At 53.6% G+C, this 545,128-nt stretch overlaps 12 protein-coding genes, 7 long non-coding RNA genes and 2 other non-coding genes across 49 annotated transcripts in view; 15 read left to right on the plus strand and 6 right to left on the minus strand.

The window, feature by feature from the left end:
- Positions 1–16,465: 16,465 nt before the first annotated feature.
- Positions 16,466–116,363, plus strand: TRAPPC10 (trafficking protein particle complex 10). 13 transcript variants are annotated; one of them, XM_033227410.1, is made up of 23 exons: positions 16,566–16,721; positions 35,775–35,856; positions 42,805–42,940; positions 58,496–58,692; positions 63,066–63,261; positions 66,469–66,580; positions 70,284–70,531; positions 82,338–82,484; positions 83,068–83,182; positions 84,509–84,585; positions 85,963–86,054; positions 87,812–87,952; positions 88,267–88,379; positions 93,604–94,118; positions 95,567–95,708; positions 98,252–98,410; positions 99,141–99,370; positions 100,924–101,024; positions 103,030–103,156; positions 105,178–105,348; positions 109,466–109,643; positions 114,113–114,307; positions 114,626–116,363. In XM_033227410.1, exons 1-23 carry the CDS (start codon positions 16,655–16,657, stop codon positions 114,862–114,864), a joined length of 3,780 nt encoding a protein of 1,259 aa, XP_033083301.1. In that variant the 5' UTR covers positions 16,566–16,654; the 3' UTR covers positions 114,865–116,363. The 13 variants fall into 13 exon arrangements, with proteins under 13 accessions (XP_033083568.1, XP_033083833.1, XP_033083301.1 ...); XM_033227589.1 differs by lacking the exon at positions 16,566–16,721 and adding an exon at positions 16,998–17,016 and having other exon boundaries at positions 114,626–114,864; XM_033227677.1 differs by lacking the exon at positions 82,338–82,484 and having other exon boundaries at positions 16,466–16,721; positions 114,626–114,864.
- LOC117093385 lies at positions 110,519–111,401 on the plus strand. Its single transcript, XR_004441128.1, has 2 exons — positions 110,519–110,971; positions 111,011–111,401. It is a non-coding gene; the product is annotated as an uncharacterized LOC117093385 (long non-coding RNA).
- A 2,489-nt stretch (positions 116,364–118,852) lies between the features above and the next one.
- Positions 118,853–143,116, plus strand: PWP2 (PWP2 small subunit processome component). Its single transcript, XM_033228673.1, has 21 exons — positions 118,853–119,054; positions 120,605–120,717; positions 125,566–125,660; positions 125,987–126,086; positions 126,438–126,581; positions 127,036–127,171; positions 127,463–127,689; positions 129,555–129,698; positions 130,519–130,589; positions 131,083–131,219; positions 132,023–132,171; positions 132,305–132,452; positions 132,626–132,776; positions 133,843–134,023; positions 136,530–136,677; positions 137,922–138,030; positions 138,773–138,838; positions 139,763–139,981; positions 140,079–140,229; positions 140,389–140,463; positions 142,538–143,116. The coding sequence occupies exons 1-21, from the start codon at positions 119,037–119,039 to the stop codon at positions 142,710–142,712; spliced, it is 2,757 nt and encodes a 918-aa protein (XP_033084564.1). The 5' UTR covers positions 118,853–119,036; the 3' UTR covers positions 142,713–143,116.
- A 2,320-nt stretch (positions 143,117–145,436) lies between these two features.
- GATD3A (glutamine amidotransferase like class 1 domain containing 3A) lies at positions 145,437–158,318 on the plus strand. The gene is made up of 7 exons (XM_033228804.1): positions 145,437–145,672; positions 145,936–145,988; positions 147,867–147,980; positions 148,972–149,091; positions 152,396–152,488; positions 155,810–155,966; positions 157,428–158,318. The coding sequence occupies exons 1-7, from the start codon at positions 145,532–145,534 to the stop codon at positions 157,554–157,556; spliced, it is 807 nt and encodes a 268-aa protein (XP_033084695.1). The 5' UTR covers positions 145,437–145,531; the 3' UTR covers positions 157,557–158,318.
- Positions 158,319–231,041: 72,723 nt separating this feature from the next.
- Positions 231,042–252,801, minus strand: ICOSLG (inducible T cell costimulator ligand). 5 transcript variants are annotated; one of them, XM_033228956.1, is made up of 8 exons: positions 252,621–252,801; positions 250,840–250,880; positions 249,249–249,599; positions 247,293–247,583; positions 243,188–243,352; positions 242,266–242,301; positions 239,295–239,408; positions 231,042–231,621 (listed from the first exon to the last, which is right to left on the minus strand). In XM_033228956.1, the coding sequence occupies exons 1-7, from the start codon at positions 252,632–252,634 to the stop codon at positions 239,338–239,340; spliced, it is 969 nt and encodes a 322-aa protein (XP_033084847.1). In that variant the 5' UTR covers positions 252,635–252,801; the 3' UTR covers positions 231,042–231,621; positions 239,295–239,337. The 5 variants fall into 5 exon arrangements, with proteins under 5 accessions (XP_033084847.1, XP_033085016.1, XP_033085106.1 ...); XM_033229125.1 differs by lacking the exon at positions 231,042–231,621 and having other exon boundaries at positions 239,079–241,279; XM_033229215.1 differs by lacking the exon at positions 231,042–231,621 and having other exon boundaries at positions 239,079–241,361.
- Positions 233,582–235,380, plus strand: LOC117093948. Its single transcript, XR_004441325.1, has 3 exons — positions 233,582–233,902; positions 234,255–234,353; positions 234,896–235,380. It is a non-coding gene; the product is annotated as an uncharacterized LOC117093948 (long non-coding RNA).
- A 138-nt stretch (positions 252,802–252,939) lies between the features above and the next one.
- LOC117093876 lies at positions 252,940–264,172 on the plus strand. The gene is made up of 9 exons (XR_004441295.1): positions 252,940–254,399; positions 257,820–258,520; positions 258,561–259,242; positions 259,349–259,407; positions 259,638–259,851; positions 260,859–261,941; positions 262,408–262,497; positions 262,748–262,856; positions 263,256–264,172. It is a non-coding gene; the product is annotated as an uncharacterized LOC117093876 (long non-coding RNA).
- DNMT3L (DNA methyltransferase 3 like) lies at positions 258,027–271,905 on the minus strand. The gene is made up of 11 exons (XM_033229292.1): positions 271,674–271,905; positions 271,315–271,359; positions 270,030–270,109; positions 269,835–269,947; positions 268,919–269,090; positions 266,357–266,444; positions 264,851–264,939; positions 263,174–263,249; positions 262,366–262,505; positions 260,625–260,710; positions 258,027–258,255 (listed from the first exon to the last, which is right to left on the minus strand). Exons 1-11 carry the CDS (start codon positions 271,777–271,779, stop codon positions 258,087–258,089), a joined length of 1,164 nt encoding a protein of 387 aa, XP_033085183.1. The 5' UTR covers positions 271,780–271,905; the 3' UTR covers positions 258,027–258,086.
- Positions 271,906–282,845: 10,940 nt separating this feature from the next.
- Positions 282,846–307,000, plus strand: AIRE (autoimmune regulator). The gene is made up of 15 exons (XM_033229388.1): positions 282,846–283,020; positions 291,645–294,864; positions 295,295–295,469; positions 295,716–295,871; positions 296,236–296,310; positions 297,070–297,183; positions 298,428–298,573; positions 298,758–298,838; positions 299,860–299,975; positions 301,070–301,169; positions 301,690–301,872; positions 302,470–302,591; positions 303,418–303,520; positions 305,510–305,572; positions 306,720–307,000. Exons 2-15 carry the CDS (start codon positions 294,733–294,735, stop codon positions 306,798–306,800), a joined length of 1,647 nt encoding a protein of 548 aa, XP_033085279.1. The 5' UTR covers positions 282,846–283,020; positions 291,645–294,732; the 3' UTR covers positions 306,801–307,000.
- A 10,544-nt stretch (positions 307,001–317,544) lies between these two features.
- Positions 317,545–345,521, plus strand: PFKL (phosphofructokinase, liver type). Its single transcript, XM_033229412.1, has 22 exons — positions 317,545–317,708; positions 324,544–324,617; positions 328,812–328,889; positions 329,925–330,114; positions 330,799–330,964; positions 331,461–331,505; positions 331,736–331,844; positions 334,053–334,148; positions 334,246–334,338; positions 336,389–336,514; positions 337,386–337,450; positions 338,119–338,182; positions 339,976–340,122; positions 340,380–340,450; positions 341,206–341,293; positions 341,958–342,110; positions 342,673–342,837; positions 343,032–343,093; positions 343,307–343,418; positions 344,100–344,199; positions 344,298–344,403; positions 344,868–345,521. The coding sequence occupies exons 1-22, from the start codon at positions 317,624–317,626 to the stop codon at positions 345,013–345,015; spliced, it is 2,343 nt and encodes a 780-aa protein (XP_033085303.1). The 5' UTR covers positions 317,545–317,623; the 3' UTR covers positions 345,016–345,521.
- LOC117094471 lies at positions 325,042–328,516 on the minus strand. The gene is made up of 3 exons (XR_004441564.1): positions 328,444–328,516; positions 326,173–326,174; positions 325,042–325,162 (listed from the first exon to the last, which is right to left on the minus strand). It is a non-coding gene; the product is annotated as an uncharacterized LOC117094471 (long non-coding RNA).
- Positions 345,522–346,005: 484 nt separating the features above from the next.
- On the minus strand, positions 346,006–356,871 carry CFAP410 (cilia and flagella associated protein 410). 5 transcript variants are annotated; one of them, XM_033229792.1, is made up of 7 exons: positions 356,599–356,871; positions 355,396–355,414; positions 353,695–353,741; positions 351,053–351,282; positions 349,907–350,078; positions 348,920–349,013; positions 348,018–348,454 (listed from the first exon to the last, which is right to left on the minus strand). In XM_033229792.1, exons 1-7 carry the CDS (start codon positions 356,673–356,675, stop codon positions 348,326–348,328), a joined length of 768 nt encoding a protein of 255 aa, XP_033085683.1. In that variant the 5' UTR covers positions 356,676–356,871; the 3' UTR covers positions 348,018–348,325. The 5 variants fall into 5 exon arrangements, 4 of the variants coding, with proteins under 4 accessions (XP_033085586.1, XP_033085508.1, XP_033085409.1 ...); XM_033229695.1 differs by lacking the exons at positions 348,018–348,454; positions 353,695–353,741; positions 355,396–355,414; positions 356,599–356,871 and adding exons at positions 346,006–346,693; positions 351,710–352,109; XM_033229617.1 differs by lacking the exons at positions 353,695–353,741; positions 355,396–355,414; positions 356,599–356,871 and adding an exon at positions 351,710–352,104 and having other exon boundaries at positions 347,084–348,454; positions 348,920–349,010.
- On the plus strand, positions 352,106–355,485 carry LOC117094432. The gene is made up of 2 exons (XR_004441550.1): positions 352,106–352,434; positions 355,144–355,485. It is a non-coding gene; the product is annotated as an uncharacterized LOC117094432 (long non-coding RNA).
- Positions 356,872–356,891: 20 nt separating the features above from the next.
- Positions 356,892–358,936, plus strand: LOC117094405. The gene is made up of 2 exons (XR_004441541.1): positions 356,892–357,277; positions 358,594–358,936. It is a non-coding gene; the product is annotated as an uncharacterized LOC117094405 (long non-coding RNA).
- A 6,768-nt stretch (positions 358,937–365,704) lies between these two features.
- On the plus strand, positions 365,705–453,723 carry TRPM2 (transient receptor potential cation channel subfamily M member 2). Of its 8 annotated transcripts, XM_033230797.1 has the most exons (34): positions 365,710–365,835; positions 369,040–369,302; positions 370,088–370,176; positions 380,249–380,417; positions 382,573–382,753; positions 385,818–385,984; positions 390,846–391,026; positions 392,509–392,570; positions 393,755–393,955; positions 398,349–398,451; positions 404,210–404,331; positions 404,580–404,933; positions 408,321–408,458; positions 409,350–409,479; positions 410,848–410,993; positions 411,797–411,909; positions 413,223–413,439; positions 416,728–416,846; positions 417,504–417,636; positions 418,128–418,299; positions 423,845–424,028; positions 426,948–427,129; positions 427,428–427,560; positions 434,818–434,967; positions 435,756–435,843; positions 436,930–437,017; positions 437,752–437,909; positions 438,814–438,890; positions 439,162–439,263; positions 447,267–447,353; positions 448,471–448,576; positions 450,365–450,466; positions 452,024–452,140; positions 452,756–453,723. In XM_033230797.1, the coding sequence occupies exons 2-34, from the start codon at positions 369,141–369,143 to the stop codon at positions 452,879–452,881; spliced, it is 4,659 nt and encodes a 1,552-aa protein (XP_033086688.1). In that variant the 5' UTR covers positions 365,710–365,835; positions 369,040–369,140; the 3' UTR covers positions 452,882–453,723. The 8 variants fall into 8 exon arrangements, 7 of the variants coding, with proteins under 7 accessions (XP_033086388.1, XP_033086688.1, XP_033086110.1 ...); XR_004441613.1 differs by lacking the exon at positions 434,818–434,967 and having other exon boundaries at positions 365,705–365,835; positions 416,725–416,846; XM_033230219.1 differs by lacking the exon at positions 434,818–434,967 and having other exon boundaries at positions 365,711–365,835.
- On the plus strand, positions 448,530–448,590 carry LOC117097777. Its single transcript, XR_004443065.1, has one exon. It is a non-coding gene; the product is annotated as a Z6 small nucleolar RNA (small nucleolar RNA).
- On the plus strand, positions 450,340–450,408 carry LOC117097817. The gene has a single exon (XR_004443076.1). It is a non-coding gene; the product is annotated as a Z6 small nucleolar RNA (small nucleolar RNA).
- A 5,966-nt stretch (positions 453,724–459,689) lies between the features above and the next one.
- LRRC3 (leucine rich repeat containing 3) lies at positions 459,690–462,612 on the plus strand. Of its 2 annotated transcripts, XM_033231003.1 has the most exons (3): positions 459,690–459,853; positions 460,692–461,588; positions 461,695–462,612. In XM_033231003.1, the coding sequence occupies exons 2-3, from the start codon at positions 460,839–460,841 to the stop codon at positions 461,716–461,718; spliced, it is 774 nt and encodes a 257-aa protein (XP_033086894.1). In that variant the 5' UTR covers positions 459,690–459,853; positions 460,692–460,838; the 3' UTR covers positions 461,719–462,612. The 2 variants fall into 2 exon arrangements, with proteins under 2 accessions (XP_033086894.1, XP_033086817.1); XM_033230926.1 differs by having other exon boundaries at positions 460,692–462,612.
- A 43,774-nt stretch (positions 462,613–506,386) lies between these two features.
- TSPEAR (thrombospondin type laminin G domain and EAR repeats) overlaps positions 506,387–545,128 on the minus strand; it is an 82,640-nt gene continuing 43,898 nt past the window's right edge. Inside the window, exons 2-11 of the mRNA XM_033231119.1 lie at positions 540,821–541,059; positions 538,301–538,391; positions 537,083–537,239; positions 535,739–535,870; positions 534,553–534,779; positions 532,919–533,105; positions 529,234–529,463; positions 516,157–516,344; positions 511,873–511,974; positions 506,387–508,758 (exon numbers count right to left, since the gene is read on the minus strand). Coding sequence (XP_033087010.1) covers positions 508,605–508,758; positions 511,873–511,974; positions 516,157–516,344; positions 529,234–529,463; positions 532,919–533,105; positions 534,553–534,779; positions 535,739–535,870; positions 537,083–537,239; positions 538,301–538,391; positions 540,821–541,059 — 1,707 coding nt within the window. The 3' untranslated portion in view covers positions 506,387–508,604. The remainder of the gene's footprint in view (positions 508,759–511,872; positions 511,975–516,156; positions 516,345–529,233; positions 529,464–532,918; positions 533,106–534,552; positions 534,780–535,738; positions 535,871–537,082; positions 537,240–538,300; positions 538,392–540,820; positions 541,060–545,128) is intronic.
- LOC117095979 overlaps positions 537,723–545,128 on the plus strand; it is a 13,535-nt gene continuing 6,129 nt past the window's right edge. The window contains exons 1-2 of the long non-coding RNA XR_004442296.1: positions 537,723–540,411; positions 540,542–541,047. This is a non-coding gene — a long non-coding RNA (uncharacterized LOC117095979). The remainder of the gene's footprint in view (positions 540,412–540,541; positions 541,048–545,128) is intronic.
- Positions 544,779–545,128, minus strand: part of LOC117095032 (keratin-associated protein 10-4-like) — a 1,121-nt gene continuing 771 nt past the window's right edge. The window contains exon 1 of the mRNA XM_033231622.1: positions 544,779–545,128. This exon is cut by the window's right edge and continues 771 nt beyond it. Within this exon, the coding sequence (XP_033087513.1) occupies positions 544,817–545,128 (312 nt within the window). The 3' untranslated portion in view covers positions 544,779–544,816.

Consider the following 545,128-nt stretch of genomic DNA (forward strand, 5'->3'; position numbering starts at 1 on the left):
TGTGGGACTGTTACTCTGGCTGGCAGCCTGTGCACACAGTTGCTCAGCTGGCCTGGGGGCATGCCTGCCAGCAGCGGTTGGTGGGGCTGTTTCCCAGGCCCAGGACTCAGGCACACAGCTGTCTGGCCAACCTGGGGCAGGGGGTGCATTTGCCAGAGGGGAACCATGGGGCTGGTTCTTAGGTCCAGGATGTGGTTACACAGCTTCTCAGTGGCCTGGCCTAGGTGTGTGTCTTCTGGGGGCTACTCACAGGGTTGTTTCTCAGGCCTAGGATGTCACTGCAGAGTTTCTTGGCTGGTACTAGTGTGTTTTTTCTGGGGGTGGTCCACGTGGCTGCTTCTCAGGCCTGGGATGAGAGGGCAACGCTATTTGGCGGGTCTAGGGACCTGTCTGCTGGGGGCAGCCTGTGGGGCTGTTTCTTGGCCCGGGACATGGGTGTGCAGCTCCTCAGTCAGCCTGGGGATATGTCTGCCAGGGGTGGCCCTCAGCTGTTTCTCAGGCCCTTGTTGTGGGCACAGAGCTGTTGGGCAGGCCAGGGGCTTATCTGTAGGGGCTCGGGCACCCAGGACTTGGGCCAGGGCACATAGCCTCTCCACTGGCCCAGGAGTGTGTCAGGCTGCTCAGAAGCTCAGGGGCCTCTCCTGCTTGAGGGAGGGCATGCAGCAGTCTGGCTGGCCTGAGGGTGGGTTCGTCCTGGGTGCATTTGCCAGATTGTTCCTCCAGGTGGAAGAGAGAGCGACGGGAGCTGGTTTCTCTTCTGTGTAGGAGCAGAGTCACCGCCGAGACTTGGCCCAGGCTCCACAGAGCTGGGGTTGTGACATTCAGCCCCTGGTGCAGGCGTGGTGGAATGGAGATGGAGCCCCAGGGCTGGAGAGGGGCAGTGGCTTCTGGCACACAGAGCAGGTGTACTGCAGAGGCGGCTCCGGTCTCAAATGGCTCTGAGCTGTAGCCGTTTAGCTCACGGTGTGTGTGTAGGGGAGGTGGGAAGTGGGAAGTGTGCACCTTGTGTTCCTAGACCAGGGCAGTGCTGCTGTGCGACTTCTCGGCAGCTCTCCACGCTGAGCTCAGGGGCTTGCAAGGACCGTGGGATGCTCCTGTTGTAAGGACAGTAGGTGTTGGTGGTGGCAATGGGGGCTGATGAGGATCTTCTGCTTAACTTTGCCCCACAAGGGGGTGCCCTCCGGACTTCCAGCAGATTCAGTCCAGGTGGAGGAGATGGGGCTGCAGGGCCAGGGGCCTCGACACTGCCCTTCAATTTGATGGGCTTCCAATCACCAGAGGTGTGTCTCTTCTCCCTGCTGCACTACAGCACTCTCCCTCTGACACTCCCGTCAAATCTCAGCTCTTTATTTGTTGTCTTGGTCCTTTCTTGTGGAGGACAAGTGCCAGGGGTCTCTAGTCAGCCACCTTGATGACATTATGCTCTGTGGTTTTAATTTGAATTTTCCTGCAATGCAAATAATTAGTGATGCTTAGTGTTGAGTGTTTTTTTTATATACCTGTTGGTCATCTGCATGTCTTCTTTTGAGAAATGGCTATTCCTTTTGCCCATTTTTAAGACTGGGTTGTTTTCTTGCTGTTGAGTTCTTTTTTTTGTTTTTTTTTTTGAGATGGACTCTCACTCTGTCGCCCAGGCTGCAGTGCAGCAGCACAATCTCGGCTTACCACAAGCTCTGCCTAATGGGTTCATGTCATTCTCCTGCCTCAGCCTCCTGAGTAGCTGGGACTACAGGTGCCTGCCACCATGCCCAGCTAATTCTTTTAGTAGAGCTGGGGTTTCACCGTGTTAGCCAGGATGGTCTCGATCTCCTGACCTTGTGATCTGCCTGCCTCGGCCTCCCAAAGTGCTGGGATTACAGGTGTGAGCCACCGTGCCTGGCTCCTTGCTGTTGAGTTCTTTCAGTTCCATATAAATAAATAAATATATGTATATATTTATACCTATATACATATATTATAATATATATAAATATATATTATAAATAAAAAATATATATTTTTTGAGACAGAGCCTCACTCTGTCACCCAGGCTGGAGGGCAGCAACACCATCTCGGCTCACTACAACCTCCGCCTCCCGGGTTCAAGCGATTCTCCTGCCTTAGCCTCCCAAGTAGCTGGGACTACAGGCGCCTGCCACGATGCCAGGCTAATTTTTTTGTATTTTTGGTAGAGACAGGGTTTCACTATGTTGGCCAGCCTGGTCTCGAACTCCTGACCTCAGGTGATCCACCTGCCTTGGCCTCCCAAAGTGCTGGGACTATAGGCGTGAGCCACTGTACCTGGCCTCTTCTGTATTTTGGATATTAACTCCTTATTGGATGCATGGTTTGCAAGTATTTGCTCCTATTTTGCAGGTTTTCTCTTCACTCTGTCGATTGTCTCCTTTGCTGTGCAGAAGCCTTTTAGTTGGATGTAATCCCATTTGTCTATTTTTGCTTTTGTTTCCTATGCTTTTGGGTCATATCCAAAAATAAATCATTGCTCAGAACACTGTCATGGAGTCTTTCCCTGTGTTTTCTTCTAGTGGTTTCACATGTTCGGGTCTTGTGTTGAGGCTTTAATCCATTTTGAGTTGAATTTTGTATATGGTATGAGATAAGGGTCCAATTTCATTCTGCATGTGGATATCCAGGTTCCCTGGCACTAATTGTTAGAGATACTGTTCTTTTTCTGAGTAGTGAACACACTCCCATCATTCAGACATTGTAGCCATCCAGTCCAGTGCACAAGGAGAGGCCTCAGTCTCCCCCAACCCTGTCTGCCTGTGTCCTCCACCCACTCCTCCTTGTAGCTTGGCTGGTGCAGTGCCCATGATACCTACTCTGAGTGGCAGGCGGTCTGTCTCAGCTGGTCAATCGCTGTGCTATACTGGCCAGCAAGTATTGTAAGTCTTACCCCTGCTTGTAGATAAATATTTGTATTGGTGTATGTTTCCAGTAATTTTTTTTTTTCTGAGAAAGGGTCTTACTCTGTTGCCCAGGCTGAAGTGCAGTGGTCAACCTTTGCTCACTGCAGCCTCAACTTGTTGGGCTTAAGCAGTCCTCCCATCTCAGCCTCCCCAGTGACTGGGATCACAGATGCGTGCCACCACACTGGCTAACTTATTTTTTGGTAGACATGGGGTCTCTCTATGTTGTCCAGGCTGGTCTCAAACTCCTGGCCTCAAATGATCCTCCTGCCTTGGCCTCCTAAAGTGCTGAGACTACAGGTATGAGCCACTGCACCTGGCCTTATTCTTTCTTTTAAAAAACTGGACATGCTTGGCTGGGTGGCTCTCTGGAAGCTTCCTTGGCATCTTAGTGTATGTCAGTGTTTAGAAATGTTCCACTGCCATGTGGCGCTGCACCCCCATTGCTGGGTCAGGAGTGCGTCCTTCATCCACCTTATTGCTGATGCTGTTGGCGTCTTGAAGGGTTTATTTTTTCTGCTCATGCTGGGTCGGACTAAGAGAGGGAAAAACCTCCTATTACTAGCAGGTGTTGGCCTCTCCCTCTCCTGACATGAGAATGCATCTGAAATAAAGACCTACCTCTTTCTCCCATGCCTGAAAAGGGCCTAAACGCTCCGGCTGAAGTTACCAGGAGGTCAGCACCTCTTCCTTTCCCCTGCATTCTGCAGATTGCCCCTCCCCACTGCCTCTGGTTGAATGTGTCTGTGCAAACCTCTGTAGTGATCTCTGCAAAGGGAGGAGGGGAGGGAGGCCGGGACTGAGCCCAGGGCAGAGGTGGGAGCTGGGCCTTGGGGAGCCTCCCTTGGGGCCAGGCAGTGGCAAGAGCCATGTGGAAAAAAGCAAGTCCCTTTACTCAGAAAACCCACTGTTGCCTCTCCACCAGCCTGGGTCAGGACAGAACAGATGGGCCTTGGCAAGCCTCCCACGGACACCATGCCAGCCTCACCCAACAGCAGTCAGCCATATTAGTTCTGCAGCTCACAGCCCATCCTGCCAGGGACACTTGGAAGACCGCCTGGAGGGAGGCCTTTGGTTCCCAAAAAAGCTGGGCTGAGGCCACGGGACCCCCTGCAGACCCTTCGTCCTCAGACTTGTTTCCACATTTATTTAAAGGATGCAGGGAGGAGCTGGTTTTCTATTAATAACAATTAAGTACTCTTCATGTTCAAAACAGAACACTTATTACTTGCAATTTTCTGAGCCAGCTAAGTTTCCAGCCAGTGTATTAAACATGTAACCTTTAGGTAATGAGATATGAACTCTTGATTTCAGTACCAGGCCGTTGGTGCATCTCTCCTAGATTTCCAGCAGCCGTCGGGACCCCTGTAAGGGCTGGGGGCTGGACGACAGAGGTGCAGGAGAGACGCGTCCATCACAGAGCAGTCTGCCTTCGAGGCAGAGAGTGTGCATGGACTGGGGTGCAGGTGGTTTATTTGGGCCTAGAGAGAGGGGGAAGGGAGTGGGGATGGTGGGGTGGAGAGGAGAGGACAGGGGGTGAGACAGGGACTGTCACTGAACTGGTTCCTGCCATGGGTTTGACCTGGCTAGGGCTGTGAACAAAGCACCTCTGAGCAGAGGGAGGTTTGCATGACCACCCGCCTACCCCAGGGTGGCCATCGTGGAGAGAGGGCCTGCTGGTGTCCATTTTCCAACACTTCCTGGCTGAGCCTGTTTCTGAGCCCACGGAGAAGGTTCTAGGCCTGGGGCAGAAAAGTAGGGCCCCCAACTAGTCTCGGAGGAGGGACCCTAACAGTGTCTGGTGCCACCCAGCTGCAGCTGAAATCAGAGTGAGCTGAAGGCATGTGGCCTGGGGCACCCGATGCATCTGTTAGGGTCTGAGTGCACCAGGGAGGGCAGTTCTCTTGTCACCACTCAGGCCACTGTGGTTGGACAATTTCCCATTGTACCAGTTATGTAGGAAGAGATGTAGACATTGGGTTAGCTGACACCACCTTCCAGGTTATTCGAGTGATGTTTTGGAGGTTGGCTTACTGGCAGCTCAGCTCTCAACCAGCTCTTGCCACCTTCTTCTGTGCATGTTACTCGATGTTAGGTGTGCCAGGGGTTGGCATGAGAGGCATTGGCTTCTGCCACCTGGGCAGAGGGCGGCTCCCTGATCCCTGAGAACATCAAGGGAAAGGTGGGGTACAGATGAGGGCCTCCAGCGGAGTGGCTGCTCCTACCCCAGTCCCAAACCCCACCGTCTAGGGACACAATTGGGGGACATGAGGCCAAGGCACACACAGGCCTCTTGGGGAGTGACCTCTGCTTGGAGAGGGAGCATGAGAATCCAGGCTGTCAGGAAGCCAAGAAAGATGCAACTGAGTTAAAAACAGGAGCACGAGCCGGCAGAGTGTTTGGAGCAGCCGTCCACAGCGCCAGGCTTGATTCCATCAGCGCTACTTATTTACATCACACTATGCAGCCTCAAACCTGGGAAGGGCGTATTGTTTCTGCACAAGCTCACGTGGGAGCAGGTTCTTTCTGAAGACACCACACAGTGACGGCAGCAGTTGACAGTGTGCCACGCACAAGACTGAGACTCAGCAAGAGGAGAGGGGCCAGGCTGAAGGCCGGGCATGCCCTCACCATGCCGGGAACCTGCCATTTCCTCTTGTATAAAATGGCTTGATAGCTGCAGTCCTGGCAACCGTGTTCCGGGCGTCGCCAAGCCCCAGTGGGCCTGATCCCTAAACAGCTATGGGGCAAGCCCTGGGCCTCTGTCTCTCCTCTCATCTGTGACATGGAGCTAGGATACCTCCTCCCAGGCTTTTTGTAGGCACTAAAATAATCCAAGGCTGGGTGACAGTGGCTCACGCCTGTAATCCCAGCATTTTGGGAGGCCGAGGCGGGAGGATCACTTGAGATCAGGAGTTCGAGACCAGCCTGGCCAACATGGTGAAACCCCATCTCTACTAAGAATACAAAAATTAGCCAGCCGTGATGGGGGCGCCTGTAATCCCAGCTACTCGGGAGGCTGAGGCAGGGGAATTGCTTGAACCTGGGAGGCAGAGGTTGCAGTGAGCTGAGATTGCACCATTGCACTCCAGCCTGGGCGACAGAGCCAGACTCTGTCTCAAAAAAAAATAAATACATAACATAAAAAGAAAAATAAATCCAGGTGTGTTGATTGCATAGAATACATGTTTTAAAGGGGGGAAATTCTATCATAATCCCTGCTTTCAGATGAGATAACAGACGCAGGAGACATGAAGAGTAATTGAGAATCCATGTGGCCCTGTGCCAGAATCTGCTGCCTAACCACAGTGCGGCCCCACTTTTTGCAAACAGGTGAGCTCCTTATGGACCGAGTGGGCTGGGTGTGGTGGCATGAGCCTGTTATCCCAGCACTGTGGGAGGCCAAGGCGGGAGGATCACTTGAGCCACAGGAGATGGAGGCTGCAGCGAGCTATGAATGTACCACTGCACTCCAGAGTCGGTGACAGAGCAACTCTGTCTCAAAAACAGAACAAAACAAAACAAAACAAAAACAAAACAAAACAAAACAAAAAACAGTGGAAAATGCAGATGTGTAGTAAAACGGGGAAGAAGCTGCTGAGTCTGTGACCCAGACACTGCCACTAACACTGTTTTGATGAATTTCCTTCCAGTCTCTTTTGTAATGATACTGGGGTGGAGATTTTTGCTTTTATGTAGCTGTTATTATATCACATCACCTTTTTTTTTTTTTTTTTTTTTTGACAGGGTCTTGCTCTGTTGCCCAAGATGGAGTTCAGTGGTACAATCTAGGCTCACTGCAGCCTCTACCTTCCAGGCTCAGGATCCTCCCACCTCAGCCTCCCGAGTAGCTGGGACCACAGCTGTAGCCACCACACCCAGCTAATTTTTGTATTTTTTGTAGAGACAGGGTCTTGCTCTGTGGCCCAGGCTGGTCTCAAACTCCTGGGCTCAAGTGATCCTCCCACCTTGGCCTCCCAAAGTGCTGGGATTACAGGTGTGAGCTACCAGGCCTGGCCTTCACTTTCAAGATTTTTATCAATTGACGTTTTAAGTATTTCCCAGATTATCGTAAGCCCCTTTAAAAAGTGTTTATAGATGGAGAGGGTCCAAGTGCAGTTCTGTTACGTGGATATACTGTGTAGTGCTGAGGTCTGGGCTTCTAGTGCACCTGTCACCCACGTAGCGAACATAGTGCTCAACAAGCAATTCTAAAAACATTCAGAAGCCCTTTCTAAACACCGTGTTGACAGTGACACGACAGCTCATCAAATGGACGAAGCCTGGTTTATGTGACACAGACCGCGCCTGTGGTCCCAGCTAATAGCTGTCGACATGCAGGTTGTGTCCAGTTATTGCAATGCTGCAACGTGTGTTTTTATTCATAAAGGTTTGGGAGAGATTCTGCTTCCTCAAAGAGCTCTAGAAGTAGAATTGCTGGTTCAAAGGATGAAAGGTTGGAACTGCTTTTTAAAAAACCGACACCTAGGCCGGGCGCGGTGGCTCAAGCCTGTAATCCCAGCACTTTGGGAGGCCGAGACGGGTGGATCATGAGGTCAGGAGATCGAGACCATCCTGGCTAACACAGTGAAACCCCGTCTCTACTAGAAAAATACAAAAAACTAGCCGGGCGTGGTGGTGGGCGCCTGTAGTCCCAGCTACTCGGGAGGCTGAGGCAGGAGAATGGCGGGAACCTGGGAGGCGGAGCTTGCAGTGAGCTGAGATCTGGCCACTGCACTCCAGCCTGGGCGACAGAGCGAGACTCCGTCTCAAAAAAAAAAAAAAAAAACCGACACCTAGGCCGGGCGCAGTGGCTCACGCCTGTAATCCCAGCACTCTGAAAGGCCGAGGCAGGCAGATCACTTCAGACCAGGAGTTCGAGACCAGCCTGGCCGACATGGGGAATCCCTGGCTACTGAAAATACAAAAATTAGCCAGGTGTGGTGGTGCATGCCTGTAATCCCAGCTACTTGGGAGGCTGAGGCAGGAGAATCGCTTCAACCCGGGAGGCGGAGGGTGCAGTGAGCAGAGATCATGCCTCTGCAGTCCAGCCTGGAGACAGAGGGAGACTCCGTGTCAAAAACCAACCAACAAACAAAGGTGGCATCTTAGAGAATCTCCCACCAAGCCCCGGAGGCAGTATTTTCCCTTTGTTGGACTATTTGCTCACCTGGGATATTTATGGAGAGATTGGTTAAATGGACGGATGAAAATGCACATAAAAAAATATCCGCACCAAGGTGTTGGGCTCACACCTGTCATCCCAGCACTTTGGGCTGAGGTGCGAGGACTGCTTGAGCTCAGGAGTTCAAGACCAGCCTGGGCAACATGGTGAGACCCCATCTCTACAAAAAAATACAAAAATTAACTGAGTGTGGTTGTTGTGCCTGTAATCCCAGCTACTGAGGAAGATGAGGTAGGAGAATCTCTTGAATCCAGGAAGTGGAGGTTGTAGTGAGCTGAGATCACACTACTGCAGTTCAGCCTGGACAACAGTGAGACCCTGTCTCAAAAAAAACCCCACAAAAACCAAAAACTGTACCAGGTTCAGGCCTGGCTCTCCCTGCACCTGGAGCGGCTTCTAGAATACGTGGTGAGTGCAAGAGGAGGAAGTGCTTGGTGAAACACTGAAAGCCACACACAGTGTGAAAACTCACATGTGATTACTTTGAAGTCACTTGGCTTTCTATGAAAAATGTGAGGCTGGGCGCAGTGGCTCACGCCTGTAATCTCTGCACTTTGGGAGGCTGAGGCGGGCAGATCACCTGAGGTCAGGAGTTCAAGACTAGCCTGGCCAACATGGTGAAACCCCATCTCTACTAAAAATACAAAAAATTATCTGGGCGTGGTGGCAGGCGCCTGTAATCCCAGCTACTCAGGAGGGTGAGGCAGGAGAATTGCTTGAACCCAGGAGACGGAGGTTGCAGTGAGCCGAGATCATGCCACTGCACTCCAGCCTGGGCGGCAGGGTGAGGGACTGTGTCTCAAAAAAGAAAAATTTTGAGATGATAATGGATTGACATGCAGTGTAAGAAATAATCCAGGAGGTCCTGGGCACCTTTACTGAGTTTCCCTGGTGGTGATGTTTCGTGACACTGGATCACAGTGTCACAGCCAGGTATTGACATGGACACAGTCCAGATCCAGAACATTCTGTTTACACAGGAGCTGCTCTGTTGTCCTTTTTTTTTTTTTTTTCTGAGATGGAGTCTCGCTCTGTCACCCAGGCTGGAGTGCAGTGGCCGGATCTCGGCTCACCGCAAGCTCCGCCTCCCGAGTTCACACCATTCTCCTGCCTCAGCCTCCCGAGTAGCTGGGACTACAGGTGCCCGCCATCTTGCCCAGCTAATTTTTTGTATTTTTTAGTAGAGACGGGGTTTCACCATGTTAGCCAGGATGGTCTCGATCTCCTGATCTCGTGATCCGCCCGCCTCCACCTCCCAAAATGCTGGGATTACAGGCGGGAGCCACCGCGCCCGGCCTGTTGCTCTTTTCTAGCCGCACCCTCCTCCCTCCTTACCCCACGCCCCGGTGTCCCCTGCCAAACACTTGTCTGTTCTCCATTTCTATAATTTTGTTATTTCAAGAATGTTGTATAGATGCAACTGCACGGCGTGTAACCTTTTGGTATTGAAGAGGCTTTTCTTTTGTTTTTGAGACAAGGTCTCTCTATTGCCCAGGCTGGAGTGCAGTGGCCCAATCACAGCTCACTGCAACCTCAGCCGACCTGGCTCAAACAATCCTCCCACCTCAGCCTCCCAAGTAGTTGGGACTACAGGCACATGCCACCAGGCCCAGCTAGTTTTCGTATTTTTTGTAGAGACCAGGATCTCCCTATGTTGCTCAGGCTGTTCTTGAACTCCGGGTTCAAGCGATCCTCCTGCCTCAGCCTCCCACAGTGCTGGGATTCCAAGCATGAGCCCCCGCGCCTAGCCTGGAAGGTTTTCACTCAGCACCTTTCTCTGGAGGTTCCTCCAGACCTTTGTGGGGATCATTTGTTCCTTTCCGCTGCTGAGTAGTATTCTGGGTGTGGATGGACCACACTGTTTGACGATTCAGCGGCTGAAGGACGTCTGGATTGTGTCCGGGACTGGGCAGCTTGCTGTGAACATTCACTCACTGGCCCTTCCTTTTGCCTTCTGTGCAGAGGGCCCGAGTAGTCCCTCTGGTTAGATAAGGCAGACACAATGTCCCAATACATAATTTAACAGGCTCTTTGCAGCCTGGAGACGATGTAATGGGTTATCAGGAAAAACCATTTGAGTTCAAGTTCCAGCAACTTTTCAAAAATAACGAAACAAAACAATAAAACACCCCAAATGCTGTCTCATGAAAAAGGGTACTAAAAAAAAAGAATGAACATCGATTCACAGGAATAGCATCATTTCACCATGATTCATTAAAAGAAAGCGCCAAACCAGTGTTTGTGCTGAATTCAAGCATTTTCTAAATTCCCAAGTGGAAAAAAAAAAAATCTCTTATAGGTCTGCTCAGAGGAAAAATAGCCTAGCAGTCCACTTACTGCCCACGCACCAAGGGCTGCCTGGACCAGAGCCGGTGGGGTTGGAGGCGGGGACTCTGCCTTTGCCTCCCTCCCTCCAGAAGGAACACTCCCTGATGTGGGAGCCCGTCCAGCCGCACAACACTGTGTCCACGTCTTCGGGAAGGGGAAGGGCTAGTGTCTGTCTTCTCAGAGCAGCTGGACCCAGTTCTCTGTGAGAACAGAACAAAGACATAGGTATTCCTTGGCTTGGAGTCTACACTTGGTACTGTCCGGGTTTTTATTTTTTTATTTTTTGAGACAGAGTCTCGCTCTGTTCCCCAGGCTGGAGTGCAGTGGGGCAATCTCGGTTCACTGCAACCTCTGCCTTCTGGGTTAAAGCGATTCTCCTCCTTCAGCCTCCCGAGTAGCTGGGATTACAGGTGCATGCCACCACGCCTGGCTAATTTTTTGTGTTTTTAGTAGAGACGGGGTTTTACCATGTTGGCCAGGCTGGTCTCGAACTCCTGACCTTGTGCTCTGCCCACCTTGGCCTCCCAAAGCGCTGGGATTACAGGTATGGCCACTGCGCCCGGCCTCATCAGGGTTTTTAATTATAAACTTCAATTTTACCAATTTGAGTACATGTGAAGTGGCATCTCATTTTCATTTTAACTTGCATTTCCCTGATGTCTAATGAGCGCTGAGCGTCTTTTCCTGACATAACTGGTCCTTTCTTTGATTCTTCTGTTGTTCTTTCCCTGCCTTCTTTTGGATTAGTCAGATATTTTCTATTATTTCATTCTCTTTTCTTTGTTGGCTTCTTAGCCAAACCTCTTTTGTTCATTTTTCCCCTAGTGCTTTTTCTCTAGGGCATTGACTATGTATGCCTCACACACCAAATTTAATGTAGGGTCAGTATTGTATCACTTCAGTCTTCCATCTTCATACGTAACCCTTCGCATCTTGCACCTCACACCTGCAGTTCCACACTTCGCCAGTGTGCAGAGCTTATCAGTGGATGGCCTCTCTCTACCCATCCTTCACGCTGTCCTCACCTTTCACTTCTACACACACTGTAGAACTATCACAAACTATTGTTTGTTTTAAACAGTTAGTGGTTTCTTAAATAAATTACGAGAAGGGCCAGGTGCAGTGGCTCATGCCTGTAATCCCAGCACTTTGGGAGGCTGAGGTGGGTAGATCACCTAAGGTCAGGAGTTCAAGATCAGCCTGGGCAATATAGTGAGACCCCCACCCCCGACACCATCTCTACAAAAAATAAAAAAATTAGCTGGTGTGGTGGTACGTGCCTGTGGCCCCAGCTACTTGGGAGGCTATAGTGGGAGGACGGCTTGAAGCCAGAACACTGAGGCTACAGTGAGCCGTGACTGTGCCACTGCATGCCAGCCTGGGCGACAGAGCAAGACCCCCAAATTTTTTTTCTCTACCTGTTTCACCAGTTTGAGTATGAGATGCCTGCATGCAATTTTCTTTGTATGGGTTCTCTTCAGGTTTTGCTGAATTTCTTGATCTGTAAATCAGTATTTTTCACGTGTTTGGATTTAGAGTCATTATTTTGCAAAAATGTTTCCTTCCTAGACTCACACTCTCCCTCTGGAGCTCCTATCACACATGCTTTTGGTCATTTCATACTGTCCCATAGGTCTCTGAGGTTCTCTCCACTTTTCTTCAACTTTTTTCTCTTCTTCAGATTAAATAATTTCTATTCATCTGTCTTCAAGATCCCCAATTCCTGTTTTCTCCAATCTGTTAATCCAATTCAGTGAAATTTTCATTTGTTATTGTACTTTTCAATTCTAGACTTTTCTTTTGATTCTTTTAGATACTTTGTTATTCTGCTGTGAATTTCTGATTCTTTACTCATTAAGACAATATTTTCATTTAATCCTTTGGACATATTATTTTTATTTATTTTGAGGTGGAGTCTTGCTCTGTCACCCAGGCTGGAGTGCAGTGGCACCATCTTGGCTCACCACAACCTCCACCTCCTGGAAAGTGATTCTCCTGCTTCAGCCTCCTGAGTAGCTGGGGCTACAGGTGTGTGCCACCACACCTGGCTAATTTTTGTGTTTTTAGCAGACATGGGGTTTCACCATGTTGGCCAGGCTGATCTCAAACTCCTGGGCCCAAGTGATCCGCCCACCCCGGCCTCCCAAAGTTCTGGGATTATAGGTGTCAGCCACCATACCCAGCCTCCTTTGGACATATTTATAGCTGCTTTAGAGTCTTTGTAAATACACAATCAGGTTCATTGTAGGGGGATTGGTTTCTGCTAACTGCTTTTTTTTTTCTTTTTTCTTTTTTTGTTGAGATGGAGTCTCGCTCTGTCACCCAGGCTGGAGTGCAGTGGCCCGATCTCAGCTCACTGCAAGCTCCGCCTCCCGGGTTTACGCCATTCTCCTGCCTCACTCAGCCTCCCGAGTAGCTGGGACTACAGGCGCCCGCCACCTCGCCTGGCTAGTTTTTTGTTTTTTTTTTTTTTTTAGTAGAGACGGGGTTTCACCGTGTTAGCCAGGATGGTCTCGATCTCCTGACCTCGTGATCCGCCCGTCTCGGCCTCCCAAAGTGCTGGGATTACAGGGTTGAGCCACCGCGCCCGGCCTCACTTTTTTTTTTCTTAACTATGGTTTACATTTTCCTCTTTCTTTGCATGTTTAGTGATTGTTTTTTTAGTATATATTCGACACTGATAAATAACAAATGATACAGACTCTGGATGATCTTCCACTGAGAAATCCTGACTTTTGTTCTAATTTGTAGTTCCATTACTTGACTTACCACATTGGGCTATGCAGGCTTAGCTGTAGGCTCTGTTTACTGAGGAATGTCCCAGGTGTTTCCCAGGCGCCTCTTACTTGGCAGGACTTAACCTCCAAACTCTGTCTCTCTTGTGGATCGGGTCAGGGCTTTGCTTTAGACGTTGTGACGGCAGGCCTGGAGTAGTCCTTATTCTAGGGGAGGGATTGGCAACCTCTGGCTCACAAGCCACATCTGTTGATGGCCTGCTTTTGTATAGCACTTAAAGCTGAGAATGGTTTTTATATTTTTAAAGAGTTGTTAAAAAAAAACTAAAAACAAGTGGCTGGGCATGGTGGCTCATGCCTCTAATCCCAGCACTCTGGGAGGCCGAGACGGGTGGATCACAAGGTCAGGAGATCGAGAGCATCCTGGCTAACACGGTGAAACCTCATCTCTACTAAAAAATACAAAAAACTAGCTGGGCGAGGTGGCGGGCGCCTGTAGTCCCAGCTACTCGGGAGGCTGAGGCAGGAGAATGGCGTGAACCCGGGAGGCGGAGCTTGCAGTGAGCCGAGATCGCGCCACTGCACTTCAGTCTGGTTGACAGAGCGAGACTCCGTCTCAAAAAAAAAAAAAAGTAAAAATATGAAACAAAAACTGCATGTGGCCCACACAACCTAAAATACTTATCTGGGCCCTTTATAGGTCATGTGCTGACCCCCAGGGATGATGCTCAATCTACTGTCTCAGCTGAACATCCTCAGTGTTAATGGCATTAAAAAGGTCTTGACTGGGCACAGTGGCTCATACTTGTCATCCCAGCACTTTGGGAGGCTTAGGCAGGAGAATGGCTTGAGGCCAGGAGTTCAAGACCAGCAGCAGAGTGGGTCCCTCTCTCTACAAAAAAAGGAAAAATAAGCCGGGCGTGGTGGCACTCACCTGTGGTCCCAACTGCTTGGGAGGCTGAGGTGGGAGGATCACTTGAGCCCAGGAATTCTAGGCTGCACTGAGATATGATCAAACCACTGCACCCCAGCCTGGGTGACAGAGCAAGACTATCTAAAAATAAAACAAAACAGAAAGGCCTTTCCTGCAGCACTGCTGGACTTTCAGTCTTTGTGCCATCCTCAACTCTGTAACAGCTGCTTCCTGGTAAACCCCATGGAGTCGTCCCACACGTGTAGTCCAGCCTAGGCCAAGGACTTTCGGGGAACCCTACACTGACTTCTGGCTCCCCACTTCTGCTACGTTTCTTCCCCTCCAGTGCCCTGCTTTGCTGGCCTGTCACTTTAGCTGCCCGGAAGTCTGGTCTCTTGCCTCTCACATCATTACAGCGCACCGCACTACACTATGTTCACGCATTTAGCAGCTGTGTTCACACTCAAACTATCTCATGTATATATTTTGTTAAAAAAAAACTTCAGGACTCTCTAAACTTAGGATGCCAAGGGTGAAGTTAAGCCCTGGAGACTGAGTCAGTAGCAAGTTTGCAATTCTGCTTCTTCGATTACAGTTTCATGCTCTTCCTCCTTGTTCTTGAGCAGAATTGTCTTCCTCATTGTTCTTGTTCTGTAAATTAGGGTTCCCCAACCCCCCAGGGCCACAGACAGCTACTAGTCAGGCCACACAAGCAGGAGGTGAGCCTCGGGTCAGTGAGCAAAGCTTCATCTGTATTTACAGCCGCTCCCCATCGCTGGCATTACCGCCTGAGCTCTGCCTCCTGTCAGGTCAGCAGCAGCACTGGATTCTCCTAGGAGGGTGAGTCCTATGGTGAACCGCGCATTGGAGGAACTAGGTTGCCCGCTCCTTATGAGAATCTAATGCCTGATGATGTGGCCCTGGCTTCCATCATCCCCAGATGTGACCATCTAGTTGCAGGAAAACAAGCTCAGGGCTTCCACTGATTCCACACTATGGGAAGTTGTATTTTATTATATATTACAACATAAAAATAACAAAGTGCACAATAAATGAGATGTGTTTGAATCATCCTGAAACCACCCCAACTATGTCTGCAAAAACTGTCTTCTATGAAACAGGTCCCTGGTGCCAAAAAGGTTGGGGACTGCTGCTGTAAACGAGTAAGAGAGACCAGGTCTCCCCCTTTCCATTTGCTGATTTTTGTTACAGACTAGCTATCTGCTTCATTTCCTGTACCCAACTCAGACCTGACAGTAAAAAGACCCCATGACTGTTTCATCTTCAGTAGACCCCAAAAGAAAAAGACCACCTCGACTAATCAGACCGTTGTAACTATGCATTAGGCCTTATACAGAAAGATGTTGAAATTGTTAGGCTTCCCGAAACGTTGGCTATAGAAACGACCCCAAATTTCTACGTTTGAGAACAATGACTTCCATTCTTTTTAATGTTTCCCGAGCGGCACATCAAGCTGCGCATTTGACCAAACTCTAGATTCTGACACTTTTGATTATTTTTGGTTGACAATTTTTGTCATTTTATTCGTACATGTTACCTCAAACCCAGTTTATGGCTGGGCATGATGGCTCACGCCTGTAATCTCAACACTTTGGGAGTTTGAGATCAGCCTGGGAAACATAGTGAGACCCCGACAAAAGAAAAAAAAAAAAATTAGCTGGGCGTGGTAGCTGGCTGCCCCCGTGGTCCCAGTTACCGGGGGGCGGGGGGAGGATCGCTTGAGCCTGGAAGGTCGAGGCTGCAGTGAGCCGTGATCCCACCATCGCACTCCAGCCTGAGCACCTGAGCGAGACCCTGCTCCAAAGAAAAAGAAACACCCGCCCCCGCCATTTACGTGCACAAGAAGTCCATATGCAGTTAAGTGTAAGGTTTATTTTGTGGTATTCCGAAAGCTGCCCCGCCGCCTGCCCGTGCAAGCACGGCCGGGGGCCAGGTCCCCACAAAAACCTGCGCGGAGTGAGGGAGACAGGAAGAGCCCAGAGGAAGGCACGCGCCGGGGACACTCAGCGGCGAGGGCCTGCGGGAGCCTCCAGCGCGAGAAGGGGCCCGGTCGCAGGGCAGCGACCGCGCCGCGGGACGCCCGAGCTACCCGGAGAGCGAGGGCAGCGAGACCCGCATCTCCAGTCCGGGAGCATCTAGGATCGCTCACCGTGCGCGAGGCCCGCCTGCCGAGTCCTGGGCGCAGCTCTGGCGTAGGGCCCCGCGGGGCGCCCACTGCAGAGGGAGGAGGAAGGACGCGTCCCGGGAGCCCCGCCCCGCCTCCCACTTCCCGCCTCCCGGTCCCCGCGCGGCCTGCTCGGGCGCCCTTCCGTCGAAGGCCAGGCGCCGCGAAGGCCCGCCCCGTGAAGCCTCGCGCGCCCCGGAAGTGGTCATGCCGCGGCGCCGAAGCCGGAAGTGGCTGCGGCCGGCAGCAGCGGGCGGCAGAGGAGGTGCGACCGGCTCTGGAGCTGCCTAGCGCGGCCGGGCGGGCGGCGCCGCTCAGGCTCGGGCTCGGGCTGGGCCCGGCGCGGCCTCGGGGCTGCCCATGGGGCGCGGGGGGCCGGGCCGGTGACGCCGGACGCCCATGGACGCCTCTGAGGAGCCGCTGCCGCCGGTGATCTACACCATGGAGAACAAGCCCATCGTCACCTGTGAGTGTCCGGAGGCGGGGAGGGCGCGGCGGTCGTTGGGCGGGCACGGGCCCCGGCCGTCATGCACCCGGCGCCCCCAGACCTTCAGTCCCCGGCGCGCTCCGGGCTGGGCCGCTTCCTGGAGGTGTGACCGGGGCTGCGGCTGAGGCGGGGCCCTCCGACTTTTCGGTGACGCCCTCTGACCCTCCTGCCGGGCGACCTCTGACCCCTGGGGGCGCCCTGCGAGCCGGCTGCAGTTGGAGCCAGTGGAACCCGGCGGACTCTGCCTGGGACTGGGCGCGCTCCGGCGTCGAGGGTGAGGAGAGGGGGCTGCTGCCGCTCCGTCCCGCCCCCGTTGAGCCGCGCACCCAGGACCTGGGGGCCCCGGGCTTTTCCGCCGGGCGGTTTTCCTTGCGGGCCCCCTTTCCCCGATTCTAGGGAAGTCCTTCGGGGCTCGCAGAGTTGCAAGCGTTGGTGAAGCAGGAACAGTTTGTTGCGGGGTGAAGCGTCAGGCAGAGCCGCCAGGACTGCTTTGCCTCTTTGACGCTTCCCTGCCGCGCACTCAAACCATTTTACGGATGAGAAAGCCGAGGCTCGGGCGCTTATGCAAGCAGCTCCCCATGAACGGCCTCCCGCTCGAGTCTACACTAGGGACACCCGGTGCCTCTTGGGTGTCCTGTCCTCCCCCCACCCCTCCTTTAATGCATACACAAAGAAACTATTTTTCTGTTAGGGGAAAAATATTCCCTAAATTTTACAAGTGTGACTCCAGAGTTAAATACGGTTAAGAACAGTGAGCCTATGAAATGTTGGCTGGCTTTTTGGTGACTTGCAGAGAGCTGTTTCAAACTATTACGATTTTTGACCTTTGACAGTATTCTGTATTTTCATGCATGTGTGCAGTTAGTTTTTTTTCTAATTGCCTTTCATGCTTTGAAAGGAAGCACTCCTTATTGCAAAATCTGGGTGCCAAGACCACAGTAGACTGTATGTCGTGAGAACTCCTGTTTCCTTCTCGCTCTGTAAGTGGGGCTGCACCTGCTATGTTCCTTCCTGTTAGATCCCTGAGAAACTGTATATTTAAGGTTGAATTTTGTTGCTTCAGCTTTAGATGATAGACTTCTTTCTTTCCTTCCTTTTGCTTTATTTTTTTCTCTTCCCCCTCCCTCTTTTTTTTCTACAGAGACCTAGACGAGATAATAGACTTTTCTTAGGGAAGTGGACTGTGTCTCATTTAAAATTGGAGACTTGCATAGTTCAGCAGTAGCTGTCTTTTTTCCTTCCCAGAGTATTTGTGAACTGGAGGTCTTTCATACTAAGTTTCACTGTCTTCCAAATGTTGAACGTTTTTCTCCTGAAGTGCTGTGCACATTGTGAGTGCTGGATACTTATTAATTGCCTGTATGGACATCCACGCATCTAATTATATCTTCTACATCCCAGCTTGCTTACATTTCAATAGCAATATGTATTTATAGGCATTATGTAAATACATTTCTGAGGAGAAAGTTCCTAAGTTCTATTAGATTCAACCTTAACTAAAGGGGTAAAATTTGTTATCTCGATAGTCAGTGTTGGAGATATTTAATGTTTAGTTTTGTACATGCGTGCATCAGGGACAGCTAAAGGATGCAGTTTTCTTTCTTACAGATTTATTGGATTGTCATCTTGGTGGAGGTTTTTTCCCTGTGTTTTGAGCAGCAGAGTGAATGGTTTTTTGTGTTTTTTTCCTTCTTCTTTGAGTTGGAGTCTTGCTCTGTCACCCAGGCTGGAGTGCAGTGGCGTGATCTTGGCTCACTGCAACCTCTGCCTCCTGGGTTCAAGCGATTCTCCTGCCTCAGCCTCCCGAGTAGGTGGGATTACAGGCGCACGCGACCACGCCCAACTGAGTTTTTTTTTTTTTTCCCCCAGTAGAGACAGAGTTTCACCATGTTGGTCAGGCGGGTCTCGAACTCCTGGCCTTGGGTTATCCACCTGCTCAGCCTCCCAAAGTGCTGGGATTACAGGTGTGAGCCACCACCCTCGGCCTCCAGCAGCATAGTGAGTGTTAATCTCTGCGCGGATACTACACTGTCTTAGAAGGTGCAAACTGTCATTCATTGGAGTCTCAGAAGAGAAAGGGGCTTCGGTAGACTTTCAAAGTTAACTTGAAAAATGATCACTTTAAAAGTGAAGTTTTTTTGAAAAAGCTGACTTCATATTTCACACTTGAAATTATGTTGTGGTATATCTGGGACTGAAGCTTTAGGAAGCACTTGGCCTGGTTTCACTTCATACCTTCATCTTGCTCCCGTCTTTCAGCTATACATGTTTTGAAAGAAGGTAGTATAAACAGTTGCTTTCAAGAAATCCACCCAGAGGCTAATTAACTCTTAACTTTTTACTATTATATACATAGTTCTCTCAGCAACATTTTTGTTTTCAAAACATTTTTTTTTTTTTTTGTTTTTTTTTCTTTTTTTATTTTTTATTATACTTTAAGTTCTAGGGTACATGTGCATAACGTTTATATCATGTATAACTCCCCAATGCAATCCCTCCCTCCTCCCCCCTCCCATGATAGGCCCCAGTGTGTGATGTTCCCCTTCCCGAGTCCAAGTGATCTCATTGTTCAGTTCCCACCTATGAGTGAGAACATGCGGTGTTTGGTTTTCTCTTCTTGTGATAGTTTGCTAAGATGATGGTTTCCAGCTGCATCCATGTCCCTACAAAGGACGCAAACTCATCCTTTTTGATGGCTGCATAGTATTCCATGGTGTATATGTGCCACATTTTCTTAATCCAGTCTGTCACAGATGGACATTGGGTTGATTCCAAGTCTTTGCTATTGTGAATAGTGCCGCAATAAACATACGTGTGCATGTGTCTTTGTAGTAGAGTAATTTATAATCCTTTGGGTGTATACCCAGTAGTGGGATGGCTGGGTCATATGGTACATCTAGTTCTAGATCCTTGAGGAATCGCCATACTGTTTTCCATAATGGTTGAACTAGTTTACAATCCCACCAACAGTGTAAACGCTTGTAATCCCAGCACTTTGGGAGTCTGAGGCGGGTGGATCACATGAGGTGAGGAGTTTGAGACCAGCCTGGCCAACATGGCGGAACCTCGTCTCTACCAAAAATTCAAAAACATTTTTAATGTTTTTTTTTTTTTTTGAGACGAAGTCTCCTTGCCGAGGCTGGAGTGCAGTGATGTGATCTCGGTTCACTGCAAGCTCCGCCTCCCGGGTTCACGCCTTTCTCCTGCGTCAGCCTCCCAAGTAGCCGGAACTACGAGCCCCCGCCACCACGCCCGGCTACTTTTTTGTATTTTTAGTAGAGACGGGGTTTCACCGTGTTAGCCAGGATGCTCTTGATCTGCTGACCTCGTGATCCGCCCGCCTCGGCCTCCCAAAGTGCTGGGATTACAGGCGTGAGCCACTGCGCCTGGCCAAAAATCTTTTTAATTCTCACTTGAAATGTTACTACCTCAGATCTGTTCATTTTAAAATGAAAGTAGAGTTTATGCATATTGTTGAATTTTTTTTTTTTTTATAGAATGTCTAATGTTTTACTTCAGTGAAAATGCATTCTGCTTAGACCTTTCTGGGAAGAATATAGAATGTAACTGGTTCAGGTGAATTTGAAAACTGTTTATAGGTAGGGATAGAAGAATGAAAAGTTCCCAAAGATTAAGGGTAACTAGATTAGATTATTACTTTAAAACCTAGCTGATTATTTTGCTTCATTTTATTATTATTGTTTTTAGAGATGGGGTCTCGCTCTTTCACCTAGGCTGGAATGCAGTGGCATGGTCATAACCAACTGCAGCCTTGCTGGGCTCAAGTGGTCCCCTCCCTTAGCCTGCCAGTAGGCAGCACTACAGGTAGGACCCACCTCACCGGCCTCAATTATTTTAATAACATTTTGAAGCTCTCCAAATGGCTTTTTTTTTCCTTCCTGGGACAGAGTCTTGTTCTGTTGCCCAGACTGGAGAGCAGTGGTGTGATATTGGCTCACTGCAGCCTCTTCCTCCCAGGTTCAGTCGATTCTCCTGCCTTGGCCTCCTAAGGAGCTGGGACTACAGGGGCACACCACCAAGTCCAGCTAATTTTCGTATTTTAATAGAGATACGGTTTCACCATGTTGGCCAGGCAGGTCTTGAACTCCTGACCTCCTGTGATCTGCCCGCCTTGTCCTCCCAAAGTGCTGGGATTACAGGCATGCGCCACTGCATCTGGCCTTAAATATTTTAGTAGACTTTAGCCGTGACTAAACCTCCTGCTCCTCCTGTGAAGAGGGACTACCTCAGCAGAGGCCTTCTTAAACTCAGAACTAGTTAAAGCTTGTAAATACGGAAGCGTGTATGTGAAATGTGCGGGGAAGGGAGCTGAACAGTTAGTGGAATGAATGCTTTGACTGAATCATAGCAGTGGGAAAACCTGTAGTATAATTTATTAATCATGAAAAATGCCTGGCGAAACTGAAACAAATCCAACAGATCCATTTGGTCTAAATTTAAATTTTAGCGTAGATTTTTTTTCAGCCACAGGGTCAGTTTTCTGTTTTGAAATAAGGACTTGGGTTTCTGGCCCAAGGGTGTATTAGGAAAGACATGTTCCTTTTCCAGCTATCTCATTCAGTTAGTGACAAAGTTAATGTAATTCCAGTGATTTGTGGCTTTGCTTTGTTGACTGTCATCATATCTACAATAGCACATACCTGTTATTACCTTGGAATTGAATAGTATCTGAAAAATAATAGTGCCCTCTCTCTAGATAATCTGTTTTCACTAGTCACATCTATTGCCTGTTTCTTTTTTCTGACTCTCTGTGTTTGGGGTTCCAGGTCCGATATTAGAAACTTTTAAAGGGGAAAACAGGCAACAGAGATGAGCAGATTTGTAGAGCTTCGTATCTGGTTGGACTTTGGGATTTTCCCCTGTAGGTTAAAGTTTTTAAATTTGCACATTGAAATTTTCTACTAAACCTGAAAGTGTGGTGCTTGTGATTTAACCACCACCAGTTTTACTACCAGAAAAGTCACTTGAAATGTCTGTTTAAATGGGTAAACATATTATAAATGCAGATCTTGTTCCATGTTGAATTCTCAAGGCAATGTTGAACCAAAGCTTGAAAAGTAGGAGGAACATTCTCCTTAGAAAACCTCAGTTGTCACATAGAGTATATATTTGGAGGCAGGGACTAAAGGCACTAACAAATGTGCTTACTATGTCATTTCTACCCGAGCATGGTTAAAAACCATTCCATCTTGTATGCATGACCTCGGTTCTTGCATACTTTCACAGACCCTCAGCTGTGAAACGGGTAGAGTACCAACCTCATCGGGTTGAGAAGGGTTGTGTAAAGCACTCAGGAGAGTGTCAGGATTATATCAGTGTGCAAAAAAAGTTACTAAGGAGAGATTCCTCAATTTTCTCTGTTCGCAATGCTTTTAGTGTCTCAGTAATTTTTTTCATGGCACCTCTAGACTAAAAGGAATACTTAAAAATTCCATTTATTAAGTAGTTAGGTTCCAGTAATTTATTAAATATTATGTACTCACAGGGGCTGTTTGAAAAAAAAATAATGCATTAGTTGGAAGAAAAAAATATTTTCATCATTCTTCCTAACCACAGCAGTGTGCTACGGGAGGGCAGGCCCGGCAGCAGCTCTGTGGCGCCTCTCACTTGGGGGTCGGATTGGATGCTGCTGCTCCCTTAGATTTTTTTTTTTTTTTTTGTCCTTTTTGGTGGTACTTGCTTTTCATCAGAGCAGCCACCCTGTTTTGCGATGATAATGATGTCATTGAAAGAAGTGGAGCTCTGATCTGATGTTGACTCTGTGAATTCCTTATGTGGGGTTCCTATACCACAAACATTGCTGTTTCCTCATGAATTTGAAATATCTCTTGGTGCCCCTCTGACTGCGTCGTGTGTGGGAAGTCTAGCTACACGGTTAGGGAACCCGTGCTGTTAGTGTTATTAGCCCAACTCCAGGGTGGATTTGAACTGATACTTTAGAAGTGAAAAGCTTCCTTTCTTTTCAGCTCACGTGCCTAGTTTTCTACAAGATGTGTTTCTGAAGAGTTTATAGTAAGTTCTGGCTTATGCAAATGAAATGGAAAGGTCTGATTTTTTTTTTCTTTTTTTTTTTTGAGACGGAGTCTGGCTCTGTTGCCCGGGCTGGAGTGCAGTGGCCGGATCTCAGCTCACTGCAAGCTCCGCCTCCCAGGTTCCCGCCATTCTCCTGCCTCAGCCTCCCGAGTAGCTGGGACTACAGGTGCCCGCCACCTCGCCCGGCTAGTTTTTTGTATTTTTTAGTAGAGACAGGGTTTCACCGTGTTAGCCAGGATGGTCTCAATCTCCTGACCTTGTGATCCGCCCGTCTTGGCCTCCCAAAGTGCTGGGATTACAGGCTTGAGCCACCGCGCCCGGCCTGATTTTTTTTTTTTCTTAAGTGCTGATGAATCTCTGAAATAATCAAGTATGATGCAGCTTAGGCGACATAGGGAATTCCTGTGTCTACAAAAATAAAAATAAAAAAGTTAACCAGGTATGGTGGTGTGCGCCTGTACTTCCAGCTACTTGGGAGGCTGAAGTGGGAGGATCGCTTGGACCTGGGAGGTCGAGGCTACAGTGATCTGTGATTGTACCTCACACTGCAACCTGGGTGACAGAGCAAGATCTGGTCTCAAAAAAAAAAAAAGGCTGGGTGCAGTGACTCACGCCCGTAATCCCAGCACTTTGGGAGGCCAAGGTGGGCGGATTGCGTTGCAAGGTCAAGAGATTGAGATCATCCTGGCCAACATGGTGAAACCCCATCTATACTAAAAATACAAACATTAGCTGGGCGTGGTGGCGGGCGCCTATAGTCCCAGCTACTTGGGAGGCTGAGGCAGGAGAATCGCTTGAACCTGGGAAGTGGAGGTTGCAGTGAGCCGAGATCATGCCTCCAGCCTGGCGACGGAATGAGACTCCATCTCAAAAAAAAAAAAAAAAAAAAAGGATGACGGGCATAACACGTGAGCCAGTCTTTCCTTAGAGAGTTTTTACTGTGCTTCCACCAGAGGCCTGCCAGCTGACAGTGTGATTGTGTGGCTCACCCTGGCTGAAAGCTGGTTATACCTTTTAGTGGAAATACAAGTAACTGACTTGAGGATTTTTTGTCTTAGAAAAGTGTGTTGCCAGTTGAGAGAGTGTCTTCACTGGAGTCGCATGCTTTAGTGTGTAAGTGTGTGGTCTCAGAAGGTCGCACACTGATCTCCAAGCACTGAACCTCCCACCCCCGTGCTCCACCTCTGGATCCGGTGGCTTTAGATCTAGAGTTACAGACCAGCAATGGCAGAAGACTGCAGGGTCTTTTTTTTTTTTTTAAGACGTGGTCTCACTCTGTCACCCAGGCTGTAGTGCAGTGGCATGATCTTGGCTCACTATGGCCTTGGCTTCCTGGGGTGAGGTGATTCTCCCGCCTCAACCTCCTGAGTAGCTGCTTGTGCGCCACCATGCCCAGTTAATTGTTTGTATTTTTAGTAGAGATGGGGTTTCACCATGTTGCCCAGGCAGGTCTTGAACTCCTGGACTCAAGTGATCCGCCCTCCTTGGCCTCCCAAAGTGCTGGGATTAGAGGCATAAGCCACTGCGCCCAGACAGCTGCAGGGTCTTAAAACAGTCAAAACATTCCCGCCTCAGTGCCTGCCTCTGTGGTTGAGTTTGCCTCAGAGCCCCCTTTGGCTTCCTCTCCTGTGTCTCACCTTCTGTCTTTCTTCCTCGAATCTTTCCTCTATCTGCTCTTAACATCAATTTCAAATATAGTCACAGTATTTTGGCCTTAGAGAATATTTGTTTTTAAATTAAAAGTCGATAACCTTGGAGTCATTTGTGACTCCTTTTTTCTCTCACAACTGACATTATCTTTGAAATATATCTAGAATCCAGCTATATATAGGGCCTGCCTGGATAATCTGGGATAATCACATCTTGAGCTCCTGAACTTAATGAAGTCTACAAAGACCCCTTTCCCGAATAAGATGACATTCACAGGTTTTGAGGGTCAGGACGTCGTGGGGCGCCATGCCACCTGCCGCACCAGTCTGTGTTAGCTACCAAGCGCGCAGTGGCCGGCATCCACCAAGCGTCTGTGGTTTTAGATAGCCGCGTCTGTCTGTGGAGGTTTGTCCTTCCTGTACTCCTGACCAAGGGAATGTTATCTTGACATTTGGGCTTTGGAGTTCTAGATGTGGATACAAGGTGGGGTGACCCCTGAGAAAAAGTCCAGCCTCTTCTGTGCTCTCTCTCTTATGTGGCTTTTTGGACATTTTTACCTGGTGTTTCATTTCTGAATGTTATTTTAGGCCTGTGTTTGCAAATTTTTTTTTTTTTTTTTAAACAGTGGCCAGGGACCATTGTATTGACATTTTTCTTATTTTTAACTGAGATCTGTTAGCAGTTTGAAGCCATTGTATACATTTCAGAGTTAGCTGGGCGCGGCAGTGCATACCTCTAGTCCTAGCTGCTTGGGAGACAGGCCAGAGGATCGCTGGAGCCCAGGAATTTGAGGGTGTGGTGAGCAATGTTTGTGCCACTTCACTCCAGTCTGGGCAACAGAGTGAGACCCTGTCTCAAAAAAAAAAACAACAAAAAAAAACAATTTCAGGGTTGAAATTTGTCAGTGGGTTGAAATGACAGTGACATTTGTCGGCACTGTCAGTCACCTAGACCAGTCAGCAAGCTCTAAACATCCAGGTTGATGAGAAGGGCTGACAGAAGTCGTTTTGAAGTTGAGGAGCTGAGGGCTGGTGTTGCTGTGACTGGCCATGATCTGTGTAACTGTTTAGTAGCACAGCTTGGACCAGTATTAGCATGTCTGATGACTCCTGCTTTACCGAGGACTCAGGGAGGCAGACACCATCTGTTCACATGGAAGCAGGGAGGTTTGTCCCTAAAATTATGCCTCTGAGAAAGCCTTTGCCATATAATTAAATAAAAATGTCACTTTAGCATTCTAAGAATTGAGTAAGTCAACTATACACTAGAAATTTTTAGCATAGTCTTACTCATTCCAAAATTAAATTCCTATTCTGAGAACTTGATACCCAGCAGTGTCTTTGCTTCTCCTGTAGTCTGTTGTGTCCTTTGGGGATCCTGGGTGGTCTAGCGTGGAGTATGGAGGAGTTGGGCTGTTTTCGTCGGTGAGCAGACATTACAGAGCACGTGTTACATGCCTGTTACTGCTGAAGGTGATTGGGTTATGTCAGGGAGCAAAGATCCCAACCCTTTGAGAGTTTACGTTCTAGCAAGAAGAGATGGACAATAGACAAACTATGTTAGGTGACAAGTGCTGTGGAAAAAAGAAAAGGATAAGGGAAACGGAAGAACTGTAACATTTCACATATTTTATTAGAAAAGTTTGCAATATGTATAAAAGTAGACAGAATATTATGAACAGATCCTACAAACCTTTCACCCAACTTGAACAGTTAGGTGAATTGCCCAGTCTTGCTTCTCTATACCCCTCATTCTCTGCAGTTTTATATTATTTTGAAGCAAATCTCAGACATGTCATTTATCCACAAATGGATGTTATGGACTGAACATTTGTGTCCCTTCCTACACACCGAAGCCCTGAGTCCCGGTGTGCTAAGAATAGGAGTTGGGCCTTTGAGAAGTACCAGGGTTAGATGAGGTTCAGGAGGGTGGGCCCTTTATTATGGGATTAGATGAGGAAGAGTGAGAGGACACCTCCCCCTCGAAACAGGGAAAGGCCGCCTGAGGATAACAGCAAGGAAGTGGCTGGCTGCAGTCTGTGACACGGGCCTCGCCAGAAACTCAATCTACTGACATCCTGATCTCGGGCTTCTTGGCCTACAGAGCTATGAGAAAATACATTGCAATTTAGTTTTTTCTTTCATAGGGTCTTTCAGAGAAAAACAAATCTGTTTTCTAAGCCACCCAGTCTATGGCATTTTTTTTGTTTTTTAAAATTTTTCTATTTCTTTTTTTTTTTCTCTTTCATGTTATTTTTAAATTACACCTAAAACATTTCTTTCTTTCTTTTTTTTGTTTTTGTTTTTGAGATGGAGTTTTGCTCTTGTTGCCCAGGCTGAAGTGCAGTGGCACAATTTTGGCTGGCTGCAACCTCCGCCTCTTGGGTTCAAGCAACTCTCCTGCCTCAGCTTCCTAAGTGGCTGGGATTACAGGCACACGCCACCACGCCTGGCTAATTTTTTTTTTTTTTTAGATGGAGTTTCACTTTTGTTGCCCAGGCTGGAGTGCAGTGGCGCAATCTCGGCTCACCGCAGCATCCGCCTCCCAGGTTCGAGCAGTTCTCCTGCCTCAGCCTCCCGAATAGCTGGGATTACAGGCACGTGCCACCACGCCCAGCTAATTTTTATCTTTTTACAAAGATGGGGTTTGTTAGTAGAGATGGGGTTTCTCTATGTTGGTCAGGCTGGTCTCGAACCAGGTGATCCACCTTTGCCTCCCATAGTGCTGGGATTACAGGTGTGAGCCACCATGCCCAGCCCTAAAATGTTTCTTTTTTTTTTTTTTTTTTTTGAGACGGAGTCTTGCTCTGTCACCCAAGCTGGAGTGCACTGGCCAGATCTCAGCTCACTGCAAGCTCCGCCTCCCGGGTTCATGCCATTCTCCTGCCTCAGCCTCCCGAGTAGCTGGGACTACAGGCGCCCGCCACCTCGCCTGGCTAGTTTTTTGTATTTTTTAGTAGAGACGGGGTTTCACCGTGTTAGCCAGGATGGTCTCGATCTCCTGACCTTGTGATCCGCCCGCCTCGGCCTCCCAAAGTGCTGGGATTACAGGCTTGAGCCACCACGCCCGGCCAAAATGTTTCTTAATACCAAATCTTCAGTGTTTAAGTTTCCAGTGCGTCTTAAATGCCTATTTTTAAAACTGTTTGAATTAGTATCCAAATGCGGTTTTTAGATAAATCCTTTACGTCTCCTAAAATCTCCGTGTTCCCTCTGTCTCTTGTTTTTTCTTTATAACTTGGTGAACCTGGCTCGTTCGTCCTGAAGAGGACCCACTGCCTAGACTTTGGTAGTTGGAGCTGGAGGCTGGGTCAGCTTCAGGCTGGATTTTTTGTTTAGACAGGTCTGTTTCACGAGTGGTGGTGGTCTTCCAGCAGGTACGTGATGTCTGATTGCCTCTCCTTTTGGAAATTGGCAACCATTTATTTTCACATCACTAATTCCCTAAAGTTTGCAAAATGGTGATATTCTCATTTCCCTGTTTCTTTTTCACTTATTAGCTGAACTATTTCTGTGAAAAATGTGTGTGTGTACACATATGTGCACACATGTACATGCATACATTTACAGTCATTGGTTACCCAGTGGTACAGTGAGGCATTATATACTCGATTCTTTCCCTTTATGTAACCATTTTCAAAGTGAGGTGGTTCACTGGCATCCTTCAGAGGTGATCAGTTGGCATGTTTTTGTTGTTCGTTTATTGTGGCTGTGAACTTAATCATTACTAACATACTTGGTGTGTTTCAGTCCATTGCATTGTTGCCTCATTGGCGAGCAGGTTGTTCTCCCTTTGGCCAGGGAGAGTCTCATTTCATGTTGGGGTCTAAGATGGAGGCGTCTTTGTCAGATTCTTTCCTATCTAGCATGACAAGATGTTCTGGGCTCGTTTTGTACATTTAATGCCCTGATCTGCGCTTAGCAATCGTCAAGGAGCCCTGATTCCTTTTAGTGAAAAATAGTGTTTCAAAACGGTAGTCTGCAAGCTTAGCCTCCTAGTTGCTGTGAGGCCTTTTCAATGGACAGAGCTAGGAATAGCTGTAGGAATTTTTGTTTGTTTTTTGTTTTTGTTTTGAGACAGGCTCTTACTCTGTTGCCCATGCTGTAGTGCAATGGCACGTTCTCGGCTCACTTCAACCTCTGCCTCCTGGATTCAAGAGATTCTTGTGCCTCAACTTCCCGAGTAGTGAGTAGCTGGGATTACAGATGCATGCCACCATATCTGGCTAATTTTTATATTTTTAGTAGAGACAGGGTCTCACCGTGTTGGCCAAGCTGGTCTCAAATTCCCGACCTCAGGTGATCCACCCACCTTGGCCTCCCAAAGCATTGGGATTACAGGTGTGAGCCACACTGCACTGGCCTAGGAATTGTTCTTTGTTTGTTTTTTGTATTTTTAAGATAAAATACATCGTAAGTTCACTCTTTTTGATGAAAACTCAGAGCTGCGGGGTTTTAATTAACAGCTCCGTCCTCTGTGTTTTCTGTTTTCCATACTGAAAATCCTAATTCTTATGGGTACTTGAGGAGGCTAGAGTTAGAGGTTCCCTAGCTCATGCTGTTTCAGTCACCTGGAGGGCTTGTGGACCCACAGATGGCCGGGTCCATTCCCCATTTCTGAATGAACAGGTCTGGGTGGGGCCTGAGAATGAGCATGTCTAACAAATGCCCGGGTGGGACCTGAGAATGAGCATTTCTAACAAATGCCTGGGTGGTGCTGATGCTGCAGGGCCAGGGGCCCCTGAATAGAGCGTCACGCGGTTGCTCAGTTGCCTTCAGTTGCTTTTATCCCTCACTACACAGTCTCTGAGTAACACTGTTAACTCCACCATCAACAACAGGACTAGTGATGGACTAGGGCTAGAAGCGTTTTTGACCGTTCTTGTTGGCATCTGGATGTATCCCACAAGGAATGAACTGTCAAATTACTGTAGTTATAAAGTTACTTGTCATAGCTCCTCTCTGAGATTATACCACTAAATGTATACATATACATTTAAGTTCACTTGTTTTATTTTTCCTGATTATTTTGAGGGAAAACTTTTAAAAAATCTAATTGCTTTATAATTATATAAAATATTTACTTCCAAAATTAAATCTACAAAATGAGGTCTGTTTAAAGAAGTCTTGTGTACGTTCTGTCCTCTCCATGCTAACTCCTCCGTTCCTAAGTACTCCATCACAGTTTTCATGGTTTTCCTTCCACATGAAAAACATTTGTATTTCCCTTTCTTAGCTTAGACATTGACAGCTGCGCACACTGTCCCACGTTACTTTCCCCCGGACTCCACTCCACGCTAGGAGTATGTTGAGATTGTTCTCATTCCTTCTGGCCGTGTAGAGTCCGTGATGTAGATGTTGTGTGGTTTACTCTTCCAGTCCCCTCTTGGTGGAATTTGAGTTCTTTTGTCTTTTACTGTTTCCAGTCGTTGTGCACAGGTAGCCTGTCTGTGGCCTTTCCGATGGGCCTGCTGGGACGGAGCCCTGCAGGGCGGGTTGCTGGGCTGAGGTCGATGGTTATGTCACTGTGCTGATGCTGCCTCAGTTCCCTCCTGAACGCTTGCACCGTTGGGAAGCTGCCTGTAGCCTCACAGAGAAGCCAGCCCTTGAACAAAGGCTGTGGGGAAGGGGAAGTCTGGGGGAAGACCAGTTTGGGAGCCCTTCTGTCTAAGGCCTTAAGGCGTTAGGGTGCCAGGAACAGAAGTGTCTCTTTCTGACTTGTAAATACAGTACTGTGGTTCAAACTGGGTAACGCTGTGTTTCTTTCAGAAAAGTACACACTGTTAAAGGCTGATTCCTTAGTATTCTTATATTCAGATGCATTTATCCAGTCTTTTTGTTTTTAAACTCTTGAATTTTAAGTTTGCTGTCCGAGGGCCAGAGAAAGCAGCTTGTTTCCTTGGTTAGAAGAGTTCATTCAACTTCTTAACATGCTTGGCCTGTGTGTTCTTGTCTTTTAAGTTAAAAAGACTTTGGGATTTTCTGTCTTTTGACTAGTCTTTATGTGTAGTAGTTCCTTTTCTGCAAATTTCCATAGTAGCAAACTTGATGAACACTAATGTATGGGTTTTCCTTTGATCCCACCTACAGTGGGTAGTATTTTCATATGACTGGGTGCTGGGAGAGAGCAGCAGAGGGCAGGGGTGTGTGTGTGTGTGTGTGTGTGTGTGTGTGTGTGTGTCAGAGGGAAGGTAGAGACCACAGGAAGGACCCGGAGGAGAGCCAGGCCAAATGGGTGTAACGTTAAGCCAGTGATGAAATGACGGGGTGTACCGACTACTTCTTTAAACTTGGCCTTTAAACTTGGAGGTGCAGAATTGTGGGAGGGTTCATTTGCTCTACTTCTCAAATATGTGTCTTCTAATGAAGGGAGGACCGTGTCTATGCTAGAAATCTGGAGTCAGTTGCGAGTCCTCTTAGGGGATGACTCAACCTTGCTTTCTACCTAGAGAATCTGGATAACATCTGGATCCTTTTTTCTGCTTTCTCGTTGACCTTCACTCCCTGCCCCCACCCCGGACTGCAAAGGCCTTTCACAGACAGATACTTTGGGAAGAGCACTGGGGAGGCTTCCATACCCATGATTATGAATTTGATGTTAGTTTTCGCCATGAAAGAGCTCCCAATCTGAAGCATTAATTTTCATTACTGCCTCGACATTATACACGAATTACAGCAAATCTACTTTATGCATTATTGAACAGGCTGAGATGACTTCCCAGTTTGTAACCTTGGATATTTTTATCATCCATTTGAAAGCCCGTTTTACCGAAAGCCATTGAGGAGAAATTAATGTATGGTCTATGGGCAAGCACATGCATTCTTAGGCTTGAAGACAGTGCCCTCTCTGATCCGTTGTTTTCAAACATGAACTGCATAATAGTGGATTGCAGCTTTCCTTTGTTAATAGGCTTAAAGAATCATCATTTCTGCAAAATTTTCTATAAAGCAAATCTTAGATAAATTATACATTTCCTTTGACTTTTTAATTCAAAAATAGAAATGTAGAAACTTGCTTGGAGAGGCCTTAAAATGAGTTCATCTCTTGTCCTAGTCCAGCCACTCCACTGCTTTTAGTCGCAACTGGGAGATGACCCAGCCCCTGGTTGAGGCCCCTAGCTGTGGGACACTTTCTGTCATTCGTCACCTACCTCCACCCTCAGGTTCTTCTCTCTTAGGCCATAGCGCTTCTTGGGTTGAGTTAAATCCATTTCTCTGTCTTTCCCACCCGTTAGTGCTCTGAGACCTACGAAGCCCTACAGAATAAAGCCGGCCTTTTAAAATAAGACAGCTCCTTAGATGGCTGAGGACAGTGTCTTGTTAACAGGTTGAAACACTCTAAATGTCTCCAACAATTTAAGATAAAGTGAGATGTATTTTATTAGAAAACCTACTGTTCCTTTTACCAAGATTATACTAAAGAATTTGAAGAAAAATTGTCCTGTATCAGAGTATCAACAAATATTCAGACTTTCTATGTCAAGTTTTTTTTTTCCAACATAAATCTCCAAATAAAAGTATTAGCCTTGAAAATGTATCCTGTCAGGTATTTAGGAAAGCCACAAACTGATTGAACGTTGTTTTTCTTTGCCACTCTCTCATGGTTGTAACTTCGGGATCCTTTTATACTTTCGTATGGGTAAGACCATCACGGCTTTGCACGTTCAAGAATTGGTTCAGTAAAAAACAGATAACAGAAATGTTCACCCTGTCTGCAGAAGGCCTTTTGGAACCCGTATTTTCAGCCAACCATTGTTAAAACAACTGCTGCAGAATAAGTAGTAAACTGGTTAGAATTAAGAAGTTGGGAAGGAGCACAGGGCAGTATGGAGTCCCAAGCTAAGCTCCCTGGGTTCGAATCCCAGCCTTGGCGCTTATTTGCTTGATGTTGGGCCAGTTAGGGCAGTTCTTGATGCCTTGGTTTCCACATGAAGGTTCAGAGAGTGAGTATGCGTGAGGTGGCTGGGGCATACCATGCCCACCGTGCTGTCTAGAGGAACAGTGAACAGGTGGCCCTTCTCTTGACTGTTACCTGGCAGCTTTTCTGGGACCCTAATGTGATGGTATTAGGAGGTGGGGCCTTTGGGAGGTGGTTAGGTCATGTGAGTGGAGTCCCCACAAAAGGGATTAGTGCCCTTGTGAATAAAAGGGCCCCAGAGATCCTCCACGTGAAGGCACAGCAAGGTACTCAATGTGCTGAAGCCTTGAGCTCAGACTTACAGCCTCCAGAAATGATGAATAAATTTCTGCTGTTTATAAGCCATCCTAGTTTATTGTATGTTGTTATGGCAGCCTGAACAGACTAAGACATTGAATTTATTGAAACGCTACCTGTTACACTAAATCACTGAAGTCGTCTTTTTTTTTTTTTTTTGAGACAAAGTCTCGTTCTGTTGCCCAGGCTGGAGTGCAGTGGTGCGATCTCGGCTCACTGCAAGCTCCGCCTCCTGGGTTCATGCCGTTTTCCTGCCTCAGCCTCCTGAGCAGATGGGACCACAGGCGCCTGCCACCACGCCAGGCTGATTTTTTTGTACTTTTAGTAGAGACGGGGTTTCACCGTGTTAGCCAGGATGGTCTTGGTCTCCTGATCCGCCCTCATTGGTCTTGTGATCTGTCCTCATTGGCCTCCCAAAGTGCTGGGATTACAGGTGTGAGCCACCGCGCCTGGCCTGAAGTCATGTTTTTGAATTCTTTCCCCCACTGTGTTTAATTCTTATTTGCTTTGAACATAAAAGGTTTTTTTTTTTTTTTTTTTTTTTTGAGACGGAGTCTCGCTCTGTCGCGCAGGCTGGAGTGCAGTGGCCGGATCTCAGCTCACTGCAAGCTCCACCTCCTGGGTTCACGCCAGTCTCCTGCCTCAGCCTCCCGAGTAGCTGGGACTACAGGCGTCCGCCACCTCGCCCGGCTAGTTTTTTGTATTTTTTAGTAGAGACGGGGTTTCACCGGGTTAGCCAGGATGGTCTCGATCTCCTGACCTCGTGATCCGCCCGTCTCGGCCTCCCAAAGTGCTGGGATTACAGGCTTGAGCCACCACGCCCAGCCCTGAAGACCTCATTTTAACTGAACTTCCTTAGCAACTTTGAAGACTTTATCCTCACATGGTTATATTCTAAGGTACTGGATTTTAGGGCTTCAACAGGTAGATTTTTGTGGGACACAGTTCAGCCCATAACAGGTACTGAGGTCAGATGGTCACAGATCAGATCCCTACTTACGTCAGGTGACACTTTTGCCACTGTTGGATGTGCTGATTGACCGGTCATCTTCCAGGTGAACACAGGTTAGAGAGTTAGTCCGTGATGGAATGCGAGAGACATTGCTACTTGGTAGTCTCCATTTAGACGAGTCTTACTGTACAGCAAGGTTCCCCAGGAGAAGAGCTTGGAGCAGGTGTTGGAGGCAGTTCCTCTTTTACTCTGTACGGATGTTATTTGTATAATTATGTGAAGTTACTGTATTGCAAGGACAGAGTGAGAGAGAGAGAGAGAGTGATTGTGTGTGTGTGTGTGTGTATGTGTGTGTAGTTTTATATAGAAAACCAAGTGGAAGAGAAGAAAGCTTCCATTTAGCTGGCTTACTTTCCACTTAGCAAAGATTAATGATTTTTATATATTAATCTTGGAACTGTTTAACAAGACAACAGAAATTGGCAAAGTTAAGAAACCAGAGGCTAAAGATTTTCTTCTTTTATTGGTTTCTTTTATTTATATATTTATTTTTGAGATGGAGTTTTGCTCTTGCTGCCCAGGCTGGAGTGCAATGGCGCAGTCTTGGCTCACCTCAACCTCCGCCTCCTGGTTCAAGCGATTCTCCTGCCTCAGCCTCCCAAGTAGCTGGGAGTACAGGGATGCGCCACCACGCCTGGCTAATTTTGTATTTTTTTAGTAGAGACAAGGTTTCTCCATGTTGGTCACGCTGGTCTCAAACTCCCCACCTCAGGTGATCCGCCTGCCTCAGCCTCCCAAAATGCTGGGATTACAGGTGTGAGCCATCACGCCCGACCTCTTTGATTGATTTCCGAGATGACTACCAAATAAATGAACAAGATGAAAAGTAATAACTTCAAACAAACATTGTTTTTGTGTTATCAAAATGTAGTAATAGTCCCTTTGTAACCACTGTGTGCCGTGCCGTGTTTGAGGTGACTGACGCGTGGTCTCATGTAATCCTCAGCAGAGCTCCTCTGGCCGAGCTCTTCCCATTTTCCCATTGCCCATGTCCACGTGCCACAGGAAGGTTAAATCGTCTCCCCAGGTGTAGTCAGCTGGTCAGTGATGAAACTGAGATGGGGACCGGGCAGTGAGGTTCCCAGCACCCTGCCCACTCACCGTGCCATCTGCTCAGAAATGTCATTACCCTTCCTCAGTGACTTGACATTATTATATGAGTTTCAGGAGGTTTTTTATTTTTAGGCTTTTGATAGCAAAATAAGCAGATGTGTTAATGGCACACATCAATTCCCAATGATTTCTTAAAGATCAATATAAAAGCAATTTGGAAAATGGTTTGCTGAAGTAAAAAGGATCCTCTGAGTATAAGAATTTTAGTCATCTATATTAAAAGGTTCTTTTTTCGCTTAAGTGTAATTCAGTTATCTCATCATTTTATGAGAACAAAATGGATTTTTCATTTACATTAAAGCAAAGATAAAAGAGCTGAATTAACACTGAGCGTGCAGTGTAAAGTCAGCCACAGCCAGATTCCTGACTCGCGTCTGCCACTGTCAGCTCTGTGCGCTGAACACGTTGACCCTCAAAGCTGACTTTCCTCGTCCATGAATGTGGGTCATGTTTGTGCCTTTCCTCCCAGGAGTTATGGGGAGGACAGAATGAGAGGGTGCCTGGCAGGTGCCTTGTGTAATACTCGCACATGGGGAGCCACCTATAAATTTTAGCTTCTCCTGGCATTTGGTTGAACAGTGAGTTGATTTTGGTGAAGTTTTGGTTTCTTTTTCTCCATGAATTTTGGCTGTCTGGGAGAAAGTGGGGGCTATAGAACACAGCAAAACTGGGTGAGGTGGAGCCGGCTCCCTCTCTCTTTAGCTTTGTGTCCTTGGGGCAAGTTTGTCACCTTCTCTGACCCCATTTTCCTCGTGGGGAAAATCACACCCACTCCATGGAGGTGTCATGAGGGTTCAGCTTCATCACATCTGTCTGTGCTGGGTTTTCCTGAGGCTCGTTCTGTAGAGGCACAGGTACAGAAGAGTCTTGGGATATTGTTTTATTAAACATAAAATTACCTAAAAACACCAATTTATTAAGCTCTAGAGCCCATTTTGCATGTATTCACCTAAAAATATGGTAACTGAATTTCTTTTTTCCCTTCATAGGTGCTGGAGATCAGAATTTATTTACCTCTGTTTATCCAACGCTCTCTCAGCAGCTTCCAAGAGAACCGATGGAATGGAGAAGGTATGTTGTGTATTTTTTGACTGTATCCCTCTCTTCATTTTTTAAAATGAAGTACATGTTTTTAAATAAGTGTATGTTGTTTAAACATTTATGTGAACAAGTGAAGTAGCACAAGTTAAAAGCCTCAGTTCTAAAGAAACAGTGACCTCATATAATCTATGGGTCTTATTCTTTATGGAATACGATGGTTTTCTTTTTTCTTTCTTTCTTTCTTTCTTTTTTTTTTTTTTTTTTTGAGACAGAGTCTTGTTCTGTTGCCCAGGCTGGAGTGCAGTAGCACGATCTTGGCTCACTGCAACCTCCGCCTCCCGGGTTCAAGCAATTCTCCTGCCTCAGCCTCCCGAGTAGCTGGGATTACAGGTGTGCGCTACCATACCTGGCTAATTTTTGTATTTTTAGTAGAGACAGGTTTTGCCATGTTGGCTGGACTGGTGTCGAACTCCGGACCTCAACTGACCCGCCCTCCTCAGCCTCCCAAGGTGCTGGGATTATAGGCATGAGCCACCGTGCCCAGACTACAATGGTTTTCTTAACGAGACATTGGAAAGTAGAAACAAGACAATTTTTTTGAGTTAAAGACTCACTTTTATAGGAATGATGTGCGATTCTTCATGGTTAACCAGAACGTCTTAAAGGCACAGGCATTTTGCAAAGGCGACATGTCCTCACTTAGACTCTACTTTAAAGCAGAAGAGGCTGGGCGCGGTGGCTCATGCCTGTAGTGCCAGCACTTTGGGAGGCCGAGGTGGGCGGATCACGAGGTCAGGAGATCGAGACCATCCTGGCTAACACGGTAAAACCCCGTCTCTACTAAAAATACAAAAAATTAGCCGGGCGTTGTGGTGGGCACCTGTAGTCCCAGCTACTCGGGAGGCTGAGGCAGGAGAATGGTGTGAACCCAGGAGGCGGGGCTTGCAGTGAGCTGAGATTGTGCTACTGCACTCCAGCCTGGGCAACAGAGCGAAACTCCGTCTCAAAAAAAAAAAAAAAAGAAGAAGAAGAACTGGGCTGTATCAGCTGTCCTACAAGACCCTCCCTCTACCCTGGCACGCCTGTGCGTTTTCCTTAAGGACAAGAAGGTAAACAGAAAGATGGTGTTTAAAACTTAGGAACGAGGTTAGATCAGCCATCACAGGCTCTGTCGCATGTTTATAGTTAGTCATCTGGTGACATACTCATAGGAAATCACTGGCTGGGAATCCTCTTTTTGGAAAACTTATTTCTGGTAAGACCAGATGTTATTTGTAAAAAATGTTTGGATTTTATCTTGTAACATAGGTAATCTAATTTTAACCAGGGTATATAGAATTTCCTGTTATTTGTGTTTATGTAATTCTGATTCTCACAGCATTATTCCTTTCTGACCACCAGTTTGTGCCTTAGTAACATGAGGGATTAAGGTGGCTTTCTGGAGATGACTTACCAGGTGAATACAGTCTAATTTCTGTGCTGATTGTAGTGTCTCACAAGATATGCATTTAGTTGCTAATATTTAATAGAAAGAGTGTACCGAGTGCAAGAGAAAAACTGCTTAACATGTGAGGAGGCCCAGTGCTGTGAAAGAGAGAAAATAGTTTAGCAAATGGAGTAATCTGTAAGGGCATTCTGATAGATAAAGGGAAAAAAAAGTGTGTCCATGAAACAAGATAATTTTGAGAGAAAAATTAAATAGAGAAATTATATAGGCCCGGTGGTGGCCCATGCCTGTCATCCAAACGCTTTAGGAGGATCGAGTGGGAGGATCGCTTGAGCCCAGGAGTTCAAGACCAGCCTGAGCAACATAGTGAAACCCTGTCTCTGTAAAGAAGAAACAATAAGATTAGCTGGACATGGTGGTGCACACCTGTAGTCCTAGCCACTTGGGAGGCTGAGGTGAGAGGATCACTTGAGCCCAGGAGCTGGAGGCTACAGAGAGCTAAGATTGCACCACTGCCCTCCAGCCTGGGTGACAGAGCAAGACTCTGGCTCAAAAATAAACAAATAAAAAGAAACTGCGTAGATTTAATATTTGTATTCATCGCTTCCCCTTTCTGAAGCTCCACTAAATGGACTACATAAATACTAAACAAATAAATGGACTAAAAAAAAAATTGACCAAACAAATGCTAAACAAATAACCCTACATAAAGAACTCAAAAGGCGGACGTGCATAAAGACAGAGAAAGGAGGAGGCAGCGGAGGCAGGGGGATATGGCTATGTTTTTGGGAGAAAGAGCAACAGGTGGAGGAATTGGGAGAGAAAGCTGAGGAAGTTTGTGTCTTGTGGCTCCTTGAGAGGGGGGGAATTTCTGACAAGGGACAAAGTGCCAGATCTTGGAAGGCCTGGGCGAAAGCAGGGCTGGGGTTGGGAGTTGGCAGAGGTGTGGACAGGGACACTTAGACTCAGGGTCCCCACTCCTGTTTGTAGTGAAGTGATTGCTGTCATTACCCACCCCTCCACCCCTCAGGAACCTGGAAAGCCTTTCTGTGAACAGAAGAGCTCCAGACCGTTGGATCTGAGGCACTGCAGAAGGCAAGGGAGAAGGGCCGTTGTAAAACCAGCTGGCCTAGGTTCTGAACAGGGCACAGTTCTGCTCTGGGAACCCTGCAGCCGGATCCATGCTTCCTGAGCAAGAGAATAAAGAACTTATCTCAGGAAAATTATATGGCCCAGGGAAAAGACTACATTTTTCAGAAACGACCTTGAAATTTAGGAAAGAATGTGTTACCTTAGGGAAGATACGTCCACCTGAAACCTCAGGATGTGTCTTTATTGGAATAAGGGTCTTCGCAGATATAGTTAAGATAAGGACTTCAATGTGAGATCATTTTCAATTAGGGTAGACCCTAAATCCAATGACAAGTGTCCTTATAAGAGGCAGAAAAGAAGACACAGGGGGAGAAGACCTTGTGAAGATGGAGGTAGAGATTAGAGTGATGCGGCCATGAGCCAAAGAATGCTGAGGATGCCAGCAGCCACCAGAAGCTGGGAGAGAGGCAAGCAACCTCCCGCTGCAGCCAGAGGGAACCAAGCCCACCCACACCTTGATTTCAACTTTTGGGCCTCATGAAATATGCAAGAGTAAGCTAAGCCTCCAGGTTTGTGGTAGTTTGTGACAACAGCCTTCCTCATGCAGGAAGGCAGGTTGAGAAGGATGGGGTAGGTACTTGCTGTAGTTTGAATGTCTCCCCCAAAGATTCTTGCCGTAGAAACTTAATTTCTGCCCTCGTGAGTGGATTAATGTTGCTGTCACGGGAGTGGGCTCCTTATCATCTGGGTGGCTTTGTTATCAAAATGAGCTCTCTTTGGCTCTCTGGCTCTTGCCCTGTCACCATGTGATGCCCTCTGCCATGTTTTGACATAGCAAGAAGGCCCTCACCAGATGTTGGCACCTTGATCTTGGACTTCGCAGCCTCCAGAACTGTGAGCGCAATAACCTTCTGTTGCTTGTAATTTACCCAACCTGTGATATTCTGTTACAGCAGCGGGAAATAAACCAAGACATGGATGTGTGTGTATTGGTGGGCGGTGAAGGGGAAGAGAGGGAGAGAGAGAAAAGCTTTTCAGTACTCTTTGTATTGAAGTATTTATCTCAGCCCAGCACAGTGGCTCATACCTATAATCCCAGCACTTTGGGAGGCCAAGGTGGGTAGATCACCTGAGGTTAGGCGTTTAAGACTAGCCTGGCCGGCCGGGCGCGGTGGCTCAAGCCTGTAATCCCAGCACTTTGGGAGGCCGAGACGGGCGGATCACGAGGTCAGGAGATCGAGACCATCCTGGCTAACACGGTGAAACCCCGTCTCTACTAAAAATATGAAAAACTAGCCGGGCGAGGTGGCGGGCGCCTGTGGTCCCAGCTACTCGGGAGGCTGAGGCAGGAGAATGGCGTACACCCGGGAGGCGGAGCTTGCAGTGAGCTGAGATCCGGCCACTGCACTCCAGACCGGGCGACAGAGCAAGACTCCGTCTCAAAAAAAAAAAAAAAAATAGGACTAGCCTGGCCAACATAGTGAAACCCTGTCTCTTCTAAAAATACAAAGTTAGCCAGGCATGGTGGCACACGTCTGTAATCCCAACTACCCGGAGGCTGAGGCAGGAGAATTGCTTGATCGTGGGATGAGGAGATTGCAGTGAGCTGAGATCACGCCATTGCACTCCAGCCTGGGTGACAAGAGCGAAACTCTGGCTCAAAAAATAAAATAAAAGAAAATAAAATAATTACTTTGATAAAAAGTAGAAATGTGAAATTAATTGATTGGATCTAGGAAATGAAAACAATTGAAGTAGAGTTTCCCAGATGCACTGAACAGCTGTGTAGCTGAAAATCAAATCAGTGTGCTGGAAGAACTGAGCTTAGAGACTCCGGATACCATTGCGAAAAGCAGGAGCAGGAGAGCATGGAGAAAAAGCTGGCTCCAGAGGATAAATCCAGGAGCTCCAGGATCCACCTGAGGGGCTTTTCAGAAGGAAAGTGGAAGGAACAGAGGACAGGTAACATTTGAAGAATGGCTGTCAAGATTCTCCCAGAAGGGAGTCGGGATACTGCAGGAGCCTAGTGAATGTCAAGCAGAATGAAGAAAACAAAGCAAACAGAAAATCATGCCAGGGCATCAGAGAGAAATGGAAGAAGAACCAAGTATGCACTTACAACGCAACATAAAATACGTTTACGACAACGGGCGCCTGTAGTCCCAGCTACTTGGGAGGCTGAGACAGGAGGATGGCATGAACCCGGGAGGTGGAGCTTGCAGTGAGCCAAGATCGCATCACTGCACTCCAGCCTGGGCGACTGAGCGAGACTCCGTTTCAAAAAAAAAAACAAAAAAAAAAACAACAAAAAACAAAAAACATTTACGAGCAGCCTCCCCACAGTCCTGAGGGAAAGTACCCCAGACCCTAGAATTCTTTATCATTCACAGTGTTGTCAAGAGGGAAGACTGTGTCACAGCTTTCCACCTTGAGGGCCTTGCGTGAGCCACAGGTGCTGAGAGGTTTTTCCTCTAGGCCTCCAGGTGGCCGTGTGGGGCCCAGGATGGCCAGGAGTTCCGCTCCATCACTTCTGTGTGCAGAAAACCATTCGTGTCTACCCCAGAGTCCCATTCAGATAACATGTTTATTGCTTGTCATGCTATGGAGATAGGTGCACTGAAGTGAATAAAAATATTTTCAGGGCCGGGCGCGGTGGCTCAAGCCTGTAATCCCAGCACTTTGGGAGGCCAAGACGGGTGGATCACGAGGTCAGGAGATCGAAACCATCCTGGCTAACACGGTGAAACCCCGTCTCTACTAAAAAATATGAAAAACTAGCCGGGCGAGGTGGCGGGCGCCTGTAGTCCCAGCTACTGGGGAGGCTGAGGCAGAAGAATGGCGTAAACCCAGGAGGCGGAGCTTGCAGTGAGCTGAGATCCGGCCACTGCACTCCAGCCTGGGCGACAGAGCGAGACTCTGTCTCAAAAAAAAAATATATATATATATTTTTTCAGACATCTATAAGATCAGAAGCCTTGCCACCCTCTGAATAATTAAAGGATGCATCCCAATATGAAGGCAAATGAACCCAGGGATCCAGGGTGATAGCAGCGTCTGCCAGCAACATGACGTGTTTTGCTGAAGTTAAGGTGTCACTTTTTAAAACAATTAAAAATCTAAAATTTCAGATACGTGTTAAGGAGAGTAGAGAGAAGGGGGGTAGACTTTAACTTTACTCTTTGTAGTGAAACCTTTAGTTACATACTAAGAATTAAAATGTAACCAACGGTAAAATAGAAATAGATGATAAGACTTTCAAACCAGCAGAGAGAAAAGATGGAAAAAGAAAACTTGATTAATCTCCCAAAGGACAAGGAAAAATAGAGCCGGCAAATAGAAAATGCACATACTTGAGCATCAGCATAGTCATGTTAATGATGGTTGGTTTTAAGTTATGAAACACAGAATCCTTAGATTGGATGAGAAACAAAATTCAGCTGTAACATTCAGAAGAGATGCAGCTGCTAGAAGCGAGAAGTACAGGCACGGCACAGAGATCCATGCAGTGTGGTTCACTGTTAGAAGCATTGTTGGGCCGTCACCGAGAGCCTTGGATGAGATGCAGGGGGCGTGTGGAATTTTTTTTTTTTTTTTGAGACGGAGTCTCGCTCTGTTGTCCAGGCTGGAGTGCAGTGGCCGGATCTCAGCTCACTGCAAGCTCCGCCTCCCGAGTTTATGCCATTCTCCTGCCTCAGCCTTCCGAGGAGCTGGGACTACAGGCGCCTGCCACCTCGCCCAGCTAGTTTTTTGTATTTTTTAGTAGAGACGGGGTTTCACCGTGTTAGCCAGGAGGGTCTCGATCTCCTGACCTCGTGATCCACCCGTCTCGGCCTCCCAAAGTGCTGGGATTACAGGCTTGAGCCACCGCGCCTGGCCCTATGTGTGGGATTTCTTGATGGGTTCCTTCTTCTTGGGTTGAGACTAAAATAGAGATTTGTACTGCTATTTTATTTGTGCTCTGCAAACAAGAATCTCTTATCTTTTTACCAAATAACTTTGTTTCTTGGATAAAATACAAGTTGTTCCAAAAATACGAATGCAACCCTAAAACTTTCATAAGTTAAAACTGCACTTTGGACATTTGGGACACACTTTTCTTCTTTCATGGTGATGTAATGATAGATTCCGTTAGGCTGAAGCCCGCTGTTGAATCTGTAGCGGCCCTGGTTAAATGCAGCGCGAGGAAGAATGTACCACTGTGCCTGTATCCTTGAGGAAAATGAAAGATTTTGTGGGAATGGAGCTTTGACCTGTACATGTGAACTGTGTTTAAAATAATTCATAGAATGTGTTTGAGCAGAATAGTACAGTTATGATTTGGGGTTAATATATGTGGTCTGAACTCGTGGCTATGATTACATTGTTTGTTGTTCTATTTCCCCTCTTCTGATGAATGTTGTTGAGTTGTTTTCTCAGTGACTTCAAACAATTGTTTACAGGTCCTATGGCCGGGCTCCGAAGATGATTCACCTAGAGTCTAACTTTGTTCAATTCAAAGAGGAGCTGCTGCCCAAAGAAGGAAACAAAGCTCTGCTCACGTTTCCCTTCCTCCATATTTACTGGACAGAGTGCTGTGTGAGTACCAGTGAGGGAGGAGGGCGCGCGGTGGGATAGGGTTGAAATGTATGAGTCTAGGCTTTGTTGAGGCAGCTGTCATTTTTCAAATTCACCTTTTAACATGCTCTGTTGCCCCTTCATTCCTTGGCCAAGTGTGGGGCTTGCTGTTGCGTGTTTGCGCCCTCATCTGCCGTGCTGTGCTCACCGTGGCCCCAAGCGCGGTTGTGTGCCCTTGTCTCCAGTCTTGTGAGCTGTCTCACTGTGCCCCATGGCTGCCAGCCTTAGTCTGAGCTGTGTTTGATCATGACTTTCAGCTTTGTTTTCATGACCCCCGTATTCCCATCATGGCTCCGTTGTCCTTGGTCATCTGTTGTTTCTTCTGCTTGTTTGTGACCCCACTGAGGCCAGGACCGTGCCCTTCCTCCCTGTGGCCGTGCCTGGGCAGGAGGCGCCCTGTGACTCTCCGTGGAATGAGTGGGCCTCAGCCCTGTGGCCGCCACAGCTTTCACTTGTGTTGTCTAGTTGTGTATTCATGAATCCAGAAAGAACCTTCTCATTCTTGACACACTTCTGTTGTGAACTAACAGAAAATTCTGTGAGGCATTTCTTCCTGTGTATTGTGACTCGAGTAAAGCAAGATTTAGCAGCATAGAAAGTACATAGATGATTACACACTGTGACATCGTAGCCTAAACCTGAGGCACAGTGGTAGTTGTTAATGAGACAGAAACTGTAAGTCTGCACCTGGTTTCCTCAGACTTCACCTCATACACCCTTTCTCTGCTGACTTTGCTCTGCCTCCTTTCCCAGGGGCTCCACATGGACGGGGCTTGGTTCCCCAGCAGTGAGTGAGGACACACGTGAGGTGTTTTCCACCGGGGAAGCCTGCCCAAGACTCTGTGCCCAGGGTTTTCACCGGGCTGCTCCATAGGCCGCCTCTGCCTGGCGTGCCCGAGAAGGACGCTGTCCCTGGCCTGCTGTGCCAGCTCTTCTCTCCATAGCCCCTGGTTGTAATGTTGGATTTGATCACTCCTTCCAGGAGTTGTCCGGTGTCTCCCTGGTGTGATCTATCTCTGGGGAGCTGCTGTGAGACCACCTGAGTGTCCCGCCCCTCACCCAGTGGCAGTTCTTTCCTGAGCCAGTCTTGACTAAGGGTGCTGACCTTTCTACCCACCTCTGTCAGCCCATATCCCCTAGGCTGGGGAGCGTCTGCAGGGCCTTCTGTTCAGGCAGTGGTTAAGAGTCAAGTCACCTTTACTGATGCTCAGGTTGTCCCAGATTTAGCCATCAAGAGTCACTTCAGACTGGCACCTGTGTTCTTTTGAGCACTTTCTAATCATTTGTGGCATGCCAAGATGTTTTAGGTTCTGGGAGCTCATTGCCCTTGTGCTGGAATCAGCCGCGTCTCCACAGAGCCCTGGTTCCTCTGGCAGCAGGTGTGCTTGCTGCTGTGGGGGCGTTGCTGCTACTCCACCCTTTTAGCAGACAGAGCTGATAGGGATGTGCCTTAGAAATCATGAACTGGGCCGGGTGCGGTGGCTCACGCTTGTAATCCCCGCACTTTGGGAGGCTAGGGCGGGTGGATCACAAGGTCAGCAGTTTGAGACCAGCCTTGCCAAGATGGTGAAACCCCATCTCTACTAAAAATACAAAAATTAGCCGGGCGTGGTGGCACGTGCCTGTAGTCCCAGCTACTCAGGAGGCTGAAGCAGGAGAATTGCTTGAACCCGGGAGGTAGAGGTTGCAGTGAGCCGAGATCGCGCCACTTCACTCCAGCCTGGGAGAGTAAGACTCTGTCTCAAAAGAAAAAAAATGAAATCATGAACGGATACTGATGCGTCCAATTTTATAACCTGGAGGGCTCTTTCTTGCCTCTCATTTATTTCTGCTCTCACCAACATCAACACATTTCTGTATTTGCTCAGTGCTACAACGTGCATAAGATAGTTTCAGAATTGCTACACCCACGCCACAACTAGGAACAAACCTACTGAGAACAGCTCCAAATTTGCTTGCAACTAAACTGTTCCTTTTGGACAGTATGTATCATAGTGTTTATGAACGTCTCCCTCAGCTTCATCCTTTTCAGGGTTTTCATAGTTACTCTTGCATGTTTAATTTAGGTATTTTTGTTGTGATCAAAATAAGTTTATAGATTCCCATGTGCAGAACTAACATCTTGATCATGTTGAGACATACTCAAGAGCAAGGGCTGCCTTTCCGTTTGTGCAAGTCTACTTCTGTGTTATACACTTTATTAGCGATTTTAAAAAATTCTCTCTCTTCTTTTAAGACAGGGCCTTGTTCTGTCACTCAGGTCACTGCAGCCTCAACCTCCTGGGCTCAAGTGATTCTCCTACTTCAGCCTCTTGAGTAGTTGAGACTACAGGCGTGTGCCACCATGCCCAGCTAGTTTTTTTGTATTTTTTGTAGAGAGAGGGTTTTGCCATGTTGGACAGGCTGGTCTTGAATTCCTGGGTTCAAGGGATCCACCTGCCTCCACCTCCCAAAGCTCTGGGATTGCAGATGTGAGCCATGGTGCCTTAGAGGGTCTTGCTCTGTCACCCAGGCTGGAGTGCAGTGGTGTGATCTTGGTTCACTGCAGCCTCCGCCCCTCTAGGCTGACGCCATCCTCCCACCTCAGCCTCCCAAGTAGCTGGGACCACGCCTGGCTTTTAAAATTTTTTTTGGTATTTTTAGTAGAGGCGAGATCTTACCATGTTGCCCAGGCTGATCTCAAACTCCTGGCCCCAAGTGATCCTCCAGCCTCAGTCCCCTGAAGTGATGGGACTACAGATGTGAGGCACTGCGCCCAGCCACTGTAGTTCAATACTGAACTATATTTGCATTCCTGGTATAAATCCCACTTAGTCATAGTATTATTTTCTTAATGTGGTATTGGAGTCTATTGCTTCAATTTTATTTAGGAGTCTTTGCATCTATAATTCACAAGTGGTTGATCGATAACTTTTGTTTTATGCTCTTTTTATGAGGTTTAGGTATTGATGTTCTACGTAATTCATTAAAAGAATTTGGAAGTTTTTACTTTCTGTTTCTGAAGTAATTTATGTAGCACTGGAGCTGCTTGGTCTGTAAGGTTTGATGGAATTTTGGGAAACTAGCTGGGCCAGATACTTTTTTGTATCTCTTTGATGAAAATTGGTCTGTTTCAGCCATTTGCTAATTTTGATAAACTATATTTTCTTGGAAATTACATATTTCAGTTAGGTTGTAAAATTTATTTTCATTGAGGTATATGAAGTGGTCTTCCTTTACTTTTTTTTTTTTTCCTGAGATGGAATTTTGCTCTGCTTGCCCAGGCTGGAGTGCAGTGGTGTGATCCCGGCTCACGGCAACCTCCGCCCCTTGGGTTCAAGCGGTTCTGCTGCCTCCGCCTCCCGAGTAGCTGGGACTACAGGCGCGCCACTGTGCCCCGCTAATTTTGTAGTTTAGAGACGGGGCTTCTCCATGTTGGTCAGGCTGGTCTCAAACTCCTGACCTCAGGTGATCTGCCTGCCTCAGCCTCTCAAAGTTCTGGGATTATAGGTGTGAGCCATCATGCCCAGCTTTTTAGACTTTAAAAACGTGCTGTCAGTAGTTATTTTCCCATCATTATTTATTATTATTTTTATGAGATGGACTCTCGCTCTGTCACCCAGGCTGGAGTGCAGTGGCGTCTGCTTGACTCACTGCAACTTCTGCCTCCCAGGTCCAAGTGATTCTTTTACCTCAGCCTCCCAGTAGCTGAGGTTACAGGTGCCCGCCACCACGCCCGGCTCATTTTTGTATTTTTAGTAGGGATGTGGTTTCAGCATGTTGACCAGGCTGGTCTCAAACTCCTGACGTCAGGTGATCTCCCAAAGTGCTGGAATTACAGGCATGAACCACGGCACCTGGCCCCCATCATTATTTCTTATTTTGTATGTTTGTGCTTTCTCTCTTTCTTCCTTGATTAAATTAGCTAGTTTGATTTTTTTTTTTTTTTTTTGAGACAGAGTCTCGCTCTGTCGCCCAGGCTGGAGTGCAGTGGCCGGAACTCAGCTCACTGCAAGCTCCACCTCCCGGGTTCACGCCATTCTCCTGCCTCAGCCTCCCGAGTAGCTGGGACTACAGGCGCCTGCCACCTCGCCCAGCTAGTTTTTTCTTTTTTTTTTTTTTTTTAGTAGAGACGGGGTTTCACCGTATTAGCCAGGATGGTCTCGATCTCCTGACCTCATGATCCACCTGTCTCGGCCTCCCAAAGTGCTGGGAGTACAGGCTTGAGCCACCGCGCCCGGCCGCTAGTTTGATTTTTTTTTCCCCTCCAGAGAACTAGGATTTTAATGTATTCATCTGATTTACCGTTAGTCTGTTTTCTATTCAGTTTCTACTTTCATTTTTATTATTTCCTTCTTTTTGTTTTCTCATGGTTTACATTGTTCATTTTCTAGTTTCTGGGAGTTTGAAATGCATTTATTTTCATTCTTAAATTTTTATTGATATATGTCTTTAAAGTTAGGAATTTTTCTCTGGTTACTACTTTAAATATATCCCATTGTTTTATCATTATTTTTCAGAAATTCTCTATTTTTGACTTGAATTTCCCCTTTCATTAAATCGTTGTTTAACAGAAAGCTTTTTAGTTTACAGAAAAAAAAGAGATAAACAATTTTTTGTTTAGAAATTTCTAGCTTTATTGCATTGTCAAAAAGTGTTTATATTTTTGCTTTACAAAACTTATTTTTAAAATTTTATGAATTTGACTATTGTGTGACCTAATAAATGATCAGGTTTTTTGGACATTTCATGTGTGTTTGAGAATGTATTTTCTGTTTCCAGATTATAATGTTTTTTTTTTTTTTTTTTTGAGATGGAGTCTCACTCTGTCGCCCAGGCTGGAGTGCAGTGGCCGGATCTCAGCTCACTGCAAGCTCCGCCTCCTGGGTTTACGCCATTCTCTCGCCTCAGCCTCCCGAGTAGCTAGGACTTCAGGCGCCGCCATCTCGCCCGGCTAATTTTTGTATTTTTTTAGTAGAGACGGGGTTTCACCGTGTTAGCCAGGATGGTCTCGATCTCCTGACCTCGTGATCCGCCCGTCTCGGCCTCCCAAAGTGCTGGGATTACATGCTTGAGCCACCGCGCCCGGCCCCAGATTGTAATGTTAAATGTCCGTAAGACCTGTCTTACTGCTTGTGTTGTTTAGGTCATTTATATTTTAAATTTATATTGTCCATTTGACCTATCTTTAACTGACAGTGGTTTGGTAAAGTCTTCTGTTAGTCTTAAATTTTGTCCATTTGACCTATCTTTAACTGACAGTGGTATTGTAAAGTCTTCTGTTAGTGGTGTGTTTCTGTTTCTCTTGCATCTCCTGTAGTTTCTGTTTTGTGTAGATGGTTGATGTATTATTTGGTGCTTAGGTGTTTAAAACTTACAATTTTTATGGAGTGACATATGTCATTTACAGAATGGCTTCTGGGTAGTGTATCTTGCTTAGGGAGGCCTTGTGTGTCTGAAGGGAGCTAATTTTCTGTATTTTCTTTTAATACTTTTGTAATTTATGTCTTATATTGGGACCTGTATAACTTCAAATTATTTATATATAATTAGGAGCTGTGGGGGTTGAAGGTCTAGTTTTACTGTCTGAATGCATAGCAAATTGGCCTAACACCGTTTCATAATAGTGTGTCTTTTCTCCGCTTACTGGGAATGTCACCTTTATTTTACACCAACATCCTGTATGCACAATATTCTGGACACTTCGGTTCTATTGATCATTGTCTATCCTGTGCTAGAATCAGACTTTTATTTTTTTTTATTTTTTTATTTTTTTTGAGACGGGGTCTTGCTCTGTCACCCGGGCTGAAGTGCAGTGGCCAGATCTCAGCTCACTGCAAGCTCCGCCTCCCGGGTTTACGCCATTCTCCTGCCTCAGCCTCCGGAGTAGCTGGGACTACAGGCGCCCGCCACCTCGCCCGGCTAGTTTTTTGTATTTTTAGTAGAGACGGGGTTTCACCGTGTTAGCCAGGATGGTCTCGATCTCCTGACCTCGTGATCCGCCCGTCTCAGCCTCCCAAAGTGCTGGGATTACAGGCTTGAGCCACCGCGCCTGGCTCAGACTTTTAATTATTATGCTTTTTTTTTTTTTTTTTTTTTTTTGAGATGGAGTCTTGCCCTTTTCCCAGGCTGGAGTACAGTGGCTCGATCTTGGCTCACTGCAGCCTTTACCTCTGGGGGTCAAGCGATTCTTCTGTCCCAGTCTCCCGAGTAGCTGTGACTACAGGCGCCCGCCACCACCCCCAGCTAATTTTTATATTATTAGTGGAGACGGCGTTTCACCATATTGGCCAGGCTGGTCTCAAACTCCTGACCTCGTGATCCACCCGCCTCAGCATCCCGAAGTGCTGGGATTGCAGGCCCAAGCCACCACTCTCGGCCTATTATACTTTTATAATATGTATCAATAGCTTTCTTTTTTGTTGTTTTTTTTTTTTTTGAGACGGAGTCTCGCTCTATCGCCCAGGCTGGAGTGCAGTGACCAGATCTCAGCTCACTGCAAGCTCCGCCTCCCAGATTTACGCCATTCTCCTGCCTCAGCCTCCCGAGTAGCTGGGACTACAGGCGCCCGCCACCTCGCCCGGCTAGTTTTCTGTATTTTTTAGTAGAGACGGGGTTTCACCCTGTTAGCCAGGATGGTCTCGATCTCCTGACCTCGTGATCCGCCCGTCTCGGCCTCCCAAGTGCTGGGATTACAGGCTTGAGCCACCGCGCCCGGCCAGCTTTCTTTTAAAATAAACCTGCGGCTGTCTACATTTTCCCTTCCACATGTTGAGTGTCCACATTTATTTTCTGAAGATGGCTGTAGCAGTATACCCATCCCACATGCTCCTCTCTATGTGACAGTGACTTTCCTCTGTTGAAAGGCTGGGCCTGTGTTTCCTCCAGTTGAATCTGGGTGGGCCTCACCCAGACTCACAGTGTGGCAGAAGCAACACTGTGATACTTGAGAGAAAGTCGCAAAAGAGAACGTGCCTTCTGCTGGATTCTCTCGGGATGCTTATTCTTAGATCCCAGCCGCCATGCTGTGATGAAACCAAGCAGCCCTATGGGAAGGCCACTCGTAAGTGTTCAGCCTGCCCCAGGTGTTCAGCCTGCCCCAGCTGAGTCCCGCTGTGTGTTTTAGCTCCAGCCTCAACATGCCGCCGACACCAGGTGGAGCAGAGACCTTGGTCCCCAGCAAATCCTCTCGAGGTTGTGTATCCATGAGCAAAAGAAAGCTTCACACCACTACAGCTTAGAATGGCCTGTTACTTAGCAGTAGATAACTGGAATATCAGTTGAAAAAGAGAAGGGTGGTGGCATTTTGATTGGGATTGCCTTGAATAAGTTACGCATTTGAGAATAATTTTAATCATGAGTCTTCTTGAATCAGGGAATGTGCTATGTATGTTTTTCCATTATTTATGACTTTTTTCTGCCCTTATTTTTCATAAAAGTTTTACATTTTTATTGTTAGCTTTAGCTTTTGTGGCCATTTTGAATGAGACTTTTTTTTCCTAAAAATCACATTCTAATAGAGAGCCTTTTTTCTAAATCATGATTATCATCTATTTAAAAAAAGGAGTAAGTTGATAGTAGTTAGGATTTTAGATTTAAAAGTAAAACTCTTTGTTATGTTGAGTAGGTGCTTTAGGATTTATAGAGTACATCTGTAACTTACCATAATTCTTCCTTCAGGTAATATTAATTATATTACTTAATGCATGATAGAAGAGCTTTGTATCATTGACTTCTGTTTTCTCCCTCCCAGCCTTTGTTATTGTCATCATACATTTTCTATATGTGTTAAAACCCCGTAGTACATTGTTACTGTTTTTGTCTTAAGCAGTCGGTTATGCGTTGCAGAGATTAAAATAGAAAAATGTCTTTTTTTTTTTTTTTTTTTTGAGACGGAGTTTCGCTTGTTGCCCAGGCTGGAGTGCAGTGGTGCCATCTCAGCTCACTGCAACCTCCGCCTCTTGGGTTCAATTGATTCTCCTGCCTCAGCCTCCCAAGTGGCTGGGATTACAGGCATCCGCCACCGTGCCTGTCTAACTTTTTGTATTTTTAATAGAGATGGGGTTTCTGCCACGTTGGCCAGGACATTCTCGAACTCCTGACCGCAGGTGAGCCGCCTGCCTGGGACTCCCTAAAGTGCTGGGATTACAGGTGTGAGCCACTGTGCATATTTACCCACCCAGTTTCCATTTCCATCGCTGTCTCTTCCTTTTCTTTAAAATCTTTTTTTTTTTTTTTTTTTTTTGAGACTGAATCTTATTCTCTTGCCCAGGCTGGAGTGCAGTGGCGCGATCTCGGCTCACTGCAAGCTCTGCCTCCTGGGTTCAAGCGATTCTTCTGCCTCAGCCTCCTGAGTAGCTGGGATTATAGGTGCCCACCACCATGCCCAGCTAATGTTTTTTTGTATTTTTAGTAGAGATAGGGTTTAACTGTGTTGGCCAGGCTGGTCTCAAACTCCTGACCTCGTGATTCACCCACCTTGGCCTCCCAGAGTGCTGAGATTACAGGCATGAGCCACCATGCCTGGCCAAGATTTTTTTCTTTATAGTGGTTTTTAACAGTTTGATTACGGTATGCTTTGGTGTAGCTTTCTTCATACTCCTTGTGCTTGGGGTTTGAGGGTTTATTTATTTATTTTTTCTTTTTTGTGCGGGTGGATATGACCTTTATCGAGCTTATCTGCCAGAGTGGAAATAATGTCTGTATAAAACCAGATGTTTGTTACTGTAACTTCTGCATCACAATTAAAATCTGAGCAGTTTTTTAAAAACAGTCAACTCAGTCAAAACCCACTGCTTCAGAATCAATAGCTTGTTTGAAGCCACAGTAACACTTAAATATGGTTAAGACTTGAATGCAGAAATTTGGTTAGTTGGAAAGCTAATTAAACTTCTAACTTGCTCAGATAGAATTGCAGAAAGGTAAAATTGTGTTTTTCACGGAGATACAGTCCACTGGAATCACCAACACTGGGCAGCTGGTAGAGTATTTAGAGTCCTGACAAACAAGGAATCCAGGCATCCTTTAGACAGTCTGCTGTTGTCCTTTCTTCCCAGTCAGAGATTTGTGGGGTGTGAGTGACCACCACCAGCAATTGTAACCTTGGCAAGAGAATGCAATTCCTCATCTCCATGAATAGCAACTTGCAAGCGACGAGGGGTAATACACTTTACCTTTAAGTCTGTTATTTTTTTGAGATTGAGTTTCCCTCTTGTTGCCTAGGCTGTAGTACAATGGTACGATCTCTGCTCACTGCAACCTCCGCCTCCCAGGTTCAAGTGATTCTCCTTCTTCAACCTCCCGAGTAGCTGGGATTATAGGCATGTGCTACTACATCCGGTTAACTTTGTATTTTTAGTAGACACAGGGTTTCTCCATATTGGTCAGGCTGGTCTTGAACTCCCAACCTCGGGTGATCCTCCCACCTTAGCCTCCCAAAGTGCTGGGATTACAGGCGTGAGCCACCGCGCCCAGCCACCTTTAAGTCTTTTGATGCATTTCCTGCCAGTTCAAGCCCCTCTGCGGTGAGGTACTCCAGCATGACTGCGTTGTATACAGCGTCAGTCGTGCCCACACGTCCATGACTGGCCATCCTAGATTTCAGGTGTCGATGAATACGGCCCACTGGGAACTGCAAGACGGCTCTGCGAGCAGGAAACCGCCTTTGTCTTGGCCTTTCCAGAGTCCTTCCCCGCCTTACTGCCAGCCAATTTGAATTCTGCTGAAGCTCAAGCAAGCAAGGCAGAGAAAGGACTGATCAGACCCACGGCAAGATCCCACCACCTACTCCTTTGTTGCACCGTGACTCAAACTGCCTGGGGTTTATAGTTTTGATCTAATTTAGAACGTTTTTATTTATTTATTTTTTTTGAGACAGGGTGTTACTCTGTCACCCAGGCTGGAGTGCAGTGACTCCATCTTGTCTCACCACAACCTCTGCCTCCTGGGTTCAAGCGATTCTTGTGCCTCATCCTCCCATGTAGCTCAAAGTATAGGTGTGAGCCACCATCCCTGGCTAATTTTTGTATTTTTAGTAAAAATAGGGTTTTGCTGTGTTGGCCAGGCTAGTCTCGAATTCCTGGCCTTAAGTGATCCCAAAGTGCTGGGATTACAGGCATGAGCCACCGCACGTGGCCTGGTGTAGAACATTTTTCGTCATTGTTTCCTCAGATTGTTTTTCTGTTGCTCCCTCTTCTGGGGATTCTGTGTATGTGTGTATGTATGTGTGTATATATATGTGTATAAATGCTACATACCTACATAAATGTGTGTATGTATGTATGTATGTGTGTATATATATGTGTATAAATGCTACCTGAAGTTCCATAACTCACTGATAATCCGTTGATACTTTTTGTAGCCCTTTTTCTTGGCGTTTCATTTGGGTAATTGCTACTGCTCTGTCTTCATGTTAACCTTTTCTTCTGCAGTGTCTAATTGGCTCTCGTTCCGCTTAGTATATTTTTCATTTTAGATGTTGAGGTTTTCGGCCGGGCGCGGTGGCTCAAGCCTGTAATCCCAGCACTTTGGGAGGCCGAGACGGGCGGATCACGAGGTCAGGAGATCGAGACCATCCTGGCTAATACGCTGAAACCCCGTCTCTACTAAAAATACAAAAAAAAAAAAAAAACTAGCCGGGCGAGGTGGCGGGCGCCTGTAGTCCCAGCTACTCGGGAGGCTGAGGCAGGAGAATGGCGTAAACCCGGGAGGCGGAGCTTGCAGTGAGCTGAGATCTGGCCACTGCACTCCAGTCCGGGCGACAGAGCGAGACTCTGCCTCAAAAAAAAAAAAAAAAAAAAGATGTTGAGGTTTTCATCTCTAAAAGTTCCATATGGGTCTTTTTCTTTTTTTTTTTTTTTTTTTTTTTTTTTTGAGACGGAGTCTCGCTCTGTCACCCAAGCTGGAGTGCAGTGGCCCGATCTCGGCTCACTGCAAGCTCTGCCTCCCGGGTTCACACCATTCTCTTGCCTCAGCCTCCCAAGTAGCTGGGACTACAGGCACCCGCCACCTCGCCCGGCTAGTTTTTTGTATTTTTTTAGTAGAGACGGGGTTTCACCGGGTTAGCCAGGATGGTCTCGATCTCCTGACCTCGTTATCTGCCCGTCTCGGCCTCCCAAAGTGCTGGGATTACAGGCTTGAGCCACCGCGCCCGGCCGAGTCTTTTTCTTAATTAAGTATCTTCCATGTGTCTGCTTCACTTCAGTCCACTACCTTCTTCAACATATGAAGTAACTAAATGACAGTAGTTACTGTGACTCTTTTCATTGCTTTCTGTGTCATTACTGGGGCTATTTCTATTGATTGATTTTTTTCTTTTGAGTATAGCTTTATGATTTGATAGGTCTGGAGCAGTGATCAGTCCAAGACAAATTACTCCTCACAGCCGAGGCAAGACGGTCTTGAGTTCCTCTGGTTTTCCAGACTGGCCTGTGGGGACAGCCCTGTTCCCTGCCCTGTGTGACTCCAAGCATGGGTGCCTCTGATCTTGTCTGCGGGTTCTGTTCCGGCGATGGGTGGTTCCCGCACGCACTTACTCGTCAGTTCCCTGTGGAATACTCGAGGGCCCTGTGCCGGTCTGCAGGACTCGTTGTGTCCCTCTCCTCTCCCAGCACAGCCCTAGGAAGTCTAGCTGTCTCGATCTCTCTGGCCTTGGCTCTGTGTCCTCAGCTCAGGGAGTCTGCCGGCTTCCCCTCTGTAACCCCTGCCCTCCCCACCCTCTGGTCGGCACCCTGGGGGCTTGCTGGGCTTGTTTCCCATCTCTAAGGGTTGAGGGGAGAAATCATTGTCCTTTGTTCCTTGGGGTCCATGGTCTTGAAAACCATTGATTCATGTTTCTTGGTTTTTGGTGGGTTTTGTTTGTTTGTTTGTTTTTTTGTTTTTTGAAACAGAGTCTTGCTCTGTCACCCAGGCTGGAGTGCAGTAGTGAGATCTCAGCTCACTGCAGCCTCCACCTCCTGGGTTCAAGCAATTCTCTTGCCTCAGCCTCCCAAGTAGCTGGGATTACAGGTGCACACTACCACGCCCAGCTAATTTTTGCATTTTTAGTAGAGACGGGGTTTCACCATGTTGGCCAAGCTGTTCTCGAACTCCTGACCTCAAGTGATCTGCCTGCCTCAGCCTCCCAAAGTGCTGGGATTACAGGTGTGAGCCACCGCGCCCGGCCTGTTTTTTCTTTGATTGGTTCAGGCGGTGGTGTAAATCCAGTCCCTGTCACTTCATCTTGGCTAGAAGCAGTTCACTCATTGATTTCTAGTTTTTGAGGGAGTGTAGTCTGTTGCTATCATAGTATTAATAATTAATATCATTGATGTGCAGATTGTTCTGAATTTGGCTTCTGTACTGATGTACTGAGGATGTACTGATTCTTTGAGTACTCTCTGGGCTCATCTCCTCCTTTTGCTTCATCTCAGGGCTCAGCCCTGGCTCCTTCCAGTGGGAAATTGCATTTAGAAGTCAGGACCTGGAGCTAGGGGAGAGCTTTGCCGGTGAGCTCTCGGCATGGCTAGAGAACACACGTGTGTACACCCACACGTGTACGCGCACACGTTTACATTTGTATTTCGTGGGTAGCTGCTTGTGTATGTACATACATACATGTACACTTGTGAGCCCATTCGAGTCTAGCACTGCAAGGGTGATCCTGGTTTCCTCCCATCAGTGTTTGTAACTCCGTTTTTCACATGGAGGAGCTGGGTGCTGGTTCTCCTCTGTGTTTCTGTTGGGAGTAATCCCTCTGTGAATGACCATCCTTCTGTCACTGCTGCTCCGCTCCCAGGAGGTGGATGGCCGTTCCCGCACTTGCCTGGCACTGTGCCTGGCACAGACTTCCTCCTCACCTCACTTGATCTGCAATACCCTTGTGAGGGCATCCCTGTCTGGGGGATGCCCTTTGTGCCCTGCTTGGCCCCTGTACCCTTATACCCTTATTCCACTGTGCCAGTCCCAGAATCCTTCATCATCTCACTTGGGGCTCACATCTTGTTCTGTACTTCCCTCTTCTGCCACCTGGACACCCTCCTCACTGCTGAGCTCTGGTACCTGGGGCGGCCTGCTGTGCTTGCCCCCTGTGGCCCTGATGCCCTGCCCCTGGCTGCTGCCTCTGTCGTGGAGCTGGAGCCTTCCCCTCTGGCTTGGCTCTTGGGTCCTGCGTGTGTCCCCCCCACTGCTCATGGGTTTTCCTGTAGTGACTTTGTTTTCTTTCTTTTTTTTTTTTTTTTTTGAGATAGAGTCTTGCCCTGTTGCCCAGGCTGGAGTGCAGTGGCATGATCTGGGCTCACTGTAACCTCCACCTCCCAGTTTCAAACAGTTCTCTGGCCTCAGCCTCCCGGGTAGCTGGGACTATAGGTGCCTGCCACCACGCATGGCTGTTTTTGTATTTTTAGTAGAGACGGGGTTTCACTGTTTGGCCATACTTGGACTTAGTTTTCTTTGAAGCCCCTTAGCTTCACTGGCTCCACTGGTGCTCTTCAGAGTCACAGCGTTGTTTTTATCACATCGTTGTATTTGCTCGCTGGGGTGAGTGATAGGCTGGATCCTGCCAACCCGTTTGCCCCAGAGTTACGTGGAACTTCTCTGTACTCCCTCTCTCCTGCCTCATGCTCTGTGAGCTTTCTTCTGGAGAGTTCCTGCAAATTGACCGAGCACATCTGCTCTAGTGTCCCCTCGGGATGTGGCAGCCCCTGCCCGGTGTGGACAACCTGGAGCCAGGACTCCTTCTGGGGTGGGGGTGGGGAGGAGTCCAGGTAAAGGGCTCCTGGTGGCCTTGTAAGGGGCAGAGAGTGGATGGCTCACCTGTGATGTGCGGATGGGGGCAGCCGGGTGCTGTGTGTCTCTTCTTGGCGGTCACAGGCTCTGGTCCCTCCTAGCCTTTGGTTTTGCTCCAGGCATGGCGCTTTGGGGCTTCCAGCAGAGCGGTTCACCAGTGCTGTAAAATCTGTGCTCCAAGTCCCAGGAGCTGCTGTGCTGTGTAAAATGTGCACTAGATAATTAAGTTACTGTCGGATATTTATTTGCAGAAAATTGAGTTTACCAGATGGTTTTAACCTCAGTTTTCAAAGTAAAAGATCTTTTCAGATTGTACAATATTTGTAATTTAAATCAGGATGTAGCAGGTTTTAAAATCAGGATACAAATGAGAAGTACTGCCTTTTGGAACTATCTATTTAGTTAATTAAACCAAAAGAGAGGCTGATTACAAAATTTAGGATTTAAGATTTTTTTTGGAGATGGAGTCTCGCTCTGTCGCCCAGGCTGCAGTGCATTGGTGCAATCTCAGCTCACTACAACCTCTGCCTCCGCCTCCTGAGTAGCTGGGACTACAGGTGCACACTGCCACGCCCTGCTAATCTTTCCATCTTTAGTAGAGACGGGGTTTCACCATGTTGCCCAGGCTGGTCTTGAACTCCTGAGCTCAGGCAGTCTGCCCACCTTGGCCTCCCAAAGTGCTAGGATTACAGGTGTGAGCCACCGTGCCCAGCCAGAATTTAAGATTTAACTCACTTGTGGATACTCTGATTGGCTTCTCTCTGCGTGTTATTCAAGAGTGACTTGAAAGTCCAGAGGAATTAGGGCAGGACAGTGAGGAACTAGCAAAAGAGGAGGAAGTAGCGATTTAGATGGTAGCTGTGAATTACTGTTTGCAGATATTTTCAGTGCCTAACTTGGAAATGAATTAAGTATCTTGGTTTTAGATTTTCTAAATCTAAATGGAGTTGGACTCTTCTGAGAAGATTTATGGAATGGAAGGGCAAGGATAAGTGACACCAGGCAAAGTGTTTTCCTGGTTCTTTATGGAAGAGAACCAAGCTGAAGGCCTTGGCATGTATGTGGGAAGGACCCTTTCTCTGGCAGGCTCATGCTTAGGCGTCTGCTTGAGAAGCAGGATTGATTTCTGGGGTGGCGCGGCTCCCTGCTGCCTGTTGGGGAGTAGAGCAACATTGCGGAAGCTGCGGGTCGCCTTCTGTCTGGGACCTCACAGCTGTAGCTGCTTGCCTCTGACATGGCCTTCGCAGACTTCCAGTTGGGGTGGTTCCCGGGGTACAGAGCTCAGAGGCTGAGTTAGAAGCTGGCGGGAGGCTGGCCTGGGGTTCCCGTGGGCAGTCTGGGCTGTGCCATGACTCTTGCCAGGAGACCAAGGCGCGGCCCACAGCAGGATGGCGGTCATGTAGTGCATGGGTCCAGAGCCGGTGGCCACAGTGGACCTGAGTTTTAAAGCCCTAACTTGCCTAACAGACAGTATTGCTGTGGGCAGCTCACTCACCCTCTGACTCTCAGTCTCTTCATCTGGATCACTGGGACACTCACATCCCTTGGGGTTGTGAGAAGTGGGGATCGTACATGGCCGTGTGTGACACTGAGTCTGACAGAGCACGCCTGCAGGCTTGCTGGGCCACTGGGCTTTTTATTCCATTTAAGTCCCGAGCCTGTCCCGACGCTTCAAAACATTGCGGCCATTGCAGGCTGTTATGAGGCATATTTTGCTGTATAAACTAAAGGGCGTTAGTTAACCTGCTTTCACAGTGACTTGTTTGTTTTTAGGATACTGAAGTGTATAAAGCTACAGTGAAAGATGACCTCACCAAGTGGCAGAATGTTCTGAAGGCTCATAGCTCTGTGGACTGGTTAATAGTGATAGTTGAAAATGATGCCAAGAAAAAAAATAAAACCAACATCCTTCCCCGAACCTCTATTGTGGACAAAATAAGAAATGATTTTTGTAATAAACAGAGTGACAGGTAAGTGTATCTTTAATTTTACCTCATTTGGTTAATACTTGACGTGATATGGATTGCTGGCTTCCTGGGTAGTAACAACTATTTACTCAGCAATCTCGACTGAGCGTCCATGGGGTGCTGTCAAGGAGACCTGGTGCCTGTCCTTGTGGAGTTCCTGTTCAGGCAGGCAAAGAACTGTAAGCAGCCATCTCCCAAGTGTGCTGCCTGGGAGAGCAGGTCTTGGACCCATGGTCCTGGGAGGCCTCTTGGTGGGTCCTTTCTGAAGAGTGACAGCAGCAGCTCTTGCAGTTCTTCTCTAGAACAAGGGTCCTTAAAGGTTTTTTTTTTTTTTTGAAATGATGGCACTTGTGTTTTTTTCTTTACCTTAACACCTACTGAGAAGTTCCTAAGAGTGCAAGTTGTAAAATGCTGACCTAACCCCTTCAGAAACTGTGAAAGGGAATCCTGAAACTTTGGCGGTTAATAGATTTTATGGGCTTTCTCCGCCTTGCCCTGCTCTCTCTCCTGGGGTAGGTCGCTCCCTTTCTCTTCAGTGATGCCGTTGCCAGCTGAGCCAGCCAGCATGTTAACTCCTCGGTAGCTTTATCTCGTAGTTTAGCGCTGGAACTCACCAGGGCCTGGGGATTCAGCGGCGAACCTGGACCCTGCCCTGGTCCAGCAGGTCGTTATAGCCATGGTCACCATGCTTATGGTGGCGAGGGTTCAGATGAAGGACTCCAGAGTACTGTGAGAGCCTATAGCTGGGCACCTGGCCTTCTCTGGGGCCAACGGAGGCTCACTGAGAAAGCAGAGATGGGCTGAGAAATAAAGGATGCGCGGTGGGGGGGATAAGGGAGGAGGAGCAGGGGCAGGTGGTGCGAGTGCAGCCTGTAGCCCCAAACAGACGGGGCCCCGCACTGTTCTGTCATGTGACTCTCCATGCCTCAGTGGTAGTTCTTCGGCGGGAGGAGCTATGGGTGGGTGCCTTTTTCATGTTACACACAGTACTGGATACATAGTAATGTTCAAATAATGGTTTGAATTAAATAATTAGGTAGTTGAGCTTATGGTTTATCTTAGAGAAGTTTCATTCAATTTGGACTTACGGAAACTTCTTTGTAAGGTGTGTTACTTATAAATTAGTTAACCAAAAGGAATCAGCGTAGCATTTAAGAAGATGCTACATGATTGAATATCCGTGCCCTCTATGTGGTTCAAGTACTGACATTTTTTGTTCTGAAAAAGAGAGTAGACAGCCATGAAGCCTGGCAGGAGGAGCAGTGTGTTCTGTAGCCCAATGGGAGTGTGGGCCGGCGCTGACGGGGAGACCACTGAGGCAGGGCGAGGAATCAAAACCAAGTGGCCTTGGAGGTTTTTCTTAGTATCACAAAAGAAATCATATTTATTTGGGATTATATTAAGTAAACACATTGGTGTTAATGAGGTCTGTTAGTCTTAACTTGTGAAATGTTCAAATTGTGTAATTTTCTCAAAGTACCTACTGATTACTTTTAAGTCTGTGTTTATAATCTTTATCTAATTTCCAATAATAAGTTTTTACTGAGCCTATTTAAAACTAACTTGCTTTTTAATGACTGTTTTTTATACATGAAATGTAATTTACTAAAATTTTCAACATTTCGTCTTCAGTAGGTTTAAATATACTTTCTACCGTTTGGTTTTTATTAATTTGCAAAGCCACTTCTTAACAAATCTGTTTTTTTAAATGTAGAGAGTTTGGTGAGATTTTCAGAAATTTGAATTTAATAGAGTCTGTATTGACAATTGTTTTGTTTTTTTACTTTTTTTTTTTGACAATTGTTTTATTATGCAGTATAATTTCTGGCCTTTGAAAATATTGTAACACTTGACCCTTAAGTGGCTTACTGTTTTTTTAACATTAGACTGGTGTTTAATTTTGATTATGCACACTACATGCTCATTGTAGAATTATTAGAAAAAGGTAATGAGCAAAAAGAAAATGCATATTAACTCTTAGCATTTTGGTATGTATCTTCTCAGACTTTTTTTCTTTATGCATGCATAATACGTGTGTGTATTTTAAGTTAATATAATGTTGTGTGTTGTTTATACTTGCTTTTTTCACTCAATATATGGTAAAGATTTTCCACAAACAATAAATGTATTTCCAGACTCTCGGTGTTAGTGAGTGGATAATATTCTGTAGTATTAATGTGCCATAAGTTATTTATACATTCTGCTGCTGGGCTTAGGTTATTGCTTGCTTATTGTTACAAACAGCAATATTGTGAACACTTTTCTAGCTCAAATGTTGTGAACATCCTTAATTATTTCAGGATACCTTCCCTAAAGGAAAATTGCTTGGTAACAGATTTTGCGCATTTTTCGGGCTTTTGCTAAGAACGATGCTGGTAGAGACAACGGTTGACTTGTGATGGTGACTTGCTGAGGCTGCAGCTGGGAGCCCCTTGTTCCACATGTGCCTCCAGCCCCTGCAGTCTGTGTGCCTGGTGGGATCGCGCCACTCTCCAACTTGGCCCCACCATCCCTGACTTCATTCGTTTGTTTTGGGCTCTCCTTTTCTGAGTTAACGACTTAGGCTTGATGTGAACTTCTGAAGCATAGTTCTTTTTTACTTAAAAAAAATGCGTGGTGATGTAGAACAGGATCTACTAGAGACAGGACATATCATGACTGTGTATCTGATTGATCTCTGGAAACAGTTACTGTTTTGGTGGTTGGCACTTGTTTAGTTTCTGTTTCCATTCACCCCTGTAGGTGCACAGGAGAATTCGCATCAGGTCAGGAATAAATGTGGGTAATTATAATCCTTGAGAATGCCTGAAGGATAAACTACCAAGCTCATAGGTTCCAGCAAGCTCCTACTGTGGATAAATACACGTTAGTCCTCTGGGGGACCTTTGGAGTGAGCGGCTCTGGCCCCGTTGTCTTTGAGGGAGGAAAGTGTGCAGGGGGGTGGGTTGAATGGATTTGTAGCCAGCCACCAAGTTTTAAGTTTTCTTCTTGGTTGTGGTTGTTCACATGGTGGAACATGTAGAGTGTATGCTGCTTCACTGATGTATAATTCCATGAATTTAGCCATGCCTCCAAAGGATCTGCTGGGGCACGGAGAAAAGGAACTTAGAGTCAGTTCATTTTGCTACTTTTTGGTAATTCAAGTAAAAGATTTACTAAGGAGAACGGGTGAAGCTCATAGAATCAATGTGTTAAAATTATTTCTGAGTTCAGATTTATGCATTATCTTCCTAGGTTAATTACTATTACCAAGGCTAAAGAAATTTACCATTTCCAGCCTATCAAATACATTGCCTTGTCCAAATCTGTTGGGAACTTTGTGTAATTTTGTGTGTTTGACCTTTTTACATCATGGGTTCAGCCTCTTTGTAATTAAACTCTTCTGGCCTATATGTTAAGCCGTGTTCTAAGCCTTTATTTGTTAAATTGTTTATTAACCCTCCCCTTCAAGAGCTCACAGGCTAGTGGGAGGGATGGAGGTACAGAGAAGGGGAGTGTTTTCCTGTGAGGCCCGCAGCTTAGCAGCCGTGTGGGCAGAGCAGTTGGGATGGTGGTGGGGGGAGGTTTGTGAAGATGCCATGCCTGGGTGGAAGGAATGTGCTCATGAAGAGAGTAGAGCGGGAGAAGGTCAGCAGACTTGAGCTGGGAAGCAGAGGAATAAAGTGAGACATCATGGTGTTCGTGTGCCGTGCTGAGAAACCTAAATTTATCCTGTCGGTCCCAAGGAACCAAAATGGATTTTGAAGGAGGCAGGGAACTGAGTGAGGTGTGATCACATTATTTTACAGAGAACTCAGAGCTGGGTCTTTGGCTCAGGGCTCATGTAAATCCCTTTCCCCCTTTCCAGTTGATTCTGTGGCACACTCTTCTTTGAATTTCTGTAGAACTTACCGCTCATGTTCATGACCAGTTTATGATGAAGCCTTTTCCTAACCTGGTTTCTTACCACCTGCCTCATGTTTTTGACTGTTTAAAGAAGGAAGAAGCCAGATGCGGTGGCTCATGCCTATAATCCCAGCACTTTGAGAGGCGGAGGCAGGAGGATTGTTTAAGCCCAGGAGTTCAAGACCAACCTGGGCAACGTAGCAAGACCTCATCTTCACAAAAAAATACAAAAATTAGCCAGGCATGGTAGTGTGTGCCTGTGATCCCAGCTACTGGGGAGGATCACTGGAGTCCGGGAGGTGGACGTTGCAGTGAGCCAAGATTGTGCCACTGTACTCCAGCCTGGGCCACAGAGCAAAACTCTGTCTCAAAAAAAAAAAAAAAGAGGGAGGAGGACGGAACGAAAGTGCCGCTCAGGACAATGGCAGCTGCTGAGCCGTGGCGCTGTGCGTGGAGGGCCTTTCCCAGAGAGTCTGTTCATGTCTTTGCAGGTGTGTTGTGCTCTCCGACCCCTTGAAGGACTCTTCTCGAACTCAGGAATCCTGGAATGCCTTCCTGACCAAACTCAGGACATTGCTTCTTATGTCTTTTACCAAAAACCTAGGCAAGTTTGAGGATGACATGAGAACCTTGAGGGAGAAGAGGACTGAGCCAGGCTGGAGCTTTTGTGAATATTTCATGGTTCAGGTACTTGACTCATTACAGAACTAGACAGTTCCCTTCTCTCCCTCCCTCCCTTGTGTCCTCCCTCTTTCCTCCTTTCTTTCTAAGTAAGGCACCTCTCGTGGTAATCTCATTGGCAGAGTTTTTAAAAACAAAAAACCTGGAATATCTTTAGGAGTAGAAAGTCAGGAAGTGCGTGGAAGCAGATGGGGCATGAATAGGACACGCACTGCCCCGTGGAGCATCCAGGGGTCAAAGCTGGAAGAGTTTCAGCAACAGAATAAATAAGGATAGAGTCAGGGTTTAACCCATGGAATAAAATTAATATCCTTGAGTCTGTATCGATAGAAAGAAATCATCGGTTAAATAAATAAATGGAGGAGAAGGGTCAACTCTACCATACAGAAGAATTCCGCTTAAACGCAGAAGGAAAGAAAAACAGAAAATCACTTTTAGGCCAATGTCCCAGCAAGAACTGTTGGAGGCAGGATTACTGAGGGATGTCCAGGGTGGTGGGCAAAGGCCTGAGAAGAGGTGGGCTGGCACAGTGTCACGGTGGCCCCCCAAGATGTCTGTCAGCTACCGAGGGAGCAGTAGCCACTCCACAGTGGGGAAACCAGGTACATGCCGCCTGAAGGAAATGATAAGGCTGCTTCCGCCTGTGAGAAGTTGTGTCCATCTCATGAAATCCTTGATAAGATGTGCTGAGGAATACTTAGCATCTTTTCTCTGTAAAAAATGATCATCTCACGGCAGTCATGGAACATATCAAATGAACCCAAGTAGAGGGACATTAGACAACGTAGCACTCTTCAAGGGTGCCACGGCAGTGAAAGACAGACGGAGAAACTGACAGACTGCAGGAGCTGAAGGAAGCAGCAACTCCGGCCTAGTTGGGGGTCAAGGGTGGGGTCTTGGAGCAGAAACAACTACCTCAGTGGAAAAACCACTGAAATTCCAATGAGGGCTATTTAGTTAATAGTATTATACTTAGGTTAATTTTCTGGTTGTGACAGTTGTACCACGGTCACGTTAAGACGGCAGTGTTCAGGAAGCTGAGTGAGGGCTATATGGAAACTAGATCCTTTTTTTTTCCTCAATATTTCTGTAAGTCTAAGTTCAGAATTTAAAATGAGTAAGGAAGGAAGTTCTGACACACACTGCAACATGGATGGAGCTAGAGGACCTTATGCTGAGTGAAATAAGGCACAAAGACACATAGGGACAGACTGTGTCTCCTTCTGTGAGGTCCTCGAGTGCTCAGGTTCAGAGACAAGGTGGAATGGGGGGTGCCAGGGGCTGGCGGAGGGAGAATGGGAGTGAGTGTTTAATAGGACAGAGGTTCCATTTGGGAAGATGAGAAAGTTTGGGATATTGGTTGCACAACAGTGTGAGTGCATTTAACACTACTGAGCTGTACTCTTCTCTCTCTCTCTCTCTCTCTTTTTTTTTTATGACGGAGTCTTGCTCTGTCACCAAGGGCTGGCGTGTAGTAGCGCGATCTCGGCTCACTGCAACCTCCACCTCCCAGGTTTAAGCGATTCTCCTGCCTCAGACTCCTGAGTAGCTGGGATTCCAGGTCCGCGCCACCATGTCCAGCAAATTTTTGTATTTTTAGTAGAGATGGGGTTTTGCCTTATTGCCCAGGCTGATCTCAAACTCCTGGCCTCAAGTGATCCGCCCGCCTCGGCCTCCCAAACTGCTGGAATTACAAGCGTGAGCCACTGCGCCTGGCCTGAGCTGTACTCTTAAAATTGGTTAAGATGGTCAATTTTATATTACATACATTTTAATCACAATTTAAAAGAAAAACATTAGAGTGCTCAGTCTTGAAAATACTTCACAAAGAAAATGAAGTTCAATGTAACTTCGCAGTTTCTCTTGCAAAACACAGCCCGCCACTGTTTTCAGGGGAAACAGGATACAAAGGAGCGCTCTCAGTTCTCACCTAGTGAGTGGGACCTGGGTGGGCCCTTTGGGGTCTGGGAATAATGTCCACAAATACATGGGGTGGAACTGGATTCCAAAGACCTGACCATGTCGGGAGGTTTATGTGCGTGCACATCCTTCTGGTCTTTACTTTTTAATGTGCAGTAATGGAGATCGGAAAGCAATCAACTTGTTGCCGTCTCTTTTCATTTTCTCATTCGATAAAGGTTACTGAGCACGAACAGGGCCAGGCCCTCCTTGATGCTGGGACGCCGTCACTATACGGTTCTTGTGAGCTTGTGTGACAGTGGAGGAGACACAGGAAAGGAAGTGATGCAGATGCTAGGGCGAGAGAGAGACACGAGGCAGAGATGGTGTGGGGCACTGCGCAGGGGCAGGAGGAGGAAAGGCCTCACTGGGCTGGGGACTTAGCCAGAGCTAAAGGAGGTTGGACAGCAAGCCATGTGGATGTGTAGAGGAAGAGGAAGTGTTCCAGGCCACGGAGCGGGGCAGTGCACAGGCCCCGAGGCAGCTCCCTGCCGTGCCCACGTGAGCAGCAGTGAGGAGGCCTTGGTGGTGGAGCTGAGTGAGGCCAGAGGGGTGGTGCTGGGGGACATAGATTTTGCAGGGCCTGGGGATGCCTTGGAAGGACTTAGGAGTCTCTTGAATGTGATGAGCAGTCGCTGACTGAAATGGGGAAGACGGCAGGTGGAGCACTTTGTGGGAAAGGTTTGGGGTTCAGGTTTCCGTGTGTAAGCCTGAGCTGTCTGTCAGGTGTCCACGCAAGCGTGCTGTGCTTACCACTGGAGCCAGAGTCGGGTCTGAGCTGGAGTCCTAAATGTGTGTGGTTTTGCTGTGTAGATAGGCTCAATCTCGGAGAGGGAATAGTGAGTGTAGACAGGGAAATCCAAGGGCTGAGCCCTGGGGCCTCCAGCAGAGATCCTGGGGGAACAAGAGGAACCAGCCGTCTGACCAGAGGGAGCCAGAGTGAGGGGTGAGGGGAGCAGGTGGCTGGGTCCTGGACAGCAGGAAACATGCCAAGGACAAGGGCTGGCCGGTTATATCCGGTGCTGCCAGTAGGTCAGGGGGGTTCAGGAGTGACCTTGGCCTTTTCTAGCTTCTTGTGCGTGCGTGAGTGTTGACATGTGTGGTCCTCACACTGATTTTTACTCAGTGGAGTGTAGGCGTTATTCATAGTGCTGCATGCCTTTCTCTGTTGTAGTTTTTAATGGCTACATACTGTTTTTTCAATATGTTGATTTATGTTTTTGTTTTTTTTTAAAACGTATCTTGGGCGAATAGGAGGAGCTTGCCTTTGTTTTCGAGATGCTGCAGCAGTTCGAGGACGCCCTGGTGCAGTATGACGAGCTGGACGCCCTCTTCTCTCAGTATGTGGTCAACTTCGGGGCCGGCGGTGAGTAGTGGCACTTCAGGAACGCATGCTTTTCTTAGTGCAGCTTTCTCCACTTGCAGATAGTCTTGAAGCAGCCATTTACTTACCTCATGAGTACACATGTTTTGCTGTTGTCTTTATACACATTGTATCAGATATATTCTCATGATTCCTAGAGGAAATGAAATGAGAATTAAGAATTAGTCATTTTCACTTTTAGAAGAATCTTAAGTAACAAAAGTAATAAAAACAAACAAACAGTTTTCCAAGTATACAGTGTCCTTTCCACAGCTCAGTGGCCTGGTGGTGATGCTTCGAGTCTGTCCCTCTTCAGTCAGAGTGCACGCCCCTTTCCCTTCCATCCAGGGCTTGTCTTTGGAATGCGCCAGTGCTCTTGGCTGTGAGCTTATGTAACACCCTTGGGTGTTCATCGTTCTTTTGCACTTTTAAACAATATCTTAAGCTCTTTTACAATTAAAGAATTAGCACAGAGAAACCATACACAAAGAGAAACATTGGTTACTGTCCTCAGTGTTTTTCGCTGATGCTTATTTTGATGAAAGTGATATCATGTTACGTAGCTGTTTCTCTGTTGCTCCTTTTTCTTACTCACAGCCCGTCGTGGGCGTCTCTCCAGGTTAACAGGTGGGGTTTGGAGCTGTTTTTCTTAGAGTTGGTGTATTCCTGGCTCGATTCTACTCCCTGGTGTTGGACATTGGGTTCTTTTCTGCTTCTTGCCACCGCAAGCAGTGCTGTAGTGGGCATCTTTGCCAGGTTCCTTTTTGAGAACCCTTGTCACCATGTGTGAAGGAAGGAGTAATTTCAAGGAGCCCCGGTGTCAGCTGGAGAACCTGGAGGGAGGTGAAGTGTGGGGATGGTCAGCTCTAGCTGTGGGCACTGTCCTCACTCTGGAAATCATCAGTGGCGCCAATGGCTACTGGCTCATAGTGAAGATCGAGTCTGATCTCGGTCTCCTGAGATGCCAGTATAGACATAGAACCAAAGCAAAGTGTTTACTCAGTAAAAAAAAAAGAGGAGGTAAAACTCTATTTCTTATATTTTATGCAGGTGTGAGCCACCATGCCCGGTCTTAGGTGCCCATATTATACATATATATCTATTATTTATTTTTGAGACAGTGTCTCACTCTGTCCCCCAGGCTGGAGGGCAGTGGTGCAATCTTGGCCCACTGCAACCTCTGCCTCCCGGGTTCAAGCGATTTTCGTGCCTCAGCCTCCTGAGTAGCTGGGATTACAGGCACACGCCACCATGCCTGGTTAATTTTTATATTTTTAGTAGAAACGGGGTTTCACCGTGTTGGCCAGGCTAGTCTCTAACTCCTGGCCTCAAATGATCCTCTTGCCTCGGCCTCCCAAAGTGCTGGGATTACAGTTGTGAGCCACCATGTCCAGTCTATACGTACGTACATAAATACATACACACACACACGCACACACACACACAATTATTGTTATTATTTTTTTTTAGATGGAGTCTCACTTTGTTGCCAGGCTGGAGTGCAGTGGTGTGATCTCGGCTCACTGCAACGTCCTCCTCCTGGGTTCAAGCGATTCTCTTGCCTCAGACTCCCGAGTAGCTGGGACTACAGGCACACACTACCACGCCTAGCTAATTTTTTTATTTTTAGTAGAGACAGGGTTTCACCATGTTGGCCAGGATGGTCTCGATCTCCTTATCTCATGATTTGCCCACCTCGGCCTCCCGAAGTGCTGGGATTACAGGTGTGAACCACCGCACCCGGCCTATATTTTTAAAATATCTCACATGTTTTTTTTTTTAAATAGATTTATTTAGCAAAAAATGTTTGAATTTAATAAAGAAATGGCAATAACTGGTACGTCCATTAGTTGAAAAAATTAAAATATTTTCACTGAACACCAGATAGTTCTCGGTCTTTTCGTGGAGAACTCCTTTGAAAGAATGCCTAGAACTTAATCTGTTTATTTAGGTTTTTAATCAAGAAATCTAAAACTGCCGATCACAGTTTCAAGTTACCATGAGATGACCATGTTAACAACCTTGAGGTCATATCATATGAGCTTGTAAAAGCTGTGTTTAAGCTATACATTCTAACTGAGGGCATTTGTTAGCCTCAGGCAGGCTGGTAATCACAGGTCCATGTGCCTGTGATGCTATATCCACAACATTGAGTAATAAGTGTCATTTATAAGATAAAGACCATATGGTCCCTGGCAGCAGAATAGGTGCTGGGCAGCTTCAGGGACCAGGCATCTGAATGGATGTCAGTGCCTGTGGGAAGGGAGGGGCCTTCAAGGCTGAAATATCTGACATACTTCTTATATTTCACCTAATTTATTTGTTTTTTCTCTCAGTTTTAAAATTTGGGGCAATTTAAAATCCAAAAGTAAGCCTGGACGAAGTTTTGTTGCTGAATAAGATGGTTCGTTTTTGTTCTTTCATTCAACAAATACTTACTGAGGGACCACCGTGTGCCAGGCACTGTTCTAAATACAGGGAGAAATAAAACAAAATCCCTTTTTTTATGGTGGTTACATGAAGGGGAAACAGGCGCAGAAAAGTAAATCTGTCACTTGCCATCGTAGTAGTAAGTTTTGGTTGTAGAAAGGGGCTCTGGTGAGGGATGGGGCAGTATGTGCCGTTGGAGCTTAGATAGGGCACTGGAGTGGCCTCTCTGAGGGGGGTGGCACTGGCACCAGAGGCCTGACTGAAATGTGGGAGTGCCCCATGAGAATCCTGGTGGGAGGGGAGCCTAACCAAGGGAACTGCTGGTGCAGGGCTGGGCTGGCAGGTCCGCACCACACTGCCGTGTGCTCCAATAGCCCTGAGGATGCTGGTGCAGGGGCTGGGGTGGGCCAGCACCACACTGCCGTGTGCTCCAGCAGCTCTGAGGATGCTGGTTCGGGGTCTGGGCTGGCAGGTCCGCACCACACTGGTGTGTGCTCCCCGGCTCTGAGAAGCTCCCGTCAGTGAAGGGAGCGTTTAACCATGTCACGATGCCACGTAGGAATGAACTGGTTATGACACCTCTCTGTTGGAGTGAGAAAAATAGATTCAAAGGTTTTTTCAATAATGATTGATAGACTTGTTATTATACGTTGTTATGCTTATTTTAAGATCATATTTGAGTCTTAGGGGTATAAGTAAACCTCTGGGAGCCTTGGTGAAATTTGTAACAAGCAGTCATTCTTTTTTCTTCTGTGCGCTACCAAGTCCTCCCTGTCCCTTCCTCTAGGAGCTTGACTCAGGGAGGTGACGTGGTTGAGTTAGGGAAATAAGGAAGGAATATGTAGTCTAAGGAAGACCAAAAGCACCAGGATGGTCAGAGCAGTCAGCACTCCAGCCCGCAGGTAAAGATAAGGAAGCCCAGCCCCGCTGCAGCCCAAGACTAGAGCCCTCCCTTGGTCTGAGACAGAGCCTGAGCTCCCCTAACCATGTAGCCTGTTGGCCTCTGGGCGGCTTCCTGCCCTGTTCAGCTCCCGCCCATGACTTTCTGGGCATGGTAGGGTGGCGTGCCTTGTTGCCTGGGTCACGATACCCTCATCTCGGCTGTCAGTGCTAGGAGCCGAATGGGTGCGCATCACTAGACCACAGGGGGTGGGCAGTGTTCTTAGAACAGCTGGTTCTGAAGCTGCCTGTTTGCTCACCATCCTCAGCCTGAGCAGGAAGCTCAGGAAGCTGAAGTACCTGCAATCAGCACCTTTCATGATGTGTGTTTGTTTAGATGGTGCCAACTGGCTGACTTTTTTCTGCCAGCCAGTGAAGAGCTGGAACGGATTGATCCTCCGAAAGCCCATAGATATGGAGAAGCGGGAATCGATCCAGAGGCGAGAAGCCACGCTGTTAGATCTGCGCAGTTACCTGTTCTCTCGCCAGTGCACCTTGCTGCTCTTCCTGCAGAGGCCGTGGGAGGTGGCCCAGCGCGCCCTAGAGCTGCTGCACAACTGTGTGCAGGAACTGAAGCTCCTAGAAGTGAGTTGGCTCTTTTCCCAGTTTACCCATTTATTGATTGTTCCAGGAGAAATCTCTGAACCTTGAGGTTCCAGGCATTGAGCTGTTGGCACTTATGAAAGAGTTTTCTTTTCTGAATGTCTTTTATTTTCAGTATATTATTTGCTTAGTTACTTTTTACATTGATTAATTGCTCAAAAGTAGAACTCTGTTCTCAACATGGTGAGGTTTGTGCCGGTCCAGAGCAAGCCTCTTAGATGAGCTTCTCAGTGGAGCTCACTGGCTGACTGCGGCCTGCGCTACTGCGTGAGCCGTCTCCACGGGGAAGCGTCACTCACCTGAGGGACCCGCAGGTACACATTTATTTTATTTCAGACATTTATTTCATGTAGACATTTATGTTATTTTTCTTTTCAGATAAATAGTTTTGCACATGGCCACGCAGATAGCAATGTGAGTGACACACAGTAGGCTGTGCCCCATTGATTAGTAGTATGAAGCTTCATGAAAGATATGTCGTGTGTGTGTGTGCGTGCACTTATTGGGTGTGTGAATGTAGTTAGTAAAACATTTGCCTTTAGAGATGAATTCACCCAAGCACTAAACTCTTACTGTCCGTAGAACCATGGACATTCTAGTGAGGTGGAAGGACTGTAGAGACTGTATCTAGTCTGGTGATTCTTGTTTCAGGGTCCTCTTTATCCAGAATAATTCACACACACAAACGAAATGATACTTACGACTTGAGGATTCGTGTACACCCCTGCCACCCATCCCCTGGTTAAGATCTCCTGAGTGAGTGGTCTGATGCTGTTTTGTAAACAAGAAAACAGAGTCTGGAAGTGATTAGGTCTGAAGAGTATAAGCCATTGATGGGGATGGTGTTTCATGATATAGAAACTTATTTTTATGTGCTTGGTTTGAAATAATTTTAAGATATTTAAATTTAATTAATGAAGATAAATATATTTTAGTTAATTTCAAAAGGAGAAGTTCTTATTTCAGAGCTCAGCTCATTAGCACCTAGCCCAAGTCACAAACTCAGAAACTTAGGAATTTTTATCAAATGATTTTTCTTCGCCTAATGAAGCACATGAGGAAAGGCAGCATTTTCCACCTCGAAATGACACTCTGGGCTGCCTGTAATTCCCTGGATCGAGAGAGTCTGCTTGGGCTGCTCAGCCCTAACTGCAGGCTGGGGACGGGGCTGTGGGGGACCATGCACTCCTGGAACCGCGCGCTCTGTTCACGTGTGCCTCGGGCTTTCACCTGATGTTGAGATTTTTGTCTTACTAGCCGATTGGGGAAAAAATTGAAGTGTTCAAGTCCAAATGATTCAGACATGACGTCTTCTGAGTGAGACGACCCCAGGAGGGCTGATTGGAAAGAGCTGTTGCCCATTTTGGGACAGGCGTAGGAAACCTCGGAGGATGGCACAGACCCAGTCCCTTTATTGCTGGTCTCCGCCAATTCATGAACACCAGGATTTAAGAATCTCAAGTTGTTTTTCCAGCTTCAGAAGGTTGCCTGGGAATAGCATGACTACCAGCCTGTAGAGGGAGGAGAAAAATCCCCACAGCCAGGCGGGGCCAGTGCAGAGTAGGCTGACCTGCGGTGGGGTGGGGGAGACTGTGCCCTGCAACTGAGGAGGCCACTGCCCCAAGGCAGCTCCACCAGGAGGGAAGCAGGCACCTCCACCCCCCACCCTTCCCTGTGAACTCCTCCAGGCACTCTGGAAGCTAGAGGCCAGGGAGCCCACTGGTGTGTTACATACAGCTCCCCCAGCAGAGAACAGGGCGGCAGGGTGTGGAAAGCGAATCTGAGAGGCCAAGCAGAGAGGTCCAGTACTGCGTGGAGATGGCAATCCCTTTTCCTCTTCTGGCGCTGCTCACTAGTGTGCTTGCCGCACCATGGCTGCCCTCCTGTGGGGCATACGCAGGTGCCATGGAGGCCTGGAGGAGCAGCGGCATAGTGCGTAGCGCTGCACTCACTCCCCGCAGAGCTGCATGCTCACCTCTTCCCGTGGGCTGTCCTCCTGTGGAGCAGGTTCTTAGGGACTTCCTAGCGGTTCTCTTGAGTTCTGGAATGCCTATGGCCCTTGTGGAAGGAGGTTGAAGTAGGTCTGTTATTACCTTGTGGTTGGAAGGAGAAATGTGTAAGTAATAGAGGGTGTGGGTTCTGGAGTTCCTTGGAGCGTCGGGGTTCACAGGAGCCACACGGGGTCTGTTGGCTCCTCTAGGTGCTCGTCTGCAGGGCCAGGAAGTCACTGAGGTATTTTCAAGGCTTTGTATTGTGTGAGGAGCCTCTTATCTGTGTATTTTCTGAGCCCTTTGCTTTACTGAATGAAGTTGTTGTCTCCTTGGCCTTTCCTTGAGTGGAAGCTACCCCCATTGCTTTTAGTCACAGCTATTGCACTTCTTTGTGCTGTTGAGTTCTGCGTCTCCAGTGAGAGGAGGTGGCCAAAGCTGAATGCTGGATTTGAGGCAAGGACATGCCACCCACTGATGACTTTCTCACAGTCTCTCAGTCTCTTTCCTTCTAAGAACCCACTTCCTGTTTCCTCACCTCCTTCTGATGCACACAGCTGGCTGTGCCTCCTTACATGCGCTGTGCCTGTCAGATTCCCAGGCCAGAGAGGACAGCCTCCCTTGTCGCTTGTGTTGAAGCACACACAGTCCTTTTTGCACACTTTGCTCCCAAGTTTGATCAACACTGAGATTCACACTGTTTACTTTGAGGGCTTCACCAGTAACTTCACGTCAGAAGTGTTTCTCTTCCTCTCCCTTTTTCTTTTCTTTTTTTTCTTTCTTTTTTTTTTTTTGAGATGGAGTCTCACTCTATTGCCCGGGCTGGAGTGCGGTGGCGCAATCTCAGCTCACTGCAGACTCCGCGTCCCAGGTTCACGCTCTTCTCCTGCCTCAGCCTCCTAAGTAACTGGGAATACAGGTGCCCACCACTGCGCCTGGCTAATTTTTTGTATTTTTTTTTTTTTTTTTAGTAGAGATGGGGTTTCACCGTGTTAGCCAGGATGGTCTCCATCTCTTGACCTCGTGATCCGCCTGCCTCGGCCTCCCAGAGTGCTGGGATTACGGGCATGAGCCACCGCGCCCGGCCTTCTCTCCCTTTTTCTAAATTTTTAAATTTTTCGGTAGAGATGAGTCTGACTGTGTTGCCTAGGCTGGTCTGGAACTCCTGGGCTCAAGTGATCCTCCCTGCTCACCTCCCAAAGTGCTGGGATTACAGGTCTGAACCGCCCCTGGCTGTGGTTTTCTCTCTCGTGCAGTAGTTTTTATTCCAGTCTAGTTGTTAGGATTTTTTGGTGAGAGTTGGGTTTTAGGGCCACAGTTGAGCAGAGGCCGGGGAAGGGGGTAGGTGCACCACGATCAGCTGCAGATCCCACGTCCCAGTTTTGAGTGGGTGGCTTATAAAACATGTTCTGCTAACATCCTGCTTGCTTGATCAGTTGATTGGAAGTACCTCATTTGTTTAAAGAGAACGGGGGCAACGAAGTGGCCAGCTGTGATAGAAACTGGCACTGCCTCTGTAGTAGGGCTTGATCCACACTCCAGGGGCGACGGGGGCTGAGAAAGAGAGCAAGATGGCCGGATAGAGGCCTCTACCCTATGGGTGCCGCTTACTAGCCTTGGCCCACTCCCGTTATGGAAAATGTGTTAAGAATGGAGACTGTGCCTACCTGCTGGGGTGAGCGGTAACACCCGTGAAGTGAGGCCGGTTGCGCATGAGTTCAGGATCCTCCTCCACAGGATATTTCCTCTTTTTTTCTGTAACAATTTCTAATTTTCTCTCCATTTACAAAAGTTGAATGTTTTCTCTATGTAAATTTGGAAAATACAGACAGATACACAGAAGAAAATGTTGTTGCTTTTGCTGGCGGGAAGAGGTTCCCCTTTTTATTTTGTCCATGGCCGCCTTATGTATAGATGAACTGCGATGATTTCCTTGCTCCTATTTGGACATTTGAATTCTTCAAAATTCTTTGCAATTGCAGTAGTTTGTATCCTTATACATACATCTTTGTGTGTAAATTCATACAAGTAGAATTGGAAGGTCGAAGATAGACACGTGTTTAAAGCTGTTAATATGTGTTGTCAATTCGTCCACCAGAAAGGTCTTCCCATTTTCAGTCATGCTAGTGATGGCTGTTTTCCTGCACCTTTGGTAAAAAAAAGTATGATACGTATACATTTTGTTGCCAAATTAGAAGAATGAGGAAGATACTTTCTGGAAGGCCGTAATGTGTTTGTTACACTGATTGCCCAAGTGATTTTTTAGGGGGTTTGACCTGTTATCAGCATAGATTCTGGTTAGGTAACGGTGTGGGCCTAGCAGGGTCAGGACTCCTCACCCCAGGAAAGTCACCCAGCCTAGCCTGTGGCGTGGAGGAACCGCGCATGGGACACCATCAGAGTTAGCTGGCCGGTTTGTGAACAGAGGCTGTGTGTGGCCAACCTGCAGGTGGAACCAGAGGAAGAAGGTTTATAGTCAAAGCTAGCCGGTTGGGATTGGTATTCTGAGGTGCAGGCCTGGCAGAGGACAAAGGCAGAGATGTAGTGGAGGGATGTAGGTTGTGTTTACTGAGGGCTTACAGTGTACCTGACACCCTGCTGGGTGGGCGCTTTCACGGGGAGGTGGAAGATCTCGTGTGCCCCTGAGCCGTGAGGACCTGAGCTGGAGGAGGAGGGGTGGTTGTGAGAGCTGTTGCTGAAGAACTGATGGCTCCCTGGACAAAGGGAAAGAGAGGATTGTCAAGAATCATGCAAGACACATCTCCTTGCCTGCCAGGCACTGTGGGAGACAGGGATAGATAGGGGGTGCATATAGATGAAGAGGAAAGGGCCTCACCTACCGGCATGAGGCTGCCACGGGTCATCAGCACAGTGTCCAAGTAGTGACGAAATGTTGTCTGTGCACAGGGGACCGGAAGGGAGGGAAAGGCAGCTTTGGCGGGTGCCTCAGGTCAGCTTGGTAAACATTTGTGGGTGCCCGATAGGTGCTAGGGAAGCTTTCTAGAGGAGGCCCTATGTGAACTCTGTTAAAAAGATTCATTCAGGCTGGGCGCAGTAGCTCACGCCTGTAATCCCAGCACTTTGAGAGGCTGAGGTGGGCAGATCACGAGGTCAGGAGTTCAAGACCAGCCTGGCCAGTATGGTGAAACCCGTCTCTACTAAAAATACAAAAATTAGCTGGGCATGATGGCAGGCGCCTGTAATCCCAGCTACTTGGGAGGCTGAGGCAGGAGAATTGCTTGAGCCCGGGAGGCAGAGCTTGCAGTGAGCCGAGATCACGCCACTGCACTCCAGCCTGGGTGAAAGAGCGAGACTCCGTCTCAAAAGAAAAAAAAAAGGATTCATTCACTCAGCATATCTTCACTGAGCATCTGTTTTGTGCCAACCATTGTGGTAGGCACTGTCTTTTCAGCAGAGAGTGAAGTAGAATTCCTGGCTTTACAAAGCTTACATGCTAGGGAGTGAGTAGGGGGAGTAAGAATTCACCATGTAGATGTGACTGCTGGTGGCACGGGAGGGTGCGTTTCAGGCAGAGAACGTGGTGGTACCGAAGGTGCTCTGAAGGAGTTTGGTCTCGCTGGAACTTCAGGGGCGAGGCAGGCTTTGGTGACAATGAAGGGAGATTCTGAAGTTCTTTGTGTGTCACCTTGAAGGTTGCCCTTTGTCCTGTAGCCAGTAGGGAGCCATGAAAGGTTAGGACCTAGTGAGGAGGCAGAGGACAGAGAGAGGTGAAGAATTTGGAAACTTCTGCCATAGTCCGAGGGAGAAGATGGAGTTCCAAAAGGCAGTTGAGGTAGATTTTGTTGTTTATTATTGTTATTATTGGAGGCACTCTGTCGCCCAGGCTGGAGTGCAGTGCTGTGATCTCGGCTCACGATAGCCTCTGCCTCCAGGGTTCAAGCAATTCTCCTGCCTCAGCTACTAGAGTAGCCGGGATTACAGGCACGCACCACCATGCCCAGCTAATTTTTGTATTTTTTGGTAGAGATGGGGTTTCACTATGTTGCCCAGGCTGGTCTTGAACTCCTGAGCTCAAACGATCTGCCCTCCTCAGCCTCCCAAAGGGCTAGGATTACAGGCATGAGCCATAGCACCCAGCCGGTAGATTTTAAATAAATGGGTTCAAGAAAAATTTAGTGAATTGGTGGTTTTGGGTCCACTGGATATCCATATATAAAAACAAATCTTGGTCTCACCCCATAAACAAGATTAATTCCAGGTGTAGTTTTGGTCTAAACATGAAAAATAAAATAAGAAAATTCTAGAAGATAACATGGGGAAATATCTTGGGGACCTTAAGGTTGGCAAGTATTTCTTCAATAGAACATGAAACCCTTATGGTTAGGTACCAGCCGTGAGGGAAGCTGGCCCTGCATCAGACCACATAAACAGCAGCGCTTCTCTTCCCCGATAGGTGCTCTGACGGGAGCAAAAAGGCCTTCGCAGCTTGGAAGTACGAACAGTATATGCAGACAAGAAAGGGCCCTTATCCAGCGTGTACTGTGAAGAACTCACATACATCAATGCAGAAAGACTGACCAACCGATAGAAAAACAGGCAGGAGAGGAAATCCACATGGCCAATAAACATATGAAAAGGGGCTCAGTCTCATGAATCGTAGCGAAATGCAAACTGAAACCATTGTCAATGAAGTACCAGCACACACCAGCAGAATGGCCAGGATGGAAAGGCTTTCCTCGGGTGTTGGTGGGAGGGTGGAGACACTGGCGCTCGTTCACTGATGATGGTGTGCACCATTGGAAGCGCTTTGGAAGGCTGTTTGCGGTGTCTAGCGGGTGTCGCCATCACAACATATGCCCCATGACCCAGCAGATCAGCCCTGGTATGTGCAGACACATGCACACACATGCATCAAAAGACAAGTACAGAGATATTTGTGGCACCGTGAGTCATCAGAGCTAGAAACGGGGAAGAACCCAAATACTCATCTTGTCCAAGGGATGACGCCTCGGCACTGTGGCCCTGCAGTGCGCTAGGGTACAGTGGTGAACGTGACTGGGTCATAGTGCATGACTCTAACCAACCTCAAGTTGAGCTAAAGAAGTTGGACACAAGAGAGGGCATACCTTTTTTTTTTTTCCTAGATGGAGTCTTGCTCTGTCGCCCAGGCTGGAGTGCAGTGGCGTGATCTTGGCTCACTGCAACCTCCACCTCCCGGATTCAAGCGATATGAGAAGGCATACTTTTTGATTCCTTGTATCTAAAGTTTACAGTGAAGCTACACCAGTCTGCTGTGAGCTCTCTGGCAGGTGGAGGGGCTGGTGACTGGCAGGGAGTTCCTGCAGGAGCTACTGCTCTGATTCTGCTTTCATGGGAGGCATATCAGGCTCGTGTACCTTCCAGTGTGTGGGTTGCATCCAAATGGTAGGGTATCAAAAGCAAGAACAAGAATGCCTTTACTATACTTGGAAGTGGCAAAATGGCACTTGCCATTGCTAATACAGCGATCTGGAGAGGAGGAGGGGCTTTAAGGAAAATTAATACAAATTAAGAATTAGTTTAAAAAGTCTGTTATTCACAAAAGATGATATCCAAATGGCCAAGACATGTCTGACGGCCCAATAGGGAAATGTGAGTTTTCTGGAGACGCTGAAGCCACCACCTGGTTCCAGAGTGAGGTGTCCAAGCTGCATGCTCTGCCATTCAGTCTCAGGCTCTCAGGGCAGAGCGGAGGCTTGGTCTTTGTTGTGTTGGGTGCTGTGGCATGCTGGGTGGCAGATGTCACCATAGAGGCATGGCTTTCGTAATGTTGGCTGAAGTGCCCGTTTTCTGTGTCGGCCACTGTTTAGGAGCAAGGGGCTGACACTTGTTTGGACGACTCAAAGCCATGAAGACATGGCTGCAGAACAATCAGTCTTTTCCAGAGTTTGTGAGACTTTTGTTTTTTATTCTCAAGCTGCACTATAATGGGTAAAATGAGCCTGGATGGCTCTGGCACTCTCTCTTCCCTTCCCCCGCGCTCTTGTGTCTCTGCTGCGGGGATGCTGGTGGGAGAAGAGTGCTGGCGCTGTTTGTGTTCTGCTGTGAGTAGCCCGGCGTACTCGGGGCTGGGGGCGTCTTCGGAGTCTGAGAAGGCGTCCCTCAGTTGAGGCAGGGGTAACATTGCAAATAGTTTTACCCATAGTAGCCAAACACTGGAAACAACCCAGACACTTAAAAGGAGTGGATAAATAAACTGTGGCCAACTTGTAGAAAGGCTTAATAAGCAGCAGTGAAAAAGAACAGGCCGACAGACTCCGCAAGGTTGAATCTTAAAGATGTGTTGAATTAAAGAAGCCCCATGTACAAAAGAGGACGTGCGTGATTTCATTATGTGAAGTTCACAAATCAGCCAGAAGGAATTGATGGTGGCCGAAGTCAGGATAGGGGGTGCCTCTTTGGGGTGGGTCTTGACTAGGAAAAGGGACTTGAGAGAACCTTCTAGGATAATGTTGTTGCTTGATTAGGTGGTGGTTACATTTGTAAAAATCATGGACCTCTAAATTTAGGGTTTGTGCCCCTCACATACCTTGTTGTATGTATTGTGCCACTTGTTTTTTCAAAGCAATGAAAAAGTATCACTGCAATGAAGTTGTAAATAGACTGTTTCGTTAACATGTCTGGAAGTCTTCCATGTCCCACTGTGGAAGGTCTCGCTGCTGCAGAGCCCACCTCTGTCAGGCCCTGGAAAGTATAGAGAAGAAGCAGAGTGCCCGGCCCCCTCTGGGGTGTTACTGGGGTTTGGGTGGGAGCTAAGAGACACACACAATAAGTAGTAACATACGAGGCAGGCGGCTCCTCAAGGCAGCACTACAGAAAGGCTTGTGTATGCCACATCACATGCCCAATTCATATGCCTGTCTTTCTTTTCCATAAAAACTGAAGTTTTAAAATGATGTGTGATAGGAAATGTAGGGAGCTGCGATTCTCCTGGGCAACAGAGACTCTTAGAGCACGGAGCCAGGGAGGACTCGCAGCCAAGACCAGAGCAGGCCCCGGGGAGGCTTCGCACTGTGGGAGGTGTGAGTTCCAGAGGGAGGGGTGGCCGAGCTCACCTTCAGGTTTCTGTTATTCAGTGACAGCCTGCCCTGTACCTTGGCGTGGGTGTGTGCGGGACCTGCCTGCTCTCTCCCACCTCTTCCAGGATGGAAGTTGAAGGTGAAGTCTCAGTGGCCAATGACTGCCACTGGATTTTGTTGTTTTTAGCCCAGAAAAGCTACTGCTACCTGATGCTGCTACTTTTTAATACTGTCGTTCAAGCTTACCAAAGCAGGACTTGCTCTTTGCAGGAAAAAAATATACCAAGAACTGTTCTATAATCATGCCACGCAGTAATTAATGCCACCGTTGGCATTTTGGTGGTATCATTTGGGAGCCTTTCTGAGGTGCACCTGTGCTGTCAGGCGGCTCCTCCGCTCTCGGCTGCTGCTGTTCCCTGCTGACTCAGTCAGTGCCTGGTGCCTCGGCTGCTCTTGCTTCTGCATCCAGCGCCCTCTGCCGCGGCTCCCCTGCTGTGGCTCTTGGTCTTTATCTCCCTTCTCTGTGGATGCATCTTTTTTTGTTTGTTTGTTTGTTTGTTTGAGACGGAGTCTCGCTCTGTCGCCCCGGGCTGGAGTGCAGTGGCCAGATCTCAGCTCACTGCAAGCTCCGCCTCCCGGGTTCCCGCCATTCTCCTGCCTCAGCCTCTCGAGTAGCTGGGACTACAGGCACCCGCCACCTCGCCCGGCTAGTTTTTTTGTATTTTTTAGTAGAGACGGGGTTTCACCATGTTAGCCAGGATAGTCTCGATCTCCTGACCTCGTGATCCGCCCGTCTCGGCCTCCCAAAGTGCTGGGATTACAGGCTTGAGCCACCGCGCCCGGCCTGTGGATGCATCTTGACCGCAAGCACTGTGCGTCTTCCTGCTTTGTAGGAGTCTCTTGTGGTCTCCTAGGAGGTTTTTGTTTTGTTTTGTTTTGTTTTGTTTTTGAGACGGAGTTTCGCTATTGTTGCTCAGACTGGAGTGCAGTGGCATGATCTTGGCTCACAGCAACCTCCGCCTCTCGGATTCAAATGATTCTCTTGTCTCAGCCTCTCGAGTAGCTGGGATTACAGGCACATGCCACCACACCCTGCTAATTTTTGTATTTTTAGTAGAGACGGGGTTTCATCACACTGGTCAGGCTGGTCTCAAACTCCTGACCTCAGGTGATCCACCCACCTTGGCCTCCCAAAGTGCTGGGATTACAGGCGTGAGCCACTGCACCTGGCCTCTCCTAGGAGGTCTTTCTGTCACCAGTGTGTGCCCAGGGGAGGCACATGTTTACAGAAGCTTTTGCATAGTGGGTACTGGTGGTGGTGTCATCTTGGGAGATGAAAAGTATCCCAGATCTCCTGGCACCTGGGAACCAGGCGGGCCTGCGAGGTGCAGTCAGCCTGCTCCAGGTCTGCTGTGGTCTGACTGATGAGGACGCTTCTCAGTCAGAGGGACACACTCTGTCCAGGATCTCAGAGCTGCGTCCGGCTGCCCCGCTTTTCTGCGCCTTCCCTCAGTGGGGTGTGTTTGGGTGAGAGAGTTGTGCAGCTTTCTGAAAGTGGCTTCCGATTACGCAGTTTTTGTTCTATGCTGATTTTTTCCCCCAAAAGATTTAAGTAGCTTATCTTATTTTTCAAAAATTGGGCATTTTAGCTTTGATGGGAACATTTGATGGCACTCTGGTTCTTCCTTGTTGGTTCCAGGTCCTTTATTTGTGCTCAGGGCGCCTTGCAAGTGTTCTTATGGGAGTCAGTTTCCCTGGCAGTGGCAGCTCATCACCTGTTGACTGGTGATTTGAAGAGCACTGGTGAACACATTTCACCAAAACTAAGACACGTCATGAAGTTAGTGCCACCAGAGAAAAAGCCAGCATTGCCACTGAAGAGTGTGAGGTGCCACTTGATTGAGAGAAACGTTGCTATTTCAGAGGTGCTAGAATGTGGGGGACGCTGCATCTTACAGAGCAGGCACTTTTGCTTTTCCAATGGTGTTTCCTTTTTGTTTTTAAGTGGAAAGGCTCAAGGAAATACAGAAGCAGAGAGGATAGCGTAGTGCGTGCGTGGGACCCAGGAGCAGTCAGAGTAGGCGCGGTGCCTGGCCAGCTCTGCTTCGTCTGCGTCCTTGTTCACTTGCCCTGGGATGTTTTTCAAATACAGACATTGGGTTTCTCCTGTAAATACTGCAGTGTATCGGGAGCAGTAGGGAGCTCTTCTTCCCAGACATAATTGTACTGTCTTTATCACGCCTGAAGAGTGAACTGTAAGTCCTCCTGTGATATTTCTACTCAGCATTCAGTTTCTGCTGTTGAACGTGATCTTTCTTAACTGTGACCAAACAGTCATCTGAAGTCTTAATTTTCCCTCCCCACGTGACGCTGATGTTTGGCCAGTCCTCACTCTTAAAGTAAATGATCCTATTTGGTCTTTTTCTAGGCTTTTCCTTTTTTTAAAAAAAATATTTTTCTGTATATATTTTTCAGATCTAGACCTGCAGAGGCTTTTTCTTAATAAGGTTTTCAAAAATACAGTAATTGAAAGTTATACCTAAAACCTGATAACACATTTGAATATAGGTCACACAGCTTTTCTCTTCACATGTGAGTGTAGGTGATTAGTGTCCTCGGCCCCTTTCTCTCTCCTGTAGCTCTGCAGATCACAGCACTGTTAGATCAGGTGGCTGCCTGAGGGAGGGAGGGTTTCGCACATTCAAGCTAGAGCACGTGGGTTTGTTCAAGCTACAGCTCTCCCGGAGCTCCCCTCACATGTTCGCACTTGCACCCCCACAGGTCTCCGTCCCGCCTGGTGCTCTGGACTGCTGGGTGTTTCTGAGCTGTCTGGAGGTGTTGCAGAGGATAGAAGGCTGCTGTGACCGGGCGCAGATCGACTCAAACATTGCCCACACTGTGGGGCTGTGGAGCTATGCCACAGAAAAGGTGCCTACCTGCCCAAGTGTGGAACGCTCGTGTTGTCTCTGCAGCCATGCCTGGGTGGCAGAAGAAGTCTGCTGTTTGGAGCTGCTTTCCTCCTGCTTATTTAGATCATTGATGCATCCACTTTAGTGGCCGTAGGAAGTGTCTGGGTGCAGCCAAAGAAGTCATAGTTCTCTACCACATGTCGATGTAGTCAGCAGACAGCAAGCACTCGCTGTGCTCCCATGAAGGTGACTCTGTACCCTGAGTCGGGGGACACAGAGGGTGGTGCTGAAATGTCACCTCAGCAGGCAGAGCTGTGCTGGTGTGTGCAGCAGGTAGGCTGCCAGGGCGTGGCTTCTGCAGGTGCAGGCGGAGTCTGGGGAACTCAGGGAGCTGAAGGGCAGAAGCAGAGGATTCCCGCCCTCCAAGTTTTACTGGGAGCTGTTGTGTAGGATGTATTTTTGTATCCAGATTTGAGTCATTTGGGTAGGAAAGCTAAATTTCTTCTAGAATTTAGCTGGATTTGAATTTTTATATTTAAATTCTTGAATTCCCTGCTGACTCTTATGGCAAATTAATTGAAATTGTGAATTTATCTTAACAGTTAAAGTCCTTGGGCTATCTATGTGGACTTGTGTCAGAGAAAGGACCTAACTCAGAGGATCTCAACAGGACAGTTGACCTTTTGGCAGGTTTGGGAGCTGAGCGACCAGAAACAGGTACTTTTTTGTACGTACCTATGTTAGTGGTGAGGTGGACAATAATGAAAATGTCCTTTGCAAGTTGGCACATTTAACCCAGGTTCTAATAGTAATCATATTACTCACCATTTGGAAAATTATACCCATTATTAGCTGACTGGATTAAAGCACCTGATATTTTACCTTTTAACAGCATAATGCAATATTAGAAATAGTTGAAGGAATTGGAAGGAGTTTGAGAAATGTAGCTGAGTTTCTCCTGGGCTTAAGGGACTTTATTGCTCATGTTCAAATGCACCACTCTCTCCGAATTACAGATGATCTGTTTTTCTAACAATACAACCTGACGATTTTTTTTTTTTTTTTTTTTAAAGAGACAGGGTCTCACTCTCTTGTCCAGACTGGAGTGCAGTGGCACAATCTTGGCTCATTGCAGCTTTGGCCTCCTGGGCTAAAGGGATCCTCTTGCCTCAACCTGCCAAGTAGCTGGGACTACAAGTGTGTGCTACCACACTTGGCTAATTTTTTTTATTTTTTGTAGAGATGGAGTATTGCTGTATTGCCCAGGCTGGTCTCAAACTCCCGGCCTCAAGTGATCCTCCTGCCCTGGCCTCCCAGCAAACTTTTTAAAATAAATTAGCCGGGCACAGTGGCTCACGCCTGTAATCCCAGCACTTTGGGAGGCCGAGGTGGGCAGATCACCTGAGGTTGGGAATTCGAGACCAGCCTGACCAACATGGAGAAACCCCGTCTCTACTAAAAATGCAAAATTAGCCGGGTGTGGTGGCGCATGCCCGTAATCCCAACTACTCCGGAGGCTGAGGCAGGAGAATTGCTTGAACCTCGGAGGTGAAGGTTGCAGTGAGCCAAGATTGCTCCATTGCACTCCAGCCTGGGCAACAAGAGTGAAACTCCATTCAAAAATGGAAGAAAAGAAAAAATTATCCTGATTAATAAGGCTCTTTAAAAGGAGCATTACTCATTGTTTTAAGTGTTTAAGGGAAAAAATACTTAGTGTGTATATTTCACTGTTTCAACTTGAGACCATTTCAGATCATTTCAAAAGTAATTTAATTCATTGGAGTATTTGTAAAATTTATTTCTAAAAAGTCTAGTTCTAAAGATCAGAGAAAAACATGACACAAAAGTGTTTTGACTATTTTATGAATATGTGAATTGAAAGAGAATATACATAATCATGTAGTTTCAGTTGGCATTGGCCATGTTTATAATTTCACAAGAGTCAGGTGGGGTCATCCACCTGCAGTATGTGAAGGTGAATGTAAAGTCATGTGACTGGACATGATGAAGATGAAGAAGGACTCTCATTTCTTTCTGTTTAAGCCAACACAGCTCAGAGTCCTTATAAGAAACTGAAAGAAGCATTATCATCAGTGGAAGCTTTTGAAAAACACTACTTAGTAAGTATTAACAAGTGTTTAATGTCTGTTCCATGAATACCTGTCTCTAGAAGGCCTGTTGAGTTGGAAAGGAGCTGGTATTGGGGGCCCCTTCTTGTTGGTTTTTTTAGTTTCTTTGGTACCTGGGGAGTTGTGGACAAAACATGGAATAGTTGTTCATCAAGTGCGTATTAGTACCCGTGGTACCATATTTGGGCATGGAATCATCTTTAAATATTTACAGTTTTGTTCAAATTGGGTTTTCTTTTTTTTTTTTTTTTTTTTTTTTTGAGACGGAGTCTTGCTTTGTCGCCCCGGGCTGGAGTGCGGTGGCCGGATCGCAGCTCACTGCAAGCTCCGCCTCCCGGGTTTACGCCATTCTCCTGCCTCAGCCTCCCGAGTAGCTGGGACTACAGGCTCCAGCCACCTCGCCCGGCTAGTTTTTTGTATTTTTAGTAGAGACGGGGTTTCACCATGTTAGCCAGGATGGTCTCGAACTCCTGATCTCGTGATCCGCCCGTCTCGGCCTCCCAAAGTGCTGGGATTACAGGCTTGAGCCACTGCGCCCGGCCTCAAATTGGGTTTTCTTACACAGAAATTATAACAGAGGATAATGAATACTTTTCTTTGTAAAAAGGAGTAATTTGGACTTGGGCAGAGCTATTGTATTTGATTTTGAAAGATTTAAATTAGCGAAACTTTAAAAAACGGTGTAGGTAGAAGTGTGGTGGGTCAACATCATCCCCGGGGTCATGGGCAACTCGAGCATTTGGACTGTCTGTAATGGCTGTACCTCTTAGACACACACGTATGAAAAATATCCAGCACATCACCCACATGCAGAAAGTCCTTGGAAAAGTTAGATGTTTTGGATGAGTTTGTGGGTTTCTTTTATTATTATGCTTCATAATTTTTACACAGGTTACCAATTTTGATTGTAACAGAAAAGCTCAACACAAAAATAGATGCAAAGGAAATAATAATGTTATATTAATAACAATGTCTTCTGCAGGCTGGGCCTGGTGGCTCATGCTTGTAATTCAGCACTGTGGGAGGCTGAGGCGGGTGGATCACTTGAGGTCAGGAGTTTGAGACCAGCCTAGCCAACATGGCGAAACCCCGTCTCTGCTAAAAATACAAAAAGGTAGCCAGGCGTGGTGGCACCTGTAGTCCCAGCTGCTTGGGAGGCTGAGGCACAAGAATCCCTTAAACCTGTGAGGCGGAGGTTGCAGTGAGCGGAGATCTCGCCGCTGTGCTCCAGCCTGAGTGACGGAGCAAGACTCTGTCACAAAACAAAAAACCCAACGATGTCTTTTGCGTCAGCTTTAGGCAAATAAATGTAGTATTTGTCTGTCATGAAAAGTTCAAGTCCGTAATTGTTTTTTTACTTCCCCACAGGATTTGTCCCATGCTACCATTGAAATGTATACGAGCATTGGGAGGATTCGATCTGCCAAGTTTGTTGGAAAAGATCTGGCAGAGTTTTACATGTAATTGATTTTGTACTTTTTCTTTGAATTCGAAACACACACGTGAGAAGATTTGCTATAGACGGAGTTAATGTAAAGTGTGCATTAATGTGTAGACTGGAAAGTGTAGGTTCTCTTACCCAGTCCTCATAATCTTGTTTTTTAGTTTTTTCTGAAAACCAGATGGAGAGCTTTTCTGCTTGTTACTCTTAAAAACTGTTATTGGTCTTGGAGATTATTTTATTTAATTAAATATATAAATGTTTGTAACTAAGTTTAATTAAATAATTGTAAGAAAGCATAATGGTGAGTAAATTGGCATATAGATCTTACATATTTTGTTATATAGCATTTTATCAAGTATTAAGAGGACTGAAAAACCTCAAGGCCATTGATATAAAGCTGCTGCATGTGTCAGGTTCATGAAAGCGGGATGATCTCGGGATAACTGGAAGAAGGTGTGTACAGATACTGTAGGATTTCCATTCCAGCTTCAGTTTTGAAGTTTGATTCCAGAAAAACTCAAAATTTAGCATATTTCTAGTGTGTTTCATAAAATCAGACAGTCAAAGAGAAGAAACCCCAGTGGGTCGTGTGGTTACTATTTCAAAGTACTGAAAGGAGATACAAGTTTAAGGAAAACGATGCTTGTTTTCATTTTCTTAAAAAAAAAAGTGTGATTTAAATGAGATCTTGAAATCTGTACGCAAGTAATTTAATAGGTGAAGCAAAAAATGAGAATTGATTTCAACTGATGTGAATTGGCTGGAAAGGGATTCTTAGATCAGCGAAGTGAACTTTCTAGTTTTCCAGATGTGATTGGAGCAGCTTAGCCAATTACCCACTAATTAACGGCAGAGTTACAGCTAGAATATAGTTCTCTTGAATTTCCATGTAGTGTGTCTAAAGAGGAAGGTGCTCCTAAATGAAGCAAAGAGGCTTCTTCAGGAAGGGGAGGGGATCCTTGTTACTCCTGAGGGTTTGACAAGCCCTGATTAATTTGCATTTTAAAGGCAGGCAAGGCCACACACACCAATAGTCCCAGCTACTGTGGAGGAGGCTGAGGCGGGAGGATCACTTGAGCTGAGGAGTTTGGGCTGCAGTGAGCTATGATCACGCCACTGTATCCCAGCCTGAGTGACAGAGCAAGACCCAATCTCTTACAAAACAGCTGTGCTTTAAACTTCACTTTGTGGGGGCCAACTATTGCTATTTTAATTCTCTGGTGTTCTGTGGAAGCCGGAGCCTGTGGAGTGCTCTTTGCCTGAGTTTCCAAGTGACTCTGTGCTCCCTTCCACTTGCGCCCTGTAGACTGCTTCTGTGTTTCTGTGCCTTTAGTAGGTAGTGTAGACCCATACCTGGACTTCCTGGCTTCACTGCTGACTAGCACTGTACATGTGGACAAGCCCTTCCTTCACCTTCTCTTAACCGTGACTCTCTTGCCTGTCAGCTCGAGATCATTAATGATACACTCACTTTCTTATCCTGAGATTCAGCTATGGAAATTCCTCGACGTGTGTATAAAGCCAAACCAACAATGTGTTGTGCTTTTATCACCACACGCTCATTTCTCAGATCTTTGCCTGGGAGTCTAATTATTCGTCCTCAGTAGGTGCTCTTTCTCACGGAGTGGGGTGGGTGGAAAAGGGCTATCTGAAGATGCTGAGTCTGCCCTGGCATGGAGTCTGGAGGATGAAGGCCAAGGCGGGAGAGGTGGGGTCTCAGTGTGTTGATTATCCCTAGCTGTAATGAAAGCTACTATTTGTTGATTTTGCAAGGAGGAAAAAGGCTCCACAAAAGGCAGAAGTCTATCTTCAAGGAGCATTGAAAAATTACCTGGCTGAGGGCTGGGCACTCCCCATCACACACACAAGGAAACAGCTGGCTGAATGTCAAAAGCACCTTGGACAAATTGAGAAGTATCCTTTAATGTTTCCATGAAGCAGGAAAATTATTTTCTATTTATACAGCAACATTGCCCATAATCAAATGTTTCGTTCTCATCTATTATTAAGGAGAGAAAAGTCCTACCTTATACATATGTATTGTATAGAGAATTAATGAAATATCTAGTCAATTTCTTATAATCTAATTTTGAGTCCTAGTAACTTAAAAAAAAAAAAAAGCCCTTTGGCTTTTGAAGCCTCTGTGAAGGCTGTAGGAGGCTTTGCATCCACTTTGCCCCACACTCCTCAGTATGAGCCTCTCCACGCTCCTTACCTCTCCACTCCAGCTACCTGCAGACCAGCAGCCTTTTAGCCAGTGACCACCACCTCACTGAAGAGGAGCGCAAGCACTTCTGCCAGGAGATACTTGACTTTGCCAGCCAGCCGTCGGACAACCCAGGTAAGACCAGTTCCTAGGAGATACTTGACTTTGCCAGCCAGCCATCAGACAGCCCAGGTAAGACCAGTTCCTAGGAGATACTTGACTTTGCCAGTCAGCCGTCATACAGCCCAGGTAAGACCAGTTCTTAAAACTTTACTAGGAATATTTTCTTTTTTTTTTTTTTTTTTTTTTTTTTTTTTTTTTTTTTTTTGAGACGGAGTCTTGCTCTCTCGCCCAGGCTGGAGTGCAGTGGCCGGATCTCAGCTCACTGCAACCTCTGCCTCCCAGGTTCATGCCATTCTCCTGCCTCAGCCTCTCGAGTAGCTGGGACCACAGGTGCCCGCCACCTCGCCCGGCTAATTTTTTTTTTGTATTTTTAGTAGAGACGGGTTTCACCGTGTTAGCCAGGATGGTCTTGATCTCCTGACCTCGTGATCCGCCCGTCTCGGCCTCCCAAAGTGCTGGGATTACAGGCTTGAGCCACCGCGCCCGGCCTACTAGGAATATTTTCAAACATTACGAAGTAAAAAGAATATTAGATATACCAGCCACTTAAGAGTAAACAATTGCTAACATTTTGCTGTGTAGCTAACATGTATCTGTGTCTTTTACTTGACTTTTTTTCTTTTTGCTTAAAGCCAAACTCTAGACCACATTGGATCTTCTAAATATAAGGACAGTCTCTTAACCACACCCAAAGAATTAATAAGGTTCTGATATCTACTAAGTAGGTCATATTCACATTTCCCTAATTGTCTTAAAATATTTTTATAAATCATTTTTAATAGAGTCCAACAGGATATCACATATTACATGTGGTTGTTAGATCTCAGTTCTCTTTTAATTTAAAAAAAAAGTTCTGCCTGTAATCCCAGCACTTTGGGAGGTCGAGGTGGGCGGATCACAAGGTCAGGAGATCGTAGCCATCCTGGCTAACACGGTGAAACCCCATCTCTACTAAAAATACAAAAAGAAATTAGCTGGGCATTGTGGTGGGCGCCTGTAGTCCCAGCTACTTGGGAGGCTGAGGCAGGAGAATAGTGTGAACCCGGGAGGCGGAGCTTACAGTGAATCGAGGTCATGCCACTGCACTCCAGCCTGGGCAACAGAGTGAGACTCCATCTCAAAAAAAAAATTTCTTCCCATCTCTTTTTCTTCTTCTTCTTCTTTTTTTTTTTTTTTAAGACAGAGTCTCGCTCTGTTGTCCAAGCTGGAGTGCAATTGTGTGATCTTGGCTCACCTCAACCATCGTCTTCCGGGTTCAAGCAATTCTCCTGCCTCAGCCTCCTGAGTAGTTGGGATTATGGGCACCTGCCACCATCCCTGCTAATTTTTTGTATTTTTAGTAGAGACAGTGTTTCGCTCTGTTGGCCAGGCTGGTCTCAAACTTCTGATCTCAGGTGATCCATCCACCTCAACCTCCCAAAGGGCTGGGATTACAGGTGTGAGCCACCACACCTGAACTTTTTCTTCATTTTTTAAGACAGAGCTTTTTTTTTTTTTTTAATAGCATTATTGTGATATTCACAAACTATGTAATTCACACATTTGAAGTTTATAATTCAATGGCTTTTAGTCTGTTTCAGAAATGTGTGCGACCGTTGCCACAGTCAGTATTGTGTTGTTTTTTTCTTTTTGACAATCCTTTGTTGTCTGGGCTGGAGTGCAGTGGTGCGATCCCAGCTCACTGTAGCCTCAACCTCGCAGAGTCGAGGGATCCTCTTACTTTGGCTTCCCAAGTGGCAGGGACCACAGGTGTGGTAACCACACCCAGCTATTTTTTGTCTTCTCTGTCACCCAGAGAATCATGCAGTGGCATGGTAGCCCACTGCAGCCTCTGCTTTTTGGGCTCAGTTGCTCCTCCCGCTTCCACCTCCCGTTGCTCCTCCCGCTTCCACCTCCCATGTAGCTTGGACTACAGGAGTACACCACCATGCCTGGCTAATTTTTGTATTTTTAGTAGAGACAGGGTTTTGCCATATCGCCCAGGCTGGTCTTTAACTCCTGAGCTCAAGGAATCTGTACACCTGGGTCTCCTAAAGTGCTGGAATTGCAAGTGTGAGCCACTGTGCCTGGCCACCACAGTCAGTTTTGAAACATATTTATCACTCTAAAAAGAAACGCCATACTTAACCCCGCCACCCCCTTCCTACAGCCACGAATCTGCTCTCTGTCTCTCGAGATTCCTATTCTGGATGTTTTATACAAATATAGGTGGAGTGTCCCTAATCTGGAAATCTGCAGTGTTTTAAAATGCAAGACTTTTTGAGGGCCAGCATGACTCTCAGAGGAAATGCTTATTGGAACATTTTGGAGTTTTAGATGAGGCTGCTCAACAGCATGTCGTGCAAACATTCCCAAATCCACAACCGTCAGAAATGTCGAACGCTTCAGGTCCCAGTCGTTTTGGATAAGGGATACTCACCCTGTAGAATCTGTCAACCTAAATAGCACACATAGGGAGTCTCTCTACAAAAGGGCGTTTATTTGGAAATAGGGCATTGCAATGCGATATACGGGCCATAGTAAACTGTGTGCATATTCAGGAAGGGGCTTTAAAGGGAAAACGAGGATGATATCACTGGTGTGGGGTGGTGGTTCTCGGCTACAAGGATCAGTGGGGTGATGCCGGTCAGGGTTGGACAGCAGTTGCTGAGCAGATGTCTTGGTGGAAGAGTGTTTCGTATAAGGTTGCAGTGGCCATTCTGCAAGGCTGTGGTGTTTGCAGACTCTCTGTGACATTTTTTGTTACCAGGCATTCATGCATGAGAGTCCTCCCTTCATGGCCTTCTCTGGCTCTATTAGTCAAGGTTTTGTTGTTGTTGTTGTTTTTTAGCACAAGTGACTCCCTTTTGATTCTGACAACTCTCACACGTGGTCCAGTGTGTGGTGGTTTGTGGCTGAGTTCTTGACTGACCGTCATGTTTTCGAGGCTCCTCTGTGTTGCGGCCTGTGTCAGTGCTTCCTGTCCTTTCATTGCTGAACCCTCCAAGCCAGTTGTCCTACAGGCTGGCCTGCCTTCTGGAATTTGTCTCAGTGTTTCCTCATAGGAGCATCTAAATGGAAGTTAGAGTCACGTTCATTGTTTTGGAAAATATACTTGTAGATCATGCTGTATGGTAAGATTAAATTTATTGCGAAGCTGAGCTCCTCACCTTAGTTTTGAAGTGTGCTTATTTAAGGTGGTTACTGTGTTACTCTACTCGGACTAACATAAACAAGAGGCGTTTACTTTCTCACAGTTCTGGAGGCTGCAAGTCTGCTATCAGGGTGCCACAGGGTCGGTTTCTGGTGAGGGCTCCCTTCCCTGCTTGGAGACAGCTGCCTTCTCGCTTTGTCCTCACATGGTGGGAAAGAAGAGAGAGCGAGCTGTCTGATGACTCTTCTTAAAGGACAGTAATCTCATCATGCGTGCCCTACCCTCACAATCTCATCTAACCTCAGGCACCTCGCAGAGCCGGATTCCAAATACCATCACACAGTCTCATCTAACCCCAGGCACCTCGCAGAGCCTGGTTCGAAATACCATCACACAGTCTCATCTAACCCCAGGCACCTTGCGGAGGTGCCTGGGATTAGATACCAGATACCATCACGTTGGGGGTTAGCGCTTCAGCACGTGCAAGTTGGGGAACACAGTAGTTCAGTCATAGCCATGACTAACTGCTTGAAAACCAGTTTTCCTAGAAGTTTCAGGGTCAGGTTGATGTGGTTATTGACTGCTGGCATGTATTCATGTATCGGCATCTGCGGCCTGGTGTGGTGGCTCACACCTGTAATCCCAGCACTTCGGGAGGCCGGGGCAGGCAGATCACTTGAGGTCAGGAGTTTGAGACCAGCCTGGGCAACATGGCGAAACCCTGTCTCTACAAAAAGTTAGCCAGGTGTGGTGGCGGGCACCTGTAGTCCCAGCTACCCAGGAGGCTGAGGTGGGAGGATCACTTGAGCCCAGGAAGACTGGGCTGTAGTGAGCCAGGATGGTGCTACTGTACTGTTGCCTGGGCGACAGAGCGAGACCCTGTCTCAAAGAAAGGGGGAAACGAGATCCATCTGGTTGGGTTTCTCAGAAGCATCATGACATTAATTTGGCTTTGTAGAGTCTTTAACATGCCCAAACTGATTGTTGGTAGAGCCATGACCACATCTGCTGCTTTGTATTTGAGACTATTTGAGTTGTGATTTTCCTGCCAACGTTCCTTGGTATCCCTATATGAATAAAATATTCCACAATTGTTTACTGTTTCTCATGATCTGTGGCATCAGTCGTGGCAAGTCCTTTAGTTCATGAATATTTAATAAATACTTAACTGGTCAGTTCTGCAGCCTTGTGGATTTTCTAGACAAAACTAGGGTACTGGCCGGGCGCAGTGGCTCAAGCCTGTAACCCCAGCACTTTGGGAGGCCGAGACGGGCGGATCACAAGGTCAGGAGATCGAGACCATCCTGGCTAATACGGTGAAACCCCGTCTCTACTAAAGAATACAAAAAACTAGCCGGGCGACGAGGCGGGCGCCTGTACCCCCAGCTACTTGGGAGGCGGAGGCAGGAGAATGGCGTGAACCTGGGAGGCGGAGCTTGCAGTGAGCTGAGATCCGGCCACCGCACTCCAGCCTGGGCGACAGAGCCAGACTCCATCTCAAAAAAAAAAAAAAAAAAAACTAGGGTACTTACAGTTTGGTCAGAGTGAGAAGGGCCCAGAGAGAGCATTAGGCTCTCACTTCAGCAGCGACTGACCTGGCTGGTAGCTACCGTCCTGAGCCTGGGGCACAAAGGGGTCCTTGTTTAATCAGCTGACTTCGTAGACTGGCAAACGCCTGGGGTTTATTTCCACATTACAGCAGGGCACTTGGACGTCTTCACTGAGCATGTTTTTAAGTAGGTGAGAAAATATTGGAATCTCTTGAAAATAGCTCTAGAAATTAGACTATTTACAAATTTTAGTTTGGAATTGAGAGGTAGTTTACCTGTATTTCCTTAGGTTTGTCAAAGCAGACTTGAGAAGGTTAACTTCTGTACATTTTATGATTTCTAGGCATTACGTAGGTATTTGTTAATATTTTGCTTTTGACACAATAACTTTTGGGGGGTGTGAAGATGGCAAGAGGCTGGGCTTGGCTATTCTGCACATCACTGCTGCTTGCTCCAGTACGCTCTCAGTAATCTTACTGTGTCCACGGCCTGCTGCTGCTTACTGCTAGGAAGTGTGACTTGGGGAATAAGTTATGATAATGTCTGTTTACAGGTCATAAGATAGTGCTACCCATGCAGTCCTTTGCACAACTGCGAGATCTCCATTTTGATCCTTCCAATGCCGTGGTCCATGTGGGCGGTGTTCTGTGCATTGAGATAACCATGTACAGCCAGATGCCTGTGCCCGTTCATGTGGAGCAGATTGTGGTCAATGTCCACTTCAGCATTGAGAAAAACAGCTACCGGAAGACTGCAGAGTGGCTTACCAAGCACAAGACGTCCAACGGGATCATTAACTTTCCACCCGAGACCGCACCTTTCCCTGTATCCCAAAACAGTTTGCCCGCCCTGGAGCTGTATGAGATGTCTGAGAGAAGCCCATCTGATAACTCCTTGAACACGACCGGGATTATCTGCAGAAACGTCCACATGCTCCTGAGAAGGCAGGAGAGCAGCTCCTCTCTAGAGATGCCCTCGGGGGTGGCTCTGGAGGAGGGGGCCCACGTGCTGAGGTGCAGCCATGTGACCCTGGAACCAGGGGCCAACCAGATAACCTTCAGGACTCAGGTATGCGTTCAGGGTGGGAACTTAACTTTCAAGTTTGTAAAGAAGGGCCATGGAGCTTGCAAGAACTGTCTGGAGTGTGGTGAGAACTGAGTAGAGTCCTTCGTTCTCCTAACCCTGTTTTTGTCTCTATCCTTATACAAAAACACACTGATGTTTTCTTTCGTATCTATACAATTTTCTGACAGTCGATACATTTTGAGTGAAGTTCTTAACATAGATATTTGTTCTTAGATTAAGTTAGCTTTTTAACTCATTGGATTATTGCATTCAGTTGGCTTTTCCCCCTGCGTATGAAAATATACACCCTCATTTGTTAAAATGAGGTTTCTGCCGGGCGCGGTGGCTCAAGCCTGTAATCCCAGCACTCTGGGAGGCCGAGACGGGCGGATCACGAGGTCAGGAGATCGAGACCATCCTGGCTAACCCGGTGAAACCCCGTCTCTACTAAAAAATACAAAAAAAACGAGCCAGGCGAGGTGGCGGGCGCCTGTGGTCCCAGCTACTCCGGAGGCTGAGGCAGGAGAATGGCGTAAACCCGGGGGGCGGAGCTTGCAGTGAGCTGAGATCCGGCCACTGCACTCCAGCCCGGGCGACAGAGCGAGACTCCGTCTCAAAAAAAAAAAAAAAAATGAGGTTTCAAGAAGGTGGTACACTTTCCCGCTCAACCTTATTTTCCCTTTGTGGCTGGCTGGGTGTCAAAACTGGTGTTTCTCACCCACTCTAACATGAAGTTTTCTCTGACACAGTATGTCTTGTAAGTTGCACTAACCTAACAGGATTTGGCCTGTGGAAAGTACAGCTGTTTGTCACGCTTTTAGTCTAGAGCAGGGCTTAAATCTCGTGCTGAATGTCTAGTAAATACACCCCTCAAAGAAAATGCCACAGGCCGGGCGCAGTGGCTCACACCTGTAATCCCAGCACTTTGGGAGGCCGAGGTGGGCGGATCACGAGGTCAGGAGATGGAGACCATCCTGGCTAACGCGGTGAAACCCCGTCTCTGTTAAAAATACAAAAAATTAGGTGGGCGTGGGGGCGGGCGCCTGTAGTCCCAGCTACTCGGGAGGCTGAGGCAGGAGAAGGGCGTGAACCCGGGAGGCGGAGCTTGCAGTGAGCCGAGATGGCGCCACCGCACTCCAGCCTGGGCAACAGAGCGAGACTCTGTCTCACAAAAAAAAAGAATGCCACAAATACAGTTTATAAAGTTGAAAATACCTTATTAAAGTTAAATTTAAGCATCAGTTACTCAGAAAATCATGAATTGGGAGATTCTGAGGGCCTTCTGAAGAGTCCCTCAGAGGTTTGGCCACAAGAGCAGGGGGTACAAGAGGGAAGGAAGTACAGGCCTTTCTGTAGCTGAGAGAGAGCACTGCACACAGCACTACCGCAGGGAGCTCCTAACTACAAAACTGGGTTGACCTGGTTTCAGATGCCTGATTTTTTGACTCTAGGCCAAGGAACCTGGAACATATACACTCAGGCAGCTGTGCGCCTCAGTGGGCTCCGTGTGGTTCGTCCTCCCTCACATCTACCCCATTGTGCAGTACGACGTGTACTCGCAGGAGCCCCAGCTGCACGTGGAGCCGCTGGCTGGTGAGTGGGGTCCCCAGCCCTTCGGGAGGTGCGCTGCAGGGGCGATTCTGAGGAGACCTGCTGAGATGCCGGGCTTCTCGTAGTGTTTAGCTGTGTCTGCCTTTAAGAGGTATTTCGGGTAACATAATGGGAAATTTGCCTGGGAACTAGCTGACTGCCTCTTTTGTTTATCTGAGTATTTGCTTTCCTATAATTGCTTTTTCATATTTAATAAACATGGTGTATCTGAAAATAAGAAACATAGAAGAATTAGCTCTGAGAGTGGAAAAAAGAAACTCAAAGTATTTTTTCTATTGGCTCCCTCAACCTAATAATCAGTGCAGCGGACTTCTGGACCTAAATGTGCAGGGATTTCCCCCTGCCAGCAAGCAAGCAGTCAGCCCTGCAGCGGGGTCCTGCAATTCTGTTCTGACCCTGTCTACTGGAGCTGGCGTCAGACATCACAGGGTGAGGGCTCAGTCCCCAAGACAGTCCCCCCCTTCCCGTGCCAGCCGCCAGCCCAGGGTTCTTTTACTTGTGCTTCTGACCGACTAGCTAGAAATCAGGGCTCCCACAACCCCCGTTCAGGGTTTGAAGAATTTGTTAGAACAGCTCACAGAACTCAGGGAAACACGTTGACTGGATTATGAGAAAGGATGTAGATGAAGAAGCGCGGAGGGTGAGGTATGGGGAAAGCGGTGCAGAGCTTCCACGCCCTCCCTGGGTGCCACCCTCCAGGAATCTCCATGTGTTCAGCTGCCCGAAAGCTCTCCAGAGCCTGTCCTTTGGCTTTTATGGAAGCGACATGACACAGGCACGATCGATTACACCACTAGCCACTGACGAGCAAGTTGACCTGCAGCCCCTCTTTCCTCCCTGGAGGTTGGGCGGCGCTGCTGTAAGGCCCAACCCTCTAATCCTGCCCTGGTCACTCTGGTGGCCAGTCCCCATCTTGAAGCTACCTTGGAGCTGCCAGCCTCCAGGCATCTCATTCGCCTACAAAAAGACATGACTTCGGAGATGGTGAGGAATTTGGGAGCTGGTGCGCCTGGAAATGGGTGGAAGACCACACGTGTGTTTCACAGGCCACGTTAGCCAAGGAGCAGCTCGTGTCCACCATGGTGTCATCAACGTGTGTATACTTTCCTGCTGAGAAGGACGTCTCAAATGCTAGACACTAGATTTACTTGTGATCTATACTCAGATCCCAGCACTTTGGGAGGCCAAGACTTTGAGACCAGCATGGGCAAGCCAGTCGGGGCAGGATGACAAAACCCCATCTCTACGAAGTTAGAAAATGAAGTCAATTAGCCGGGTGGAGTGATGCGCTGTGGCCTCTAGTCCCAGCTGCAGGCTGGAGCCTCAGCTTCCTGACCCAGGAGTTTAAGGCTGCAGGGAGCTCTGATTGCGCCACTGCTCTCCAGCCTGGGTAACAGAACAAAACTCCATCTCTTAAAAAAAAAAAAAAGTTTTCTTTGAAAGGGATGATTAAACTTGTCCATCTGGTATGGCATTTGAGAAATTCAAAGCTATTGTCCTTTCTGATAAGTTCTAAAATTGGAAGGAGTTGCTGTAAACAAATGATTGCAGAACATGTGGCAACTGAACAAGAGTGAGTGAATGTCTCCTTTGTTCAGGCTAGGAACAGTTTATTTATTTGCCTGTTTCTTCTGTTTGGAAGAAAAAATCACAAAGAGCATTTTTCTGTTATTCCCCCATTCTCCCTATTTTTCCGCATTTGTGCCTCTTGCGTGGCCACCAGCAAAGGCTGTCAGATGTGGGACACAGCAGTCGGTCTCTCCAGTGATTCTTCCATCGGAACATTGTGTAGAGAAGCTGAACTTGATTCCTGCAGGGGAGCTGAAGCACCAGCCAGCAGGCCCTGCCCTCCCCATGGCCCAGCGTCTGCAGTGCCAGGCTCATGGCCTGGCTCCTGCTTCCCGCCTAGTGTCCGCTGTCTCTGTCCACTCTCCCCCCAGTCCTGGTATCTTGCCTGCCTTCTGCCTTCCCTGCGACAGGATTCTCAGAGGCCTCAGCTCACTCCTGCCCCTCACTGCTGTCTGGGAGTGAGGAGGGGCCACCTGACTGCTGACTGCTCTTAAGCCAAAAGCCTGTGGCCTGAAGCTGAAAAAGCCAGAGAATGTCTTGAATATTTGAACAGCACCAACACAGTCAAGTTTTGTTTATAGTCTTTTCTTAAGCTTCATTATCTGATTCTCTCCTACTACTTATTGGCAGGCAAATTTTGTGACCCTCGGAGACATAGTCATAATCATAATCCCTGACTTGCTAAACCAAGATGGGGATAAGACTCCTTGACTCACAGAATTCTTTTTTCCCCAGCAAGGTTCTCCTTCAGCCCTCCTTCTGCCCTCACTTTTCATCATTGAGATGAAAAGTGAGGGCAGAAGGGAATGGAAATAGAGGGAATTCATGGAGATCTCAAAGGAGCAAATCTTTCATAGTAAATAAAAGAAACAGAGCCCCTTTTCACCCCATTGTAGGCCCTGAGTTGCTGTCTTCTGGTTGGCAGTGGTGCTGAGCTGTGATCTCTTTTCCTTTAGATAGCCTTCTGGCAGGCATTCCTCAGAAAGTCAAGTTCACTGTCACTACTGGCCATTATACGATAAAGAATGGAGACAGCCTGCAGCTCAGCAATGCAGAAGCCATGCTTATTCTTTGCCAGGCGGAGAGCAGGGCCATGGTCTACTCCAACACGAGAGGTGAGGTGCCGTCCACCCAGGCCCGAGGAGGACACCCACCTTGCCCTGCGCTGTGTGGGTGTGAGGGTGAGCCTGGCCTTGCTGCCGTCCTGCTGAGTGCCCCTCAACAGTGTCTGAAATCAGTGTTCCATAGGAGCACTGCGGCCTTGCGCCCGTGCTGGGGTCCCATTTGAGGTGGTGAACCGGCAGCGGCCCACACGCTGAATGGCCGAGCACTGCTTGCCTGATGAGGATAGGAGCTGTGGCGCCACGTTGCACAGCGATGCCTGCCAGACCCTGTCCACCCCGGGCTGGCCCTGCTCCCGAGAAGCAAAGCAGAGCTGCCCTCGTGGGTGCTGCTGAGAGCCCTGAGCACTCCATCCTCCCAGCCCCAGCCATGAAGAAGGGGAAGGGGAGGACCCTGCTCCCCTGGGGGTGGGGGTGGATCTGCAGATGAGCCGGAACAGGAGAAGGTCATGCAGGGACATGCGTAGGGCTTGGGTGGTCCCCGTGGGAAATGTCCTTTTCCCGTCTTCAGCTTGTGAGCAATGATGGGTCTGGGCTCCTGCCTGCCGGCTTTCACACTGGGCCGCTCTCTCCTAGGGGCTTGGTTCTTGGGTTTGCCTGCCAGGTGCTCAGGAGCGGGAGAGGTTGAGCAGTGGCCTCACTGCTGGGCCATCACCTGCTGTAAGGAAAAGGACAAGTGAAACCGAGAGAACAGCTTTGAAGTGACTTTTTCTGTCTTTCGCAGAACAGTCTTCTGATGCCGCGCTCCGGATTCAGTCCTCTGACAAGGTCACGAGCATCAGTCTGCCTGTTGCGCCTGCGTACCATGTGATCGAATTTGAACTGGAAGTTCTCTCTTTACCTTCAGCCCCAGCACTCGGAGGGGAGAGTGACATGCTGGGGATGGCAGAGCCCCACAGGAAGCATAAGGACAAACAGAAAACTGGCCACTGCATGGTTACCACAGACCACAAAGTGAGTCGGGGCAGTGGAGGAGCTTACTTAGCTTGTGGGGCCTGCCCACCTGCTGGGAAAGGCGATGTAGCGATGCCTGCTGGTAGCCTGGCTCCTTCCGATTCCTGACGCCCTGGCCGTGTGGTTAGCAGTTCTGTGAATCACCCTTTCTTAGATAAGGGGTGCATTTTTTGCAAGGACAGAAGCAAGCCAGTTCTACCTTTCCCTCTCAGTTCCAGGGGCCAGGGAGTTTCCTGTAAGAGGTTAGGGCAGGCCTAGGCATGAGGGGCATCAGACTTGGGTCATGTCTCTTTGACCAGTGACGAGGCCAGAGGAGGACTGTGTCATGTGTGCCTCGGTGTCTGTCCACTGAAACATCATCAGCTCAGCCAGGGAGGAGCGGTCTCGTTTTAGGCTTTGGTACTGGTACTCGTTGACAGTTACTTGAGAAAGATGTGATTTCGGTCCCAGATCCACAGGAAATCAGCTCATGGAATGTGTCACTACATCATATGACTCAGGGTGTGCCCAAGTCTTGTAGCCCAGAAATGAGTCCTGAGGGCTCTGAAACAGCCCGAGGGTCGCAGTAGATGCCCAAGAGCAGTGGGAAAGGGCAAGGAGTGCCATCTTTCCGAAGCACGAAGTTACCAGACAAGTCCACACCTGAAGAAGAATGTTGTAGTGTTCAGTTTTTGAAGATGCCTGAGGAAGTGTCTTTCCCTGAACTCACACAGACGTTCACCATTCGCGAAGGTGGCGCTCAGCTCAGCAGGAACGTGCAGCGCTGGTGGTACCTGTGCTGTGTGCCCGAGTATCCCGCTGTTCCCTGGCACTGGCGGCACCTGTACTGGGTGCCCGAGTATCCCGCTGTTCCCTGGCGCTGGCGGCACCTGTGCCGTGTGCCCGAGTATCCCGCTCTTCCCTGGCACTGGTGGCATCGGTGCTGTGTGCCGTGTTATCCTGCTTTTCCCTGGCACTGGTGGCACGCACACTGCGTGCTGGGGTATTCACCTCTTCCCTGTGGGGAATAAGGCTTGAGACTTGCCTCATTTCTGCCCTTAAGGGATGTAATATCTTTGTCCTCCCTGTGCCCCTAAACTGATTTGGTTTTCAGTTACATATTCAGCCTCACATGGATTAAATGCTTAGATAACTCATTAAATATGGAGTACTCATTGACTAATGTCATCTGGAAATATATGACTGAAAGCACTGTGTCAAAACCCTGTGCACATTGAAACATGGCTCTGTGGTCCTGCGTTTATGGGAGCAGCAGGTGGGTCTGCTGCTTAGGGGACGGCTGTGCTCTTCTGCCATTGAGATGATTCTGGTGACGGGTGCACGTCTTGCCAGTTCTGTGTTCGCTTCTCTTGTCTGTAGACATAGTGTCCTATTTCTTGTTGGTTTGTGTATGTGTTAGGTAAGGCTTTGCTTCCTGGAGAACGAGTGGTTGAAGCCATAATAAAATGACTAGGGTGTGGGCAGGCACTGCAGGTGTCTCTGGGCAGCAGTGGTGGTGGCTGTGCTGTCTGTCGGGCGAGTGGTCAGAGAGTGTCTTTATGCTTCCTCCTCAGGTGTCGATTGACTGCCCGTGGTCCATCTACTCCACGGTCATCGCACTGACCTTCAGTGTGCCCTTCAGGACCACGCACGCCCTGCTGTCCTCAGGAACACGGTAACAGAGGCGTGGTGTGCAGGCCCTGGCTGGTTTCCCAGGACTCTTCTAAGTGGAGGTTCCTAATGTTCAAAGCTGGCCTTCGTGATGACAAAGGATGTCTTCTAATGTGACCACAAGGCCATTGTTTGTCTCTTAAAATTCACAATTCCCTGGTATCCTGTGACACCCAGTTCATATTCACATTTTCCCAACTATCTGAAAATGACCTTTTATGGTTGCTTTGTGTGACTTGGGATCCAAAATCTCCATCAGACCACTAGACCTCTGCTCATCCTTTCTTCCCTGTTTTCAAGCCATCAGCTTGTTCACACGCAGGCCAGGTTTCCTCTGGAGGCCCACCTTTCTGGATCTGGTTGGATTTGTTTAACTAATTCTCGTGTCCCTGTATCTCTTGTCAATTGCCTACAACCTCTAGAACAGGAACTTTTAAGCTCAGCATGAGTGACATTTTGGGCCAGATAACTCTGTTGTAGGGGCTGTCCTGTGTGCTGTAGGGTGTTGAGCAGCACCCCAGGCTCTCCCATGGGATGCCAGTAGCACTTCCCACCCCCAGGTGTGGCAGCCAACGATGTCTGTAGACACTGCCCAGTGTCCTCTGGATGCGGCGGACTTGCCTCGGTGGAAAACAGCCGCTCTAAAGGCTTGAGTAGACTCCGATTCTGCTTTGAGGCAGGCGGGGCTGTGTGCTTCCTATTGACTGCACTGGGGGGGCCCACGGTGTCCAGGTGCCCCACCTTAGTGATGGTGCTAGCGTTGATCATTGGACTCGGGATGCTGGCCTGGCCTCTCACCGCAACTTTTTATCCATTGATGATGATTGGATAATTTGGAAACAAAAATGTCAGAACCATGTTTAGAATGGAACATTATACTAGCAGCTTTTCTTCCCTTTCAAATCACAGCAAAGGGAGCTGTAGATATTAATGGTTAAAAACATCAATAATCTCTAAAAGAACCTTATTAAAAAATTATTTTTCATCTGGGCACGGTGGCTCACGCCTGTAATCCCAGTACTTTGGGAGGCCGAGGCAGGCGGATCCCGAGGTCAGGAGTTCAATACCAGCCTGACCAACATAGGAAAACCCCATCTCTACTAAAAATACAAAAATGAGCTGGGCATGGTGGTACGCACCTGTAATCCCACCTACTCCAGAGACTGAGGCAGGAGAATTGCTTGAACCCGAGAGGTGGAGGTTGCATTGAGCCAAGATCGTGCCATTGCACTCCAGCCTGGGTGACAAGAGCAATACTCTGTCTCAAAAAATAATAACTATTATTATTATTTTTCAAAGCTTTGCATGTAATGGAAATGGAGATAAGCCCCGCCTTTCATCTCTCAATGGAGAGTCTTCACCTCTAATGAGGAGGGCCGCTGCTCTCTCCCTGTGGCTCCCCACAGGCCAGTGAGGGTGACCAGCCATGATCACTTTATAATAAGGCTGGTCAGAAACTATATTCTTTCTTCCATTTCCTCACAGAAATCGCCTCTTTAAAAATGTTTATTTATTTTTATTTGTTATTTTTTTGAGACGGAGTCTCGCCCTGTCACCAGACTGGAGTACAGTGGCACGATCTCAGCTCACTGCAACCTCTGCCTCCTGGGTTCAGGCGATTCTCATACCTCAGCCTCCTCAGTAGCTGGGATTACAGAATTACAGACAGATGCCACCATGTCTGGCTAATTTTTGTATTTTTAATAGAGATGGGGTTTCACCATGTTGGCCAGGATGGTCTCGATCTCCTGACCTCATAATCTGCCCACCTTGGCCTCCCAAAGTGCTGGGATTACAGGCGTGGGCCACCGTGCCCAGCCAAAAAGGTTTATTTTTTTCTGACACTTTTCGGTGTGAAATCTGAAGGAGAAACATATGCAACAACGTAGCTTACTTTGCTTTGCTGCTTTTTTGATTCCCCAGACAGAGAGGGTCTCCTTAACAAAGCTAAGATATATTTAATAAAGTTCTTACATATCAAAATAATACTTCTTGTTTTTCCGCTTTAGGAAATATGTTCAAGTTTGTGTCCAGAATTTGTCAGAACTTGACTTTCAGCTGTCAGATAGTTATCTTGTAGATACCAGTGATAGTACCGACCTGCAACTAGTACCACTGAACACGCAGTCCCAGCAGGTAAACATTGTGTAGACCTGAGCATAACTTCTCAACAGAGAACCAGAGTGTACGGAAATGACGTAGTATGTGTTGCGATCGAGCCTTTAGATAGAACAGCTGCACTGCTGATGAGTAAAGGCTCCTGTGCAGCTCCTCCGGCTGCCCTGAGGCTGGATCGGGGCTTGCTGCTGAGTAAGTGGGTGGCTGGATGGATGAATTCTTCTTTTTAGAAGAATTAAATCTGAAACTGGTCCCACTCTATGCATAGATGTGTGCAGGTACAAGCTTCTGTTTGAACGCACTGTTGATTGCATGGGCACTGCTCTACTCTGCCCGGAGCGTGATGCCTGCCAGTGCCAGAGCGATGGTGCCCGACACGTTGGTGCCTTTGTGAAAGAGCCATGCTCGTGCCTGCATCTGGACCTTGCTTTTTCTGTTTATGCCTCGCTGCCTGGCTGAATCTTGACCTTGCTTTTTCTGTTGATTTTTCACATATGTTTTTAGGCACTAAATGCTGAGTGTTTAGAGCTCGAAGGCTTTCTTAATGGATGTCTGAATCTTCAGCATTTTCAAAGGATTCTCCCCCACTAATCCTTCAGCTCTTTCAGATAGTCCTGGAGCTTGTCACTGTGCTTTTAGGTGTGGACTCTACATGTAATAGCGGTGTTCAACCCATACATCAGGTTGTGCTGGTTCCTAAAATAATTTAAATATAAAATAATTGGCTGGATATAAAGACTTACTTTTTATTTTATTTTTTAAATTTTTATTTATCTTTTTTTGAGATGGAGTTTTGCTCTTGTCACCCAGGCTGGAATGCAATCGCGTGACCTTGCCTCACTGCAACCTCTGCCTCCTGGGTTCTAGCAATTCTCCTGTCTCAGCCTCCCGAGTAGCTGGGATTACAGGCGCCCGCCAACACACCCAGCTAATTTTTGTATTTTTAATAGAGACGTGGTTTCACCATGTTGGTCAGGCTGGTCTTGAACTGCTGACCTCAGGTGAACCACCCACCTTGGCCTCCTAAAGTGTTGGGATTACAGCCGTGAGCCACCACCTCTAGCCAAGATGTACTTTTTAATTAATTGATGATCTATTCCCCTGTTTTGGTGCTGCATGGGATATACTATATATTAATTAATATCCATTAATATCCTTTGGGCATGGTGGCTCACACCTGTGATTCCAACACTTTGGAAGGCCCAGGTGGGTGGATCACTTGAGCTCAGGAGTTTGAGATCAGGCTGAGCAACATAGCAAACCCCATCTCTACAAATACAAAAATTAGTCAGGCATAGTGGCACACACCTGTATTCCCACCTACCCAGGAAGCTGAGATGAGAAGATCTCTTGAACCTGGGAGGTTGGGCTGCAGTGAGCTGTGATCGTGCCATGACACTCCAGCCTGGGTGATAGAGTGAGACTCTGTCTCTAAAAGGGAAAAAAAATTGATGGGGCGCGGTGGCTCACACCTGTAATCCAAGCACTTTGGGAGGCCGAGGCAGGTGGATTGCCTGAGCTCAGGAATTCAAGACCCTCTTGGGCAACACGGGGAAACCCCGTCTCTACTAAAATAGAAAGTTAGCTGGGCATGGTGGCATGCGTCTGTAATCCCAGCTACTTGGGAGGCCGACACAGGAGAATCACTTGAACCCAGGAGGCAGAGGTCGCAGTGAGCCGAGATCATGTCACTGCACTCCAGCCTGGGCAACAGAGGGAGACTCCGTTTCAAAAAGAAAAAAAAAAAATGAAGCTACTTTTTAATGATCTCATATGATACAAAACTTATGGAATCATAAAAAATTAAAGATTTACCAATTTTGTACAATCTTCTGCTGGGACAAGGCCAGGCAAAGGGAGTCAGGGCAGGGACAGGTGCTGTGGGGCCTAGAGCAGCGTGCAGAGGCGTGCTGTGAGGCAGAGGCCTGCCCATGGTGTCTGCTCCGCACCCTTCGCATGGCGTGTGTTTCTCTGCAGTGTCTGTGTTGTCTTTGCGGTTATGGTGCTGTGTGAACAGTGACCCCCGACTCTCTTTCCAGCCCATCTACAGCAAGCAGTCGGTGTTCTTCGTCTGGGAACTCAAGTGGACAGAAGAGCCTCCCCCTTCTCTGCATTGCCGGTTCTCTGTTGGATTTTCCCCAGTTTCTGAGGAACAGCTGTCTATCTCCTTAAAGCCGTATATTTATGAATTTAAAGTGGAAAATTTTTTTGTAAGTGATGTATTGTTTTGGGAGGGTGGGGTGGAAAGATGAAAGATGGCATTATGTTCTTTATCATCTGAAGAACTGAATAGACAGCTTCTGCCAACATAATGAAGGAGCAGCTGGAGAAAAACAGGTGCTGGGGTAGTTGAATCATCGACTCTCTTTATTTTAGAACCCCAGGTCCTTCTCAAGTGACACATGTGAGATGCCCACACTCCTGGGGGCATCTCTAAGAGGAGTGTTTGTCATTTGGAAGCCCCAAGACTCCATTTTTCTTCTTTTTCCCTTTCTCATGTTGACTTAGTAACTCCCTGGAAATATTTCTTGGAGTCATTTCATCTTCAGGGGCATTGCTTTCTAAGGCATATCTCTAGTTTTTCAAAGAAAAGCTGAAAACTTGCTAGCTGAATATTGTGAAGATTTTCTTAGAACTTGTGCATCATGTTTTAGAAGCCAATTTGAGTGTGGAATGAAGAGTAGCCTTGAGCTAGGTGAGTAGATAGAGGTGTGTGCTGTGTTCCTTTAGGGAGATTATTCGACTTAATGTTTTGCAATTTTGTGATACTTCCTTTTCTTCTCTTTACTGTTTGAAATTGTCAAACCATGTTGATTTGAAGTGTTTGTCTTTATAGTTTTGATATTAGCAGTTTTTTTCTATCTTCTTCCAAACAAGACAAATTGTTTTGACCTTCATGTTTTATATAATGCCTTATTTAATACGTTTAAATGAATAAATAAAATCACAAATTATTAAATAAATAATAGTATATATTATAATAATAATTTATATATAAATAATTTATTTATTTATGAGACAGGGTCTCACTCTGTCGCCCAGGCTGCAGTGCAGTGGCACAATCATAGCTCACTGCAGCCTGGACCTTCTGGGCTCATGATCTTCCCACCTCAGCCTGCCGAGCAGCTGGGACCACAGGCATATGTCACCACACCTGGCTCATGATTTTTATTTTTATTTATTTATTTTTTTGAGACAGAGTTTTGCTCTTGTTGCCCAGGCTGGAGTGCAATGGCACGATCTCAGCTCACCGTACCCTCCGCCTCCCAGGTGCAAGCAATTCTCCTGCCTCAGCCTCCCGAGTAGCTGGATTACAGGCATGCACCACCACACCCAGCTAATGTTTTGCACTTTTAGTAGAGACGGGCTTTCTCCATGTTGGTCAGGCTGGTCTCAAACTCCCAACCTCAGGTGATCCACCTGCCTTGGCCTCCCAAAGTGCTGGGATTACAGATGTGAGCCACTGTGCCCGGCCAAAGTACAGGTTTTTTTTGTGTGTGTGTATGTGTGGTTTTTTTTATTTATTTTATTTATTTTATTAATTTTTTTTTTTTTTTTTTGAGACAGAGTCTTGCTCTGTCTCCCAGGCTGGAGTGCAGTGGCGCAATCGTGGCTCACTGCACCCTCCACGCCTCTAGGTTTAAGCAGTTCTCTGCCTCAGCCTCCGGAGTAGCTGGGATTACAGGCGCGTACCACCAGGCCTGGCTAATTTTTTGTATTTTTAGTAGAGACAAGGTTTCACCATCTTGGCCAGGCTGGTCTTGAACTCCTGACCTCGTGATCCACCCACCTTGGCCTCCCAAAGTGCTGGGATTACAGGCGTGAGCCACCGCGCCCGGCCCAAAGTACGGGTTTTATGTGACCGTATCTATTCGATTCTCCTGGTAAAGACCTGAGTGGAATTTCTGGGTCATATGGGTAACTCTATGGTTAGCTTTTTGAGCAACTGCCAAACTTTTTCCAGAGGGCTCTACATTCCCACTAGCAACATAGTGGATTCCAGCTGGGACCCAGAGAGTCCCAGCTTCTGTGTGTCCTGCCAGCACTTGTCTCACTGTGTTTTGGGTTGTGGCCGTTCCAGTTGGCGGGCGTTTTCCCAGTGGCTAGTGATGTTGTGCTGCTTCTCGTGGGCATGTGGCCCATTTTTCTGCCTTCTTTGGAAGGATGTCTGTTCGACTCCTTTCCCCGTGTTTAAATGGGGTTATTTGTTTTTTATTATTGAATTGTAAGTTCTTTATATATCCTAGGTACCAGGTCCTCATGCATGATTTGCAAATATTTTCTTCCATTTGTTGTCCTTTGAAGCACAAAAGTTTTAAATTTTGATGAAATCTAATTCAACTCTCTCTTTTATTGCTTGAAGTTTTTGCTTTGGACCTAGAAAATCATTGCCTTTGGTCAAAAAGATTTTCTCCTGCATTTTCTTCCAAGATGTTCGTAATTTCAGCACTTATATTTAGGTCTGTGATCTACTTTGACTTAATTTTTGTGTATAGTAAGAGGTGGGGTCCAAATTTGTTCTTTTCAAGTGACCCATCAGGTGTCCCTATCCCATCTGTCATAACGATGCTTTCCTCCCTGTGGGGTGACCCTGGCCTCGCTGTCAGAGACCAGCTGGCTGTAAGCGCTCGCATGTCTCTCTGAAGAGGCTCCGCGGTTCTGGTCACTGTGCCTGAGCTCCAGGTGCTGCCAGGTGAGGCCCCTGCTGCTCACCCTGAACTGTGCTTTCTCCCAGCCACTCTCCTTCCAGATGCAGCCGAGAGCAGTGTTCAGGCACACGCAGGTCTCAGCACACCCCACTTTGTCCTACTGCAACTCTGGGTGTGCTTGAAGCCCTTAGGCCAATCTGCATTCTTTGCTGGATTCAGAAACATTCACACGGTGCTCCAGCCAGAAGCTTCTCAGAAGGAGGAGGTGTTTCAGGGGGCCTCTAGCACAGCATTCCACTGCTTCCGTTCCCAGGACCTACGGGTATCCGGGCCCACGGCAGGCATTTTGGCATCTGTGTATTTGGGATCCTTTCTGCCCTGTGGCTCGAGAACATCAGGAAGTCCCAGCATGACCCCTCTTGAGACTGGTGGGAGTTTGTCCCATGTCTGAACAGAGGTGATTGGGGATTTGGTAGGAGATCACCTAGAAAGGCCGCTCTCGGGACTGCTGTTTAGGCTGTGAACTCCCAGCAGACGACTTCATCTTGGCCTCAGACTCCAGACAGACACCTCTTAATATATTGAAATATCTTCTTTGAACGTTTTACAATGCCAGTAGAACACTTTTAAGTCAAGTTGTACTGTATTACACACATGCGCGCGCACACACCCGCTTCCCTTCAGAAGTGGAGCTGCGCGAGCCCCTTTTCATCTTTGCGGTGGCGGATGAGTTGTGATTGTTTGCCATGGGTGGTGGTAGAATGTTAAGCGTGTTTGAATAACCACTGAGAATAGGTTGATTATGGAAGGAAAACATGGACAAAGTAGATTATGGACTGAATTGGGTTATACCAAGGAATTCCTGTTGCTTTTGCTAGTTGTAATAATAGCTTTGTGTTTTGGTAAGAAAAAGGCCTTAGTGTTTAGTAATGCATACTGAAGTAGATGGGGCAAAATAATAGGTTATCTGAAATTTGCTTTATTTTTTTATCTTATTTATTTATTTATTTTTTTGAGACAGTCTTGCTCTGTCACCCAGGTTGCAGTGCAGCAGCGTGATCTCAGCTCACTGCAACCTTTACCTCCTGGGTTCAAGGGAGTCTCCTGCTAAGTAATCCAAGTAGCTGGGATTACAGGCACCTACCACTGTACCCGGCTAATTTTTGTATTTTTAGTAGAGATGGGATTTCACCACGTTGGTCAGGCTGGTCTCAAACCCCTGGCCTCAAATAATCTGCCCACCTCGGCCTCCCAAAGTGCTGGTATTACAGGCGTGAGCCACCATGCCTGGCCTGAAATTCGCTTTAAAGTACCTCAGGCAAATACAGAAATGTACACGGCTCGATTGGTGATGCTGAGGCATCAACATGCTGAGATCTCGGGATCCGGGTGATAGGCGGCTGGAGGGTCGCTGTGCTATCCTTTCTTCCTGCAGTTGGAAATGTTCATAATTTGAAGAAGGATGTTAAGGTTGGGGGTGTAGGACTTCCGAAAACATTACATCTCCCATGGGAATTGTTGAGAGTGAGTGGCCACAGTTGCTCTAAGGCCAGCCGAGCAGATAAGTGTCTCTCCTCAGCTCTCCAGGGTCTGCGGGCAGCTCTTCTTTTGCCTCTAGTTGCATTTCTTGAGAACAGTTAGGTACATTTCCTTTCTTTTCTCTCCCTTTCCTGCCCAGACATTATACAACGTGAAGGCTGAGATCTTTCCCCCTTCGGGAATGGAGTACTGCAGAACAGGCTCCCTCTGCTCCCTGGAGGTGTCGATCACGAGGCTCTCAGACCTCTTGGAGGTGGATAAGGATGAAGCACTGACCGAATCTGATGAGCATTTTTCGACAAAGCTTATGTATGAAGGTAGGTGGTCTCGAACCCATGGGCTGAAGCGGTCCTCCCGCCTTGGCCTCCCAGAGTATTGGGATTACAGGTGTGAGGCGCTGCACCTGGCCCATCTTGCATGTTGAGTGGCTCTTTTACCCAGGCATCATAGCATGACACCCTGTGCCGTTAGTCACATGAGAAGCATGGCTTCCTGAGTTGTGCAGATCTTCCAAATGGGGGCACCTCTTGTTTGACAATATTTTTTTTAAATCTGCATTTGTGATCTCTCAGGGAGAGCTTGGAGCCTCAGGACTCTTTTAAGCTCACAGTGGCAAGTGTAAGTTTTCCAAAATTCTGATTTTTGCTCAAAGTCTCAGATGGCATCATTGGCAGCAAATACTCATGTTGTTTTCTTTGAAGTGACAGGCTTACATCATTCATTTTTAATCGAACGTCTGCCAAATACCCAACACTGAATAACTAGCTTCCCCAGCACTCTTGCAAGTGGAAAGGGTGTTCTGTGAAAACAGCGGCTATTTCGGCTCACAGCACCGAGCGCTCCCCACGTGCTTTCCCTGAGCCAGCTGTCATTCTGCAGCAGAGACCCCGAGAATGTCAAGAACACAAGCACTCAAGAGTGGAGGGAGGCCGAGACGGGCGGATCACGAGGTCAGGAGATCGAGACCATCCTGGCGAACACTGTGAAACCCCGTCTCTACTAAAAAATACAAAAAACTAGCCGGGCGAGGTGGTGGGCGTCTGTAGTCCCAGCTACTTGGGAGGCTGAGGCAGGAGAATGGCGTGAACCCGGGAGGCGGAGCTTGCAGTGAGCTGAGATCCGGCCACTGCACTCCAGCCCCGGCGACAGAGCAAGACTCCGTCTCAAAAAAAAAAAAAAAAAAAAAAAGAGTGGAAATAACTCAAATGTCCTTCAGCTTGAGAGCGGTTAAACAAACTGGCACATCTGATTCCTCCTCAGCAATGAAACAGAAGGGACTGTTGACACACGCAGTGCTGTGGTTGGATCTCAAGGGCATTGTACTAAGAAGAAGCCAGTCCTATAAGGAGGTGTACTGTGTGATTCCGTTTCTAAATGACACCCTCAAAATGCCAGCCGCAGAAGGAGGGCGGGGCAGTGTTGCACAGAGCAGCAGGAGGCCGTCCTCTGTGGTAATGGAGAGTTCTGGGCCAGGGCCGCTGTGGCGGTTACAAGAATCTACACATGTGACAAATGCCATAGAATTAGACCCAAAGAATGCCTGCAAAAGGTGCTGAAATCCAGTGGGGTTTGCAGCCTGATTCATTCTGTAGTGAAATCTAGTGAGGTCTACGTTCTGCTTCACTCCATATTGAAATCCAGTGGGGTCTGCAGCCTGGTTCACTCTGTAGCGAAATCCAGTGAGGTCTGCAGCCTGATTCACTCTAGTGAAATCCAGTGAGGTCTGCAGCCTGGTTCACTCTAGTGAAATCCAGTGAGGTCTGCAGCCTGGTTCACTTGGTAGTGAAATCCAGTGAGGTCTGCAGCCTGGTTCACTCGGTAGTGAAATCCGGTGAGGTCTGCAGCCTGGTTCATTCTGTAGTGAAATCCAGTGGGGTCTACAGCCTGGTTCACTGTATGTTACCAATGTCAGCTTCCTGTGTTACATGAGATGGCACAGTTGGGTGAAGCTGGTGATGAAGGTTTGTGACCCCTCTACTATTTTTACAACTTCTTGTGAGTCTATAAACATTTCACAATTAAAAAACAAAAAAAGTGTACTCAGGAGCTGAATTTAATAAAATGAACACTTTTGACTACTTTGTGAAGTGTGGCATTTTGTTTTGGTTTTTTGCTGTGAGTTCATGGCAGTGATCTGGCTCCTGAGTCATGCCATTGTGGTTGCCCCAGCAGCACCGAGGTTAGCAGCGTGGAAAGGCAGGAGTGTGAAAGCTATGAGCTTGCGGGTGCCCTGAGAGCCACACTCTGAGAACCGTCACTCCGTTGCCTTCCTCCGGACACTCCTAGGGCCTCTGTGTGTCCTGTAGTAGCCCCTGTCCTCAAAGGTCTGCCATTCCTACCTACCGGATGTCCATCTCCCTGAGCCCTTCTCTGCTGCTCATGGCCTTCTGGTCACTCACTCCCCCTGGGCGATTGCTCGGTGTCCTCATGATGGGAAGCTGTGACCTCTTTGCCAGGCCAACTACTACTGGATGGCAAGGATCCTGTCTTGCTTACTGGATGGCAAGGATCCTGTCTTGCTTACTTTCATTTCATATCTCCAGGGCTGGTCCCAGTGAATGATCACTTAGGTGTTTGAATTGCATTGAATTACATGAGGGTTGTTTTAATAATCAGTGTTAATAATAACACCTGCCATATATTAAGACACTACCATGTCCCAGGAGTGGGACTAAATGCTTTACATACAAGGGTTCTTCAAACAAATCACGGAAGATACATTATGAAAAAACTATGCATGGATTTCAATACTTTTTGCACCAAAATAAGCTCCTCCTCACTGAGCAGGATCGAGTTTGAGGCACTAAGAAGGAGAAGACGTCAGTTTAAAAGCGCCCCTCTCAGAGCAACGTGAATTCTGGTAAAATTAAATCAGGAGCCAACACTGGCCGGGCGCGGTGGCTCACGCCTGTAATCCCAGCACTTTGGGCAGCCAAGGCAGGCGGATCACCTGAGGTCAGGAGTTCGAGACCAGCCTGGCCAATATGGTGAAACTCCATCTCTACTAAAAATACAAAAAATTAGCTGGGTGTGGTGGCGTGCACCTGTAATCCCAGCTACTTGGGAGGCTGAGGCAGGAGAATCGCCTGAACCCAGGAGCTGGAGGTTGCAGTCAACCGAGATTGCGCCATTGCACTCCAGCCTGGACAACGAGAGAGAAACTCCGCCTCAAAAAAAAAAAAAAACCATCAAATTTATGGTGAAGCTTGGGTGGAAGAATGGTGAAATCATTGATGCTTTATGAAAAGTTTATGAAATTCTTTGGACAGTGCCCCAAAGAGTTAAGTAGTTTGCAAATGGATACCTTGTTTTAAGAAGGGACGAGATGATGCTGAAGATTAAGGCCACAGCAAGCAGACCATCCACATCCATTGTCAAGGAAAAAATTCACCTTTTTCATGCTCTAATTGGAGAGAACTGACAATTAACAGCAGAAATGAGAGCCAACACCGCAGACATCTCAACTGGTTCAGCTTATGCAATTAGGACAGAAAGGTGAGCAAACGTTCCACTCAGTGGGTGCCAAAACCCTAACACCCAGGTCCACGGCCAACCAGAGCAGAGCTTCCCATGGAAACTTCAAACACATGGGATCAAGATCCTGAAGCATTTACTCAAAGAACCTTAACAGGAGATGCAGTGTGGCCTTCCCAGTACCATTCTGAAGACAAAGCAGACACGGCAATGGCTACCAAGAGGTGGGGTGGCCCAGCCAGAGCAGAAGCAGACCAATCAAGAGCAGAGGCCACAGCAATAGGTTTTTGGGATACTCAAGGCATTTTGCTTATTGACTTTCTGGAGAGTCGAAGGACAACATCATCTGTGTATTATGAGAGTGTTTTGAGGAAGATAGCAAGAGCTTTGGTAGAAAAACCCCTGGGGAAGCTTCACCAAAGAGTCCTCCTCCACCACAACAATGCTCCTGCTCATTCCTCAAACGAGCCCAACTTTGCGAGGGTTTCTGTTGGAAATCATGAGGCATCCACCTTATGGACCTGATTTGGCTCCTTCTGACTTATTTTTGTTTCCTGATCTTAAAAAGTTTTTAAAAGGCACCCATTTTTATTCGGCTAATAATGTAGAAAAAGACTGCCTTGACATGGCTAAATTCTCAGGCCTCCCAGTTCTTCAGGGATGGACTAAATGGCATTGTAAGCAATGGCATCCATTGCTTACAAACATGTCTTGACTTTAGTGGGGCTTATGTTGAGAAATAAAGCTTATATTTTCTGTTTGCATCTTTGGATTCCATTTTTGCGTGAACTTTTTGTAGTTCCCTCATACATATCTCTTTCCATCCTTAAAAAGCAGCTCTGTGAGGCTGGTGGTGTTCTCACCACTATACAGAGGTCATCGAGCCTAGAGGCCTTGGGATGCTCTTCTGAGTGGCAGAGTTGGCTTCAGACCCAGTGGTCTTGGAGACTGTCACTTACCAGACAGAACTCATTTAACTGCCAAAGTAACCATACTTTGGAAGATGACACAAAAATTTGAAATCAAAATTAATTCATTTATTAACCTCACAGGAAAAATGCCGTTTTCTGTACACGTCCAGCATAATTCATTCTAATCCAGAACGAATTGAAGTTGGACTCAGTGAAATAGGTGTTGTCACCGTGAAAGTGCATGGCTATATCTTCAGGTGCAGCTACAAGGCACTGGGCTCTGTGTCCGCGGTGTTTTGTCAGACACCGTTGGGTAAGAAGATTAGGTAACGATGGCTGTGACTCTCGCCCGAGTACTTGAAGGCCCGTCCTGGGTGACACAGCGCTTCCTCTCGTTTCAGTTGTCGACAACAGTAGCAATTGGGCAGTGTGTGGGAAAAGCTGCGGTGTCATCTCCATGCCAGTGGCTGCTCGGGCCACTCACAGGGTCCACATGGAAGTGATGCCGCTCTTCGCGGGGTATCTCCCTCTGCCCGACGTCAGGCTGTTCAAGTACCTCCCCCATCATTCTGCGCACTCCTCCCAACTGGACGCTGGTAAGGACTTTTTAAGAAAAAGTTTACCTTCAGTATTCAAGCAGGTGATGACTTTGTGCGAGAGCTGATACGCTTGTGAGTGAGCAGGTGTGAGAACTGGCGGCATGTTTTCAGTGCCAGGAGAAACTGGTACCAGAAGCCTCGTCTGCTGTTAGAATCTCAGGCACTGCTCTGAAACCAAGCCTCTGTGCGCAGAGTGCTCTGTAAAGGGGCAGCGTCGGGTGGCATTCTGCACATTCAGCCTGGTTCCATGTGGCTTTGCCAGTCCCCAGGTGAGTGTGGGCACAGCTTGGGTCTAACTTCCTGTGTGTTTTGCAGACAGCTGGATAGAAAATGACAGCCTGTCAGTAGACAAGCACGGGGACGACCAGCCAGACAGCAGCAGCCTTAAGAGCAGGGGCAGCGTGCACTCGGCCTGCAGCAGTGAGCACAAAGGCCTGCCCATGCCCCGGCTGCAGGCACTGCCGGCCGGCCAGGTCTTCAACTCCAGCTCAGGCACGCAAGTCCTGGTCATCCCCAGCCAAGATGACCACGTCCTGGAAGTCAGTGTAACATGACAGCGCTGGGGTGAACACATGCCATGGCCCAGCTAGGAGTGCACTTTATGGGACTGTGACTGGACTCTTCTCCGTTCTGGCTCCAGCCAGACCTTCAGTGGTCCTGCCTGGCTGTGGGGACGTCAGAGAGCATCATCATGCAGCTGGCCAGCGAGTTCTGTTGTTGTTTTCATGCCGCCTGTGATCTCAGATTCCTGCTTTTCTCACCCCGTCCCCATGCTGGCGTCCCACGCCACTTACTCAGAGCTCCAGCCTCCCTCCCCCTACCTCACACGCTGCTCATGAAAGTTGCCACCCATGCTGTCTCCACGAAGCAGCCTCTGTCTGCTGGCTCTTTGTGGAAGGCCATTTGTCTTTCAGGTAGACACTCAGCAGGCCTTGCATTCTTAGTGACATGTGTGTGCCTTTCTGGTCACACAGCTGTCCAGGTTCCTGATCGGGGTTTGTGTCCCCTAAGGGGTAAAACAGCCGTTTACCGCAGATCCTCTCGTGCTTTTCTAGAGTAACACCCTTCTAGGGGAGGTGGGTGGGGGGAGGGAGGGATCATAACCCCTTCTGTGCCTTGGGATGCCAGAGCTGGGGGACCTGGAGGCCCATCAGCCGGAGCCACGTGAAAGGTACTGAAGAAAGCTGAGACCCGGCTGTGAGGAACTCCTCGGCGGTGAGGTGGTTTAGGGAGAAATGTCCCCTATAATGTTGATAGAATATCATATGCACTGGGAGTTAAATATGTATTTAATTTAATGATCATTATATATGTGGGGGTTAATACGTTTTTCTGTCCCTTTAAAGTCTTTACATGTCATTGTAGCTGTATAATCATTATTTTTCTTTTGCACCTTAAGTCTTAGAAATTAAGATGTTCCATCGTGAGGATGAGAGAGGTCCTCAGTGGGTTTTCAGTCTGGTTGTAGGGAAGGACTCAAGTCCTGGAATGTCCTCCGCTGGTCTACTGAGTTGCAGTCACACTGTTCCAATGGATTATTTGCTTTCGGTTGTAAATTTAATTGTACATATGGTTGATTTATTATTTTTAAAAATACAGACTAACTGATGTAATGTTTATGTGTAAGTTGCACCAAAAATCAAGGACAAAAATAAGTGTGTTTGTTTTTACAGGTGTGAAAGTCACAGCTTGTAAATAAGTGTTGTACGTATTAAACCTTTTCCAGCTCTCCAAAGTGATGTATTTTTGTACATATGAAATAGAGTACTCTTAATTTCCTGGGCAAGCGTGCTTGGAATTGAACTTGACAAGATTAGCGCGAGCAGATAGAATCGGGTCCAGCAGCGAGTGGCCCTCGTGTGAATCCCCGTGGATGTGCAAGTCGTGGAGAGAAGGAGCACCGGGTTCCCGCCCAGCACGGTGCTTGTGGGAGGCAGTGGGGCGTGGGAGGAAGGAGGCACAGACTGGGGAAACGTGACAGCTGTCATTTCCAGTATTCTCTGTGTTGTCTTTTAGCTCATTCAATAAATAAAGGTGATGTGATTTTTTTTTCCTTCTACGTCTTTTTCATTTGTAGAAACTGGAGACATGTAAAGAAGATAAATAATTGTGTATTTAAACTTCCCAGAAATTTATCTTCCTCGTGTGCAGTTTAAAACTAACAAACTTGGTCAAACTAGTTAGCAGATTAGAACTTCAGAATCTAATGATAGTTTAGGGTTTCTAAAATAAGGTTTTTTTATCGTAAAAATTGACGATTGCCCTGCATTTCTACCAAGTCCTGTGAATAAAGAGATGGGAGATTTGATTCTGTCAGAAGAGCCTGTAATCCGTGTTGTCAGCCTGGGAGGCTTCCCCAGTCCATAATGTAGCTTTCCCTCTTACCCTTTCTCTCTTACCTTCTGGAAGAGGGAATGTGATTAAATGTTTTATTTATTACTCTCTGATATTCTTGTATCTAGTTCTACTCCCAGGATGAAATTATCCAACTTCATATATATTTAGAGGAAGAAAGTGAAGGAGAAATTTAAAATGTTTACAGTGCTTTCTTACTGCCTGAAAATGGAATGAAATCAAATTTATCAGTTTTTTCCCCCAATTACCCAAAAGATCTTTTGCAAATTATGTTACATGAATGCTTCTGCCTCTTTAAGACAAAGAAGGGGCCGGGCGCGGTGGCTCAAGCCTGTAATCCCAGCACTTTGGGAGGCCGAGACGGGCGGATCACGAGGTCAGGAGATCGAGACCATCCTGGCTAACACGGTGAAACCCTGTCTCTACTAAAAATACAAAAAATTAGCCGGGTGAGGTGGCGGGCGCCTGTAGTCCCAGCTACTCGGGAGGCTGAGGCAGGAGAATGGCGTAAACCCGGGAGGCAGAGCTTGCAGTGAGCTGAGATCCGGCCACAGCACTCCAGCCTGGGCGACAGAGCGAGACTCCGTCTCAAAAAAAAAAAAAAAAAAAAAAAAAAAAAGACAAAGAAGGTTACCCAAAATTGTCATTTTTTTCTTAATGTTTGTCATAAAAGTCCTAAAAGAGTAACTGTAATTGGATTTTTATTGTTTTATGTAAAGTAAGGTCTATGTGTTTGAGACAAGCTGGTTTTGTTGATAAAGATGTAAGAGATGTTAAATAATTGTGAAGCCAGATATACAATGTGTATCTAAAAAGCAAGGAATTTGCAGCCGTTTTACAAATACCTGTGGAACATGTAAATACTGTGAAATGGAAAATAAAATAAGTTATAATTTTTGTGAATTTCATGGGATGTCCTATGATTGGAAAAATTATAACTTCTGATTCTAATGTGGAAATTGTTGTATTTAATCAGAAAATGATTTTACCTACAACAGTTCCATTGTCAGCACAGCCCAGGAGGGTCAGATTCCTGTATTAATTACTCTTAGTAGAGAAGTTAGATATCCTATACAGAATTAGCAGAAAAAATACAGGCTTCTATTCAAATTATCTTTAGTGCTTAAAATTAAGTTTTAAAATGAAATCAGACACTCCAGGTTTGTATATAAAATGAAAAGCTATACTACTTTTTATAAAAGGGCAAACTGGGCTGATCTAAATGTTTTACTCTCAACTGTGTTCTTTAAATCCTACCTGGTTTTTAAATTTTATTTTTCATGAAAATGCTCCTTTCTCTACATTTATTCATCCTTTATACATCAGGCTGTAAGACTCCCAAAAATGAATACAATGTGTTGGGACTTTGTGACTGGAAAAGGTGACAAGTTGGTGACTTTGACACTGCAGGTATTCCATTTTCATGGTTTACTATGAAAAGTCATTTTTCATATTATGTAATATATTGTTAGATTAAAACCATTGTATTAAGACTGTTTAAAATGTAAGCATTGTAATTCTGAAAATACACATTTTAAGAAGAAACTGCTGTTTTGCACTGGATCTTTTGCTGTGACATGGTGTGACAACAGTAGGTAATGTGAAGATTTTCTTGTTTTACCTCCCTAGTCCTTGTTCCTGACTCTTGGCATAGATTATTTGCTTTTCGGGAAGCATTCGGATTTTTTTTTTTTTTTTTTCTGAGACAGTCTTGCTGTGTTGCCCAGGCTGAAGTGCGATGGCGCGATCTCTGCTCACTGCAAACTCCGCCTCCCAGGTTCAAGCCATTCACCTGCCTCAGCCTCCTGAGTAGCTGGGACTACAGGCATGCGCCTCAGTTTTGTACTTCAGTAGAGACGGTGTTTCACCATGTTGGCCAGGCTAGTCTCGAACTGCCGACCTCAGGTCATCCACCCTCCTCAGTCTCTCAGGCGTGAGCCACCGCACCGGCCAGCATTCGGGACTTGATTCATAATTCCTTACCCAGTAGCTCACAAGAACGAAGACATTTGGGTGTGCAGGGCTCTCGGATGTTGTGGACGCTGCTGTGCCAGGCTGGGCCTCCGTGCGGAGAGCGCCCTGCAGCGTGGCTCCGGGGTGTGGGCGGGGCCCGGAGAAGGCCCCGCCTCGGGAGGGGTTGGGCCGCTTGCGTTCAAACTCCGCCTCGGAGCCGGGCGAGAGCGAGGCGGCTCCTCCGGCCTCCTGGGGCGCTGCGGACTGTGGTGCGCGGCCCCGCCCCGGAAGCGCGCGCTGTGGGCGGTGCGCGCCGTCTCTTCCCGGAAGTGCGTGCTGTGGATGGTGCCGCGCGGACCCCGGGAAGGGCCTCTGGGCGGCAGTCGGCTTGAGCTGCGGTGCACGTGCGGTGGCAGTGATGAAGTTCGCCTACCGGGTGAGCGCGGGCGGCGGGCGGTCTGTTCGATCGGCGCGGCTGTTCCGGTGGACGGCACCTGAGCTGGCGCCGGGCGGGCTGGGGCGCGTGGTCTGCTTTCGCGGCGTCTGGCCGCGTGGGGGTCGCCGGCGGTCTGCGCGCCCATGGCCTCGGGGATGCCGGGCTGTGGTGGGGCTCCTGGGAGAGCTGGGACGGAGGCGCCGACGGCTCCTCGGAGGGAACAGGGACATTTGTCGGGGTCCCGGGGTATTTTTAATCTTAGTATGGCCCCTCCCAAAGGCTGGAGTTGGTGGCGTCGGGGAGGGCAGAGCACCCTCGGGAGGGTTGAGGAGGTGGGACGGGGCGGGGGCGCGAGCAGGAGGGGTGAGAACAGGAGGGACCCCGGGCCCGGGGCTGCTCCCTAACGAGCGAGCGTCCAGGTGAGCAGAAGAGCAGGGAACCCAGGTGTGAGCCCTGTTTCCCGAGGCCGGAGAATTCCTGAGGAGTTCCTGAGGCGGACACCCTCAGTCTTGAGAGCCAGGGAAGACTTGTCCCAGATGTGAAGTGCAGGAGGCGGGTGGAACAGGTAATAAGAGGGGGCCGTGGAGCCAGCCAGGGGGTCTCTGAGGCGTTTGCTACAGCTGGCTGGTTATGGGGACGCCCGTGTTTCCCACAGTAGCCCTGACTGTTGGGCCTCCAGGGTTGCACGGGCTTCTGCTGCTGAGCCCACCGTGTACTACACTTGCCCTGTCCGAAACTGAGCATGGTACTGGCCCCTCAGAGTGCTGCTCCTGTGTCCCCTGTGGTGGCGGAGGCACCGCTGTGTGCCCAGCACCACACCAGAAGCCGTATCCACGTCCTCACAGGCCAGGACTTCTTCCGCTCCATATTCTTATATGGCAAAAAGTGTCCCTTGAAGCCTGCCTGGCCGCTTGAAGTCATTCTGCTGACCAGGCTCCTCCCTGAGGTCCTGAGGGCGCTGCCCACCCACGGCTTCGGAGCCTGACTGGTGCCTTCCCATTTAGATTCCAGTTCAGGTGACGCTTCCAGGTGGCTCTCCGTGACCACCCTCTAAAGTAGCCCTTCCTCCCACGCTTCTCATCCCCCTCCTGCTAGAGTATGAGTATGCGTGTCTGTGCACATGGCAGTCTCCAGTGAACGCTCGTTCTCGTGAGTTAGTAAATTAGTGAATGGTGTGCTGGCTTGCAACACTTCTGGATGCCCTGAGCTCTAAGCACTTTCGGGGTGCTGTTCCATTGTTGCAGCTTTTTTCTTGGTGAAATGAGGGCTCCATGCCTCTCTTCACCTGGCAGGCGCCTCCTGTCTTGGGAGGCTTCCTCAGTGCTCCCGGGGGCATCTTACTCATCTCTGCGGGAGTTTGCCCCCCCCCCTCCCGGGCTCCTCTGGTCTCCTGAGGACCAGGCTCCCTTCTTCCTCTCTTACCCAGGAAATGTGAATGGGCCCCCAAGGTGAGGTTCTCTATGCCATCTCTCTGCCCAGATTCCTCACTTAGTACTTTTCTGGGAGTCGACTGTTTTCTTTGTGTTAAGACAATTTTGGTTTCTTTTCAGTTTTCAAATTTGCTGGGTACGGTGTACCGGCGTGGGAACCTAAATTTTACCTGCGATGGAAATGCAGTTATCAGTCCCGTGGGCAATAGACTCACTGTATTTGACCTTAAAAAGTAAGTATGTGAAGGTGCTCTTCATAATGGTGATACTGATTACTATTATCAGTATTTTTAAAGTAGCAGATGAAAGCTGACAGTATCTTCTGTGCCTTCTTTTTAATGGCACACCCGTTAATTAAGGGAGCCCAGGACAGGACTACAGGACAGGTTAGGGTCAGCAGATCAGTTGTGGAAATTGGCAGCCAGACCCAGTTCTTGGTTCTAGTGCCTTAGCCAGGCCCCGTAAAATGGTGTGTCGCTTGGCTCTGTTACCTGGGAAGGGACCCTGTCTGTGCGCTGTAAAGGGTGGGTGGGGAAAAGGTGTAGCTCAGGGTTAGCCCTTCCCCCATAAGGGACGGCCCCTCAGGGCCGAGAGGCCAGGGCTGCTGGGGGAGTTGAAGGTGCCTTGGACTCCTGCTGGGGAGCCCTGCCGCCACTGGGCCTCACCAGTTCGACGGGCAGGCCCAAAGCTTCCAGCTCTGCAGCCGGAGATCGGTTCCTGTGTGCTGTTGCACTTTGCTTCATGGCTCTGTGTGAATGCTGTTTTACCACAAAGTGAAGGTGTGTCGCAACGCTGCTTGGAGCAAGTTGGTCGGTGCCGTTTTTCCAGCAGCGGGGGCTCACTTCATGTCTCTGTGTCACATTTTGGTAATTTTTGCAATATTTCAAAGTTTATTATACCTGTGAGGGTGTTCAGTGATCATCTTTGCTATTACACTCGTAATTGTTCTGGGGTGCTGTGATCCGTGCCTATGTAAGACGGCGAGCTTAATCCGGAAGCACTGTGTGTGCTGTGACTGCTCCACCGACCGGCTGTTCCCACCCCCCCGTTTCTCTTCCTCTACTTGGGTCTCCCTATTCCCTGACACAAGCGATATTGAAATTAGGCCAGTTGATAATGGCTTACAGTGGCCACTGCGTGTTCATGTGAACGGAAGAGTCACACAACTCACATGAAATCAGAAGTTAGAAGTGACTCAGCTTAGTGAGGAAGGCATGTGTGTCAAAAGCTGAAATAGGCCGAAAGCCGGGTCTCTGCCACCAAACAGGCAAGTTGTGAATGCAAGGAAAAAGCTTTTGAAAGAAATTAAAAGTGCTGCTCCAGTGAACATATGAGTTACAAGAAAGCAAAACAGCCTTATTTCAGATATGGATGAAAGTTTGAGTGATCCACATAGAAGATCAAACCAGCCACAATATTCCCCTTAAGCAAGTCAAAGCCTGATGCACAGCAAGGCCCTACCTCTCCTCTGTTCCGTGAGGGCTGAGGTGAGGAAGCTGCAGGAAAAAAGTTGGAAGCTAGCAGAGGTTGGTTCATGAAGTTTAAGGAAAGAAGTGCTTTCACAACACAGAAGTGCAAAGTGAAGCAGCAAGTGCTGATGGAGAAGCTGCAGCACGTTATCCAGAAGATCCAGCTGAGATCATTGATGAAGCTGACTACACTAAACTACAAAGTTTCAGTGGAGACAAAACAGCCTTCTATTGGAAAAAGATGGCCAGGCGCAGTGGCCCATGCCTGTAATCCCAACACTTTGGGAAGCTGAGATAGGCAGATCACTTGAGGCCAGGAGCTTGAGACCAGCCTGGCCAATATGGTGAAACCTCATCTCTACTAAAAGTACAAAAATAAGCCAGGCATGGTGGCATAGTCCTGTAAATCCCAGCTACTCCGGAGGCTGAAGTTCAAGAATTGCTGGAACCCGGGAAGCAGAGCTGAGATGGTGCCAGTCCACTCCAGCCTGGGCAACGGAGCAAGACTCTATCAAAAAATAAATACATTTTAAAAAAAGAGAACGATGACATCGAGGACTTAACATAGCTATAGAGGAGAAGTCAATGTCTGGCTTCAAGCAACAGGCTGACTCTCTTATGAGGGGCTAATGCAGCTGGGGCCATTAAGTTGAAGCCAGTGCTGATTCACTGTTCAGAAAATCCTAATGTGCTTCACAGTGATGCTCAAGCTACTCTGCCTGTGCTTTATAAGTGGAACAGCAAAGCCTGGATGACAGCACATCTGTTTACAGCATGGTTTACTGAATCTTTCCAGCCCATTGTTGAACCCACTAAGGTTCCTTTCAAAATATTCCTGCTGATGAACAACGTACCTGGTCACCCCTGAGCTCCAATGGAGACGCATAAGGAGATGCTGTCTTCATGCCTGCTACCACCACATCTCTTCTTCAGCCTACAGGAGTGACTTTAACTTTCAAGTCTTACCATTTAAGAAATATATTTTAGGCCGGGCGCGGTGGCTCAAGCCTGTAATCCCAGCACTTTGGGAGGCCGAGACGGGCGGATCACAAGGTCAGGAGATCGAGACCATCCTGGCTAACACGGTGAAACCCTGTCTCTACTAAAAATACAAAAAACTAGCCGGGCGAGGTGGCGGGCGCCTGTAGTCCCAGCTACTCGGGAGCTGAGGCAGGAGAATGGCGTAAAACCCGGAGGCGGAGCTTGCAGTGAGCTGAGATCCGGCCACTGCACTCCAGCCCGGGCGAAAGAGCAAGACTCCGTCTCAAAAAAAAAAGAAATATATTTTGTAAGGCAGTAGCTGCTATAGATAGTGATTCCTATAATGGATGTGGGAAAAGCCCATAAAAAGCCTTCTGGAAAGGAGTCGCCATTCTAGATGTCATTCAATGAGGGTGAAGTGTCAACATTAACAGGCATTTGAAAGAAGTTGAAAGTCCAAGCCTCATGGATGACTGAGGGGTTCGAGACTGGTGGAAGAAGTTACTGCAGATGCGGTAAAAATAGCAAGAAGATCAGAAATGGAAGCAGAGCCTGAAGATGGGACTGAATTGCCACAATGTCACAATAGATATTGAATGGATGAGGAGCTGCTGCTTATGGATGAGCAAAGCAAGTGGTTTGAGGCAAAGTCTCACTCTTGTCCCCTAGGCTGGAGTGCGATGGCGCGACCTCGGCTCACTGCAACCTCCACCTCCCAGGTTCAAGCGATTCTCCTGCCTCGGGCTTCCCCTCACCGAAGTAGCTGGGATTACAGGCGCTTGCCACCGTGCCCAGCCAATTTTTGTATTTTTAGTAGAGACGGGGTTTCACCATTGTTGGCCAGGCTGGTCTAGAACTCCTGACCTCAGGCGGTCCACCCTCCTTGGCCTCCCAAAGTGCCGGGATTACAGCCGTGAGCCACCACACCCGGCCAGCAAGTGGTTTCTTGAGATGGAATCTACTCCCGGTGAGGATACTGTAAAGACTGTTGAAATGACAACAAAGGATTTAGAATATGACATCAATTTAGTTGATAAAATGCTGGGAGCATTTGTGAGGATTGACTCCAGTTTTGAAAGAAGGTCTATTGTGGGTAAAATGCTATCAAACAGCATCATGTGCTACAGAGACATCTTGTGAAAGGAAGAGTCCATCGATACAGCACACTTCGTTGTTGTCTTGTTTTAGGAATTGGCAGTGGCCACCCCATTTTCAGCAACCACCACCGTGCCTGGTCAGCAGCCATCCACATCGAGGCCAGCTGTCTACCAGCAAAAAGATGAAGACTCACTGAAGGCTCAGATGATCATTAGCATTTTTTAGCAGTAAAGTGTTTTTAAATTAAGGGATGCATGTTGTTGCTTTAGACAGAATGCTAATACTGATAGATTATAGACAGAATGCTAATACTGATAGATTATAGCACACATGAGTAGACTGCAGCGCACACCAATAGACTAAAGTACACACTTAGACGACAGTACACACGAACAGACTGCAATGCACACGAATAGAGCACAGCACACACTTACAGACTACAGCACACACTAGTAGACTGTGCCATACTGTTTACGGTATGGTGTAAACACAGCTCGGCTATGGGGAAGCCAGAACCTGTGTGCCTCGCTCGATTGCAGTATAAGCGTTATCTGCAGCATCTCCGAGGAGTTCCTGTACCCACTTATTTTCCATTTTTCTAGCAACAGTGTTAATGGGTGCGCTGTCATGGCAGTTAATTCCTGTTGGGCATTTAGCTTGCTTCTGGTATTCTAATGTCACACTGAGGCGGAATAATCCTCTCATCGTACCATCCTGGAAGCAGAATTGATGTATCCAATTTCTTTTTCTTTTTTTTTTTTTTGAGACAGAGTCTTGCTCTGTCGCCTAGGCTGGATTGCAGTGGTGCAGTCCCGGCTAACTGCAACCTCTGCCTCCCAGGTTCAAGCGATTCTCCTGCCTCAGCCCCCTGAGTAGCTGGTATTACAGGCACCTGCCACCACGCCCAGCTAATTTTTGGGTTTTTTTTTTTTTTTTTTCTGAGACGGAATCTCCCTCTGTCGCCCAGGCTGGAGTGCAGTGGCGTAACCTCGGCTCACTGCAAGCTCTGCCTCCCGGATTTACGCCATTCTCCTGCCTCAGCCTCCCGAATAGCTGGGACTCCAGGTGCCCGCCACCACGCCCGGCTAATTTTTTGTATTTTTAGTAGAGATGGGGTTTCACTGTGTTGGCCAGGATGATCTTGATCTCCTGACCTCATGATCTGCCCGCCTCAGCCTCCCAAAGTGCTGGGATTACAGGCATGAGCCACCACGCCCGGCCGATTTTTGTTTTTTTAGTAGAGACGGTTTCACCATGTTGGCCATGCTGGTCTCAAGCTCCTGACCTTGTGATATGCCCGCCTCGGCATCCCAAAGCACTGGGATTCTAGGCGTGAGCCAATGCGCTCGGCCAACAGTGTCGTTTCTTTTTCAGGAGTGGGGGGTATCCACAGATGAGCTCTGGCACGCAGGGTGCAGTGAGATTGGAGGCGCTGCTTGGGGAGAGTGGGCCGCTGGCCCTGGGCCAGGCTTGGCCTGTCTCCCTCGTGTGACTTGAGGACCAATAGCACACTGTGGTTTTTGTCTTTATCAGCAACAAATCTGACACGCTGCCCCTGGCCACTCGGTACAACGTCAAGTGCGTGGGGCTGTCCCCGGATGGCCGCTTGGCTATCATCGTCGATGAAGGTATTCGCCCTTGATGTGGGCGGGCACTGAAGGGACCAGTGAGGAGGACTCAGGGCTGTGCGGGTCTGAAATGATCCAGTCCCCAGTGGCATCCATGTCAGGGCGCTGGTGGGGGTTGGGGATGAGGGTGTCATGAGTGAGGCTGCGTCCCTGCCGCAGGCTGTGTCTGTGGCATCACCTGTGGCAGTGCAGGGCCTCGTGGCCTTGGGCATTCTCAGTCCTGATGCCTCATGGTGGACATGAGAAAGACCTTTCGGTTTTTCCTATGCTGTGTATCTGGGTGGCCCTGGGGTAGCTGCGCGGTGGTCACCTCTGGCGTCCTGCAGGGGGCGATGCGCTGCTGGTCAGCCTGGTCTGCAGGTCTGTGCTGCACCACTTCCACTTCAAGGGCTCTGTGCACAGCGTGTCCTTCTCCCCCAGTGGCAGGTAAGGGGGGCGGCTGGGGGCAGGAGGGGGTAGGAGAGGGTCAGCCGTGTGTGCCAATGGTGAGGCCCACTGCCCAGCTCTTTTCCCTGGGCCCCGGGTTGTGATGTTGGGCACATGGCCCAATCTCTGGCATCAGTGACCCCCTTTTCTGGAGCAGAAGACTTGGTGCAGCCAGGCTGCCCTCCCTCCAGGGCTATTTCTTCCCTGAATTCCACTTGCTCTGCTCCTGGGCCTCCATCCTGCAGGAGGCGGGACTCTGGAAGGCACAGGTGGGCACAGACTGAGACTCCACAGGGGCCTTAGGGCCGTTGCTGGTCTTGAATATCAACTGTGTCCGCATTCCTTCCATAGGAAGTTTGTTGTCACGAAGGGTAACATTGCCCAGATGTATCATGCGCCTGGGAAGAAGCGGGAGTTCAACGCCTTCGTTCTGGACAAAACCTATTTTGGGCCCTACGATGAGACCACCTGCATCGACTGGACGGATGACTCCAGGTGCAGCCTCGGAGGCGTTGGGGGAGCGAAGCCTGAGGGAGGCCCTTTGGATGGGTCCCCCTGCTTGAGCCCTGCAGCTTCATTCTGCAATGGCATCTTGGCCTCCTTTGGGGCTGGGCGCTGCCTGCACCATCGGGACTGGCTGGGTGACTGGTCGAGTCTTCGTGGCTCTGGAGCACGTGCTGTGGCTGAGCCTCCTGCCCCTGCAGCGCCCTTTCACCTGTTGGTCCCGGAAAGAGGGAATGCTGTGGTTGGCTCGGGCAGTGTCTGGGAGGCGTGAGGAAGGCAGACAGGGCAGGGGCTGGGCCAGGGTGTCTTCCTGTGCCTGGAGGCTTCACGGCTCACTCTGAGACCACGTGGGGCTGGAGCGGTCTCCGTGAGGCCCTCTGGAGCGTGCACCTGGCTGCTTTGTGGTGGCCACGCCCTGAGGAGGTGCCATCTCCCTCTTTTCCAGGTGCTTTGTGGTGGGGAGCAAAGACATGTCCACCTGGGTGTTCGGAGCTGAGCGCTGGGACAACCTCATCTACTATGCACTGGGGGGACATAAGGATGCCATCGTGGCCTGCTTCTTTGAATCCAACAGCCTGGACGTACGTCCCTTTGCCAAGTTCCCTAGCCTGACGGTGGTCAAAAGCGGCTAGTTCAGGGAGACCCCAGGCTGCAGGTGGCCTCTTCCTTCGGTTTCTCCAGGCTGTTCCCATGTGGCCTGGGGGCATCTAGGGACCAACAACAGCTGTTGCAGCCCATTGAAAATTGTTCTCAGAGTTCAGAGGAGCCTTCGGTGCCGCTGATCCCTGGATCTGAGCTGGAGAGAGGTGTCAGGTTGTGGCAGCTGGGTCAGTGTGGCTGGGGCTGGGGTGACCCTGCGTTTTCCCTTGCAGCTGTACTCACTGAGCCAGGACGGAGTGCTGTGCGTGTGGCAGTGTGACACGCCCCCCGAGGGCCTGCGGCTGAAGCCCCCTGCTGGCTGGAAAGCAGACCTGTTGCAGCGGGAGGAGGAAGAGGAGGAGGAAGAACAGGAGGGGGACAGAGAGACCACCATCCGGGGAAAAGCCACTCCGGCCGAGGAGGAGAAGACAGGAAAAGTGAAGTACTCACGGCTGGCCAAGTAGGTCTCCGAGGGTGCGGTGGGCTGCAGTGGGCTGCGGTGGGCTGCGGTGGGGCACTCCTATGGGAATCTCTTGCCCTCAGAGGGATCTGGATGTGGGGTCCTCAGAGCTGAGGAGTGGGAGGTACAGAGAGCAGGCCCACGTCTCAGGGCCCTGGTTTGAGCACCCTTGAGTGCTTGGGTGTTGACCCTGCCCCTTAATCAGGGTCCCTGCTTCAGCTGTCTGAGCTGCCTGTGTGCCCAGGGCAGGGCAGAGGGCAGTGGGTGGGGTACATGGGGGCAGGGAGGTGTGTGGTTACTCTGTGATGGGAATACAGCACCTTGGGCCCTAAGGGGGTTGGGAGTTGTCTGTGGCCCCACTAGCTCCTGTGGAGTTTGGTGTGGGCGATGGTCCCTTGGCCTCTTGCAGGGAGACGCTGGGAGAGCATTTGGCAAGGCTGGAGGGAGAGGCCGGGCTGTGAGGGGGTGCAGCGGGTGGTCTGAGTCCTGCTTCGGGGCACGCTGGTGGGTGGTGCTTGGTGCTTTTTCGGGCACTGAGCTGGGCTGTGCAGCCCCATGTCTGAACTCAGTGCCCCAGACGAGAGGAGACCGAGCCCAGCCCCGCAGCCTGCCCGTGGGACGGCCTTAGCTGTGCCCGGAGCCCTGGCAGAGATGCGGCCCTGATTCGAGGTGTCCTGCATCTGGGCTGTGGGGGAGGCTGGTTGGGATCCCATGAAGGCAGAATTACCCACAGCGGTGGTGTCTCCGTCACCCGGGTATCCCAGCCTGGGCCCCTCCTTGCTGCAGTTACTTAACACCTACTGTGTGCAGGGCTCTGAACTTGGCACTGAGACACACTGCCTGCCCTTGTGAAGCCTCCTCTCTGCTGGGGAGGAGAGATGCAGTGATGAGGTGGCTGCGTGCAGAGGTGGGTGGCAGTTGGGGTCCCTGGGCGGGGAAGGCTTCCACATGAGGCCCTGCCTGTGGAGGGAGCCAGGGAGCCAGAGCAGGCTGCGTTTGGAGTGTGTTGGGGTCCGACGGGTAGGTGGGAGTTGTGGCCATGAGAGTCCTGGGTCTGAGGAGCGGGGAGGGCCGGCTGGACTCCAGTGGGAGGAGGGTGCTTTGCCAAGGGCAGCGGAGTTGGAGGGCGGCCAGAACAGGTCCAAGTGGGTCAGTGTCTGCGGGTGGGTCAGTGCCTGCGAGGACTTGGGGTTGTTGTGCTGGAGTCAAGACTTGAGCGGGGACTGGAGGAAGAGGAAGGGACGATGGGCCCCCCAACCCCGCCCTGAGGAAGAGAGGTTCCAGGCAGATCCAGGAAGACAGTGTGCGTGCTGGGCAGGGACTGCGGGCTGTCAGCGCAAAGGATGAGAAGGCAGGGCCTCTTGCATTGGCAGCCAGTGGTCCCTGTCACTTGTTCAGGAGGGACGGGAGCCAGAAAGAAGAGGGAAGGACCAGGGCTGAGTTACACGGTGACTCGGGGAGGTTTTGAGGGCGGAGGCACCATCAGGGTCACCTTCGTCTGTTGATGGGGACTGAGGGTTCCTTAGAGGAGTAAGCAGCAGGGGGTGATGGGATTCGGGTGTGCCCAGCGGCCATGCCGCGCCTCCTGCACCTCCTCTGCCTCCTGTGGGCACTGCTGCCTCTGGATGCACCACCAGCTCTGCTGTGGGGCCAGCTGGCGACAGTGGAGACACTGTGTGAGGTTCCCTCGGGGTCCCGAGCTTGGGATGGAGGCGGGCAGCTTCAGGGCCTGGGATGGAGAGGGCGAGGGCAGGTCTGGGACCTCCTGCCTGGATCTGTGTCCTGTGTCCTGGAGCCCAGAGCGAGCTGGGGTGGCAGCCTGGCTCTGCGCTCCTCCTCACAACTCTTCTGTCTTGTCAATTTAGGTACTTCTTCAATAAAGAAGGAGATTTTAACAATCTAACAGCTGCAGCATTTCACAAGAAGTCTCACCTCTTGGTCACTGGCTTTGCTTCTGGAATCTTCCATCTTCATGAGCTGCCAGAATTTAACCTCATCCACTCCCTGAGGTAAGCCTTTGCTCACGGTGGGGTGTGGTTTTCATGCACTCACTGGCCCTGAATCTGTGGGCCCAGCCGAGCCTGCCCTTAGAGGTGGGGGCTGCAGAGCCACTTGGAGTGTCAGCTCAGGCCACAGGATGCCAGCCCGAAACCTGTGCGGCTGCTGGTGCTGGTCGGTGCGACTGTGTTGCCACCGCACCCCGGCAGTCAGCAGCACTGGTCTCAGGTCAGTCACGGCCTTTCGAGTTTTTGCCTCTGCTTTTCTTCATCTGTGAGACACAGAAAACAAAAATACTATGCTCATAAAATTGTGAAGTTTTATGAAAATTGTGAAGTTGCAAGTTTTTGAACCCTGGCCACCTCTCTGGACCTTTTCTGATTCTTTTCTTTGAGACAGTCTTGCTCTGTCGCCCAGGCTGGAGTGCAGTGGCGCGAACTTGGTTCACTGCAACTTCCGCCTCCCGGGTTCAAATGATCCTCCCACTGCAGCCTCCTGAGGAGGTGGGACCGCAGGTGTGCGCCACCACTCCCGGTTAGTTTTTAAATTTTTTGTAGAGATGGGGTCTTGCTGGGTTTTCCCAGGCTGGTCTTGAACTCGTGGGTTCAAGCAGTTCTTGCCTCTGCCTCCCGACGTGCTGGAATGACAGGCATGAGCCTCTGCACCCAGCCCTCTGATACTTGAACTGAAGTGAATTGTTGGAGTCTGGCGAGTGGGTGGGGTAAACTCGACACACAGGGATAGAGTCTGGCGTGTGGGGCTGCCCTGAGTGGGCACTGGGGTTTCAGCCCAGGCAGGCTGGCCTCCCACTTACAAGCCCATTCTCTGCAGCATCTTAGATCAGAGCATCGCCTCAGTGGCCATCAATAGCTCGGGGGACTGGATTGCTTTTGGCTGTTCAGGTTTGTCCCCAGCCCGGGTGGTAGAGATGGACTCCCCATTAGGGACTGCTGCTGCCCAGCTACAGGCCTGCTCGACAGCCGCCCACTGGGGGTGCCCTGCCCTCCCCCAGCCGCCTTTCCGAAGGGGCCCTTCCCTCCCCCAGCTGCCTTTCAGGGGTTGCCCTCTTCTCCTCCAGCTGCCTCCCGGGGGTGCCCTCCCTGCCTTGGTCCTCCTCAAACATCTCTCTGTCTTAAGCCCTCTTGCTCAAGGGTGTGGGGGTCATAGCCCTGTCTCAGTTGTGACCTGCAGCCACTGGGTTGCACAGGTGGGGCCCATCACTGGCTGGTAGAGCTGCAGCATCGGGCAGTGGTCCCTGTCTGTTCTTGGGGGTCTGTGCGTTTCGCCCTCTGCCTGGCAGCTTTCTCAGTCCTGTGCCAAGTGGGAAGGTGGGCCGAGCCAGTCTGACCTGGGATGGGCCTGAGCCGGGTACCCCAGCTTCCCCCATGTGCACAGGCCTGGGCCAGCTGCTGGTGTGGGAGTGGCAGAGTGAGTCCTACGTGCTCAAGCAGCAGGGCCACTTTAACAGCATGGTGACCCTGGCCTACTCGCCCGACGGACAGTACATTGTGACTGGCGGGGATGACGGCAAGGTAGGCTTCTGTCCCCGTCCTGTTGGCCTCTGTGCCTGGGGGTTCTGAGGATGCGGTGGTCTGTGGGGCTGTGCCCCTGTGGCTGGGCCCTGACAGTCGGGTTGGAGTTCACAGGTTCACCCAGGCTCATGAGCTCACTAGGTGTTTAAAAACATACAAAAATGTGAATGGAGAGGGTTGGGTGTCCTCCTCTCCCCTTTCTGACTTGGTCTCCTGCACGGTGGTAGCTGCGTGGCCAAGAGTGGGTCTGTGGTGCCAGCAGCTGGCATCCAGCCAGCATCCAAGGGTCTCCAGTACGTGGACGAGGGGGGGTCCATGGTACCGGCAGCTGGCATCTGGTCAGCATCCACAGGGTTCTGGTGTGTGCAGTGCCACCGCGGGCCATCTGGGCCTTAAATGGGCTCCTCCTGGAGGTGACAAGAAGAGACTGTGGTAGATGGCCCACTCACCACCCACTCAGCACAGCCTTGGGCCTGTGGGAGGGGCTGGGTGAGCCAGGGCAGCTGTGGGCACAGGGGCAAGGCTCTCAGGATACGGCGTCACATGTGGGGGTCTCAGGGATGGGGTATGAGTCGCAGGCAGGGGTCTCAGGGATGGGGTATCAGTCGTGTGGGGGTCTCAGGAATGGGGTGTCAGTCACAGCTGGGGATCTCAGGGATGGGGTATTACTCACGGGTAGGGTCTCAGGGATGGGGCAGTACAGGGGCAAGCATCTTAGATGGGGCGGCATGGGGACAGGGATCCTGGCCGAAGCTGTGGCACACAGGGTTGTGGTCTGCCCCACCCCTCCTGTCCTGCCGCAGGTCAAGGTGTGGAACACCCTCAGCGGCTTCTGCTTCGTCACTTTCACGGAGCACTCTAGTGGGGTGACCGGTGTGACCTTTACTGCCACTGGCTACGTTGTGGTGACCTCATCCATGGACGGGACTGTGCGAGCCTTTGACCTTCACAGGTGATGTCTTTGCTCTGGGTTGGCTCGGGGCAGGCTTCCCCACGCAGAGGTGAATGTGGAAGGTGAGGCTGCAGCGCAGCTGCTGGGGCAGGGGACCCTGGCATGTGACGCTGACCTTGCCTCTTCTCTGCAGGTACCGAAACTTCCGCGTCTTCACCTCTCCACGCCCCACCCAGTTCTCCTGCGTGGCGGTGGATGTGAGCGGCGAGATCGTCTCTGCAGGGGCGCAGGACTCATTTGAGATTTTTGTGTGGTCCATGCAGACAGGCAGGCTCCTTGACGTAAGCACCCTGAGGGGCTGGGCTGGGGCTCGGGAGGGGCCCTCCTGTCTCCTGGGAGAGGAGCTCAGGGAGCTGAGGTTACCCTCCGAGGGCCCATGCCCCTGGCCTAGACCTGCCCAGAGAGTCGCCTCAGCCCCCAGCTCCACTTTTCCCACCTCCTTGGTCTACGGTAGGTTTTGTCCGGACATGAAGGGCCCATCAGTGGTCTGTGTTTTAACCCAATGAAGTCCATCCTGGCCAGTGCCTCCTGGGACAAGACGGTGCGCCTGTGGGACATGTTTGACAGCTGGAGGACCAAGGAGACGCTCGCCCTGACCTCTGATGGTGAGCACGAGGCAGCAAGCAGGAGCAGTGGCCTGGGGACCAGCGACATGCTCTCATATACCTGCTGCCTTGTTCCTGGTTGTGGGTTTGGTGTGAACCTTCTGGTGGGAAGCGGGGGGTCGTTCTTAACCCAGACCTGCTGGTGTGGCAGCCCTGGAGGTCGGCAGTACCTAGGAGACAGCAGATTGGCAGGTAGGGCCAGCGTGGCTTCCACGAGTCCTCGTGCTCCCGCTCGCTGGGTGCCAGGCAGGAGAGAACAGCTCCCCGAGTGTGACAGGCTGCTGCCGCAGCTGCTTCCTGATTTTCTGAGTTGCTTTGGATCTCTGCCAGGGTTGTGTCACTGCGAGAAGGACACAGGGACCATGGGGGGTCCCAGACGCTGGATGGGGCCCGTGCTGGGATCTGCAGACTGGGAGGAGAATGAGGGGCCGTAGTGGGACCAGACACCAGGTGTGACTGCCCAGGGATCTGCATACTGGCCTCAGGCCACTGCCTGTCTTTCTGACGAGGGTGTACTAGAGGCGTCCATGGCCTCCTGTGTTCATATTCTGTGTTTGTCAATGCCTCAGCGGCGGCGTTGAAAGACCACGTGGCTCACAAAGACCCAGCCCATCCATGTTCGGGTGTGGACAGAGTCTGCCATCCCAGGAGCCTGGCTCTCCCTGCTTCCCGCTGCCTCACCCCACCCCCCGGCCTGGCATTGGCCAGGGTTTTTGTGTCACGTGTGGCTTCTTTTCAGAGGCTCTGTATTCTAGTCTGTCCAGCCGCCCTCAGTAACCACCATTACTCACCTGTCAGCCTCGCCTCCGCAGCGACCCCTCCATCAGCCTTCGTGGGTCCTGCAGCCCCAGCTGGACCGCCTGGTGCTCTTCACTGGTGCTGAGCTGTTCCCTCACCCACCTGGGTTGGAGCTTCTCCTGGGAGGAGATTCTTGTGTACCAGACCCAACAGGCGCTGGTCTCCTAGGGGTGCCAGGGAATGGCCTGGTCTCCAGCCGAGGGTGGTGGATGGCCTGCCTGCGGGAGACGGGGGTCTTCGTTGGGCCTCACTTTGCATCTCTCTTTAGCTCTGGCTGTGACTTTTCGCCCTGATGGTGCGGAGCTGGCTGTGGCTACGCTGAACTCACAGATCACCTTCTGGGACCCCGAGAACGCGGTGCAGACAGGCTCCATTGAGGGCAGGCATGACCTCAAGACCGGCAGGAAGGAGCTGGACAAGATTACAGCCAAGCATGCGGCCAAGGGGAAGTGAGTGTCGGCATCAGGCCTCCTGATTTGAGACCCCAGCCAGCCACCAGGCTCCTGCAGCTTCTCCATTTTTGGCCTTGTCCTTCGTTCCTGAGACGGCTGAGTCCCTGTGGATGGAGGCAGGTGGTCCTGAGCCCTCTGGGGAGAGGCCATGTCCTCCTTAACTTCTGGGCTCGCTCAGCCTCCAGCACAGGAGGACGTCTGGATTTGCTGAACATAAACTTGTTCAGCTGAGAGCCTACATCCACTTCCAAACCCTGATCCTGAATTACAACATCATCCTGGGGATGCAGAGGGGAGAGTAGCTGGGTGCCTGAGCTCAGGCCGGAGACCCAGCACTTGGGGAGACTGAGGCAGGTGGATTGCTTGAGCCCAGGAGTTTGAGACCAGCCTGGGCTACATGGCAGAACGCCATCTCTACAAAAAATACAAAAATTAGCCAGGTGTGGTGGCACATGTCTGTGGTCCTAGCTAGTCAGGAAGCTGAGGCAGGAGGATTGCTTGAACCCGGGAGGTCAAGGCTGTAGTGAGGATGGTGTCATGCCATTGCACTGCAGCCTGGGTGCTAGAGCAAGACCCTGTCTCAAAAACAAAACAAACAAAAGCACCCCGCTGAGAGTGAAAATGCAGGTCCTCAGTCACCTCACCTGGCTGGAGAGTGCTACATGGATGGTGAAGACGTGGTGTCCCCTTGTCTCAAGGAGTCAGGCCAGCACAGCACTGACCGAATTGCCTGCTTGCGGTCCTGGCTGGGCTGTGAGGCTCACGTGGATGGTGGTCAGGCTTAGGAGAAGGGGGAGGATCTGTGGAGTGCACCCGGGGTGGTGTAGCTTTGGGGCCTGGACCTGTGTCCCAGGAGCTGGGAAGCCTGTTCAGCAGAGGGTCTTCCTCCAGCAAGAAGTAGCAAGCCTGTCTCGGAAGTGGTACGAACGCCTGTGTGCAGTCCTCGTGGGTGCGCCCTGAGTGTGGAACTGCTGGGTGCTGGTGGTGGTGGTTCCGGCTTGGAGGAGCTGCACGGTTGCCATTCTCATGAGGACGCTGTTGGCTTCTGGCTTCTCCGCCTCCTCGCCAGCACTTGTTGCTTTATTTTTTTTTTTTTAATGAGCGCTGTTCTGGTGGATGTGAATTCGTATCTCATCGCAGTTCTGGTTGTAGTTTCTCTAATGACATTCAGCATTTTTCACCTGCGGCTTGGCCATTTGTAAGTCTTGTTTGGAGAAATGTCTGTTCAGGTCTCTTGCCTGCTTTTGAATTGGGTTGTTTGGTTTTTTGTTTGTTGATTTTAGGGGTTTCTGTGATGCCCGATGTACAGATACTTGTTCCGCTTTGGGAACTGTCTCTTCTACCGTTTTGGTGGCACTCTTAGTTCTGATGATGCGCAGTTCACTCATTTTTTTCTGTTGTTCTTTGTTCTCTGCTGTCATAGCTAAGGGACCTTGCCCACCTCTAGGCGCCTGTTGAGCGAGGCGGTAAGGACTGGTTTCTGGTTTCTGCAGGACTGAGCAGACGTGATTGAGAGTAGGCTGCCTAGGGCGGAGGCCAACTGGCCGCTGTTGTGTGCTGACCTCAGCAGGGAACACCGTTCCTTGAGCCTCTTGTTCCTTTTGTGAAAAAGACATTGACTCTCGGGAAACCGAAGCATTTAAGGGTGGTGCTGGCTCAGAGTGGAACCAGGTGACAGTGCTATTGGACATTGTGGGTTTTAAAAGTCTCACGTGAGTTGAGGCAGCGAGCCTTGGCAAAAGTTGCTGAGGCTGTTTGCTTCCTGAAGAGCTGGTGCAGGATCTCCTCTATTTCCTAAGGTTGGTTTTTTTTAATTTATTTTGATTTTTGATTTTTGAGACAGGGTCTTGCTCTGTCACCCAGGCTAGAGTACAGGAGTGTGATCATGGCTCACTGCAGCCTCTAACTCCTGGGCTCAAGTGATCCTCCCACATCAGCCTCCTGAGTAGCTGGGACTATAGGCATGTGCCGCTAATTTTATTTTTTGTAGAAACAGGATCTCGCTATATTGCCCAGGCTTGTCTTGAACTCCTGGACTCAAGCAGTCTTCCCAACTCAGCCTCTCAAAGTACTGAGGTGTAGGCCGGGCGCGGTGGCTCAAGCCTGTAATCCCAGCACTTTGGGAGGCCGAGATGGGCGGATCATGAGGTCAGGAGATCGAGACCATCCTGGCTAACATGGTGAAACCCTGTCTCTACTAAAAATACAAAAAACTAGCCGGGCGACGTGGCGGGCGCCTGTAGTCCCAGCTACTCGGGAGGCTGAGGCAGGAGAATGGCGTGAACCCGGAGGCGGAGCTTGCAGTGAGCTGAGATCCGGCCACTGCACTCCAGCCTGGGTGACAGAGCGAAACTCAGTCTCAAAAAAAAAAAAAAAAAAAAAAAACAAAGTACTGAGGTGTAACAGGCAGGAGCCACCATGCCAGCCTAAAGTTGCTTTTTAGAAGCCATATGCTGAGGTTTCTGCAGTGGCCACCCTAAGTCCGTGTCTCCTCTCCACCCAGGGCCTTCACCACCCTGTGCTACTCTGCAGACGGCCAGAGCATCCTGGCGGGAGGCATGTCCAAGTTCGTGTGCATCTACCACGTCCGCGAGCAGATTCTCATGAAGAGGTTCGAGATCTCTTGCAACCTGTCTCTGGACGCCATGGAGGTGAGCTGGCAGCACAGGGCTGGATGGATGTTGCTTCCAATACAGTTGGAATGCGTCGGGCTCCTGCCTTCTGCACTCCTGGCTCCTCGGGGCCTTGGGCACAGTCGTGACACTTGTCCTATATCTATGCACGGGCCCCTCACCTGCCCCAGCAGAGCCCTGCCGTGGAGCTCTGTGCCTCCCTCAGCTGTGTGTGGAGCCATGGTCCCCAACCCTTTTGGCATTTGGGAGCAGTTTCGTGGAAGGCAGTTTTTCCACAGACAGGGTTGGGTGGATTGGTTTTGGGATGAAACTTTCACCTCAGATCAAGATCACCAGGCATTAGATCTCAGAAGGAGGGCACAACCTAGATCCCTCACATGCGTGGTTCACAGTAGGGTTTGCGCTCCAGTGAGAATCTGATGCTGCCACTGATCTGTCAGAGGCGGAGCTCGGGTGGTAATGTGAGCAATGGGGAACAGCTGTAACTTCAGATGAAGCTTCGCCCACCTGCCAACCACTCACCTGCTGCTGTGCAGCCCTTTCCTAACAGGCCATGGGCCGGAACCAGGGCTTGGGGACCCCTGTTGTGGATGACCCTGCCGGGGCCGGTTGCTGTGAGGCTGGGGCTGCGGGGGGCAGTGGCCAGCACAGGCTGGCTCGGGCAACACGGACACCTGTCAGGGAAGGAGTGAATGAAGAGGGTGCTGGCAGGCCCTGCCCGCTGGCTTCCTGCCTGGGATCCCGAGTAGAGGGCTCTGCCCTCACTGTCCCCGCTGGTGCCTGCCCTCCCCCCTCAGCACAGCCCTCGGCCCAGGTCCCATTCACATGCTGGCTCCCGCAGGACCTCAGGATGTGAGGGAGCCCTGGAAGCCTCTAAGCAGGGGTGTGGCTGCTGGGTTCACCTGCCCACTGCCCCCCCAAGTGTTTCTGGGGGAAAGTGTCCTTGGCATTTTCATGAGGGAGCAGACGGCCATCCTCGCTGTGAGCCCCAGCCCTTGTGGTGGCAGGAATGTTGGCATGTAGACCTCAGTCCATCCCCCTCCACAGCCTCCACACCTGCCCCCCTGCACAGCCTCCACGCCCACCCTGTCTGCAGCTAGCTCTGCAGGAAGGTCCCTGGGATGCTGCAGGGCTCTCTCCCCGTCCTCCTGCTAGACGGGGCTGAGGCCGGTCTGGTGTTGGGGTCAAAGAGCAAGGGTGGGAGAGGAGGGCCAGGCGGCCGGGCTGTCAGAAGCAAGGCGCCCACTGCTTTTCTGTTCTAGGAATTTTTGAACCGAAGAAAAATGACAGAGTTTGGCAACCTGGCACTAATTGATCAGGACGCTGGGCAGGAGGATGGAGTCGCGATACCACTGCCAGGCGTCAGGAAAGGTGAGCAGAGGTTCCTCCCGCATCTGCCTGCCACACGTGCCTGGGTGACTGCGCACTTGTGCAGTCACTGGTGGCGTTTGCTGGACGCTGAGGGTGTCGAAGGCCCAATGGGTTGGTGTTGGTGCCGTCAGCCCCTGTGGCAGGAGAAGCTGCCCACGTGTTGCTGCACGTGGCCTCCCTGCCCTGGCGGGACCCATGCATTTGCTCTTGGGACTGGGTGCCCCGTCTGCTGCACAGCACACGGACCATTCTGGTGTGAGGCCGTGTGTGCCACACAGAGAGCCAGGTGCTCTAGAAGACCTGGGACTGCCTGAGTCCCAGGTAGACCATCCTGATGGGACACTCGCCAGCCAAAAACCCTGAGTGCTTCCATATGCAGGCCCAGGGTACCATGTTGAGCGCAGCAGACCCACTCCTGGGCTGGGCCGGGGCTCTTTTCTGGGTGGGACACGCGGTCTGCTGGCTGGGCCAGCTTTTCTGGGAGCAGGGGCTGGGCCATCTGTTTGGCAGCTCACCTGGAACAGCCTCTGCGGCCCCAGCACAGGCCCACCTGCCACAGCTGCAGCGAGGGAAGGGCTGCTTATGCCTCCGCTTTGTGCAGGGCCCAATGAGCAGAGGCTGCTGCTCTTGATGGGGTTCCCAGGGCACCCCCAGCCAGCCGGGGGCCGCAGGATGACCTGTGTCATGGGGAGAGCAACCTGGATGTGCTGCTCAGTGACCCCTTTCGGTTCTTTTTCCCCAGGTGACATGAGTTCTCGGCACTTCAAACCTGAGATCAGGGTGACCTCACTCCGCTTCGCTCCCACTGGTGAGCACCGAGCCATGGGCTGTGGGTGCTGGTGGGCACTGGGGCACCTGTGCCGGGACGAGGCTGGCCACCATGGTGCTGCCTGCAGGCTCTGGTCTGTGTCCTATGCCCCTGGGTAAGAACATGGCCCTGCAAACCCTGCAGGCCACAAGATGGCTGTTGTCCCTGAAGATAGCTGTGATGGCTCCAACCTCAGATGCCCTGACCTTTGAAACATGGCAGGCCTGGCATGTCCTTGCCCTAGCAGCTCCCCGAGTGCCCTGGACATGCTGCCTGGCTGGGGTGGCTCTGCCCCCATCCTCTCACGGTGGGGAGGAGGGTCTGTGCCACAGGCCTGTGGAGCCTGGCGGTACACACGGTCTCCACACAGAGGAGCCAGGAGCAAGGTTATTGGCAAGCGCGCTCCAGCCTAGACTGAGTGTCAGAGCCAGGGGTAGAGAGGCCCACGTGAGCCAGGGGTCTGTGCCCTGGGGCCCAAGGGCCAAATCTGGCTGGCCACCAGCTTTGGTCATTGACGTTTTACTTGGACATTTTACTGGGCGTTGTCTTCGTTGGCGGATCCTGTCTGGCTGTCTCTAGTGCACCATGCAGCACTGAGTAGGTGCAGCAGAGACCACAGGGCCTGCGGAGCGCAAGACGCCTGAGCTTGACAGAAGACTTAGCTGGCTCCCGGTGTCGGGAGAGGAGGGCGCGTGCGTGTACATATTTGTTATATGTGCATCAAGTCCCTGGGAGAGTAACTTCTGGGATGATCCATTTAGTCCTTCCCAGGGGAGTTGGGGGGTGGGGGCTAAAGGCAGATGTCCCGGTTCCTGTTGACTTTTGCACTTTGTCCCAGGAGAATGTACTTAATAATGTTTCTTTAAAAAAAAAGTTGGGAGGAATGAACTTAAATTTTTAAGAAAGCACTGTGTAATTGCCCAGGGCGCTGCTGGGCAGCCACTACCACGGAGGGACTCCTCATCTACTCCCTGGACACCCATGTGCTTTTTGACCCATTTGAGCTGGACACCAGCGTCACCCCTGGGAGGGTGCGCGAGGCACTGCGCCAGCAGGACTACACCAGGGCCATCCTCATGGCCCTCCGGCTCAACGAGAGCAAACTGGTGCAGGAGGCTCTGGAGGCGGTGCCCAGGGGCGAGAGTGAGTCGGGGCTTTGGTGTCGGGCGCCAGGGGTCGTACTCTTTTGCCCTGGTTTGAGTTGTTGGCAGAATAAGCATGTTTTTTTCTCCTTTTGCAGTTGAAGTGGTCACCTCCTCCCTTCCTGAACTGTATGTGGAGAAAGTGCTGGAGTTTTTAGCTTCCTCCTTTGAAGTGTCTCGCCACCTGGAATTCTACCTCCTCTGGACTCACAAACTGCTCATGTTGCATGGACAGAAGCTGAAGTCCAGGTAGAGGGTCTCCCCCGCAGTTCCTCTGTGGCTCAGGTCACTGGACCAGCTTGTCCTGCTGGATGAAAGGGAACGTTGACATGCAAATGCAGCATGAAGTGAGCCCACTGTACCCACAGCATGGGTGAGCTGCGCACGCTTAGGGAGTCTCCCTTTCAGAGCCGGGACGCTGCTGCCTGTCATTCAGTTCCTCCAGAAGAGCATCCAGCGGCACCTGGACGACCTGTCGAAACTGTACGTGCGAGTGCAGGGCCTGGGGGTGGGCAGGGGTGCATGGTCCCCTGCAGGTCCACGCTGCTCCTTATGTCATCTGATTTGAGGACAAAAGGAACCAGTGCTGGAGGCTTGTCTTCTCACCGGCGGGTGAACTGCACCTGCCCGGCCACCCTGCTTGAGACATGGTCTGGCACTGAATGGAAAGCAGCGAGCACTGTGGCAGGCAGACAGGATGCTGGTGGCACGCTCCAGGTGCAGCCGCAATCCTCCAGGCTCTTGGAGGGATTGCCACATTCGTAGGACCGGGCAGCCTTTCCTGGATTTGCAGGTCACCTGCACAAGCAGCGGGGGTGGTCACAGGACTTTGAGGCTGGGCGGCCTGGAGTCCTGGAGGTGTGGCTGCCCTGAGCCATGGCTCCCCTGGAAAAGGGTGCTGCTGCTGCGAGGATTCATCCACAGGCCTAGGACAGGGCCTGGCCCTCCGCAGTGCTTACTCTGCAGGGGTGCCTGCCTCTTCTCCTGTCATTTCTTTGTGGTTTGTGCCTTTTTTGTCCCTAGCAATTCACCCTTCCTAAAGGTCCAGCAGAGCCTGAACTAGGCAGGCCGCAGAGTAGCCATGTGAGGGATAGCTCCCTCTGTTGCCAGTTAGTTGCCAGGTTTCCCAGCTGCGTTTCTGAAAGGTCTGTTCTCTGCCGTGTCTGCAAGTTGCTGTGTCCAGGGTTCAGGGGCTGAGGCCTGAGTGTGGGCCTTGTGGGTTCATGTGGCCCTCCCATCTGTGCTTGAAGTGTCTCAGTCTTTGGAACGCATCCCAGAGTCTAGGTCGAGCCTTTCCTCCCCTCTTGTTCTGGGTTCCCTACAGAAGGCTGGGATGCGCCCCGATCCATGATTTTGGTGCCAGGCCTTCCCTTGGCTGAGATGTCCTGGACTTTGCACAGAGCTCTCGAGGAGGAGGAGGAGGGCTGTCTAGCTCCTTTATTTCTTTTTAAAATTCATTCTTTTTTTTTTTTTTTTTGAGACAAAGTCTCTCTCCGTTGCCCAGGCTGGAGTGCAGTAGCATGATCTCGGCATATTGCAACCTCCACCTCCCAGGTTCAAGCAATTCTGCCTCAGCCTCCCAAGTAGCTGGGATTACAGGTGCACGCCACCACGCCCAGCTAATTTTTGTATTTTTAGTAGAGACGGGGTTTCACCATGTTGACCAGGCTGGTCTTAAACTCCTGACCTCAGGTGATTTGCCTGCCTCTGCCTCTCAAACAAAGTGCTGGGATTATAGGTGTGAGCCACCACACCCGGCCAAGCTCCTTTAGATTTATTCCCTCTTATGGGATGTTTTTAGAGTTCATGTAAGCACATTGTTCCTTGGACGTCCTGTCTAGGCCTTCACTGCCATTGGCTGTCGGCAAGAGTCCTGCATAGGGGATCCTGTGACCTGCAGATGCGGCGGGGCGCTGCCTTCCTTCCTTTCTCATCCATTTACCTTTCAGTTCTCCTTTACAAGGTGCTTTTCTATGTAGAGTGATGGTGGCGTCACTTTTCTCCTTTATTCTGTTAACTCAGGAAATTAACTGATTGAGAGTGTGCCTTCCTCCCCTCTCGCTCCAGAACACGCATAGCTCTGCAGCAGTCTCTTCCTAAGTGTTTGGTGGAACTTGCTGGTGAAGCTGTCTAGATTGGGCCCAGTGGAAGGGCTGAGCTGCCAGGATGGGCCCAAAGGGATGGGATGTTACAGTTGGGTCCTTGGGTCCTTGAAGGCCTTTGCTGCCCCAGGGCTGGATGGGGCAGAACCAGATTGTTGGGGCAGGGAAAGGAGGAAACAAAACAGCTGCTGGGGTGGAGGGACTGGCATGTCCAGCCCCTGCTGCTGTTCTCAGGGGTCGCAGAGGAGGTGGTTGGGTGCAGGCCAGGCCAGGGTCCGGGTGTTGCTGGCACTGACCCCTCCCTGTGTGTGATTGACAGCTGCAGCTGACCCCGCCCTGTGTGTGATTGACAGCTGCAGCTGACCCGTCCCTCTGTGTGATTGACAGCTGCGGCTGACCCCGCCCTCTGTGTGATTGACAGCTGCAGCTGACCCCTGCCTCTGTGTGATTGACAGCTGCAGCTGGAACCGCTATAACATGCAGTACGCACTAGCAGTTTCCAAGCAGCGGGGCACGAAACGCTCCCTAGAGCCTCTGGGAAGTGAGGAGGAGGAAGAAGCATCTGAGGACGACAGCCTGCACCTGCTCGGTGGAGGAGGCAGAGACTCAGAAGAAGGGATGCTGGCCTAGAGCCAGCCAGTTGCAGCACTGAATTGTGCTGGCTAAGACCTGCCAGGGAGATGGGACCCTTGTGCCACCTGGGCCAGCAAAGAGGAGGATCCAGAGAGCAGCTGAAATACTGTCGCGGGTGGTAGTGACTTGCTTTTCCTGTGCAAGCGTGTAGCCCATCGGGACAGCGAGCCGACGGGTCATGCCAGGAGCTGGCACACACTGGTACCTGGCACCAGGAGCGGGGCCATGTGAACAGCGATGAACATTGAAAATGCCAGTCAGAGAGGGATTCACATGAACTTTGTGTGAGATTTATTTATATCTTTAATATAAAGGTTTGATAAACAACTTAGGGATAAAAGAGGGGGTTTTCTAACGTGAGGATGAAGTCTGTGCTTCAGGTTAAAAAGGGTTGTGTTGTATCCTGGTGTCTTGTGGGGGCTCAAGACCTGCCTGCCTGCCCACCAGGGCTTCTGTCCTGGGGAAACAGGCTGGCAGAGCAGGGTGGCCCTGCTGTCCAGCGAGGGCCCTGCCCTGTGACCTGTCCCCCTGGGGTCGGGCATAGAGCCTCTCCCTGACCTCTCGGGGACGCTTTGGAGTCTGGGGCTGGGATTGGCCTGTCTTGGTGAACTCGCTCAGACCTGCACCAGCTCTGCGTGAGCCACACGGAGGAGGGGACAGCTCCTCCCCTCTGCCGTGCCCTTGGGAATGGTCATCATGAGAGTGGCTTGGGCCTCCATCATGGCAGGGCATCGTGGTCCCCACAGCTCAGTAACAGCAGCCTCCAGGGTCAGGACCTGAGGCCGACCCAGTGTGGGGCGCGCTTCACCGACTGCCAGTGCTGTCTGCCAGGCCCAGCCCGTCCCTCACCAGAGGTGTGGCCCACAAGACCGTGGGTGGTACCTGGCTCCTTTGCTTATCTGGGAAGTGGAGCTGGTATCTGCCTGCCGGCCTTCCAGGGGTGGTATGAGGCCACGTGCTAGAGAGTGGAGATGACTATGACAGGCGGTGCCTTGTGGCCCACAGTGCTGTGCTCGGAGGCCTGCAGACCAGAGATCTTTGTAGAAGGGAGGAGCTCAGGGCCTGGTGCCACTGGGTGTTCTGTGGCTGCACAATCTATATGTGTGACCTGGACTGGAGAGAATCCTTAGCTATCACCTGCCCAAAGCACAATTTCCAGCTTTCCCCCTCCTCACCTCACCCTTTTCTGTATCACATGTGCATGGTAATGGACACCTGAGTAGTCACCCTGGGACAACTGGAGCTGTGGCTCTGCAGTGGGGTCCATGAGCTCCAGGCCAGGGGCAGCTCCTGCGCACTTGGTAGAGGGTCCTGGCTGCCGCACCGACTGAGTGAGAGTCTGCATTCGGCATTTCCTTTCTGGGTGGCCCTTGGAGTTTTTTTGCGCCATCCCACAACCCCATCACTCCCACCAGCTGCTGCTCCCTGGCTGGCCGTGTCCCCAGGAGCTGGGAAGCCTGAAGAGGGCCAGGCACAGAGGAGCAGGAACGAGGACAGTCAAATGTGCCAAGCTCATCTTTGGTTGTAACTGGTAACGTCCCATGTCTGTTGCTCTAGTTCCCCGCTATCTTTCAGGGATTGGCAGTAAAGTCCTAGTGATGGACGATGTGACAGTGGGGAAAGTGACAGCTGTGGGCTGGATCATCAGATGTGTCTGCAGAATCCAGCGTGTCCCTGTGAACATCCTCCAGCAGTGACCACATTATTTCAAAACCTGCATTATTGGGGTGAAAATGGGTAAATTGGGGGAGAAAAAGCCAGCACTTACCCAGCCATTCCTTTGTGAACCAACCCATGCATAACAAATAGATTTTTTTAATGGAAGAATTCCAGCTAAGATCTGAACAGCTGGGATCTTCACGCTGACCATCCATGCTGTGAACAGAAACAAAAACAGTGCCCGATAGTGGTGGCTCACGCCTGTAATCCCAGCACTTGGGGAGGCCAAAGCGGGCAAATCACCCTAGGTCGGGAGTTCAAGACCAGCCTGACCAACTTGGAGAAACTCCGTCTCTACTAAAAATACAAAATGAACCTGGCGTGGTGGCGCATGCCTGTAATCTCAGCTACTGGGGAGGCTGAGGCAGGAGAATCGCTTGAATCTGGGAGGCGGAGGTTGCGTTGAGCCGAGATCCAGCCTGGGCAACAAGAGGGAAACTCTGCCTCAAAAAAAAAAAAAAATCAGCGGCCACCTGCCCCCAGACTAACCCAGATCAAGACCCTGGGTGGAACGGCAGTTTCCAGGGTACAACATCCCGGGGTCAGTAAAACCCGAAAGGGTCGCTCCGCGGGAGCGGGAGCCGCGAGGAGACAGTCATTGAAGCGGAGGGGTGGTCCCGACCCCGCGTGGGTCCTGACGCCGAGATTAAAATGAGGGGCCATTTAGGAGGATGTGGACCCTGGGTGCTCGTGCTGGTGAGTTAAGGATGAGACTGAGGTAAGGTAAGAAGCGCCGGGCTGAGCCGCCCCGAGGCAAGGCTGCTCCGCAGATGACGGGAAGGGCGTGCCGCTTGTGGAGGCGTCCGATGGGGGCGGCGCTGGAGACCCCGGGAGTCACCAGCATCCCTCAGCCTGGAGCCCGAGCCCTCAGCCACCACCGGAAGGAGGACTGGGTTCCCGGAACTCTACCCGGAGGTTCTGCGCAGGCGCGGCCCCGCCCACCGGCCCACTCTCGGGATTGGGCTGAGATGGGGGCGGGTCTTGTCTCCGCCCCGAAGGCTGCGCAGGCGCGGTCCCCACAAGCAACGCGTTTGTAGGCAGTTAGGTGCGCAAGCTCTGTCGCAGCGTGACCTTCCGACCCCGCTGTCCTCACCGCAATGGCGGCTGTGAGGGCCGTGGTGGGCTCGAGGCTCGCTGCGGCGTCTGCGTTCGCGTCTCTGTCGCCCGGCGGTCGGACGCCTTCCCAGCGCGCAGCCATTCACCTCTCCGCGCCGCACCCCGCGGCCAAGGTCGCGCTGGTGAGTGGACGGAGTGGGTGAGGTCAGCTCCCGCCTCCAGAGATCAGCCTTCGCTGTTCCCCGCCCAAGGTCGGCCCCTCTTCCTAGGTCTGCTCCCGCCGCCCCAGGTCGGCTCCTTCACCCGGAGTCAACTCCTGCGGCCCAAGTCGGCCCCTTTTTCCCGGGTCAGCTCCTGCCGCCCAGGTCGGCCCCTTTCCCCCGAATCAGCTCCCGCCCCTCAGGTCGGCCCCTTTCCCCCGGGTCAGCTCCCGCTCCTCTCGCAGGTGCTGTCTGGATGCGGAGTCTACGATGGGACCGAGATCCACGAGGCCTCGGCGTAAGTCCTCAGGGGCAGCTGGGCCTCCACCCCGGGGTCCTCGAGAAGGCTTGTCTACCAGTGCAACTTACTCTTTTTTGAACAGTTTAGAGAAAGCATGTATCTTATTTTATTTTTGTTTTTTATCTTTTGAAACAGCGCCCAGTCTGGAGTGCAGTGGCGCGATCTTGGCTCACTGCAGCCTCCGCCTCCTGGGTTCAAGCGATTCTCCTGCCTCAGCCTTCCGAGTAGCTGGGACTACAAGCGTGCACCACCACACCCCACTAATTTGTGTATTTTTGGTAGATATGGAGTTTCACCATGTTGGTCAGGCTGGTCTCAAACTCCTGACCTCGAGTGATCCTCCCACTTCAGCTTCCCAAAGTGCTGAGATTACAGGCATGAGCCACCGCACCCGGCCTAGAGAGCTTGTATTTTAAATACCCTACTCTTGGCTAAAAAAAAGCAAACACAACTTGCAAAACCCAGGGAGACACTAAGGAAGCACAGTTTTTAAGTGTCATTTATACTGTCATCTAGAGGTGATCACTCAGCTTTTCACTTGCATGTTTTCAGGACACACATTTTGAAAACACTGAGATCATGCTCACCCGTGTTTTGCAAATGTTTCTGACGCATGGGAACTAATTCCCATTCATCCAGTTCTCAGCGTCATTTTAACAGTTGCTTGGTGTTTCTGGGTCTTAGACAGGTTACTGTTTATGTAACTGGTCAGCTGTTGCTGAGTGGTTGGTGGTCTGATTGCCTATGCTACTGGAAATGACTGCAGGCCGAACTGGTAGGGCAGGAGGCCTCCGCGAGCGCCAGGTGCCTGCAGTTCCCATGTGGTTCAGGGTGAACTGGAGAGGGCAGAGCTGGGTGGTGGCGAAGGGGTGTCAGGCCATGAAGAAGGGCCTGAGGCTGGTGGCTTTGTAGGAGGCCGACCCGGCTGGTTGGAGTTGGCACGAGGCAGAGTGAGCTGGGGGAAAGGCCAGGGTGTGTTTCATTTTGGCCTTGGTGGGATAGCAGATAGCCTTAGAACAGCTTGAGCCCTCCCAGGCAGAATGGCAGGGTCTTGTGTCTGGGGTGTCTGGGTGGATTTCTTATGGGTAGCGGAACCCAAGGGCCAGGGCCAGATCCTGACCTCTCCCTCTGGCAAGTCACTGATACGGTTTCCTCCTCCACATAAGGGGCGGTGAGGACTTTGTGGGTGGGCTCAGTGAGCTATCTCCTGTTGGCACCGGGAATTGCGGATGCCAGCGTGAGCCCACACAGTGTCGGCTGTTGTCTCCAGGAGGAGCTCCTGTTGCCCTTGCCCTCGGGGAGATGGCGCTGCCTGACCTGTAGTGTTGTCCTGGGGTCTCTGTGTCTCTCCCACCATCTGTGATGGGAAAGTTGAGGGAGACTAGAAGTTGAACTAAGTAGTGACTGCAAGCGCCCTCATACCCTCTGTGCATGTGGCCCTCTGAGCACACTGCTGCTTCTCACTCTTGGTGCTCGCAGCAGTCAGCTGGAGGAGGGCAGCCAGGCCCTGGTGTTGGCAGAGCACTCAGCAGCCGGGGACCCGCATGCCTCCAGGCTGTGCCCTCAGTGGGGTCACCCGGTCCCCATACCCCAGCTTGCAAAGGGAGCTGTCGGGACCAGCTAATCTCCATAGCCTACTTTGGAGGGTCTGTCGTAGTCGTAACCCACCAACTGACAGTGAATTGGAATGGGGGTGTGAGGGACATTTGGCTTGGTATGGAACCAACCGTAACTTTTTGCAGAGCAAGTAAGATATTCATGTACATTAGGAATTTACTCCTGGCACTTAGCTAAAATCCTGTTTTTAAAACTGTGTTAACACAAATCTGGATGGAACAGATTTTGAAGGCTTGTCTCTGGTTTTCCCCTGTGCAGGATCCTGGTGCACCTGAGCCGTGGAGGGGCCGAAGTCCAGATCTTTGCTCCTGACATCCCTCAGATGCACGTGATTGACCACACCAAGGGGCAGCCTTCCGAAAGCGAGAGCAGGTGGGGGTGGGATTGGAACTTGGTTCTTGTCCACCTCCCACGGTGCAGCTTTTTTTGCTGGCTTAGCTTAAACCAAGTCGTGTGTGCAAGTGAATGTCCTTCTAAGCAGTTGTGCTCAGGCTCTTCTGGAAGTAATGCTGCCCGGGCTCGGTAGTGCCTTCCTTCCAGTACTCACAGGAGTGAAAATATCGACCATATCGCTTCCCACTGAGGAAAGGTGCTCACACCTTTGTCTTGAGCAAAGGTGGTGCTTCTCAGTTTCGTTGCCCACCTTCTTCCCCTGCCTGGGCTCCAGATCTGTGTTGCTGGTTTCCAGCAACATGTCTGTTACTGCGGTGTGTGTGGTTCTGGCCTGTGTGGCCCGAGATCCGCTTCCCTTGCCCGTCCTGCCCGACAGCCCTGTGCAGGCCATTCCCAGGTGCCTTCCAGCTGGCTTCGCACCGTGAGAGGTCGGGGCTGGAGACTGGAGGAGGAAGCCACCGCTGCCTCCTGGGGCTGTGCTTCTCACCAGTGGGGGGTTTCTTTTCCTGCCTTGGACCCTGGCTTCTGCACCTGGACTTGCACCTTCGGCCGCCACACCTGGAGGCTGGCAGCTCCCTGTGGTGGCGGGCCTTCGTGTTGCTTAACTGGTCCTGAGTCCTGGCTTCTTACCGTCCCCCCACGTCCCACCGTCCTGATGAGTGCACAGAATTCTGTCTGCTTTAGACACTCTGAGAGACTTCATTTCCCGTGGGCCTTGACGGACGGTGCAGGAGATTCAGAGTGATTTGGTGCAGGTTCGGAGGTGCTGATCTGAAGAGCCCAACATAGATGTAGCGTTGCTAGAACCATGTTGCCTTTCCAGGTAGTGACCAAACGTGCTGACCTGGAAGTAAGTCCCTGTGTGTCTGAGAGCCGTGTGTGGAGCGTGTCGCCTGTGGGCTGTGCCCCTGCCCCGCTCCACAGCCCTCCACCAGCATGCTGAGGCTTTTTGCCCTGTGCTCTTTCCCAGGAATGTTTTGACCGAGTCTGCAAGGATCGCCCGTGGCAAGATCACAGACCTGGCCAAGCTCAGTGCAGCCAACCATGATGCCGCCATCTTTCCAGGAGGCTTTGGAGCCGCTAAAAACCTGTGCGTATTTGAGCTTTGAGGTCTTCCACTTTCCATGTGGAGATGGGAAGGGGGTGCTCCTGCCTGCTGTCCGATGTGGGCAATGGAGCGGTGATGGGAGGGGTGGTGATAGGAGCAGCCTCTGGGTTTAGGGTCTGGGCAGGGCATGTGACTGCTCTCTGATTTGGGAGCCGTTCTTAGGGTTGGGTCTTAGGTAGGATTTTAGCAAGACGTGCTTTTTTTCCTGCTTCTCTGCTGTCTTGTCTCTGAGCATTCCTGGGACCCAGCAGCGGTCAGAGTGGGTTTGGGGCTCCCTCTTATCTAGCCATTGTGCTGGTAGGTCTCGTCACATTGAAATTAGTCTCTGGGTATTTACTCGTTGGAGATACCACGTTTTCCTCCTTTTATTTCTTTTTTCTTTTTTTTTTTTTTTTTTTTTTTTTTTGTTGAGACGGAGTCTCGCTCTGTCGCCCAGGCTGGAGTGCAGTGGCCGGATCTCAGCTCACTGCAAGCTCCGCCTCCCGGGTTTACGCCATTCTCCTGCCTCAGCCTCCCGAGTAGCTGGAACTACAGGCGCCCGCCACCTCGCTCGGCTAGTTTTTTGTATTTTTAGTAGAGACGGGGTTTCACCGTGTTAGCCAGGATGGTCTCGATCTCCTGACCTCGTGATCCGCCCGTCTCGGCCTCCCAAAGTGCTGGGATTACAGGCTTGAGCCACCGCGCCCAGCCTATTTCTTTTTTCTTTTTTTTTCTCTTTGTCTGTAGAGATGAGCTCTTGGTCTGTTGCCCAGGCAAGGATGTAGTGGTATGATCGTAGCTCACTATAGCCATGATCTGGGCTCAAGCCATCCTCCAGCCTCATCCTCCTGAATAGCTGGGACTATAGGTGCATGCCACCATGCCCATGTGTCTTGTTTTTGTGTTTGTTTTTTGTAGCATTACATGTAGCCCAAATTGGTCTGGAACTTCTGGGCTCAAGTGGCCCTCCCGCCTCGGCCTCCCAAAGTGCTGGGATTCCAGGCCTGAGCCACTGTGCCCGGCCCCGGTTCTCTTATGGAACCTTGCAGCATCAGGGATTGGTTTCCTTCGTGGTAGTTTCGGTGGAGGTCCTGACCGGGAAGAAGGCGGCCGCCTTGGCGTGGCTGCTTGGGTTGGTTCCGTGGTAGCTGGACCGTGAGCTGTGGAGGCCTGGCCGGCTCCCACATGGTGGCGTCCTTGAGTTCCAGATCCTCTTTCCATTCTCTGTGTCTCCTCTCTCCCTTCTCACATTCATGGAGATTCTCTTGGCACCACCCCCATGGCCCTGCCTGTGAGGTGGAGCTGTCCTCCAGGGACAGCTCTGTCACCTGCAGGAGCACTGGCCACAGTGCATCTGAGCGTGCAGGTGGCTTCTGTGCCACGGTGTGGGTGGCAGCCCCAGCAGGGCCGGCCCTGGTCAGCAGCTCCTGTTTTGAGGGCAGGCTGGAGCCTGGCTGGCCGCTCGCCCCGCCCTGGGCAGCCTGCACCCAGAGTCGAAGGGCAGACAGTCTCCATCCGAAGAATGCGCCCTTCCTATCCGAAAACCTCGGAGGTCTCCTTCCTCAGATGCCAGCCGTTTTCTCTGCGCCCTTGGCCGTGCCCTCACCCCCTCCCACCGGAAGCGCCACCCCAGCCTGTCTTCCCCCTTCTCTTCAAAGCCAGCAAGCCTCGTTGGTGCTGCCTCACGCAGTCCCACGTCAGGCTCCATGTTTTGTCCAGTTGTCCCCGCGTTGCTGCCATCTCCATGAGGCTCTGACTGCTGACACCATGTGTGGCGGGGCCCGGGGGCAGCTGGAGGGTGTGCTGGGGGCTGTGTGCCCTGGCATGGCTCCTCCATGTTTTCCCAACCCGGAGGCACAGGCGTGAGGTGTGTAGAGGTTCTCGGGGTCAGTGGGTCTTGCCTTTGGCTTTCAAGGTGTTGATGGGCCCTGGGACCAATGTGCCCGTGGATCTGAGCCCACGTCTCCTGGGCGAAGCTCCCATTTTCACTGACCTGTCCAGAGCATTCTGGGTGAGCCTGTCCTGCGTGTTCACAGTGTGGTGCTCTCTGATGAGCTGCAGCTGTGGCCGCTGTGCACCCCCTGAGACAGTCACCCGTGGGGACGGTGAACACCACTGCCTCCAGAAGATTCCCAGTACTCTGCCAGCAAAGCCGTGTGGAAAATGCTGGGGCGGAGGACTGGGGTGCGTGAGCGGTGGCGTAGAGCCCGGGGGGGGTGTTCGTGGGAAGGTGTGTTCACTTGTAGATTTGGTGGCATTGCCAAACACACGCCCCATGGGCAGTATGGAGAGACCTTCCCCGCCCCGCATGGCCTCCACAGCTCCTGCTCCTCGGCCTGAGGTGTGGATGCTGGTGTGTTGGGTAAACTGGTGTTTCTTTCACGGTCCCTGGAGCAAGAGTGCTTGTTACGCCGGGAGGCCGATTGCGTTGCCTGTTACGCCCGGAGGCCGATTGTGTTTCTTGTTACACCTGGAGGCCGATTGCGTTTCTTGTTTTGGAAGCTCTGGAGTTTCTTGCTGCCGCTTTGTTTTAAGGAAAAACTCACACACTGTGTTTCTCCTTCTCCCACCACAACAGTCGTCCACACAGAAGGCTCCTGTGAGCGGGTTTGAAGGGTCTTCCCCACGCACCACGCAGGGGTCGCTGCTGCCTTCTCATTCAGTTCCGACAGTGTGGACCCGGGGCAGCGTCCGACCCCACGGGTTGAGGGCTCCGTCCCCAAGACTGCCCCCCGACACACACCAGTGACCAGCCTGAGCCTCTGGAACTGACCGATTCACTTCACTGAAGTTGGGGTTCCCACAACCCCGTTTGCTGGAGTGGCTTACGGTGCTCAGGGAAATATGACGTCAGCATTCTCCCCCAGGGAGTGGGGGACCCTCTCAGGAGAAAGGCGGGGAACATTACAGTCCTGCTTTGGGGCAGGTGAAAGGCGGGCAGGAGGTCAGAGGCTGCCCGAGGCCCAACACAGCCAGCATCATAACAGAAAGCTAACGAGCACCATGGGAGTCAGGAGCCGGAAACCGGTGTCTGAGTCTCAGCACCGCAGCCCGGGTTCCGCCAGCTGCTCCAGAAGGTTCCAGGGCGTGAGCCCTCTCGGCCTGGTGGCCTCCTGTTCCACCCTTCCTGATCCTCCTGCTTTCTGTTTAAAAAACAGGAAAAGATGTTCACATCAAACGCGTATGTGTAGCCATGCCCATGTCTCTTGCCACAGCTGACTGAGGGTCTGGAGCTGTGCCTAGGAAGTCCCCCAGGAGTAGGCCCTGGTTGTGAGGCTGTCTGAGGAGGCCTTTTCTCTCCCGGTAGGAGCACCTTTGCCGTGGACGGGAAAGATTGCAAAGTTAATAAAGAAGTGGAGCGTGTCCTGAAGGAGTTCCACCAGGCCGGGAAGCCCATCGGGTATGTACCGCCGCTCAGGCCTCGGGCAGTGAGGGAGGAGGGTGCATGGGCCTGCGGCCTCCATACTCAGCCAGGAGCTGCCACTGATCCTGAAAACTCACAGCTGGTTTTCTTGTTTGAGCTGAGGGGATTTCACGCGATGTCACTGGTGACTGAACAGGAAGGAAAGGGCACACTCCCTTCCCTAACGGACGCCTGTGATTCTCTTGGCCCCAGAGGCATCCATAGGCAGTCCCTCAGGATCCCAGCCTCTACTAGACTCTTCTCCCGGGCAAGCTCCTTAGCCACAGTATCCCCAACCCCGCTGACTTCCGGCCAGTCACTACAGCATGTGCACCGTCCCTGACGCCGTCCACTCCCAGCAGCTTCCCTCCTGGGGAACCACAGCCAACCATGCCCCTTTGCCCCTGCTCAGACAAAGCCTGGGTCCTGAGGCTGGCAGCACGAGTCGGGTGCCCACTCCATCATCAGCACCTTGGCTTCCGTGGCGGGTCACAGCCCTGCAGGGAGTGTGTGCTCTTCACCGTGTGCAGCCGGGAAGTCACCCTCAGATGAGTGATGGTGACCCAGCAAGTCCGGGTTCCGCCTCGGCAGGTGTGATGCTTCCACGAGCCTCCCCGCACCTGCTCCTTGGTGGTCCTGGAACCCGGTGCTGCGCTGTCCGGGTCTCAGCTGCGTCTGGTGCTGGCATCTGTCCCAGGTTGAAGAAATCCCTGGAGCAGGGCGAGAGCCGCACTTGCGTTGATGAACATCAGTGAGGCACGTGCAATGGCCGCTCACTACCGGGTTCTGTCAACCAAACAAGGATAAGGCTCTACCAGAATCCTCTGTCTGAGCGGGGCTGGAAAAACAAAACCCTCCCCACCCACAGTCACTCACTTAAGGACCTGCCTGGGCACCGTCCAGGGTGACATGGCGGAGCCACAGGAAGAGGTGCAGGCTCAGAGCTCCTGAAAGAGGCCCCTGCTACAGGCACATCACAGCCCAGGTGAAGATGCCGCCCACGGTCCCCACCTTGGGATCCTGTCCTTGTCAGAGAAAACGTTCCTGGGATGAGCGCCCAGAGGGAGGAGCCCAGAGCCCTTTTGTGACTGGTTCAAAATCTCGGTGAAACAAGACCGCCCCCGGCAGGTGAACAGGCCTCCCCGACAACAGTGTGGGGCGCAAGCCCGTCTCCTCCCCGCTCCAGCCACGGGGCTCCCCTGAAAACAGTGTGGGGCGCAAGCCCGTCTCCTCCCCGCTCCAGCCACGGGCCTCCCCTGAAAACAGTGTGGGGCGCAAGCCCGTCTCCTCCCCGGTCCAGCCACGGGGCTCCCCTGACAACAGTGTGGGGCGCAAGCCCGTCTCCTCCCCGGTCCAGCCACAGGGCTCCCCTGAAAACTATGGGGCGCAAGCCCGTCTCCTCCCCGGTCCAGCCACGGGGCTCCCCTGACAACAGTGTGGGGCACAAGCCTGTCTCCTCCCCGGTCCAGCCACAGGGCTCCCCTGAAAACAGCACAGGGCACAAGCATGTCTGCTCCCCGGTCCAGCCACAGGGCTCCCCTGAAAACAGCACAGGGCACAAGCATGTCTGCTCCCTGGTCCAGCCATGGGGCTCCCGTGCACGGTGACCCACAGGCTCTTTTTCTCTTTCCTGAGGAAACCTAAATCCTTTCTCGCTGCAGCTTTCCCTTCCTAAGAGGAGAAGGGGCATGGCAGTGGTTCTGTGGCTGGGCACACAGTTTCCATGTCAGTCTGCCTTGAGGTCCCTCCTGCAGCCGGCCCCACCCATCCCTCAGCCTGGTGCCAGAGGCCGGCGTGGCCAGCCAGGGGCTGTTAGGTGGCCCGACTGCTTAGTGCTGGGACCCCTTCCTTGAATGCAGTAGTCGAGGTGGGTGCTGGGCTGTGCCAGGAGCCGCTGTGGTATCTGTAGCTGGCACTTGATGGCCAGGTGGCTGCACACAGCATCAGGAGCTCCTGAGACCCTGCTTCCCGGACTTCCTGCCTGCTCGGAGGGCGGCAGGGGCCTTCGTCTCATAGGCAGCCAGAAGTTGCTGCAGCTTTAGGACATGCAGTTCTGGGGGGTGGGTTTGTTCTAAGAGAGAGTCTGTCTCTGTTGCCCAGGCTGGAGTGATCTCAGCTCACTGCAGCCCCCGCCTCCCAGGGTCAAGCCGTTCTCCTGCCTCAGCCTCCCAAGTAGCTGGGATTGCAGGCGCCTGCCCCCAGGCCTAATTTTTGTAATTTTAATAGAGATGAGTTTTTGCCATGTTAGGCTGGTCTCAAACTCCCAACCTCAGGTGATCTGCCTGCCTCAGCTGCCCAAAGTGCTGGGATTCCAGGCGTGAGCCACTGTGCCTGGCTGTGACATGTGTTGTTAACAGTGTTTTGTTACAGCCCATGGTAGCAGTTTCCACCTGGGCCTGTTGGAAGTGGGTAGGACTGTAGATGGCGGGAAGAGGGATGAAGGAAGACAGGTCAAGGTGTGGGGTGTTGGGGGCAGGATGGGACCTGACAGCTGTGGGCCACACCACAGGTTGCCAGGGGATGGGGCTGCTGTTTGATGAGGCCATGCCCTTTCCATTGTCGCCCCTGGGTGGCCATGAGGTACTGGACAACACAGGTCACTGAAGGTGCTGCTGTGAGCACAGTGGCTGGCACACAGAGGGCCCTCTGTTGACTGGGCAGGAAGGGGTTCCTGGTGAAGCAGAAGCAGGATCCAGGGGTGGGCATGGTGGGACCCTCAGCTTCAGGGCCCGGGTGGAGCTGTTGTGGCCTGCGTGTCAGGGTCGGGCGTGTGCCACCAGCCTGCACTTGCTGAGACCTGCGCTGCAGGTCGGAGGCTGGTGAGGCTGCTCCTGGCCCGCTGTGCCTCCGCTGTGAAGGGGGTCTGGTGTGGCTGGTCAGTGAAGCTGTGATCCCTGTTCCTGGGTCACAGAGCATCCCACAACTCGGGGCTGGGGCAGCCGCACGCCTTTACCCCTCTGTGAGTGGACTTCAGCAGCCCGGGACTCCCGCCAGTCTGGGGTGTCCTGGGGCTTGGGGCTCATCCGTGACTGTTGGGGGCTCCCCTCGGGGTTCCGTGGCCTGGTGCCTGAGTGCCTGCAGGGAGTGCTGGGTGGGGAGTGGGGCTGAGGACACCTCACTCAGCCTTGAGTCACCTGGTGCCACCTCCACCACATCCCATGGGCCACAGCCTCCGGGCAGCCCAGGCTCACAGCGGGCAGGGACAGCAGGGTCCCCGTGGCAGGCAGCCTGGGGTCATGGCGATGGTCATTTCTGTTCTGCAGGCCGTGCAGCCTGGGGTCCCGCACCCGCCTGACCCGTGTTCTTCTTGCCTTTCAGCTTGTGCTGCATCGCACCTGTCCTCGCAGCCAAGGTGCTCAGAGGAGTCGAGGTCACCGTGGGCCATGAGCAGGAGGAAGGTGGCAAGTGGCCTTACGCTGGGACCGCGGAAGCCATCAAGGCCCTGGGTGCCAAGCACTTCGTGAAGGAAGTGGCCATATCCTTCCTGGTAGCCAGGCCCCGGCCCGCAGTTGCGCTTGTCCCTGAGACGTATACAGGGACGCCCCGCCTCTGGGCGGCCTCTTCACCGGGAGCTGCACCTGCTGCTCTCCCTGTGGGGCCTCCCCTGGTGGGCACCATGACCATGCGTCTGAGGGTGTAAAGCAGATGGCTGTGACGGCCCAGCTGGTGCGTGGTTGGCAGGTGGTCCAGGTCCCTAGCCTGACTGTTGAGTCTGCTCAGCAACCCCCAGACAGCCACACTCGGGGCCTGCATGGGGGGAGGGGGCAGCACCCTGCAGGGGAAGCTGTGGGACCTCAGGATGCTCCAGCCCAGGGGAGGGGGAGGAAAGAGTGTGTGCGAAGTGTGGAGGGAGAGCGGCTGGGCGTGCAGGAGGGAGGGGCTGCCTGAGATGTGGAGGGAGAGCGGCTGGGCATGCAGGAGGGAGGGGCTGCCTGGCTTTATTTGGGTGGAAGTTCTCAGGCCAGTGTGAATAGCCAGGTGATTCTAGCCAGCCTCACAGCCCCTGGCCCCTCCTCTTGAGGTGTGTCCCCTGGATTCTGAGACGATGAACCGAGAGCACCAGTGGGGCTGTTCGCAGAGAGATTTGGAGGGAGGCTCCTGGGAGGCACTGCCTGGATCTGGAAGAATGTCCATGTGGGCCCAGTTGAGAGAACAGTCCGGGGTGCCGGGAGGTGCTAGAATGAGTACGGCATGGACCCGGTCCCCTGCAGCTGTGGTTCTGGAGGGTGCAGTTCCTCTCAGTGGGGCAGCGTTTTACTCACAGGCAGCTTCTGACGTCAGGCCCATCTCCCCCTGCGGCTTTCCTGCCGGGCAGGAGTGCGGGGCAAGGCTGGCCCCAGGCCGCTGACTGCTTGCAGGAAGGTGGGGACACGTGTGTTGGTTGGTGTGGAGGCCTGGCTGCTGGTTGCGTGCGTGGCGTTGGGGAGGCTCAAGTCTGGCTGGCCGGCCCCGGTTGTGCGCCTGCTGCCCTGTTGCCTGTTTCCCCGCACGCAGCGTGAGGACCGGCTCCCTCACAGCCAGTTCTTCCTCTGAAAAGTGGAGGCGCTGCCACCGCCTCCCGTGGTGGTTGTGAGGACCCAGGCATGTGTGCGCCCCCGTGGCAGGGCAGCTCGTGGCCATGTGTGGGTGTTGGGCGTATGTGATGCTGGCATGAAAGGTGTCCTGAGGGCATTGCCCCGTTCCCTGGAATTTCCCGCTGCTTCCTTCCTCTAGAATGCATGTCAGTTGGGAACAGGTACATTCCTATGTTGTTCAGCAGCATCAGTTATACAGAAAGCGGGGTCCTGCCAGCACAGACTGCACCAGGAGCGAGTTCTCCTGTTCCAAGTTACCTGAGAACAAAGTTAGGACGTGCGGTGAGGGTGGGGCAGGGCGGGGGCTCCACACCTGAGTCCCTCAAGTCCCTGCGGGGTGGCTTTTCCGTAACTCTGCACACGAAGCTCATGTGGACCAGAAAAACAAGGTGGTCACGACCCCAGCCTTCATGTGCGAGGCGGCACTCCACCACATCCACGACGGGATCGGGGCCATGGTGCGGAAGGTGCTGGAACTCACTGGAAAGTGACACACACGGACGGGGTCCCAGCTTGGTGCCAGGACTTGGCCTTACCCTCTGGCTGAGGAGCTGTCAGCTGCTTTCCATCCAGCTGGGAGTCTGGCAGGCCCTTTTTTTTTTTTTGCTGAAACCTGCAGGCGTTCTCTCTGTAAGGAGGGTGGGCTGCAATGCCTGGGGGGGCGTTTCTTCCTGGGCTTGGCTGGGCTGCTCTCACATACAGAGGCCGAGGGGCCAATTCATTCTCTGCTACAGGGACTTGCCTCACTGTGTCCCAAAAACAAATCGCAGCCAGCTTTTCCAGAAACAGAAAATTCTGCCGTCCGAGGTTTTATACTTCAGGTTAGTTTTTAGAAGGAAGAACATATTTAGGTTTGCAAGTCTCCTGATGAGGAAACCAGAAATACCACATTTATGGGCCATGAAAGGTTGGTTCTCTACTCTGAAGGGACTTTTGAGTTAATCGGCGTTAGGGGGTTTCTAAAGCAGGCAATCCCTGTAGCCGCAGAGAATAAATGCCTTCCCAAAGTGGCAACTTCCCACAGCCACGTTTCAGGCCAGCTGAGACTGCTGAGTGAGGAATGGCAGTGAGGTTTCTTCAATTAGTCTCAGTTCTCTTAATTTTCAGGAAGAAAGGGAAATTGCAGCACCTCAGCCCCCGAGATTGACCTCTGGGGAGTGATGGTAGCATTGGTGCCAGGCTGTGGGTTCAGGTGTGGCAGAAGCTTGCAGACGCGTCCGAAGGGAAATAAAGTGTGTTGGCGTTCGACTTTGTACTGCGTTCATCTGTGTATGCAGGATTGTTTTGGGGAGAAAGCACTTGGGATGGGAGTCAGGTGTCTGCACGCTTCACTCAGTGTCATATATCTGTTGCCTTTTGGGTCTATCTCTGCCTGAGCAGCCAGGGCCAGGCCAGCCTGAGAGGCCCCACGCTGCGTGGGTGGCAGGAACTGCCCATTGTTGGGTTGGGGGTGTGGGAAATGCCCGCTCTGGCTGCTGGCACAGCTGTTCCCTGTGGTCTGGTTTGCATCTCCCTGTGTGTCGGGTGCTGGGCCTGGAACGGGGCCCCTGGTCCTGCAAGACTCGAACCCTCAGTTGCACTGTACCCACCACACCCCCTTGGCCCTCCCCACCCACCACGTGGAATCAGCAGATTCATTCCATCACCTTGAGAGGTCACGGGGGACCCATGGGTAAGGCAGGAAGGCCCCGGTGCACCCCACATCGAGTCTTGGCCTGATGCTTCTGGTTCTTCCTCCGTGGGAGCTGGGTTCTCCAGTGGCCTTCCTCCCACCGAGGCCAGGCCTCAGGAAGGCCTCACAGGTGTCCACGCCCACTGCACACGCCCACAGCACTTGCCTTGGGGCCAGGATTACCCTGGCCCGGGCAGCAGAGGAGCCTCCCACGCCCGGGGTAAGGTGAGGCTCCTCCCCTTTCTCATAGGCTGGTGTGGACACATTTTGCATGGTGGGGGGCTACCCATATACCACACATGTATATTCACGTGTGCGTAAGTGCATGAAAAGTGCACAATCACAAGCATTCACTTTGGGGTTTCCACCAAGAAAACATGCAAAACCATCCCTTGGGCTTGGAATGGCGGCACTGTCCCCAGAACCTCTCAGCCTCGTGCAGGCCCCAGCTGCACGCTTGTTTGCTCACCTTCGCGCACGCGTGCTCTCTCTCTCTCTCTCTCTTTGTCTCTGAGGTGATCCAGTGTGGCACCCCACACTCAGGTGCTTTTGCTGGGCCAGGCCTGTCCTCACCTGTGTCTGCCCTTAGCCCCAGGCGGCCCTGGGAATGCTCAGTGTCCCCACTTGCAGATGAGGCTTTGCTCTGCCCAGGGCCCTGCAGCTTGTAGGGCTTGACTGGAACTCAGCTCCAAGCAGCGTAGCACCAGAACCTGAGCCCTAGAAATAGATCTTGGTACATTGGGAAGCCCAGAGAGGGGCCATGGCAGAACCGGAGAGCTTGGTCCCGGGTTCACTGGAGGAGAGCTCGGTCCTGGGTTCACTGGACAGTGGCTCCGTGGCTGCTGCGTGCCAGGCACCTTCAGGTACCAAGGGCATTGTCATGAGCATGCCCTCGTCCTGGAGCTCAGGTGGGGTGGAGGCAGCCAGTACGTGGCCCGGTGAGCCGTGGAGTCCCCCCAGCAGTGGTGGGGGTGTGGACATGCTGGGAAGGAGGATGGCAGTGCCAAGCATGCATAAAGTGATCAAGGAAGGGGACAAGAGGCCCAGCGGGAACAGGAACTAACCAGGGGTTCAAGGTCAGGGCGTGGGGAGGGAGGGACGCTGGTGACATGTATGGTTCCGGGGACCAGGCCCTCCTGCCGTCCCAGAGGCCTCTGCATCCCATGGCCTGTGCGCCCTGGAACATGGTTGTGGCTTCAGACGCTGCCACCAGGGGGCATGGCAGAACTGTCTTTGGGGCTGACCCTGGGCAGGCGGTCCCCCCCCAAGCTGCTTCCTGTTGGCGCCATCAGAGTCTGGGCTATCTTCTGAAGCCCTCCCTGGTCTCCACACGCCCCACCCCTTTGCTCTGTCCCTCGTTTCTTTCCAGGGTACCTCCTTACCTCCTGTCCAGGTTCACCAGAGCTCAAGCTCTGGACATGCCCCATTCCCCAATAATCTTTTCTTCATTCTGTTTCTCCACCACTCCCAGCTCCCCCACCACTCCCAGCTGCTCCACACTCAGCCCCCAGCTCCCCCACCACTCCCAGCTCCTCCACACTCAGCCCCCAGCTCCCCCACCACTCTCAGCTGCTCCACACTCAGCCCCCAGCTCCCCCACCACTCTCAGCTGTTCCACACTCAGCCCCCAGCTCCCCCACCACTCCCAGCTGCTCCACACTCAGCCCCCAGCTCCCCCACCACTCTCAGCTGCTCCACACTCAGCCCCCAGCTCCCCCACTACTCCCAGCTCCTCCACACTCAGTCCCCAGCTCCCCCACAACTCCCAGCTGCTCCACACTCAGTCCCCAGCTCCCCCACCACTCTCAGCTGCTCCACACTCAGTCCCCACCTCCCCCACCACTCTCAGCTGCTCCACACTCAGTCCCCAGCTCCCCCACCACTCCCAGCTGCTTCTCCATTCCCACCTGTTCTTCCTTCCTGGTCTTCTCCCCAGACCTGGTCTGACTGTCCCTCCCAGTCCCTCATCTACCTGGGGATGGTTGTCTTCCACCCTGACCTCCAGGCTCTCTTGGATGCTGCTCCTTCCCTTTCCTCCCCCCGAGCTCCTCGCTGGCCCAGACCCCTGCCCAAGGAGGCCTCTAACTCTGTGCATTACACTTGGAGTGGAGCACCGCCCACTCAGCATGTCCAGACCAGGCCCCCCACACACGCTTCTTCCTGTCTCTGTCTTGGGGGCCATTGTGTGCCCAGCTCCCCACGGGAAACTGGTCCCAGCCACCTATGTCTCCCTGCCCCTCCCTCTACCCAGCTATGGGTTTTGCCTCCAAACATTGTCCAAGCCACCCCCTTCCTCTCCTGTGCCTAGACCAGGTTCATGCCTTCTCCCCATGTCTGGTCCTGACCCCTCCATCCCTCCCTCCTGGGACGACTAGCCCCCCTCTTTGTATTACTGGCTCCCCTTGTCTCTCAGCTCTCAGCGTCACTCTGCAGAGAGGACTTCCCCGCATGCCCTGGCTGAGGGGGGGCCCCTGGGCCACTTGTCTCGCAGATCTCGAGGTCTGTGAGTACACATGTAGCACAGTTTTACCATCTATCTCCCCACTGCACTGGGAGCATCAGGAGAGAGGATGGGGGCCTCATGGGTGCCCCTCCATCTTCCCCAGCCAGGCCTGGGCCCTGAGGGTGGTGGGCTCTTGGCCTGAGCTGGCCAGTATGTGCTGTGAGGCTCAAGGCTCACGGACCTGACATGCCACCTTGGCGGCCGCCCGCCCCCAGGCCCCTTCCACCTACTACTGGCCAGCGTCCTCCTCTAGGGCTCCCTTAACATCACCTTTTCTGTTTTGTTTTAAATAGACTTTATTTGCTAGCACAGTCTTAGGTTCATGGCAAAACGAAGCGGAAGGTAGAGAGAGTCCCACACACTCCCTGCCCCCACGCGTGCACAGCCTTCCTCACCATCACCCCCGCCCCACCCCGGCAGAGCACACATTAATTATAGGCAACCAACCCACGCAGACATGTAATCACCCCGAGTCTGCGGCATCCATTAGAGTTCACTCTTGGTGTTAGCCATTCTGTAGATTCAGACAAATACAGGACATGGATCCGCCATTTACAGAGAATGCAAAATGGTTTCATTGCCCTGAAAACCCTCGGCTCTGCCCATTCCCCCCCTACCCTCCACCCCCATAACCACTGATGGTTTTTACTGTCCGCACAGTTTTGCCTTTTCCACAATGTCATGTGGTTGGACTCAGGCACTACGTGGCCTTTTCTGATTGGCCCCTTTCGCCTGGTAATAGGCATTTAAATTTCCTCTCTGTGTCTTCATGGCTTGACAGCTTATTTCTTTTTAGTGCTGAATCATATTCCATTGTTGGACTGTACCACAGTTTATCCATTTACCCTCTCAAGAGCATCTTAGGTTTGTCCCAGTTTGGGGCATTTATGAATAAAGTTGCTATAAACACCTGTGTAGAGGTTTTTGTGTGGACATACATTATCAACTCCTTTGGGTAAATATGGGGGAGTGTGATTGCTGGATCATATGGTGAGAGTTTTACAAGAAGCTGCCAAACTGTCTTCCCAAGTGGCTGCACCATTTTGCATTCCCAGCAGCAATGAATGGGCGTTCCTGTTGCTCCACGTCCTCACCAGCATTTGGTGGTGTTCGTGTTTTGGATTTTGGCCAGCTGATAGGTGTGTAGTGGTATCTTGTTTTAATTTGCTATTTCCTAGTGACATATGATGCTAAGTCCCTTTTCATGGCTTATTTACTATCTGCATATCTTCTTTGGTGAGGTATTGGCTCAGAATTTTTGCCCATTTTTAAATTGGTTGTTCATTTTCTTTTTGCTGAGTTGTAAGAGTTCTTTGTAAATTTTGGATCGTAATCCTTTAATGATATCTCGTTTCTAGTTATTTTCTCCAGATTTGGGGCTTGTCTTCTTATTCTTTTGACAGTGCCTTCACAGAGCTATTTTTAATTTTAATGAAATTAAGTTTATCACCGTTTCTTATTGGATTGTTCCCCCCCCCCCCGCTTATTAAAAAAAGAAAGAAAGAAACAGAGTTTCACTCTGTTGCCCAGGCTGATCCCAAACTCCTGAGCTCAACTGATCCTCCTGCCTCAGTCTTCCAAAGTGCTGGGATTCCAGGTGGGAGCCACTGGGTTCTGTCTTGTGTTGTTAAAACTCATCACCAAGCCCTCGGTCATCTAGAATTTCTCCTGTGTTATTCTAGGAGTTTGATAGCTTTGCCTTTCACATTTAGGTCTGTGATCATTCTGAGTGAATTGTGGTAGGGGTGGAATGTGTTGGGATTCATTTTTGGAATGTGAACGCCCCGTTGTTTGGCTCCATTAGGTGGAGACTGTGCCCCATTGCATTGCTTTTGCCGCTTTCTCACAGACCAGTTGACTCTCCATGCAGGTTTGTTTCTGGGCTCTCTCTCCGCTTTCATTGGTCTGTTTTGCCAGCACCGTGTCATGAGTAATGTAGCCTTTTAGTAAGTCTGGAGCCTGCCAAGTCATCAGAGTTGGAATCTGCCCCTATCAGATGTCCAAACCATGTCCCCAGGACCCTGAGATCAGGTCCCCAGGAGGGCCTGGCTGGAGTCCCTGTAGCCCTGAGCGCCAGGAGAGCAGGGTCTGCCCGCTCTGGGACGTCTGTCCTCGCGACGCCGGACACCCAGCCCCGGTTGTCCTAGTCCACCTGGGATGACCCTGCCCTGTTCCTGCTTCTCCCAAGCACCCGTGAGCCTGGGAAGCCCGTCACAAACACCTCTCTGGCCCCATGCTGTAGAGTGCACCACTCCGTTCCCGCCACAGCCTCAGGCAGCACTGGCACCCACAGCAGGGGCCGCCCTCACAATCTCACACCGCAGGAGCCCTGGTGTGACGCTAGCCAGGCTCCCCAGAGGAGGCTTTGCCGGCCCAGGCAGCTGCATCTCTCCAGGACCCCACTGCTCCCCGGGTCCAGCCCAGGCCCTGATTCAGCAGCGACTCCATAAAGAAGTAAAATGAGAGTATGCACGAGGCTCACATTTAGGGGACCCCGTCCCATGGTGTCCAGCATGGCTCGTAGGTGAGGACAGCAAAACCACCAAGAAATGACCTGAGAGGCCAACAGCAGCTCCCTGGGAAGACCACACTCTCCAGGAAGACGTAGCCACTCTGAAATACACAACGTAGGTAGAAATCTAACATGGTATGTACAAGACCTGTGAGGAAATTATAAAACTTTAATAAGTCAAAGAAGTAAAATGGAAAGCTATTCCACACCCCTTATTATGCATACCTCCCTTTATCCCTGGTAAGCTTCTTTGCTCTGAAGTCTGCTCTGAAATTAATATAGCTATTCCAGCTTTCTTGTGATTAATGTGAGCATGGTATTTCTTCCTTTGTTCATTTACTTTTCATCTACGTGTGTCTTTTTATTTATTTATTTAGAGACAGAGTCTTGCTCTGCCACCCATGTCTACAGTGATGAGATCTCAGCTCACTGCAGCCTTCGCCTCCTGGGTTCAAGCAATTCTCCTGCCTCAGCCTCTTGAGTAGCTGGTACTACAGGCACATGCCACCACGCTCTGCTAATTTTTGTATTTTTGGTAGAGATGGGGTTTTGCCATGTTGGCCAGGCTGGTCTCGAACTCCTGATCTCAAGTGATCCACCCACCTCGGCCTCCCAAAGTGCTGGGGTTACAGGCGTAAGCCACTGTGCCCAACCACTGCTTTTATTTTTAAAGTGGGTTTTGTGTAGATAACATATAGTTAGGTCTTACTTTTTGATCCATTCTGACAATCTCTGTCTTTTAATTGGTGCATTTATACCACTGACATTCAAAGTCACTGTTGATATAGTTGGATTAATATCTACCATGTTTGTTCTTATTTTCTAGTTTTTGTTTTTTATTTTTTCTGCCTTTTGTGGTTTTAATTGACCATTTTATGATTTTATTTTCTATTCTTTCTTAAACATACTTTTTCACGTTTTCAGTGGTGACCCTAGATTTTGTGATACACATTTCCAACTATTTCAAGCCCACTTTCAAATAACACTGAACTGCTTGCTAATGGGTAGCACAAGTATCTTTTTGTTTTGTTGTTTTTTGAGACAGGATCTTGCTCAGTCGCCCAGGCTGGAGTGCAGTGGTGTGATCATGGCTCACTGCAGCCTGGAACTCTTGGCTCAATCAGTCCTCCCACCTCAGCCTCCCGAGTTGCTGGGACCACAGGCGCATGCCACAGCACCTGGTTAATGTTTGTATTTTTTATAGAGACGGGGTTTTGGCACATTGCCCAGGCTGGCACATTGCCCAAACTCCTGGGCTCAAGCAATCCACCTGCATGGCCTCCCAAAGTGCTGGGATTATAGGCGTGAGCCTGTGTCCCACCAAAAGTATCTTTTAATAACAGCATGTTCCCAGTTCTTCACTCCGGCCCCCTGTATCGCTGCTATTATTAGTTTCACTTATACACAATCATATATAATCAAGTACGTTGTTATAACTTTAACAAACTTCTGTCTGTTCAATTAAGATGAACGGCCAGGCACGGTGGCTCATACCTATAATCCCAGCACTTTGGGAGGCCGAGGTGGGAGGATCATTTGAGGCCAGGAGTTCACGACCAGCTTGAGCAACATAGTGAGAGCCCGTCGCTCCAAACATTAAAAAACTAGCTGGGCATGGTAGTGTGCACCTGTGGTCCCAGCTACTTGGGAGGCTGAGGTGGGAAGATCGCTTGAGCCCAGGTGATCAAGATTGCAGTGATTACACCATTGCACTCCAGCCTGGGTGACAGGACAAGACCCTGTCTCAAAAAAAGAAAGAATAAGAAAAATAAAAGCTTTTATTACCCTTCTTATTCCTTCTCCAGCACTCATCCCTTTCTTTATGTAAATCCAAGTTTCTGACTTGTACATTTTTTTTTCCTCTCTAAAGAACTGTTAACACCTTTTGCAAAGCAGGTCTACTAGTAACAAATTCTCAATTTTTGTCTAAGTCTTTGTTTTTCCTTGACTTTTTTTTTTTTTTTTGACGCGGAGTCTCGCTCTGTCGCCCAGACTGGAGTGCAGTGGCGCAATCTCGGCTCACTGCAAGCTCCGCCTCCCGGGTTCACGCCATTCTCCTGCCTCAGCCTCCCGAGTAGCTGGGACTACAGGCGCCTGCCACCTCGCCCGGCTAGTTTTTTGTATTTTTAGTAGAGACGGGGTTTCACCATGCTAGCCAGGATGGTCTCGATCTCCTGACCTCGTGATCCGCCCGTCTCGGCCTCCCAAAGTGCTGGGATTACAGGCTGTTTTTCCTTGACTTTTGAAGGATAATTTCACTGGATACAGAATTCTAGGCTTGTGGATTTTTTCTCAACACTTTAAATATTTCAGTCCACTGTCTTTACTTGTACAGTTTCTGAAAAGTCAAAACTAATCCTATAAGAAATGAATGTATTCTTTTTTTTTTTTTTTTTTTGTGATCCGCCCGCCTCAGCCTCTCAAAGTGCTACAGGCGTGAGCCACCTCGCCAGCCCAAATGTATTCTTATTCTATAGCTTGGGTGTTCCTCCCCACCCCGCCCCAACCCTCTGCTGGCTTCTTTCAAGATTGTTTCTTTAACTTTCTGCAGTTTGAATACCAAATGCCTAGGTGTGGATTGGGCATGATATCGCTTTTAACCTGCTCTAAAACACAAGGAGGACTTAGTGCCTGGACAGGCACCCAGCAGGGCAGGCGGTTCCAGGACTCACCCTGGCTGCTGCGAGCGTTTCCCTGCAGGAATGCGATGTGGCTGCGGAAATCCTTCCAGGCTCCTGCTGGGTCTGGAAGTGCCCCCTACCCCTGTGTCTGTGTTGTTTTCCTGGGGCCTCCAGTGATGGTGAGAAAGGTGTGGGTGGGGGCTGAGGGAGGGGCTGGCTGGCTTCGGACTGTGCTGCTGTGTCGATGGGTGCCTGGCAGCCTCCTTGGGCACAGCCGTGGAGGAGACGGTGCCGTCTCTGTCAGCCTTAGTCACCCCGACCCTGAGGCCCAGAGGCTGCCCCAGAGGGGAGGAGCTGGAACCTAGGAAGTCGGTCAGGTGTGCACCACGGGGTCATTGGCCGGCACCAGCCACCAAGTGGCTTCAGGGGTGGGGGCAGCCTGGGTAGACCAGGCCAGGAGACCAGCCCAAACCACACAGCTGACTCACGGGATTGTGAGCAAATACAGTGATGGTTGTTTCAAGCCACTAACAAAATCTCTCGGCCGGGCGCGGTGGCTCAAGCCTGTAATCCCAGCACTTTGGGAGGCCGAGGTGGGCGGATCACGAGGTCAGGAGATCGAGACCATCCTGGCTAACACGGTGAAACCCCGTCTCTACTAAAAAAAATACAAAAAACTAGCCGGGCGAGGTGGCGGGCGCCTGTAGTCCCAGCTACTCGGGAGGCTGAGGCAGGAGAATGGCTTAAACCCGGGAGGCGGAGCTTGCAGTGAGCTGAGATCTGGCCACTGCACTCCAGCCTGGGTGACAGAGCGAGGCTCCGTCTCAGAAAAAAAAAAAAATCTCTCAATTTCACTCAGCGTCATGTCCTCGGGGCCCGTCCGTGTTGTAGCATGCGTCAGAATTCCCTTCTTGTGGCTGAAAAATATTCCAGTGTGTGTGTGGGCCATGTTTTGTGTGTTCATTCCTCTGGAGATGGACACTGGGGCTGGTTCCATGTTTTAGCTGGTATGAATAATGCTGCCGTGAACATGGGTGCCAGGTGTCTCTCCGAGACTCACTTTCGGTTCTTCTGGGTGCCCGCCTGGAAGTGGAATTGCTGTGTCATGCCGTCGTTCTGACTTGAGGAACTGCCTTCCTGTTCTCCCCGCAGCTGCACTCTCTTCCATCCCAGCAGCACTACACAAGGCTTCCGGTTTCCCCACATCCTTGCCAACACTTGTCGCTATTTTTGTTAATAATGGATGTGAGGTGGTTGTGGGGATTTCTTGCTGGGCCTTCCCAGGGAGCTGCTGTTGGCCTCTTGGGTCATTTCTCAGTGGTTTTGCTGTCCTCACCCACGAGCCATGCTGGACACCACATGACAGGAGTCCCCTCAGTGTGGGCCCTGTGCATATTCTCATTTTACTACTTTATGGAGCAGCTGCCGAATGCCGGCCTGGGCTGGACTCGGGGAGCAGCAGGGTCCTGGAGAGATGGGGCTGCCTGGGCCGGCACAGCCTCCTCTGGGGAGCCTGGCTAGCATCACACCCGGGCTCCTGCGGTGTGAGATTGTGAGGGCGGCCCCTGCTGTGGGTGCCAGTGCTGCCTGAGGCTGTGGCGGGAACGGAGCGGTGCACTCTGTGCTGTGGGTTGTCCAGGGCTGTGGCGGGAACGGAGCAGTGCACTCTGTGCTGTGGGTTGTCCAGGGCTGTGGCGGAACGGAGCGGTGCACTCTGTGGTGTGGGTTGTCCAGGGAGGTGACTGTGACGGGCTTCCCAGGCTCACGGGTACTTGGGAGAAGCAGGAACAGAGCAGGGTCATCCCGGGTGGACCCAGACGACCAAGACTAGGTGCCTGGCCTTGAAAGGACAAACGTCTCAGAGCGGGCAGACCCTGCCCTCTTGGAGCTCAGGGCTACCAGGACTCCAGCCAGTCCCTGCCCCGCCCCTCCTGGGGACCTGATCTCAGGGCCCTGAGGGCGTGGTTTGACATCTGACAGGGCAGATTCTATCTCTGATGACGACTTGGTAGGCCTCCGGCGAGAGGAGTGCAGCAGCTGGTGCTGAGGGAGGGGCAGGGGAAGGCGGGGCAGGGCCTTCTTCCCACGGCCACCGACTTGCCTGGAGGGCCCCATGAGGAAGGACTTTCACTGCCCGGACAAGCAGTGTTGACCAGCCAGGCCCAGTACCTGATTCCAGCTCAGCAGCTGACTCTCCTGCTTCAAGACAAATCATGCGCCCGCTGCGACTCCAGAGAAAGGGGCAGAGGACACCTGCTCATGGGGCTTGCGAGGACTTGAACTGCGTGTGTGTGCAGGTGTGCACACAGGCATGTGTGTTGTATCCATGCACGTGTGTGCAGCGCACCTGTGGGCAGCCAGGTGTGCATGTGTGCACACAGGCATGTGTGTTGTGTGTATCCGTGCACGTGTGTGCAGCGCACCTGTGGGCAGGCGTGTGTGCACGTGTGTGCACATAGGCATGTGTGTTGTGTGTATCCGTGCACGTGTGTGCAGCGCACCTGTGGGCAGCCAGGTGTGTGTGCACGCGTGTGCACACAGGCATGTGTGTTGTGTGTATCCGTGCATGTGTGTGCAGCGCACCTGTGGGCAGGCGTGTGTGCACGCGTGTGCACACAGGCATGTGTGTTGTGTGTATCCGTGCACGTGTGTGCAGCGCACCTGTGGGCAGGCGTGTGTGCACGTGTGCACATAGGCATGTGTGTTGTGTGTATCCGTGCACGTGTGTGCAGCGCACCTGTGGGCAGGCGTGTGTGCACGTGTGCACATAGGCATGTGTGTTGTGTGTATCCGTGCACGTGTGTGCACATTGGCATGTGTGTTGTGTGTATCCGTGCACGTGTGTGCAGCGCACCTGTGGGCAGGCGTGTGTGCACGTGTGTGCAGCGCACCTGTGGGCAGGCGTGTGTGCACGTGTGTGCAGCGCACCTGTGGGCAGGTGTGTGTGCACGTGTGTACACATAGGCATGTGTGTTGTGTGTATCCGTGCACGTGTGTGCAGCGCACCTGTGGGCAGGCGTGTGTGCACGTGTGTGCACATAGGCATGTGTGATGTGTGTTTCTATGCACATGTGTAAGCCACTGGGACCAGGTCCGGTAGGTCCCAGCCTGCAGGTGTGGCATGACTGATTGGTAACTATTTTTATTGCCTTGCAGTGTGAGTTACCTTCTTAGAAACCACTGCAGCCACAAGAAAAACAAACAGCAGCCAGTCATTTAGAGACACAGGCTGGGTGCTGCGTGCAGCAGAGCCTTTCAGTGGCGAATGCACAGCCTGCGGCTGGCAGGAGCTGGGCAGGCATCGTCTCTAAGCCTGGAGCTGGCCAGGCGCTCCCGCTCCTGTGGTGGTGGCAGTCCAGGGCCACCAGGCACTCTGGCTGTCCCGGTTCCCGCCTCAGCCTGCTGGGCAGAGGGGAGGATTGGCGGTTTGCTCCTGCCATGTGGCATCTGGCTTGTGGGGGGCCCACATTGCCGGTCCTCAGGCTGTGGCTGGGACACATCTGAATTTTCCTGAGGACCAAGTGCGGTCACACACAGGACCATGCTGTAAACTTGCGCAGCTCCAAGTGAGTGCACAGGGCTGGCGGGCCCTCGATTCGTCAGCAGTCGGGGCTCAGTGCTGGCCCAGAGCCAGGGTGGCTCGTGGGTGTCTGGGAGGTTTGAGGTTGCTCAGAGGAGCCCCCAGGTCAGCCTTGGTGCCCCAACACCTTCTGGAATTCTTTGGTCCATCCCAGAGCTCAACTCACATTCTTCTCCCATCTTTTAGGCTTTCTGGAACCTTCCAGGGCCCTGTTACTCCCACCGCTTCTTCCGAGCGCGTGCCCACCACGTGCTGACTCTGTACATATTTGACCTCATTTAGCCGTCGCTGCAGACGTGCATTGTAGCCGTATCGGCGACCCAGCACTGCTGTGGCAAATCACCACACACCCAAACCAGCAGAGATTCCCCCTCCCTGGCTCTGGGGCCAGAAGCCCAAGATCAAAGTGTGGGCAGGGCTGGCCCCCCAAGGCCGTGAGAGGGGTCTGTCCCAGGCCGCTCCTGGCCTTGAGGCCTGAGGTCTTCGGTGCTCCTTGGCTGGTAGAAGCGCTGCCACGGCCTCGGCCCCGTGTCGTGTGGCTCTCGCTCTGTGTGTCTGGGTGGGTCAGGGCCCACCCGGCTGACCTCGTTTAACCTCATTACCTCTGTGCAGACCAAATAAGGTCACATTCACAGGTCCTGGGGTCAAATAAGGTCACACTCACAGATACTGGGGTCAACTAAGGTCATACTCACAGGTCCAGGGGTCAGGACCTCGACACATGGCTGTGGGGGACACAGTTCAGCCCAGGAGGGAAACTAAGGCACAGAATGGGGTGCATTTCCTGAGGCCCCATGGCTCACAAGGAGACAAGGAGGAGCTGCAGGCTGGGATCCCAGATGCCCTCTCACACAGCAGCCACCATCCTGGCCAGTCCCAGCCCCTCCTGGGTCCCCCCGTCTTTACTCAGGGTGGCCCCATGTGCCCGGCCTGTGCTCAGGTCACCCTGACTCTAGCGTGGGACACCCCACCTCAGAGGGCACCTCCTCAGGGTTGGGTTACGGTTTTTTCAGTCTCGTGGAACGCCCCCCGACGGCGTGGGCCCAGCTGTTGAGGAGGTGGGCCGTGGTCTTGGCTGACGGTGCAGCACCCGCACACCTGACCCGGTTAGGACCACCGATCTGGAATGGCGCTGACTCAGTTTCCCCACATGGAAACCACCCCTCATGCCAGCCTTTCCTGTCCCCTGCTGCAGCCTCCCTGGTGGGTCTCGTGCACCCTGTGTGGCCTGGGTTCTTGGCCCCAAGGGAATAGGGGGCTCCTGCTGTGGGCAGAGGGAGGCACAGGGCGGGGCCCGGAGAGAGATTGCAGGATTGTCTTCGGATGGCACCGCCTGGTCCTCAGCTGCTGATCCTTTTCCTCATTTTCACGACTCCCTGCACTTCCTGGTTTTGGGTGAGGCCAAATAGCAGAAGTATTAAAATATTCCTCCTTGAGCGTCTCGTGGTGTTTCTGATCTGGGCCGAAACAGGAAGCTCTGTGAGAGGTGTCACCGGAAGTCTCTGGGAGCCTGGGCTGCGATTCCGCCCAGCCCACCCTAGTGGAGAACGCGTCCCGGGGACCGTGCTGGGTTTTGGGAAAACACTGGGTCACCCCCTCCCATTGAAAGACAGCCTGGGGGAGCTGGGCCCTGTCTGCTTGAGTTTGCTGGGGCCGCGTCGCACACACCACGGCCAGGCACTCCACAGCAGGTGCAGGTTCTCTCCAGTCCCAGGTCGAGGTGCAGCGTGGCTGTTAGGAGGCCGCTTCTCAGCAGGCAGGCGGCGCCACCTCCCCGTGTCCTTGCGTGGCCATCCCTCCTGCGCGTCCTTGTCCTCCTCGTTTAAGGACGCTGGCAGCTTGGGTCAGAGCCCACCATGGGGACCTTGTTTCACCTTCGTCGCCTCTGTAAAGACAGGCGGATCCTGAAGTTGGGACTTCGCCCTGTGAATTTGGGGGACACAGTGCAGCCCATAACCTTACCGTGTGTGTGTGTGTGTGTGTGTGTGTGTGTGAATCTGAGGGCTGACGGCAAAGCCGTTAGCTGTGTTGTGTAGACAGCGCCGTGGGCAGAACAGAGCTTGTTCTCGGGCAGAAGGACAGCAAGGAAGCTGAGCAAGGATGACGTCCCAGAGGCCTTGAGGGCCCTGACATGGTCCAGGATGTCCCCCAGGAAGGCTCTTGCTGTCCCCAAGCCCAGAGGTTTTCAGGGGTATATGTGAATGGTCACTTTTTTCTTTTTCTTTTTTTTGAGACCGAGTCTCATTCTCTCGCCCAGGCTGGAGTGCAGTGGCCAGTCCCGGCTCATCGGAACCTCCGTCTCCTGGGTTTATGCGATTGTCCTGCCTCAGCCTCCCAAGTAGCTGGGACTACAGGTGCCCACCACCATGCCCGGTGAATTCTTTCATTTTTTTTCTTTTGGTAGAGATGGAATTTCACCATGTTGGCCAGGCTGATCTCTAACCTGACCTTGGGTGATCTCCCGCCTTGGCCTCCCAGAGTGCTGGGATCACAGGCGTGAGCCACCACACCAGCCTATATTTCCTTTTTTTATTTGGTAGAATCTATAGGGAACACAAGGTTTACCACTTCAGCCACTTTAAAGAGCTCACTTGGTGTCTGCAAGAGCCCCGAGGTGCCACCACTGCCAGCGAACAGGCCCGGCCCCCGCCCCTCCCCCCGCCCAGGCCTGTCTGCCTCTAAGGCCCGCTGTGGCCGCACATGGACTCCACACCCTGGAGAACCTGGGCTTGTCCTCAGAGGAAGAAGTAATGACAAAGAGCCCACCCGGTTCTGGATCCCAGCTCTGCACCAATGGCCGTGAGACCGGGGCCCATGCCTCAGTTTCTTCATCTGTCAGCGAGCTCGGACCAGGATAGTGAGGTAGTGTGGGGGCCATCGCATTCCTGGGCACAGCCCTGGGGGCCAGGAGACGCCGCCATCAGCTCTGGGCCCAGGCGCTGCCAGCAGCAGGGCAGTCCCTGAGGGTCTTCCCGGGAGCACTGCAGACCCCCTTCCCCTCCGGGTCCCTGTGCGCCTCCACTCCTCAGCAGACGAGAGGCCAGCTGCTCTTCTGGGCTGGTTCTGCAGCGCCAACTGAGATGAGAGTTCCTGTGCAGATGACACAGAGGAGGTGGTGTGCAGGTGAGGGGCCAGGTGAGGGCCGGGGCAGGGCCTCCCTTAACCTACCCGCCATGGTCCTGGCACAGAGGTTCCAGTACCTGGCTCCAGGCAGAGTATATCTAGCAGCCCAGAGGCCCAGGTGGGCTGTACTGTTGGCTGCTAGGAGCCAGACCCCTGGCTGGGTAGGCAGGGGACAGGGAGGGGAGAACATGAGGGGACCCTCCCAGCAGCCTCTGCATGCGGGCAGCCGGCCTGCCACCCTGGGGAAGCGTGAGGGGCTGCCTTGCCAAGGGACCCTCACAGATGAGGTGTGGGCGACAGAGACCCCCGGTCGCTGCTGGAGGCGCCCACAGGACTCCCTGGAGCCTCTCTGTGGTCCTGGGTCCCCTTACCCACCCAGCGGTTCCTGCAGGAGGGGCCGGCACAGGGCAGGTGCCCAAAGAGCAGGTGCAGCCCAGGCAGCAGGGGAGGAAGTCCATCTCCTCAGGGGGGTTTCCAGACAGGGACCGTTTTTATTGAGGGCACAGAATGTCTCCGAAAGGTCGGTTCTTTATCACATGAGTCACCAGAGAGAGGGGGACAGAGAGAGGAACACTGCAGCCTCCAGTTCCCCTTCAGCTGGGGGAGGGTGGGAGCCAGGCTCCCTGAGAGGGCAGCAGTGGAGGCTACATGTCCCTGTCCTGCCCCTGCACCTGTCCTGCCCCAAGTCCCTGCCCCTCCCCCGTCCTGCCCCGCTTCCCTGCCCTGTCCCTGCCCCGTCCTGCCCTGCATCCCTGCCCCTCTCCCTGCCTTGCCCTAAGTCCCTGCCCTGCCCCTGCGCCTGTCCTGCCCCATGTCCCGTCCCTGTCCCTGCCCCACGTCCCTGCCCCATCCCTGTCCCTACCCCTGTCCTGTCCCGCATCCCTGCCCCTGCCCCTGCCCTGCCCCACATCCCTGCCCTGCCTCCCTCTCTGTCCTGCCCCCGGTCCCTGCATGTGTCCTGGGCCTCAGCACCAGGTTCTGGGCCCGCTTCCTTGCAGCCCCTTCCCCAGAGCCCACCAAAGACCCCAATCCTCACACTCCCGGGACAGATGGCTGTGGGCGGCTGAGAGAGACCTGGCCCCTCCCTGCCCAAGTCCACAACGTCAGGACCCTCGCTGCCCTCCTGCTTTGGGCTCAGCCCCGATGCCCCCTATTTGAAGTGAAACTGCCCAGTGCCCTCTCTGGGGCCCTCCCAGGAGATGCAGGCTGGAGGGGCTGCCCTGGAAAGCCCTTCCTTTCCCTAGCGAGGTCCCCGCCCTGAGAGAGAAGGGCCCGGGCGATGATTCCAGGCTGGGAGCAGGAAGGTGCGTGCCAAGCACTCCTCGGAGCTGGTGCCCTGCGGCGTCACGTGCAGCTGCTGCTGGAGAAGAGACGCAGGCAGATTACTGAACCCTGAGACATGAAAAAGCATGATCGCGGTCTTGCCAGCCTAGGCGGCCGCGGTCCATGTGTACAAGGCTGAGGGCGGAGGAGCCTGCTGCGCGCTTCTCGTGAGCCCACCCCTGTGATCCAGCATCTGTGAAACTCCCTGGGAGGCCACGGCCTGCCCTGTCCTAGCCCCGGGACTGCCGAGGGCCGTGTGATGCTTTCTCCAGTGGCATTTACAGAAAACTTCCCTCCGCCCCACCATGTTAGTTGGCTTTGGGATAGTTTGCAGTATTTCCTGATTAAAATAATGTTGAGAAGAACATTTTGGCCTCTGAGGCCTTTTCCCTCGGGTATTTTCTGAGAAATGACATGGATTCAAGGGCTGGGAACATTTTGTAGCCATGTTGCATTAGAGAAAGGCATGTGGGTTCCCACGTGTGGCTGCTCTTCTGTGGGATTCTTCAGACTGGACGCGCGGCGGGGGGGCTGGACACGCGGCTGGGGCCTGGACACGCAGCTGGGGGGCTGGACACGCGGCAGGGGCTGGACACGCGGCAGGGGGGCTGGACAAGCAGCGGAGGGCTGGACACGCGGCGGGGGGGCTGGACACGCGGCGGGGGGGCTGGACACGCGGCGGGGGGCTGGACGGGTGGCTGGGGCTGGACACGCGACGGGGGCTGGACACGCGGTGGGGAGCTGGACAAAGCGGAGGGCTGGACACGTGGCGAGGGGCTGGACACTCAGGGGGCCTGGATACATGTGGCGGGTCTGGGCAGGCAGGGGGCCTGTGTGTCAGGTGCCTATGGCATATGGTATGAACCCTGCTTTTCTTTCTTTCTTTTTTTTTTTTGAGACAGTTTTGCTCTCCTTGCCCAGGCTGGAGTGCAATGGTGCGATCTTGGCTCACTGCAATCTCCGCCTCCTGGGTTCAAGCGATTCTCCTGCCTCAACCTCCCAAATAGCTGGGATTACAGGTGCCTGCTCCCACATCCAGCTAATTTTTGTATTTTTAGTATAGACGGGGTTTCACCATGTTGGCCAGGCTGGTCTTGAACTCCTAATCTCAGGAGATCCACCCGCCTCGGTCTCCCAAAGTGCTGGGATTACAGGTGTGAGCCACCGCGCCCGGCTGAGGCCCGCTTTTCTAGATCTTGGGCTGGGGGAGAAAAAGGAAGCTGTTTCCTCCACTCCCAGGGCCCAGGGACAGGGAGGTGGCCTGGACCCCTGGGGAGGGAGGGACAGGGAGGTGGCCCAGATCCCTGGGGAGGGAGGGACAGGGAGGTGGCCCGGCCCCTGGGGAGGGAGGGACAGGGAGATGGCCCGGCCCCTGGGGAGGGCAGCGCCTTGGTTGTAGGGTTGGTCCGGAGAGCCAGCGGCAGAAAGGATCTCCAGGGGTGCTGGTGGGCCCTTCCCCGCGGGGCTCTGCTCAGCCTGTGGTGGCCACGCGGCAGGGACCCCACTCCCAGACCCTCAACCAACCAGCACAGGCCTGACACAGGCAAACCTCCCAGAGCCCACCCCACTGACCCCAGCCCCCGCTGATCCTCCTAGAAGACGTTCCTGTAAACCCACTCTGAGAATGCTGCTCCAGGAGCTGAACTAGCGGTATCAGCGTCTTAAAGCTAACCTCCCTCTCGGCTGTGCGATGCCTAGGGGTCTGTCCCAGACGAGCATCCCCAGGGCTGACAGGTCTGCAGGGCACAGGGAAGTGGGACCTTCTGTGTCTGTGCCCCACAGTGGCCATGCCGGGACACAGAGCTGCTGCTTGGGGAAGGGACAGATTCAGACACAGTAGTGGGTTCACCTGAGGCCCTCTCGAAAGATACGCCCACCTCTCAAAAGACACGCCCACGTGGAACCTCGGGAAGGGGCGCGCCCGCCTGGAACCTCGGGAAGGGGCGCGCCCGCCTGGAACCTCGGGAAGGGGCATTCCCGCCTGGAACCTCGGGAAGGGACGCGCCCGCCTGGAACCCTGGAAGGGACGCGCCCGCCTGGAACCTCGGAAGGGACGCGCCGCCTGGAACCTCGGGAAGGGACGCGCCGCCTGGAACCTCGGGAAGGGACGCGCCCGCTGGAACCTCGGGAAGGGGCATTCCCGCCTGGAACCTCGGGAAGGGACGCGCCGCCTGGAACCTCGGGAGGGACGCGCCCGCCTGGAACCTCGGGAAGGGGCATTCCCGCCTGGAACCTCGGGAAGGGACGCGCCCGCCTGGAACCTCGGGAAGGGACGCGCCCGCCTGGAACCTCGGGAAGGGACGCGCCCGCCTGGAACCTCGGGAAGGGACGCGCCCGCCTGGAACCTCGGGAAGGGACGCGCCCGCCTGGAACCTCGGGAAGGGACGCGCCCGCCTGGAACCTCGGGAAGGGACGCGCCCGCCTGGAACCTCGGGAAGGGGCATTCCCGCCTGGAACTCGGGAAGGGACGCGCCCGCTGGAACCTCGGGAAGGGACGCGCCCGCCTGGAACCCCGGGAAGGGGCGCTCCCGCCTGGAACCCCGGGAAGGGGCGCGCCCGCCTGGAACCTCGGGAAGGGGCGCGCCCGCCTGGAACCTCGGGAAGGGGCGCGCCCGCCTGGAACCCCGGGAAGGGGCGCGCCCGCCTGGAACCTCGGGAAGGGGCGCGCCCGCCTGGAACCTCGGGAAGGCCTTTGCAGATGTGATCGAGTTAAGGATCTCAAGATTCAAGGTAAGGTCACTCCAAGTTGCCTGTGTGGGCCCTGAGTCCAATGGCGTGTCCTGGCAGGAGACCAGCAGAGGTGGAGGGCGCGTTCTATGGGCTGAGACGGGCAGGACTATGACAGGAGGGAGGCGCGGGGCCGCTCCCTGGAGCCACCGCCTCCCCACACTTGACCTCAGGCTCCTGGCCCCGGAACTATGAGAAATAAACTGTCTTTTTAAGCCCCCGCTGTGTGATGATTGGCAGCGCCAGCAATGGGAGCTGATACAGACCCTGATGGGGACCCAGACACCTGGCAGCTTGGGCCAGGCCCCTTCGGGTTAAAGCTGGCCCTGCCGCTAAGGAAGGAGACCACTACTCCTCCTGCTGCCCTCCTACCCCAACCTTGCCTAGTTCACAAGACAGGCGGAGAGAAAAAGCAAAAAGTTGGAAAAAAACAAAAGTAAGATAAAGAGCCAGACAACCTTGGCACTGCCACCCGGCCCTAGGAGTTAAAAAAAGTAAGCATAACATCAACCCCTGACCTAAACTACTTGTGTTATCTGTACATTCCAGACACTGGAGGAAAACAGCATTGTAAAACTTTCTGTTTTGTTAGCTGATGCACGTAGCCCCCAGTCATGTTTCCCAGGCTTGCTCGATTTATCAGGACCTTTTCACGTGGGCCCCTTGAAGTTCTAAGCCTTTAAAAAGGCCAAGAATTTCTTTTGCAGGGAGCTTGGCTCTTAAAACACGCATCTGCCAAGGCTCCAGGCCAAATAAACCACTTCCTTCTTTCATCCGGTGTCTGAGGAGTTTTGTCTGCATCTCATCCTGCTACATTTCTTGGTTCCCTGACCGGGAATCGAGGTGATTAACAGACAGTTGAGGCAGCCCCTTAGGCAGTTTAGGCCTGCCCTGTAGAGCATCCCCGCGGGGAACTCTGGCCAGCTGCAGCCAGGCGGATCCCAAGAGCACACCCAGGTAGGCATTTGCCCCGTGCAATGCCTCGCCAGAGCAGTGCACAGCAGACCCCCGCGGAGGCTCAACCCAGGGGCTGAACCCCGGGAAGGAACTGGCACTTTAAGTCTGGACGTCTGAAACTTGGTACGACTGGTCTTGGGGACTTGCCCACTCCATTTGAGTGGAAGCGTGGCCTGATCACCCACAGCGTGCCTGTACCTGCACTTTGGTTTTTGTTTTTGACTTGGCTTGAATTAATTGCTTGATACTTTGGATTTAGTTTCGATTTTGACTTGACTTGAATTGCTTGATAAACAGGCGTGCCTTTATTGACACTTTGGTTTTGGTTCTGATTTTGACTTGCCTTAAATTGCTTGACAAACAGGTGTGCCTTTAACAGCACTTTGGTTTTCGCTTTGGTTTTGATTTAGCGTGAATAAGATGAGTGAGTGATCTTTTAGCCTTTCCTTCTTGTAGTGTGAATGTTGTTTTGTCTCGGGAGAAAAATAGGTCAGAACAAAGTAAGCCCACTCTGCTAGGAAGTGTGTTAAAAAAAGTTTCAAAAAGAAAAAAGGAAAGTCATCAAATCATCAAGACTTACTCTATGAAAATGCATGTTATAGAGCCTTAAGAAAGGTTTTGCAGGAGATGATAGAGTTAAGTTAACCCCTTAGAGGTTAAGATCTCTGTGTGAATTAGAACTGCCCTCTGTTGGTGTTCGATGGCCCACTGAAGAAACTATAGACAGAGAACAATTGGCCATGTATTTAAGGTGGTGACGGGTTGGAGGACAGCCAGTGTACCTAGATCAAATTCCTTTATATTGACTTGTGGTTAAATGTAATATAGACAAACCCGGCATAAATGTAGCCCTGTTTAACAGCTTATTGCAAAGAAGCCAAAAGGAAAAGTAAGAGCAGCTTCACCAGCAGACACAGAGTTAAAAAAGGAGTCCCAGAAATAGCAAGAGAAGCCAGTTTTCCAGGAGCTGCCAGAGAGAACAAAAATTCTTTTTTTTTTTTTTTTTTTTTTTTTTTTTTGAGACGGAGTCTCGCCCTGCTGCCCAGGCTGGAGTGCTGTGGCCGGATCTCAGCTCACTGCAAGCTCCGCCTCCCGGGTTCACGCCATTCTCCTGCCTCAGCCTCCCGAGTAGCTGGGACTACAGGCGCCCGCCACCTCGCCCGGCTAATTTTTTGTATTTTTTAGTAGAGACGGGGTTTCACGTGTTAGCCAGGATGGTCTCGATCTCCTGACCTCGTGATCCGCCCGTCTCGGCCTCCCAAAGTGCTGGGATTACAGGCTTGAGCCACCGCGCCCGGCCAACAAAAATTCTTTCTCCATGTGTCCCAGCCTACCTCGCTTTACCGAGGCCAACAACCCCCTCAGAAACAAGATTCAGGAGCTAACACGCCCCAGGTCTCCCCTCGAAGGGGAGGATCGGAGCCTCCAGAGGCCAAGGAAGGAAGTCAAGATAGTCAAGCGGGCCGTCTAGGATCTGGTCTTGCTCGAGCTATGCAAATGCCTCTCAGGGAGATGTGAGGACCTGTCTATTATAATGACCAGGCCTACATCCGTGGGAGCAACAGACTTTCATCTCTCAGCCCTTTTCAACCATTGATCTACTAAACTGGAAACACCCTGAACCCGCTACCTTGCTCCCGGCAGCCAGAGCCCTGTCGAGCATGACTGTGTAGAGGTGTTGGGCTCAAGTATACTCTAGCAGACCTGACCTCCGGGACCAGCCTTGGGCATCAATAGACTAGGAGCTATACGTAGACGGGAACAGCTTCATTAACCCACAAGGAGAGAGATGTGCAGAATATGCGGTGGTAACCCTGGACACTGTCTTTAAGCTGAGCTCATTGCTTGAATTCGGGCCTTAGAACTCAGTGAAGGTAGGACTGTAAACATTTACTCTGACTCTCAGTAAAATGCCTGTTTAATCCTCCAAGTGCATGGAGAATTATATAAAGAAAAGAGCCTGTGAAACTCAAGGAAAAAGGGGAAAAAAAGGCCCAGAGAATGCAACTCAGCCTCAGCGTTTGCAGAGGTACTGAGAAGCACTTCTGCAGAGGCTAAGAGTTGATAGAAAAAAGCAAATAATAGAAAAAAGATTTCAGAAATGTTTCAAGGAGCTGACAAGAGCCTGAGTCAGTTTTATAAGAGTCTCTATAAAGCATTCTGGCTTTACACCCCGTTTAACCCTGAGGCTGCTGAAAATCAGTATATAGTAAATACTTTATTTGTAAAGCAAGCATGAATACCACCTAGTCTATAAAAGTGGCCACCAAGGTGTATGTTAAGTGTGACCAAGGAACAAAACTAAGAAAGAGCAAAAGAAAAAGACTAAGAGTAACTGCAAAAAAAAAAAAAAATCAAAAAGCAGATCATCCAACCCGGGTGATCCTAAGACGAGACGAAGCTGCTGCTGAGGACGACAGCCCTGCTCTGGTCACTCCGGAGACTGAGCCGTCTACACACGGCTGAAGCTTGAGGAGACAACAAGCCCTGCTCTAGTCACACACCGGCAGCTGACTAGTCTACACACGGCCGAAGCTTGAGGACTCGTCAAGCAAGTAAATGTAGTTTAAAATCTTAAGACTAATAGTTTTCCTGTAATACTAACTGTTTTCCGGTTGTTCTGTCGCTGTATTCAACCTTTTTCCCAGATAAGGACCTCTGTTGTCCTTGCTGGATATGAATATACCGTACATTGTTTTGCTATTGTTACCCCCTGTAACCGTGCTAGAAGAAACGCCTATATAAGGTGTCCTCACTGTACACGTACTACTAGGAGACCCAGACCTGTCCAGCCCAGCAACAATTCCGAGTCTTACAGTCATTCTTTAGACATAGAAACCAGGAGTTGGCCGGGCGCGATGGCTCAAGCCTGTAATCCCAGCACTTTGGGAGGCCGAGGCAGGCGGATCATGAGGTCAGGAGATCGAGACCATCCTGGCTAACACGGTGAAACCCCGTCTCTACTAAAAAATACAAAAAACTAGCCGGGCGTGGTGGAGGGCGCCTGTAGTCCCAGCTACTCTGGAGGCTGAGGCCGGAGAATGGCGTAAACCCAGGAGGCGGAGCTTGCAGTGAGCTGAGATCCGGCCACTGCACTCCAGCCTGGGTGACAGAGCGAGACTCCGTCTCAAAAAAAAAAAAAAAAGATCCAGTAACAAAACTAACCTGCTTAAGACATGACAAAGTTGGTACATGTGCCTGTGCAGGTTTAACTCAGGTTTGATCCTAGGTCTCCATCTAGAAAATAGTTTCCAGCTATAAGAAAATGTAAAACCCTAATTGCGAATGTATTACTAGTAATAGAAACTTGCTTGCTGCTCCCCTGTGTATTACGCTTGCTCCTTCAAATGATAAAAGGTTTTGTAGCTACCATGGTTCCTCAGAAAACTTCAACACAAGTGTATTACATAAAATACTATCACCCTGTCTCACAAAAAGACTCAAAAAGTAAAAACAAAAGAACTCCCACTAATTACTGAAAATTCTCAAAGCGGAGGATAAGGAAGGAGACCACTACTCCTCCTGCTGCCCTCCTCCCGCCACCTTGCCCAGTTCACAAGACAGGAGGAGAGAAAAAGCAAAAAGTTGGAAAAAAACAAAAGTAAATAGCCAGGCAATCTTGGCACTGCCACCCAGCCCTAGGAGTTAAAAAAAAGTAATAATAATAACATCAACCCCTGACCCAAACTACTTGTGTTATCTATACATTCCAGACACTGGATGAAAACAGCATTGTAAAACTTTTTGTTCTGTTAGCTGATGCATGTAGCCCCCAGTCACATTTCCTAGGCTTGCTCGATTTATCACGACCTTTTCACGTGGACCCTTTAAATTTGTAAGCCTTTAAAAAGGCCAAGAATTTCTTTTTCAGGGAGCTCGGCTCTTAAGATGTGAATCTGCCAAGGCTCCTGGCCGAATAAACCACTTCCCTCTTTAATCTGCTGTCTGAGGAGTTTTGTCTGTGGCTGGTCCTGCTACACCAACACCCATCCCTCGCTGAGTCCTCGCTGCACAGTGTGGCTGCACCTGGCAAGCACAGGGAGCTCCTGGGGTCCTGTGGGTGCAGACGTGGGTCCCTCCGTCTGGGCTGAGACGGAGCTCCTCCCCAGCTCCAGGGAGCACTGGGCTGAGGACCGCCCGTGAGTGGTGAGTGTGTCTCCCACTGCACCTTGAGGTCACCCAGGAACCTTCGGAAGTGCTGATGCGGGGACTCCCCCGCCCCACCATCCAGGGTGGACTGGCAAGGCGGTGACCTGGGCGACCCCCTCCCCACCGTCCAGGGTGGACTGGCTAGGCAGTGGCCTGGGCATCTGGACACATTACAGCTACCCAGGGAATGCGGTGTGCAGCCAGGATGGAACCCGTGGCCCTGGCACTGAGGATGGCGGGCGCCTGCCTCCACCTCCATGGGCCGGCCTTCTGTGCCCGGTTTCCTGGAGCTGCGAAGGCTTCACATGGCTGTTGAGCTGCGGAGGGAGGGACCCTCTCTGCACCCCATCCAGAGCGGGCCGAGGAATCTGAAGGCACAGGGAGGGCAGGGTGCAGCCGAGGTTGCAGAGAGGCAGGACCCTGAAACCGCAGGAGTTCAACTGGCCACAGAGGAAGCGGCAGCCGGGAAGCCGGCCGGGAGCTTTCTCATCTCAGCCTCCTTTGCTGGCCTTAGGTGGAGGGGCCTGTGGGGCAGGGGGGTGGTGGCCGGAGCCTGAGGGACCTGTGGGGCGGGCGGTGGCCAGAGCCTGGAGATTGTTTGTTGTTAGCACAGAATTGTGGCACAAGTCATTGAGACACAGTGACAGGCAGATGACTGTCCAGGCCACGGCCTTGTCTGAGCCTGCCTGAGCATGAGGAGAGGCCCCCACGCTGGTCACCCAGGGTCCAGGTGTGCCCACAGATGCTGCCCCCGCGCTGTGGGCAGCCCTGGCCCAGGCGGGTTCTCTGGAGCTGCTCCCGCCCAGTGCAGGCAGGCCGTGTACAGGACCTTTGTTTATGCCCCTGGATGTTGAACTTGGCCAGCGTTGAACTTGGCCAGAGTACAGCACTGAAACAAGGGCCCTGCTGCCTGAACCCGCCCAAGGCTCACCTCCATGCCCAGGCCTGTGGGAGGGGCTGGTGTGTGCAGGAGAGTTGGGCGTTGGGAGGCCGCCCCACCGCGTGCCTGCCGTGCCCTCTCCTCGGCCCCAGCTCCCAGTATATGCATGGGGTGCCTTCAAGTGTGGGTTTCGGGAACTTCCACATTCCGGCCTGAAGTCCTGGCCATGGGGAAGGGATGCCCACTGCTCTCATCCCATGCAGCTGCCTTATGCCCATCAGAGGCTGCACCAAACCCTGTGCGCCCTCCCGGCGATCAGAGCCAGAGGCCTCAACTGGCCCAGCCCTGCCGGCTGCTGAGGGACCTCAGCTGCTGTGGGGCAGGCGTCTATGGGTTTCCAGGGCCCTCCCCTCCCCGCGGGGGTGTGAGGAGGTGCAAAGGGGATGCCTCCTGCCCTGACCCCACGGCCAGACCAGCGCTGTGTGTCCTGAGTGAGGATGCCTGTCCCTGAGCCCCAGAGACTCACCAGGAGGCAGGTGTGAGATGGCCGTGTCCCCAGCCCCTGCTGCAGCCGGCCCACAGCAGGCCCCTAGAGGCTGGGTGGTGAGGGGATGGCTCAGACTGCCCACGCCCAGGACCCCGCGTTGGCCTCATCCTACACCTCAGCCCCAAACCCTGCAGCTTGCAGGCCCCTGGCACCCGGTCACCCTCAACAGCACCTCAGGGCTCCTCTGATCTGACCCTTGTTGCCAGCCCAGCCAGAGTCTGACTCCTCCCTGGTGCCGCCCCCACCCCCAGGAATGGCATGCTGGGGGCAGCGGAGCCAGGCCCTGGGCCGAGGGGCAGGACAGGCAGGGACAAAGAGCAGCTCCGTGGAAACCCTTCCCTAGGGCCTCAGGGGCCAGGCGGGACCCCCACTTCTAGGAGGAGACCCCAGTGCCCCTCACGCTCAGGGGAGCAGTAGGTGGAGAGATTAGGAGGTGGGAGCTGGGGGCTCTGGAGGAGGGGCCGTGGGTGAGGCCCCATCTTCGAGGCTCCCTTTGGCTGCAGCAGGCAATGAAGCTGCATCAGGGGCTCCACCCTGCTGACCACAGTCCTGGGGCACCCAGGGGTGGCCGGAGACACCAGCGGGTTCTCCTGGTCACACGGCCCCACCTGCCCTGGCCCCCAGAGCCCCCCAGGCTTGGGACGAGCTGCAAGGCAGAGGGGTCGGACGGAGGGCACAGGACACAGACGCAGAGTAGGTGCGGCGGCCGCCCCCAGGGGGATGTGGAAAGAGGCCCCAGGGCACCCTGGAAGCGGAGGCGGTGGCTCTGCGTGTCCCAGGCCACAGCACCGCTCCTCACAGCCGACGCTCTGATCCCTCGGTCTCAGGAACCACTCGGGAAGTGCAGGGCGGGCACGGGTCTGATTTCAGGACAAGGGAGCTGGCAGCCCAGGAGCGAGGAGGGCTCCAGTCCCCTTGCACCAAGCCCGTCCTCCTCTTCCCGCTGCCACGATACCCACGCCTGCAGCCGTGCAAGTTAGAGGGGCGACGTGGATGGGCTTTCTCTGTAGAAAGGATCCTGGGGTCCGACTGAGAAGCTGGCTCGAACGCTAGATGCTGTGGCTCAGAGCACTGGGTAGGCACCCAGAAGCGGAAGTGCTCATCATGTAGTAATTTTTTCTTTTTTTTTTTTTTTTTTTTTTGAGACGGAGTCTCGCTCTGCCGCCCAGGCTGGAGTGCAGTGGCAGGGTCTCAGCTCACTGCAAGCTCCGCCTCCTGGGTTTACGCCATTCTCCTGCCTCAGCCTCCCAAGCAGCTGGGACTACAGGCGCCCGCCATGTCGCCCGGCTAGTTTTTTGTATTTTTTAGTAGAGACGGGGTTTCACCATGTTAGCCAGGATGGTCTCGATCTCCTGACCTCGTGATCCGCCGTCTCGGCCTCCCAAAGTGCTGGGATTACAGGCTTGAGCCACCGCGCCCGGCCATTTTTTCTTTTTTTTTAAAGAAACAAGCCGGGCGCGGTGGCTCAAGCCTGTAATCCCAGCACTTTGGGAGGCCGAGACGGGCGGATCACGAAGTCAGGAGATCGAGACCATCCTGGCTAACACGGTGAAACCCCGTCTCTACTAAAAAAAAATACAAAAAACTAGCCGGGCGAGGTGGCAGGCGCCTGTAGTCCCAGCCACTCGGGAGGCTGAGGCAGGAGAATGGCGTAAACCCAGGAGGCGGAGCTTGCAGTGAGCTGAGGTCCGGCCACTGCACTCCAGCCTGGGCGACAGAGCGAGACTCCGTCTCAAAAAAAAAAAAAAAAAAAAAAAAAAAAAAATAAAGAAACAAGATCTCACTCTTTGCCCAGAGCAACTATCTTATTTATCTTTGCATCCTAAGGGTCTACAACAATGACTGGCATGAAGTATACAAACTATACATTGCCTAGTAAGTGGATAAAACGATTAATTAATTTGCCCAACATTCAAAATGCGATGGGGTTGGGATTCACAGTCATGTCTTCTCATTGCAACGCTCAAGCTCCTTGTGCTGCTCCACACCGCCTTTCAGTAAACGAGAAACTGTAGGATCCACACCGCCTTTCAGTAAATAAGAAACTAGGATCCACACCGCCTTTCAGTAAATGAGAAACTGTAGGATCCACACCGCCTTTCAGTAAACGAGAAACTGCAGGACAAATGACCTTATGCCCAGGTTCCAATGGCAAGACGCCACACCCCTTATGATACTATCTTTGTGCACACAAAATGTTCATTTCTGTCTAAGAAATCAGTGACTTGTAATTAGTAATAATAAGTAAGTGATTGCTCAATGACTTAAAACTACAGTATCTCTAATTTCTTCTAATGGAAACTTCTCAGGCCATTTAGGGACATCCACAGATAGCGAATGGCGACATTGGAAAGAGGATGTTGAGTGGGGAAGTCTCCATGGTTCCACCTGTTTGATTGTTTGATGTGTGGTGGTGCAGACATGGACACGATTCATCTTGTTTTGTTTGTTTTGTTTTGTTTTTGAGACGATGTCTCGCTCTGACACCCAGGCTGGAGTTCAGTGGCACGATCTTGGCTCACTGCAAGCTCCTCCTCCCAGGTTCAAGCAATTCTCCTGTCTCAGCCTCCTGAGTAGCTGGGACTACAGTCACCCGCCACCACGCCTGGCTAATTTTTGTATTTCTAGTAGAGACGGGGTTTTACTGTATTGGCCAGGCTGATCTTGAGCTCCTGACCTCAGGTGATCTGCCCGCCTTGGCCTCCCAAAGTGCTGGGATTACAGGCATGAGCCACTGTGCCCGGCCAACACTATCCATTGTAAAGAGGGTTCATGCTGTTCGACCCCAACAAAGAATGATTCCCTTTGCGGTCCTGGATGGGTAAGAAATCAGCCTTGGCCACCTAAGGGTGTAGAAGGGCTTCTGCATTAGGTGACAATTTTAATAACTCTCTGTTTTCCGTTCACACCCAAGAGTCTGTTTCTGCCCTGGGACGAAGACCCAGAGGCCACTTTGATGTTATGGAGCAGGCTGTGTCCTCAGTCGTCCTGCTGTAGGGAGTGCTGCCAGCTCTGCCACCACCACTGGCATCCAGGAAGCTTGGTCTGTCCGTAGGGACAGATCTGATTCCAGAGAACCAGGAGCGTGTCTGATGCATGAGGGCAGAGTTCTACCCATTACCCACAGTGCGGAGATGAGGGAGGGGATCTAACCCTGCAAACACTTTTGAAAAAAACCTAGTGTATAAAAAGAAATTCGGGAATCAAACCTTTCTGAAGGATGAGACAGTATACACCAATGTGACCGAAGTTTTTATTGCTGCTGAAGGGTTCAGCTAAAGTGCAGCTGCATAGTCATAGCTCATGGGAACCTCCGTCTCCTGGGCTCAAGCAAGCCTCCCAGCTCAGCCTCCCAAGTAGCTGGGACTACCGGTGGCCATCACCATGGCTGGTTACGTTTTTCATTTTTTTGTAGAGACAGAGTCTTGCCATTTTGCCCTGGCTGGTTGTGAACCCCTGACTTCAAGTGATCCTCCTGCCTCAGCCCCCCAAAGTGCTGGGATAACAGGTGTCAGCCACTACCCCTGGCCTGGCAATTCTATTTTAATTGTCTTAGGGACTGCCTTCCTGCTTCCCACGGTGGCAGCACTGTTCTACACTCCTGCCAGCAGTACACGAGGAGTCTGGTTTCTCCACATCCTTGCCAGTACTTGTGATTTTCTGTATTTTGATAATAGCTGTCCCGATGTGTGCGTGTTGTGAAAACTGTGACGTACGTAGAAAAGTGTAAAGAATAAGAGTGTGGACGCCCAGCCCGTCCCCTCAGGAAACACGTGAAAGTCACCCAACCTCTTTCAGGATCCGTGTTCCATTCACAGTATTTTTTCATGCACCATTTTTTTTTTTTTTTTTTTTTTTTTGAGATGGGGTCTCGCTCTGTCGCCCAGGCTGGAGTGCAGTGGCCGGATCTCAGCTCACTGCAAGCTCCGCCTCCCGGGTTCACGCCATTCTCCGGCCTCAGCCTCCCGAGTAGCTGGGACTACAGACGCCCGCCACCTCGCCCGGCTAGTGTTTTGTATTTTTTAGTAGAGACGGGGTTTCACTGTGTTAGCCAGGATGGTCTCGATCTCCTGACCTCGTGATCCACCCATCTCGGCCTCCCAAAGTGCTTGAGCCACCGCGCCCGGCCTCATGCACCATTTTTGAACACAAGTTGCAGACATTTGAACACTGGCCCTAAAAACATCAGTCAGCCCGGCTGGGACCTTCTGGGAATGCGGACGCTCCCCACGTAGCTGCAGTAACATCAATGCCTTCGGAAAACTCACACGGCATCTAGCCTCCCTCTCGCATTTGGATGTCCCAGGTGCCCTCACTCGGTTCCACGCCTCGCCTTTCTGGAGTCGTGCCCCAGCTTGTTAGAGTGGCACTGACTGCTGGGAGGGTGTCCTGCTGGAATTGTGCCCCAGCTTGTTAGAGCAGCACTGACTGCTGGGAGGGTGTCCTGCTGGAATCGTGCCCCAGCTTGTTAGAGCGGCACTGACTGCTGGGAGGGTGTCCTGCTGGAATCGTGCCCCAGCTTGTTAGAGCGGCATTGACTGCTAGGAGGGTGTCGAGCAGCACTGACTGCTGGGAGGGTGTCCTGCCAGCAAGGTTTGTCTGATCCCATGGCCGCAGCGTCTTTTGTAACAGCTTGTCCCTCCTTCCCCTCCCTGGGTTTGTGATAACCTGGAGGTTAAAGCTTAGAGCAGCCGTTCTTCACCTGGGGACTTTGCCCCAGGAGGCGTTGGTCAACTCTCTTGTGCCTGGAGGAGGAAGGCAGGTTGTGCCTGGAGGGAAGAGGCTCTGGGATGGAATGGAGTGGGTCAGGTGCTCTGCCCAGTTCTGCTCCTGCGCGTCTCTGCCGCCTCTGCCTCCCTGCTCACTGCCCAGTTCTGCTCCTGCGCGTCTCTGCCGCCTCTGCCTCCCTGCTCACTGCCCAGTTCTGCTCCTGCGCGTCTCTGCCGCCTCTGCCTCCCTGCTCACTGCCCAGTTCTGCTCCTGCGCGTCTCTGCCGCCTCTGCCTCCCTGCTCACTGCCCAGTCTGTTCCCAGCCTCTCCTCTCACCCTCAGAGTAAAGGTCACTTCCCAGAGGGCCACTAGTGCTCAGGCCACCTCTCACCCTCCCGGCCTGCTCCTCCCTGGACTCCAGTTTCCCACGTCTGCCCTGCCCGGGCCCCTTGGCTCTACACCCAGGACCCCAGGCCTGGCACTGTTGGGTGTGGCTGCACGCCTAAGGGCAGAGGGCTTGGGTAGGGGGTGAACGGGGGCTGCGGCTGTGGCTCTGCTCTCGCCGCTGCCTCAGCGGGAGAGGACCTGTGGGCAGCCTGAGAGCCGAGGCCTCAGTGGTATTTCCTGGGAGGGCAGCCCCCAACCTCCCGCACCCACAGAGGGGCTGGAGCAGGACGCAGGGTCGCTGGTCCCGGCCTTGGGAGCACCACAGGGCACAGGCCTGGCCCGGCCGTAGCCTGGTGCTGACCTTTCCTCGTTGACTTGTGGTCCGGGACTTTCCAGGACAGGCTTCTTGCCACAGAGAAGGTTCCTGGGGAAACCCCGGGCGTGTGAAAGTGGAGCGGCCCAGGTCCCTGCCCTGGAAGAGCCACCAGGAGCCAGGACACCCCCTCCCAGGAGCCCCTCCCACCCTCCAGCCCCAGCTTGACCCCAGACCTCTGCCCTCAGCCCCTGGTGTGTCTGAGCACTTCTGCCCCGGGGCCTTTGCACGGACAGTTCTGCCTGGAAAGCTCTTCCCGAGATCTGCTCGGCCATATGCTCGCTAAGGCCTCCTGCCCCCGCACACATGGGCACTGCCTGCCTCCCGGTCTCGTCTCTCTCCAGAACCTTAGCTCCCGGGGGCAGGGACTGCCGGAGAGCGGGTGTTCCTTCTGTGCTCGTTGAAGGAAAGCAAAGTGGCCAACAGCAGACTTCTTCTGAGGAAGTGAGAGAGCAGAGACCACAGCTGAGGCCTGGGGGACTCTGTGACCCCGAAGGCCACCCAGCTGGTTCCCTGCAGACAGCCCTGGGTCCTGCCTCTCCCAGCCAGGGACCAGGCCCCACCAGCCAGGAGCCCGGGACACGTCCGTGTTCTGGGACTTGACCTCTGTCTCCCCACAGCCTGCATTCCCACCCTGCCTGGCTGCAGCCCTGATGGGTGGGAAGGGGCTCCAGGCGGCCCCGCTCTGCTCTGGTATGTGCAGACATCTGGTGTGCAGTGACCTTCATCCCAAGCAAGACCTAGAAAGGGGGAAATCAAGGCAGCATAGAGAGCTGGCCCAGGGCAGCCTTCTGTGCTGGAGCATGGGGGTGTGAGGGGGCCGCCAGCGTGGTGGGGGTGGCCCGGCCCCTGGTCATGAGTGTGTGGGGTGGGACTGGGTCTCTGCATGTACGGGCTGCTCAGTGGACCTGCCCACTCTCTGGAGACGTCTCTGTATGGTTGTGTTACCAGAAAGGAGTCCTGATCCAGATGCCAAGAGAGGGTTCTTGGACCTCGCACAGGAAGACGTTCAGGGCGAGTCCGGAAAGTCAAGTGAGAAGTTTATTAATAAAGTAAAGGCATAAAGAATGGCTACTCCCCAGGTGGCGTGGAGGCCTGGGCTGCTCAACGGAGTACCCTTATGCTTATTTTGGTCATTTCTTGATTATATGGTAAACAAGGAGTGGATTATTTATGAGTTTTCTGGGAGAGGGTTGGTCAGTTCCCGGAATTGAGGCTTCCTCTCCTTTTTAGACCATGTAGGGTAACTTTTGGACGTTGCCATGGCATTTTTGGACGGTCATGGCACTGGTGGGAGTGTCTCTTAGCAGCTAATGCATTAGAATTCGTGTATAATGAGTAGCAAGGATGACCAGAGGTCACTCTAGTCACCATCTTGGTTTTGGTGGAATTTGACCAGCTTCTTTCCTGCATCCTGCTTTATCAGCAAGGTCTTTGTGACTTGTATCTTATGCCGACCTCCTGTCTTGTGACTAAGGATGCCTTAACCTTCTGGGAACACAGCCCAGCAGGCCCCAGCCTCATCCCACTCTCAAGACAGAGTCGCTCTGGTTCAAACACCCTCTGACAGTTGGACAAGTTGGTGACAGCCAGGAGGGCCCAATGTGGACATGTGACAGACACCGTGTGGCCATCAGATTCTCAGGAGGAAGAAATCCCCTTCTGAAATAAAGCACCCTGAGAACCGGCGGGAAGGAGTGGGGACTCCGTTGGGGCTTTCCAGGGAAGCAGCCAGGGACTTGCCCTGATTTTGGTTTCTCCAGGTCGGAGCTGCCCCCAGGCTGCCTCGGCTGGCGGGAGGAAGTGAGTAGCTCCTGCAGAGCCTCTGGCTGGCACAGAGCCCGGGGGCGGGGTAGTCCTCCCTGACAAGAGAAGCTATCAGGCAGAGGACACCGCACTGACTGGGCCAGTGGGGCGTTCTCCAGCTGGGTCAGCCGTGGCCCCCGCCTCAGGCTGGAGTCCGGCCGGCACTGCTGCAGAGACGGAGGCAGAGCCAGGTGGAGGAGCTGCCTCCAGGTGGAAGAGCCCCAACAAGATGGAACGCTGGGGTTAGGCTCAGGCTATCAGCCCTGGAATCCAAGCATGTCGCCCTTGTGCTAACCCAGCCTCACTCACTGGCAGCCAGGGGCACCCTCCCAGCCTGCCAGGGACACCACACTGGGCACACACCACTTCGGATGCAGGACCCCATCCTCACCGGCTGTGGCAGGAGACTGGTGAGCCGTCCTTGCAGACGGGACTCCCCCTAGGGTCCTGAAGGACCGTCCCGGGGGCTGGGGAGCTGCTGGAGGCAGCAGCCTGGGCCGGGAGATCATTGCAGGGGTGGTGAAGGGGAGAGGGTTAGAGCTTTAGTAGGGGGACCCCCTATAGACCAGACAATGGAATCCACAGCCACCACCCCCACCCCTGGCTGACCCCACCTTCCGCCAGGGACCAGTCCTGGACAAGGTCACTGAATTGCTCCCCCCCCCACCTGTCCCCACCCACCGGAGACCTCAGCCTACCCTGCTCACCCTGGCACCGGCCAGCCTGTCCATGCGGGGTGCCCAGGGCGGGAAAACAAGTGCGGGTTCCTATTTTACCACATCTCAGGACTCCAGTCTGCGCCCCTTCTTGGCGTGCATTTAAATGTCTTTGTTAGGCCACTCATTATGATCCCTCCTGTTCTAATGGAAAAATATTCTAAACACTGGGAGGACCAGTGGTCTTCTTCTTTCTTAAATAGAGACGAGGTCTCACTGTGTTGCCCGGGCTGACCTCAAACTCTTGGTCTCAAGCGATCCTCCTGCCTTGACTTCCCGAAGTGCTGGGATTACAGACGGGAGCCACTGGGCCCGGCCTAAATTCTTCTGTACTTGCTGGTTTTCCCAAAATGTGCCCACACTGATGTTAGCATCAGAAGGATATCACTCCTGTGACAGAAGTGGGAAGGTGTGTGTCACAGCACAGATGTCCACAGGATAAAATCTCACAGCAACAGACATGTGCTAATGTGGGTGCTGGAGCTTGCACCCTACACTGGGCACTGCCCATCCCTCCCCAGTTCCCAGACCGGCTACTCCAGGGATCCAGAGTCCCCTTCCACGAGTGTGACAAGGACAGGCAAGGTCTCCTGAGTCCTTACCAGCAGGTCGGGCACCCCGCTGAGTCATCTTCACAACCCTGGAAAGTGCGTACCCCCGCCCCGTTGGTCTGGGCCACGATCCCAGGACACAGTTCTGACTGCTGACATCCTGAAAGATCAAAATCCCAAAACTGTAATTCGGAAAAAGTAATTCGAAAACATTCTGTAAAAAACATTTATTTGGCCGGGCACGGTGGCTCACGCCTGTAATCCCAGCACTTTGGGAGGCCGAGGCGGGCGGATCACGAGGTCAGGAGATCGAGACCATCCTGGCTAACACGGTGAAACCCCGTCTCTACTAAAAATACAAAAAATCAGCTGGGAGTGGTGGCGGGCACCTGTAGTCCCAGTTACTAGGGAAGCTGAGGCAGGAGAATCGCTTGAACCTGGGAGGTGGAGGTTGCAGTAAACTGAGATCACGCCACTGCACTCCAGCCTGGGTGACAGAGTGAGACTCCATCTCAATAAATAAATAAAAGGCACTTATTTAGTTACATTTTTAAGGGGGATTTATTTGAGAAACTGAAAAACACGGCAGAACCCTTCATGGGCCACTTTACCCAATAAAGTCGGCAATCCTAACATTTTCTCCAGCACAGAGACACAGGTGTGCTCACTCAGTCACGTGGATATGAGTTACACGCAGATGAACCATTCGCAGAGAAACTGGTCAGGACACCAAAACGTTAGATTTTGATCTTTCAGGAGTTCAGGATTTGGGATGATGGTGTTCGGGGTCAGGTCCTTCGGGGTTCTGATCAGCGCCGTCTCACCATGCGAACCAATGCCGAACAGGGAGACCCAGGCCGTCCAGGAGCTGGACACAGCCAGAACAGTCTGTCTGTGTCAGACCCCGGGTCCCTCATGGGGGACTCAGGCTTCATTTGGGTTTCCTGCAAAAATGGAGAGCTTTTTTTTAAGTAAGGATGCCAAGGATGGCAGGCATGAAGCGGGCAGGCAGAGGTGGGAGCTGGTTAGCGGCATCTCCGATTACTGTGATGGGCAGAAAGAAGGTTCTAGACAACAGTGTCTTGATGAGGTCAAGAGGAACTGAAACCCCCACCCCACTTCCCCTGCCCCATCTGGTTCTGGGAAAGGGGAAATACAGGTGGGGGCTGTGCGTGGGGCAGTGGCCTGCCCCCGCCTCTCTGCCTGTCCAGACTTCCGAGGCCTGGCTGTCTGCAGGGCGGCCATTGCTGTGCATGTGTGTGCGTGTGTGTCTGTGCACGCGTGCATGTGTATAGTTCAGGGAAGAAGCTGCATTTCACAGAGACTCTGTCCCAGGAGGGAGGCATTTTCTTTTCTCTCTTCTCTTCTCTTCTTTCTCTTTTATTCTCTTTATTTTCTTTCTGTTTTTTGAGACAGAGTTTTGCTCTATCGCCCAGGCTGGAGTGCAGTTGCGCGATCTCGGCTCGCTGCAACCCCCACCTCCCAGGTTCAAGCAATTCTTGTGCCTCAGCCTCCTGAGTACCTGGGACTACAGGTACGCACCACCATGCCCAGCTAATCTTTGTATTTTCAGTAGAGATGGGGTTTCACCATGATGGCCAGGCTGATTTCGCACTCCTGGCCTTAAGTGCTACTCCTGTCTCGTTCTCCCAAAGTGCTGGGATTACAGACATGAGCCATCATGCCCAGCCGACATTTTCATCTGGACTCTGCCATGGGGCCGAGCAAATCAGATGTGACCTGATGACAGGTGCCAAGAAGGTCTGGTGACCACAGGTTTCTTGTAGGTTTCTGCCTGGGACCCCCCCACACCTCCTACCAATATCCCCAACCCAACCAAAGACCGACCAAGTGCAAACCAAGGGCAGCCCTGAAGCCCAGGACCGTGAGGCCTGGGAAGGCCCCAGGGCAGGTGATCTGTGGCCTTGGTGTCTCAGGTCAGGAGCAAGGCAGAGCCACCTTCCTCCCTCCCCCTGCCGGGCTGCATGAGCTCAGGGACCCTTGGATCTGAGAAAGGTCAGGCTCACTTCCTCCCCGTGCCCGCGGTTGGCCGCGGGGGGAATATTCTCCTGACCTGAGTCCCGAGGTTCTGAGTGTGGAGTTTCCCTGGACTGGGAGAAAGTAAACACCGAGGGACTTGCCAAGAGGAAATGGACAAGCCCAGGTGGTCTAGACGGAGCTAAGTGTCCCGTAAGGGGTTCCCCGGCTCCGCGTTTCTGGAAGAACAAGGACAGCTTTCCCCAGGGCTACGGCCTCACGCTCCCCTCCCATCACGGCCGGGCCTTTAGATGGGGATGAGTGTCCCACAGAAGAGGGGACTTAAAGCTGCAGGAGTGCTGGGGGCTGGAAGTCAGGTCAGCCTGTGAGGGCTGTGGTCGCTCTTGGTCCTAAGCCCTCCCTGCCCGGCTGCTGGTATCATGGGCACTCCTTGGGGTTCCTTGGCTTGTGGGCGCATTGTGCCAGCCTTGCCTCTGTCACAAGGCTGTCTCCCCTTTTCTTCTTGAAGGACACCTGCTAGGGTGAGGGCCTCTACTCCAGGCTGACTTCATCTCATTCTTCACTAATCACAGCTGCAAAGACTTATTTCCAAATAAAGTTGCCTTCCTGGGTTCCACGGGACCTGAATTTGGGAGGTGCTGTTCCCCCAGCACAGGGGTACAGCAGACCCTTGGCTTCATCAGACGTCTGGTGCCTGTGCGCCCTCTCGCTCACATTTTCCAGGCTTCTGCCCTTCTCAGTACCCGAATGTGGGCATCCAGGTGTCCTTCCTGCCCTGGCGTATGCCCCACTTAGCTGAGTGGGGGGCTTAGGCCTCCACCCCACCTGTAGTGCTCCTGGGGTCTGCCAATCAGACCCCCTACAGCTGCCTGGTTTTGGGACATTGCTGTTGGGCCCTGGGGCCTTTCTGAATCCATCTGCAAGCTGGAGCTGAGGTTGGGAGCTGAGGCTGAGAGCAAGAGCTGAGGCCACTGGAGCTGGAGCTGGGAGCAGGAGCTAAGGTTGGGAGCTGAGGCTGAGGCCACTGGAGCTGAGGCCAGGAGCTGGGACTGAGGCCAGTGGAACTGAGGCCAGGAGGTGGGGCTGAGGCCACTCAAGCTGAAGCAGGGAGCTGGGGCTGAGGCTGGGAACTGAGGCCAGGAGCTGGAGCTGAGGCCAGGAGTTGGGGCTGAGGCTAGGAGGAGGGGTTGAGGCTACCTGGAGTTTGGGAGCTAGGCTGAGAGGCCAGGGAGGAGAGCCCTGCTGCCAGCTTGCCGCCCTCCTGACGCCCCCGCACCACTCCCCTGCCACCTGCTGCCACCCTGCCTCCTGTTTGCAGCCCTCTGGCCAGTCTCTGTGTTCATTTTCTGTTTTCTACTTACCAGAAACTTAGCAGCTTGAAACAGCACCCGCTCGGCACACATTCCTGGTGGGAGTGTGAAGTGGTGCAGCTGCTGTGGGAAATGGTCTGGTGATTCCTTGCAAAGCTAAATGGTTGCCATAGCACTGTGTCGTTCCACACCTGAGGATGCACCGCCAGAAATGAAGTCAGGCGTCCGAGCAAAAACTCAGACATGAGTGTTCATAGCAGCGTTATTCACAGGAGCTAGAAGGTGGAAAAACCCAAGTGTCCTTGGACCGAGGAACGGGTCAACAGGCCACGGTGCCAGTGCTATGGAATACTGTGCAGCCGGAAAAAGGGTGGAGCTCCCTTATACATTATGGCATGGGTGAGCCTCAGAAACGTGGCGCTAAGCGACTACATATATATAAAAAGCTTGCGCTGGTGTAAAGTGTCTAGAGCAGGGAAATCCAGGAGATGAAGTGGATTGGTGGCTTCCAGGGTCTGAAGGTGGAGGGAAGGGACTGGTGCTGATGACTCTCCGTCTGGGAAGATGAACGAGTTCTGGAGCTTGCTTGAGGCGGTGTTTGCACAACAGTGTGAATGCACGAATGCTGCTGAATTGGATTCTTTAAAACAGTTCAGATGGACAATGTTAGTTATGTGTGTTTTACTACCATATAAATAAGTGAGTAGACAAGCCTGCACCATCTTGTAGCTCACATTTGCAGGTCAGGAGCCGGGGGGACCCAGGCCTCCTCCCGGGCTGGTTCAGAATCCAGGTCCTTGTGGGTGTGGGACTGGAGTCCCTGTTTTCTTGCAGCTGTTGGTCAGGGACTGCCCTCAGCTCCTAGAGCTTGCTCTCGAGTCCCTGCCTGGTGGTCCCGGGTGGCCCCTCCATCTTCAAGCTGCAGGGGCTGGTGGAGTCCTCCCATGAGTGGCTCTCTCTGGCCATCCCTTCTGCACCGCCAGAGGAAGCTCCGCTTCTAAAGCGTTGGTGTGATGAGGTCAGGCCCAGGGGCACCTCCCTGTTTTAAGGTCAATGGGTTGGTGAACTTCACCATGCCTTCAGAATCCCTCTGCCACATAATGCAGCCATCTTGGGAGTAACACTGGAGGCAGAGACCACGGGTGACCTGCAAGGTCTGCTTACAACAGTCGTTTCAACAGAGTTGAGTTTGCCTGGGGCTTCTCCAAGCGACTGCGCACAGGCGTCCCTGGGGTCCCCGGGGTTAGGATGCTGACGCTGGCTCAGCAGGTCTGGGAAGGGCCAGGATTCCAGTGTCAGGTCCACACCATGCCCCAGTGGACGTTCTCCAGCCCTTCCCTGAGGCTGGGGCCCTGGGATGAGCTCGATGGTGTTCAGATCAGAGTCCACCCCCTCCATGCCTCACCATGGTCCTGATGTCACCAAATGCATTGCAGTCCTAACCCCGTGGACCCCCCTTCATGGGGTGGTGTAGGCAGCGTGTTCTCTGAGGGTAAGGACAGGACCCAGCAGGGGCTGCCCCAAGGGGCCAGTGGAGCCGTGGTTCCCCATCTGCCCATTCATCTGCCCACCTTCCCCTGAGTGGAGGCAGAGGAGCCGAGAACGGCCTGCTGGCCAGCCCCGGGGGAGCCAGGCTCCTCATGGTCTTCTCAGCCACAGAGCTGGAGGCCCCTCCCAGCAGCTCCTGCCTGCCCACTGTGCCAGAGCTGCTCCATGCAACTTTTCTGCAGCATGGTCCTATTGCACAAACACCTCTCTCTGCTTTTTTTTTTTTTTCTTTAACCGTATCTGCTGTATCATACAAGCGCTTAGGATCTTGGTTGCAGTGAATGGAAACCAATACTAAACAACTTTCTCAGAGGACTCTTGGGGCTCTGGGAACCAGCCAAAAGGCTGGAGAATGAGGGCTAGGTGTAGGCAGGTCCAGGGAGGCCAAGAGGGCAGCCTGGCTGTGAGGCCGCTGCTGGTACAGCCCAGACTGTCCCTGCTTCTGGGTCATTTGCTCCAGTCCCAAAGCTCTGCCCGGGAATGTCTGGTGGTCAAACTCCAGTCATGTGGCTCCCTCTTTTCAGAGGTGAACTCAGTCTTCACTGATAAGGTTAAGGTTCCTGGTGGATCCTGCATCCCCATGAGTCCGAGCTGAGCCTGCAGGGCTCCCAGACCCAGGCCTCCATGGAGAGGAGATGAGCCAGCCCTGTTGAGCCCTGCCCAAACTGCACATGCATGAGTTAAAGATACGGCTATTACTGTTTAAAGCCATGCATTGTTGGGCTGGTTTGTTAAATAGAAATAGATTACCCAGGCTGGGTGTGGTGGTTCATACCCGTAATCCCAGCACTTTGGGAAGCTGAGGCGGGTGGATCAATTGAGGTCAGGAGTTTGAGACCAGCCTGGCCAACATGGTGAAACCCCATCTCTACCAAAACTATAAAAAATTAGCTGGTGTGGTGGCATGTACCTGTAATCCAAGCTACTTGGGAGGCTGAGGCAGGAGAATTGCTTGAACCAGGAGGTGGAGGTTGCAGTGAGCCGAGATCATGCCACTGCACTCCAACCTGGGCGACAGAGTGAGACTGTCTCAAACAAACAAAGAAACAAACAAAACAAAACAAAAACAAACAAAAAAACATCCCCACCTCCACAGATGATCATCAAGTTCATGAAGATGGACCTTCAGGTTGCAGGGGCTGTGTGTCCGTCTCATTGGCTCGGTCTCCTTTTTTATCCTCAAGGGACTCCCAGGTGTTCCAGTGCCCTGGCACTGAAGACTCCGGCCACACCTTGCCCTGTGTGTGTTGCAGCCTGAAGTGGTCCACTGGGCCTGGCATGTCTCGAAAGGAAAAAGAGAATCCTCATTCAGTGACAGTATGTCAGCTGCTGGAAGCCAGCATCGGTGGGGGTGTTTACACCATGGGAATGGGCCCACTCTGCAGACTAGCGCTGTACCAAGAGAGCCAGTTTGGTTTCTAGGGGTCGCTGGGTTGCAGGTCCTCATGCTTCTCTCAGACCCAGTCCCTAGGAATGTCCCCACCCAACCCCCACTGTAGCCTGGATGGATGGGGATGGCTCTGCGGGCCTCCCACCTGAGCCATCTTGTCTTCAGCGGGGTTTGGGCTGTGAGCTCCAGCCATGCTGGCTCCATGACCCAGGATGAAATTCATGCACTAACGTGAAGAGAGTGACCTCCCGAACAGAGGAAGAAGTGGGCCCTGGAGGAGCCGTGGCCCTGGGTGGTGGCACCAGGCAGCTGCGGGACCAGGGGCAGCTGCAAGGCATGAAGCCTCAGACTGGGTGTGGTTCTCACTCGTCCTCGATGGAGAAACCTGCCTTTCCAAAGCATAATTCGATCAAAAGGCTTTTTGTGGAGCCCAAACTAGAAGATTCTGGGTTCCAGCTCTGTGCCTCAGTTTCCTCATCTGGAGCATAAGGATGGGACCGTCACTGAGTGTGGATGTGGGGTCCCGGGAGGTGTGCGAGGGCCGTCTTTGGGCAGGTGCCTAGAATGGAGGAGGCCTTGGTGGGCACTCATGAGCGAATGCCCCCGCCGGCTCATGGGTCCTGCTCCCTCGCGTGTGGGCTGGCGTTGTTGTCACCCTCTCCGCGGGGAGGAAACGGAGCCCAGCAGTCTGGGCAGCCTGGCTCCAGAGCCGGGCAGGGTGACTCTGCCAGTGCCCACGGTGACGGGCAAGCTGGGGCCAGCTTGCCTGGGGTCTGCCTTGCCATCTGGCAACACCACATCGCTCCTTCCATCCTGGCATTTGGGTTTTGTTACCAACAGCTTCACCAGACCGCCTTTCATGGCACCCAGGACAGCCACGACGCTGCCCATGCCCTGCTCCAATGGGACTCGCAGCAGGTCAGAGGCTGGAGGGAGGTCTGGAAGCCCCTAGTGCTCAGGAGAGCAGTGAGACGGGAGAGAGGCAGCCGGGGAAGGAGGCCAGGTGAGCATGGCGGGAGACCTCTCAGTCTCTGCATGCTTGGGAACATTCCAGAGTGACTGGCGCTTCCCACGACTTTTTTGAGATGAAGTGAGGCTGAGAATGTGAAGTTTCCAAGGGTTCAGAGGCTCATTGTTGCAGACACAAAAGACTAATCATTCCATCACGGGACAGTTTTCCTTTGGAAAGAAAATGACCCAATTTCCTTTTTTTCTAAAACTTAAGTCATTCTGCCAAATTTCAACATCCTAATTTTAAATCACTGGTAGAAACTCCATCCTGAAGTCTATCTTGGCCTCACTACAAGACCCCTAAAGAGCCGTCGTCCCTGATAAGGTGGAGGTTTTAAGTTTTAGTGATTGTTATTTTGCAATTCTTAGATTTTATTCACAAAATTCACATGGACTCAATTGTAGCTCCAGCCATCTCCGTGTGCTGGCCACCACTGCCTGCCTGCCCTTCCCTGTTCGTGGGTCTTTGTTTGGAGTCACCTGTTTGCCTCAAATAATCAATTTTGAGTTGTTTCTTTCGGGAAGGAAATGTTCTTGGTGCAATTTCTGGCCTCCATGTGGCTGAGAATGTTTTTTTCTGTTGCCTGGAGTGGTGCAGCAGGTCTCCCTATAGTGGCCTGGCCAGGCACAGAAGTCTGGGTTTGCAGCTGTCAGGCTCCAGCCGTCGCCCCGTGTTCTCCTGGCATTGGTGGATTTGCAGCTGTGAGGCTCCTGCTGTCGCCCCGTGGTCTCCTGGCACGGGCACAGGACGCCGTTGGGCTACTCAGTTTCTCTCTGTGCTTGTCTGGTGTTTTATGCTTGAAGTGGAGGATTTCCACCAGATTCATTTTCATTAATTGTGCTTGTCCCCATGAGCCGTTTGATGAAACAGGTTCAGATCTGTCTTCAGTTCTAGAAGTTCCTTCTCTTACATACTCTATGGCTGCGCCGCTCCGGTTGTTCGAGTTTATTTATCTGGAAAATTGCTCCTCTGCCCAGTGGGTATCTGGCTTCCGTCCTCCCTGTCTGCTTTCTCTCTCCTCGTCTCTGCCTTCCTCCTCCCTGGGGCATGGGGCGTGGGGCATGGGACGTGGGGCGTGGGGTGTGGGGCATGGGGCTGCTGCCGCCTGTGTCTCAGCCTCCTAGTCCGGCTCTGTGCCACATGAGTGCTGTTCTTTCAGCTCGCAGTGTCCTTGAAAGCTGCCGCGGGGTCTCTCCTGAGATCGCCTCCTTACACCTGCCCTCAGCTAATTCATGCCCATCCACCAGCTCCTGTTCCATTCCCATCTATTTCATCTGACGTCTCACCACCTCCCGCTCCATCCCTGTCTATTCATCTGACATCTCAGCACCCAGTGCCTGCACTTAATGATTTCCTGAATTTATCCAGTGAAACCAGCAGCCTAAATGTGTTCTTTCTTCCTTCAGAAAGTGTTTTTAATCTGGAGGTTGTTTGAGTACTGTGTTTTCCTGGTTTGATAAACGGAATATTTTTATAGCTCTGCAAGTTTTCCTTTTCTTCCTTGTGAATAATCAGAGTGTGATTCAGCCGGGACTTTCCCCATCTAACAGGGAGAGTGGGTTTTTCCAGCCTCTCCTCCTTTTCACTCCGCTGTGGTTGAATTCCTACTTGCTCTTTTGGCAGATGGTATTTGCCAGCTTGATTTTGCAGCTGCCTGGGGGTACTGGGGTGGCAGCAGCCCCGGGAAGCCCCATCCGGGACTTTATGGCTTTTACTCCATCACAGTGGGGCTGGGCCAGGCCCTGCCCTTTGGGAACAGGCTCCTCTGATGCGAGCCTTGGCCTTGGCCCCACTTCATCCTGGCCCCTGCCCAGGCTCCCAGCCCCCCACCCACAGCTGCCACCTCCAGGGGCTGCCACTGGCCAGGTCAGGGAAGGCTCTTGCTACCTGGGGAGAGGATGCCCTGGCCAGGAGCTGTCCCTCAGCTTTCTGTGGTCTCTGTGTCCCCCGTGCCCTCCGGGTGCCCTGCCAGGGCCCTGCCTCCCCTCGTCGCTCAGCCTTCATGTTAGGGGCTGCAGGTCCCAGCGCCCCTCCTCCTCCTTGGTCACTCACCTCCCACTGATGCAGCCTTGTCTGCACCAGTGTCTGGGAAACCCCAGTGAGGCCCCTCCCTGCCAGCACCCCAGGTGTGGGGGCTTCTGCTCCACCTACCACGTCGGCCACGGGGCCCTTTAGTGAAAGTGTTTTACCCAAAGAGGCGAGTCCTGGTGATGCTGGAGCCTGGCCCTCATTGCTGTCAGCCCTCAGCGCCCGGTACAAAGGCCGCTCATCCCAACCGCTGAGCCCTGAAGACAGTGGGGGGCAGCATGAGACACAGGACCCTCTCCCACCAGCTCCGGGGGTCAATGCGGCCGGGACTAGCACAGAGGCTGTGGATGGGGAGGGTGGTACTGGAGGCAGGGGACATGCCGGCGGTCTTTTGGGGGTGGTGGACAGCTCCACGCCCTGCTCACAATGGTGCGTCAGGCAGCGGCCCACGGTGCTGGCTGCTTCCCCAGCAGTGACCTTGGCTTCTCTTCTGCAAGCCCCTGCCTGCCCCGAGATGCCAAGCCCCAGATCCTCCAGAGCTGTCCTCACCCCCTGTTCCCCCAAGCGCCCACTCTCGGGGCTGGACCTTTGCAGGAGAACAAGCCGTGCCAGCCTCAACTAGCGGAGACCTCTGTGGCCACCCATGGGTCCTTTGCACTGTGTGTGGGGCAGTGAGGATAGAGCTTCCTGCTCTCCGGGGCCGGCTCTGCTCCTGCTCCTGCGACCTGGAGGAGCTGTGTCCACACAGACACGATGAACGTGGCCACAGACACGCACGATGAATGCAGCGTGGTGAGCCAGACCCAGGATCGTGCCTCTCCCCGGACAGGAGCGGTGGCCCGAGCCTGGCCCTGGGTGAGCTGCACTGCTGTTCCCTGCCTCAGTTTCCCATCTGAAGTCAGAGCACTCCCTCCACAGGCTTGCGCGAGGACTAAGATCGGGGCAGACCCGTGACCCTCAGGGGAGAGCCCCCACAGGCACGAGCTCCTTGGCTTTGTTTCACGACGATGGTGACCACCAAGCAGACATAAAGCATCCCCTGAAGTTTAGGCCCCACCAGAGCATAGCCTTGGCTGATGTGGTCCTCACCCACCATGCCTGGCAATGACGTCTGCTGGCCTCTGCTGAGGGGCCGAGAAAAGATGAGGGGTGGGGAGGGTATTCTCTGCACCTGCCCTCCTGTCCACAGGACACCGGGCCCTGACCTTTTACTGAGGAGGGCACGGGTCCCAGGCAGGCCCGTCCGAAGCCTGCCTCGGGAGTGTGAATCTGTGGCTAGGGCCACCTTTCCAGGACACCTGGACATCAGTTGGCTGAGGTCCCCACCCCTGGAGACTGGATCAGAGGGGACCAGAGGAAGGAGGCAGCGTCCAGCCCCCAAGAGGAGCAGGGAGGAGGGATGAGGCCACAGTCTGAGGATGGTGGGCCGCCCAGGGTCCACTGCTCCTGGCCTGGTTTGGGATGCACAGATTGCCCTGCTGACACGCTCCCTGTCTGATTCCGCACGGAGGACTTTGCTGGCTGTGGCCTGCAGCTCACACATCCCAACCACAGACATGCCCTTTCCCCACATTTTGGTCCCTCTAACAACTCAATGCCCAGAACTTTCTATTGCCCAGGACTCTCATGGTCCCTCCGGAGGCTGGACAGACCCTCCCTCCCCAGACCTTCATGCAGCCCCTGCTGCATGCCAGGCCCACCTTGGTGAGGCTGTATTGGGGCCGAGCTCCTGGTCATTCTGTGGCTGACTGGGCCCAGCCCCCTTTCCAGTTGCCCTCAGGCCACCCAGGAGCAGCTGCATAGGAGTGCTAAGTCTGAGTTCTCTGCATCTTTCTTCTTTCACTAACTTCTTTTCTTTCTCTCTCTCTTTTTTTTTTTAAATGGAGTCTCACTCTGTCACCCAGGCTGGAGTAAAGTGTCGCGATCTCAGCTCACTGCAACCTCCACCTCCCGGGTTCAAGCGATTCTCCTGCCTCAGCCTCCCAAGTAGCTGGGATTACAGGCGCTTGCCAACATGCCTGGCTAATTTTTGTATTTTTAGTAGAGACAGGGTTTCACTGTGTTGGCCAGGCTGGTCTCAAACTCCTGCTCTCAGGTGATCCACCCGCCTTGGCCTCCCAAAGTGCTGGGATTACAGGTGCGAGCCACTGTTCCTGGTCCACTAATTTCTTTTTCATGCTGATAGGCTGTCCTGTTCTTGAACTATCTTTGCATTCCTAAAATAAACCACCTGCTTGGGGGTGGTATGTGATGATTTTGACACATTGGTAGTACATTTTTGCTAATATTTTATCCAGACTGTTTGCATCTATAGGTACAAGCAATGTAGCTTTACCATTTTATATGCTCCCTCCCCCCAACCTTTTTTTGTTTTGAAATGGAGTTTCACTCCTGTTGCCCAGGCTGGAGTGAAGTGCAATCTTGGCTAACCGCAACCTCCACTTCCTGGGTTCAGGTAATTCTCCTGCCTCAGCCTCCTGAGTAGCTGGGATTACAGGCATGTGCCACCACACTTGGCTAATTTTGTATTTTTAGTGGTGACAGGGTTTCTCCATGTTGGTCAGGCTGGTCTCGAACTCCTGACCTCAGGTGATCCACCCGCCTCGGCTTCCAAAAGTGCTGGGATTATAGGCGTGACCCACCATGCCCGACCCTATATGCTCCCTTGACAAAAGGTATGCCTTCACAAATAGGAGGTTTCCCATCTTTTTCTGTGGCCTGGAAAAGTTAGAATTATCTTTTTAGATGTTAAATAAAATTCAGCTGGACTGCATTTTCCTTAAAGATAAGTATCCATCACCTTTCTAATTTCTCCTATGGAAATTGGACTATTCCAATATTCCAGTTCTTCTAGGATTGAGTTTGGTGATTTCTCTTCTGCTGGAAAAGCAGCCCTCTCTGTTTTCATGAGGATGGACTTGACTATCTTCATCAGTCCCAAAAGTCCCAGGGCGGACCCTACTGCCAAGCCTGGGTGAGATGCCCACCTTCAGCTGCATCTCAAGACAGGGGCTGGGGCAGGCACCAGCCTGGGTCCAAGATTTCCTGGGACCAGCGTAGGTGGCCATGTGGCCACCCTGCAGAAGGACGGCTCTCCCTTGTGTTTGGGAGGTGACTTCCATGACAGTGACTGTCACAGACACTTCTGGGAGAGATGAGAAGGGGAATGGATGATTTTGAGGCCATTCAGGCTTCACACACGGTTTTAGTCCCGATATTGCAATCCTCATCAGCAAATGCGATCCCTCCCCCACCGCTTCGGAATATTCTGTACCAGGTTGTATCTTATTGTTTGAAAACAAGTTCTGCTAGTTAATCGGTTCAGGAGCAGCACAGGTAAGTAACCTCCGCATCTTCCCAGCTTGGAATGTCTGCCTCTTTGTAGACGTATCATTGTTAATAGGCTTTTTATTAAAATTAAATTCTTTTTATGTTTTTAACGTTTGATTATAATTTAATGTATTCATTTTTCTTTTTAAGCATTTCAACTACCTGACAGGAAACATTTGCAAAACAGATAGCCAGACTTGTCAAACACTTAAGTTACTCTTATCCTTTTAATAAATGAAGCTTATAGCAAACCAAATGTACTTAAACATTCTAATAGCTTCACAAACGTAATCAATTCACATCTCCCAGCTTAAAGTCAGAACTCTAATAGAAATAATACATTATCCCTAAACTTTACTTTAAAAATGACTATGCACTTTGGGAGGCCGAGGCGGTGGGTCACTTGAGACCATCCTGGGCAACGTGGTGAAACCCTACCTCTACCGAAAATACAAAAATTAGCTGGGTGCCTGTAGTCTCAGCTAGTTGGGAAGCTGAGGTGAAAGAATCACTTGAACCCAAGAAGTCGAGGCTGTAGTGAGCAGTGATCACACCAGTGCACTCTAGTCTGGGCAATGGGAATGAGACCCTGTCTCAAATAATAATAATAATAATAATAATAATAGATAATGACTGATACAAAGAGTTGGCTCACTGTATTATTTCTAGTAAATTTTTCTTTGTTTCTATATGTTATGGTTTAATGCTAACTTTGACATATCTGTAAAGAATTTAACATTTTGGCCGGGTGCGGTGGCTCACGCCTATAATCCCAGCACTTTGGGAGGCCGAGGCAGGTGGATCATCTAAGGTCAGGAGTTCAAGACCAGCCTGGCCAACATGGCAAAACCCCGTCTCTACTAAAAATACAAAAATTGGCCAGGCATGGTGGCAGGTGCCCGTAATCCTAGCTACTCGGGAGGCTGAGGCAGAAGAATCACTTGAACCTGGGAGGCAGAGGTTGCAGTGAGCCGAGATCATGCCATTGCACTCCAGCCTGGGCGACAGAGTAAGACCTCGTCTCTGCCAATTTAAAAAAATCATATTCTGGGCCGGGTGTGGTGGTTCATGCCTGTAATCTCAGCACTTTGGGAGGCCAAAGCAGGAGGATTGCTTGAGTTCAGGAGTTCAAGACCAACCTGGGCAACATAGCAAGATCCGGTCTCTATATTTAAAAAATAATAGTAATCATGGCTGGGCACAGTGGCTCACACCTATAATCTAGCACTTTGGGAGGCTGAGGCAGGTGGATCATTTGAGGCCAGAAGCTTGAGACCAGCCTGGCCAACGTGGCAAAACCCTGTCTCTACTACTAAAAATTAACTGGGCATGGTGGCACACACCTGTAGTCACAGCTGCTTGGGAGGTTGAGGCATGAGAATCGCTTGAACCCAGGAGGCAGAGGTTGCAGTGAGCCAAGATTGCACCACTGCCCTCCAGCCTGGGTGACAGAGCAAGACTCTGTCTCAAAAAATAGTAAAAATAAAATAATCATACTTTGCATATTCATCCCATATCAGATACACAATTTGCATCTATATTCTTCCATTTCATGGTTGTGTTTTCACTGTTCGGTGTCCTTGGTGCACAGATGGTTTAAATTTAATGTCTTTTTCTGTTGTTGCTTGTGCTTTTGGTGTCATATCCCAGAAATCACTGCCAAAAGCAACGTTGTCAAGCTTTTGCCCTGGGTTTTTGTCTGAGAGTTCTACGATTTCTGCTGTTACCTTCGGGTTGTTGGTCTGTTCTGAGTTAGTTTGGGTACATGGTGTGAGGTAGGGGTCTAGCACTATTCTCTTGAGCATGGAGATGATGATGGGCTTTTCCAAGGAGAAGTAGTTAACCAGGATTTTTCCCTGTAGATGGCTCTGTGTTCTTGGTTTGCTTTGCCTCTGGCTGTAAACTACTGGCAGAGCACACTGTGGACATGAGATCAAATGAAGGATTTAATTAAGGCTATTTGTTTAATCTTGGCTTGGATTTGTAAGTAAACAGACTTAGAGACAGACTCAGACATCTGAAACCACTTGATTAATCTAGTCTATGAACAACACAAATTCCACACACAGATGGAAATTTGACCCTTGGGAACTTATCTTGTGTGCTGCCTTATCCTCAGCTCCTAGCAGGCTCAGTACTGACTTGGATGACAGATGGATTGCATGAATCCTGCATCGTTGCTGCTTATGAATTCTACCCGTTCCTAGTGGTTTAAAGGCTACCCAGCCAACTCCTTCTGCCTGGTCTCCCTCTGCCTGTCTGTCCATCCAGCCGGCAACACCATTCTCCCTCCTGTCCTCTGGCCGTGGTGGCCCTGTCCCATAGCATCACATGGTTGCGTGTCTCTGTGTTCATCATCCAGGCCAGGAGCCTCTCGTCTGCTGGCCTTGGGACGTGGCTTGCTGTGTGCTCTGGGCCTGGGAGCCTCCCTCCATCCATAGACTCAGGCCATGCTTGCGCCCCATGCTCACCTGTGTGAGGGTCTTCAGTGCATGTGTGACGTGGTGTGTGCGGCACTCTCAGTGGCCCTTCCTGTCTTCTGTCCCCCGAGCTTAGGCAGTCCTCCACTGTGTTGGGACGCAGGACGCCAGTAAGAGGGATCTTATTTCTCCTTTGCTTGTGAAGCTTAGTTTGGCTGGATATGAAATTCTGGGTTGGAAATTATTTTCTTTTTTTTTTTTTTTTTTTTTTTTTTTTTTTTTTTTTTGAGGCGGAGTCTCGCTCTGTTGCCCGGACTGGAGTGCAGTGGCCGATCTCAGCTCACTGCAAGCTCCGCCTCCCGGTTCATGCCATTCTCCTGCCTCAGCCTCCCAAGTAGCTGGGACTACAGCGCCCGCCACCTCGCCCGGCTAGTTTTTGTATTTTTAGTAAGACGGGGTTTCACCGTGTTAGCCAGGATGGTCTCGATCTCCTGACCTCGTGATCCGCCCGTCTCGGCCTCCCAAAGTGCTGGGATTACAGGCTTGAGCCACCGCGCCCGGCGGAAATTATTTTCTTTAAGAATGTTGAATATTGGCCCCCACTCTCTTCTGGCTTGTAGAGTTTTTGCTGAGAGGACCACTGTTAGTCTGATTCCACTGCTGTCCCATCAGTGGCACAGGGCCCTCCATGTCTTTGGTGCACACTGGCCCCTGGGGACCCAGACAAGGTGGGGCTGGGTGGGGGCTGGCGTGGGCTGCATACACCCAGGTCAAGCTGAGCCTGGCCCACACTGGCCACCTACAAGTCAGGAGGACCCCCACCCACCTGGTGCTTACACATCAGGGGTTCCCAACCCCAGGCCTCAGACCACTACTGGTCCATGGCCTGTTAGGAACGGAGCCACACAGCAGGAGGTGAGGGTGGGGGGCAGCGAACATTCCAGCCTGAGCACCCCGTTCCTGTCAGATCAGCGGCCGCGTGAGGGTCTTATGAGACGCAGGCGAGGGGTCTCAGTTGTGTGCTCCTTGTGAGAATCTAATGCCTGATGATCTGAGATAGAACAGTTTCATCCCAAAACCCTCCGCCTACCTGCATCCATGGAAAAATGGTTCTCCATGGAACCATTCTTGGTGCCCAAAAGGCTGGGGAGTGGCGTTTTAGAGCACACAGGAAGCTCTGTGATTTGGGGCATCAGGACAGAGCCGAGGGACAATGGTGTTATTTCAAAAGGCTGCATGCGGTTTGTCCTTCTTCCCTCAGGACGAGGTGTGATGAGCTGGAAAGCCTGACGGGGCTTCCCAGCACTGTCCTAAGTCCTCCTCTGTAGGGCCTCGGGCTGCCCCTGGGCCAGGAGGGGGCCAGTCCCCCAGACTCCAAGGGTGAGCCTCCCTGCCGGGGCATGTGCCTAGGGCTGCTCCCTGCTGGGCTACCTGGCCGGCTTTCTCTGCCCGCTCTGACGGCGAGTCATTCTGGGTCTCACTTGTGACCTCGAGTGGCTTCAGGACACAGGACACACAGTTCACATCTCAGGGCTTCAGGCTCTGGGCTCTCTCTGAACATCTGGGGGCCAGGGAGGGACCTCAGGTCTTTGTAATGGGAGGTGACCCTTCTTCCCTGGACACACAGCTGACAATAGACCCCACCCCCCACCACCATGTGTGAGTGCACGGGGGTCCCCACCCAAGGATGTCACATGACAGGATGAGGGCAGGGACCCACGGCTCGGGCTGGCAGGTCGGGGCGGCCCTGGGCAGAGGCCCCTGGTGCTGGCCTCGGTGTTTAGCAGAGACTCAAAGGCAGGCAGGGAGGGGAAGCTTTGGAGTCAGAGAGTGGAGGCACAGGTGTGCCCTGGGAAGGCAGGTGGCCAGGGATGGGGCTGGATCACCAGACAGCAGGCTTCCTATGGGATTGGTGAGGGCTGCACAGTGCCTTTCTCATGTTGGTCCTAAGTTTAAAGAGAAGCCGGCCACGGTCGTTCACGCCTGTAATCCTAACACTCTGGGAGGCCGAGGCCGGCGGATCACTTCAGGTCAGGAGTTTGAAAACAGGCTGGCCAACATGGTGAAATCAAATCAAATAAAATCTCTAATCAAAATACACAAAAAATAGCCATGCATGGTGGCAGGCACCTGTAATCCCCGCTACTCAGGAGCTGAGGTGAGAGAATTGCTTGAATCCGTGAGGCAGAGGTTGCAGTGAGCCAAGATCATGCCACTGCACTCCAGCCTGGGCAACAGAGCAAGGTTCTGTCTCAAAAAAAAAAAAAAAAAAAAAGTAGGAGCAAAAATTAGGGAAGCTAATTAATGAATTAATTACATTTGTCATTTGATGTATTAATCCAGTCCCAGCTGTTTGGAGCTGATAGTAACAGGAGCTGTTGTTTAGCTTCCTGGATGCTTTCTGGAGATGACAGTCTCCCTTGCTGTGAGTCAACACAGCAGGCGACCTCTGTCTGGGCTGCTCACCAGGGATGGGGCTGACCTCCCGGGCTGGTTATGGGGGTGGAGGGGCGGCCTCCTGGGCTGGGTGCTGCAGATGTGAGGTGGAGTTCCATTTTCATAGCTGGGCTGGCCGCTGTCCATGTGCACATTCAGTCTCTAACAGCTAAAATTTCTCATCGTAAATTTAGGTAGTTGCAAAGGATATAACTTCTGATATAAAATCAATGTGTAAGAAATAACCATGAAGTCACTCTTTTAAATGTATTCAAAATCCCAGTGATTTGATAGCCACCATTATCTGTTTTAAAAATACAGGCAAGCTGGGTGCGGTGGCTCATACCTGTAATCCCAGCACTTTGGGAGGCCAAGGCCAGAGGATGACTTGAGCCCAGGAGTTCCAGACCAGCCGGGGCAACACAGCAAGACCCCATCTCTATAGAAGTAAAAATAAAAAATTAGCCATGGTGTGGTGGCACGGGGCTGTGGTACCAACTACTCAGGAGGCTAAGATGGGAAGATCAGTTGAGCCCAGGAGATCGAGGCTGCTGGGAGCCATGATCACATCACTGCATTCCAGCTGGGATGACAGAGCGAGATCCTGCCTCAATTCATCCGTCCATCCATACATCCATACATCACTCAGTTTAAAAGAACAAAAAACCAAAGAAATCTGAAGAGCTTACAACGAAAAGATGCTCTGTATTCCCTTCTCCTCCCTGGATGAGCTGGGTGGGTGCTAGGTCATCACAGAGTCCTTGTAAGAGGAAGGCAAGGGGTCAGAGTCAGGCAGAGGAAGCCAAGGTCAGAGGGGAGGAGAGGCTGCTGACTTTGAAGATGGAGGAGGGGCCTGAGCCAAGGGGTACAGCGGATCCCAGAAGTGGGAAGAGGGACACGGATGCTCCCCTAGTGCCTCCAGGAGGAGTGGGACGCAGCCAACACCTGGATCAGAGCTTCTGACCTCCAGGGCTATAGGAGAATAAACGTGTGTTGCTGAAGCCACTGACTAGTCAGCTACTGCAGCCACTGGAAACTACAGCTGTTATCCCAATGCCCATAAAACATGTTCTAGCAGCGTGAGAACAAAGACAGTTGTGTGGTGGTTATGAAACCTCGCCTAACAAGACCATGTTTAAGAAAAGCCAAGTATAAACAAGAAGTAACTATTTAAGCCGTATCCCAATAAACAGCTTGCAAAATATGTGAGGAAATGAAGTGGTCTCCGTCCAGAACCTTGATGCTGGTATTTATTTGGCTACTTAAAAGAGTAAGAGGGCCATTTGGATCATGTCATGGAGGGTATTTCAACATCAGGTCCCTGCTGGCAGCTGCAGAGTCAACACATTGGTCCACGCTGTGTAGCAGGGCTCCAAGCCGCTTCCCGTGGGGCAGGGCAGCTGCTCCAGGAAGAGGCTGAGAGCTGGGGTCTGGGCGGCCGGGCTGGGATCTGTACCAGGTGGGGAGGAGAAGCCCACCGCACCGGGGTTCAGGGGTTCCCAGAAGAGGAGACAAAAGCCATGCAGGGTGCTTCGCAGCCTGAGTCTGAGCTGAGCTGGTGGGGAATCCCCAGTGCAAGGACGCACCGGGTCACAAGGACTGTGCTCGCTGCACGTCAAGGACAGGGCAGGCCTACCTTGCCGAAGCCATCAGTGGTCCCCACTGGGCCAGCGTCTGGCTCACAGCTGGGAGGGCTGGGAGGGGCTTCATGGGTCCTGGACACCCACCAAGAGCAGTGTTGCTGACTAGATGGAGCCGGGAAAACCAAAGTTACACTTTTTTTTTCAGAACACAAGATTCCCTTGGAGTGTGGTTCTTTGCGGTTCTTTGTGATTTGGTTTAATGGTTACCATTCCTGCTGCTTCCTCCTAGGAAACAAGAGTAAGCCACAGTGGCCTATAAAACAAATACTGAAATCTCCCATGTACTCTTGGGACAGACGTTGTCTTGAGTGACGGCCTTCCCGGCCCTGACCAATGCCTATGCACATCCGGAGCTTGTCTGAGAGCCAGAGACCCCTCTGAGAAGTGGGATGGCCCCAGCAGAAAGCCCCTGCCCTGCGCAGGAATGCCAGGAGCCTCGAGCAGATTTGCTCTTAGACATTTATTTGTAATCAAGTCTAACAGTGATCGTTGAGCCTGTCTTTCTCTCTCTCTTTCTTTCTTTCTCTCTCTTTCTTTTTCTTTCTTTCTTTCTTTTCTTTCCTTCTTTCTTTCTTTCTTTCCTTCTTTCTTTCCCTCCCTCCCTCCCCTCCTTCCTTCCTTCCTTCCTCCTTCCTTCCTTTCTTCTTTCTTTCTTTCTTTCTTTCTTTCTTTCTTTCTTTCTTTCTTCTTTCTTTCTTCTTTTTTCTTTTTCTTTCTTCTTTCTTCTTCTTTCTTTCTTCTTTCCTTCTTTCCTTCCTTCTTTCTTTCCTTCTTCTTTCTTTCTTTCTTTTTCTTTTCTTTTCTTTTTTCCTTCTTTCTTTCTTTTTTGGAAGATCCCTCTGTCAAGAAGGAGCCATGAGTTGCCTTTCATGGAATGGGCGCTCTTGGTGGCCACATAGAAACAAAACCTGGTTGTGTGATCCTGATCCACCTACAGAAGTGGCGTAAACACCTTATTTATGATCTGGGACATTCAACGCCATCTTATAAAAGAGTCGTACAACACACATTCACACACCCACAAAATCAAAACATTTTCCAAAAATAAGTGCAAGAAAGATCCAACTTCCAGGATAAAATTTTAGAACCAACATTTCCATTAACAAAAGCGGTCTTGTCTAAAAATGTACCGATCGCACTAAAATCCATGCAAAACAGAGCTCTGGTTATGTAGAGTGTGATCAATACATGAGAAACCGAGGCGTTCCCGTGGGATCTGACACTTCCTGGGGGACTGCTCCTCTCCACTGGTAATAAAGATATAATTAGGAATTTCAACTACCTGCGATCTTGTCCACTTACGGCATTTATTGAGAATTTCAGTCCCCGTGTTTATGCACACACCTTTCAACCTTTTAGATTTGATGATGATGGGTTAGTAAACGTCAACTCTAAAGTGGTTGTTTTCAACCAGGGGCGATGTTACCCTGCAGGGGACACTGGCAGTGTCTGGAGACGTTTGGTTGTCACGACTTGGGGCAGAGGTGCCACGGGCACCTGGAGGGTGGAGGCCAGGGTGCAGCTGAATACCCTAAACATACAGGATGGCCCCAGGACAAAGACGCCCCTCCCTGGTACTGAGAAGAGCCCTGTTCTAAGAGGCTGGTCCCCCAGATCCCTCTCTGCCGGGTCAGGGGCCCACGTGGGCCTGCAGGATGTGCGTGCCTCTCTGCTGTCAAGATTGCATCAGCACAACACCCACAGCCACGACACGGGGCAGGCACCTCAATGACGCCAGAGTCCGGATGGGAGGTGTGGAGATCTGGGCTTGCTTCCTCTTTTCAGTCCCAGGACAGCTCCCGTTTGGTGGTGAGAGGCCCAGCTTCAGCCTTGTCTGTGGCTTCCTGGTGGGAGGACGCAGGACTTGAGGAGCGTTTGTCCAAGACGGTCCTCATCCTACTCGCGGGGACGCAGAGCACCAGTTCCTCTGGCCCCTCCAGGAGCAAGACACATGCACTGTTGAGGCCTCAGAAGCCTACACGGGTTTGTCACTCACAGCCAGACCTGTCTGTCAGTCAGGGAGCAGGTGGGGTCGTCCCGCCCTGAAGCACAGATGAGCCGATCCTGGTCCCGCAGGGCGGGTGGGGACCTCTTGGCTGGACCATGTACATGTAGCACACACGGCTTTGCTGCCCATAGAATCCAGGGCCCCCAACATGTGGCATCAGTCTCCATCCCTGAGGCCAAAGCCTGACCCTGGAGGCAGGCTCAGGTGAGATACCCCGAATGGACCCACCTGGCGATGGACTGCTCTCAGGTCCTTCAGCTCATGCAGCCACCCAGGAGCCCTGTGTTCTGTCCTGGGGTAGAGGCTCAGGGTTGGTTTGAAGCCGTATAGTCAGCCCTCAGAGTCACAGAAACGTCCAAGGAAGAAAACACTGTCCGCTTACAGATTTTTTTTAGTTCATTCAGAGTTTAGTTAAGAGAACTTGGTGTTCCTGCCTCAAATTTCCTAGAATTGGTCTTCTCATAATTCACCACCTGGGGCGGAGCCGTGGCCAAGGCTCCCACAGTGAAGAACCCGTGTCAGCGCTGATGAGGTCTCCTGAGGACGCGTTTCTCTCTGCAGCCCGGCACCATCTCAAGGCCATCGGCTGCGACAGCGTCACGTCCTGGGACCTTCCCCTCACCTATGGTCCCAGCGGCATGCGGGCCTGGTGGAGGCGGCCCCAGCCTGCCACCCAGGGATGGCCAGTCCAGGCACAGGGCCCCTCGTCCACTTCTGGCCCCTGAGGTGCCGGGAGGGCCAGTGAGCAGCATGTCTCACTCCGAGACCGGCCGGGCTGCTGGGACAGGCATCTGATGTACAGTAGTTCCCACGTGTGATAATGACATGAACAAGAGCCATGTGTGACAAATTCAGGCCGTCCACTGTGGCAAGCCTGGGAAGGCTGATTCTGTAGGAAAGGATTGGCCTTGGGCCATCACTGTTCAAAGAAGAAATCCCTGGATCACCGTCTGATCCAACTCCAAACAGACACTCCAAACAGGATTCCTCCTGGGGGTCACAGCTCTTCTCTTGGCAGAGAAGAGGGAGGGAGAATGAGCCTAGGTCGGGGGTCTCTAGGCAGCCCACCATGGCCCTACGACTCCAAGAAAACTCACCAGTCCCTGGTCACTCGGATGCTCTTGGAGGCGCTTGGATTTCCTGCAGGGACCCCAAGAGTTGGCCACAGGAGAGCCCCTTCTGCCAGCCCACCGAGGACTCGGGAAGGGGACGGGACATTGCAGCAGAAGGGAAAGTGGCGTCCACCCGCAGCTTCTCGGTTTATCATTTTAGACCCTATGCATTGGCTTCCTGCTACACGTTGTTATGTTTTAACTCCATTACCACCACATTTCCTCCCCCCATCCTCTCAATGTCATGATTTTTCTTTTGGAAATGGAGTCTCACTCTGTCGCCCAGGCTGGACTGCAAATGGCACAATCTCAGCCCACCGCAACCGCCGCTTTCTGGCTTCAAGCAATTCTCCTGCCTCAGCCTCCCATGTAGCTGGGACTACAGGCGTGCACCACCACGCCCAGCTAATTTTTTACTTTTAGTAGAGATGGGGTTTCACCATGTTGGCCAGGCTGGTCTCGAACTCCTGTCCTCAAGTGATCCTCCCATCTCGGCCTCCCAAAGTGCTAGATTACAGGCATGAGCCCCATGCCCAGCCTCGATGTCATGGCTTTTACTCCACAGTGTGTATGCCGTTGGGATTGAATAAATATGGATTACAACAGAGACCAGGGTTGTGCTATGATTACATTTGTCAACTTAGATAACAGAGAGGCTCCGTGAAAGAAAATGACATTTATTCAAAAATAGGGCATTGCAGTCGGAACACGTGCCGTGGTAGACTATGTGCGTGTTCAGGGAGGTAAAGGGAGACAAAGGCTTTTAAAGGGAAAACGAGGATCACACCGTTGTTTTGAGGCGATTATCCTTGTCTACAAGCATCAGCAGGGGTGGTGCCAGTCCAGGGCTGGACAGCAGTTGCTGGGCAGATGTCCTCACAGTATTTTCTGTGTATGGTTGCAGTGGACTTCATGCAGCGTTGTGGTTTCTCGGAGTCTTTTGTGACAGTAATACAAGAGTTACTAAGAAATAGTGTTTAGGCTGGTGCCGTGGCTCACACCTGTAATCCCAGCACTTTGGGAAGCTGAGGCAGGTGGATCACCTGAGGTCAGGAGTTCGAGACCAGCCTGGCCAACATGGGGAAACCCATCTCTACTAAAAATACAAAAATTAGCCAGGCATGGTGGCAGACTCCTGTAATCCCAACTACCAGGAGGCTGAGGGAGGAGAATCACTTGAATCCGGGAGGTGGAGGTTGCAGTGAGCCGAGATCACACCACTGCACTCCAGCCTGAGGGACAAGAGCGAGACTTTGTCTCAAAAAAAAAAAAAAAAGAATTTTTAGGCAGCTAGATAGGGTAAAGGTTCTAAGTGGAAACTAACAGAAAGGCAGCTTAAAGAGCCAGAACAGCAAGCTTAGATATGCAAATGCTGGCAAATAGATACTGGGTCTACCCAACATGGCGATTCCCACCGTCTTCTCCTTGTTGACAGGTGAGGCAGGTGTTATGGCCGCCCCCACATAACACCATGTGTTCAAAACGTCATGGCAACCCGCATTTGCATATTAAAAGGCTAAAGTGGGAGGGCTAGGTTTTTTTTTTTTTTGAGACGGAGTCTCCCTCTGTCACCCAGGCTGGAGTGCAGCGGCCGGATCTCAGCTCACTGCAAGCTCCGATGGGGGCCAGGTTTTTCATGGGCTACGTGAATGACACAGCTGGTCAAATCAATTCCCTGCACCCTATGCAAAGCAGACACCACCTCCTCCAGCCTCCCGCTGTCGTGGCATGCCTTTCTGCTGCACACAGGGCCTCTCTGCTCTGAGCCCCACCGCGTCTCTGCATGGGGGAGCTGTTTTCTTCTTTCTTCCTTCTTTCTTGCCTGTTAAACTTTTTGCTCCTGAAAACCACTCCACGTTGTTTTATCTAAATCAGCGGAGGACCAAGGACCCTGGTGTTCCTCCAGTCATTGGAGCCATTTCAATAGCTCTTATTATCAGTGATTCATGCAGGACAACCCTCCCTTTATGGCCTCCCCCAGCTCAGTTTGTCAGAGTACATGTCGCCCTGGCTGGAGTACAGTGGCATGATCTCAGCTCATTGCCTCCTCTGCCTCCTGGGTTCAAGCGATTCTTCTGCCTCAGCCTCCCGAGTAGCCAGGACTACAGATGCGTGCCACCACACCTGGCTAATTTTTGTATTTTTAGTAGATACGGGGTTTCACCATATTGGCCAGGCTGGTCTCAAACTCCTGACCTCATGATCCACCCACCTTGGCCTCCCAAAGTGCTGGGATTACAGGCGTGAGCCACTGCGCCCGGCCTATTTGTCACAGTTTTTTGTTTTTTTTTTTAACAGAAGTGACTCCATTTTAATTCTGATAACTTTCTCATTTTCTCCTTTTTACCAAGATCTTTCTTTGAAGGAATCACTGATGAATTACTCTATTGCGAGGTTGTGATTGTCCCTTGTTGGTGTTGGGATGGCGCGTCCCGGGGTTGCTGGTCTTGTCCTACAGTGGAGGGGAGTGATTAGCAGCGAAGGGTCAGTGTCAAAACCTTTAGCCACATTTGAACAAGAGAGATTTGAAAGGAATGTCTCTAGGGCTGAGTCTACCCGGAGTCCATTATTAATTTCAGTTTTGTTTGTTTCATAGTCTTTGCTGTCATCTCAAAGAGCTGGGCCAGCATTGTTTAGTTAGGAGGTGTACATCTGCAGGAATTTAACAAGTGACAGGTACAAAGTAAAAAGGGAGAATACAAAGTAAAATTGATAGTAATATGACAATCCCAGTTTGCATAACAGTTTTGAGCCACAAACCTGGACTTAAGATCGCCAGCTGAATTAACTAAATCACCATGATCCTGTGGCGTGAGCAGGTAGATGGAGTCTCATCCCCATGAACTGGAAGCACTGGCTACACTGTGAAAACGCCAGCTTCTCCCCCTGGTTTGCAGGTGAAATGTCTGTGGTTATGGCATTGGATGGTTTGGTGATCTCTTGTGTGGCCCATACGTCAGATACGAGACTTATTCCTTAAAATTCATCTAGTTTCAGGCCGGGCGTGGTGGCTCACACCTGTAATCCCAGCACTTTGGGAGGCCAAGGTGGGCAGATCACAAGGTCAGGAGATTGAGACCATCCTGGCTAACACGGTGAAACCCCATCTCTACTAAAAAAAATACCAAAAAATTAGCCGGGCGTGGTGGTGGGTGCCTGTAGTCCTAGCTACTCGAGAGGCTGAGGCAGGAGAATGGCGTGAACCTGGGTGGTGGAGCTTGCAGTGAGTGGAGATCGCACCACTGCACTCCGGACTGGGTGACAGAGTGAGACTCCATCTCAAAAAAAAAAAAAAGAAAAAACTTCATCTAGTTTCAGTTTAGAAAGCTTTAGGAACAGAGCAGTTTTTATTTTTAGTAATTCCATGGAAGAAATTTTGACTGAAGGACTCTAGAAGCATTCAGGATCTATTCTAGTCTGTAGGTAGATACAAGAGCTCAGAAACCATGCCCAGAACTACCATCTCCTAACAGGTGTATTATAGCTTTTCTTTCCTTTTTCTTTTTTTATTTTATTTTATTTTATTTTATTTTATTTTATTTTTTATTTTTCTTTCTTTCCTTTTTCAAAAAGTATAGAGATAAGGGTCTCCCTGTGTTGCCCAGGCTGGTCTCGAACTCCTGGGCTCAAGTGATCCTCCCACTTCAGCCTCCTAAAGTGCTGGGATTACAGGTGTGAGCCACGCTCCCAGGCCTATAGCTTTTCTTTAGAAACATAACCTTTTCTCTCCATGTTGATTAGATGGGAATCTCAGATTTAAAAGCCTCTTGAGGCTAAGAAGCCAAACCAAGACAGGCTTTAGATTTGACCTACAGCCCTGAGGTCCCTGGGCCTGCCAGATGGAGACAGTTTTTATTTACTCTCGCTGTAAGGCTGGGAACTCTTTTTTTTTTTTTTTGAGACAGAGTTTTGACCTTGTTGCCCAGGCTGGAGTGCAATGGCGCAATCTTGGCTCACTGCAACCTCTGCCTCCCGGGTTCAAGCAGTTCTCCTGTCTCAGCCTCCCAGGTAGCTGGGATTACAGGCGGCCGCCACCACACCCAGCTGATTTTTGTATTTTTAGTAGAGATGGGGTTTCACCATGTTGGCCAGGCTGGTCTCAAACTCCTGACCCCAGGTGATCTTCCCACCTTGGCCTCCCAAAGTGCTGCGATTCCAGGCGTGAGTCACTGCACCCAGCCGTCCTGGCCATGCCTGTCTTTTTTTTCCCTGCGCTGTTTAGATAATACCCTTATTTTCCCACCTCCCATCATGTCAGGGGTATTAGCCTCCCATGACTGCCCCAACAAAATACCACACACTGAAGACAAGGGCAGTGGAGGGTCGGGGAGCCTTAAAACAACAGAAATTAGCTGGGCACAGTGGCTCACCCCTGTAATCCCAGCACTCTGGGAGGCTGAGGTGGGCATATCACCTGAGGTCAGGAATTCAAGACCAGCCTGGCCAACGTGGTGAAACCCTGTCTGTACTAAAAATACAGAAAATTAGCCGGGTATAGTGGTGGGTGCCTGTAATCCCAGCCACTCGGGAGGCTGAGACACAAGAATCTCTTGAACCCGGGGAGCGGAGGTTGCAGTGAGAAGAAATTGTACCACTGTACTCCAGCCTGGGCAACAGAGCAAGACTCTGTCTCAAAAACAAAAAGCAAACCAGAAATGTATTCTTTGGCAGTCACCGTGGACGTCCGGCCTCTGGAAGTGTGAGAGGTACATGTCTATTATGTAGGCTGCCCAGGCTGTAGAATTGTGTCTTAGTGACCTGAGTGACTAAGACACCTGCCTGCAGGCCAGGACTGTCGCTCCACAGCCCAACTTCCAAGCCTGGCTGACCAGGGGTTTGGCACGAAGACCCCGGCAGGGCTGGGGCTGGGCTGGAATCTTGGGCTGCCCCCTGGGTCCCCTTTTTGCTCTGATCAAACTGGACACAGCGTTGTGGGGCCACAGCACAGGGGGCTAACGCAAGCTGGGATCGTCAGACTTTAGGAAATCCAAGGAAGAAGAGAAAGTGGACACTTTCAGGAGACTTCGGCACACGCTCAAAGCAGCGGACAGGCACTTCTCTGTGGACAAGGCAGACTGCGTGGCTGAGATTCCACATAGATGCCTGCTTCCTCCACGACCTCCACGTGTGGCTGGGCCCGGTCTGAGTCCCCTCACCTCCTCTGTCTGTCTTGGTGGCCTCATGTCATGGGCTGTGATGCCGGCTACGCTGCTTGGGTGGCCAAGGGTCTGAGCTGCGTGACACCCAGCCTGGATCTCTCCCGAGCTCTCCCACATCCTGTCTGCTCCTCCTCCGAGCTCCCCGTTGACTATCACTGCTGCACCAGCCTCTCCCCTGAGGGCAGGTGCAGAAACAACCTCCTTCTCCCAGGCCCGCTCTGTGGAGGCAAATCCGTTCTTCCAGGAGATGATGCAACCACATCCTGCTGGGGTCCGGAGAAGTGCAGGTGGAGCTCAGGGCCTCTTTCTTTCCTAGAACCCTGCCTGGGGGTGGCTTCCCTGAACTGAGGACAGAGACGTTGTCTTCTTTGCCTCTCGGTCTGTGGGCACTGAGCCTGCAGTAGGTGCTGAGTAAATGCTTGCAGGCCGATGGCCAGAGCTATTAGCTCTCATCTTGGTGAGCTTGGCAGCCAGGGTTGGGGCTGGGCTGGGCCTGGCTGTGCTGGGGGTGGTGCTGGCCGGCTTTGCTGGGAGCCACGGACACCGGAGGAACGCGGCCCCATCAGTGCGGTCAGGGTGCAAACTCAGAGCGTCCTTCTCTGGAAAACGAATCCTAGTGGCCCAGATATTTGGGGCTTTCTGTGTCCCCTGTGCAAAGTGAGAGAAAACATGCACTGGTTTCTTGAAAATCCCTAGGATTTCTTCAGAGGTCTCAGTCAGCTTCTGCCCACAGCCTCTGGGGAGCAGACCAGGAGCTGCGCAGCGCGGGAGGCCCCAGGCCCACCCTGACCACAGACCAGGAATCCCGAAGCAGAGGCTCTGGGTCAGCTTCTGCAGACGCTGGAGAGGGCAGGAGGCGCAGGGCTGGGCCTCCAGGTGTAACCGCCTGATGGGCTCTTCCTGCCCCTGCACAGACAAAACCACTTCACTGGGACCAAGGCATTGCTGTGAAGAGTTGAATAGGCATCAGGCCGGCTACGCCACCTGCGAGACGGGGTTATTACTCACATCAATCTCCCCCAGAATTCTCAGGCTCGGTTTTCAAGGATAGTTTGGCAGGCCAGTGGGTCTGCTTCTGGGTGGGGCCACAGGGCCTGTTTGTGGCAGGCAGGGGGCCGGGGGCAGGGGGCCATGGAGGTAGGGGGTGAGGGGGTTAGCGGAGCAGCTGTGGGAGGGGGCTCTGCAGGGAGGGTGCCCGGGGGCCAGATGAGCCAGCCCACAGCCATGCCTGCACCTGCCATGGGCCCTGGCCGGGGCAGCTGCTGCCTCTCCCCTTGGTGTCCCCACTCCATGGCCCCTCTCTTCAGGCCTGTTCTGCCTGACCCCACTGCCTCCATCCAGCTGCCTTCCATGGGCAGCAGCTTGCCTCCAGCCCCAGACCCTTCCCCAGCGGCCCCGCCCCTGTGGTCTCCGTGAGCCAGGATCTCCCCGAGGATCCCTATTTCCCACAGGCTTCTGGCAATGGGCTGCTCACTCCCTCCGTGCCCTCCTCATTTCTCTGCCATCTGTGAAATGTGGAGGAGTGTGCCGGGCTCTGTGCCCCAGACGCTTCCCCAGCCAGGCCCAAGGGCTGGGCCCTCGCCCACCTGCAGGCATTGTTTGCTGAGTACCTGTGGTGCAGATGGGGATGGCTGCAGGGTGGGTGCCCTTCCAGGCAGCGAAACCGAGGGCTGGACAGGACAGGGTCTCAGCTCACGCAGTGTTGCGACCATGGGTGCTGGATGTCGGGAGGTCTCTCTGAGCAGAGCCCCATGGAAGTGAGGAGGGTGTGTGTTGGGGAAGCATTTGGAGAGGGAGCCACGGGTACAGGGGGCCCTGCAAGCTCCAGCACCCATGGGAAAAAGGGAGGGAGGGAGGGAAAGGGGACTGGGGCAGTGGTGGTTGCCTGGGCTCTTAGGGTGGGGGTGACGCCTGTAGTCTTGGTGTTGAAGGGAAGACCAGGGAAGAGGGAAGGCAGGAGGCCTGGGAGAGAAAGGGACGAGCTGTTGGGTGGCCGGTGGAGCAAGCTCTTGGCATCTTTGGGTCCTGAGCTCCACCCTATGCACCACCCCTGCCTGCACCTGGAGGCCTCCCTACCCCAGTCTCCCATACCTGGCTCCTCCGTGCTCCAGACCCCTCCCCTCCAGAGTCTCCAGACCTAGGATTCCCCCTGCCCAAACAGCACTGACCAGGCCCCCAGGGCCTGTGCCTGCAGCCCCCAGGGACCAATGGGTGTAAGAAGACACAGCGGCCATTCTGGGGGCCTTGAAACGACCCTGAGAAGCAAGTGTGAGCATGTTTGGAACACGCAGCCGAGCCTAAAGGAGGACTGTGCGCCCACAGCGGGAGCCATGCTCCTTCTGGGTTTTCTGATTTTAGCCTCGCACTGCCTTTGAGCGATTTTCCAATCTGTGCATTACAGATAACAGAGAGCAAGGCAGATAATTCTTGCTTATTGCCATGTGTAGTGGGTTGACAGTGGCCCCCAAAAGCTATGTGTGGGTCCCAACCTTCATGCCTATCATGTGAGCTTATGTGGAAATAGGGTGTTTGCAGATGTGTCATTTAATTAAGGGGTTTTTTGTTTTGTTTTTGTTTTTTGTTTTTAGGCGGAGTCTTGCTCTTGTTGCCCAGGCCGGAGTGCAGTGACATGATGTTGGCTCACTGCAACCTCTGCCTCCCAGGTTCAAGCAATTCTCCTGCCTCAGCCTCCCGAGTAACTGGGATGACAGGCACCTGCCACCACACCTGGCTAATTTTTGTATTTTTAGTAGAGACAGGATTTCACTATGCTGGCCAGGCTGGTCTCAAACTCCTGACCTCAGGCGACCTGCCTGCCTTGGTCTCCCAAAGTGCTGGGATTACAAGCGTGAGCCACCGTGCCCAGACAAATTAAGGCTCTTGAGATGAGGTCATCCTGGGTTACGCGGGTGGACCCTGAGTCCAACATCTGGCACTCGTGTGGAAGGAACGAGAGGGAGATTTGGGGCCCGCAGAGGCACACCACAGGAGGATGGAGTCGGAGATTGGAGCGCAGCAGCCTTGATGCGGGGATACGAGGGCTGCCGGCTGTGCCAGAAGGGGTGAGGCTGGACCACATTCTCCCCGAGTTCCCAGGAGCCAGTGCTGCCGACGCCTTGGCGCTGGACACTGGCCTCCAGAATTGCAAGGACAAACAGCTGTGGTTTCTAGCCCCCGCCTGTGGTCCTCTGTTGCAGCAGCCTGGACAGCATGCAGATGGACTCCGCCTGGGGCTGCCCACGAGTTCCCACTGCCCGCCCGTCGGTGGGAGAGCCAGTCCTCCTGTGTGAAGGGCCCCTGCACTTCTTTACCCGGCGTACACACTTGCCTCTGTCGCTTCTCCTTTGACCCGGCTGGCACATCGTACCGGTTTCTGCACTAACAATGACCTGAAGGAAATCTTGAGCGTGCGTTCGTTTTATATCTGTGTTGGAGTCATTTTATTTCTTATTGACACTAATCTTTGAGCATGAGTAGCTTAGCGATTGTGAAACGGAAACTTCTGGATACAAAATCAATCTCTTGGCTGTGACCCAATCACCTGCTCAGTTCTGGTTACCTGTGATTGAGAAAATAAATAAGAACGCCCCTTGGGGGAAGGCTTCCCGCCCCCCGGCTCAGCAGCTTTAAAACCGAAAGGGAAGTGGGTGCTGTGAGCAGCTGCGTTCAGGCCTGAGGCCATGCATGTGTGCCCCGTGGGGGAGACGTGCCCCAGCGAATCAGGAAACAGTGGTGATGGCCGTTCCAGGAGGCTGACTGGGGGTGCAGGGGTCACTTTTCTAATGTGGGTGGGTCTGTGTCCCCTGCAGGAATGTGGCTGCAGCAAAGCCGGTCATCCAGCAGTCAGCCCCAGCCCCTCTCCAGGCCTGTGGGTCCTGCTGACCAGGCTGCGGTTGTTCCCAAACCAGTTCCCAGCCCCCGCTTGCCCTACTTCCTCTCACACCAGCTCCTTCCACCCCCAACACCCATCTGCTGGCCCCCAGCCCAGGCTACTGACATCAATCATGGCAATCGCTATTCCAGAGGTGTATGCGGTGGGTGGGGTCCGGTATCGCCCGCCATGCCTCACTCACCGGGCACCCAGGTCACCTGAGGCCAGGGAGCAGCCACTCGCCCTGACCCAGGCTCCCCGGAACCCTGAGACACCCAGGAGGACCCCCCGGCCGCTTCTGCTTGGGGCCCAGCACCCCCACGTCTGTGGAGAGGTCACATCTGACCGCGTTTCCAGGTGGCTGCCCCGGCGTGGGTGCACGGTCTCTTCCGGTTTCCTCCACACACCTGCTCTGTCCCGGGCTTTCTGGAGGGGTTTTCCGAAGTGAGACCGTGGGCTCCCTCCAGGGCTGGGGGCGGGAGGACGCGTGGGGAATGTGGGCAAGCAGCCGCAGGCTGAGGGAGGCCTCCCCTCTGCAGCATTTGTTAAATCATTTGTTCATCTCCAACACTGTCTTGGGCATCAGGGAGAACAGGTGTCTCTGGTCCACACGCAGAAGAGACACCACCGTGGCATGACTGGGTGACTCAGACCCCGGGGGGGCAGGGATGATTTGGACACAGTCATTGTCCAAGGACACAACTTTGCCTGGACCAGAGCTTCGCACCCCAGGCCATTTTAAACCCCAGGGGGCACTTGACAAAGTCCAGAGACATTGAGTTGTCCCTCTCCAGCCCCAGCTATGGTGAGGACGTGTCTGTGTCTGTGTCCCTCCTTTCACTCTCTCTGACCCGCTCCCTCCCTGGGGGCAGCTGCTCTCAGTCCTCCCTGCCCCACATCATCATCCCGCCTGTCCTTGTGGGTCTGCACATTGTTGTGGTTGGAAGGAGCCTCCAATCTGGGTCTGCACATTGTTGTGGTTGGAAGGATCCTCCAAGGAGGAGGACGTGAATGTGCATGTTCACAGGGAAGCGGCCGCCGCCTCCGTCAGTGTCTTCCGTCCCCAGGAAGAACCCAGGCCCGGTGATTCATCGCGGCCTCAGGGCCGGGAGAGACTAAATCTTCTGCAGATGCAGTGAGATCCTATCACAGCGGAAAGGGAAGGGCTGGAGTCTCAGGGAAGGTTTTGCTGAGGAGACGGGCTTGGAGGGGCTGAGGCTCACGGGAACTGCAAGGGTCCAGGAGGGGAGGGGATCTCAGGGCAGGGGAATGAACACCTGGGTGGGTAAGAAAAGGGCCTTTCAGAGGGTCAGGGAGGGCCAGGGAGGGAGCAGTGAGCCCTGACGGACTGTACAAGCTTGACTGGCTGGCCTTGTCCTGCAGGTGGTGTGGGCTGTATTTTGGATGTGGGCCCATAACATAGCTATATTGCTGGAAGGCGAGTGAGGCTGAGGCAAGAAGGCGGCCCAGCCTTGGGAGGCTAACCTGGAGGGCAGGCAGAGGCAGGTGGTAAGGAGCTGCCCTACTTGTTGAGGTGAGAGTGGGGGACATACGGCAAGGAAGGAGGCTCTGGATCCTCAGGATGGGGATGGTGGGTATGAGGGTGACAGCTAATGGATGTCCACCCCCACAAATGCCCATCTGCATGAGTGCCCACCTGTACCAATGTCCACCTGTATAGATGCCCATCTGCACTGATATCCACCTGCACAGATGCCCACCTACACAAATGCCCACCTGCACGGATGTCCACCTGTGTCCACATGCATGGATACCCACCTGCACTGATGTCCACCTGCATGGATGCCCTCCTGCACAGATGCCCACCTACACAAATGCCCACCTGCACTGATGTCCACCTGTGTCCGCATGCACGGATGCCCACCTGCACAATTACCCATCTGAACAGCCCTCTGGTGCCCTTCTTTTGCTCACACATGTTCAGATCCTCCCAGTCCTGCAGTCAGCTGTTCCTAGTGGGGTCATTCTGGGCATGTTATTCTAAAACGTGTTTTTTCCTGTCTCCACATCAAAGGAGAAAGGTCTAGCTTGTTCCTTTGCTATAGAGCAGGGCCTGAGTGAGTTCAGGACCACAGAGCAGACTCTATGAGGGATAGTCAGGACACAGAGCAGGACCCCCTTAGGGTCTGGAAGAGGGTTCCCCAAGCTCCTGTTCAACCTGAGTGAGAGGCTGAGGCTGCCCCCCTCCACACTTCACAGAAAAATAGGCCATAGACTCAGAGCCACCCATGCCGCAACCCACACTAACAGCAGCTCAGCTCCAGCCCTCTAGCAGGCAGGCCCTGGGAACACTAGGAACTTGAGACCCTGTCCCTTCCTGACAGTGGGATGTGGTGACATGAGGGGAGACAGAGTGCCTCCATTCTGCTCATGAAAGTCACAGAGAGGACCGGGGACCCCAGGCCCCTGACAATACCAGCACCCCACACAGTGCCTTTCTGGGCACACCCCACCAACACGGCCTGCCCAAGGAATCAGGAGCTTGTGTAGCAAAGTCAGCTGGGGGTGGCAGAGCCCCAGGGAACAATCATGGGTCACTGGCAGATGAGCCATGTGCCCACACAGCACAGGCCCTCACCCCTACAGCTGGGGGAGCCCTCCTTGGGAGTGGGCCCAGCATCCGGGCAAAATGACACAGACCAGATCCAGGAGCAGACCAAGCAAAAGTGGCAAGTGTTCTCCAGGTTAAGGGAACATTTTCACCAACTGAGAGATCAGCTGGCCCTCCAGACCCGAGGGTTCCACGTCCCTGGAGGCAACCAACCCAGACACAAAATATTTGAAAAAGAAAAAAGGACAAAAAGAAGAATACAGCAATAAAAGAGAACACAAATAAGAAATACAGTATAGCTATTGACAGAGCATTGCATTGTGTTAGGTCTGATAAGTGATCTACCAATGGTTTACAGGATGCAGGAAGATGTACGGGAGGGTGGGCACAGATGCTAGGCAGACACTGCGCCATTTTATTCTGGGGACTTCAGTATCCACAGGGGTCCTGGGACTTATCCTCAGAGGATACTGAGGGACCATTGAATGTTATTATTTTATTTTATTTTAGAGACAGGTCTTGCTATATTGCTCAGGCTGGTCTCAAACTCCTGGGCTCATGTGATCCTCCTGCCTCTGCCTCCAGAGTAGCTGGGACTACCAGTATAAGCCACCATGCCTGACTTATGTTACAATTTTAAAAAGTAATCCATCAACCTGAAGAAAAGTCCACTGTCCTTCGCCTTTGGAAGTTCCTGCCCACCATGGGTAAGATTTCTGCATGGACAGGCCCTGCTGCCCCAACCTGTCTCCAGAGTCCACTGATCAGCTGGCGTCCCCCACCCACTGTGGCAGAACATTCTGGGTTTCTTCGTCAGCCCCAGACCCACCTCCTGGGGAGATGACTGGTGACTTACATGTGTCTGTCTCTCCAGCTAGGCATGGTGCCACAGCAGGGGGTGTGAACACTGCAGTCCATACATTCTCAGCACCCCGGAAAGGAGCACACAAAAGGATGGATGGATGGATGGATGGCTGGCTGGATGAACGGAGGGAAGGAGGGAGGGATATAGGAATGGAGGGATGGAAGGTGGGATGATGGAGGGAAGGAGGGAGGGGGAGGGAGGGATGGGTGGGTGAGAGGAATGGATAGATGGAGAGATGGATGGAAGGAGGAGGGATGGATGGAGGGAGGCAGAGAGGGAGAGCTGGAGGGATGGATGAGCGAGAGGGAAGGACAGACGGGAGGGAAGGATGGAGGGAGGGATGGATGGAGGGATGGAGGGAGGGATGGATAGACGGAGAGATGGAGGGATGGATGGAGGAAGGGATGGATGGATGGAGGGAGGGATGGATGGGAGGGAAGGATGGAGGGATAGAAGGAGAGAGGGAGGGATGGATGGATGAAGGAATGGAGAGATGGAGGGATGGAGGGAGGGAGGGAGGGATGGGAAGGAAGAATGGATGGAGGGAGGGAGGGATGGATGGAGGGAGGGATGGATGGAGGGAGGGAGGGATGGATGGAGGGAGGGATGGATGGGAGGGAAGGATGGAGGGATAGAAGGAGAGAGGGAGGGATGGATGGATGAAGGAATGGAGAGATGGAGGGATGGAGGGAGGGAGGGAGGGATGGGAAGGAAGAATGGATGGAGGGAGGGATGGATGGAGGGAGGGAGGGATGGATGGAGGGAGGGAGGGATGGATGGATGGAGGGAGGGAGGGATGGATGGAGGGAGGGAGGGATGGATGGAGGGAGGGAGGGAGGGAGGATGGATGGATGGAGGGAGGGAGGGATGGATGGAGGGAGGGAGGATGGATGGATGGAGGGAGGGATGGATGGAGGGAGGGAGGGAGGGAGGGATGGATGGAAGGATGGATGGAGGGAGGGAGGGAGGGATGGATGGATAGATGAAGGGAAGGAGGGAGGGGGAGGGATGGATGAATGGATGGAAGGATGGAGGACACAGGGTCATAGGTTTGACAAATATCACCTCCTCAGAAGCCTCCCTAACACTCACAGAGTTTGATAAATCCCCTGTTTGATTCTCTCCCAGAGCCCAGGTCACTCCAACACTGTCTTGCTTACCTGCCTTCTGCATGGCTTGCCCTGTGTCTCCAGTTCTTGGAACAGGTCCCACCACCTGCTCGGCCCTGCTGGACAGGGACAGATGAATGTGGAATGAATGGATGGATGCCTATGAATGAATGTGGGATGAGTGACAAATGAGTGAATATGGGATGAATGAATGAGTTAGTGAATGTGTGATGAATGTGTGAGTGAGTGAATGTGGCCTGAGTGAATGTGGGATGAATGAGTGAGTGAATGTGGGATGAATGAATGAGCGAGTGAATTAGATGAATGAGTGGATGCAGGATGAATGAATGAGTGAATGCTGGATGAATGAATGAATAAATGAATGTGTGATGAATGAATGAGTGAGTGAATGTGTGTTGAATGAATGAGTGAATGTGGGCTGCATGAATGAGTGAGTGAAGGTGGGATGAATGAATGAATACAAAGCCCCCCCACCTCCCATGTGCTTCAACAGAACAGCTTCACAGGAAAGGAGATGTCCTGGACCCTGGGCCTCACGAAGCCAACCTTGGGGCTTCAGCTGAGTGTGTTAAAAATAGAGACCGTTAAAAAAAAATCTTTTTTAAAGAAACGAACGGAAATTCCCTTTATCAAAAGGAGTCACTGTCATTGAATTAACAAAAGTTACATGTTCAGGAGCTGAGGGTCGTTTCTTGAAAATATAACACACCGGCCGGGCGCGGTGGCTCAAGCCTGTAATCCCAGCACTTTGGGAGGCCGAGACGGGCGGATCACGAGGTCAGGAGATCAAGACCATCCTGCCTAACACGGTGAAACCCCGTCTCTACTAAAAATACAAAAACTAGCCGGGCGAGGTGGCGGGCGCCTGTAGTCCCAGCTACTCGGGAGGCTGAGGTAGGAGAATGGCGTAAACCCGGGAGGCGGAGCTTGCAGTGAGCTGAGATCCGGCCACTGCACTCCAGCCCGGGCAACAGAGCGAGACTCCGCCTCAAAAAAAAAAAAAAAAAAAAAAAAAAAAAGAAAAATAACACACCTTTCTAGGGGCTGCCCTGGGGAGAGCCCAGGAGTGAGGCCAGCTGTTTGGGAAAGCTGAGGCTGATGTGGGGGTCTGTGTCCAGGGTGGGGCCTTCGGGAAACAGTCATCCAACAAGACACTGACAATTCATTCATGGATGTTGCAAATAAACTATGGCCCCACATAAAGGATTGTTACTTAAGGAAAATGCCCTTGGCCAATTGGTCCTGAGGATTTTTTGGACAAAACAGCATTTGTCAAGGTGGAACTTCTCAACAGGAAATGCTAAGATCCAGAAGATCCAGATAAATAATTTGGGCCGGGCACAGTGGCTCACACCTGTAATCCCAGCAATTTGGAAGGCCATGGCAGGCCGATCACCTGAGGCCATTCTCCTGCCTCAGCCTCTGGAGTAGCTGGGACTACAAGCATGTGCCACAACGCCTGGCTAATTTTTTGTATTTTTAGTAGAGACGGGGTTTCACCGTGTTAGCCTGGATGGTCTCAATCTCCTGACCTCATGATCCACCCGCCTCGGCCTCCCAAAGTGCTGGGATTACAGGTGTGAGCCACTGTGCCTGGCCTTTTTTTTTTTTTTTTTTTGAGACCTACTCTTGCTCTTGTTGTCCAGGCTGGAGTGCAGTGGTGTGATCTCGGCTCACTGCAACCTCTGCTTCCTGGGTTCTAGCAATTCTCCTGCCTCGGCCTCCCAAGCAGCTGGGATTACAGGCACACGCCTCCATGCCTGGCTAATTTTTTGTATTTTAGTAGAGACAGGGTTTCACCATGTGGCCCAACCTCACTGCTCTTTATACGCTGATTATAATGTATTAGCATGCTAAGAGACACTCTCCCCAGCACCAGACAGTTTACAAATGCCATGGCAACATTAGGAAGTTACCCTATATTGTCTAAAAAGAGGAGGATGGCCGGAAGCAGTGGCTCATGCCTGTAATCCCACCACTTTGAGAAGCTGAGATGGGCAGGTTACTTGAGACCAGGAGTTCGAGACCAGCCTGGTCAACATGGCAAAACCCCATCTCTACTGAAAATACAAAAATTAGCCAGGTGTGGTGGTGCACATCTGTAATCCCAGCTACTCGGGAGGCTGAGACATGAGAATCTTTTGAACCCAGGATTCAGAGGTTGCAGTGAGCCGAGATCACACCACTGCACTCCAGCCTGGGTGACAAAGTGAGACCTGTCTCAAACAATAAATAAATAAATAAGTAAATAAAAGAGGAACCCTCAGTTTCAGGAATTGCCCACCCCTTTTCTGGAAAGCTCATGAATAATTTGCCCCTTGATTAGCATATAATCAATAAATAACTATAAAAATAGCCAACCAGCAGCACATACTGCTGCTCTGCCTATGGAGTAGCCATTTTTTTTATTCCTTTACTTTCTTGATAAACTTGCTTTCACCTTATGGAATCTCCCCAGATGCTTTCTTGAAGGAGGTCCAAGTACCGTCTTGGGGTCTGGATTGGGATCCCTTTGTGGTTAACACCTTTCCATAACTGCTGTGAATGGGAAAAAACTGACTCTAAAATATTTCACAGAGGTTTATTCTGAGCCTGTACATGTGACTGTGGCCTGGAGAAAACACAACTCAGGAAGCCTTGAGTGAGTGGCCCTGAGGCGGTCAGGTTACAGCTTGGACATTTCAGGAAGACACAAGTTACAGGCAAAGACATAAATCAGTGCGTGGAAGGTGCACACTGATTTGGCCTGAAAGGCAGGAGATCTTGGCTTGGAGCAAGGTTTACAGTTCATAGGTAGGTTCCATGATGCTTTTTTTTCTGAGACTGAGTCTCACTCTGTCGCCCAGGCTGGAGTGCAATGGCGCGATCTCGGCTCACTGTAACCTCTGCCTCCTGGCTTCAAGTGATTCTCCTGCCTCAGCCTCCCGAGTAGCTGGGATTACAGGCGCCCACCACCACGCCTGGTGAATTTTTGTATTTTTAGTAGAGACGGGGTTTCACCATGTTGGCCAGGCTGGTCTCGACCTCCTGACCTCAAGTGATCCACCCACCTCAGCCTCCCAAAGTATTAGGATTACAGGCGTGAGCCACTGCACCCGCGGTTCCACGATTCTTTAGTTGACGGTTGGTTGAAAGCGTGAAGCTTTATCTACAGAGGTGAAGTCAGAAGGAAGGCTGGAGTTAAGATGACCAGCCTGGGGGCCGAGGCCCTTGTTCTGCAGATGAAGCCTTGTAGGTTGCAGCCTCAGAAAGAATAGATGGCAAATGTCTCTTTTCAGACCTTAAAGATGTCAGGCTCTCAGTTAATCTCTCCTAGGTCCGGAAAGTCCTAGAAGGGGAAGTCCTGCTGCATTCATGGAGATTCTCTACAGGTGCTAATTTCCCTGAGAAAGGACAGCTCTGGGGGGCCATTTCAAAATATGTCAAAGAAATATACTTTGAGGCAAAACATTCTCATTTCCTTCAGAGTCTGGTGATGCTATACCAGAGTCAGGCTGGAATTTGGTGTCTTATTGCCACACAGAGTGTGTTCCGTCCGTCTTAGGATCCCGATTTTCATATCAGGGCTGGCCAGCTGTGCCTCAACTCTGAAAGGGAAGGTTGTGGCTGTAAACGGCAAAGGTCCAGCTGTTCACCGCTTAAAAAGAAGCCACGATGACAAGGGTGGGGTGTGACAGAAAGAGAGTGAGCTGCCAGACGTGGTGGCTCACGCCTGTAATCCCAACACTTTGGGAGGCCATGGCAGGCGGATCACAAGGTCAGGAGACTGAAACCATCCTGACTAACACGGTGAAACCCCATCTTTACTAAAAATACAAAAAGTTTGCCGGGCGGTGGTGGGCAGCTGTAGTCCCAGCTACTCGGGAGGCTGAGGCAGGAGAATGGCGTGAACTTGGGAGGCAGACCGTGCAGTGAGCCAAGATCGCGCCACTGCACTCCAGCCAGGGCGACGGAGCGAGACTCCGCCTCAAAAAAAAAAAGAAAAAAGAAAGAGAGTGAGTTTTATTCTCCGTGCTAGCAAGGGGGAGATTGGCCAGAATCCTTTCCAAAAATGGCCACTCTTCAATTTGTAGAGGGAAGCATAGAGGGGTCTGGAACGCAGGAGAGGCAGGGGCTAGGAGGTGCCAGGTGACCTGCTCTGATGGCTTCGCTTGCGTTATTGTTCCATCTGTTACAGTAGGCAGCTGGTCAGACGTGAGCAGGGCAGGAGCGGGCCCTCCCAACCGGGAATGTCAGGCGACCATCAGGGTTGGTCGGGTGGCTGTTAACTGTCTCTCTAAAATAATCCTTGGTCACAGCCAACGCCAGGGAAAGGCAGTCTCCCAACAGACAGAAAAATCCTGAAACTGGTGATCAGCAGCTTCCCTGTAAGACCTCAGGCATTGGGTGAGTGGGCTCAAGCATGTGTATTAAAAGGCAAAATTGTGGAGTGTAACTGGCCTATGGCCTCCTAGGGACATTGACAGGTAAGGGAACAACGCCTCAGGTGAGCAGGTGCACAACTCCAGTAAACACACCGCGCGTGCTCCTCCCGAGTGCTGGCAGGCGCCGCACATGTGGACAGCCCAGCCCAAGGGAAGAATCAGGGGAGAAGGCATGTCAGACCCCGGGCACGTGCCAACGTATACACCCAAGTCGAAGGTCAAACCACACACGTGTCCTTCAAGTCACCCACTCGGCCCCCTTCCAAGTGTCCTGTCCTTCCTGCTCTGAAGCTTCTTAATAAATGTCACTCCTGCTCTAAAACTTGCTCAGTCTCTCCTTCTGCCTTCTGCTCCTTGGTCGAATTCTTTCTTCTGAGGAGGCGGGAACTGTGGTTGCCGCAGACCTGTATGGATTTGCCACCGATCACACACTTTGGTGCCGTGTCACTTGGATAACTTCGACCACAAACACATCTGGTGAAGGGGCCACGCCATTGCAGGTCGCCCCCAGATTACAAATCAATCGCAGTCAGTCTTGCAGCGAATCTTCAGCCAGGAGTGAGCTCCGGCCTGCTGGGGAAGGAATTCTGGAGGTGCCTGGTTTGTGCCAGGATCTGGCCCCCGAAGCTTCTAAGGAAATAGATGACCAGATAGGTGAGCATGGTGTGCACTAACAAGCATCCGGATAAACAAATGTGCACAGGGCCCGGGAGCTGCAGGTGGCAGAGGGAGGGCAGTGGGCTGACAGCTCGCTCCCAGGCTGGATTTCAAGATGAAAGGAAGCACATCTGTAGTTTGCTCAAAGCCACGTCTTGAGACCAGGGAGAAAGGAGGAAAGAAAAGCAGTGTTAAAACGCAGCTCCAGGCTGAGCTGCTCGGGAACATAACGAGGCCTGTGTGGCCACCCGTGAGGTTTTCCAGGCTTCTCCGGGGTGAACATGGCCAAGCGGGGGTCACTTCAGTTGGCTGAGGACTTCGGGTTTTATTTTTGGTTTACACTGGCCTGGGATGGAACCGGGCAGTTGTAACGTGAGCTGGGTGTGCACTGGTGGCTTCACTCACCCAGGGCAGGCAGGCGCCTGGAACCGAGGCTCAGAAAGTGGCAGGAAGGTGGAGTGAGAAGATGGGGCTATTAGGGGCGTGGCAGGGGCAGGTCAATCACCCGGAGGCTTCAAGGCCTCTGGCAAGGCGGTGTGCTCGCCCTCCCTTGTGCACGGTGTTGATAATGGTGTTATCAGGAGTGTCCGCTGAGCTGTGGCTTCGCCATGCCATACAAACACTCACAGGCAGCACTGCTGTCAGAAAGATGGAGGCTGGGCTGGGAGGCTTGTTTTCAAGGCTGCGAGTTGTCAAACCCACAAACCGCAGAGCAGAACAGACTCGGCCGAGCAGATCCTCCGTCTCCCACCTCCATCCTCTTCCCAACTGAAGTCAGAGGCGGGAGGTGGGAAGCCCTGTTAGAAGTGGGACGTGGGAAGCCCTGTCGGAGGCGGGACGCGGGAAGCCCTGTCGGAGGCGGGAGGTGGGAAGGTGGCGGGAAGCCCTGTCAGAGGCGGGAGGTGGGAAGCCCTGTCAGAGGTGGGGACATGGGAAGCCCTGTCAGAGGCGGGGACATGGGAAGCCCTGTTAGAAGTGGGACGTGGGAAGCCCTGTTAGAAGTGGGACGTGGGAAGCCCTGTCGGAGGCGGGAGATGGGAAGCCCTGGGCCAGACAGATGATCCAAAGCCCTTGATTTTAGGTGCCATCTCTTAGTGTTTCTTGGCTGAGTAAACCAGCCCAATCTCTTTTTTATAAAGTGAGACCAGAGGTTGGCCTGAGAGTGGAGAGGAGTGAGGAATGTAGCTGTTGTAGGGCCCCAGGCTGCTCAGAATCCATTGCAAACCACTGGAAAGCAGGTTTGTGTATTTATTTAACGGCATCTTGTGGCTGGCCATTGTCCTGTCTAAGCTCTCACCCAGCCCGGCTGCCTCCCCTGGGTCCCCACCTGACCTGCACACGTGCTGAGGACGAAAGCCTGTGTCCCCAACATGCATGGGAGAGCAATGTCTTCCCGGGCCCTAGAGTGCCGGGCTGTGTGGGCAGTCCCAGGACATAGTCTTCTAAAGAACCTCATTGAGGTCGGGGGTTGGAGGGGGCGGGGAGGGTGGGGCTCCAGGGTCTACTCCCAACCTTACAGCTTTTACCTCCGGAATCCCCAGGGTTCTGTCAGGAGGGTCCCTGAATGGCTTACAACAAAAACTTTGCTTATCCCTTTACCGTTTGGGATGGTGCATAACACCACCCCAAAATCAATCAATGTGGATTCCAAGTTTTGCCTTAGGCCACATGGGATGGAGTTGCCCCCGACTGGCAGGACCTTTATCCCCATTGCCACAAGAGGATTCCCCTCTGGGGCCTCCCCACTGGCTGTGCCCTAAAATGGATGCTATGTGCACAGCCCAGCAGCGGAGTCCAGGAGAGACTGCAGCAGGCAGGGGGCTGCTGCCCCAGGAGCACATTTCAGCCTCTGGAAACTCCTCCCACTGCAGCTGCAGGGGAAGCGCCTAGAAGAGAAGGAAAAGAAAGAGGAGGAGGAGGAGGAGAAGGAGGAAGAGGAGGGTCGTGCCCACGCTCATGGCAAGTGCCACCCTGGAGCTTTCTGTCTTGGTCCAAGCACATCTACCTGCCCTTCCTCACTGCATTCTCCCAGGGGCCCCTGGCCACACACAGGCACTACCTGCATTTGCATAGAGGGACTGGGCCCTTGGTGGAGGGCCTGGCCTGCCTCATCTTGGGTCCTGGCCCAGTGCTGTGGCTGCCAACCTGCCCTCAGAGCTTCACGGGAACCGAGGGCCCAGGCTCTGAGTGGAGTCCGCGTGGGCCGGGGCAGTCCTTGCCAGAGAGGCTCCTTCCTGACACGGCCCCGAAGGAGGAGAAAGTGTCAGTTCCTCTTTCAGGCCCTGTAGACAGGTGTCCAGGTAGACAGGAAGTTCCGGAGGTGATTTTAGCTCAAAGTCTGTTGCTTTTCTCCCAGCAGGCTGGCTTTACTGTGGTTGTCCCTGTGGCCGTTGGCTGACGTTGCTGAAATTCCAGGCCTCCGGAGTGTCCACACATCCACGGAGGGAAAGCCTGTTGCAGACCAGCCACCACGCCCTTGCGGCTCAGGACCTTGCTCCTGAAGCCCAGAGTCCTGCCCTGGGGGCAGTCCTCAGCCAGGACTCACTCCCGAGAAGCATGAGAGGGGCAGCGCCACCAGGCCAGGATGCCAGCTAGCAGCGCCCTCCAGTAACGTCCTGGAGGAAGATCTCATTCGTGCCAAACTCACTACTTCTAATTCGTCATCATGATTCTTCACAACGAAGAAAAACTCCAAGCCAGGAGCCAGTGCCTTCCTGGGGCAAGGCAGGCCTCCCTCTGGCCTGAGCGGGCAGCTCTGTCCAGACCCGGGCTCTTCCAAAGGCTGTGACTGTGACTGTCCTGCACACAGCTGGGCTGTGCTTGAGGCTGCATTTACGGTGGAGGCGGAGGGTTCCTGGGGTTCCCCCATCATCGATCATATCATGGATACTCTCATCATCGATAACTTCATCATTGATACTTTTTTTTTTTTTTGAGACGGAGTCTCTCGCTCTGTTGCCCAGGCTAGAGTGCAATGGCTCGATCTCAGCTCACTGCAACCTCCGCCTCCTGGGTTCAAGTGATTCTCCTGCCTCAGCCTCCTGAGTAGCTGGGATTACAGGCATGCACCACCACCACGTCCGGCTAATTTTGTATTTTTAGTAGATATGGGGTTTCTCCATGTTGGTCAGTCTGGTCTCGAACTCCTGACCTCAGGTGATCTGCCCACCTCAGCCTCCCAAAGTGCTGGGATTACAGGGGTGAGCCACTGTGCCTGGCCAATTTTTGTATTTTTAGTAGAGATGGGGTTTCACCATCTTGGACAGGCTGGTCTTGCACTCCTGATCTCGTGTTCCACCCACCTAGCCTCCCAAAGTGCTGGGATTACAGGCGTGAGCCACTGCGACCAGCCTGTTTTGTTTGTTTGTTTGAAAGTAACTCCCCCTGAACCTCCACCAAAAAAAAAAAAAGAAAAACTAACCTGTGACTCTAAAGTGTCTTGCAGCCGGGTGCGGTGGCTCATGCCTGTCATCCCAAGCACTTTGGGAGGCCGAGGTGGGCAGATCACTTGAGGTCCAGAGTTTGAAACAAGCCTGACCAACATGGTGAAACCCTGTCTCTACTAAAAATACAAAAATTAGCCGGGCGTGGTGGTGCACACCTGTAATCCCAGCTACTCAGGAGGCTGAGGCAGGAGAATTGCTTGAGCCCAGGAGGCGGGGGTTGCAGTAAGCAGAGATTGCACTCTAGCCTGGGTGACAGAGCGAGATTGGCTCAAAAAAATAAAATAATAAAGTCTCTTGCCTTTGGAGTCGGGCATGAAATCTTCATGAGTTTTCTACCTGGGCCAAGGCGGGCCACTGACCACCTTCAGCCTGGATGGACGCTGGCCCCCGAGGGTCACCAAGCTTTGCCAGTGCTCTCTGGCCTGTGTGGGGCCTGGCTGAGGGCGAGGGTGACAGGAGTGCACTGTGTCTGGGGCTGAGCAGGACTTGCAGTGCCTGGGCCCTTTGAGCCTGGTGACTCCTGAGACTGACGCCATCACCTGTGTGGGCCGACGCCGGCACCTTCCACCTTGTGCTCCTGTGTTTGCTGCTGGTCTCCAGGAGTGGCCACTTCACCAAAGACGACTCCAGTCTTCACGCCCATGGCTTCCCCCAGACCCCAGCCCGGCCAGAGAACAAAGGCTCCATTTCCCCTCCCTTGCAGCTGCGGTGGTTGCCACCACATGGAAGGCCCAGAGGAAGGAGGTCTGGAGTGGCCTGGAGTTGCGGCCTCCCCAGGCTACGGCCAGGACCGCCAGGAGGAAGCCCCTTGCAGGCTCTAAGGTTAACACCACCAAACCAAGTCCTGATCCTGACAGGTTGGGTCAGGATGAGGAGGAGCGGTGGTGTCATGCATGGGCACCTGAGGTTCCTGACTGCTGCGGCACAGAGAGGCCCCCACAGGACTCCGCAGGTGCTGGAGCTTGCCCCCTGCATGGACAGCTGCAGCCTGGGCAGGGATGTAGGAGCAAAGCTGCAGGCCCAGCCCATCATGGAAACTCAGACCGGCAAGGCATGGAAGGACATTGCCAAGTCCATGTGGGGGAACCTGGGACAGCATGGTGAGTGGGAGTGGGGACAGTGGGGAGGGGAGATAGCAGGGGGAGCCTGGGGACAGTGGGGAGGACGGAGAGCTGGGGGAGCCTGGGGACATCATGGGGAGTGGAGGGGACAGTGGGGAGAGGAGAGAGCTGGGGGAGCCTGGGGACATCATGGGGAGTGGGAGGGGCGACAGTGGGGAGAGGAGAGAGCTGGGGGAGCCTGGGGAGAGTGGGGAGGAGGGAGAGCTGGGGGAGCCTGGGGACAGGATGGGGAGTTGCTGGGGGGAGGGGTAAGGTGGAGGGAGGGCAGTGCAGGGAGGACAGTGGAAGAGGGAGGCAGTGGTGACAGTGGAGAGGGAAGACAGTGGGGAGGTAGAAGGGAGGAGGGTAGGACAGTCCAGCCCCCATTGGCAGGGGCAGCTGGGGAGAGCAGGCCCCGCCTTTGTGTGCCAGGGCCTGGGCCTGCCTGGTCAAGAGTCCGCACACTCCCAGAGATGGAGCTTCTCAATGTCGCTCTTGCAAGGTGAGCCCACACTCCGCTGGGGGCAACGCAGGGGACCCAGTGGTCCTCCCCGGGAAAAGTGTGCTTTGCCCTGCCACAGAATTTGTGGCAGAAGCCCCTCCCTTGAGCTCAGGCTGCACCGCTGGCCACTGAGCACAAGGAGATGCAGCGAGGTCTCTGGAGTCTTACCCCCCACCCCCGCACCCCTGCAGCAGGGGCAGGGCTTGGCAGCCTTCTTCGAGGTGCCCAGGCCTGGACAGCTATTCCAAAGCCACAGCTGCCCTCCCCAGCGTGGGTCCCTTGGTCTGAGGAGTGTCTAAGCTGCAGAGCCCAGTAGACAGAACCTGGTTCCAGCGCCTCATTTTACAGGAGGGGAAACTGAGGCACAAGCACAGTGCTACCTGGCTCGGGGGCCAGCAGGCAGTCGTTTCCCTTCTGTCTCCTGCCCCAGGGATGGACCGCCGCATCTGCCAGCCTTGACTGGAGCCTCCCTGGTGGCTGTTTACTGCACACCTACTATGTGCAGGGTGGTGCAGCTGGCGAGAGTCCCCTCTCCTCTTCCACAGACCGGTAAGGTTCCCCTGAGCCCTACAGCAGACAGGACCTTTGGCTGGAGGTGGATGGCAGGGCAGGGTCTCTGAGGGGAGACCTCAGACTGTGGACTTGCGGGTGGACGCTCCTCTGTATTGGGGCCTCCTGTGTCCAGCAGGATGTTGAACAGTATCTGGGGCTTCCAGCCACTGAAGCCCAGGAACCGCCCCTAGCTGTGACAACCCAAAATGCCTCCAGACCTGGCCTCATGCCCCTCGTGGGGGGACAGAACAGCCTGGTGAGGGCAGGGCCCCCCGAGCAGGAGTGGCACCTGTTCCTGCTCAGACCACAGACAGCTGACCTGGCGGTGCCCAAGACTCCCTGCACCCACCGAAGCCACAGGACACAGGCACCATTTGCATCTTACTCTCTTAAGTCAGGTTTCTGGAGATGGCTGTCACAACACTGGAATCAGCCTGTCTACAGCACAGGAGAACGAGGAAGCTGATGTCTTGGGCTGAGAGGGGCAGGTGTTACAGGGTGGGTCTCACAAATCCCAACATGCAGGGCTTCTGAGCGGGGCTTCGGGGACCAGCAGGGAGGCGAGACTCAGGCACTCACCCGCAGAGGCCATGGCCTTGGACGCGTAGTGGGGACAGCAGCCTCAAGTGTCCCCTGGGCCCCAGGCATGAGGGTAGAAGCTTCTGGGGCTCCTGCATCTTTCCTGCCTGTCCCCTGGTGAAGGAAAGTCACCTCCAATGGGAAAAGCTGGAGCCAGACTCCCTCTCCCTGCAAGGGTGTCGCCATCCTGCCCGTGAGGTCCCTGGGCCCAGGGCACCTCCCAGGACACCCGAGTGGTGATGCACCACCCTCAGTCTTAGGACCTCTGGGTGCCCCCGCAGCTCTGTCCTGGAGTCACGTCACAGTCACCGCAAATGGGCACCACACCCCGCTTTCCAACGCCCCAAATTTCCACACCCAAGCAGCTCCTTGTCCCTGCCAGTCAATGCCCAGTGATGACAACTGTTCTTTTACAAACACCACACATCTTCTAATGCTTTCATGTTAAAAGCAGGAGTGGATTCACTTAAAGGCCCAGGTAGGGACTTTTTTCATGGAAAACCGATTTCTTGTGACAAGTACTGGAACCTCATTGTAACCATGAGCCCTCACTCCTCATTTTAAGTCTGAGCCTGAGAACTGCAGGCCTCACACAGCTATCAGTTCCAAGTGACCAGGGCTGTAACAGGTCCTGGCTGACCCCAGGAATGTCAAGGACTCTGGGAAGGAAGGAGGGGCGTTTGCCCATAGCCCCGGGGTAGACACCGTGTCCCCAGGGCAGGGCAGGCCGTCTACTCCATCTCCCTGGGGCAAGTGCACCCTGGGTCACCTGGTAGTGTCCTTTCCAGCCCTTCTGGACACAGTCAGCAGCTGATTCATTCCAGGCACGAGCACGGTGCTGGGGCGTGTCAGGACCCAGGGCCGCACCCCTCAGCACTGGGCCACCCCGTCTTCTGCCCCATTGGGACTGTTGAGCTCCGAGGAGCCTGGTGTTGGTGTCCCTCTTCATCAGGGATCCTGGGGACCCTCATGGTTGGGTGGGGTGGGGCTGCTGAGGGCAGTAGAGGCCGGGGGAGCCACCCCTCATTTTGGGGATCACTGCTGCGGTGAGAAGGGGGACCGTGGTCACCAGGTGATGCCCTCTCAACTTCTGCTCAGAACTCTGGGGGCCGTGTTGCCAGGCCTGCGCCTACTGGACATAGGCATCTCCAGCCCTGCTGGGCTGTGCCCGGGGCTGTGTCTCACTGCAGAGCCAAGAGCCCGGGCAGCCTCTGCAGCTGGCCAAACACAGCCCTGGCACAGCTTTTCTTCTGGCAAACTCCACCAGTGCCTCTTCCAGAGGCGGCTCAGCTTTTCACCAGAACAGCCGAGGGCCACTATTCCTCCCAGGGAATGTGGCAGAGGACAGTGAAGCCCAGTGGGGCCCTCCAGGGGCTCCTTGGTGTGGATGGCTGCCTACACTTGTGGGTCCTGTGGCCTCCGGGCGGGAGGTAGGTTGGGAGCATCCAGGGCAGAAGAGCTCCTGGGACTGTGCCTCCTGCAAACAGCCTCACGTGACCCCAGCAGCACAGAGGCCGTCCTGGAAGAGTGAGGCTGTCCTGGAAGAGTGAGGCCATCCTGGAAGAGTGGACACCCAGAGTCTTCTTTTGAAACCAAACACCCTTCAGTCTCAGGGCCCTGCATCCCACGGGAAGACCCACAGTAGGTCTGGGGTACTGGAAAGAGCCTGGCGTTGAATCCCGCATGCTCCGGGTGCAAAGAGCCCATCACCAGTCCCCTCCTGTAGGTGACTGGCAGTGACGGTGGGGATTTGCCTTTGGTGTGGATGACGATTTTGAAAGGGCCTTATTCCAGGATCACAGCCAACGCCAGCAGGTTCTCCCGGGGATCCAGCAGTGGTCCTCCTGGGGCGGCCGCAAGTGCTCCCCTGCAGTCTGGGAGGCGCCTGTGCGAGTCCATTCTCAAGCTGCCACCTGGCCTCTCATGGTGGCATCTCACGGAAGCCCAGTCCACGCTCTGGGCGGTGAGCTCCGGTCAAACATGGCCTTGGAAGGGAAGTGAAGAAGAGAGGAACATGAAGCACCCCTTTCCATTCTGCAGGCAGACGTCGGTTTTCTCAGGACTCAGCTTGGTGGACACAAAGGGTTTAGAGCTTCGGAAACAGCCACCCGCACAGGGCGCTTCGCCTGGCTCTGGTAGGAACAGGCTGGCCGTGTTTTCAGCAAGCTGTGTTCCTGTGTCATCTGGACGGGCTGACCTGGCCTTGGAAGTGCGTTTCTGCAGTCAGCCATCCGCTCGCCGGGGTCCACAGGTGACACCACAGCGTGGTGGCTCTGCACACCCTGAGCCCACTGTCCCCGGGGAGCCCCTGCTCATGGATGGCAAACGGGCTCAGAGGGGATCCTCGACCATGGCGGGGAGCCCAGCTGGCCTGCCTGCGAAGCCAAACGCCCCTTGCAGCCAGAGGCACCTGCCAGGTAGGTGACTGTGTGTGGACATTTTTCCCAAATTGGACAGGAATCCACATCTATGTTGCTCCTGGGACTGAGGGGCACACCTCCACCAGGAGACAGGGAGCCACCCGAGAGCTGCAGGAGTGGCTGCCACAGAGAAGCCGGCAGTGCCTGGACCCCCTCTGAACATCCCGTGGGGGCTGGGTGCCAGTGCCTGGACCTGCTCTGGACACCCCGGTGGGGGCTGGGCGCCAGTGCCTGGACCTGCTCTGGACACCCCGGTGGGGGCTGGGCACCAGGGAACACGGGTCCAGCACTCATCTCTCTGCTTCTGTGCATGTTGGGAAAATCCCATTGCAGTGTGAGCAAGTGCACACCAGGATGCCATCCCATGCCAAGGGGAGGCTGCAGGAAATGCCGTGCGTGCCATCGAGGGCTTCGCTGCGTCTCTGGGAGCAACAGTTGTTCAAGGCAAAGGACTTTTGCCTTTTGAAAGTTTTTTGACAATCTGAAAGACAGCTGTCAGCCAAGCCTCCCTCAGGCACCCCAGAACCTGCTGCTTCCCATGGCAAACTCACCAGTGAGCTCTGGCTCCGGCCTCACAGCCCAGACCCCTGGGGGATAAATGAAAATGGTCAGGGCAGCAGCGGTGGGGGGGTCCCTAAAGCCCCTGGTGTCCCTGAGCTCTCAGCAGCCCCCTAAACGCCCTGCTTGGAAGTCTCCCCGAGGATCCCAACTCCAGGCCGGGAAAGCACTCGGAGATGAGGGGCTCCCCAGGCCGCATGGCTTTTGAGGAAGATCCTCTTAAAGGGGTAAGTGCCTGGGAAGCACTTAAGATGCTGCAGCCTGGCTCTGGGGTGGTCCGAGGCCTGGCCAGCCAGCAGTGGCATCACGGCCACAGAAGGTGTTTCTGGGATGGGTGAGATTGGCCACAAATGGGAGAGCCAGGGGCAGCCCACAGGAGCTGCCCCTACTCCGTGGCCACTGTGCCTGCACTCCATTGACTGCCACCCTTGGGGGGGGTCTGGGACGAGTCCCCCCCGTCCCCGTCATCAAGACCATCACCGCAGCCAACGTTCGGGGCTTCCTGTGCTACTGCATTCTGCTGCTGTGTCTTATGTGGCTGAAACACAGACCTCCGGACTCTGTCGCGGAGCTGGTCAGAGTCACAGACCCACAGCGCGAGTGTGTTCAAGGCAGCCTCAGCGGCTTCCCCGGAAATGATCACCGCCCAGCCTCTACATGCAGAAGCCACTCTTCCCAGCCGACCTGCAGGGCAGACTTCACAGCGCCCTTCGGGCTTGGCAGTGTCAGGAATGTCAGAGATGCTGAGTTTCAAAACCACTTCGTGGGAGAGCTCAATTTGCTAAGGCTCATGAGTGTTGATGCTACCACAGCAAAGTTTCAAGCTAAATCAGTATCAGTGAGGGAAGTTAAAGCAGGCAAACGTTCACACCAACAGAACGAGCATTAACATCCACAATATGGGGCTGTCTCTACCTGCATAGCTGCAGCGGAGCCATCGGTCCCTGCACACCCAGCCTATGGCCACCGCCACGGCCACAAGCAGGCACAGGACACCCAGGACGCTCCACGTGACCTCGGTCTTCTCACGGGTACCGACTGGATTCTCTGTGATCTTGTCTCTCTCTCCGATGTTGTTTCCTATAAGAAAGAGGTAAATAACCCGACTTAAAGGATCTTAGAGGAAAGGGGTCTTTGTTTTCATCCTTGAGTAGAAAGTATTGCAGGGAAGTGTTTATTCCAGAGAACTTTCCTGACATGATTTTGAGGTTTTAAAAACACCAGGCTGATGAGAGGAGGGTTTTCTCCTGCAGAGGGGCTTCATTTTCTGCAGGGATCTTGTTCCTCCCGTCCTACGTGGGAGAGGCGATAACCCCAACCACAGCCAGGGGACCACAGGGCTGGGTGTGACAGGAAGCACAGGTTCTTACTGGATTTTTAAAAATCAAGGTGAGGCCAGGCGCAGTGGCTCACGCCTGTAATCCCAGCACTTTGGGAGGCCAAGGCAGGCGGATCACCTGAGGTCAGGAGTTTGAGACACGCCTGGCCGACATGGAGAAACCCCATCTCTACTAAAAATACAAAATTAGCCAGGTGGTGGCGCATGCCTGTAATCCCAGCTACTCTGGAGGCTGAGGCAGGGGAATCACTTGAACCCGAGAGGTGGAGGTTGCGGTGAACTGAGATCGGGCCACTGCACTCCAGCCTGGGCGATAAGAGTGAAACTCCATCTCAAAAAAAAAAAAAAAGAAAGAAAAAATCAAGGTGAAAGTCACATAACATAAAATTAACCATTTCATTTTATTTATCTAGTTTTTGAGACAGGATCTTGCTCTGTTGCCCAGGCTGAAGTGCAGTGGTGTATTCATAAGTCACTGCAGCCTTGACCTCCTGGGCTCAGTCAGTCCTCCCACCTCGGCCTCCCAAGTAGCTAGGACTACAGGCGTGCACCACCAGGCCTGGCTAATTTTTTTTTTTTTTTTTTTTTTGTGAGAGATGAGTTTTCACTATATTGCCCTGGTGATCTCAGGGCTCAAGTAATCCTCTTGCCTCAGCCTCCTAAGTAGCTGTAACTACAGGTGTGCACCACCGTGCCCAGCCAAAATGAGCCACTTTAAGCTTTTTTAAATTTATTTTTATTTATTTTTATTTATTTATTTATTTATTTTAGACAGAGTCTTGCTATGTCGCCCAGTCTGAAGTGCAGTGGCGCGGTCTTGGCTCACTGCAGCCTCCGCCTCCCAGGTTCCAGCGATTTTCCTGCCTCAGCCCCCCGGGTAGCTGGGATTACAGGCACACGCCACCACATCTGGCTAATTTTTGTATTTTTATTAGAGACAGGGTTTCGCCATGCTATCTAGGCTGGTCTCAAACTCCTGACCTCAGATGGTCCACCCACCTCGGCCTCCCAAAGTGCTGGGATTAAGTGTGAGCCACCGCGCCCAGCCCAAAATGAACCATTTTAAAGTGAACAATTCAGGGTGCCAGTGCAATCATAACCGCCACCTAATTCCAGAACCTGTAACCCTCGAAAGGAAACCGTGTCCGTGACCAGTCACTGCTGCCTCTTTCCCGTCCTCTGCTATCCTTCTGGGCAGTTCATCGGCGAGAATGGTAGTGTCCATTTCACGGACATGTGAGCCCCTGTGCCAGCAGCAAGAAGGACCAGATCCAAATGAGGGGGTCCCAGAACAGCCAGGGCCTCTAATTTTCCTCTTAAATTTTTTTTTTCATTTAGTGCTTTATAGCACTCCCTTAAAATTTCACTTTTTTTTTTTTTTTTTTGAGACGAAGGCTAGCTCTGTCCCCCTGGCTGGAGTGCAGTGGCGCGATCTTGGCTCACTGCAAGCTCCACCTCCCGGGTTCACGCCATTCTCCTGCCTCAGCCTCCCGAGTAGCTGGAACTACAGGCACCCACCACCGCGCCCGGCTAGTTTTTTGTATTTTTAGTAGAGACGGGGTTTCACCATGGTCTCGATCTCCTGACCTTGTGATCCGCCCGCCTCGGCCTCCCAAAGTGCTGGGATTACAGGCGTGAGCCACCGCGCCTGGCCTAAATTTCACTTTTAAAACTCTAGTTTGGGTGTGGTGGCTCACACCTGTAATCCCAGCACTTTGAGAGGCTTAGGCAGGAGCCTCGCTTGTGTCCAGGAGTTTGAATCCAGCCTGGGCAACATAGTGAGGCCCCATCACTACAAATAATCAAACATCAGCCAGGCGAGGTGGCATGTGCCTGTAGTCCCAGATACCCAGGAGGCTGAGGCAGGAGAATTGCTGTCCTCCTGCCCCTGGAAGCCTCTAGTTTGCTTTCTGTGTCGGTGGCTCACCCTATTCTGGACACTTTGCATAAACAGAGTCCCACAGGCTTGTCCTCAGGTGTCTGGCTCTGTCACTCGCACAATGGCCTTGAGGTTCTCCACGCCACAGCGTGCACCAGGACAGCTGCTTCCTTGCTTTTTCAAGCTAATTCTCCCCTGCACGCATGGATCACTTTTGGTGCATCGGTCCACCCACGAGGAACACTTGGGTGGTTCCTGCCTTCTGGCTGCCATGGGCACTCACGGACAAGCATTTGTTTGAGTCCCTGTTTTGCATCCTCTTGGCGATAACCCTAGGAGAGAACTGCTGCGTCCTACAGGGTTTCCACGCTTAGCTTTTCGGGGAACTGCCACACCATTCCCCATGGCAGCTGCACCTTTCTGCTTTCCCACCGTGATGCACAAAGGCACCAGTGCCTCTGGTCTCTGTGTGCAATGACTTTGCCCCTCCGAGAGCCGTCCGCACTGGCAAACAAGCAACAGCATCCCCTGGGAGCGTGTTCTGAATGCCTGGCACGTCTCCAAACACACCTGAGGAAACCACCTGGACGGCGCTCAACCTTGAACCTCTGAAGCTTTTAGACACTGTCCTGATGCCAGGTGCCAGCCCAGAGCTTCAGGTCCAATGCGTCTGGGCACGGGGGTTTTCATAGTCTGCCCAGATGACCCCACCGTGTAGCCGGGGTTGAGACGACGGCCCTGGGAGAACCTTCTGCTGCCACCTGGGCTGTTCTGCGGGGAGTGTGCTGGCTGGAAGGCAGTGATCAGAGGCCGCTTTGGGAGCAGCCCCTCATCCTGCTGCACGCAGCTCACAGACTCTGAATGTTGAGTCACAAGGGCTGAGCCCTGATTTCAAGGAGAATGTCCGGCTCTGCCGGGATCCTGGCGGCCAGGCTGGGGTTTGAGGGTGTGCACCTGTGCAGGCTTCTGGGGTTGAGTTCAGAAAGGCCGGCAGGAGGTGCAATGCTTGTGGTCACTGTCTGGAATTCTTAATGCTTCCAAAACAAGGAGCCCTGCATTCTTGCTCTGTGCGGGGCCACATGGTGAGTCCTGCTGGCAGCCGCTTTCCTGTAGCCAGCAGGGCCCCAGGACCCCTCCTCGATCATCTCCTGCCTCCACCTTCTGCCTCTCATCCTGACACAGGAGATGGGGACACAAACGGGGAGGGCCTGTGGCCTCTAGGAAGGAGTCCCCGCAGAGGAACCCCTTCCACAGGGCACCCCTTCCACAGGGAGGAACTGGGCACCCCTTCCACAGGGAGGGGCTGGGCACCCTTTCCACAGGGAGGGGCTGGGCACCCTTCCACAGGGAGGGGCTGGGCCAGCAGTCATGCCCAGTGGGATTCCCATGTCTGGGGCTTCAGTCTTCTCAGGGGACACATGCCCAAGAGGCAGGGAGCTTGGGTGGGGGCTGCACAGGTGTGGGCTTCCGTCCTGGGCTGCAGCTGCCTAGTCCTGCGGCTTCTGAAGTGTTCCCCAGCCTCAGAGTTCAGCCCTCATCTGTAAAGTAGGTTTAACAAAACTGACTCCAGATGAAAAAAATGGAGGAATGTGCACCGGGCACGGCGCCCATTCCTGTTCCCGGAGACCGCAGTGGTTCTGTGTGGCGTGTGCCTCCCGCCTCCTCTGCCTTCCAACCACCTTTCGGGTGCTGAGCCGGGTTGAAGGGACTTTTTGTCTCCTGCCTCAGAGGCTCTCCTAAGCCGCCCTGGCCCCACTGTCTTGGGCTGCGCTCAGCTCAGCACGCAGGCACTGGGACCCTACCTGTGTGGCTGCCGACAGTCAGGTTCTGCCTCAGAAGCACGTTCTCTATGCAGCAGCCAATGTTCACGCTGGGGGTCCGCGCGATCCTCAGCACACTGACCACGTCGTACAAGCCCCGCGTGTTCAAGAAGACAGTGTCATTCTGCAGAGCCTGGTCCAGCAGGCTGTTGTCCGTCTTGTTGATCCAGTACACGTTGGGCCTGGGGTAGCCGTTGATGGATGTACACGTGAAGGTTAGCTCATCCTGGGAGGGGCTGTGGGGGGTGCTGACAACAGGCACGCTGAAGTTTGCTGCAGGGCAGGGAAACAGGTCGTGAGAAATGCCAGGCCCTGCTGGTCAAGAAGCAGAGGGTACACAGTGCCAAGGCTGGGTCAGAGGGGAGGTGGCCCATTGTGCCCCAACATGGGTGACGGGCCAGGACCAGGGCTGTGGTCTGAGCAGCAGGCTCGGCCCGGTCCTGCCCAAGAGTCATCCCCCAAGCCAGTCCCAGTAGCCAGGGACCGCTGACCCTGGCAGGCAGTGACTGGCACCCACAGACCCCCTACTCCACGGCCACTGGCTGTGCCAGGACCCCCTCGTTTACATCTGGTCTTCCTCGTTGCTGACGCAGGGGCTCGCAGTCCATCTGAAATGGACACGGCTGTTCTCCCTGATGAACTGCCCAGAGCTCCTTGGTTGCCTCTAATTTTTCTCTTAAATTTCGTTCTCATTTAGTGCTTTATAGCACTCCCTTCAAATTTCACTTTTAAAACTCTAGTTTGGGCGTGGTGGCTCGTGTCTGTAATCCCAGCACTTTAGGAGGATGAGGCAGGAGGATCACTTGTGTCCAGGAATTTGAGACCAGCCTGGGCAACATAGTGAGACCCCATTTCTACAAAAAATCGAAAATTAGCCAGGCGAGGTGGCATGTGCCTATAGTCCCAGATACTCAGGAGGCTGAGCAGGAGAATTGCTTGAGCTCAGGAAGTCAAAGCTGCAGCATGATCGTGCTACTGCACTCCAGCCTGGGCAACAGTGAGACCCTGTCTCAAAAAGCAAACGAACTGGCCAGGCGCAGTGGTTCATGTCTGTAATGCCAGCACTTTGGGAGGCTGAGGCGGGCAGATCATGAGGCCAGGAGTTTGAGACCAGCTTGGCCAACATGGTGAAACCCTGTCTCTACTAAAAATATAAAAATTAGCTGGGTGTGGTGGCGGCGCCTATAGTCCCAGCTACTCAGGAGGCTGTGGAGGAGAACTGCTTGAACCCAGGAGGCGGAGGTTGCGGTGAGCCGAGATCGCGCCACTGCACTCCAGCCTGGGTGACAGAGCGAGACTCCGTCTCTAAATAAGTAAGTAAATAAATAAATAAATAAATAAATAAATAAAAACAAAAACTGGCCGGGCGCAGTGGCTCAAGCCTGTAATCCCAGCACTTTGGGAGGCCGAGATGGGCGGATCACGAGGTCAGGAGATTGAGACCATCCTGGTTAACCTGGTGAAACCCCATCTCTACTAAAAAATACAAAAAACTAGCCGGGCGAGGTGGCGGGCGCCTGTAGTCCCAGCTACTCGGGAGACTGAGGCAGGAGAATGGCGTAAACCCGGGAGGCGGAGCTTGCAGTGAGCCGGGATCCGGCCACTGCACTCCAGCCTGGGCAAAAGAGCGAGACTCCATCTCAAAAAATAAATAAATAAATAAATTAAAAATAAATAAATAAAAACAAAAACTAACTCAAAAGAGGCAAAGACAGCAAGGGTAGGAACTCTTCCAGGAAACCAAGCAGCCGCAGGTCACGCACTAAGGATTTTTCAGCTATTTAGTTTCCCTCGAAGTTAGACAGAAGCCTGATGACACAGAGGAGAATTTTCTTCACTGGAAGAAACAATGAAGGAGCCAGGTAGGGGGTTTCAGGAATACTTTTCCACGAGGCAAGGCTGGGAGGGACCCAGCTCTCTCCGCCGCGACGGTCCTACCTGCCACATGCAGTGTGACCACAACGCTCAGCACCTCCTGGAATCCCAGGGATTGGCTCAACACCAGGCAGTGAAACTTCTGCTCGTCCTGGGGTGTGACGTTGAACAAGCGCAGGGAGAAGTCGCCCTGCCGCATGCCGGCCGGTGACATCAGGGCCCGGTTCCGGTAGTGGCTGTCCACGTTGTCCAAGGAGCTGTTCTGCGGGATGTGGTAAGTCACCACGGTTTTCGACTCACTGGTTTGCCAGTATACGTAAACGTCATTTAAATCAAAACGGCTTCCTTCGGGGCAAGCGCAGCTGAGCTCCACGTCGCTGCCCACCATCGCTCTGACTTCCTTCTCCTGAGGATCTGCAATGACCCAACAGGTGTAAAATCTGTTTTCTGAGGCTGATGCCCAGGCCATGAAGCTACTCTACAGGGCAGGCTTTGGGTTTCAAGCCTCAAACACCAACTGTGGCTCGGAGTTTATTAACAAGGCACATGTAGGAATGCAGTCAAACTTGAAAAACGCGGACAGTTCATGGTGAGGTCCGTATCAGCCTTTGGCTTTGATGACACATTCCCGTTATGTAAGAAGCTGCCATGGGGAGGAGCGGCTGGATGCGGCCCAGCTGCTCAGTGTTATTTGTGTTACTCAGCACTATTTTTACTACTTCTTGGGAGTCTATAATTAATGTAAAATAAAAAGTTCTTTAAAAATCAGGCATTTAAGGGAAAACAATTTCTCAGCAATTACATTATCATGCTGCTCACTCTTGCATCAAGAAAGGTCTCATAAATGTAACAGCCACAGGGTGGCTTTACTGTTTGTGCAACCGCGTAAATGCCTGTGGGAAAATCTTTTTTTTTTTTTGAGATGGAATTTTGCTCGTTGCCCAGGCTGGAGTGCAATGGCACGATTTTGGCTCACTGCAACCCCTGACTCTGGGATTCAAGGAATTCTCCTGCCTCAGCCTCCCAAGTTGCTGGGATTACAGGTGCCCGCCACCACGCCCAGCTAATTTTTTGTATTTTTAGTAGAGATGGGGCTTCACTATGTTGGCCAGGCTGGTCTCGAACTCCTGACCTCAGGCAATCCACCCGCCTCGGCCTCCCCAGGTGCTGGGATTATAGGAGTGAGCCACTGCGCCCAGCACCTGCAGGGAAATCTGTGTGTGTCCCCTGCCCCCAAAGCCCTCTGGGCTGGAAGGCCTGGCAAGGTTTCGGGTTTGTGCTGCGGTGCCTCGTCCCTATTCCTGGCTCTTCCAGAGGCTGGTGGCCCTTAGGGCTCAGCAGGGCTGCTGCCTGGGACACGGAGACCAGGGGACCCAGGAAGCCCTGGCTCAGAGGAACTGCATTCTGCCCGCAACGAACACGAAATCAAAAAAGAACTCCGGAGTTTGCAGAAGTGTTTCCCTTTAAGGAAACGCTTCTATCCTGTGCAGCAACCTAGGTTTAGGGCCCACCTTTCTCCAAAGGGCCACTTGAGAAGCAAGAAGGAGCCTGGTGAGGCTGCTCCCAGCACCCTGTAGCTGGCAGTCCACACAGTCGGACCGCCTATCTCTGAGCTGGGCGCTCACACCCATGGCAAAGCACCCCCTGAACTTACCAGCTCGAAGGCTGCTGAAGAGCAGGAGGAGCAGTCCAGGACTGGAAAAAACAACCAGAAAGGCAGGTGAGGCAGGGCCGCCGGTGAGTTACCTACATCTTCCAAACAGGAGCAAGCTGGTTCCCATGGGCAGGAGGCAGTTATGCCCATCACAGAAATGTGAAGGCAGAGCCAGGAGCCTGCCTGCCTCTGCTCTCCATGGGAATTCAGGGTCCAGGGCCAGGACCACCATCCCCCTGCCCAGCACAGCAAGTCTGAGGGGCCGGCAGCCTCTCGCCACCCTCTAGCGCTTGTGGTGATAAATCCCTGGAAACACGATGCCAGCGTGAGGATGAAGGGGAGCGAGGGACGCCACCGAGGCTGGTCTAACCTTCCTGGGGACAGATGCCAAGAAATTATAGGAAATCAGAGAGAAAAAAAAAAAAAAGCTTTCAGGGCACATATAGCAGGAGCGTCACTTAAAATGCTGGGGAGACTAAGAACATCGGGCATGTCTGTGACAGGGTCAGGTGAGTGACGGGACAGCCCTGTGGGGAACGCGGATCATTTTGAAACCAAACCTGAGCTCCTCCTGTTTCAGATCCTGCTGCAGCTGGTGCCCCTGCCTTGGGCAGCAAATTCCCCTCATGACTCCAATGCTCCTGGCCATCTTGGGTCTGGAAGCCTTTGCATCGTGCACACCATAGGCTCACCACCTCCACCTGCCAGCCCCCAGGATGCCTTCCCCAGGTGGAGGCCCTTAGTGGTTGGGTCCACTTTGGTTGCAGTGCTTACCCCAGCCCCCAAAACCATCAGTTTCTGTGACCAGTTCCCCACAGAACTGGGCCGGGGTGTGCCTGCTCTAGGCTCCTTCTGGCTTGTCCCCTCCCTGGGTGCTGCCTACCCAGCGGCCTCTGTGTCCTCTCCTTGGACCCTAAGCACCCCTGCATCTAACCTACCCCCCATCCCGAGTTTTCATCAAGACCCAGCACAGACAGGGTAGGCTACTTGAAGGTGTGAGTGGCGGAGGGCTAAGACATTTGGGAGGGCTATGACATTCAGGGGCTTTTAAATTTTTTATCTCTAGGGCAGGATCATAACTGCGTACATTTCTAACGGTGAGGGGTACTGGGGAGTTTGACACCGGTGTGGCCAGGCTCTGGGCTGTACGGGAGGCATCCCTGAGGTCAGGGGCCTCACAGGTTCACCCAGGGGAGCACGGGCTGCGGACCCTACAACGTGGGTTGCCAAGAGCATATTTTCGCAAAAATTCAGGAGGAAGCTGTCACTCCTGGTTCAGGCAGCCCTGCCTTCCTCGGTGCAGATCCGCTGCCAGGCGGCGGGGAATCCCACCTGTGTGGGGGAGGGCGTGTCGCCAGACCGCGGGCACCAGCTGGCCTTGGAGAGAGCTCGGCCGGTCACCTCCCTCCTTCTCCCTTCTAGGAAATCAGCGGTGCCAGGGAGTGGAAGGGGCAGCGCCCATACCCAGGCGTGCAGGGTGCGCCCGCCTTCCCTCGTTTCGGCGTTTGCGGTCCCCTTCCCTGGCAGGGACCCCGCCCCCAAGACCGCCCCCGCACGGCTGCGCCTCCTCCAGTGGATGCCGGTGCCGGGCCCCGCCGCCCGCTGCCGTCCACGCCCCGCCGGCAGCCCCGGCGCCTCCGCTGCCCGCTCCTCGGACCCGCACTGCCCGCCCGGCGCCTCCAGGCGAGCCCCGCAGGCCCCGCGTCCGAGCCGAGCTGGGGACGCGCGGGTCGAGCCATCCCGCCCATGACAGCGGCGCCTCCGCTCCTTCCCCGGCTCACCTGCCCAGCCGCATGGTGCGGGCGGAGACCTCTGGCCGCGGAGACCTCGGGGCGCAGAGAACTTGGGCCGCGGGAGACCTCGGAGAGGAGCAACCTCGGGGCGCGGGAGATCGGCTTTAACTGCGCTCCCGCCGCGCCCGAAGACTCTGAGCGCCCAGCGCGCAGCGGGCGGGAGGCAGCCGTGTCCCCGCCCCGTCCCCGCCCCGCCCCCGGCCTGGTTCCTCTGGCGATCGAGACCGCCCCGGGACGCAGGAGGAGGGGCGCGGCGGCTCCGGAAAGTTCAGCTCTGCCCAGGCGAGTGTGCCTGTCGGCCTGAGGAGGGACAGAGGCAGGTCGGCCCGTCTGCTTGGACGCGGGCCTGGGCGCCGTAGGTGCCCCGGGAAGCGCAGGGGTGGGGAGTACCCGGGAGGAAGGTGGCCAGGGGTGCTGCGGGAGCCGGTGGCGGGGGAGGGGACCGTGGGAGGCAAGGGCCGTTCCCCTCGCGGCGCAGAATGCGCGGGTCCTGCGGCCCTCCCGAAGGAGGAGTCCGGGGACCCAGGCCCCCACGCTGGGAGAGCGCCGGGCCCCTGGCCTGCTGCGCTCGGATGATCTCCAGGACTTAGGCGAGTGAGCTCAGCGACTGCTGCGGAATGAATGATTGAATGAATGAATGCATGAATGGAAGGAGGAAGGGAAAGTGGGCGGGCTCTACCCACTGGGCCAGCCCTAGCCCTCCCCGACCTGGCCTAGCTCCCCTAGCCTTTGAGGGGTCTGAAGGGCGCTGGCGCAGCCTATTTGCCTAACACTGGCTCTGAGGAGTCCCCGCCGAGAAACCGAGGCAGCCTTGCGGCCCAGGGCTGGTCAGCCTTGGCAGTGGCGTCTGACCTGGAGTCTGGGGCAGCTGGTCTGGGAAAGGCTGCGCCACGTAACCGAGGGTTGGACTCTGCTCCCTTCCCACCGCGCCCAGCCCACCCCGCCCTCCCTCCCTGATCCCCGCAAGCCAGGTGGGGCCCAGAGGGGACGTGACTCCCTTTCTGCAGAGGCAGCCCCAGAAGGGCCTGGGTGAGGCTGCTGGACAGGGCAGCGGGGCACCCTCCTCCCGGAGACACCGCTTCTGGTCTGAGGCTCGGATCCCCACTGCCTCCTGCGCGCGGAGGAGGCGAGAAGCGCCCGGAGACGGGGGTCACAGACGGCACCCCGCAGGCTGCCATTCCTTCAACCAAGATGTAGAGAACGCCGTGGACAAAAGCTTTAAAAAAAATTCTGAAACTTCTGCCCGTGGAAGTCAACATTTTTGCGGAGCAGAGAGCCCAGGCACAAAATAAGAAGGCGGAAGAGACGGACTGGGGGGGGGGGTAGGGGGACTGCGGCGGGGAAGAGCAGGGAGGGCGGCGGGGGCGCAGGAAGCCCTGAAGCCGGGCGGCTTCCCCCTCCCAGGTCAAGCTGAGAGATGGGGGTTGGGGGGATTTAAAATCGCGCGCCTGGGAGGGGCGGGACGGGGGCCACCTGCCTTCCGGCGGGAAGGGCTGCGCAGGGCCCGCGGCGCGCAGGGTGGAGGCACCGACGGTCAGCACACGGGTGAGGTGGGGCGCGTAATCCCATCTGAGCCGGACTCTTTAGGACGAGTCCCGTCCCTGGAGCCAAAAAACCCGGTGCAGCGCCAGCGTGGACGTGCGCTTCCCGGAACACGCTCAGGGACGCCTGCTAGGACCGGCGAGGCTGGAGGGGTCGCGATGTTGGGGGCTGAGGTTCCTCTCCCCCGGGCGGGCGGCTGCTGCTAGGGGCCGCATCGCCCGGCAGGTGAGGTGGGCGCAGGTGAGCCGGGCGGGCGGGCTGCGGGCAGCGCCACCTCCTTCCGGAGGCCCTCCCGGATTGACCGGCCGGGCTCCGTGCGCCTCTGGACCTGCGGCTGAGGTCCGGGGCTGCGCCGCGCTGATTAGCTGACGCCGGGCCAAGCGCTGCACCCCCGGGGCTGGGCGCACCTGAATCCCGCCGGATTGCGGGGAGGGGAACAGTCCCCGGATACCGCGTGGAGGCTGTGGGAGGATGGGAATGGGTCCTGGAGGAGCAGAGCCTCCCAAATTAAGGTCTCCCAAGAGCGCGGCCGGTCATCCGCGGCGGCGAAGGGAAGGTGCCCCGTCGGTAGGTCCAGACCCGGCAGCCCCCCAGCGCCGACGGGGGACGGTGGGAGAGGGGCCGACACCGCAGGGCCCGCCGTGCTGTGGCCGAGGGGGCAGGTCCAGGCTCTGCTTCCTGAGCAGACGCCGGAGACCCCAGCAAGCCAAGTGCTGCGGGCAGGTCCCCCCAAGAGAGGGGACTCCGTGTGGAGGGCACAGCCAGGCAGGGGGCAGGGGCCAGAAGGGGAGGCCGCGGGGGAGGGCGCCAGGACCAGCCCAGGTGCCTCGGAGACAACGGTAAGCGGTGGCTGGTTCAGATCCCAGCCCCGGAGCTGTGTGACCTCAGCAAGTTCCTTAGCCCCTTGGTGCCTGCATCCCCTGACCTGTAACATATACGTGAATGCGGGGTTGTTGCGGTGAACACACACAGCACACCGGCACATGGGTCACGACACGCAGAGGGGTTTAGATGAAGAAACAGAAAAACCCTTGGGAAGTTTCCTGTAGTCAAAGGAAGGTTTTCATTTTCCCCCTCAACCGTGACTGTTTCTTGGACCGGCAGGATAGGCTTTTGTTCTAGGGGCGTGGAGAGAAGGCCCCTTGGCAGTGTCCAGGGCCAACTGGGAACCAAGCAGGAATCGTGTTTGTGCAGCCTGGGGTTCGAGGCTCTGGGTACAAGTCATAGTGCTTAAGCAGGAAGCAGCTGCCGGATGCCCCTAGCCCCAGGCCGCCCTGCTCTGCCCTTGGGAGGGCGCGGGGGTCTTCTGATCTCTGTCTTGATGCACCTCCAGGCCCTGGTCCCTTTGGGGTCTGGCACAGCAACCTGCGTTTGACAGCATGGGCATCTGCTGATGCTGAGAGCTCCACTCTTGGTCCGACGAAGATCTTTTCTCTTCCGGTGTACAGTCATACGTTCATACGTTTGATACAGTCATATGTATCAAAAGGATACATTCCTTGTGAGAAGTGCATCCTTAGGTGATGTTGTCCTTGTGTGAACACAGAGTGCACACACCGACCCGGGTGGCACAGCCCGCTACACGCCGAGGCTGTATGTCACAGCCTGCTGCTCCCGGACCACAAGCCTGCATGGCAGGTGACTGCGCTGAACAGCGTAGGCAGCTGTGACTCACTGGTATTTGTGTATCTAAAGCCATCTAAACATAGAACAGGTGCAGTAAAAATACCGCGTTGTGATATGGGAGCACTGTGGCATTGCTTGTTGACCAAAGGTGGTTATGTGGTGCATGACAGTAGGTTCGTTTCCTGTGGGCACTGGGAGCTAATCACCTCACACTTGCTGGCTCAAAACAACAGCAATCTCTTCTCTCTCAGCCCTGGAGGGTGGAAGGCTGCCTGGTGGAGGCGCTAGGGGAGCATCCTACCTGCCTCTCCCAGCTCCAGGTGGCCCAGGCATCCCTGTGCTTTGCTCCAGTCTCTGCCTCAGTGGCCATGTGGCTTCTCCTCTGTGTGGTCAAGCCTCACTTTGCCCCTCTCTTATGAGGACCTTTGGGATGACAGATACAACCCACCTGGATGATCCAGGGAGGCCTCCCACCTCAATTTAATCCCGTCAGCAAAGTCCTTCCTTTGCCACATGAGGTAACATTCACAGTATCCGGGAATGGGGACATGGGCATCTTTTGGAGGGTTATTGTTCGGCTGAGCACGGGATCATGGTGCAGGTCCTGTGTGTAAAATTAAAATACCTGGAGGGAGGGCCGGGCACAGTGGCTCACATCTTTAATTCCAACACTTAGGGAGGCCAAGGTGGGAGGATCACTTGAAGCCCAGGAGTTTGAGACCAGTCTGAGCAACAGAGCAAGACCCCATCTCTACCAATAATTTTTAAAAATTAGCCGGGCATGGTGGCACGCACCTGTAGTCCCAGCTACTCCAGAGGCTGACGCTGGAGGATCTCTTGAGACCAGGAGATGGAGGCTGCAGTGAGCTATGGTTGTGCCACTGCACTCCAGCCTGGGAGACGAGCGAGCCCCTGTCTCAAAACATAAAAACTTAAAATAAAATACACAGAGAATCTCAAGGTGGTGTGGACAGTTCTGAGTGTTGGGGAGAGAACAAAAGGAGGAAAGTGCATTCTGGGTGGCAGAAAGCCTCTCCCAGCACCGTGGGCCCCTGCTTTGAAGCAACCCTCACAGAAACTGAACATGAGTGATGTTGGGCCCATGACACTGGTTCCCTGGGTGGATGCAGCCTGAGCGCAGCCCGCCCTGTCTGGAGCTCTCACCACCCTGCCTGGCCCGTGCTCATGGGTTCACGATGGCTTCAGCTAGAGCTCATGTCAGCACGGCTTCCCCAGAGGGCTCATTTGCACTTGGATGCCCTCACCTGTTCTCCCTCTGTGGCTTCAGGAACCCCGGGGTCATTACAGAGCTCGCTAAATTCATCCCTGGATGTGAGACCTGTGTCGTAGGCATCCAGGACTGTCCCAAGATAGGAGAGGCATCCAGTCATGTTAATTGAAGTGAAGGCTTCTATTTACTTCCAGATACACATTGTTAACCTTCCTAGGGCCCCCTTCTGACCTTTCTTCCACAAAGCATTTTACCTACCGCTAATAGCCCCAGTGCAGACCCCAAAGTTCCCCTGTAGGATTCATTTCCCGTGATTTGAGCCCAGCCTGAGGCAGAGCTTTCTGCTGGGTTGATCCTCACTCAGACTCAAACTGCAGAGGGCCAGGAGGAGCCCTGCTTTTTGCAATCAGTACCACCTGGGGTAGGACCCAAACGTGACATCCTTTGTGTGTGGATCTGGCCTTGGCCTCCACACCGTCTGTTCAGCAGGTCCCTCCTTTGCCTGCCAAGGCTGAGGTCCTGTACTTTGCAAAGGTCCAGGCCGTTTGGTGCAGCTACAATCAGGGTGCGTGGTTTTCTCTATGAAAGCAAACAGCGGTCTCATGGGGAAGGCCCCAGCAGAAAGTGCATCATGCAGGACAGGGCACAGGCGTTCCAAAGACGCCTCCTGCTCACTTCTGGCCTCCACCCCATGCCCTGCAGGATGACAGATGGCTGTGCCTATACATAAAACACCAGACGTGACCAATAACTATCTTATAATAAATACACTTGAACTTCTCAACTAGAACACAGAAATGCTTTCGGGAAGTACAGCGCGTACCACCATGTGTGGTCCTGTGCACAGCGGCGGGAGCCTCCGCCCCATGAGCCAGCGTGATGGGGGAGAGACCCTGAGTCTCCAGAACCCAACGGAACGTGGGTCTGCAGTGACGATGCAAAAACCGAAGACGAGCAATAAAACAATAATGTGAAGAGGAAAGAGACAATGTGAAGAAAGCCGCCTTTGTTCTAGGAAAAGTCTTTTTTTCCCTTTTCACAGTATAGTGACTCATTTATAAAGAGGAAGTGAGTTCGGTTGAAAAATACTTGAAATATTCTTTTAGGGGGAGAAAGCAGTTCTTCACCAGCTTGGCGGGCTGCTTGGCCGCGAGCTTCGAGCTCTGCCTGTTCTGTGTCAGCAGGGCCAATTCTTCTTCCGAAACCAGAGCCCACTGCCTGCTGCTGAGAGGAGGGGAGGGAAGGCTATGAGCAAGCGCAGTGCCCCCCAGGCGGGCCCAGAGACGCGGCTGGGAAGGAATCGCCTCAAGGGGGTGAGGGGAACAGCCTGCCTCTCAGTTGTCCCAGGCGCCTAAGACGCCCTGGAACCCCCACCCGATTCTGGGAGTTTTTCTCACGGAGGTGTACTGAGCAGCAGGAGACCAGACAACTCCCCTGCCTCCGGCCTCCCCCTGGCAGGGGGCTGGTCCCCTGGGAAACAGGCTGGGGGGTGACTCCGTGTGAACAGCAAGCTCCAGGGCCATCGCTAGAGGATGTCACCATCCTGGGCAGCCTCCCCACAGAGGAAAGGACAGGACTCCAGGCAAAAGTTAGCCAAACCCTTGCAGAGTCAGCAACCATTCCCAGGGAATTGTATCACAAAGGCTGTCCCCTGGGTTCCTGGGGCTACCTGTGCCGGAAGTCTGAGCCCTGAGCGCAGGAGGGCAGGTGCGGAGAGGAAAAGGTCCTCTGCCAGCCTCTGCTGTGTGAGGAGTGCTTGGGGAGGATGGGCTTTGCAGACTAGGCACCAACACCCCCTCTCGTGCTCCCAGCCACCCGACTGGAGGCCAGGAACATTTCTCAGTTTATTTCGGGGTGAAGGCTGCGAGTGAAGTGCCAGATACAGTGTCCCCCTCCTCCTCAGGCACCCTCCCCAGGGCAGTGGGGACTGTCCTTAACCATCCTGGGGGTGATGGTGGCCACCTCTGCAAAATGATTTCTCTTTCAGTGAGTGGGTATCTCACGTCACTGTTGAGACACCCGGGAGCCTTGGAGGGAAACCTGTGGGAAGGAGCTGCCAGCCTCCTTCTGGGAACCAGGTGACCCCAGGATCACGGCTCAGGTGCATCCAGCCCTGGAAACCCTGTGAGGAGCTCTGTGGGGCCTCGCTCAGAAAGGGGGCCTGGGAAGAAGCAGCTGCCAGCCCATGGCCCAAGCCCGCAGGCGCCACAGGTGTGGCCACTGGAGCGGAGGGAGGTGCCTTTGGTGGAGGAGCCTTGCAACCCTGGGTCTGGCTACACCTGCCACATAAGAACCCTGATGAGGTGCTGTTCTCTAGCTGCTGCGTGGACGCATGGAGCCTCCGGGGGCCAAGGAGCCTCCGGGAACAGGCAGCAGGTGAGGCACAGCCTATAATGCACACAGGTGTTGCTGGGTCTGCCCTCACCTTCAGCCCTGCTCACCCAGCCCCACAGAGCCTGGTCCGGCCTCCAGGGAAGTGACGTGGGGGGAGCAGGCTTAGGGTGAGGGGGAGGTTGTGGGAAGTACAGCATGTAGCTGAGAGGGCTTCTGAAGAGAAAGCATCTGGCAAAGTGCTTCAGCTCAGCCCCTCCCAAACTCAAATCCAGGGGAGGCCAGGCCAGCAGGACCTGCGGGCGCCACGCCTTGGCAGGTGCCAGGCAACAGGATTGTGCCATGGTGGTGACATGGGAGAATGCGGGAACCTGAGAGGTGAGAGGGAATAAGTTTCCAGAACTCACTCTCAGGCAGGAGGAGACATGACTCAGCTGAGCCAGAAAGCGCTCGTTCCACACGAATGCCCGTATGAGCGAGGCACGCCAGGTGAGTGTGGGAGTGAGGGGATGGACGGGCGGTCAGCTGGAGGGTGTGAGGTCTGGGCTGCCTGGGAAGGCTGTCAAGGGGGGTGGGGGCAGCAGGAGGGGGTGCTCAGCAGCAGAGGCCATGTGGGGCAGGGCTGTGTGTTCAAGGCCCCAAAAGGTGGGGAGGGCAGCCCAGGAGTGCACCATGGGGGGTGCAAGCATGTGGGTGGGTGTGAGACTGATGCGTGTGTGCCTGTGTGATTGTGAGCACATGTGACATGCACATGCTAGTCATGAGTGTGCTTGTGTGAGCATGTGACTGATGGAGCATGTGGGCATGTGGATGAACGTGACCGTGGGAATGACTGTGGGTGTGTGCACATGAGCACACAGGTGTGTGGATAAGCGTGCAAGTGAGTCGTGTGAGTGTGGCTGAGTGTGAGCACGCATGAGCTTATGGGTGTGCAAGGGAGGTGGGGAGACCACACGGAGTGAAAGCCTGGGGGCTGCAGCTAATCCAGGGCCAGGCCGCTGTGGCACGTATGGGTGTCCAGGGGCTGGACCCTGAGAAGCTGAGAGCCAGTGCTGGAGAAGGTCTCCAAGGGGAAAGGGGCGTCTTTGGGCTTCAGTGCCTTGAGGGTCTCAGGGTGGCCCTGGAGGCCGACCGCAGTCCCACTGGGGCACAGAGGCTGCTCTGGGTTTGGTTCTGTTAGACAGACCCCATTTCCTTGGTGAACTCCGCTCTGGGTCCACGTCCCCCTTGACCCTGAACACTTGTGGCTGCCCGGGAAATACCTCCTTATGGCTGGAATGTTGCTCCACACGCGGACAGCATTCTGTAGGGATCCGCCGCGGACATCTGGGATGGTGGTTGGCTCCATCTGGGGGTGGGAGGGTCGGCCGTGGGTCAGGGGTAAGCGCCCCCCATGGGCGCCCTGGCCTCAGCTGCCAATGGCCCTGAGTGGTCAACGGACTTTCTAGCCCGACTGTGTTCCCTACGTCCCTTTTTCTTATAAATCACCTTGGCAGAAAAAGCTGATGAATTATTTTAAACCAACAGAACAGACTCTGTGGCAATAAGATATCAAATTACACACAGGACCTCAGACCACGCCAGGCAAGGGTCAGCCTTGTACCCTACACTGAGAGGACGGATTCTGCCCTCACGCCACAGCTGCTTTTTCTCCAGCAGCTAAACACACACTGGCCCAGCAATGAGCAAGATTCAAATGACTGCAGCTCATCCACCCACAGACGCCAACTGACCACGTTCCACAGCCATGACCACAGCTCTGACTGGGCAGAAGCCTGACTTCAGGAACCACCTCCTGATAAGGGACCCCCGACCATGGACCGGCTCTGGCTGGTTTACAGAGGCCCCGCCTTGAGTGCCTTCGTGTTCCGAGAAGACCTCTGAGGTTTAGGGCCTCCTTGCGACACACTGACGTGTTAAGACTCCACCCCAGAGTGAACATAGGTCGTATGTTACATGCATGTTTGTTCAGTACGCATGCAGCAGGACCCCCTTCGTGAATAACCTGCCGCACAGGTTTAGCCAACCCGGTCAGCACGGAGCTCCTGCCCCAGCTTCCCTCCCCTTCGAAGTGCCTCCTCCTGGCTCCTCTGGTCTTGGGAGAGGCTACGCTTCCCAGCCTGGGGGACAGGGCCTTGCAGGCTGTGTCCCTTTACAGAAGCAAAGTCTCCTGTTCTAAAAGCACAGATCTTGTGATTTTCAGCTCATGGCATTTGCTCCCCTTCCCAATGGCTGGGTTTGCATTCCCGCCACTCCATGAGATTCCAGCACCAAGGGAACCTCGACCCTGCCTGGACCCGCAGCAAAGGCTCCAGCCCACAGATGCTGCCCACTCGGTGGGTGGGGCCCCCGCTGGTTGTAGCCCCTCCATGGAACCTGAGAGCACGAGGAACTTTCCCCTCCTGAACCTCTCCCGCCTGTCTCATGTGGCTGAGGTGTGGCCGAGGTGTGGCCGTCCCTCCCCAACCCTGACCCGGCCCGTCAGTCCCAGAGGGGACCCGTCAACTGAGCCCAAAAGTGGCTGCTCTGACAATCAGGATTCAGGCGTGTGAAGAGAAGGCTGTGTGCGCGTGTGTGTGGTGAGTATGCGTGCACGTAGCGTGCCTGTGTGTATGTGGTAAGTGTGTCCGTGTGTGGTGCCTGTGTACAGTGACTGTGTGCACATGTGCACTGTGGTGTGTGTTTTACCTGTGAGTGTGTGTGATGTGCACATGTGTGTGTGGAGACTGAGGGGCGGCAGCAGGAGGTGAGCCCCCAAGGCCGTGTTCTGTGAGCACAGGAGTAGTGTGAGGTGGGACTGCCCTCCAAGGCTCTCCTCGAAGGGGGTCGTGTCCCAGGCACCACGGTCCCTGCCTGGACTGCACAGCTGGGCCCTGTGCACACCTGGAAACCAGGGACCGCAGGGTTCCAGGCCTGGAGCCTGGGGTGTAGACTGAGCGCCACCCGAAGAGCCCCTCCCTCACGTGGCAGGGGTAGAGGGAGGCCCACGCAGCCCGCACACACCTCCAGGAAGCGAGAGGCAACGTCCTGGTCTTCTTTGTTCAGTACCAGATTGTCCACGAACATCCAGAAGAAGGGCCTGGGGCTGCCCGGCCCAGGCCGCGCGTACTGCAGGAGCCGGTGGAACTGGAACAGGTACCAGCCTGGAGGGGGTGAGGGGGCAGGGCTGAGGGGGGTCCGGGGGCAAGGGCTGGTAGTGGCGGGGTGCTGTTCAGGTGCATCTGGGCAGGGGCCTAAGGAAACTGTGGCATGAGAGCAGGACCGAGGGGGTCTATGGGATGCACTGGCCTGGGTCTGAGGGGTCCCCTGCCCCTGTTCCTCCAGCAGCAATGGAGCCCTGCTCAGTGCTGGGGCCACGGAGGTGCGAGGACCCCTCCTCCCCCAGGCAGGCCCAGAGTTGGGAAGAGACAGACAGGCAACCCCAAAGGAGGCGCAGACGCAGGGCGTGTGCCGTGGCACAAATACTGCCTTTTAGAGGAAGCTCCAGAGGATATGTGAGCTGCAGTGACGTGGGCACGCTAGGGACTGCACGGGGTCAGCAGGAGGCTTGGGGGGCACAGGGAAGCCTGAGTGACAGGGACACTTACTCTGTTGCTCATGATGAGGGGTGCATGGGTGTGGAGCTAGCTCAGAACTCCTCCAGTCGGACACACTGAATGTGTGCAACTTACTGTGTCAGTGGTGCCTCAACAAAGCTGCTTTTGAAAAATGCTGACAATTTGCAGTTTCTGCCCTGGCATGGAGGAGTGGGGAAAGAGGAGAGGAGACGGGGGTGGTGGGGTCAGGGTGTCAGGACTGAAGCGTCACTCACTGGGAGGATGGTCGCAGGTGTGGCCCAGGGGAGGTGTGGCGCCGTACAGGAGATCGAAGGGCCCCCACTCCTCCACCTGCAGGACAGACGGGCGTGGGCACCGAGAGGCAGCAGCAGTGGGCAAAGTCGCATACGGCAGCACGACATGTCCCCAGGGCCGACCCTGCTCAGCTCGCAGGGCCCACAGGCCAGGGCAAGCCGAGGAGTGGAGCCCACTAGGGCAGAGCCATCCCCAGCCACCACCAGCCTCAGGGGCTGCCTGCCTGGAGCCCAGTGGAGAACGCTCCGGATCTGAGGTGAAGACTGTGCCACGCGTTTGGGGACTGAACTCTGCCTTTATCTTTTCTTGCTCAAATTCCTTTCTAAGGAGCGTGGGGGAATCACGGCTTACCAACCACAAAAGCTTGTGGAATGGGTGTTTTTGAGCCGGTATATTATAGCTCTGCCATGGCGTCACACGACAGACAGCAGACCTTATTTTAACTCAAGCATTCCTTTCTACTGACTCCGAGTTTTCAGGCAAAGCTTAACTCTTTCATCCAACTGCCAACTAAAGAATCCCTAATGTAAGCTTCAAGATAGCCCGCCTTTTGGGGCTGAACCAGTGCACACCTATGTATTGATTGGATTGATTGATTGAATTTTTTGAGATGGGGTCTCACTCTGTCACCCAGGCTGTAGTGCATTGGCGAGATCTCGGCTCACTGCAACCTCCACCTCCTGGGCTCAAGCAATCCTCCAGCCTCAGCCCCCCAGTAGCTGGGACCACAGGTGGTCTTGAACTCCTGAGCCCAAAGTGCTGGGATTACAGGCGTGAGCCACCGTGCCTGGCCCGTGTACTGATTTCTGATTCTACCTGCAGTTCCCATCTCCCTGAAATGTATAAAACCAAAACTGTTACTGACCGCCTCGGGTGCACTTCCTCCGGATCTCTTAAGACTGTTTCCCAGGCCATGGTCCCTCTTACTGGCTCAGAATAAACCTATTTAAATACTTTGGCAGAATTTGGTTTTTCTGTCTGTCATCCCATTGCCCTTGGAGAACCAGTCCTGGGAGGCCCAACCCAATGCACAGACTGTCATCCGTGAACACGGCAGGCGCCGTCCACAGCCCTCCAGGAGCTAACGGTAAGGGCAGAGCCTTCCCTGCTGAACAGAAACAGCCCCCGCAGAGCACCAGTGACCAGGCTGTTCCATGGCCAAGCTGGAAGAAGACAAAACACAGCCACTCAACAATCTTGCCTGGACACAGACGCGACAAGGGTTGCCCTTGAGTCCCAAAAAGTGACCAAGGGGAGGCTGTGAGCAACGCTGGCTTCATTAACAGTGATGGCCCTCACTTTGTCCTTCTTCTTAAATAAAAATTAATGGCTGGGCACGGTGGCTAATGCCTACAATCCGAGTACTTTAGGAGGCCAAGGTGGTTGATCATCTGAGGTCAGGAGTTCAAGACCAGCCTGACCAATATGGTGAAACCCCGTCTCTACTAAAAAATACAAAAAATTAGCTGGGCGTGGTGGCGGGTGCCTGTAATCCCAGCCGAGAGGCCCCCGTGTGTTCGGGACTCCTCCCAGGCCCTGGCGCCGCCTCCTTGCCCACCTCATCCTTGACATTTCCTCTGAGGAAGCTCGCACCCCTGCTCCCAGTGCAGCGTCCGAGAGTGCGCGGCGGTACTCACATCCTTCCTCACTGTGTCTGTGACATCATCCAAATGCTTCAGCTGTCCCAGGTCAGAACCGCTTTCCAAAAAGCCCAAACTCGTCAGCTCTGGATGGGGAGAGACCAGAAGGCCCAGAAGGTGAGCGTGGATTGTGCCCCTACAGGGACTTGAAAAGGCTGACGGCTGATCGGAGGACCCAAGGCTGACGGCTGATCGGAGGACCCTCCTACCATTAAGGAGCCAACTTTATATTTTTGTTGTTGTTTCTGAGGTGGAGTCTTGTTCTGTTGCCCAGGCTGGAGTGCAATGGTGCAATCTCGGCTCACTGCAACCTCCGCCTCCCAGGTTCAAGCGATTCCCCTGCCTCAGCCTCCTGAGTAGCTGGGACTACGGGCACCCCGCCACCACGCCCAGCTAATTTTTTTGTATTTTTAGTAGAGACGGGTTTTCACCATGTTGGCCAGGCTGATCTCCAGCTCCTGACCTCAAATGATCCAACCACCTCAGTCTCCCAAAGTGTTGGGATTACAGGCATGAGCCACTGCACCCCACCCAACTTTATCTTTTTAATGACGTGGCAGGAGGATTAAGGATGGAGGTTTTTGTCTCGTAACAAGCTAAACAAGCAAACATCGCCACATATTGATTTAAGAACGTCAAGCATGGCCAGGCACAGAAGCTCAAGCCTGTAAATTCCAGCATTTTGGGATTCCAAGGCGGATGGATTAGCTGAGGTCAGGAGTTCAACACCAGCGTGGCCAACATAGTGAAACCCCATCTCTACTAAAAATACAAAAATTAGCTGGGCGTGGTGGCAGGCAGCTGTTATCCCAGCTACTCGGGAGGCTGAGGCAGGAGAATCGCTTGAACCCGAGGGGTGGAGGCTGCAGTGAGCAGATCGTGCCATTGCACTCCAGCCTGAGTAACAGAGTGAGACTTCGTCTCAAAACAAACAAAACAAAACAAAAAGGATGTCAAGCACTGTTACAGCACCAGGTATTTCTGGGATGCAATGTCACCTCTGGCTAGGAAATCCACAGAGCGGTGGAGTCCACTCCACTCTGCAGCTGGTGTGAGCTGCAGAGCCCTGGAACGGCCTTGGAGGAGGCCCCGGCTTCCTCAGCCCCGCCTGGGAGTAAGACCTTGGGCAGGCTGTGCGGGTGCTGTGGGATCAGGCTGCTGGTCAGCTGCGTGGGGCAGATACGTGCTCCCGCACGAGGCCGCTCTGAGACACTGCGGGCATTAATGGGTGTCCCAGGGGGACACATCCCTTATGGACGCGGTCAAAGCAGAGGGAGTGTTTTCATGGATTCGGCTGTGCCTGCGAGGCCCAGAAGACAGTGGGATTTCCAAAGGCCCCAGTGCAGGGTCAGCATGGGCCCAGCGTGGGGAGGGGTGCAGGACACCAGCAGCTGGCCGGCCTGGGGGAGGGTGTGGGGACCCCAGGGGGGTGGCCTGAGGGGCAGTCAGTCAGGTGTGTGGAGGCATCTTTGCATGTGTGTCTTTGGGACATCACTGACTTACCCTTCTTGATGTCTTCAAAAAGAGACAGCACCCGGACTGGCTCTCTCCTCCACACAGGCACGGTTTCAAACATCTCAAGGGGACTCTCCTATTTATTAAAAAACCAAAACAGGGCATGGTGCCAGCTACTTGGTTACAGAGCCCTCGAGATGCAATGAAAATTCTTCCCTGGATGAACACTCAACGTGAGACTCACCGGAGACACACCTAAGATGCACCTGCCAAGGCCTGACTGGGCCTGTCCCGACCAGCACTGCCCCCGAGGAAGGCCAGCTCCACCCTCTGCCCCAGCCTTGGTCTCCCGCTCTGACCTCCAGCTGTCTCCAGCCAACAGACAGTAGGTGTGGAGGGGTTTGCTGATTTTTTTAATTTTAATTTTTATCTTTGAGATGGAGTCTTGCTCTGTCACCCAGGCTGGAGTGCGGTGGTGCAATCTCAGCTCACTGCAACCTCCAGTTCCCAGGTTCAAGCGTTCCCCTGCCTCAGCCTCCCAAGTAGCTGGGATTACAGGCGCCCACCACCACGCCCGGAGCTCCCTTTGGCAAGACCAGGTGGTGGACTGGGAAGAGGGACACGGTCCTTCCTAGGGACACAGAGTGACAGGAGCCGAGCCAGGTGCAGAAGACAGGGAGGTGGATTCGCAGGCAATGACAGATCCAAGGAAGCCCCTCAGGCACCTGTCTGCCCCCAAACTCGAGCCTGCAGAAACAGGGTAGGGACTCCCAGCAAAACCAAATGTAGTAACACCAGCTGGGGGAGAGAACTTGAGGCGGGGGGAGCTGTAAATACAAGGATGGCCCAGAAGGACCGAGGGGAGGAGCCCACGGAGGGAGTCGAGGCAGGGGAGTAACGAATGAGGGATGAACATGCCCCTTGTCACCCCGGTCATGACTGGCAGCCTGGGGTGTGGGGTTTCCATTGCTCCCCTGCACAGTGATGTGGCAATACCAATAATTTTTGTATTTTTAATAGAGATGTGATTTCACCATGTTAGCCAGGCTGTTCTTGCTCACCCAGGCAGCTTCCAGAACCTCAGAGAAGAGAGCCCCAAGGCCAGAGATACCGGGGAGAGGTGAGCCTAGGGGACAGGTGAGGCCCTGTGGGTTGCCCTGACCTTGCCAACATGATGGACCAGGCGGGCAGCCAACTCTGGCCTCATGTGCTCCCTGTTAAAGGGCCAGCCCCCCAGGGCCCAAAACTCAGGGACCTCAGCTTTCAGAGCGCTAGGCTCTGTTCCTATAAAATACCATCCCATCTGACCCTTTCCTTCGAATCGGAGCAGGCTGAAGCTTGCTAGGCAGGGAGAGATGACTTGGTTGAATCTTAACAAATGTGAGCTGGAGGCCAGTGCGGTTTCATGCTCAGTTCAGGGGTCCCTTGCTCCCGCTGGCTGCCTCACCGGGGGCCACACCCCTTCCGTAGGAGCTTCCCATGGCTGGCCTGCAAATTAAAACAGACTGGAGGGGCTGGGCCCCATGGCTCATGCGTGTCATCCCAGCACTTTGGGAGGCCGAAGTAGGTGGATCACTTGAGGTCAGGAGTTGGAGACCAGCCCGGTCAACATGATGAAACCCCATCTCTACTAAAAGTACAGAATTAGTGGGTTATGGTGGCGGGTGCCTGTAATCCCAGGTACTCGGGAAGCAGGAAGGAGAATCGCTTGAACCCGGGAGGCCGAGGTTACAGTGAGCCAAGATGGTGCTACTGCACTCCAGGCTGGGTAACAAGAGCGAAACACTATCTCAAAAATAAAAAAATAAAAAACAGACCAGGGGACTTAGCACAGCAGAAATGATTCTCTCACAGCTCAGGAGGCCAGAGGTTTTGAAGTGAAGGTGTGCCGGCAGGCATGCCTCCCTCAGAAGGCGCCAGGCGAGGACGTGCCAGGCCTTTCCTTCAGCTCCTGGGGCTGCTGGCACCCGTGGCTGGTGGATGCCTCACTCCAGTCTCTGCTTCCATCATCACGTGGCTGTCTTCCCCGTCTCCATTTCCTAAATCTCTTACAGTGACACTAGCCGCTGCATTGAGGGCCCACCCTAGATCTGGAATGATTTCATCTCGCTATTCTTAAAATCTGCAAAAACCCTATTTCCCAATAAGATCACATTCACAGGTACGGGGCTGGGGACTTGGGTGTACCCCTCAGAGGGACACAATTCCACCTTCTCCGCCTTTGTCTGCGGTTCCTGCCGGCCCCCCCTGGCTTCTCAGCTGGACTCCCAAAAGGGCCCACACCTGGCCAGCATAGGCCCAGGCATTTGCTCCTGAGGACTGGACTTCGAGACGTGCTGAGGACTTGCCAGCCACCCTCTCCTGGCCCCTCTCCTACTGCTACCAGGGCCTCGTTCCTAGGCTTGGAAGCAACAAAACTGCCAAAGCAGTTTACCCAAAGCCACCATTGAGTGGAAGCTGCTGTCAGAGAGGAAGCCAGGAAAGAGTGTTCGCTCCCAAGCCTGCAGCTGTGGTGCCCGTCGGCGCGCCTGCATTCTGCTGCAGGAACCGAGGGAAGGCTGTAAGCCAGGGCCTCTGCCGCCGGGTCCTGCCCCTCCGTGGGCTCCTTACCGACTCTCGGTCATAGAAGGCCTTGAGCTGACCGCGCCACTTCCTCCGGCGTTGCAGCAGCCCGCTTGGGGAGAAGGGCAGGCACAGGAAGCACACCCAGTTGCTCATGGCATGCACCTTCCCCGAGGTCCCGGGGCCGACCAGGCTATCCACACACTCAAAGCAGTAGCATCTAGGGTCCAACAGAAAACCACAGCAGCCAACATGACAGCCCGCCTATGCCGAGGATGGCGGAGGTGGGGCTGAGCCCTGTTTTGGAGGGAAAAGTCACACTGGAGCTCCCTTTGGCAAGACCAGGTGGTGGACTGGGAAGAGGGACACGGTCCTTCCTAGTGACACAGAGTGACAGGAGCCGAGCCAGGTGCAGAAGACAGGGAGGTGGGTTCGCAGGCAATGACAGATCCAAGGAAGCCCCTCAGGCACCTGTCTGCCCCCAAACTCGAGCCTGCAGAAACAGGGTAGGGACTCCCAGCAAAACCAAATGTAGCAACACCAGCTGGGGGAGAGAACTTGAGGCGGGGGGGGGGGGTGCTGTAAATACAAGGATGGCCCAGAAGGACCGAGGGGAGGAGCCCACGGAGGGAGTCGAGGCAGGGAAGTAACGAATGAGGGATGAACATGCCCCTTGTCACCCCGGTCACGACTGGCAGCCTGGGGTGTGGGGTTTCCATTGCTCCCCTGCACAGTGATGTGGCAATACCAATACTGAAAACAAAAATCACAATTGCCAACCGCAGACACCCGCCTCCCATCGCTGAGGGCTCTATGCCAAATGACACATTTGAGACAGAAATCACAAGCTCTCAGGGAAATCATCCATTTGGGAGGAAGATCCACCCACACTCCAGAATGAGTAGTTGAAAGGATGGGTGTGTCCTCAGTCCCTTCACCGTCCCGGGCAGGCCCCTCGCCTCACCGGGTGCAATCGGGGTTTCCGCAGATAAGCAGCGTCTCTCCGGAGCAGCAGATAGAGCAGTAGGATTGGTACCCGTCATCGTCGTACAGGAAGAGGGCATCCAGGAACTTGTCCTTGGAAGGAGCAAAGCAAGGCTGGCTTGTGTCATCCCTGCTCTGAGGCCGCGAGGGAGTCACACCCAGTCCCCTTGCCTACCTTACATGGGGCGCACATCCCTCCCTCAAACAGAGGGTGCTGCGTGTGAACCTGCAGACTTCCGCAGCAGAGACAGATGTCTAAAGGAAATATTCAAAACACAACGTGTTTTCCCAGTGCCATCAAATGCAGCGGATGACTTAGGAATAAATTCAGCCAAACAAGTATGAGGCTTACACACTGAAAACGGCAAAGCATTGTTGAAAGATGCTAAGGAAGATGGAACAAAATGGAAAGATATCTCATGTTCATGGATCGGAAGACTTAATATTGGCTGAGTACGGTGGCTCATGCCTGTAATCCCAGCACTTTGGGAGGCTGAGGCGGGCGAATCACCTGAGGTCAGGAGTTCAAGACCAGCCTGGCCAACGTGGTGAAACCCCGTCTTTACTGAAAATACAAAAGTTAGCGGGGCGTGGTGATGGGTGCCTGTATTCCCAGCTACTTGGGAGACTGAGGCAGGAGAATTGCTTGAACCCGGTAGATAGAGGTTGCTATGAGCCAAGATCATGCCTTCTGCACTCCAGCCTGGGGGACAGAGTGAGACTCTGTCTCAAAAAAAAAAAAAAAAAAAAATTAATATTGCTAAAATAGCATGAGTCCCCAAAGGCATCTGCAGATACTTCTCAAAATCCCAGCTGGCTTTTTGGCAGGAGGTGACAGGCTGATCCTAATTCATATGGAAATGCAAGGGATCCAGAAAAGGCAAACCATGTTGAGAGAAAGTCGGGGAGTGGTTGCCTAAAGTTAAAAGAAGGGAAGCAAGAAGGGGAATTCAGAGTGACTGTTACTAGATATGGGTTTTCTTTTGGGGGTGATGAAAATCTTCTAAAATTAGATGGTGATGATGGTTGCTGACTCTGTAAATAAACTAAAATACATTGAACTGTACGCTTTAAACGAAGCTACAGGGGCCTTGGGAGGGGAGAAGGGATCCATGTGGCACAGTGGTGTCCACTGCTTTCTTCCAGGATCCCACTGTCACCCAGGCTGGAGTGCATGGTGTTATCATAGCTCATTGCAGCCTCGACCTCCCCAGCTCAAGCAATCCTCCCACCTCAGCCTCCTGAGTAGCTGGGACTACAGGTGCACATCACCATGCCTGGCTAATTTTTATTTTTATTTTTTTGTAGAGACCGAGTCTCACTATGTTGCCTAGGCTGGTCTCAAACTCCTGGGCTCAAATGCTCCTCCCACCTTGTTCTCCCAAAGTGCTGGGATTATAGGTGTGAGCCACTGTGCCCCACCTCTTTTGCCTGGTGGGGGCAAGCATGCAAATACTCACCTTCTATATTTCGCTGGTTAACCTTGACTTCATATGCAATAAGATCTGGAAAAGAAGATAAGAAGTAGCCCCTTTCTTCTTCCTCTGATCTCTTAATTTAAAATCGGCCCAGAAGTGAGCATCACACATTCTTTTTCCAAAGTCACAGGAGCCTGAGGTCCCCTGCCATCCCGCCCTCCCACCTTATCTTGGTGTGTTAAACGCCCATGCCTGGGGGAAGGCTGTGGGTGGGGAATCTCCCGCCCCAGTCTGGGTGTCTGAATAAGGCATGAATACTCAGAAGCCTGGAACTCCAGACCTCGTCCAGGCCTGGGGTCATCATCCTAAGTGACTGGTCCAATAAGCAGATATGCCCTCACCTCTGCCTGCCCCGGGCGAAACGGGGCTTGAGAGCTCACTGGATCCCACCAAGATCACGTCCATACTGGGCTCGGCCTCCGGGTCCAGGGCTGGGATGGCCGCCATGGGGGTGCCGCGTCAGGACACAGGACACGCGGACACAGGTGTGAGAAACCCGTCAGCCCCTGCGCAGATCCCCGATGCACCCCAGCACGGGAAGCAGCTTGCTGAGCAGACCCTGCCTAGCTCAGGCCACCTGCACCCCCACAGTGACACCCACCTGCCCAACCCAGGGATGAGGGGCAGGACAGCCAAAGCCAGTGCCAGCCCTGAGAGGGGCTCGAGGGTCCCCTGAGGCATGCCCCCAGCCTGCCTGGCCCTGCTACAACATGGAAGATGGGTGGTTCAATTCACCCCAGAAAGGGGAGGGCAGGGGCCTCATGAGGACGGGGGCCAATGGCCGCTGCAGCCCCTGCTTGCCTCTGGGCCCAGCCTTTGACCCCTCAGAGATCCCCATGCTCCAGCCACCCACAGTGTCCCCCAGGCTCAGCAGGGACCCCTGGGGATGGTCTTGGCCAGCCGCACCCTTGAAGGCAGGACGGTCAGGGAGTGGAAGAGACTCACAGGTTTCACAAGGCTGCTGCCACGGCTCCGGGTACAGCCAGCTGGTGGGCTCAAGGTTCCAGCAGTCCAGGGCCTCCAGGCTCAGGGTCCCCGGGGAGGACTGGGCCATGGAACGAGGGACGGCGCAGGCAAAGAATGAACTGGAAGGATCCAGGCCCACCTGGGACAGCAGGAGGTCAGAGGGCACCAGGCTGTGGGGGCGAAGAATCTGGGCGTGTCCCGCGGGGGCGGGGAGGGGCGGGGGCGGGGCAGCCCTTCAGTGCCGGTGTGCAGTGGGTGGGGCGAGGAGCTGCTGGGGGTCACTTGGGTGGGGAGCTAGGAAGCTGGGGGAGGGGCAGGGAAAGGGAATCCTCAGGTGGGGTGGGTTAAGAGCTCAGTAGGGCTGGGGGATTGGGGTGCAGAGGATGGGGCCCTCAGGGTGTAGTGAGGGGTGGGGTTTAGGGACCTCAGTGGGGACGGGGTTCAGGGGAGGGGTGGAGATGGGAGGACTGGGGATGGAGCAGATGAGGGGGGTTTCAGTAGAGGGGGGCCCTTGGGGTGGGGTGGAGGCTAGGGGTGGCTGTGGGGTTGGGGCAGGGCGCTCAGAGGTGGGGCTTAGGAAGGTCATGGGGTGGGCTTTGGGGCACGGGTGGGGAAAGGGATGAGGGTGGAGGGGTGGAGGGTGGAGGTAGGGCAGGGCTCTGCGTTGGGTGGAGTTCACCCCCTGGGGGGAGGTGGATGAGGATCAAGTGGAGGTGGCCCTCAGGGCAGGGTGGGTGGGTGGAGGGCGGGGCTTAGGGAGATCGGTTGGGGGATTAGGAAGGGAGTAGGGGTGGGGGTGGATGGTGAGTTGGAGATGGGGGCATTCAGGGGAGGTGGTCCTCTGGCCGGATGGGGGTGATGATAGGGTGGGGGTGGGCACTCAGGGGCAGGGCTGGGGTGGGGGCGGGGTTCAGGGCAAGGGTAGGGACGAGGTGAAAGTAGGAATGGGGATGTGAGGCCAAGGATGGGGATTTCAGTGGAAGTGCCCTTTAGGGCAGGATAGGGGTGGAGAATGGGGTGGGGATGGGCCTTAGGGAGCTCAGGGTGGGTCGGGATGTGAGTAGGGGTGGAGGTAGATGGTGAGGAGGTGGGGGTGTTCAGGGAGGTGGCCCTCTTGGCGGGATACAGGGAGGGGCGTTCAGGAGGGGCTTGGGAGCTCAGTCTGGAGCCCCAGGTTTGGGGGGCAGCTGTGGGGGAGAGAAGGAAACCTGAGGGGTGGGTAAGGAGTGTTGGGTGGGGAATGTCAGGGCAGGGCAGGGGTTGGGGATCTGGGTGGGGGTGGAAGGTGGAAGCAGGGAAGGGAGCAGGAAGATGGGGAGGGCAGAGGGGCACTGTGGGAGGTGCAGGGTGGGTTGGGAAGGGGGCCTTTGTTGGGGGGAGGTTGGGGGCTTCAGAGCAGGGGGCGGAGGACCGTCAGGCAGGGCTGGAGCCACAGCACAATTATGGTGGTGCTGGAAAGTGGGAGAAGACCCTTGCTAGAGGTAACCCCTGAAGTGTGGGCTGGGCCTGGTGACTTCCTCTTGCAGGTACCACATGAGGGGTCACCACACAGGGGCAGCCTGATGGCCCCTTGGCCCCTGGCCCAGGCCGGTGTCTCAGGGAGGATTTGCCTGGGTGGGTGCCCCACACCGGGACTTTCTCCCCCTGCCCACAGCCCAGCCTCTCCAGGAGTGAACTCTGGGTCCCAGCGGAGGCTGCCCAGTGCCTGAGCCCTCCTCCCCGGAGCTGTCAGGCCGCCCCACAGGGGGGTCTGAGAAACTCACAGCCAGGAGGACCCTGAGGCACTGCAGCCATGAAGTGTCATGTGGGATCCCAATGGACCCCGGGACAGAGAAGGGCGGTAGCGAAAGGAAAAGCTGAATAAAATCTGGCTCGTTGGCTCTAATTCTGCGCGTCTGCAGGTTTGGTCGCATAACCACGGCGTCCATGGCGGCCTGAGGGCTGGGTGGGGGTTGCGGCGGTTCTGGACTAGCGCCTCCAGGTTTGTGTAAGTTTAAAGCTGTTCCAACATAGTTTCATTTTTTAATGAAAAAAAGTGAAAGGAGAGAATATTGATGATGACAATGAGATCACTTCCCTGTGTTTGAGTAAAATGATCTTGATTGTTTCCTCCTCCTTTTAGTCCAAAGAGCTTTGATTTTTAAGGAGCTCACTGGCTTGAAAGTGATTAGAAGGAGCCAGCGGGTACAGGCCCATCCGTCCCCTTACCCCAGCCCCACACCCAGCCTCCCCTGCCCTGTAGTGCTGTTCCCACCAGCACACATGGAAAGGGGGAATTCCTGGGGGCTGGTTTTGGCTCCAAGGAGGGGCAGTTTTCTTTTTTCTTTTTTTTTTTGAGACGGAGTCTCACTGGTCGCCCAGGCTGGAGTGCAGTGGCGCAATCTCGGCTCACTGCAAGCTCCGCCTCCCGGGTTCACGCCATTTTCCTGCCTCAATCTCCCCAGTTGCTGGGACTACAGGCGCCCGCCACCACGCCCGACTAATTTTTTGTAGTTTTCGTGTTAGCCAGGATGGTCTCCAACTCCTGACCTCATGATCCGCCTGCCTCGGCCTCCCAAAGTGCTGGAATTACAGGCGTGAGCCACCACACCTGGCCTCTTTTTTCTTTTTCTTTTTTCTTTTCTTTTTTTTTTTTTTGAGACGGAGTCTTGCTCTGTCGCACAGGCTGGAGTAAAGTGGCACGATCTCGGCTCCCTGCAAGCTCCGCCTCCCGGGTTCACGCCGTTCTCCTGCCTCAATCTCCCAAGTAGCTGTGACTACAGGAGCCCACCACCACGCCCGGCTTATTTTTTGTATTTTTTTTTTTTTTAGTAGTAACGGGGTTTCACTGTGTTAGCCAGGATGGTCTGGATCTCCTGACCTCGTGATCCGCCCATCTTGGCCTCCCAAAGTGCTGGGATTACAGGCTTGAGCCACCGCACCCGGCCTCCTTTTTTTTTTTTTTTTTTTTGAGACAGAGTCTCGCTCTGTTGCCAGGCTGGAATGCAGTGACGTGATCTTGGTTCACCACAACCTCTACCTCCCGGGTAGCTGTCAAGGCATGCACCACCATGCCCAGCTAATTTTTTTTTTTTTTGAGAAGGAGTCTCACTCTTATTGCCCAGGCTGGAGTGCAGAGGTGCCATCTCGGCTCACTGCAACCTCCACCTCCTGGGTTCAAAAGAGGCTCCTGCCTCAGCCTCCCGAGTATCTGGGGTTACAGGCGTGCACCACCATGCCTGGCTAATTTTTGTATTTTTAGTAGAGACAAGGTTCCACCATGATGGCCAGGCTGGTCTCGAACTCCTGACCTCGTGATTGTCTTAATTTAATTTAATGTAACTTAATTTAGGAGAGCTAAGTAATTAAACATGAGGCCAAAGTACATAAGAAAGCGGCAGCCCTTTATTGCAAATATGCACACAGTCTCTGGCGAGGTTCTCTGGTCCTCAAGTGTTGGGGGGGGGGGGCGGCGCCAGGGAAGTCGCGCCCGCGCTCTCGGGTGAGGTTGCTGGTCCACAAATGCGGGGGCCGAAGAAGTCACGCCGGCTCCTGCGGGCAGCGGACTTTTATGCATTGGTACTGGAAGGGGGCGGACAGTGGGTGGGATAAGGGCGTGATAGGGGCGTTCCGTAGGTGCAGCCAGGTAAGTCTCCATCTTCGGGTTGACGTCACCTGGCGCATGCTCGGTTGATCTGCATCTTCCCGGGCGCGGGCTGCATTTTCCCCCGTGCAGGTAAGTTGGTGATGAAGAACCCGGAAACAACAGGTACTGCTCCATCTTGTTCACCTTCCTCCATTTTGTCCCTTCTCCCTCACCCAAACGGTCATCTGCCTGCCTTGGCCTCCCAAAGTGCTGGAATTACAGGTGTGAGCCACGGCACGCGGGCTGCCCAGCTAATTTTTTGTGTTTTTAGTAGAGATGAGGTTTCACCGTGTTAGCCAATATGGTCTCAATCTCCTGACCTCGTGATCTGCCCGCCTCCGCCTCCCAAAGTGTCGGGATTACAGGTGTGAGCCACCGCACCTGGCCTATTTTTCTTTTTTCTTTTCTTTTCTTTTTTTTGAGACAGTCTCGCTCTGTTGCCAGGATGGAGTGCAGTGACGTGATCTTGGCTCACTGCCACCTCAGCATCCCAAGTAGCTGTGATTATAGGCATGCACCACCACGCCCGGCTAATTTTTTGGGGGATCTCGCTCTATCGCCTAGGCTGGAGTGCAGTGCTGCCATCTCAGCTCACTGCAACCTCTGCCTCCCGGGTTGAAGTGAGTCTCCTGCCTCAGCCTCCCGAGTAGCTAGGGTTACAGGCATGCACCACCACACATGGCTAATTTTTGTATTTTTAGTAGAGACGAGGTTTCACCATATTGGCAGGGTTGGTCTCAAACTCTTGACCTCGTGATCCAGCTACGTCGGCCTCCCAAAGTGCTGGGATTACAGGTGTGAGCCACCTCGCCTGGGCTGCCTGGCTAATTTTTGTATTTTTAGTAGAGACGGGGTTTCACCATGTTGGCCAGCTGGTCTCGAACTCCTGACCTCAAGTGATCCTGGAAGGGCAGTTTTCTTTTTTCTTTTTTTTTTTTTTGAGATAGAGTCTCGCTCTGTGGCCCAGGCTGGAGTGCAGTAGCAATTTCAGCTCACTGCAAGCTCTGCCTCCCAGGTTCAAGCGATTCTCCTGCCTCAGCCTCCCTAGTAGCTGGGCCTACAGGTGCCGCCACCACGCCCAGCATTTTTTGTTTCACCGTGTTTCAACATGGGGTTTCACCATGTTGGCCAGGCTGGTCTCGAACTCCTGACCTCAAGTAATCCACCCACCTCGGCCTCCCAAAGTGCTGGGATCACAGGTGTGAGCCTCTGTGCCTGGCTACCAGAAGGGCAGTTTTCTAACTTCACACTCCAGAACCTCCTGTAGTAAAGGAAGGTTCTGTCCAGGGCGGGTGCTCAGGCGTAGGCCACGGGACAGGAAGCCTCTCACATCCATCAGAGTCCCCAGTCCCTGTGCACCCCACTGCAGCTCAGCAGAGACCAGAGCGGTCTCAGCAAGAGAGAGGCCCGGTGCTCTACAATGGGCCCCAGGAGAGCCGGCCTCTCATGGGAGCTCTCTGGGAGCTCAGTCCCTGAGGCCCCCCCTGGCACCGGCCCTGTGATATAGCCACCAGCACGCCGACCTCAGGTGCTGGGCACTGGGGGACCTCTGGTCTCACTCTCCGATGCCCCAGGAAGCCCCAAGGCCACAAACGTGTGGCAGGGTGCGTCTTAAAGCTCCCCAGGCAGGGCTACAGGGGCTGGTGGAACACAGTCCCCCTGTGTGGCTGCCCTTTCCTGGCACTCATGGATGCATCTGGCACCTTCCTTCTGCATGAGCTCACATGCCCTCACCCAGCCTGGAAGCCACCTGTGTGCTGGCTTGACGGGGTGACCCACAGCTCACTACGATTGATTTCTGGTGCTGTTGACCCTAGGGGTCTGGAAAGGCCCTGTGACTCAACCTGGCCTTGGCCCAGGCCCAGCTGGGCTCGCAGTGGCCACATACTGCCAGGGCCGTGAGGGTCAGGAAGAAAGGTCAGTACGGCAACCTCCACTGTGGAAGCCCCAGGGACTTGGGGGTGGCCACTGAAGCCTCACCCAGACCTGCTGACTGATGCACTGACCCCAGCAGGAAGAGATTGTCTCACCTCTGCCTGATCAATCTACAGACAGCAGGAGCCAAAGCCCAGCATCTGGAGACACACTCATGTCCTTGGGCCTCTGAGGGGCAGACTGAGGTGGTGATCACGGCAGGAGAAGGACGCGTGGTGACCCCTCCGCATTCAGTGGCCACATCGAGTCACATGACCCACCCAGCCATAATGGGGTGGGAAGTGGTGATGTTTTGTGTTTGTGGAGTGAATGAACGAATGAGCAAACATTCATTCTTCTTCTGAAGACGAACTGCCGAACTGCCGCTGGAGTTAGAGGTGACGTGAGCCCTTGCGTCGTCTGACCTAGAGAGAACTGCGAAGAGCCCCAGGGCCCACGGGTCCCCAGAGTGCTCTCCAGAGCCACACCCAGGCCAGCAGCTCTGAACCAAGGATGAAGCTGATGCTTTGATATTGAGAAAGAAGCCTGGGAGTGGACCCAGCACCCACAACGAGGGCCTGGTTCTCTCCTGCAGACGTCAGCAGCCTCGCAGAGCAGAACTCAGACAAGGCTGTTTGAGACAAAAATAAAGCAAGTGAAAAAATACGGCCACTTCCAAATCGTGGCTCCCACAAAAACGAGGTCCCGGGGCCACCCACAAAAATGACCGAACATCCCCCTCTCCTGGCTGAAAGGGGTGCGTGCAGTCTCTTCCCGGATCCTAGTCGGGGTTCGCCGAGGCTCCCCATTGAAGAACCGCAGCCCTCCTAGCGGAGCCCGGTCCAGAGTTGTCGCGGTGAGCACAGTCAGATCGTCAGGGACACGCTGGGGTCACAGTTTGCGTCTTTGTATTAGAGTCTCTGAGAATCCCGAAATACTATGTCTGCTTCGTCCATTACATTACCCACCATTTCCCCCAAACGTACGAAGTAAAGGAAATTTCCCTTATGGTACATTTGTAAAAGCCATGTATGAAATTGTGTTCTGGAAAACACGAGTTTTATTATTTGTGCATGCGTCACATATTTTCGTAGCTCAATATTAAAAAGCTGCAAAGTGGGAACAGTGAAGTGGTGCCAGACTGTGCAGCCCCTGATGCTACTGAGCTGTGACGTAAAATCTCTGGCAAAGCTTAAGTCTCTCTTCTCTGTCCCTTTCATTTTTTTTGTAATCCTTGGTTGTTTTTTCTTATTAATTTGAAAGCCTCTTTGTGTGTAAAAGATACTGACTCATATAATCCTTGTATATATATATGTCACAAATATTTTCTTCATTTTGTTAACCTATTTTAATGTTTAATGGCATTTTTCTGTGCAAGCATATTACATTATCATTTAGTCAGGTCTACGAGTCTTTTTTTTTTTTTGAGGAGTCTCACTCTGTTGCCCAGGCTGGAGTACAATGGTGTGATCTCCGCTCACGGCAACGTCCGCCTTCTAGGTTCAAGCAGTTCTCCTGCCTCAGCCTCCCGAGTAGCTGGGATTACAGGCATGTACCACCACACCCAGCTATTTTTAGTGGAGACGGGGTTTCACCATATTGGTCAGGCTGGTCTCAAACTCCTGACCCTGTGATCTGCCTGCCTCGGCCTCCCAAAGTGCTGGGATTACAGGCGTGAGCCACTGTGGCCGGCCCTGCCTATGAGTCTTGTTTTAGATTTCCATTCTTCCTAACACATTTAAAAAGTTCCTCTTCACCCCAAGATGGTAGAAGCATGCACCTTTATTTTCTTTGGGTATTTTATTACATTTTTTCCATTTCATCATTTCATGTCTTCATTTAAGTCATTTTATATATTAATTCTAATTGGAATAGTTTTAATGTTTGCCATGGCTTTTGCAAATTACTCTCCGGTTCTGTCAAGACCACTTATTGAATACACCCTCCATTCTCTGATGCATTCAAAACCGTGTGTCAGTCACCTGCGTCTCTGAACGCCTGGGTCTCAGGCTTTGCATTTCCCTCCAGGGATGTGTCAGTTTCTGCCTCGGCACTCCTGCCGCACTGGCTGTAGCTTTACACATTTAAACACCCTGTGCCGTGTGACAGTCTTAGAAGTGTCTCGTCTCCTGTTCACTCACCTTCCAAAAGAATATTAAATCAAGTTCTTTGAAAAATCCCGTTGGTAATTTGGTTGGAATGGTAGTAGATTTACACACTAATTAAGGAATTAAATCCAGGCGAGGCACGGTGGCTCACGCATGTAATCTCAGCATTTTGGGAAGCTGAGGCAGATGGATCACCTGAACTCCTGATGGAGTTCAAGACCAGCCTGGTCAAAATGGTGAAACCCCATCTCTACTAAAAATACAAAAATTAGCCGGGCATGGTTGTGGGCACCCGTTGTCGCAGTTACCTGGGAGGCTGAAGCAGAAGAATCGTTTGAACCTGGGAGGCGGAGGTTGCAGTGAGCCACGATTGTGCCATTGCACTCCAGCCTGGGCAACAAGAGCAAAACTCTGTCTCAAAAAACAAACAAACAAAAAGTTAAATCCAGGCAGGCACAGGGGCTCACACCTGTAATCCCAGAACTTTAGGAGGCTGAGCTGGAAGGATTTCTTGAGGCTAAGAGTTGGAGATCAGCTTTGGCAACATAACGAGACCCCATCTCTGCCCAAAATGAGGCGGAAGGATCACTGAGCCCAGGAGTTCTAGGCTGCAGTGAGCCTTGGTCTCACCACTGCCCTCCAGCCTGGGTAACAGAGTGAGACCTTGCCTCAGAAACAACAACAACAACAACAACAAAGTTAAATCTAGGAACATGATATATGTTTCCATTTCTTTCCTCTTTTTAAAAAATGTGAGTACTTACAGCAGGGTATGTGGCTCACGCCTGTAATCCCAGCACCTGGGTGGGCAGATACTTGAGCCCAGGAGTTAGAGACCACCTTGGCCAACATGGCAAAACCCTGTCTCCACTAAAAACACAAAAATTAGCCAGGCATGGTGGCACGTACTTGCAATCCCAGCTACTCATGTGACCAAGGCATGAGAATTGTTTGAACCTGGGAAGTAAAGGTTGCAGTGGGCCAAGATCGCAGAGCAAGACTCTGTCTCAAAAAAAAAAAAAAAAAGTATTCACTGATGTTGTAACTATTTTTCCATATTTTATTCCTTCTTCCTTCCTTCCTTCTTCCTTCCTTCCTTCTTTCTTTTTTTTTCTTTTCTTTTCTTTTCTTTCTTTTTAGACAGAGTTTCACTCTGTCACCCAGGCTGGAGTGCAATGACATGGTCTTGGCTCACTGCAACCTCTGCCTCCGGGTTCAAGCGATTCTTCTGCCTCAGCCTCCTGAGTAGCTGGGATTGCAGGCATCTGCCACCATGCCAGGGTAATTTTTGTAATTTTAGCAGAGATGGGGGTTTCACCATGTTGGCCAGGCTGGTCTCGAACTCCTGACCTCAGGTGATCCGCCCACCTCAGCCTCCCAAAGTGCTGGGATCACAGGTGTGAGTCACTGCGCCCAGCCTATGTTTAACATCAAAATGAATCTATGTGTATGTCTACAACTGAAGCCATGCTTATGCATGCAGATTAAACAGTGACATGCTGGACCCCACGCAGTCTGAGCACTCGGTCCCGGCTTGCCATTGCCGACTGGCCCATCATCTGTGGGGAGGTACGCCCTGTCTCTCACCTGCCCCCACTGAGGGACATTTGGGTAGTTTCCATTCTTTTGTCCTCACTCTTAATCTCAGGGGACTCCCTTCCAGCCTCGAACTAGACCACATTCTCCTCTATTCTCTGTGCCTCAGCAGGTCAGGAGCAGGTGGGGACGTGTGTGGGGAGGGGACGTCCCAGAGCACCCTGGCCTCAGTGCCTGCTTCCACGGCCTGCAGTGGCTCAGGACCAGCACACCAGACACCCGGCAGGGCTGAGGAATGGCGGGGGTCTGCCTGGGACCTCAGGGCTGAGGATGCCGGAAGAGGGTGCCTGCAGAGGCCCTTTGACCTGGAGGCTCCCTGTGTGTTTTCTGCACATATGGCTGTCACTTGAGGGCTGGCACCTTTCCCCAGCACTAACCCATCAGCACCTCTGGGGGCTGCTCCCCTTGTCTCTGGCCAGGTGGAGAGGCTAAGGGAGCCCTGTTCTTTGTCTCGTCCATGCAGGGGGTGTGTCCAGACCTCCTCCAGGGCAGGCCCTGGGCCAATGCTGAGAGAAAGCCAGCCAAGTCTCCCGGAAAAGTGGACCCACCAGGCAGGGCTGTGGCCCTGTGGCCAAGTGGGCTCTGGTGGGTTCTTCGGGGACCTGGGATAGCCGGGGGACCCTGCAGAGCTACAGGGGTGAGGCCAGAAGGCAGGTCTGCTGGGCAGACGGCGGGTTCCTCCAAGCGGGGAACAGGGACTGGCTGCCCAGCAAAAGGCCAGCAATGAGGGGCTGGGAAGTCAAGCTGCACTGGGGTCTGGAGGAAGAGCAGGGGCTGGGCTGGGCCAGGAGGGGACCAAGGGTGCCGTGGCTTCCTTTCTGGTGCCAAGGGCCATGGGCGGCTGCTAGCGTAGAAGGCTCCTGGGGCTCCGCTGAGCACACAGGCTCCTCCTCGGTGTGGGGGGCTCTTCCTGCCCAGGGTGAGCCTGTAACCAGCACAGCCCTGAGCACCTGAGTCAACACCAGACGGGCAGGGCCCCAGGTGAGGACTGTCACAATGGGCCAGGGTGAGGGTGCCCCTCGGCACAGGCGGCCGTGTGCGGGTCCAGACGACAGGCTCCTCCTGGGCCTCCTGCTGAGGACACGCCACTTACCCACCTCCCTCTGTCAGGGCCATTGTCTGACTCTGGATTCAGGGTTGGCCGATGCGTTCTGGATTCTTTCATTGTCCTTCACGTCTGCACTGCCTGGTGGGGACCGACCCTGTAGAAACCTCCCGTCAGCACCCAGCGCCCGGCGCTGCTTTCTTCCCTTCCCTTCCTTTCGTCCTGGGCTTTCTGACTGTGGTGGAGCTGGCTGTGTGTGCGGCTTGTTTTTAACCCCTTCGGTGACAAGAGCTCCGACTACAAACCCCAGTGCTGATGGGGCCCATGCCAGGGGTAGGGGTGCCAGAAGGCTGCTCCCTGGTGCCACACTGCAGACCCCTCGGTGCTGATGGAAGGCCCAGCAGGGGAGAGCCACCTACCCTGGCAGTGAGCAGGTGGGCAGAGGGAAGATGTGGAGGGTGGAAGGGAGAGTGCTCTGTTCTAGGAAGTCCTTGGAGACCCCTGCGTGGGTACCTTGGGCTCCCTCCAAGTGTTGCAATGGGAGCAGCACTGGAGCCCATGCGATGGCGGTGTCCACACCCACCAGCACCTCCGCCGGGCAGGCTGGCAGAGGCCTGAGCTCAACCTCGGTCCTGGGTGTGGGCATTTCTGCAGGTTATGATGGGGGGGCTCTGAGGGGGAGCCAAGAAGGGATTCCCCCCACCAAAAGCCTTCAGGGGTTCAAGTGGCCCCAAGGACGCAGCTCTAGAAATCAACAGGGTGACCCCAAGTTTCCCACAGAAATGCTAAGGACTCATAAGCACAGAAGCAAGGGGATCCCTGTGTGGCCGGACTCCAGAGTCATGGTTGTGTAGAGCCACTGTCACTAAGACCACGGGGGCCCAGGTGAGCCAATGGCCACACGAACCGTCGAAGGGGGAAGATGCAGAAACGGACCTCATGCCTGTGGACAGTTGGGCTTCGACCAAGGAACAAAGTCCATTCAATGGAGAAACGGGTATTTCCAGTGCCAGGGCAACTGGACATGCATCTGCAAAGGGATACACCTCAGCTCCTGCCTACTTCACACCATACACCTAAGTCAATTTGAGGCCAGGTGTGGTGGCTCATGCCTGTAATCCCAGCACTTTAGGAGGCTGAGGGGGGCGGATCAGTTGAGGCCAGGAGTTCGAGACCAGCCTGGCCAACATGATGAAACCCCGTCTCTACTAAAAATACAAAAAGACTAGCTGGGCATGGTGGTGCACGCCTGTAGTCCCAGCTACTTGGGAGGCTGAGGCAGGAGAATCGCTTGAACCCGGGTGGCGGAGGTTGCAGTGAGCTGAGATCCTACCACTGCACTCCAGTCTGGGTGACAGAGCGAGACTCAGTCAAAGAAAAAAGTAAAAGATAAAGTTTCTAGAACTTTCATCGAACTTTTAGAACGTAAGAGAGTGTCTGTGTGAACAGGGATAGGCAAAGATTTCTTAGTGGGGGCACAAAAGCACTAGCCGTGAAAGAGAAATTGATCCACTGTGCTTTCTCAGAATGAAAAGCTTCTGCTCATTGTAGCGGAGGAAAAACATTTTTCTCGACCCTCATAATTTTTTTTGTGTGTGTGATGGAGCCTCACTCTGTTGCCCCGTCTGGAGTGCAGTGGTGTGATCTTGGCTCACTGCAACCTCCGCCTCATGGGTTCAAGCGATTTTCCTGTCTCAGCCTTCTGAGCAGTTGGGATGACAGGCGCCAACCACCACACCCTGCTACTTTTGTATTTTTAGCTGAGACAGGGCTTTGCCATGTTGGCTAGTCTAGTCTTGAACTCCTGGCCTGAGGTGATCCACCTGCCTCAGCCTCCCAAAGTGCTGGGATTATAGGTGTGAGCCACCGCGCCTGGCCCTAAATTCTTAGTTGGAATAGATTTTATGTTTTATAATGTGCAAGTGTAAATGGTTTTGTGGTTTTTATTTTGGTGTCTATAGAAATTCAAATGTTTTTGCATGTTCATCTTGTATCCTACAACCTTGCTGAACTCATTTCATTAATTCTAGGAGTGGTTTTTGTTAAATCTTTGTTTAAAAACAGATTTTAACAAGAGAAACAAACAGAAGTTTATGAACATGCATATTTCACACGGGAGAACCCACAGAATGAGTCGTTCTCCAAGAGATGACTTTGAATTCCAGCTTATGTAGCATCTTCAACCAAGGACAGTACATTTTTGGAGAAGTGGCAAGGCAGAGGAAGACTTTGAGTCCCAAGAGCTGGCAGCTTGTGGGAAGGCAGAGAATGGCAGATGGAGGCGAGTTGGGGAAGCTTGCTTGTGTAGATGGTGTTAGGCCGTTCTTGCTTCACTCTAGAGAGATACCCAAGGCTGGGTAATTTATAAAGAAGGGAGGTTTCATTGGCTCACGGTTCTGCGGGCTGTGCAAGCATGGTGCCAGCATCTGTTCAGCTTTTGAGGAGGCCTTGGGAAATTTGCGATCACAGTGGATGGCAAAGTGGGAACAGGCACTTCCCATGGTGACAGTGGGAGCAAGAGAGAGGGGGAGGTGTCACATGCTTTACACAAGCAGATAGCATGAGAACTCGCTTATCACCAAAGCGATAGTGCCAAGCTATTCATGAGTTATCAGGCCCCATGATCCAATCACCTGCCCCACCTGCCCCACCTGCCCCACCTCCAATGCTGGGAATCACATAATCACCTTCCCCGCCTGCCCCATCTGCCCTACTGATATTTTACAACAGTCATCACTGTCTTAGTTCCAGAACTTTTTCATCCACTGAAACCCCATACTCAATGCCGGGAATCACATTGCGGTGTGAGATTTGGAGAGGACAAACATCCAAACCATATCATAGATTCTTCTGGTATCATCTTCAGGCCAAAAAGAATCCAGTTGTTGTCAGTGATTAACCTTTGTTCCTGGCAGAGAGGGGAAGTGGGATATATTTTGATATATTTTGTCATCATAAAAAGGAAAAAGTCACAGGATCAGATCGATTGATGCAGAAAAAGCATTTGACAAAACTCAGTGTCCATTCACAATAAGAACTCTCAGAGAAACAGAAATAACAGGAGCTTTCCTCAGCGTGATAGGGAGCATCTACCAAAAACATGCAACTAATGCAAACGACTGGATATTTCCGCCTAAGATCAGAAATGAAGCAAGGATGTCCACTCCCATGACTGGGATTCAACTTAGTACTGGAAGTGTTAGCCGGTGCAATAAGGCAAGGCAAGGAAATATAGGCACATAGGCTGGAAAACAAGGAATCAAACCATCCCCATTTACAGAAAATATAATTGGCTTTGAACAAAAAAACAAAGATTTAACAAAAGCCACTCCTAGAATTAATGAAATGAGTTCAGCAAGGTTGTAGGATACAAGATGAACATGCAAAAATATTTGAATTTCTATAGACACCAAAATAAAAACCACAAAACCATTTACACTTGCACATTATAAAACATGTATAGGACTTGTATGCTGAAACTATGAGACACTGTTTTTAAAAAAATCAATGAAGGTTTTACAAAATAGAGAGGCATACAATGTTCATGGATCAGAAAATTCAGCATCACAAGATGTCAAGTTTCCCCAAGCTGATATATAGGTTTAATGTAATTCCTATCAGAATCCCAGCAAGATTTTTTTTTTTTTTTTTTAAGACAGAGTCTGACTGTGTCTCCAGGCTGGAGTGCAGAGGGGCGATCTCAGCTCACTGCAACCTCCACCTCCTGGGTTCAAGTGACCCTCCTACTTCAGCCTCCTGAGTAGCTGGGACTACAGGAGCACACCACCACGCCCAGCCAATTTTTGTATTTTTAGTAGAGACAGGGTTTCACCACGTTGGCCAGGATGGTCTCAATCTCTTGACCTTGTGATCTGCCCGCCTTGGCCTCCCAAAGTGCTGGGATTATAGGTGAGAGCCACTGCTCCCAGCCCAGAATCCCACCAATATATTTTTAATAGATAGAAACAAAATTATTCTAAAATTTATATGAAAAAATCAAAGAAACTAGAATAGCTAAAACAATTTTGAAAAATAAGAATGGGCTGGGTGTGGTGGTTCACATTTGTAATCCCAGCACTCTGGGAGACCCAGGCAGGCTGATCACCTGAGGTCGGGAGTTCAAGACCAGCCTGACCAATATGGTGAAATCCTGTCTCTACCAAAAATACAAAAATTAGCCGGGTGTGGTGGTATGCACCTGTAGTCCCAGCTACTTGGGAGGCTGAGACAGAATAGCTTGAACCTGGGAGGCGGAGGTTGCAGTGAGCCAAGATTGCACTGCTGCACTCCAACATGGGTGACAGAGAGACTCAAATGAAAAAAAAAAAAAAAAAGAAAAAGAAGAATGAAGTGACGAATCAGTTTACTAGGTTTCAAGATTTATTATATAGCTACAGTAATCAAGACTGTGTGATATTGGTAAACAGACACATAGATCAATAGAACCAAAGCAGAGAACCCAGAAATAGATCCTTACAAATATGCCCAACTGCTTTTTAATTAATTAATTTGTATTACAAATTCACATAACATGAAATTTACCATTTTAACCATTCAAAAGTTTAAAATTCTGTGGCAATTAGTACATCATGATATTGTACAACAGTCATAACTGTCTTAGTTCCAGAACTTTTTCATCCACTCTAAGTGAAAACCCCATACTCATTAAACAGTCACTTCTCATTTCCCCTTCTCTCCAGCCCCTGGAAACCACCAATTTGTTTTCTGTCTCTACAGATTTGCCTATTCTTTTTTCTTTTTTGAGATGGAGTCTTGCTCTGTCGCCCAGGCTGGAGTACAGTGGCTGGATCTCAGCTCACTGCAAGCTCCGCCTCCCAGGTTTACGTCATTCTCCTGCCTCAGCCTCCCGAGTAGCTGGGACTACAGGCGCCCACCACCTCGCCTGGCTAGTTTTTTGTATTTTTTAGTAGAGACGGGTTTTCACCGTGTTAGCCAGGATGGTCTCGATCTCCCGACCTTGTGATCCGCCCGTCTCGGCCTCCCAAAGTGCTGGGATTACAGGCTTGAGCCACCGCACCTGGCCAGATCTGCCTATTCTGTGTATGTCATATAAATAAATCATACAATGTGTGGCTCTTTCATGTCTGCTTACTTAGCATAGTGTTTTTGAGGTTCATCCACATTGCAGCAAGCATCAATACTTCATTCCTATTTACAGCTGAGTGATATTCCATCATATGGCTATACCACATTCTACGTATCCATTCTTCTGTTGATGGACTTCTGGCTTGCTTCTACCCTTTAGCTGTTGTCAATGGTGCTGCTCTGAACGTTTGTGTACAAGTTTTGCTTGAATACCTGCTTTCGTTTCTTTTTGGTGTATCCCCAGAAGTGAAATTGCTAGTTCATAAAATGATTCTATATTTAATTTTTTGAGGGACTGCCAAACTGTTTTCTGCGGTGGCTGCACCACTTTCTGTTTCCATCAGCAACTATGGGGATTCCAGTTTTTCTATGGTCTCACCAACACGTGTTATTTTCTGTTCTTTGATAATAACCGGCCGGGCGCGGTGGCTCAAGCCTGTAATCCCAGCACTTTGGGAGGCCGAGGCGGGCGGATCACGAGGTCAGGAGATCGAGACCATCCTGGCTAACACGGTGAAACCCCGTCTCTACTAAAAAATACAAAAAACTAGCCGGGCGAGGTGGCGGGCGCCTGTAGTCCCAGCTACTCGGGAGGCTGAGGCAGGAGTATGGCGGGAACCTGGGAGGCAGAGCTTGCAGTGAGCTGAGATCCAGCCACTGCACTCCAGCCTGGGCGACAGAGCAAGACTCCGTCTCAAAAAAAAAAAAAAGATAATAGCCATCCTAGTGGGGGTAAAATGGTATCTCATTTTATTAAATCTGCATTTCCCTAATGATTGATGATGTTGAGCATCTTTTCATGTCCTTATTGGCCATTTGCCTATCTTCTTTGGAGAAATGTCTATTTTAGTCCTTTGCGCAGTTTTCAATTGGATTGTGTAAGAGTTTTCCATATGTTCTGGATGTCAGACCCTTATCAGATATGTGATTTTTCAAATATTCGCCAGGGGGATTTTCACTCTCCTGACAGTGTGCTTTATTGTATAAATATTTTATTGTATTGTATTTTATTCTGAGATGGAGTTTCACTCTTGTTGCTGAGGCTGGAGCGCAATGGCGAGATCTTGGCTCACTGCAACATCTGCCTCCTGGGTTCAGGCGAATCTCTGGCCTCAGCCTCCCGAGTAGCTGGGATTACAGGTACCCACCACCACGTCTGGCTGATTTCTTGTAGTTTTAGTACAGATGGGATTTCATCATGTTGGCCAGGCTGGTCTCCAACTCCTGACCTCAGGTGATCCACCTGCCTTGGCCTCCCAAAGTGCTAGGATTACAAATATGAGCCACTGTGCCTGGCCTATAGAAACACTTTAATTTTGATGAAGTCCAATGTATTTATGTGATGTTTTTGGCATCATATCTAAGAAAATACTAACAAATCCATGTCATGAAGATTTAGCTCAATGTTTCCTTGTAAGAGTTCTGTAGCTTTTACTTTTCTATGTAGGTTTTGGATCCATTTGATTTACTGCCTAACTAACTTTTGACAAAGATATAAAAGAAATGTAACGGAAGAAAGACAACCTTTCAACAAACTAGATACCCATGGAGTGGGGGCAAAGAGTCTCAGCCGGGGTCTCACATCTTCCGTAAATACTAACTTGGAAGGGATCACAAAGATTTAAATGTAAATGTAAAATTATAAAACATTTAGAAAAAAACATAGGAGAAAATCTTCAGGATCTAGGGCTAGGCAAAGAATTCTTAGAGTTGACTCCAAAAGCACAAGAAAATAAATGTAAAAGGAAAAGTTGATAAACTGGATTTCTTCCAAACTGAAGGCTGGCCTCGTAACTGAAGCATATGCTCCTGCTACACCCAACACTGGGCTGGTGGGCTAACCGGATGGAAAAATATGTTTATCCAAGTATGGCCTGAGGTCTCCAGAGGCCATTCTGTGCCCTGCTGCAGGCAACACCTGTTGTCATCCCTTCCTCCTAATTTTAGGCTTCCTGCTATTTACAATCCCTGGACAATGGGCTGTTGACTCTGGGATCAAAACAGAAAAGCAGGTGGGCCCCACGGTGGGCTGTGCAGTTCCAGATGGGTGTCCTGCCCAACCCCAGAGCATTGCTCTCTCCAGGGCATTTGACCTAGTGCCCCAGTGACTTCATGTCCTGCTGCTGACAGCGCACCGACCCCCAAAGTCACTCTTTGCATCTGTAGGAGCTTTGGTCCGTTCAGCATGACCAGACTGGAGAGGGAGGAGAGAGGCAGGGTGGGCAGCAAAACCAGAGTGACTCAGAGTGTGTGACACTCAGCGTGAGAGGCATCTCGGTCCACCGTGCTCCTGCAAGAAAATCCTTAGACCAGGCAATTATAAACAGTAGAAATTGGCCAGGTGCGGTGGCTCACGCCTGTAATCCCAGCACCTTGGGAGGCCGAGGTGGACAGATCACGAGGGAGGCTGAGACAGGAGAATCACTTGAACCCGGGATGCGGAGGTTGCAGTGAGCCGAGATCACGCCACTGCACTCCAGCCTGGGCAACAGGGTGAGACTCCATCTCGAAAAGAAAAAAAAAAAAATTGAAATTTATCATTCACAGTTCTAGAAGCTGGGAAGTTCAAGATCAAGGCGCCACGTCTGTTGAGGGCCTGTTGCCTTTTTCCTGGTTCCTAGATGGCACCTTCTACACATCCTCACATGGAGGAAGGGGCCCCGGGGCTGCCTCAGGCCCCCCTCCTTTTTTTTGAGACAGAGTCTTGCTCTTTCGCCCAGGCTGGAGTGCAGTAGGGTGATCTCAGCTCACTGCAACTTCTGCTCCCAGGTTCAAGTGATTCTCCTGCCTCAGCCTCCTGGGTAGCTGGGATTACAGGTGTGCCACCATGCCCAGCTAATTTTTGTATTTTACTAGAGATGTGATTTCACCATGTTGGCCAGGCTGGTCTCGAACTCCTGACCTCAGGTGATTCACCAGCCTCGGCCTCCCAAAGTGCTGGGCTCATAGGCATGAGCCACTGTGCCCAGCCATCAGGCCCCTTTTATACAGGCAGTCATCTGTTCCTGAGGGCAGAGTCCTCGCAACCTAATGACCTCACAAAGGTCCCACTCCCTACTACTATCACCTTGGGAGTGAGACTATAACGTAAGAATGCTGGGGGGAGACCAACATTCAGTACATAGCTGGTGGGCTTCGGCGGGGCAGAGGGCAGGGCTCTGTTCTCCCAGGGCCTGTCCACTGAGAGGGCCCCAGCCCATCCACTGGGTCATTTGGTAAGACTGCAAGGCAGATGGTCAATTCTGCAAGAAAAGAAGAAAAAATCTGGCACCACAGTCCCCTAGTTCACTGAGAAAAGCGACTCTCTCTGGACACATACCCACAGTGGGATGCAGTGGAGAGGCCAGACCAGGGAACCTGAGGCCCAACAAGTGGGGCAGGTTTGAGACAAGACTAGTAGGAGGGGAGGGGGCAGGGGGTTCCCCCCAACCCAACGCCCTTGGCTGAGCAGGGGTGCTTCTGAGCTCACCGGTGCTCAGAGCTGCCTCCCCGGCTTGGACACCTGTGTGGAATGGCCGTCCCGCCCTCAACAAGCAGAGGCAACTTCCTCTCTACAGTGAGGAAATTGAGGCCTGGTGAGGAAGCTGGTGGGCAGGAGCGTGCTAGGGTCCTCACAAAGTGTCCTGAGGGGACCCACACCTCCCTTGATGCCAGACCACCTGGCCAGGCTGCAGGAGCAGGGCCCAGGGCCTCCAGGAACCAAGGCCTTGCCAGGGCTCCACATCCCCCGAGGCCATCCTGACTCAGACTCCTGGCCTCTGGGAGCCTGGCCCTTCCAGGGAACTACAGGGGATGGAACCTGCAGCTAGAGCAGGAGAGAAGGCATGGAGTCCAGGCTTGTCTGAGGGGCAAAGGCCAAGCCCCCTCCAGCCCCTTCCCTGCTCTGCCATTAGGACCTGGCTCCTCCCGACTTCCGTACACATCACATAGGCAGCGTCCCCCCTCTTTGCAGGCTGAGAACATCTGACGTGACCTGGGCACCTGAGGGGCACCCAGCACAGCCGGAGCATGGACCTGGAAAACCTGTGTTCTTCCGTGCATCAAGGTCTGAGTCATGGTTCTGCCCCTTAGCAGCTTCGTGACTCTGGCCAAGCTCCTCCCTGCAACGGGCCTCAGTTTCCACATCGTGGATGGCACTAATCACGATGAAACAACCTGTGGAGACCGTTCTGCTGATGGAGTGAGCAGAATCACGAAGCTCTCAAGGCCTAGCCCAGGGCGTGGCAGGCCCGCAGGTGTCCAAGGGAAAAGCACGGATGTGGGAGAAAGGGCTGCCGGGCCCTCCCCGCTCCAGTCGAGGACATGGGGCTCAGGGATAGAGCCCGATACTGTCCCAGAGCTCTGCTGCCCAGGCGCCTCTTGGGGAAAGTGAGACTCAGTCTCACAAAGGCATCAGCCCCACTGAAGACAGGCCGATCCCCCAGTTCCTCACTCCGCTCCTGGGGTCTGTGTCACCAGGGCCTCCTCCAGGGAGCCTTGGCAGCTCCAGATCCCCCGCGGGCAAGGGGCTGGGACGGAAAGCCCCACGGCACGGTGGAAAGTCCAGAATTCTACAGCGGCCTCTTTGTTAACCTCCATGCAAGAGGCTGGGGGACGCCTGCCCACAGGGGTCAGGCCCCAGCCTGATGACACAGGTGCACCCGCAAAGATTTCAGGTCTTTTTAAAAAAGTGAAGTGCAGACTTGGATCTTGCTTTGCAGTTTTTAATTCCCCTTTAACTATCTCTCGGCTAAGGCATCCATTGACTCACTTAACCATCTGGGGAGAGAAAAGCCACCAGGTTGCAGGGAGTGACTTCAGGGCAGGATGGCCTCAAAGGAGAGAAGAAAGCCGAGTTGCCGGGAGCAACAGTTACTGGTCATCCCAAAGCTGAGTGCACTGGTTCCCTGGCACACAGGGACTTTTATGCATGAACTGTGGAGCCCGTGGGCCCGAGGGTTGCCATTGAACTTCATGTTAGTAGCTCTCCCCACGCAAGAGCCTGCCCCCGGATGAGCAAGGAGAATGGGGGTGTTGCAGGAGCAGGCAGGGATCCCGTGCAGAGCTGGGCTTCTGTACGACTTCCGCTTGCGCTTACTTAAATATTTTTGCTGTAAATACAGAACTGCAGGGGAGAGGGCAGGAAACCCAGCGAGCAGCAGCCTGGCCTGGCTGGGGACAGGATGTGCCTGTTGGAGCGGGGACTGGCAAGGCAGGCAGGCAGGCGGGGGGCTTCCCTCTCGGGGTCTTCGGAAAGCGCAGTGCGGGGAGTGAGAGAGCACACTCCACACGCCCAGGCATGGGCAGCGAGAGGGCCCTGCTCCCAGCTCAGAGCTCCCAGGACATTCCACACAGGAGCCAGCCTGTTCCGACCCTGCACTGCCTGATACTCCACAGCCACCACTCGCTTTCTGAGATGGACCCCCTCCCCCACAGCTCCCCACGACGTCCCCAGCACCTGACCCCAGGCTGACCACCTCAGTCACCACCTCTGGCCCCACCTTCCTCCCCAGGTTTGTTCCCAAACACCCCCAGAGTCTTTTCCAGACGTGCAGAACGCTCAGGGGGACCCTGGGCCTGGAGGCGGTAGGAGAAACCGAGACCGACCGCCGGTCTGGAGAAGAGGTGCCCGCCGCTCCCCATCCTGGACTCTGGCTGCCCAACAGCAAATGGCACGCCTGCCCACGTGGGACTCTTGGTGACATCTCTCACTGCATCAGTTATCCCCTCAGCCCAGTGCTGCCCAGATTCAGCCTTCCTGGTACCTTCGCCACCGTTCAGCCCTTACCCTGCTGGTCAGGTCATTCCCTTCTCCCACTCAGTGGGAACACTTGTGCCCAGAGTCCTCTCGTCTCTGCAGCCTGCACACAGGGCCTGCCTCCCTGGCTGACCACAAAGACAAGGGGACTGTGTTACCAAGGCCTCCCACTGAGGCCACCCTACTCCAGGCCATGCCTGCGCGGCCGCCACAGCCTCAGCATCATTGCAGGCCCCGGGCCTCTGCACCTGCTCCTGCTTCATTGGGGGCACTGTCCCCACCCATGTCCACCTGGGACCTTTGGCTCCTGCCCACTGCAGCTCCCCTCCAGGACACCTTCCCAGATGCCCCTGGAAGCTCCTGTCCAGGCCACAGCATCCCTCAGCCTCTGTCACTGGTCCTAGGAAGATCCCTAGGGAGCTCTCCCTCAGGACCACACTCAGGAGCCCCGTTGTGGGGCCAGCCATCTTCCTTCTAAAGCACCTGGAGGAAGGAAGTAGGGGGTCAACGTGAGCCTCAGTCCCCAGGCGAATGCACCCCTTTTAAAGATTAGGGAACTGAGGCTCAGAGAAGGAAAGGGCTTGCCTGGCATCACACAGCCAGCCTAAGATGGTGAAGTCAGGAGCCTCCCCGGCGACGCCCAGGGCTGCTGTATGTCTCCTCCATCAGACTGGGCCTCCATCCGGCTCCTCCCACAGCCCCAGGCGGGCCCGAGTAGGGGCTTTCAGCTTGCGTGGAGGTCCCCCAGGGACACCACCCCAATCCAGCCTCCATGGAGGTTCTTGCCGGCCACTGGGAGGGGGCACTGTACCCCGGGCAGCCCCTGCCAGGGCCCTGAGGCCCGAGCCTCCCTGCCGAGGGTACCTGTCCCGGCTTTGCCCCATTCGAGCAGGGCCCTCGGGGAGGCAGGACAGGGCCACATTGGGAAGTGAGAGGCCTCTAAGTCCCGCGCAGAGCAAGTCTCCGTCCCCAGCCCCCGAAGCAGCTGCCCTGGTGGGTGAGTCAGGCTGGTCCGGAGACTTCCCAGGAACGAGGGAGGGAGAGCAGCGCCTCCATCACAGGGAAGCGTCCCCGCGGGAGGCTCTGGCCCTGATTGGGCGCCGGGGCGGAGCGGCCTTTGCTCTTTGCGTGGTCGCGGGGGTATAACAGCGGCGCGCGTAGCTCGCAGACCCAGGGAGACGGGCGGGCGCACGGCCGGCGCGGACGCCCCACAGCCCCGCCCGGACCCGAGGCCAGGCGAGGGGCTGCCAGTGTCCCGGGACCCACCGCGCCCGTCCCAGCCTCGGCTCCCCGCGCTGACCCCATGGCGGCGGACGCAGCCCTGCGCCGGCTTCTGAGGCTGCACCGCACGGAGATCGCGGTGGCCGTGGACAGCGCCTTCCCACTGCTGCACGCGCTGGCCGACCACGACGTGGTCCCCGAGGACAAGTTCCAGGTGGGCCCCCGCCCGCCCTCCACGGCCCCCAGGCCCTGTGAGTCAGGGAGAGTCCCCAGGGAAGTTCCAGGAGGACCCCGCCCCATGCCTCCGCCCCTCCAGATCCCCAGGCCCCTCCAGGCTTCCCCAACTCCCTCCGGGCAAGGAGCCAGGGCGTCCCTGAGGACAAGTTAGAAGTTGGTCCCCTTCCCCCAGCCGTCCCCACACCCCGCCCCAAGCCAAGGGAATGGCCTCCAGGTTCCCCCAGTCCCACCCTCAACGCCCTACACCACCACCTGACCCCACCACAAGCCAAGGAGATAGGCGCCGAGCTGCCCAGGTTGCCAGCACCTCTGACTGGGAGCTCCACCCTCTAGTCGTGGTGGAGATGGGCAGGCCGCAGGGTGTGGGGGACCACGCATGGCAGGGACCCTCATACCACCCACTGCAGGAGACACTTCGTCTAAAGGAAAAGGAGGGCTGCCCCCAGGCCTTCCACGCCCTCCTGTCCTGGCTGCTGACTCAGGACTCCACAGTCATCCTGGACTTCTGGAGGGTTCTGTTCAAGGACTACAACCTGGAGCGCTATGGCCGGCTGCAGCCCATCCTGGACAACTTCCCCAAAGGTGGGTCCTGGTGGGCCTGGCCATGCTGGGGGCCTGGGGCAGCTGCTGTCACCTGCTCAGCCCAGCTGGACTGGAACCAGAGTGGTGTTTGAGGAGCCCGTGGGTGATGTCCCAGGACCATCTTGGATCCTAAGAGGCAAAGGGGCCAGGCCTCACCCACCTGGCTAGGGTGTCCAGTTTCTGGGCCCCCCCTCCCCCTGGAGAAAACCCTGAGATTGGGACCCTGCTCCTGCCCCTGAGCTGCAGATGTGGACCTCAGCCAATCCCGGAAGGGGAGGAAGCCCCCGACCATCTCCAAGACTTTGGTACTACCACCCAGACTCCCCACCAAGAGGAAGGCCTCAGAAGAGCCTCGAGCTGCCGCGCCAGCAGCCCTGACTCCAAGGGGCACCTCCAGCCCAGGTACCCCACAGGGGAAGCCAGCCAGGATCTCCAGTCTTCCCCGGGAGCCCATGCCCCTCCCCACCCAGGCTCCCACCCACTGGGCGTGGAGCCAGCCTGCCTGGGGCTGCGGGGGTCTCCTCTGGGTACTAGACCAACACACTGGACCAGCCTCTCAGCTCCCTCCTGCTTGAAGGGTGCCCTCCCCAGGGCTGGCAAAGTGGGCAGGTGGGTTTCATTTCCTTTAACTGATGAGAAACCAGAGCCTGGCAAAGGGAATACCCAGCACTGGGCCCCCTCCACCCCTCCCTCCTCCGGCCCCTGCCCACCAGCACTCACCCCCACCGAGAGGGGGGGCCAGGCTGCCCCCAGCTCCCCCGTTCAGGTTCTCAACTGAAGGCCAAGCCCCCCAAGAAGCCGGAGAGCAGCGCAGAGCAGCAGCGTCTTCCACTTGGGAACGGTGAGTGGGGCCCAGTGGGAGCGCCTCCCTTCTGCCTGGCCAGGGGCAAGGGGTCAGGGGTCAGAGCAGGGCCTGCCCTCTGAGACCCTGTCCTAGGGGCTGGGGACATGCTGGCCTGGTGTGTCATTCCAAGGGCCTAAGCTGCACCACCAGACCCAGGAAGGGGACACCTTGGGTCCAAGCATGATCTTGCCAGTCGCCCCTGCCCCCACTGCACCCTCGTTCTGGGACCCCTTCTCAGGCACTTCTCTGCCCATCCACTCCCTGTTCTTCAGGACCAGTCCAGACATGGCTTTCTCCAGAAAATCATCCCTGGTCCCCAGCTGCATGCAGGCTGAATCCTTCCTGTCCCCTTCTCCTTCCTTCCCAGGGCACTGGACTCCAGAGACCCCCTATGCCCACTGCTGTCCTCCCTGAGGGCAGAGCCTAGGGACTCTGTGTCCCTCCCAGCACAACACAGGGCCCATGCCATGGCGGGGGCTGGTCATTGGGCATTCCTTCCTCTCCACTGTGCCAGCTCTGCTGACACTGCCACCCCCAGCACACGCACACATGGGCGCACACACGAACACACACGTTCTCATGTCTCTGCCCTTACCTGTGGGCTGTCTGCATGAGGCGGGGCTGGGTTCCCTCCTTGGCCTGCCCTGGCTGGAAGGAAAGGGCCCTGCAGCCCTGTACTGCCTGCTCCTGGCATAGAGTTTGTGCTCGGGAACTGTCTTCCCCATGGGTGACCCCAATGGGTGCTCCCTTTCCCAGGGATTCAGACCATGTCAGCTTCAGTCCAGAGAGCTGTGGCCATGTCCTCTGGGGATGTCCCGGGAGCCCGAGGGGCCGTGGAGGGGATCCTCATCCAGCAGGTGTTTGAATCAGGTAGACGCTGTGGCGGGGAGATGGGACTGACGGGGAGACCCAGGCTCCAAGATGGAAGGAGGATCGCGCCCCTCTGCACCCCTCCGTGCCCCCCTCCACGGCCCTCCACGCCCCTCTGCGCCCCTTTGCACCCTGGTGGTCCCACAGCAGGTGGGGCTGTCGCTCATGTAGCCAGAGTTTCTGCCTGTGGTTCTGATGACTTTGGAGGAGGAGGGTGGGCACTGAAGTCTCCCTGTCGGGGCACCTTCTGCAAGGCCGGTGGTCCAGGCCCACACCCCAGCCCGGGATGCGCTGCACCCCCAGTCACCTCCATCCATGTGCATGGGCCCTCCTGGGCCATGGGGCTGCATCCTTAGAAAGTTCTGTCTGTGCTGCTGAGACCCTCCAGGGTGTCTGCACTCTTCAACCAGGACAGCCTGCAGGGTCCTCACCCCCCATTCCCTGGCCAGCCTGCAGCATCCTCGTCCCCCATTCCCTGGCCAGCCACTGACCCCATGCAATCACCAGTGCCATCTGACCAGGGCACAGCAGGGCTGCTGGTGGCAGACCCACCGTGCCATCGGGCGTTCCATCTACAGTCCCTGCCACGGCGTCTCCTCGGTGCTGGGCATGGGCTGGGAACACCAGGCACAGCCAGGGCCCTGGTCTTGCACTTCTGGGTGGTCCCAAGGCCCACTGTATTACTTCCTAAGGCTGTTGGATCAAATGGCACAAACTGGGAAGCTTGAAATGGCAGAAATGCCAACATCAAGGTGTCTCGACGCCACACTCCCTCTGCAGGTTGCAGGGAAGAATCCTTTCTTGTCCCTCCCAGCTGCTGGTCATTATGGGGGTATCTCTGTGCCCCTTGTTCCTGGGCTCAGGGTCCCACCACTCCAGTCTCTGCCTCTGCGGTCTCACAGCCGTCTCCCATGTGTCCTCTTTACAAGAGCACCAGTCATTGAACTTATGGTCCAGTGTGACCTCATCTTAACGACTCACATCTATAATGACCCCAATTCCAAGTAAGGACACACGCCGAGGTTCTAGGTGGACGTGAACTTTGGGGGACACTATTGAACACCCTGGTATAGACCCGGGACAGTCCCCGGGCCCCAGACTCGACTGGGGTGGGGGCGGGCTGGAGGAACGCAGGCTGTGGGAACTCCACCTGTCTCTGCCAGACCCCAGTCCGGGGCCTACATGACTGCCAAGGCAGGTCCTGCTGGGTAGGTGAGCCAGGACCAGCCGGCATCTCCTCCCAGGGGGCTCCAAGAAGTGCATCCAGGTCGGGGGGGAGTTCTACACTCCTGGCAAGTTCGAAGACCCTGGTGGTGGGAAGAACAAGGCCCGCAGCAGTGGTGGTCTGAAGCCTGTGGTTCGAGCTAAGGGAGCCCAGGGCGCTGCCCCGGTAAGCACCTGACCCTCCCTGGGGAGCCCGGCTCTTGCTGCACCCCCACCCCAGGAACAGCATTGCCTCTGGGGGAGTGGCTCTGCTGGGGGGCTGGCGGCTGCTGCTGAGAGACACCTGGTGCCACAGCCATGTGCACCCTCGCTGCTCAGGCTGCCATTGCTGATGCCCCTCTTCCTTGCAGGGTGGAGGTGAGGCTAGGCTGGGCCAGCAGGGCAGGGTTCCCACCCCTCCGGCCCTCCCCAGTGACCCCCAGCTCCACCAGGTAATGCCCTAGACCACAGGAGGGGCCCCTGTTTGCCCTTGCACCCCTCGGGTGGGTCCTGCTACCTCTGCCTTCACCTGGGCACTCAGGGATGAGCACTGGGGCCTGAGCCCCTCCCACAGGGCAGAGCTCCTTTTCTCTAACAGACAATATTTTCTCTTGATAATATACAATTGTAGTATTTTAAATAAGTTAGAGAAAGTGAGGTCCTCTCAGGCTCTTAAAAGCACAGCGTTTGGTCCAGGCTGTACGCAATGCTCTCAGCTGGGCCCATGGGTGGGCCGGGCACCCCTGCTACAGCCAGGAGCTTGAGGGTCCACTGGGAATGCCAGGCTCGTCCTTGGTCTCCAGCATGGTTTCCTGATGGGGTAGAAGCAGTGTGGTGGGTGCCTGCCATGGTGGGTTACAGATCTTGACCACTTGGCACCAAGGGCTCTGTGTGGCCCTGGCACTTAGGAGTGACAGGGCCCAGTCCTGCCCTGCAGGGGCATCCAGGCTGGCAAGTGTCTGGGGGATTGTTAGAATAAGTAAGGTCATTGCTGTGCAGGACCAGCCTAGTCTGGCTGTCTGGAGGGATTCTGGAGGAGGTGGTACCTGGGAGACCCCTGAAGGCACAGCAGGCACCATCCAGGCAGGGCACAAGGAGGGTGGGGGCTGCGGGTGGAGGATTCAGCAGGTGCTGAGGTCAGGAGAGACCTCCCTGGGCCTGGCCCCACTGCCTTGTGAGGAAGGGTGCATGTGGTGGGTGTGCAGTCCCAGGGCCCCTGGAACACAGCGGCCCGTGAGAAACCGGGTTTTCTTCCCGGGAGGGATGGCCCTGAGGGATGTCCATTAGAGACCGGATGGATGGGGAACAGGTGGTCAGGGCGGAATTTCAGGCCCTGGTAGCATGGGAGCAGGGCAGAGACTGGGGAGTTCAGGTACCCAGAGATGCTGGGGGAGCTGTTTTGGGAAGGAGGTGGCTCTCAGGAGGGTGCTGCCCCCCAGACCAGTCTGCATGGGCGTCTCTTGCCTGTGCCAGAAGAACGAGGATGAGTGTGCTGTGTGCCGGGACGGCGGGGAGCTCATCTGCTGTGATGGCTGCCCTCGAGCCTTCCACCTGGCCTGCCTGTCCCCTCCACTCCGGGAGATCCCCAGGTTAGCCTGCACCTCTGCCAGCGCAACCAGGTCACCCCAGTTCACAGCCACCTCCACCCACTGACCCTGAAGGGAAGCCCCCCCCAGGCTCTCCCATCCATGATGGAAGGGGGCTCTGAGTCAGGTCACTGGGCCATGGGGCCAGGGCCTGGGGTTTTCCCACCCTGCTGCCTGCCTCCCAGCCTGGCCACACCGGCTGCCCAGCTGGGCCCCTGAGGGCAGCAAAGCAGAACAGAGGCCCCGGGTGAAGATGCCGCCCTGTCCAAGCTCATCCCAGGCTGCAGCCCATGCCCCCATGGGTAGCCGGCCCCCACCCCCAAGCCCCGCCCCAGAGTCCCACCCCAGACAGAGGCCACAGAGCTGCGCCCCCAAGGGCAGGTGGGAGCTCATCCACCAATGCACAGGACCCCGGGCTTAGTGGGGGCGGGAGGCCTCCCCTGTGTTCACATCCCAGCACTCCCTCCCCACAGCCCACCGAGCCCTGCCCTCACTCCAACCCCACAGGATGTGGCAGTCTGTGGGAGGAAGAGCTCTGGGAGGAGTGGGGACTCACGTTCAGGCGAGGTTCTGCCCTAGCCCCTGAGTGGCCGTCACCAGGCCCCCTCTCAGCCTCTTGCGTCATCACTAGAATAAGGGGCGCAGCCAGGGGCCTCGCTCGGCTCCTTCTGAAGCCGTCCTCCTTGCTGTCTCTTCCTGCCCTTGATTGCCTCCCATTCTGCTGGGTGCCATTCCCCTTAAGGAAACGGGGTGGGTCCCGGGACATAAACAGTCAGCTTAGGGGGCCCCCGGCAGGGCCCAGCCCTGAGAGGAAGGCAGAGCCACTGTGGGCTCGCAGGTGTTGGGGATTCCTGGGGTTCATCAGAGAGCACGCCAAGGGGACCCTGATTGCGCTGGCCAGGGCCACCCCATTAAGGGTAAATGTCCCCCTCGGGGCTCTCCCTTCCTGTGTCTCTGCCCATCTCCCTGCTGTGCCTCGGTTCCCCCTCCGTAAAAGGACATGGTGCGGCGGAGCCTCCGAGCCCCACCCGTGGGTTTGGGGATCTGTCACCCGCTGTCTTGTTCTGCATGTCTCTGACTGGTGGACGCACGAGCAGTGGGACCTGGAGGTGCTCCAGCTGCCTGCAGGTGACAGTCCAGGAGATGCAGCCCCGGGCAGAGGAGCCCCGGCCCCAGGAGCCACCCGTGGAGACCCCGGTATGGCCATGCCCCCTTCTAGGCCGGGGCACCCCTCCTGTCTGTCTGTCCCCTGGAGTCCTGTGGGACAGGCCTGTCCCAGCTGTAGCACTGTGCCCCTCATGCCCATGCCTGGTCCTTGTGGTCCCCTGCGGTGGAGCCCCCATCATGGTTCCTATAGGCCGAAACCCAGCTCTCCTGGCTGCAGATCCACCCCTGGGGAGGCACTATGAGCATTGATTACGGCCCTGGAAGATGTGCTCATCGTTCTGCTGCTGTGAAGACAGGAGGGCTACTGTGCACAGGCCCAGTGTTCCCTCTGACAGCCCTGAGGGCCAGGGGGCCCCTCGTGTGTAGACAGGGGAGGAGGGAGGACCACAGAGCCTGCCACAGGCCTTTCCCACTCAGTGTGGACGCCTTCCCTCGCCGGCCCGCCGCCCCCACCTGTTGCCCCAGGTTTCAAGGTCCCAGCAGTCACTGACTCCTGGGTGGTGCCCGGCAGGTGCCCACTGCCCCTCTGATGCTGACCCTTGGGTTCCAGCTCCCTCCGGAGCTTAGGTCGGCGGCAGAGGAGGTGAGAGGTCCACCTGGGGAGCCCCTAGCCGGCATGGACACGGCTCTTGTCTACAAGCACCTGCCGGCCCCGCCTTCTGCAGCCCCCCTGCCAGGGCTGGACTCCTCGGCCCTGCACCCCCTACTGTGTGTGGGTCCTGGGGGGCAGCAGGTGAGCGGGGAGTGCAGGTCAGGATGGGCTCTTCAGGGAGCCCAGGACCTACATGGCGGATGAATTCACCTGAAACAGGAGGAGAGGGAGGCCAGACGAGACAGGGAGGCACAGGGCTTGGGGCTGTGGGGGGAGCGTGGGGGGCTTCACGGAAAAGGGGAGGCTCCTAGACCTCCACTCCAGCTCCTGGCCCTGGGTATTACTGCTTCCCTCATAAGGCAGGACAATGAAGCGGGGGATGGCCCAGCGCACATGGGAGCCCGCTCCGCCCTGCCTCAATTCCCTTCACTGCAGTCCTGTGGGCACCGCCCTTCAGGAGACTCCTGCACTCAGCCCCAAAGGAGGCAAGGCCGGGCCGGCCAAGTGGGAGAGAGGTGTGGGCACCAGGCTTGCCTGAGGGTGCTTGGGTCTCCCCTGCCTCCTGGGGATGGGACTGGTCCCGCTGTCCTGCAGCCTTGGCCGCACCATGAGGCTTCCCACTTGCGCCCAGACTTGCTGTCCAGCCCTGGGGGGTCCCAGGGGAGAGCACAGAGGGCTCGGGTTCAGCTACGTTTCCCCCTGGCCCCCCATGTCACCCCACGGGGTCGCCTCCCACAGAGTCCAGCTCCTGGCGCGCGGTGCGGGGTGTGCGGAGATGGTGCGGACGTGCTGCGGTGTGCTCACTGCGCTGCCGCCTTCCACTGGCGCTGCCACTTCCCGGCGGGCACCTCCCGGCCCAGGTGAGTGTGGTTGGCATGGAGGCCCAAACCCACACCCACACCATACAGCTCAAACCACACCCCATCCACACCCTACACCCTATACTCATCCCACACCCCCCACCCACCCCACCCCACACCCTACACCCCACCCACACCCTTCACCCCACCCCATAACCTGCACCCCACCCCACCCACACCCCCCACCCACACCCTGCACCCCACCCACACCCTATACCCCACCCACACCCTATACCCCACCCACACCCTTCACCCTACTCACACCTAACACCCCACCCGATAACCTGCACCCCACCCACACTCCACACCCTCCACTCCCACCCACAGCCCCCACCCCCACCCTGCACCCACACCCGACACCCACATCCCACACTTCAAACCCACATCCTATACCCCACACCCACATCCTACACCCCACACACCATACCCACACCCTACACTCCACAGTCACATGCCACTACACTCCCACCCACACCCTACACCCCACCTCATATCCTGCACCTCACCCACACCCCACAGCCACACCCCACCCCACACCCCACACTCCCACCCCATAGCCCCCACTGACACCCTGCACCCCACTCCCACCCCACACTCCCACCCACACCCTACACCCACCCCACACCCTACACCCCACCCAGACCCACCACTCCCACTCTCCACCCACACCCCACACCCCTTCCTCACATCCCACACGCCATCCCCCACTCACCACCCATGCCCACACCCCACACCCAACACCACCTCCCAGCACCCCATACTCCATACCCTGGAGGTGGCACTCCTGCTACCCCCAAGCCTGGCAGCCCCTCATCCTCTGCTGCAGGACGGGCCTGCGCTGCAGATCCTGCGCAGGAGACATGACCCCAGCCCCTGTGGAGGGGGTGCTGGCTCCCAGCCCCGCCCACCTGGCCCCCGGGCCTGCCAAGGTCAGTGCCACAGGAATCCTCCATGAGTGCTGGTGGTGGGGGTGGGGGACCCCTCGGGTTAGGGTAGGGGGAGCACATCTCAGGGCAAATCCTGGGTGTCAGCTTCGAGGGTTTGCACCATACGCACTGACCATGTGCTCATTATCTGTAGACAGTAATGTTTCTTTAAACCTAATTATTTTTGGCAACTTAAATATAGTTAAAAGGAAGCTCCCTCCAGGGTTGGTGACTGACATCACGGTTGGTTGTGTGGCCGCCTCACAGCACAGGCCTGAGAGTCTCACCAGGGTGCCCTGGTGGGGTGAGGGGAGAGCAGGAGTGCCAGGCGTGCAGGAGCAAATCCCCATCCCGTCTGACCCCTCCAGGCTGTCTCACCCGCAGTCCTCCCTAGGGCCAGGATCCACCCCACTGTGTGGCCGGAGCCTCTCAGACAGGCAAAGCAACCCTGGGTCCAGCCAGCAGCTCTTCGTTTCCTCCTGCTCTGCTGTCAGACAGGACCTAGGTGGTGGGGAGACCCCTGACTGCTGGGGCGGCCTGGCTTGCCCTGGAGCTGGGTGTGGGGGCAGCCTGAGTCACTGCTGCAGGAGCCTCTAGGGGTGGTGGCCTCTTGCCCTGACTGTCTCCAGCAGAGGCCTCCTGAGCACATCCCAGCCACTGAGGAGCCTTTAGGGATCCTGGGGTGATTACATGTCCCACTGCTCCACTGGCCCACTCACTTTCCCAGCTCTGCCTCCACCCCGTATACACCGTGTGGTGACAGGCCACCCTGGCATGGTACTCCCAGGCAGGTGACGGGCCACCTCGGCATGGTACTCCCTGGGCAGGTGACAGCCTGCCCCAGTATGGTGCTCCCCAGGAGGGTGACAGCCTGCCCCAGCGTGGTACTCCCCAGGCACGTGACAGGCTGCCCCGGCGTGGTGCTCCCCAGGTACATGACAGGCTGCCCCGGCGTGCAGGCTCTGGCCTGGCATTGGCACAAGCCTCAGACCAAGCCCTGCTCTTGGGGCTTTTGTGGAACAGTGGCATGGCCCACAGCTGTCACTGTCCCCTTCCTTCTAGAAGCCTCCCTCCTCACACCACCCACCTGGAGTCGGGGCCCAGCCAGGCCTCTGCAGATGCCCCTCCCCAACCCCAGGCAGCTTTCTTGCAGCTGCTCCTGCAGCGGGTACCTCGTCATTAACCTACTGGGTTCTGTCTTTGAACAGCAGTGGCCTCTTTGTTCTCATTGTGGTGTGAAATATAACGCTATGTTAGAGGAAAAGTTCTGGCTGGCCTTGGCCCCTCCCCAGCCTGCCCCCTTTCCCCAGGGTGGTTGGGTGTGCTCCCAGACCCCGTCCTGAGCAGGTCTCCCACCCACTGGCAGCATCCTTAGGACCAGGGAGCATCCAGGGGCTTCCCCCTCCAGACTGGACAGCCCCTCCCTCAGCCACGCAGGGCTGCAGGGCCTTGCAGCGCCAGTGTTCACCCGAGTGGAGGAGCTGGGATGTGGCTGTTTGGGGCTACCAATGGGCAGTTCCACAGGGTTCAATTTAATATGGTCTCCTCTTTGCTGGGGGTGCCCGCCTGGGGACCTTCCCTCACTCTGGCCGCTCACCCATGGCGTGGGCTGGCCCTGGTGGTGTTTGTCAGGGGCGGGGGTGGCATGGACCAGGCACTTTCCTCTCTGGGTCTCAGACTTCCCCTCTCAGAGTGGGACTTCCTTGCTGGTTCCCTGAGCCCCCTCGTTTTCCCCAGGAGGCCACACAGTGTGGAGGCTGTCTGGGGCTGTGGGCAGCTGGCCGTGGGCAGTGAGCAGGACCCTGGGCAGGCAGCCCCAGCCCCATCATGCCCACGTAGCCCTGTGTCCTCACCCCCAGTGGAGCTGGGTGTAAGAATTCCCATCTCAGTGTGGGGGGGATATACCGCCGTGGCCCCTAGGCCCTGCGGCCTCTGTGTCCCCACCAGGGCTGTGGGAGTGGGAGTTGACCTCTTCTCTTTCCTGAGTTCCAGGATGACACTGCCAGTCAGGAGCCCACTGTGCACAGGGATGACCTGGAGTCCCTTCTGAGCGAGGTAATGCCTCCCCTGGCCTCGGCTGCACCTGCTGCTCCTCCACTCCCCCTCCCCTGCCTCAGCCGGCACCCAGGCCCCCCCTCTGGGCACACTGAGGACTGCCAGCCCCCGCTGCTCCTGAGCCATGGAAACTCAGGCTGTCCCTGTGCCACCAACCAGGAGCCCCAGTGCTGCTGAGCCCCTGGCACCCCCCACAGGAGCCCCCCAGCCCCCCACAGGAGCCTCAATCCTGCTGAGCCCCTGGCATCTCCCCACAGGAGCCCCCCCGGCCCCTGCCCAGGCAGAAGCCCAGTGCTGCTGAGCACCCCCAGCCCCTTCCCGACAACAACTCCCACACGGCCCCTTGCCCAAGGGCCTGGACCCTGGCAGGCAAGGCTCGAGCACCAGGCCCAAGATCCACTTTCCCAGGGAGGGTGGGGTGTGGGAGTGGGGGGGTCCCGGGCCCCGTTCCTCTGAGAGTTGCTTGCGCCTCCCAACTCAGGACTCTCTAAGATGGGCAGGTAGAATCTGTGGGCAAAATGTGACTTTTAAAGCCTCTGTCTGTTTTTGGCAAGAGGATAAGCTCCTCCAGCCTCCACAGGTTCTCCTGTGTCTGGCGTGGCACCTGGGGGTCCCAGCTGACCATGGAGCAGGGGTCCTGCCCTGTGCAGTGGCCATGCCCCACACACCCTGACCATGCAGATGTCTGTAGAGCCCCAGGGCCTGAGAGTGGGCCAGGGGACCCAGAGCTGGGTAATGGAGCTGCCCCTCTGGACGGGGTCCCCGGATATAGCTGGAGAAATAAGGGTCAGGCTTACAGCCTCTCCAGGGTGGCGGCCTTATTCCATTATTCTGCTGGCATCGTGGGGCCTGTGGGAACATCCTGTGGGAACATCAGGCTCCTGAACAGAATGAGAAGCAGCTGGCCCTGACCCCTGACCCCGAAGGAGCCACCCGAGGAGGCAGAACTGCCATGAACTGCCATGGGGCTGTGCTCTGGGCTTACAGGATGCGGTGAAATGCACAGGACGGGGTCCTCCTCTGACTGGCCTGTGCGGTGGGGCCTCGGGCCTCAGTTTCCCCTCCTTTGAATTAGAGGGAAGGTTGGATGATTCTGTGGCTATGGCGGGGCGCCCCTGGAGGTTCTCACAGTTGCTCTGTCCCGCAGCACACCTTTGACGGCATCCTGCAGTGGGCCATCCAGAGCATGGCCCGCCCGCTGGCCGAAGCGGCCCCCTTCCCCTCCTGACCCTGGACGCCCGGGACACGCAGCTCTGATGGGAGGGCGCCGAGAAAGGCACCGCCTCCCTCAGCCCTGGAAGCCGGCCGGCTGGGACCAAGAAGGGGACAGTGCCACGTCTTGTCAGTCCTCGGCTGTAAACACAGCCCTGTGTTTGTGGGGACGCCAGCCATCATGTGCCTGGAAATTAAAACCTGTGGTTTCGAGATGCTTGTCAGTGGGGGCATTTGTTTGGGGCGTTCGTATGCCTGGTGCCTGAAGTGTTGGCCAAGCTGGCTGGAAGGGAGCTGGCCGTAAGGGAATGGGGGTGCCTGTGGGCAGGAGTTCACCAACAAAACCACGAGGCTCTGTTCCATGCCTCCCACTGCCCCCCAGCAAAACCCAAGCCCTTGCTGTACACCCCACAAGACCCTGCGTGGTCGGGTCCCCAACCCCGGCCTCCACCCCTTACTGTGCTCTTGGCCTCCCTCCGTTCCCCCAGCAGCCAGGCTCATTCCTACCTGCTGGCCTTCGCTAGGCGTTCCCTCTGCCTGGACGCTCCTTCCCCTGGGGCTCTGAGTCTGGCTTCTCATCGTTGACATCTCAGCTCCAATGTCACCTCCTCATTCATTCATTCATTCATTCAAGAAGCCTTTATCATACATCTTCTGTATACTGAGTATTTTCCTGGGACTTAGGGGGGCCTCAAGGAACATTTTGGTGGGAGGAGTGGATCATGTAAAGAAGGAGGGTGGCCCTGGATGGGGTAACTGCTGAGAAGCAGGGAACAGGCAGAGCAGGGCTGGGCATGTGATGGTGTTGCAGGGACCCTCCTTGGGGGAGGAAAGGAGCTGTGGGGCGTGCCTGGCAAGTGCAAAGCTGTGGGAGCTAGCATAGCACGAGTGCAGGGTGCATGCCAGGGATTCGGGCACAGCGGCCACAGTGGGGGAGGCACGGACAGTGCTGTGCCTTACCCTGTTCACAGCACCTGCCACGACTGGCAGCCTCTGCACTGGCTTTCATCTCCCTAAGGACAGCAGCTGGGAGGGAGGACACAGTCCAGTTCTCGGCCACAACCCGAAGGCCAGCTCAGCTGGGTGGTCAGTGTCGGTGGAGGGAGATGGCAGAGCTGTCAAGCTGTCATAACCCCCTCACCCACAAGGCCCCGGTGGCAGCCTCCCCAGGTGAGGGTTCAGAGACCTGGGGGTGCAGGGTGTGGCTGCAGGTCTCTCCATGCATGGGGTGCCCAGGTGAGACACCCCCAGGAAGGGAGCAGTCACTGGGGGTAGTAATGAAGACTCACAGTCCTTGGTCTCTTGGGACATGGCAGGCTTGCTCTGCCCGCTTCAGAGACCCTCTGCACCCCTTTGCCAGGCGCATAGCCTCCTTAGGTACCAAGGAGATCCACGGGAAGGCAGCCCCTGTGGGGGGGGGGGGCAGGCCTACCCAGGACAGCCGGGGTCTGATCAATCCCCCTGGGGGAGGAGAAGTGCCTATGTCTGAGTGAAGAGGGCCTCTGCCAGCGTGGATGCTGGCGTTGTGTGAGCAAGTAGGCAGCTGTCCCAGGACGGGCCCAACAGCCTCGGGACAGCCTGGAGTGGAACAGTGGGACCAAAAGCAGCATGGTCACTGTGGGTGTCCTGGGTCCCCCCAGCCTGGACGCTGGACTCTGTCTCTGGAAGGGGAGGCAAGGAGAAAAGGAGGACTCAGAAATGTGCGTCTTCCTGCTTTTCTTTTCTTTCTTTTTCTCTCCTCTCCTCTCCTCTCTTTTCTTTTCTTTTCGAGACGTTGTCTCCTCTGTCACCCAGGCTGGAATGCAGTTGCGCGATCTCGCTCACTGCAAGCTCCGCCTCCCGCATTCACGCCATTCTCCTGCCTCAGCCTCCCGAGTAACTGGGACTACAGGCGCCTAAATTAGCCACTATGGGACTACATAGCTGGGACTACAGACTAAATTAGCCACTATGCCTGGCTAATTTTTTTGTATTTTTAGTAGAGACAGGTTTCACCGTGTTAGCCAGGATGGTCTCGATCTCCTGACCTCGTGATCCACCCGCCTCAGCCTCCCAAAGCGCTGGGATTACCGGCGTGAACCACCGCGCCCGGCCATTCCTGCATTTTCTGTTGCTTATAATGGAATACCTGAAACTGGGCAATTTATTTTAAATAATAAAATCAATTTCCTACATTTCTGGAGGCTGGACGTCCAGGGTTGAGGGGCTGCATCTGGTGAGGGTCTTCTTGCCAGTGGGGGCCCTGCAGAGTCTTAAGGTGGTGCAGGGCGTTGCGTGGTGAGGGGCTGCGTGTACTGGCTCAGGTCTCTCTTCCTCTTCTTACAAAACTGCCAGTCCCCCACCCACACCATGACAACCTACAAATAAAAAAACCCTAAGAATCCATGAATGGATTAATCCACTCGGGAGGGCAGAGGCCCTGTGACTCAGTCACCTCTCAAAGGCCCCACCTCTCAGCGGCCCCCAGCTGCCACATTGGGGATCAAGTTTCAAGAGTGTTGAGGCAACAAACCCTCAAACCACAGAACACAAGTCCGAGAACCTGCACGCCAGCGCTCATGCAGACACGGGTAGGTGCCCACAGATCGGGCTCCGGCTGCTGTGCCCGTGTGCAGGCGCCAGGGAGCAGGGAGTGGGGGGCTGCGGGGGGCGGGTGCTCTCTGAGGCTCGGCCCCTGACTACCTGAGAGGTGGACCTCCCTGCCTGGCCCCTGAATTGCTGGGCCCTTGTGCCCCAAGCTGCTGTCCCTCTCTCCCTGTCCCTGGCCAGGGTGGGGGTTAGTTGCTGATAGGTTGACAGGGCTGGAGCTTGCCAAAGCCCCCCTCTTCAGAAGCCACTGGGGCTCTGTCCCATGAAGGCTAAAAACACAAAGTGGCCCCCAAATGCTGAAGAAGGGGCCCAGAAACAGAATGAGGCTGAAAAATCCAGTTTGCCGGTGGAGAGTGTTCCGCTAGGGCACTTTTGGGCAGAAGCGTGGTCTTGTAAGACAGGTGGGTCTCTGTACTGCTGCTCCCCAGACCCATAGCGGGAGGATGGACATGCTGTGTGCGGACAGTCGAAGGTGACCCTCCAGGATGGCCAGAGCGCTGCCTGCATCATGACCTCTAGCTGTGAGATAACATCCAGGTTGACGTGTTCTCACCCTAGGCACAGTAGATAAGGTGGAAACCAGGAGGTGTTCATGTGACGGGGGCCGATCAGAAGTCAACGTGGTGGATTGACACCCAAGAGGGAGCCACCTTTGTCCCCATAGGGTGATGGGGTAGGGCCGTGGCATCCAGGGCAGTTAGAGAGCTGGCCAGGGCGATCCCAGATGCTGCAGACACGCCACCCATCAGGACCCAGCGCCTGCCACTCCACAGCCTTCTCCCTCCCCAAATGCATCCTGGCCATGAAGTCCTCTGGCGCCTGTTCCCAGGCACGGACCCAGCCTTCCCCCTCAGCCCAGTGCTCTGCTGACACCTGGGGTCTCACCTTGGAGGCCCGGGAACCCCAGTCTCATCAGAATTCCTCTACAGACAGGTCCAGGAGGACCCTGCCCCTGGGCCCAGCATCCCTTCATGGGGGTTGGTAGTTCCCACTGCGCTCACGTGATTGTCCTCGAACGCTGCACCGCTCTTCTTTCGGACTTGAGCCCTGAAGTCCTACCCTCCCGTCATCCAACTGCAGGGGGCTCTGGGGGCTCCTCCACCAGCCGCAGCTCAATTCCCTTAGAAACCGCAAGGATTCCGTTCAGAGGCATGCGTGGGTGGACAGTGCCTGGGAGAATCCCTTCCTCCCGCCCCGCAATCACTGGGCTGAGGACCAGGAAGGCGGGGACGGGGCCTCTTGAGGGCTTGTGTGTGCATCTCAGCAGTCGGCAGTCTCCCCTGCTCTCGATAAGCATGTGTTCATTTGGTGTTTTAAAATGTAATTAGAAAACAGCAAAAGAATGACTATCTCTCGCTGGGTGGCCAGGCTGCCGCCCCCACCCCGCCGTCCCCACAGCCTCACGCTCCTCCTGCCGCCTGCCTTTAGACACCTGGCCTTCCCCGCACTCGGCTGTCTCTGAGGGGATGGAGGTTTGTCTCCTTCATCCGTCCACTGGAGCGAGGTCTGCCCATGTAACAGGCCTGCCATCTGCTGCTGAGCAGCTGAGCATACACGCACAGACAGGCTGCTGTTCACACGGGCAGCTGCGGTGCACAGAGCAGTCTACACAGCCTGTGCCGGCCCACAGAGCGGTCTACACAATCTGTGCCAATCCACAGAGAGGTCTACACCTGCGCCAGTCCACAGAGTGGTCTACACAGCCTGCGGCCCACAGAGTGGTCTACACAGCCTGTGCCGGCCGACAGAGCGGTCTACACAACCTGCACCAGTCCACAGAATGGTCTACACAGCCCACGCTGGCCCACAGAGCGGTCTACACAGGCTGCATCGGTCCACAGAGCAGTCTACACAGCCTATTCCACCTCCCATGTTCCTTTCCTAGGGTGGCTGTGACAAAGGACCCCAGGCCGGAGGGTCGAATAACAGACATGATTCTCCCACAGACCTGGAGGCTGGGGTCCGAGTCAGGGTGCGGCAGGGCCGGTTCCTGAGGCCCCTCCCCTGGGCTGGCAGATGCCATCGTCTCCTCCCTGTGCCCTCACAGGGTCATCCGTGTGTGTGTCTGTCCTCATCTCCTCTTCTCACGGGACACAGTCAGACTGGATCAGAGCCAGCCTAATGGCCTCATTTTTAACTTAATTGCCCCTCTTTGTTTTTGTTTGTTTTGTTTGTTTTGAGGCGGAGTCTCGCTCTATCGCCCAGGCTGGAGTGCAATGGCGTGATCCCAGCTCACTGCAAGCTCCGCCTCCCGGGTTTACGCCATTTTCCTGCCTCAGCCTCCCGAGTAGCTGGGACTACAGGCGCCCTCCACCTCGCCTGGCTAGTTTTTTGTAAATATATATATATATATATTGTTTATTTATTTATTTATTTATTTTTTGAGATGGAGTCTCGCTCTGTCGCCCAGGCTGGAGTGCAGTGGCCGGATCTCAGCTCACTGCAAGCTCCGCCTCCCGGGTTCCCGCCATTCTCCTGCCTCAGCCTCCCAAGTAGCTGGGACTACAGGCGCCCGCCACCTCGCCTGGCTAGTGTTTTGTACTTTTTTTAGTAGAGACGGGGTTTCACTGGGTTAGCCAGGATGATCTCGATCTCCTGACCTCGTGATCCGCCCGCCTCGGCCTCCCAAAGTGCTGGGATTACAGGCGTGAGCCACTGCGCCGGGCCTGTTTGTTTGTTTGCTTTGTTTGTTTTGTTTTGTTTTTCTTGAGACAGCATCTCGCTCTGTCGCCCAGGCTGGAGTGCAGTGGTGCTATGAATCACGGCTCACTGCAGCCTTGACCTCCCAGGCTCAAGAGATCCTCCTACTTCAGCCTCCTTACTAGCCGGGACAACAGGCACATGCCACCACGCAGGGCTTTATAATTTTTTGTGTGGAGATGGGGGATTTTGCCTTGTTGGCCAGGCTGGTCTCGAACTCCTGGTCTCTAGTGATTTATCCTCCCACCTTGGTGTCCCAAAGTGCTGGGATAACAGGCATGAGGTACCGTGCCCAGCCTTAGCCACCCCTTTAGAGACCTCACAGTGCCACTGTGAGTCATGAGGGGCGAGGGCTTCGACGCATAGGTCTGGGGGAGACGGACATTCTCCTTGGCCAAGCTCAGGTCGGGTTCCTCTGAGTCTTCTTCTAGATGAAGCGTCAGGCTTGGGCTCCAGCCTGGTCCACTTAGTCCAGCCCAGCGGAGTCCTGCAGAGTCAGGTTAGCAAGTGCTGTGTATACTTCTGCATAACATCCCCACCACCCACAGCAGCTCTTTGAATCCCTCGGGGGCTGGGGTGGCCTCAGGGGCAGGCCCTGCCCTTGGTCTCTGCTCAGGTGTCACTGTTTGGAAATTGTCAATAATTTATGAACAAAGACATCTGAATTCCGCTGTGCTGAGCCCTACGGCCGTCGTGCCCGAGATGCTGTGGGCTACGGGACTGGCCGGCTCCGGGTCGGGGCATTCTAAACATCCAGGTGGAGAATCCGTGGACACTAGCAAGCCTGCTGGGCTCAGAAGAGTCGGTATTTCTGGAAAAGATTAGACTCAAGATAGCAAATCAGGCTGGAGCTCTGGGCTCAGAATCTTAAGTGGATTAAAAGCACCCCTCACCCGCCTGCCCTGTAACTGGAGCTCCCGCGCTGTCTGTGATACTAACCTGGGTGACTCAGGACGCATTCAAAGAGGCCTCAGCTCTTTTGTGAATTCCCAGGGACCTCAGGGCTTGCAGAGCTTCCCCTTCCTGGGAAGCCTGGGCTGGCACCTGCAGGCAGGGGTCCTCTCAGGGGTCCCAGGGACAGGTCCTGCTCAGTCTCTGGGACCCGCCTCCCCCAGGAGGTTCCTCTTGCCACCCCTTCCCACCTGTGGCTTTTCCTATACCATCTTCAGCCTGGCTCTTAGCTGCCAGCTTAGGGTAGAATGGATCTGTTCACAATGGAAGTGCTCAATTCAGCATGGCTAAAGACTCCTTAGCCCTCTCCTAAAAACACACCCCAAATGGCCAGGCATGGTGGTTCATACCTGGAATCCCAGTACTTTGGGAGACTGAGGCAGAAGGATCACTTGAGCCGAGGACTTAGAGACCAGCCTGGGCAACATAGCGAGACCCCTTCTCTACTAAAAATTAAACAAAATTAGCAGGGTGTGGTGGCATACTCCTGTGGTCCCAGCTACTCAGGAGGCTGAGGTGGGAGGATCACTTGAGGCTAGGAGGCCGAGGCTGCAGTGAGCTATGATTATGCCACTGGAATCCAACCTGAGCGACAGAGTGAGACTCTGCCTCAAAAACCATACCCCACAGAGGAAATTCATTCTCATGGAGAGTGACAGCCACTGCCCTGCGTCTCAGGGAAGCTCATGGCCTTCTCTCTGTTCCTTCGATGCACAGGGCTCTCGTCTGCCATCATTTTTTTGTCTGTTTAGTTGCTCATTGCTGTCTCCCCTCTGGACCATCTGCACTAGGGGCAGTCCGGGTCTGTGTTGGTCACAGGGGCCCACCCAGCACCAGGTGCACAGCACAGTGGGAAAACAGCTACAGATTCAGCGAATAAGGCTTTGAAAATAAACTGTGTTTCCTCCTGTAACTTGTTGCACATGTCTGTTTAGCCAACCTGTTCAGCACAGAGCTCCTGCTCGAGCCCCTCCTCCTTCACCTGCGAATGGTCAGGCCAGAGGCAGGCATCCCACCCCGTCAGAATGGCCACCCTGCGGGCTGTAACCCTTTATACAAAATAAAGCTCTCCTTCCAAATTATCATTGTATGATTTTTTTTTTTTTTTTTTTTTCAGTTAACAGGGGCATGGTCTTCCCCTCCAGGCAAGAAACAAAAAGATGCTTCTCTTGAATCTGACCAGTTTGAAAGGATAATTGTCCTGGGGGTTTCCCCAACAAACAGCTCAGCAAGCTCATCCTACACTAAGACTCAAAGACTTCAAGCACCTGTTCTATTAAAAACATCTGCCTCTTAATCATAGACAGCAGAGGGCCCTAAACACTAACGAAGGCCCTAACATCCCACAGACCCAGACAAACACAAAGAAATAAATCGGCATGAATGAAAATGAGACTTGGAAGGGAGGAAAGTATATTAAAAATGAAAATGAAACCAGCAATATTCTTAGATGGATCCTGTATTCATGAAACAAGAACAGGATACTATGAAAAAGAACACTCAGAAGAGAACAACAACAGCTCCTGGAAATCAAAACCGTGACAGCAGAAATGAAAAGCTGGACATGGGGTTGGAACATCAAACTAAGGAGAGCTCTGTGAAAGCAGAGCACAAATGAGTTAGAAAATAGGAAAAAAGTCTGGGCACGGTAGCTCACGCCTGTAATCCCAGCACTTTGGGAGGCCGAGGTGGGTGGATCACGAGGTCAGGAGATCGAGACCATGGTGAAACCTCGTCTCTACTAAAAATACAAAAACTTAGCTGGGCGCGGTGGTGGGTGCCTGTAGTCCCAGCTACTCAGGAGTCTGAGGCAGGAGAATGGCGTGAACCCGGGAGGCAGAGCTTGCAGTGAGCCGAGATCCCGTCTCAAAAAAAAAAAAAAAAAAAAAAAAAGAAAACAAAAAAATAGCAAAAGAAAAGGTAAGAAATATAGAATATTGGCCCAGGAAGCCCATAGTGTAAAAACTAGGAGTTCCAGAAAGGGTAAAGGGGAAAATCAAGAAGGAAGAAGTTGTTAGTAAAATAATTAACTTGTCCCAGAGAGAAAGCATGAACTGCTAGGTTGGAAGGACCCAGTGAGTGCCCAGCACAGTGGTGGGAAGTAGACGCCCCCAATAGAAGGCACTCCCCTGTGTGATTTCACGACACTTGGGAAAGCACTTCTACAACTTCTGAAAAGAAAATACCAGGCCGGGCGCGGTGGCTCAAGCCTGTAATCCCAGCACTTTGGGAGGCCGAGACGGGCGGATCACGAGGTCAGGAGTTCGAGACCATCCTGGTTAACACGGTGAAACCTCGTCTCTACTAAAAATACAAAAAATGGCCGGTGCGGTGGCTCAAGCCTGTAATCCCAGCACTTTGGGAGGCCGAGACGGGCGGATCACAAGGTCAGGAGATCGAGACCATCCTGGCTAACACGGTGAAAACCCGTCTCTACTAAAAAATCCAAAAAACTAGCCGGGCGAGTGGCGGGCGCCTGTAGTCCCAGCTACTCGGAGGCTGAGGCAGGAGAATGGCCTAAAACCCGGAGGCGGAGCTTGCAGTGAGCTGAGATCCGGCCACTGCACCCCAGCCTGGGCAACAGAGCGAGACTCTGTCTCAAAAAAAAAAAAAAAAAAAAAAAAAAAATAAAAATACAAAAAACTAGCCGGGCGAGGTGGCGGGCGCCTGTAGTCCCAGCTACTCCGGAGGCTGAGGCAGGAGAATGGTGTAAACCGGGAGGCAGAGCTGCAGTGAGCTGAGATCCGGCCACTGCAGCTGGGAGACAGAGCCAGACTCCGTCTCAAAAAAAAAAAAAAAAAAGAAAATACCAGGCCATGAATAAAGATGAGGAATCAAAATGACTGACTTCTCAATGCAACACTAGAACTGAGGGAACAGTGGAACAGGGCTTTAGAATGCTTTGAGCAAACCATCTCGAGCTTTCAAGTCCACACAGGAGACTTTTTTTTTTTTTTTTTTGAGACAGAGCCTTGCTTTTTTTTTTTTTTTTTTGAGACAGGTTGCAGTGAGCTGAGATTACACCACAGCACTCCAGCCTGGGCAATGAGAGCGAGACTCCATCTCAAAAAAAAAAAAAAAAAAAAAAAATACACATAACATAAATTTATCATCTCTACCACTTTCAAGTTCAGTGGCATTCACATCTCATGTAACCATGCCACCCCCATCTGCAGAGCTGTTCCAGCTTCCTGAATGGAAACTCTGGCCCCACAAAACACTCACTCCCCATTCCCCTCCCAACCCCTGGCACCCTCCACTCTACTTTCTGTCTCTATGAATCTGACTCCTCCAGGGACCTCATGGAAATGGAATCACACAGTATCTGTCCTTTTGTGTCCGTCTTATTTTACTCAGCACGGTGGCCCCAAGGTTCATCCATGTCGTAGCACGTGCTGGAATCTGCTTCCTTTTTAAGGCTGTGTAATATTCCAGCACATGGATCGACCACATTGTGTTCATCCAATGCTTTCCTCAGCAGACACCTGGGTGCTTCCACCTTCTGGCTGTTGTGAATAATGCTGCTATGAATATGTGTGTGCAAATATCTGTGTGAGTCTTTGCTTTGAATTCTTTAGGTATATACCCACAGTAAAATCGCTGGATCACATGGTAATTCTATTTTTAATTTTTTGAAGAACTGCCATCCTGTTTTCCATAGCAGCTACACTGTTTCACATCCCCAGCAACACTACACGAGAGTTCCAGCCTCCCCATATCCTTGGAACAGTGATTATTTTCTGCATTTTTCTTTCCTTTTTTTTTTTTTTTGAGACGGAGTTTCGCTCTTGTTGCCCAGGCTGGAGTGCAACAGCGCAGTCTCCACTCAATGCAACCTCCACCTCCCGAGTTCAAGTGATTCTCATGCCTCAGCCTCCCTTGTAGCTGGGATTACAGGCACCCACCACCACACCCAGCTAATTTTTATATTTTTAGTAGAGATGAGGTTTCGCCATGTTGGCTGGGCTGGTCTCGAACTCCTGACCTCAGGTGATCCGCCCCTCTGGGCCTTCCAAAGTTCTGGGATTATGGGCGTGAGCCACTGCGCCCAGCCTGTGTTTTTCTTTTATAGTAGCCATCCTAATGGGTATCAGGTGGTATCTCATTGTGGCTAAACCACGTATGTTTAAGAATTTATGCGCATGCGCATAAATTCTGAAGGCAGCCCTGAGGGCCCCTGGGTGGCAGGGAGGGGTGGTGGCTGCGGCCGACAGCAAAGAGCCTCCGGAGACGCAAAGCTGGGCTAGACGTGCCACCCGGGCCCCAGCACTGGCGAAGGGACGCGTGCGGCCGCACTGGATGCAGCCCCGCCCTGGTCCCCGGCCACATCCTCCAGACCACCGGGGTGTGGGGATCTGCCCCGGGTCTCACTGCTCAGGGCCCGCGTTACATCGCACAGGCTTAGAAACGCACAGGGGAAAGGTGGCCCCGGCGGGCCGAGGCGCAGGATCTCTGCTCTGTCCGCTAGGAGGCGCCAGGGGCGGACCGGGGGCGGGGCAGGCGCAGGGCGCGCGCGGGGCGGGGACGGGGACGGGGCGGGGACGGCGGCGCAGCGCAGGCGGCGGGAGTGCGAGCTGGGCCCGGGTCTCGGCCGCCGCCATGGCCGCGGTGGACCTGGAGAAGCTGCGGGCGTCGGGCGCGGGCAAGGCCATCGGCGTCCTGACCAGCGGCGGCGACGCGCAAGGTGGGCGGGGGTCCCGGCCGCGTCGCGGTGCAGGGGGTGGGGGGCGCCTCCGCCCCGGCCCCTCCGGAGCGCCCGCCGAGCCCTGGGACCCGGGTCTCGGGCCGGCCCGGCCTCCCTCCTGCCCCGGCCTCCTGCCCCGGCCTCCTGCCCCGGGTCGGTCTCCCGCTCCGCCCCGGCGCGGTCTCTGGCCTACGTGCGGCCGGCCACGTTCTCGGCCTCCGCCTGGGTCTTGGCGCCCTGCCCCGGGGGTGTGTCCGACTCTGGGCTGCGGGGCAGGACCCCCGCGAGGATTCCCCAAGGCCACGTGAGCGGAGGGTGCCGGTCCCGCCGCCCCCAGAGCCTGGGCCTTCCTGGTTCTGAAGTGACCTGGGGACCCGGTGTCTCCTGAGAGCTGGCGCTAGGCTGCGGGCTTCCGGGACCTCCTCCCGGCTGGGCAGGGGCGGGCTCACCCCCGGACCGCGCCGCCTGCTCGGGGCCCTCGCGGCCGCCTTCCGTATGGGTCTAGCTGGGGAAGAGGGCAGTGGGGAGATGAGTTGCCCGGGGCCTTGAGCAAAGCCCCGTTGTCACTCTTTTTGTAGGGGTACTGGGGAGGCCCCAGGTGGTGGGGACTGGGAGTTGGCAGAGCTGGGTGGGGGTCCGGCCTGGGGGCGTGGTATCCTAGCACTCTCCCTCCTGGAGGCCTGTTCTTGCCCACTGCGGGCTTCCAGTGTCTCTGGCCTGACATGTCCAGTGTGGCACCTGTGGCACAGGACACCACCTACCCTGACCCTCAGGAGGAGAGAGGAGAGGATTTAGGAGACCAGAAGTGAGGTGCTGGGTTGGGAAAGGGCCCAGCCAGGACCCCAAAGCTGTGCAGCCGGGCCTGGTCTGTCTTTTAGAGTTCAGAAAATGGTTGAGAAAATGCAGACACACCCCCCTCACCCAGCTTCAGGCACCTGACCCTCCTTTTCCCTATCTGGAAGCCAGGAAGAGGGAGGAGGAGGAAGCTGGCCTTGACCAGGACCAAGCCAGGGAGGCAGGAGTGGCCCGTGGGTGTCGCTGTCTGAACCCCGGCCTGCAGAGGGCGCTCCTTCGGACCTGGCTAAGCCATGCCTGTTATGGCCCTTCTCACCGCTGTGGCTAGAGCGGGAGCTGCTGCTTGTTGCCGGCCACTGGCAGTGTCCTGGATGTGGCCTGGTGTGTTGTGGGCCCAGGTGGGAGAGGAGGTCCACGGCCTTGGAGGGCCACCGGCAGTGTCCTGGAGTGTGGCCTGGTGGGTTGTGGGCCCAGGTGGGAGAGGAGGCCCATGGCCTTGGAGGGTGGACTCAGGAAGCTCCATCCAATGATATTAGACCAAGAAAGGCCCCGAGTCTGGAGGCAGACAGGTTGCTGCAGGGCTGGCGTGCCTGCCCACCAGGGAGGCGCTTTCTTGGTGAGGCTGGCGAATCCCCCAAAGCCCACGCTGTGACTCCCTGAAACACAGAGGGTCCCCAACCTGCTTCCTTGTCTGCAAAGTGGGAGCATCAGCACTAGAGGGTTGGGAAGGTTCGGAGCCCGGGGTGGCACCTGTCCCCCCCCGCCCCGCCACCCCGCACACAGACAACAGAGAACGGGGGCCCGCTGGAGGTCGTGAAGGGCCAGCCTGGCAGGTGGTTCTTGGGCCAGAGGGGCGGGGCGGTGGGGGGCACACCTAGGGTGACAGACAGGCAGTTCTGGATGCTGGTGGAGGATCTGGAGATGGGAGGCCCCTCCTGGCCCTGTGGGCAGGCCGGCTGGGTGGTCTCCCATCTCCGTCTGAGCTGGGGGTTCTGACTGCCCAGCCTGGCCCCAGTGCCTGGTATGGTGTGGGCAGCGCTTCCTGGCTGCAGCTGGGAGGGTGCCCACAGTGCACCTGCTGGCTGATCATGGCATCCCAGCTGGGCCTGTGCCTTCCTCTGTAAATGTCTTCCCTTCCCAAGCCCCTGGCAACTGCAGCGTCTCTGTGTGTGGCTCCCACGCGTGGACGGGGAACAGGCGGTTTTCTGCAAGGGAGGAGGACTCCACATGCTTCCCCAGTTGAGGGCTGGGGCTGATTCAGGGAGGATGATGGGGGCGAGTAGGATGGGAGGAGCTGGTGTTTTGGGCAGAACCAGAGTCCTTCTGTTTCATGAGTTCCTAAAAAGCAGTCTGCGGGGCTCTCCCCGGCCACCACTGCTGCCGCCGTGTGGCTCCCCATGGTGGGTACCCAGTTTTCCTTCTTGGGGCCCCACTGCCTTCCTAGAAAGGCTGACCCTGGGCGAGGAGAAGTCCATGGCCTAGTGTGCCCTTCTCTATGCCCTCTGTGTCAGCCGGGCAGCAGGAGAGTGGGGACTGGGAGGCACTTTCCGCCCCGATGCTGAAATCTGTGTTTGTTGGATGTATGAGAACAGCCAGTGTCACCACCTGGCCAGTGTTGCCCAGCCCTGGGACTTCTCAGGCCTCAGTTTCCCCTTCTGTGAAAAGGGGGGTTGGGGACAAGACAGGCCACCTTGCAGGTTCCTTCCAGCCAGCCCAGAAGTCCTGTTCTGTGTGGCTCTGGGTCATGGCTTTCCGTGTTGTGGAGCAGGGGAGGGTGTTGTTCAAGGATGTCTATTTGCACAATAACCCGTGCAAAGGTAGCTAGAAGATTTGAATCAGGCCGGGTGTGGTGTCTCAGGCCTGTAATCCCAGTACTTTGGGAGGCTGAGGTGGGCGGATCACCTGAGGTCAGGAGTTCAAGACCATCTTGGCTAACATGATGAAACCTCGTCTCTACTAAAAATACAAAAAATTAACTGGGTGTGGTGGCACGTATCTGTAATCCCAGCTACTCAGGAGGCTGAGGCAGGAGAATCGCTTGAACCAGGAGGTGCAGGTTGCAGTGAGCCGAGATCGAGCCACTGCACTCCAGCCTGGGCAACAGAGCGAGACTCTGTTTCAAAAAACAAAGAAAAAACCCCAAAAATCAGCCAGGCATGGTGGTGCGTGCCTGTAGTCCCAGCTACTCAGGGGGCAGAGGCAGGAAAATCACTTGAACCTGGGAGGCAGAAGTTGCAGTGAGCCAAGATCTTGCCACTGCACTCCAGCCTGAGTGACAGAACGAGACTGTCTTAAAAAAAAAAAAAAAAGGACTTGACAAAAAGCCTGGCCTGCCTGTGCCCACCTTCATCTTGTCCTGGCCTGGGCACTTTTAATTCTCTGGGCCGTTTGTCTCTGCCCTGGCCCTGCAGAGGACACCTGGCCAGGGTGTTTGGACGGTGGTTTCCTGTTATCGCAGGTGAGAACTTAGCTCCCTGGCCCGCACGCCACCCCGACATCATGGCGTCCTGTTTGAAGCCTTCAGGCTCATGCTTACACCCTTAGCTGATCATTAAACTTTGCGACCATTTCATGCTCACTGCTTTCTTGCCCCGGAGCTAATGGTGAGGAAAGGTCACTGGGAACCAGCGCACCAACCTCAGACATCGATTTTGTTCCAGCCGTTTTTCCTGGGCAGGGGTGGCTGTCACCTGCTGGTAGGCAGCGGCAGGCCCACCGTCCTTCCTGTCCTCTGACTGCATGGTGCTGGTGACTGCTGCCCGGGGTTTATTTTGAGAAAGAAAAGCCGATTAAAGGGCCACTAAAAAGGCCTTTTGAAGATTACAGCTTCCAGTGAGGTTGACAGAGAAACTCACTCCAGTCCCGTTCTAAAATCCAGAGTTTCCTGTGACATGGCCACTTTGTTCTCCTCCCAAGGGCTCAGCACAGAGCTGGGTTTTGGCAGCTTCATTGTCTGTGGGCATCAAAGCAGGTTTTATTTTTCGGAGTGCCCTGAAGACATTTGGAAGCGAGGGGTACTCTTGCTGACCCCTGACCCTGGAGCCCCTTTGCTATGCCCAGGCCCCCTGACAAGCCCACCAGGCAGCTGCTGAGATGGCTGTGACCCTGGGCTGACCCGCCGAGTGGCACACAGACTCCGCCTGGAGCTGGGGAGACCAGAGAGGCCTTGTGGGTGGACGATGGCCTGGATGCGCTGCTCCCGCCCTCTGCTTGCCCTGCCTGAGCTGCTGCCTGCCAGAAGTGGGCTTGGACCTGTGGTGGGACCAGGTCTGCAGGGAGGGCGAGGGAGGGACGGAGGCTTCGCTTCGGCCAGCTGTGGCTGAGTGGATCTCCCTCACTGCACCTGACTCGGGTGAGGGTAGGGGACAGGGAGCCTGTGGTCATAGCACCGCCTTGGACGCCCAGCCTGGGGCAGCAGGACTTGGCTCTGCCGATTGCTTTTGGTTGTTGGGTGCTTGGGGTGGCTCAGCTGTCTGGGGTAGGGGTTTCGGCTGTCTGGGGGGGGCTCAGCTGTCTGGGATGGGTTGGGGGGTGCTCAGCTGTCTGGCAGGGGGGCTCGGCTGTCTGGGGGGACAGGGCTCGGCTGTCTGTGGGGACAGGGCTCGGCTGTCTGGGTGTGTGTGGGATGCTTGCTGGGCTCCCATCCCCATTTCAGCTGTAGCAGCCCCTCTCCTTTCTGTGTGGGGATGTGAGGGAGGCACTGTTCCTTTAGAGACGGGATTGCTTGCTCAAGTGGAGAAGCTGCCAGTGTGGGCAGCTCCAGCTCCCTGCAGGCTCTGTGTTCTGCCTGTTCTGATGTCTGTGCCCCTTCCTCCTGGATGGCTGCCGGGCTTGACTGTAACCACCCCCTCCCCCCCGCCCCCGCATCGGGATCCCCTGGCTGCTGGGTGGGGAGAGGCGGGAGAGAGGGGAGAGGGCCACCTGCTGAACCTGAGGATGGGTCTGGGTGAATCCTGCCACTGCTGCCACCTGCTGGCCTCTAGAAGGTCCCTCACCTTCCCTCTGGGACCTTGTTGGATCCCTGTAGTGTGGGGATGGTGGCAGATACTCTGGCTCTACATGGGAACCCTGCACAGTGTGCCAATCCCTGGGGTTTCTCAAGGCGTGGGGCCTCACCTCACACCTGCTCCCTCCTGCTGAGCCCCAGGTCAAGCTGGAGAGCGGATGAGAAGCATGTGTAACCAGGGTAGAGGTCAAGAGTCCTCTCATGGGCCGGGCGCGGTGGCTCAAGCCTGTAATCCCAGCACTTTGGGAGGCCGAGACGGGCGGATCACGAGGTCAGGAGATCGAGACCATCCTGGCTAACACAGTGAAACCCCGTCTCTACTAAAAAATACAAAAAACTAGCTGGGCGAGGTGGCGGGCGCCTGTAGTCCCAGCTACTCAGGAGGCTGAGGCAGGAGAATGGCGTAAACCCGGGAGGCGGAGCTTGCAGTGAGCTGAGATCCGGCCACTGCACTCCAGCCTGGGCGATAGAGTGAGACTCCGTCTCAAAAAAAAAAAAAAAAAGTCCTCTCGTGGGGGTCTCCATGTTCAAGGGAGCTGCCGAGGCTTGGGCAGGAGCCTCCAGCAAGTCAGCACCTCCACCTCTGTGAGTGCAGGGTGGGGAAGGCCAGGGGCTTTTGATGGGCATGAGGCTTGGGGACAGAGGACCCGCATGGCTTAGGGATAGATGGCATGGTATGGGTACCAGGAGGGAGGCAGGAAGAGCAGGGCTGGCCCCAGGGGAAAGGGCATGCTCAGGCCTGTGACCCGGCCCCAGACCCCACTCAGTGGGGGGACCCCGGCCGCTGGCTTGGGGTTCTTACTCTCTGAAGATCAGGTGGGCTTGGCTGCCCCTTTTGTATGAAGTCGTGGATATCTTTTGGTGGCTCTCAGGAAGAAGGTGTGGGGTACATTGGCACCAGTGTTTCCTGTATGCCACCTCTCCCGTCAATGTCCCTGTCCCGGAAACCGGCTTTGCCAAGGCCCCGCCGGGATGAGGGCTTTCACTGCAGTCCTGGGAGCCCAGGGCAAGGGGACAGGAAAGAGGAGGTGACCTCAGAGCTTGATGGCACCAGCGTCATGTCCAGGCTGGGGGGTGAGGGTGCCTGAGGCCCTGGGGCAGGGCAGTGCTGTCCCCAGGGTGGCTGAGGTCGGAGGGCCTCTGTTCTTAGTCCCCCATCTCATTGCAGAGGAAGGAGCCCATGCCCATTCCAGCGAGCGCCTCCCTCAGTGCCCAGAGGTGCTCTCTGGGCCCCTCCATCCCCGTGCCGCAGCCTGAATGTCTGGGGTGAGGGCTGGTGTGGGAGGTGCTGGCCTCTTTTCCACCTGCCCACTTTTTATCCTGTTCTGTGGTCAAGGCTGACCCGTGGCCTGTGAGTGTGGGGGCTCCGTGGCAGAGGTGGGGGTGGTGGGGTGTGTTCGGGACAGCCACACACGCCTGGTTACCACGCCCTGCATGGGATGTACCCAGTTTATCTCTGGGCACCATACTCCAGGTGCTTGGAAGCTGAAGCCTAGAGCCTGCTGGGTTCGCCCGAGCCTCCACCCCGGGGGCCCAGGGCCGGTCCTCAGGTTTCCTAGCCTGGCGCCTTCTGAGATGGGGAGGGTGTCCAGGCCTCCCCACCCCCTGCCCTCTGAGATGGGGATGGCCTCCAGGGCCTCTCCCCAATCCCCACCCTCTTAGATGGGGAGGGCGTCTAGGCCTCCCCCACCCCCTGCCCTCTTGAGATGGGGAGGGCAACCAGGGCCTTCCTCCACCACCCACCCTCTGAGATGGACATGGTGTCCAGGCTTCTGTCACCCCCTGCTCTCTGAGATGGGAAGGATGATCAGGCCTTTCCAACCCTCTACCCTCTGAGATGGGAAGGGTGTCTGGGGCCTCCCCACCCCCTGTCCTCTGAGATGGGGAGGGCGTCCGGGACCTCCCCACCCCCTGTCCTCTGAGATGGGGAGGGTGTCCGGGGCCTCCCCCACCCCCTGTCCTCTGAGATGGGGAGGGCGTCCAGGGACCTTGCATCTCAGCGTGAGACTGACAGGTTTGCCCTGACCTCCACAGGCATGAACGCTGCTGTCCGGGCTGTGACGCGCATGGGCATTTATGTGGGTGCCAAAGTCTTCCTCATCTATGAGGTAAGGCCAAGGTGGGCTGTGTGTATGCAGGGAGTGGGGCCTCCTGCGGCACAGGCCGAGGTGTGTTCTGTGTGGGTCACGGAACAGTGTGGGTCTGGGAGACGGGGTGGTTCTGGCCTGGAGGAGCTGATGGATACTTGGTCTTGGGGAGTGCGAGGGGGAGCTTGGGGCCAGGCCAAAGGCATCTGCAGAAAGAAGAGACCTGCTGACTCGGAGATTCAGCCTGGCTGGAGGCTCAGAGGCTGCAGGGGGCGGGCCTGGGGGCAGGGAAGGAGCTGGGTGGAGACGGAACCCAGGCCCTGCCTACAGTGATTGGGCCAGGCCCCACCCACACACCCCTAGCCTGGGCCCTTGTCCTGCCCCGAGGCCTCTGTGAGTGGGGGCCAGAGACCTCACCATCTCTGCCCTTGTCCTCCCCAGCCTCCTGCCTCACCACCCAAACCTGGGGAACAGCCCCTGGCAGCAGCTCTGCTGTGTCCGTGTTCATTGTGTTCCCGTAGGAGCAGCGGATGCCCCCCTCCCCAGTCCCTGTGGGAGATTTGAGGCTCGCCCTCCATCCTGGGTATTTACACACACACACTTGCACTCACACGTGCGCACACACAGGCGCATTCACACACTTGGGCCACACCACGCAGGCACAGGCTGCATGCTTGCCTTGTCCGGTGGTTTTGCACAAGACAAGATCTTGTGTTATTTTGTCGCCACTTTTTACATAGTATGTAGCTGTTTATATAAAATGTAGCAACCCCAGCTCTACAGCTCCTGGCACTCAGCCCCACTCCGCCCACTGCTCTCCGCTCACTGCTCACCATCCTGGGTCCCAGTTCCCCACCTTGGCCTCCACCTGGGCCCACCTGCCCAGCCCTCCCTCTGCAGGACTGTGTGAATGGATGAGTGAGTGGGCAGTCTGTGCTGGCCCGTCCTCTCCCTGTGGCCAGGCTGGGGTGGGGCTGGGGCCCTGCCAGTGTCGGATTAGGAAGCAGGTCTCAGAGCCCTGGGGAGCTGGGGGTGGGGGCCCCTCCAGGCAGGCTGGGCTGTGTCCCTGCGAACGCTTCCTGCCACCTGCTCGACCTCCAGTTTCTTCTAAGTGGCAACGGGCAGAAATTAGGGTTTTCCTGACCCCCATACATTTGTGGTTGGGACAGACTCCCGTGGCAAAAGACAGAAAACAGGTTCATCAGTGCAGGGTATGTCCTGGAAAAGGGGAGAAGAGGCAGTTGGCTGTGCCTAGAGTCCTGGCTTCTGCAGAGCCGCAGCAGAGACCAGTGCGCCTGGAGAAGCCGAAGGGTACAGGCACGCAGTGTGAGGGCCCTCGGAGCTGGGGGAATGCAGGAGGGTGAGTTTATGGGAAAAGGAATGAAGGGGGTGGGCGCGGGTCCTGGGGCTGCCTCTGGGTGCGGAGGGTTCTGAGGGGCATTTATGTCCCGTCCAGGCGGGAACAGGAGGAGCCTTAGTCTTGGGATGCTGTGTGCTGCTTTCCTCTGGAAGGGAGGCAAGGCTGAGAGCTTCCCTGCACCTGCTGCTTAGTGGGCTTTAGGTCAGAAACATCCACATCTAAGAGGAAGATTTTGAGGTGAGACATTCTGGTATTGCGGCCCGGGGAAGACGTCCCCTCCGTCCTGCAAAGGTTCTTGGAAAAATCTTGCGAAAGGCACAGGGCAAAGGTGCTGGCGTTCACTGTGAACAGGCGTGGAGAGGTGGAGTGAAGATGCTGACCTGCCCTCCTCCCAGGGCAAAGGGACATGGGCAGCCTGGATGATTCTAGAGGGGGAGGAAATTTTTTTTTTCTTTTTCTTTGAGACAGAGTCTCACTCTGTTCCCCAGGCTGGAGTGCAGTGGCACAATCTTAGCTCACTGCAACCTCTGCCTCCCGGGTTCAAGCGATTCTCCTGCCTTAGCCTCCCGAGTAGCTGGGATTATAAGCACCCACCACCACACCCGGCTGTTTTTTGTATTTTTAGTAGAGACGGGGTTTCACCATGTTGGCCAGGATGGTCTCGAACTCCTGACCTCAGGTGATCCACCCGCCTCTGCCTCCCGAAGTGTTGGGATGACAGGCGTGAGCCACCGCGCACGGCCATAAATGGTTTTTAGGGGATTCAATGGGCTTGGACGGCGTCTGCTGGTGACTCCCTGCCCAGGTGTGTTGGCAGACACAGGTCTTTCTTCCTGCGATGACCTCAGTGCATGGAAACTCAGGGAGGGGGACTGGCAGTCACTGTTCCTTTCCCCAGCAGCTGTGGGCTTTAGGCAGATGCGGGGGCTTCAGGGAGCAGCTGCATCCCGAGCTTGGAGGAGAGAGAGGGTCGAGAGGCAGGAGGGGGAGGTCAGGGAGACCTGTGGCTGCGCCCGTTCACATCAGACTGCATTTTGGGTTTCTGAGCCCAGCACCGGTTTCCTTCAGCAGGGAGACTGATCCCTTCCTCTTGGGGATGTCGTTAGGGCAGAAAGGGAGGGTGGCCTTGGAGGTGAAAACCCTTCTCAGTTCTGACACAAAGGAAGGCTCATAACTGGGCTGCTCTTTTCGTCCCAGGCAGAGCCCAGAGCACGGTGGGGAGGCCCTGAGCCCGAGTCCAGGCCTGCAAGGGTGAGAGGAGGGGACGGGATGAGAGGGGAAGGAGGGGTAAGGTGAGCTGGGCCTAGGAGGACAGATACGGAGAAGTGGGTGGAGAGGGACAAACCTCTTCTAGAAGGTTCCAAGGGTAAGAGGAGGTTGTGTCTGAGACTGATTCCAGCAGACCTGAACCACTGACCTTGTGGGGTCTCTGGGGACTGCTGGGCTGGCCACACCTGCCTGCCCCTCTGCCCAGGGGGGCAGGGGCCTGGCTGGCACCTGGGCTCTGTATTGGGTCCTGAGTTTTGCAGACAGATCTGTGTTTGATGGCCTCCTGCTCAGGTGGGGCTGTGGGTTTGGAATCATTTTCCTGTTTTCCTTGTGCCTGGCTCAGAGCTGGTACAACCACAGGGGGCCAGGCTGGCCTGGCCTGAGCCAGAGGAAGTAGCTCCATGGTCCCTCAGATCAGCCCCACCTGTCCCCCAACCCAGCTGGTGGGAAAGGGAGGCTGTCAGGCTGCGAGCCCACCATGGCCAGAGTGGGGATGTTCGTGTACCCCACATCGTGCACTGTCGCTTGACCCCCTGCCTGGTTGAGGCACTTGCCCTCCTGGCCCCCAGGGCCCTGACACCCGGTTGGGGAGGAGCGGAGGGAGGAGCAGAAGCCCAGAGCTGAGCCAGCATCAGGCCCGGCCTAGGAATGGCTGCACTGCTTCACCTCACGGCCCGGAGAAGGCTGCTGATGCCGTGGAGGGACCGGGGGCTGCACGGAGGAGGCCGCCCTTCTCCTCTCCACACCCTTAGTGAAGCACAGTCATGAGAGCCCCTCCCCTCAAACAAGAAAGGGCTGGCTGTGCACCAGGAAACGGGCACGTGGCATGGAGGCTGTGCAGGTCCCATCTGGGAAACCCCAGGTAGAACCGCACGAGAGCAGATCCATGGCACTGGATGGAAGGCCCAGTGTGGCCAGCGTGGCGGGACGCGGAGCCTGGAGCCCCTGCCTGGGGTGTTGCCGGCCCTACGGGCAGTGGCCACTCGGGTCCGCTGGACCCAGGAGCCCCCTCAGGTGGGACCTGCCTGAGACACGGGCACATCCCTGTAGGGAGGTGTGTGTGTTCTCAGCTGCCCACTGTGGTGGGCGGATGGTAGCCCGGGCTTTTCCCACGGTCGCCACACAGCAGGAGCACCCCGCTGGCCACATGCCCAGGAGGACTCCAGCAGGGACAGAAGGAGCCACACACAGCAGCCTCTGCGGTGTCGTTTCTAGGACGTTCAGAACAGGCAGACCTAGGATGCACCCTTAGGAGCTGGATGGCGGGCTCCGCTGGGGCCTTCGGGGCGCTGAACTTGCCTGTGCGGATCCGGGTGGGGTGAGGGAGCTCAGACAGACCCCTGCACCCAAGCGCTCACCACAGGAGTCACGTCCCGGCACACATGGACTCACCAGCCGTGCAGAGGGTGTCGAGCCCCCTGTGGGGTACCCAGACCCCATTACCCCAGGCCCTGGGAGTGGTGGGGCCTCACAGTCAGCCCCCTGAGCCGGCTTTCTGCTGGTGGGGTGAAAGTCCCGCTCCCAGACCACATGCTGCCGGCCGCCATGGAGTCCTCTGTCTGATGCCTGCCCCACTCTGATTTCAGGGTTACGAGGGCCTCGTGGAGGGAGGTGAGAACATCAAGCAGGCCAACTGGCTGAGCGTCTCCAACATCATCCAGCTGGTGAGGCCTAGGAACGCGGATGCGTGTGTGCACACGGACTCGCAGACAGAGGCAGACCTGCACACACAGACACACACGGAGAGACAGACATGTGCACACAGACACACAGACATGCACACACAGATGTGTACGCACACACACTCACAGACACACAGACATGCACCCAGACACGCACACACACACAGATGCGTGCACACACAGACCCGTGCACACACAGGCGTACACAGATACAGATGTGTGCGCACACATAGATGTGCACAGAGACCCACAGACACTTGCACACATACAGACACAGATGCACACATACACAGACATGTGCACACACACAGATGCACACAGACATGGAAACAGACACAGGGATAGACACATGCAGACACGTAAATACACAGATACACACGTAGACACACAGATGCACACACAGGTATACAGACACGGGAACATACGGACATATGTACTCAGAGTCACACACATGTGCCGCACCCCACGGGGCTCCGGTTCAGGCCGACCCTGTCATCTGCTGCCATGGAGTTGTGGGGTCACAGGGTCCTGGGGTTGCCAGGGGCCAGGAGGGCCTGGAGATATGGCTGTGCTGGGTCCTGGGGGAGCCCTGGCTGAGGCTGGCTTTAAGGGGCTGCGTGAGCACACCTGGCGCTGCTGAGGCTCGTGCCCTGGAGGCCCCGGCCAGTTCCCTGAGTTGGTGCAGGGCCTGTGTGGGCACATGGGCACACACGTGTGTGGCGGCCTAGGCATGTGAGTGTGTACTGTGCTTTCCGGTCTCCAAAGCCTTCCACCCTATTACCTTGGGGCTTCCTGAGCCCAGGGCCGGAGGGACATCGTCCTCCTGTTTGTCTATCCAAGGAGAAAGGCCCAGGGAGGTGGGGCCACTTCAGGTTTCCAGAGACCCTGGGGCTTCTGCCTCTCACTCTGCAGGGTCCACCAGTCCCCTTGCTGCCCAGTCCTGGGGTCCCTCCGATGATCCCCAGGGGCTGTCTGCCGCCTGCCATGTCCCTAAAGTTTCTGACCTCTTCTGTGCAGGGCGGCACTATCATTGGTAGCGCCCGCTGCAAGGCCTTTACCACCCGGGAGGGGCGCCGGGCAGCGGCCTACAACCTGGTCCAGCGCGGCATCACTAACCTGTGCGTCATCGGCGGGGACGGCAGCCTCACGGGTGCCAACATCTTCCGCAGCGAGTGGGGCAGCCTGCTGGAGGAGCTGGTGGCGGAAGGTGGGTCTGTGCCCGGCGCACTAGAGGCCCTGGGGTTTTGTTTTGCTGCTGCTGCCAGGCGTGGGAATGGGCAGTACAGAGGGAGGAGGGAGCCCTGGGTACCCCGAGGCAGAGGAGGGGCTGTCTGGCCGCTGGCCAGGGAGGAGTGGCGCCCGCCAGCGCGAGCTGGGACGTCTCCCAGAGATGGAGGTCAGGGCTGAAGCCTCAGGGAGGCGACCCGGGCAGTGCCTGGGGCTGGTGGAGGCCGGTGTGGCTCACCCTGCGCTGCGTGAACAAGTCCCTGTGATTGATCTGAGGGAGATTCTGGACAGGTGTGGTCACAGTTTGCAGAAATAGAGTTAAAGTTGGGGTGACATTAAGACAGAGTCCCGACCGAGATTGCCGCTTGGAAAGTGGCCTCTTGGAGCCTTGTCTGTTCCATGTCCCTCGTGTGGAGGACCCTGAGGTGAGGACTTGGCCGCTCTGCGAGGCACCCCAGAGGTCCCCCATCTGCACTTTGCCCCAGCGGATCCAGCCGTGCTGCTGCAGGGTTCCGGATGGGAGGAGGCTGAACTTGGAACTCCGGGGCCCCTGCCAGGCTGCACGCCTGGGATGCAGGAGAACGGGTGGCAGGAGAGGGGGTCTCTGGCCCTGTGGTGGGGCTAGTGGAGCCTCAGCCAGGCCCTCCCGCTGCTCCTGGCCCAGGTAAGATCTCAGAGACCACGGCCCAGACCTACTCACACCTGAACATCGCGGGCCTGGTGGGCTCCATCGATAACGACTTCTGCGGTACCGACATGACCATCGGCACGGACTCGGCCCTCCACCGCATCATGGAGGTCATCGATGCCATCACCACCACTGCCCAGAGGCGAGTGAGGCTGGCGCTAGCTGCCAGCTCAGGGCCCCTCCTCCCCGTACGGTGGTGAGGTGGCCTCAGGATGACGGCCATCCGCAAGGGCAGTGGACTATGGTAGCCCCAGCCTCCAGGCCAGCTGCCCTCGGCCCCCAGCTCGGGGGATGCATCGCGGGTTCCACTCCCACTCTGCCAGGCTGCGGGGGGCCTTTGTGCAGCCCCTTCTGAGGGGCAGCTGCTTGCCCTGGGGTGTGATGCCCCCCAAAGGAAGTCCTGGGCTGGCCAGGCCTGGGCTCAGCAAATGACCCTCAGCCTTGGAGCAGATCAGTCGAAACCAGCCCAGAGGCTGGAAGGAGCCCAGGGTACCTTTCAGCTCAGAGCCTGGGCACGAGAAGGGGCTGTGCCCTGCCTGCCTCTCCATCCACCGGGTCCCTTGGGCACCCCCGCAGGGAATCGGGCTGGCAGGGCCGTGTGGCTGGCACTGATGCATCCTCCTGTTCCATCTCCGCAGCCACCAGAGGACCTTCGTGCTGGAGGTGATGGGCCGGCACTGCGGGTGAGGAGGGTCTTCCTGGCCTGTAGGGGTGGGCCGGGTGCTGCTGGGGACCACAGCGACAGGTGTGGCATATTTATTGCAGGGCTCAGTTAACACCATGGGTGTGAGAGAGCTGGGCGGGGGCCAGGAGAGACAGAGAAGCTGTGGCCCAGAGTTGGGCCTCCGGGGACGGTGAAGCTGCCCTCAGTGACAGGGCGGGGTCCTGAGCAGGCGGGCACTCACTCCTCCAGGTACCTGGCACTGGTATCTGCACTGGCCTCGGGGGCCGACTGGCTCTTCATCCCTGAGGCTCCGCCCGAGGATGGCTGGGAGAACTTCATGTGCGAGAGGCTGGGTGAGGTGAGTGCTGTCCAGCCTGCTGGGGGCTGCAGGTGTCCTGGGCACTGGGTAGTGCCTCTGGGGTTTTGGGACCAGCTTTGACCAACTCATGCATCACTCATGGGTTCAGCAGCAGCTGCAGTGCCCTTTGGGGCAAGATGCACCAGGAGTGGGGGCTACGGGGCTGACCTCCGTGAGGCACCTGTGATCCTGCCCTCAGTGGGCAGGAGGCAGAGAGGGTCACGCAGGCCACCGCCGCCCCAGGCTCAGCTCCGTGGTCAGTGTGGGGAGCTCGGTGAGGCTGCTGCTTGGGGTGGGACGGCTGAGCCTGCGCCGGTGGGAGGTGGTTGGTTGTGAGGATGAGTGGCCCCAGCAAGGTCCAGACAGCAGGGCCCTGGGGGTGGTGAGGCCAGGAGCTGGGCCAGGTGGGGAGCAGGGCCTTCCCCTGAGGGCGGTCGGGGCCCAGGGGTGGGTTCTAGGCTGGAGAGATGTGTCTGAAAGTGGCTGTAGCCACAGTGGACAGGAGGTTCTGGAGACAGGAGAGGGTAGGGAGGCTGCTGGGAGGCCAAGACCTCCTCTGGGAGGGATGGGGGGTGCCTGGCCGGGGAGAGGTGTGCCTGGAGTTGGGGTGCCTGGAGTGGGTGTGCCTGGAATGCTGCCCTTTGGTTCCCTTGGGGTGGAGTTGGGGGCTCTGGCCTAGAACAGGCTGACACTGCCCTGTGGACCCTGAGACCCCTCAACTAGGACAGTTGGCCCCTTGGCGGGGCGGGGCTCAGTGGTGGACCAGAGGCAGGGGCCATTTAGGCTGTCCTCCGCTCACGCCTGACCGTGCAGGGCAAGCCCAGGGGCCCCGTGGCTCTAGCTCTGTCCTCTGTGCTCTGAGGCTGAGGCAGGACCACTGGAACCAGCCCTGGGGGCACAGGGTGGGTCTGGGGCTGACAGAGTATCCCTGTCCACATGTGAAGGTGGCAGCGTCACTCCCATCTGTGTGGACACTGGTTCCACCTCCGTGTGGCTCTACAGCACTGCCGAGGGCAGTGGGAGAGACTGGGTCATGACCTGGCTTCTGGAACCTTCCCCAGTGGAGCCCAGGGGCCGGGCGGAGATAGAACCCTACAGGCGAGGCTGGCCCGAGGTGCAGGTCCTGCAAGGGGCCTGCTCTTCTAGGGCAGGGACTCCACCCCGGGGGACCCGGCTGCAGTGGCGACCTCGGTCTTAGCTCATGTCTGTGACTCAGGTTGGGCCCTCCTGGAAGTGGCCTGGATGCGAGGTCGGCCCACCTGGTTCCTTCTTGCTCTCTCGCTGAGAGCCTATTTCCCCCTGTAACATGCGGGTTCCCGCCTTGCCCCTCACCCAGGGTGCACTGGGGCAGGGAGGGTGGCGCAGCTCTCCTGCTGTACCTGCAACCCATCTTCCAGGTGTCTGACCTCACCTGCACTGGCGCCACCTCCTCCAGGGAGCCCTCCACTCCCACCGCACCCGGGCCCTGTCTGAGCTGCTCCCTCCCTGTTCCTGTCGGAGGCTCTGTGGCCTGTGGTAGGGCAAACATGGGGCTTGTGGCTCAGAATGAGTCCCACAAATGTTTATTGGGTCACTGAAGTGGAGACTGGAAAGCCCTTTCACTTCCCAGAGAGCCGGGCCGTGGCCGGTATGTGGTGCTGAGGCAGCAGCCTGAGGCTGGCAGAGGGGATGGTGTGTCCCATGTGCACCAGCGTGGACCCACAGTGGCTTCAGGGTGCAGGGTGTCTGGGGAGCCCTGGCTGGTGGCAGCGACGTGAGGCCCCCGGTTTCAAGGATGAGCAGATGGAGGCTCACAGGAGTCACAAGCAGCCCAGGCTACCCCGGGCAGGCCCCTCTGCCCTGTGCCCCACGGAGCTGCAGCCCTGTGTGTGTTCCCACCTGGAAGGCTTCACCAGACACAAGGGCCCAGCCCCAGCTGGGTGTGCCGGACCCAGCCCCGAGGGTCCCCTTCCTCCCCTGCTGCCCTTCCCAGACTTTCGGGCAGAGTCCTCTTGTTCACCGCCTCCAGCAGGGCGGGGGTGCTAGTGGGCCCAGCTTGGTCTCTGCCCTGGCGCTCCAGGCCTGCTTTCCTCCTGTTGGGTGGGGGTTGTGCCCTCGCCCACGTGGGTTGGGGATGGTGGCCTCAGGGAGGGCTCCTGGCGCCTGGGGGCTGTGTCCGGGGCAGGTTTCCCCACCTGGCAGCTGAGCCCTGTCGTGTCTTTGATCCAGACTCGGAGCAGTGGGTCCCGACTGAACATCATCATTATCGCTGAGGGTGCCATCGACCGCAACGGGAAGCCCATCTCGTCCAGCTACGTGAAGGACGTAAGTGTGGGCCTGGGGGTGGCCGCTGGGCAGACCCCCTGCTCCTCTAGCCCATGTGGGCTGGGGCTCAGGGCTGGTCCTCCGCACTCTCCTCCAGCTGGTGGTTCAGAGGCTGGGCTTCGACACCCGTGTGACTGTGCTGGGCCACGTGCAGCGGGGAGGGACGCCCTCTGCCTTCGACCGAGTCCTGGTAAGTGGCCATCACCCTGCCCTGTGTACGTGCGTGGGTGAGCGTGGTCTGTGCGTGTGGGCGGTGTGCACGCGAGTGTGGCACATGCACTGTGTCCACGTGGCTGTGGGTGAGTCTGTGTCCACGTGGCTGTGGGTGAGTGTCCATGTCTGTGTAGTGGGGGTATGCATGGGGGATGCGTGGTCCTCGAGGGTGTGTCTGTCTGTGTCTGGTCGTCGTGAGTGTGTGTGGGTGTGTGTCAGTGTGGGTGTGTGGGGTGGGTGGTCCCTCAAGCTGTTGCTCCTCCTGGGGGAAACTGAGGCTTGACTTCTCTGTTCGCCTGCAGGTGTAGGGAACTCAGACCTGGGGACCAGGGGAGGCGCCCCGCCAGCCTGTGTCTCCTGGCCGTTCTACCCCTCCACCCCCTGCCAGCCCCGCGTGGCAGCAGTCAGGGCCACAGACCCTCCTGGTGGCCAGGGACAGGCTGGGAGAGGGGCTGTGTGGGCAGAGGGTGGTGCCCATGTTGCCCACGGCGTCACGGTCTGGGAGGCTGGTGCTGGGAGGAAGCATTCGGGGTCTGGCATGGCCTCGCCATCCTTGGTCCTGATCACTGCTGGGTCTCACTTTGTCCTCTGCAAAATGGGAATCAAGTTGGTGCCAAATGGAATGGGTCTGGGGCCAGGAAGGCCCCATGGAAGGCAAAATGCCTGTGTGTGAGGGTGGTCACCCTCTCAGGCAGGGCCACAGACTGTCAGGCAGGTGGGACTTGTGCTGAGGGAGACCAGATGGCTGCACCCAGCCCTGTGACTGCACCTGGCCCTGGGACTGCACCTGGCCCTGGGACTACACCCGGCCCTGTGGCTGCACCCGGCCCTGTGACTGCACCCGGCCCTGGGACTGCACCTGGCCCTGTGACTCCTGTGCTGAGCTGAGCCTTCCCAGGCAACCCACAGAGCTGGATGGGGGCCACTGTACAGAGGGGACGCTTCCTCAGAGAGGGGCCCTGCCGACCTAGCCAGGCAGCTGCTGTCCCCTCTGTGCGGCCTCAGGCTCACTCAGAAGAGCCTCTTGAGGGGCCTGGGACATCAGGGCAAGCCACCCGCTGCTGCCGAGCCTGGGTGGCGGAAATGCTGCTGCCGTGACCGGGCCAGCCATGCGCTCCCAGCCTGCAGGCTGCAGGGTTTTCCAGCCAGTGTCTTCGCTGCCCGATGCCAGCTCTGAAACAAAGGACAGTGGATCACCCGCAGCCCCAGCGGCTGTCACCCAGAGCATCAGCGTTTTTGTGCTCCCTGAGCCTGTATTCCCACTGGGTGCCACGAAGGCGACCGGGGAACCCAGCATGCGCCGTGGTAACCTGGACTTTCCAAGAGGCCTCAGCCTGCATGGGGGGGCATCTCCGAAGCTGCTCCCTAAACGGCATCCCGGAGAGACTGCCCGGACTAAGGTGCCGCCTGTGCCTCACGTGCAAGATGAAGAAACCTGTGTGGATCTCGGAGGGCTGTCTGTGGCCCCGGGGGCCAGCTGCTGGGCTGCTACAGGGCGGCCACTGGTGGTCATGGGACAGCCACGGCGACTGCAGGCCTGGCTTTCTTGTCACGGTGGCCGGTTCCCGGGGTGAGGCTGGGGCCTGCCTTTGCAGTGTGTCCCTAGGGGGCAGCTCCTGGATGTGCCCACTGCCCATCCCCTTGGCTGGCGCAGACACACACCAGGGAAGTCACAACCTGAGGGCCTCCGTGGGAGGAACCACCGCAGCGGACGGGGCCCTGGGGACCTGGCCCGTGTGCCCAGCCATGACACTGAGTGACAGCGAGTGGGTTGCATCACGTGCCATCCTGTTGCCCACAGCGTAGGCTGGGCCTCCTGGCAGGGCAGTGAAGACACTGAAACGGTGTCCAGCATGCCGCTGTGAACGCTGGTCAGACACGTTTCCATCTCTAGTGCCACCTGTTCTGGAAGCTTCCGTCAGCGTGGGGGGCTCTGGAAGCTGGGGTTTGCGCATCTGCAGAGGATGGGCATGTGGCTTGGGGTAGAGGGACCAAGTGGGTGTGCCAGCCTGAACCCCTCCCCACAGAGCAGCAAGATGGGCATGGAGGCGGTGATGGCGCTGCTGGAGGCCACCCCTGACACGCCGGCCTGTGTGGTCAGCCTCTCGGGGAACCAGTCAGTGCGGCTGCCCCTCATGGAGTGCGTGCAGATGGTAAGCCCTGGGTCCCCCCATCAGAACCGCCTGGTCCCTCTCCCTAATCCCCACTCGCAGGTCCACTGCTCTCTGGGGATCTCAGCACCATAAGCACCGGAGGGCAGGGCCTCGTGGCTGGCCCAGGGCATCCCAGGCCTCCAGGGAGGGGAGGGGTGTGAGCACATCCCCGGGTGGGACGTGGGACCTGGGACGGTTCCCAAGAGGTGTGTTGGAGCTGCAGGGAGCCTGGTGAGCAGGGGAAGTCACAGGGGTCCTTGGCCACTGAGCTTCTGTGGGCAGTGGTGGGAGTTGGGGTTAGGATGGGATGGAGGAGGAGGGGCCGGTGATCAGAACAGAGCCCTGGGAGGAGCTCGGGCCATTGATGGGGGACATGGGTGGCTGGATCAGGGACCCTGGGAGGGGAGGCGTGGGGAGCAGGGACCCCGGGAGGGGAGGCGCGGGGAGCAGGGACCCCGGGAGGGGAGGCGCGGGGAGCAGGGACCCCGGGAGGGGAGGTGCGGGGAGCAGGGACCCCGGGAGCGGAGGTATGGGGAGGGCAGAGGCCAGGAGGCTGGGTGTGGGTGCTGGTCAAGCCCTGGCTCAGGGGTTTGGAGGCGTGCAATCAGGGCGGAGTGGCCCTGCCTGGAGCTGGGACTGCTGGGAGGAGAAGAGGGCAGCTGGGGGCAGGGTAGGGCCTCTTGGCCTCAACTAGCCCCAGAAGAGCTGGCCTTGGTGGTGACCACTGTTCCCAGGGAGAGGCTGCCAGGCCTGGGCCAGAGTCAGGAGATGCCGGCGAGATCTGCCCTCGTCGGTCCTACCGGATGGGGCAGTAGCCATGGGTGTTCTGGCCGGGCCCTCCACAGCCTGTGTTCTGTTTCTCTTCCTTAAGACCAAGGAAGTGCAGAAAGCCATGGATGATAAGAGGTTTGACGAGGCCATCCAGCTCCGTGGCGGGTAAGCCCCCTCAGCAGACCCCTGTGCTCTTACTTGGCTGGGTCCCGGTGCCAGGCAGCACGTGCTGTGGTGGTGCTGCGCACGCCTGGCCTGGGTCGTCCTTCTGGGCACCGCGTCTGAAGATCGAGGGAGGAACGGGCCTGCGGGTGGTGCAGGAGGCGGGCTGGGAAGTGTGGTGCTGCGGGAGACCCTGGGCGGCAGCGTGGGCAGGGCCCAGTGCACAGGGATCTGGGCATGGCGAGGGGATGAGAAGCTGTGGGCGCAAGCCCAGGACATGGGGTGGCCCCGCGGGGGCTGGGAAGGCTGGCAGATGTTGGGTGTGGGTGCCGCCCTCCTGCAGATGTCCTGGTGGCCGGGTCAGGTTGGATTGGACGTCTGGTTTCCCATCCATGCCCCCACCTGCTACCAAGGTGGTCAACCTTCCCTTGAGCTGGATGCCGGCCACGGGCTTTGCTGCACGGGTGGTGCAGCCTCGTGTTGTGTTGGGGCATCCTGCACCGTCTGTGGAAGGTGCCCTGCCTGGCACGTGTGGTGTCCGCTGCCTCATGGCTGTGCTCCCATCAGGCCGTGTGCCTGTGACCAACCTCCTGGGCTCTGTCACGGCTGTGCTGTGGCTGTACGCTGCAGGGCTGCAGGGCTATGCATGGCGTGACCCGAATCCTTTCCAGGAGCTTCGAGAACAACTGGAACATTTACAAGCTCCTCGCCCACCAGAAGCCCCCCAAGGAGAAGGTAAGGCAGGGAGTGGCACCCACAGGGGGAGGAACGGGCTGTGTTATTCTGCAGCCTCTTCACGCTGGCCCCTGCGGCTGGGCCTGCCTGCCCCTGCCTTCCCTCTTGCTGGGGCCCGAGCTGGGAGCTGGGAGGGTGGGCTCGGCCTCTGCCTAGGCTCAGGCACACTGTGGCTGGCAGGTCCCTGCTGCTGGGACCCCGGCTGCAGGGCTGGCTGTTGCTTCTCAATGGTTGATGGAAATGAAGTCAGGCCCACAGGCTTAAGTCAGGAGAGGAGGAGCCATTGTGTAGAAAATGTCCCCAGCGGCCAGGCGTTGTGGCTCACACCTGTAATCCCAGCACTTTGGGAGCCTGAGGTGGCCGGATCGCCTGAGGTCAGAACTTCGAGACCCGTGTGGCCAACACGGCAAAACTCTGTCACTACTAAAAATACAAAAATTAGCTGGGTGTGGTGGTGGCACACGCCTATAATCCCAGCTACTCAGGGGGCTGAGGCAGGAGAATCACTTGAACCCGGGAGGCAGAGGGTGCAGTGAGCCGAGATCGTGCCATTGTACTCCAGCCCGGGCAATAAGAGTGAAACTCTGAACATAAAAAGAAAATGAGCTGAAAACCTCAGGAAATGGGATCTCCCCAAAATAAGGATGAAATGGCTTGTTTCTCAAATCCTGGGGACGACGAGGGTCCCGCAGAGAGTCATGCTCCGTGAGGTCCTGGATGAAATGGCTTGTTTCTCAAATCCTGGGGACGACGAGTGTCCCGCAGAGAGTCATGCTCAGTGAGGTCCTGGATGAAATGGCTTGTTTCTCAAATCCTGGGGACGACGAGGGTCCCGTAGAGAGTCATGCTCAGTGAGGTCCTGGATGAAATGGCTTGTTTCTCAAATCCTGGGGACAATGAGGGTCCCGTAGAGAGTCATGGTCAGTGAGGTCCTGGCTCCCAAGCCCCTTGAGCCACAGCTGGAGCTGCAGGCCGGGGTGGACAGCGTGACCCAGCCTGGGTCTCGTCCTCCCATCCGTGGTCATCTTTGGGTGTCCCTGCTGCTCCAGCCTCCTGCTTATCCCCACAGCTAGTCCCCACAGGCTGCACCCTCCGAGGTGGGGCAACGTGGTCTCCATGAACCACCCAGAACCTGGCTGGGGTGTGACTGACTTTGTGGGCAGCAGGGCTGGCTCATACCAGGACCCGGTGGGGCCATGTGGCTACGGAGCCCTTGGGTGTGGCTGCTGCCAAGTCAGGTGTGCCACACGTGACAGGTGCACGCCAAGTTCAGAGTCTCAGCACAGGGGCTGGAGGGAGGTGGTGGCAGCTGTCACTGGATTCACATGGACATAGTGGGGTTTTGGTCTATCAGGTTAAATTAACTGTAGTCCTAATGGGACTGTCTCCATGTCTTTGTCCCTTCCCTTAACGTGGCTACTAGGAAACAGGATAGTCAGGGCCCCTACCTTCCTCGTGGCTGTGCCCTCTACCTCTCCCCCCACTGCTGGCCCCTTGTGTGGGCACTGACCTGTGCTCCTGTCCCCAGGCCTGGCTTCACAATGGTGCTCGCCCCCTCTGCCTCCTCTGCTGCCTGTGTGCCAGGCTTGCACCGTGTCTCTTTTGGTCTTCAGAATCTTCTGGAATTAGAACAGATACCGTATTCCCAGGGCAGTCGGTGTGCTGGGCAGTGTCCAGGCTGGTGGCAGGGCCTGGACCCTTTTTCCAGAACCTGCCGGCCTGCTGACCTCCTGTGCAGGTTGGAGGTCCCCTCCCTGGCCGTGCCTCATGCTCGTCTCCCCTTCTCTCTGAAGTCTAACTTCTCCCTGGCCATCCTGAATGTGGGGGCCCCGGCGGCTGGCATGAATGCGGCCGTGCGCTCGGCGGTGCGGACCGGCATCTCCCAGGGCCACACGGTGTACGTCGTGCACGATGGCTTTGAAGGCCTAGCCAAGGGTCAGGTGGGTCCGGCCGGGGCAAACAAGTGAGGACTTGGGCCTTCTGTGTGCAGACTTGGGGCGCCTCCTGTGGAGGGCCGGCTGCTAGAGGTGGAGGCCGAGGCCTGGGTCCACGTGTCGGTGTCCACCCAGGCCTGGGTACTCAGCTCTGCCTGCAGCGTGATCCCCAGCACTGACTGGCCCCCGGGCACAGGCCCACCCCTGGGGGGAACTGGCCAGAGGCTCAGACTGGCCCCTGAAGCTGCATCTCCTCCTGACAGGTGCAAAAAGTAGGCTGGCACAATGTGGCCGGCTGGTTGGGGCGTGGTGGTTCCATGCTGGGGACCAAGAGGTGAGCTGCCTGCTGTGGGTACCTGGGGGCAGGAGGGCCAAGGTGCAGTCTCCAGGCCCTGCAGGTGGGGGCGGCAAGGGGAACCCAGCCCAGGGCCCTGGGCTCGGCCCCTCTTCCGGCTGGTGATCTGTGCAGAGCAGGCTTCACGCCTCCTGCCTGGGGCTTCCTGGCCTGAGCTCAGCTGTGTAGGGCAGGCTGCTCTGGCAGCCCCATGCCCACGGTGGGCTCTCCGTGGCAAGGAAGCTGGCCCAGTGTCTGTCACTGCCTGGCCAGGCCAGGCAGCCTGAACTGTCACCACTGTGGTTGTGGCTATGGGCCTGTCTGATGGCTTTTGTCCCAGGGTCTGAGACCCTTCTGTGGGCATGGGGAGGGCACAGTCACCCTGTGCGCTACAGGGGAAGTTCCTGAGTCCTGAGCCACTGAATGGCTGCGAGGGTCGGAGGAGGCATCCCCTCCTGCTGCTGAGTGTTGGGCGAGAAAGCCTCGGGCGGGAAGGGGTGCCCCTGGGGAGCCCAGGGGGGTGGGGGGTTCACTGGGTTGCCTGGCCCATGCCTGGTGATGCTGCGTGGTGCCCAGGCGGCTTACGCTGGGCCTGTGTGCCCCTCTCCATGTGAAACCACGGCGTCGCATCCAGCGTGTTGCAGTCACTGCTGACTGGCTCGGGGAGCGGCCAAGGCAATGCCTTTCTGTGATCAGATGCAATCTGGACAGGCATCCCGGGCGTTGCATGTTCACACGGATGTGTCTCACTGCAGGACCCTGCCCAAGGGCCAGCTGGAGTCCATCGTGGAGAACATCCGCATCTATGGTATCCATGCCCTGCTGGTGGTCGGCGGGTTTGAGGTGAGGGCTGCCTGCGGATGAAAACGCCCCGGGACACAGGAGGCCCGAGGTGTCCCCCCGCTGAGGGGCCCGTCCAGAAAACCTGTGTGCCAGCTGGGGTGACGCAGGGGCCAAGAGGATCAGGGTTTTAAGTGTGGTGTGTGGGCTCAGGAGGGTTCTTTACTTTCTCCAGAAAGCTTCCCAAGGTTCCAGTTAACCCCGGTGCTGGGGAGGGGCAGGGGAGGAAGGGGACTTGGAAGCGGGAGGACGAGGAAGAAGGGAGGCGGAGGAGGCAGAAGTGCAGGTGCGGGATGGCACCGCTTACGTGGTGTCCTGGCACTGGGCAAGCTGTCACTAAATAATAAAAGAATGACAGCCCTTCCCCCTTGCCCTCCAAAGCCAAGCCCCACTGCAGGCTTCATGGAGTGGATCTGGGGTCAGAGTGGGTTGGAAGGGCCTCCTGACCCTCGTTAGAGTCCAGTTTCCCTGGGAGGCATCCTGAGATGACACCGGGCTGACTGCCTGGCTCAGCCCCAGGGGACTGAGCAGGTGGGTCCTGGAGTCCAGCACGGGGCACGTGACAGGTCAGCAGGGTGCAGGGCTGGGCGGCCGCCGGCAGAGCCTGTCCCTGGCCCACCCTGGCCTCGGTGCTGCCCTTGACCTGCCCCCGTCCCTATTGCTGCAGGCCTATGAAGGGGTGCTGCAGCTGGTAGAGGCTCGCGGGCGCTACGAGGAGCTCTGCATCGTCATGTGCGTCATCCCAGCCACCATCAGCAACAACGTCCCTGGCACCGACTTCAGCCTGGGCTCTGACACTGCCGTAAACGCTGCCATGGAGGTACGGGACTCCTGGACCCCTGCCTGCCGTGCCCAGGCCCTTGTGGGGTGGGGCTGAGCCTACGGAGGCTGCTGGAGGGGACAGGGTGCGGTGAGCACCCGGGAGGGCTGCCATGGTTGGGGTTGGTGGGGCACAGGCCCGGGTGAAGGGGCTCAGCTCCCTGCCATAGCCACTTCCAGGGCCGGGGCCCTGTGTTGTTCCTCGCGACTGATGAGCTCAGATGGGGAGACCGAGGCGGGAGTGTCCCTGCCCCAGTGCTGGGTAGCCTAAGAGCAGTGCCTGGCCTCTGTCCATGGGGCCGGGGACACCCCTGCCTGCTCAGAGAGTGTGTGTGTACAGGCTGCCATCCCCTGTGCCCTGAGGGTGGGGTCACCTGGTTGAGAACCCCCGGTCCTGTGGGGCCCAGGTGGGAGGTGGGCCCAAGCCTGGTGCTGCTAACTCTCTGGGTGCATCAGCCCCAGGCTGGCTTTGGAGACACAGGGCTCCCGGCAGGGTAGCCATGCCCATGGCCTGCAGGGAAGGGTGGGCACGTGGAGGACCCCTGACCCCCCTTGGCCCCCAGAGCTGTGACCGCATCAAACAGTCTGCCTCGGGGACCAAGCGCCGCGTGTTCATTGTGGAGACCATGGGGGGCTACTGTGGCTACCTGGCCACCGTGACCGGCATCGCAGTGGGAGCCGACGCCGCCTACGTCTTCGAGGACCCTTTCAATATCCATGACCTAAAGGTGAGCCCAGCTTGGCCCTGCTGCAACAGACTTGCCGGCACGCCAGCCTGGGCCCCAGACACTCAGGCCGGCCAGGGCACGGCAGGGCCCGGGCAGGCGGGACTCGCAGGCCAGTGCTCCTGCTGGCCCTGGGTCGCTGGTCAGCCTGGAATTCCCTCCCCACAGTCCTCTGGCTCATCCGGCCCCTCCCGCAGGTCAACGTGGAGCACATGACGGAGAAGATGAAGACAGACATTCAGAGAGGCCTGGTGCTGCGGTGAGGCTGCCGTGGGTCCCTGGCCACGAGGGGCAGGGCTGCTGAGGAGTGGCTGGGCAGGAGAAAGCAGGAGGGGTCCTTGGAGAGGGTGGGCGAGGGCGGCTTTCCTGGGAGCTGGCACTCCCTCTCCCAGGCCTGGCCCAGCAGGGACTCAGGATTTGGGGGAGACCTGAACTCGTTCCCCGCTGACTTAGGCCCTGCTGTTCTTCTCAGGAACGAGAAGTGCCATGACTACTACACCACGGAGTTCCTGTACAACCTGTACTCATCAGAGGGCAAGGGCGTCTTCGACTGCAGGACCAACGTCCTGGGCCACCTGCAGCAGGTGTGAGGCAGGAGTGAGGCTCTGAGAGGCCTGCCCCTCTTCCCTGCCACCATCTGTCCCCGGGCCCGGGGTCCCAGCCCTCACAGGCACCCACAGGCACTCCTGGCAGGCCCTCGGGCACGTGTGCCCTTTCCCAGTGAGGGGACCGAGGCCCGTATCTGGGTGAGGTCTCATTCCAAGAAGGGGTGGGGCTGGGGCCGGGGTCAGGACATTCACATGCTGAGCCCAGCCCCCCACCCCGGCCGGGCCTCCTGCGGCCATGTCCGCCGAGCCCCTCACCTAGATCCCGGCATGCTCCCTGCCCTATGGTGGCCCTGCAGGAAGCCTGTGTCCTGGGGTTTTCTGAGCCAGGGATAGGGAGTCAGAGTGGCTGGGGATGGGGCCCAAGGTGGGGCCACTGGCTGCCCATGCAGGAGCCCAGGGGTCATTTGACTTGGCCAGGGGCAGCCGACTGCGGCCTCGGGAGGCAGCTTCTGGCCTGGACTTGGAGCTGGAGAGAGCAAGCAGGGTCCTTGATGCGGGAACAGACAGGAATTGTGCAGGGGTTGGAAGGAATGGGTGTTCAGAAGCTGCCTGGGAGGCTCCCCGTGGGGACCCTGTCTGCACTGGGGTTGGGCCTCCCCTCTCCTTGGCCCAGGCAGCCCAGGGCAGCTCCAGGAACCGGGCCTTGCCTGTTTCCAGGGTGGCGCTCCAACCCCCTTTGACCGGAACTATGGGACCAAGCTGGGGGTGAAGGCCATGCTTTGGTTGTCGGAGAAGCTGCGAGAGGTTTACCGCAAGGGTAGGTGGTGGGTGCGACCCGAGGCCTCACTTCGTCCTCCCCTGGCTCCCTGGGGCAGGGCCCGGCCTTGGAGGGCTGCCACGTGCCTCTGTTTGCAGGACGGGTGTTCGCCAATGCCCCAGACTCGGCCTGTGTGATTGGCCTGAAGAAGAAGGCAGTGGCCTTCAGCCCCGTCACTGAGCTCAAGAAAGACACTGATTTCGAGTGAGTTCCACTGAAGCCTCGTGGAGGCGGGTGGGGCTGAGGGGTGGCCCAGACTGTCCCCAAGGCAGGTGTGCCAGGCCCCGCCCCGCTCACACCCTGACCCCACAAGGCCTCCTGGGCCCCCATGCCCCGGTCCCCACCAGGCCATGGAGAGCAGGGACCATGCCCAAGTCTTCAGAGCGTGACACTGGGCAATCCTTTTGGGTGGGCATGGGGGCACAGCGTGGGCAGCCAGGATTGGGCACGCCTGAGGGCGGCTGTGGCTGACTCTGTGCTGTGCCTCCGAGGGATGGGGACCCCAGACCCGTCCCAGAAGCCGCAGGGCTCCACGGATGTTGAGATGTTCAGAGGGAGGGGCATGCACAGGCCGCAGGGTTGGGGGGTGCGGGGAGTTGGGGGCATGGCCTGAAGAGCTGCCCTGACCCCTGACTCCCCATCATCTTCCCCATCCCCGTCCTGCGCAGGCACCGCATGCCGCGGGAGCAGTGGTGGCTGAGCCTGCGGCTCATGCTGAAGATGCTGGCGCAGTACCGTATCAGCATGGCCGCCTACGTGTCAGGGGAGCTGGAGCACGTGACCCGTCGCACCCTGAGCATGGACAAGGGCTTCTGAGGCCATGCCCATGCCCTTCCCCAGCCCCCACCCATGCCAGCTGCAGTGCCAGGGCTCAGATGGGGCCTGGGCTGTTGTGTCTGGAGCCTGCAGGCAGGTGGGGGCTGTGTCCCTGCTCAGCCCAGCCCCTGCCTCTATCCCTGGCCACCCACCAGGCCTCCCTGGGGCTGGTCTTGAGACCAGCCTGCCAGGCCCTGCAGCAGGAGGACAGAGCATCCTGGGGCATCCACCTTCCTGCCCAGGGGATGTGGGGCTGTCGGTGTTTGCAGGCCGATGTCCCCTGGCTTTGGCGCCCCATGGGCCCCAGCCTCTCCCCACTCTGGGCTCACTCACAAGGGCCAGCCCTCGCCCTACCCGGCCTGTAGGCTGCCGGTGCCTGGGTTGTGTTGAGAGGGGCATGCCCTTGGCCCTGCCTCTCTGTGACCTGCTCCTGCCCACGTGCAGCACCTGTCACCTTTTCTAGAAATAAAATCACCCTGACCGTGGGGTGCATCGGTCTCCGGAGAGCACAGCCTGAGGAACTCTTGGAGGGAGAGGAGCGGCACCACACGGCCAACCCAGTGGGCAGCGGCCCCCAGGGGTGGAGGGCCCTTTGGCCAGTGCCTGGGCCAGGCCAAAGGGACATGTGCCCTGGGAGGCCACAGGCGCTCTCCAGGACTCCCTGGGGGCCACCAGGGTGACCTGAGCCCCCTCCTGGTCCTCCCCTGGGGGCAGAAGGGTACAGTCTCACTCCTCTGTCTCCCCAACCTCAGCCTGAGTGGGGGTCTCCAACCTGCAGGCTGGTGGCTGGCTTGAGCCAGCATCCAGGAGACACCGATGGTGGACACGTGGGAGGGGAAGACAAGGTGGCACAAAGCTGTGCCCACTAGGGGCTAGGGCTGAGTCCCGCAGGTGGTTTGGGGTCGTGGTCGAAGCCCGTGCCCTGCAGCACCCGCGGCTCCGCAGCACCAAGGTGGCAGGTGCTTGCCCGAGGGTTGCTTCCTTCCCGCAGTGCCACCCTGGGGATGTGGTTTCGGGACACAGGTGTCTCAAGGGAGACCCTGGCTTGGAGGGGCCTAAAGGCCACATTGAGGGTCCCTGGGCAGTCTCCTGGTTGAGCTCAGGCCAGAGGGGTGGCTCTGGGGACCTTCCTGCCCTCAGGCACCTTGATATTCCCAAGAGCCCCTCACTGTGTTGGCCCTAGTGCCAGAGACCTCCAGATTGCTTAACTCTGGAGCTGGGGTGGAGGGGCCCACACCTAGGGGCCTTCTAGTTCATTCTGAGTGGGGCCGTCCTGGGGCCAGGCCCAGGAGGGGACAGTTGTCCAAGAACAGTGCTCCCGGGTCTGCAACTCTGTCTCAAAGGAACAGAGAAACAGGTTCACAGGCCCGGGGAACCACATGCATGTTTTGGGGGGCTCCGTTGTGTCACACCATCTGGGAGCAGGACTCAGTTCTGAGTAGACCCCCCTCGGCCTGCCCTGCCTGATGAGGTGTTAGAACCTGTTCAGCTGCCACTCAGCTGCTGCACCCAGGTGGTGGCCTGTGGCTGATGTCCGGGACAGTGGCCGCTTCCCTCCTGGGCGACGTGCGGTGGCCAGTGCCTGCGACAGGCCCACTTCTGGCTGCATGGAGTTGGCGTTTCTGGCATTTCAGGCGGAGTGATGTGGTCTCCTGGGCCCTTGGTCCTCTCCTGTGAACTGGGTGAATGGGACACAGTGGGATGCCCGTGCCTGCTCGGCCTGAGAACCCACTTCTGGGGTGACTTGGGGAGGAGTGGAGTGGGACTGTGGGGTACCTGGGCGGGAAGTGCTTCTGGCTGTCTTCTATGGCTGGGGGCATTGGGTGAGGAGGTGACGGGAGGGGGAGCGGCAAGAGGCTGAGGGTGGAGGCAGCAATGGTGGGGATGGGGACGGGGGGGCGGGGGAACCGCGGGGCTGAAGGCAGGCAGCTGCCCCGCGGTCCCACCCAACTGTCCCAACCGAGGTGTGCACGGTGTGGGGCAGGAGGGCGCTGGTGTAAGCCCTGCATGCCCACAGCAGCCCACGTCAGGGGCAGTGGAAGGGGATTCAATTTAAAACGACCTCAGTCATTCCAAAGAAGCACTTTACTGAGGGCGCCGGGTACCCACCCCACAGGCCCAGGGAGGCAGACACAGGCCTGAACTGTCCACCCTCCGTGTCCCAAGTGGTGACTCCCCTCCCCACTGCTCAGAGATCACCCCCTTCTGCAGGGATCGCACCCCTTGTGGAGAGTTTGCACGGATGAGTGACTGGCTTCACCCTGGGCTTCCCCAAGTCCAGCGACAGTGACTGCCCCAATGCTGCAGCTGGCTCTGCAGACGATCACACTGCATGGCCTTGAGCTTGGGAGAGCGGTGGCCTGCACACGTGGTCACGCATCACCGCTTGGCGGAGGATGGGGACATCTCACGGAGATCTGGGTCCCAACCCCACACAGGACCAGGGCCCAGGGAGCTGGCTTTCCTACACACCAGCTGGAAGGCTGACTCCCCATCTCACGTGAATGCTTCCTTGGTTTTGGGGGTACTAGGAAGGTCCCCAGGGCCGCGGGTCACTGCCCAGATCGTGGCATCCTCATAAGACTTGGAACTTCCCAGAGGAAAGAAAACCCCTCTCAGATGCTCCAAGGACTCCCCCAGTCCAGCTGCTTCCTGTGCCAGGCCCAGCCCCCAGAGCACCCAGGCCTGTTCATCCACAGCCTCACAGCTGAGGGTCCCCCTGCAGTTCCTCACAGGAGAAAGGAAGGTGCACCTGCCCAGCCTGGCCAAGAAAACAAAACCCTCTCCCGTGGATGTGGGAGGCTGCTGCCTTCCTGCTGAGAGCAGCTCAGGGCAGATGTCCCTATGGACGCCAGCATTCTGGAAGTCTCCCTTGCTCAACAGAAATCTATCCAAGGACCAAGGGCTGGAATCAGCAAAGCCATTCGTGAATACCTCCTCATTCTGCTGAGAAATGGCCCTTGCTTTCAGAAAGACTGTCACGACCATTGGGAAATGTCACCTCCACATCAACCTTGGGAAAATCTTTTATTAGGGAGGACAACCTGCAAAATCCTCCCTTTAAGAGCCCAGGCCAGCCCAGAACCTCCAGACCACAGTAGGGGAGTCCTGGGGACATTCTGGTATGGACAGGCATCTCCACCGCTCCAGCTAGCCAGCACTTAACACCCACTCCTGCCCTTGGCCGATGTGGCAAACCGGGGAGGCTTGTGTGTGGGGCCAGGGCTGTGGCAGCCACCCTTCAGCTCCTGGGGGCTGGGGAAGACACTGGGGTCCCCGTGGATGGTGGAGCGGCGCTCAGGTCCTGTGGTCACTCGGCGTGCTCCTGCACCTCCTCCCGACGCAGGGCCTGCAGCCGGCTGCCCACAGTCACCTGCACGGCCTCCAGCCCCTCTGCGTCCAGCTCCCGCAGCAGCAGCAGGATGGCAGTCAGGACGTTCTGGGGGCAGAGAGGGACGCGGACTAAGCCCACCAAGCACCGTGAGGCTGCTTCCCTCCACTAGGGCTGGGGCCTGGCCAGCGGCACCCCACCACAGAGGACCTGGTCCCGGCGGCGTGGGCCGTCCAAGCGAATGACCATTCGGCACATACCGAGAATCTGAGCAGAGGAGGAGCCCCGCCTGGGAACGTGTGTAGCACTTCTTCCATGTGACTCCTGTTGCCCTCAGCCCAGCAGGGCCCGGGCCCACATTCCACAGACCAGGAGACCAGGAGAGGCCGAGGGGCCAGGACAGCTCCGTGCGGGGCATGTGTGACACGTCTGTGCGCATTCGCAGACCCACACACGCAGCTTCCCCCTGGGGTGCAGCTCTTTGAGGCCCTGTGAGGCTCCATCCTCCCTCCCCACGATTTCTGTGCAGTGGGCAGAGGCAGCAGCGGCCACCTAGCAGCCCCTGTCACTCACCCTGCTCCTGTGGCTGCTCGAAGCATCTCTGGGTGAGAAGGAAGGAAACTGGTCCCGGGAAGGGGGCTTCAGGCCAAGTTCACCCTGGGCTCTGCTGGGGAGAGGGAGACAAAGGTGTGTGAGGGTCAGGGAGCTCGTGGCACTGGAGGCCTCTGCAAACCCTGTCTGCAGGTCACATTCAAGCAAAGGACAGGCTCATACAAATCCCACCTGGCACACACGGGGAAGAGAAGGGAGGCGATTCCCATGAGCTCAGGGGCTACAGATGGCGGCTCCTGGACAGCCCGGCACTTACTTCACCTGTGGGGCGTGCTCCCTGAACCCTGGGGTTCCCCAGCTGTAATACCTTCCACCAGGGCCTCGGGGGCAGGGTGGGGGGCACCTGTACACAAACGCCAGGCAAGAGCTCCTGACCATGCGGTCAAGCCCTGTGCCAGACAGCAGCCTAACGGAGATCACATGCCAATGCCCCCACCACAGGCACCAGCAGTGGGTGTGATCTGCCAAGCAGGAGAGAAGCGCCCAGCTTCTATCAAACACGTTTGTGACGCCACCTGCCCTGGGAGGCACTGGTATCTCACTGCAGAGTCAGCCCTGTGGCCCCTCCACGGCCCCTGGGCCCAAGGCTGTACGGGCACAGATGGCTATGCCCACAAACCATTCCAGTGACTGTGGCCCTAGGCCACAGCCCCCACCAGGGGCTCCCTGCACCTCACAAGCTCTGGTGCTGCTGCACAGGGCCTGGCTCACCCCTCCTCTCCTGCTCCCTGGAATATCTGCTGTTGGGCAAGACATGGACCTGCCACTGAGATCACTACCTGGGCACTGAGTCACTCCCAGAGAATACGGATGAGAACGGACACTCGCCCTGGATAATCCCTCTCCCTCACTTCCCAGAGAGGCAGCTCACTGGAAGCTGCATTCGTTCCCCGTGGGAGGACCCTGAGGACAGGGACGGGCGGAGGCCCCGCTGCCCTCCAGCCTCACATCGCCTCCTCCTCGCTGTCCAGCGCGTCCTGGCCGGTCTCAGCAGCGGCGCTGAGGGAGCTCAGTGTGAAGCATGGCTTGGGGCCGCCGTGGCCTGTGCCCTCTCTCTCCGGGGCGGCGGTGATCTCCTCTCCCTCACTCAGTGCACGGGACAGCTCCTCCTCCGTCACAGCTTTGGGATGAAGGACAGAAAACAGCATGAGTGGCCTCACCCACATGCAGGCCACACGCGCTGCAGCTCCCGTCCTCGCTGCAGCCTCAGGTACAGTCTGCTTGTGAAATGCATGCACGTGTGTCCACCTCCAGGGCCAACTCCCAGAATAGGAGCCGATCCCCAGCCCGACACAGGCCGATACACAACAGATGGTGGAGGGCTGCTCGGGAATCTAAACACCAGCCTTGGCCAGAAGCAAATACTCATGAAAACCTCAACTAAGACACAACAGGAAAAGGACCAGAGCAGACTGAATTTATTCCATTGCACTCACATATCAATTTCCCTGAAGTTACTAATAGTAATAAAATTGTCTGGGAGAAAATATTAGTGCCCGTATAGCTGACAAGGATGAGAAACTAGCGTGCTGAGAATGCCAAGGATGAACACACAGCATGAAACCGTGGCCTGGAAAACCGCACTGGTGCTGGCGCTGGCCAGAGGAGGCATGAGCGCCTCCAATAGGTGGAGTGCCGCAGCGGGCACTGCGGTGCTGGGACAGCCCCTCCCCACGGCGGGAGCACGACGGGCACAGCCACCCTAGGTTCACAGTGGCCCGTGGAGCCTGCCCAGTCCCTGTGGACCAGTGCTTGACGTCTCCGCTCGCCATGGCGCATGGCAATGGTCAGAGCAGCACTGCTACTCACAGAAGCCAAAGAAGGAACCCTTTTGCTTTGCTACCAGGTCCTGCAGTCGCTGGGGGATACATAAACTGTCACAGTCACAGGAGGGACCCTATGCTGCGCTGCTGCATTCAGGTGGCGGGATTAAGAGACACAGAAGCAGGGGAAGGGCCTCTGAGGAGACTTCACAGGCACAGGTGTCCCGCCAGACCAGGCATTTGCAGAAAAGGAGAAGAGGAAAGAGGGCTGGGGAAATCCCCTGCCAGGGATTGTTTTGCGAGGGCCAGTGACCCCACTGAGGCCACCTACCCTGGTTATCCAGCTTCTGTAGGCGCGGCAGGGTGCGCAGCACGGTCATGCGGTAGCGGTGGGGACTGGCGCCGCAGCACGGGTTCTCGGCCAGCCACAGCACCCTCAGACGCGGCAGCCCCTTCAGGTAGAAGAGCTCAGCCAGGCTGGGGATACGGTTCCTCCGCAGGTACAGCTCGCTCAGGCGCTGGCACCGGCTCACAGGCTCCAGGGTGGAGATGCTGTTGACACTGCACGGAGACCAGCAGTCAGTGAGGGATGTGGACGCCCCCCCCCAGGGCCACCTCTCAATCTCGAGCCCCAAGAACAGGCACTCACGGGATCTGTGTCCCTGCCCTTGCCTGAGAAGCCCAAATTGGATGTCATGAGTCATGTGCAGCAGGACCTGGGCCGAGAAGAGAGCTATAGGAAGGCCGGGTCCTGAACTCAAGGCGGACTGGGGTGGACCCTGCCAGCAACAGCCCCTTGGCCCCATGCTCCGCATCAGCTCCTCAGGGCGCCAGAGTGGGAGGTAAGGGATGTGACCCTCCTTCACGGGCCACGAAAACTAAGGCCTCTCAAGGGACATATCATGTTGCCCCAAAGCACGGAGTGCCCAGAAAAACTCATGGCAAAAAACATGAGCCAGCTCCATGTGACATGGAAGTGAGCACGGACCTTCCAAACCCCCACGTGGAAGCGGGAACGCTGGGGATGGGCCTCATTTCCATTCTACAGAACGTGGACGCGTCAGAGAAGTAGAGAAACACAGGAAGCCTGCAGCGGCGACCTAAAGGCTTCACCCGACAGCGTGGGGTCCGTCCCCTCCACAAGCGAACACGCGGAGCTGCTCCCGCAGGCCCTCCAAGGTGTGGAGCGTCCACCAGCCGAGAGCCAAGGCCCCCAGCCTGGAGGGTTGAACTCGAGTCCCGCAGGTGCCTGGGAAGGGGGCGGTCACCAGGCCGGTGCTGAGCCCGCCTCCCCATGCCACCCCTTCACTGGGTGTTTCCCAGGTATCCTTTCACACAGCTCCTAGCTATGAGGCCGCCCCATTTTACCAAGAGCAAAACTCAGTCTATGGGACCCTTTCCAGGATGGAGTCTGCCCCAGGCACAGGCAGCAGCTGATGTGCGGACCACACCTGTGGCCTCAAGCTACCTGATCCGCTCCAGTGCAGTCGGGCGTGGTATGCTGTCGGGCGTGCAGGCACCACACACCTGAAATCCGTGAACACCCTCCGGGTCCTGTCCCTCCAGAAATGGCCCCGCACATGAGAGGCCTGATGCTCGGAGGCCCTGCGACCCCTGGGCAACTCAATGCACTGCGGGTATAGGGCTGGATCCACAGCCCCGCCCCAGCTTCCTGCCATCGTGGGAGCCACAAGCTCCACCTTTCCCTGTCAGGTAAGGCTTTCAGAGGCAGAGCTGAAATCCCAGCCTCACCGTAAATGTCGCCTGACTAGTGAAACGAGCCCTGCAGCAGGCACGGACACCCCTGTTCAACCTCTGAACTCGGGCTCCATCTCCTTGTCTCCCTGTGGGGTGGGCACTTATAATACCTCTATGTTACAGGAAGGAAACTGAGGCACAGAGAGAGCCACGCCTCGCCCAAGGTTAGCCAGCCGATAGGTGGGAGGGCTGAGATTTGGCCCAGGAGCATGCCTCCAAGCCCATTTCATTCATCGGTTCCTTCAGCAAGACTCGGCGGGACAGGCTGATGCCTGCACTGGGGATGCCTGAATACCAGATGGACTGGCCTCAGCCCCTGGCAGGCAGCAGGCTGGGCACTGGCGTCACCATGGCGATGCCAACCTCGGAGGGTGTTACAGAGGATGGGCAGGGGCTGGCCTAGCCCGTGGCTGCCTGTGAAATCAAGAAGGCAGGTCACAGGGATCAGGGGCCTGCAACAGCTACTGACAGAGGGCAAGCCCTGGAGCCTTCCGAGCTGCCAAACAAAAGGGTGGGCCTTCCCCACAGGGTTTAAACCCTTGTGAGCTTTTAAATGCGGAAACCCAGAGAAGGCTCCCACCCAGCGTCTGGTGGGCAGCGGTGAGCCATGAGCGTCCGCTCCCTCCCTGGGTCACACAGTAGGCAGGAGGGAATTCAGGGATGAAGGAAGCTCTTCTCTTCCCCAGAGCCCCCACATACACCCTAGCTGCCTAAAACTCCAGTAACATTTGTTCATTCAAGGTTCCCTTAGTCTGTTGGGAGGGCAGTAACCACAGTAGAGGGGCACAGGTCATGGCGTGCAGAGAAACTGGTGAGCAGTGGTGGCACTGGCGGGGAGAAGAGGCCAGGACCCTGGGGGTCTCGGGCAGATGTGGCCACTGCGAGGGCGGTCAGGGCAGGCCACCGACTGGCCCAGTGAACACAGCGATGGCTTATCAGAGCACACAGGCCAAGGGTGGGCAGGGGTACAGCAGGGCAGGCAGGGAACAGGAGCTATCAGGAGGCCCAGGTGAGGCTCTGAGGAAGGAGGACAGGCATGGGGCCACGGGGTAGACCCAGCTCTCGCTGTCCCGGCCCCTCCCCTTCTGGAAGCCGCCCTCAGTCTGTGCTGGAGGTTTCTAGGTTATGTCACAGCACTGGGTCCCACGGGAGGGACGTGAGGCTCTGCCCCGGCTTCCAGGCCCCAGGCTGAGCATGACGGCAGGAGCAAGGTACCTGAGTGTGATCACCTCCAGGCTGGGCATCTCCCGGCAAATGGAAATCTAGGAGGAAAAGAGCATGACTAGCAAGCACGGCCCAGCAGGGCATTGCGGCCGCACTGCCGTCAGCCACAGAGAACTGTCGCAGCCATGGCCAACCCACTTCCGGGGCCTGAGGGGCACAGCCCTGCTCAGCCAGTGTGCCCAGGGTGAATGCCCACGAGCATGCCAGGCTCCCCTGATGCCACCTTGCAGCCCAGACACTCCGCAGACTGAAGGAGAAATGTGAGGCTCCTCCTTTCACGCACTCTCTATTACATTTTACAACAGCATCGTTGCTGACAGATGCTGCCAGCAGTAGAGACAGAGCACTCATTACTTTAGATGTCCTCAAAGGACATCAGGTAAGGGGACCCCAATGTCCCCTATGCAAGGACAGAAAGCAAGGAAAGGATGGAAATCCCTTCTTGATAAAAGGTCTGGGCCAAAAGGAAGGCAGGCTTAAAGCTGGATCTCAGATCACATTCGCACTGTCAATTCAGGGGTGAGGTGCCCAGGGTGGTCCACAAAGCCTTCACAAGCTGCAAAGCTCCCACATATGTGAGAGCCCACCATACGCCAGGCATGGCACCAGCAGATTGGGTGACCGGCAGGGCCCCAACCTCAGCGAGCTCACAGCCTGGTGAGACGCATCCCATGTATGAGGGACTCGTGTCGATGGCCATGGTGTGTTTATATATTCACTGCTAAACATGCAGTTTTTCAGTTACAGCACAAAACAGATTACATCCGGTGCCATGTGTCCAGGCTTTTTTTTTTTTTTTTTTTTGTCTTTAAGGAAAGGTACAGTTCAAATTTAAAAAACAGAGAACAAAGAGAGAAATAGTAATTGGGCTGGACATGGTGGTTCACGCCTGTAATTCCAACACTTTGGGAGGCTGAGGCAGGTGGATCACCTGAACTCAGGGGCTTGGAGACCAGCCTGGCCAACACAGTGAAACCCCATCTCTACCAAAAAGTACAAATATAAGCCAGGCATGGTGGTGGGCGCCTGTAGTCCCAGCTGCTCAAAGGCTGAGGCAGGAGAATCGCTTGAACCCGGGAGGTGGAGGTTGCAGTGAGCCAAGATTGCGCCACTGCACTCCAGCCTGGGCCACAGAGCGAGACTCCGTGTCAAAAAAAAAAAAAAAAAAAAAGGGAAAGAAAGAAAGAAACAATTGGTATGCAATCCTTGTGTAAGTTGGAAGTTGGGGACATTTTGGACTGAGAAAGAGAATGAGGGAAGAGAAGAAAGAAATGTTTTCACAGACGCATACGCTCAAGTTCTCCCAGCAGGGCTTGTTCTCTGCCCGCCTTTGGGGTAGCGGTGGGGGGCACAAGGCTAGATGTGACCAAGAAGAGGGGGTGCAGACCTTCAACTTCCCCTTAACAAAGTAAAACAAACCCTCCTGGGATTCCTTTCCAGGTGAGAGCAAGTTCCAAACTATTGCTCCCCTCCTCTGTGACCAAGTGACAAAGGGCATTTCATTTATGTTGACGGGAACAGCAAAATAATAACCATTAGTGGTTCTGCATAACGAAACCCGCTAAGTGAACAAAGTACCAAGTGTGGGACTGAACTGATGGGGGCAGTTTTGTCAACTTAAAAATTCTCTTGGGGAAGAAGCTACAACATTTGGGACTGAGGCCATTTGGAGACCATCAGAGCAATACTTACATCTGTGAGGCGGCTGCCCCTGCAGAGAGAAAAGATACTTTAATTTTGTTAAAGCTGAATAAAAAACACTGAAGACAAAAATTCCAAAAATTACCGATGACTCCCTACAAAACTTAAGATTCTAGGATTTTAATGGCATGGCAAAAAGGAAGGTTGCCCAGATAACCGGCAAAGGTGTAAACAATTGTTTTACTTGATTTTCAACTACACTGTATGACGTTGGGGTGGCACTTTTTAGATAAGGAGCAGCAGAGCCATTGGTAAGACGTGAAAAGATGAACTGTTCCTCATGGTCCCTGAATGGCGGAAGGTTAATTTCTCTCACTGACAGACATCAACAAGGGCGTCTTTATAAGAGGCCAAGTTCAACGGGTGAACAGGCGACTTACAAAGCAAACTTTAAAAGCCTGAAATAGGGTTGTTGTTTCTTCCAGCTTAGTGAGAGTACTGACCACCCCGTGCAAAACAAAGAAATGCATTATTGAAAGCAAATGACACGGGAATTGTAGCCAAAACACCAGATGTGCCAGGGCAGAGAGAAAAGCTTTTTAATTAACAGGGAAGAGCTCACTCTGGGCAGTATGGGGATACCCCTGGGAGGAAGCGTCTGCTCTCGCTGACCCCCACGCCCCGCCTGCACGGTGCGGCCAGTTGACAGGGCGCAGCGACTCCGCTGAGTCCCCAGGGAGCCCTGGAGATCGTGCGGGCCTCAACTCCAGGCTGCCTCCTCTGGAAGCTCCTGGTCTTCCTTAGCCCAGTGAGACGCAGCCTTTGAGCCTTCATGGGTCCCACCGCACCCACGTCCCTTCCTATCACCTGCCAGGCGTACCCTTGGCACGGCCGCCCCCAGTACTGATTACCAACGTGTTTCCTGACTCAGTCCTCGAGAGCTCAGTTCTCTCTCCTATTCAACTTGGTCCCAGTGACTGCTGGCAACCCCAGACATCAGATCTGGCCCACAGGGCAGCCTGGGCAAAGGCGGGCCGGGAAATGGGGGGCCCCGGCGACCCCAACCCCTGGTCTCCTCCCCTCCCTGACCCCTGACTCCTTCGCCGCCCTCGCCCCTGCACCTGTCCCCGTTCCACTCCCGCCCCCGCCCCCGCTCCCGCCCCCTCCCCGGCTCCGCCCTCACCCCCGGCCCCGCCCCCTCCCGCCCCAGCTCCTCCCCCGACCCCGGGCGGCCGCGGGCAGACCCCGCCTCACCAGCAGTTGAGCTTGCGCACGCTGTGCAACTCCGAGGCCTTGGCCCGAGTCAGGACCATCTTCCGCGTCAGCTTCATGGCGACCGCCCAGGCCCGGCCGGCAGGCGCCCCCGGCCTCCTGCTCCCGGGTGGGTGACGACTGCGCGGCGTGTGTCTCCAGGGGCGGGGCCCACGTCGTCAGGGGCGGATCCTGAGCCCATTGGCGGCGTGGCGAGGAGAGCCGGGCGACGAGAGCGCCCTGGGGCCGCTTGGGCGCCGCTGACACGTTGTCTCTGCTCCTGCGCATGGGCGGCCTAGGGCGCCCAGCTCTGACGCGATTCTAACGCGACCCCGGAAGCGCGCGGCGGGCCGTGGGTGGGTGCAGGTGGCGGTCCCGGAGGCGGCCCGTGAGGGCTGAGCTGCCGCTGCCAGGAACCGAGCGGGGTGGGCTCGGTCCCACGCGCACCATGGTCGAGTGCCTAGGCCTGTCTGTGAGCGCGGGCCTAGCGTGGATGGGATGGGCGCTACACAGCTCCAAGTTACGGGATTGAAACTCTTGGAATAAACCCAGGGCAGCCCTGGGGCTGTTGATTCCTTGTCTCCCTCCCTCCCAGCATTTACAGAAAAGACGCATTTATAGGAAAGACGTACGGGCAGGTCCAGCAGAGCCCTTACAAGCATTTCAGCCTTTTAGAAATCAGGTAAGACCCCCTAAACATCGTTACATGGGCCACAGTTACATTAAGACGGGTATTCTGAAACCGCCTTTGCAAAAAATTGTATCAGTGAGAGAATGATGGCCCTGAAGGAGACCTGGCCAGTCCCCATCTTGCCTTTGTCCTTGAAGCTGCCCTTAATTATTCCTGGAGAAGCTAATTTTGGGAGACATTTGTTGTTTAAATGATAGCAGCCCTTCCTCAAAACTAAACAGCCTTTGTAAAGCCAATGAGACCACGGAAACCGCCTTTGCAAAAATCGTAACTGAAGAAATGATGACAGGGGAAAGCTCTCCTAACCCACCCCATCTCCCTGCTATCCTCTAAACTGCCTTTGTTCACTTGGACTCGGGAAGGGGAACATCACACACTGGGGCCTATCATGGGGAGGGGGGAGGAGGGAGGGATTGCATTGGGGAGTTATACATGATATAAAAGTCATGCACATGTACCCTAGAACTTAAAGTATAATAAATAAAAAAAAAAGCAAAAAAATAAAAATAAAAAAAAAAAAAAATAAACTGCCTTTGTTCATTCGTGGGTGTAGACCGGACTAGCCTTGGGAAGGAATTTAGTTTATAGATTAAACTCTGAAACAAAATTGATAATAGCCCTTTCCCAAAAAAACCCTTCTTGCCTGGGGACCAGTCTGCCTTTGTAGGACTAACAAATAAAGCTATGAGATGAAAAATTACAGTTTAGGGGCTGTGCAACCTCTGGCGGCGATAGTCTGAACCTCCCCAAATTGCTCCTGGGAATAACATCACTGTTGCAAAACTTAAGATCAGTGCTTGAAACATTTTGTAGACCCTGCATTCGGACACCACTTGGATGGATAATCTGGCTCAACCATTTGTGCGATCCCACCCAGGAACAGAAGTCAGCCAGAACTCATTTCGAACCCCTATGATTTAATCTTCAACCTGACCAATCAGTACTCACCACTTTCTGAGCCCTACCCACCAAATTATCCTTAAAAACACTGATCCCTGAATGCTGGGGGAGACTGATTTGAGTAATAATAAAACTCCATTCCTGCACAGCCAGCTCTGCGTGAATTACTCCTTCTCCACTGCAATTGCCTTGTCTTGATAAATCGGTTCTGTCTAGGCAGTGGACAAGGTGAACCCGTTGGGCGGTTACACCACCAGGCTAGAAGGATAGAGGAGCCTCAATTCCACTAAGGTGCAGGTGTAACCTTTCGTCAGCCATTATTCTGGAGGTCACAAGACAAGCTACTTCCCCAATTACTCCTGCAGATAACATCACTATTGTAGAACATCACTATTGTATCTTTTCAGGTTTCTTGCACGTCTGACATGGATGGACCCAGCTAGATGTCTTGCCAACGGCTCCTGTGGCCCCACTCAGAAGCCATGCAGCACAAAAGGACCAAAAGGACAGCTAGATTTCATCTGGCAGCCAACCAATCAGCACTCTCCATACCTCAGCCCCCTGCTCACCGTCTCGCACCCAACCAATCAGCACTCCCCATACCTCAGCCCCCTGCTCACCAAACTACCTTTGAAAAACCCCTAACCTGTAAGCCTTCAGTTGTAACCGAGCAGCTCAGCAGCTGTGAATCCAGAATACCTGAGACAGGTCTGAATCAGCTTAGAAAGTTTATTTTGTCGAAGTTAAGGACGAGCCCATGACACGGCCTCAGGGGGTCCTGACAACACGTGCCCAAGGTGACTGGGGCACAGCTTGCTTTCATACATTTTTAGGGAGACATGAGACATCAATCAATATGTGTAAGATGGAAAAAGAAGAGAAAACGAAAAAAGGTATGTATAAGATGTACATTAGTTCCGTGCGGAAAAGCAGGACAACTTGAAGGCCAGGGGAGGGTGCCGGGGGAGCTTCCCGCTTCCAGGTCATCAGTAGATAAGAGACAAAAGGACCGGGCACGGTGGCTCAAGCCTGTAATCCCAGCATTTTGGGAGGCCGAGACGGGTGGATCACGAGGTCAGGAGATCGAGACCATCCTGGCTAACAGGGTGAAGCCCCGTCTCTACTAAAAAAATACAAAAAACTAGCCGGGCGAGGTGGTGGGCGCCTGTTGTCCCAGCTACTCGGGAGGCTGAGGCAGGAGAATGGCGTGAACCCGGGAGGCGGAGCTTGCAGTGAGCTGAGATCCGGCCACTGCAGAGCCAGACTCCGTCTCAAAAAAAAAAAAAAGATTGCATTCTTGGCCAGACGCGGTGGCTCACACCTGTAATCCCAGCACTTTGGGAGGCCGAGGCAGGTGGATCACGAGGTCAGGAGATCGAGACCATCCTGGCTAACACGGTGAAACCCCATCTCTACCAATAATAATAATAATAATAGTACAAAAAATTAGCCGGGCATGGTGTTGGGCGCCTGTAGTCCCAGCTACTTGGGAGGTTGAGGCAGGAGAATGGCGTGAATCCAGAGGGCGGAGCTTGCAGTGAGCTGAGATCGCACCACTGCACTCCAGCCTGGGCAACAGGGGAGACAACGTCTCAAAAAAAAGAAAAGAGCTTAGTCCTCAGGTTGGTGTAAGATGTGGGATGACAGAAAAGTCTCAGAGCAGTGTCTTCTGAGCGCTTTGCCTCCGAGCAGGCAGAATGTTCAGTGCGAAGGAGGCTGGAGCTGGACCCAGCAGAGTGGCAGGAAGCGTCAGCAGAGTTGGGGTGCGGGTGCTTGGGGGGCGCAGTGTGACGGCCACAGGCCTCCGCAGTCTGCTGGGCTCACGAAGGCTCACCTGGACCTCCGTCACACTACGCCACAGCCTCGGCCTCTGCCCAGCCCTGGGCCTCCCTTCTTTACAGGGGGTGAGTTGGGCACGCTGCTCCCCAGTAAATCTCAGGGGGCCACAGACAGAGCCTGTTTCACAGAGACATGGAGGGTGGCGGACACAGGAATTGCTGTTGAGTCTTTGAGGCAAGGCCACCACCGCTGTCACCAGGCACACGGGGCCCACACCCGCTTTGTGGTTTCAGCCAATGGGTCGGGGTTTCTGGCTCGCAGCCGGGGGTACTGCTGAGGACAAGGTACCATGGATCAACCACTGCTCCCTCCTGCCCTGACAGGTGGGGGCTCTGCGGGGCTCAGCAGGGCAGGCTGACCCCCAACCCAGGGCAAACGCTCTCCTGACACCTGGCGCTGAGTCCCAAGCACCCCAGGCCCGGTCCTTGTGTCTCCTTTCCTCCACCACCTTCACCCCGTAGGTGACACCCCCAGTCCAGACCCCCTCCAGCCCGATGTCCTAGTCACCTGCGCTGTGTAACAAATCACCCCCAGACTTAGCAGCTCACAGTAGACGCTGCTGTCTCCCAGTTTCTGAGGCTCAGTTGTCTAGAGCAGCTGAGCTGTGTGGCTGGGCTGGGACTCCTGGGAGGGAGGTGGGGCTGTCTCTGAGGACCTGACTGGGGTCTCCCAGCTGCCCCACAAGGTGTTGGCGGTTGGCTTCGCTCTCTGCAACATGCCCTCCCGAGGAGTGAGGGCTGAGGAGGCAAGGAGAAGAGGAGAGCAGGAGAGAGACAAATGGAGAGTCAGCAAACGTGCTCCGGAGCTGAAGTTTTCATGACCTCAGAGCAACCACCTCTCCCCTGCCCATGCTGCTGGCCTCACCACCCACCTGGCACCACTTGGGGGCAGAACCCGGTCCACTCCACGACATGTCCCTGAGGCAGACTTTGGAACTGCTTGGGTGGCAGGTGCGGCGCACCCCTCCCAGATCCCCTTGGGAACTCCAGACTTCTCCCTTGGCCTCAGGAGCCAGTGCGGTGGGTGGCCTGCCTGACCCCTGGCTGACCGAGGACCCCCGGCTGGTGCTGCAGATGGTTCAGATCCCTGTGGCAGGTCAGAGCCAGGCCTGGGCGAAGGGACAGGCAGCGCGTGTTGATTGATATTTTTTCAGTGTCCTGAGAGGTCTTCAGGCCTTGTGGTCATTTCCAGCTCCGTTCTTGTCCTTGCTGCGCTGGGAGCCGTCGGGGCAAGGGTGCCAGCATGGAGAGTTCATGGTGGCCACGCTGGCTGCAGTCTTCACCCTGGAGTGGCATCCATCACTGTCCTTTCACATTTTAAGAGCAGTTCTGTTGTATAAGATGTTTCTGGAATGCAGATGACTCTGTGGACTCCAGAGATGAAAAGAAACATGTCTGTTCCCTCAGCCCTCAGCCCACTGCTCTAGACCAGGTGTCTGCAAACTGCAGCCCGCTGGCCAGATTGGGCCCACCACCTGTTTGCAAATAAAGGTTTTTTTTTTTTTTTTTTTTTTTTGAGATGGAGTCTTGCTCTGTCACCCAGGCTGGAGTGCAAGGGCCTGATCTCGGCTTACTGCAACCTCCTCCTCCCGGTTTAAGTGATTCTCCTGCCTCAGGCTCCTGAGTAGCTGGGACTATAGGTGTCAGGCCTCTGAGCCCAAGCTAAGCTGTCATATCCCCTATGATCTGCATGTGTACATCCAGATGCCCCGAAGTAACTGAAGAATCACAAAAGAAGTGAAAATGGCCGATTCCTGCCTTAACTGATGACATTACCTTGTGAAGTTCCTTCTCCTGGCTCAGAAGCTCCCCCACTGAGCACCCTGTGACCCCCGCCCCTGCACGCAAGAGAACAACCCCTTTGACTGTAGCTTTCCTTTACCTACCCAAATCCTATAAAACGGCCCCACCCCATCTCCCTTCGCTGACATTTTTGGACTCAGCCTGCCTGCACCCTGGTGAAATAAACAGCCTTGTTGCCCACACAAAGCCTGTTTGGTGGTCTCTTCGCACGGACGTGCGTGACAATAGGCATGCACCACCATGTCTGGATAATTTTTTGTATTTTTAGTAGAGACAGGGTTTCACCTTGTTGGCCAGGCTGATTTCATACTCCTGGCCTCAAGTAACCTGCCCGCCTCAGCCTCCCAAAGTGCTGGGATTACAGGCGTGAGTCACCGCACCCAGTCTGCAAAGTTGAATTAATACTAGTGCACAGTTATGCTGTATTTGTTCATTTTTGCATTGCTATTTAAAAAACCCCTCAGATTGGGTAATTTATAAAGAGGCCTAACTGGCTCACAGTTCTGCAGGCTGTACAGGTGGCTTCTGCTTCTGGGGAGGCGTCAGGAAGCTTCCAATCATGATAGAAGGCAAAGTGGGCAGGCGTCTTACATGGCAGGAGCAAGAGAGAGAGACAGGGGCAGGTGCCACACACTTAAACGACCAGATCTCGCAAGAACTCACTCACTGTTACGGGAACAGCACCAAGAGGACGGTGTTCAATCATTCATGAGAAACGCCTCCTTGATCTAATAACCTTCCACGCTGGGGATTACAATTTTTTTGACACAGAGTCTCGCTCTGTTGCCCAGGCTGGAGTGCAGTGGCATGATCTCGGCTCACAGCAGCCTCCCCTTCCTGGGTTCAAGTGATTCTCCTGCCTCAGCCTCCGAGTAGCTGGGATTACAGGCACATACCAACATGCCTGGCTAAGTTTTGTAGTTTTAGTAGAGATGGGGTTTCACCATTTGACAAGGCTGGTCTTGAACTCCTGACCTCAAGTGATCTGCCTGCCTCGGCCTCCCAAAGTGCTGGCATTACAGGTGTGAGCCACTGTGCCCGGCCTGGGGATTATGATTTGCAATGACATTTGGGTGGGGCACAGAGCCAAACCACGTAACATACTGATTCATTTATGTAGTTGACCCTTGAACCGCTCAAGAGTTAGGGGCTCCGACACCCCTTAAAGTTGAACGTCTGGGTATAACTTTTGACTCCTCCAAAACTTAACTACGAATAGCTCACTATTGACCAGAAGGAAGGCTTACTGATAGCATAAACACATATTTTGTATGTTGTATGTATTATAAACAGTGTTCCTACAATAAAAGGAGCTAGAGAGACGAAAATGTTATTAAGAAAATCACAAGGAAGATAAAATATATTCACATTAAGTAGAAGCAGGTCACCCAGGCGCAGTGGCTCACGCCTGTAATCCCAGCACTTTGGGAGGCTGAGGCAGGCTGATCACGAGGTCAGGAGATCGAGACCACAGTGAAACCCTGTCTCTATTAAAAAATACAAAAAATTAGCTGGCGTGGTGGCGGGTGCCTGTAGTCGTAGCTACCTGGGAGGCTGAGGCAGGAGAATGGTGTGAACCCGGGAGGCGGAGCTTGCAGTGAGCGGAGATCGTACCACTGCACTCCAGCCTGGGTGACAGAGTGAGACTCCATCTCAAAAAAAAAAAAAAAAAAAGTAGAAGCAGGTCATCATAAAGGCCTTGTCGTCTTCCCGTGAGTAGGAAAAGGGGGAAGAGGACGGGGTGGTCTAGCATCTCAGGGGTGGCAGAGGTGGAAGAAAATCTGCGTAGAAGTGGATCCTTGCAGCTGAAATCCGTGTCGTTCAGGGTCAGCTGAATGGCCCACAGCTGCCTTCCCACTGCAAGGGCAGAGGCTGGGAGCTGGGACAGAGACCACGTGGCCGGCAAAACCTGCCGCAGCGACCATGCAGCCCTGTGCAGAGTTTGCTGCCCCTGCTCTAGCTCGGGCCTCCCTCCTTCCTGGAGTCTCCTCTGAGGAGCCCGCTGCCTGTCACCTGCTCCTGCGTCCCACTCAGGACCAGAGTGTGCCAGTGCCTGTGGCCCCATCACTGCCTTTTTCTCCAGTTGTGGTTTTCTCCTGCTGCCAGAGCAGGGGCCTTTTTTACCTAGGCCTCGTGCCCACACTGTGAGAAACACGTTGTGCCAAGTGCTTTCTCTCTCTGAACTCGAGAGGACTCGCAATGGAGATCTGTACCTGCCCTGTTCGGGTTTTATGGTCACGCGTCCTCTCTTTTACGGGAAGAATATCCCATAATTGCTACTGCAGCAGCGTCCGGGCAGACAGACATGGCCCTCTGTGGAGTGTGCGGTTCTTCTCTAGAAAGGCAGGAGCCGCTCCCAGGGCGATGTGGGCCCGGCTGTTTCATCAGAGACGGTCATCTTGGCGACTACTTCACCTTAAATAACGTTCCCACAGAGGCCCAGGATACTTGGAAACAGCGCCCAGCCCGTCTTGCGGATGGCTCGGCAGTTATGACTGTCTTATAAAATATTCACTGCCCTGCAGTGTGTTTTCAGTTAACGAGATGGCTCTCCAGCCAGAAAGCACCCCGGGCAGGGGCACTGGATGGGGCTCTGCTGACACGGAGCAGGTGAAAGGGAGGGGGTCTTCTCTTCCTTTGCCTGTTAAGGAGGGTCTAAGACGCCTCGCTGGGGATGTGGCTGGTGGTCATAGAACCCAACTCCTGCAGCAGGTGCCCATCGAGCACTTCTAGTTTGTAGGGTGGACTGGACGGAAGACTGTGCCGTGCAGCAGGGCAGAGCAGCTGCTTGTGCGGCCCCAGGCACAGCTGCAGGTCTGTGGGGACACTGCTGGCCACTCTGGAGGGCAGCTTCCGGCCATGCTTGTGCAGAGCACGGTGTCCTGAGTACTGTCCTACACCAGGAGCTCTGACCGCTTTCCCACCACTTTGCAGGTACCAGCATGGTGGGTTAGTGAGGTGGCGGCCATGCTCCAGCACGCGGGCACTGCTGGCTGGCTCATCTGCGGAGGGCCTTCCAGAGGCGTGTGCTCAGGGCAGGAGTCTGGGCAGAAGGCCTGCGCATCCAGCGAGGAAATGAGGGTGCGGGTCAGGCAGGAGGAGTTGGGGGGCACCCTCCCTCCCCCCAGATCAGAGGCCACAGGGCCTCTTCACTTTCCTGGACACGGAGGCCAGTGGGGCCCAGGAATGGCAGCCGGGTATTGCCCACTGGTGGCAAGGCAGGGGCGGATTGCGTGGCTTTGTGGAGTGAAAGGGCATCTGGGTGGTCTAGGCCATTTGGGAAAAGTGCAATCACCTTCTCAGGCATCAGAGGGCAGTCCCTGTCCCTCCCCAAGCCAGAGAGTGGGCACCACACAGGGTGGAGTTAGACATCCGTGGGGCCCCGTGGCCGGCACCTGCCGTGATGCGGACTGCTGGGCTTGGTCTTTCTGGCTGCTCTTGTCCCCTTCCTTGAGACAGAGCCAGGGAGCAGGCTCTGAGCCTGCCCCAGCCTTGGGGTCCTGCCTGTCTCACTGGGAATGGTCCCTGGCTCTGGGGTCATATCCGGAGTGCTGGGGGAGGGGGCTGCAGAGGTCTCTGAGCAGGTGGTCCTGAGTCCTGTTGGGGGGGGGTCTCACTCAGGCCCAGGTCCCCCTGCGACTCCTGTCCTGCCTGTCCCGCTCCCGCTGGCTATTCAGGATTTAAAGATAATCGCCGGTTTAAAGGAGACAGGTGCCCCCAACCCTCAGAAGGCACACATCCGTGCGAGTGTCCGGTCCCAGGTCTCCTGGGAGGGCGGGCCCGCAGGTGGGCCTCCTCTTCCTTGGCGTGTCCTTGGTTCTAACTGCGGGCGCAGGACGCGGCGCGGGAGGCGCTCTCCGGGCTGACTGACGCAGAGCGCTGCGGGCGGCTCCACTGCACCGCGCACGCGGCGCACGCTCGGGCGAGATACGGACGGCCCCGCGGGGCCAGGGAGGCCGTGCTGCGCGGAGACGCGGGTGACGCCGGGGCGCGGGCTGCTCCGAGCAGGTAGGTGAGCCCGGGTGTAGGGACGGAGGCGGCCGGCCAGGGAGCCTGTGAAGGTTGCAGTGGGGTGCAGGGGCGTAGGAGGAGTTCTGGGCGCTGCTGCAGGGCACGGCGGGGTACAGGGGTACAGGAGGGGTTCAGGGCGCTGGTGCAGGGCACGGTGGGGTGCAGGGGCGCGGGTGGGGCTCGGGGTGCTGGTGCAGGGCGCGGTGGGGTGCAGGAGCGTGGGTAGGGCTCGGGGTGCTGGTGCAGGGCACGGCGGGGTGCAGGGGTACAGGAGGGGTGCAGGGCGCTGGTGCAGGGCACGGCGGGGTGCAGGGGCGCTGGTGCAGGGCGCGGCGGGGTGCAGGGGCTGGCGGGGTTCGGGGCGCTGGTGCAGAGGCACCGGTAGGGTTCGGGGCGCGGACTGGAGCGCCTAGTGTGTGCAGAGGCGCAGGGCGCTGACTCGGATCCGGGTGCAGTCTGTCCGCGGGACGCCTTGCCGCTGGGGCGACCCTGTCCAGCTGGCGCAAGGGGACCGGGAGATGAGGGACTCAGCCGTCCTCGGCCCCTGCCAGTCCGCCCGGACCGCAGGGCTCGCTTCCAGGACGCTTATTTCCTCTGTCCCAGCACCTGCTTCTGCCTGTCCAGTCTCGGAAGGGCTGGCTTTCACGCGGGGATTTCAGAGGATGCCTGAGCAACCTCCAGAGAGGGCAGGGCGGCCACACGGTGTACTGAGGGAGGGCAGGGCGCGCCTGTCCCAGTCCTGCTGGTGCGGAAGGCCCGCCCTGCCCAGACAGAACCTTCCATTTCCCGAGGAATCTGCTGGGCTGGGCTGGGCTGGGCTGGGGGCGGCAGGCACACCAGGATCCTCTTGAGTTGCCTGGTTCTAGGCTCAGGTGCCAACGAGTCGTCCTGAATTCGGCCCAGGTGGGAGTGGTCTTCCCATTGCCACCCCTGCCATGCAGGGCCCCTGGGGCTGAGGACGGAGTTGCTCAGTGTCTAACCCTGAAGGGCACGGAATGCTGCCCCAACCCACGATCCTTCAGGGGCTCCACTGCACCCCTTTCTCCTGGGAAGAGCTCTGTGCAGGGTTTGGGTTTGGAAATCCACCCCACATGGGGCCTTGCCCTGCTCAAGCCTGCTTCATGCATCTGTCTTCTGGAAGTTCATTTCCTTCCTGAGTGCTCTCAACACTCACACCTGTGCCAGCTGCTGGTGGAGAATTTTAGCTGTGAACCAGGTGGCCCATGCTGTTCTCAGGTGACCCATGAGAAAGGGATTAAGAACCTCAGAGAGGGCTGGATGGGCCCTGGGAAGGTCATTACCAGGCCTGGGTTTCAGGGTTCTGCACCCCTGGGCTGAGGCACACGTCCTTTTGGGGACTGGGTTGAGCCAGTGGCCCCCCACAGCGGGCATCAGATGCTCACGGGGGCTCCTGGCTGCCTCCTGCAAAGTCTGGGGTGGTGTTGGAGCGGGTCTGACCTGCTTCCCGGGGCCTGCTTGCCGCTGGGATGAGAGGAACCTGCACAAGACTCCAGGGGTTGTGCTGAGGTGGGCAGCTGCCTGAAAGATGAGCGTGTGAACAGAGCATGCTGGTCTTCCTTAAGGCAGAGAGTCCCTCACCGCGGACCCTCCCGTCCGACGCTGGAGCCTTTGTTTCTAGCGTGGAGCCGTCCTCATCCCATGCAGGGTGGACTTCCTGCCTGGGGAGCCACCTGCAGTCCTGGGTCGTCTTGGTGCAACTGCGAGCTCTCTAGAGCCGCCTCTTCCTCTTGCCGCTGCGGACGTCTCTGTCCCTCTGCTTCCCTTGGAAGCTGGTTGTGAAGCCAGGCCAGTGGCTGCTGGGACAGCTCATGGCCCTGGAAAGGCCCCACTGGCATGCGGCACAACATCTGCTCTGAGAACGGCAGGAAAAGGCCGGGAAGGGCAAGTTAAATTTAGTGGTGTGGCCAAGGGGCAAAGGGGAGGAGGGAGAGTGTGGGAGGTGGGGTGGCCTGAGAGTGCCTGCCCCAGGACAGCAGCCAGCAGCACAGCCCCAAGCTCCCAGCACCGAGCTTCAAGCTCCGTGGCCCGCAAGAGGGGCTCAGTCACCTAATGTGGTGAGGGCACGGCAGAGCAAAGGCTTGTCTGACAGTGGCTGTCATGTGTAGTGGAGAGGACATGGTCAGAGATCGGCTGTCAGGGCAGGGATGAGTGGGGAATTGCAGTCAGATCTTTTGCCTCCAAGCAACCCTCCCCTTCACACCTTTGGGGCAGTGACTGTGGGTGACCATGGATGACCTCATGAGAACCGCATTGTGGGTGCCAGGGGCTCAGGGAGACCCTGCAGGGCTTGAACTCGCTTATGTTTCTCATCTGTAAAGGGAGGGCAGTCATCTGGTGGCTTCCTATGGCCTCAGTGATGAAGGCCACATCAGAGCCAGGGAGAAAGGACATGAGAGAATAAGATTCCTTTGAATTATTGTCTTTGTCCTGGAGTGGAGAGATGTGGTACTCCCCAAAACTTCCTTTCTAGGCTGGGCACGGTGGCTCAGGCCTGTAATCCCAGCACTTTGGGAGGCGGAGGCGGGTGGATCGCCTGAGGTCAGGAGTTCGAGACCAACCTAAGGAACATGGTGAAACCCTTTTGCTACTAAATACAAAAGAAATTAGCGGTGCCCATAATCCCAGCTACTGGGGAGGCTGAGGCAGGAGAATCACTTGAACCTGGGAGACGGAGGTTGCAGCGAGCCAAGATCGTGTCACTGCACTCCAGCCTGGGCGACAGAGTGAGACTCCGTCTCAAAAATCAACAACAAGAAACTTCCTTTGTGGACAGTGGGGGCTATTTTTTTATTTTTGGAACATGAAAAGCAGTGACTGGTGTCTGGAAGCAGGAGCTGTGCACGGTTGCGAAACCACGTCGCCGGCAGCTGGCGCTGGCCACGGAGACTTCTCTGTGCGGTGTGCAGTGCAGCTGGGGGGCAGGGGCTGCACCCGTCGGGGAGGGAGCTCTATCTCTGGCCTTGCAGTGACCTGAGGTTGTTACCATTATGAATGGGCGCTGGGACCCCTGCATGTGCATGTACTCCCCCGGAGTGTCCAGGGGCCCCAGCCAAGGGACAGAGCTCAGGCAGCTGGGAAGATGTGCAGGCTGATGAAGAGAACCGGATGAGGGCTTCACGTGAGGAAGCATGTGGCCTTCTCAGAACATCAGCCTCACTTCCTGTCTCTGATCTATTTCAGCAACCACCCTGTGTGTTTCTAGAACCCCCAGTGTAGCGAGCTGGAGGGAGGACTGTCCTGAGGGCAGCAGGCCTGGTTGCAGCTGGCGTGGAGGTCCCAGGATGGAGCCCTCAGCTCTGAGGAAAGCTGGCTCTGAGCAGGAGGAGGGCTTTGTGGGGCCGCCCAGGAGGGTCGCTGATCTGGGGATGGTCTCCAATCTCTGGCGCAGCAACAGCAGCCTCTTCAAGGGCTGGAGGCCGCAGTGCCCCTTTGGCAACGACAAGGTGAGCTTTCTGCCGGTCAGCCTGCAGCTGGCACGTGGCCACGGAGGTCACTGTTGGGCAGGTTGCAGCTTGAGGCTGTGACGACGGGGGTGGGCAAGGGTCTGCTGACCTCCAGGGCGCCCGCCCAGCCACGCCCTTGGGAAAACACAATTGGGGAGGGTGATGCGTGGCTGGCCTTTCTGGCCTTCTCTGCGTTGCACAATCATTTCCCATGGTTGGTCTGATTGGGAAATCACTGGGTTAACTCAAAAATGTTGCGCTAGAGTCCTGGAACTCTGTTGTTACCCATGCTTACCTTGTTGCATAATGATTTCACATCCTTTGTCTGATTGGGAGGGCCTGGGCCTGGGCTAGCTTTCCCCAAAGTCCTGGATACAAAGACGCAAGTGTGTTGAAAGCACATGGAGTCTTGCAGACCCCCTGCCAGCCAGGCAGGAGGGTAGCTGCCCTTTTCCCAATGGTGCCAGATCCAGGTCCCCAGATTCCCAGCCTCCACGTTCTCCACCACACCACATTGTTCCCAGGGAAGGTGGTGTTGCTGTATAAACTAAAGTGCGCACATTCAAATCGGTCCCAAGTGGAAACGATTTCTTAGATTCATTCCTCCCTCCTGAATCCCCACCTGAGAGTCTTGGCAAGGTGCTTCTAATCTTCGGCTCGGGGTCGCGCAGGCTTCCTTCAAACAAGCAGTGTGGAAGCTCCTCAAGGAGCACGGATGTGTCTCGGGGGGCTGGGGGTGCTGTTTCGAACGTCGGAGGATCTCAACACACCCTCTTTACCTTCAGCAAGAAAGCCTCAGTTCATGGATTCCTGAAAACATCAAGAAGAAAGAATGCATGTATTTTGTGGAAAGTTCCAAACTGTCTGATGCTGGGTAAGTGATGAGATTTGTGTGTAAGGCCTTTGACGTCTTCCATTCTGATCCCACATGGAATAGCTGGTCAGGCCAAGACCCCTCAGGGCCTTGGTGAAGGGTCAGTGGAGATACCTCTGTGTCCGTACGAGGCTTAGAGTCCACAGAGCACTTCCACCTTACCCCCCAAGCCTCCTGTGGGGGACGGTTGACCCTCATCCTGCCTCGCAGGTGCGGGGACCAAGGTGCAGAGTTTAGGTGACTTGTTCAGGGTTATCATGGCACTATCGTGCGGCGAGGCCCAGTGGTTTGAACACAGGTGCATCCTCTAATCCTCTCATTTCCACACCTGCCCCCACCCCCAGAGAGAGAGTCCCAGGGTCCAGGAACTAGAAGGGTCTTAGGGAGAGTCCACGGCCAGAAGACAGCCCCCCTGCACAGCTTGCCAAAGCCAGAGGCCTGACTTACCCCCAGGCCCCACAGAGCCCCCTTTACCCCTTCTCCCCACAGAGCCCACGACTCAGGTGTGGCCAAGACTCCATCACAGGCAACATGGCCACTGCCTCTGAGCGGCGGGATATGGCCCTCCTGAGCCGATGGTGCTCCCCACCGTTGGCGCCCCTTTAGACACCGACAGAGTGTTGATTCATGTTTGTGTGCCCTCCCCCAGCCACACCCATTTCATGCTCTTCCACAAATGGGCCACACGCTTTCTCCTTTTACTCCTTCATTGCCTGGTGAGCTCCTACGTATCCCTCAAGGCCTACAGCAGATGCTGCCTCTGCCGTGCAGCCTGCCTTGACTACACAACCTCTACCAGGAAGTGAGCTTCCCTCCCACCACACCGCGTGTCTCTCTTTGATCCCAGCTGTCGTGCTGTCGCTATGTGCCTTTGTGTTCATCTTTCTTGCTAGATGCTGAGTTTTGGGGGGCTGGGACCAAAGCAGAATGTTGTATTAATTCCCAGAGAGTGGCCTTTAGCTCATATTTACTGAATATGGGGAGGGAGGAGCATCCTGTGCACGGGAAACAGAGGAAGGCTGTGCTGCCCCAGGGTGGCCCCTCCTTGGATAAGGGCCCCATTTCTCCCTGGGCAGTAGTAGGAGCAGATGCTGAGGCAGCGAAAGTAGCCGGTAACCTCTAGTGTACATGGTACATCATGAGTTTCACGGTCACCAGTAAAACAGCTGTCCCTTGGCATCCCTGGGGAATTGTTCCCGGACACCCACAGATATCAAAATCCCATCTCTCATATCAAGTCACTGATACGAGATGGTGTGGTATTTGCATATAAACTACATATATCCTTCAGCATAGTTAAAATCATCTCTAGATTACTCATAATACCTGTTACAATGTAGATGTTATAAAAATAGTTATACTGCATTTAAAAAACTTGTATTTTTGTTGTCGTGTGGGTTTTTTCTTTCTTTTTTTTGAGACAGAGTCTTTCTCTGTCACTCAGCCTGGAGTGCAGTGGTGCAGTCTTGGCTCACTGCAACCTCCGCCTCCCGGGTTCAAGGGATTCTCCTGCCTCCGCTTCCCCAGTAGCTGAGATTACAAGCATGTGCCACCACATCTGGCTAATTTTTGTATTTTTAGTAGAGATGGGGTTTCACCATGTTGGCCAGGCTGGTCTTGAACTCTTGACCTCAAGTGATCCACCTGCCTCGGCCTCCCAAAGTGCTGGGATTACAGGCATGAGCCACCGTGCCTGGCCAATGTGTTGTTATTTTATTTTATATTTTTTGAGACAGAGTCTCGCTCTGTCTCCCAGGCTGGAGTGCAGTGGCACGAGCTCAGCTCACTGCAATGTGATCTGAAAGGAAGAAGAAATCAGTTCTGGGAACCCCTTTCCCAGAAAACTCCGCCTCCCGGAGCTGCTGGTTGGCTTTTTTTTTTTTTTTTTTTTGAGATGGGGCCTCACTCTGTCGCCCAGGCTGGAGTGCAGTGGCACAATCTCGGCTCACTGCAACCTTCGTCTCCCAGGTTCACGCGATTCACCATGTTGGCCAGGCTGGTCTGGAACTCCTGACCTCAGGTGATCCACCAGCCTTGGCCTCCCAAAGTGCTGGGATTAAAGGCATGAGCCGCTGTGCTTGGCTGGTTGGCTATTTTTATGGTTATTTTTGGATCATGTGCTAAACAAGGGTGGATTATTCATGAGTTTTCTGGGAAAAGGGGTGGGGATTTCCCAGAACTGACTTCTTCTTCCTTTCAGATCGTATAGGGTATTTCTGACATTGCCATGGCATCTGTAAACTGTCATGGCGCTGGTGGGAGTGTCTCATATGCTAATATATTATAATTAGCATGTAATAGGCAGCGAGGATAACCAGAGCCCACTTTTGTTGCCATCTTGGTTTTGGTGGGTTTTAGCCAGTGTCTTGCATCCTGTTTTATCAGCAAGGTCTTTGCGACCTGTGTCTTGTGCCAACCTCCTGTCTCATCCTGGGACTTAGAACGCCTTAACCGTCTGGGAACGCAGCCCAGTAGGTTTCAGCCTCATTTCACCCAGTGCCTATTCAAGATGGACTCACTCTGGGTTTTTTTTTTTTTTTTTTTTTTTTTTGAGACGGAGTCTCGCTGTGTCGCCCAGGCTGGAGTGCAATGGCATGATCTCGGCTCACTGCAAGCTCCGCCTCCCGGGTTCACACCATTCTCCTGCCTCGGCCTCCCGAGCAGCTGGGACTACGGGTGCCCGCCACTGCACTGGGCTAATTTTTTGTATTTTTAGTAGAGATGGGGTTTCACCGTGTCAGCCTGGATGGTCTTGATCTCCTGACCTTGTGATCCTCCCGCCTCGGCCTCCCAAAGTGTTGGGATTACAGGCGTGAGCCACCGCGCCCGGCCTCACTCTGGTTTTGTGAGTGAATGCCAGAGTGAATGCTGCTGACACCCTGACCTGCTATGTCCTGAGAAGCCTAGGTGAGGCGCCGTGGGTCTGGGCCTTTGCTGGTCAGCTCTGCGTGCTTCTCACCTTGGGGCAGCAGGGCCCAGAGAAGAAGGGGTGCTGACCTGGATCAGATGTAAGCAGGACAGACTTGCTTCTGAAGGTCCCCAAAGCCATCCCCCATGATCAGGGGTTTGCTAGGACTCACAGCTGTGCATACAGCTAAGGTTTATCATGGTGAAGGCCTACGTGATAGGTTTAGCAAAGGAGAAAGACACAGACCCAGTCTGGAGACTCTGAGCACAGGCTGCTGCCGCTCTCCTGTGTAGGCGCCATGCGTGCTCCTTCCTCCAGCCGAGAAGAACGCGGCAATCTGCAAAGTCCATTTGAGGCTCAGAGCCCAGGGCGTGTGTCCTGCGCTGGCCATGTGGGTCCCTCTGCATGGCAACCACCCAAATCCCAGACTCCCAGCAGGAAAGCAGCTGTTCATAAACCCATTGCAGGAACAGTCCAGGCCCGGCAAAGCACTCCTAGCAGTCAGGGAATGGAGAGACGCTCCAAAAGCCCCGTTCCCAGACACCACCTTGAAAGCAGGCCCCTCTGAGAAGGCAGCCGCAGATCTGCCATGCCGAGGCTGTCCCGCACAGAAGCCTCTCTCTTCTCACCAACCACGGTGGTCACTGCAGCAGGAAGAGGAGCCAGGTGTGTTCCAGCCTGTTCCTTCCTGAGGAGGGGATGGAATGTCCCTCCGTTTTGTGAAAGACCAGGGCGGAATGAGTGGTGAGCATCCTCCACCACAAACACAGCTTTTGAAGCAGATTTATTTATACCACTTACATGTTTCCATTCAGCATGGTAGGCTCTTTCCACCCTGCTCGTCCAGACCTGGAGGCCCTCGACACCTGCCCGGGTAATCCCACTGCTTAGCCCCACGTCCTGCTAATCCTCCTCAGCTCCGCACAGACTCGTCTTGTTTCCGTTTCTGCTCTGGACACCCCCGTCCAGACCTTGGTGCTCACATTTACCACCATGGATCTCATGACCTTGGGCACATGGCTTCTCTTCCCTGGGCCGCCAGGCATCCTCCTCATCTATGAAGCGCAGAGAGTGGAGGGGATGCCTCAGAATTCAGATGTACATGCGGGGGGTGGAGGTGAGCAGGGAGCCCCCCTCAGGTGGAAGGAAGGAGCCCAGGTTGGAGAGAGTGCACCTGCAAGAGCTCTCATTTCCTGTGGGGTGCCGCGGGTGGCGTCCTGTTTATGCCTATCTGGGCCGAGTTCCGAGCAAGCTCTCTGATGAGGTAATTTCTGGGTCAGTGGCCACAGTGCAGTTTCCAGCATCACATCAGGCTTGCAAACACCATGCAGGTTTAAGTTCCAGTCTCATCAGGTGATAGTTCAAGAGGGACAGGAGGTAGCTTGTGATAGGCTGTTAGGAACATACAAGGACATTTGGAGCATCATTGGAGCAAGACTCGGGAGAGCTGAGGTCCTTGTCCAGGGAACTCCTCTCCCTAACTCGGACCCCAGGTCTCTCATCCGTAAACTGTGGAGGTCACATTGTGTGTGGAGCTGGTTCCTTCTGGTAGGTTCTTGGTCTCACTGACTTCAAGAATGAAGCCGCGGACCTTTGTGGTGAGTGTTACAGCTCTCAAAGGTGGCATGGACCCAAATAATGAGCAGCAGCCACATTTATTGTGAAGAGAGAAAGAACAAAGATTCCACAGCATAGAAGGGGCACTTGAGCAGGTTGCGGCTGGGCGTGGGGCGGAGGGTGGCCACCGTTTATTCCGTTGTTTGTCCCCGCCCATGTCCTGCTGATTGGTCCATTTTACAGAGTGCTGATTGGTCCACTTTACAGAGCACCTATTGGTCCATTTTACAGTGTGCTGATTGGCATATTTTACAATCCTCTTGTAAGACAGAAAAGTTCTCCAAGTCTGCACCCTACCCAGAAATCCAGCTGGCTTCACCTCTGACATCAGGTGCTGGCAAGATCCCTGCAAGTCTGTAGTGCCTTGAGTGCGACCTTAGGGGTTTGTACGGTTTTGTAGGGTGCACATCCGGGAGGAGTTATTTTTCCTCTTTTAATGATTGAGAAACTGAGTGTAGAAGTATCCACAATCACACAGTCAATACGTGGCGGGGAAACCCATTTCCTTTCTTACTGCTCAGTGGTCTTTCCCCTGTGCCATCTGGTTCAGGTTTCATCTGGTTTTAGAGTTTTTTTTGTGTGTTTTTTTCCTGTCTTATCTGTATTTTTTTTTTTTTTTTTTTTGAGATGGAGTCTCACCCTGTCTCCTAGGCTGGAGTGCAATGGCCCTATCTCAGCTCACTGCAACCTCCACCTCCCGGGTTCAAGCAATTCTCCTGCCTCAACCTCCCAGCAGCTGGGACTACAGGTGCACACCACCATGCCTGGCTAATTTTTGTTTTTTTAGTAGAGACAGGGTTTCACCATATTAGCCAGGCTGGTCTTGAACTCCTGACCTTGTGATCCGCCTGCCTCAGCCTCTCAAAGTGCTGAGATTACAGGCGTGAGCCACCACACCCGGCCTCATCTGTACTTTTCTAGGTTATTTGTTACTAACAAAACATTGGAATCTAAAAATATTTGTGGATTTCCAATTAAATAAGTTATAAAGAACACATAAATGTATCTCTTCTTGCCCTGAAACACCAATGAATTGCAGTAAAGGAACAAAAAGACTTCAATCTACAAAGAAAAAAGAGGGAAGGTAGCAGTTGAAGAAAGAGATTGCTGCATTCTTGCCAGAGGAAGGGGAGGAGGCAGAGCAGCAGGTCCTGGAGGCTAGCGACTCTGGCAGCTCCTGCCGTCCCCGGGCGAGGGGAGGAGGTGGGAGACCTTGGGCGAGGTGCTAGCTCCGTGTCATCTGCTCGGAGCCTCCACTTGTGTGTGTGTTTAACTTTTTATGTTGAAATTATTATAGATGTACAGAAGTTCCAAAGATACTACAGATAGGCCCCACAGTTCCACCTGTGGTTACATTATGCATAACCATAGTACAGTACCCAAGCCAGGAATTCAAGCTGGTAGAATGCATGTGTTTAGTTTTATGTCTTTTTTTTTTTTTTTTTGAGATGGAGTCTTGCTCTGCTTCCCAGGCTGGAGTGCAGTGGCACCACACCAGCTCACTGCAATCTCTGCCTCCTGGGTTCAAGCGATTCTCCTGCCTCAGCCTCCTGAGTAGCTGGGACTACAGGTGAGCGCTACCATGCCCAGCTAATGTTTATATTTTTAGTAGAGATGGAGTTTCACCATGTTGGTCAGGCTGGTCTCGGACTCCAGACCTCAAGTGACCCGCCTGCCTCAGCCTCCCAAAGTGCTGGGATTGCAGGTGTGAGCCCCCACCTGGTCTTGTGTCATTTTCCCATGTTGATTTGTGTAGCTGCCACCATGGTCGACAGAGCATTGTCCATCTCCACCGAACTCCTCCTGTACTTCCTCCGTATGGTCAGCTCACCTTCTCCCCCATCATCCCTGAACCCTGCAACCACCAGTCTTTCTTCATGCCTATCGTTGTGTCATTTTGAGACTGTTACATCAGTGGAATCATACGCTACATGACCCATGTCTTTTTCCCTCAGCACAGCGCGCTTGATATCCGAGTTGCTGCTTGTGTCAATATGATTATTATTTGAGATGGAATCTCATTCTGTCACCCAGGCTGGAGTGCAATGGCACCATCTTGGCTCACTGCAACCTCCACCTCCCGGAGACTGGAAGTAGCTGGGACTACAGGCACGTGCAACCACGCCTGGCTAATTTTTGTATTTTTAGTAGAGATGGGCTCACCATGTTGGCCAGGATGGCTTTGAACTCCTGACCTCAAGTGATCCACTCGCCTTGGCCTCCCACGGTGCTGGGATTACAGGTGTAAGTTACCACACTCAGCCTTGTGTCAATATTATTTAACTGCTTAATATTCCTTTCTCTTTCACCTTGCCTGTGTCATTACACTTCAAGTGAGATTTTGGTAGACATCAAATAATTGGGTCCTATTTTTTTTTTAATCCATTCTGACAATCTGTTTTTTAATTGTTGTATTTAGAAAATTTATATTTAATGTAATTATTGGTATGTTAGAGCTTACGTCTGCCATTTTTTTTTGTTTTCTGTTCTCTCTCTTTTTTTTTTTTTTTTGTGGGTTACTTGAACATTTTTTAGAATTCTATTTTGATTATTCATACTTTTTTTTTTTTTTGAGACGGAGTCTCGCTCTGTCGCTCAGCCTGGAGTGCAGTGGCGCGATCTCGGCTCACTGCAAGCTCCGCCTCCCAGGTTCATGCCATTCTCCTGCCTCAGCCTCCCAAGTAGCTGGGATTGCAGGCACCCGCCACCGCGCCCGGCTAATTTTTGTATTTTTAGTAGAGATGGGGTTTTACCATGTTAGCCAGGATGGTCTTGAACTCCTGACCTCGTGATCTGCCCGCCTCGGCCTCCCAATGTGCTGGGATTACAGGCGTGAGCCACCGCGCCCGGCCTTTTTTTTTTTTTTTTTTTTTGAGACAGAGTCTCACTCTGTTGCCTAGGCTGGAGTGCAATGGCATGATCTCGGCTCACTACACACTCCACCTCTCTGGGCTCAGGTGATCCTCCCACCTCAGTCTCCTGAGTAGCTGGGACTACAGTCATGCACCACCATGCCCGGTTAATTTTTGTATTTTTGGTAGAGGCAAGGTTTTGCCATGTTGCCCAGGCTGGTCTCAAACTCCTGAGCTCAAGCAGTCTGCTCACCTTGGCCTCCCAAAGTGTTGGGATTACAGGCGTGAGCCACTGCTTACACCATGCTATTTTTGAGTGTATCTTCTTATATCACTTTTTTTTTTAAAGAGGGGTTGCTCTAGATAGTGTATTATATAATATAGCTTATTGCAATCTACTGATGTTGACATTTTACCAGTTTGAGTGAAGTATAGAAACATCTCCTTTTACATCTGTGTCCCCTTCTTAATCTATAATTGCTTAAAATATTTCTTCTACATGTATTGAAAACCATGTCAGATAGTGTTATAATTTTTGCTTTAGCCGTCAAAAATCATGGCTCAAGCCTGTAATCCCAGCACTTTGGGAGGCCGAGACGGGCGGATCACGAGGTCAGGAGATCGAGACCATCCTGGCTAACACGGTGAAACCCCGTCTCTACTAAAAAAATACAAAAAACTAGCCGGGCGAGGTGGCGGGCGCCTGTAGTCCCAGCTACTCTGGAGGCTGAGGCAGGAGAATGGCGTGAACCCGGGAGGCGGAGCTTGTAGTGAGCTGAGATCCGGCCACTGCACTCCAGCCTGGGCGGCAGAGCGAGACTCCGTCTCAAAAAAAAAAAAAAAAAAAAAAAAAAAAAAAAAAAAATCAGTTAGGATATTCAAGAGGTTACTCTTTTTGTTATTCTTTCTTCCTTTCCGATATTCCAAAATTCCTTCTTTTCTTGTTTCCTTTCTGTTTAGAGAACGTCCTTTAGCCATTCTTTTAGGGTGTGTCTGTTGGTGACAAATTCCCTAGCCTTCCTTCAATTAAGAAGGTCCCAACTTCCTGTCATTTCTGAGGTGTTTTTTTTTTTTTTTTTTTTTGAGACGGAGTTTCGCTCTGTCGCCCAGGCTGGAGTGCAGTGGCCGGATCTCAGCTCACTGCAAGCTCCGCCTCCCGGGTTCCCGCCATTCTCCTGCCTCAGCCTCCCGAGTAGCTGGGACTACAGGCGCCGCCACCTCGCCCGGCTAGTTTTCTGTATTTTTTAGTAGAGACGGGGTTTCACCGTGTTAGCCAGAATGGTCTCGATCTCCTGACCTTGTGATCCGCCCGTCTCGGCCTCCCAAAGTGCTGGGATTACAGGCTTGAGCCACCGCGCCCGGCCTTTTTTTTTTTTTTTTTTTGAGAAGGAGTCTCCCACTGTTGCCCAGGCTGGAGTGCAGTGGCCCGATCTTGGCTCACCGCAACCTCTACCACCTGGGTTCAATCGATTCTCCTGCCTCAGCCTCCCGAGTGGCTGGGATTACAGGCAGCCGCCACCATGCCCAGCTAAGGTTTTGGATTTTAGTAGAGACAGGGTTTCACCATGTTGGCCATGTTGGTCTCGAACTCCTGACCTCGTGATGCACTCACCTCGGCTTCCCAAAGGGCTGGGATTATAGGTGTGAGCCACTGCACCTGGTCGCTTCTAAGATTTTTTATTTGTTTTTAGTTTTCGGAAGTTTAACTGTTATGTGTCTTGGCATGTATCTCTTTGGGTTTATCCTGTCTGCTGTTCACTCAGATTGTGGAGTGTGTAGGTTTATGTCTTTTTTTGTCAAATATGGGAAATTTTGACCATTACTTCTTTACATACATTTTCAGGATCACTGTTTTTTTCTTTTCCTTCGGGAATTCTGAACAGGAATGTATGATCTTTTGTTACAGTGCTGCAGGTCCCAGAGGTTCTGTTTACTTTGTTGTTGTTGTTTGTTTGTTTTCTCTCTGTTGTTCTTACTGGGCAATTTCTACTGTTCCGTCTTCCTGCTTCTGGCTTCTTTCCTCTGTCTCCTCCATCCTGCTGTTGGGTCCATCCATTGAGTTTTTATTTCAGTTACTGCATTTTTCAGTTCTAAAATTTGCATTTGGTATATCTTCTCTTTCTTTACTGGAAATGTATGTTTTTTCATTTGTTTTGAGCATGTTCATGATTGCTTGTTGAAGCATTTCTAAGGTGGCTGCTTTAAAATCATTTTCAGATAACTCTAACATCTGTGTCATCTTGGTGTTGGTGGCTGTTAGCTGTCTTTTCTCATCCTGGTTGAGATTTTCCTGGCTCTTGGTACAACTAATGATGTTTGATTGAAACCTTGATAGTTTAGATTTTGTGTTAAGAGACTCAAGATCTTGAGTTTTAGCTGGTCCCCTTGACATGTCTATGGTGAAGGAAGGAGTCCTCCCCTGTCAATGCCCCATGAAGGGTGAAGTCAAAGCCCCCTGCAGCCTCCACCGATCCACTGACACTTCCTGGGGAGGCTTCTTGTTACTGCTGAGGGTGAGAAGAGTTCCAGCCCACCATTAGTCCTCTGCTGCCTCCCCCATGGCTGGAAGGGGCAGGTGCCTTGTTTTTGCTGGGTGGGGGAAGGTTGCGGCTTTCCACTGGACCTCCTCCGATGCCTCCACAGGGAGCAGGAAGGGCGCCGCACTCCCGGGGTGACTGGTGCTGTGTGTTTGCAGGAAGGTGGTGTGCCAGTGTGGCTACACGCGTGAGCGGCACCTGGAGGAGGCTACCAAGCCCGACACCTCCCAGGGCACACAGTGGGACCCCAAGAAACATGTCCATGAGATGCCAACAGATGCCTTCGGTGACGTCGTCTTCACGGGCCTGAGCCGGGAGGTGAAGAAGGTTGGTTTCCATCACTCTTGCTCTGAATTGTGGGCAGAGCTGCATGGCCCCACAGTGACACGTGGTGGTTGGCATTTCCTGGGGCAAGAGCAGGAGGCTGGCAAAGATCCAGGGTGCATAGAGCCCATTGCACAGCAAAGGAGGAGGTGGGGAGGGCTCTGCAAGGCAAGCGAGAGATGCATCCCACTCTCGGAGTGCTTGGTCATCTGCAAAGCAGTGTGGGGCACAGTGAGCTTTCTAGGAGGGTGCAAGCCGGGAGTGGTGAGTGAATTCTGGCTGGGTGGCCCTGGGTAGCATTTGTCAGGGCCTGGGGGCGAGTAGGGAGGAAGGAGAGGGGTGCAGGACACAGACACACTCAGGGTGTGCTTGGGGAATGGCAGGAAGGGTGTGGAGAGGGAGGGGAAAGCAGGAGGAAGGGGCCCAGGATGGCAGGGAGACCATATGGCAAGTCTGGAAGCAAAGGCGAGAGTCTTTGCGAGGAGGCTGGGCCAGGCACAGCATGATCCAGGCTGAGCCTGGCCTGCAGGAGAGCACTGTGAGGGTGCAGACTGCTGGAGGGAGGCCCAGGCGCAGGGCTGGGTTCTCTCATGCACAACTTCACTGTGGTCCCTGGAGGACCAGCCATCTCTGACCAATTCTCAGGCCCCATCCCAGGCCTGTGGAGTCAGAGACTCGGCCCCTTGTGTGTTCACCAGCCTTCTGGAGGGTTCTGAGACAGCGATTGGGTGCCACTGTCCTGGGAGGGGGTGGCACTAATCTCTGTGCTGGGGTCTGGAGCCCTGAATCTGGTACCCGCCGAGTGTGACCTGTCCACTCGATTGTGTGATGATGCCATGAGGTGACCAAAGGGGTTGGGGGGGGCAGGTCTCGGAGATGGGGTCTTGCGGCCCCAGGTTTCCTGGCTGGCCCAGCCCCTGAGCCACCCTGTGTCACCATCACATGTGGGTGTTCTCCAGGCCCCTGGGCCCCTCGGCTCTGTGGTTATGGGAACAGTCTCGTTGTCGGGTTTCAGATGAGGGATTGAGATATGGGCAGACCCCACCTGTTGCCCAAGGCCATGGTGGCAGTGCCAGTGGTGGGTTTGAGTCCAGCTGCGTCTGAGCCTGGAGTTCTGGCTGCATCCCTCCCCTATCCCCCGGCTTCTCCCAGCCCTGCAACTCCCGACAGGGGCAGGTAGTGTGAGGGAAAAACGCCTGTGGCCTGACGGTGAGTGACAGCTGGGACACAGACCCCGTGGTGCAGCAGGTCTGCCTCGAAGCCCGGGAGCGTCCACCATGCAGGCCACAGCCCTGCTCCTCCCAGGGAGACCAGCACCTCCAGATGCTTGGTGGACCCGGTGGGGCCCATGTTCTGATGGTGACAGGCACCGTGGTTGTGGGTTAACTGGACCTTCTTTAGTGACAATGCTACCACATGTTTGTTTTAAGGGCACCTCATGGCATTTCTGGATTTCACCCATCACCTTTGTGTCTCTGGTGGGCCAATCCTGGTGGGGTTGCGGTCCCGGCTGGGTCTCTTCAGACACGGCCCACCTAGTGGAACAGGGAAAGTCCACTGTGTACTTGTGAGGGTCTCCTGGAGCATGAGGGGCCAGAGTGACGACAGAGCCTGGGAGAACCATGTTCAGACGGGAGGCACAGGAAGCTGGGTCCCCTGAATCCCCAGGATGGGCCAGGGCACAGGGGTCACAGAGCAGAGGGGACAGGAAAGGGGACAGGAGAGGGGGCAGTGCTGGGCGCACAAGGACAGGAGGGCAGAGACCCCAGTGCAGGAGATGATTAGACCCTGGGAAGGCGGGGCCCAGGCGCTAGGGCGGGAATTGGAGTCTGTGCTGGTGCATGTCTGAGAGGCGCTCCCAAAATTGAGAGGAAGAGGAAAAAGTGGGTGCTGTGGGGGCACGAGGGCCGGGGGAGGTTTGCTGAGGGCGGGTCTGGTCCCCAAGGGATGGCCTGTTGCTCCTGGCTTGGGCCTCTCTGCCTCCCTCTTCTCTCATGATTCGTGCCTTGCCCACACGGGGACCCCTTTACTGGGTCTGAGCTGGAAGGGTGTGCGGTGTCTGCCGCCCACTGGGGCCTCTCCATGTGGCCTGTGTGGGTCGGTGCTGTCCCTGCCCACTGATACACGGGTTCTCTCCGCCGTCTTCCCTGTCCCGCAGTATGTTAGAGTCTCCCAGGACACACCCTCCAGCACGATCTACCACCTCATGACCCAGCACTGGGGGCTGGACGTCCCCAACCTCCTGATCTCAGTGACCGGGGGGGCCAAGAACTTCAACATGAAGCCGCGGCTGAAGAGCATTTTCCGCAGGGGCCTGGTCAAGGTGGCTCAGACCACAGGTAACTCAGAGGCTAGAGGGACACAAGGCCCCGGCGGGTGGGTGGCGTGGGGTGCGCTGTGGAGGCTGTGCCAGGGCAGTCAGGGCCATCAGGACCCAAAACGTCCCTGGAAGCCACCAAGGCCGTGCCCCAGCCGGAGTCGGACCCGTGCACCCCTCACCTGGGCACAGCTGCTCCCTGACGCCCGGCGCTGCCCCTGGCTTGCCCGTGGGCTGGAGATGGCTCAGTGTGTGGCCCCGCTGGTGCCCAGGGCCAAGCAGAGATGAAAACCTCAGTGGCCTGGGAACCTCGGTGGTCTGGGTGCACGGCTGGGGCCAGCGTTGCGGGACAGTTGTAGGGGGCCAGCGAGAGTTCCCGGTCATCACATTTTCCATTATCACTTTTTTCCATCAGCATCAGGCAAGGAGCATTATTATTTCCATCTTTTCACTTGAGGCAACTGCCTGGTTGGAGTCAAATCACCTCCCAAATTTGCATCACCATTGAGAGTCAGGCAGGGACCCAGTCCTGGTGGATGGTGTGAGATCCCAGGGGCCGTGACCTGGTGCCCCGCCCTACCCTGATTCCATTGGGGAGGGAACCCCAAGTCCTTGAGGCTCCCTGGGCCTCTCTGGAGGGGACTGGGTGAATAGTGAGGCCCTGAGGTGATGACTTGGCAATGTTGGGTCCAGATGGGCCTGGAGTCACCCCGCTTTTCCTGGGGTATGGTCTTTGCCTCCAAGTGGAGTCGTAACTGAGCCTGACTTGGCCTGCGTGGCTCACAGAGTCCTCGGTTTCATTGTCTGCCTGGTGACCGTGAGGCATGCCTGCATCTTTTGACCTGTGAGCCCCACAGCCCTGCTTGTAAAATGACCAGACCTTTTCTCAGTCTGGTCACGTGGGACTAGGTTTAATGCAGGTCACTGTCCCACAAGCGCTTTCTGATGCTTTGCCCTCTCAAATAATGCCATGGATTTCTTCAGGTTTCACCTGCTCCGGGTCTTGATGTTGCATTTTTTTTAGCTTTCTTTTTTTTTTTTTGAGACGGAGTCTCGCTCTGTCACCCAAGCTGGAGTGCACTGGCCAGATCTCAGCTCACTGCAAGCTCTGCCTCCCGGGTTCATGCCATTCTCCTGCCTCAGCCTCCCGAGTAGCTGGGACTACAGGCGCCCGCCACCTCGCCCAGCTAGTTTTTTGTATTTTTTAGTAGAGACGGGGTTTCACCATGTTAGCCAGGATGGTCTCGATCTCCTGACCTTGTGATCCGCCCACCTCGGCCTCCCAAAGTGCTGGGATTACAGGCTTGAGCCACCACGCCCGGCCTTTTTTTAGCTTTCAATATCAGTGACCTTGCCGTCTGCGTCCTGGCCCAAAGCTAGTACCAGCTTTTCAACTGTTATCTCCATCTCCATCATCTCCATCTCCATCATCTCCATCATCTCCATCTCCATCTCCATCTCCATCTCCATCTCCATCCATTTAGTTTTGAGACAGGGTCTTGCTCTGTTCCCCAGGCTGGAGTGCAGCAGCACGATTTCAGCTTACTGTAGCCTAGACCTCTTGGGCTCAGGTGGTCCTCCTGCCCCTGCCTCCCGAGTTGCTGGGACTAGAGGCATATGCCACCATGCCAGGCTAATTTTTGTAGAGAGAAGGTCTATGTTGTCCAGGCTGATCTTGAACTCCTGGGCTCAAGCAATCTTCCTGCCTTGACCTCCCAAAGTGCTGGGATAACAGGCATGAGCCACCGTGCCTGGCTGATTGGCTGTTTTTTTTTTTTTTTTTTTGGAGACGGAGTCTTGCGTCTTGCTCCGTCGCCCAGGCTGGAGTGCACTGGTGGTGGCGCAATCTCAGCTCACTGCAACCTCTGCCTCCTGAGCTCAAGCAATTCTCCTGCCTCAGCCTCCTAAGGAGCTGGGACTGCAGGCACGTGCTACCACGCCCAGCTAATTTTTGCCTTTTTAGTAGAGACGGGGTTTCACCATGTTGGTCAGGCTGGTCTCAAACTCCTGACCTCAGGTGATCTGCCCACCTTGGCCTCCCAAAGTGCTGGGATTACAGACATGAGCCACTGCGCCTGGCCCAGTTGTTATTTTTATGGTGACACTGTGACCCAGCCTTTGGTATGGCAGCATTGCACCAGGGACAAATCCCAAAAACGAACAAATGTGACTTTCGCTGGTGCCTCAAGGGGAGGCTGTGGGGCAGCAACCGTGGCCTCACCTGTGCTTCTCACCCCAGGGCAGGCCAGGCGAGCAGACACCTGGGGACCTCCTGCTCTCAGGCAAAGCTGCCGCCAGCTCACGACACTGGGTCAGACCAGACGTGGGATGGGAGGAGTGTTTCCTTTTTGTTTTGAGATGGAGTTTCACTCTTACTGCCCAGGCTGGAGGGCAGTGGCGCAATCTTGGCTCACTGCAACCTCTGCCTCCTGGGTTCAAGTGATTCTCCTGCCTCAGCCTCCCGAGTGGCTGGGATTACGGGCATGCGCCACCACACTAGGCTAATTTTGTATTTTTAGTAGAGATGGGGTTTCTCCATGTTGGTCAGGCTGGTCTCGAACTCCCAACCTCAGATGATCTGACTGCCACGGCCTCCCAAAGTGTTGGGATTACAGGTGTGAGCCACCGTGCCCGGCCGGAGGTGTGTTTCTTACAGGGTTGGCTGCAAACCTCTGGCAGCAGGCGGTGAGTGGGAAGTGGAGGGAGTCCTTCCTAGGGACCAGGCTGAGTGATGTGAGCAAGGATGCACTCTGCCGCACCTGGGTCCTGAAAGCTGGGAGGAAGAAGGAAAGCAAAATAGAAGAATGCAGAGAGCGTGCTGAGAACGGGGATCCTGAGTCTGGGGCCAGAGGAGGTGGCAGGGACCAGGGAGAGGGGTGGGGCCTGCTCCTGTTCCCACCCTGCCTGAGGGCCGTGGGAACCTCAGTTCCTTACACCTGAGGCTGGTTTAAAAGCCCCTGAGCGAGGGGCTCTGTGTTGATGGGGGGCCGGGCATCGCTGAGCCTAGAGGGGCTCAGGCGTCAGGCTCCGGGGTATCAGGGTGCCCCTCAGTACTGCGGGGCCTACCCATCGTGCTTCTTCCCCAGGAGCCTGGGTCATCACGGGGGGGTCCCACGCCGGCGTCATGAAGCAGGTGGGTGAGGCGGTGCGGGACTTCAGCCTGAGCAGCAGCTACAAGGAAGGTGAGGTCATCACCATCGGAGTCGCCACCTGGGGCACCGTCCACCGCCGGGAGGGCCTGATCCATCCCACGGTGAGCGCGGCCCCCTAGGGAGGGGAGCCTAGGACCAGGGGTGTGGGTGACGTGTGACCGGGCGCTGTAGGGGGCAGGCGGAGTGCGCAGGGGCCGGGGTGTGGGTGACGTCTGATGGAGCGCTGTAGGGAGCAGGTGGGGTGTGCAGGGACGGCGGGCGCGCTCAGGAGATCGGGCGCAGCTCCTGGCCCCGTCCTTGACCCAGGTGACCTGGATGAATGGCTAACTTGGCTGGACTCTGGTATCTCCCTCAAGGTTGTAAGAAGGATCCACATGAGCGTCACTGGCTATGAGGGCTCCGCTAACAGCAGAGGGAGGGAGCGTGGCCAGCGGGCAGCTGGGCAGGGCTGAGCCAGGGCTATCTGACCCCGAACCGGAGCTTTTAGCGCTTTGAGTCCCTGTACTCAGAGGTCTCCTGCATCTGGGAATCCTACTGTACTGCGGTCCCCAGCAGCCAGGATCCACCCCCAGCTTCCCTGTCAAGGTTGAGGATGGAGCACTCCTGCCTCTGGTTAACTGGCTGCAGGAGAAGCAGTTGCTTTAATCCAGAGCCCTGAGTTGGGACAGATAATAAGTCATTCAACCAGATTTTCCAAGGACACACTGACTCTGGCATAATGCGTGTGTGCCCCTGAATCCGCGTGGTCAGGAAAGCCCATAAACACTGGCCTGTGACTCACTGAGCAGGTTCCCTCGTCACCCCGAGGGGTGATTTACTCCTCTGGCAACATCACAGACACTGTGTGTCCATTCCCGGGGGTTGGGGGGGGCAGGGGACACTCCCAGATGCCCACAAGGGCCCAGCAAGCCCTGGCCAGCCACAGCCCGGCCTTCACCTCCCAGCAAGCACTGGCCAGCCGCAGCCCGGCCTTCACCTTCCTTTTGTGTCAGAATCATGAATGTGTCTGGTGGGGTCTGACTGGACTGGCTGTTTGGCTTTGCTTGCTCCTTTTATGAATTGTAAAACAAGCCAGGAGCGGCTGGGTGATGTCCCAGGTCACTCCTTACTTTCCTTCCCATGCTGAGTTCACATGACTTGCCGTGACACCACCGTTGCTGGCGTTGTTGGAGGAATGGGACTGTGGCTGCTTCCGCTTAGCTGCACTCCCTCTCTGTGGACGGCGGAGGGTGTGTGTCCCAGCCCCGCTGCCACCCTGCCTTGGATCTGTCTCCGGGGGCTGCTGTAACCCAGGCTCACAAACCTGGTGGCTTAAAGCAGCAGAAACTTAGTCTATCAGATCTGGAATCCGTGTCGCTTGGCCATCATCCAGCCATCGATGTCAGCAGGGCCACCTCCCTCCAGGGCCTGGGGAAGAGTATTCCTGCTGCCTCCAGCGTCTGGGTGCTGATGGGCATCCTCTGGCTGGTGGCTGCTTCCCTCCAGTCTCTGCCTCTGCGTCCCGTGGCCGCCTCTGTGTGCCTGTGTGAAATCTCCCCATGTCTCCCATAAGAACACTTGTGATGGTGTTGAGGTCCCACTGGGGTCATCTAGGGTGATGCCTTCATATCAAGATCTTTAACTGACATCTGCAAAGATGCTTTTCCAAACAGGGAAATGAGGAGCAGCACTTACTGGGTCCATGAGCAGGCCTTGATGTCTTTGGGTGGCTGTGATTCAGCCAACTGCGGTCCTCCCTCTGGCCTCAGACTCCTGTCCACTCCACATGCAAAATATGTTCACCCCATTGCCAGATCCTGGCCGGGCGTGGGGGCTCACGCCTGTCATCCCAGCACTTTGGGAGGCTGAGGTGTGCGGATCACTTGAGGACGAGAGTTCAAGACCAGCTTGGCCAACGTGGTGAAACCCTGTCTTTACTAAAAATACAAAAATTAGTTGGGCATAGGGGCAGGCACCTGTAATCCCAGCTGAGGCAGGAGAATTGCTTGAACCCAGGAGCTGGAGGTTGCAGTGAGCCAAGATCACGCCACTGCACTCCAGCTGGGCTGACAGAGCAAGACTCTGTCCAAACCAAACCAAACCAAGTGATCCCCTCCAACTACCAACCCGTTACAGCAGAAACTCCAAGATCAAAATCTCATGTAAATATCATGAGCTCGGCCGGGCACGGTGGCTCACACCTGTCATCTCAGCACTTTGGGAGGCCAAGGTGGGCAGATCACCTGAGGACAGGAGCTTGAGACCAGCCAGGCCAACATGGAGAAACCCCGTCTCAACAAAAAATTAGCCAGGCATAGTGGTGGGCACCTGTAATCCCAGCTACTGGGAGGCCAAGGCAGGAGAATCGCTTGAACCCGAGAGGCGGAGGTGGCAGCGAGATTGTGCCACTGCACTCCAGCCTGGGTGACAGAGCGAGACACCATCTCAAGCAAAACAAAACAAAAAACAATATCAGCTCAAAAGTCCCAAATGTCATCATTTAAGTCAGAGATGCTGAAGACTCTGGGTCTGACCAATCCTGGAGCAGATTTTCTCTTCGTGTGTGCACCCGTGAGAGGAGACAAGTCCCCTGTCTCCAAAATACAAGGGAAGAGCAGGGAAGGGCAGGTATAGCATTACAGCTGTAGACACTCTCATTCCCAAAGGGGGAACACGGGAGGAACGAAGGCATCACCAGCCCCAGGCAATTCCAAAACCCAGCAGGGGGAGCGCACTAGGTGGTAAGACCGGGGAGACTCCTCTGTGGCTTGGGCAGCCCCCCCAGCTCTGTGTCCACAGCTCTGCCTTCAGAACGAGCCTTTTCTCGGAAGGCTATAGGTTACTTCCTGCTAGAAGATTTCAAGGAGTCTGATGACCTTTCATTTTATCCCACCTCTGTCCCTTTCAGTCCAAATTTGCAGTGTTGTTGTTGGTGTAACATCTGTGAAAACCTTGTGTGCCTCCTTTGAACGCCATAGGAATTTCTGCCAGTAGACCAAAAGGGCTCTGCTGACCTTTCCTGTGATGCCGCCTCCACTCCTGTTTTCTGAGATGGTTGAGTGAATCGCAGTCTCCTTGCGCTAGTCTCTTCGTCACTAGCAGGGGATTGTGCAGACACACCCTTGGCCCTCTCTCTCTCTTTTTTTTTTTTTTTTTTGGAGACAGAGTCTCACTCTGTCGCCCAGGCTGGAGTGCAGTGGCACAATCTCAGCTCACTGCAAGCTCTGCCTCCCGGGTTCAAGCGATTCTCCTGCTTCAGCCTCCCGAGTAGCTGGGACTACAGGCACCTACCACCACGCCCAGCTAATTTTTGTTTTTTTACTAGAGACAGGATTTCACTATGTTGGCCAGGCTGATCTTGAACTCCTGACCTTGTGATCTGCCTGCCTCAGCCCTCCAAAGTGCTGGGATTCCAGGTGTTAGCCACCATGCCTGGCCCATGTATGTATTTTCTAAGGCAGCGGTCACCAACTTTTTGACACCAGGGACTGGTTTCATGGAAGATGATTTTTGCACAGATGGGGGCGGGGTGGTGAGTGGTTGGTTTGGGGATGATTCAAGCACGTTATGTTTATTGTGCACTTTATTTCTATTATTACATTGTGATATGTAATGAAGTAATCATACAACTCACCATCATGTAGGATCAGTGGGAGTCCTGAGCTTGTTTTCCTGCAGCTAGATGCTCTCATCATCTGGGGGTCATGGGGAACAGTGACAGATCATCAGGCATTAGATTTTCAGAGGGACATGCCACCTAGGTCCCTCGCACGCACAGTTCACAGTAAGGTTAGTATTCCCATGAAAATCTAGTGCCGCGGATCTGACAGGAGGTGGAGCTCGGGCAGTCACACACACGATAGGGAGCGGCTGTAAATAGGGATGAAGCTTCGCTCGCTCACCCGCCACCCACCTCCTGCTGTGTGCAGCCCAGCTCCTCACAGGCCACAGACCATTACAAGTCCATGGCCCGAGGGTGGGGACCCCTGCTCTAAGGTAACAAAACCCTCCCTGCCCTGCTCCTCACTTCCTTCGGAGCCCTTACTGCAAGTTGCTTTTTTTTTTCTGAGACAGGGTCTCACTGTTGCCCAGGCTGGGGTGCGTTGGTGCGATCCTCAGCCTGGAGTCCCTTGGACTCAAGTGATCTTCCCACCTCAGCCTCCCAAGTAGCTGGGACTTCAGGTGCGCACCACCATGCCCGGCTAATTTTTCTTATTTTTGTAGACATGAGATCTGCCATGTTGTCCAGGCTGGTCTCGAACTCTGGGGCTCAGGTGATCCACCTCGGCCTCCCAAAGTGCTGGGATTAGAGGTGTAAGCCACCGTGCCCATCTCTGCAAGGCTTTTAACACCGTGTTCCCACCAATAGTCTCTTCAAGGACATTGAGACGTTTTCTATTCATGGTGCTTCAAAATCCTGCCATCTTCTCCCCATTGCCAGTTTCAGTGCCACTTCCACATTTTTAGGTGTTTGTTACAGCAGCACTCCACTTCCTCACTCCAGACCTGTATCTGTTTCCTGTAGCTGCTGTAACAAATGGCCACAAGCCTGAAACGGCAGCATTGTGGTTTCTCATGTGTCTGGAGGACAGAACTCTGAAGTCAGGGTCACACCCCTCCTGAGGCCTGGGAGGAGGGCCTGTTTCCCTGCCTTCTCTACTTCTGGGGGCTCCGGCTTTCTCCACCTGTGGCTGTGCCGCTCGTCCCTGCCTCTGTGGTCCTGCATCCTGCTCTCCTACGTGTGTCTCCCGCCACCTCTCTCCTATAAGGACACCTGTGATGGTATTTTGGGCCCACTCAGATCATCCAGGTTAATCTTCTCATGTTTTGATCACATCTGCAAAGTCACTTTCTCCAATAAGGCCACATCCACAGATTCCAGGGACGGGGACCTGGTCTCTCTTAGGGCCGGTGTTCAGCCTGCTCACGTTAGAGAGGCAGAGCTTTCCAGAAGCTGTGTCTGACGCTTCCTGGCCATTCCAGGGCAGCTTCCCTGCTGAGTACATACTGGATGAGGACGGCCAAGGGAACCTGACCTGCCTAGACAGCAACCACTCTCACTTCATCCTCGTGGACGACGGGACCCACGGCCAGTATGGGGTGGAGATTCCTCTGAGGACCAGGCTGGAGAAGTTCATATCAGAGCAGACCAAGGAAAGAGGAGGTAGGGGAGCTTGCTTTTGAGGGTGCTTGGGCAGAGAGCACAGTGGGCTTGTCAGTGTCGAGTATAGCTGGTCAAGGACATTCAACAGATATGGCACTCAGCAGAGAGCACGGTGGGCCGGTCAGAGCGTCAGGTACAGCTGGTCATGACCAGGACGTTCGTGGCGCTCGGTAGACAGCACAGGGGGCTGGTCAGAGTGTCAGGTACAGCTGGTCACAACCAGGATGTTGGCGGCGCTTGGAGCATCCTCAGAACACACCTGGGTTTCTATCCCATGTCTCTTTATACTTTGTTCCAGGAGGATCATCTACTCTTGCCCGTTTCAGCCAGTGGGAGGGCGGTCGGGGGGGCTGGCAGCTCACAGCCTGTGTGCTCGCAGGTAATAGGCCAGCCTACTTTTTTTTTTTTTTTTTTTGAGACAGGGTCTGGTGCGCAATGGTGTGATCTCAGCTCACTGTAGCCTCGAACTTCTGGGCTCAAGGGATCCTCCCACCACCTTCCCAAAGTGCTGGGATTACAAAGCTTGAACCACTGTGCCTGGCCCTACAATTATTTTAAACCGTGATCATGGTCTGGTCTCAGGTTCAGAAATCAGAATGTACGACAGTCAAAACTTAGGATTTGACACCTTTTTCCTCATAGGTGGGATGGGATGGGTTTGAGGACATCGGGAGGTCAAGTGCGGGGTTTTGCACGTCACTCGAGGAGGGCTCAAAGAGGAGATGGTGAATGGGAGGTGTCTGGCCTGTGCCCGGGTGGGCTGGGGTCCCTTGCAAGCTTCCTTGTGCAGCAGACTCCCCTGGAGGGCTCCTCACCAGTGCTTGGGCCCCGGCCCCAGGGTCTGACTCAGCAGCTCCAGGTGGGCTGAGAACTTGCATTAGGTGCACGTTCCCTGGTGGGGGTGATGTTGAGGTTCAGGGACCCCGCTTTGAGAACCCTGCTTGACTAGGACACCCAGGGTGGGATGTGTGGGTGAGTATGTGAAGACGATGGGCCCATGAGGTCTCATAGACAGAGTTTGCTGCCTGGAGAAAAGGGTTGCTAAGTCCTTTTCAGGCTCCCCTGCTGTTGGGCTGGATGAAGTTCAGGGTGGGGCCGGGCAGATGGACAAAGGATGGACATGTCGTGTCCTGCTCCCACCTACACGTGACAGGTTATGCCCACCTGCTTGGGGCGTCAGCTCTGATTGTCTCTCCCTCCCTCCTTCCCTCCCTCCCAAGAAAGCAAGGAGGGGTGGATGGGATGCAAGCGAGTGGGGAGGTGTGGGCGGCAGGGGGCTCTGGAGTCTCTCATCGATGTGGAACAGGCAGGTCCCCTGGTAATGTGGAGCTTTGACCTTCAACTCAGCACTGGCAAGAGGCTTCCCAGCAGGTGCTTCAGTGTGTGGTTAGGCTGGAGCTGGCAGGGGGCAGGGGAGAGTGCCCCAGTGCAGGGTCTTGCCCCCTACCTCTGTCCCCTCACTCGGCTCTGTGCTTTTTCTAGGTGTGGCCATCAAGATCCCCATCGTGTGTGTGGTGCTGGAGGGCGGCCCGGGCACGTTGCAGGTGAGCATGGCTGGGTGGGAGGGGGTTTGTGTGGGCCCGTCCCGCTGCAGGTAGATGACTGTCTGAAAGTGCTTGTCTCAGCACTCGAGACTGTTGGCAAGAGAGATCCATGAGCTTGCCCACCAGGAGACGAGAAAGAGCATCTATCCTGTGACAGGGCTGCTTCCGGGTGGGCAGAGGACGGGTCGGAGGAAGGTGCCTGGGGGAGGAAGCTGGGCTTGGCTGTGACCAGGCCATTGACTGGCGTGGAAGGAAAGGATGGGTTCCCAGGGCCTGGAGTGAGTGGGGAGCCTCTGCTCCCGGGACCTGCTGGGGAGGCTGGGGAGTTTCTGCCCCCAAGATTCCTCCAGGAAGCATTTTTCAAAGTACAGGGCCACGGTCCCCATCCCAGATCTGTGGTGCCACCAGATCTGGTGACTGCAGATTTGGCATGCGGCTTGAATGCGCTGCTCTGCTGGCCTGCCTTCCTGACGCGCATCCTAACCGCTTTGTGGCGTGCAAGGTGCGAGGCGAGCCTGCGGATCTGGACCAAGAGTATGGCTTTTGTGAAGGATGGAATCACAGGCAGTGTCCCATTTATGTTTCATGATGGCAGGAGATCAAAACAGAGCCTTGGGGGCTTAAGGCTGGACAGGAATCCATAGAGTACTGGGTCCTCACTCCCTACGCATGCCAAGTACCCTTCACGGCTCTCCTGCTGGGGCGGCTACACCCGCCTCTTTACCCCAGGCAGATGCTCATACACATGGCAGGGTCCCTCCTGCCAGATGGCTTTGTGGCCAGTCCCTTTCCAAAGTCCAGCACCCGCTGGAGCCCAGGGGTCCTCCTCATTGCCCTGCTCTTACCGTGGGCTTTTATGAGGTTGGTAACTCCAGGTCCATGCAGCGTCCCCTTTGCTACGAGGTCCTCACGTCTGCAGATCCATAGGCAAAAATGCTGAGAGCCTTTGATTCTGCTGGTGCTGAGGCCTGAGAGGCGCCAGGTGTGCAGCCCCCAGTGTGTTGGGGCAGCTCCCTCTTCCCCCAGAGCAGGGGACGCCACCAAAGTGATAAGTGCTTTCAATGGATCTTGGAGTAGCGTTAGCCAGCCCTTCCCTTAGCTGGCCTTGGAGAATTCTCCATTCAGAAAGCACTGGAGCGAGGCGAGGACCCAGTCCCGGGCTCACGCCCCTGCCTGCCTTGCAGACCATCTACAACGCCACCACCAACGGCACTCCTTGTGTGGTCGTGGAGGGCTCGGGCCGTGTGGCCGATGTCATTGCCCAGGTGGCCAACCTGCCTGTCTCGGACATCACCGTCTCCCTGATCCAGCAGAAACTGAGCGTGTTCTTCCAGGAGATGTTTGAGACCTTCACGGAAAGCAGGATTGTCGAGTGGACCAAAAAGGTGAGGATGACGGGCACGATGGTCCCCGGCACGTGGCTGCTTCACAGAGACACTGTCAGCCTGGTGGGCAGGACCAGGACTCACGACTGATGCGGAGAACCCACTGGGTCTGAGCGGGTGCCAGAGTGATTTGCAGAGGGCAGGGCGCAGGTGGCAAACCTCCTGGCTGGGTTCTGGAGGTCAGATCCCGTGACAGCAAGTGAACGGAGGGTGTGAACCTCACCGGCAGCACACCAGGGCGGGCTAGGAACACGGCCAGGCTCAGTGGTGCTGTGAAAAGAGTCTGCTGGATTGGAGGGGTGGGAGGCAGGCGCTGGGAAGGCCTCAGCCAAGTTGGGTAGCAGGGCAGCTGCTGAGTAATGGCTGTGGGTCGCAGGGTCAGTCCAGCTCTTAGCCTCATGGGTGAGTTAATGGAGGCAGGTAGAGTGGCCTCAGGAGGGCCATTGCTCCAGTCCAGGGGTAGATTTTGGGTGGCCCCTGCCATGACCCCAGCCTCCAGAGGGGGTCAGTTGTGAAGGGCTGTGGTTGGTCAGCCCTGACCACCTCACAAAGCCCTTGACCAGGGGGGCGGGCTCCAGTGGAGAGTCCCTCCCCTCCCTGTAACTGCTGGTTCCAGGGTCACCTGACTCAGTTCCTGGAGGATTCTTTGCAGAGGCTGGCACTGGGGCCTTTTCATCCTCTGTTTCTCAGCAAGCCGGGGCTGGCAGAGCCCTCTGTCTGTGTCGTTCCTGCAGAGCCTGGACATCCCCAGGTTCTGAGTGGCTGACATGCACTTTCCACGGCTCCCACTGTGTTTAATTTGGGCTCTGTGGCAGTGGTGACCCCTAGCTGCAGGCCACAAGGACACGTGTATTTGGCCAGGTTGGGCCTATGGAGAATGGATTAAAAACGAGCACCCTCAGGAGCCACAGGTATCGGAAGGGCTGGGTGGAGGTCTTCACCCTGTTGGCCCATCTAGAAGCAGTTTTCGTGACTGGTGATTTGTGGGTGGCACAGTGACTTTGTTTTCTTCTGTGGTTTGTGATGGTCTCAGAGTGACCTCGTTCTGCACGGATGTCTTCTGAGAGCGTTTTTGCCCGGCAGGAGAATAACATGATGTAGCCGCAAGCGTCAGATCAGTTTGTGAAAACATCACGGTCCGGCTGTGAGCGGCCGCTCAGCTCCCGACGTCAGGGCGGCTTTCCTTCCTTCCCGGTGCCCTTGGGACTTGTCAGGCAGGCCCTGGAGCCCTTTCTCTGCTGGTTGATAAATTATTCAGGCAATTTTCAGAACTGAGTTTAATCAGCTGTTGTTGAAAGGTGCTTATTTTTAATGCACTCTCCATAGCCAAGCCAAGGCCCTGAAAGTGGTGCTTTCCCACGGAGCCGGCAGGCCTCAGCAGGGGCTCGGCATTCACTGAGGCTCCTGCTCAGTGGGGAGGGGCCGAGCCACACAGCTGGGGTCAGTGTGCTCCCTTAACATGCCTTCTCGGAGCGTCCGTCTACACTCTGGAGGAGTTGCAGACCCAACCTGGAGTGCTGCTGCTGGCGGGTGGCCCCGTCGGAGGGGCCCTGGGGCCTCCCTGCAAGGTCTCACAGCTGTGGCCAGGAAGAAGCTGTCCACCCTTGCTCAGCCTCGCCTTTCTCATCTATCAAGCAGGGGTACTGAGTGCTCCACTCAGACGAGGAAACGAGGCCCTGGTGTTCGTATGGGCTCAGATGCTGGGAGCTGCTTTACTGTATAAGGACAGGGTGGGCTGAAGGCTAGGAGACTTTTATGGGCTCAGACGCTGGGAGCTGCTTGACCGTATGTGGACAGGGTGGGCTGAAGGCTAGGAGACTGTTATGGGCTCAGACGCTGGGAGCTGCTTTACCGTATGTGGACAGAGTGGGCTGAAGGCTAGGAGACTGTTATGGGCTCAGACGCTGGGAGCTGCTTGACTGTATGAGGACAGGGTGGGCTGAAGGCTAGGAGACTTTTATGGGCTCAGATGCTGGGAGCTGCTTGACCGTATGAGGACAGGGTGGGCTGAAAACCCGGAGACCTTTGGCTGCTGGATGAGGGTGGAGTTCACCAGGGAGTCCAGGATGTGTTTTGGAGTTGTCACGAAAGCTGGACCCTGAGGAATGGGGCACTGTTGGGGTCTTAGGCATGGAGGTGGAGTGTGAGGAGCCCTCCAGGTGAGGGCAGAGTCTGTGTGGAAGCAATGAGGCCAGGCGGGGGACGAGGAGAGAAGCAGTGGAGGCCAAGTGTGGCCAGTCTAGGGAGCAGTGGGAGCCATGGGAAGATGTGTTTGTGGAGTTGCCTGCCCTGGACACAGGGGGAAGGTGCTTCAAGGAGGAATAACTGTAGCAGACATACCTGCTGGGGACACCATGATGGATGGATGGATGGATGATGGGTGGGTGTGTGGATGGATGGATGGATGGATGGATGGATAGTGGGTGGGTGGTAGATAGATGGATGGATGATGGGTGGGTGTGTGGATGGATGGATGGATGGATGGATGAATAGTGGGTGAGTGGTAGATAGATGGATGGATGATGGGTGGGTGTGTGGATGGATGGATGGATGGATGGATGAATAGTGGGTGGGTGGTAGATAGATGGATGGATGATGGGTGGGTGTGTGGATGGATGGATGGATGGATGGATGAATAGTGGGTGGGTGGTAGATAGATGGATGGATGATGGGTGGGTGTGTGGATGGATGGATGGATGGATGAATAGTGGGTGGGTGGTAGATAGATGGATGGATGATGGGTGGGTGTGTGGATGGATGGATGGATGGATGGATGAATGGATGGATGGATAGTGGGTGGTAGATAGATGGATGGATGATGGGTGGGTGTGTGGATGGATGGATGGATGGATGAATGGATGGATGGATAGTGGGTGGGTGGTAGATAGATGGATGGATGATGGATGGGTGTGTGTATGGATGGATGGATGGTAGGTGGGTGGGTGGGCATGTGGATGGATGGATAGATGGGTAGCTAGATGGTAGGTAGATGGATGGATGGATAGATAGCTAGACAGACAGATGATAAAATGGATGGGCTGGGCACAGTGGCTGGCACTTGTAATCCCAGCACTTTCGGAGGCTGAGGTGGGTGGATCACTTGAGGTCAGGAGTTCGAGACCAGCCTGGCCAACATGGTGAAACCATGTCTGTACTAAAAATACAAAAATTATCCAGGCATGGTGGTGGGTGTCTGTAATCCCAGCTACTTGGGAGTCTGAGGCAGGAGAATTGCTTGAAGACAGGAGGTGGAGGTTGCAGAGAGCCAAGATCGTGCCACTGCACTCCAGCCTGGGCGACAGAGCAAAAACTCTGTCTCAAAAAAAAAAAAAGATGGATGAATTGATATAATAGATAGATAGATAGATAGATAGATGATAGATAGTGGGTGGGAGGTAGATAAGTGGATGGATGAATGGTTGGTAGGTGTGTGTGTGTACAGATGGATGGAAAGATGGATGGATAGCTAGACAATAGATACATGTGGATGGATAGATGGATAGGTGGATAGGTAGATAGATACATACATACATAGATGAAACACACACGGATGGATAGATATGTACATGGATAGATAGATAGATAATGTAGATAGATGGATAGATGCATAGATGGATAGATGGATAAGATTAGGTAGATGGATAGATAGATAGATGCATAGATGGATAGATAGATTGACCGATTAACAGACAGATAAATCGATAGATAGATAGATAGATAGAGATAGATAGATAGATAGTGGGTAGGAGGTAGATAAGTGGATGGATGAATGGTTGGTAGGTGGGTGTGTGTACAGATGGATGGAAAGATGGATGGATGGATAGCTAGACAATAGATAGATACATGTGGATGGATACATGGATAGGTAGATAGATACATACATACATAGATGAAACACACATGGATGGATAGATATGTACATGGATAGATAGATAATGTAGATAGATGGATAGATGCATAGATGGATAGATAGATTCATCGATTAACAGATAGATAAATCAATTGACAGATAGATAGATAGATAGACAGATAGATAGAGATAGATGCATGGACAGATAGATAGGCAGGTAGGCAGGTGGTGAGGAGTGGCCCGGGCTTCGCAGGAGGGCCGAGAGGAGCAGCCTTGCATGGAGCTGCACAAGCACCAGGGTGAAGCTCCGTTGCTCTGGGATTGTGTTTTCCACCCCACAGACTCTCACAAACACGTTGTATTTGGTCCCCATGGATCTTCATCCACACTGTCTAAGGCAAGAGGAGATGTGGCAGTGTCCTGACCACAGGGCAGGCAGGACCCAGGGCTCCGGCTGTGTCTGGGGCCTCAATTCTGTGTGTCTTGGAGGAGGCAGGGGTTCAGGGGTCACTGTGTGTCTCACTTGGAAAATGCTTGTTGCAGATCCAAGATATTGTCCGGAGGCGGCAGCTGCTGACTGTCTTCCGGGAAGGCAAGGATGGTCAGCAGGATGTGGATGTGGCCATCCTGCAGGCCTTGCTGAAAGGTGAGGGTCAGGGAACATGGGGGGAATGGGGTGGAGGCCAGAACGTGGGCTCTGAGGATGCTAAGTTCTAGTCTTGAAGTGCCATGATTCTGGGAACCAGAATATTCCTCCTTGGTCAGAAACCCTGACCAGAGGGCAGCTGGTGATGGGCAGGTGGGTGACTACCTGTCACCTGATGTTAGAGGTATGAGCTCCTTTATTTGTAACTGGAATGTGAGTGCAGCCAGTGTCATTTATACCTTTGTGGTAGTCATAATTTCTCACAAAACTTCAGGGTGAAAAGAAAGAGTGCGGAAGTTGCCTCTCCCAACTTCCTGCTTGCTGGCTACTTTAGCTCCTCTACCTCTGATGCAGGAAAGAGTGTAGAGGCAGAGCAGGGCTTCAGGAATGGTGTGATGTACTGGAGCTGCAGTGGCTCTCTGTGTAACTTCTGTTGCTTAGCCTGGCCCATTCTCCAGGCCACAAACATCACTGTCCTCTCCTTATGCCCAACGGAGAAGGCTCATGCCTCCTTGTCTTACCTAGCTGGATTCAACATGGCCAGGACATCCCTGACACTGGGAAGCCTTGGTCTTATATGTGCTCCTCCCGCCCGATGCTGGGCTTCTCACCCTCCAGGGTCGGAGGCCCCAGGCTGATTCTGAAGGGCTCAGCAGAGTGGGCCCAGGCTGGGATCAGCAGGGAACTTTTGTGATAAAGGCCAGACTTTCATCTTGTTTCTGTGTTGATTTGAGACGCCCCTTATCAAGCACTTGATGTGCATAAAACCTCACACCCACAGCGAGATGACAGACTACGTATTAGATCACAAATTAAGTCTTAATTTATCTCTCAATAGATTTAAGGTAGATATTATACAAAGTATCTTCTCTGACAACAAGATGAAGTTAGGAATCAATAATGGATGTAAAAGTGGAAAATTCACAAAGTTGTGGAAACTACACACTACCTTAAACAGCCAATGGATCAAAGAAGAAATCAAAAGGGAAATCAAGAAACCAATGAAAACAAAAGCACAACATATCAAAGCTTATGGGATGTAGCAAAAGCAGTGCTAATGGAGAAATTTATAGCTATAAGTACTTACATTAAAAAATAAGATCTTAGGTCAGGCGCGGTGGCTCACGCCTGTAATCCCAGTACTTTGGGAGGCTGAGGCGGGCAGATCACGAGGTGAAGAGATCGAGACCATCCTGGCCAACACGGCGAAACCCTGTCTCTACTAAAAATACAAAAAATTAGCTGGGCGTGGTGGCAGGCACCTGTAGTCCCAGCAACTCGGGAGGCTGAGGCAGGAGAATGGCGTGAACCTGGGAGGCGGAGCTTGCAGTGAGCCGAGATCACGCCACTGCAGTCTAACCTGGGTGACAGAGTGAGACTCTGTCTCAAAAACAAAAAAAAAGAAAAAAAAAAAGATCTTAAACTAACAACCTAACTTTACAACTTAAGTAATTAGAAAAATAAGAACAAATGAAATCTTTTTCTCCAAGATATAAATAAGGGAAGGATGCATACTTTCACCACTTCTATTCAACATTGCATTGGAAGTTCAAGCCAGAGCAATTAAGACAAAAAAAAAAAAAAAAAAAGAAATAAAACTTATAAATGGGAAGGAAGAAGTAAAATTATTTATGTTCACAGATGATATGATTTTCGTATTTGTCCATTTTCACACTGCTATAAAGAACTGCCCAAGACTGCGTAATTTATAAAGGAAAGAGGTTAAATTGATTCACAGTTCAGCATGGCTGAGAAGGCCTCAGAAAACTTACAATCATGGTGGAAGATGAAGGGGATGCAAGGCACTGTCTTCACAAGGTGACAGGAAAGAGAGGTGCCAAATGAAGAAGGAAGAGCCCCTTCTAAAATCATCAGATCTCATGAGAACTTAGTATCATGAGAACAGCATAGCGGAAACTGTCCCCGTGATCCAACTACCTCCACTTGGTCTCTTCCTTGACACATGGGGATCATAGGGATTATAATTCAAGATGAGATTTGGGTGGGGACACAGAGCCTAACCATATCAATTTTCTATGCAGAAAACTGTAAAGATTCCACAACAAACCCCTGATCTAATAAATGAATTAAGCAAAGTAGCAGGACACAAAATCAACACACAAAAATCTGCTGCATTTCTGTATGCTACAAATGAATAATCAGAAAAGGAAATTATGAAAACAATTCTATTTACAGTAGCATCAAAAAGAAAAAAAAAATACTGAGGAATTAATTAAACCAAGGGGGTGAAAAACTTGTACAATGAAAACTGTAAAACATTGCTGAAAGAAATGAAAGAAGACATAAACAAATGGAAAGACATCCCATGTTCATGAATTGGAAGCCTTAATATTGTTAAGATGTCAATACTACTTAAAGCAATCTATAGATCCAATGCAATTCCTATCAAAACCCCAGTGATTTTTTTTTTTCAAAAATAGAAAAGCTCATCCTAGAATTCATGTGGAGTCTAAAGGGATCCCAAACAGCCAAAATAATTTTGAAAGGGAAGAACAAGGCTGGAAGACTCACACTTTCTGATTTCTAAACTCACTACAAAGCTATAGTAATCAAAACTGTCTGGTAATGGTGTCAAGAAAGACACAGAGGGCTGGGTGTGGTGGCTCATGCCTGTAATTCCAGCACTGTGGGAGGCCAAAGTGGGCTGATTGCTTGGGCTTAGGAGTTTGGGACCAGCCTGGGCAACATGGTGAAACCCTGTCTCTATAAAAAATATAAAAGCTGGGCATGGCGATTCATGCTTGTAGTCCCAGCAATATGGGAGGTTGAGGGGAGAGGATCACTTGAGTTCAGAAGGTTGGGGCTGCAGTGAGCTATGATTGCACCACTGCACTCCAGCCTGGGCAACAGAGCGAGACCCTGTCTCAAAAAAATCCCCAAAAAGATATGGAGACCAGTGGAATAGAATAGTTAGCCCCCAAATAAACCCTCACATATATGGTCAAATGATATTTGACAGGAATGCAGAAATCATTCAGTAAGGAGAGGGATAGTCTTTTCAACAAATGATGCTGGATAAACTGGATATTCATATGCCAAAGAATCAAGTGAGACCCTTACCTAACACCATATACAAAAATTAACTCAAAGTAGATCAAGGACTTCTAAATATAAGAACTAAGCTCTTAGAAGGAAAGCACAGGACAAAAACTTCATGACAAAGCATTTGGCAGTGGTTTCTTGGCTATGACACCTAAAGCACAGGAAACAAAAGAAAATACAGATAAATTGGGCTTTATGAAAATTAAAAATTTTGTTCATCAAAAGATATCATCAACAGAGTAAAAAAGCAACCCATGGAATGCGAGAAAATATTTGCAAATCATACATATGGTAAGGGATTGGTATCCAGAATATATAGAGAACTATAACTCAACAATAAAAAAAACACACACACACAATTCAAAAATGGGCAAAGGACTTGAATAGACATTTCTTTAAAGAAGACGTACAAATGGCCAATAAGCACATGAAAAGAGGCTCAGCATCACTAATCATTAGAGAAATGCAGATCAAAACTAAGAGATATCATTTCAAACACATTAGGATAGCTACTATAAAAAAGAACAGAAAATCACAAATGTTGGCCAGTGTGTGGAGAAACTGGAACCCTTGTGCACTGCTGGTGGATATGTAACATGGTGCAGCTGTCATGGAAAACAGGATGATAGTTCCTTAAAATTTTTAAATACAATTCCTATATGATCCAGCTATTTCATTTCTAGATATATATGCCACTCCACACCCCCAAATTTAAAGTAGGGTCTGGAAGAGATATTTGTACACTCATGTTCATAGCTGCATTATCCACAATAGCTAAAAACTGGAAGAAGCCCAAGTGTCCATTGACAGAAGAATAGATAAGCAAAATGTGGTCTATACCTAAATGGAATATTACTGAGCCTTAAAAAGGAAGGAAATTCTGACACATGATACAACATGGATGAACCTTGAAGACATTATGCTAAGTGAAATAAGCCAGTCACAAAAGGACAAATACTATGATTCCACTTACATGAGGTCCCTGGAGTAGTCAAATTCATGGAGACAGAAAGTAAAATGGTGGGTGCCAAGGTCTGGGGGAGGGGAGTTGACCTTGGGGAGTTAGTGTTTAATGGGGATAGAGTTTTAGTTTCCAAGATAAAAAGATATATGGAGAAGGACGGCGATGACGGCTGCACAACATTATTAATGTACTTACTACCAGTGAACTGTACACTTAAAAATATTTGGCTGGGTGAGCTGGCTCATGCCTATAATCCCAGCACTTTGGGAGGCTGAGGTGGGAGGATCACTTGAACCCAGGAGTTTTCGACCAGCTTAGGCAACATAGCGAACCCTGTCACTACAAAAAATTTAAAAAATTAGCCAGGTATAGTGGCACACACCTGTACTCTTAGTTACTCAAGAAGCTGAGGTGGGAGGATTGCTTGAGCCCAGGATGTTGAGGCTGCAATAAGCCTCATGATTATAAATATGATCACAGCACTGTGCTCCAGCCTGGGGGACAGAGTAAAACCCTGTCTCAAACAAAACAAAACAAAAAACAAAACAACCCCAAGAAGTTAGATGGTAAATTTTATGCTACATGTATTTTGCTACAATTTAAAAACATAATGAATTTTAAAATATCAACTTTATGAAGGTTCAGCTTAGAGACAATAAGCTCCTCCAATTCTAAATGTATTGTATAAGAAGCATAGACACCGTGACACACCACAGTCTCCATACAGGACATCTCCCTTACCCTGAATGTTCCCTCATGGCCCTTTGTAGTTAAGCCTCCCTCCAGCCTGGCTCTGGAAGTCATCTGTCTGCTTTCTGTCACTCTAGAATAGTTTTGCCCATTTTAGAACTTCACATGAATGAAATCATACATGATACATTCTTTCATGTCTTGCTTCTTTTGCTCAATGCATTGTTTTGAGATTCATCCATGTTGTTGCATGTGTCAGAACTTTGTTCTTTTTTGTTTGTGAAGGAGTGTCCTCTTGTGTGAATACACCACAAGTGGTTTTTCCAGTCATCTGTTGGTGGGCATTTAGGCTGTTTCCAGTTTGGGGCTATAATGAATAAAGCTGCTATTTGTCTTCATTTATCCTGGGTCAATATCTAGGAGTGGAATGTTTGGGCCTATGAACCGCTTCAGGTTGATTCTTGTGTATGGTGTGAGGTAAGGGTCAAAGTTCTTTTTTCTTTTTCCCCAAATAACAACCCATGTTTTAAAAAGTTAAACCAGAAAGAGAGCGCAGAAAGTACTTGAGCAAAATAACTTGTCCTGAGAACCAGTGAGGTGGTTGTTGCTGTTGAACATTTACAGGCAATTGAGGCAGGATTGGAAATGCGATGACTTCTGAGTCCTGAGTTTTGGATGTTAGTGTAAGATGCCTGCCCTCCAGAGACCTATGTCTTCTTAAAACAAGGAGGCCGTTTTATTGCTCACTGCCCACCTGTTGCTCAGGGGCCAGGGCATGGCCAGGAGGAGGGCAGGGGAAATAGGGGTGAATGGACATGATGACCAGAGCCCCAAGATTCACTGATTCTGACTCTGAAATGGAACATGCTTTTGCAAGGCTGTATGGGAGGAGGTCACTGGGTGCTGCACCTGTCACTCTGAATTGTTGAGAGGCAAGGGCTCATGACACATCCCTGACCCTGACATCATAAGTCAGTTGCCCTGGAGGGAAATGGCTTTGAGCCCCAGATCAAGGCCCAGTGTGCACCTGTTCATCTGCAGCCTCCCGGAGCCAAGACCACTTTGGCCATGAGAACTGGGACCACCAGCTGAAATTGGCAGTGGCATGGAATCGCGTGGACATTGCCCGCAGTGAGATCTTCACGGATGAGTGGCAGTGGAAGGTAAGTCTTCCTGAGTGCCCTGTGGAGGGGCACACTGGGCCCATGTGCATTGCACCACTGAAGCAAGGACAGGTGAGGATTGCCTTGTCTGGATCCCAGCCCTTCCCTTGAGAGGGTGGGTGACCCGGGCAGCTTTCATCCTCCCCAGGTCAGGGACAACAGCAGCCCCCATCTCCAGGGTCTTTGAGATCAGGATGACATGGGATGATGACCAAATGCATCCATCACCATACAATGCTTGCTCTCAGCCTTCAGATCTGCACCCTATGATGACGGCTGCCCTCATCTCCAACAAGCCTGAGTTCGTGAAGCTCTTCCTGGAGAACGGGGTGCAGCTGAAGGAGTTCGTCACCTGGGATACCTTGCTTTATCTGTATGAGAACCTGGAGCCCTCCTGCCTGTTCCACAGCAAGCTGCAGAAGGTGCTGGCGGAAGAGCCCGAGCGCCTGGCTTGCACACCTGCTGCACCCCGCCTGCAGATGCACCACGTGGCCCAGGTGCTGCGGGAGCTGCTGGGGGACTTCACACAGCCGCTCTACCCCTGGCCCCAGCACAGCGACCGGCCTCGGCTCCTGCTGCCCGTGCCCCACATCAAGCTCAATGTGCGTGCTGGTAACGGGGCCCAACCTGGCCTTGCCTGCGCGGGCTACTTTTATGTTCTTAGAGCTCTCTGTTTTTAAAATTAGCTTTTATTTTTATTAGAAAAGACACATGCTCTATCTTAGGCTGCTTGGGCTGCTGTAACAAAATTCTACAGATGGGGCAGAAACTACCAGTTTATTTTCTGGAAGTTCTGGAGGCCCAAAGTCCCAGATTAAGGCACCAGTAGGGCTGGCTTCTGGCCAGGGCCTCTTCCTGCTCGCACGTGGCTGCCCTCTTGCTGTGTCTTCGCATGACAGAGAGAGGAGTCTCTGGTGCCACTTCCTTTTCTTTTTCTTTTATTTATTTTTTATTTTATTGAAACAGGGTCTTACTCTGTCATCCAGGCTGGAGTGCAGTGGCACGATCATAGCTCACTGCAGCCTCAACCTCCCAGGCTCAAGCAATCCTCCCACCTCAGCCTCCCAAGTAGCTGGGACTACAGGTGTGCGCCACCACACCTGGCTAATTTTTAAAATTTTTTGTAGAGATGGTTTTACCATTTTGGACAGTCTGGTCTCAAACTCCTGGTCTCAAGTGATCTACTCTCCTTAGCCTCCAAAAGGCTGGAATTTACACCCTTGAGCCACCATGACTTGCCTATTTTTATGTTTGAGACAGGGTCTGGCTCTGTCACCCAGGCTGTAGTGCAGTGGTGCAATCATGGCTCACTGTAGCTTCCACCTCCTGGGCTCAAGCAATCTTCCTGCCTCAGTCTCTTGAGTAGCTGGGACTATAGGCACGTGCCACCACGTCCAGGTTTTTTTTTTATTTGTTCTTGTTTTTGTTTTTTTATGTTTTGTAGAGATGGGGGTCTCATTCTATGGCCCAGGCTGGTCTCAAACTCCGGGGCTCAAGTGATCCTCTGTCTTGACTTCCCAAAGTGCTGGGATTGCAGGTGTGAGCCTCATTCCTCTTTTTATAAAGAGAACACACCTACCCACTTAGGAACCCACAATGTGGCCTCCTTTAACTTTAATTACCTTCTTAAAGACCCTATCTCCAAATGCTGTAGTCACATTGGGGGTTAGGGCTTCAACATATGAATTTTAGGGGGATACAGTTGAGTCCATACCATACCCTTTCTAAAAGTTCCAAACAGTACAAAAGTTTCTGCAGGGAGCGTGATCCCCCTGCCCTGAGCCCCACTCCTGCCCAGTAGATGTGCTTGTTTTTTCCTACAGTCAAGTCAGTAACATTCCAGCGTATTTTTGTGAGATGCCCAGCGTGCACTGCAGCTGTAGGAGAGTGGATGCTGTAGTCTGCATCCTGATTCAATGGGAGCCCTGCTCTAGTCTCACCTTCGTTTAATGGGAACCCTGCCCTAGTCTCCAACCTTATTTAATGGGAACCCTGCTGTAATCTCCACCCTGATTCAATGGGAACCTTGCCCTAGTCTGTGTACCCTTATTCAGTGGGAACCCTGCTCTAATATCCACCCTGATTCAGTGGGAACCCTGCTCTATATCCACCCTGATTCAATGGGAACCCTGCCTTAGTCTGTGTACCCTTATTCAGGGGGAACCTGGCAGTGACTCAATGTCAGGAATGATGCTGGATTTTGTATGTGTATTTTCTCTTGGGAGTATTTATCTCTGATTCATTAAGGTTTTACAAAACAAAGCATCAGATGCCTTTGAGAAGATTGAGCTGCTTTTCTTCTTTGACCTATGAATTTGGTGAATTATTTTAACAGATTTTCTGACAGTGAAACATGTTTTTATTCCTGTTTTGAATTTCAGCTTGGCCTCAGTGCAAGTTTAATAGACTGGATTCTCTTGACAACATTTTCAGGGTGTTTGCATCAGAATGCTTAAGCCTTTGATTGCAGTTTTATTTGCAATTTGATTTCCAGTAGCCTTTGATTGGAGCTATATTTGTCAGGTTTTGATATCAATTTTATGTTAGTTTTGTAAAAACCATTTGGGAAGCTTTCTTTCCTTCTCCGCTCCAGGACAGTTTATGTAACTGGAGTTAACTGCCTCTTATAACCTTGGTCGACTCCCCTGTGAGTCCATCTGGGCCCAGTGCCCCCCCCCCGCTTTTTTTTAATTGGTAATAGTTCTAGTAACTTTCTCCGTTTCTTTTCTGATTATTTTTATGTTTAGGTTCTCCATCTCTTCTAAGCTCATATTTGGTTTTTGTTTTTTCCTGCTAGAAAATAGTCTATTTCCTCCAGGTTTTCCAATTGATCCATTGTTCCAGGTGAGCTCTGTCTTCACTCTTGAGAAAGACATGGGTATGACTTGGTTTTTTTGTTTTTGAGACGAAGTTTCACTCTTATTGCCCAGGCTGGAGGGCAATGGCGTCATTTCGGCTCACTGCAACCTCTGCCTCCTGGGTTCAATTGAGTCTGTTGTCTAAGCCTCCTGAGTAGCTGGGATCACAGGCTTCCACCATCATGCCCGGCTAATTTTTTGTATTTTTAGTAGAGATGGGGTTTCACCATGTTGGCCAGGCTGGTCTCGAACTCCTGACCTTAGGATCCACCCATCTTGGCTTCCCAAAGTGCTGGGATTACAGGTGTGAGCTACTGCACCAGGCCGGGTATGGCTTGGTTTTATACATTAACAATCTGCGCTTCTTAAGTCCAGAGAGTTTATTTAGGACTCTCAGTTGGAATATGCTTAGGAAGGTCCAAAACAGAAGCTCAGGCTTATCTGTACCTGTGGTTTAGGAAGAAAAACACATTTCTTTGTAATGAAAAACCTTTAGGAAATCTCTAGGATCACTTGAGGTGTGTTTTTTACAGTATGTGATTTTGGAGATGTGCTTTCTACTTCCGGGAAGTGTTTCCCAGCTACGTGAGTACGTGCTTCCTGGTCCAGGGAAAAGCCCAGCCGTGCAGGGGAGGTGGGTCTGGGCAAGCTGCCCCGTCCTTGCTCATGTGTGAGCCTTGTCGCCTACCTGGCAGATCTTTCCTAGTGGCCTCTCTGCCAGAGACACTGAAGGAGATTCCCTCAGGGAGAAGGCAGTCACTGACCTGTTAACACCCTCCACTGTGCTAGAATTTTACCTCATTGAAAGTGGCTTTGATGCCATCAGATAAGACTAGGGAACCTTGAAGTGCCTGGCATGAAACAAGAGTCTACAAACGTTGGTAAAGGAGTTAGATGGGTATTTCACTTTCTAGATGTTTCTAGATGTCTCTAGAACAGTGCTTTAAAAAACTTCAGTGTGCATAAGAATGATCTAGGCTGTTGCTGAAAATTCAGGCTGTAGTTCTCCAGGGACAGTGAGATCCTGAGAAGGTCACGGCTGGATCAGGGCTTTCACCTCCAACAGGCTCCTCTAGTGACTCTGAGCCAGTGGGGCCCAGCTGGAGCTCTGACTGTCCACTGCTTTACCAGGTGCAGGGAGTGAGTCTCCGGTCCCTCTACAAGCGTTCCTCAGGCCATGTGACCTTCACCATGGACCCCGTCCGTGACCTTCTCATTTGGGCCATCGTCCAGAACCGTCGGGAGCTGGCAGGAATCATCTGGGCTCAGGTAATAAGACTGGCTTCTCGGCAGACACAGCTATAGGCCGGCGGCCAACTGGGGAGTGTGGCTGGAGAGCCTGAGGCCAAGTGCAAGTGGGGCCTGTGGAGGGGTGTGCGCATCTCCAACGTCAGGAAGGACTTGGGGCACCCGGAGTTGGAGAACGAATAACTTAGCTTTAGGCAGGAAAGAAATTTTTTTTTTTTTAAGATGGAGTCTCGCTCTGTCGCTCAGGCTGGAGTGCAATGGCACGACCTTGGCTCACTGCAACCTCCGCCTACTGGGTTGAAATGGTTTTCCTGCCTCAGCCTCCTGAGTAAATGGAACAACATGCAGGTGCCACCGCACCTAGCTAATTTTCTTTATTTTTAGTAGAGATGGGGTTTCACCATATCGGCCAGGCTGGTCTCGAACTCCTGACCTCATGATCCACCCGCCTCGGCCTCTCAAAGTACTGGGATTACAGGCATGAGCCACTGTGCCTGGCCTAGGAAAGGAATTTTTAAATTAAAAGTTCTGTTAAAAAAACTCATTCTGTGGTTATGTCCAGGGCCGAGTCTTGCTGGGCACACACAGGCCGGGTGGTGCCGCTCTCTGCCGCTCACACGGGTTCTGGTGGGGGCCGGTGCATGCACTGGGCACGTGCTGTCCGTTAGGCTTTGCCGGGCAAGCAGTCCCCTCCCATAGGCCATGCGGGAGCCTGGGCCATCAGAGTTGTGTATTGATTGGAGTGGGGATTAAATTGTCTATATAGATGTGGTCACAGACAGTGATTGCCCAGTGGCCCGCACTGTCCCCGGGCCTTGTTTTCATCACCCAGGGCAGTGTGTTGGGTTCCCCAGGCTGGGTTGAGCCTGGCTAGGCCCTTTAGAGTCTCACGGTGGCTCCTCCGGTCCCCAGAGCCAGGACTGCATCGCAGGGGCCTTGGCCTGCAGCAAGATCCTGAAGGAGCTGTCCAAGGAGGAGGAGGACACAGACAGCTCAGAGGAGATGCTGGCACTGGCAGAGGAGTGTGAGCACAGAGCCATCGGTGAGCTCTGCCAGGCACGGGCTGCAGGCCATGGCTCAGTCATGAGTGCTCTCACTGGGGTCCCCATCCCTGGGTCTCAGCCCCATGTGCCCTCATCCTGGGGTCCTCGTCCCTGGGTCTCAGCCCTGCACGTTCACCCTGCGGTCCTCCCTCATCCCTGAGTCTTGGCCCCATAACCACCCACTGGGTTCCTCTTGCCTGCTGCCCATATAGACAGCCCATTTGTTAAGACAGTGAGATTGCAATAGAAAAAGAGTTCAATTCCCACAGAGCCGGCTGAATGGGATGCTGGAGTTTCATCACCCAAATCGGTCTCCCTGAAAATTTGGAGACTTTTTTTTTTTTTTTTTTTTGAGACAGAGTCTGGCTCTGTTGCCCAGGCTGGAGTGCAATGGCACCATCTCGGCTCACCACACCCTCTGCCTCCTGGGTTGAAGCAATTCTCCTGTCTCAGCCTCCTGAGTAGCTGGGATTACAGGTGCGTGCCACCACACCTAGCTAATTTTTGTCTTTTTAGTAGAGATGGGATTTCATCATATTGGTCAGGCCAGTCTCGAACTCCTGACCTCTGGTGATCCACCTGCCTCGGCCTCCCAAAGTGCCGGGATGAGAGGCGTGAGTCACTGCACCTGGCGAGACTGGGGTTTTTGAAGGATCATTTGGTGGGTAGGGGGCCAGGCAGTGGGGAGCACTGATTGGTTGGGCCAGAGGGCGAAATCACAGCGGATTCTTCTGGCTGTCTGCTGTTCCTGGATGTGGTCACAGAACTGGTTGGGCCAGATTTCCAGTCAGGGTGGCAACAGTGGTGCATCAGAACGCAGGCTTTGAAAATATCCTGGGTTTTCCGATAGTGAGGTTACTCCTAGGAAGAGTTGGTACGGTTTGGAATCTTGTGGCCTCTGGCTGCATGACTCCTAAACTGTAATTTCTAATTTGTGGCTACTTTGTTAGTCTTACAAAGGCAGACTGGTCCCCGGCAAGAAAGGGGTTTGTTTTGGGAAGGGGTTACTATCATCTTTGTTTGGAAGTTAAACTATAAACGAAGTTCCTCTCAAAGTTAGTGTGGACTATGCCCAGGAATGGACCTTGGAGGTGAGAAGCAAGATGGAGTTGGTTAGGTCAGTTCTCTGTCCCCGTCATAATTTTCTCCCTGTTGTAATTTTTGTAGAGGTGGTTCCAGCCCTATGTGCTCTCTCCCTGGGGTCCTCTTCCCCGGGCCCGGGTGTTGTGAGACATCAGCCCCACATTTGCCCTGTGCCCTTCCCTGTTTCCTGGTGGTGCTTTCCAGAGTGGTCACCCTCTGACTCGTCCCCAGGGCTCAGTGATTGTGACCTGCTTCTCTGACGGGGCTCTTATGTCTCCGCCCAGGGGTCTTCACTGAATGTTACCGGAAGGACGAAGAGAGAGCCCAGAAACTGCTCATCCGCGTGTCCGAGGCCTGGGGGAAGACCACCTGCCTGCAGCTCGCCCTGGAGGCCAAGGACATGAAGTTTGTGTCTCACGGAGGCGTCCAGGTGACCTCCCAAGGGCGCCTTCCAGAAACAGATGCCTGTGGTGCCTGCAGGGCGGACACAGCCTCCTGTTCACGCAGTCGGCACGCACACTCACACGGGCTTCAGGGCCCTCAGAGGCTCGGGGACAGCGCCTGACCCCTCAGCCACCTGCTCCAGGCTCTGGCCTCCCATTTTGCAGACGGGGAAACTTAACGTGAAGCAAAAGCAGGAGCTGGTGGCCGCAGAGGTCACAGTTCACCTCCCCACGGACATTCCTATCTGGAAGTGGCAGGCAGAAGCCCAGGTGGCTCTGGGAACGGCGTCCGCCCTCTCTCCCTGAAGGGATAAGCAGGACACGGCGTGCCCTCCCTGGAGAGGCAGGGGCTCCCGGGCATGGCTGCCCTCAGCATCGCCCTGGCACCCCCGGCGGGGCTGGCCCGCAGCGAGTGCCCCTTGCATGCTGGGCTTCCTTGGAGCTCTGAGCTATTGCCAAGTCCATGAGCTCCCATCGTGTCCTGGGCTGTGCCGGGCCTGCGGAGGGGTCCTATCCCCCACTGCAGAGCTCAGAGGGGCCAGCGCTCAACAGCCTGCAACTGCAGGGCCTTAGAAGCCAGCAGAGATGGGGTCCCATAGCTCAAGGTCACGTGAAGGGCGGGATTGGGCACCCAAATGCCCCTGGGCAAGCTCTGTTTTCACCACTTTCTGCTGTCAGACTACAGGCAGCTCTGTCCACTAGGCACCCCGAGTCCTCAGCAGACAGCTGATGGGCACCATCTGGGGCACAGGGCTGGGCACCACCATCCTGAGACTGCCCCCATCCGCAGGCCTTCCTGACCAAGGTGTGGTGGGGCCAGCTCTGCGTGGACAACGGGCTGTGGCGTGTGACCCTGTGCATGCTGGCCTTCCCGCTGCTCCTCACCGGCCTCATCTCCTTCAGGTGCTGCAGGGCTGCGGGGCTGCGGGACTGTGGGGCTGCAGGACGCGGGGCTGCGGGACTGTGGGAGGGGCTCCTGGGGGTTCAGGACCTTCCCCAGATCCCCTCGCTGGGAGCAAGTCACGTGTCCTCAGAATTGTGCCTGATCCTGGGGCCATAGAGATGGGGGTGGGAAGCAGAGCAGGGCCCTATGTGCTGGAAGCACCTGCCCTGCCCCAGCCCCAGCGCTGATCGCGTAATGCTGGTGAGCCCATCCCTCGGCCACAGCAGCCTGGGGTCGGGGAGGCCAGGAAAGATGGTCTCCTGCTCCTGCCAGCACTGAAGACCTGAGCCAGTCTGGGGCGCAGGCAGTGAGTGGAAGTCTGGGGTAAGGGCAGTGAGCCGCGGCTGAGTGCCTCCCTGTCCTCGTAGCTGCAGAGCCGCATGCAGAGCCTGATGTCACCGCTTTCCCTTCCGAAGGAGAAGGACATGGCTGGCCATGGTTGAAGGCCTGGCCTGGCCTGGTGTCCCCGCCTGCATCTCCTCAGAGGCTTGCTGGGACGTTGTGGGGTCTGCCGTGGTTGACTGAGGGCTGGATGGAGGCTCAGGGTCTCCTGGAAGTCAGGGCAGATTCAAGACTCCAGCGAGGTGGCTGAGCCCCTTCTGCAACTCACAGGCCACACTGCCCACCTCCTTCCCTTTCTCCTGACGGCCACGATGGGCACCTGAATGCTCAGGAATCCTGGTGGGAAACGGAGGCAGGGAGGAGCGGCTCAGGTGTCCTTAAGCAGTGCTGGCTTCTCCCACGCTGTCCTGAGGATGCGTGGGAGGATGGCAGAGCCCTGTCACTGACGGCCGCCTCTGCTCCCGTTCCAGCGGCCCTGGGATAGGGACCCGGGATCAGGGCATGCCACAGGCAGAGTGTGGTCAGCCCTGCCCCCAGCGAGGAAAGCCTGTCCCCATTCACAGGAGGGTGACTAAGGCCTGAGCGTCCACTGAGCACCGGGAGCTCTGAAGCTGGGACCCACCCAAAGCTGGGCTTGGGGCAGGCTGGGCCTCCCTGTTTGCAGCCATGAGGGTTGTGGCCATGGGCGGGGTGTCAGCGGGCATCCCTGTGTCCTCACTTTGCTGGGCTGCGGGGTCCAGCCCCACTCTGGTGGCTGCGCTGTGCTGGCTCCGCCTGGAGCTGCTGTTCTGGCCCTGGATCCCTGAGTGCGTCTGCCCCTAAAAGCACATCTCTCTAAGAGGCACGGGGGATCTTGGGGTGGCCAAAGCCTGTGGAGGTCGGGACCCTGGCCCTGGCGGTCACTGTCTCCTCTCCGCTGCGACGGCCGCAGAGAGAAGAGGCTGCAGGAGGTAAGCAGCCCCGTGGCCCGCGCCCGCGCCTTCTTCACCGCACCCGTGGTCGTCTTCCACCTGAACATCCTCTCCTACTTCGCCTTCCTCTGCCTGTTCGCCTATGTGCTCATGGTGGACTTCCAGCCCACACCCTCTTGGTGTGAGTGTGCCATCTACCTCTGGCTGTTCTCCTTGGTGTGCGAGGAGACGCGGCAGGTACGGCCCCATCCGCCTTTCCACGCCCCGCCTTTCCACTGTGGGACTACCTGGCGTGGCCCAGGCCCCAGGTAAACAAGGACAGCGTCATCAGGTGGACATTCAAAGGGCTCACAGGCTACCTCCCTGGAGCTGGGCGAGGCCAAGCTGCCCTCCAGGCGGGGCGAATCCCTTACTGTGTGGGGTCTCCACCGTGTCCCTATGGTGCCCGCACCTGCTGGCAGCCGGTGAATGGGAACCAGGCCCATGGGACCCTCAGGGAAGTGGTGAGGGGGTGGGATTGGCCACAGGGCAGTGGTCCTGGCTTACACTCACCTGTGCTCTCTGACCTTGGTGGAGCACCAGGCCCCCAGTTAGAAAGCGGTGTGCACTGTGTAAACACCACTGCCTACTGGGGCCCTCGGGGAGGCACTGGCATCCCCAGGCAGGACGATCAGGGCCAGGACTGAGCGGGGCCTGGGAGCTGTGTTGTGGCCCTGGCTCTGCCGGGCTCACCTTGGCCTTCCTCTTGCCACATGGCTTCTGCCACCGACCCTCTCTATGAGGCCTCTCTGGAGGCCTCCATGCACCCCTAGCCCCAGCCCCATGGGCAGCAGCCTGAGAGCAGAGGGGGCACTTCCTACTCCCTGCATCTGTCTGTGATCCGGGGAGGGCCCTGGTTGGTCCTGCTGGTCACCTGCCCCACCTGTCCAGCTGCTGGGTCCTGGGACCTGTTGCTAGGGAGGGTGTGGGGACTCCTGCCAAGCAGGCCAAATGGGGGCTCCCACAGCTCCTACCAGGGTCCTGCACTCTTGGTCTGCTGAAGAAGCGGTGTGGCCCCCGACAGAACAAACATCCCTGTAGGAAGGCAGCTGGTGCCTGACAGGAGGGGGCTGCTGCAACACACACACATGCACACACACGTGTGCACACATGCACACGTACACACGCACACAAATGCACACAAGCATATGCATACACACATACACATACACATATGCACACATATACATGCACACATGCACACTACACAGGCACATACATGCATATGCATAGACACATACACATGCACACACACATGCGCATGCACACATGCATACGCACATACATGCATACACACATGCACACATACATGCATCTACACACATACACATGCATACACAAATATACAATACATGCACACATGTGCACACATACACATGTATACACACATACACATGCATACACGTGCACACACGTGCATACACACAAATATACATGTACACATACATGCACATGCACACGCACATTACACACGTGCATACAAATATACACATACATGCATGCACACAAGCACACATGCATACACATACACCTACACAATAACATGTACACATGCGTATACATGCACACACATACATGCACATACGCATGCATACACACATACACAAATATACACATCTCCATACAAGCATACACATACAGGTACGTACATACACATACACACAAGCTCATACACATGCACACATACACATACACATACACATATAACACACACATACACACGTACACACACAATAAAAACATACAAATACACATATACATGCACACACATACAAACACGCACACATACATGCACACATACAAATGTACACACACATATACACACATACATACACATACACAGATACATGCACACACAATGCACACATACACATATACATACATACACACATTCAGACATATACACACATACATGCAGAATATATGTACATACACATATACACACACACAGGTGCTGAGTGAGCAGGGCGCCGGGGAGCTGCTGCCAGCACTACTCCGCATTGTTCCTCCACGTCCTGTTCCCATCTCCCTCACTGACCCAGCTCTCTTCAGACCAGAACCAATGTTCGGATTTGCTGATCATGATGACAGCATCAGTGATAGTCATGATAGTGATAGTGACAGTGACAGTGATTGTGATGATAGTGATAGTGATGATAGTGGAGAGTGATGTGACAGTGACAGGATAGTGGTGATAGTGATGATAGTGACAGTGATTGTGATAGTGACAGTGAGGATAGTGGTGATAGTGATTATGATGATAGTGACAGTGACTGATGATAGTGGATAGTGATGGTGACAGCAAGGACAGTGGTGATAGTGATAGTGATGATAGTGACAGTGATAGGATAGTGATAATAGTGACAGTGACTGTGATGATAGTGATTGTGATGATAGTGATAGTGATGATAGTGGATAGTGATGTGATAGTGATGGTGACAGCGAGGATGGTGGTGATAGTGATAGTGGTGATAGTGACAACAGTGACTGTGATGATAGTGATAGTGACAGTGATTGTGATGATAGTGATAGTGATGATGATAGTGGAGAGTGATGTGACAGCGACAGGATAGTGGTGATAGTGATAGTGATGATGATAGTGGATAGTGATGTGACAGTGAGGATAGTGGTGATAGTGATAGTGACAGTGATTGTGATAGTGACAGTGACAGTGATTGTGATAGTGACAGTGAGGATAGTGGTGATAGTGACAGTGATAGGATAGTGATAATAGTGACAGTGACTGTGATGATAGTGATAGTGATGATAGTGATAGTGACAGTGATTGTGATAGTGACAGTGAGGATAGTGGTGATAGTGACAGTGATTGTGATGATAGTGGAGAGTGATGTGACAGTGATGGTGACAGGTGACAACAGTGATAGTGACAACAGTGATGGTGACAGTAAGGACAGTGGTGATAGTGACAGTGATTGTGATGATAGTGGAGAGTGATGTGACAGTGATGGTGACAGGTGACAACAGTGATAGTGACAACAGTGATAGTGACAACAGTGACTGGTGATAGTGACAGTGATTGTGATGATAGTGGAGAGTGATGTGACAGTGATGGTGACAGGATGGTGGTGATAGTGACAACAGTGACTATGGTGATAGTGACAGTGATTGTGATGATGATAGTGGAGAGTGATGTGACAGTGAGGACAGTGGTGATAGTGACGGTGATAGTGAAAACAGTGACTGTGATGATAGTGATAGTGATTGTGATGATAGTGGAAAGTGATGTGACAGTGATGGTGACAGGACGGTGGTGATAGTGACAACAGTGACTGGTGATAGTGACAGTGATTGTGATGATAGTGAATAGTGATGTGACAGTGATGGTGACAGGATGGTGGTGATAGTGACAACAGTGACTGTGGTGATAGTGACAGTGATTGTGATGATGATAGTGGAGAGTGAGTGACAGTGAGGATAGTAAGAGTGACAGTACGTCTGCCTACCCACCGCCCCTCTTCCCAGTAGCTCTTCTATGACCCTGATGAGTGCGGGCTGATGAAGAAGGCAGCCTTGTACTTCAGTGACTTCTGGAATAAGCTGGACGTTGGTGCGATCTTGCTCTTCGTGGCAGGGCTGACCTGCAGGTGAGTGGCCTCACCCCGGTGGTGGGTGCCTGTCTGAGGCAGCCAGGCCCGCAGGGGATGAGCACAGGCCGGGCCTGGAGCCAGCTGTACCGGACGAGGCTCAGCTCCTCTGTGAACCCCGGATTGTCATCTGTCTAATGCGTGTCCGGGTGGCAGTGCCCCACCTACCCTTGGGATTGTCGAGGGAGCACAGAAGGGGCATGAGAGCTCCTGGCAGAGCTGAGATTGTCCATGTGCAAGGGGCCATGGATGGCAACCACTGGAATTGTCCCAGCTCCATGGACACGCAGCTGCCGCTTTCTCCCTCTGCCTCCCTGCTGTGGGGTCACTGCACTGCCTGTGATGGTCTCGGGTCTCTGCGAGGCCATGGCCCCTTTTCTCTGAGGCAAGAGGGCCCTGGCTACCTGCTGGCTCCCTAGGGTGCCCCCATGCCAGACTGCCCTGTGGGGCTGGGCGTCCAGACCTTTCTGAAGAGAAGTGGGAGGCTCTGCTCCTCAATCTCATGCCGGCTTTGAACACCTGGGATGCAGGGCCCACCAGAGCCCTTTGCCTCCAGGGCCCACCTGGGCAGGGACAGCTGGAGGAGTGGCGGGGGACAGCTCTGAGGGCCACTGTGAGCAGGTGGCTGAGGTGCATGTGCTTCTGCCTGGCGGCCAGGCTCATCCCGGCGACGTTGTATCCCGGGCGCGTCATCCTCTCTCTGGACTTCATCCTGTTCTGTCTCCGGCTCATGCACATTTTTACCGTCAGTAAGACGCTGGGGCCCAAGATCATCATTGTGAAGCGGATGGTAAGGGGGCGGGGGCACCAGCTCCATCGCGGCCTGCAGCCCAGGGTGGGCCTCGGGGAGGGCAGGCCCTGTGCCTGTGGCTCAGACCAGGGCTTAAGCACACCTGCCGGACCCCCGTCCCTGCTTTGCCCCTTGGGCTCCCAAGAATACCCTTCTCGTACCTTTGCCTGTGTGTCACCTCTTCCAGGAAGCCTTCCCTCATTCTCCTTTCTGATCCCCACTCATTCCTGACCTCTGATTCAGCTCTAGGAGCTTTCCTCCTGGGATCAGGGTTATGTCTGACCCCTCTTGCACTTTGTGGTGCCAGCACAAAGATGTTGGCAGTCCACGAGAGTGTGGAGGCAGCCCCAGGGCTGCTCCTGGGAGTCTCCCGCATGCTGCGTCTGTGCTGTGAGTGGCAGTGCCATCTCCACCGCTGCTGGGCCTGCCTCTGGACCCAGTGAGTGTCGGGGGCCGGGAGAGTGTAGCCCACACACCTCTCTGTCCTGCAGATGAAGGATGTCTTCTTCTTCCTCTTCCTGCTGGCCGTGTGGGTGGTGTCCTTTGGGGTGGCCAAGCAGGCCATCCTCATCCACAACGAGCGCCGGGTGGACTGGCTGTTCCGAGGGGCCGTCTACCACTCCTACCTCACCATCTTCGGGCAGATCCCGGGCTACATCGATGGTAGGAGCCGGGCACCATGGGAGCTCAGGTGGTGATGCCAGGAAGCAGGAGAGAGGCTGGAAAGGGGCCGCAGCCTGAGTGGGAGCGAGGCCGGCTCCATCAGGGGGTCCTGCAGTTCCCACCTGGCCAGCGTCCTCCTTGGGGACATTCACTCCCCAGCTCCTGTGGCAGGAAGTAGAAGGGGCTCCCACTGCCCAGGGGAGGGAGGAAGGTGGGCCTGGTGGGGGTGAGTGGTGCCACACAGAGGTCAGAGTGGGCTGAGGGCACCTGGGGCATCAGCTGACAGCCCCTGAAATGGAATGTCACCCTGTTTCCCCTTTCCTTCTCACCTCAATCCGAAATAACTTCCTTCTCTTGATGAGAGAATTCATTCCTCCCTCCCTCCCTCCTTCCCTTCCTCCTTCCCTCCCTCCCTCCTTCCTTCCCTCCCTCCTTCCTTTTCCTTCCCTTTCCTTCCCCCCCCGTCCCTTCTGTTTCTTTGACAGGGTCTTGCTCTGTCACCCAGGCTGGAGTGCAGTGGCACGTCCACCTCCTGGGCTCAAGTCATCCTCCCACACGCCTCCCGCGTAGCTGGGACTACATGTGCACGCCAACACACCTGGCTAATTTTTGTATTTTTTGTAGAGACAGGGGTTTTGCCATGTAGCCCAGGCTGGTCTCGAACTCTTGAGCTCAAGTGATCCGCCCCCTTGGCCTCCCAAAGTGCTGAGATTACAGGCGTGAGCCACCGTGCCTGCCAGATAGAACACTTTTCATATAGAAGGTCTTTTTCTTTTAACAGCTTCATTGAGAGAGAGTTCACCTGGATAAAGTGTACCTGTCAGTGGTTTTCAGTATCTTTACAGAATCTAATTTTATAACATTTGCATCACCCTGAGAAGACCCTGCATACTCACTCACAGCCACTCCCGTTCCCTCCCCTCAGCCACAGCCACCCACGAAGCTACTTGCAAGTTGCCTTTTCTGGGTATTTCACAGAAACTGGATGATGTAATAGGCAGTCTCTGGTGTCTGACTTCTTTCACTTGACATCATGTTTTCAAGGTTCGCCATCGTGTATCAGTATTTACTTCCTGTTTATGGCTGAATAGGACCCTGCCGTACGGATGCACCACATTTTATTCATCCGTTTATCAGCTGGTGCACATATGGGCTGTTTCTACTTTTCATTCATTCATTCATTCATTCATTCATTTTTCCCGAGAGGGAGTCTCACTCTGTTTGTTGCTCAGGCTGGAGTGCAGCGGCACAATCTCGGCTCACTGCAACTTCTGCCTCCTGGGTTCAAGCGATTCTCCTGCCTCAGCCTCCTGAGTAGCTGGGATGACAGGCACCCGCCACCACGCCTGGCTAATTTTTGTATTTTTAGTAGAGACAGGGTTTCACCATGTTGGCCAGGCTGGTCTTGAGCTTCTGACTTCAGATGATCCACCCGCCTCGGCTTCCCAAAGTGCTGGGATTACAGGCATGAGCCACCATGCTGGGCCGTTTCCACTTTTCAAATGCTGTGAATAACGTAGCACGAACGGTTATTTATAGTGTTTTGTGTGGGTATGTTTTTATTTCTCTTAGACACCTAGGAATGCATGGCTGGCTCATGAGAACTCCATGTTTAAGTTTTTGAGGACCTACCAGGCTGTTTTCCAGAGAGGCTGTCGCATTCCACATTCCTGCCTGCCCCGTCCCAGGATTCCAATTTCTCTACCTTCTTGCCAACATTTGCTATTGTCCATTAAAAAAAAAAGCTCACGTCCCAATGGGTGGGAAGTGGCTCTCCTTGTTGCTTTGACTGGCATTTCTCTAAGGACCTGCCACGTTGAGCGTCTCTTCTGGTGCTAATTGGACCATCTGTACGTCTTCTTTGAAGAAATGTCTCTTTCTGTCCTTTGCCCATTTTTCTTTTCTTTTCTTTTCTTTTTTTTCTTTTTGAGACGAGATCTTGCTCTGTCACCCAGGCTGGAGTGCAGTGGTGTGATCTCGGCTCACTGCAACCTCTGCCCCCCTAGTTCAAGCAATTCTCCTGCCTCAGCCTCCCAAGTAGCTGGGATTACAGGCACACACCATCATGCCTGGCTAATTTTTGTATTTTTAGTAGAGACAGGGTTTCACCATGTTGGCCAGGATGGCCTCGATCTCCTGACCTCGTGATCCGCCCACCTCGGCCTCCCAAAGTGCTGGGATTACAGGTGTGAGCCACTGCGCCCAGCCATCTTTGCCTATTTTTCAGTTGGGTTATTTGTCTTTTATATTGTTGAGTTGTAGAGTTCTTTACGTAAGGATACCAGTCTCTTACCAAATGTATGATTTGAATTGTTTTTGTCAATCTGTGGGCTGACTTATTTTCTTTATGGTGTCATTTGATGCACGAACTTTTGAATGTTTGATGACGTTCAACTGATCGATCTCCTTGATCATCATGCTTTTGGTGTCCTAGCTGAAAACCATTGCCATGATTTACGCCTGTGTCCTACTAAGTGTTTTATAGCTTTCGCTTTTTGTTTGGCCTGGTGTGTGGTAAGGGTCAGTCTTCCCTGTGGCTCTCCTGTTGTCCCAGCACTATTTGTTGACAAGACTGTTCTTTCCCCAGGGAAGCATCTTGGCATCCTTGTTGAAAATCAGTGGACCATTAACATAAGGGTTTATTTCTAGAATGTCAGTTCAGTTCCACTGATGTCTGTCCTTGTGCCAGGACTGCACTATCTTGGTGAGCATAGCCTTGTAGTAAGTTTCCACCACACTGTCTAGGTTGGCGTAGCCTTGTAGTAAGTTTTGAAATTCGGAAGTGTGAGTCCTAATTTGTTCCTTTCCAGGATTGCTTTGGCCTCTGGATCCCTTACCTTCACAAGTATTTTTGAATCAGCTCATCAATTTCTCCAAAAAGGGCATCTGTGATTTTGATTGTGAACATGGGATGTGTTTTTGCTTATTTCTTTAATTTCTCTCAATAATGTTTTATAGTTTTCAGTAATAAGTCTTACGCTTCTTCTGTTAAATGTATTCCTAAATATTCTTTTCCAAACTATTATAAATAGAATTGTCCTATTGATTTCATTTCAAATTGTTCGTGACTGGTATATAGAAACACATTGTGTTTTGTAGATTGATCTTGAACCCTGAAACCTTGCTAAACTTCTTTATTAGTTCTAATAGATTTTTAGTGGATTTGTCATATACAAGACCATGTCATCTGCAAAAAGAGACAGTGTTACTTGTTCCTTTCCAAACGGGTTGCCTTTTATTTCTTCTTCTTGCCTAAGTGCCCTGGCTACAACCTCCAGTGCAATGTTGAACAGAAGGGACAATGGGGGACATCCTTGCCTTGCTCCTGATTTCAGACAACGAGTCCACTGATCTTAGGGAACAAGTCTTTCACCATTAAGTGTGATGTCAGCTGTGGGGCTTTTGTAAATGTGCTTTATCAGACTGAAGAAGTTCCTTCTATTCCTAGTTTCTTGAGTGTTTTTATTGTGAAGGAGTGGTAGACTGTGTCAGCTGCTTCTCCTGCACTTACTCGAATGTTCCGATGGTTTTTGCTCCTTTCGCTATTAATATGGTGCATTCCATCAACTGATCTTCAAATGTTAAACCAACTGTGTGTTCCTGGGACACGTCCCACTTGGTCTTGGTGAATAATCTCTTTTATATGGTGCTGGATTCACTTTGCTAGCTGTTTTTTTTTTTTGATGATTTTTGCACCTACATTCATGAAGGATATTGGTCTGTGGTTTTCTTTTCTTATAATATGTTTGCCTAGTTTTGGTATCAGGATAATACTGGCCTCATAGAATGGCTTAGGAAGTAGTTCCTCCTCTTATATTTTGGAAGAGTTTGTAAAAGAGTGGTTTTAATTCTTCTGTAAACATTTGGTAGAATTCACCAGTGAGCTCCTCTGAGTGTGGACTTTTCTTTGCGTGATGTTTTTGCCTCACTAATTCAATCTCTTATGTGTTACAGGTCTATTTATATTTTCTATTTCTTCTCCAGTCACCTTTGGTAGTTTGTGTCTTTCTAGGAATTTGTCCATTCTTCTAGATTATCTAATTTCTTAGCATATAATTTTCTCTAGGATTTCCTTTGTAAGGTTAGTAGTACTATCCTCTCTTTCATTTCTGATTTTAGCGATTTGAGCCTTGTCTCTTTTTTTTTTCCTTGATCAGTCTAGCTACAAGGTGGTAATTTTTTGTTGCTCTTTTTCAAGAACTGAGTTTGGTTTGTTGACTTCATTGTTTTTGTTTTCTTGATCTCATTTATATTCTAATCTTCATTATTTCCTTTCTTCTGCTTGCTTTTGGCTTGTCTCGGGGGAAAGCATCCAGTCTTTCTCATTGGGTATGATGTTAGCTGCAGGGATTTTGTAAATGTCCTGTCAATCACAGATATTCTCTTTGAGTCCTATCTTCTTGAGTGTTTCTATTGTGAAGGGTGGTTTGCTGTTCTTTTTCTAGTTTGCTACGGTGGAAAGTGACGTTAATGATTTTAGCTCTTGTTTTTAAATATAGGAATTTATAGCCATCAGAGTGAGTTTCTATCTTAGAAAATTAGTAACACATTCAAAACACGTTTGATTAGCCAGGACTGCATCGCTCATTGTTGAACAATTTTAAAATTCAAGATAAGTATAAGGAAAGAATGTTATTCATAATTTCACCTCCCAGAGTTAACCTTTGTTAACAGCTTCCTGTGTTTCCTTAGAGATTTGTTTAAGGTAGAAGCTGGTTATGTATTAAACAGCCCTTACTTTCTATGCACGCAGGATGCTATCTTGCTTCACAATCACCCGTTTCACTTGTCCATGCATTGTCTCAGCAGCGTCTTCCCTTTTCCACATCTCCCTTCTCTCCTTTCTCTTGGGGATAGTTAATTTTTTTTTCCTTTTCAATTCCTTTTTTTTTTTTTTTTTGAGACAGGGCTTTGCTCTTGTCCAGGTTGGAGTGCAATGGCGTGATCTTGGCTCACTGCAAACCCCACCTCCCTCCCGGGTTCAAGTGATTCTCCTGCCTCAGTCTCCTGAGTAGCTGGGATTAAAGGCATGTGCCACCATGCCTGGCTAATTTTTGTATTTTTAGTAGAGACAGGGTTTCACCATGTTGTCCAGGCTGGTCTCAAACTCCTGACCTCAGGTGATCCACCTGCCTTGGCCTCCCAAAATGCTGGGATTACAGGCATGAGCCACTGCTCCTGGCCTTTCCTTTTAAATTATTTCCCACCAAATTGAACTCCCCAGGCTTGGGACCTGGTGCTGGCCCTGGCTGGGGCTCTGGCTGGGGCCCTGGCAGTGCCCTGGTGGGTGGCGTACCCTGGGTGGAGGCATGGGCCAGCCTAGGTGCAGCTCTGCCTCCGGGGCCTCTGACCTGTATCTGGCTGGAGACAGATGCCTCCTTCTGGACTTCAGGCCCAGAGGTGACAGCTGAGGTCACCCAGATGAGCGGCATCAGGCCTGCGGGGGACCTGGCAGTGACTGGAGGCCTCCAGGGTCCCCTCCTGCCAGGATCCTCTTGACTCTGTGTTGTTTTCTTGGCTCACCCACCCCCATTCCCAACGCCAGGCGTGAACTTCAACCCGGAGCACTGCAGCCCCAATGGCACCGACCCCTACAAACCCAAGTGCCCCGAGAGTGACGTGACACAGCAGAGGCCCGCCTTCCCCGAGTGGCTGACGGTCCTCCTGCTCTGCCTCTACCTGCTCTTCACCAACATCCTGCTGCTCAACCTCCTCATCGCCATGTTCAAGTGAGCGCCTGGGTGGGGCTGGCGGGTGGGCGGCGTTCCTCGGCTGCAGTGGCCAAGCTGTCTCCGGGGTCTTCTGGACAGGGTGGATGGCTGGTGCACAGAGGCGCCTCACTGATATCCTGGTGGAGCCTGCACAGCCACTCTCCGTGGTCACTGCTGCGTCTGTTGAGCTGGCGTGGGTCTGTCCTTGTGGCTGCTGGGGACCCGCGGTGCTGCGGATGGATCCACATGGGCCTGCGCTCATGGCGCAGGTGTGGAGGCAGCGTCCTCCCGCGGGGCAGGGATGTTGGTGTCGGCCTCGTTCCTTTTGCACAGGAGCAGCCTTATTCATGAGCTCACTGCCCTACCTGGGGAGCGTGCCGCGGCCGCTGCTGCTTAGTGCTGTCCCCTCACCACTCCGAGGGCTCTGCCTGTGTCTCCCTGTGACTGAGCAAAAGGGCTCACTGCCTGATGTGCAGGAAGCCAATGCTATGACACCAGGTTTTTAAGAAAAGAAAAGCTTTTCTTCTAGGCCAACCCACAAGGAGACGGGGTGCAGTTCACGTCTGTCCCCCCGCGCTGGCTTTAATGCAGTGTTTCTATTGGGGAAGGTTCGGGGGTGGGTTCTTGGATTAATAGGTGGCTGGTGGAAGACAAGGGGGGTCTGGAAAGTTGTGTCTGCTCATGGGTCTCGTGTGCACATCTGGGCGGAGTTACCGGGACCCCGGGGTGGAAACTCGGGCTGTGGCGTCAGCAAGATTGGGCCGTGCAGACTCCAGCTGGCCACGTTGATTCCAGCTGACCTCAGCCAGTTCTAAAAGCTCCTGCGAGCGAGTCTCAGCATCCCAGCAGGTGGTTTCTTTTCCTGTCTGCCATCTGTAAGTGTGAGCATTTCTGTTAGTTGCTGGGTTCTTTAGCTCTTTGGGGCCGGTTCCCCAGCCCTAGACCCGTTCCTGCTGCCCCCACCGTGTGCCTCCGAGGGCGCTGGCTCTGTGGCGCCTTCCCCTGAGCTCTGATCCATCTGTGGACGGCTCCGTGTCCGCCCTCCCGCGCCATTAGGGGCTTCTTCATCTGCCCGTCTTCGTGTGCTTGGCTGGTTTTGTGGGTTTGCACACACGTGTCCACCTCCTCTGGGCCTGGTGTTTGTGGTATCTGTGGCAGGTTGAATAACAGCCCCAGGGATGTCCACACTCTAACCCTGTGGCTATGGGGCCTTATATGACAAAAGGGACTGGGAGGATGGGGTTAAGTGGAGGATCCTGAGATGGGAAATTATCCGGGCTTATCTGCATGGGCCCGACATCATCACGAGGGGCCGTGGAAGACAGAGGCAGAGCAGGAACGTGACGATGGAAATGGGCATTGAGGGGAGGTGAGACCCCCGGCCCAGGAATGCTGGTGGCCCCTGGAAGGTAGAAAAGGCAAGGCATGGAGGCCCCTGACGGACAGGAGGAGCACAGCCTTGCTGAACCTTGGTTTTAGCCCCGTGAGGCTCCTGGCCTCCAGGACTGAGAGAAGAGTCTGATTGCTTTAAGCTGCCAAGGCAGTGGCGGTTCACTACAGCAGCATGAGGAGACTCATGCAGTGGCTGTTTCTTCTCTTTGGAAATGTCTAGCATTTTCTTTAAATCCTTAGTGTCTTGAAGCATGCAGTCTTATCATAGAACTTTTGGAATATTATTTGCTACTGTTGCTTTTGAAACAAGAAGGACAAAATAGGTGGCTGTCCATCCAGCCCCTGGTGGACGTGGTCCTCTGGGGTTGCGTCTCTGATCAGCAGCTGTGGGCCCCAGGCTTTGGGGGTTCCAGTTTGCTCTTGCAGGTTTTGAACTTAGAACAAATTAAATGCTGAGGACCTCACACCAGAGGCAGCATAAAAAGAACTCCAGGGAACCAGGAGGCCACGCAGAATGAAAGCACAGGTGTTTGGGGTCCTGGTGGGCCCCTGGGTTGGCTTTGGGGGTTTGGTGGCCAATTCCTGGCCCTGACAGTGGAGCTGAGGAGCCCAGCATGGATGCGGAACCGTCATGGCCCACAGAAAGCCCAGTCTCCCTATGCTGCCCCCATAATTCAGAAAGCCTCCCAGGCCCTCAGAGCCCTTCCCAACCTCTGCAGACAGGCCCTGTGCTATCCAGGACTCTGAAAATCCTTTTGTTCCTGGTTTTGTTAGGAACCAACCGTTTCTCTTCTTGTTTCATTGGCTAAGCTGCTGAGGTTGCCACCTTTTGCTTTCACATGGGTTCTGAACATTGAGAGAACCTGAGCATGGGCCAGGACTGTCATCTCGAGGCCAAGGGGCTGGTGGCAGGACACCGTCCCTGCAGCAAGTATGGCACCCACACTGCTGGCTCCCGTTGCACAGGGCTCTGTTACCCTGAGACACACCCAGGAGGCCCCTGCAGCCCTGCCCCTTCCACATGCACCTCTGGGGGGTCTGGCTCTGGTGCTTGTCAGAATCTGCAGATCAACTCTTAGAGTTCAATGCCAGACAGTGTCTGTCTCCTGATAAACATCTACTTTGTGTCATTTACCAGTGAGGCTTATAAAATCAAAAGTCTGCGTGCTTCTCCTTTTTTTTTGCCTTGGTTCCCAGGAAGTCTGGAATTGTGAGGTCTGTGGGCTGAGTTCTGTGCCTGGAGCTGGCCTGCTCTCTGTGGCATCAGAGTGGGCACGCAGGTGTGGCTCTACTCTCTTTGGTATCAGAGTGGGCACATGGTGTGGCTCTGCTCTCTGTGGCATCAGAGTGGGCACGCAGGCATGGCTCTGCTCTCTGTGGCATCAGGGTGGGCATGCGGGTGTGGCTCTACTCTTTGTGGTATCAGAGTGGGCACACGGTGTGGCTCTGCTCTCTGTGGCATCAGAGTGGGCACGCGGGCAGTGAGAGGGGTCTGTTCCAGGTAAACACCCTGACCTCGAGATGTCACTCTCTCCTCTCTGACAGCTACACCTTCCAGCAGGTGCAGGAGCACACGGACCAGATCTGGAAGTTCCAGCGTCATGACCTGATTGAGGAGTACCACAGCCGCCCCGCCGCACCACCCCCCTTCATCCTCCTCAGCCACCTGCAGCTCTTCATCAAGAGGGTGATCCTGAAGACTCCGGCCAAGAGGCACAAGCAGCTCAGTACGTCAGTCTCAGTGCTTCTCCTGACTCTCCTGGCCGCCCGGGTGCAGAGGGGGTGGAGATGGCGTGGCAGCTCTGCCCAGAACCCTGGACGCTCGGCAGGCCTGCAGGCCACTCAGGCCGCTCCCCTTCTGCTGGCCTTGAGCAAGTGGTGGGGACCGAGCCCAGAGGCTCCCTTGGGGCAGGAGTGCGGAGGGCTCTTCCTGCCACTCAGGACCGACCCCCGGGTGGGTCAGGGCTTCAGGGCCCACCGTCCTGAGGATTCCAGATCCCCTGGTCTGTCCTTCCACCCTGACAGAGAACAAACTGGAGAAGAACGAGGAGGCGGCCCTGCTCTCCTGGGAGATCTACCTGAAGGAGAACTACCTGCAGAATCAGCAGTTCCAGCAAAAGCAGAGGCCCGAGCAGAAGATTGAGGACATCAGCAATAAGTACGGGGCTGGGACGGGCCTGGGGGCGGGAAGCCTCTAGAGGACCTCCTGCAGGTCCACAGGCACCATGAGTACATGTTCCACGTGGGGAGGCCCAGCAATGCCTCACTGGCGAGGGAACGCTGTATCCCGTGGCCCCTGCAATGCTGCAGGCATCTGGGCCTGTGCCCGCAGCTGACCCAGGGCCCTCTGGGGTCCTTAGGAAGGCTGGGACCCACAGGGCGCAGGGTCAGAGGCTGGGAGGGAAGCCTCGGCGGCTGGAGGAGGGGCAGGTTGGCCCACAGGAGCCGGCTTGGAGGCCTGGGGGGATGTGCACATGGGGTCCAGGCTGGTTTGGGGGTGGTTTGCTCTGTGAGCTTGTTGGTGCACAGCCTTACTGTAGCTTCTGCAGCCCAGCCCTTGAGGTCAGCCACGTAGCTTCTGCAGGGCCTCGGCAGCCCAGCCCTTGAGGTCAGCCACGTAGCTTCTGCAGGGCCTCAGCAGCCCAGCCCTTGAGGTCAGCCACGCTCAGCACCATCCTCCCTCTCGGCTCCTCCCACGTTGCTTCTTTCCAGGGCGCGAGGTCAGTGTTGGGGGAAAATCTTTCTGCTCCCTTCTCTCCACTGCCAGCCCTTTGGCCCTGCTAAGTGTCAGCAGGGCCTAATGGCCCAGCAGTGGGCAGCAGGAAGGGCTGTTCCCAGTGTCCTGCTCTCAGTGTGCGTCTCCCCATGGCATGAGAGGAGGAGGGGGAAACGGCCACAGTGCCACCTAGTTACGGCAGTATGGAGGCTCCTATAGTCACAAGCAGGGGCATCCTGAAACTGGCAGGGGATGGCCAAGACTGTGGGCTCTGGACAGACCAGGCCAAGTGCCCTCCACCTTAGAGATAGGTATGTACTCCTGCCTTTCCATACCTCCCTAGCCTTGTCTGTAAGATGGAGACACGATAGTCCCTGTCGACACCTTGGAGTTATTTCCAGAATACAGTGGGGTCCTGACTGTAAAGAATTGAGCACATATGCTTGAACCATAGCCAGGGCTCTGCTAACGTGGCCTGGTGCTTTTATTGTCACTTTTACTTACGAGTAGTGGTAGTGGTGGTGGTGGTAGCAATGGTAATGATGGTGGCTGCGATGGTGGTGGTGGGGTGATGGTGGTGATGGTAGTAGTTGTGATGGTGGTGATGGTGGTGATGGTGATGATGGTAGTAGTTGTGATGGTGGTGATGGTGGTGGTAGTGGTGATGGTGGTAGGGACGATGCTGGTGATGGTGGTGTTGATGGTGGTGGTTGTATTAGTCTGTTTTCATGCTGTTAAAGACATACCTGAGACTGGGAAGAAAAAGAGGTTTAATGGACTCAGTTCCACATGGCTGGGGAGGCCTCACAATCATGGCAGAAGGCAAGGAGGAGCAAGTCACATCTTACATGGATTGTGGCAGGCAAAGAGACAGAACTTGCGCAGGGGAACTCCTCTTTATAAAACCACTAGATCTCATGAGACTTACTCAGTATATGAGAACCGCATGAGAAAGACCCGCCCCCATGATTCAATTACCTCCTAATGGATCCTTCCCACAACACATGGAAATTGTGGGAGATACAATTCAAGACGAGATTTGGGTGGGGACAGAGCCCAACCGTATCATTCTGCTCCTGCCCCCTCCCAAATCTCATGTCCTCACATTTCAAAACCAATCATACCTTCCCAACAGTCCCCCAAAGCCTCAACTCATTTCAGCATTAACCCAAAAGTCCACAGTCCAAAGTCTCATCTGAGACAAGGCAAGTCCCTTCCACCTATGAGCCGGTAAAATCAAAAGCAAGCTAGTTACTTCCTAAATACAGTGGGGGTACAGGCATTAGGTAAATACGTCCATTCCAAATGGGAAAAATTGGCCAAAACAAAGGGGCTCAGGGCCCCTGCAAGTCTAAAATCCAGTGGGGCAGTCAGATCTTACAGCTCTACAATGATCTCTTTTGACTCCACGTGTCACATTGAAGTCACGCTGATGCAAGAGCTAGGCTCCCATTTTGAGCAGCTCCACCTTTGTGGCTTTGCAGGGCACAGCCTCCCTCCAAGCTGCTTTCATGGGCTGGCATTGAGTGCCTGTGGCTTTTCCAGGTGCACGGTGCAAGCTGTCGGTGGAGCTACCATTCTGGGGTCTGAAGGACAGTGGCCCTCTTCTCACAGCTCCACTAGGCAGTGCCCCAGTAGGGCCTCTGTGTGGGGGCTCTGACCCCACGTTTCCCTTCTGCACTGCCCTCGCAGAGGTTCTTCATGAGGGCCCCGCCTCAGTAGCAAACTCCTGCCTGGACACCCAGGCATTTCCATACATCCTCTGAAATCTAGGCGGAGGTTCCCAAACCTCAATTCTTGACTTCTGTGTACCTGCAGGCTCAATATCACATGGAAGCTGCCAAGGCTTGGGGCTTGCACCCTCTGAAGCAACAGCCCAAGCTGTACCTTGGCCCCTTTTAGTCACAGCTGGAGTGGCTGGGATGCAGGGCAACAAGTCCCTAAACTACACACAGCATGGGGACCCTGGGCCCGGCCCATGGGTCTTCCCTAAGCCTCTGGGCCTGTGATTGGAGGGGCTGCTGTGAAGACCTCTGACATGCCCTGGAGACATTTCCCCCATTGTCTTGGGGATTAACATTTGGCTTCTTGCTATTTGTGCAAATTTCTGCAGCTGGCTTGAATTTCTCCTCAGAAAATGGGATTTTCTATCCCGTTGTCAGGCTGCAAATTTTACAAACTTTTATGTTCTGCTTCCCTTATAAAACTGAATGCCTTTAATAGCACCCAAGTCACCTCTTGAATACTTTGCCACTTAGAAATTTATTCTGCCAGATACCCTAAATCATCTCTCTCTCAAGTTCAAACTTCCACAGATCTCTAAGGTGGAGGCAAAATGCCACCAGTCTCTTTGCTAAAACATAGCAAGAGTCACCTCTGCTCCAGTTCCCAACAAGTTCCTCATCTCCATCTGAGGCCACCTCAGCCTGGACCTTATTGTTCATGTTAAAATCAGCTTTTTGGCCAAAGCCATTCAATAAGTCTCTAGGAAGTTCCAAACTTTCCCACATGTTCCTGTTTTCTGAGCCCTCCAAACTGTTCCAACCTCTGCCTGTTACCTAGTTCCAAAGTTGCTTCCACATTTTCAGGTATCTTTTCAGCAGCACTCCACTCTACTGGTACCAATTTACTGTATTAATCCATTTTCACACTGCTGATAAAAACATACCTGAGACTGGGAAGAAAAAGAGGTTTAATGGATTCACAGTTCCACATGGCTGGGGAGGTCTCACAATCATGGCAGAGGGCAAGGAGGAGCAAGTCACATCTTACGTGGATGGCGGCAGGCAGAGAGAGAACTTGTACAGGAGAACTCCTCTTTTTAAAACCATCAGATCTCATGAGATGTATTCACTACCACGAGAACAGCACAAGAAAGACCCACCCCCAAGGTTCAGTTACCTCCCACTGGGTCCCTCCCATGACACATGGGAATTATGAGAGTTACAATTCAAGGTGAGATTTGGGTGGGGACGCAGCCAAATTATATCAGTAGTGGTGATGGTGAAGATGGTGATGACGGTATTGGTGATGATGGTAATATAGTGGTGGTGAAGGTGATGGTGGTGATGGTGATGGTAGTGGTTGTGCTGGTAGTAGTGATGGTGGTGGTAGTAGTGATGGCTGTGTGTAGTTTAGGGAGTGTGTAGTTTAGGTAGTGATAGTAGTGGTGGTGAAGGTGATGGTGGTGATGGTGATGGTAGTGGGTGTGCAGGTAGTAGTGATGGTAGTGGTAATGGTGATGATGGTGATGGTAGTGGTGGTGGTGGTGATGGTGGTGGTGATGATGGTGATTGTGATGGTCATGATGGTAATGGTGATGATGATGGTGATGGTGGTGGGTAATGGTGATGGTGGTAGTGGTGATGATGGTGATGGTGGTGGTGGTGGTGATGGTGATTATGATGGTTGTGATGGTAATGGTGGTGATGGTGATCGTGGTGGTGGTAGTGATGGTCATGGTGATGGTCATGGTGATGGTGGTGATGGTGATGGTATTGGTATTGGTTGTGCTGGTGGTGGTGGTAGTGGTGATGGTGTTGATGGTAGTGGTGATGGTGGTGATGGTGATGGTAGTGATGGTAGTGGTTGTGCTGGTAATGGTGGTGGTGGTGGTGATGTTAGTGATGATGGTGGTGGTGATGGTGATGGTGGTAGTGATGGTGATATGACAATGGTGATTTTGATGGTTGTAATGGAAATGGTGGTGATGGTAGTAGTGGTGATGGTAGCAGTGGTGATGGTGGTATTGATGGTAGTGATGATGGTGCTTCTGATGGTGGTAATGGTGGTGGCAGTGATGGTAGTGGTGGTGGTAATGATGGTAGTGGTGGTGCTGGTGGTGGTGGTGATGGTGGTGGTGATGATGGTGATTGTGATGGTCATGATGGTAATGGTGGTGATGGTGATGGTGGTGGTGGTGGTGGTGATGGTGGTGATGGTGGTGGTGGTGATGATGGTGATGGTGGTGGTGGTGTGATGGTGATTATGATGGTTGTGATGGTAATGGTGGTGATGGTGATCGTGGTGGTGGTAGTGATGGTCATGGTGATGGTCATGGTGATGGTGGTGATGGTGATGGTATTGGTATTGGTTGTGCTGGTGGTGGTGGTAGTGGTGATGGTGTTGATGGTAGTGGTGATGGTGGTGATGGTGATGGTAGTGATGGTAGTGGTTGTGCTGGTAATGGTGGTGGTGGTGGTGATGTTAGTGATGATGGTGGTGGTGATGGTGATGGTGGTAGTGATGGTGATATGACAATGGTGATTTTGATGGTTGTAATGGAAATGGTGGTGATGGTAGTAGTGGTGATGGTAGCAGTGGTGATGGTGGTATTGATGGTAGTGATGATGGTGCTTCTGATGGTGGTAATGGTGGTGGCAGTGATGGTAGTGGTGGTGGTAATGATGGTAGTGGTGGTGCTGGTGGTGGTGGTGATGATGGTGGATGTGATGATAGTAATGTTGATGGTGATTATGATGGCAATGGTAATGATGATGGTGACAATGTGAGGACCTTAATGAACTAGCTGATGTCAAAGCCCCTTCTAGCTCCCATTCGGAGTGAATGGTGCCCTGTTTGCTTGAGTCTGGGCACGATGACTTCCAGTTGAGCCCTTGGCATGCTCTTTGCCTAGAACAGTCTTCTCCCAGAGAGAGTTAGGACTTGCTGTCTCTCTCTCTTCAGGCCTCACTTCATTGGAGGGCCTTTCCTGCCCTCCACCCACCCTGTCCCCATACCCTGTCTTTCTGGAATCTGGATGTTGGTTGGTTGGCTGGTAGGTTTGTGGGTTGGGTCATGTCTACCAGCCAGGCTCCATGTAAGAGTAGGAACAGAGTCCCACACGTTCCCCATAGGATCGTGGGATGTAGAGCAGGCCCAGTGCCTAGAAGGCACTTAGCAAATCCTATGCAGTTCTGGAACTGCTGCTAGTTCCTGGCCTGGCAGGGTTGCAGGAGGCTGGGGTCTCTGGTCTCCAGGCCTGCTCGGCCTGACGTTTGGCTCTGATGGTCCACTTATAGAGGAGAGACCTGGGGCCACGCAGTGCCCTGAGAACCTTCTCTTACTTGCTCTGGACAAGCACAGCTTTGATGGATGGCCTCATCTGGGACATCTGACTTTGAGCAGTGGCCATGCCCAGGGCCCAGATGCTGGGGAAAGGTGCTTGGGAGAGTTTCTGAAAGGCGGCCTCTGCATGTCAGGATGAAGCTGAAAGGCCACAGCTCTGCTGACGACCAACATAGTCAGGGCTGGAATACAATGGCTGGCATGTGTTAAGGGCTCACTGAGGACCACGCCCTTCACCTGCATCTTCTCTCTCAACCCTTTTGCAGAGGGAGGTATTTTTCCTTCCACTTTTACCCACAAGGAAGTGGAGGCCCAGGAAAGTGAGAGAGGTGGCTCAGCATCCACCACTGGCCAGCGGTGTGGCCTGGAATGCAGGCCCCAGCAATTTTGCAGCCTCCTGCCTTAAGGGAGTGGGTTGGGCCCCAAATGAATCAGTCCCAGGCTGGGTGTGGTGGCTCACGCCTGTAATCCTAGCACTTTGGGAGGCCCAAGTGGGTGGATCGTGAGGTCAGGAGATCAAGACCATCCTGGTTAACATGGTAAAACCCCCATCTCTACTAAAAATACAAAAATTAGCCAGATGTGGTGGCGTGTGCTTGTAATCCCAGCTACTTGGGAGGCTGAGGCAGGAGAATGGCTTGAACGCAGGAGGCAGAGGTTGCAGTGAGCTGGGATCGTGCTGCTGCACTCCAGCCTGGGCAACAGAGCAAGACTCTACCTCAAAAAACAATTTAGTCCCAAACGCTGCTCAGCTCCTGCCCTATCCCAGATGTCTTAAAGCTCAGAGTCGGTCTGCTGCCTATTCCCAGCCTGGGTGCTCAGTGGAAGTTGGGCGCCTCCAGTTATTTTCTGAGGTTGAAAAAACTTAACTAAAATATAAATTTTCAGGCCAGGCGCAGTCGCTCACGCTTGTAATCCCAGCACTTTGGGAGGCTGAGGTGGGAGGATTGCTTGAGCCCAGGAGTTCAAGACCAACCTAGGCAACATAGTGAGACCCCCTGTCTCTACAAAAAATAAAAATAACAATTAGCCAGGCATGGTGGCTCATGCCTGTGATCCCAGCTACTCAGGAGGCCATGGTGGGAGGATTTCTTGTGGCCAAAAGAAATTTCTTGAGATCAGCCTGCGCAACGTAGTGAGATGCCATCTCTACAAAAAAAAAAAAAAAAAAAAGTAGCTGGATGTGGTGGTGTACTTGGGGTCACAGAGTCCCAGCTGCTCAGGAGGCTGAGGCCAGGGGTTCGAGGCTGCCTGGGTGATAGGGCAAGACCCTGACTGATGCGTATTTGTGTGTCAGTGGCAGTTTTCCCAAGATGAGCCTGCAGAAGGTATTTCGCTGGGCCGCTGGCTGGTGTGCTCACCTGTCACTCCCATTGGTCAGCAGCTCTGGCTCATCCGCAGAGGGGCCTGGGACAGAAGCTGATGTGCTTCAGTCGACCCGATCTTGCAGAACACGGGCTCCAGGGAAAGTGAGGAAAGAGCTCCTCGGCCCTCACCAAGGGCCCTAACCTGGTCACTGACCCTTCGTGGGTCCAGTGAGGAAGCCAGGGACCCGGGAGGCGAATGAGCGTGGGGTGCCATAACCTTGCAGCACTGAGGTGAGCTGAGTTCACCAAAGCTCCTCGCCCACAGAGCGGGGCTGGAGCTTTGGGGGTCAAGGACAAGCTCTGTCTGCAAATCTGGACAGTTTCTGCATCTCATGGTGGTGGAATCACGCGGGTCCGAGAAGGCTCCAGTAACCACCCTCGCATGTTTGCAAGGCTGTCTGGGAAAACACGGCAGGTGCAGTTAAGCGGCTTTTGTGGGATTAAGCAAAATGCAGTGTGGGTGAAAGGAGACTCCCAGGCCCGGCGTGAAATCATTTTCTTCCCTTTCCCTAGATAACTGTTTAAAGTGGGACATATCCTCAGAAAATTTCTGTGTTACTAAAATAGTTGCTCAATGTATTATAAGAATATCACTTGCAGTGGGCGCAAGGAAGTGAGGGAGCCCAGGGGAGAGCGTATGAGAGCTGGAGACTCGTGTTTGGCCACAGAGTTATTTTAACCATAAACACAGCAGGCCAAGGCTGGATGAAGCAAAATAAGATAGAAACCAAATATTTCCAGAATAATAGTGCCACTCCACACCCCACAAAATAAGACAGAAACCAAACTCCCCAGCAACAGCACCACACCACATCCCCACAAAATACGACAGAAACTAAACATCCCCAGAACAGCAGTGCCTCTCCACATCACCCCCACAACAAAATCAACCTCTGCTGTGCCCAGAGGAAGTTTCATTGTTTGTGACCTGTCACCTGGCCCGCCCTCAGTTCGCTCACCTGCCCCCTCTCCTGGGACGGACAGGCTGCCAGAGCTTGCCGTGTGAGCCTCGGCTGTCCGTCTGCTGGGACGTCTTTCCCTTTGGGGCCCTGGGCCGTTTGGTTCTATGGGAGAAATGCATGTTAGAAATAGTTTCATGTTAAGAGGAAGCAAAGACTGATGCAGGGCCGTCTGCAGTGCGGTGTGGCGTTCCCGGGGCCCCAAGGCCTGGTGTGCATCCAGCTCGGCTGCCTCCTCTTTCAGGGTTGACGCCATGGTGGACCTGCTGGACCTGGACCCACTGAAGAGGTCGGGCTCCATGGAGCAGAGGTTGGCCTCCCTGGAGGAGCAGGTGGGTCCGAGGTCCAGGCCTCTGTTCAGGAGGTGGCGCTGTTGGGCCTGGTGGGCGGCTCTGCCATGTGGTGGCACCGAGTAGGGCTCTGAGAAGCGATGGTGAGGAGGAGGCCAGAACGTCAGGGCAGCCGTTCCCAGCTGGAAGAGGTGCCCTGTGTGTCCTGCAGAAAACCCTGCCTGAGCGTTTCTGTGACTGAGCTGCTCCTGTGTGCACTGAGGCCTCTGTGGCTGGGCTGTGCTCCTGGCTGCTCCCAGGAAACAGTGTTGGTCCTTCCCGGCCTCTGAGCCCTGGAGAGGCCATGAGACCGAGGTGGGGAGGACTTAGAGATGGCCTGTGAGGGTCTGCCCGCCCATCCCATCAACGTCCACCAGCTAGGCCGGGCCGTGCTTTCCAGCGACAGCCCCTGAGGCCACGGCAGCCTCTGTGGTCAGGGCTGAGCCCTGTGGATGGCTCAGCCACCCAGTGCTGCTGCTCCCAGCCGCTCTGTGGCGCAGGGCTGGGCCCTGTGCTCCTGGGGCATCCACCATCCACCAGTCCTGTCTGCTGTACCCAGAGGTCTGCCCAGGCCACCCTCTTCCCCAGTCTAGGCCTTGCTGGGACCCCTGACAGGGTGCCCAGCTCTGAGCCACATGGGTGAGATACGTCCTGCTGTCCCCTGTGGGGGCTGCATCAGCCTCTGGGGAGGCTCGTCCTGGGAGGTGCAGGGACCCTGGAAACCTCTGGCTTTGGCGGCCTGTGACCTCTCCCTGTGGTGGAGAATTGCCTGGCTGCAGCTTCATGCTGGCTGCATCCTCTGACTTGTCCAGTCCAGTGACAGTCCCACTGTTGTATCTCTTGGGCAGGCTGCATCATCAGATGTGTGACTTGGCAGCCCCCGAGGGAAGCTGGGTGGGCCCGGGGCAGCATCCTGGCTGGCTTGGTGGCTGCCTGGGGAGGAGGCGGTGTCTCACTTTCAAAGTGTGCAGGGGCTGGGTGACAGGGGTGGGGCTCCTGGCTGGGGGAGTGAGGTCTCGGTGGGCAGTAGGATGTGTACCATACATGTGGGTGGTAGGTGCTCAATGTGTCTTGGACCGCACCTTCCAGGTGGCCCAGACGGCCCGAGCCCTGCACTGGATTGTGAAGACACTGAGGGCCGGCGGCTTCGGCTCGGAGGTGGACGTCCCCACTCTGGGTGAGTGGGTGGCCAGGCCAGCAGCTGGTCTTCACCTGCCTATGTTCTTTTGGGTCTGGGGTCAGTTGGGAGGAGAGGCAGCTGGCGGGGCTCTGGCCAGGAGGAAGGCACTGGCTGGAGCCTGTTCCCAGGCCTGGCAGGGCCAGTGCCCTCAGGAACTCAGCCCACCCACCAATGCCGGTGCCGAGGCCCTGCCGGATCTCTGACCTGACCAGGTTCCTGGATGTGCATGGGGAAGCCTGGCCTGCTGTGCCCTGAGCTCCCCACATACCCTGCTGCAGAGTCAGGGGTGCGAGCCAGGCAGCTGCAGACTGTGTCTGAACCTGGTCAGGTGGGCTGAGCGACGAGAAGCAAAGTCTGTTTGCCAGAATTTGCAGGTGGCTATGAAATGGACATAAGTAGCCTTCCTTGGGCCACTGAGTTTCGCTGGTCCCCAAGGAGCACATTTCTCTCAGTAACTGCACTGTGAGTTTAGCTCATTACTGAGGTCCCTGATTGCCGCTGCACAAAGGGGCAGGTGCCGGCAGGGACATTGCCCTGACCTCTGACGGCCATCCTCCCTGGGGGCCCTGCTCACTTCAGAGCTGGTGTTCAACCTGCATGGCCATTTGGGCTTGGGGAGGTGGTGGAGCCCAGATGTTTTGGCAGAAGGACCACAGAGGAAGTCCCTGTCCTGCGGGTGGGCACCTGAGCCTGGGCTCTGCCTTACATCACGGTTTCCTGACTGTCTCCAGCCTCCCAGAAGGCCATGGAGGAGCCAGATACTGAGCTAGGAGGTGGGAAGAAGATGGAAGAGCCAGGCGACAGCTACCACGTGAATGCCCGGCACCTCCTCTATCCCAACTGCCCCATCACGCGCTTCCCCGTGCCCAACGAGAAGGTGCCCTGGGAGGTGAGCGCCTGCCTGAGCCCAACCAGGCAGAGTGGCCGGGCCCCTGGGGAGGCGAGGGCAGCCCTGTCCCCATCCATCTGGTGTTAATCCTGGCTCCCGGCCACTGCAGCCACAGGGGGATCTGTATGTCTGGCAGCCCCTGTTTGACATTTGAGGAAACTGAGGCACAGAGGAGTCAAATCACAGGGGCCCCCCCAGCCCGAGGTGGTGGAGGGGCCTCGGGGGGCACACTGACCCCCACAGAGCTCGAGGCTCAGGCTCCTCTCATGACCATCCTGGGGCTCAGCCTCACTGGCCCCATTCCCTCAGGTCATGCCCTGGTCCTAGACCCCACCCATCCCTGTGAATGGCTCTGGCCCCTTTCCAGATGCCAGGCATGGAAGAGAGACAGAGACAGAGAGATGGTTAATGGCCCTGCGGAGACCCCCGCCCTCCTGGTGCAGGGCTTCTCTCTGGCCCATCCAGAACATTCCAGGCTACTGCTTTCACTGCCTCTGTCCACCACACAGAATCCTCCTTGCCTCCAGGGTCCAGCTTAGACCCCTGCCTCACTCTAGGAAGACCCCCAAGGCCTCCAGTCATGGCTGCCTGCCCTTCAGCTGGCCCCAGGGTGGGGGTCCCTGAGCCCAGCCCCCGGCTCTGCCCGGCTTGGAACTTTTGCCCAGCCCCCGGCTCTGCCGGGCTTGGAACTTTTGCCCAGCCCCCGGCTCTGCCCAGCCCCCACCTCTGCCCGGCCCCTGGCTCTGCCTGGCCCTGGCTCTGCCCGGCTTGGAGCTTCTGCCCTGCATGTTAGGATGTTGGGGTTGGGTTCAGACCCAGCTGAGCAGCCCTTTTACCCTGGTGCCTGGGCCCAGCTTTGCAGTGGGGGTAAAAATCTAAGGGAAAACTCCGTGTTTTGCAACAGACGGAGTTCCTGATCTATGACCCGCCCTTTTACACAGCGGAGAGGAAGGACACGGCCGTCACGGACCCTGTGGGCGAGTGAGTGTCAGCTGCTGTCCATGCTCCCAGCCGGCCCCAAACCCAGGACCTCCCAGGGGCTCCCTCGAGTATCCCAGTCAGGGCCCAGCCCGGGGAGGCCCTGGTGAGCAGGAGGGGCCCATGGGGGCCTGAAGGGGTCCAGCTCCTACTGTCATGTGCACTCAGCCTGCAGCCACTTGGCTGGGCCCTTTGAGGGGGGGTGAACCCTGCCTGTCTGCTCTGTCCCACCTGCAACATGGGGACACAGACATGCCTTCTCCTCTGCTCCCAGCACCCTGGAGCCACTGTCCACGATCCAGTACAACATGGTGGACGGCCTGTGGGACCGCCGGAGCTTCCACGGGCCATACGCAGTCCAGGCCGGGTTCCCCATGTGAGTGTGCCCCCCGCAGGCCCCGCCCGGTCAGCCTTTGGGGTTTGCCTGGGGGGCAGGTTTCCTCTCTGGGCAAAGGAGGCATTTTTCTTATAAACCAAAAAAGCATGTGAACCACAGAAAGGAAGAAAACCTCAACTCATGGCATCACTGCAGCTCCTGGGATAGGTCCTGGGACATGGGACTTGCCCCCTTGGCCTCCGGCAGGCCCTGCCCCACAGTCCCTGCCGTAACCTGGGGACTTGGATTTGTCTGTGTACCTGGGGACTGCTGTGCTGCGAGAGGCAACATCTTGGAGGATGGGCGGTGGGGACAGCTGTGCTGGGAGAGGGGGACACCTTGGAGGATGGGCGGCGGGGACAGCTGTGCTGCAAGAGGCAACATCTTGGAGGATGGGCGGCGGGGACGGCTGTGCTGGGAGAGGGGGACTCCTTGGAGGATGGGCAGGTGGGGACGGCTGTGCTGGGAGAGGGGGACTCCTTGGAGGATGGGCGGTGGGGACGGCTGTGCTGGGAGAGGGGGACACCTTGGAGGATGGGCGGCGGGGACGGCTGTGCTGGGAGAGGGGGACTCCTTGGAGGATGGGCGGCGGGGACGGCTGTGCTGGGAGAGGGGGACTCCTTGGAGGATGGGCAGGTGGGGACGGCTGTGCTGGGAGAGGGGGACTCCTTGGAGGATGGGCAGGTGGGGACGGCTGTGCTGGGAGAGGGGGACTCCTTGGAGGATGGGCGGCGGGGATGGCTGTGCTGGGAGAGGGGGACTCCTTGGAGGATAGGCAAGGGCTGTGCAGCAGGGAGAGGACACGGGGATGGGCACTGGCAGGCTCACCTGGCCGGGAAGGTGGACTCGCCTGGCGGCGTGTTCCCCACAGGATCGGCGCTGCACCCATCACACAGGTGAGGAAACCCAAAGTAGTGTCAGGTGACCCGCAAGTGCCTACAAGTGCCCTGGGGGGAAGGAGCCTGGGGCTTTTGGACTGCCATGAGGAGGAGGTGGAGGAGGGGCCACCAGAACCTGGGGTTGGGGGGTTGCCAGGATGTGGGGCATGAACCATGGAGCAGAGGAGCCAAGGGGTCTGAAGGACAGGGGGGACTGCATGGCAGGCCTTTGCAGAATGCTCTGGAACAGGGTGTGCGCTCCTCTACCTGGAGCTGGAGGTCGAGTAAGGAGGTGGTAGAAGGCTATGGGGCCTGAGAGCAGAGGTCCTGGCCAGGTGGCTGCAGCTGCAGGCTTCCTGCTCTGGTGTTGAGGGTGTGCAGGATAGGCAAGGGTGGGTATTTAGGGAGGTGCATCTGGTGGCTGTGGGAAGCTGATGAGAGCTGCAGGTGCCTGATGTGGGTGACAAGGCACAAGCACCTGCTCTCACGGGTGGTCACCACACAGGCAGGTGTGTCAGGACTTGGCAGGATGTGGTGGCCACACGGGCTTTAGTAGCAAGGAGCACTTTCTTCATGCACCGTGCTTCTGTTGTGGACTTATGAATCATATTTTCATGGTATTTCCTTAGGTGTGTTTTCTTTCTGTGAAATTTAAAGACACACCTTCCTATATTCATTTGATACGTTTTAAAATGAGATTTTTCAGTGAGTCTTTAATACAGCTGAAGGCTGCTTGTATAAGGTGTGAGGAGGGACCTGATTTATTTTGTGAATTCACACATAAAGTGAGCTGCCTGACTTAATTTCCTGCTAAGGTCTCGCTCATCCCTTGAGGTGTGGCTCCTTTCCTGATGAGTGGCTCATCCCCTGAGTTCTGGCTCCTCCCCTGATGTCTGGCTCCTCCCCTTAGGTGTGGCTCCTCCCCTTAGGTCTGGCTCCTCCCCTGAGGTGTGGCTCCTCCCTTTAGGTCTGGCTCCTCCTCTGAGGTGTGCATGAGGTTTGACTCCTCTTTCATAGCTCTGTCTGCCTCTGTCCCACTCATCTCGTAGCAGATCATGCCACTATTTGCCATAGCGTTGCAATAATCCTGACTCTGGGGTAGCATGTCTGTAAACTTGCCTTTTCTGCTCTTGAGACTTTAGCATTTTTGTGAGTTTAAAAACCAGTTTTTCTAGCTCCATGACAAATCCATTGATAAGAATTGTATTAAATTTATAGAAAAATTTGAGATGACACTTTTATGATAATGAATTGTCTATGTATATATTTGTCAACATTTATTTATGTCTTCTCTTTGTCCTTCCCTAAAGTTTTATAATTTTGTTCATAAGGATCTTACACTTTTAAGTAATATTTATTCCTCAGGTATTGGATAACTTTTGTTATTTGAGGAAATTATAACATTTTTTCTTTTTCTTTTTTTTTTTTTTTTTGAGATGGAATTTCACTCTTGTTGCCCAGGCTGGAGTGCAATGGCATGATCTCGGTTCACTACAACCTCCACCTCATGGGTTCAAGTGATTCTCCTGCCTCAACCTCCTGAGTAGCTGGAATTACAGGCATCCACCACCATGCCCGGCTAATTTTGTATTTTTAGTAGAGATGGGGTTTCACCATGTTGGCCAGGCTGGTCTCGAACTCCTGACCTCAGGTGATCCACTTGCCTCAGCCTCCCAGAGTGCTGGGATTACAGATGTGAGCCACCACTCCTGGCCTATAATATTTTTTCTATTTTCAATTTTTAAAAAAAACATAGAGGCATTATTAATTTTGTATGCTTTTTATCTAACAACTTTGTTAAAGTTTCTCATGATATAAATGTGTTTGTAGATTTTCTATGTAAATAATATATATTCTGCGAATAACAATATTATCTTTCTCCTTACAATAATCATGCCTCATTCCTTTTTTTTGCCTTATTGTGCTGGGCAAATTCTTCAGTGTAATTTAGAATATTGCTAATATTAACAGGTTTCCTTGTTTCTGAGTTAATGGGAATGCTATCAACATTTCACCATTAAGTATAGTATTTACTGAAGAAATTTATAAATACCTTTTATCAGATTAGGAATCTTTCTATCTAGTCCCAGTGTGTCAGGAGCTGAATGCTACTAAATGGTTTTTCTGTCATTGATTGAGATAGTTATGTTTCCCCTTTAGCCAGTGTGTGAATTATTTTTATAGCTTCTTCAGTGTTGAGCCATCCTTGCATTCCTAGAATAAACTCTTCTGTTGTATTTAATATACTACTGGAGTTAATTTACTAACATTTTATTTAAGATTTAAAAAAATCTGTGTTCAAAAGTGGAATTTGCCTTTAATTTATATTTCTTGTACTGTCTTAGTTTTGGTATGAGGTTATACCCATCTCAGTGAATGAGCTGGTCAGCTTTCCTTCTTTTCTCTTCTTTGGAACTCTTTGAATGAGATGAAGATAATTATTTGTTTCTTTTTTTTTTTTTTTTTTTTTTTGAGACGGAGTCTTGCTCTGTCGCCCAGGCTGGAGTGCAGTGGCCGGATCTCAGCTCACTGCAAGCTCCGCCTCCCGGGTTTACGCCATTCTCCTGCCTCAGCCTCCGGAGTAGCTGGGACTACAGGCGCCCGCCACCTCGCCCGGCTAGTTTTTGTATTTTTAGTAGAGATGGGGTTTCACCGTGTTAGCCAGGATGGTCTCGATCTCCTGACCTCGTGATCCGCCCGTCTCGGCCTCCCAAAGTGCTGGGATTACAGGCTTGAGCCACCGCGCCCGGCAATTATTTGTTTCTTAAAGTCTGATAATATTCACCTATAAAACTGTTAGGTCTAACATATTTTGAGCAAGTAGATTTCTAACTACTTTATCTTCCATAATGATTTTTGGAACCTTATTTCCTGTTTCTTCTTGGGTCCTTTTTAGTAACTGCAAATTTTCTGGAAAATTATCATTTCATCTGACTTTTGAAATATATTGTGTCACAGATATCCATAATATTCTTTTATGATTTAAAAAATCTCTAACATAAATATACACTAATTTCTCCTTTGAGCATTGATATTTATTATGTATTTCTCTTCTTCTTTTTTTTTTTTTTGATTATTCTTGCCAGTGGTTAATTTTATAATCTTTTCAAAAAACAAACTTTTGGATTTGTGGATTATCTTAATTTTTCTATCTCATCCATTTTTGCTTTTATTGTTATCTTTCCTTCCTTTCTACTTCTTATGGATTTGCTCTTATGTGTTAGAGCTCATTTTTATTCAATTTTCCTGGTTTTCTAATAAGGGTACCTAAGACTATAAATTCTCTCTAAGACCTGGTAGGCTGTATCCCTTAAGTTTTGATGTGTAGAGATTTTATTTTTTACTTTATAAATTTCATTATAATCTTCATTTTACACTTTTGTTTTGCTTTTTTCTTTTTGTGGAGAATGAGGTCTCACTCTATTACCCAGGTAGGTCTTAAACTCCTGGGCTCAAGCAATCCTCCTGCCTCTGCCTCCCCAAGTGCTGGGAATTACAGGTGTGAGCCACCACATCCAGCATAATCTTCATGTGATTATTTAGAGATGTACATTTCGTTTTTTTTAATCTTGAGAAAGAGTCTTACTCTGTAGCCCAGGCTGGAGTACAGTGGGGCGAGCTTGGCTCACTGCAAACTCCGCCTACAGGGTCCCAGTTCAAGCAATTCTTCTGCCTCAGCCCCCCGAATCACTGGAATTACAGGCATGTGCCACCATGCCAGCTAATTCTTTTTGTATTTTTAATAGAGATGGCATTTCACCATGATGGTCAGGCAGGTCTTGAACTCCTTACCTCGGGATCTACCCTCCTTGGCCTACCAATATGCTGGGATAACAGGCCGGAGTCACTATGCCTTGTCTGCTATTTACAGTTTTTAAGCCATTCTTTGTTATCACCTTCTAATTTTATTGCACTTTTGTTGGAGTGGGATTGGCAACATGCTGATTCTTGAAATTGAAATGTCCTCCGTGGCCCCAATCTCTACCTTGGATTGTTGCAGCTGCTTGACTGTAACCCTAACCTAACCCCTAACCCTAACCTTAACCTGTAACTCTAACTCTAACCCTAACCCCTAACTCGAACCCTAATCCTAACCCCTCACTCTAACTGTAACCCTAACCCCAACCCTAATCCCTAACCTTAACCCTAACCCTCTTGGCCCATTCACAATAGCAGCCTGTGTGAGCTTGTCTGACTCACGTCACTCACACACTCAGATGCCCTTTCTGGTACAGGAGTGACTGTCCCCCACGTCCGTCTGGGGCCAGCCCCTCACTGTATTAGTTTGCTATGGCTGTTGTAACTAAGTACCACAAACTGGGGGGCTTAGCAGAAATGGATTATCTCACAGTTCTGAGGGCCAGGAGTCTGAAATCAAGGGCCACACTCCCTCTGAGGGCTTGAGGGGAGACCCCTTCCTGCCTCTCCAGCTCCTGGTGTTCCTGACAACCCTTTGCATTGCTTGGCTTGTGGATGCATCACCCTGATCTCTGCCCCCTAGCCACATGGCCTCTCCCTGCATGAGTCTGTGTCTTCTGTTCTTAGGATTATAAATCATACTGGGTTTAGGGCCAACCCTATTTCAGTGTAGCTTCATCTTAACTAATTAAACCTGCAGACACTGTTTCTGAACAAGGCCAGATTCTGAGGTTCTGGGAAGGACATAAATTTGTGGGCATTGTTCACCGCAGTGCACCTTTGTGCTAGACCCGTCTCCCATTGCGTCTCCAGGACCTCATCCCGAGCACACTGCTCCTGCTGCACCCGGGTCCTCCTGCCCTCTTGCAGTGCTCCTGCCGACATAACTCTTTAAACACACCGTCTCCTTGGCCCCTGCCCACTCGTCCCTTCCTCTTTTGAATCCACTCCACTTGGGCTTGTCTTGCCCACTCTTTCTGAAATGGATTGAGGTCAGGTCAGCAAAGATTCTGCCTTGTTCAACCCAAAGGCCAGCTCTCCACCCCACAACCCTCCTGCATTTCTGGAGCTGTGAGTGGATGAGTGAATGAACATGTGATTGCTGCAGCTGGAGTGTTGCTGTTTTCACGCTTTGGGGTTGTGTGGGTAGGTGTGTGGACGGGCCTATGCCTTGACGTCGTGATGGAGCTAGCGGGCATACAGCAGGGAGATGAGGGGCTGAGAACCGTATGGACAAGATGATGACCGGGGGCTCAGAGATCAGGGCACAGTGACAGCAGCTGAAGACTCGGCTGTGAGGTGGGGGCTGCAGTGCGGGGAGGGCAGCGTGGTGGTCCGAAGCCCCTGCGGCCCGGCCCACTCAGGCTGACTGAGAAGCAAGGGTGCATAGTGTTTGTTTTCTCCTGGCAGGAGCGGGCGTGCATGTGGTTTCATGGTAGGAACCGTCAGGCCCCCGACCTCCCCCCTGGCTCTGCCACTGGCCAACTAGGGACAGGGACAGTGAGATGACAGCAGAGCCCTGGGGCCCGGAGCTTCCTGTGGGGGTGGACTCATGCCAGGCAGAGCGTGTGGCCTCCTCTGTGAGCTTCTTGACCAATGCACTGCACTCAGCGTGAACAGCAGTTGCAGGGAGACGAGGCAGCCTTGCTCCCAGCAGCAGGACCCGCCGCCTTCCTCTCCTTCTGGAGCTCAGTGCAGCTCTGCCCAGTGCCCAGTTTGTCCATGGCCTTGGTTCTGGGTTCTGCCCGCTCAGTGGCGTGAGTACAGGAAGGAGAATGGTGGCTGGCAAGGGTGGGGTCGACAGGAGTGAGAGACGGGCTTGGGGTTGAGGGGAGGCAGCAGTGGCCCTTGTAGGAACCCTGAGTGAGCCCCAGCCTTGGAGCTGAGGTCCCCGGGCCTTGCTGCATGTGGTGCCAGCTCCGTAGCTTGGTGGAGCTGGGGCTCTGGTTTCTGAGCAGCTTCTGGGGAGGCTGCCTGGGCCCCACCGCGCAAGGACCCCCAGCCACAGAGGAGACTGCAGAGTGAGCTGGGAGGGCTGTCTGAGAGGCCCGGCCAGGTGGGCCCTACACACTGGGCAGGTTCTGGTGTGGACTCTGATCACCACGGACGCAGGCTGGTCTGCATAGCGGTGCAACGAGAGCTGGGGCCCCTGACAGCTGGGCAGGAGCAGGGCGGCTGCTGGGGGGCAACAGAGAGGAGGGGCTGGGCGGAGGCAGGGAGGCCAGCTGGAGGCTGCCACGCCAGGCAGGGTCGGGGACGGTGGCGCAGGCCTGGCTGGTGGCCACCAGTGCTAGAGGTGGTCAGCTGTCCCAGGGCAGCCGTGCACGGCTGTGTGGACTTAGGAGGATGGAGTCCAGGCTGTGCAGAGAGGAGGCCCGTGAGGGGTGGGTCGGAGGCTGCAGCTCTGGTGGGGTCTGGAGGTCAGAGTGGAATGGTGGAGGAATGATATCACTGTCCCCACTGTGGTGGGGACGCTGGTGGTGGGGATGGTAGTGGAGATGGTGGCGGGGACACTGGTGGTGGGGACGCTGCTGGGGACTTTCTGTAGACATGGAGGCCACCCCCACCGCATGGGGGCAGCGGTGTGTTTCTTCCTTCTGTTTTAGTGGTGCATTCACAGGAACTGGCCCGTTTCTAGAGCTTGCTGTTTCCTATAGGACCTCATGGTATCAGGGAGACCAGCCTGGCCCAAGGGGAAGCATCTGTGGCTCCTGCTGCCTGTGGTTAGCACATGCTGCTGGGGGTCTGTGTGGCCTATCACCTGTGGCCTCACGGACGCAGAGCCTCTGGGTGTCTGGCCTGGCTCCCACGCCGCCCCTCGGACGGCTGCCGGGATGGAGACCATGCTCTTGCGTGCTGGGGCCTTTAGTCGCAAAGTGCTGGCCTGAGCAGTCGGCTACTTCCACGCTCTGTGGGGAGAAGGTGGCCATTTTAGCCCCTCGCCGGCCTGCAGTGGTGGGACTTCTGCTCCCAGGGAGACCCTTCCCCCACCAGGTGACCCCAAGGTAACCCAGAGCCTTGGTCTTACTCCTTGGGGGTCCCAAGGGGATCCTCCCCCGTAGGCCAGAGCAGGTCCCTAAAGAAGCCTGAATGCCATCCCACTGTGCGCCGGCTTCTGACGCCCGCTGTCCCCTCTCAATTGCCCTCCCACCCTGTCCTGCTCCACAGTGGTGGACGGTGGACTGAGTCGAGCCCTCTGCCTCCCAGGAACCCCATGGGCCGGACGGGACTGCGTGGGCGGGGGAGCCTCAGCTGCTTTGGACCCAACCACACGCTGTACCCCATGGTCACGCGGTGAGTTCACGCCTGCCAGGCACCAGCACCTCAGCAACGCGGCCGCTCCCACCTTCACCAGGGGCTGCTGCCACTCCCCGGTGCCCAGGGGCCGGGAGGGCGGCTTTGGTGCTCGGCACTTGGTGCCCATCAAGGGGACGTGAGGGGCGTCTGTGGATAAACATGAATACACCCGAAACGGGGTAGGAATGTCCATGCTTCCCGTCCTGGAGGAAGATCCCAGGACCATGCCCCTCTCCCGGGCTGCCTTCACTTTTCTGCCGGTCCCAGCCCATTAGAGGACCCCCCTCCACAGGGACGCAGCCCCACGCTCAACTCCCACCACAAACATCCACAGACAGCGACACAGCTCCACACTCACCCCTGAGACTCAGTCCTCTGCACTCCAGCAGCCGGCCCACTGCTCTCACCCAAGGCACAGGCCACCTTCTGTGCGGGTGCAGACACCTCCGTCCCTGAGGAAACTGCTGGGGGTTCTTGCTGCCCACATTGGGCAGGAGTGGGATTCTGGGGCCCAGGCCCACCTGCTGTGCCGCGTGCTCTCTGGGGGCTATGCCTCCACAGCCGAGACCTCCCCCAGTGGAGGGGCCTCAGGGTCCTCTTGCTGCCCAGCCCCTCTCATCCAGTGGCTTCTCTGGCTGTGCAGACATGGCCCTGGGGTGCGAGTCAAACCCTCTGCTCCCTGGTCCTTTGGCCGCTCCTTGACATGCCCGGGTGGCACTCGGCACCTCACATCACCCCTGGGCGGCACCTGGCACCCCACGTCACCCAATGTCACCTCGCTGGGTTCTCACTGGCGTTTTGTAAGAGTGATCCAACTGCAAAGCTGGGTCAAAGGGCAGGTACCTCTCTAAGGGTTTTAATCTTTAAAAAATTCTCCATGAAGGCTGGGGCTCTCCCTTGTCCTGTCAGATGTTGACGGAAGTGAGGAAGGACATCCCCTAAGTGGTTACTAGCTCAGTCTTTTCCCTGGGGATGAAGAACTTGAAAAAGGAACAGTTTGAGCCTGCAGGGGACCTGAGACCGCCCCGCCCCAGGCAGGGCCAGCCCCAGCGCGGCGCAGGGGAGGGTGGAGGCCACAGTGGGTCCTGGGCAGCTGTGGTCGCTCCCTCTGCAGGTGGAGGCGGAATGAGGATGGAGCCATCTGCAGGAAGAGCATAAAGAAGATGCTGGAGGTGCTCGTGGTGAAGCTCCCTCTCTCTGAGCACTGGGCCCTGCCTGGGGTAAGGCTGCAGCGCGTGGGGCCTCTGTCCACTGGGCTGTCTGTGGGTCACTTGTCCATTCATCCATTCTACCCACAGACCGAACACCAGTCCCCGGGCAGGAAGGGTTCGAGACCCCAGCCTGTTTTGTCTGTAGAAAACATTCCTCCTCCTCCCGTTTCCTCACATTCTGGTTGGAAAAACCCACCAGAGGATCTTTTGGTGCATAAACACTAATGGGGCACCTACTGTGTCCCAGGCACAGGCTGGAGGCTACCTGGGCTCCCTTTGTGGGGTTCAGGGTGTTGGGGCCAGAGGTAGCTCCTCACCAGTGTCTCAGACACCGACCTGCTCCTGACCTTCGGGGCCAGGTGCTGAGCCATAAAGACAGGACAGTGTCATCCACGGGCAGGGACAGGCACAGGCAGCGCCCAGGGGTGTGCACAGGCCCCTTAGCTCAGGGGCAGTGGCTGGTTGTGGGGCTGAGGCTGGAGCGCACCCCAGGGTCTTGTGGGAGGGGTGGACACAATCGGGACAGATGGCCTGGGCCTTTCCTGTTCCTGTGCCTCCAACAGCTCCTGTTTCCTCCCAGGCCAGCAGGGGCTCCGCAGCCCTCCAGCCCCCTCACTGTAGGGGATGGAAGAGGCTGGTCCTGCCAGGAGGTCTGAGTCCTGCCAGGTCTGGCCATGGTGCAGGACCTCTGGGGTACAGCCTGCCCCTCAGGGCCTCTCCTCTGCACCTGATCTGGGGAGTCTGTGACTTACAACAACTCAGCAAGAAGCTGCTGCATTTCTCTGACCCTGAGCTCACAGCCTGGTGGCTGCTGCGGCTGGTGTTGGGGGTTTGTGTGCTATGGTGGTGTGCAGGGCAGCAGTGCCACGAGGGCCTCTGGGCAGGAACGCAGATTCCGGAGCCCAGGCCCAGCTGCTGAGTCCCAGTGCTTTGGGGGCCTCGCTCCACAGCTGGAACCAACCTTGCAGCAGAGGGGGCCTTTGGCCTCGGGGTCCCCTGCTGCCCCGCTGCTCTCACCAGTGGCTTCTCTGCCTGCGCACACCCAGCCCTGGGGCACAAGTCACCCTCCGCTCTGTGGCACTTTGGCCTCTCCATGCGGGGTGCGTGGGGTTGGCATCTCTGTCGGCTCTGGCTGGTCATTGAAAAAGGCACTCAGAGGGGCCTTCTGGGTTCCTGGCTCTGTAGGGCACTCATGCTTGAGGGTGGGAGTGTCAGGGGGCTGAGGTGGGACTGTGTTGACATGGCCTGCAGCGTCTTCATGTTTCAGTGGGACTTTGAATGACAAATAGGATGGGAAAGATGGGTGTGGGGAAGAGGAGGTTCGGGCTGGAGTCGGGTCCCTGAGGCAGGTGGCGCTCGGGAGCTTCTGGGAGCCCAGCCAGCCCCAGCCCAGGCTGGGGTGGGACTGGGAGAGACGGGAATGCAAACAGGCCGCCGCAGCCTGCTGCACTGGGCATGAGCTAGGAGGGGCGATGCCCGGAGCAGGCGCCCGGGGAGCAGGGAGGGGTGCCCTGTCATTCTTAGGGCGCCTGAGCTCAGGGAGGGTATCCTGGGGCCTGTCGCTGCTCCTCAGAGGTGGTGGCTGCAGCCCAGTGCCCCCTGCTTGGGCCATGGCAGGCTCACACATGCTGACGTGGATGGTTGGTTCTGGGCAATGTCACTCCAGCCCGAGACGCCGCCTGCCTGTGGCTCCCAGGGCTGGGCCGCTGCCCATGGCGGGCAGGCCAGTGGAGATGGGTGCCAGGGCAGCCTGCGGTCCCACTTCAGTGCCCTGTTGACCTGCCTCTGTCCGTCCAGGGCTCCCGGGAGCCAGGGGAGACGCTGCCTCAGAAGCTGAAGCGGATCCTCCGGCAGGAACACTGGCTGTCTTTTGAGAACTTGCTAGCGCGCAGCACGGAGGTATTCCTGGCCTGTTTGCTCTGCTCCACCTGTGTGTTCCCAGAGCTGTAGGATGAACACAGCATGATACTGGGGACCTGCCCTAGCCCCACTGGTTGACAGCGGTCCCACCCAGCTTCCCCAGGTGACGGTGGTCCCAGCCCCCACGTTGCACAGCTCCCCGAGGACCAGGAAGCATAGCTGTGTGCAGGCCCCTCAGACATCTCACTCTCCCTCTCTGTTCCATTTTCTCCTAAGTCAAGGGGGATGGGCTGAGGACCCTTGCTGCCTTTGGGTGTGACCGTGGCTTGAAGGCATGGTGCCACCCTCCTCCCCACATCCACCCTTGCCTTGGGCACAGCTGCGCCCAAGGGTGCTGGGAAGCCTGCCCCTGACTCCCAAGCTCTGGAGAGCCTTTCCCACGGGGATGCCCAGCTTGGAGACCGACTGTACCAGGACTTTGTTTACTTCTTTAGAAACCTCAATGTTTCCTTAGAAAGCCTCCAGCTCTCACACAAATGGATGCACACTTTTTTTTGGAAACAAGGTCTTATTCTGTCACCCAGGCTGGAGTGCAGTGGTGCGATCTTGGCTTGCTGCAGCCCCCACCTCCTGGGCTCAAGCAATCCTCTTGCCTCGGCCTCCCAGGTAGCGGGGACTACAGGGGTGAGACACCACACCCGGCTAATATTTTGTATTTTTGGTAGAGACAGGGTTTGGCCATGTTGCCCAGGCTGGTCATGAACTCCTGGGCTCAAGCGATCTGTCCACCTCAGCCTCCCAAAGTGCTGGGATTACAGGCGTGAGCTACTGCATCCAGCCCTTCATGGACACTCTTTATAATAACAGGCTACACGGGCTGGGTGCACTGGCTCATGCCTGTAATCCCAGCACTTTGGGAGGCTGAGGTGGGCGGATCACTTGAGGTCAGGAGTTCGAGACCAGCCTGGCCAACAGGGCAAAACTCTGTATCTACTAAAAATACAAAAATTAGCCAGGCCTGGTGGTGCATGCCTGTAATCCCAGCTACTTGGGAGGCTGAAGCAGGAGAATTGCTTGAACCCAGGTGGCAGAGGTTGCAGTGAGCTGAGGTTGCACCACTGTACTCCAGCCTGGGCAACAGAGTGAGACTCTGTCTCAAAAAAAAAAGTGATCAATGCCATGGCGTGGAGCACTTCACAACATTGTGCAGCCACCACCTCTATCCCGTTCCAGAACATTCCATCACCCCGAGCTCCTCCCCAGCACTCCCGAATCTGCTTCCCATCTCCTTGGATTTGCGGGTTCTGGACATCTGTTATGAGTGGACTCCTACAGCAGGTGGCTTTTGAAACTGACTTCCTTCACTGAGCAGACGTTTCCAAGATCTCTGCAGGGCAAAGACTGTTCAGGATATGCCTGTTCAGGATAAAGCCAGCACTGGACTGCTCCGCAGGGCAGGCTCGGGAGAGCTGGGCCAGGGTCCTGTGTGTAGTGGAAGCTGTGCTCAGAGCTGGGGCAGGGTGGAGGGCACATGGTGGGCCGGGGCACTGCTCAGGAGTCCCTTGCTGTCGGGCTTACCCTGCCCTGCCCATTCAGGTGTACAAAGGCTACATGGACGACCCGAGGAACACGGACAATGCCTGGATCGAGACGGTGGCCGTCAGCATCCACTTCCAGGACCACAACGACGCGGAACTGAACAGGCTGAACTCTGTATGAACTTGGCCTCTGGGGAGAGGGGAGGTAGGGAGGGGGTCTGGATTCTGGACGTGCCTCTGGGGCATCCAAGGGAGGGACCTGGCCATGCTCTTGGGGCCCAGGGCCAGAAAGTGGAGGCTACAGGATCAGTCTTGCCCAGAAAGTGACAAAGGGGGTAACAGGGAGAGGCCGGGGAGCCACTGCAGATGGCCAGAGCTGACAGGACTGGACAGGTGACCATGAGAGCCCTGGATCCTCCAGGGAGGCCTTGAGGGATGGCATCGGGGGTGAGGCTGGCAAGGCCCCCCCCCACCTCTGCTGCTGGCTTTTAGCCTTTGATGGGGATGGGGACCAATCCTGCTTGCTCCTAATTCAGAACTACCATGGGAACGTTCCATGCGGTAACCCCGGGCTTTATATGCAGGCTAAACAGCTCCCAGCAAAGCTGCACCTGCATCTTCTTTCCCTGAAGGATCCTCAGGGCCTTGTGGGTGCATCTGACACAGGGGTCCTGCCTCCCATTTCACAGAGGAGTAAAGTGAGGGTGCCCTCGAAGGCTGTAATGTGTAGGGCTCAGCTGGGCAGAGGCAGGGCTGGCAGGGAGGGTCAGCTCTGACTTTGTTCTTCCAGAGCCTGCACGTCTGTGACTCGGGGGCCTCCATCCGATGGCAGGTGGTAGACAGGCGCATCCCACTCTATGCGAACCACAAGACTCTCCTCCAGAAGGTGGCAGCTGAATTTGGGGCTCACTACTGACTGTACACTCAGGCCGGGCAGCTGTAGTCTAGGGACGGGCCCCCTGGAAACCAGGGCTTCTCTCTCCCGAGCCTGTCCAGGCCTTAGGCTGATCCTGGGCCCTGCTCAGGATAGGGTTTGGTGGACCCACTGCCCCTCACGGCTGCCGCAAGTTTGCCACCGACGACCTCATGAACTGGACGGGGTCAGGGTGACCTGGGAGGAGAGCTCAAGACAGGACACAGGCCACTCAGAGTTGAGGGGCCCTTGGGACCTGTGGCCATCAGGTGAGGGGCTGGGCCCTTGGCCAGACTTGGCCAGACTTCACTCCCTTCCTGGCTGTGTCACCCCAAGCAGCTCATCCACCGTGGAGGTTACCGGCCTAAGGCAACTTCCCTGGAGAGTCGGGGTCCCCTGTGGCCCCCTCGGGCCTATGCCTGTGAGGAAGGTGCCCTGCCACTCTCCCCAAGAGAGTCTCCATGTTTCAAGGTGACTCAACATGGATGCTTGCCTGGCCTGGGGGCACTGTATGAACTCCTGGCTGTCAGGATAAGCTCCGTGGGGGGACAGGAGCCCAGGCCTGTGAAGAGACACAGAGGGCCCCTGCCAGGGTTAGCCCCAGGGACCCTGGGAGAAGGCTGTAGCAGCTCTCCCTCCCCACTACCTGGGAGCCACGTGCTGGCCACGCCTAGGAAGGAGGGACGGTGTCGGCAGGAGGTGGGGACCTCGTGGTTTGGTGTGTGAACCATCAGGGCCCTCAGGATGGGGAATGTGGCAAAACCCAAGATGTTAAATCATCTGCCATCTCAGGCCTGGCTGGCTCCTCTGTGCTTTCCACAAATAAAGTTTCAGACATGTCCAAGGCCGGGGGCTGTGTCACGGCTGCCTGAAGTTCTCCTCGATCCACGGGTGAGCTTCCTGAGGCCTGTGGATGCCCTGCAGCCCCTCGGCCCTACACCCCCCCGCCCGTTTCTCTGACCCACCAGCTCATTTTCCTAAACCTGGGCTCCATCATCATCCCCAAGCCCTCCAGGCCAGGATGGTGGCATCCACCTGCCCGCCTCCTTGGCTTTCCCCTGCACGGGGGTGCCAATGTGCCCTGGTGCCCCAGCAGGGGCTCCAGATGGAGCCTGGGGCGGCCTGACCGCTGAGCACTGGCCGCAGGTGACACCCACCCTGCTCTGGGCAGGCCTCTGTCTTCCACCTGACCCAAAGCTCTCTGGCCACCCCCAAGTCCCCCTCACCCCATCAGCATGACCGAGGACACACCTGACCCCTTATGCCCTGCTTAGAATCAGTCCCATCACCAACTTTCGTGACAGAGTCACCCTGGGTTCGATAAAAATGTAGATCTTCAGGCCCCTTTCGAAGCTCAGAGGCAGTGGGGCTGGGAGGTCCTGGAAGCTGCATCTGTGGTCAGCACCCTCCACCCGCAAGGGGCTCTCAGGTGGCAGGTTTGAACCACAGTGCAGACTGGATGTGGCCCACCCCACTCCTCTCCAGCTCCCTCTCCCCCTGCAATGCAGCCTCCATGTGGAGTGCAGCCTCCAGGTGCCACAGGGAAAGCCTGTGACTCCTCGGTTACTGGCTGTGGGTCCAGACCTCTGCCAGGGGCCATGTTGTGCCCAGTGCTCCTGTTTCTGGCTGCACCACCGGGCTGAGCTCCCACTGACTGGGGCAGGTCTCAGCTCTGTGTCTGTGGGATCTAGAAACACTCAGCTGAAGGTGGCACCCAGGGAAGGGGTGGGGGCTGTGGATTCCCCTTGACAGCTCTGGCCCTCGCCACAGTGCTGCCCCTGCCCTGTGAGACAGCCGGGGCTCTGTCTGAGGGTCCCCCATGCTGGGTGAGGGGCAGGGGCCAGGCCAGGAGGGATGAGTGTGGAGGCAGGGGCAGCAGAGGGCCCCGGAGGGCAGCAGGGCAGTCAGCCTGCACCCAGTGGCCGGCTGTGGCAGTGAGGCAGGCTCATGGGAGGCCGCCCTGTCTGAGTGTGGGGTGGGCAACCTCGGCTCCTTCACCCGGGATGTTTTATTCATTTGCCTGATGGCATCCCAGCCCCATGGATGCTACAAGTGCAGCTCCTCCTTGCCAATCCCCAGCGAGACGCACTCAGACCTCGCCTGACCAGATGCCCTCGCAGCTGGGAGAGCGATTAACCAGCTGGAGCAGCTACATTTTACTGCCAGACCACAAGGCTGGATCCTGGGCAGATAAGGGAGTGAGATGCTCAGCCCTGAACACAATCACAGCCACGAGGGAGGCTCAGACCAGGGAGGCAGAAGGAGGCTTCTGGTGTTTTTGAGAGCACAGGCTGTGGTCTGGAGCAGACGGCAGCCCAGGTTGCATGCAGGGCCCTCGGAGACGGCTGACGTCGTCACCAAATGGGGCAGGCCACACACGCAGAACCCGGGGCACTCAAGAAGGCACTCACCACGTGGCTTCAGGCAAGTGCCCCCGACTCAGCAGTCAGTCGGTGCACACACTGTCAACACCTGGAAGCGTCTGCAACCAGCGAGCAGGCTGCACACCTGCCTTGACAGTGGCATTACACACACTCAATCGTGCGCACACCTCAGGTGTGAGCAGCCGACGGGTTTCTCACTTATGTCAACAATGAGCACCGGGTCATCTCCAGCCCCCGGAGCCCTGGAGCCCCCACACTGTTGTCCCCATGCGTCTGACCTCCTCACCCCCCACGAGTCTCATCTGCTCCTGAACCTCCCCAGTCGGAACCTGGCCAGGTGTGCTTTGCGAGCCTGGCCTCCTTCACTCTTGGTAATGTCTGCGGACTCATTCCTGTCTACACTGCAGTGTTCACTGGCAACTGCATGAATTCACTGAATTTAAAAGATACCATAACGTTTGGGTTTGCCTTTGGCATCTCTTCTGCTTTGAACATACCAACTTCACAGCTGGCCTCACTCAGCTTCTGCAGTTTCTCTGCTCATGTGCTTTGTGCCTTGCAGGATTCCCCACTGCTTTTAGCTGTCACTGCTCCTGTCTTCTCTCGTCTTCCGTGAGCTTTTTGCCTTTGAATGCACTGACCAGTCACTTTGTAGAGTTTTTCTCAGTTTGGGCGTGCCTGGGATGTTCTCACCATTGGAATGGGGAGATGCATTTTTGGCAGGAATATCGCAGAAGTGACATCCTTCTCACGGTGTTGTATCAAGGGTACGTGATGCCAATCTGCCTTGCCACTGACAGCCCGAGCTTTGTCACATAGAGAAGATGGTTTCTCCACTGAGAAGCTGTTATTACTTTTTTAGAGTTAATAAATATGTCAAAGCAGATACTTTGATCCTACGGAAATCTCCAAGGAAGCTAATTTAAGTATAAGACACACTAGGTAAAAAGTAGCAAGGTGAAAGAAGATATCCCATGCTAAACTAATCAAAGGAAAGCAGGAATCGATTTCAAGTCGGAGTCTAGGGATAAAGAGGGTCATTTCATGATGACACAGGGGTCAACCAGACAAGAACGTGCACGACGTGAGCGCAGGGTCTCAAAACACATGAAGCAAAAGCTGATAGAACTGCGAGGAAAAACTACAGACAAATTTGCAATAACAGTCAGAGGTTTCAACACCACTATCAAGAATTTGTTTGAGACAGGGTCTTGCTCTGCCGCCCAGGCTCAAATGCAGTGGCACAATCATGGCTCACTGCAGCCTTGACTTCCTGGGCTCAAGAAATCCTCCTACCTCAGCCTCCCAAGTAGCTCGGATTACAGGCATGCGCCACTATGCATGGCTAAGCTTTTGATTTTTTGTAGAGACGGTGTCTCACTTTGTTGCCCAGGCTGGTCGCTCAATAATTAGCAGAGCAAGTAGACAGAAAGGGAATGATAATATAGGCGACTCAAATAACACAGTCATTGCTGCTTATAGGACACTTCGTGGAGCAACAGAACACAAATTCAAGTGCACATGCAACAACTGCCAACCATATTCGGGGCCATGAAGGAGTCTCAATAAATTTAAAAAGATCCAAAACATACAAGATGTCCTCTGACAATGGATTTAAATTAATGATCAACAGCAGAAAGAGCTCTGGAAAATGCCCAAATATCTGGAAATGAAATAGCATCGTTCTAAACTTATGTGTCAAAAAGGAAATCAAAGGGAAAATTATAAATTATTTTAAACTTGATAAAAATACAGTATATCAAAATTTCTGGGATGCAGTTAAAGCTGGACTTGGAGGAAAATTTATAGTACTAAATGCTTATACTAGAAAAGAAGGTCACAGATCAGTGACTCCAGCTTCCACCTTAAGAGACCTAAAAAAGAATAGAAAGTCAAACCCAATGTAAGCAAAAGAGGCTGGATGCAGTGGTTCATGCTTGTAATCCCAGCACTTTGGGAGGCTGAGGTGGGTGAATAACCTGAGGTCAGGGGTTCGAGACAAGCCTGGCCAACATGGTGAAACCCTATCTCTACTAAAAATATACAAAAATTAGCTGGGCATGGTGGCGCATGCCTGTAATCCCAGCTACTCGGGAGGCTGAGGCAGGAGAATCGCTTGACCCTGGGAGGTGGAGTTTGCAGTGAGCTGAGATTGCACCCACTGAATTCTAGCTTGGGCCACAAAGCAAGACTCTGTCTCAAAAAAAAAAAAAAAAAAAAAAGCAAAAGAAAGAATAAAGGTAAGAGTGGAAGTCACTGAAAAAAAAGTGCAACACTCAATGAAACCAAAAAACTATTTCTTTGAGAAGATCAATACAATTGATAAACTTCTGATTGTTCAGTTAAAAAAAGCTACAAACTACCAGTATCAGAAATGAGAAAAGTGACATCACTTCATGCTTCACAGATGTTGAAAAGGTAAGGGAATATTATGAATAACTTTATGCTAATAAATTCAACAACTTAGATGGGCAATTTCTTGAGTGATACAAACTACATACATTCATTCAGGAATACAACAAACTCAGCAGTTGTATATCCATTAAATAATTCAACCACATATAAAAATGATAATACATCATGACCACGTGGGGTTTATCCCAAGAACACAAGAATGATTTAACACTTTAAAATCAATCAGTATACGCTATCATACTAACAGACCATCACACAAAAAGATTCTCAATAGGTGCAGAAAATCAAAATCCAACTTTCATTCCTGATTTAAACAACTCTCAGCAAACAAGAGAAGGGAAAGTCTTTTCAACAGTCTGGAAAAAACTGATTATCCACATACACAAAAAGTAAACATTGAAACATATCTCATACCATAAACCCAAATAAAATAGGTAATAGACCCAAATGCGAACCTTAAAAACTCTAAAACCCTTGTGACTTTAAGTGAGGCAAATCTTATATATGACACCAAAAGCAGGATCCATTAAAAAAAAAAAAAAAAAAAACATAAATTGCACTTCCTCACAATTAAAAACTTCTGCTCTTTGAAAACCTGTTAGGAGAATGAACACACAATCCAAAGGCTCAGAGAAAACATTTACAGATCACATATCTAATAAAGGACTTGTATCCAGAATATACAACAAACTCCCAAACTCAATAATAAGAAAATAAACAACCCAATTAAAAGTGAGTAAAAGATTCAAACTCAATGCTTACTATGGGAGATGGAGAATAAACAGATGAAATGATGCTCAACATCGTTGGCCAACAGGGAAATGCAAATTAAAACCACAATTCCATCTATCACCACACACCTATTAGAGTATCTGAAATTAAAAAGACCAACCATACCAAGTGCTGGGGAGGATGTGGAATGTAAAACCATACAATCGCTTTGGCAGTTTCTTAAAAAGTTTCACATATGGCTACCGTGGCATCCAGCCACTCCACTCCTAGACATCAAGAGAAAGAAAAGCATTCATCCAAAGACTTGTGCACAATGTTCGGATCAGCCTTATCTGTAAGAGCCAACACCAGAAACCACCCAAATGCCCACGAGCAGGTGAATGGAAAACTGTGGTACACTCATACATTGGAGTCCCATGCAGCCATACAAGAAATACCCACTGACAAACCAAACCACACAAATAAATCTCAAAAATAATTGCACTGAAAGAAGCTACACAAAAAGTACGTGTTATACGATTCCATTTGTGCACATGACAGGAAATGCAAAGTAATCTGTAGTGACAGGAGGCAGATCAGTGCTTGCCCGGGGATGAGGAAGGGCAGGGAAAGATGACCAAGAGGGAACCCAGGGTGTTCACTAGGCTGATTGTGGTGATGGTTTCACAGGCATATCCGAGTGTCAAAACGTATCAAATTAAAATATGTAGCTGACCGTCTATCAATCACACAATAAAGCTACTTTTTGAGACTCATGAGGATGGTTCAGGTCCGGCTCAAATGCCCCCACCCTGCATTCCTCTTTGAGATGTCAGACGCCAGAGCTGGGGCAGGAGGGGACCTAGATGGGCGGAGATCTAGCCCTACTCACCCACTGGCCACGGGGTAGGCGAGGGACGCGCCCCCAAGCCAGAGGGAAGAGAGGATTTGCCCACAGTGAGGGGCAGGGGCTGGACCCGTAGCTCCTCCCGGCCCGCAGACCCCGCCCACACCCATAACCACGCCCTCAGCCCCCACCACGGCGGCCTCAGGCCCACAACCACGCCCACAACCCGCCCACCGCCCCTGCGACCTGAGTCTTAGTACCAGCTCCATCTAAAGCGGCACCACTGGCTCCTCCTATGCCACGCCCCATCTCTTTCAGGCCCCGCCCTCAAACCCCGCCCCCGCCTAACCACAAATCCCGTTCAGGGCTCCTTACATGCCCCGCCCCTTCCCCGCCCAAGCGGGAATCGACACAGCCAGTCTCCGCCTTTCGTCCCGCCCCCCTCCAGGCCCCGCCCCTCGCCCGCGCAGGCCGGAGCCGCGGCCTCCCCAGCTAGTGGTCGCGGGGCGGGCGCAGGGGCAGCGGGGTCGCCGCCGCGCCAGGCGTGGAACCGGGTCTGGCGGGCTCCGAGAGACCCGGGAGCGGCGCGCAGAGCAGCCTCCGGTCGCCGCCGCGCAGGTAAAGCCCCCGCCCAGCCCTGGGATCGTGGATCCCCCACCACCCATGACCATCCCCCCGCCGCGAGTGCTCGGGTCTCGGGGGTCGCAGGTTCCGGGGGTCCTAGGGCCGGAGGGTCTAAAGGCTCGAGGTCCCGGGGGTCTGAGCCCCTCCCGGCCGGCTCCGCGCGCGGCCCAGCCGTCCACGCCCAACGCGGGCCGCGCGCACAGGGCTTGGCTTTTCTGTTTTCTCCGCTTCTTTCTTCAGGCAGTTGAAAGAAAAGGCGCGGTTCTGCGCCCGGTGCGAGCCGCGGCTCCTTTAGAGCTGGCAGGGAAGGGCTTGCTGGGTTATTACAGTTTTCAGGGATTGTCGGAGTCAGCCAGGCGTTGGCTGCGGGAGTAGCCCCTGGCGCGCGAGCGCCCGCTGGTGCCCGGCCACGTGCCCAGCTTGACCCGCGCTCCAGGTTTGGCAGAAGCTCCAGCCGTCCCCGTCCTCCTGGCATCCACCCTGAGGAGGGGCTGGGTGATCCCAGGCCGCCGCCACCCCGCCACCCGGCCTTTGGTCCCCAGCGGTGTGGGAGGTGGCCAGGGCTGAGCGCAGTGACCACCGACTGGGCCACGCGGAGCCCCCTGGCAGTGCCAGCTCCTTACACTTGTGGGACGCTCCTCCCGGGCGCATTGGGAGTCTCCAGAAGTAAGTTACAGGCAGAGCTGTTTAAGGAGGCGCGGTCCCCACCCCAAACCCTTCAGTGGGCCCTGGACACCCTCCCCACCAGTGGACGCGTTTCCCAGATGACTGCAGCAGGCAGTGCTGACCACCCTCCTTCCCTCTCCCCTCCCTCCTCCGTCTTCCCTTTCAGAGCTGCCAGAGTGGAGTGCACTGCTTCTCTCAGCGGGGCAGGATGGCGGGTTCTTGTCTGGTTGGATAAGGCCTTGCCGGCAGAAAAGAGCTCCATCTCCAGGCCTGAGCAGAGGCGCGCATCTCCCCACTCCCAGGCCAGGTCAGGATGGGCAGCGCGCGCCTGCCTCGCCCCTCCCTCCTGCTGGTCTCCACCCGGGGGTCTTGTCTCTTCCTCCTCTTCTGCCTGCGCCTGGGCGCCACCTGCCCGCAGCCCTGCCGGTGCCCTGACCATGCAGGGGCTGTGGCTGTCTACTGCAGCTTGCGGGGCCTGCAGGAGGTCCCCCAGGACATCCCGGCCGACACCGTGCTCCTGAAGCTGGATGCCAACAAGATCTCCCACCTCCCAGACGGGGCCTTCCAGCACCTGCACCGGCTCAGGGAGCTGGATCTGTCTCACAACGCCATCGAGGCCATTGGCCCCGCCACCTTCGCGGGCCTGGCCGGGGGCCTGCGCCTGCTGGACCTGTCCTACAACCGCATCCAGAGGATCCCCAAGGACGCCCTGGGCAAGCTCAGTGCCAAGATACGCCTGTCCCACAACCCCTTGCACTGCGAGTGTGCCCTGCAGGAGGCCCTGTGGGAGCTGAAGCTGGACCCTGACTCCGTGGACGAGATCGCCTGCCACACCTCAGTGCAGGAGGAGTTTGTGGGGAAGCCTTTGGTTCAGGCTCTGGATGCAGGTGCCAGCCTCTGCAGCGTCCCCCACAGGACCACAGACGTGGCCATGCTGGTCACCATGTTCGGCTGGTTCGGCATGGTGATCGCCTATGTCGTGTACTATGTGCGCCACAACCAGGAGGATGCCCGGAGGCACCTGGAGTACCTGAAGTCTCTGCCCAGCGCCCCCGCCTCCAAGGACCCCATTGGCCCGGGGCCCTAGCGCCTGTCCCGGCAGACCCCGCCTCCAAGGACCCCATTGGCCCGGGGCCCCAACGCCTGTCCCGGCAGACCCCGCCTCCAAGGACCCCATTGGCCCGGGGCCCTAGCGCCTGTTCCGGCAGACCCCTGCCGATGGCTGCTGTCACTTCTGTAGTAGGTGGTAACTCAGGATGCTTTTGCTATTCCCTGAGGCAGGTATCACAGCCATGTGTGCTGTGCTCCCCCACTGTTGCCCTCGAGCACAGCAGCACCTCCAGGCTGGATGGTTTTGCCATCACATCCGTGTGACGGATGAGGAACCTGAAGCTTAGAGAAACAGAATGACTGCCTGTGACGACACCATCAGGAAATGATCCCAATGGGACTTCAACCTGGGCTGTCCATCGTGACATTCCGCCTCCTTCCACCATGCAAGCCTCTCTCACACAGGGCCCGCAGGCTGTGGATAGGCACACAGAGGACACAGGGAGTGCTCCACAAGCGTGAGGGTTCAGGAGAGGGGGCTTGGGTTCAGGTTCACCTGCTGAAGGCGCTGATAAGTCCTGTGCTGAGGAGCTGGCTTGCCGTTGTTTACCTACAAAGTGCACTGTAGGTAAACATGAGCCTTGTTCCACTGTTCCAGGTACATTGGAACATGAGCCCCGTTTCCAAAGTAACAGAGACCAGGATTTTCTAGAGAGCTAAGTGGGATGTGTAGCTCAAACAAACTGCCCTAAGCTTTTTATTCTCACAATGTTTGAGTAACCCTAGTGCCAAAATTTCAGTCCAGTAATGGGGTAAACACTATGGAGACAGACCTGGCAAAAGTCCAAGGTAGCTTGCCTAGGGGAAGACAGCAGCCACATACCTGGGGCCCTGCCTGCTTCCTGCCCCTCTGGCTGTGCCTGTTGTGGGAGTCCCTGCCCCGGGGTGATCTGGGCTCACTGCAACCTTCGCCTCCCAGGCTCAATCACTTCTCCTGCCTCAACCTCCTGAGTAGCTGGAATTACAGGCACCTGCCACCATGCCTGGCTAATTTTTGTATTTTTAGTAGAGACGGGGTTTCACCATGTTGGCCAGGCTGGTCTCGAACTCCTGGCCTCAAGTGATCCGCCCGCCTCAGCCTCCCAAAGTGCTGGGATTATAGGTGTGAGCAACCACACCTGGCCCTGTGCCTTGCTTTTTCTACTAAGATATAAAACAGCTTTTTCCAAGGCCGGGAGTACTGGTGATTGATGTTTCAAGGCCAATCAATGGGATGCTTCATTTTCTCCAGCAACAGGAACTCTCTTTTCACCTTTGCTGCCAGGAATCTCAGAGATAATTCAGTATTCAATTTACTTACCTAACATTCAGGTTAGATGTTACCTCCACCTATATGATAGTAATTCCTAATTTTATTTTTTATTGTCCTTTTTATGAGTGTTTATATTTTAAAGTACTTTATTTTTTGGGGGGGTGCAAATGAGTGATCAGTGTACATTGTGTGTAGACTGAAGTGTAGGCATGTAGAGATGCTTCACCAAACAGATGCTTAAAAATGATTGGAAGTTGAGGGTGGTTTCTGTTTGGAAAGCATCAGGTGACTTGGAAGGTGAGAGCCTGACCAGGGTGGGTGCGCTGGTTCTGATGTGCCCAGTGTGTGCAGTGCGAGTCACGGGAGCGTCTGTGTTGTGAGGTGCTTGGTGGCCTTTGCTCTGCCCACCGTGCAGACATGGGGGTGGGTGAGGAGCCCGGCCTAGTGTGTGAGTGGAGGTAGCCCCAGGCCCCGCCTGCTTCCCTCATGCCACGCTGCCTGAGTGTTGCCATGCTCAGAGGATAGAGACCTCCACGGAAACTGCCAGCACCACTCACCCTTCCAGCGAGAGCTAGAACCAAGTGCCAGCTCCCGGGAGTGCACCCGTGCTGGTGTGGGGCCCCGTGGTCCTCATGGTCCAGACAGGGCCAGCATGTGGCGGAGTGTCCGGTTCCACTGTTTGGAGGAAGCGGGCGCTGACACAGCAGAGTGCCCTGGGCCTGTAGGGGTTTCTATCCAGAGGCCAAGTGGCTGAAAGCATAGGATAAGGATGTGTGGGTGAAGAACGGGTGCCATCCCTGGCTCTCTGATGGATGCAGGCGGGGCAGGTGAACTGTTGCTGGCCTGGCTTGCAGGCCTGGGGTCACATGGTGATTGGCGTCCTCCTGCCACCCCTTCTCCACGCCAGGGTGCCTGTGGGTTTGCCCGGCATGCGTGACTCAGGTCCCAAGGAGAGTGTGGACTGAGGCCTGGGTGGTGAAGGCAGGGCCCCTCCTCAGCCCTGTGTCCTGTGGGTGCCAGCCAGTCCCATCTCACATTTTGGGGGGCCCTTTCCCTGCTGCCAGGGGACTCCTCATTGGCCCTTACCCTAGAATCAGCCCAGAGCCTGTACACCACCCAGATGTAGCACTTCAGGAGGTGCACAGGGCAGGGGCAGGCCCGTCCCTCCCTGCCCCACTTGGCTGGGCTGCCCTAGCCCAGGATCTGGCCTTCCCCTTGGTGAAGGTCTGCTGGGCCCCTGCCCACCTCCTGTTGGAAGGAGGAGATGGGGAGAGGACCAGGAGGACACCAGAGGTCCCGTCCCTTGCACTGTGAGCTCACTCAGGTCCATAAGCTGCCCACCGTCCTGGCCTTACTGTGCTCCCTGCCCCACTGACATAGTGGAAATCACCTCCCCTCTAAGGAAGACCATAGAGACCCCAACACTGTGGGGCCCCAAAGCTCCTTCATGCTCATTTGAGCTCCCACCCTAGGTGCTTCCAAGTCCTCAGTTCTCCTGGGGCACAGCCCTCCCCTCCACTTCCTTTCTCTGCCCTTCTCTCCCGTCGCATCTTGTGACCTCTTTACTGGCGGGGCCTGGAGCCCATGGTGGACACTTGCTGAAGGAGGGGCGGCAGAGCATCCTGAGACGACATTGCTGCCTGGCCCCAGAGCACCCCACCTCTCCCCGTGCCTCAGTTAGTTGCAGCCCACATGTGCACCCCGGGACCTGCTGCCCGCTGGGACGCCCAGGCCAGATCAGCCCCTCTGCCTCCATGCTGCACTGACTGCAAGTTGCCCACATCTGCAGAGGCCGTGGGCTCAGCCCCACACCAACCAGGCCACCAGCGTTGACAGCGGTGAGGCGGGGACAAAGGAAGTGTCTCAGTTCAACCTGTGGACATGGTGGAGGTCTCGGCCTTGTGAGACAAGGCAAGGGGCAGGGAGAGGCAACTGGGGGGATTCTGTGACTCCTGGGCCACCAGAGAGCCAGAATCTTCCAGTCAGACTGGCAGGGCGGGACTTAGCTTACTGATGCCAGCCGGCCGTTCACCACCCTTACCCCCAGAAGCTCCCTGGGCATCATGGGAGGCAGATCCTGAACCCCAACCCAACCCTAACCCTAATGCTAACCCCTAAACCAACCCTCGCCCTAACCCTAATGCTAACCACTAACCCAACCCTCACCCTAACCCTAATTCTAACCCCTGATCCAGCCCACTCCTAACCCTAATGCTATCCCCTAAACCAGCCTTCACCCTAACCCTCATGCTAACCCCTAACCCAACCCAGTCCTAATTCTAAAGCTAACTCCTAACCCTAGGAGAGGAGCCCAGGCTTGGACCCCTCCCCCTGCTAGTTTCCTGTTGGACTTTGGAGCCCCAGATGCCTGCCCAGAGGCTCCCTCATGCAGGGTGGGGTCCAGCAGTGGGGAATGGGCCCGGAGCCAGTGTAGCCACCAGCAGAACCATCCTGATCCACAGGGCCATCCCCGGTGGGGTGAGGCTCCCTGAGGCAGGAAGGCCACCAAGGGCAGGGAGACTCCCAGGCCTACTCACGGCATAGGCACCACAGGAGCTGGCTGGAGGCTATAGGGGTGCAGGGCGTGGGCCTGCTGGGGGTTGCGTGGCAGACAGTGGGGTGTGGGGCATGCTGGCAGCTGTGGGTGAGTGAGGAGCCTCCTCTCATGAAGGGCCCTGGGGAAGAGGAATCTGGCCCTAAGAGACCCCCGCTTCCTCTGCAGGAGGGAACCTGGGGCCCCCAGCCTCGCTTAAGTTGTAAACCGCACATGAGGCTGGGCTAAACCTGGACGTGTGTTTCATAACCGAAGCAGCCAGGAAGCTCTGGCTCTGCCCAGAGCTCATCTGGGCAGGACATGGGGACGAGTGTCCAGGCGGAAGGCAGGGCCCGGCCCGCAAACGGCCATTTCACATTAAGCCACAGCTGGTCACATTCTGTGGAATGTGCAGACGTCCATGGCCCATCAGACAGGGTCTGGAGTGGGGCTGCTGTCTTGGGCAGCTCTTCTCGAGGGTCTGCAAAATCCCAAGGTCACCAGAGCCAAGGCAGGAAGGCAAGGAGCCCGGCTTCTAAGGAACTCTGATCAGGCGTGGCCCATGGCTGGGAGGCAGCTGACCCCATGGCACATAGCACAGAGGGCGGCCCAGAGTCCTGGATGCTCCTGGCATATCCCCTCGTGGGGGATGTGGGGGCTTGGCTTAGGTCTCGTCTGGCTGGCCTTCCTGGACCGCAGTGGCCGGGAGCTGAAAACCATGACCCCACGCTCCCTGCAGCTGTCCTCCATGGGATTTCTGTTCTCCAGTCAGATGCGTTTACGCAGGACTTGGATCCTGAACTGTGTAACCTGGAGAGGCAGGTGTGAGCGGGCCATGCTGCTGCCCCGGCCTGTGCCGGTGTCTGATTCTGTTGTCCTCGCAGCCCTTCTGTGAGCCCTCAGTCAAGCTCTTCATGCTTCAGTCAGCAAGTGTGGATTCTGTTGTCTGCAACTCTGCAGCCCGGCCCAAACCCCAAGCCTCCCCCTTCCCCAGACCTTGCAGTGCCATGGAGCTGAGGGACCTGTGAGTCCACAGCTGTGGCCGGGAAGGGCTACAGGAGCGGAACCTGCGTGAGCCCCGCAGAGGGTGCAGAGCCGGCTTGTGCAGGTTCCAGCAGGCTCATGACAGCGGATGGTTCAACGTAGCTCCTGACAGCCAGTTCTTAAGGTTTCAGGTGTTTTTGCACCAGGTAACATCATGATGGCAGCCTGAATGTGACCATGGCAGCAGTCTCCACATCAAGAGAACTGGCAAATGTCAACACACCGGGTGCCCCCACTCCTGTCCCCCCGAGGCTGTCAGCATCTTCCAGCCCACACTGCCGGGGTGGGAGGGGGGAGCTTGTTGTGTGGCCGCCTCCCAGGCTGCGGTGAGGGTCTCCAGAGACCACCATTGTGCAGGCTCTTGGTCAATAGCAGGGTGTGGCGCCCGCGCCAGGGGGACGCATTCTCCGTGTGACCTCCACACCCCAAGTCAGGATGTGATTTGCTTCTCCAGGGCCATGACTCACTAGATCCACCTCCTGCTGGTGCATGGTGGCCCCTGACAGCCCAGCCCCCAGCCTGCCCTAGGGTCACGGGTGCTGGCCTGTCCATGCTGTCCTCCTGAAAACCTGGTGCTCCTGGCCACTCTGCCTGCCCCCATCTCTCCTCAGGACAGCTTGGCTGCCCCCACCTGCTGGCCCACCTGCTTCCCAAGCCTGCCCTGCCCCTCAGCTCCTGGGGTGGGGAGGGGAGACCTCACCTCCTGCCTGCAGGAGCCCCTCTGTCACGGAACCCCTCTGCAGCACCACCAGGCCCTGCCCTTTCCCAAACGGACGGACAGGACAGCCATGCAGATCCCGGGTCCCGCCCGCGGCAGAAGCCAGGCTGCTCACCTCGGAGTGCAGAGAACCAGCTCCCCTTTTGGCACCCGGTGGCGTCTCAAGCAGGACACTGTTTTCTGTAGTTTTTCCTTCTTTCCGGAAACGTCGTACATGAGACCTCGGTTAAGCGTGGCAGCTGTTCATTGATATTCCATTGTCTGGATGCACCAGTGTGTTCCAGTTCCCATGATCAATGTGTAAATCATAACATTTATCACAGCGAGTTTCACACACACACGGAAGAAATGGAGAGTGCTGTACCAGGCTCCATTCGCCTCTTCCTGCCATGATCCACGCCTGCTTGACTCAGCTTCCCATCCTCACACCCGCCTACATTCTCCCTCCAAATGAGTAAAAGCAAATCCCAGACCTCAGAAACAAAACAAAACAAACAAAACCTATCTGTAAATATAAGCAGGAAACCTTCACAGATGGGGCCTCTTTTTTGTTTAAATATATAACCACAAAACCACCATCCACCTGAAAATGACTTTCCAGCGGTTCCTGAGTCTTCCTTACTCGGAGCTCACATCTCCCTGATGGTCTCGTCGTATTTTTTGGGTTGGATGGAATCAGAGTCTCCCCAGTGCTCCTCCAAGGCCCCTGGCCAAGGCCTCTTAAGTCTCTTTGCTTATGGGCCCCCGTTTGTCTGCTGTCGGCTCCCCTCAAGGTGGTTCTGCTAAAGCAGCCTGGCCGCTGGCTCGGGGACACCCCGCCTGGATTCTCCGGCGCCCCCACGCACCGTGCACACACCTCTGTGAATGCTTGAGCGTGCTGGACTTCCCGCAGGGCTTGCTGGCCGTACTCTCCTGTGGGCTGTGTCTTCAGTTGTCTCCCGGGGACGTTTACAGCCACTGTTCATTCACCAGGTGGTTGAGCAGGATCTGCTGGTCCATAAGCCCTCTTCACTTGTTAGCTAGAATCTTCCAGGAAGTGCATCCGTGCCTCCCTCCCTGTGCCTGGTTCCTGCGGGACGGCGGGAGGGTCACCGGCTACGCTCCTTGATTCACCAAGGGCGGGGTGAAGAGCTGCCTCCTCTAACAGTGACAGTCATCATCTTGTGTGGCTCTAAACATATTTGGTGGCCTTACTTTCCCTAATGCAGCCACTGTGTCCCGTCTGTGACCAGTGGTGCCTCCGCGTCTGCTCTGTCTTTATGACCAGCCCTGGTTGTCCTCGCAGCTTCGTGGCTCTTGGGTGGAACAAGGGGTTCTTGTCTTGTCCCCTCCTGCCCTGGCCCTGGGGAGCCCTGATTCCTTTCGGGAGGAGAGGCATCCACAGCCTGGACCTGACAGGTGCCCACCGTGACCCAGCCCTGCCCCTCAGGCCTGCCTGGTCTGTCTCCTTGAAAGATCAAACAGCCTGTGGGCTCCCATGGATACTTCCTGTGGCCCCGGGCTCAAGTGCTGCCCTCCCACTCTCGCCTGGGTGTAGCCACTGGAGTGAACCAAGCCCTTGGTGTGCCATAGCTTCAGCATTTGTGCTGTTGTTTCAGATCGACTTATTTATTTTTGAGATGGAGTCTCATTCTGTTGCCCAGGCTGGAGTGCAATGGTGCGATCTCGGCTCACTGGAACCTCCGCCTCCTAAGTTCAAGTGATTCTCCTGCCTCAGCCTCCCAAGTAGCTGGGATTATAGGCACTCGCTACCACGCCTGGCTAATATTTGTATTTTTACTAGAGATGGGGTTTCACCATGTTGGCCAGGCTGGTCTCGAACTCCTGACCTCTGGTGATCTGCCTGCCTCAGCCTCCCAAAGTGCTGGGTTTACGGGCGTGAGCCACTGTGCCCAGCCCAGATCTACTTACGTATATTTTAAAATACATAAAACTATATATTTCACAAATATGTCACACTGGATAGGTATCTTCCGTTTTCATTTACTTCTATTGTTTTACCTTTAGAATGTTTTTCCCTAAAATGAAAAAAAAAAAAACCAGTTCTAGAATCTTTATTTCCAACATTGTAACGTAAACCTTTCCAAAAATTATGCCAATTGTAGGTTGATTTGTTTACTGAGCATTTTCATGTAATTTAATACCTGGAGGCCAAGTATCCCTTCCTAAGTAGTTTTACCCAGTAATTATTTAAGATTCTCTTGTGACTCTTGTCATTTATTTAAAAGGGCTGCATTGGCAGCACACGGTGACTCACGCCTGTAATCCCAGCACTTTGGGAGGCCGAGGTGGGCGGATCACTTGAGGTCAGGAGGTTTGAGACCAGCTCGGTCAACATGGTGAAACTCCATCTCTGCTAAAAATACAAAAATTAGCAGAGCATGGTGGCGCATGCCTGTAATCCCAGCTACTCAGGAGGCTGAGGCAGGAGAATCCCTTGAACCTGGGAGGCAGAAGTTGCAGTGAGCCAACATCATTGCACTTCAGCCTGGGTGGCAGAGTGAGACTCTCTCTCAGAAAAGAAAAGAAGGAGAAAAGAAAGGAGAGGAGAAGGGAGGGGAGGGGAGGGGAGGGGAGCAGGGGAGGGGAGCAGGGGAGGGGAGCAGGGGAGGGGAGCAGGGGAGGGGAGCAGGGGAGGGGCAGGGAGCAGGGGAGGGGAGAGAAGAGAAGAGGTTGCATTGGGATTTTGATTGGAATTGCATAGACACTCCATATTAATAGACATTTTACAATGCTAGGACATCAGTTTGAAGATTTGTTTAAGTCTTTGTGTCCTGCAGTCTATTTTGTTTATTTCTAGGGCATATGGACGGTTTTAACCAGGTCCTCTTTCCTGTATGATGCGGGGAAGGGGAAAGTGCTGGTGAACTTCGCAGATGGTGAAAGACCCAAGTTTTATGGACCCGGAGTAAGGAGGAGGATTCTTCCCAAATGGTGGTAACTTCTAGAAGCTTGGTAGTTAAGTTTATTTGGAGGTGATAAGCATGTTGTTGGGAAATGATCTGGCTTACATGTGCTCTGTATGATCTATAGTTACATGTCCTAGGTAATCTTAAGGATTGTCTGTACTGGGTGACACTCACTCTTGAGAACTGGGTCTGTGGATTTTGGCCTGGCTGACGTATGACAGGTTGTCATGACAGTTCATATTCTTGCTTAATATTCATGCAGGGCACAATTTAACGTACAATAATACATAAACGTACAATGTGTGATCAAACACACAGTACATAATTAATGGGGAAAAGTGGCAATGCAAAAATGTTCATAGTTGTAATAATTTATAGGAGTTTTTACAATACTGACATGGCAGTTAAAATTAATTAATTGTACCTCAGGTATGAATGTCAGGGGGTAAAGAAGAATCACAGTTTTAGGTAACAGTGGTGGAGCAGATGGCTTCTTCCTTGAATTGGCCTAGGGAGGAGTGCTCTCCATGTTTGGTTTACAAGACCAGAGTCACATAAATATACCACAAGGACTTCTTCCTTTCAGTAGCTCTTCCATTCAGCTAGTGAGTGGTATTAAAAGGAGAATGAGAGGGAAATACATAATGGATGCTGCTTGGCCAAACGTAATGAAAGGCTGTTCAATGGGCTGACCCCCAATCCACATATGTGTGAGAAGATCTGCTCCTAGAACTCAGATGGACATTAGCTGAATGGTGGAATATTATGGGTACTCCATTGTTTAGACAGGTGAATCATCGGGAAAATGGCCAGGATGAGAACAGAGAAGACAGGGGCTAGAATTCCTCCTGAGGTGTTGGGAATAGAGTATAGGGCTGATGTGTCATTCTGGTTGGATGTGAGGTGGTGCGTTAGGGGATTTGCTGGGGTATAATTATCTAGGTCTCCTAGTAGGTCAGGTTAAAACAGGACTCCAACAGGTAATCATCATGGGAGGAGAACCAAGCCTAAAATGTTTTTAATTGTGTAGTATGGGTGAAATGGGATTGTGCCACATCTAATGAAATTCCTGAGGGGTTGCTGGATCCTGTTACCTGAAGGGAGAGTAGGTGAACAGCTATCAAGGCGGCAACGCTGAAGGGTAAAGTAAAGTGAAAAGTGAAGAATCGGGCCAGGGTGGCTTAGTCAACTGCAGATCCGTCTCCAAGTCACTCCACTGGGTTGGCGCCAGTGCATGGAATAGCTGACCGCAGGGTTGTGATTACTATGTGTGAGTGCTCCTTGTATTAGTCTGTTCTCACACTGCTATAAGGAACTACCTGAGACTGGGTAATGGATGAAGAAAAGAGGTTTCATTGACTCACAGTTCTGTAGGCTGTATAGGAAGCATGGCTGTGAGGCCTCAGGAAACTTACAGTCATGATGGAAGGCTGAGGGGAAGCAGGTATCTTATTCACTTGACAGAGCAGGAAAAAAGAGAGACAAGGGAGGAAGTGCCACACCCTTTTAAGCCATCAAATCTCAGGAGAACTTGCTCACTACTGAGGACTAAGCTCTCATTTTTTATTTTTTATCTTGCCCAAATTCCTATGTAGATGGTTCTAAATCCTATCTGGATGGTCATGCCCTACACACTATAAATTCTCATGAGATGGTTTTATTTAACCCTACATGTTGTGACTTACTTTCCAGTCTGACTCTGGCATAACATTATGTGACAAAGAAGAAAGTCAAAATAATTTACCCCAAAACATGTTTCTTTGACATATCATTGCCCTGCAAAGCCATCCTTTGTGGGGGAAATTTTGCATCTCTAAAGAATCTGTATTAACATAGCTAGATCTTTTTCTTTCAAGTCCTCCCAGTCCTGAAGAGATTAAGAGTCTAGCACCTTTTAAAGATCTAAATAGGGACATAGAGGAGCCAAGATGGCCAAATAGAAATAGCTCCAGCCTCCAGCTCCCAGCATGAGCGACACAGAAGACGGGTGATTTCTGCATTTTCAACTGAGGTACTGGGTTCATCTCACTGGGGTATGTCAGACAGTTGCTGCTGGTCCACGGGTGCAGCCCGACCAGTGAGAGCTGAAGCAGGGCGAGGCATCACCTCACCTGGGAGGTGCAAGGGGGAAGGGAATTCCTTTTCCTAGCCAAAGGAAATTGAAACACACAACATCTGGAAATTCGGGTAACTCCCACCCTAATACTGTGCTTTACCAAGGGTCTTAGCAAAGGAGACACCAGGAGATTATATCCCACACCTGGCCCAGAGGGTCCCACGCCCACGGAGCCTCCCTCATTGCTAGCACAGCAGTCTGAGATCTAACTGCAAGGCAGCAGCGAGGCTGGGGGAGGGGCGCCTGCCATTGCTGAGGCTTCAGTGGGTAAACAAAGCCACTGGGAAGCTGGAATTGGGTGGAGCCCACCACAGCTCGAGGAGGCTGGCCTGCCTCTGTAGACTCCTCCTCTGGGGACAGGGCATAACTAAACAAAAAGCAGCAGAAACCTCGGCAGAGGTAAATGCCCCTGTCTGACAGCTTTAAAGAGAACACTGGATCTCCCAGCACGGAGGTTGAGATCTGAGAACGGACAGACTGCCTGCTCAAGTGGGTCCCTGACCTGAGTAACCTAACTGGGAGACATCCCCCACTAGGTGCAGACCAACACCTCACACGGTGGGGTACACCCCTGAGACAAAGCTTCCAGAGCAAGAATCAGACAGCAACACTCACTGTTCAGCAGTATTCTATCTTCTGCAGCCTCCGCTGCTGATACACAGGCAAACAGGGTCTGGAGTGGACCTCAAGCAAACTCCAACAGACCTACCGCTGAGGGTTCTGACTGTTAGAAGGAAAACTAATAAACAGAAAGGACACCCACACCAAAACCCCATCAGTACGTCACCATCATCAAAGACCAAAGGCAGATAAAAACCACAAAGATGGGGAAAAAGCAGTGCAGAAAAGCTGGAAATTCAAAAAATCAGAGCACATCTACCCCTCCAAAGGAACACAGTTCATTGCCAGCAACAGAACAAAGCTGGAGGGAGAATGACTTTGACGAGTTAAGAGAAGAAGGCTTCAGTGGATCAAACTTCTCAGAGCTAAAGGAGGAACTAAGTAACCAGCGCAAAGAAACTAAAAACCTTGAAAAAAGAATGGATGAATGGATAACTAGAATAATCAATGCAGAGAAGACCTTAAAAGAACTGATAGAGATGAAAACCGTAACACGAGAACTACGTGACAAACACACAAGCTTCAGTAACTTACTCGATCAACTGGAAGAAAGAGTATCAGCAACTGAAGATCAAATGAATGAAATGAAGCGAGAAGTGTAGAGAAAAAAGAGTAAAAAGAAATGAACAAAGCCTCCAAGAAATATGGGATTATGTGAAAAGACCAAATCTATGTCTGATTGGTGTGCCTGAAAGTGATGGGGAAAATGGAACCAAGTTGGAAAACACTCTTCAGGATATCATCCAGAACTTCCCCAACCTACTAAGGCAGGCCAACATCTGAATTCAGGAAATACAGACAATGCCACAAAGATACTCCTCAAGAAGAGCAACTCCAAGACACATAATTGTCAGATTCACCAAAGTTGAAATGAAGGAAAAAATGTTAAGAGCAGACAGAGATAAAGGTCGTGTTACCCACAAAGGGAAGCCCATCAGACTAACAGCAGATCTCTCGGCAGAAACTCTACAAGCCAGAAGAGAGTGGGGGCCAATATTCAACATTCTTAAAGAAAAGAATTTTCAACCCAGAATTTCATATCCAGCCAAACTAAGTTTCATCAGTGAAGGAGAAATAAAATCCTTTACAGACAAGCAAAAGCTTCGAGATTTTGTCACCACCAGGCCTGCCCTACAAGAGATCCTGAAGGAAGCACTAAACATGGAAAGGAACAACCGGTACCAGCCATTGCAAAAACATGTCAAAATGTAAAGTCCATCGATGCTAGGAAGAAACTGCATCAACTAGCGAGCAAAATAACCAGCTAATATCATAATGACAGGATCAAGTTCACATATAACAATATTAACCTTAAAAGTAAATGGACTAAATGGTCCAATTAAGACACAGACTGGCAAATTGGATAGAGTCAAGACCCATCAGTTTGCTGTATTCAGGAGACCCATCTCACATGCAGAGACACACATAGGCTCAAAATAAAGGGATGGAGGAAGATCCACCAAGCAAATGGAGAACAAAAAAAAGCAGGGGTTGCAATCCTAGTCTCTGATACAACAGACTTTAAACCATCAAAGATCAAAAGAGACAAAGAAGGCCATTACATAATGGTAAAGGGATCAATTCATCAGGAAGAGCTAACTATCCTAAATATATATGCACCCAATACAGGAGCACCCAGATTCATAAAGCAAGTCCTTAGAGACTGACAAAGAGACTTAGACTCCCATACAATAATAATGGGAGACTTTAACACCCCACTATCAACATTAGACAGATCAACGAGACAGAAAGTTAACAAGGATATCCAGGAATTGAACTCAACTCTGCACCAAGTGGACCTAATAGACGTCTACAGAACTCTCCACCCCAAATCAACAGAATATACATTCTTCTCAGCACCACATTGTACTTATTCCAAAATTGACCACATAGTTGGAAGTAAAGCACTCCTCAGCAAATGTAAAAGAACAGAATTTTAACAAACTATCTCTCAGATCACAGTGCAATCAAACTAGAACTCAGGACTAAGAAACTCAATCAAAACCGCTCAACTACATGGAAACTGAACAACCTGCTCCTGAATGACTGCTGGATACATAATTAAATGAAGGTAGAAATAAAGATGTTCTTGGAAACCAATGAGAACAAAGATACAACACACCAGAATCTCTGGGACACATTTAAAGCAGTGTGTAGAGGAAAATTTATAGCACTAAATGCCCACAAGAGAAAGCTGGAAAGATCTAAAATTGACACCCTAACATCACAATTAAAAGAACTAGAGAAGCAAGAGCAAACACATTCAAAAGCTAGCAGAAGGCAAGAAATAACTAAGATCAGAGCAGAACTGAAGGAGATAGAGACACAAAAAACCCTTCAAAAAATCAATGAATCCAGGAGCCGGTTTTTTGAAAAGATCAACAAAATTGATAGACCGCTAGCAAGACTAATAAGAAAAGAGAGAAGAATCAAATAGATGCAATAAAAAATGATAAAGGGGATATCACCACCGACTCCACAGAAATACAAGCTACCATCAGAGAATACTATAAACACCTCTACCTGAATAAACTAGAAAACCTAGAAGAAATAGATCATTTCCTGGACACTTACACTCTCCCAAGACTAAACCAGGAAGAAATTGAATCACTGAATAGACCAATAGCAGGCTCTGAAATTGAGGCAATAATTAATAGCCTACCAACCAAAAAAAGTCCAGGACCAGATGGATTCACAGCTGAATTCTACCAGAGGTACAACGAGGAGTTGGTACCATTTCTTCTGAAACTATTCCAGTCAATAGAAAAAGAGGGAATCCTCCCTAACTTATTTTACGAGGCCAACATCATCCTGATACCAAAACCTGACAGAGATACAACAACAACAAAAAAAGAGAATTTTAGACCAATATCTACCAATATCATTGATGAACGTCAATGCAAAAATCCTCAATAAAATACTGGCAAACCGAATCCAGCAGCACATCAAAAAGCTTATCCACCATGATCAAGTGGGCTTCATCCTTGGGATGCAAGGCTGGTTCAACATACACAAACCAATAAACGTAATCTAGCATATAAACAGAACCAAAGACAAAAACCACATGATTATCTCAATAGATGCAGAAAGGCCTTTGACAAAATTCAACAGCCCTTCATGCTAAAAACTCTCAATAAATTCAGTACTGATGGAACGTATCTCAAATAATGAGAGCTATTTATGACAACCCACAGCCAATTATCATACTGATGGGCAAAAACTGGAAGCATTCCCTTTGAAAACTGGCACAAGACAGGGATGCCTCTCCACCACTCCTATTCAACATAGTGTTGCAAGTTCTGGTTAGGGCAATCAGGCAAGAGAAAGAAATAAAGGGTATTCAGTTAAAAAGAAGTCAAATTGTCCCTGTTTGCAGATGACATGATTGTATATTTAGAAAACCCCATTGTCTCAGCCCAAAATCTCCTTAAGCTGATAAGCAACTTCAGCAAAGTCTCAGGATACAAAATCAATGTGCAAAAATCACAAGCATTCTTATACACCAGCAACAGACAGAGAGCCAAATCATGAATGAACTCCCATTCACAATAGCTTCAAAGACAATAAAATACCTAGGAATCCAACTTACAAGGGATATAAAGGACCTCTTCAAGGAGAACTACAAACCACTGCTCAGTGAAATAAAAGAGGACACTAACAAATGGAAGAACATACCATGCTCATGGATAGGAAGAATCAATACTGTGAAAATGGCCATACTACCCAAGGTAATTTATAGATTCAATGCCATCCCCATTAAGCTACCAATGACTTTCTTCACAGAATTGGAAAAAACTGCTTTAAAGTTCATATGGAACCAAAAAAGAGCCTGCATTGCCAAGACAATCCTAAGTCAAAAGAACAAAGCTGGAGGCACCATGCTACCTGACTTCGAACTATACTACAAGGCTACAGTAACCAAAACAGCATGGTACTGGTACCAAAACAGAGATATAGACCAATGGAACAGAACAGAGCCCTCAGAAATAATACCACACATCTACAGCCATCTGATCTTTGACAAACCTGACAAAAAGAAATGGGGAAAGGATTCCCTATTTAATAAATGGTGCTGGGAAAATTGGCTAGCCATAAGTAGAAAGCTGAAACTGGATCCTTTCCTTACTCCCTATACAAAAATTAATTCAAGATGGATTAGAGACTTAAATGTTAGACCTACTGCCATAAAAACCCTAGAAGAAAACCTAGGTAATACCATTCAGGACATAGGCATGGACAAGGACTTCATGTCTAAAACACCAAAAGCAACGGCAACAAAAGCCAAAATTGACAAATGGGATCTAATTAAACTAGAGAGCTTCTGCACAGCAAAAGAAACTACCATGAGAGTGAACAGGCAACCTACAGAATGGGAAAAAATTTTTGCAATCTACTCATCTGACAAAGGGCTAATATCCAGAACCTATAAAGACTCAGTCAAATTTACAAGAAAAAAACAAACAACCCCATCAAAAAGTGGGCAAAAGATATGAACAGACACTTCTCAAAAGACATTCATACAGCCAACAGACATATGAAAAAATGCTCATCATCACTCACCATCAGAGAAATGCAAATCAAAACCACACTGAGATACCATCTCACACCAGTTAGAATGACAATCATTAAAAAAATCAGGAAACAACAGGTGCTGGAGAGAATGTGGAGAAATAGGAACACTTTTACACTGTTGGTGGGACTGTAAACTAGTTCAACCATTGTGGGAAACAGTGTGGCGATTCCTCAAGGATCTAGAACTAGAAATGCCATTTGACCCAGCCATCCCATTCCTGGGGATATACCCAAAGGATTATAAGTCATGCTGCTATAAAGACACATGCACACGTATGTTTATTGCAGCACTATTCACAATAGCAAAGACTTGGAATCAACCCAAATGTCCATCATTGACAGACTGGATTAAGAAATGTGGCACATATACACCATGGAATACTATGCAGCCATAAAAAAGGATGATTCGTGTCCTTTGTAGGGACACGGATGCAGCTGGAAACCATCATTCTCAACAAACTATTGCAAGAACAAAAAACCAAATACTGCATATTCTCACTCACAGGTGGGAATTGAACAATGAGATCACTTGGACACAGGAAGGGGAACATCATACACCGGGTCCTATTGTGGTGGGGTGGGATAGCATTAGGAGATATACTTAAAGTAAATGACGAGTTAATGGGTGCAGCACACCAACATGGCGCATGTATACATATGTAACAAACCTGCACATTGTGCACATGTACGCTAGAATTTAAAGTATAATAAAAAAAGATACATATTTGTGGGTACATGTGATATTCTGTTATATGCACAGAATGTGTAACAATCAAGTCATGCATTTAGGGGATCCACCACCTCGAGTAATTATCAATTTTATGTGTTGTGAACATTTCAACTCCTCTCTTCTAGCTATTTTGAAATATACATCGTTGTTTATTGTAGTAACCTGACTCTGCTAATGAACATTAAAACTTATTCCTTATATCCAAAAAAAAAAAAAAATCTAAATAGGAAACACTTGTCATCTATTGTCTCTAAGGGCAGCCACTATGAGACTTCAAAAGAACCTCAGGCTCTACAGTCTTTTATCTCAACGAACATTTCCTTTCTATGGATCCCAGGTCTTTAGACAAACTCAACCAATTGTCAACCAGAAAACGTTTAAATTCACCCATAGCCTGGAAGTCCCCACTTTGAGTTGTCCCACCTTTCTGGACAAAACCAATGTATTTCTTAAATGTATTTGGCTGATGTCTCATGCCTCCCTAAAATGAATAAAACCAAGCTGTACCCGACCACCTTGGGCACATGTTCTCGGCACCTCCTGAGGGCTGCATCACAGGCCATGGTCACTCATATTTGGTTCAGAACAAATCTCTTCAAATATTTCACAGAGTTTGACTCTTTTCGTCAACACTATCATGAGAACAACAAGGAGGAAATTCGCCTCCATGATTCAATCACCTCCCACCAGGCCCCTCCTCCAATTTGACATGAGACTTGGGTGGGGACACAAATCCAAAATGTCAGGCCTCTGAGCCAAAGCTAAGCCATCATATCCCCTGTGACCTGCACGTACACATCCAGATGGCCAGTTCCTGCCTTAAGTGATGACATTACCTTGTGAAATTCCTTTTCCTGCCTCATCCTGGCTCAAAAGCTCCCCCACTGAGCACCTTGTGACCCCCACCCCTGTCCACCAGAGAACACCTTTTGACTGTAATTTTCCTTTACCTACCCAAATCCTATCAAACGGCCCCACCCCTACCCCCTTTGCTGACTCTCTTCACCTGCACCCAGGTGAAATAAACAGCCTTGTTACTCTCACAAAGCCTGTTTGGTGGTTTCTTCACATGGACGCACACGAAATTTGGTGCAGTGACCAGATCAGGGGACCTCCCTTAGGAGATCAATCCCCTGTCCTCCTGCTCTTTGGTCCGTGACAAAGATCCACCTACTACCTCGGGTCCTCAGATCGACCAGCCCAAGGAACATCTCACCAATTTTAAATCCGGTAAGCGGCCTCTTTTTACTCTCTTCTCCAACCTCTCTCATTATCCCTCAATCTCTTTCTCCTTTCAATCTTGGCACCACACGTCAATCTCTCCCTTCTCTTAATTTCAATTCCTTTCATTTTCTGGTAGAGACAAAGGAGAGACATTTTATCCGTGGACCCAAAACTACGGCGCCGGTCACAGACTGGGGAAGGCAGCCTTCTCTTAGTGTTTAATCATTGCGGGGACACCTCTCTGATTATTCACCCACGTTCCACTGGTGTCTGATCTCCACGGGGACGCCTGCTTTGGTCATTCACCCACGCTCCCTTGGTGGCAAGTCAATTGCAGGGATGCCTGCTTTGGCTTCTCGCCCACGTTGCAGCCCAGGGCTGCTCCCCACTCCCTTCTCCATGCCTCTACCCTTCTCTTTAAACTTACCTCCTTCACTATGGGCAACCTTCCACCCTCCATTCCTCCCTCTTCTCCCTTAGCCTGTGTTCTCAAGAACTTAAAACCTCTTCAACTCTCGCCTGACCTAAAATCTAAGTGTCTTATTTTCTTCTGCAACACCGCCTGGCCCCAGTACAAACTCGACAGGGGTTCCAAATAGCCAGAAAACGGCACTTTCGATTTTTCCATCCTACAAGATCTAGATAATTCTTGTCGTAAAATAGGCAAACGGTCTGAGGTGCCTGAGGTCCAGGCATTCTTTTACATATGGGTCCCTCCCTAGTCTCTGTTCCCAAATCCTCCTTCTTTCCCGCCCGCCTGTCCCCTCTGTCCCAACCCCAAGCGTCGCTGAGTCTTTCTAGTCTTCCTTTTCTACAGACCCGTCTGACCTCTCCCCTTCTCCTCAGGCTGCTCCTCGCCAGGCTGAGCCAGACCCCAATTCTTCCTTAGCCTCTGCTTCCCCACCCTACAGTCTATCACCTCCTCTCCTCACACCGGGTCTGGTTTACAGTTTCGTTCCGTGACTACCCTCCCCCACCTGACCAACAATATCCTCTTAAAGAGGTGGCTGGAGCTAAAAGCATCGTCAAAGTTAATGCTTCTTTTTTCTTTATCCGACCTCTCCCAAATCAGCATTTAGGCTCTTTTTCATCAAATAGAAAAACCCAGCCCAGTTCATGGCCCGCTTAGCAGCAACCCTGAGACGTTTCACAGCCCTAGACCCTAAAAGGTCAAAGGCCGTCTTATTCTACATATGCGCTTTATTACCCAATCCGCACCCGCCATTAAATAAAACGTCATTAAATAAAACTCCAAAAATTAAATTCTGGTCCTCAAACCCCACAACAGGACTTAATTAACCTCGCCTTCAAGGTGTGCAATAATAGAATAGAGGCAGCCAAGTAGCACTGTACTTCTGAGTTGCAATTCCTTGCCTTCGCTGTGAGACAAACCCCAGCCACATCTCCAGCACACAAGAACTTCCAAATGCCTGAACTGCAGCTGCCAGGGGTTCCTCCAGAACCTCCTCCCCCAGGAGCTTGCTTCAAGTGCCAGAAATCTGGCCACACTGGGTCAAGGAATGCCCACAGCCCGGGATTCCTCCTAAGCCATGTCCCATCTGTGCGGGACCCCACTAGATATCAGACTGTCCAACTCACCTGGCAGCCACTCCCGGAGCCCCTGGAGCTCTGGCCCAAGGCTCTCTGACTCCTTCCCAGATCTTCTTGACTTCGTGGCTGAAGACGGACACTGCCCCATCGCCTCGGAAGCCTCCTGGACCATCACAGACGCCGAGCTTCAGGTAACTCTCACAGTGGAGAGGAAGTCCGTCCCCTTCTGAATCAATATGGAGGCTACCCACTCCACATGACCTTCTTTTCAAGGGCCTGTTTCCCTTGCCTCCATAACTGTTGTGGGTATGGACGGCCAGGCTTCTAAACCTCTTAAAACTCCCCAACTCTGGTGGCAACTTGGACAACACTCTTTTATGCACTCTTTTTTAGTTATCACCACCTGGCCACCTCCCTTATTAGGCCGAGATATTTTAACTAAATTATCTGCTTCCCTGACTATTCCTAGTCTACAGCCACACCTCATTGCCAACTTTTTTCCCCAGTTCAAAGCCTCCTTAGCATCCTCCCCTTGTATCTCCCCACCTTAACCCACAAGTATAGGACACTTCTACTCCCTCCTTGGCGACTGATCATGCACCCCTTACCATCCCATAAAAACCTAATCACCCTTATCCCGCCCAACGCCAATATCCCATCCCACAGCACGCTTTAAAAGGATTAAAGCCTGTTATCACTCACCTGCTACAGCACGGGCTTCTAAAACCTATAAACTCTCCTTACAATTCCCCTATTTTACCTGTCCAAAAACGGGATAAATCTTACAGGTTAGTTCAGGATCTGCGTCTTATCAACCAAATTGTCTTGCCTATTCACCTCGTGGTGCCAAACTCATACACTCTCCTATCCTCAATACCTCCCTCCACAACCCATTATTCTGTTCTGGATCTCAAACAAGCTTCTTTACTATTCCTTTGCACCCTTCATCCCAGCCTCTCTTCGCTTTCACTTGGACTGACCCTGACACTCGTCAGGTTCAGCAAATTACCCGGGCTGTACTGCTGCAAGGCTTCACAGACAGCCCCCATTACTTCAGTCAAGCCCAAATTTCTTCCTCATCTGTTACCTATCTCGGCATAATTCTTATAAAAACACACGTGCTCTCCCTGCTGATCGTGACTGGCTAATCTCCCAAACCCTGATCCCTTCTACAAAACAACAACTCCTTTCCTTCCTAGGCATGGTTAGGGCAGTCAGAATCCTTAACAAGGACCAGGATCATGTCCTATAGCCTTTTTGTCCAAACAACTTGACCTTACTGTTTTAGGCTGGCCATCATGTCTCCGTGCAGCGGCTGCCACTGCCCTAATAGTTCTAGAGGCCCTCAAAATGACAAACTATGCTCAACTCACTCTCTACAGCTCCCATAACTTCCAAAATCTGTTTTCTTCCTCCCACCTGACGCATATACTTTCTGCTCCCCGGCTCCTTCAGCTGTACGCACTCTTCGTTGAGTCTCCTACAATTACCATTGTTCCTGGCCCAGACTTCAATCCAGCCTCCCACATTATTCCTGATACCACACCTGACCCCCATGACGGTATCTCTGGTCACCTGACATTCACTCCATTTCCTCAAATTCTTTCGTGTTCCTCACCCTGAACACACTTAGTTTATTGATGGCAGTTCCACTAGGCCTAATCGCCACTCACCAGCAAAGGCAGGCTATGCTATAGTATCTTCCACACCTACCATTGAGGCTACCACTGCTACCCTCCACTACCTCCCAGCAAGTCGAACTAGTTGCCTTAACTCAGGCCCTCACTCTTGCTAAAGGACTACGCATCAATATTTATACTGACTCTAAATATGCCTTCCATATTCTGCACCACCATGCTATTATATAGGCTGAAAGAGGCCTCCTCACTACCCCAGGGTCCTCCATCATTAATGCCTCTTTAATAAAAACGCTTCTCAAAGCCACTTGACTTCCAAAGGAAGCTGGAGTCATTCACTGCAAGGGCCATCAAAAGGCAGAAAACCAAACACCGCATGTTCTCACTCATAGGTGGGAACTGAACAATGAGATCACTTGGACTCGGGAAGGGGAACATCACACATCGGGGCCTATCATGGGGGGGAAGGGGGAGGGATAGCATTGGGAGTTATACCTGATATAAATGACGAGTTGATGGGTGCGGCACACCAACATGGCACAAGTATACATATGTAACAAACCTGCACGTTATGCACATGTACCCTAGAACTTAAAGTATAATAATAATAATAAAAAGAAGGTAAAAAGAAAAAAAAAGGCATCAGATCCCATTGCTCTGGGCAATGCTTATGCTGATAAGGTGGCTAGACAAGCAGCTAGCCTTCCAACTTCTGTTCTTCTGTTCCTCGCAGCCAGTTTTTCTCCTTTACATCGTCACTCCCACTTACTTCCCCGCTGAAACTTCCACCTATCAGTCTCTTCCCACACAAGGCAAATAGTTCTTAGACCAAGGAAAATATCTCCTTCCAGCCTCACAGGCCCATTCTATTCTGTCATCATTTCATAACCTCTTCCATCTAAGTTACAAGCCGCTAGCCCGTCTCTTAGAACCTCTCATTTCCTTTCCATCATGGAAATCTATCCTAAAGGAGATCACTTCTCAGTGTTCCATCTGCTATTCTACTACCCCTCAGGGACTGTTCAGATCCCATCCCTTCCCTACACATCAAGCTCAAAGATTTGCCCCTGCCCAGGACTGACTAATTAACTTTACTCACATGCCCCGGGTCAGAAAACTCAAATACCTCTTAGTCTAAGTAGACACTTTCACTGAATAGGTAGAGGCCTTTCTCACAAGGTCTGAGCAGGCCACTGTGGTAATTTCTTCCCTTCTGTCAGACATAATTCCTCACTTTGGCCTTCCAACCTCTATACAGTCTGATAGCGGACCGGCCTTTACTAGTCAAATCACTCAAGCAGTTTCTCAGGCTCTTGGTATTAAGTGAAACCTTCATACCTCTTACGGTCCTCAATCTTCAAGAAAGGTAGAACAGACTAATAGCCTTTTAAAAACACAACTCACCAAGCTCAGCCACCAGCTTAAAAAGGACTGGACAATACTTTTACCACTTGCCCTTCTCAGAATTCAGGCCTGTCCTCAGAGTGCTACAAGGTATAGCAGATTTAAGCTCCTGTATAGACACCCCTTTTTATTAAGCCCCAGTCTCATTCCAGACACCAGACCAACTTGGACTGCACCCCAAAAAACTTGTCATCCCTACTATTTTCTGTCTAGTCATACTCATATTCACCATTCTCAACTACTCATAAATGTCCTGCTCTTGTTATACTGCCAGTTTACACTGTTTCTCCAAGCCATCACAGCTGATATCTCCTGGTGCTATCCCCAAACCACCACTCCTAACTCCCTCTTAAAGTAAATAAATAATCTTTGTGGCAGGGCTATGCTGAATCTCCTTGGGTGATTAGTTGTCCTAATTAGTTGTCCTGGGTCCTCCCAATTCTTAGTCCTTTAATACTTATTTTTATCCTTCTCTTATTCAGACCTTGTGTCTTCCCTTTAGTTTTTCAATTCATACAAAACCATGTCCAGGCCATCACCAATCATTCTATACGACAAATGCTCCTTCAACCCCACAATATGAGTTGATTAGAAGGGGGTTGCTTTTCTTGATAACACAATCCCATTGTGAAGCCAGGTTGCTCTAAGAGCATGAAGACAGAATTCGAGTGCCCAGGAAGCTGTGAGGGAGGAGGCGAGGGGCAGAATCAGGAGGGGCAGGCGTGGGTATACATGTGTCAGCTGTGTTGATGATCAGGCCTTTGGAGTAGGTGTCCCTGAGGAAAGGCGCGCACATGAGTGCAAGGCTGCCGGTGACATGTGAGGACGAGGTCAAAGGTAAGGCTTTAAATAGGCCCTCATTTTTTCAAATGTCTTCCATGACTGATGGTAGTCATGGGCCCGAATATCAGCGTTAGGGTTGAGAATGAATATGTGTTGAAATTCTCCCGGGTTGGAGTACAGTGGAAATCATGTTATTGCTACAATAAAACCAATGTCTCCCATGAGGCCACAGAAGCTGCTTGCAGGGCTGCTGCGTTAGCCTCTGCTGGGCCAGACCATCAGCCAGTTGGTGGAAATGATGTAATACCTACTCCTTCCCATCTGATAAAAGTTGAACTGGATGGTTGGTGGTGACTAGGATTAGTAGCATGGTGAGAAGTATGGGTAGATATTTAAAGAATTGATTGGAATTAGGATCCGAGCGCATATGTCATGTTGAAAACTATAAATCACCATGTGACAAAAAGTGCTATTGGCAATAATCAAGTTTAAAACTAAGTGAGAGCTTTTGGGTTTGGATAGTTATTCAGGGTCAGTTTGAGATAATAGTTGCTTGACCCGAGTGAATAAACATGAGAGCTGGGGTAATTCTGGTAATGAAGTTTGCACGCCATGGACGTCTTTACTGAATTGGGTAGGCGTTATCTCGACAGGTGCTGGCTGAGTTATAACAGTTGATAAAGTCAGTAAGATTCATGAAATTAGAATGAAAGAGGAGAATACATTTATTACTTTTATTTGGAGTTGCACCAATTTTTTGATTCCTAAGGCCAATGGATTACTTCTATCCTTTAAAGGTTGAGAGAGCAAAACAAACAAGCAAACAAACAAAAACTAGTTCAGAGTTGGTCACAGCCGGCACCAGGAAAAGGCAGTCTTCCAATAGACAGAAAGCACCCGAAGGTGGTGATTGGCAGCCTCCCAGTAAGACCTCAGGAGTTGGGCGAGTGGGCTCGAGCACATTAAGAAGCAAAGCAAAGTGGTGAAGTTTAACTGGTATATGACCTTCCACTGGAATGCCAACTGGCAAGGGAAGAGCACTTCAAGTGAGCATGTGTACGATTTTAGGGCACACACTGTGCACACAGCCCCTCCCACGTGCTGGCAGGCCACGGCGCGCATGACAGCCCACCCCAAGGGAAGAATCACAAAAGAGACGCAGACCCCGGAACCATGCCAGTGTATAAAAACCCAAGTCAAAAGTCAAACTGTGCACTTGAATCTCTCAAGTCGCCCCCTTGACCCTCTTCCAAGTGTACTTTACTTCTTTTTGTTCCTGCTCTCAAACTGTGTAATCAGCTTCCACTCCTGCTCTAAAACTTGCCTCAGCCCCTCACTCTGCCTTATGCCCCTCAGACGAGTTCTTTCCTTTGAGGAGGGAAGAACTGAGTTACTGCAGGCCCGGATGGATCCACCGCTGCTGACGTACTTTGGTGCCATGGTTCGGATACATTCCCTGGAGGTAAGAGATCTCTACGCCTTGCCTTCATGAATATTCCTCTTGCTTCCTCCCACTTCCTCCCATAGCCAAGGGATTGTCCCATCTGCTTAAGAATTTGTTCTTCACGTTACCCCAGGAGGATGAGGAACCCCAGATACAAATCTTCCTCCATTTCTCTAATCACTTTCATGCTCTTCTCAATGTGCACCAAGACCTTCAAGGTCGTATTTGAAGGAAGGGGAGTCCAACCTCCTGTGGCCGTTAGCTAAAAAAAAAAAAAAAAAAAAATCCTTCTGATATGATTTAATCTCATCTTAAATTGTAATGCCTACATGTTAAGAAAGAGACCTGGTGGGAGGCGACTGGATCACGAAGCGGTTTCCCCAGGCTGTTCTTGTGATAGTGAGTGAATTCTCATGAGATCTAATGGTTTAAAAATGATTGGCAGTTCCTCCCTTGCTCTCTCTCTCTCCTGCCACCATGCAAGATGTGCCTTGCTTCCCCTTCCCCTTCTGCCATGATTGTAAGTTTCCTGAGGTCTCCCCAGTCATGAAGAACTGTGAGTCAATTAAACCTCCTTTTTAAAGAAATGATCCAGTCTCAGGCATTCTTTACAGCAGTGTGAAAATAGACTAATACAGCTCCTCATCTACTTCAAGAACAAGGGAAATGGGAATCTGAGAAGAGATACCACCTTGTTGCTAGAATGCTACAAGTGAGAGCCACTGTAAGGTCATGGAGATGAGGATATAGGTTGGCCCAAGGCCGCAGGGGCAAGAGACCCATAGGACAGAGATGAAGGTATTCCCCGGGCTATCAGAGTACCACTAGAACAGAGACGAAGGCAGGGTGAGGGCTACACAGACCAGTTCATCCCACAGCCCCAAGGATGAACACGGGGCCCTCTGTTCATTCTGGCATCTTCCCTGTTCTCATGTGGGTAATTGTGACAAGATGGAACCCAGGTTAAGGGTACATGGTAAAATGGGTTCATTCTGGAACCCTAAGGATGAATAGGGGGGTGCCCTGTTCAGGAAAGGATAGTAAGGAAATAAGAGGGGACTCCTTCTTTTTCCTTTTTTCCCTCCTCTGTTCTCTCTGGATAATCACATCTCTATAGCACAGGACACACCCCTTACATGCATCCGCAAGAACTGGGAAAAGTTTGATCCTCCAAACCTTAAAACAAAAAACTCATTTTCCTTTGTAATAAAAAGGAACTGGGAGAAAATTACAAGAGTTCACCTTAGAACCCAGTGCCCCTGTGCAGAAAAATCCTCAAATTAGCCTCCTCGGTTGTTTATAACTGAGAGTGGAATAAGGAGGAGAGGGCTGAAGAGAAGGAGAAACGCAGGCACAAGAGGCAGGCTCAGCTACTGGCTGTTTTACAAGCCCTCCTGCCCCTCCAGGTTGCCCTCAGAACAGCCTTCCAGGTAACTGACATCGCTGCGGGAAGCCAGGCCACTGGAAGGCAAACTGCATCAGTCGGACAAATGGGAGGAAGCTCCACGCAGCTGGCCACCTCTGCCACACTCAGCCAGTGGAACGGGACTGCTCTGAGGGCTGAAGGCCCTGGGACAGATTCTCAACCCCTGATGACTTTGAGCTGGAGGACCTGTCTGCTCAGCTGGCCTCCAAGTCAGACACTGTATAAATGAACAAATTTCCTTGTCCATTGTCCTGGTCTAACTGCGGCTGCCCTAAGACTTGTCGTACACAGACAATTGTTGCTTCATTTAATCTCCTTTAAAAGATGGTTTTATAATCAGTATAAGACTCTAATAGCAAGTGCTCTTAAGTCACCTGCACCAGAGGGGAGGCTTGAGTGACTCCTGTAGCCTGTAGCTCGCAGGAGGCTTGGGTGTGAGCTGAGCCCCTGTATCCGGGGAGAGGCTTGGGTAGCATGTGGACACCTATACCACAGGGAGGCCTGGGAACCACCTGAGCCTCTGCACCACGGGAGAGGCTTGGGGACACTTGGGCACCTGCACCCAACACAGGTAGCAGTGATCACAGTGAAAACATTTTGTTAGCAGTCGTCCACTTCCTGTCCTGGCATGACCAGCAACAGGTAAAGGGTAGTCTTGTCAGCTGAGGGGACAGGTGGGGCTCTGCCCAGCTGGTTGGAGACTCCAGCAGGTTTGCAGGAGGAGACTGAAGAGAAAGGAGTGGAGGCAAAAACTGCTGCCAAGATCCTATGGGAAAACAGGAACCCAAAGAAGGAACTACAAGTGGGAAACTAATTTAGACAACAATGATGTTAAAGTGTTCATTAGAGACTGTTGAATAGAATTCCCACGAATGAACAGAAGACGCCTGGCCGAGGACACTCCAGAGTGCTGTCACGAGGGTTTCTTGCAGTTTTCAGAAACTTGGAGCATGTGGCCACAGCGGCTCACACGCGATTCGCAGGGCACAGCTTGCCACTGTGTAAATGTTTATCAGCAGAGACAAAGACCAGAAGAGCAACCTTGGAAAGAGCTAAATATTCCGATGTTCCAGCATTTTCCCCTCTGGTTTGCATTCCGAATTTTTAAAATCTTGATTGGCAAGTTCTGGTGCCCTTTGATCGTAAACAGAGCAGAGTGCACCGGGCGGGAGTGCACGTGGCTCCCTGCGTGTGCCCAGGTGCTGGCAGCACCTTGTCTGCCTCCTTCCTCCCCAGCGCCAGCTTCTGATGCAATCAGAGGCCCAGTGACACCCACAGCATGGGGAGGAAGCGAGTGGATGTCCAGGTCCCTCCACAAAGCACAGCTGTGTAGCTTCAGGTGCTCAGGGAGGACACCCTGTTGACCCCTCCCTCATGGGTAAACTGAGGCTCAGGGATGGGGAAGTGGCCGGTGGGACTAAACACAGGATGTCCTGACTCCTGAGTGGGGCTGTCGTCTCTTTGGGCCTTGCATTCATCAGGGCTCACCAAAGAAACAGAGCCACTAGGATGTGTGGAGAGGAGCAGAGAGTTTGCACGAGGCGTCGGCTCCTGTGCGGTGTGGGTGGGCAGGCTTGGGACCCAGGAGAGCCTGTGGTGCAGGCCAAGCCCAAAGGCAGGCTGCAGGAGAAGGCCTTCTGGCCCAGGGGTCCCAGCCTTCTTATTCTATTTCGGCCTTCAACTGATTGGATGAGGCCCACCCACCTGCTTTACCCGAAGTTCACAGATTTAAACATTAATCTTATCTAAAAACACACTCCAAATTGACCCATGAAATTAACCATCACAGCTGTGCGGTGGGGCTCTCAGAGGCCCCCACAGTGCGCCTGGCCTGGGTGGTCTCTCCCCTTCTCCCCGTGTGGCCACCCTGCCTCTGAGAGCACTTCTGGGGGCTCTGCCAGCAGGTGAGCACCAGGATGACCAGCCTGCCCTGCCTGAAGCCGCCTCCCACAGGCCCAGCCAGGCCCCTGATGCTCTCTGCACTTCCTCCAGTCGCCCCTATCCTTCCTGGCCCCACAGGCCCCACCTGCAGCCCCAGTGAGATCGGAGCACCCCAGCCCTGAGAGGTGACGCTGGTCCTCCATGGGTAGAGTGGGCGGATGTAGCTGATAAAAATGCAGGCTGGCCAGTTACATCTGGATTTCAGATCAATAGCCGTCTTTCAGTGTAAGTACGTCCCTTGTAACATTTGGGATACACTTACACTAAAAAATGTATTCATTGTTTATCTAAAATTCAAATTTCACCAGGCATCCTGCATGTTTATCTGGCATCCTTGGCCCCAGCTCTCCTAGGCCAGCAACTCCAGGCCAGACACAATGGAGTCCCTGGCTGCCCAGGGCCGGCCAAGGAGGAGCAAAGGTAGGGCCAGGCCGCAGGGATGGTGACAGCAGGTATGTGTGGGGTTGGGGGCCTCTGCTGCAGGCTGGGTTGGGCACATCCCTGTGCTCCACATGTGTGCAAGGGCGATGGGGGTGGCCTTCTGAGGTCTTGGAATTCCCTGGGCTCTCCTAGCCTCTGGGGCTCCTCATGCCCACAGGTCCTCTGGCCTGGCCCCTTGGCCCTGCTCTTCTGGGTCCCTGAGGAGGCTGTGACAGGTCCGCCCCCGCCAGCCCTCTCAGGGCTCCTGGTTACCTACTGGCCTGAAGGAGGCTCTAGAAAAATCAAAGCTTTTGGAAACTAGGAGGGTGTGGTTAGTCTTAAAATCTCAGATATGGAACTGGACCGAGAAGGAACAGGCTGGGCATGGTGGCTGCATTAGTTGTTTGCACACTGCTGTGAAGAACTGCCTGAGACTGGGTAATTTAGAAAGGAAAGAGATTTAATTGACTCACAGCTCAGCATGGTTGGAAGGGCCCCAGGACACTCACAATCCCGGTGGAAGGGGAAGCAAGGCACCCTCTTCAGAAGGTGTCAGGAAAGAGAAGCAATGCAGGCAGAGCTACCCAGCATGTAGGAAACCACCAGGTCTCCTGAGAGCTCATTGTCACGAGAGCTCATCATCCACGTCCATCTGGTCTCTTCCATGCACGAGAACAGCATGGGGGGACCACCCCATTATCCAGTCACCTCCACCTGGCTTCTCCCGTGCACGAGAACAGCATGGAGGGACCACCCCATCATCCAGTCATGTCCATCTGGTCTCTCCTGTGACACTTGAGGATTATGGGGATTACAGGGCTTACAACTCAAGATGAGACACAACTTCTTCTTCCTTTGTTCTTCCTTTCCACACTTCTGGGGTTAATAAGCGCTGTGCTTTGTTGTATAGCTTGATAAAACAGTCAAAGGCCTAAGCTACTGTCAAAAACACTATAATGTCACTAGCTTTTGAGTGTGTATGTCAGTATGTTTTTCTGCATCTAACTTTCTTTACTTCCTTTTGTAAAAGGAACCTGCTTAGCCTGATAGTGATACTTATAGGAAGTATATGATACTTAATGTCATACTTACGGGAAGCCAGCTCCCTCAGCTTTTTCATTTCTATCCCTCTATGTTTCTCAGGTTGGAGGGCATTGACACATTTGTTTATTTATTTCTCGGAAAAGGAAACAGAGGTTCAGGGAGGCTAATGACTTGCCCAAGTTCACACCACTAACCTAAAACAGGGCTGAAGGAGATCATATCTACAGTGGTCCATTTCCAAGACAAAGTGCCTTGAATCGGCTTAGGTCTGCAAACTACACAAGAAACAGGATATCCCAGGCCCCGATAGCCGATGCCTGCTTGTTGGGACCCCCCATAGTTGCCCTCACCTGAACCAAAGAAGTTTGGTCTAAGATAAAAGTTTACCAGCGAAATAGCTCCCTTTGTCTGTTCTCATCAGTCTGCCAGCGACTTAGATCATAAGTCAAATACTTAAACAGCCCCAAGGCTAACTAGGATTGCAATGCACTGTGGGCTGCAACAAAATGCAGCAAGACAACCCTACAAAGACACCTAAAGCCCCTGCCCCACAACCAACAGGTGACGTCTGGGAGGACTGTGACCCCCACAGTGCTCAGCCTATGAGGAACCGGGAGAGGGACCTGCACACTAGGGGATAAATGGCTTGTTAAAACCACGCTGGAGGCCGGGAGCGGTGGTTCACGCCTGTAATCCCAGCACTTTAGGAGGCCGAGGTGAGGCGGGCGGATCACTTGGGGTAAGGAGTTTGACACCAGCCTGGCCAACATAGTAAAACCCCGTCTCTATTGAAAACACAAAAATTAACTGGGCGTGGTGGTGAGCGCCTGTGATCCCAGCTACTCAGGAGGCTGAGGCAGGAGGATCACTTGAACCCGGGAGGCAGAGTCACAGTGAGCTGAGATCCTGCCACCTCACTCCAGCCTGGGCGACAGAGCGAGACCCCATCTCAGAACAACAGCAACGACAACAAAACTGGGCTGGGCATGCCTTCCCATCAGACACCCCAGAACAACAGCAACGACAACAAAACTGGGCTGGGCATGCCTTCCCATCAGACACCCGATCTCGCAAGACTGTCATTAGAAGTCTCACTCTCGCTTTTCTCCGGTCTGTGAGTCCGTTCTCTGGGTTTGGACGGGTGAGTCTGTTTCTCACAAGGGCCAGGACTTGAACTCAGGCCATGAGACTGGGCCAGGGTTGTGAGCAAAAGTGCGGCTCATTGAGGTGCCTCCCTCCGCACCAGTGGGAGGGGATCCCAGAGTTCCTCAGCCTGGCCACGCCCGCGCTCCCAGCCGTCTCAGTCCCATGAGTCCACAGAGTGCCCCCACTCAAAGGCACTTTGGAGACCATGCAGCCTTCCCAGTTTACAGACCCAGAGACTCAGGCCCAGCGAAGACAAGTGACTTGTTCAAAGACACACGGCAAATTAGAAGCAATGCCCAGACTTGAACCGAGATTGGCAGAGCTTGGTGCTCTGCCACAAACCACCCTCCCCCATAGCAGGTGCGGTGGGGGGCTCCATCCTTCCGGTCACTACAGCATGTTACAGATTTCTGCGTCAGTACGCTTCCTCTTAGGAAGAAACATCTCTGGCCTGGGATGGCTAGCTCCCCGCTTTCAGCCACGTAGAATTTCTCTTGGCATTGCAGTTAGAAGTGTTGTCTAGATTTCTTAAGTGTCTGAGGCTGCCCTGCCCTGGATGATTTAGGGAAAATTACCGTTTCCCATGTGCATGTGTGAAGCTCTCCGTGCTCACTAAAGTCAGAGTGAGAAGCAGCAGACACGTCATCAGGAGGGTGGCCAACACAGCTGTGTCCTTTCACACGTCCTCAGATCGTCCTTGAATCCACCCACGTTCTAAGTTCATTCTCAAAAATGAGATTCCAAATTTCAGGATCTATTTATAGCCAGATGATTTCGGTGCCCCCCTGCTCAAAAGCTTCAATTACTGCTGTGCCTTCAAAATAAAGTCATAAATCCCTGGCCCATCATCCAAGACCACTTGTGATGAGGTTAAATCTAACTCTGCGAAGGCTAGTAAATCCACCTCTACTAGCGCTAGTAAATCCACCTCTACTAGAGCTAGTAAATCCACCTCTACTAGCGCTAGTAAATCCACCTCTACTAGTGCTAGTAAAGCCACCTCTACTAGTGCTAGTAAATCTACCTCTGCGAAAGCTAGTAAATCTACCTCTACTAGCGCTAGTAAATCCACCTCTACTAGGACTAGTAAATCTACCTCTGCAAAGGCTAGTAAATCTACCTCTACTAGCGCTAGTAAATCCACCTCTACTAGCACTAGTAAATCCACCTCTACTAGTGCTAGTAAATCTACCTCTGCGAAGACTAGTAAATCCACCTCTACTAGCGCTAGTAAATCCACCTCTACTAGTGCTAGTAAATCTACCTCTGTGAAGGCTAGTAAATCTACCTCTATTAGCGCTAGTAAATCCCCTCTACTAGTGCTAGTAAAGCCACCTCTACTAGTGCTAGTAAATCTACCTCTGCGAAAGCTAGTAAATCTACCTCTACTAGCGCTAGTAAATCCACCTCTACTAGGACTAGTAAATCTACCTCTGCAAAGGCTAGTAAATCTACCTCTGCTAGCGCTAGTAAATCCACCTCTACTAGCACTAGTAAATCCACCTCTACTAGTGCTAGTAAATCTACCTCTGCGAAGACTAGTAAATCCACCTCTACTAGCGCTAGTAAATCCACCTCTACTAGTGCTAGTAAATCTACCTCTGTGAAGGCTAGTAAATCTACCTCTATTAGCGCTAGTAAATCCACCTCTACTAGTGCTAGTAAATCTACCTCTGCGAAGACTAGTAAATCCACCTCTACTAGCGCTAGTAAATCCACCTCTACTAGTGCTACTAAATCTACCTCTACTAGCGCTAGTAAATCCACCTCTACTAGTGCTAGTAAATCTACCTCTGTGAAGGCTAGTAAATCTACCTCTATTAGCGCTAGTAAATCCACCTCTACTAGGACTAGTAAATCTACCTCTGCGAAGGCTAGTAAATCTACCTCTACTAGCACTAGTAAATCCACCTCTACTAGTACTGCCCCCCATTGTTTCCTTTTCAGGCACTCAGCTCAGTCTACCGCCCGTAGACAGGTTCCCTAGAAATAACTGCTCCTACTTCTGAACTCTCAACCAAAAGGTCTCTGAAAAGGAATTTGGAGGAAAGGGACTATTCCAGTGAACAGTGTACAAGCCTGGGAGATGCGGCCTTTGGTGTAAAATGAAGGTGTGTTCAAAGAGCCAAGAAGGAGTTCAGGTTTTAGAGCAAAAAGTTCCTGCTCTGGGGCCTCCATTAGGTCCATGCAGGCAAATGAAGGATTGAAACGTGCTTAGTTCTGATTGGTTCACACAGCTGTGCCCTGATGGGTTGGTTTCCAAGCCGCAAACCGGAGGTCTTTGTTAGCTGTTTCTTTCAAACAGTGGTGGGGGGCATGGGGGGCGTGCTGGGCGGGGAGCGGGGTGGGGACAAATATGGCTACGGTTTATCTTGGCACTGACAACGGGGACTGATTGGGCTTTGTTGTGAAAAGGGGGCCCCTGTGGTGCGTTTACAGTGTCTGAGAACACAGAGTTCGTGGCTACTCTCTCACCCAGCCCTGGACACCAGGTTATGTTTTAAATTTGAGCACCTCAGTTAGCCATGGGGAGCCTCTTTTGTTTGACAGCCAGGGCACAGTTTACCAATCCCAAACCTATAATCGCTCTCTTAACAAATCACTTTCTACGCAAATACAGATCCTGGGGTGTGTGTCTTCCTCCCTTAAGGGCAGGGCCTCTGGTTCATTTTTGTCATCTCCACCTACCCAAGAGGGTGGCACGAGGCAATGATACGGGAGTGTGGGGAAGGGAAGAGTGTGGTCCCTTTAAATGATACAGAAGGCAGGTGCTGGGTAGAGGGGCGCGTGGTCCCTGGCTAGGGCTCCACCCACATGGACCTAGGTGAGGACAGGCACTTCTGCCTTCTCGCCCAAATGTTGCATTTTCCAAGACCACGCTGGCCTGCCATGCCCCCATCCTGGGCCTATAAAAACCCTAGACCCTAGCAAGGCAGAGACAGAAGCTGCTGGATGGTGGGAGGAACACATCAGTGGAAGAAGACAAGTGGCTGGACATGGAGAGGATGTCAAGGGAGCATGCCAGCAGAAGAGCACACCCACAGACACTGGCACGCTGGTAGACCACCGAGGGGCAGGCCACCAGACCACCGAGGGGCAGGCCACCAGACCACCGAGGGGCAGGCCACCGAGGTGCAGGCCACCAGACCACTGAGGGGCAGGCCGAGGCGGAATTTGGCCAGGGCAGTCAGAGGAGAGCTGGGACCACCAAGCGACCCAACTCAGGGGAAAACCATCTATCTCCCTTCTGGCTTCCCCATCGGCTGAGAGCTGCTTCCACTCAATAACACTTTGCACTCATTCTCCAAGCCCCCATGTGGTCTGATTCTTCCGGTACACCCAGGCAAGAACCCAGGATACAGAAAGGCCTCTGTCCTTTTGACAAGTACCTCTACATGAGGTACTTGTTGACCCGGTTAACACAAGCCGCCTACAGAGGCCAAACTAAAAGAGGACCCTGGAACACACGCCCACTGGGGCTTCGGCTGTAAACATTCGCCGCTAGGCGCTGCCCTGGGGCCGGAGCCTCCCTGTCTGTACGCTCCCCTCAGGTTTGAGCTGCGGGGCACTGAGAAGTGAGCCACACTCCCATCGCACATTCTGCCAGGGGGACAAAGAAACTTTTCCTCTTTTAACTGGGGCCTCGTCTGGGATCTCGGAAGGTGAACGCCTTTCTTCCAAAACCCTACCACCTGTCTCTCTATCCTGTGGGTAAGAGGCTCTGTTTTCCTTTCATCTCTTTTTTGTCTCTCACGTGGTTTAAAAATGGCCCTTACCTCCTTCTTTATAATGTTAAGGGTTTTGCCACAGGCTGCAGCAATGTCACTAAGTAGAATGAGCATTTGACTCAGCCGCCGAAGGTGCAAATCAGACCAGTTTTTCCTAGAGGTGTCGTGTATGCCTCCACCTCGACAGCCACAGGCACACATGGCTCTGGGCACCTCTCCTTATTCTTTCCCTTCCCAGCTCAGGCACCTGGGCATGCCCACAGCAGGCAAAGGCCAAGCCCAACAGCCACGAAGGGGGCGGGAGGAAGCCGAGGTGGTAGCCGGGACCCTACAGGGAGCTCCGTGGTCAAGTGTGCCAAGGGAACCTTTCCTCCCCTGGCCAAGGAATTCAGCCTGGTCTCAACTGGGGAAAGGATGGGAAAGTTCGAAAAATGTGAGAGACCCGGTTGCACTAAGCAAGGGGTTGTTCCCCACAATCTCTCCCTTTGTGCCCCTTAAACTAGTTTTCTCTTTTTTCCTTTTCTAAGTGAGAGGGCTCCCCCTCAACTCTGTTTCTGATGGGGACATTAGCAGAGGAGTGACCCCTGCTGGCTGAGAGCTGCAAGTTCGGCAGGGCACATTTGAGACTCACTCAACAGATACAAACAGCCCCTAAAACATCTTTTCAGTCCCAAACTCGATTCCAAGCTTCAGGCTGAGGCCTTACAAAGAAAAAAGAGATCTGAGGGATCCAAAGCCAGGCAACAGGCACAATGTAAATGGGTAGCACCAATTCCTGCTGACTAGATTCCCCACCCCACGGAAGGAGGCCATGCTTCGTGGCATAAGCAGACCCAGGGAACTCAAGATTTGCCGACAGCAGGAAGAAAGGGAGGCATAGGCAAGGGCGGTTCATTCCTAGTCTCTAGGTTTTCCCTGCCTCGTGGGTACATACCGCATTAGTACCCATGGCTGGCACCTGCCAAGGTCGCCAGGGCTCAGGGATAAGGAGTGGAGGGTGAACGGATCACGCTGGCTTTGTCTCTCCATCACACCCTGAGTTTTCGCTGAAAGAAGGAAGGGAATGAGGGGTGCCTCTATTCAGTGTTTCCGGTTCTCTTCACCACCCCCAGTTTATACTCCTCTGTAGTGTACCCTGAACCATTGGGACTGCTTTGACCCTCAGAATCTGGAGGAAAAACACCTCGGAGCCCTCTGCACAAAGGTTTGGCCAAATTATGAAGGAATGGGTTGGCCCTAGGAAGGAACCATTCATTTCGATACCATTCGGGGCAGTCGAGACTTTTCTGCGGATGTAAGGACAGATGGCCTGAGGCCCCACATGTGCAGGGGCCTTTCTATACCTTGCAAGACAATCCAGACCTTGCCTGTAGGATTCATCCAGCCCTCTTGTTTGCCATCTCAGAGAAGGCTGCAAGGGGTAAGCCCAGGGAATTAAAAATACGAGTCCTAGAGACACCCCTGGAAGAGAAGCCAGCTCCTCTGGGTCCACCCTGACCTCTCTGTCCAGCTTCAGCCTCTCACTTGGCCCTTCCTAGAACTTCTCACTCTAAACAAGCCGCAGTCTCACTCTTGCTCCTCCAACAGATGCCTGGTGAATTTGGACCCAGTAAGGTCCAGGTCCCCTTCTTCTTACAGGACTTAAAGCAAATTAAGGGGGATCTGGGCAAGTTTTCAGATGACCCTGACAGGTACATAGAGACTTTCCAGAATTTCACCTAAATATTTCAACTCTCCTGCAGAGACATTACATTACTTTTGAATCAGACTGTGATGGACACTGAAAAACAGGCTGCTGTACAAGCAGCAGAGAGATTTGGGGATGAGCTTTGCATCACATGTAGCATCAGGAAAGGGGGTGAATATTATCTAACTGGAAGAGAAGCAGTACCAGTGAATGACCATAAATAGGACCCCAATCCTATTTATGGTCATGGAATAGGATGGAAGCCTGGAGGAGGAGACACTTTCAGGTGTGCGTAATGGAAGGCTTACGTAAGACTAAGACCAAGTTGTCCATGATTGACCAGGAATTTGATGAAAATCCAGGCGCCTTCTAGGAAAGGCTAAGAGAGGCCTTGGTAAAGCTCACCTCTCTCTCTGCTGGTTCAGTTGAGGGACAGCGAATCCCAAAGCATCACTTTATTACTCAGGCGGCTCCTGACATCAGGAGGAAGTTGCAAAAACTGGGCCTGGGACCAGATAGTACATTAGAGGACCTCCTAAAAATGGCCACCTCAGTCTTTTATAATAGAGATGGAGGCCCAGGAAAGTGAGAGGAGACACAGGAAAGAGACAAAAGCTTCATTGACCACCGTGTAAGCCCACAAACCCCAGAATTCCCAGGATGCACCTGTTAACTGCTAAAGATATGGCAAGAATAGTTACCTCATTCTAAAGTTTATCTGCTCTTGAACAAGGTTTAATTTCTTGCATCACAGTGAAACAGCTCGGGCTACAACTTTGCTGTTAGTATATTTCACTTCTTATCTTTGTGATCTTTGGCAGTAAATTCTTTCTTTGTATAACGCACGTTTAACCCATGCATACTTAACCTTATAAAACCTGGGTTTGTTTCTCTCTCATGCCTAGAAGCCATCAAACTCCATGTGGTCAGGCAACCAGAGCCTCAGATAATGACTCCCCTTTGCTAGGAACCCTCAGACAAACCTCTGGGAGGAATTTGACTGCCGTTTTCCCCAAAACAACGTCCCCTGTCAGCAGGAAGCAGCTACGACTGGTCCATATTAGAATCGTCCATATTCTAACAGCAGTTAGATGTACATCTTCAGAGAGGCGAAATGATATGGGAGTGTGGGGAAGGGAAGAGTGTGGTCTCTTTAAGTGATACAGAAGGGAGGTGCTGGGTAGAGGAGGGCGTGGTCCCTGGCGAGGGCTCCACCCCTACTGACCTAGGTGAGGACAGGCGCTTCTGCCTTCTCACCCAAATTTGCATTTTCCAAGATCATCACCCTGGCCTGCCATGCCGCCATCCTGGGCCTATAAAAACCCAAGGCCCTAGCAAGACAGAGAGAGAAGCTGCTGGATGCTGAGAGGAACACATCAGCGGAAGGGAAGAAGAAAAGCAGCTGGACATGGAGAGGACGTCAAGGGAGGCATGCCAGCAGAAGAGCACACCCACAGATGCTGGCGCACTGTCAGGCCGTGGACCGACAGGACGAGGCAGAGTTTGGTTAGGGCAGTCGGAGGAGAGCCGGGGCCACCAAGCGGCCCAACTCCAGGGGAAAACCATTTCCCTTCTGGCTCCCCCATCGGCTGAGAGCTACTTCCACTCAATAACACTTTGCACTCATTCTCCAAGCCCAGGTGTGATCCGATTCTTCTTGTATACCAAGGCAAGAACCCCGGGATACAGACAGCCCTCTGTCCTTTCCACAAGTAGAGGGCCTCATTGACCTGGTTAACACAAGCTGCCTACAGACGGCAAAACTAAAAGAGCACGCTGGAATACACACCCACGGGCGCTTCAGCTGTAAACATTCAGCCCTAGACACGGCTGTAGGGTTGGAGCCTGCCTGTCTGTGTGCTCCCCTACTGGTCTGGCAGCAGGGCACCTGTCTATGCTCGCCTAGAGGTTTGGGCAGCCAGGCACAGAAGAAGCAAGCCACAACCCCATTGCACACCCTATGAGGGGGACAAGGGAACCTTTCCCGTTTCAGTAGGTCTTAATAAACACTGAGGGAATGAATGATTACGCACTCAGAAAAATTAGTTACCCTGTCCTACTCCATGCCTGGGAAGTACCAACAGGTACTGAAAGGTAATGGGTCATGTCTCGAGATTTTCTCCACAGGATAGAAACAGAAAGCTCAGATGAGACAGAAGAAAGTGTGACACTACTTTATTTTTAGGATTTTTTTTTTTTTCTGTTTTTAAATAAATACATGTGTGGAGAGACAGGGTCTCACTTTGTTGCCCAGGCTGACCTCAAACTCCTGAGCTCAAGCCGTCCTCCCACCGCAGCCTCCCAAGGGCTGGGATCACTGGCATGAGCCTCTGCGCCTGACCCCTAGGATTTTTTTTTCTTTTTGAAAATTTTAATTATTATATATATATTTTTAAGTTCCAGGGTACATGTGCAGGATGTGCAGATTGGTTACACAGGTAAACGTGTGCCATGGTGGTTTGCTGCACCTATCAACCTGTCACCTAGGCATGAGGACCAGCATGCATTAGCTCTCTGCGCTAATGTTCTCCACGCCCCCTGACCCAGCCCTCTCCAAACAGGCCCCAGTGAGTGCTTGTTCGCCTCCCAGGATTTTTTTCTTAAGGAAACGCATCCCATCAGGCATTGAAGTGAGGGTGTTGAATGTCTTTGAGGTTTGTGTGTACTTTTTAACCAGAAGTCATGGCTGAGGACACACAAGCACCTCCTTGCCTATGTAATTTTGTTCCTTTACTGCTTTAAACAAGAAGATGCAGTTTGCATTCCTTTCGCTGCTGGTGTTGTTGGCTTTGTATTTCTGAACAGAAATAACTTGCCTTACTTTTGCTCTCAAGGCTGTGAAAGCCCCACCCCCATATGTTCCACTCATTTGTCACCGAGACCCTCAGTGTTGCTATCTGCGCATCATGTGGGTGGGTCTGGTTGTGTCAAGCATCGGACGATGTCGGTACCTCTCCTCCCTGTGAAGGATGACCCTGTGGACACCACTGCTCTAGGCGAGGATGCGCACCCACCGTCCCAGGGTTTAACCACATCATTGTCACCATCACAAGGGGGTGACAGCCCTTTACAGATCACACATCCTTTTCCTGGTGATTCTCCCTCTTAATCCCTAAACGAGTCCTGCAAGATGGGTGTTGATTCTTCTTATAGCACAACTGAAAGGGTTGAATGGCTTGTCCTAGAGCACACAGTCTGGCAGGGCTGAGTAAAGCGAGACCCAGTGCTTGTCCCTCCAGGCTGTGGTGAACCGGCACTAGAGTTTTATGAAAGTCCAACTTCCTGGCGATAGGCAGAAAAAGCAACAATTACCTTCCCTGATATTTTCACCTAGCGGACGGTCTTCAGCCCAGAGAACATCTTCCCAAAGTCCAAGACAGAAGGTACATGTAGGAAATGAAATAGAGGTTCCTCTTCAAAGGGATTTTCCTCCCAGTCTAATTCAGAATAGAGAGTAACCTCTCTTAGAAGCCAAATTTACTCAAAGACCTGTGCTAATCGTAAATTCTACTAGCTGTAATAAAGAAATCAATATACTCTGTTCTTAGCTCCCACATTTTAGCCTAGGTATTTGCCCTGGCATGCCTGAACCGGTCCAAGCAAGCATTAGGTCATAGCCTCTTCCTTATTTGGAAGCGTTTTTCCCTCTCTCAGCATTCCACAAGTTACTTCCTCTCTTCCTTTGTTCTCCTCTGCCTTTGCCTCTTTTGGGAAGTTCTAAGTTGCTAGCCAATAGGGTCTAGTACAGATGTGAGGTCCCATTCCAGCCGACAGAAACCGGACATAGCAGGAGAGTGGACATGTCAGATTATAAATGACCCTGTCTCTTTTGTTTGTGTGTGCTCTCGTGGCAAGACTGCTAGTGAGCGGCACCCTTTCTGCAGAAAGTAAACTAGCCTTGCTGAGAGATCCTTTGTCTCAGTGTTGATTTTTGCAACACCAAGCACCCGTTCCCAACAGTACGTGTGTCTGCCTGTGTGTACACATCCACCCATCAACCACAACCCTACGCCTGAAGCCAGGAACTAGAAAGAAATTCTCAGGGTCACGTCATTGTTTCAGCCTTCAAGTGTCACTTTTCGAACCCGTTACCATTTGGGTCTATGTCTCCATCCCCCCAGATCATCCTCTGATTCTACCAGAGCCAAACCTGGAACCCTCTGCTCATTTCACTCTTTCTGCACACATTTTCCAGGCACTTCTGCCGCTCAGCATCTCCCAAGGGTGAGCCCTGAGCTCGTGCAGGGATGAATGCTTTCCATGGCTTTTCCTTCTGCCTGCAGTTACGGCCCCCAATCTCTGGGGACAGGACCTGCCAGGTCTGTCTGGGGAATACACGTGGGGGACTGGAACTGGTTCCTCCCACTCTCAGCCCCAGTGACCTGCTCTGTAAGGCTGGTTGTAGGTGGGGGCTGCTGCCCCCGCTTAAGTGCTTTAGGTTCCCCTCCTGGGATTCTCCTGCCTCTCCAAGCAGCTCTCCAGGGGACCCCATCCTGACACTCAAAGAAAGCAGAAAATGGGGTTCCTGATGAGAAAAGAACTGTTCTGTGAGGAACACAAGTCCTTTTACATGATCGGGCCCAGAGAGACATGGAGAGGGGACAGGAGTCCTGTCCTACCCACTCTGAGCTGTGTGTTCATCTTTAGGAGCTGTGTGTGATGACCACCAGGAGCCGCTAACCAACAAATCATGCCCACTGGATGCTGCAACCTGCACCACACAGCTCAGCAGTGTTATTTCTGTGAGCCAGCGAGATTCCCAAAAAGCAGCTTTGTGTTGGCCTGCTCCATGTCCCCCTCTTTTGCCTTTAAAAACCTGCCTGTAATGAAGGCCAAAGAAAGCAAGCTCACGGCCAGGAAGCTCACGGCCAGGCGCACGTGGGTGTGAGTCTTCTCGGCTGCTGTCCTCACCCTGGCTCAGGTCAACTTTTTAAGTTAGACTTCATGCCTCAGCCTCTTCCTTTTAGGTGGATACTGATGAGAATACAGGCAGGGCCCCTGTCCTTCCCTGTCTGGAGCTCAGACTCCGCATGAGAGGACTTCCCACTCCAAGACAGGAGCACGGCTGTCTCAGGATGGAGGAGCTCGTGTCTGCTGAGGATGCGGTTCTGTCCAATGAGGTCAGGAGGGCTAGTGGCAGTGTCTGTTAATTCCGTTGGGGCAGCCAGTGGCAACTGGCAGTTATTCCAGCTGAGGATGCTGGGATGGAGTTTTGTTTTTTTTTTTGAGACAGCGACTCACTCTGTCACCCGGGCTGGAGTGCAATGGCGTGATCTCGACTCACTGCAGCCTCAACCTCCCAGGTTCAAGCAACTCTCCTGACTCAGCCTCCCAAGTAGCTGGGATTACAGACATGTACCACCACGCCTGGCTGATTTTTATATTTTTAGTAGAGAGAGGGTTTCACCATGTTGGTCAGACTGGTCTCGAACTCTGACCTCAGGTGATCCTCTGCTTCGGCCTCCCAAATTGTGGGGATTACAGGCATGAGCCACCGCACCAGGCCTGGGATGGAATTTTAAGTGAACCGTGGCCCTTAGATCATGAGCCCAGCTTCAGTGTCTAATGAAACGGCACCGCAGGGATGGGAGAGAGGGGAAGATTCGCAGATCATGCCGAAACCTCTGGTTAGCCCCTGGCTTCCACATCCTTCCCACAACCAAGTGCCGCACAGCCCCTTTTCCATGTCCTCCCTGCTCCCTGGTGGCAGAGGCCCCATTGGTAAAGCAACAATGGAGAAGTGGGGAAGATAAAAGAGCTGTGAAAACTGCCCCAGAGAAGCTGCAAGAGGCTTTGCTGGAATCAGGTTTTGCATCTCCCAATCAGAGCTCCATTTGTTGGGTCAGGGACCATGCTTATTGGTTCAAGAACTGACAGAAGAGGTGTCTACAGAATGCTTGTTGGGAGGATAAATAAACAGCTAAAGGAAATTTTATCTGAGCCTGAAAACTGCCTGCACCAGCACAAAATTAAGCCCCAGCACCCTCAGGCTAGGCCTGCTGGAAAAATTCCTGTGTGTCAGCTCCAGGAAGACGTGGGCAAGATGAGGCACATCCTGACCAATGCAGGAAATGGCCCCGCTCTTCTGCTGGCCCCTCTTCCACTGTGATGCTAAAAATCCCATCGAAGCCTGTCATCCAAGCAGCGGGAAGTAAGAGGGTCAACGTTTGCATAGCCATTTAGAGGTTTCCTGGAAACCGGGCTCTCTCCCCACCATTGTCCCGCGAGCACAGTCGTGAGGAGCTTGAGCTCGGAAATCAGAAAGCCTCAAGTGTGAAACCTCAGTCTTCTTCCTTATTAGCTGTGAGACTTTGGGCAAGTTACTTAACCTCTCTGAACCTAATTTCCTCAAACTGTAAAATGGGGCTAATGTTGGGTGACACTCAGCATAATGGCAGGAATAGAGTTAGTGCTCAATAAATGTTGATCTCATCGGCCCCACAGCCCATTCCACCATTCCCTTCTTTCTCTTCCTCCTCACAACCCAACTTCATCATTGCCTATGAACAGCCACAGGATAGAACTCGGGACAGTTCATGACAGCTCTGGACAGCCCAGAGGTTATTTACAAGCCTAAGAGCAACCAGTGTGGCTTGCCCAACTGCCCAGCTGTTTGAAAAGCACAGAGAAGCTGGTGGTGCCCATAAGCCACATAGCTTTCTAGGAATGACAGGGGCATGGATTTACAAAGTCACTCTTGACCCTTTAAAATAACACAACTATTTTTTGCTCCCACCATATCTCAAGTGGCACCCAGATTGTGAGGCCTTCCATCCAGTGAGCAGTGTCACCTGGAGAGGTGGTGACTGATTTAGGGCCCCGGTTTAGGGCTGAACCAGGGTCAGCCACTTCTTCATGTGTTGGCCGCCAAAGGGATTGGACCAGATGATGGTGAAAGAACCTTCTGATGTTAAGATGTAGAGTTTCGATGGTTCCATGATAGAGAGGGATCACAGAAAACTAAGATCCACAAAGCTTAACCTCCCGGGGGACAATAGCAATGCTGTAATGTCAAGTTAATGCTAACACAGCATAGTTTGACGTGAGTGTGACAGCATAGGGAGGTCGGGGGCCTGGGGACTTCTCAAACTCATTCTCAGCACCAGATGTGGCATCAGGAATGGCCTGAAGGGAGGCTAAGGGATCCTGCCCTCTCCCCAGCTCTGACGATGCCTCCACAGTGAAGAAGAGACAGGGAGCCCCTGACTCTGCACTTTCACTGGCTACTCCCACACTGGGGGGCAGGGGAGGAGGAAGACCCCAACACCTCCTACCACCACTGCAGACTCCTACCAAGCTTCAGTTCTCACCTGCGCCACTGCCCCAAACCACCCCTGAGAGCCATTAGTGGCTGCTGTGCTTCACCTGCAAAAGGGCTTCCTTTGCCAATGTTTGTCACAAGTTTTTGCATATTGTTTGCATAAATTTGCAGGTAGGATTAAAAAGGTTCTGATTCCAATGACACAAGAGAAAACACACTGACTGCACTTGCAGTCGAAGAAGGTTTTCAGGAGAGCACGCTGGAGTCGCTTCCTGGTGCCGGGAGAGGTGGTCGAACTATGTGCGGCTGGGGTGCCCGGAGAGGGTCTTCCCCACGATCCAGGGAATCAGAGCTTTTCCAGCGTTGGCTTGAAATCATGGCTAATAGACAGAAAAGCACTCTTCCCAAGCCCAGGGGAAGACTGCGGAGGTGGCCAGGGGCACAAGACCCACTGATTCCATCCGAGAGGGGGCATGGAAGGACAGCGGCCAGCCCACGTCTGGAGCTGCTCCCTCCTGGGAAAGGAAAACAGAATCCTGAGATGCCAAACTCACTATTCCAAAGGGAAAGGGAAAACTTGGAAACGGCGCCATGCAAAAACCTGCCTTTCAGGAGAACCAGTCCGTTTCCGAACAGACAGCTTGCAAGACGGCCGGCCGTGTATCTCCCCAGGGGCCTCCTGCACCCTGGCAGTGTCGATGAACAGCTGATCCTCACGAGTGTGGGACAAAAGCAAGACTCGGACTTGCTTTTATTTTTGTGCAGGAACACAAAGTCAACACCACCAGCCGCTAAAGGAATATAAACCACCTCTTGCTTGTTTAAAGCAGTGAAGGAACAAAATTACATAGGCAAGGAGGGGCTTTTGTGCCTCCAGCCATGACTTCTGGTTAAACGCTCGAGACAAACTCAGGCTTGGCTTTTCCTTCTGCTCTGTGTCCCCTCTGCCTGATGGAAGATGCAGGTTTGCTGAGCGCCAGGTGAGCACATAAAGGGCTGTTCCCCCACCCCACCCTTTCACTTGTAATGTGCACTCAGCAAGTGCTAACGAAAGCCTCGCAGGAACCTGACCACTCGCCTCATTGCCTACCCACGCTTTTCTCTCTCCCCTTCCCCTCCTGCCCTCTCCTCTCTTCCTCTTTTAAATACTCAGCACCTCAAAACGCTCTCTGGAAAAGGCCGGGCACAGGTCCCGCTGTGACTGGTGTCGCTTTCTCCCGGGCAGATCCTCAGCCTTGGCATCACAACCCTCAAAGTTGACTGAGACCCGGTTCACCCACTTTCAGTTTTGCGCTCCAAATCCTGAGTGTTTAGTAACATACCCAGAAGTTCTTAGATTTCCAGCTACTCAAGCCAGGTTCTGATTTCCAAAATAAAGCCAAATCTAGAACAGTTTGGGGAATGAAGGGATCTGGCTGAGGGATGGGAGTTGGAACAGCTGCGGCACCATCAGCCTCACATAAACAGAAACAAATTACTCAGCCAAACAAGAGAAGAGCAAGGCCCAGCTGGAAAAGCACATGGATGAGTCTGCAAACCAAAAACGTACCCGAGACAGGCCTCAATCAACGGAGAAGTTTATTTGCCAAGGCTAAGGACGCACCCAGGAGACAGGTCTGTGCGTCTCTCCCAAGATGATGTTGAGGCCTTCAGTCAAGGGCAAAAGCTGGCTGGAGGGGGCAGAGGGAGGAGGGTGTGGTCACATGACTGATTGCCCCACGCTGCAGGAGAAAAGGAGCAGGTGGGAACGGTCAGTTACCTGTTTATCTCGTGCTCAGTAAATCGGTACTTTCCATGAGGTAAGGTGCACACAGAGCAGTCACTGGTGGAGATGCTGACCCTCTCGTCTGTCGCTGTCTGCTTAGGGGCAAAGGGAAAGGCAGCTTCTTGCAGGACTCAGCTTGCAGCTTGACTTTTTCTTCTTGGTTGAGTGAATTGTGGTCTCAAGTTTTTATCTTCCTTTCACAAGTGCTGACCCAGTGAGGCCAATCGTGTGTGATCAGGAGCCCCTGAATGACTTGGTGGAAAGCAGGGTCCGACCCCCTGCCCAGGATGCTTGGGAAAGCCTTGCTGGCCGGACAGAGGGGAAGGAGGCTCTCAGGACGCTTGGGAAAGTCTTGCTGGCTGGACAGAGGGGAAAGAGGCTCTCAGGATGCTTGGGAAAGCCTTGCTGGCCAGACAGAGGGGAAGGAGGCTCTCAGGACGCTTGGGAAAGTCTTGCTGGCTGGACAGAGGGGAAAGAGGCTCTCAGGATGCTTGGGAAAGCCTTGCTGGCCGGACAGAGGGGAAAGAGGCTCTCAGGATGCTTGGGAAAGCCTTGCTGGCCGGACAGAGGGGAAGGAGGCTCTCAGGATGCTTGGGAAAGTCTTGCTGGCCGGACAGAGGGGAAGGAGGCTCTCAGGATGCTTGGGAAAGTCTTGCTGGCCGGACAGAGGGGAAGGAGGCTCTCGGAGACTGCCCCCGAGGGGAGTGTCTCTACACTGGCCACAGTGATGGGTGGAAAACAGCGAGCCCAGGGAAAACACGAAGATCCCAAAGCTGGGTAAAGTAGACACTGAGTTTATTATTTGCCAGACAAGGGGAGGCTTCCATTTCATTATGAAAGGTCAGGAGTTCTCTCTGAGCTGAAGGTGAACAGACAGCTGTGGTGTAGAAAACAGGAAGTTTTGTCCACAGTTCTGATTGGCAGAAAAAGCAAATTGTAAACCCTCTCAGGATCGCTGCTGTTCTGACTGGTGTCCCAGAAACGGGAGTACAGTTCCTGAAAGACCCTGACAGGTCTGGTCTGGGCTGCATGGCCCTGGAGGCTGCTATCCGAACCTCTTCTCATGGGGGAGGGGTTTCTCTGGCATCCACATAGATTAAGAGGGAGGAGCCCCGGGGCCTTGCACCCATCAACCCCTCTCATCCTTGCCGCCTGTGACAGATGGACAAGCAGCTCTCCTGGCTGCAGAGACGAGATGACCACAGGAGGGCCGGCAGAGGATGTCCCAGGGCGTTAGGACAGCCAGCACACAGGCAGACGGAGGCACGCAGCCTGAGTCCCAGTCAGCTGGACGACATGTGCTTAAAATGCTGCTGAATAGGGAAAAATCCTGGGTCCAGAAGCTGAGGTCCCTGTGGGTGGGGCTGTGGGGAGGGGGTGCGACCCAGGCCATGCCCAGGCTTGTGATTTCTGACGTCATCCCAGTGCATTTATGGGTAAACTGAGGCTGGGAGGGACGCCTCTCCCTGTATGGGGAAGTGTCCCCTGTACGGGGAGGTGTCCGTGGTGAGGGGCTGTGCCCACCCACTGCCGAGAGACGAGCACCCGTGCTTTTGTAAAGAGCAATATAAATACAGTTCTGTTCAGATAAAACACAATAAATAGGTGGCGGCAATGGTGGGACGGCACCACGCCTGCTCAGGCGGCTGGGTGCACACTGCAAGAGCGGGGACACAAGCCGAGGTCCTGTTGTTTGAGGTAAAAATTTATAGAAACGGTTCCTTGAGAGCGAAATCCCTGCTTGACACTCAGATGAGCGAGTGCTGGCAGGGGCTCTGGGCCTCCACCTGTAAGACCCAGACCGTCACTGGGGCTGTGGCTCAGAAGGACCCAGAGGTGGATGGATGTCCCTGCCCCAACTAGGGCTGCAGATGGCTCCACCTGCACCCTGCCTGATGCCCAGGCCTGGGCTGCCCTAGGCTCGGCCCACCTGGACGTCCAGGGCCACTTGGGGGGAGGTGCTGGGGTCCCGCCCCGCCTGGCCACCCCAGTTGCTCCTGGACAGCCGCGGCCTCAGCGCGTCCTCAGCCGCAGGACCCTGGAGAGGGGCTCCTTGGCGCTGGAGTAGATGAGGTAGGCGCCGGCCGTGGTGCTGAAGGCCTCCCAGTCCCTGCAGCCGACGGTGGGGAGGCTGTGCACTGCCACGAAGCCCTCGTAGCCCTGCCACCTGCGGGACAGACAGCGGCAGCCAGGTCAGCCTGGGCTCTGCGGGGTGGCTCTTCTTCCTGGGCTCCCACCTGCGCTGTCAGGGACCCAGCAGCTCTGGGTCACATCCAAGCCTCTTCCATCCCCCACTGGCACAGCGTGGAGAGATTGATTCTAGGCCACGAGGGCCTTCTCACCTCGCAAAGCAGGAGGCTGAGGCCCAGAAGAGGAAAGATTCCAGATCTCGCCAAGATCCCAGCACTACCTCCTATCCACCCAAGATCCTGCCCCCAGGGACCCCCAAAAGTGTAGTTCTGAGGGTCGGCCTCAATCGTGAGGTACGTGACTTTCCCCAGGGCCCCCTCAAACAAACGCAGGCCACCACGCAGGCGGGAGCCCCTCTGTCCTCAGACACAGGAGCCCAGCTCTCTGCCCGCTGCTCTGCAGCCCCTCATCAGGGGCTGCCCCAGGCCCTCATTCTCGCTCTGGGTAGCCACTGGTCGCCAGGGTTTGCCTTCAAAAGGACTCGTTTATCCCAGGGGCTTCCATTTTCGAGGCGTGGAGTCCCCAAGGCAGGGCGCCGACATCAAAGAGCACGAGTTGTTTAAATTTAGTTAAATATTAAATATCAAAGTATGAAAATAAATTCTTCCAGACCGCTTTCTGGAGAAGCCGTGGTGGCTCCTGTTCTCATGGGAAAGAGCAGGGTGGGATCCCCCAGGATTCCCCACCCACTCCACTGCCCATCTTTAAAATGCCTCCAAACAAATGGGGGAGAACCTGTCAGGGTTTTGCTTTGAGGACAAATCACTTACAATGTTTATTCACACTGTTCATCTTTCCTTCTAAAAATTCCTATTCATATCTTTTTTTTGAGACAGTCTCGCTCTGTCTCCCAGGCTGGAGTGCAGCGGAGCTATCTTGGCTCACTGTAAGCTCCACCTCCCAGGTTCCCGCGATTCTCCTGCTTCAGCCTCCCCGAGTAGCTGGGACTACAGGCGCCCGCCACCACGCCCGGCTAATTTTTTGTATTTTTAGTAGAGAGGGTTTCACTGTGTTAGCCAGGATGGTCTCGATCTCCTGACCTCATGATCCACCTGCCTTCACCTCCCAAAGTGCTGGGATTACAGGTGTGAGCCACCGCGCCCGGCCAATTCCTATTCATATCGTTTGTCCATTTTTCCAAATTTAAAAACACATCTCTTATTAGTTTGTAAGGGTTCGTTTTCTGTTGTATGTGTGGCAAAGAGTTTGTCTTTTGCTTTTGAATGGGATGTCTATTTCCACAGAAAGCTTTTAATGCAGGTGGTCAGACCCAGTGCCTTTCCTTCCAGGCTTGTCTTCTCCATAGAACCCTGAGGTTATGCAACTGCCCTTAGCTTTTCTTCTTTTTCACATTTGGACTTTTAATCCATTTAACATTTATTTTTGTGTACAATGTGAAGTGGAGTAAGCTTTTTTTCTTCCACATTACATGAAGCTAATCTCCCGAATCATATGGAATTATCAAGTAAAGCCCATTCTTTTCTTATTGCCTTCAAATATAGTATTTATGGCCAGGCGGGGTGGCTCACACCTGTAATCTCAGTACTTTGGGAGGCTGAGACGGGCAGATCACAAGGTCAGGAGATTGAGACCATCCTGGCTAACACGGTGAAACCCTATCTCTACTAAAAATACAAAAATGTAGCCGGCGTGGTGGCGGGCACCTGTAGTCTCAGCTACTGGGGAGGCTGAGGCAGGAGAATGGCGTGAACCTAGGAGGCGGAGTTGCAGTGAGCCAAGACTGCACCACTACACTCCAGCCTGGGTGACAAAGCGAGACTCCATCTCAAAAAAAGAAAAAAAATTAGCCAGGCATGGTGGCCCATGCCTGTGGTCCCAGCTAGTAGAGAGGCTGAGGTGCGAGGATTGCTTGAGCTTGGGAACTTCAGCCTGCAATGAGCCGAGGTTATGCCACAAAACTTCAGCCTGGGCTACAGAGTGAGACCCTATTACCCACCAAAAAATAAATAAATAAAAAGGAGATATTATTAAAAAGTTACCAGGCCCAGATGGTTTTATAACCGAATTTAACCCAGCTGTCAGAAATGAGAGAAAAATCCTATTCTTCAGACTATTCCAGTCCACAGGTGCAGTCAGAAAGCCCTGCAGAGTCCACAGGTGCAATTAGAAAGCCCTGCAGTGTGTGTTTACCGTTAGGCTTCATTTTAAACTGGATAAAGTTAAGTCCCCGAAAGAAAACCACTGAGCAATCTCATTTCCTATTATAGATGCTAAAAGCTTAAAGATAGGCAATTGGAAGCCAGTGGCTTATTAAATAATTCTGCATCATCACCAAGCGGCATCGAGTCTAAGAATGCGAGGAGATCTCTCACTATAAATCATGACATCAGCAGTAAACGTAACGGACCGCATCACGCACTCACAGATGCCAGAGACCCCAGCCCTGACCCGGACGGCCCACAGCCCATCGAACAGCCATGCTCGGATGTGCTTGTTAAATTAGAGTAAGGCAGGACAGCTGCCGCTTCTGCCGCCATCCAGAATTGTTCTGGAAGCTTTATCTAGGGAAGCAAGCTAACTAATCAATTAGAACACTAGAAATCAAGGGGAAATGTTCTTTATTCTCAGAGGTAATTATATTCCTAAGTCCCCTGAGAATCTTTTTAAGAAAAGCTATTAGAACTGACAGTTTGGTTTGGTGGCTAGACACAAAAAATGATTGTTATGAGCAGCTGCAAATGAAAATTAAAAAAAAAAAAAGACAACCCCATTCGTTAAACGTACAATACTTGGAAAACTCCTAGAAATAAATGTGTTGAGAACACCATGGTGTCTATGAGCTAAAAATTAAATATCAACGACTCCCACATTAGGATGTCCACACACCACATCCCTGCCGGGATCCAAAAGCAGAAGCGCCAGCACTGGTGCGTCGTGGCTACACCTGGGCAGGGGCCGCTCAGACCCCACACAGGTGCAGCCAGCAACGGGCTGTCCACTGGGCCCAGCCAGTCTCGGGAAATGACACCTCACTTGGGACTCGCTGTGAGCCAGTGGCACCTGCGAGAGAAGGTGAGCCCCCAAGGGGAAGCAAGGCACTGGGAGGAAGCTGGCCTTGGCAGCTCATTACCTGTAAATAATACTGTTCACCGAGAAGGTGCGCCCATCAAAGGAGTTAGCGACGACCAGGAAGTAATCTTCTCCCACCGAGAAAAACTCCCAGTCCAGAGCACTGCGGGAACAAGTGGGCGGATGTTAGAACACAACAGACGTCGCCGGAACTGGGGAGTTGGCCTGAAGCCACCTCCAAAATTCACAGAGGAGGAGCCGGGGCCAAAGTGGGGAATGACTTTCTCACAGTCACATATGTGTTGGTCTATTCCAGGAAAATGTAAATTAGTTGTTTGCTTAAAAAACATGTCAAATTTTATTTTATTTTATTTATTTTTGAGATGGAGTCTCACTCTGTCACCCAGGCTGGAGTGCAGTGGTGAGATCTCAGCTCACAGCAACCTCCACCTCCCAGATTCAAGCGATTCTCCTGCCTCAGCCTCCCCAGTAGCTGGGATTACAAGTGTGCGGCACCACACCTGGCTAAGTTTTGTATTTTTAGTAGACATGGGGTTTCACCATGTTGGCCAGGCTGGTCTTGAACTCCTGACCTCAAATCAGGCCCACTTCGGCCTCCCAAAGTGCTGGGATTACAGGTATGAGCCACCATGTCTAGCCTCAAATTTTAAATTGTGGTAAAATATATATAACATAACATTTCCCACCTCAACCATCTTTAAGTGCACAGATCAGGGGCATTAAGCACATTCACACTGCTGTGTGGCCGCCACCACCATCCACCTCCAGAACGCTTTCATCCTGCAAAACTGAGGCTCTGCACCCAGCAAACATCGCCCCCCACCCCCCTCCCCAGCCCAGGCACCCACCACGCCACTTTCTGTCTTTATGAATTTGACCACTCTAGGGACCTCATATAAATGGAATCTCACGGTATTTGTCCTTTTGTGCCTTAGCTGAGACTCTAGTGACTCAAGGTTCCTCCGTGTTGTGGTGCGTGTCAGAATCTCCTTCCTTTTTAAGGCCGAGTAATGCTCCTCTGTGTGAATGGACACATTGTGTTTATCCATCAGCTGACGGACACTTGGGGAATTTCCTCCGTGTGGCTACTGTGAATAATGCTATGACCACTGGGGTACAAAATACACTTTTAAGAGGTTGAATCAATCAGAGAAGAAGTCTTAGGCTCCTGGCACCTGCTGGAGGCAGGAGCTTGGTTTCCCACTCTGGACACTGCGCAGAAATGGAATCACAGTGCTGTGCCTCTGTGTCTGGCTTCTTCTCTCAGCACTGTGTCCTCAGCTGTGAGGTCAGCAGCCGTGAGGTCACTCTAGGAGGGGCCTGCAGGACCTGCTGGTTCACAGATATTCTCCTGCAAGCGGAAGCTGTTTCTTGTTGCAAACAAATTTGCTGTGTCCTGTCTTAGACAGGAGTCTTGCCTGAATTTGCAAACGGTGCATCTGTGCTTGGGGACAGCTCAGTTTGTGGGGTCTGACAAGCGGCTCCCCTGGAACCTTTCCCCGCCAGGAGCCCACCTGCTGGAGTGTCAGCGTCAGCCCGTCTCGAGATGAGGAAATGGAGGTCGAAGCCATGCACATGCAAGCATCTTACTGACATGCAGGCCAGGCCAGTGCCTCTGCGTGCAGCAGCCTCAGGGTTGTGGCCAGTTCAGACAGCAGAGGGGCCTCATCCCAGTGCTTCCCTGCAGGCAGTTAGGGGCCAGCCTAAAGCAGGAGCTCAGACAGGACCCTGGGAGAGGGAGGGATCATGCAGCTGTCCAGCGACAGGAAGGGCGGGCAGAGTCCATGGGGTGTTGGGCTCCTCACTCCTTCGGTCAGTCAGGGTGACATCTGGAGCCACCTCCATTAATGGCGGGTTATGATTTGGTTCCCATGGAGCTCGTGCCAGCTCTCTGGGAGGAGGATGAGGACGCCTGTGATCACATGCTCTGGTCTGGAGGCACGGCCGCAGGCTCCGAGTCAGTTACTCCTCAATCAGATCTGAGCTCTAAAACCCAGACCTGAGGAAGACAAGCGGCCATGCTGGATGTGCCAGTGGTGGAAGATCCTGTCTGGCTGCTCCAAGGCTCACATCAGAAGCCTGCTTCGGTTTCACCACAAAATAAGGCATCTAGTGCCTGATTCTGCCTCCAAAGCAGCCCTGGGTCACACTCGCTGTAGGACAGATGTTATTCTTCAGAATCACGCCCTCTGGCAAATGCCCATCGGACAAATGGGTGGATGGAGTGTGACTCAGCCACGAGAAGGGGGACGCTCGGACCCACGTGGCCACACCACCAACCTGGAGGACACGGTGCTGCGAGAAAAAGCCAGGCACAGAGGCCACAGCTCTGCAATTCCGCTTCTGTGCCATGTCCAGAACAGGACATCGCAGAGACAGGAAGTGGGCCCGGGGGTGCCCGGTGGGGAGGGAGGGGTGGGCAAAGGGTGTGGGGGCTCCTTCTGAGGGGAGGAGAATGTTCCAGAAGTGACTGCAGCCATGGCTGCACGTATTTGTGGATTTAACAGAACCATTGAATTGTAGAAAGCAAACACAGCAGACCGTTTGAAGGCAGTCAGAGCCAAGGTTACACACAGAAGCCATGAAACCCCTCAGCACCCTGGAAAGGGTTTTGGACTTGGTGAGGCCACATCACGTCTCCCAGAAGTGCAGGGAATTCCGCATTCTGGGTAGAAGGGCTAGGAGTTTGACCTTTGTGTGCTGTTTTGATGGTAATTATTAAACATTACCTTAATTAATTAGTAAGTACTTTCTGTGTTTCATAATTTAGTTCATAAACTGTCCACACCACTGTCCAGTGGTGACACAGCCATAAGTCACAAGTGTGTAGCTGCGTCCCGTCCGCTCTCGCAGCTTTCAAATACTGAGGTGTCTGCCTCATCCGTTTCTAGATTGGCATCGTCTCCACGACTAATTTTTAATCACAGTTCATTCTCCAACTTGTCTTATTCTAAACGTTGTTCTAAAAAGCCTCATCTATGTTTTGTTCTCGGCGTCGACATTGGATGGGGTGGATTCATGCTGGGGATACACAACTGCCACCGCCGCCCAGTGCCTGTTTCTCCTGCCATGGCTGCCAGGCCACGCAGGGGCCACAGAACCCACTCATCCCAGAATCCCCAGTGCCCCCGGCAGGCACCGCTGCTGGCTCTTTTTCTTTATTCTGAGAGTTCTTTTTTTTAATTTTTAAAAATAAAATAAGTAAGATACGAGTAAGTTAACATTGTCGTCCTTTGTAAAATCAGCAGTTCAGAAGTAACAGTGCAAATAGGGAAAGTCCTTCCTGGCCTGCCTGCACACCCCTGCAGCCCGCCTGGTCCTGGGGTGACTGCTGACAGTGAGGCACTCCCTTCCAGAGTCTTCTCTGCACTTCCATGGGTGCGCACAGCTAAGCAGCACACAGCAGCTGGGCTCGCTCCTCCGTACTTGGGTCATGAGATTTCGCTGCACCTCACCCAGCCCTTTCCACAGAGCAGTTCATCTTGGAGACTTTTCTCCTTGAAGGGTCTGAAGGTATGCGTCGTTGTGTCTCTCAAGCTGAGATTAGAGCCCAGTGCCCAGGAGGGGTAGGTGAATTGTTACCAAATGACATAGGCGTGCATGAAACCCAAGGAAACCTGGGAAAGCCGCCGGCTCCATCCCAGGGCGGGCACGGGCCGGATTCCAGCTCCAAGCTTGACCCATGGCCCTTGGCTCTGGGATCTGAGTAATACAGATTCGATTGCAGGTTTATTCACAGATTTCTGAATCCCACCCCAGAGGAAGCCCCATGCTGGTCAGGACGGTTACAGATTCTCAGTGCCCGCTGTCCAAAATGTGGTGCCCACGAAACCTCCTGTGGTCCCGCAGAGCGTGTCAGTCTGGAACCATCACTTTCTTGTACACACAGACCCACCCTCCACGTTCCCTGGGTCGCACGTCTGTCTCGACACGCCAGTCTCTGTGTCCCAGTGTCGGGGAGGGTGCAACATCAGGGAAGGGAGTAATCGTGTCTGCTGGCAGCTGGCACCAGCAGGCTGTGGGCACTTGAAGCCTGCACCTCGCACCTGTCCCCGTGGGGCCTCGGCTGTCCCTCCACACGATGGGCATGAAGCCCCCTCCTGCCTCCACTGCCCAGATGAAAGGAGGTGACGGGTGTGAAGAGGCAGAACTCTGCACACAGCGCCCGGCTCTGGGAACCAAACCTGTGACTCAGGGCAGCACTGACTTCCCCAGGCCAGTCTTTCCACGGGAAGGGTGGTGAGGATGAGCCTAACGGGGATTCCGACCTGGTGGGCCTCCCAGAGGTCAGCCCACCCTCCCACCAGCCTGCGGTGACACATACCTGCAGGTGAGGATGTCCTGGAACTTGACAAAGGCCTGCGCGGTCACGTTCAGCTCGTAGATGACTGAGTTGATGACGTAGGAATCATTCTGGACTTGCATCTCCACATCGTAGCTGTGACTGTTCGCCACAGCGAGGAAGATCCTCTCCCCGATGTGGAAGACCTCCCAGTCCGCAGCACCGAATGTCTAGGACCAAAGGAGAGCGGGTGCAGAGGTGTGGGAGGGCGGGTGCAGAGGTGTGGGAGAGCGGACGCAGAGGTGTGGGTGAGCGGGCGCAGAGGTGTGGGAGAGCAAGCGCAGAGGTGTGGGTGAGCGGGCGCAGAGGTGTGGGTGAGCGGGTGCAGAGGTGTGGGTGAGCGGGCGCAGAGGTGTGAGCGGACACAGAGGTTGTGGGTGAGTGGGTGCAGAGGTGTGGGTGAGCGGTGCAGAGGTGTGGGTGAGCGGGCACACAGGTTGTGGGTGAGTGGGTGCAGAGGTGTGGGTGAGCGGTGCAGAGGTGTGGGTGAGTGGGTGCAGAGGTGTGGGTGAGCGGGCGCAGAGGTGTGGGTGAGCTGTACAGAGGTGTGGGTGAGCGGGCACATAGGTTGTGGGTGAGTGGGTGCAGAGGTGTGGGTGAGCGGGCACAGAGGTGTGGGTGAGTGGGTGCAGAGGTGTGGGTGAGCAGCACTCTCCCTGGCTGTCCTCAGGGCTGCCACTTGGCAGGATATGGGATCTTGGCACAGCCCAGTGCCCGCTGAGCTGCAGGTGCCAGATGTGGCACTCCTGCTGGCAGCCTCCTTGGCCACCACTCTCTTCCTGAATATTAGTGCCAGCTGTGCCCACTCCCACCCATCCACAGCAACCATCTGTGTGACTTGCTTCTCAGCAATCCATGCCTCCGCCTACTCCAGGCCCCAGTGCTGTGTGTCCTGCGAGCACCACCTGCTGTTTCACCTCTTCCGGGAAGCCCACCCTGATCCCTCTAGTCCCAGTCTCAGACACTGAAGCAACCCTCCAGTTTTCTCTTACAGCTTTCCCTGGCCTTGCAGTTTGGCTGAGGCCTTCCTCTGGCTCTGTGGACAGAAGCCATCTCTGGATTCCTGTGCTTGCCATTCCTCCACAAATCACTTACCACCCTCAAGAGGCAACAGGTCTGGGGCTGCACATGGAGGCCCAACTGCAGGCACCTCTGCCACCATCCTTGAGCTGCAGGAGCCTGTCTGCATGTGGGGCCCGCAAGGCGGAAACTTATGCCAGCACACTGGGGATAAAGGTGGTGGGGCTGCACGGGGAAGGGGCAAGCTGCTTCCCTGGGGACAGTGTCCTCACAGGCCGGGCATCCCTGCACACGGTCCCAGGCAGTCATGGCTGAGGACAGAGCCAGTCATGCTGCGGGGCTGCGTCTCTTCCTGACTAACCCCCGTCCAGAGAGCCTTCTGCCTGAGGGACATCGTGCGCCACCTGGGCCAGGTGCGAGGCAGCTCTAAGAGCCTACCGTGACAGCAACCACTGGGACGTTTTCTATTTGCCCAAATCAACTGGCAAGGGCCCAGCTCAGACGCTCCCGGGTCTGCTGTGACCTGCCCTCCGCAGTAGGTCAGGCAGCCTCCCTTGTTTGTATGTTCAGAACAGGGCTGCCCAGGCGTCTTCTGGTCCCCCTGACTTTCCGGCGCCTGCCCGGCCGGCTCAGGTGCTGCAGGAAAGAGAAAACTCTGGGCCCAACGTCAACGTGCGTTCTCCACTCCCAGCAGGGGGCGCCGTTGCCCGCCCGACCCCGGAGAGCCTGGGCTGCAGGGGAGGGCGCGGCGCTGCAGGGAAGGGCGAGGTGCCGGAGGGCGCGGTGCTGCAGGGGAGGGCGCGGTGCTGCAGGGGAGGGCGCCACAGGTGAGGACGCAGCTCCGTGGGCACCAGGCAAGGTCCCAAGGCAGATCCACAGCCGGTCAGAGGAGCGCACATGGGTGAGCTTAAGCTAAGAGACCAAGACTCACTAGCCAAGGACAGGGGACTAGGACACCTGGCAGCGCTGAACCCCGGGCGGGGGGCGGGGCCAGGGGCTGGCTGAGGCTTTCCTGGGTCAGCGCGCCCTCCCCTCCTGCGGCTCCACGAGATGTGACTATTCTATCTGCTGGAGAACAGCTGTCCAAGGCCACCCCATGTCTTTCAAGGGGACTCTGAGACACTCTGGGCCGGTGGGACCTTCAGCATCATCTGGACTTTGCCTCACAGGTGGGCGGGTGGGAGTGTTACACACAGGCCAGTTCTCTGACTTAGCAGAAGGGAAACAGTAATCAGACTGTTAAACCCTGGGCTCCTCCCACACCTGTGCTGTGGAAACCAACTGAGTGGGCAATCCTCATGTTTGTACTCATCTGTACAAGTGTCTGCACACACCTGCACGCACACGCATGCACACACCGGCACACACAGGCCCATACCTGCACACCTGCATGTATGCATACATACACACAAACATGGATGTGCACTGTGTATGCACACACACACAAACGCACACACACAGGCACATATGCTTACATTTTTACATGCACGCCCGTGCACATGTGGATACACATGCAGATACACAGGCCTGCTCATGTATAGATACACATGTACACATACACACATGTATATACACACGCAACCATGTACATGCATGTGTGTACATGTGTACAGTATGTGTGCACATGTGCATATGTGTATCCTTGCACACATGCCTGTACATAGGCACATCCCTGCAGGCACACACATGCACCCGCCTGCATGACCTCATCTACACACACGTGCACCCACCCGGCATAGCTCTCCCCACATTGCTGGGGAGACTGAAGAGACATGCTTCCGGCCCTGGGCGTCCTTCCAGTGGAGCCCCCCACTTCTCAGCTACTTGCTGATGTTCACCTGTGTTGAGGCAGATCCTGATGGACTGCTGGGGCCAGAAGAGCCTGAAACTCCCTCTCAGGGAAAGCCCGGGAGTGCTTGCCCTGTAGCAGCCCAGGGTGCTGGGAGACCCCGAGCTGGCTGGCTGAGCACTGTGTGGAGATGGCTTACTACAAGCTGGGGCTGAGCTGGGCATTGCATCTCAGGGATGAGTGAGGTGCCCTCCCTGCCCAAAAAAGCCCTGGAACAGGGGCTGCTGCAGATGGGGAGCCATGGAGGGGCTGTCTGGGGCCTTGGGGGCACAGAGGACGAGGGCCCAAAGGCATGGAAGAAGGACAGGGGAGTTGGCGGCAGGAAGCAGGGAAGGGTATCCAGGCAGAAGGAACTGCAGGACAGACACAGGACTGAGGGAGCCAGGAGGACTGGGTGCACACAGAGTGCGGAACAGGGGCTGGGGCAGGCCTACAGGGCCTGGGTGCTGTGGAAAGCAGTCAGGCTTCCAGCCAAAGGTCACTGGGGAGCCAGAGGAGGCTTTTGAGCAGAGCGAGGAGGTCAGATGTATGTGGACAGCTCTGAGACCCACAGGAGCTAGGAAGGTGTCAGGACAGAGGTGAGCCAAGTGCTGTGGGGGTGGGGTGGGGTGGGGTGGGTCCCACTCCCAAGAGGGTAAAGAAGGGTGGGGTCCTTGGAGACAGGGGCTTCTGGAGACCCCTCAGAGAACTCGGTACATCCCTAGGGTTGGGTGGCACACGGGCTGCTGTGTGAGCCCTGGGGAGGGGCAGGTGGCAGGAGCGTGGGATGGAGGTGGCAGAGCTCTGGCCACAGCCCCGAGGCTGGTGGAGACTCTGGGTTGGGAATGCCCAAGATGGGCAGTCTGGTCTGGTGGGACCTGCAGCACTGCAGCCTCCAGGGCAGGGACTGTGCCCACGTTTCATGGGGTGGCAGGGAACAAGCCTTGAGTTGAATCTTGGTTGGAGCCGGGGGGGGGTGTGTATTTATTCCAGCACAAGCACGTGTCAGCTGTGGGGGTGGGTGTGGAGGTCTGTCCAGGACATGGCAGTGGCGGGAGTCGGCGCTGCGTGGCCACCTGCCTGGCTGCCGCTACAAAGCAGAGTCCTTGCTGGAGTGCAGGGCCAGACAGGCTGGGGGCGGCGGCAGCCAGGGGAGGCTGGGAGGCTGCTCAAGTCACCCTTCTGCTCGCTGCACCCAGCCAGGGTCTGCATCTGATTTAGCAAACCCAGGGTCCCTGTTCAATCTAAGTTTCAGACAACGAATAATTCTTTAGTCTGCATGTATCCTATGTAATACTTGAGACATACTTTGGCAAAAAGAAAAATTAGTTTATCTGAAACTGGCTGGAGGCTGGCAGAGAACCCCACGGGGTGTCACCGGCTCCTGCTCTCAGCATTTAGCTGGCTGAGTCCACAGCAGGGCAGTCATTGTCATTGGCTGTCCACAGCCCCTCCTCCCTACGCCAGGCAGTCAGAAGCCCTTTCCAGGTTGGAGTGAACCTGTCCCTCTGCTGAAGCTGGGGCCTTCTCCCATTCAGAAGTGAAGAGGTGCCCCCCAGGGGCTGTGCCAACCCAAGCAGAGGGTGTGCAGCGTGGGACCCACTGTCAGGCCACTCCCAGATTCTAAGCACATTAGGGACTCATAGAGGAGAGAAAAAGAATCTTCACATCAAAGGCCCTGCCAAACCCCGGCTGGCACGGGAGCCAAGCGGCCAGGCACCTGCTGGGCTGGGCAGGCCCTTCCCGCCCTCCCTCCAGTGGAATTCCCCAGAGCCTGGCCCTGCTGCCCTGGCACGGTGCCTGGCAGCTCAGGAGCATCTTGCTGGGATGATGGTGCTTCCGGGACTTGGCAGCCAGGAGCACCTGGAGCCCCCAACAGCTCCCTCGAGGGCGGGTGGGCACCCGGTAATCAGTGGATTAGTCGCTGGGCAAAGAGGCCCTTGGGTTCCGGCTTTGATGGGGCAAAGAAAGAGGATGCCTCTGCAGTCTGGGAGTGCCAGGGGAGGGGAGGGAGGCAGGATGCACCCCTGGGGCTCCCTCCCCAGCCGCCAGGAGAAGGCAGTTCCCTAACAGGCCCTGGTGGGGGGCGTACTGGCATCCTCTCCAAGGGTAGCCAGCTAAGGCTGGACTAGCATCCTGGGCAGCCGTGGGGGGGCAGCGCTACTGGATGACAGGTCACTCCCCTGAGGGACCTGGGCTCAACGCACTCCCCAGCCAACTCTTGGGTGCCCGTCTGTGCTCTTCTCGTCCCTGCAGAACCCGCAAGCCTGGCACCTTCTCCAAGCTGCCTAGGCCACTGCCAGCTCCTGCGTCACAGAGAAGACAGAAGTCACAGGGCACAGTTGCCACCTTCCCGGAGCCCTCCCACCCAGGTTCTGCCCAGCCCCGTCAGGCTGTCCTGGGCAGTGCTGACCACTGGGAGGGGCCCCTTCATGCCAGCCCCTTGACAGATGTGCAGATGGAGACTCAGAGAGACACAGCCAGGTCTCATGAGGGTGCTTAGGGGCTCCTGCCTGTTTTTCTAACCACCACACGGCTGCCTGCTGGGGGCCTGTTCCCAGAGTGGCCCCTACTGCGTCCTTGCCCCACAGCACCTCTTGCCCTTCGATCACCATGGAGGCGAGTACACACACGTGTGCCTGAGTGTGCATGTACATGTGTGTTGAGGAGCCATGGGCGGGACCCTCAGGAAGTGTGTGGCACCAAGTTGGGGGCCCAGCTGTGACGAGGGGTCCCTGCTAACATGGTGGTTGCTGCTGTCCTTGTGAGGACCCCACAAGCCGACAGCTACGATCACAGAACCACCAAGCTTTGGAAGCTGCAACACCTTCTGAGGTCTGCAGCAAACTCACTCAGAAGCCAAACCTATTTTGGAGGCCACATTTGGTGACCGTGACCGCAGGCCCCACTCCATCAGCTCAGGGAGCAGGACCCTGTGCCTAGACTTCTAGGGTCAGAACTCACTCCTCCTTTGGTCCAAGCTGGGAAGGCCCAGTCATTGGAGGCTTGGTCTCTCCCACCTGGAAGAAAGTTCTAGAATTCCTGGTGGGATGGGCAGAAAGACTTTGAGGGCAGGCGGAAGAATGGGACATCAAACTGCCTTCCCCAGGTGGGCAGCCAGCTCCTCACTCATACCTGCCTTTGGGTTGCAAAGTCCTGCCATGCCCACCGACCATTCCTTTGGAGCACTGCACTTAACCTGCAGTGCCCTGGGAACGCCCACCCTGTGTTTCTGGGAGAAAGTGAGCTCTGTGTGCACAGCTCCTCTAACCCCACCTGCACCCCACACCCCCGCAGACCCCTCCAGAAACGGCGCCTCTCTACGGCACACACGCACTTTCAAAGCATGTCGACTTCACCCGCTTCAAAGCTCACGTTCATGAAAGACATTGCAAAACTCAAACCAAACAGTAAACAAATTAAGACATCTCTAGGACCTAAAAGGATTTCAACACAATGTGAAAAATGTTGGCAAAACATGAAAGTGGACTTTGTGAGTTTTGAGGAATTACTGAGTTGTGAAAATGAGGCTCAGGCCGGGTGGAGAGGAAGCGTGGTCCCAGCGCCTGCCCAGGGCCCTCCTGTGGCGCGTGCAGGACCTGGGCCATGGCGGTGCCCCCAGCAACCAGGTCCCCATTCCTGGAGTTCTGGTCTGTTTGGGGGAGCTGCAGCCATGCTTCCTTCTGTCCGCTGTGGTCCTGCTCCGGCCCCTGCTCTTCTCTGATGTTTGCTTCAGGCAGGTGTCACCCACCCCTTGGGACTTCTCCCCGGGTCGCTAGCCCAGACCCTCCCCTTGGCTCAGGTGGTTCCATTTCTGCCCCTTCGCTGCTGGCCCCCTTCTGAGGATGCCCGTGTGTCTCCAGGACACTGCTCCAGTCCTTCGTGCAGATCAAAGCTGCCCTTCACATGCGGCCTGAAAATGTAAACTGGCCATCTTCTGGGCTGGGCTGCCACCTCCACCACCTCACCCGCGACAGAAGCCCTGTGTTTTTCAGTAACCACATTCCACCAACACCTCCCGACTGCCTTCCAGAACACACAAAGATCAACAAAGCTCAGAATCCAGTCCCGACGTCATGTCATGAAGAGCAGGTAGTCCATCAAACGGATGGGCCCCATGAGTGAAGGGTTGAGACCCCACCATGGTGTGAGGTGTTCCAGGCACTCCTGTCACGGCCCGAACCAGGCTGCAGGCTCCATCCCCACGGGGCAGGCACGGAGGAGGGGACTCACATGGACGCAGGGACACACCTGTGGATGCCCTGGCTCAGCCGCTTACCGCCGTGTGTTTGTGGCCAGGTTCCCGAACCTGAGCCTCAGTTTCCACACCTGTGAGATGGGTGTGAGGTGGAATCGCCCACCAGCTGAGGATGTGCAGTCACAGACCACCTTCCAGAAATCTCCACAAGGCTTTCCAAAACAGGAAGACGAGGAAGGCTACCATCAGCAGGAATTGCAGGGCTTCCAGAATGAGGCTGTCAGGAGTGAAGGGAGCCAGGCTCCACACGCAGGGCGGGGGCCAGGGCTGCCAGGTCTTGTTTATCTGGGAACACTAGGCTGCCTGCCTGCACCTGGTCTGGGCACCCGAAGGCAGAGCTGCTCCTGCTTAGGGTCTGTGGCGACTGTCTCCCTCAGTGGGTGCTGCTGGGGGCTCCTCTGATTCCTGGTGGGAGGCTTCTGGCCTTGCCTCTTCACCCACAGTGTAGGGTGTGGAATGGAGATGCAGGGCCTCTGCCCTCCTGCCCCTCTCTCCGCTCCCCCAAGTAGCCTGGGTTGTACTTCCACTAATAAACACCAACATCCGTGCCCAGCTTTGGACCTAGACAGATTCCCCTGGGTTTGGCCATGGGGCGATTCTCTGAGTGACACATCATGATCAGCTTCGTGTGGTCCTGACCTGACGGTAATGTTAGCCCCCAGAGCCAGGGGCCGGGCTATGGCACCACCCACCCAGGCAATTTCCGTCAAGACGACCGACTGCCATGCCATCCCTGGGGCAGTCCCCCATGCCAGGCAAACATTCTCCTTTCATGCTTAAAATCACAGCACGGGTTCACCTGCTTCGTACTTGGACCTGTGATCTGTGTATGCTGCTTTTCAACAAGTTTCTAGTTGTCCCCTCCCGGGTCTGGCCCTCCCCTCCTTCCCTCCTTCCCAGAGGAAGAAAACACACCAGCTCTGCAGGCGACAACGCTCCCAGCTCTCCCATCTTCCCATCCCAAGAGCCCCTCGATGCTGCTCCCTGGGGCTGTCAGTCCCGTCCCACCGCAGCGGCTGCTGCAGAGGAAGATCGTCCTGGCCCGACCCCGTGTCTCTGCCTTCCTCATCTCCTGCAGCCTGTGTTTCTGTCACTCCTTCAGCGCGCCATCCCTGGATACACTTTGTGCTCCGTGGGCTCCACAGCCCCCCAACCCTCTCTTATGCCCTCGCTGACCCCAGACCATCTGGGCTGGCTTCTCTCTAGGACACACACCAGTTCTCATTCCAGAACTTTCCTTATGGTCATCTTTGGGTGGAGCCACCACTTTAGTTCTGATTTCCTGCATCTGGTTGAGTACCCGGGCTTGCTGGTGCACCCCAGGGACACCGCCTCGTCCAGGGCTCCCACATGTCTCAGACTGACAGCCAGACTGGGTAATATAACCGGCACTAGCCAATGAGCTGTGAGCACACATGAGCACAGGGCGAGCTAGGCTGGGTCATGTGACTGGCACTAGCCAATGAGCTGTGAGGACACGCAAGCACAGGCCCACCTAGGCTGGGTCATATGACCAGCACTAGCCAATGAGCTGTGAGGACATGCGAGCACAGGCCCACCTAAGTTGGGTCATATGACCAGCACTAGCCAATGAGCTGTGAGGACAAATGAGCCCAGGTCCAGCTAGGCTGGGTCATGTGACTGGCCCTGGCCAATGAGTTGTGAGCACAGAATCAGGTCAGCCCCTTCCTGCTGCTTCCCACTGTGTGTGCTCCAAGGGGTAGCCCAGACAGGACAGCCAAACCATGTCTGACTTGGTATGAGAACTAACCCAATGTGGCAGGAAGCCACGGACATGTGGGAGCTGTGCACGGCAGCGGCCAGCGGCCCTGTCCTGCGGGGGCACTGTGTACATCACTCGCCTTCGGAACACTGAGCCATCCTACCTCCTGATATCCAGGACTGCCAGTGGGAAATCCCAGGCTGCCGCGGCTCCTGTGTGCTTGGAAGGTAACTTTCCTTTGCTCTCGCCCTCCTTGATCTCAGCGCCCCTTCAGTCTGATGAGATCTGGGAGGTTTTCTTCAAGGCTTTCTCCGACAATTCCATCACTTTCTTCACCCTCTTCTTTTTTTTCTAGAACTTTGGTTAGCCAGATACAGACTCTCCGGGGTTGATTCTGTCTCTTTTCATTCTACATTCTAGAAGATTCTCTTTACTTTATATTTCAGTCATGTTAATGAATGTCTTCTTTTAATGCCAGCAATTGCGTTTTTAATGTCCAAGCTCTCTGTCTCATTAGTAGCATTTTTTATTTCGTAAGTGCAGTATCTTCTTGAATACTTCTGAAGACAATTGTAACTTTAAAAAATTCCTTTCTGTTTCTAGAGCTAGCTCAGTTTCTTTCAGCCTGTCTTTATTTTCTTTAGCCTGACTCCTGCAGTTTTCAGGATTTTTGTCAAACATCCAGGGACCCTTAGCTGGAGAGGACGGCATAGGTGACATGCGCAGCTGGCCAGGTACGCTCTGGGGCACCTAAGCCCCTTGGTGAAGTATCATTAAGAAGACGCTGTGAATTGGACTTGGTGTTATCACAGGAGCTTTAGGATTATGGTGTTGGTAGATCTAGGATGATAATCTCCAAAATGCACTCCCCAACCCACTGCAGGGATCCTTTCTCATGTCACCTCACTTTGTGATTTAGAATGCAGGGCCCCCAGGACAGCAGCCTCTCCGTGGCTCAACAGCTGTTAGGAGACCTTGCCTAGTTGATGAGAAAGTCACTTGTGGTGCCTTTCCATCCGGGGTGCGCGACTCTGCTCTCAAGACCCCCGGAGGCCCGCTCCCCCTTCCCCAGCTCATCCGTTAGATGCTTGGAAGTGACTGCCTATGCCTTCTTTCAGGATAAAGCCTCAAGTCCTGCAATTGTTCCTTGTGTGATAACGTTTCAAATCCCTTCGTGGTTCTGGCAAAGCTCCTTGAACATGCTGCAATGTGCTGGGGCTCTGCATGTGTGAGCCTGGAGCCAGCAGGGCGCACATTCATGTTAGGGCACCAGTGTGATCCCAATGACACGTGACTGGTGTGGAGCCCCGGGTGTTTCCACGGGAACTGCTGTCCGCCAGATCACCTGTGCTCTGCAGCTGCACCCAGGTACACAAGCCACCCTTTCTTTGCTGCTCGATGTCACCATTTGCCTTTTTTTTTCTTTTTTTTGAGATGGAGTCTCACTCTGTTGCCCAGGCTGGAGTGCAGTGGCGTGATCGCGGCTCACTGCAAGCTCCACCTCCCAGGTTCACGCCATTCTCCTGCCTCAGCCTCGCGAGTAGCTGGGACTACAGTCACTCGCCACCACGCCCAGCTAATTTTTTTGTATTTTTAGTAGAGACAGGGTTTCACCGTGTTAGCCAGGATGGTCTTGATCACCTGACCTCGTGATCTGCCCTCCTTGGGCTCCCAAAGTGTTGGGATTACAGGCGTGAGCCACTGTGCCCAGCCCACCATTTGCCTTTTTAGCCACTGTACCCACGTGTCGAGGCCTCCTTGGGAATCCCAATTTCCAGCCCATATCATGGTCTTGGCCCCAGCTTGCAGCTGCTTTCACATCTCAAACCTCACCAGCCTAGTCTGACTCCAGGTCAATGACTACTGGTCAGAGGGGCCGTCCCTGCTGAGCCCTGTGGCCACGCTAACCCATGACTGAAGGCTCCTGAACCCTTCTTCAGGTCAGCTGTCTGCACACCAGCACGTGGCCACCAGCCCAGGACACCCTTGTAGTTTTGCAGAGTCTTAGCAGCATGCATGTTGTGGTGAGAGGACTGCGCAGGGACCAGTAAGACAAGGAACTTGTGCTCAGCTCTGTCCTGTGCCACATCAAACCAAGTGACAGGCCGCATTGCTTGGCTTGATCCCAGTTCTGCCACGGGCAAAGCCCTCCACTGCTCTAAGTCTCTGTGTCCTTGTGGGTAACGGAGACCAGTGAGTGGCAGCAAGCCCCTCTCAAGGTGCTGTGAGGGTGACGTGGGAGGATGTGGGCAGAGCTCTTGGCACAGGCGCTCTACAGAGTCGAGGTTCAGCCAGTGTGAGCTGCTGCCACCACCTACCTCCTGAGGCTGTTACCAAGGCCAGTGGCTGGAAGGAATCTGGCTCACCCCCAACCTAGTGCACTGAGCCTCACTCTGCCCCGGTGCCAGAAGGCTCATCTTGCCTCTTCCCGGATCCCAGGCACGCTCACCTGTTCCATCCACAGCACTAGCGAGCTCGAGGTATGTTCCTTCTGGCACTGCTGGCTCCTCACCTGGGTACCTGCAGCTCATCTGGGCGGCCACAGCAGCCTCCCAATGGCTCACTCCCTCCCAGCCACCGACCAGTCATTACCATGCAGCCCTGTCAACCCCACGAGGGCAGGCTTCACGTTTCACTTGCAGCCTGTGGCTCTGGATGGTGACCCTGCTGCCTACTCCCAGCCCTGCTGCCCTGCAGGTACTTTCCCACTTTCCCAGCCCTCACTTCCACCTGGTGAGGCCTGGAAAAGTCGGGGGTGTGCTCGCTGATGGCTGCTCTCCTCGTGCCTTGAACATCCATGTAAAACTGCCCTTCCCCACTGGATCATGCGCGCCCGAAGGGTGGGGCGGTGACCACCTGGATGACGCTGTGCCGCAGCCTGCCCGTGGGCTGAGCACGCGGGAGCCCCAGTGCAATTCTCTGTGTGCATTAACACGTGTGGGTGGGTGGTCCCTGTGAGCCGCGGCTCCTGGTCCGGCCTCTGCGGGCTTCTCAAGGTGGTCACACTCCCGGTTTCCTAAGCTGCTCTCACTCCTGCCGGGTGGAGGGGCTCCAGGAACCTGTGATTGCTGAACTCCATTTTCCTCCCTTCTGTTTGGAAGCTCATTCCCATGTGCTCCCTGCAGGCTTGCCCTAATGAGATGGATGTATGGAATGTTATGTATGGAATGTATGGAATGTTCCAGAATGCCTTCAATCATTTCAGCCGTAAAGCCCCACCCACCACATGCACAGCCTCTTGGCTAATGCAGGGGTAGCTTGGCAAGGCCTGACTGCTGTCACTGTGTTTCCAGACTCCCTGATGGGGGCGAGGGGTCTGGGCATCAGCATCCGCTATGGCTCTGCCCCTGTACCAGCCTCACTGGGACGTGGCATGGGGGCAGTTCGTGTGGCAAGAGTGGCCTGGGTTAGTCTCACTGCCTCGGGTGCAGAAGGCCCTGAGAACATTTTTGCAGTAGAATGAGTCGCCAGGTCAGGGGGCACAGAAGATTCAGGAAGGACACGAGGGAGGTGATGTCTTATGAGAGGCACGCTTCTAGCAAACAGTGGGAGTGCTGTCACCGGCACTGCAAAGCCATCGAGCTGTCCCCTCTGGGGAACCGCAGCTCACATAGAGGCTGAGCCCGAGGTGGGAGATGCGCCCCCGCCTGTCCCGTACCCCGCACCTCTGCTCCGGTCACAGTCCTCGGCACACTTGCTGGGAGGAGGCAGCACACTGTCCCCGCCCCTGGAGGTGGAACCAGCCAAGGGATACTTGAGGCTTGGAGGGAAACGCCACGTGCTGCCGCGACCCGGCCCCCACATTGGCCTGGCTCAGAGCCAAGCTGCCCAGCTGCCCCCGGGCCAGGGCCTTGACACCCATACAGACTCGGATTAGACTGCAGGAGCTTCCGAGGGGACAAAGGGCCTGTTCTGAGCCTGGGGGCTGCTTTATGGAGAACACCACACCAGGGTGGGGCAGAGCCACGGTGCACCTCCTGCCTCATTTCTGGGTGCCTGGACTGTCCCTGGGCACACAGAGGCTGCCAGGCAAGAAGGGCTGAGACGCTGGGCAAAGAGCCTGTGCCGTCCAGAGAGGCAGGCCCTGCCTGGGTTTTGGGGTCACGGGTGCAGAACAGCACTAGGTTTGGCTCTCGGTGGACCCCCAGCCCACATCACCTGTCCAGCAGGTGCACATGGCAGACGCAGTGGCCAGCGATGGAGAGGCGGGGCTCATGCCGGAGGCCTTACCGGGAAGGACTGGAAGAGCTGGAAGGAGCCCAGGAGCCGGATGTAGAGGTGCGAGTGCACCTTTGTGGAGGTGCCGTTGAAGGTGTTGGCCACCACCAGGAACGAGTAGGGCCCCACACTGAAGAACTCCCAGTCGTAGGCGCCAGAGGTGGCAATGGTCTGGTTGGCCTCAAAGAGCCGGGTTGCCGGGTTCCACTTGTAGATGACGCTGTCGATGTTGTGGTTGTCGCCTGGAACCAAAGGACTGTGCTGGGGACAGGGAGGCAGATTCCACAGCCCCATGGCAGCCCTGACGGAGCCAGAGCCCAATCCAAGTCCCTGCCCTGAGGACTGCAGACCCACGAGGGCAAGGCCAGCTGTTGGGGACATCCCTTCTTACCTTGAGCCTCTCACCTTCGGCCCCTTTCTGACTCCACCTCTGGGCCTTCACAGGTGCCATTCCCATGTGGAAATGCTTGGTGGCCCCCATCACCCTCGGGACAGGTGTACATCCCCAGGACTTTCCCGTGTCCTGGAGGTGGGGCCCACCGTGTCCTGGCCCAACCGCCCATGGCTCCCCAGCGTCCCCACAGGCCAGGCCTTCCCACGTACTGCCACCTCTGCCTGGAGGCTCCTCCCTCTCCACTGTGGAGCTCCCCCATTGGGTGGGTTGTGGGCTCAGGGGAGTGCAGAGCTGTGGAGCCTGGGCAGGGTTGGGTCTGGGGGTCCTGCAGGTGGGGAGATGTCCTCAGACCCGGGCCGGCTCCTGGAGCTACAGGATGGCAGGTACTTGTGGTGGCCACTCAGGGCAGTGTCCTGGCCTGGAAAGCAGGTGTCCTGGTGCCTCTCAGGCCGGTGCTCCTCACTGTCTCTGCTGGCACAAGGGGGGACTGCTGCCTGTCCTCAGGAAACAAGGCCATGGAGGCCATCCAGATCCCATGTCCTTGGCAGCTGTCCTCCATTGCACACCTGGCCAGGCCAGCCACCAGGCCAGCATCGCTGCCATGGGCCTGGGCCCACTGCCTAACATCTGCACTCCCTGTGCTGGTCAGACCTTTCCTGCAGGGAGGCTGCTTAGTCAGTCAGTCAGTCATTGAGGTAGTCAGTCAGTCAGTTGTCAGTCGGTTATTACAATTGGTCAGTCAGATAGTCATCAGTTAGTCACTGAGATAGGTAGTCAAGTAGTCAGGTAGTTGGTCAGTCAGTCGGGTAGTGAGTCAGTCAGCCAGCCAGCCAGCCAGCCAGTTAGTCAGTGAGGTAGTCAGTCAGCCAGTCGGTTAATTTGTCAGTCAGTCAGGTAGTTGGTCAGTCAGTCAGGTAGTCAGTCAGTCAGTCAGTCACTTAGCCAGCAAATTAGTCAGTGAGGTATTCAGCCAGTCAGTCAGTTAGTCAGTCAGGTAGTTAGTCAGTGAAGTAGTCAGTGAGGTGGTCGGTCAGTTGTATCAGTCAGTCAGTCAGTCAGGTAGTTGGTCAGTCAGGTAGTTAATAAGTCAGGTAGTCAGGTAGTCAGTCAGGTAGTTAGTAAGGTAATCAGTCAGCCAGGCAGTTAGTTCGGTAGTCAGTCAGGTAGGCAGTCAGTCATCAGTCAGTCAGTCAGTGAGGTAGTCAGTTAAGTCAGTGAGATAGTAAGTCAGTCAGTTAGGTAGTCAGTCATCAGGTAGTTAATCAGTCAGGTAGTCAGTCATCAGTCAGTCAGTGAGTGAGGTAGTCAGTTGTCAGATAGTCATCAGTCAGTCAGTCATCAGTTAGTCAGTCAGTGAGTGAGGTAGTCAGTTGTCAGGTAGTCATCAGTCAGCCAGTCAGATAGTCAGGTAGTTAGTCAGTCAGTCAGATAGTCAGGTAGTCAGTCAGTCAGTCAGCCAGTCAGTGAGGTAGGTAGTTAGTCAGTGAGGTAGTCAGTTAGTCAGTTTGTTAGTCAAGTAATTAGGTAGTCAGCCAGTCAATTCAGTGGTTAGTCAGGCAGTCGGTCAGTCATCAGTCAGGTTGTTAATCAGGTAGTTGGTCAGTCAGTCCGTCAGTCAGTCAGTCAGTGAGGTAGTCAGTCAGTTCAGTAGTTAGGTAGTCAGCCAGTCATCAGTCAGGTAGTTAATCAGTCAGGTAGTTAATTATCAGTCAGGTAGTCAGTCAATTGTCAGGTAGTCAGTCATCAGTCAGTCAGGTAGTTAGGCAGTCAGTCAATAAGTAAGGTAGTCAGGTAGTCAGTCAGGTAGTTGGTCAGTCAATTAGGTAGTTAGTAAGTGAGGTAGTCAGTCAGTCAGCTAGTCAAGTAGTTAGGTAGTCCGTCAGCCAGACAGGTAGTTAGGCAAGTAGTCACTGTCAGTCAGTCAGTCAGTCAGTGAGGTAGTCCATCAGCCAGCCAGCCAGCCAGCCAGCCAGTCAGGTCGTCAACTGATCATTCAGTCAGTCAGACAGGTAGTCAGTCAGATAGTAAGTCAGTTAATGAATCAGCCAGTCAGGTAGTTAGGTAATCAGTTAGTCGGAGAGTCAAGTAATTAGTCAGGTCATCAGTCAGTCAGTCAGTGAGGTAGTCACTCAGTGAGTCAGTTAGCCAATCAGGTAGTTAGGTAATCTGTCAGTCAGACAGGTAGTTAGTCAGGTAGTCAGGTAGTTAGGCAGTCAATCAGTCAGACAAGTAGTCAGAAAGGTAATTAGTGATGTAGTCAGGTCGTCAGTCAGTCAGTCAGGTAGTTAGCCACTTAGTCATGTAATTAGTCAGTCATGTAGTCAGTCATCAGTTAGGTAGTTAGTCATCAGTTAGTCAGGTAATTAGCTAGTCAGTCAGGTAGTTAGGTAATCAGTCAGTGAGACAGTCAGTCAGTCAGTAAGGTAGTCAGGTAATTAGTAGTCAGAGAGTCAGGTAGTCATTCAGATAGTCAATCAGACAGGTAGTTAGTCAATCAGTCAGTGAGGTAGTCAGCCATAGTTAGTCAGTCAGCCAGTCAGGTAGTTAGATAATCAGTCAGTCAGTCAGTCATTCAGGTAGTCAGTCAGTCAGTCAGTCAGTCAGTCACTCTTTGAGGCAGTCAGTCAGTCAGTCAGTGAGACAGTCAGTCATTCAGTTAGCCAGTCAGATAGTTAGTCATTCAGGTGGTCAGTCAGTTAGCCAGTCAGGTAGTTAGTCAGATAATCAGTCAGTCAGGCAGTTAGCCCATCAGCTAGTTAGTCATTCAGGTTGTCAGTCAGCCAATCAGGTATCAGATGGTCAGTCAGTCAGAGAGTCAGGTAGTCAGTAAGGTAGTCAGTCAGTCAGTCTGTGATGTAGTCAGTCATTCAGGTAGTCAGTCAGTCAGTCAGGTAATTAGTCATGTAGTTAGTCAAGTAGTCAAGCAGTCAGGTCAATCAGTCATCAGTTAGGTAATTAGGTAGTCAGTCAGTGAGTCAGGTAGTCAGTCAGCTAGTCAGTCAGGTAGTCAGTCAGTCAATCAGTTAGTTGTTTTCAGATAAAGAGGGAGGATGGCAGGCATTCTGTGTTGGGAGTCAGTCTGGCAGTCCATGTTTCTGGGGTGGCTCTGTTGTGGGCAGGTGCCCCAGGGACAACCAGTAGATATCCATCCCCCAGACAGTGAGGAATGGTCCAGAATGCATGTTCACCCTGTGCTGTGTGCGGCTTATTGATTTTTAATAAGATACACATTCACCCTGCATGCAAATCTTGCTCTGCCCCTGGAATGGTTGCCTCTGGGTGTAAAGGCCACACCTGCCCTACCTTCCCGGTGGTTGGCCACCGCCAGGAAGTGCTCCCCATCCACCTCGAAGGCCTCCCAGTCTCGGGCGCTGTGTGTGGCAATGCTCTGATATGGGGTAAACTTCAGCTTTCTGTGGCTCCATTTGTAAATGACAGAGAACTCCTGACCCTTTTCATCTGGTTCAAAATTAGCCACTGCCAGGAAGATCTGAAAGAGAGTAAACCAGGACCACGTGGTTCTGCTTGGGTCGGTGCCAGGGGCCTGGTGCTGAAGGCTTCTGAACATCAGCATCTCTCTCCAGATCCATGGCTGCTACGTGGTGCAGGGACAGAGGACCGAGGCCCCCGCGTTACAGGTCATCATGGTGGGATGGGCGCAGAGCTGGTCATTACATTCATCAAGACCCTTGAAAATGTCCATATTCTTTACCCAATATTTCCACTTCTATTGCTATCTGAAGGCAAAAAACACAAAAGCCAAAATTCCCAAATTCAGGAAAAGCTTCATGCACAAAAATGTTCTTCATAACCCAGATGACCAGAAAAACTCGTCACAACCTGCTCTCCCGTGTTACAGGTGTGATCGCCACGCAAAGCTGTGTCAGGGCAATGTGTGTAAAACATGAGCATGGCACAGTGTGCCCAGGGCTCATAGTGCAGCTGCGTGAACATACAGAAAGAAGGGCAAGGTGCATGGTTCGTGGACAATGTGCCTGGAGGCAGGGACGCCACATGAACCTACATACTCGCTTAGACGATGGAACGAAATATTTTCCCCTTTGCTTTTCGGAATTTTCCAATTTTTCTTTGATGCAAAATTTTTTTTTTTATAATAAAAAATTAAAACCTTATGATGTCATCAATCAAAAAAAATAGTTATTCACTTGCCATACTGGATGCAAATGCAGCCTGCATGAGGGTGACTATAAGCCACAAGAGAGCAGTTTCTGTCTGCTGTGCTCACTGCTTTAGCCCTGTGTCCAGACAGGGCCTGGTGGGTGTGCTTGGCACATTGTAGTCCAGTGAATGACTATTTGGGGGCAGTCAGGAGGTGCTATCTCCAGGACATGGCTGCGTGGAGTCCAGGGAGTGGACAGAGCTAGGAAGAGGAAACCCCGTCCTTCCCATCGTGATGTCAATCATCTCCCAGACACACCACCTCGACCCTCTGCCCAGAGCAGCCCTGACAGGAAGGTGGCTGCCAGCCTGCAAAGTCCCACCCGTGGCTCCCCTGAGCCTGGCCTCAGCCTTGCGTGTGGACATCGCGTGTCCTCAACATTTGAGGAAAGGAAGGATCAGGAATGTCCATCCTCTAATGTCTTTCTGAAATGATTTGTGGGTTTTTGACCAGCTCATGTAAACACTCTCAACAGGTTTTAAATGTAGTGATGAGGGGTCTATGTAGAACTGGATGGCATCTGGGAAATGGTCTAGTCTTCCATTTTGTGGGAGCTGAGCAGACTGCCTCAAAGTCACATCCTGGATTTAGGGTGGTGGGCTAATGTGTGTGACTCTGTGAGCCTTTTACCACCTGAACAAGGTGTTGACACCATGAGAAACTCCTTTACCTGCAGAATCAGTGTAGGGGCCCCGCCCGTGGACTCGGGGCTTTCCAAGTGAAAGGGGATGGAGAAAGTCACCGAACACAGACTTACCTTTTTCCCGATGGTGAAATGTCTCCAGGCCTGTGCTTGGTGCGTGGGGATGTTCTGATAGGAGACGAACTTCCCTTCCGTCCACTTGTAGACTGCGGATGTGGCTTTGCGATTGGCTGTGGCCACAAAAAGCCCCACCTGGGGGATGCGGAACACCTCGATGCCCAGGGTCTCTGAGTTGGTGAACAAGTTCTGATGCTCCTCCACGTAGTCCAGTCTTTCTTTGGCTTGTGATAGAAACATTGTGACTCGGTTAAGATTTCCAAGAACAGAAATCCAGAGTAATCCTCGTGGGAGCACGATCCCCAAGCCCCAAGCCCCAAGCCACGACTCCTGTGCCTTGGCCTCGGGCATCAGTTTCCACATTTCACTCTCACAGGAAAGGCCTGTCAAAGGGAGGCCACTCACTGCTGCCAGAGGCTTGTGATCTGTGCAACCCCCAGTGATACCGATGGGATGAAGTTTACACATTGTGGCCTTGTTAAAAGGCTCACTGCTTCTATGGCAAGTTGTGCCCTTGATAATGTGAAAGAGAGCTAGCAGCTCACACATGTGCTAGGCGGAACCTGTGCCCGTTTCTCACGGGTAACCCATCTGGAGCATCTATCGCCACCTCCACTCACCTCCCCAGCAGCAGGAACAGACTGCTGAGAAGGCTCGCTGTGAAAATAACCTTTTAGGCTTTTCATCTTGGATTTCATCTCTGATCTAGCAGACAGGGAGGGTGTGGGCAGAGGCAGCGGCCGGGCCACCCTACCCGGGAGGCTGCAGGGAGGCAGGCATCGTCTTCCCATAGTTCGGGAAGGGGTACCAAGTGATGCCCAGCCCTGTCAGCTCGTGTGCCATGCCCTGGAGGTTCACATTTCCAAATGAGATGCACAGGCTCGAGGCTCCTGGTGGGACGGTTTCCTGTCCTGAGTGGCGCCTGCCCTGAGGAGGGCCCGTGGCTGAGAGTCCTGTGGCTCTAGGGAGGGCAGTGTCCTGGTTTGCTGGCCATCCTGGCCGCCGCTTGCTTTGGGGGTCAGTACTGATGCTGCCTGTCACTCTCAGAAGTGCCCCAGCCTGAAGGCCAAGCCTGAGGTCATTCAGAGGTGGCTGAGGTGCCCCCTTTCCTAGCCTCCACTCCCAGTCATGCTGTGCCAGAGTGGCCCTGCATGCCAACGCCCTGGGTGCAGGGCTGCCTCACCTGCTAACACGGAGACCCACTCATTGCCAACACACAGGTACAGCCCCTTCTGGCTAGCATCAAACCAGAACTGGGCGTCTTCCACCTCGGTGCATGGTGGCCGGGGTCCCAGCGTCACTCGAATGTTAGTTTCTGAGGGGAAGACCAGGAAGATGAGTATCTAGCAAGCCAGTGTCCCCCAAGAAAGACGACGCAGGAGGAGGTCCCACACCAGGCTGCCCTGCCTCAGCCTCTGTGAGCGGGCCTGGAAGGGTCCCTGCAGGCACCTTGGCACAAGCCTGCCACATCGCTGGCAGGGAAGTGAGAACCTGGCCTACTGGTGATGAAGGACATCATGATGCCCCGTATACGGTCAGCCCACCCTCTGTCCACTCTGAAAGGCGTGGTTTTCCATCCCATTGAGACAAAAGCCCTGCTCCTCTGAGAGTCCTCAGCAATTGCACATGGCGCGGCCTCCTCTCGGGAGGGAGTCCCTGTTGACACTGGTATGTCTTAACTACGGCTTGGCTTGGATCTGTGACAGTTTGATCTCCTCACTTCCAGTAGTCACACCCCACTGTGGGTCCTAATTCTGCCACCTCTTGACTCTACGTGGGACAACTGTGCACCTGCCAGCCGGTGCTGGCCAGTGGTGTGACAGTATACCATGTAGCCCGGATGTGTTGGAGGTGGGGGCTCCCCTACCTGGTAACCACTAACCCTGAGGCTTAGGGGCTCGGCTGTTCTCCACCTCACTGTCCCTCGAGTTGGCCGCTGAGCAGTGGGGATGTGGTGGGGAGGGGCATTTCAGATTCTCCATGGCCGGAGTGTGGTTTAAATAAATACAGTCACCCTTGTAACTTCACACAAGAGAAAGCCAAGTGGGGAGGCCCTCTGGGCCACGGGGATTGTGGAAGACATGAGTATAGGGCCAGAGTGGGCCTGACTGGGGCGTGCTGGTCTGGATAATCGTGGGACAGAGGCGGGGTGGGGAGAAATGGCCCAAATACTGTCCTTGGGGGGCAAAAGGGGATGAGGGATGTCAGATAGCTCTGGACAAAGACTTTCTAAAGTAAGTTAGGCCTGCTGTCTGCCTGGGGTCCCCAGGAAGGGGCTGGATGGTTGTCATGGGAGTGCTTGGAGGGGAGGGCAGGATGACACTGGCCTGTCTGATGGTACCGCCTACCTTCCTGGGGTGGGCCCCAAGCATCTCCCTGGCCAATGTGACCGCTGCCCCCCATGGCAGTGATGAGAGGGGCAAGCGCATGGGAAGTACTGAGAGCTGAGCCCTGAGTTCCTGCCTGGTGTGAGGCCAGGGCTCTTGCGTCTGCCTTTGGTGCAGGGGTCGGCGGCCCCCCTACTAACCGTAGGGATATTTTAGCACCTCGTTATCTTCTGGCTTCCCCGTGAGAGCCTGCAGGACCCGTGGGATGGACAGCACCGCCAGTGGGGCATTCCTGCTGGGACACAGCCTTGGGGTGGCGTCTGAGCCGGGCAGCAGGACCAGCTGCCTCACCAGGCCCTGCAGAGAGAGGGACAGCTCCTTCAGGCCCACGCTGCTGGGGAGGGACCCGCTGAGGAGGGGACCACTGGGCTTGGCCCATCCAGATCCTGGAGGAGGGTGGGGTGGATGGAATCTAACCTTTTGCAGAGGTAAGTGGGAAGAGTTTACATGATGGTTATTGAGAAGGCCGTGGGAGCAATGGTGAAGAATTGCCCTCCTTCCAAGGAACTGAACCACAGAAGGGTTTTTTTGTGTGAACTTAGAGTGACTGGCTACTCTGCTCATCCAACAGCCCATCCACCTATCTGTTCATCCATGCATTCATCCATCCATCCATCCACCCACCCATTCACCCACCACTCATCCATCCACCCATCCATTCGTCCATCCATTTGTCCATCCATCCTTCCAACCCATGCATCCATCACTCATTCATTCATCCCTCCATTCACCCATCCATCATCTTTCTCTCCATCTGTTCATCTCTCCATCCATCCATCCATTGTCCATCCCTCCATCTGCCCATCCACTCATCCATCTGTCCAAACATGCATCGATCAATATTCAGAGCATCTGCTATGTGCCACACATGGCTCTAGACACTGGACTCAGCAGGGAACAAAGACCTCTAGCCTCATGGAGTGAGATCCCCGCTCACACGTGGGTGGAGACACAGGCACTGAGCAGACACACAGCTGGCCTAAGAGCAGTCAGCACTACTGAGGAAAGACTGCTCCGGGGAAGGGACTGCAGGGCGGAGTGTGGGCATCGGCTCAGTGTGGTGGGGGCAGCCTGAAGAGGACCGTTGGGCAGGGACCCAAGACCATGAGGGAGGAGGGTGCCAGGAGGAAACAGCAGTGTGAAGGCGCTGTGGCAGAGACTCCACGCACGCTGTGCCTTCTTTTCCCAAGAGGAAACAGCAGTGTGAAGGCGCTGTGGTAGAGACTCCTCGCACGCCGTGCCTTCTTTCCCCAGTTAGCACATTCAAGGATCTGTTTAACTAGAGCAGTAGAACAACGGGCCTGGGGCAGTCCCATTCCGCAGCACGGGTGTTGGGAGGGCAGCCCCTCCATACTCACCGTGAACAGGCCTTTGGCTCTCCTCCGGCTGCCGACGAAGAATCGAGCTCCTCTCACTGACAGGGTGGCCGGGAAGGGCACATCGGCCATTCTGAAAATATCGGAGGACAACGTTAGGGCCACAGGAGAGCGGTCGCACCAGTTCACTCACAGAAGCAGCGGGAACGAGCCCCTCACTAAGCAGCATGCATCCGTGCTGTGGCTGCCACACAAAGGACGGCACACAGGGCCGATCGCCTGCACGGCTCTGGAGGCCAGTAGCCTGGATCAAGCTGGGGCAGGGTTTCTCCAAAGGCTCCAGAGGAGGACGCTTCCTCGACTCATCAGCTTTTGGTGGCTCCAGGTGCTCCCCGTGACCTGTGGCCATGTCACTCCGGTGTCCACCTCTCCCCTTATCTGTCTCCTGGTAAGGATCCCAGTCGCACTGAAGCAGGGCCCACCTCACTCCAGGATGACCTCAGCTTGACTTGATGACTGTAAAGACCCTGTTTCCAGGTAAGGTCACGTTCATGGGTGCTGGGTGGACATGAATTCTGGGGAGCCCTTCACCCCAGGGCCAGGACCTTCTGCAGAAGTGTGTGGTGACATGCTTAGTGGTTCTCCCCATCTCACGGTGAATGTGCCGTGGCTTCAGCCTGTACAGGGTCCTCTGGCCCACTCACCCTCCCTCCACTGAGCTCCTGTACCATCACCCAGCCTGGGGTGCTGGGACACATGGCTTCAGGGCAGGAGGGAGGCTGCTGACCCGCGAGGGTGTCAGGAGCAGGCGGTCTTGATGAGTGAGTAGAGGCTGAACACCGGAGATGGAGCAAGGTGGGTACCCTCTGGGGAACGGCATGGCTAGAGCTCCTGGTCGGAAAAGTAGGGGTGCCTTCGGGCTTGCCTCCCCGCCATGCTGCCACTGTCTCTTGTAAAACGTCTGCTCCTTCCAGTCTTTGCCATCTGGCTGCAGCTGGCCATGGTGAGCTCAGATCCTGCCCTGCTGTCCCAGAAGGCCCCGTCCTCTGCACACAGCTTGGCCTCTGCTAGGGTCCAGGCTTCTGGCCCCCCGAGCCCTGGCCTGTACCTTCCATGGCAGCCTGCCAAGGACTTAAGTTCTTCCCGTGGCCATAGTTGGCTCCAGGCCTGTGACTCCTCATGTCCCACCATCTCCCCCAGGAAGTCCACTTTTAATATTCGGGGAATATTCTTAATCATTATGCTTTCGACCCTAATTTCTTCCTTTCTCCTGAGGAGGCAGGTGAACGTTTGTGCAGGCCTCAGGTGCTGCCACCACATCATTCCTAGCTGCTGTGGCAAAGCCAGAAGTCAGGCGGCGTTCATGCCCAGCCAGAAGGACTTTCTTTAGGGGTGGGAAGCCGCTGCCAGGTCAGGTTGTCTTCAGCCCGCACAGCACCTCCCTGGGAGACTCTCAACTCTCGGGACCTGAGAACTCGTTACCCTCCTAAGGGCCCGAATGAGTTTGGGGGAGGGTGGGAGAGAGGCTATGATAAAAGTGTGTTTAAACTAACTGCATAATAAAAATAATTGTGAGATAAGTTTCATAACAAAACAGAAGATCCTACCTTTGAAAGTAATATTTGAAATAATAATTTAATGTTTAATAGATTTAATATAAACTGGATCATTTGCAATTAAAAAGACAGAAGCACAGCGCTACTCCACAGTGGTAGATCCTGACCTGGGTAACCAACTGGCTGAGCTATGGGGACTGAGGGCTCCTGTCCAGGGGACCTGCTGTCAGGCCACAGAAACCAGGTGACGTCAAAAACGAGAAGCAAACTCGGCTTCCAAAAGCCCCCATTGTGTCCAGGGCTACAAAGGATAATCTTGTACTCATTTGGAGTTTTTGTCAATATTTGCTGCCTCATCCTCGAGGAACCTGCCATGTGGAGTCACGAAGCCAGGCCTGGGCCTCCAGCCTGGAGGTTGGGAAAGGAGTTACTCTGACTTCCTGCTGCTGCCTGATGTGATGTTAACGCCCTCCCCACGTGCTGGTCCCCTGCCAAGTCCGCTGAGCTACTTTTCTGGAAAAGGAGTGTGCTTGGTGTGATCGCCCTTACCTGGTTCTAAGCCACTGACTCTGATGTGCAGCGGGTTTTGTGTTCAAGGTATGGAGAAACATTAAAATCTGGGTTTTGACAACAGTGTGCTTCATAAACACTCCCTGGATTCCCCTTCCAGCCCGAATCCAGGGCATCACTCACCACCTGCTCTTGCCAATGTCCACTCTGCCCACAGATGGTGAGCCTGCCTCGCCCCATGCAGCCCTTCAGAGGCTCACGCGGATCCTGACCTGACCTCCCCTGGTCAGCCCCTGCCTCATGAAAGGCTCCTGCCCCCTGGGCGGCTCCTGCCCCGTGGATGGCTCCTGCCCCTCCACCCCATGACTCCTGGACCTAGTTGGCTCCTGCCCCAGGACAGCTCCTGCAGGTGTTGCCCGGCGACCATGGCTGAAGGACGCCTGGCCTGGCAGGACTCTGCGGGCCACAGGTGCACCCTCCCCGGGTGGGTACCTACATGTCCACTGGGAGGCCGCAGTCCGTGGTGAGGGAGAAGACGCCTGCAGACACAGCCAGGACCAGCGTGTGCCAGCGACTGTCCACCAGGGCCGGGCTGCGGAAGGACACTCGGGTCTGCCAGGCGCCGGCCGTGTCCTTGCGAAGGAACAGGAAGTGTAGCTGGGCAGGCGAGAACCGCAGGCCGAGCAGCAGGAGGTCGCTCTCCTCCGCCACCACCGTCAGCAGGTACTCGTTCCTCTGCAGGGAGAGGGCCAGGCTCAGGATGGGATGGGGGTAGGGGTTGGGCACGGGGGCAGGGCAGATAGGAAGGGCAGAGGTGATGAGCACAGGTGGTGAGAGGAACAGGGGCTGACTGGAGGGGCGGGGCGAGGTGAGGGGGTGTGGTGGATGGGAAGGGCAGGGCAGATAGGGGCCTTCTAATTAGCCCTCTAATAGGGACGGATGGGGTTGATGGAGGGCTAGGGCTGGTGCTAGGGGTGCGGCTGGTGTGAGGAGTGGGGCTGGTGTGAAGGGGTGGGGCTGGTGCAAGGGGTGGGGCTAGTGTGAGGAGTAGGGCTAGTGTGAGGGGTGGGGCTAGTGTGAGGGGTGGGGCTGGTGTGAAGGGGTGGGGCTGGTATGAAGGGGTGGGGCTACTGTGAGGGGGCAGGGCTAGTGTGAGGGGTGGGGCTAGTGTGCGGGGTGGGGCTGGTATGAAGGGGTGGGGCTACTGTGAGGGGTGGGGCTGGTGTGAAGGGGTGGGGCTGGTATGAAGGGGTGGGGCTGGCATGAAGGGGTGGGGCTACTGTGAGGGGTGGGGCTGGTATGAAGGGGTGGGGCTGGTGTGAAGGGGTGGGTGTGTGAGGGGGCAGGGCTGGTGTGAGGGGTGTGGTAGGTGTGAGGGGATGAGGTGGGTGTATGAGGGGTGGGGCTGGTATGTGAGATGATGGGGATAGTGTATGAGGGGGTGGAGCTGGTATGTGAGGGACAGGGCTGGTGTATGAGGAGTTGAGCTGGTGTGTGAGGGGGCAGGGCTGGTGTGAGGGGGCAGGGCTAGTGTGAGGGGGTGGGGTGGGTGTGGAAGGGTGTGTGTGTGAGGGACAGGGCTGTTGTGAGGGGGTGGGGTCGGTGTTAGGGGGTTGGGTGTGTGAGGGCATGGCGGGTGTGTGAGAGGGTGGGGATGGTGTGACGGGGTGGGGCTGGTGTGTGAGGGGTTCAGGGCTGGTGTGTGAGGGTGGTGTGGATGATATGTGAGAGGGTGGGGCTGGTGTGTGAGCCGTGAGGCTGGTATGTGAGAGGGTGGAGCTGGTGTGTGAGGGGTGGAGCTGGTGTGAGGGGGTGGGGCTGGTGTGAGGGGGTGGAGCTGGTGTGAGGAGGTGGAGCTGGTGTGAGGGGTGGGGCTGGTGTGAGGGGGTGGAGCTGGTGTGTGAGGGGTGGGGTTGGTATGTGACAGGGCTGATGTGTGAGAGGTGGGGCTGCTGGGCCAGGGGCAAGGCTGGCGCCAGGGAGTAGGGACTGGCTTAGTCAGGAGCACGGGTCCATGGTAAAACCAAAGGCACCCCCACACACTAGGATGGCTAATGCCCAAAGAACAGAATGTGTTATGCTGGCGACAATGTGGAGAAACTGGAACTCTTGTGCGCTGTTGGTGGGAAACTAAAATTGTACAGCCACTGTGGAAAACAGTGGCTCAAAAAGTTACAAACAGAATAACCAAATGATTCAGCAATTTCACTACTGGGTCCATTCTCAAAGGAATTGAAAGAGATACTTGTACACCCATGTTCATAGTAGCTTTACTCACAATTGCCAAAAGGTAGAAGCAACACAAGTGTCCATGAACAGATGCCTGGGTAAACACAGTGTGGTCCATCCACACAGCGGAATGTCAGTCAGCCATAAAGAGGGAAGAAAATGCTGACACACACTATGACATGGATGAACCTTGGTGATGTTCCGCTTATATGAGGTCACTAGACTGGTCAGATTCACGCAGACAAAGGTAGAACGGTGGGTGCTGGGGCTGGGGGGTGACGGGGAGTGAGTGTTTAATGGGTGTGGAGTTTCAGTGTTGGGAGACGAAGAAGTTCTGGAGATGAACGGTAGTGATGGCTGCACAACAACATTAATGTCCTGAATGCCACTGACTGTACCCCTAAAAATAGTTTCGATGGTAAATTTTATGTTATGTGTATTTTACGACAATTAAAAAACAAGAACGAATACAAATGCAGTGTCCACCAAGACCCCAGAGCTTTTTGGCTTCCTTTCCAATTTGGGTTATGTGAAACGAAGTACTTGATTATACTTATTTGCAATTTAGATTCCATTAACTCCTAGCCTAACACAAGTAAAGAATTGAAAGTGATTAAGCCTGAAAGGTAAAGCAGGTGTGAAAAGTTAGAGAGTATACAGTCATGTGTGGCCAGACCATGTTTCAGCCGACCGTGCACAGCACAGGGAATGGTGGTCCTGTAAGATTATAACACTGACTTCTTACTGTACCTTGTCTGTGTTTAGAAACACAAATACACTATTTGTACACTGCGACTGCCTGCAGTATTCACACTGTAGCGTGCTGTAAGGTTTGCAGCTAAGAGCCATAGAACCTTGGTGTGTAGTGTGTGCACCATACAGCCTAGGTGTGTAGTGGGCTGCACCATCTAGGTTCATGTAAATACACTCGGTGATGTTCACACGATGACAAAATCGCCTAAAAAATGCATTCCTCAAAACGTAATCCCGTCATTAAGCAACACATGACTGCATATATATTTTTAGCAAGTCTTTGCCCTTGTAAAACTGGAAGCCATATTCTAGGCAGCCACTTTTCTAAAGAAACTAATCACCCTCTATGGTCTGCTTTTTTTTTTGGAGACAGAGTCTCGCTCTGTCACCCAGGCTGGAGTGTAGTGGCGCAATCTCAGCTCACTGCAAGCTCCGCCTCCCGGGTTCAAGCGATTCTCCTGCCTCATCCTCCTGAGTAGCTGGGATTACAGGTGTGCACCACCATGCCCGGCTAATTTTTGTACTCTTTAGTAGAGACAGGGTTTCACCATGTTGGTCAGGCTGGTCTCGAACTCCTGGCCTTGTGATCCGCCCACCTTGGCCTCCCAAAGTGCTGGGATTACAGGCGTGAGCCACTGTGCCCGGCCACAGTCTGTATATTTAATTTAACGTTCAATTCAGCAAAACCCACTTGTCCTAGTTTGGGTCCCATGCCCCTGGTTGTCCTGGGAGTGGAGAGGACAACCCAGCCCCTTTGATGTCTGTGGTGGGAGGCGGCCACCTGAACTCACCCCCCTCCCCATGAGAGGGAACACTTGCAGCTGGAGGCTTTCAGAGCATGGGTGTGATGTGTGGATGCCAGTAAGCGACAAAGGAAAGACAAAATCCTTCCAGTGATGGTGGGAGCATTAGGGAGCCCTGAGGTGGGGCAGGGAGCTGGCTGGGAAGGGAGAGCTGAGCCCACAGCCAGGAGAATTGTGGCAGGGAGTCTCCACCCCAGCCCTGCTCACACCCAGGGCATAAGGGGCTGAGCAGGACTGAGCCTTCCTGGGTGTGGCCGGAGTCCCACTGGGTAACCCGTCCAGAGGAGGCAGGCCACTGCCCTCACTCCTAAAAACAGTCATGGCTGGAGGAGACCAATGTCAGCTCACACCATGTGTCCCCCCAGGAGCACAACAGGAAAAGAGAATGGTGACCAAGGAGAGTTTATTTGAGAGCAAGAGGAGGTGCTGACAGGCTCAAGTTGAGGCCAAGTGACCCAGTGCAGAGAAGCTGGGAGGGAGGACAGGGGACCCAGCAGGCAGGTGGGTACCTGCTGGGAGGCAGGAGCTGGGGAGCAGCGAGGATGGGACTCCTGGGAGCAAGGAGGGGGAAGTCACCTCAGCACAGGGGAGACACGGGGACCCCATCCCAGGTGGGGGAAGCCACCTAACCCAGGTCAGGACCTGAACCTGGCTGGCCCTGAGGGACATGCCCATCAGCAGCTGGACTCCTGGCCTGAGAAGAGGCCTCAGCAGGCCGGGCGGGAGCACGTGGGGCGGCAGAGGAGGGACACGCAGGAGGCCGGGCAGCAGCAGCTGGTCTGGCAGGAGGAGGTGGGGTCACAGCAGGAGGGGACGGGCACGCACAAGGTGGAGCTGCACATGGGGCGGCAGAGGAGGGACACGGAGGAGGAGGGTCTGCAGCAGGAGGAGGTGCAGCAAGCCGGCTGGCAGGTAGACTGCTGGCAGCACAGAGAGGAAGCCCCAGAGGACACAGGCATGCAGCAGACGGGCTTGCAGCAGACAGGCACACAGCAGGCCTGCTGGCAGAAGGAAGAGGT

The sequence above is a fragment of the Trachypithecus francoisi genome, unplaced genomic scaffold, assembly GCF_009764315.1.
Source record: "Trachypithecus francoisi isolate TF-2019V2 unplaced genomic scaffold, Tfra_2.0 Contig00090, whole genome shotgun sequence".
Taxonomy (NCBI): domain Eukaryota; kingdom Metazoa; phylum Chordata; class Mammalia; order Primates; family Cercopithecidae; genus Trachypithecus; species Trachypithecus francoisi.

What these genes read in the sequence shown, in the direction of transcription:
- TRAPPC10 (XM_033227410.1), top strand. Translation starts at nt 16,655, where the DNA reads ATGGACGCCTCTGAGGAGCCGCTGCCGCCGGTGATCTACACCATGGAG. An exon ending in AGGAACTGAAGCTCCTAGAA is followed by an intron (nt 70,532 to 82,337) that starts GTGAGTTGGCTC and finishes GCACCCCCACAG; the next exon opens with GTCTCCGTCCCGCCTGGTGC. An exon ending in TGGTTACCACAGACCACAAA is followed by an intron (nt 99,371 to 100,923) that starts GTGAGTCGGGGC and finishes CTTCCTCCTCAG; the next exon opens with GTGTCGATTGACTGCCCGTG.
- PWP2 (XM_033228673.1), top strand. An exon ending in TTGAATCCAACAGCCTGGAC is followed by an intron (nt 127,172 to 127,462) that starts GTACGTCCCTTT and finishes TTTCCCTTGCAG; the next exon opens with CTGTACTCACTGAGCCAGGA. An exon ending in CTGGACGACCTGTCGAAACT is followed by an intron (nt 140,464 to 142,537) that starts GTACGTGCGAGT and finishes TGTGATTGACAG; the next exon opens with CTGCAGCTGGAACCGCTATA.
- GATD3A (XM_033228804.1), top strand. Translation starts at nt 145,532, where the DNA reads ATGGCGGCTGTGAGGGCCGTGGTGGGCTCGAGGCTCGCTGCGGCGTCT. An exon ending in TTTGGAGCCGCTAAAAACCT is followed by an intron (nt 149,092 to 152,395) that starts GTGCGTATTTGA and finishes CTCTCCCGGTAG; the next exon opens with GAGCACCTTTGCCGTGGACG. An exon ending in CAGGCCGGGAAGCCCATCGG is followed by an intron (nt 152,489 to 155,809) that starts GTATGTACCGCC and finishes CTTGCCTTTCAG; the next exon opens with CTTGTGCTGCATCGCACCTG.
- ICOSLG (XM_033228956.1), bottom strand. An exon ending in GGTCACACTGCATGTGGCAG is followed by an intron (nt 247,584 to 249,248) that starts GTAGGACCGTCG and finishes CCTGCCCTGCAG; the next exon opens with CAAACTTCAGCGTGCCTGTT. An exon ending in GCTCCGCTGCAGCTATGCAG is followed by an intron (nt 242,302 to 243,187) that starts GTAGAGACAGCC and finishes TTTATCCCCCAG; the next exon opens with GGGTCTGGGCTGTGAGGCCG.
- DNMT3L (XM_033229292.1), bottom strand. Translation starts at nt 271,779, where the DNA reads ATGGCGGCCATCCCAGCCCTGGACCCGGAGGCCGAGCCCAGTATGGAC. An exon ending in CCTTCTATGACCGAGAGTCG is followed by an intron (nt 266,445 to 268,918) that starts GTAAGGAGCCCA and finishes TTTAATAAATAG; the next exon opens with GAGAGTCCCCTTGAGATGTT. An exon ending in TTGCCTCTCGCTTCCTGGAG is followed by an intron (nt 260,711 to 262,365) that starts GTGTGTGCGGGC and finishes TCCCACCCCCAG; the next exon opens with ATGGAGCCAACCACCATCCC.
- AIRE (XM_033229388.1), top strand. Translation starts at nt 294,733, where the DNA reads ATGGCGGCGGACGCAGCCCTGCGCCGGCTTCTGAGGCTGCACCGCACG. An exon ending in GCGGGCACCTCCCGGCCCAG is followed by an intron (nt 302,592 to 303,417) that starts GTGAGTGTGGTT and finishes CCTCTGCTGCAG; the next exon opens with GACGGGCCTGCGCTGCAGAT. An exon ending in TGGCCCCCGGGCCTGCCAAG is followed by an intron (nt 303,521 to 305,509) that starts GTCAGTGCCACA and finishes CCTGAGTTCCAG; the next exon opens with GATGACACTGCCAGTCAGGA.
- PFKL (XM_033229412.1), top strand. Translation starts at nt 317,624, where the DNA reads ATGGCCGCGGTGGACCTGGAGAAGCTGCGGGCGTCGGGCGCGGGCAAG. An exon ending in GGAGGAGCTGGTGGCGGAAG is followed by an intron (nt 330,115 to 330,798) that starts GTGGGTCTGTGC and finishes CTCCTGGCCCAG; the next exon opens with GTAAGATCTCAGAGACCACG. An exon ending in AAGAAAGACACTGATTTCGA is followed by an intron (nt 344,404 to 344,867) that starts GTGAGTTCCACT and finishes CGTCCTGCGCAG; the next exon opens with GCACCGCATGCCGCGGGAGC.
- CFAP410 (XM_033229518.1), bottom strand. Translation starts at nt 352,017, where the DNA reads ATGGGGAGGCGGGCTCAGCACCGGCCTGGTGACCGCCCCCTTCCCAGG. An exon ending in TCCACGTGGGGGTTTGGAAG is followed by an intron (nt 351,283 to 351,709) that starts GTCCGTGCTCAC and finishes GTCTCCGTGCAG; the next exon opens with TGTCAACAGCATCTCCACCC. An exon ending in ACAGAAGCTGGATAACCAGG is followed by an intron (nt 350,079 to 351,052) that starts GTAGGTGGCCTC and finishes TTCATCCCAAAG; the next exon opens with CTGTGACGGAGGAGGAGCTG.
- TRPM2 (XM_033230797.1), top strand. Translation starts at nt 369,141, where the DNA reads ATGGAGCCCTCAGCTCTGAGGAAAGCTGGCTCTGAGCAGGAGGAGGGC. An exon ending in CAGGAATCATCTGGGCTCAG is followed by an intron (nt 408,459 to 409,349) that starts GTAATAAGACTG and finishes TCCGGTCCCCAG; the next exon opens with AGCCAGGACTGCATCGCAGG. An exon ending in GATCCCGGGCTACATCGATG is followed by an intron (nt 418,300 to 423,844) that starts GTAGGAGCCGGG and finishes TCCCAACGCCAG; the next exon opens with GCGTGAACTTCAACCCGGAG.
- LRRC3 (XM_033230926.1), top strand. Translation starts at nt 460,839, where the DNA reads ATGGGCAGCGCGCGCCTGCCTCGCCCCTCCCTCCTGCTGGTCTCCACC.